A 576,716-nucleotide genomic window follows, 5' to 3' on the forward strand; every position below is an offset into this window, starting at 1 on the left:
TAAACCTTATGAGGTTGGAGATCTTGTCTGCCTTGTTCATCACCACTGTATTCCTGATACATGGTAGGTACTCAGTCTTTGTTCCTTTGCTCCTTGCTCATATATTATCATTTAATTAACCAGCTCAGACATGTTTACTAAGTACCCAGTAGGTGTGAGATTCTGTGTTTGGAGATCGGAAGAAGAAGAAGGAGAAGAAGGAAGAGGAGGAGGAGGTAGAGGAGAAGAAGGGGGATTTATCACTTACTGAATACTGAGCATCACTCCAAGTGTTTTACACACACAGTATTTATACATTTAATCCAAATCATAAATCAACAAAGCAGGGTCTATTAGCATCCCCATTTACATATGAAGAAATCAAGGCACTGAGAAGGTAAGTGACTTCCCTAAGGTTACACAGATAATAAAGGGAGTATCTGGGGCTAGGACATTGGCAGTTTGCCCTGGAGCCTCCCTTCCTAAGCATAGCACTCTACTGCCTTTCCAAAGAGGAGGAAGCATCACTCTTCCCATTAAACAGTTGATCTAACCTCCAAAGACCATAATCTCTCTAATGCAAGTTCTGGAAAATGAAAGTTCATATTTGAAAATCACAAAGCCCATTTTATACAAAAAGTATTATGCATTTGGTTTAAATAGCAATTATTTTGTCAGATAGTAATAGAGCTTCCCAAACGGGTAATTTTAATGCAATGGAATTAACTTTCTAGTACATAAACCTATTTTCTAATTTTACAAACCAACAATTTGATTTCCTGGTCATTAAAAAAAAGGAAATTTTAGAGTCTTTACTAATTGTTTAATAATACTTTTGGCAAAATTATAATACCATTTTTTCTTTTGATAACTACTCTTTATATAAACCAAGTAAAGGAAATAATTCTCTTCCAAAAATGTCCAACATAATATAAAAAGGCATGTAAAAAATAATTACTTTCTTTAAGAAATTAAAAAGGATTTTTAAGAAAGATTAATATAGTTACTCAACATACAATTCTCACATGAAAGACTAGCTGCTAAATATAAAACAGCTTATAAATTAGATGCAATAAAAAAGAGATAGAAGACAAAGTGCTTATATTCAGAATGCTTAAAATCAACTGGACAGTTTCCATCATATAAATGCTCCCACCCATAGCCTCTCTCAGGCTACCAAGGCAAGGTCACTGGACACAGAGTTGGGAAGAAAGGTGCTCAATCTGGGTCCATTGCTCGTATGAGTAGGCTCCAATGCACCACTGGCTCATTAGTCAACCGCCACATTTTAGATGCAAACACGAGTGCCAACTCTGTGTCTGGTGTTGTGCTACACATTTGAACAGGACCTACAAATAGAACATAGCCAGGACTATAAGAGTAAGAATGTTTGGTGTAAGTTCAGAGATGCATCTCTTGAGCAGAGGGATTTGGAAGAAAGGTAAAGGAGGCTTTGTCCTCCAGGAGTTTAGGAAAACAAGACAAACACACATAAAACATTGCTTGCGCCACGTGCAGACAGCATTAGTGAGCAGGGCCCACTGCACATTTCAGGTACTCAAATGCATCGTAGTCCCAAATGAATATGAAATGCAAGCCACAGTCCTTCCTGTATAGAAATGTCAACCGTCATTGGCATTTAAAATAAAAAGCATAATTTTTTTTTTAAGATTTTGTTAAGTACCCATTTTAATTAGTTTAGCCCATCTGCCCTTGCATTGTCAGAACTTGTGTTACTGTTTCTTTCATCAGCCTTCTCCCACACCAGAGGTGGTAAAACTGATGTAGAAACTTCTTGATCTGGTATAGAGAGACAAAATCCAGATCCCTCTGGATTGATTTTGAGAGTTACCATCTGAGTTAATCTGGGCCCATTATATTACACAGTCCACCTTCAGTGTGAGAGCGGAAGTGGAGAGTACTGAAAGACTCCGAAGGATAACAATTGTGATTTGCAAACTGTCTTCAGAGATCACTTAAACGTACAACAATACCTCAGAGATATTGCAGATATGGTTTCAGACTATTGCAATAAAATTAATATTACAATAAAACCAGTCAAATGAATGTTTTAATTTCTCAGGGCATGTAAAATCCTTGTTCACACTCCACTATGGTCTACTAAGCATGCAATAACACTGTGTCTGAGAAAACAAGGTAAATACCATAATTCAAATGCTTTATTCCTAAAAAATGCTAACCATCAACTGAGCATTCAGAGAGTTGTATTGTTTTGCTGGTGGAAGGTCTTGCCTTAATGTTCATAGCTGCTGACTAATCGGGATGGTGATTGTTGAAGTGTGGGGTGTCTGTGGCAATTTCTTAAAATAAGACAATGAAGTTTGCCTCATTGATTGACTTTTCCTTTCATAAATGTCTGTAGCACGTGATAGCATGTGATAGCATTTTCCCCACTGCAGAGCTTCTTTCAGAATTGGAGTCAATCCTCTCAAACCCTGCAGCTTCTTTACCAATTAAGTTGATTAATATTCTAAATTCTTCTTTTCGTTTCTACAGTCTTCATGGCATATTCACCAGGAGTAGATTCCACCTCAGGAAACCCCTTTCTCTGCTCATGCATAAGAAGCAACTCCTCATCCGTTAAAGTTTTATCATGAGATAGCAGCGATTCAGTCCCAGCTTTAATCTTCACTTCTAGTTCTCTTGCTCTTCCCACCACACCTGCAGTTACTTTCTCCACTGAAGTCTTGAGCTCCTCAAAGTCATCTGTGAGGGTTGGAATCAACTTCTCCCAAACTCCTGTCCATGTTGGTATTTTGACTTCTTCCCATGAATCAGGAGTGTTCTTAATGGCATCTAGAGTGGTGAATCCTTTCCAGAAGCCTTGCAGTTGACTTTGCCCAAATCCATCAGAAGAATCACTACTTGTAGGAGTTATAGCTTTATAAAATGTACTTCTTAAATAATAAGAATTGAAAGTCAAAATAACTCCTTGACCCATGGCTGCAGAATGGATGCTGTATTAGTGGGCACACTGTACATTGCACATTTGTACATTGGACATGTGCATCTCCATCAGAGTTCTTGGGTGACCAGGTGCATTGTCAATGAGCAGTAATAATTTTGAAAGATGTCTTTTTTTCTTCCTGAGCACTATGTCTTAACAGTGGGCTTAAAATATTCAGTAAACTATGTTGTAAACAGATGTGCTATCATCTGGGTTTTGTTGTTTCATTGATAGAGCACAGGCAAAGTAGACTGAGCATAATTCTTAAGGGCCCTAGGATTTTCAGAATGGTAAATGAACGTTGTCTTCAACTTCCAGTCACCAACTGCATTAACCACTAACAAAAGAGTCAATTTTTCTTTTGAAGCTTTGAAGCCAGGCTTGGACTTCTCTAGCTCTGAGAGTCCTAAAGGCATTTTCTTCCAATAAAAGATATTTTGTCTACACTGAAAATCTGTTGTTTAGTGTAATCACCTTCATTAATGATCTTACTAGATCTTCTCACTTCAGCTTCTGTGTCAGCACCTGCTGATTCGCCTTGCACTTTTATGTTATGGAGATAGCTCCCTTCTTTGAACCTCATGAACCAACCTCTGCTAACTTCACACTTTTCTTCTGCGGCTTCCTCACCTCTCTCAGCCTTCATAGAATTGAAGAGAGTTAGGATCTTGCTTTGAATTAGGCTCTGATTTAAGGGAAAGTTGTGGCTGGTTTGATCTTCTATCCAGACCACTGAAACTTTCTCTATCTCAGCAATAAGGCTGTTATGCTTTATCATTCATGTGCTCACTGGAGTAAGACTTAATTTCCTTCAAGAACTTTTCCTGCGCATTCACAACTCAGCTAACTATTTGGCACAAGAGGCTTAGTTTTTGGCTTATCTCCGTTTTCAACACTCCTTCCTGACTAAGCTTAATCATTTCTAGCTTTTGATTTAAAGTGTGAGATGTGCAATTCTTCTTTTCACTTGAATACTTACAGGTCACTGTAGGGTTGTTAAGTGGCTAATTTCAATATTGTGTCTCAGGAATAGGGATGCCCGAAGAGAGGGAAAGAGGTGGAAAAACAGCTAGTCAGTGGAACAGTCAGAACACACACACCATTTATCAATTAAGTTTGCTGTCTTATGTGGGCAAAGTTTGTGATGCTCCAGAACAATTATGACAGTAACATCAAGGATCACTCATCACAGATCACCATAAGAAATACAATAATGAAAAAAATTGAAATATTGCAAGAATTACCAAAATGTGACACAGGGACATGAAGTGAGCAAATGCCGTTGGAAAAAATAGACGTGCTTGATGCAGGGTTGCCACAACCTTCAATTTGTAAAAAACATAGTATCTATGACATGCAATAGAGTAAGTGCCTATATTGGGATTTATGTATAGTGGTAAAGACTCCACTTAGTTTAGCAATGCAATTTTTTTGTGTGTGGCAAACAGGCAAGGAGTAATATGTCATAGCTTTCTTCATCTATAAGGAATCTGACGTTTTGCCAAGTCTCTTTTTGCTGCAATTCTAGTATTTCCTTTTGGCTCTATAGAAAAGGATGATGAAAAGACAAAAGGAACAGCAATTTATTAAAACAAAACTCAGAACCTCTGCCCTCAATTTTCAGTTAGGCTTGTGTCATAGCAGCTCCTGGACTCAATGACCACACCCTTTGACATGCTGTCCATGCTTTAGTGGAAGAGAGTGTTCAGCTTTCCTGGCCACTGTTGGCCCTGACAAGAGTCCATCTGGTATTTTGGAAATGCAATAGTGCTGTAAGTGAAAGAGTGAAAACCAGGGAGCAAGACTAGAAGCTGCTTGATCACCTGCCCCTTTCACCTTGATTTTCACCCTTGATTTTCCTTCCAAAATCAACCTTGGAGATTCCTAAACAGTGTCATTTAAAGACAGCTATCACCACCATCCCATTTTCCAACTGGTGGGGCCCTCACCTCTTTTCCACTATCCAAGTAGAGACGTGAACACATTCCTTTTCTTCTTAATTAGAGGCAACATTGAATTGTTCTCAAAATACCTTCTGCCTTCCCCATCTAAATTGTAGCTGCTGTATTAAAAGATAACTAATGATTTGAAGAAATTATTGGCAAACTTAAAATTTATCAAAATGTGAGTTTTCCAGTACAGATTTCTTATCAAAACCTACTTAATGTCTGTTCCACTTTAATTTGGCTGGAACATTTAATGGGGCACTTGGGTTTTAGCCTCTTTTCTCAACTTGAATTTACTAGCCATTTGGACATTAGACAACCTTACACAAACCCATGTGGTGAGCGTGTTTCCAATGATCCCTCTACAAATAGATTTGGTGAGCTCCCCATCCTGCCAATAGCACCCTGTAGTCTTCCTCTGCCCTGTATTTGAACTCCGAGCTGGTTGCCTCTATACCTAGGATTCCCCATATTTTTGCATTCTGTGACCTCCGAGGTCTGTGAGAACTTCTGGCTTACTGGATGCAGAAGGAATTTCTGGATCATCCCCTAAAGACTTCTCTCCTGGGCTTTCATCCACTATTACCCCATATTGGGGATCTTTACTTTCCTACTCCCTTACAACCCCTTTCACCTCCCTATCTCCTGCAAAGGATGCTCATTCTTCTTTTTCTTGTGCTTTTTCTTCTTCTTTTTTCCTCCTCCCTCTTTTCCTTCTGCTCTTCCTCCCTCTCCTTCTTTTCTTTCTCCTCTTCCTGCTACTCCTCCTTCCTTTGCTTTAGAAACATTTGTAATTTCCTTGTAGAAATAAGACATTTGATACAAAAATTTTAGCAAGTATTTGTGAAGGACTCCAAAAGCAGGTGCAGTGATTTGCTTATTAAACTAAAGAACAATCCTATTTAGTACCCTTATCTGTAGGCAGAGATCTATAGGAATACATTCTGGAACCACAGTAGCAGTGTGTAAAAAGTTCTTATTCTTTTTAGTGTGCCTTCACAATCATTGTCCTACGTCAGCCACTCAGTGATCCGAAGAAGAAAGACAGGTACTCTACAGCTTTATAGATGAGAAAACTGAGGCACAAAGAGACTGAGTCACTTGTTCAAGGTGTGCTCTTAGTTCAAGAGCATGTTATTGTATTTAAAGGATTATTACTACTGTCTACCTCCCTGTACTATTCAGGTTGTCTGAGGCCTATTCACAAACTCTATATCCAAGCTGGCTCTATTCTTGAGTCAAGCCAATCTAGCCTTGCAGATCGTCTCTCTACCATCCAAGTAATCTTAAAGGCTGACACCATTTTGGAGGGTCCTGTTATTTCACATCACTGCCGCCTTACCCTCAATTCACCAAAGACTATCAACTCTACATAGCTCAAAGCTCTGTACCCTAGTGAATTTTCCATGTAATTATCTTTTTATTTTCTGTTTCCAGTTTGATTTTTGATCTTCATAGCTCAGGTTATCTGCTTCATTGAATACCCCAGTACTATAATCATTGCATTATTTGCCTTTTTGGTTCTTCCTTTCTCATAGCAGGGAGAAAATTAAAAATAGAGAAGAAAATAATCTTTCATATACAGTAAAGACAATATATGAATAGCAGTAGGGGTCACTTGCACAATGAGTAAAATAATTTCAATTTTCAACATGTTGTATTTTGGGAAATTTTGGCAGTGTCTTGCAAGCAACCGAAAATCTAATCTGATAGCAGAGTAAATGGCTATCTCTGGAAGCACTGACGTATAGGAGGCAAACAAAACTGCATGTATGGTGAGTTCATTGGTGTAAATGAACACAAAGAGCAGCTGGTCAGTGTTGAATTATGTAACAATTTGTGGCTTAGACAACTTCCATTGTTAGTTTACATCATCTTAATATTTGCCACTATAGTGGTTATAAGATGATAAAGCGTATATGCATTTCACAGTGAATAGGCTTTCAAGTCAAAGAGATCTAATTTTTAGATATTGAAGTACAATTGATATATGATAGTCTATTAATTTTAGGTGTACATTATAGTTATTCAGTATTTTTATATGTTATGAAATGATCCCTATGAGAAGTCTAGTTACCATCTGTCTCCATACTAAATTATGGTATTATTGACTGTATTCACTGTGCTGTAAATTACACCTCTATGATCATCATATAATGAAAGTTTGCACGTCTTAATCTTCTTCACCTATTTCACCTGCTCCCAACTCCCCCTTCCCCCACAATTCTGGTAACCAACAGTTTACCTATGAGTCCATTTCTGTTTAAACAGACCTAGATTTAAAAATCAGTTCTACCTTCTGCCAGAGTTATGAACACAGACAAGTTAGCTTCATTCTTCCCAGCCTCAGTTTTCCTATCTGTAAGTAGGGGTAAAATAATACCTATTTTGAAATGGCTTGTGTCACATTTGGAGGAATGCAAATTAAATGATACAATGTATGTATAATGCCCTAGGAGAGTGTCTGACACTTGGTAGCATTTAATAAATAGTAGATGTTCAATTAAAGATAACTAATGATTTAAAATTTTATAGTCCAGGGCGCCTGGGTGGCTCAGTGGGTTAAGCCGCTGCCTTCGGCTCAGGTCATGATCTCAGGGTCCTGGGATCGAGCCCCACGTCGGGCTCTCTGCTCGGCAGGGAGCCTGCTTCCCTCTCTCTCTCTGCCTGCCTCTCTGTCTACTTGTGATCTCTGTCTGTCAAATAAATAAATAAAATCTTTAAAAAAAAAAAATTTTATAGTCCAGGGCGCCTGGGTGACTCAGTGGGTTAAAGCCTCTGCCTTCAGCTCAGGTCATGATCTCCGGGTCCTGGGATCTGGCCTGTGTTGGGCTCTCTGCTCGGCGGGGAGCCTGCTTCCTCCCTCTCTCTCTGCCTGCTTCTCTGCCTACTTGTGATCTTTATCTGTCAAATAAACAAATAAAATAAAAATGAAATAAAATAAAATTTTATAGTCCAGATCTATATGTTTTTTCCCAAGATATTTGGTTTCTCACTTCATCATTTACTAAAGTCATGTTCCTACTCAAATACATGGTTGAGGGAAGAGAAGGAAGTCAAACATATTATTAGTTAGATGAACATGCTGAACTGTTCAAGTGATTTTCATCCTACTGAATATTAAGAATTATACTAATTGATATTTTTCTAATACATTAACTATGGCATACTTTCCCATATTGTAGAGTAATTTATTCCTCTCAAAATATAAGTATTAAGTTAGAGTTTAAATACAAATTTTCATTAATGCCATAAATTACTAATAATTTGCACTTTAATGTTCATTATGGATAATGCATGACCTAACCACTTAAGAATTAATAATATTAAGGGACATCTTTTTCTTCCTGAAAAATAGAGAACTAACAATATTTAGAGGCATATGTTCTTGTAGTTGGAAACCAGGTCTATCCTCTGTAAGGTGAATCAATAATTATTTAGTATGTATGGTAAATATAGATAAATAATAAGTAACTCGACTTCCAAATTGGGTGGGAGGATGGCAGAATAAAAGAAAACAGTTATAACCAGGATTTTTAAAGTAAGCATTAATCAATATTTCCTTACTTAAAATAACTCAAAATGGAAATATTCACTTAAAAATGTTTGTGTAGTTATAAACTCAGTAACTGACAAATCCCAAAAACCCAAATCATCATTACAAGTAGGTAGTCTCCCATGAGCTATGAACAGTGACAATTTATGCTGGGTGAGGAAAATACTGATTTGATGCTCCTAATGCTCATGTATCTCCTGGGAGGGGAAAAGACTTAAAAATTTTGGTGGAATGATAAACGTTCTAAACTTCTTTTTAATGGGACTTATTGCCAGCTTCTTATGGCCTAGATTTCTCAGTTACCATATCTGAGAGTGATGGGGTTTTGTGGTATCACTCTCTTTAGGCCTGATGCCACAGAAAGTATTATAGGTGGAACCATGTGAGAGCAATTTCCTTTTACACTTACAGTAACTGAATCTCCCTGGATGGGATCCAAGAATAAAACCTTGCTATACCAAACTTCACACCATCATGGGTTGTGTTATATATAATGAGACTCTGATGTGCATGTAATGTTTCTCTTTGTTGATGGTTTATGAGAGGATCTTGATTCCTGGTGAGTAAATTTGTTGTCAAATCACTCACCCTTTGAAAATTCAGAATTTATTTCTTGCCTCAGAGGATAATTTCTAACCCGGAAGGTAAGCTTTTACATGACTATTTGAAAATGTAATAATCTTTTTCCTCCCTGCCCCACCCCATGCTCAGAGGAGAAATTGATACTGAGAGAATTTTCAGGTCTTGGAATTACTAGTTCACTATACCTCCCGGGACATATAGTGGTGCTAGTACTATCATTTCTATTTTGAAGGAAGGAAGGGGAAGAGAGCTAAGAAAAACAGGTAGGCAAAGCATTACCTCCGCAAGTTGTATTTTGTGTTGGTTGCCACAGTAGCTTTTCTCAGACAAGCTACTGTTCAGTGTTTGTTGCTAGGTTACTTCATTTAAATCCCATTTATACCTAAAATAAGCCACAGGGGGGTTATTGTTTGTATTTTGAATTTTTTTTTTAAACCAAATTATCCATTAATCTCTAGTGGCTTCTCGGTCTATTGTCCTCCTTCAAAATTGTCCATATGGATCACAATTCTAGTCATTTTTTTTTTCTTTCCCTACAACAGTGATGTGAACATGTCAAATGACTTAGTGGTTCATCTGGCAGAAGGAACTGAAAATTTGAATGCTTATCTGAACTTTATCTGAACTATCCTGAGTTTTCGTGGGTCTGTAAAATTGGAACTGAAATCTCATGGAAACTGGCTTTCTCAAGAAATTTTTGGTGAGCCAGAAATACTGTGAGAGCAGCCTTTCCCGTGGTGTTTTGGCAATTTTTACTTTGGCCCAGACAAAACCAGGAAGTTCAGAGGTGAATGAGAATGAAAAATAACGAAATGGTAACTGATCTTTTTTTTTTTTTTTTTTTTGGTACTTTAGAAAGATTCAGTTCAAAATCTTTAAAGAACACATCAAGTCAGTCTTAGTAAATATAGGCTTCATGATAAGCATTAATAGAGATTTGGGATGCTATTAACAATTCAGCCCTTCTGTGATAAAGAAGAAGGAAATTAAAAACTACCGCTTCTTCTTGTTCTTCACACTGTTTGACTAACACATCATTTTTAGAATTGTAGATTCTATGAAATTATGGGTCAGTTTCATTAGCATATTTCTCCTGACATTAGCAATGACATGGCAGATGGTTTAATGAATTAATATCAATTTTCCTTACTGTGTTTCAATTCAAATTCTTACCGCCAGGTAGCTTGCATTTCCATGGATTTTCATATTTAGAGGTTGAGAACCTGTTGTTACAGTTTATCCGAGATTTCAGTAGATGGATTACCACAGATTTTCAAGAAAATCAAGTTTCTATTTGTAAGCCAAATACATCTAGAAGATGCCTGAATTATATTCATAGAAGCATTCTGAAGGAGAAGGAAGAGATTCTTGTATAGTAAGCAATTGTTCTCAAACCTTGGTCTACTTGTGGTACTTTTAAGTAGAGATGCCCTGGCCCAACCCTCATCTACTACATCCAAATCACTGATTGTGGAACCCATGCTACTTTGTTTTTATCTTGCTCCATTGGTTCTCATCATGTCCTGCAGACAAGCGTTCACTTAAGTGTCATGATTGTAAAAAGCAATTCTTCATGAAAAATTGCATCGATATAAGTCTTGAAGGGGCTGTTTCTATCATTCTTGCTTTATGGTCGAAAGACTGAGGCTCAGGGAGTTTCAGTAATTTTCCCAGGTGTTAAGTGATCGAGTTGAAACTCAAATCCTGCTCTTTTGCCTCGAAGCTCCAGACTTTTTCCACTATAACACCAATGTCCTGCAAGCAGAGAAAGAAGGAACATCTGTTCCTATTTTAAAAAAATCAAAAAGGGATGTTTTGTCTGAGAAAGATCTACCATTCTAAATATCAATAACACCAAGGATATGACAGACATTTATTTGTAAATTACTTATCTAAAGAGACAGACAGGTAACTGAGACCATTCACAGATAACTTCTTTTCAGATACCTACTCCTATTGGTGAGTGCTCAGTAAGTCCTTTGTGATAGACTATGACTTGAAGTTTTTGTTCTCTCCGCAAGCCTTTGCAAATCTTGGCTATGGAAGTGTTAATTGCAGATTCTAAATTGTGGATTCTGAAGGCTGTATTGTCAGCCCCTGGGAAGTGTCCACCTTTCTTCTTAGCCTCTCCGTTAATTGTGGTTTCATTTGTATGCAGAGGTTTGGACAACGAGGGGATCAGAAGCCATGCTGAGTTATGCCATTTTAATGTAAAAACATATAATTCCTGTAGCGTTCTAAAAAGCCAGAGTTTACAAATGCCAGAAAATGCCTGAAAATTCTCAAAAATTGTTATGAAATTAATGCCCCCCAAAGATTCTTACTTCATTGTTTTTGCTGGCTCTATTTTAAAAGCCGTGTACCTTCAGTGACCTAAGGGACTGGGCTTGGAATAAATGATGCCCTTTGGATCAGTTGTGTCTCCGTAATTTGTACAGCCTTGGCAACCATCAGCCTGGCCTTTATCCCGGGCATTCATTGGAAATGTAGTCACGTAAGATAGGGTAGGAACAGGAGGACATGAGGGCAGAGGGATGATTGCCAAGCCCAAGGATAGTCAGGGGGAGAAGTCTATCCCTAGAGGAGAAAAGTAAGTGAAGTTTGTGTGTAACTAAAATAAAAAAAGTATGGAAGGTTTCTGAAAAACACTGAAATGTATACAAGTTAAAACAGACCGCCCTTAGGGCAGTTTCAGCGAGTGCAACTGGCACTCTTACAAAAGATAACCTAACCTGACACTAACCCTGCCAGTAGTTCAGGGATAATATTTTCACTAGGATGAACTGCTCTTGAACTGTTTCTGTAATTTATTTGGTGCAAACAGGCTTTCCTTCAACATCAGACGTGCATGTCTTATGGCCACCCATTTGTTTATTGTAAAAACATATTTGTTATAGCCAATGCAAGCAAAACCCTCCTTTCCACTGCTGTTTGAATTCCCCCTGAAGCCTTCTCATACTGTGTACCACAGCCCTGATGATGAAGTATACGCGAGCTTGTTCCAAACCATGTCCCCTGTTTTCTTTGGACTTATCTTCAAAATCTATGGCTAAAGAGCAACTCCTAGTGTTTTATGACCTTTTTGCATGATGGTGCTTATCCTTTGGACTTGAAATGATTTCCTTCTCTTGATGAAAATGTCAAGTGTGCCTGAGGATCCAGGCAGACACTGGACATTGGGCTAACTGCAAAAAAAGGAGAAGAGCTGACAAGATAGAACAGACATGTTTTAGGAGACCATGGGAGTGTAGTAAAGATCACTCAGTGGAATCTAAGTAAAGCACTATAACGTATTATTAGATTCATCATCATTATAGTCATGAATATGATAGTATATCCTATATGAGTTGCCAGTGCTTAGCTTCTAGACTGATCATGCAAATAGAGGAGACCTTGAATGATTCTAGAGATGATGGCTTCTACAGACACTAATTGATTCCAGAAATATTTCCTTGAGTGGCTACTATGTGCCAGTAAACAACCCAGAAAAAAAAAAAAATCATTTCCTTTGCCAAATCCAATTATTCTTTTTGTATTTGGAATGACTCAGTCCCCATCTTGTATTAGTAAAGCAGATTGTTTTGGGTTTATTCCCAAACTTGTGGATGCCATCTTTTAGACTGTTGAAAGAGTCCAAAGACCTAATGAGCATTTTAGACTTCATTTATGAGTCTGATAGGAAAAGGAAATGAGGAGTGATTGATGCATCTGTTCTTGTGGCCCAGGAACTGCTTGGGTAGAGTTGAAGTGATTCTACAGAAGAATTAACACTTCTTAAATAATGCATATTAGGACTGTTGCTAGCACATATGACACCTTTGAGCAAAATAAGAAGAAAGTACCTCTTCTTTGTGACACTTTACTGCAGTAAGCAAATCCATGACATCCATGCTTAGATATGCTTCCCTGTGCAATGCACAGCTTGCCCAGCTACCTGCAGTGGCTCTCTACAGTGGCTATCTCACACAGTTTGGAGGGACTGCGAACAAATTGGAACAACTCATCAATATTAATGTCTATCCTCCCCAAAAGTCACATGTGCTATAATATTCTGTCACCAAATTACTGTAACTTCCTCCTTCTTTATAGTTGTCTCCCAAACACACATATCACTGGGAACCTGAGTTTATCTCCCACATTTAAACAAAAGTTGTTTTTACTACCTTTCCTCTTTAATTTCCATAGATATTTTTTTTATCAGTTGAAGCTCTGTATTTCTGATTAACCTAATTTCACTTTGTTCATGTATTACAACCAGTCCATATTTTTTTTTGCATTTTTTAAACTTTTATTTATTTATTTATTTATTTTCAGCATAACAGTATTCATTATTTTTGCACCACACCCAGTGCTCCATGCAATCCGTGCCCTCTACAATACCCACCACCTGGTGCCCCCAACCTCCCACCCCCCACCCCTTCAAAATTCTCAGATCGTTTTTCAGAGTCCATAGTCTCTCATGGTTCACCTCCCCTTCCAATTTCCCTCAACTCCCTTCTCCTCTCCATCTCCCCTTGTCCTCCATGCTATTTGTTATGCTCCACAAATAAGTGAAACCATATGATAATTGACTCTCTCTGCTTGACTTATTTCACTCAGCATAATCTCTTCCAGTCCCATCCATGTTGCTACAAAACTTGGGTATTCATTCTTTCTTTTTTCTTTTTTTTTTTTTACAGCTTTATAAACATATATTTTTATCCCCAGGGGTACAGGTCTGCGAATCGCCAGGTTTACACACTTCACAGCACTCACCATAGCACATACCCTCCCCAATACCATAACCCCACCCCCCTCTCCCAACCCCCTCCCCCCATCAACCCTCAGTTTGTTTTGTGAGATTAAGAGTCACTTATGGTTTGTCTCCCTCCCAATCCCATCTTGTTTCATTTACTCTTCTCCTACCCCCTCAACCCTCCATGTTGCATCTCCTATCCCTCATATCAGGGAGATCATATGATAGTTGTCTTTCTCCGATTGACTTATTTCACTAAGCATGATACCCTCTAGTTCCATCCACGTCGTCGCAAATGGCAAGATTTCATTTCTTTTGATGGCTGCATAGTATTCCATTGTGTATATATACCACATCTTCTTTATCCATTCGTCTGTTGATGGACATCTAGGTTCTTTCCATAGTTTGGCTATTGTAGACATTGCTGCTATAAACATTCGGGTGCACGTGCCCCTTCGGATCACTACGTTTGTATCTTTAGGGTAAATACCCAGCAGTGCAATTGCTGGGTCATAGGGTAGTTCTATTTTCAACATTTTGAGGAACCTCCATGCTGTTTTCCAGAGTGGTTGCACCAGCTCGCATTCCCACCAACAGTGTAGGAGGGTTCCCCTTTCTCCGCATCCTCGCCAGCATCTGTCATTTCCTGACTTGTTAATTTTAGCCATTCTGACTGGTGTGAGGTGATATCTCATGGTGGTTTTGATTTGTATTTCCCTGATGCCGAGTGATGTGGAGCACTTTTTCATGTGTCTGTTGGCCATCTGGATGTCTTCTTTGCAGAAATGTCTGTTCATGTCCTCTGCCCATTTCTTGATTGGATTATTTGTTCTTTGGGTGTTGAGTTTGCTAAGTTCTTTGTAGATTTTGGGCACTAGCCCTTTATCTGATATGTCATTTGCAAATATCCTCTCCCATTCTGTCAGTTGTCTTTTGGTTTTGTTCACTGTTTCCTTTGCTGTGCAAAAGCTTTTGATCTTGATAAAATCCCAAAAGTTCATTTTTGCCCTTGCTTCCCTTGCCTTTGGTGATGTTCCTAGGAAGATGTTGCTGCGGCTGAGGTCGAAGAGGTTGCTGCCTGTGTTCTCCTCAAGGATTTTGATGGATTCCTTTCTCACATTGAGATCCTTCAACCATTTTGAGTCTATTTTCGTGTGTGGTGTAAGGAAATGATCCAATTTCATTTTTCTGCATGTGGCTGTCCAATTTTCCCAACACCATTTATTGAAGAGGCTGTCTTTTTTCCATTGGACATTCTTTCCTGCTTTGTCGAAGATGAGTTGACCATAGAGTCGAGGGTCCATTTCTGGGCTCTCTATTCTGTTCCATTGATCTATGTGTCTGTTTTTGTGCCAGTACCACGCTGTCTTGATGATGACAGCTTTGTAATAGAGCTTGAAGTCCGGAATTGTGATGCCACCAACTTTGGCTTTCTTTTTCAATATCCCTTTGGCTATTCGAGGTCTCTTCTGGATCCATATAAATTTTAGGATTATTTGTTCCATTTCTTTAAAAAAAATGGATGGTACTTTGATAGGAATTGCATTAAATGTGTAGATTGCTTTAGGTAGCATAGACATTTTCACAATATTTATTCTTCCAATCCAGGAGCATGGAACATTTTTCCATTTCTTTGTGTCTTCCTCAATTTCTTTCATGAGTACTTTATAGTTTTCTGAGTATAGATTCTTAGTCTCTTTGGTTAGGTTTATTCCTAGGTATCTTATAGTTTTGGGTGCAATTGTAAATGGGATGGACTCCTTAATTTCTCTTTCTTCTGTCTTGTTGTTGGTGTAGAGAAATGCAACTGATTTCTGTGCATTGATTTTATATCCTGACACTTGACTGAATTCCTGTACAAGTTCTAGCAGTTTTGGAGTGGAGTCTTTTGGGTTTTCCACATATAGTATCATATCATCTGCAAAGAGTGATAGTTTGACTTCTTCTTTGCCAATTTGGATGCCTTTAATTTCCTTTTGTTGTCTGATTGCGGAGGCTAGGACTTCTAGTACTATGTTGAATAGCAGTGGTGATAACGGACATCCCTGCCGTGTTCCTGACCTTAGCGGAAAAGCTTTCAGTTTTTCTCCATTGAGAATGATATTTGCGGTGGGTTTTTCATAGATGGCTTTGATAATATTGAGGTATGTGCCCTCTATCCCTACACTTTGAAGAGTTTTGATCAGGAAGGGATGCTGTACTTTGTCAAATGCTTTTTCAGCATCTATGGAGAGTATCCTATGGTTCTTGTTCTTTCTTTTATTAATGTGTTGTATCACATTGATTGATTTGTGGATGTTGAACCAACCTTGCAGCCCTGGAATAAATCCCACTTGGTCGTGGTGAATAATCCTTTTAATGTACTGTTGAATCCTATTGGCTAGTATTTTGGCGAGAATTTTTGCATCTGTGTTCATCAAGGATATTGGTCTGTAGTTCTCTTTTTTGTTGGGATCCTTGTCTGGTTTTGGGATCAAGGTGATGCTGGCCTCATAAAATGAGTTTGGAAGTTTTCCTTCTATTTCTATTTTTTGGAACAGTTTCAGGAGAATAGGAATTAGTTCTTTAAATGTTTGGTAGAATTCCCCCGGGAAGCCATCTGGCCCTGGGCTTTTGTTTGTTTGGAGATTTTTGATGACTGTTTCAATCTCCTTACTGGTTATGGGTCTGTTCAGGCTTTCTATTTCTTCCTGGTTCAGTTGTGGTAGTTTATATGTCTCTAGGAATGCATCCATTTCTTCCAGATTGTCAGATTTGTTGGCGTAGAGTTGCTCATAGTATGTTCTTATAATTGTCTGTATTTCTTTGGTGTTCGTTGTGATCTCTCCTCGTTCATTCATGATTTTATTTATTTGGGTCCTTTCTCTTTTCTTTTTGAGAAGCCTGGCCAGGGGTTTATCAATCTTATTAATTCTTTCAAAGAACCAGCTCCTAGTTTCGTTGATTTGTTCTATTGTTTTTTTGGTTTCTTTTTCATTGATTTCTGCTCTAATCTTTATGATTTCTCTTCTCCTGCTGGGTTTAGGGTTTCTTTCTTGTTCTTTCTCCAGCTCCTTTAGGTGTAGGGTTAGGTTGTGTACCTGAGACCTTTCTTGTTTCTTGAGAAAGGCTTGTACCGCTATATATTTTCCTCTCAGGACTGCCTTTGTTGTGTCCCACAGATTCTGAACCGTTGTGTTTTCATTATCATTTGTTTCCATGAATTTTTTCAATTCTTCTTTAATTTCCTGGTTGACCCATTCATTCTTTAGAAGGATGCTGTTTAGTCTCCATGTATTTGGGTTCTTTCCAAATTTCCTCTTCTGATTGAGTTCTAGCTTTAGAGCGTTGTAGTCTGAAAATATGCAGGGAATGATCCCAATCTCTTGATAACGGTTGAGACCTGATTTAGGACCAAGAATGCGTTCTATTCTGGAGAATGTTCCATGTGCACTAGAGAAGAATGTGTATTCTGTTGCTTTGGGATGAAATGTTCTGAATATATCTGTGATGTCCATCTGGTCCAGTGTGTCATTTAAGGCCTTGATTTCCTTGTTGATCTTTTGCTTGGATGATCTGTCCATTTCAGTGAGGGGAGTGTTAAAATCCCCTACTATTATTGTATTCTTGTCGATGTGTTTCTTTGATTTTGTTATTAATTGGTTTATATAGTTGGCTGCTCCCACGTTAGGGGCATAACGTGCCATAATTTAAAATTGTTAGATCTTCTTGTTGGACAGTTCCTTTGAGTATGATAGAGTGTCCTTCCTCATCTCTTATTATAGTCTTTGGCTTAAAATCTAATTGATCTGATATAAGGATTGCCACTCCTGCTTTCTTCTGATGTCCATTAGCATGGTAAATTCTTTTCCACCCCCTCACTTTAAACCTGGAGGTGTCTTCGGGTTTAAGATGAGTTTCTTGTAGGCAACATATAGATGGGTTTTGTTTTTTTATCCATTCTGATACCCTGTGTCTTTTGATTGGGGCATTTAGCCCATTAACATTCAGGGTAAGTATTGAGAGATATGAATTTAGTGCCATTGTATTGCCTGTAAGGTGACTGTTATTGTATATTGTCTCTGTTTCTTTCTGATCTACTTCTTTTAGGGTCTCTCTTTGCTTAGAGGACCCCTTTCAATATTTCCTGTAGAGCTGGTTTGGTATTTGCAAATTCTTTCAGTTTTTGTTTGTCCTTGGAAGTTTTTAATCTCTCCTTCTATTTTCAATGATAGCCTAGCTGGATATAGTATTCTTGGCTGCATGTTTTTCTCATTTAGTACTCTGAATATATCATGCCAGCTCTTTCTGGCCTGCCAGGTCTCTGTGGATAAGTCTGCTGCCAATCTAATATTTTTACCATTGTACGTTACAGACTTCTTTTCCCGGCTGCTTTCAGGATCTTCTCTTTGTCACTAAGACTTGTCAATTTTACTATTAGGTGATGGGGTGTGGACCTATTCTTATTGATTTTGAGGGGGGTTCTCTGAACCTCCTGAATTTTGATGCTTGTTCCCTTTGCCATATTGGGGAAAGTCTCTCCAATAATTCTCTCCAATATACCTTCTGGTCCCCTCTCTGTTTGCTCTTCTTCTGGAATCCCAATTATTCTAATGTTGTTTCGTCTTATGGTGTCACTTATCTCTCGAATTCTCCCCTCGTGGTCCAGTAGCTGTTTGTCCCTCTTTTGCTCAGCTTCTTTATTCTCTGTCATTTGGTCTTCTATATCGCTAATTCTTTCTTCTGCCTCATTTATCCTAGCAGTCAGAGCCTCCATTTTTGATTGCACCTCATTAATAGCTTTTTTGATTTCAACTTGGTTAGATTTTAGTTCTTTTATTTCTCCAGAAAGGGCTTTTATATCTCCCGAGAGGGTTGCTTTAATATCTTCCATGCCTTTTTCAAGCCCGGCTAGAACCTTGAGAATCGTCATTCTGAACTCTATATCTGACATATTACCAATGTCTGTATTGATTAGGTCCCTAGCCTTTGGTACTGCCTCTTGTTCTTTTTTTTGTTGTGAATTTTTCCACCTTGTCATTTTGTCCAGATAAGAGTTTATGAAGGAGCAAGTAAAATCTAAAAGGGTGGCAACAACCCCAGGAAAATATGCTTTAGCCAAATCAGAAGAGATCCCGAATTGTGGGGGGGAGGGGAGAAAGGGGATAAAAAGGGGTTCAGAAAGAAAAAAAAAAAAAAGAAAGAAACTATTAAAAAAAAGAAAGCCAATAAAGAAAAAATATAAAAAGTGGAAAAATATATATATATATTAGATAAACTATTTTAAAAACGTTAAAAAAGAAAATGGTAAAAGTTAAAAAAATTTAGCAGAAGAAGAGAAAAAGAAAAAAAATTGAAAAAGAAAAAAAAATTAAATTAACTGCAAGGCTAAAAAATCATGGGGAGAAAGCCATGTGTTCCGTGCTTTGCTTTCTTCTCCTCTGGAATTCCGCCGCTCTCCTTGGTATTGAAACTGCACTCCTTGGTAGGTGAACTTGGTCCTGGCTGGGTTTCCCGTTGATCTTCTGGGGGAGGGGCCTGTTGTAGTGATTCTCAAGCGTCTTTGCCCCAGGCGGAGTTGCACCGCCCTTACCCGGGGCCGTGCTGTGTAATCCGCTCGGGTTTGCTTTCGGGAGCTTTTGTTCCCCGAGCGCTTTCCGTAGAGTTCTGGAGGACGGGAATGAAGATGGCGGCCTCCTGGTCTCCCGCCTGGAGGAGCCGAGAGCCCGGGGCCCCACTCCTCAGTGCACCCTCAGAGAACAGCGCCCAATGACTCCCGTCACCCTGGCCTCCGGCCGCGCTCCGAGCTGACCGAGCCTGTGACCGGTTCAAGGCAACCCCGAGCTGAGAGTCACTCCTCGGCTCTGTCTCTGTAGCCGGCTTTCCCGTTCTAATACCAGTAAGCTCTGCGACACTCAGACACCCCCGATCCTTCTGCGACCATGCGGGACCTGAGGCCGCGCTGACCCCGCCTGGGCTTCACCCCAGTTAAGCCTCTGGAGCGATGTCCCTCAGCGGAACAGACTTTTAAAGTCCTGATTTTGCTCCGTTGCTCCGCCGCTCGCCAGGAGCCGGCCCCTCCCCCCCGCGGTCTATCTTCCCGTCGCTTTGGATTCACTTTTCCGCCAGTCCTACCTTTCAGATAGTGGTTGATTTTCTGTTTCTAGAATTGCTGTTCTTCTTCTCTTCAATCTCCCGTTGGATTTGTAGGTGTTTGCAATCTTTAGATAAGCTATTTAGCTGATCTCCCGCTACCCAAAGTAGTCTCAGCCTGCTACTTCTCCGCCATCTTGACTCCTCCCCCATCCTCTTCCAACCTGTCCATATTTTTGGCTAACTTCTTTTCAGGATATCTTCCTCAAAATCAAATGGATGATGAAGTCCATGCATTTTCTGACCATGCAGGACTAAAATGATATGTAGATATCAGACATCTATATGACCCCTATATATCTGAATACGGTGTCATGGAAATTCTAGAACCCCATAATTTTTTTTTTAAAGATTTTATTTATTTATCTGACAGAGAGAGATCACAAGCAGGCAGAGAGGCAGACAGAGAGAGAGGAGGAAGCAGGCTCCCTGCCGAGCAGAGGGCCCAATGCGGGGCTCGATCCCAGGACCCTGAGATCACGACCCGAGCCGAAGGCAGTGGCTTAACCCACTGAACCACCCAGGCACCCCTAGAACCCCATAATTCTAAATTAAACTGAAAAAATGCATAATTCTAAACTAAGCTTAAAAATTTAATTTCCTGCTTATCCTAAGTGTGGTTTCCAACATTTTTCCAAGTGAGGCCTGAGGGCCTCAGCCGGAGCAGCCCCGGCAGCCGCAGTTCGTGCACTCGATGATCCGGCCCACTTCTAGCTTGCTTTTGGGGACCCGGCAAATGCAGTTTGTTCCAAAATTGTACTTACATGACAGAAAGAAGAAAGTGAATACAAAATAAATTAGCGAGGGTCTCATTTTCTTTTGTAGCTTCGACATCTAACATCTAGTTCCTGGAAAACCCCAATATCTAAATCTTTAGGTTGCTTTTAAACTCAGGCACTAACCTCACAGATTTTGGTAAGACGAAACTGAATCGGGGCACCTGGGTGGCTTAGTGGGTTAAGGTCAGCCTTCAGCTCAGTTCATGATCTCAGGGTCCTGGGATTGAGGCCTGAGTCAGGCTCCCTATTCAGCAGGAGGCCTGCTTCTCCCTCTCCCTCTGCCTCCTGCTCCCCTTGCCTGTGCTCTCCTACTCTCTCACTGTCAGACAAATAAAATCTTTTAAAAAAGAAAAAAAAAAAAAACTGTACTGGTCTCTTAGAATTTGGTTCATTTCAAAGGTCTAGCTTCTAAAAATGTGAGCTTATCTTATATTTACCACAATCTAAGACCTACATCCACAGAATACCCTCATGTATACAATGCCTCCTACTAAAAACACCCATTTTTCAAGTGTTTGCAGACATTTACATAGTATCCATCACACCCACAATTCAATATAGTCATTTGGGAAGAATTGAGGGACAAAACTGGCAGTAATTATCATAAAATGTCATCCACAGAAGTTTGGGTTTGGAAGGTCTGGTTTGTTGATCAGCCATCAATTAGTTAATGAGGTAATGAGAAAGAGGCTTTACAAACTGTCATTCCTCACTCCTTTTTCATCTACCTCTTCTCTAACCCCCATTCGTTTCTACTTTAAAACTTAAGACTATAGCATGGCTGTTCCAACACATATAGCAGGAAATTGTTACCTACCGAAGGCTAGTATACATTAAATAGATCTGTTCTCAACTATTTGGACAAAATAAACGTATGTATATAGGGAGTAGGGATTAGAAACGCCTCCCCCCTCCCCAAGCTATGCTCAGAAAACCCCAGGACCTTCCAAAGAGGAAACATAAAGGTTACATGGAGGTAAGATAAAGGACCTTGCAGGAGAGAGTCATGGTGTCCCATTTTTATTTTAGTCAGAGTTCTGCTTTCATGCGTCTAATAACTCTGACATATATATAAGATTTCATCTGAAGAAAGATCCAACAAATGCAATAAATTTAAAACCCATTTGCTTTGGAGATGCTTTGGCAAACAATCCTTAAGTAATTGCTGTGTGTATTCTCCATGCTAACCTTTGCCTCCGCCTGTGTCCTCATCTTCTCAAGGGCAGGTGCTGGGTCATAATCAACTCTTTGGCTGGCATATTGCTTCTTAAATAAACAGGTCTACAATAAAAATGTTGGAATAATTTTATTGATATACAATGAAAGAAATCTCGCCATCACACATTTTTGATGTAATTTCTAGGGGTATTGGTTGAATTTAGACTGATGAGGATTGGTCAGAGTATGGCAATCATAAAGTGAATAATTTCCAAAAAAGAAAATGGTTTTTAAAAGCTTTGAGGGATGACTGGTATGTTTCCATGGCATTTTATGTTCTGAAACACTGGCTGTCTCTAAAAACAGCAATATTTCAAAGGACAGTCTTTATTACTTAGGTAATTACTACTTCTATTTCCTTCTACTCTGGTCCAGGTGTACTTATTTATTTGTCATCTGAGAGAAGAAGGAAATAGCTTTGCTTTTCATGTTTTGCAGAACATTGTCTGAAAAAAATGTTCTTATACCTCAAGTGTCCAGCCTGTTACAAAAAGAGAAAGTGGTAAATTGTACTACTCATTTCCAATATCCATCCCCTTGAACTCAGAGCCATGTGACTTGCTTTTACTGATGAGATGTGACGAGGAGTCTCATGTGTCCCTTCCCATGTCAAAGCTTTAAGGGACAATATTGCTTCCCCCTCCCCTTTTCCTTCTGCTAAAGTCAGTCAGCAGTGCTGCATGTCCCTGCGGGAGGCAGATAATGAGGAGAAGAGACCCTGCTGACCATCATAGGCATTGTAGTGTGAGCAGGAAACACAAACAACAGCAACAACATGCAACAACTTTGGCGTTTTAAGCATAGGAGTGAGGGTGCAAAAGTGGTTTGGGACGTATGTTTTTATTTTTGCGTGTAGAGTCTGAGTCAAAATGTGTTATCAGACTATTATGTGGTCTTCTTGTGATCCAGGCCAAATGACTATGTACAAAAACAAACCACACTGTTTCTAGACCCCCCCAAAAATCAGAGAAGAGGGAGAGAGAACTGGTGCAGCTGTGGCAACAACCTTATTGTTAGAGAACGAGAGTGTCTGATTTATAAGTGCCTAGGAAGTTTGGGTATGAAAAAAAAAAGAAGCTATGCCTATCAGGGCAGGGAGTTTTTCATTTCCTGAGAAACCATTCTTGTGTGCATTTGTTGATTAGTTATTTTTGTCTTCAAAAATTGAGATGTAAATGTAAATCTCTTTATTTTTACTAATTTAACCAGAATTATTGAGTTCTAGAATCTGGATTTAATGCTAGCTTGGGCCAACTTGCTTTAATTTCTGGAGACCTAGCATTCAACCTTTTCCAGCCCACAGATTACATGTGGGCCTGTGATGGAGAATATCTGAGTGTTCTTCCTGGTAAGCATTAATTGCATTCCCATTGCCTCTCATGGAAAACATGCCAGGGGCCCAAGCCAATATTTAGACTATTGACATTAATTCTGTCCCTCTCCCTCTCTAAGGTGGTATACAGTAACTTCTAAGATCAAATTGTTAGACAAGCAAAAACATTTTCAGATTTCCGATAATTTTATCTTTCATTTTATGCCAAAGATATAAATTTACATCCAGCATTTGCTATAATCACATGGCCCTCCACAGTTACCCAAGCAAGCAGCCAGCAGAAACAGGAAGTTTAATAAAACCCTATACTTCCATAAAATGGAGCCTGAAATGTGTCATAGACCTGGAACTCCCCCTTCCAAAGTGATAAACTAACATTTTATTTTCTAAAGTTGCCTATTAAAATCTAAATATATTTGATTCTTAAAATGACAAAAGGGGAAGACTCTTCCAATGGTTATAGACTTTGATATGAAAATGTATGTGGACATATGTTTTCATCATTAATTACCATGGAATTTCAAAATAATATATGTTTATATTAGCTTCCCAATATCACACAAGCATAACTTTATACAATGATCTTTATGGTAACATGTATATTTTGGAATAATCTGTGACATTCCAGTTATGTTTGCTACTTATCATAAAGTTTCATACATCATCATGTTTGCTGCTTATCACAGAGATAAGTTTTTTCACAATTTCACTGTGGTCTTTCTATTGAACATATAATTATAAAATTTTCTTAACTGCAATTCTATACTAAGAAGTGATAATTTAGAAAACAAATAAGAACCTGAAATATATGCCAGAGGTTGAGGACAAGGCTCTAAAGTAAACTGCTGTTTATGCTTTGTAGGGACATGCCCTTATTTCTAATATTCAATTGTACAGGATTGAAAATAAGTTGTAAGTAGTCAAGGGGCGCCTGGGTGGCTCAGTGGGTTAAGCCGCTGCCTTCAGCTCAGGTCATGATCTCAGGGTCCTGGGATCGAGTCCCACATCGGGCTCTTTGCTCAGCAGGAAGCCTGCTTCCCTCTCTCTCTCTCTCTCTGCCTGCCTCTCCGTCTACTTGTGATCTCTCTCTGTCAAATAAATAAATAAAATCTTTAAAAAAAAAAAGTTGTAAGTAGTCAAAAAGAAAGAAATGAATGTGACTAAAGAGTTAGAAATTAAAGCAGTGAGGAATTCAAAAGTTATCTGCTATAGATACTCTAAAGTTTAAATACAGAATGTGCAGTTTTAATTTTTTAAAATTTATTTTATTTATTTACTTAAGATTTTATCCATTCATTTGACAGACAGAGATCACAAGTAGGCAGAGAGAGAGGAGGAAGCAGGCTCCCTGCTGAACAGAGAGCCCAATGCAGGGCTGGATCCCAGGATCCTGGGATCATGACCCGAGCTGAAGGTGGAGGCTTTAACCCACTGAGCCACCCAGGCACCCCAAATGTGCAGTTTTTAAATGGATAAAATGGAGGCACCTGGCTGGCTCAGTTGGTAGAGCATGTGACTCTTAATCTCAGCGTCATGAGTTCATGCCCCAGCTGGGGCATGGAGCCTACTTAAAATAAAAATAAAATAAAATATTTAAATGGATGAAATTGAAAAGTTATTCTCATCCTCTCTTCTTAGAAATTACACAAATGAACAAGAAAAGGAAATAAAAGCCTAAACCTCAGTTCCATTACACTGAGAGATACTTTTAACTTTGAACCCTGATAGGAAGAGGCTACCAAATCTTTTGAGACAGGGATGCAAGAAGATGCTGAGGGAGGGTCCAGAGACCATGGATCTAACTGAAGGTGGGCAAAGTCCAACTCTTCATTGGGACAAAATAGATGAATTGTCTGATAGCAAAAACCTCCTTAGACAAGGTTTGGTAAAAAGAAGGGAAGGTAGGGCTGGCTGAGGAAATAGAAACCCAACGAGAAGCCATATTGTCAAAAGTTTCTTTGGTGAGGCAGGGTAGAGAAAAAAGAATGCATTGTGAGAAGCCCTGAAATATCAATCTCTATCAGCTGGAGAGAGTAGCTAGCTCATTAATACTCACAGACTAGTATCAGAATGCTTTGTGGTTAAGAATATAGCCCTAGTCCCCCGCAAACATATCACCCTACAGAGAGCTAGTTCTGTAAGAAATAACTTCATTTAAATAGGAATTTTAAAAACCTGTCATAGAACCATTCAAATATATTCTATATAATCATATGAAAACTGAACAGTGTTTGCCATGAATTTTAAAATGTTAAGAAGTTATTGCTTCCATTAAATAGAAATTCTAGGAATAGACATGAGAGTGTAGGAAAAATAAGGTGAGGTAACAGAATGTAATGTAATTTGGATTGGCAACTCAAAAGAAGTGGAAGAGAAAACAAAACTATCACAGAAATAAAGACCATTCTGGATGCAGCGCGAAAGAGAATAGACTATACTGAAAACACAGGAAGGGAGCTCAGGTCATGGTCTCAGGATTGTGAGATGGAGCCCCTCATCAGACTCCACACTCAGTGTGGAATCTGCTTGAGATTCTCCCTACTCCTTTACCTCTCCCCCATGCATACTCTCTCTCTCTCTCTCTCAAATAAATGAGTAAATAAATAAATAAAATCTTAAAAAATAAATATTGTAAAGGGAACAAAACAGAATAGATAGTTAAAAAGAGATTAGGAGAATCAGAAAATGTGAGACCTGGGAAACAAATATGAAAGCTCTAATAGAAGAATATAAACACTAGAAATAATGCTGTCCCCAAGAATGAAACATAAATTATGAAAGAATAAAAATATTTAAAGGTATAATTAAAGAGAAGTTTATAGCAATAGAAGTAGCCTTAGATATTTAGATTAAAGTGTCTTGAATAGCATGAGCTAGAAAAAAAAATTGCCTTAGAAAACAGAAACACACCCTGGTAAATTTTCTGGATACTAAAAATAAAGAAAAAAATTATTTGAGTCTCTTGTCAAAAAGATAATAATTAAGGTGAGCTACAGAAAAGTTTATAGAAAGAATAAATGCTACACAGACAAGAAGTAAAAGTGTAACCTAAGAATTTTATATCTCTCCAAATTTATTCAAGTACGGGTAAAGATGATCTAGAGGAAAACTTAACAGTGAACCAAGAACTGAGTGGGAAAAAAAAAAAAGTAGTGGAATGGTGCATTGAACCTATGTAACTGTTAAACCCAGACTTAAAAGAAACAAAAGAGAGAGTTTCTATTTTGGAGAATATAAATATTTTAAAAACTGACAATGTCACAAACAGTTAACAGATAACAAAAGACAAATATGCTTAAACACCATAAAATATGTTCAGTCTCAACAGAAAAGAAATAGAAAATTTGTAATGAACAACAAAGGACTCCAAACAGCCAAAACAATCTTTTTTTTTTTTTTCAGCCAAAACAATCTTGAGAAAAAAGAACAAAGCTAAAGGCATCACACTCCTTCACTTCCAACTATATTGTGAAACTACAGTCATGAAGACAGTGAGGTACTGGCAGAAAAACAGACTCATAAGTCAATGAAACAGAATCAAGAACCCAGAAATATATCCATGTATGTCTGATCAACTAACATTTGACAAGAGAGCCAAGAACTCTCAATGGAGAAACAACAAACTGTTTTAAAAAACTGAATATTCAAATGCAAAAGAGTAAAACTGACAAAAGAGTAAAACTCACAAAAATTAACTCAAAGAAAAAAAAATTAACTCAAAGAGTATTAAAGACTTGCATGTAAGACCCGAAAACATAATGCTCCTAGAGGACAAAAGGGGAAGGTCTTGACATTGGTTGTGGTGATGATTTTTTGTATATGACACCAAAAGCACAAGCAACAAAGTAAGAATAAATAACAGAAGGTTATCAAATTTAAAAAACTTTAAAAACACTTCGGGGTGGGGGTGGGGTGGGCAGGACACCTGGCTGGCTATCAGTGGTGTGGTGGCTCTTAGTCTCAGGGTTTTGGGTTCCAGCCCCATGTTGTGTGTAGAGATTACTTAAAGATAAGATCTTAAGAAAAAAACAAAAAAACCACTGAAAAACTTCTGTACAGCAAAAGAAACAGCAAAATGATAGAGAACTTATGCAACAGTAGAAAATATTTGCAGATCATATATCTAAGAAGAAGTAAATATCCAAAATATGTAAGGAACTCCTGTAACTCGATAGTCAAAAAACAAATCAATTTAAAAATGGGCAAAGAACATTAGACATTTTTCCAAAGGAGGAATACACATAGCAAATAGGTACATAAAAATGTCCCCAACATCACTGATAAGCAGGGAAATGCATATCAAAACCACAATGAGATATCACCTCACACCTATTAGAATGGCTAGTATCAAAAAAACAAAAGGTAACAAGTATCATTGAGGATGTGGAGTAAAGGGAACCCTGTGCACCGTTGGTGGGCATATAAATAAGTACAACTACTATGGAAAACAGTATGGAACTTCCTTAAAAATTTTTAAATAGAAATACCATATGATCCAGCAATTTCACTCCTAGGTATATATCCAAAGAAAATGAAATCACTGTTTTGAGGAGATAGCTGCACCCCTATGTTCATTGCAGCATTATTCACAATTGGCAAGACATAGCAACAACCTAAGTGTATGTTGACAGATGAATGGATAAAGTAAATGTGATACACACACACACACACATATTTTATACACACACACACACACACACACACACACACACACACATACCCAGAGGAGTATTATTCAGTCACGAAAAAGAAGAAAATCCTACCATTTGCAACAATGTAGGATGAACTTGTGGACATTGGTAAGGACAAAATATTGGTAAGCAAGGTATAAAACAGGTCTAAAGGTATATGTCAATGATGCAAAAAAGAGAGGGCAGAAAAAAGACCTAGAGCATATTAAACACAAGATTAACATCTATGTGGAAAAGAAATTCAATAGAATGAGAGGGTCTGAAGATCTGGTCAGCTGGGTTCCAACATAGGAGGCACATGCCAGGAGTTGTCATAGTTTAGCATTTGAGAATGTGGGCTTTGGTATAGATTTGCCTGTGTCAAATTTTTGTATTTTGCGTGTTAGCCACATGACCTGGAACAAGTGTTATAACTTCTTCAGGCTGGGAATTGAAGATATGGTAAAAGATATACCATACAAATATTAAGCAAAGCTGCTATATTAATATTAATATTTATATTAATCAAGTTAGAACTGAATGCAAAAAGCATGAATAGAAATGAAGATATACATGACATAACAAAAATAATGATCCATGCAGAACATATATCATGAGCTTCACATTATCTTTAATAGACAAAAACCAAAAGAGATATAGAAGTTTTAAAATTTATATAGATGTATAAAAATATATATATATTTCTTTATATAAAAATAAAATAAAAATATATAAAATATAATAAAAATATATATTTCTTTCAAGTACGTATGAAATATATATATATATGCATATATGTATTTTAAAGATTTTATTTATTGATCTGACAGACAGAGATCACAAGTAGACAGAGAGGCAGGCAGGCAAAGAGAGCGGGAAACAGGCTCCCTGCCAAGCAGAGAGCCCAGTGTGGGACTTGATCCCAGGACCCTGAGATCATGACCTGAGCTAAAGGCCGAAGCTTAACACATTGAGCCACCCAGGAGCCCCCGAAATATATATATTTTTTTAAGTTGACTATATGTTAGGCCACCAAGGATATCTCAATAAATTATAAGAAAATAATATATATAGATCACATTCTCTGACCACAATGCAATTAAATAAGAAATCAACATTAAAAAACAGTTTTAAAGAACCCATATATGTTTGGATTTTTAAATATTTCATGTGTTAGGCAAATAGTTAAATATAAATAACTATAAAAGTAATACTGTATAGCATAGGGGTATATGGTGGTTAGAGTAAAGCCTTTAACATATCTAAAATAAAAGATTTAAACAAATCAGTTAAGCATTCAATTCAGGAATGTAAGAAAAAAGGAAAACAATAAAAATAGCATACATGATAAGGAAATGATAAAGATAAGAGCACAAATTAATATGTAAGAGTAAAGAAATAATATAGAGAATCAATAGGCCTAAAAGTTAGAGCTTTGATAAAATATTTAAAAGTAAAGAGTACGTATAATTAATAATAGAAAGGAGACATAAATATAGACATAATACAGATATAAAAACAATAGGAACCTACTAAATCAATTGAAAATTTAGATGAAATGTAACTTCCTAGAAAAATTAAAATTCCCAAAATTCACTGGAGCAAAACTAGAAAACATGAATAAACCAGTAACTATTAAAGAAATTAATAGCAAGAAATTGCTTGCTCCAAAGACACCAAGCCAAGACATCTTGATAGATGTTTTTTGTTTTTTAAATATTTTATTTACCTATCTGACAGAGATAGACACAGTGAGAAAGGGAACACAAGCAAGGGGAGTAGGAGAGGGAGAAGCTAGCTCCCCACCAAGCAGGGAGCCCTATGTGGGGCTTGATCCCAGGACTCTGGGATCAGGATCTGGGCCGAAGGCAGACGCTTAACGACTGAGCCACCCAGGCGCCCCCTATAGATATGTTTTAATAAACTTTCTAAAAACAGTTATCTGCTACTTTATATAAACTGCTTATGATAAAAGTAAGAGAAGAAAAGCTCGCTGGCTCAATCTATGAGGTTAATTTGCTGTTGATACCTAAACTAGTCAAAGACTTTATTAAAAAAGAAAACTACTGGGCGCCTGGGTGGCTCAGTGTTTAAGTGTCTGCCTTTGGCTTAGGTCATGATCTCAGGGTCCTGGGATCAATCCCTGCTCAGCGGGAGGCCGCTACTTCCTCTCCCACTCCCCCTGCTGTTTTCCCTCTCTGGCTGTCTGTGTCAAAAAGAGAGAGAGAGAAAAGGAAGGAAGGAAGGAAGGAAGGAAGGAAGGAAGGAAGGAAGGGAGGAAGGAAGGGAGGAAGGGAGGAGGAAAGAAAGAAAAAGAAAGAAAGAAAGAAAGAAAGAAAGAAAGAAAGAAAGAAAGAAAGAAAGAGGGAGGGAGGAAAGGAGAAAGGAAGGAAGAGGGAAAGATAGAAAGAAAGGAAGAAAACTACAGAATAATTCTTAAATGGACATAAAAATCCTGAATAAAATGTTACAAATTGAATTTAACAGTTTATTAAAACTACACACTCATCATGTTCAAGTAGTATTTATTCCAGGAGTACAAAGCTGTTTCAGTATCAGAAGATCTATCAGCTCATACTAGCACATAATCAAATCATAGATGCAGAAAAAGGTATAAATATTGACACATTTATTTATTTGTTCAACAGATACTGATTTGATACCTACTTTGTGTTAAGCATTGCCCCAGATGATGGGGAATATCACATAAACAAAAAATTCTCTGCCTCAGGAATTTTACATCAAAGTGTTTGAATGGAAAGATAATCAAATAACAGCTGAATTATATAATATCATGACATCATAATTGCTACAAAGAAAACTGAAGCAGGATAATGAGATAGAATGTGATGAAGAGTGCTATTTTGAGCAGATACTTGGGTAAAGTGAGAAAGTGATGCAAAGTTTTTAGTGAAAGAACACATCAAGCAGAGGGAACTATGAGTGTGAAGACTCCAAGGTAGGAGTCTGCTTGGACAGGGATTAAGGAGGAACATTTAGGATCATGCCTGGTAGTATAAGAAGAAATAACTTGGATGGAACAACTGAGCAAAAGATAGAAAATGAGATTGAAGAGATTGCTAGAACCCTGATCAAGTATGGTTTTGTGTGCCAAAATAAAGACTTTGGATTTTTTCTGGATGTAATGGAAAAATTTTGGAGGGTATTCAGAAGATGAGTGACAAGATCTGATTTGTGTTCTAAATAACTTCTCTGGCTACTGTGTAGAGGATAAGCTATACTAGTGCAAGCATAATTTATGGGAAAGCCAGTGAAAGGGGATAAACTAGTTCTAAGAAAATGGCTGTACCCCAGATGAAATGCACTGGTGGCTTCTACTAGGGTAGTTGCAGTGGTGAGTGTGATTAAATGCATTTATATGTGAAATCTGGTAGCAAATGTATTGGTCAGGTTCTCCAAAGAAACAGAACCAATGGGAAGTATCTGTGTTTTATTATAAGGAATTGGCTTGTGAAATTATGGTGGCTAACAAGTTTCAGGATCTGCAGTTGGCAAACTGGAGACCCAGAACAGCGAATGCTGTAGTTCTAGTCCAAGTCCAAAGGCCCAAGAACCAGGAGAGCCTGTGATATAGTTGCAGCCTGATGGCTTATAGGGTCTCAAGTAAATGTTCCAGTTTGAGCCTGAAGGCAGTAAAAAAACTGATGTCCCATCTTGAAGGCAGTCAAGCAGGAGGAGTTCTTTTTTACTCAATGGAGCATTGGCCCTTTTTTTCTGTTCAGGGTGGCACCTGGTTAGATCAGACCATCCACATTAGGGAGAACAACCTGTTTTACTCACTGTTCTGATTTAAATGTTAGTCTTGTCCAGAAGCAGTATTGCAGACATACCCAGAATAATGCTTCACCGAAAAGTGTAGGCACCCCATAACCCAGTCAACTTGACACAAAATTAACCGTCATGGCAAATTAGGAATACTCTCAAGTAGAGAGTATCTCTGAAAAACCTACAGATACCACTATTCAAAAATGAAATTTTAGAAGTGTTTCCAGCAGCAAGACAAGGATATCACTATAACCATGTGTAGTCAACAGTGTGTTGAAGATCTCATCCAATGCAATACAAGAAGAAAAAGATTAAGTGGTACAACATTGGAAAAGGAGACAAAAAACTGTCCTTATTTGTAAGCTATGTGATTTTAAACAAAGAAAGTCCAGGAACTCTTCAAGCAACTAGAATTAATAAGCAAGTACCGTAAGTTTACTGGACTGAAATTAGCATGCTAAAATCATTGTCATTTCAACAAACCAGCTAGAAAATTAAATAAAGAGAAAACCATAAAATTTGTAGTAATAAACCTAGTACACGATAGTTAAGAACTCTAAGAAGAAAATTAAATCTAACTGAAGAACAACAAACAAGATTTTTTTTTAAAGATTTTATTTATTTATTTGACAGAGAGAAACACAGTGAGAGAGGAAACACAAGCAGGGAAGTGGGAGAAGGAAAAGCAGGCTCCCTGCTCAGCTTCCTCCCTGTGGGGCTCGATCCCAGGACCCCGGGATCATGACCTGAGCCACTCAACCGACTGAGCCACCCAGGTGCCCTACAAACAAGATTTGAATACAGTTATGCACTACTACATTCAAGAATTATAAAGATGTAGATTTTCCTTCAAAATACTCCATAAAGTTAATAAAATTCTATGCAAAATATGGGACTTTATGGAACTTGACAAGCCAGTCTTAAAATTAATATGGAAGCACAAAGAATCAAGAATAGCCAAGATAAATTTGAAGAAGAATAAGTTGTGGGGAGGGGGAAATTTGTCAGAGCAAATAAATCAAGAATTTATAGAGCTATAGAAAATGAGACAGTGTGGTATTGGCATAGGAAGAGTCAAATAAACCAAAGGAACATAATAGAGAGCCCAGAAACAGATACTTGCATATATGGAAACTTGAAATATAACCAAGGTGGCACTACAAATCAATGAGAAAAGGCAGGACTGTTCAATAAATGGTACTGGGACAACTGGTTAACCATATGGAAAAAATAAAGTAAAATTGGATCCCATTCTCACACCATATACAAAAATAAAGTCCAGATGGATTAAAGATCTAAATGTTAAAAGCAGTTTTGGGTAGAAAATATGAAGATATGAAATATCTTCATAACATTTAGATGTGGAAAAATTTCTTAGACAAGACACAGAAAATAGAGCCAAAGATTGGTAAATTTGATGACACCAAGATAAATTTTTTAAAAAACTCTCTTATGTTTAAAAAAGACACAAAAACAAAGTGAAAAAAGAAACCACAGAATGTGAAAAGTTATTTATAACTCATATAAATGACAAAGGAATTTATTTTTCTAAGGAACTGAACAGAAGAATGAACAAATTCCATTATCATGCAAATCAAAGAAAACATAACCTAACATTAAACATATGAAAAGACACTCAACTTACCAATAATTGGTGGTGGGGGGGTAACAGTTAGATGTTATGTCAGATCGGCAAAATTTTAATAGTGACGGTATCAAGAGTAACAGTAATTCTCATAGACTGCTAGTAAGCCTGTGAATTGGTACCACTACTTTCAAGAGCAATTGTGAAATATCTCATAAAGTTGACATCATAATCTCTAACTTAGCAGTTCTATTGGTAGGTATATAACTTGGAGAAAATTTTACATGTATAGAAGGAGATGGGTGTAAAGTTATTGCAGGTTTCTAATGAAAACAATTTAAAAGCAGAAATGTCGGGACGCCTGGGTGGCTCAGTTGGTTGGACGACTGCCTTCGGCTCAGGTCATGATCCTGGAGTCCTGGGATCGAGTTCCACATTGGGCTCCCAGCTCCATGGGGAGTCTGCTTCTCCCTCTGACCTCATTCATGCTCTCTCTCACTGTCTCTCTCTCAAATAAAAAAAAAAAAAAAAAAAAACTTAAAAAAAAAAAGCAGAAATGTCATTCAATACAAGAGGAGATTAATAAATTATAATATAGTGATATAGTGGAATACTATATAGCATTTGAAAAGAACATGCCTGGGTGGCACAATGGGTTAAGCATTGGACTCTTGGTTTTGGCTCCAGGGCTCCAGTTGTGATCCCAGGGTCATGAGATCAAGCACCACATCATTCTGTGCTGAACACAGAGTCTGCTTGAGATTTTCTGTCCCTCTCTCTCTGCCCCTCCCATTCCTGCCATCTCTCTCTCTTTCTCTTTCAAGTAAGTAAATAAATAAATATTTAAAAATGAAGAGAATGCACTGGAGATATGTGTGTTAAGATAAAGTATCAAAAGCATAGATTGAAATACAAAAAGCAAGTTGCAGAATGATACATACAATAGCATACCATTAGAGTAAGCTTTAAAAACCAGTCAACATTGCCACATTATGCAATATTATTTATATTGGTGAATACATGAATACTGAGTGAAGATATAAATTATACGTGGGATTTATAAAACATTATATCTGTGATTATGGTAGGAAGTCATAAATTATACATATTTATATATAGTTATATTTGTTATTTATATATTGATTATATATCACATTTATTATACATACATATATCAAACACACACACACACACACACACACACACACACACACACACACTTTACTCCCCTGGGATGGTTTCAATAAATTAAGATCTTATTGGAGGTGGTTTTTAAAGCACACAAGAGTCCCACTTCTCAGTACAAATACCACACATAATCCCTATCTTCAAGCTCCTCACTTGGGAGTGTAAAAGGCCAGAACCATTTTACATTTGTCTTTTTATCCTCAACATCTGATTAAATGAATAAAGGAAAGCTTCTCAAAGTATTCTCTACATTTGAACGTAATTGTCCACAGTCCACCATGTTTCCAGGGTAAATGTCAGAGTATTTCTAGAAACCTGAACTATCTTTATACAAGATGTTTTGTTAGATGCTGCAGTTTTCAAATTAGATATATTTTATTTTTTTTTTTAAAGATTTTTTTTTTATTTATTTATTTGACAGACAGAGATCACAAGCAGGCAGAGAGGCAGGCAGAGAGAGAGGAGGAAGCAGGCTCCCTGCTGAGCAGAGAGCCCGATGTGGGACTCCATCCCAGGACCCTGAGATCATGACCTGAGCCGCAGGCAGTGGCTTAACCCACTGAGCCACCCAGGCGCCCAAATTAGATATATTTTAATTAAGATGATTTAAACTGGAAGTATCAAAGTCATAGAACACTTTGCTAGAATGACTTTTTCACTCTCAGCTGGAAATAAACTTGGAAGGTAAGGCTTATACTGAAATGAAGGAGAAATTTCCAAGTCTGAAAATAAATGAGCTGAACAGAGTCCCCCCCTTTTCTCAACTTATGACGACAACCTCCAGCTTTCATAAAGTACAAACTCATTGCTGGAATTCATTGGTTCCTTTTGCCCTTGTTTACTGTGTGGCATCAACTTGAGGATCTAGACTGAAAATTGTCATGTCAGAGGCCTTGATGAGTTAATGCCCCAGTGGGTTTCAAAGTCTTAATTCTTCATTTAACTAGTAATTAAAATCCAAAGCTTAACTCAGCTAAGACTTTTTTCTTCCATTGAACAGGTAGCATGCTTGTCATGGCAGGGGGTTTCTAAACTCTTTAAGCCCTGATTAAAATATTTTTACAAACACAATACACAATCACCTGTAATATGTAGTTGTTTTATTTATTTTTTTAATCTTGTGGTAAAAATGTAAGCTGACAACAGCAAATTTTTCTTTCTTTTCTACTAATTTAACTCTACCAATTAATTTTACTGAAGATTTATTTCACTGAAAAAGTGACTCATACTATAGAAAATTTGGAAACTCCAGAAAAATAGAAAGTGGAAAATAGATAAAAATGCCATAGTCCACTCACTTAACAATAACTCCTATTTTAAAGTTGATGCATTTCCTTTATTTTTCAATTAATTGCTTCTGAATGCACAGCATTTTGGTTTGGTTTTACATCATTATAACATACCACAGCATCATTTTTGGGTTTTGTTTTGTTTTTAAGGAAGTGATACAAGCCTAAGACTTTCAGGCCAATAGGACTTACCTGATTTTTTTTTTTTTTTCCTTGAAGCAGGATAAATAAGTCAAACTTCAGCTGTATTTGCTTTGGCATGATTCTTAATTAGTTTCTTTGGTTCATTCTTCAGTTTATGTAGGACTTAAAAGCTGTATGTTGTAGCAGAAAGAACAGGGACTTTGGAATCTTACCAACCTGGGTTTGAATTCCAGTTTCTCTTCCTGGTAATTATATGCCTTAGGTGTGTTCTCTGTACGTGGGCCTTTTTTTTTTTTTTTCTTTTTGTATGATAGACACTATTATTCAGTCTTGAAGCAATGTATTTAAGCTCTGGGCACCCCATTCTTTATTCTGTAAATTGAGAGTCATGCACCCTCTCTTGCAGGGCTAATGAAGGTACTAAAGGAAATGTAGAGGTATGCATCACCAAGTACAAATTTCACTGAATAATGCCAATTTTAGTCACTTAGAAAAATCTTCATCGATTTTAAACACACTAGCTTCAAATTACATGGGCCCTATTAATGACAGACATAAAAAAAAAAAGTAGTGAACTCCAAAGGAGCTAATTCACTTTGAAGAAAGTATTTTATGTAAATAAAAAGGTTTCTGAAAGATTTTACACTAGCTGCTCTTTGCTCAGAAGATCTGGAGACCAGAGAGCTAAGACAAAGAGGAGGAGGAGGAAAAGGAAGAAGGAAGGGCAGGAGGGAGGGAGGAAAGAAAGAACAGATTTGACTTTAATAGGGAGACTAAAGAAGTAGATGCAGTATGACTTGACTAGAAGAAATGCGAGTATCTATAAATAGCTAAAAGATATAAATCCTAAGAGGAGATGAACATCAGATGAGAAGGAAATATTAAAGAACAGTTACATTGGCCGGTGGCAATAAAGGATGAATCGGTTCCACAGCTGGGTGGGGTGGTCATTGTGATTGTATTCCAATACACAAACATTTTAGGAATAAAAGCAAAACACCAATCACCCTCTCCTGGCATAGAAATCTGGAAAATTTTGTGTTACCTCAAGACCATTGGGTTAAATGCCTTATGGGAGTCGTCTAACCCTAGTGACAGCCTATCCTTCTAAAAAGTCCTAACATCAGCCAGACCATCACACTCCACTCCCCTCCTCCATACCATTGTTTTCCCCAGAACAACTTCTGACCGGAAAAGGAGCTTAGAGCAGGTGAAGAAGGGAAGCAGGGGTCTGCCTTCCTCCCCCTGAAGTAAACACTAATAATAATGAAATAAATAATCTCACCATTAGATCTGTCTTTCTGATCTTTTCAATAAACAATGGAAAAGTAATACAGATTTTTTATAACAAAATATATTCGTTCATCAATACTCAGTGGCATTAACTTGGAGTTTTATTTTCTTTGCTGTTTCTAAAAAAGAAAAAAGGCATATAAAATGGAAGGGTTAAAAGGCACACAGTGTGAAACGCTAATGAGGAGGTGAAGCTAGGGGCTTGCAGGGATAGGATCACGTGGACCAAAGACAAGACAGCCAGGACTCAGCGGCTCCTCCGCAGGTCCCTCCTCACACAGGCAATGCCGCTTCTACTGTAAAGAAGTGGAAGGTTTTCACCATAACTACTGAACCGCGTGCGGGGTACTCCTTGCCTAATTCTCTGGTTTTACAAGTTTCAGTTTTACCCTTTAAGAGGATTGCCAATGCTTGATGGCACATTTGAACATCTTCTATTTTCCTTCCCCTTCTTTTGCCTTTCTCAAGTATGTTTGACGTGGTTCTAGGTAAAGAATGAGCCCAAGTCATGACTTTTTCTATCCCTTAATCAGTTATTTTCACCAACTGTAAATCCAGGGTATTTTTTTCTTTTTTCTTTTTCTGAAATGCGAAAAGTTTTATCTTTTACTTAGAGGACTTCAATCTGAGGCTCCCATATATTGTAAATGATTTCCTTTTATGAAATTTGGAAAATAGCCTAAAAGAAGACATTGAAAATAAAAAATTTAAATATACAAAATCTTTAAGTATCATTAAAATAAGACTACATTAGTAAGAAACAGCAAAACAGAAAAAAAAGAAACAGAAACAGAAAACAATTTGAAACAGAAAAGCAATTTCTACATGAAGCCAAACAATTTTTTTAATATTTAAATGCAAAAAGGTTCAAATAGGAATGTAAACAAAAAAAAAAATGAAAAAAAAAAAGAATGAAATACATTTAGGGAATGATAACTCTTAAAAGAAGTATTTACAAAAAAGAGGCAGATATAACAGTAGTTTTGGGATGTCCTATTTCTGTTTTCTTTTAAAATGAGGTTTTAATTATCAAAGGAATGTTTAAAATGAATTACTGATACATGTATTACTTTAAACAATCTATTATGAATACCATGTATCAATCATTCCATACCTTTGAAGTCTATACTTTGACATCCTTGAAGCGGTGAAGAAAAATCAAATTCAAGCCCGAGGGTACAAACAGGAACAGGGAAAGGTCAGGTTGAATTTTTTTCCATGTTAATGATGGTGAGAGTGGGTTTAATTCTTTATTGAACAAAGTGGACCTTTGTTTTGATACAGTTTTTCTCCTTTAGAGAGTTGGATGAAAACAGCCGATTTAACAGCAGACGAGAGAATTTCTTGCTGTAAGGAACAAACGTAATGCTTAATCAAATTAAGAAGTGCCACAGAAATCCACACAGTTGGATAGAATGCCAACTGGCTTAGGCACAAAGCTCCCAGCTTTGTTGAAAACAGTGAGATGCAGTGAAAATATGACATTTCTTTAAATATCTTCCTCTCCCTATTTTATTGTCTTGCAGACATTTTGGTTATGGGTTCTCCTGCCATGCTCTCCCCCAATTTACTAATAGCGTACAAATATTACAGTTCTAAATTCTTTGGCCTGTTACAACTGGCATAACTTGTTTATTCTTCTTCCAAGAAATATTTTATGTCTAACCTTTCTTCATATTCTGATGCATACTGATAACAAAAGGATCTCCGGTACTTTTTGTTTCAGATTAGAAAAGAAAAAAAATATATATCACACACATCATGTACACTCCAAAATAAACAGAACTGAAAGACTTTCAAGCATCTGGTTTGCTCTAGTTTTCAGAGTACTGGGACTTTAAAAGAGATTCTTTTTTTATTTATTTTTATTTATTTTTTAAGATTTTATTTATTTATTTGACAGAGAGAGATCACAAGCAGGCAGAGAGGCAGGCAGAGAGACAGGAGGAAGCAGGCTCCCTGCTGAGCAGAGAGCCCGATGTGGGACTCGATCCTAGGACTCTGAGATCATGACCTGAGCCGAAGGCAGCGGCTTAACCCACTGAGCCACCCAGGCGCCCCGAGATTCTTTTTTTTAAAAGCGCTTTAGTAACAGAGAAATTAAAGGGAAAAAAAGATATCTATCATGAGAAAAAACAATTTTTTTGAACATTTCCTTTTTTTAGTCACTTATGTTCAGTAATTTATTTCTCCATTGTTATTTAAAAACTTGTGAATAGACAGGTCTTATTTCAGGGGCTCCTGGACGGCTCAGTCAGTTAAATGTCCCGACACTTAGTTTCGGCTCAGGTCGTGATCTTAGGTTTGGGAGATCAGGAACCCCTCTTGGGCTCCATGCTGGGCATGGAGTCTGCTTGAGATTCAAGATTCTCTCTCTCCCCTAGTCCTTACCCGCTTTTTTCTCTCTCTCTCTAAAAAAATTTAAAAAAAGGTTCTTACATTGCAAAAAATGTTTTTCCCTGATGAATTAAAATAGTCCTCTGGATTAGAAACTGATGATGATAGAGTTTATTGATTTAACACTATTTTAGCTTTCAGTTGAAAAGTAGTATTTCAGGCACCTGGGTGGCTCAGTGGGTTAAGCCTCTGCCTTCAGCTCAGGTCACGATCTCAGCGTCCTGGGATTGAATCCCACATCGGGCTCTCTGGTCAGCAGGGAGCCTGCTTCCCTCTCTCTGCCTGCCTCTCTGCCTACTTGCGATCTCTCTCCCTCTCTCTGTCAAATAAATAAGTAAAATATTTTAAAAAAAGAAAAGTAATATATCATTAGTCTTAACTATTTTGTGACATAGAAGTAGCACAGGCATTTTTTTTCCCTTACTGTCCTCCCCGCGCCACCCCAATTTCCAAATTATGTTACTGTGTTCATTATAAAGCACTTGGTTTTTTTCCATTCATGTAAGGAAAAAATTGCAACATCAAATTCCAAGATTTATAGATTTGTCACTTTTAGCAGAAATAATTTTGAAACTAAAAATGAAATAATCCAGATCTCATTGCATAAATAAAATATACAATATTGTGTATCAAGAGGTCCCTCAGTTGTTTTATTTTACTTTTTGAAACTAATCACTAAGTAACATAGGACTTTCCAGTAGTTGTGGGTTCTTCAGATTTTAGTTGCTGATTATACTGTTTTTTAAATGTTTGGGTAGCTGTAATATTGTGATAGGCATTCAATTAAGAAAGAAGAAACCAAAAAGTTTTTTTTTTATCCTCTAAGCATCTTATAGTTGAATTGCCATCACTAATCACAAAACAAGTCAGTACTGAATTTTAATACTATAATAAATGTGTTCTTTGATTATAATTTTTATTATGATATGTAGAAAAGTTTTACTAAACAAACCTTTGCTGAGTTTCATGGGGAATTTATGTTTCTGTTTGCTGTAATACTCAGATGTAGGCAGGTACATAGTAGGTGTTTAATGAAGAACTGTTCTTTGGAAGAATGTAAAGCCAGTATCATTTCACATAACATGATCACATGTGAACTTTTCTGTTCACTTCCCAGAAGAAAGATTTTTTTGAATAACTCTTGTCTCCTTCTGGCTTTATTTCAACTGTAAACACTTCCTTTGGCAGCCTTCAGTGTAGACTTTTCTGCAACTTTTCTTGCTGATTAATTCACTTCACAGTTAATGTTCCCTTTATTCATGCCACCATGCATTCATTCATTCCCTATTCCCATGAAGAAATCATTAAGCAGGTAAGGACGATTGTCTGTTGGATTTATACCCAAGATTCCAAAACTGGTATCTTTTACTTTCCTCTGCTTCACTAACTCTGGAAGAAATTAAAACAAGTATACTCCAAATGTAACAAAGGCAAAAATTACATATTTGTAATTTTTGTAGTTTTTTAACCTCCTTCCTCTTATTATCTGATTTTTTCCAAAATGAGTAAGTGGTTTCCAGGGTAAAAAAGCACCAAATGCCTTGTACCACCACATCTTTTTCTTTTTTTTCCTTTTTACATACACTTTTTCATTCAAAAATGCTGTAGAATTCTAAACTCTAAAGTACCCACACATCTAGAATTGAAATTCTAGAGTTATGGAAGAGAACCCCTGCATACCCCACCAGCTTCATGGTGCAGCCTGATGCTGTGCCTATGAGAACTAAGCAATGACTGAGGCCCGTGGTGGGAACAGCAAACACCTATTCCTGCATGACCTTGAGGAGACTGATAGGTGCTGATCCAGTAAGAACCAACACAAAGGAAAAGGCCATTCAGATGTTCTCCAGTTCACCCCCACCCCTTCCCACTCCCTGACTCACTGCTACCTTGGGTACGTCTAGCTATTTTGGGCATCATGCCATTCAAATGGAACTGCTAACCGAGGGATTTGCTGATCACCTACCTCACAGAAGTTCTGTGAGCTCAGCTATTGAGCTACTGTGTGGTGATCTAGAAACAGAAGGTGCTACGTAAGCATTAAGGGAACTGACTCAGTGAGGAGAGGGAACACACTGCCCTTTAAATCTGAGGCATTGTTTCCTTCTTTCAGTCTTTTGTAGTCATTTCCAGATCAGAGGCTGCTCCTGGAAGGTCACTAAGGGGAACTGAATTTAAAGACCATAAAGCCAAGGAGCATATTGCTTTCTTAAATGGGGGGAAATTAAGCTTTTTTTTTTTTGAGAGAGAGAGAGAGAGAGTGCATGTGAGAGTGGGGGAAGGAGCAGAGGGAGAGCATTCCAAGCATACTCCCCTCTTAGCTCAGCTCAGAGCCTGAGCTGGGCTCCCTGAGATCATGACTTGAGCTGAAGCAAAGAGTTGGAGGCTCAACAGACTGAGCCACCCAGGTGCCCCAGGTTTTTGTTTTTGTTTTTTAATTAACAGAATTTTTTTTTCAGAGCATTTTTAAGTTTGCAGAAAAATTGATCAGAAAGAAGAAGGAGTTCCTACACACACAGAGCACAGAGTTCCCCTAATTACTTACATCTTGTATTAGTGTGGTATGTTTGTTATATTTGATCAACTGATACTAATACATCATTATTGACTAAAGTCTACAGTTTATATTAGGGTTCATTCTTTGTGATGTACATGCTGAGTTTGAAAATCAATTTTTTGAAGGCTAAAATGGGGGAGAGGAATGCAGTTGAAATCACACAAATAACACGTGAGGAAACAATGACAAAAGAGACCGTGGTTGGTTTTTATTTTATTTTTTTTTTATTTTAAATTTTTTTTTAAAGATTTATTTATTTATTTGACAGACAGAAATCACAAGGAGGCAGAGAGGCAGGCAGAGAGAGAGGAGGAAGCAGGCTCCCCGCGGAGCAGAGAGCCCGATGTGGGGCTCGATCCCAGGACCCTGAGATCATGACCTGAGCCGAAGGCAGAGGCTTTAACCCACTGAGCCACCCAGGCACCCCCGTGGTTGGTTTTTAGAATAGAGAATGCTTTACATCATTCATTTATGCTGCAGTGGAATATGCTAGAGAAGAGGGGGAGAGGCTGGAATGAGAATGCATGTCATCCTAGTGAGGATGATACAACAAAATATTGATAGAAATTTATAATGAAAGAATATTCTTCTGGGGAGGGTGGAGTCCCACAAAATTTATTTCTAGCAAAGGAGTTAGAAGTCCTTAAAACTCTCCCTGCAAGGGGGCAATAAAAACCAAAAATCAGACTTAGGGTGAGCATTGGAAGGATACCAGGATCACAAAGGATTTTTAAGCAAAGAATATAGTAGGGTAATTTTGAGAGTAATTCATGTCTATCAAAAATAAGAGCTTGAAAGTGTTTGAATTGTGACTCTGTGAAGCCAAAAGAAATCTTTGAAAAAAAGAAATATTCAACCAGAATGCTGACTTTCTTATTTGGTTATCATTTTTCTTGTACAGAACCAGCCTTGGGCGCCTGGGTGGCTCAGTGGGTTAAGCCGCTGCCTTCGGCTCAGGTCATGATCCCAGGTCCTGGGTTTGAGCCCCACATCGGGCTTTCTGCTCAGCAGGGAGCCTGCTTCCTCCTCTCTCTCTGCCTGCCTCTCTGCCTACTTGTGATTTCTCTCTGTCAAATAAATAAATAAAATCTTTAAAAAAAAAAAAAAAAAAGAACCAGCCTTAATCTGTCCAGGGCAAACCCTTCACCTATTTCCCTCTATGAAGTTTCAGCTTATGACTTATTATAACTATCAATGAAATAGAAAGCATTGTTAATGAAAAAGTGTTTTTGTGAGAGTTCTCATTCCTTAAGTTCATATAAGGAGCTTACTTGCTAGTGAATAAAAAACAATCCTGAAGGCTGTAATAATGAGATCACATGAGAAAGAACAAAACAGACAGAATGCCCCACTCTGTGGGATCCTAAGCAGTCATCACCTGTAAACAGCACTATTATCTTATGCATCACCAAAGAAAAGAATGCTTGCCCAATTATAATTTCAATAAGAATCTTAATTTGAAATGTGTAAATATAAAAAAAATGCCGTAGAGTTGATGAAATACAGCTTATGGAGTAATCTGGAAGAGAAAGAACTCGATTCTTCTAGACTCCGTTTAGAAATGTATTAGATTGTGGGTAACCTATTTAAGGGACCCTTAGTTTTGCACTTAACCCTCCACTAGAGAGTTTTCTCTCTTTTTTTTTTTGCCATCTTATTTTTTTCTATTTAATATCAGTTATTTGCCAAAAATAGCATCAATGTGCTCAATTTTAATGTTCTAATTTTGAGATACTCTTCTCAGAAAAATTGTAATTTGAATCAGTATCAGTTTCACTTAATTTTCAAGTGACTTGAACTCATTAAGTTTTGGTTTTCTGATCTGTAAAAAAGAGTATCATTAAATAATGTTTATTTTAAAAGGTTTTTATGAGGGACAGAAGAGCTCAGTGGCTGGCATCTCATAAACAATAATAAAATACCAGCTATTGCAATTATTACTTGGCATATAGGAACCTTTTTGTCTACCATTTTCTAGCCATATTAACTTGAACAAATTGATTATTCTCTGTGATTCAATTTCTTCATTATAAATGAAAATAATGACACTGGTCTTTCAGGTTCTTATAAGGGTTCAATGAAGTAACTAAAACACAACATATCACCTTCTCTATATGACACCAGCCATATTCTGCTGATTAACTCAAAATGGGATACTAGTACATGACATCTATTGAGCACTTATGTGTTCAAACCCTCTATGCTCATTGATTCATTTATTCCTCACAGTAAGCTTAGGAGGTGGCTACAGTTATTATCCCCATTTTGCAGGCACAGAAACTGAGGAAGAGAGTAGTTAAGTAACGTTCACACAGCTTTGGCAATGCTGCACATGGAGTCCAAGCAGCATGGCCCCAGGCTTTTATGCTGTTCAAGCTACTTCTTCACTGGTCTTGACATTGCCATTGGGAATAACACAAAGGAGACTTACAGGATGAACAAGGCCTTCTGCTAGGCTAAAACTCTGGGGAAATAACAATAAGCCAAGCTATGAGTGGCCGCCACGGATATGCTCTTCAGTGGAAGGCAAAGGCTCGACATAGGACACCCTGTTAAAGAGGATTGCTCACAGCTCCAGCATTTGGCACGCAGCTCAAGTTGAGTCACTGAGAACTCTGCATAGCCACATAAGCTGGGGAATAACACGGAAGGTATTTAACAATCTGTATGAACACGTAAACCCAGTGTAATAATAAGCAATCCGTCCCTAAAGTTAACAAAAAGAGAAATAGTTCTAGGCAAATCTGGACATTTATGAAGAAGACAGCCATGTTTCAAGATGAAAGGAATGTAATACTTGTACTTGGAAATATTTAATAGACAAGTCAAATAAAGTTCAAGGGAAAGCAAGCAAATCTGCTAAAATGGTATAGGGAGATGGAAAGATTTAACAACCCAGGGCTCCGAAAATGACAAGAGAGCTGCTAAGAATGGCAGTAGTATGCAAACTGGAAAATCATGTTAGCTGATGAACTCGGACCTCCCATTGTGCTTGTAAGTTATAGTGCAGTTTTCAGCTTCCATGTTTCTTTGTTTCCTATGTATTTATGTGGGTTCCTAAGCAAGATTGTAAACTCTGGTGAGTGCTGTGGTGCCATAGATCTAACTTCAGGATCCGAAAAGAGTTATCTAAGACCTGGCCTGCCTCCCCAGCCAAATGCCCACAGACATACCACTTCCTCTCTGGCAGAGTTTCCTCCCAGAGAAGTGAAGATAAGAATACCCACTTAAAATAAGAATGTGTGTGGAAGAACTGTATAAAACGTATACTCTGTCACAAGTATGAGGTATTCAGAAGCAGGGAATCCAGCAACAATGACAGGAGATTAGAAGAAGAAAAACACTTAAGGTCTGAAGACCAAAGCCCACGACTTTGTCACTTGACAAGTCCATGACTTTGGCACAGAATAATCCAATGATGCCACTTCACCTCTCTCCAGTTTTTTCTTCATCTGCAGACTGAGTTCAGGGTACTTAACTACTTCCGGTGGATGTCAGCGTGACATACGCCAACCCTACACAGTAGGTACAGTTTTCTATCCAAGAGAACTGTGAGATAGTGGGTTTTTTTTTTTGTTTTTTGTTTGTTTGTTTGTTTGTTTTTCTGTCATCGTTGTAATGATTCTTTTTTTTTTTTTAAAGATTTTATTTATTTATTGGACAGAGAGATCACAAGTAGGCAGAGAGGCAGGCAGAGAGAGAGGACGAAGCAGGCTCCCCACTGAGCAGAGAGCCCGATATGGGGCTTGATCCCAGGACCCTGAGATCATGACCCGAGCTGAAGGCAGAGGCTTAACCCACTAAGCCACCCAGGCGCCCCCGTTGTAATGATTCTTATAAAATCTATAAAAGTTCTGGACGTGAAACAAAAAATCAGTCCTTGCTGGTTGACGAATGTAAGTGCATAGTTATCTTAGTGGAGGAGAGCCATATGTCAGCTAGAGAGAGGATCTCTTAACTACCCAAGAAGTGCATGTGATAAAATGCCTTCATGGGCTGGTTGGTCCAGATGATCTCTCAATGTCCCTTGTAGTCATTTGGTTCTGGGAAATCAAGTAGAGACTGAACAAAGAACATAACAGCAGAAATGAAATTACTGCTTTTCTGTAGACAGTGCTATTTGTCTGAAAATTGTAAAATGTAGCTGGGAAGGAGGAAATAACAGGTCTGTGATTCATGACACTAAATGCTAAGAAAAGGTGGGTTTTCTTTGTGGCTATAAAACAAACAAAAAAGTATATAAACCCAGTGTTTAAATGTTAATTTGCTACAGCGCATCATATGTTTATAGCAAGAATTTGATAAAAGCATCAGATTGAAAAAAAATAAAAAAAACAACAGATCCTTTCCCATTGCTCCATGCCTATAAAGAAGACACCCAGTCGTCTCCAACAAGGCATATTTACATTTCTGCAGGGAATACCCTGACCATTTTTGCTGTAGCGATCATGAAACAATGCTTCCAGGATGGGTAATATGAAATATTTCAAAACAAAACAAAACAAAAAACCTTGTGGTTTCTTAGATAAAGAAAAGGATACCCTCTCTTGCATTTCTTGTACTTGCTACTATGTGCTTGGTTTATCTATTAGCCAGTGTGTCCTGGGTGCTTTATAAATGGCCTTCAGACTTGCTCAGCTATCCACATTGTAAAGCATAAGATTAAAAAAATACAAAATGCTTAGTTTGGTACCTTAGATGTTACAGATTTTAGGGGAAATTTGGCAAACAGTTAAATTAACAAGATATTGATTATTCATCTGAAATAATATCCAGGCACATCCAGGCATGTTTCTCCCCCCAACATTTCTTTCTCCAAACACACTTTTATTCACTTCGAGTTTACCTTATACTGCAGCATAAATCAGAGAGGAAAAAAGAGCTCACAAAATTCCATAGCATTCCATTTTACAAACTGTAATAACTAGGCTGTTCTGTAAAATGTCTGGTCAGGGAAAAGGCTGAAAGTACTGACTAAAAATGAGGTCTGAGTTTCTTCTGAGAAGTAGAATTCCTTGGGCTCTTCCAAATCCTAGATGACATAGATAATGGAAAATTAATTTTAATGCTAATGATATGCTTAAATTGGCAAAGATCAGTAGTTATTATGGCCTGGTTTTTGTTCATGTCTTAATTTTGCCGTTCTAAAAGTTTGAGCAGGTTTTAAAGTACTTCATACAGCACTCCCCAGACTCCAGTGTTTACCTTCCTCCAAAAATCCATCTTTCATGATTTCACTTTCCTTCCACATACAGAAGTTAAGTAAGAGGGCTTTGGAGCAAGACTATAACTGAACTCAAACCCCAAGGTTTTTGCTAAGCTATGTGACTGGGAGCGAGTTATTTGACCCCTCTGAGGAATGGGATAATATCTCTCAAGACGGTCATTTTATAAGTGAGGAGGAAATGAGACATCATATGTAAGATGTTCTAAACAGTGTCTGGATTAATTTAGGGTTTCTAATAGATGTTAGTTACTATTACTCCATCTCATAAATGAAAGTATGTGAATATTTAAACTTTTTTTAGCATATGTTAAAAGTACTTTTGAATTTTCTCACTTCTGGATTATAATATTATAATAAAAGTTGGCCTATTACAACTATGTGAAACTGATGAACTCCACCCAGAGGAAATAGATCATATATGCAAACTAGAAAATTTTTAATGAAACACAAATCTGAACAACCTTAGTAAACTCTTGGATTATTTGATTCCAAACTCTTTTGTAAGTCTATAAAGCATGCCTTAGAAACTGTTATAGGTACCTGAGTTTGGAGTTGATTTGAGCAGTGGTGGTGGGAAGGACACTTTTGAGTAAAACAGAATTTTAGAATTGAAAAGGGCCTCAGATGTGCAAGTGTAACATGGTCCCTGGACTTGACACTGCCTGGGAAAGAACCCTGACTTATAAGCTTGGAGACCTTGAACAAGTTACTCAACCCCTTTGTCACTTAGTTGTCTCATCTGCAAAATGAAGATATTATTAGTATCAATCTCGCGGTGCTACTATAAAGATTAAATGAGCTAACATATTTGAGAATGGAATAGTGCCTGACATCTCCACTGAGTTCCCACTAAATGTTTGCTATTATTGTTATTTATTATTATTACTGTTTTACAAATAGGGCTCTCAAGGTCGAGAGAGGAAGTGAATTTCCCAAGGTCATATTTTAGCTAATGGTGAGGGGTAATGTTCAGTATTTCTGACTTTCTGTCTGTTGCTCTTTTCACTCTAATACCAATTTGCTTTTCTTCTTGGCCTTGCCTCTAGATAAGCTTCAGTTCTCCCACCCTTGTCACCTATGGCTTAGCCCATGCGGATCTGGTAACTGATCTTTAATGCTGGTGATGTCCAAAGATTGACTTTGGACAGTGAAAAGGCCAAGTTCTATACTGGATAGAGTTTGAAATTTCTGCTCAGTTCCCATCCATGGCCTTTTCCTTACTTAATTACGAAATATGAAGAAAAACAAAAACAAAAAGCAAAACTTCAGCAAAGCAAGAGATGAATATTAAGAAAAATGTTTGAGAAGAAACACAAACTGTAGCTATTCCTCAAAGAATTCATGAGGTACTTGAGCAGACTACTTAGACTTCTCCCCAACCCTGCTAAACATGGACACACTATAAGAGCATTTGGGGTGTGGAGGAGCTGGGGGAGGGGCCTGTTTGCAGTTTCCCCTGAGGAAACTTCCCTGTAGGAAATGAGCTGCAAAGATAAAGGGAGGCAAGGCATATGTTAAACCTCATTTTCTGTTTATCTCTTTGCACATACCCTCTTCACCACCCACTGTAGCACCTACCTACTTAATCTCCTGTGTCACAATTCCAGGTGCACTCATCCACATGCAAAAAAACAGGAAGGTGGATATATTTGCATATGAAGATGGATAAATCAAATCTGAAAATGGATAATAATATGAGCAAGTCATTAGTGTATGCTTGTAAACAGCTTTTCAGTTAGGCCTTGAGAACAACGACTATGATAGTCTTTCAAAATATCAGTGTGGCTTTCTTTTTTTGAAGTAAGTCTTTTGGTTTTGTTTTGAGCAAATTTCCTGAATTTATTTTGAATGTTAGAAATTGGGATCTGCTAATAGGATCATCCTTGATCTTGGATGTTTGTGCTAAGATTTCTGTAGTACAGCTTCTCCAACTTTTTCACCAATATAGACCTAACTACAGCCAAGAGTGAATACCAACAGTTAGGAGCAAAACCTGAAGAGCTCAGACAGAAGCAGAATTTTTTTTTTTTTTTTCAGATTTCCCATATGTGTGACATAGAAGTTAGGAATATAGATTCTTGAAACCAAATGGTCTGATCTTCAATCCCTATGACACCACTTATTAGCTTGGTGACCTTGAACAAGCAGCCTATGCTTCCTCTGCCTCAATTACTTTATCTGTTAAGTGGGGGTAATATTTTTTAAAGATTTTATTTATTTGAGAGAGAGAGAGTGAGCACAAGCGGGGTGAGGGGCAAGGAAGGAGCAGTCTCTCTGCTGAGCAGGGAGACAATGCTGGGCTCTGTCCTGGGACTCCAGGGTCATGACCTGAGCCAAAGGCAGACGCTTAACCGACTGAGCCACCCAGACACACCACGTGGGGGTATTAATAGTACCCTTTCCATGGGTCTGTTATGAGGATGGAATGAGTTTATTAGTAAAGTACTCACAGGAAGCCTAGCATAAGTTGAGCACTCAGGAAATGTTAGCTCTGACTATTTTGAAGATAATCACTTGCATTGTATGCTATGATATATATACTCTGGTTTGCTTAAAATAAAAATAATGGATTCCTCCCCTCAAAAATTGTCAAGTAATTTATCCATGTATTCAAGAAGAATATACTGAGGGCATATGAAGGACTGATGCAATGCTAGGCATTGTGAGAGAGACAAAACATAAGTAAAACACACAGTTGGCTCTCAGCAAACTTAAGGTCTTCTAGAGAAAATGCATGAAGTAGAGAAAGGTCCAATAATAGAAATAAATATTTATCAAAAAATATGTATCGGGGCGCCTGGGTGGTTCAGTGGATTAAAGCCTCTGCCTTTGGCTCAGGTCATGATCTCAGGGTCCTGGGATCGAGCCCTGCATTGGGCTCTTTGCTCAGCAGGGAGCCTGCTTCCCCCTCTCTCTCAGCCTGCCTCTCTGCCTACTTGTGATCTTTGTCTGTCAAATAAATAAATAAATAAAATCTTTAGGAAAAAAAAATATGTATTGACCAACTACCACATACCAAATTTTATGTGAAGTAGGTAGACTAAAACAGTCCTGCCAGGTAGATATTATTTTCACAACTGTGGAAACAGGAGCCCAGAGAAATCAGGTAACATACACATGTCACGTGATTTGCAGGTACTGTCACAGGTAATTTGCAGTCACATAATTTGCACAAAGATTTGAAATCATATTTTTCTGATCTCACAGCCTGTGTCTTTTCTGCTCCACTCCCGTAATTCCAATTCGTTAAATTTGTGGTCTTGGCTTGGAAGTTGGAAGCCCCAGATAATGACTGGTAACCAAGGAGGGGCAGAAATGGGAAATGTTGTGTAGGGATGTTTAGAAAATGAGAGGAAAAAAAGATCTCAAGAGAAAATCCAAATCCTTGGCTCCATATTGGAGAGCCTAAGCCTGGGCAAGGACAAAGGAGAGAGGTGGATGTGGTGGCAGCTGACGGGTGGTGTCTGCTAGGGACACTCGGCAGACAAGTGGTACTGATCACCTGGACTCAATAGGGGAGGGTCTTGTCCAATCAGCAGCCTTCTGTGGGCGCAAGCGATGGGGGTGGCAACGTGGTATCTGCAAGTTCCAGCGGGGGGTAAACAGTGAGCCAGAAAAGCGATTAAAGCAGAAACAGATGAGGATAATTATAAGGGACAGCTCCAAAGGGTAGAAGGAGGCAGTGAAACTGTAACAGAGGATTGAGCTATTTCTGTCCATCCCTTGATGTCTGGAAAAATGGTCCTTTTGGTCCAGACAATGGTACTACGCCCTAAATAACACCGCAGCTGTTCTCAGTACTGTCCCCTTAGTTTGGATTCAGTGGCATCTCCTGCATTCTGTTCCTGAACTGCCCTGAACAGAACAATGGTCTTTTAGACATCTCCATGTGGATGTTCCATAGATTCTTAACTCTACTGCCTCAAAATTCAACTTCTCACCTCTTTACACAAAGCCTTCCCCTTTCTTGGTATTCACCATTTTAATTTAATGGCACCAAATCTATTGGCTCATCTAACACTGGAGTTAGGTCTTTGTTTCAATAATAAAATGCTTCTCTCAAGCTTTCGGTTTCTGTTTATGTGTTCCCCCTCTCTTCTCTATCCAAGGTCAAAAGAATCTATTCTCTGAAGATATGTCACTGACATTATGGGGCTGGGTAAGGAGCTGTTGGCCCATAGATTCCCCAGGAAAGTGCTGCTGGCATGTTATGCCAAAGCCAGGAATTTGCCAAGGTTTTTTTTTTTTTTCCTCATAACTTTATAACAATCTAGGAGAAATGCTGGAAAAGTGTCTTTTGGGAGAGAAAAGAGGGTCAGAAAAATTGGGGACATCCAAAAGCTTCCAAAAAGAGAAATGAAAAGGCATGAAGAAAAAGAAACCTTTCCCTCTTTGTGATTCTGTGTAGAGAACTTGGTCATAAGGAAATGGGCTTAGAAGCTTCTCAACACTGGCTACAAAAAGGTGAAGGCTGAAAATGCAAATTGGCCAGTCTTTTCTTCTTTCATTCTGCTGTCCCCCCTGCTCCTTTAACCTCTTAGATGTGTATCTTCATTACGCATGACAGAGAGGTCATAATTGCATAATTTGGCTTTTCACTAAAGCCCTTATAAATTGAACTTTTATTGATGTCGCCCCAAAGTCTTGGGGCAATATTTATATTAAGAAACCACTGACATCATTTCATATAATTTAGTGTTCTTGGCATACTCAAGAGCCAAGAACAAAACCTGGGATGCCACAGTTCAGGCCAGAGGTTTGCTGGCAGGGCTCTCTGTGGGAAACTCTTTGTGCATCCGATCAGATGTAGATTAAAGGTGCTACAAATTTCTAAATTGCATTTGCCCCAAGTTTACTGGAGGTTTTAAAGGTTAAATCATACAAGTCAGAGTGAAAAACCCACCTCCGAAATATAAGTCGATACATGAGATGCTCTTTTGAAATACATTGCTCTAGTAATATGTATATTTTTTAATTTGCCATGCTATCCTGGGTAAATTTTGTAAGCGGCTCCAAGCTCTGGTGTCTTCACCTGCACAGCAGGGGCAATAACTTTGCCTCATTCGCTCACCATTTTGAGGATTATACTAAGTAATTCCAACACATGGTGTATGCTCAAATCATGTTAGTTGGGCAATAACAATAGTAATTCTACCAGTGGACTTCTAATTTTGAGACAAAGGAATGAACCCCTGGGAAACTTAACTACTTCTGCTGTTATAGGAAGGGGTAGGGAAAGAATATCTGCAAATTCATAGAAAATACTTGGGTTTCGCCTTGTCTTTCTTAGCTACCCCTTCTATTTCTTTTTTTAAATTAATTTTTAAATGTTTTTTATAAACATATAATGTATTTTTATCCCAAGGGTACAGGTCTGTAAATCGCCAGGTTTACACATCCTTCCTTCTATTTCTTTTAAATCAAAGTACTATAGGCACATAATCAGAAGTCAAGTAGGACTTCCAGAATGATGGTGGAAACAGCAGCCACCTGCACTATCTCCTTTCTACTCAAATCCCTGCTCTGAGGTAATCCTTGAACTCTTCAGTTCTGGCATTATTAAATAACATGCTGGTGTTGCTATTTTTCTCGATTTCCTTATATTTCAGTATTAGGTTGTATCCATTGGCTTCTAAGTACAGGAGATAAGATGGCTGCTTTTTAAAAATTTTACACGCACGCGCGCGCACACACACACGCGCACTTCTCCTTATCTGCTAGGAGACTTACATTTAGCATCTCTATTTTTCCATTTCGGTCTCCATTGAGCCATATGATGTGCTGTGATTACATTCGCCTTATTACACATTTTAGTTGCCACACAGATAACACATACCATGTTTTGGGCTTGTTTTTTCAGCTTCTCTGTTTTCTAGGTACCTATTATTATTGTACTCAAATTCTCGGCCTTATCTATCTATAAGACTGATGTAAATATAATCTCAAACATATCGGGTAATTTATCAATTCCTTTTTTTTGCTTTGGGTCACGTCCCTTTCACTCTCTGCTACTTTGCTCCAATCTAAATGGGTTGCCCGTTGGGAGTACTACCGAGCTGCTCTTGGAATTTCCTCCGCCATTATCCTTATCCTGGAATTTCTCCCTTCCCTTGTAGCTCCTTGTTGTGGATGTGGATCCCACATCTTCCTTGTTTTTTATTTAGTTCCCTGTTTCAGTGGCAGGCGCATATATATATAATATATATATATATATATATACACACATATATATATATATTCCAGTAGCTATCCAACAAAGATGCAAGCAAGGTTTACTGTTTGAGCCCTTACAAGGCAGAAGCTTTTGGTTGCTACCAACTTCTCTTCTCTCAGAGTGATGGACTATTTAACTGAACCCGTGACTAGCTGCCCAGAATGAAGATTACATTTTCCAGCCTCTTGAGCAGGTATGTGGGAATACTGTGACTAAATCCTAGAGAATAAACTAGGAACAAAAGCATGGGGACCTTCCATGAGAGAGCTGGAGTGCACCCTCTTTCATTCCTAGAAAGTGGGTACCACCCTGAACCATGGGGTTCTAGGGATGATGAGGCAAGAAGTTGTAAGGAGTCTGGGTCCCAGAGGGCATCATGGAATAAGGCTTTCATTCTTAACCCTGTGCTTTTATATAAGAGAGAAATAACTTCTGTCTTCAGGAATAAACTGATCCTACGATTATAGCTTTCATGTGAGAATTCTTTATCTTTACATTTGACTGAAAATTTAGTTGAGTTTAGAATTCTAGGTTGGAACATTGTCCCTCAGCATTTTGAAGTTTTTTTCTAGCTGCCTTCTAGCTTCTAGTATTGTTGTTGAGAAATCTGTTGCTATTTTGATTCTTAATACTTTCAATACAAGCTTCTTATTTTTAATCTCTCTCTCTGGAAGCTTTTATGCTCATTCTGATATTTCATGATGGCCTGTTTTGATATGGGTCATTTTTCATTTGCTGTGAAGGGAATTTGAGGGACCTCTTCAAAACAGAAATTCATGTATCTCTGTATTAGGAAACTTTCTTCTCCCTTCTGTATTATTTCTGGAAGTCCTGTTACCTGGGTATTGCACTGTTTAGATTGATCTTCTAAATTTCTTCTATGCTTTTCATATTTCCCATCCCTTTATCTTTTATAAATCTATATTCTTACACACAACCCTTCTATTGAATTTTTATTTCTTCAATCATTTTTCACTCAGAACACACTCTTTGTTCTCTAAATATACCCTTTTCAAATAGTGACCTATTTTTTTAAGGATGCTGATCATTTTTTTCATATTTTTTCTCGTTCCTGAATTATCTATTCCCTCTGAACGTCTTTTTATCTTTGCTTTGGTCTCTGTCTGTCATGCTGGAGCTTTCTTTAAATATATTTGGCCATATGTTCATATTTAAGAATGATCTACCAAAAAGCAGACTCTGAAATCTTTGTGTGTATAGGGTGGGGGAACAGGAGTTTCTCACAATGCACAATGTAGGTTTTTGCTCACATCTCCTATTTTAAATATGATGCCTCATCCCTGACCACCTGGCCTCCTCTCAACCTGAGTCCCTGTTCAATTTCTCCAAAGATTAAACTTGTTTTTCTCCAATCTTGAAAAAAAACTAATCATATGTTCAAATGAAGTTGGAGGGGGGAGTAGGAATCTAATTTCTCTTATTCCAGGAATGTCAACTGATCCACTGCCTTCATTTTCAAATCTACTATCACCCCCTTCTCCTGTGGTATCTGGTGCCTCCAACTTTGGAGACTTTTCAAGGCCATGCACTAGATTTCCACTTTCTCTTCTCTATTTAGTCACTTACCTCTCATAGACTGTTTTCTATTTTTGAAAAAAAAATACATATTGACAGTCTGTGAGCCACTGATGGACAATTAATGGACATCATCTTGCCCCTGCCCTCTCACAGCTTATGTTTTAGGTGAGGAGACAGATAATAAAGACATAAAATGTCTAATGACACTAAATGCTATGGAGAGAAATAAATTAAGGCGAGAGAGAGAGAGTGACGAGAGTGTTATTTTTATATGGAATGTGCAGGGATCCTTCCCATGAGGTACATTTGAAGAGAAACCTGAAGAAAGTTAGGGAAGGAGATATGCAGATTATTTAGGGGAAGTGGACTCCAAGCACAGAGACATTCAAATGTAAAGCTTCTGAAGTAGGAGCCCTATGATGGCTTGTGTAAGGAACAGCAAGGATGTCAGTGTTGTTGGCAGAAGAGGAGATGTCGGAGACTAGTGGTAGTGAGTGTTTGTGTGGGGTCTTGGAGCCATGGCCAGAACGGTAGACTTTAAGTCTGATTGGAGGCTATTGATGAGTTTTGAGTGGGGAGTCAATGATTAAGCTTACACTTTATATACAATGTTGTCTCCTCTCCTGTCTCTTGGTCCTTGTGAACTTTTTATTCTTTGTGATTTTCATGAGGTTTGGTTATGGTATGTAAGAATTCAATTCAAGTATTTTAAGAATTTTTTTTTTTAAGATTTTATTTATTTATTTGAGAGAGAGCTTGGGATGGTACAGAGGGAGAGAATCTCAAGCAGACTCCCTGCTGAGCACAAAGACAGACTTGGGCTTGATCTCATGACCCTGAGATCATGAGCTGAGCAGAAATTAAGAGTCAGTGCTTAACCAACTGAGTCACTCAGGGGCCCCTTAGAACAGGGAGTTATGTTAAAAGTGTAATGATCTGCCTTGAAAGTCATAAAAGCGTAGATGATCACAGCCACAGCAGAGATGATCTAAACCAAATGGATTTTGCTTCCTGTGAGTCCCTGTGGATCATCACAGTGAAAATGAGCTAATGAGACAAAGTACATTCTTGGACTATCTCACAGTCCAGTGGTTCTCACCGGGGGTTGGACCTACTCTCACCGGGGCATTTGGAAATGTACTCACTCATCCCAAAGGAGGCATTGGAAAAATGTGAAGACTCTATAGTTTTCTTGCTGAATGAAATTTCTCTTTCCTGCTGCCATGGTTGTGCCACAAAGAATTACTCTGCTCCTAATTCGATAGCATGCCTACTGAGAAACAGCTTTCATCCTTCCCCCAAGAAAGAATCCAAGAATCCCGAACTCCTGTATCGTTTGAGGATGTGAGTGAGTCTGGGATCCCTGAATCTGGGCTCTATGCATGTGGTTCCCTAGGTGTATTGATTTACACATGGAGGTATACTGGATCTCGTTAACACTGGAGTTCAAGCCATCACTTTCCCTAAACCAGACTGTGTCAGCTTCTTCAGGAAACACAAGTAGGTCTTGCATTCACCACAGTTGTAGTCACATAGTTTCTGAATAAATACTTGTGGATAAACCTGAACTCTGATGCTAATTTTATCACTGAAGCAATATACCTTAAAGTTACCAAATCAGACTTTTTTTTTTAAGATTTTATTTATTTATCTGTCAGAGATAGAGAGCAAGCTTGCACAAGTAGGGGGAGCAGCAGGCAGAGAAACAGGCTCCCCACTGAGCAAGGAGTCTGACTCGAGACTCGATCCCAGGACCCTGGGATCATGACCAGAGCCGAAGGTAGACGCTCAACAGACTGAGCCACGTAGGAATTGCCCAAATCAGACTTCTGTAAGTTAGTGTTTCTTTCTTTCTTTCTTTCTTTTTTTTTTTTTTTTTTTTTTTAAAGATTTTTTTTTTTTTATTTATTTGACAGAGAGAGATCACAAGTAGACGGAGAGGCAGGCAGAGAGAGAGAGAGAGAGGGAAGCAGGCTTCCTGCCGAGCAGAGAGCCCGATGTGGGACTCGATCCCAGGACCCTGAGATCATGACCTGAGCCGAAGGCAGCGGCTTAACCCACTGAGCCACCCAGGCGCCCCTTTCTTTCTTTTTTTAAGATTTTATTTATTCATTTGACAGACCACAAGTAGGCAGAGAGGCAGGCAGAGTGAGAGGAAGGGAAGCAGGCTCCCTACTGAGCAGAAAGCCTGATGCTGGGATCATGACCTGAGCTGAAGGCAGAGGCTTTAACCCACTGAGCCACCCAGGCACCCCTGTAAATTAGCGTTTCTAATGAAAAATCAGCACAACTCCTATGACTCTAGCTCCCATATAGTAATGCAACCTCCTTTCTGCCACCAAACTCTGTGAGGCATAATTGCCAGATGACTACAAAGCACCAGGAGAATGAGAAATCTTATGAAGAAAGAGGTGGGATAGGTCGTTATTACATAATGCAGTTCTTCGAATCATGGCTTGGCTGTAATGTGAAAGGCCTTGGAGGCAAGCCCCAGAGTGCAGGACTGTGTCATCAACACACATCAACTCTAAATAATGAAAACTCACCACTTATAATCATAGATACAGCTGAGCCCACAGGAAATACCTAACCTGTAATCAATCTCCTCCTCGCTGTGGTCTGGCAGGACAGGTGATACCTGTCTTCATGAATTTTTGTGTGGGGACTTCATTTTTATTTCAGCATCAGCATCACAAACCTTTATTGGCCAGTTGGAAACATGCTGATGGTCTATCGTGCTTTTATTTGTTTTTATAACAGCAACAGACCATCCATGGCCACGGTGATTTGTTTATATGACAGCATTTTTCATGTGAAAGGTTATTTTCTTTTTAAGTACTTTCACAATCTTCCACTTGTTCGTCTTCCAGGGGTCTTGGGAAGGGGTTAGTAAAAAGGGACTTGATTTTATGAGAAATGGGGATTGGAAAGGCCAGGGTGTTACGTAACTGGCTCACCAAGATCCCGAGTCAGTGGGTAAGTAAATGGTTAACAACCTCATGGCGAACATCACAGTGAAAACATCACATTCTTTGTGAGATTACAGTGCCATTTCTTTGCGAGAATATAAACATTCGGTTTGGTTTGTCAGTCTAGCCATTCCAAAAATCCTTATCAAGGGCTTGCAACATGCCAGTGTGTCAGGCGCTATGGCAAACCAGGATGTGGTTTATGCTACATTTTAAATCACTTTTGAAATAACTAGACAATCCCTACAGTCACTTAAAGTATCTAAAAGCAGAATAAACTAATACCGCCATATTTTAGAAAAGCTACAGATTGTGTGAATAATTAATAGAACTCACAATTGATAACAGAAAGAAGAGGAAGTGTTAAAGAAATGAGGTAAAACATAATTTTTAATAGCATTAAGCGTATAAGAATAGTAAATGCAAAATGGCTCATTTCAGTATGAATATAATGCCCATTTGGACTCTGTTGAATATGTAGAAATTAAGGTAAAAATATTGCAAAATAATGGTTATTTTAAAAAGAAGCAAGAATAATTAATTAATTAGTTCATTCCAGATGAATTAAAGATTTAAGTTCATATCAGAAATGATATTAATAGAGGTAAATTGCTTTATTATTTTGAGTCAGGGATGCCGACAATCATAAAGGAAAAAATAAAAAGGTAAGTAGATAATCATTATAAATTTCTATAATCAAAAGAACACCAACACAGATTAATGGCAGATTGCACGTAAGTTTCATGTTGGCCTAATATATGGCAGTCATTAATATACCTAAGATATGAGAAACACTAACAAAGTAATAAAAAGATGTATACTCCAATAGAAAAGTAAGCAAAGACCCTAAACAAACAATTCACCAAACAAGAACTATATAAAATCAGTAAACGGATGAGTAGATATTTTCCCTCATTAGTAACCAAAGAAATGAAAACTTAAATGTTATTTTTCACATATTAGATTTGCAAAGTTGAAAGGAATTGAAAATATCCGGTGTTGAGGAAATTGTGAGAAAATGGACATGCTTGTCAGTGGAAACAAATCAGTACAGTCTTTTTTTCAGCCATCAATCTGACAGTAGATTCCAAATATTTTTAGGTACATTCCCTATGCCTATTCCTTATTAGGAATTCTAAAGACAAACAAGTGCATTAAGAGATAGATACATTAATATTCAAAGCAACAATATTAACAATGTTTTAAAAAGAGAAAAGTCAAGGTGTGCCTGGGTGGCTCAGCTGGGTAAGTGTCACTCTTGATTTCAGCTTAAGTCAAGGTCTCCAGGTCATGATCTGGGAGTCCTGAGATGGAGCCCTCCAATTGAGTTTGCGCTGGCCATGGAATCTGCTTAAGATTCTCTCTCTCCCTCTTCCTCTGTCCCTCCCCTGCGGCCATTCTCTCCCTCTAAAAAAAAAATCAAAAAAAGCGAAAAGTCAAGAAAAAGGAGATTATTTTAAAAATTATAGTTGGTCCATACAGTATTAAGTGGACATTAAAATGATCTTATATATATATATATATATATATATTCATCTTTTCCAAAATAATCTCTTTTTCTTGCACAGAACTCTCTATACTCTCAATTAAAGAGTGAACATGCCCCCAATACCCAAAAGCTCCAGAGATAACTCCTATCAACAGATATATGGTCTTTCAGGAGATTTGATGTAAATATAAAGGTATCACTAACACAAATGACAACCTGTCGAACACTCTGTTCTGTAGTTTGTTTTTTTACTTAGATACATTGTAAACATCTTTCTCTGGATGAATAGTTGATATATCGTCATTAGTACAGAAAAATGTTTACAACATTAAGGAGAAAAAAGAAGATTATGAAATAACATCATAGCAGGGATTCTCCAATGGAGAGGTGGAAAAGGTAGGAGAAATGACTAATCATTGATTCCTTTCTGTCTTGCCTCAAAATTTTGATTTGCCTTTGTAGGAGTCATGTTTGAGTAAGGGAACCATATTCCCTTCAAGAAAGATCCCCACATGGCTCTGAGTCAACAGCCCCATCCCCTCTTTCCAACATGGACTCTTCCCAGGTTGAAAATCATGGCTGTATTTTTTTTTTTTTTTTAGGAAAATAATATATATGAATACAAGCACAGAAAAAATATCCAGAGGAATGTTGACTACAATTATCTTTGCAAGGAAGATATTCAGGTGATTTTTTACAAAATATTTTTTGAATTTTGTATTTGTTGGACTTTTAATAAAAAATATGATTTTCATTTTTAAAAATGAAGCAAACAAGAAACTTGAAGTCCTTGAAAACCACTGCTAGAGAAATCAGGTGATAGCAGCCCAATACAATATGCAACCACAATCAAAACAAGCTAAAAAAAAGTTCCTAACAATGGATATCCTTTGTACTAAACCATAATTACATGTTTTAACCCAAGAAGCTAGATAAAGTCAAGTGTATGGCATAAATGATCTAAAGGAGCAGAAAAAGTTCAAGAATCTACGGTTGGACAATGATGGTTGAATGTAAAAAAATATATGTTTCTAAAATCATGAATCTTATTAAAAGCATATAATCATCCTATTAAAAAGGGGAATGTCCCATAAAATTTGTTAGAGAGGAATTTAGAAGAAAAACCTCTATTTTATATGAAGGACAGAAAACTTGGAATTCATTACTTCCAGAAGAGAATGGAGACTACATACATAAACTGATTGAAGACAGAATTATTGCATGATAAAATTAACATTAATTAAAAAATAATGAAGAATTTGAGCATATGACTCTACTTTAGTTTGAAATTAGGAGATTCAACCAACAATTCTCCATGAAATATCTCGTACTACTCTTGCCAGAGACAGAGACCTGAATTAGATGAATCTGGGTCTGACCAAAGGCTTTTTTTTTTCATTATAAATTCCAAATTAATGGAATATAAATTAATGATAGCTTACCATTTATTGTTTGTACTTTAAATTGGTAATTTAAGGATACAAGTGAAAATATTAATGGGAGGGGCGCCTGGGTGGCTCAGTAGGTTAAGCCTCTGCTTTTGGCTCAGGTCATGATCTCAGGGTCCTGGGATCGAGCCCCACATTGGCTCTGCACAGCAGGGAGCCTGCCTCCCTATCTCTCTCTCTGCCTGCCTCTCTGCCTACTTGTGATCTTTCTCTCTGTCAAATAAATAAATAAAATCTTTTAAAAAAAATTAATGGGATAGTTTTTTTTTTTTATTGCTCTGCTAGGAAGATTAAAAAATAATGCAAAGGCAATGCTGGTCTATTTTTTCTTTTCTATGCATTTGGTGTTTAAGTTTGACTTGCTGTTTATAGGATTCAACTGTGCTTGGGCCTGGTGTTTCTGGTTTCTGGAATTGGCAAGGTCACTCCAAAATAAAAGAACAAGTCACCCCAAGTAGAGAGAGAAAAATTATTAAGGAAGCTTTGAGCAACTATTACAGATAGAGGGGAAAGATAGGATTAAACGTGGGGTGTGGCAAGGGAGGATAAGGGAACAGTATAAAAAGTGTTTGGAGAGGGAAAGTTTTGGCCAGGCCTACCGCCCATGGAGGGTCCTTTATTTCTGTTTCCTATTCGGAGAATTGTTCTTCCAGCTTGTCACTATTTTTTTCAACCTGACATCACCTATCATCCAGAGAAGGAAATTTCTTAATTTAAGTGGAAATGTCTTTTTCAAACTGATCCTAATCTTCCCTTTTGACTATTCTTCTTCTCCCCATCCCCATCCAAGAATTAGTAGAAATCTTCTTCCTGAAAAGCTATATCCATCATTTCAATTATCCAGGTACCAGGCCATATAAATTTCTAATTCTCTGCTCCAATAGTTCCCAGAATTATGACAAGTCAGTCTTTTGTCAGCATGCTTCTTTCCTTGTTCCCTTTTCACATGAACATACAAATGCCTTTTCCATTTAGAAGCTCACCCGTTCTCGGCTCTGTTCCCCCACCATCCCCACCCCTGTTGAAGTCATAGGTTTCTGAATATGACCCGGTAGTCTAGACACACTGTTGATGTGTTTATTGTCACGTACAGGATCTTATAAAATCAGAGACGTGCGTGTAGATGCAGGCCTGCTGGAGGATTTTGCAAGGGAGACGGTGACGCACGCGTCCGTGTTTTGTTCACTGGGCAGAATTGACCCCACAGGCTGTGAGATTGCTTACTATTTTCCAAATATTTCTAGGGGAAGAATTAACAATGAGAAAGCCAAGCTTAATTGCTCTCATTTCATCAGTTAGTAACAATAGGGCAATATTCCTTTTAGTTCATATACTTGTCTTAAGAAACCATTTCTTTTGTTATAAAGGAGCCTGGTTTACTTTATTATGCAGTTCTCTGCCTCTCTGAAACTCAGCTTTTAAAAGATTTAAGACAACTGCCTGTAATATGACATACAGTCCAAATGGCACAGGAAAGGGATATCAACCACTTTCTACCAGCTGTTCTCTCTCTAGCATTGTATTTATTTGTCATTCATTCAATCAGTATGCATTGGGCATGTAGTACACACCAGGCATAGTTTAAAACACCAAAAGACACATATTTCTCAGGGACTTCAAGGATTTATGCAGCTCCCCTCATGTTATAACCTATGACACCATGAGAAAAACGCGAATGGAGATGTGTTTCTCTGCTTATGGATGAGGAAGATCATAGGAAGATGCCCATAAGTGTACAGAAGGGTGATATTTATGGAATTTTTAAATACTGGACAGGAATTTGCCAGGTGCATGAGAGGGGAAGAGAATTCCAAGCAAATGCATCAACCTGTCCAAGAACTTGGGAGATGTGAAGTAGACATGGTTGGGTAACAGCAAAGAGGCAGTTAGAGTTGAACCATCGTGAGTTAGGGGCAAGTAGGCAGATATGGTTTACAGGGGTGAGAGCAATCAGATTGTCAAGGGCCTTTTATGTTCATCAAAGAATGGAGCAGATATATATATTTTTTACAGGGGGTAAAGTCAGTGAAAGCTGTTAAGCAGAGAAGTGTTGTGTAAATTTTGTGCTTTAGATGCTAGAGGCAACTGTCTAAAATACAAATTCTGGACGAATGGAAGGTGAGGAAGCCTGCAGGCAGGGAGGTCTGCTTGGAGACTCCTGCAACAGAACAGGTGAGAAATGATGGGAGTCTGAAGTCAGACAGAAACTGTGGTCATGGAGTGGATTCCAGAGATATGCATAGACTCAGCCAGACATAATGACTGACTTGGGTAAGTGAGTAACAAAGAGGAAGTGATCCTGAAGCTTCTGGATTGGACACTAAAACCAAATGAAGTGGAGCAGAATTAGAAAGAGGATAAAGGGTATTTAATATTGGATATGTTCAGTGTAAACTTTTGGGGATATACGTAGATAGAGATGTCTGTTAGGACCGTTAGGAGCTTAGAAATGCAAATCTGAAGTTCAAGGGAACGGTCTGTGCTAAAGACAAAAAGTCAAGAGTCATTAATCCATGGTCCCTGGTGTTACAGGAGTGGATGCCACTGCTGTGGGTGTGTGTGTGAAGAATAGGCAAGGGCAAGGAGACAATCCTGGAGGAAAACCAGAGTGTGAAAGGACCTAATGTAGAGAAAAAAAGTCAAAGACGGGGTAGGAGAGAGAATGAATAGAGAAAGAAGGTGATGAAGTAATCGCCACATAAAGAAAGGCAAGCGTTTCAAATGGAGTTTGATAAATATTTCGAATTCTGTGAAGAATCTGTTGTAGTAGTAATTGATAAGCACCCATTACATTTTGCAACTACAGGGCCTCAGAGACCAACACGAGAACAATTTTCTGAATGAAGGAGGGAGAAGCCAGATTGCAATGGATTCACCAGAGGAAAGGAGGGAGGCAGTGGTAACATCAGGGTGGGTTACAATCAAGAAGTTGGGAGTGTGAACAGAGATAGATGAGGGCAAGCTTTCTTTCCCTCTTCCTCTTTTCCTCTTTTCTCTTGTTCTTTTTCTTTTCTCTCTTTCCTCCTCCTACTTGTTCTCTCTTTTCCTGAGAAATGTAAGTCTTTTAGGATAAAATAAAGGAAGAGGTATTATTCCAAAGAGATGCTCTGTTTTGGGGTAGCTACTACAAACATCTGCTTTTGGGGATGGTTCCTTCATAGTCATTTTTCTCATCTATAGTTATGTTTCCAGGAGCACTGAGCTGTAGAAAAACCAGCCTCTATGTTAATAGCCCTTTGTCCTAGAGCAAGATTGTGCTGTATTTACAGAGAAGACTATGTGGAGTGAAGCCAGCCGCTAGAAATTCCAAGAATACTGAAATTGACAATCACTCAGTAAAATTAATTTCTTTCAGTTCAGTGTGTAAAAGTGTAGTACCTATCACAGTATTTTGAATTATTGTCTTTATTTAGTCCACTTGATAGATCAAACAGTACTTTTAAAGGTACTCAGTAAGGATTTATTTTGTACAAAGTTGAAAGTGTGCTGGGTAATTTTATGACAATTATGTGTAACACACTTGAGTCTCTCCTCAGGTTTCTTACCTATGTAAAAAGAAATGAAATGCATAAAGGGCTTTGAATCCATATGGTTCTTATATTTGGGAAACTTAAAACTTCTTTCAGGTATTACCTTAGTAATCCTCACAGATTTTTTAGGTTATTTTTTTTTTTGAATTCCCTATCATCACTTCAGGTGGAAAGTAAGATATGCGTCATTATGACAAATTTTGCCTCTATCCCAGGAAACCTAGCTTTTACATACAGTTTTGGCAGACTACATGGTTTTCTAAGTCCCACTAAAATCAACCACTCTGTAACTGCTTTTCTACTCACAGCCTCTATTTTTTCGCAGGTGAGAAAATGTCTATGTACAGCTTTGTGGAATTTTAGGGCAGAGAGCAATCTTCAAGATTAGGACTGTTTGTTGCTGGTAACCAAACAGGAGAGTCATTTCTGATAACAGAAGGGGTGTCTTTGAATCCAGGAAGTTCCTATCACTTATCTCTCGTCTCCGCTTTGTTCTTCTTTGTCCAATTCCGCTTCCTCTGGATCCTGGTCAGTAACATAGAAGACATGCCACGACATGAACCCTGCTCAACAACACGAAATACTGAATCTCTCTCTCTCTACCACAGTTACAAAGCCCTGGGAAAGAGACACAGACTGATGCTCACTCACAGTCCAACCAACTGTGGGCCAGAAATAATCCCACTGTCTAAAATGGCTTTCAGGAGTATGACCCTGTAGTGTGGGGTGGGGTGGGAGTTAGTTAAGGGGATGGTTATAGGCTCAGTAGATATTCCAAAATGTGCCCATCAGAAAATGTGCCCACTATGCCCACACCCCCTGCCACAAACACACCATTTTATAGGCCAGGAAACAAGGCTAGGTTATAAAGTGAGAATTCCCAACCCAGTGTTATTTTGGTATGTGACTTAACCTTCTTGACAGTAGACGTATTGGGACTATACGCAAACACCTGTTTGCTTCTGTCTGTATCATTCTGAAATCTCCTTGTCCCCTTGCCCTTATTTTCCCATTTATTTCTCTCAAATAAATTAGAGAAAATGCTACATGTAAGTTAGAGAGATAATTTCTCAAAAGATCTAACCCTAGTAATATATTGATTTATCCATTCATTTTTATGCTCAACAAGCACGTTTTCCATACAAGAGGGAGAAGGAGTTATCTCTAGATCATGAGGACAAAAGAACAAAACACATGACCTCTGCTTTCCTGAAATAAATTTTCTAAATCATTGAGAAAATAGATCTGCATATGAACACAATAGAGAACACATGCAAATAGATAGTAATGTAAGCCAAACTGCTTACAAATTACTGAAGAAACAGAAAATAAGGACAAAGGACAGAAATCTTTAGTTCAGGCCAATTTTAAACAGATCTTGAAGAAGATAGCGATCATACCTCAGAGATGGCCACATTTATGGCCCACAAGTTAAATCAGGTCTATTTCTGTTATGTTGGGCCAGTGTAGTACTTAAAAAAAAACAGACAAGACAAAAAACAAAACAAAAAAACCAAAACCCTTAAATTGTAATATCTTTTCATGGGACCAGCTCTTTTCAGGTTAGCTGCACTCTGTACTACTCCTTATATTTTATTCCATCCTTTGAGGAAGAAAATGGGCAAATCCTTTATTCTTGGGAGACCAATATATATAAAGGCAAAGAGAGGTGAGCCATGGATATGTGCCCATAAAATGCAATGTCATAGAATCTGGCCCGCATGAAACTAAGAGACTATGGGACTATCGGCGGAATTCTATGGATGAAAATGCATAGTTTCAGAAGGACCTGGTGACAGAGGCCCTTAGGGACTAGGGTTAAAGAATTTAGATTTTTTTTCTTCCCATTCTCGGGTCTGTCATTCTAAGTTCTTGAGTTATCCGAGTGATTTGAGAAAAGGTACTTGACTATTGTCTAATGGTTAAACTTGAAGACAAAGGTATGAGCTCAAAACCTTTTCCGTCATCTAGGTAGGAAATAACAGTTTGGGCCAAAGTGGTCGTTCTGACAATAGAAAGCCGGAAAGGAGAAGAAGCAGGTAAGAGAAAATGCGATTAGACTAGAACAACACAGGAAAAAGAAGTTAAGAGGCTGCAGTTTCCGCAGAGGGGAAGAAAATTGGAGAGTAATGGCAGTGTATAACATTCTGTAACAAAGGTGATGAAATAAATAAAGCTGGTTTTCATATTAGCACACAGCAGCTCTCCGCGCTGCTCATGGGTCCCTTTCCTGCCAGCACAGTCACTCATGGCTCCAGCTACTTGACTCTGCTGCTTGTCAAGAAAAGAAAAGACAGCTGCATGGGGTCTTCTGTATTTTATTCATTACAGCTCCTTTTATTTGTTGTTTTAATGTATTTAATTTGTTAAATGATTACAGATGTTTTATATTACAATGCTAATAAGAAAACTATGAAAAGATGCCCAGCTTCTTTTAAGTCTGGTAGAAGTGGAAACATTTTTCCTTTTGCCTGTTCAAGTTTCAGTTGATCCTTTTTGAAAATGCTGACTGAAAATAGAGGGTCCCTACTGATTTTAAGTAGCGGGAAAGAGGAACAAATTTTAAGTGACCTTTTGAAGAAATCTTTACAGATTCTGCTTTGGGAAGGTTCGAGACGTTGAGAATTTGAAGGCCTCATGAAGACGATCACAAAATGCATTACTATTCTTTTCTGGGATCTTCATTACTATTTGAGAATGTTAAGTGTACGAGAAATGCTTATAACACACCAGCATCACTTGGTGTTAGTAGTAGTTGGTGTGTGTGAACATCTGAGACCCAGCTTTTGTGGGTGGCTTTTGTGGGCAGTACACTTCACGTTGAACAACGGGAAACAGTCTCCCCAAGAACTGTATTTACGTGTGATTCATATATGTGGATTAGAACACTTAGGGGAAAACTCAACAAAGAAAAGCAACTTTCCCTCCGGGCTTCATGATTTACACAAATTAAATTTGTCACTGTTAAGACAGATAGGGCAGGCTCACTTAAAGATTGTGCAGCCCCAACTCTGGGCTGCACTGAAGCTTATGCGATAGCCACAGGTAACTACAGTAGATTTTCTTTGAACTCGTCCTCTAATTGGAGCCCTGTCACAGCAGAAAGCAGCTGAAATTTAATTAAGGGACAGGAAACTCCCAAGTCTAATTTTTTTTTCAAGATTTTATTTATTTGACAGAGAGAGATCACAAATAGGCAGAGAGGCAGGCAGAGAGAGAGAGGAAGGGAAGCAGACTCCCCGCTGAGCAGAGAGCCCGATGCGGGGCTCGATCCCAGGACCCTGAGATCATGACCTGAGCCGAAGGCAGAGGCTTAACCCACTGAGCCACCCAGGTGCTCCCAAGTCTAATTTTGTCCTGGAGCTGCTCTGTGGGTTGTCTCTCAGGCCTTCAACAGCTGTTGAGTGAAGGTTTTGGCTCAGATGCTGATGGATGCCCGGTGAGGCCCCTCCCAGTCACGATATGGCCGGGTGGCTCATTTCAAGGTCAGCTAAGTCCATCTCCGAGGACCCTGTGTTACACTGGTAGACTCCTGCTTGCTTTGATGCAGTTTTTTGAGGGCACCTTCAAATAAGGGCCCAATTTAGTCGTGATAGAAGTCAAGTACTTTTACAAAGAACTCAATTTTTCTTTCTGCTCTTCCAGTTGAAAATTCTCTAGTTGTTTTTGATACTAAATACCCCCAAATTATCAGGTCATCTGAACCCAATGGGGAAAACTGAAAGGCAATTAAGTGAGAAAATACATGTAGAAGATATCTTTGCAAAGAGTGAGGAAAATTTAAGATGTTATCAAAATACTCTTAACAAAAACAAACTTCTCAAGAAACATTTATATATTTCTGTAAGATTCATGCCAAGAGGATGGCAGAACTCCACTTCTTCTAATGGCTCCTTGGAGCAGGCCCAACGTGTTGTCTTAGATGGGGGCACGTCTTCCCTCTGTAGTGGGTTTCTTCCAACCACTCTCCCATACCTGAGGAAGATCTTTTACCACCTGATTGGCTTAATTATATAGAACACACCTGATTTTTAGCAATTCAGTATACTAATCTGCAGAGCAGTGTACTGTGTAAATATCATACCTACTGGGCAATGGCTCCAGGTCATAATAAAAACATTGTGTTAATCTTTTCATAACATGAAAAGCTTAATTTGCCATGAATAAAGTCTACTTTGTCATATGATCTAGTATGTTTATAACTGCTTGCAAGTTGAACTGGATTAAATTTTTGGAATGGATAAATTCCCAAAGGTTTAGTTCCAAATGACAGAGTAACGTGGTGATCCAAGGCTGGGTCTTAGACTGAATGATGTCAGGACTACCCTTCAGGTATAAAGCAAAGATCTCCAGAGCTGCTCTTATTGGCTTGCCTTCATGATATATGTGCTGATGGACATCAAAAGGAGCCAAGGAGAAATTTGAGGTATCACCTCTAACATATAATAAGCCGCCAGACAACTGAAAGCCATATTTGGTGCCAGCACTGAACTCCTTCAACTCTGCCATTCATTGCAAAGTATAAGGGGGGCGGGTTTTGAAATGGAAATAATTTTGACCAGATTGTGGGCAGAGGCTGAGCTTCATGCTGTATTGACATGGGTGACTTGTATTGCCCATGGATGTTCAACTTTTTTTTTTTTGGATGGAAAATATATTTGCATATGGAGTAGATATGATAGTCTATATCCCCAAATCACCACTTCTGACCTTCTCAACATGACTGATGCTTCTAAAAAACTGGACATTTGACTTCAAATGAAGAAACAGTGGGATAATTCACTCTTCTTCCAAATATGTTGTTTTGAGTAAATGCAGCTTAAGAATCTCTTTGACATATTGTTACCATGTTACTGTGTGCTGTAAATGCAACAGACTGGTTAAAGACCAAGTCCTAACCGCAACCATGTATTTCCTTTGTTTTATATATTTAGGTCAGACACTAAACATAGCTTTAACATATTTTCTTTGTGGTTTAATTTCCTTTGTGATTATTTCTTTTATTTAATGGGAGTGTAAAAATGTCCCAAGGAGTAGAAACAAATTGCAGCTCGTTTTTAGCATAGGCATCGAGGGGTACTCTGTTAGTTTGCCTTTGGGTCAAACTTTCAGGATCATTTCGGGTTAAAAATGCAACAGTGAGACATTTACATTTTCTTGACAAAACATAGGGGCCTATATTCATGTGGCATTCTTTCATACCCCCTTGGGCCTAAGTCTTATAACAAACAAGGAAGGAGAAAGTGTGGGCTCCACAGTGACTCTCAGTGTATCTCTGGTCTGCGCCTCCCCAGAGACGCCCGGGAGGCGCCTGCTCGGGGCACCACCCCGCCGCTCATAATGACTCCCCGGAGATGTGCAGGGATTCCTGGACATGTAAGAAGGCAAGGCAGACTAAGTCATCAGGGCAGCACCCCAGGACCACCGTGAACTTCACAGCAGTGCAAAGGGGTGTGTGTCCATCTCCTAAGTGTTAAAGCTGCAAAGAGGTTTTTCATTACTGTCCAGCTTCTTAATGTGTTTGCTTCCGGCACGTCATTCAGTTTATACCCTGATAGTGAACAGGTCTGTGTTAATGGTATTTGTAATTCTCCTTTCTCATTAAAGGTGTTGAAATATTTGCTTCTTAAACAAGACAGAAGCTTTCTTTTTCTTTTCTTTTCTTTTTCTCTTTCTTTCTTTTTTTTTAACACTTACCTGTTTGTTTAGTGAGTAGCAGAAATATATGTTTTTTTATACTTTGGTCTTTATAAACATAATGTATTCATCAAATCCTAAAAGGCATCCTTAATAGAATATCCTTTGATTCTACCCAGGACTTAATATATTTAACACCTGGATAAATTTAGAGTTCTTTTGAACTAAATGAAATCACTGAGAATCTAACAGTTACCAGACAGCTGTTAATAGTTTTAACAACTACTTGCTGTTGCCCAGGGGGAAGAAAATGTGGTCCATTTCAGGTCCTTATATAAAATACAGTGAATTACAATGGGCACAATAGTTTAACATTAATGAAGGGAGACCTGTTTATTTTAATAGGACTACGATTTCAATTGTTAAAAAATTAAAAATTATCATTTTGATTTCCTTGAAATAAAAAAAAATAATCCCAGAAGAAATAGACCCATGATAAAAAAATGAGTAATGGTTTTCTTCCTCTTCATATTCTCATTTTGGTTGGAGAATATATTTTAAAATGACATAGACACATGTACTTCTAAAAATATTTTTTATTTGAATCACAAAGTGCAATTTTCTTAAATTGTACTGAGTCAATATTATGTTAAATTAATAGCAAAAATAAATAGGCAGATACTTTTAAACAGTCTCTGTCTTTTTCTAGGAAGATATATGATATTTGAGAAAAGGAAGACATAATTATTAAATGAATATTAGTCTAAAATATACAAAATTATTAAACAAAATCAGGCACTTAAATAGCTGATTTTTCACTTTAATATTAATAAAACTTCCCCAAATTCTTGTTTCTTTATCCAAGAAAGGTATAATTCACTGTACCACTTACCTAATTTGTGAAGATATATTTTATTATATGAACAAATAATTGCATATAAACATGATGACACAGATTTAATTCACAATGTTTAAGACTAACCAAGCTGATTTTAATAAAAATATTTCCCTAATAAAATCTTACTACTAACCTTTTTTCATGAAACATGTGTTTCCACCACTTCCAAAGACCTGGTAATCGTTCATGCAAATGAAAAAAAAAAAGTGTATGTTTTCCATACATGCATAAGTTGTTCCACAAACATCTGGTAACGAAACTTTGAAAGCTGCTAGGTTCTGAGCCAGCCCAGGTGTTCACTACATCTCTAGAACTCAGCAATTGCCTGCAGTAATTTGTTGCAACTCGTATTGGCATTTTTACGGTTATGATGAGGCAAAGGGTGATGACATCATGTTCTAATGTTACGAAGGTGCTGTGAATTCGGTGTGAAAATTCCATCAATGAGTGATTGTTACTGAAATTGACTACATTGGTGGCCATCGCATTTTGCCAACTGAAACATCTGGGCACAAGTTAGTAGTGGCACACCTTGTAAATAACTTAATTGAAATTAATTGCCAGAAGTTTGCAGCACCCTAGGTAGTTTGTAGTACCAGTTCTTACTCTACTGCAATGTTTTGCACTTGAGAATCTTGCATTCTCAGATTTTGTTTTAGCAGCTTGGTATGAAAGTGAAGAGTTTAGAAAATACACGATGAAACAGCAGAACTGCAAGGAAATTAACATTATACGTAGAGGAGAAAACATTGCTATCTGTATACCTACTTTCACTGATAAAGTATTTTTCTCACAGAAATAATTTTCAAATTAATGTATAAAGCAGCTTTTAAAAATAGGGCAGTTGAGTGATTAGATATAGGTCTCTATTTCTCCAGAAAGAAACATCTAATATTTTGCCCATGTTGTAAATATTAAATGCTTATTGTGTTGCTACAAACATGTAGGATTATTATATACTATAAAACCACATATTTGAAGAGACAAAGAGGCTGTTCTGTGGAAAAACTAGGAGACTGAATAGGAAATTTGGGTCCTGTTGTTGCTATACATATTGTGAAACATTTAGAGTAATTTTCTAAGTTATTCACAGCTTTATGCATCATAAATCCAAGGAAAGGTAACAGAACAAATACAAGGATATTGTCGTCAACAAAAATGAATTATTCCATAAATACTGATGTCAATTTCTTGCTTCTTCCCTTAACTCCTCTTACCTTTGAATTTTTGCTTTCTAAAAAACGTTCTGCAAATATAAAGCTGTTTAAAGATCTTAAATGTTGACAGTTTAAAATTCACATGAAAACCCAATTAGTAAACTAAAGTATACATTTGCCTTAAAAGTACCACAACTTATATATTACAATATAAACTTCCATAATGCCCTCAATATTGCAAAAACTTTTATAAAATCTTGGTTTTAAAAAATATCTATTGTTTTATTCTGGATGTCCTATATGAAGTTCTAATTAAATTTCTTTAGAGTTTAATGAGGGAAGTTTTTCTAACTAGTGTGATACTTATTATTTAAACAGAAAAGCATGTTACTTAAATATTCTCCATCTGCCACCTGGGCTGCCTAGAAAGTTAAAGCGCTCTCTCCCTCTCTCTCTCTCTCTTTTTTTTTTTTTTTTAAAGAATCAGTCATTATCCTGAACCCAAACTTTCTGGTTCAACCAAATTGCTTTTTCTGCCCTTTTCCTTTTATATTTCTTGGCATTTGTGCTCTTATACTTGCTTTGATAATCAGTTTTATCTGTATTTTCTATGTAGATGAAAGTACATAGGTTTTAGAAAATAAATACTCTAGAATAGGACTATCAGTTGATACTCTTTCATATAAAATATTTACAATTCAAAAAAATCTATTCTTCTAAGAGCTGAGGGATATTTCAAATTTGAATTTTTTTTCTCCTTATAGCTCACTATAACAAAAGTTATATTTTATATAACAATGTTTTGCTTTTTGATACCAGAGACCCTTATGTTCACAAATGAGCTTTTGATATGACAATACAACCTAGCTATTCCCAAAAAAGCTTTGAATTCTTTTTTTGAACAGAAAGAAAAAAAAATTATCTCTATACTTGGTCATAAAAGTAATCTTGGTGCTTTGTCATAATGGGCATATTGTTCAAGCAAAGTGAGTTCAGTGCACTATCCAAATGCAAGAAAGAATTCCACTTAATCTTTGCTTTTGTTAGGAACAAGCGTGGAGAGTATGGGCAAAGAAGCAGCTTTAACTTATGGTTTTAATCGTAAACATTTGAATCCCTGTAAGTCTCCCTGAGGTTAATATTTTAATGGTATCAGATCAAATTAAATAGAGAATATGTGGAAGGAATGGCAGGCAATTAACAGAGCCATACAAAATCAATGACAGTTGTTTTTTAATCAGATTTCCACTCAGCTGCTTTTCACTACAAATGAATGTATTTTACAAGAAAAATGTATAAATCTTTGGAGTGATAGAGCTATATGATCTTGGGATTTATCTTTATGATTTAAGGAATAAAATAAGTCCCTGTCCTTAAGGATTTTGCTGTTAATAAAAACAGTTACATTTATTAAAGCTATAAAAGAGCCTGAAGTAGAAAAATGAGTCAGGGATTTTGCTAACGAGTTGCAGAACGGGCAAACTATTTGTGAAAGTTGTTAGGAGGCAGTCCCGAGCAGTGCTAGAAATAATGAACAGAATGTGATGGAAATACTGAAGGAGAAGGCAAGCTAAAAAGAGATCTTTCAACTGGAAATAAGTGGAGAGTTTTAATTCTTGGATAAAAGCATTTTTATTGCCATATTCCACCATTGGTTTTTTTAATACATTGTAGTAAGAGAATGATTTCAGTGCAAAGCAGATGCAGTGGCCCTGAGAAGGTCATAGAACACTGAGGGAGTAGGAAGATTAGGACGATGGCAACTGATTATGAAGATCTGTTCTTTCATTCAATTAGTTTAGAAGCACCTATAATCCTTCAGGTCCTCCACCTGGCTCTATGGCTATGGAGCCCTCTATGGAGGGCGGTGAGGCTCCGGCCTTAACCTGTACTTTGTGATCATTATAACTATCCTAAGTTATTGAAGTATGGTAGATTAGTTACATTTTATTTTAGAAGACAGGTAAGTACAGAGACAATAAAGCTGATCTAGTTTTAGATGTCAAGATAACAGTTATGCTTGGCAAAGAGGGGAGATGGGTAGAGAAAGGATATATGGAAGAGTCCTTTGAGATTCTGGTAGTTTGCTTCTTGATTTGTATGTTGGTTCAGTGAGTGGTTCCATATTCACTTTGTGAATATTCATTGAATACATGCTTAGGATTTTTGCACTTTCCTTAAGTATATATTAGTAAAAATATACATGGAATTAAGGAGAAAAAAGAGAACTGTTTAATGCCTTCCTTTTCTTTTTTTAACCAAGCTTTCTTATCTCGTTACTGCTCATTCCTCTGTAACATTCTAGTACACTTCCTATGATTGAGCTCTCTGTAAGATTGCTAATGACAGAATCACCATCTCTTAAGGCCCCTCTTCAATCTTTACCTCCTGTGCTGGCTCTGGTCCTTTTGACTTCTAACTATTTTTTCTCTAAATTAGAATAGTTCAATAAAATTTTTTTCGGGGCAGCTGGGTGGCTCAGTGTGTTGGGGCCTCTGCCTTGGGCTCGGGTCATGATCTCAGGATCCTGGGATCAAGCCCCGCATCGGGCTCACTGCTCAGTGGGGAGCCTGCTTCCTCCTCTCTCTCTCTGCCTGCCTCTCTGCCTACTTGTGATCTCTGTCAAATAAATACATAAAATCTTTTCTTCTGATTTGGCTTTTGTAACACCATACTTCCCTGTTTCTTTTTCTAATCATTAAATTGTCACCTCTTAGCCCCCTTCACTAGATTTTCTTCTAGCCATTCCTTAAATATTAATGTTCTTCTGTTTTCTCAACATTTTCTCCTTGCTATACCTTCTTCCAGGGGAATTTGATTCAGAGATTTTGTGCTGTTTTGGTTGTTCTGTTTTGTTTGTTTGTTTGTCTTTGTTTTAACTACAGTTTATTGATAATGCTCAAATCCTTATTTCCACCTCCAAAACTTGTTATCTAGTTCCATATTTTAGATTGTCTACTTAGCATTTCCACCTGGTTTTCATATAAGTAGCCCAAACTAAGTAAGTTTCAAACTGAAATTATTGTCTAAACTCCAGAAGTCTGCTTTTCCTTCTTTATTTCCTGTCTCAATTAGCAGTTCATTTTTAATCCAGTCATCCAAGGTTGATATTTCTGAATAATTCTTTATTTCGTCCCTTCTCTCTTTCAACTCTCACATGAATAAACCACCATGTTTGTTATTAGTACCAATTAAATATTTCTCAAATTGAACCTCTCTTCTCAATTCCATTGAAATAAGTAGTCTAGACCCTCATTATCTTTTCTGCCCCCAGAATATTTTTATATCCACATAAGTAGGTTCCCCGCCTAAGGTGTGAATATCCTTCTTTCTTGTTTTTCACATTGCTGCTGGAGTCATCATACCAGTATACAGCACCATTCAAAGGCACTTCCTGCTGGCATGGTACAGGGCACAGCTGGCTAACTCCTCTTTTAACATGTTTCTTTTGAGATGCAAAAAACAGTTAATCTCAGCAACAGCACAGGAACCTATGGAAGAGTACCATTCACCTGTCATAACAATCAAGAGATTTCCTTGGTTATAGTGGAAGTGGTGCCGTTTTTTAAAAAAGAACATCTCCTATGTATTTTATTTTTTTTATTTTTTTTTAAAGATTTTATTTATCTATTTGACAGAGAGAGAGAGAGAGATCACAAGTAGGCAGAGAGGCAGGCAGAGAGAGACGAGGAAGCAGGCTCCCTGCCGAGCAGAGAGCCCGATGCGGGGCTCGATCCCAGAACCCTGGGATCATGACCTGAGCCGAAGGCAGAGGCTTTAACCCACGGAGCCACCCAGGTGCCCCTCCTATGTATTTTAAGAACGTCTCCTGTGTATTTTAAATAAAATTCAGGAGAACCTGATTTCTATAAAATAACAGAAGAAAGATCAGAGGGCAAATCTGTAAATTGAGACAAAGAGAGGTAATTAAAAAAATAAATAAAAGGACAAAATTTCCAAGTAGTTGAATTAGAAAAAGGGGATTCAATAATTAAAAATGCAATGGGATTTTACAAGATCTTAATAAGAAATGAAGCAACATTACAGGAAATAAAATTAGTATTTAGAAAACAAATATAGAGGGGCACGTGGGTGGCTCAGTTAAGCATCTGTCTTTGGCTCAGGTCATAATCCCAGGGTCCTGGGATTGAGTACCAACCCCCATGCCTGCTCAGTAGGGAGCCTGCTTTTCTCTTTCCTCCCTGCTCACGCTTTCTCTAGTTATCTCTTTCTCTGTCTCTCTCTCTCAAATAAATAAATATTTAAAAAACAAAACAAACAAATATAGAGACCAAGGCATAGGAGAGAAGATGATAAGTCTATATATTTTCTATTATAAACAAGAATTTAAAGACAAATCTTGCATATATATCTTTGCATGTTATTTCCTTGTTCCTTAGAACAAATTTCTAATTGTAGAAATACTGGGTTATAAGGTATGAATTTTAAAAAAGTTCTAGAATGTGTTACCAAATTATGGTTTTTAAAAAAGATTTAATTTATTTATTTTAGTCAGAGAGAGAGCACAAGTGGAAGGGGCAGAGGGAGAGAGAATCAAGCAGACTCCTTGCTGATTGTAGTGCCAATGTGGGGCCCGATCCCACACCACTAAGTTCAGGATCTGAACTGAAACCAAGAGTCAGACACTGAACTGACTGCGCCACCCAGGGGTCCCCCAAATTATTTTATGAAATGATTAGATTATTTTACCAACAGTGACTGCAAAAACAAACTGCCTCATGCCCAAGCTTATACAACTATTATAGGTCTTTGCCATGCTGTTTTAAATCCCATTAATGATTGCCTTTAATCTTAGAAAATATATTGTATTAGACATTTCTTAATGTTTTGACGTTTGCATTAGTTTTGCATCAGTAATTCCAACAAACATTTAAATTTAATGCAATTTTGAACTGCCATTGATGCTCATTTCAATTCTTTTTTATTATAATTTCTTCTCTCTTTTATCATTTATTTTGATGCATTTCCCATTGGACAGAAGCATCTCTTTCGAAATGTTTTCATTCAGAAAATGCAGACAGTACAATTTCTGAGCCCCTGCATACCCGAGGATGCCTTTCTATTGACTGGTATGTAAAGAACAATTTAGCTGAGTTTAGAATTTTGGGTAACGAAATGTTGTCTCAAAAGGAGGATACATTGTTTTCTCCCTTTCAGTGTTATGGTCAAGCCCAAGGCCAATCTGATTTTTATTCCTTTATAGGCAACCTGTGTTAATTGGCTGCTTTGTCATAGAATATTTTCTTTTATCTTTGAAATTTAAAATTTTTATGCTAATATGTCCATTTTTTAATTAATTTAGCCTGGTCCAGTTATTGAACTATTTCCATTACAAATGTACATATTTCTTCAGCTTTGGAAAGTTTATCCATTTCTATTACAGTATTGGTTAAATTGAGAAGAGTACAGATCAATATTTACTCGTAAAATGGATGGGAGGGTGTGATGGGTAAAAAAAGTATTGGGCCCAGAAGTTTTTTGTGTTATTTCCAATTAACAAGCAATAAGTAATTTCCATGTGATAAATTTAAATTTTCAGAAGACAAGAAAAGATAGAAATGTTCTCAGTTTATTTTATAATGCAAATATAATCTTGATAGCAGAACCAAAGATACCATAATATGATGTCATTGCAGAAAACTTTTATAAAAATACTACCAAAAAATTCAAGTAAATAAAATAATTTTAAAGTTGATAGTATGTCACAAAATACACCAAAATGAGTTAGGCATTTTTTTCCCCCAAATATAGCTTAATGTTACAAAACCCATTCATATAAATTATCACATTAAAAGAAATTAGAAGTAGGTGGCAATGCCTTAACCGTATGGTGTTGTCAGGCCCGAGGGCCTCTTCCATCCTTGTCAAGGGGAGTGCTAACCTTCTCTCCTTTCATACAACACTCTCATTGCAACAATGTTGATCGTCTTAAATTGGACTGGATAGTTGTTCACTTAGCATTATTTCTTTACCCTTTCATAGCAGAGGAGAAGCCACAGACGACCAGTAAGAAGCACTGACATGAGGTTTATAGAGCACAAGAGAAGGGAAGGTCATTACTCTCTGGAGGCAATTGCAAACTGACAAATGAGCAAACAGGAGATCTATACTGGCTTTTTCAAGAATTCTTGAGAACCACCTGCTGTGGTGTTACAGGCTGAAATCTTTACTTTTGAACTCCCTGATCCTGTGTCTCCTGTTCTTCTAAGAGTTGCATAAGCCCACAATTCCTATATTAAACTCTGTAGGTGGATTACATGGAGTGCCTTCAGTGTTCCAGGTTGATCCCTGATTGATATAATAGATAAAATTCAAAATCCAATGCTTAATCAAACTTATATAATGTGTATTATATAATATGTCAAACTTAATATGTAGGAAGTATACAAAGAAATTAATAGAACTTTTTGTAGAGAGATAAATCTTGAATAAATGGAAAGTCATACCTAATTATTGGATGTTGAAGATTCAATATTATGAAGATATCAAGTGCCTTCAAGTGAACTCATATATCTAATATGATTTAAGTGAACTCTCATCAAAATGTTTTTTAAACTTGATAAAAATTTCATAAAGCTTTCTTCAAAAAATCACGAACAAGATTAAATTATTTTTATTTATTTATTTTAAAGATTTTATTTATTTATTTGACAGAGAGAAAGAGCACAAGCAGGCAGAGTGACAGGCAGAAGGAGAGGGAGAAGCAGGCTGCACGCTGAGCAGGGAGCAGGACTTGGGGTTTGATCCCAGGACCCTGGGATCATGACCTGAGCTGAAGGCAGACATTTCAATGACTAAGCCACCCAGGTGCCCCAAGATTAAATTATTTATGAGAAAAGAACAATGCATAGATAATTGGCCTAGTGGCTATTAAAACAAATGATAAAATTACAATAATTAAAAATGTAATACAGTGCCACCATGTCACCATAGACATAATAGAAATAGAATAAAAAACACAAGTAAAACCTTGTATACATAGGAATTTAATAATAACAAAACTGTATCTAACTGTATTGTTGTCTCTTCCACCAGATTAGTGAACTCTACTGCTTGTGTTTCAATTTTTTGACCAACAAACAACTCCAATCTTTACTCCCTCATCAGTTGCTTGGAGCTTGACATTTTGGTTGCCTAGAATAAATTGTTTACAATTCCTTTCATCCAAATAAATAGCTTTCTAGAAATGGTCCTTGTTCCCAGGCTTAAGATATATTTGAAACTGAAAACTTAATATTAAGATACCCCCCTAGTACCTAGGGTGACTTACTGACCCAACACAATCAAAATCCTATCAAAATCCCAACAGTTTTTTTGAAGAATTAGAAAAAAAAAAAATCTTAAAATTCATATGAAATTTCAAGGGACTCTGAATAACCAAAACAAAAGGAAGAACAAATTTGGTTGTTCCATACGTCCTGATTCCAAACTTACTACAAAGCCATGTAGTAAAAACAGTGAAGGGGCACCTGGGTGGCTCAGGTATTAAGCGTCTGCCTTCAGCTCCAGTCATGATTCCAGGGTCCTGAGATTGAGCCTCAGGTCAGGCTCTCTGCTCAGCGGGGAGCCTGCTTCTCTCTCTCCTCCTGCTGTTCCCCCTGCTTTCTCTCTCTCTCTGTCAAATAAATAAATAAAATCTTTTAAAAAAAGTGTAGTATTGGCATAAAAACAGATATATAGACACATGGAATAGAATAAAAAATTCAGAACTAAACCTTCACTTCTATTGCCAAATGATTTTTCACAAGGGTGACATGACCATTTAATGGGGAAATGACAGTCTTTTCAACAAATGGTGTTGGGAAAACTGGCATGACACATACAAAAACAATGGAGTTGGACATTTATCTTACATCATATACAAAAATGAACTCAGAATGGATCAAAAACCTACATGTGAAGAGTTAAATAGGATAAAGCCCTTAGAAGAAAACATAGAGGAGAAAGTCTTTATGACACCGGATGTGTCAATGATTTCTTGGCTATCACACTAAAAGCATAGGCAACAAAAGAAATAAAAATAGATGAACTGGACTACATAAAACAGTGTGTAAACTACATAATACTCCTGTGCATCAAAAGACATGATCCATAGAGTGAAAAGGTAACTTACAGATGGGAGATAATATTTGCAAATCATATATGTCACAAGGGTTTAATATTTAGGATGTATAAAGAACAACAGCTCAACAACAAAAAATCGCAAAGAACCCGGTATATCAATGAGCAAGAGTCAATAGTTATTTTTCCAAAGAAGCGATACACATGACCAATAAACACACAAGGAGATGCTCAAAATCACTAATCAGTAGTGAAATGCGAATTAAATCCACATGAGCTACTACCTCACACCCATTAAGGTGGCTACTATCAAACAAAAAACAAACAGAAAATAAGTGTTTGCAAAAATGTGGAGAAATTCTAACACTTTTGCACTCTGAGAATGTAAAGTGGTATAGTTACTATGAAAAACAGTACGGAGGGACACCTGGGTGGCTCAGTTGGTTAGGCGGCTGCCTTCGGCTCAGGTCGTGAGCCCAGAGTCCTGGGATCGAGTCCCACATCAGGCTCCCTGCTCAGCAAGGAGCCTGCTTCTCCCTCTGCCTGCTCTGCCTGCTGCTTCCTCTGCTTGTCTTCTCTCTCTCTCTCTGACAAAATAAATAAATAAATAAATAAAATCTTAAAAAAAAGAAAAACAGTATGGAGTGTCTTCAAAAAATTAAAAATAGAAGTATCATATCATCCAGCAATTCCACTTCTGGGTCTATATCCAAAAGAATGGAAAGCACTTCTTGAAGAGCTATTTCTATATCCATGTTCATAACACTATTAATCACAATAGCCAGATGGTAGAAACAACCCAAGTGTCCACTGACAGATGAACTGATAAAATGTGGTATATACATTCAACAGACTATTATTCAGCCTTAAAAAAGAAAGGAAGTTTTGAAACATATGAAAACATGGGTAAACCTTGAGAACATTATGTTATGTGAAATAAGCCAGTTACAAAGAAACAAATACTTGATTCTACTTCTATGAGTTAGTTACCTAGAGTGGCCAGATTGGGCCAGATGGGGAATGGTAATTTCTAGGTTTTGGGCAGAGGAGGTAATGGAGGTTTGTTGTTTAATTAGTACAAAGTTTCAGTTTTCTAAGATGAAAAGAGATCTAGAGATAAATGATGGTGATGGTTGCACAACAATGTGAATGTATGTAATGCTACTGAATGGTACACTCAAAAATGGTTAAGTTAGTAAATTTTATGTGTACTTCATCACAATTAACTATATGCATATACAAATAAAGATATATTGGAGAGCTATCTATAAAAAGGGAGACCAGAGTTGTTTAATTCTCTTATGCTTTCTGATCCTTAGATAATAACTATAATCTCATTTCCTGGTACCTCCCATTTTTCCCCCTTTAGCAGAATACCAGCCAATATTATGACCTTTCCCACTTCCAGAAGTCTTGGAACTAGCTGAGTTTTCCATTCCATGTTTGTTTTCTAACAAGCCAGGGTGCTCAGTGTGCTTCTTAAACTAGATACCATCCTTCCCCTCATATAGCTTACATTCTAGTTGGGGATATATAAGCAGCAAAAGGGGCAAGCATAACAAAATGTGGTGTGATGGTGTCAATTTCTAAAAAGTTCACCTGAAACTGTGGTGGTATTAAATTCCACAGGGCTTCCTACAGTAACTTAGTGCATGGAGGTGACAAAGTAAAATGATGTTAAAAATAGCATAAAGCCACTGGGTGGCTCAGTTGGTTGAGTGCTTGCCTCCAGCTCAGGTCACGATCCCAGGGTCCTGGGATCAAGTCCTGTATCAGGCTCCCTCAGTGGGAAGCCTGCTTCTCCCTCTGCCTGCAGCTCCCACTGGTTGTGGTTGGTCTCTTTCTCTGTGTGTGTGTGTGTGTGTCAAATAAAATCTTAAAAAAAAAGAAAAAAAAAAAAAGAATAGTTTAGTGCCTTGCAGCTCTAATTTGACCATACATACACTAAGAAATACCAGGTACAACATTCCATCAAGATAAAAGGCTCATTTTTGTCTTAAATTATATAGGCATGAGAGCAGGGTGGAGAGGATATGATTAACATGTGAAACACTCCTTTGCGGTTGGCATGCAAAAAAAATTTTAAGCTGTAGGGTCCAAGTATGGACAAGAACTATTTGATTAGCAAGTGTTTCAAGGGGTCAAGAATGAAAGATAGGAATATAAAACTCAAGTGTGGGAAATTTACTACTAGGATTTTTTTAGTGGCTAAGAAACAAGTCCATGCCACTTATGATGTCATTTATTTAATTTGAGTAGAAAAACTAACAGATGAAATCAAAGCAACTACAAAACTTCCTGTACCATTGATTGAAAAATTTGTAACAGAAGCAGATGCTTCAACTGGAAAAGTTTCTTTCACAGCTTCATCTTTGGGTTTTGTAACTGTTAGCCAAGGTGGGAAAAATTATTACAATCTATTTGGACAAATGAGACTCCACCATAGGCTTTTTCAGTTAATACATTAAAAAAAATTTAAAAATATTAAAGGAAGTCATATTTAGTTCTCTTTGTTTCTTCATCAAGATTATTATTGATTACTTTAGAGAACTTTAAATGTTCTATCATATTTTTTATTAGAAAGAAAAAAATGCCCAGAACATGACTGTATCAGTGAAAGGTTACAATTCTTTCCTTTTTATTAAGCACAACCACCATTTGGTAAAATTAGAGTATTCTTAAATTTTTAGCAACAATAAAGTTTAACAAACCTTATTTTCCTTGGTGGTGGGAGAACACCTTGAAGTTCCTCCCATATAACACAATGATATAATGTAAGTCTGTTATGTTCATCTTGAGTGCTCAATTAACTCCTCTTAAAATTTCACATTCAAAAAATTCAAAACAGTTTAAGGATTTTATTTATTCATTTATTTATTTGACAGAGAGAAAGAGATAGTGCAAGGAGGGACAACATCTGAGGGAGAGGGAAAAGCAGGTTCCTCTCTGAACAGGGAGTGCCATGCAGGGCTCGATCCCAGGACCCTGGGATCATGACCTGAGCTGAAGGCAGAGGCTTAATCGACTGAGCCACCATGCACCCCTAGCTTTATAAGGATTTTAACTAGGATATTCTATTTAATATTTTTGGTTACTATATCAATTTATTTCTCAAACCCGCTTTTCCTGGGTCCTGTATTTCAATGAATAAAGTTGTCATCCTCCCACTTTAGCTCAAAAACTCAAACTTTTGTTTTGACTTCTTTTTCTTTTTACCCCACGCACATTTACTTAGTTTTTACTCATACCAATTTTACATTTACAGACCCTTTTTTTTTTAAGATTTTATTTATTTATTTTGACAGACAGAGATCACAAGTAGGCAGAGGGGCAGGCAGAGAGAGAGAGAGGAGGAAGCAGGCTCCCCACTGAACAGAGAGCCTGATGTGGGGCTCGATTACAGGACCCTGAGTCATGACCTAAGCCGAAGGCGGAGTCTTAACCCACTGAGCCACCCAGGTGCCCCATATTTATAGACCCTCTTGCTTGCCTCATTTTCAATCTCAAAGTATGCAGGAGTGTTGAAATCGCCTTCTAACTCAACTCCCTACCTTTGGATTCTTACTTATCTAATCTATCCTACACAATACTGTCAGATCAATTTTCTTAGTATACAGAGCAAATGTTGATTTTCTGGTCCCACAATTTTCCATTATCAGCTTAGTTTTTGGAGCATCCCATCCTGATAAAAATACTCTGAAGGACCTATTCACAAAATAGTTCTCTAGCATTATTTCTACTACTACCTTTTGATTCTCTGACCTCCTAGGTCCTTTAACCCACCCTATCCATAATGTTTCTTTTATCTAGGATGTGCTTTTATCACTTTCAATATGTCTAAGAATTTTGCCTCAGTTGCAAGACTCAGCTCAGATTCTGAACCTTCCCAAAAGCTTTCAGATCTCCATCTTCTCAATTTTCATAACACTTTGTATGTATCTTCTACTTTGTATAAGTATGATCATGTTTTTAATTTTTCATTTACACTTTCATCCTTTGATAGAGTTCAAGCTCCTTTTGAGCAGGCTTTATAGGTGCTTTATTTTGTTATATCCCACAATCCAATTGTTCAGTAAGTGCTCACTGAGTTATTTAATTAATTGAAAACCCTTGAGATTTCACATGTGAGATGTGTGAAGGAAGGAAGTTTATTCACCTTTGAATAATATTATGCATTTGTAAGTCTAAAGAGGAGAATTGAGTTTAGTAATTCCAAAACTATTGTTGTAAATTTGAAACTAACACAGAGTTTACTAGAAACTCATTAAAAGTAATTACCTCATGTGGTGATTGATTAATTTCTCAATATTAAGAATTCCATGTAGGGGGTACAGATACAACAAATCTAACAAAACAACTTCCATAATTTATTCTCTTGCCTGTGTTCTGTTTCTGATGATTTGACATTGGCTGTTCCAAAGGAAACATCCAACGAAGGAGGTAGTAGAGCCGATTACTGCACACTGCCCTCTGGTGAGCCACAAGGGTAATCTTGAGGGGAAAATTTAGGGTTGAGAGTGTAACTCACTCTCCATGTCCAGGATGCCAGCTGGTGCCAAAGAATGATGTCACATTTTGTGATGTGATCACTTCTCTCAATTGTGCTCTCCTGAGTCTACCAATTCTTTCCATGTAGGTCATCAAACGGCCATCAGCTGGTAAAACTTTCCTCCTCACTTAGCCAAAAATGGATTCAGAATAGTTGTAATGAGTTTTACTAAAACAAGAATTAAAAAAAAAAAATTACTATTACTTCCACCACGACATTTCCCTGCATCTTCAAATATTGCCAAAGCATTGAATGAAAATAATGATAAAAAATATTCTCCTTAGTTTGTGAGGAAAATGGATTCTTGGTAATTGCCATGCTAAATTATTCTACATTCTCATTAACAAGTCCTATTTTATATAGAAAAATATAGAGCTTTCTCATCATTAAAGAGAAGGCCAAAAACCAAATAACCAACGTAACAGCATTAGAAGTACTGTTTGACTTCGAAGGACCACAAGCATATCTGGCTTTCGACCATATTAATACTACCATGTTGCTGGGTGATACTCATTTATTCATCACCCCCTGACCAAATACCATCCATGACTAAAGGGATAATTAAAAGTTTCAGAACAGACATGGAAATGCTCAAAACTCATACTCTAGGAAGGATACAAATAACCCAGTGACCAATAAGGTGTTTCATTGGCTTCTGCAATCAGCTGTATTTACTGTTTGTATGCCATGATGTTTGTTATTTTCTTATCCTATTCACGACTTTGGGAAACTACATTTTGTATGAGTGATACCAGTAATGGGTAATCTTCAAAAAAGTGGAAATTTCCTTTCTGAAGAAAATAGGAAGACTTGCAGAAACATGGAATAAGTGCCATCTTGTTTTATGGCATGCTAATGTTGTTTAAAAAAGAAAATTCCCTTTAATAAAAATTTTGACTCTTCAAACTCCAAGAAACTGACCTTGTTTTAGAAGCCTGTTCTACCCTTCTAAAATAAAAGTGTCATTTTTCCTTATGTTCTTTATTATGTAGTTTAAATTTAAATTATACTTGAACTAAAATTCTTTTTTGACTTTCAATCTTTTAATTTTCTGAGGCTGTTTACCCATGCAAAGTCAGTAAACTAGTTTTTACTTATTGTTAACTTATTTTACTTTCAAGTAAAAAAAAATTCTGTGGGAGGTTTTACCCTGGTTTCTGCTGAGTTGTTGCCTAAATGTGGGTAAAGGGATTCCTGAATTCAAAGAGAAGTTTAAATAAAATAGCATGTAAGCTCCTTTAACCTCCAAAATTTTATGTTTCCAATGATATCATACACTGGTGAACAATTGTTTTAAAACTTTAAATATTAATTATATATATAATATGTATTTAAAACCAATCTTTGTGCCTTTGTATATTATGTAACTGAAAATTACCATGAGGAGAAACTATACAAATATAATTTGTTTTTCAGCACAGAAATGTTACTTGGGCTTACCAATAATAATTACCAACTTGATCTGTAGTAATCATTTAATCAAATAGGATATATCCTGTATTTTGCATTGCAGTAAATCTACTTTCTTTAAAATAAATATTTGTAAATCAAGTAGGGAAAGTGATAGCATTACATATAAATCAATACGATCTTAGAAACTTCCTTTTTCTTATATCTATTTTTTTTTTTTTTAACAGATACCAACCAAAAAGTGAAAGACAACCACCATGGTCATAGAATTTAAAAGACTTATTTAAAAAGACTTTGATTATTTGTGTATTTATTATGTTGATACCTTTTCTTCATGTAGGATTTTCTGATTTAATTAAAAAATTTTTTTTTGAGAAAGAGGGTGTGTGTGCATGGCGGGGAGGGGCAGATGGAGAGAGAGAATCTCCCCTCATGGGACTTGTGGGGATCCATCTCATGACACTGAGATCACAATGCAAGCCAAAGTCAAGAGTCAGATGCTTGGGGTGCCTGGGTGGCTCAGTGGTTTAAGCCTATGCCTTCTACTCAGGTCATGATCTCAGGGTCCTGGGATCGAGCCCCACATTGGGCTCTCTGCTCAGCGGGGAGCCTGCTTCCCCTTGCTCTGTGCCTGCCTCTCTGCCTACTTGTGGTCTTTCTCTCTGTCCAATAAATAAATAAAATCTTAAAAAAAAAAAAAGAGAGAAGCTTCACTCACTGAGCCACTCAAGCACCCCAGGACTTTCCAGTTTTAAAAAAGATTAATCAACTTATTTTTTAGAGCTTTTTTATTTTATTTTTTTTTTTAGAGTTTTAGGATCACAGCAAAGTTGAGAGGAATATATGGAGTTCCCATATCTCCTTGTCTCCACACATGCCCAATCTCCCCCCTATCAGTATCTCACACCAGAGTGGTATATTTGTTATAAACAGTAAACCTACACTGACACATCATTATACCCAAAGTCCATAGTTTACATTAGTCATTCTTGGTGTTATAAATTTTATGTGTTTGACAGATATATAATGACACGTATCCACCATTACAGTAACATACAGAGTATACTTATTTATCTACTCACCTTCTAAAAAACATCATGGTTAGGGCACCTGGGTAGTTCAGTTGGTTAAGCAACTGCCTTTGGCTCAGGTCATGATCCTGGGGTCCTGGGATTGAGTCCCACATCAGGTTCCCAGCTCCATGGGGAGTCTCCTTCTCCCTCTGACCTCTCCTCTCATGCTCTCTCTCACTTTGTCTCTCTCAAATAAATAAAATCTTAAAAAAAAAAAGATTTAAAAAATCATGGTTAATTCCAAGTTTTAGCAATTATCAATAAAGTTGCTATAAACATCTGTATGCAAGTTTTCTTACGTGGACATAAGTTTTCACTTCACAACCAAGGAGTGTGGTTACTAGAATGTATGGTAAGAGTATGTTTAGTATTGTAAGAAACTGCCAAACTGTCTTCCAAAGTGGCTGTATTATTTTGCATTCCCACAGGCAATGAATGAGAGTTCCTCTTGCTCTACATCCTCACCAGCATTTGGTGTTGTCAGTGTTTTGGATTTTGGCAATTGTAATAGGCATGCAGCGATATCTCATTGTTTTGATTTGCAATACTCTAATGACATATGATGTTGAATATCTTTTCATTTCTTACTTGCCATTTGTACATCTTCTTTGGTGAGGTGTCATTAAACTTTTTTAATTGAGTTGCTCATTTTCTTATTGTTGGGTTTTAATAGTTCTTTATGTGTTTTGGATAGTGGTTCTTTATTAGATGTGTCCTCTGCAAATGTTTTCTCAGATTGTGGCTTGTCATCTCATTCTCTTGACATTGTCTTTTGCAGAGTAGTTTTTAATTTTCATGAATTCCAGCTTTACAATATTTATTTCATAGATCATGCCTTTTCCGTTGTATTTAAAAGTTATCACCATACCCAATATCACCTATGTCATCTTCCAGGTGGTTATATTTTTTCATTTCACACTTAGGTCTATGGTCCATTTTGAGTTAATTTTGTGTGTGTGCAGGGTGTAAGGTCTGTGTTTCAGTCATTTTTTGCTGGATGTCCAGTTGTTCCAGTATTATTTGTTGAACAGCTATCTTGCTCCATTGTATTGCCTTTGCTCCTGTCAAAAATCAGTTGACTATGTTTTTGTGGGTCTGTCTCCAGGCTCCATTCTGTTCCAATGATTTATTTTTCTCATCTTTCACCAATAGTATGCTGTCTTAATTACTGTAGCTTTATACTAGGTCTTGAAACTGGGTACTGTCAGTCCTCCAACTTTGTTAACCTTCAATATTAAGTTGGCTATTCTGGATCTTCTGTCTTTCCATATAAACTTTAGATTCCATTTGTCAATATCCACAAAATAACTTGCTGGGATTTTTACTGGAATTGCATTGAGTCTATAGATTAAGTTGGGAAGAACTGACATCTTGACAATATTGAGTCTTTCCCTCCATGAACATGGAATATATCTCCATTTATTTCATTTACTGATATCTTTCATAAGAGTTTTGTAGTTTTCTTAGTATAGATCTTATACATACTTTGCTAGATTTATATTTAGGTATTTGATTTGAAGTGGTGATAATGTAAATGATAAATGTATTTTTAATGTCAAATTCTACTTGTTTATTGCTGATATATTAGACTGCAATTGACTTGGGGTGCCTGGGTGGCTCAGTGGGTTAAATCCTCTATCTTTGGCCCAGGTCATGGTCTCAGGGTCCTGGGATCAAGCCCCACATCAGGCTATACGCTCAGCAGGGAGCCTGCTTCCCCTCCTCTCTCTCTGCCTGCCTCTCTGCCTACTTGTGATCTCTGTCAAATAAATTAAAATAAAATAAAATAAAACCTTAAAAAAATGTGATTGACTTTTGTATATTAACCTTGTATCTTGCAACTTTGGTATATTCACTTATTAGTTCAGGTGTCTGTTGATTCATTCAGATTTCCTATGTAGACAATCATGTCATCTGAAAAGACAGCTTTATGACTTTCCAATCTGTATCCTTATCTTATTGCATTAACTAGGATTTTCAGTGTATGTGAAAAGCAGTAGTTGGAGAGGACATCCTTGCCTTGTTTCTCATCTAAGTGGGAAAACTTTGACTCACTCACCATTTAGCATGAAGTTATTTGGAGAAATGTGATGGAGTATGGATTTTAAAGTAATAAGACAGAAGACAGAGATCACCTAAGAATTTGCCCAGAAAATTGAAGGAATACCTGAATTGCCATAAATATTAGAATGGAGAAGACAGAAAGAAGATAGAGTTGAAATTATTTAAAAAGTTAAGTGATCAGAATTTGGTGACCATTTACAATGAAGGCAAAAGTAGTTTAGGGAGGCTCTCAGCTTTCTAGTTGGGATGACTATGTAGCACAATCAAAGAAGTAGAAGAAAAAGCAGGTTTGGGGATAAAAAAAAAATCATGCATGCCCTTTGGAATATATTGGTACATTGAGTCTGAAATGTCTTGAGGTGGTCAGAAGAAAATGTCCATCAGTCAGTAAAATATATGAATGCAAGACTTGGAGAAGTAGTCTGAACTGAGTATATAGATTCCAATGTTACTACCTAGTCTGTCATTAATTTAAAATTGTGTAAAAATGGGATGCCTGGGTGGTTCACTCAGTTAAACATTGGACTCTTGATTTCAGCTCAGGTCCTGATCTCAGGCTTCAGAGATTGAGCGCCACATCAGGCTCTATGCTGAGTGTAGAGCCTACCTAAGATTATCTTTCTCCCTCTCCCTCTGACCTCCCCCACAACCCTGATTCCCTAATTTGAGCTCTTTCTCTCTCTAAAAAAATAAAAATAAAATAAAATAAAAATAAAATTGTGTAAAAATGCAATAAAAAATAAAGGAGTTAAGAAATATTTGGGGGTCTAATTTTTACATAGGAGATAGGAAAAGGGATAGGGTAAAAACAGGTTCTCTTTTATTTAGGAAATGTTTAATTATTTCTTCTGTGAAAGACATTGTTTTGGATGTTAAGGATACAAAAATGAAAAATATAATCCATATTTTCAAAAAGTTCACAGTATATTGGGCAAAGGCATAAGTAAATTATTGAGATATAAATATATAAAATATATATAAACATAAAAAATATATAAAAATATAGCTTGAGAATGGCTATAATAATGGCATAAATAATATGTGGTCAGCCATGAGCAACTAATATAGCCTGAAAATTTCAGATTTCTGAGGAAGAGTATGCCTGGAAGATGAAACAGCATGTTCAAAGGCACAAGGATGAGAATGTTTCAGCCATTGGAGAAAACTGCAAGTAGCTGAATGTGCTAGATACAAAGATGCACTACCAGGTGTTCTTTCAAGGAGGACTTTCCAACTGTAGGAAGTACAGCTAGAAATCTACAGCTGTCAGCTCTTTTAGAATATGCTCAGGTGCAGAGAGTTGTCTTTCCAAAGGTTGTACCCTTCCCAGGGCATCCTGCATCTGTGACTGAGAGAAGGGGTATGAACAGAACCGATCGAGGACTCTGAAAGGCATATTTGTTCCAGAGCTTTCTGCTGGGTTGGCTGAAGCTCTGTTATGTCTGCATCATAGTTAAACTTCTCCCTTTGCTCAAGCCTGCTTCCTTTTCTCTTCTTATTAAGGTATGGACTCTAATAATTCTACAGTAATAAATTCTATCTCAGCTCGTGCTTACTGAGGATGCAACCTGATACAGTAAGTACCAAAAGTTGTCCAAGAGAGATATGATAAAATCTGGGCCTGAGCCATTCCTTGCCTTCTGGCAATAAAAACCTTATCAGTGGTGGTACATGAAACACAGACAGCCCCTGGAATGAGGTTGAGTTAAAATTTTCACCATTGGTGAATTGTGCAAGTGAACCAGATATTTGAGATGTATGGAGAATATAGTAGCTTATAAAGATAAGATTGGATGGCTATTGTTAAACAGCTCTATAGAAAGATAATGAACTGGGTGGAAAGTTAAGGAGGCCTCTTTGGTTGCATAGAAAGAAACTCTCATTTCCTGCAAGGAAAGGCTGGAGAAAGCTCAGGACCAAGACCAAGACTTTGTAGTCAGAGTGGCTGGATTTCAAAGATAGACCAAATGCCAACCAAGACAGATGTTAAGCAAAATTGAAATGCTAGGATTGCCATGATAGAAGAGTGGTAAAGGGGGTAAAGGCTCAGGAAAATAGGCAAGCTGGAAAAGATACACAAATATGGCTGGAAGACTGTATGATGAATTTGTTCCATGGGAAGACCCAGACATGCAATTTACCAAGGCCATAAAGAATATGCTGGTGAGAAAAGCACCAGCATCTCTAAACAGTAGATTGGTGATGCCACAGTTGATAGTAGGAGAGGTCATTATAGAATTGGATTCATTGATGGCAAAGGAGATGATTGGACTCTGAAATAGGCCAGGAAGTAGCACTTAATTGCCAAAAGTCAGAGGTTTTCAATTATTTCAATGACCAACAAGGTCAGAATGGCAGCCAGGACTCACAGGGTTATGGAAAATATTAATAGAATGTGTCAACACTAGGGGCAAATAGATGGGCACTAACAAAGGAATCACTCAACACGTATTGGTGGAAGAAATCAAGGATGGATATCTGGGAGGCTGAGTGGCCACCAAAATGTAAGTGTCATAATCCCTAGCCCAGTTTATGGATCTGAGTCAGTTTTCAGACCCAGAATCCATTAATCAAAATGGCCAGGTCCCCCTGGAAATGAACTCTGTTATATCATGACAAATATACCTGGTTATGATTCCCATAGCTTTTCCCAAAAGAGATCAAGTCTTTTTACTCAGGAAAATATGACCCAAACATTTCAAAAATAGTTGGACACTGAGTCTTAGTTGACTTCCTGACACAACATCAGGGCCCCCCAGTTATAGTGGAAACATACGAGAGGCAGTTAAAAAAATGGAGTTCTGTCCGAGGTTTAAGCTTACAGTGGGTTCACGGCTGCAACAGAGACTGCATGGTCTGCAAAGCCTAACTATTAAATATCTGGTTCTTTTCAGAACCTGACCCTGGATCTAAAGGCTGTATGAGTGGTGGTCCCCACAGGATGGGTCTGGAAGATGATCATAGCTGCTGATAATGCCAGATGCAGTATCTTTGTTAGAGTTAATCCACTTTGTTAGATTAAATTAACACAGCCTTAAGTACACGATATGTAGCCAATGGTTTTGTGAATGCATTTTTTCCTAACTCATTCAGATTACGGGATCAGAAACCATCCAGTGTACACTCACATGGAAAGAATCAATACCTATTAAGACGCTGTAGCAGTAATTTAAGTAGAGGAGAAAAGGTTAAAGGGTTTCTTCCCACACTTGATGTGAGAGGGCTTGATGGTTGTTTTCCAGTCTAGATTATCCTTCTCCTCTTTTGTAATAGAATCCCTGAGTTTTTGCAGGCCATAAAAGCTGAAGAGGGCATATCCCAAGTTCCCTTGTAGCTAAGCATGGCTGTGTGGTGTGGCAAAGTTCTAGTCAATGGGATGTGAACTGAAGTGAATGTATGCCTCTGCGCCTCCACTTAAAAAAAAGAAGAGGTATTACCTTCCCTTCCTCCTTTCCTTTTTTCTTCCAGTTAGAATGTAGATGTGATGGCAGGATCTGGAGCATGTTAATTGGACCACACAAAGAAAGCCATGTGTTAAAAATGGGAGAGTAACAAGATGTAAGAAGGGTGGGTTGGATCTCTGTGGAGCCACCATACCAGCCCTGGGTTACTATGCTTATGTTTGCATGTGAAATAGAAATCAAGACCTTTCCTATCTAAGCCATTACTGTTTTCCAGGCTTTATTAAAATGGCTGAAACTAGTGTCCTAACAAACACAGATTGTACAAAAGCCAATTAAGCAAGGTTGAATACAAAGGTTTGTGGAGAATGGATAATGAACATGTTCTGGAACATGTAATTTGCCTGTGGGACATCTATGTGCATATCTCATAGGCAGCTGTAAAGTGAATTCTGAGCTCAAGAGATAATTCTGGGCTGGAGAGTTAAAAAAAACTTCCATGGGACTAAAGGTGGATAATATGAATGAATTTTGTAGACATGAAGGATGTATTAATGTGGAGTGAGCAAGAAGACCTTATACAGAAGACACTAGTGTATTCGAGAATCATTTGCATTAAGGAGATAAAGTCTGTGGAGAGCAGAAACAATTACCCACAGAGACTGGCTAAATCTGAGTGAGAAGAGAACAAAGGATAGAAACTCGGAGACAGCCAACTGAAGCAGAAGGTAAAGGAAGAAGACTCTGAATTGGAATGAAGACCACAGAATGGTCTGAAGAGTCAGACAATCAGCAGAGAATACTTTTGTTGAAGTTGATGGGAGGGTGAATTTCTATAAAGAGACAGTGTGACTGGTAGTCTCACATGCATGTATATTTCCGTCAATACATATAATTGGGAACTATCTTATACTTACATGTAGTGATTGTAAAGCATATTTCTGTCACTACAGATTGTTAACAGTAAGTCTTTATGTTACTATAAACTTAGGGAACATGTTGCCTCTGCAATAGATAATCATGTAGATATCAAGGATTCATAACATTTTACTGGAAAACAAAGAGCATGCCATTGTTCATACTTGTAACAGGAGTCATATAATCCCTATTTTACTCAGGAGCCTGAGCATCCAAGTATTTTCATAAGAAGCTAGATTCGGGGGATCTCATAAACCTAATTTTGCCAAAAAAAAAAAAAACTTTGTTAAGGTAAAAGCTAATTTAATTGTTGCTTAATCTTTAGGTATTATTATTATTATCTAAAGGCATTATTAACGTTTATTACATTGTAATCTTTGGTAGAAAAATTAGACAAACTATTATAATTATGTTGGGGTTTAAGATACACATCTTAATGGGCCACTTGGTGGCTCAGTCAGTTAAGCGTCTGCCTTTGGCTCAGGTCATGATCCTAAGGTCTTGGGATTGAGCCCAATATCTGGCTCCCTGCTCAGCAGGGAGTCTGCTTCTCCTTCACCCTCTGCTTTCCCCCACCCACCCGCCTGTGCACACATGCTCCTGCTCTCTCTCACAAAACAAAAAAAAAAACAAAAAAAAAAACAAAAAAACACATCTTAAGCAAATGTTCTGATAAAGGTATTACAATCTTAAAATCATACAAAATCCTATAATGTAAATAACAGGCAAAACCATGCCTTAGCTTTTAGTGAATTCACTTTTTCCCCTCAAAAGCAATGGGTTTGTAGCTTATTGCCAGAAACAGATTTAGACACTGCAGGTTTGATACACCCTGTGCCTTAATATCCTTATAAATATACCTTTGAACTTAGAAAATTATTATCAAAGCAAAAATTGACTAGTCTTTTTATTTATTTATAATTTGCATTGCTGCCAAGTACTCCTGAATTGACAGTATAAGAAATGCACAGACAGAGTCAGACTCTTAATAGAGATAACTTTCTTTCAGTTGTTGGGATGACTTTTTTCCTCCTGTGCTAGGTTAAAGTTTGGTATAAGGACACAACATTTTATCATTAGAATTATTTGATATCCAAGACTTAAAGGAAGAGAAATAAATGGAAGGGTCTTCCACTGTTCATATGTAATACTTGGCTTTTCCTGGTCAACTTGAGTGATCAGACTCTCAGGAGAATGTTGAGAGGGGTTCCATCATGTCCTTTTAAACTCCATTTTTCAAACTTCAGAGTTTTCTCTGAAAACATTTCTCTGATATGTTAATTTTGTGGTGCACCAAAATTTTTGAAAAAGTTTAATTTAAACTCAATTTATCTTTGTTGCAGCAGCCTTGCATGGCTTTCTGCCCAGAGTATTGCTTGCTCCATCTGCGAAAGTGTTAGAGCAACTTCTAAGGAAGCAATATAATGGTTTAATATAGATGCAAAACCTACCTCACTTTTTAATTTTTCAATATCATCATAAAAAAGTAGTGTTTAGCAGCCAGAGATGTGATATATAAGCACTGGGAATTGTGTGAATAATCTAGGTGTTAGAATTAATCCAAAATATTAAAAAATATTCCAGCATTGATTTTTAATATTTTTAGAAAATTTAATTCCCCTGGCTTTTTAATTTTTTTTAAAGATATAATGAAGAGTAAAGGAAGTCGAGTGGACACATGTGCTTTCCATCTACAGTCATGCCATCTCTGAGTTATTATTTTGAGAACACAGGTGAAGGCAACTGATCATGTAAATTAGTTTTTATCAACTTACTGTAATGATTACATGGATGAAATGATGGCTTCTCTTGTGTCTCTTTCTGTTTTAGGATTTCTTTTGTGTATTAGGCACTGAGATAATAATAGAAGCAGTTCATATTTTTTAATGACATACAATATAGTTGACATACAATATTATATTAGTTTCAGGTGTACAACATAGTGATTCAACATTTAAGCACATTCAGAATAATCAGAAGAAGTCTAGTTACCATCTGTCACCATACAAAATTATAATATTATTGGCTATATTCCCTATACTGTACTTTACATCCTCATGACTTATGTATTTTATAACTAGAAGTTTGTATCTCTTTATCTCCTTCAATTATTTAGTCTATGTCCCCACCCCCAACCCTCTGGCAACCACCAGTTTGTTCTCTATATTTATGAGAGTGTTCCTGTTTTGTTTTGCTTTTTTTTTTTTTTAGATTCCATATATAAATGAAACCATACGATAATTGTCTCTCTGTCTTATTTCATTTAGCATAATGCTTTCTAAGTCTATCCATGTGGTGCAGATGGCAAGACCTCATTCTTTTTTATGGCTGAATAATATTCCATCATATAGGTATATCACATCTTCTTTATCCACTCATCTACTTATGGACAGTTAGGTTGTTTCCATACTCAGCTGTTGTAGATAATGCTGCAACAAAATGGGGCTGCATATATCTTTTCAAATTAGTATTTCCATTTTTTTTTCTGATACCCAGAAGTGGAATTGCTGGATTATACTGTACTTCTATTTTTAACTTTTTGAGGAACTGCCATACTATTTTTCACAGTGGCTGTACCAATTTACATTTCCATCAAGAGTACACGAAGGTTTCTTTTCTCCATATCCTCACCAACACTTGTTATTTCTTATCTTTTTGATACTAGCCATTCTGATATGTGTGAAGTGATATTTCATTGTAGTTTTGATTTGCAAATTTCCCTGATGATTGGTGATGTTAAACACTTCTTCATATGTTTGTTGGAAATCTCTAGGTCTTTGAAGAAATGTCTATTCAGGTCATTTGTGAAGGTCTATTCTGCTCATATATATATATATACGTATATATACGTATATATATATATATACATATATATATACATATATATATATACATATATATATTGGTGTTCAGTTATACAGGTTCTTTATATATTTTGGATATTAACTCTATTAGATATATCATTGGCAAATACCTCCTCCCATTCAGTAGATGGTTTCCTTTGCTGTGCGAAAGCATTTTTTTCCCCAAAGTTTTTTAGACATTAAGGGAGTGATTCTTGCCCAGTTATTAATCAACCCAAAATGTGCAAACCAAAATGGTGGCTAATAACAACGTGCAAATGAGTGTGAGATTAGGGATCATGTATCTCCCATATCATGGAGATTTCATAAAAGGGTTAGATGCTGCATAGAATTCAAAGGAGACCTGATTAAAGGAGGGGCCAGTAAGGGCTTATTAAAGACTTTCACAGTTTACTCTTTCCATCTTTTATATATAATGTTATAAATACATGTTTGAAATAGTTTCCATTGGTTTAACATGAAAGCTGAGTATCATATGAATCTTAAAGAAGTGCTCTCAGGGACAGTATATCATTTTCAATCTCACTCTGGCATGAACATTGACAAAGGGAAAGGGAAGAAGATGGAAAAGTTATTATCCATCTTAGGAAAATGACAACTCATTTTCTGACACTTAATATGAAGCTAAAGATACAAAAATCCTCCTATGAGTTAAAACACTTGAGACTGAACATAACAGAAAATCTAATTTAAATTGAATTAAATAATAAATGAAAATTGTTTAGATACATGAAAAATCCCATGGAGGTGAGAGAAGCTTTAGAACTGATTTAATCAAAGCTTCAGCTCCATTTCTCTGAATTATATCAGCTTTGTTTTATAATCTGTGTCTAATTTTATCCTCAGACTGGTGTCCTTCATGGTCACAAGATGACTATTAAAAGCAGGAGGAATTGGGGCACCTGGGTGGCTCAGTGGGTTGAGCTTCTGCCTTCGGCTCGGGTTGTGATCTCGGGGTCCTGGGATCGAGCCCTGCGTTGTGCTCTCTGCTTGGCGGGGAGCCTGCTTCTCTCTCTCTCTCTCGGACTGTCTCTCTGCTTATTTGTGATCTCTGTCAAATAAATAAAAAAATCTTAAAAAAAAAAAGCGGGAGGAATTACATGCTTTTTCATTATAGCCTCAGGAAGATAGAGAGTTCCTTCTAACAACCACTAAACAATGGTCCTGGGTTTGGTGCTTTTTGGATAATCTCTAATTCTTCTGGTTAGGTTAATGCTATGATTGACATAGGACTGGGTCTGCCTGCCCCCAGTAACTGTGGCATGTTTGGGAATAACTTCTAGCTTAAACTGATCAGGACTAACATTGGAAAAGTTTTAAGGCTAATCTCACCCAATATACCTGAATGGTACACCATGGGGAAGAGCGAAATTCATTTCTGGGTAACAACTACCCATCCACTATAGGGTACCCTTTAGCTGACCAACCACTGTAATTAGTAACTGTAATTATTGAACATCATCTTTCTGTCTCTCTGAAGTATTTTAGCTTCATCTGGAGTTCCTTATGTTCGAGCAACCAGTGACAAGTTACCTACTCCCAATAAATGCAAAATGCAATGGAAGAGAAAGGACAAAGTAATTGCAATGAAAACTTCCAAATAAAAAGAGTATATCTGGAAAAAATACAGAGTAGTCACTGATCCCTGTCATACTCTGCAGAAAGAAATAGTGAGGTCTTCTGGATGGCAAGGGTATGGGTTCTTTGGGCAGGTACTGTTTTGCTTTCAGTGTCTTTTATGGTCCCATCTGAGCAGGTCATTGGGGAAGAAGCACTTTTCAAGAGGTTACCCTATTTTGGCAGATTATTTCCTATTAAGTTGAATGTAGAAGTCTGAGGATTGTCTTAAGATTAAATAGTCAATCTATTATCAGTTAGGCTTGAGGTTTATATAACAATATATTTTCCCATTAATATTAGGAACTATTTCCTTCTTGTTACTTCTATAGGCAATTGACCGTGCGTAGTCCAACTTTTGTATCCTGGAAACTCTCTTTCCTAGTAGCCCTCCATACTCTTGTCAGTCTGAATTTAGTTTAATGGCCCATCCTGAGATCTCAGTTTAATGGTGTCTGTACTGGGAATATTCTAATTATGAACTTGCAGTGGCGGATGGGGGAAGGCACTAATAATTTATTCTTTGTCTCCATAATTAACATGATATCTCCAGTCACCTCCACAATGAACATGATTCTCCCTTTAGTTAAGCAGAAATTAAACTGTTCGATCTTTGGCACACTGAAGAATATTAGGATTTTAGACATTTTTGTTTGAGGTAAGAATGGTGCTGTTTCTAAAAGTGTAGACTACAGAGTTTACTAACGTTTTAAAACCTTGGTCATGCAAGGTAGGGAGTATCTCTGAAATATTTATTGAATCTATATATCATGAACACCACTTGTTCATCAATGAGAGTCAATTATAACATCCATCATGCTAGCAGAAAACCCATTTATGAAACCCATCACTTATGGGCTTCACTTATGAAAACCCAGCTATAACATCCATTGATTACCAAAGCTTCAGGTGTTAACGGAAGATTATGATACCAGAAGCATTTATCATTGCTGTTTAGAATGCAGGCTTTCTGATTAAACACAGGCTGAATACATCTAAAGTGGGAATTCTAGATGATGGCATCTGACAACCAATAGAGGATAAAGTAAGGTAAGTAACACATATGTGCACATTTATATCACATGATGTACACTAACGTATTTCGAGGTAAACTTTAATAGTAATAAATTCAAACCAATTTAACCAATATTTAATATACTATTCAGTATTCGATACTGAGAATCAGTAGCAAAAAAAAAAAATCAAACTCTATGTTGATTTGATTTGAAGGCTCACATAATGGAACAATCTAGTACAGGAGGAGAAAGGGGCCAGAAGAATGCTTATTTAAAAATTTCACAGTTTGTACTTTACATCCTTTTGCTTATATACAATGTTACAGATCTTTGTTTATTTGATAGGGTTTCAGCTCCATTTCTCTTTCATTTTCTTGGTCACAAGATGACTGCCTTCAGCAACAAGGATCATATGCTTTCTCATTCACATGAAGAGGGAGAAAGGGAGCCAAATCAGACAATTTTGGGGCCAAAGTTCTATGATTAGTGCTCACTCCCAAACCGTTTGTGGCCAAGGGAACATCATGGGTCAGGATTAACCTGATTGGATTAACTTTGGGATAAGGGTGAGGTTAATTCCACCCAAATTTCTGAGGTGTGTGCTGCACAATGTGGGAAGAGTGGAACAAATTCTGAGAAGGCAAGTGTCCACTACAATAATTTCCAAAGCACATAAAGACATAAAAATTATATTATTTTCTTGTTGGAGTAAACAAAACAAAATGAAACCTAACCCTAAACATAGGTAATAAAGACTTTGATCCCACAGTTGACTAATGGTTGACAACTTTCAAGCCCTCATCTGTTCCCTTGTGCTCCACATCTGGGCAGGCTGATAAGAAAGCCTGGGTCCTCCCTTCTTTGGTGCCAGTGGGTAATTCAAGCCACAGAAGCCCTGGATCCTGTGTAGGAATTTTCTCTCTAGTATCATGCCCTAGCCACCATAAAAACCCCAAGAGTCAGTCTTTTTCCCAACCTCCCTACACCCACTCCAAGCCATTTTGGACTTATTTGGGAAGCCTGCTCTGCTCTTCCTAGAAAGTCTCATCATGTGACTAATAAACCTCCTTACACCATTTTGGTGCATGTGTGGTAGCAAAAATCTTGAAAAATGAACCAAATTTTAGATGGGCATCCATTTCATTTCTGTGGGTGACTGCAACAGCATATCAACTTCAATAGTAGTAAGCTGTAGTGTTTCATTATTCTTATTAGCAAGTGTACCACCTTCCTCTTGAATCCCCTACCTCTTTGAAAAATGGAAACCTGGACTACAACTTCAGTTGTTTCCTGTATTTTTGCTTTCAAATCCTTCTTGCCAATTTCATGGCTACCACCTCAACTCGGGCTTACACAATTCTTCATTCTAGTTATTTTACCAGTCTTCTAACTGGCTTCTCTGTTTTTCCAGAGAAAAACCTGTTCCTTATCTAATAATCCATACTGTGTACTGCTGCTGAAGTAATTCCCCCTAACCTTGCTTAAACAATCCATTAGTTTTCCATTGCCTTCAGAATAGATTTCAAACTCCTCAGCAGTTTGTAAAAGTCTCCATCCATCTTGACCCGTCTACAGTTCCCACTTCCCCTGCCACTTTCCCATACATCACCGCCTTTGCTTCCACTGTATCTACCTACACACTATACTTACCTCCACAGTTCAGAGGCAAGGAGATACATATCAAGGTACATGTGCCTTTGTCTAGAACACACTTTGCTTCTTAGCTTGGCCAATTCCTCCTCATTCTTCAAGATTCATCTCGAGCTCTACATTTTATGAGAAGTACTTCCTGTTTAATGCAGGTTGAATAAGGTTGCTCCTCCTCCACATTTTAACAATAAACTTGATTTCAGTGCTTGTTATTACTCTATTTGATTGTTTATACCATTCTCCAAACTTGATCCTCTTGAGGGCAAGGAACCATGTTTCTCAGCTCAGAAGGTCACAGTCTATTAAGGTAATGGGCCTGCAGCCTGCAGATACATACAACAAAGATAAATAACAATACAATATGGCTTATGAAAAATACCCTGACAAGTAATAGAGCTATCAGTGCCTTCAAAAGGTTAAACATAGAAATAGCATATGATACAACAATTCCACTCCTAGGTATATATACCCATGAAAATGTTATCTTGACACAATGAATGCTCTCGTAAATGTTCATAGAAGCATTATTCCTAATAGCTAAAAAGTAGAAACAACCCAAATGTCCGTCAACTGATGTATGGATAAATAAACTTTGAAAACATAATGCAAAGTGAAGGAAGCCAGCCAGAAAAGACTACATATTGCATGATCGCATTCATATGAAATATCCAGAATAGGCAACTCTAAAGACATAAAGTGGATTAATGCTTGTCTAGGCCAAAGGGGCAGGAAATAGGAGGAATGGGGAGTGACTGACAAAGGGTATGAGGTATCTTTCTGAGGTGAGAAAAATGTTCTGAATTTGATCGTGGTGATGGCTGCACTATTTATTGAACACCTTCTAATCACTAAACAGTGTGATACTGCTGCATATACAAAGACAAATGAGAAGTAGATTGAGAGATATTCAAATGAAAAGTCATCTTAGTGGTGTAGTAGATAGGTAAATAAATTTGAGTAAGGAAGCATCATATTTGCTATAATAGAAACCTGTTCATTGTCTACATGACAATGGTGGACAGAGAAAGTGGTTGTAGAAGAGTGACATGTATGTTTGATATTGGAGCTACTCACTAACCATGTAAGCTTGCACTAAATGGAGAATTGTGAGAATTACTTGCTGACATTTTCCACCTTGAGTACACAGCACAGATTATTAAAGGCTTGAACCAATTTGTTCAGTGGAAAGATGAGAAAAATAACATCCAAAATGTTAAAGAATGCCTATTATATGATGACTGTGAATATTCCAGAGATCTATGCTCAAAGTTCCCAGATTACCTGTCTGTCTTTCTCACTCTCACTGGACTGCAAACCCCTTGAAGGCAAACATCTTGAATGTATCTGGTCCATTCTCTCATTGCCAGTAGGCCAAGTACACATTTCATAAAAAGCTGTTAAATGAATGCTCCTCCAATCCTTCCCCTGTCAAAGATGGAAGAATCTTTAACAAGTGACCAGCTAGTTGACTGTTTCTCTTTAACAGTTACACTTTGAAATGGACACACACAACTCTATATAATCATGCCTTCTTTCAGATAAAACTATGATAGTTACATCATTCTCTTTTCTTTTTCTTCAGGAGACATTATTTGACTGAAGGCTTGGAAAAAAGTGGGTGGCTTGGCAGATGAAAATAAACGGTCTCTGAAACGGATGGCATGTATAAATTGCTGTGATCTAGAGTTGGGGCCAAGTACAAGAATAATTCTTGAGCAGTCTTCGACTGATACCATAGGGCCTGGAGAGGCTCTGGGCTTACGTGCTCTCCGGTGTTTGAGAGCTCCGATACACAAAGATGAAATGGAAGAGTTGTCCAGTCAACTGTTTCTTGAGCACTTACTACCTGTCAGGCATTTGGCTAAATTCATTTTTACTGAAAGCCTGGAAGTGGTACAAATATCAGGCTTGTCTCTTCTCAGGAACAATCCTACAGAATCCCAGATGGGAGTATCATTTGGGGACGGTTTTATTTGCATGCATTAGGCATAGAAACTGGGCCTGTCACTCACGAGGAAAGAACCTATAACTAACAGAAGGTAGCTCCTGCATCATCCCTTTTCAGAAGGCAATCCCCCGTGGACTAGTCAAGCCATTGGAGGCGTGTCTCTGAGGCTGGGGGCCCTCAACTCGGGCCACGTGACCCGCGTGTTGGCGTTGAGTGACAGCCGCAGCTCTGGGCGGGCCTTGGAGGAAATCAACTTCCGGGGGCAGAGGTGTTCGAAGCCGGGTGGTGCGTGGGCTACCCTAACTTGTGTGGCTGGGGTCGCGGTTCCCCCCCTCACGGGTTTGGGGTCGTGCCCCGGGTGTGCGCGTGCGGGGCCGTGTGCTGGGTGGCTCACCTGGCAGCGTGGGTGAGCGGCGCGGCGGCGGCGGCGGCAGCCAGAGCGGGGAGCAGGTAAATGGACGCTCGCCTTCCGGGCCTGGGTCTGGGGGCCGGGACCGCACGAGGCCGGCGGCGCGCCGAGGCGGCCTGGGCGCGGGCGGGGAGCGCGGCCAGGCTTCCATCTCGCGCCGGCTCCGGCCTCGCCCCCGGAGGTCGCCGGGACCCGAAGTCGGAGGCGTGACCCGCCCGGGGCTGGAACGGAACCGCGGTAACCCGGCCGCTGGTGCCGACCGGTACTGGCTCTGCCTGCTGGTTTCTGCCCCTGCACGTTCCAGAATCGCGTCTTTCCGAACGTCTACGGACAAGTACACGTGATTATTGTGTCACTGAACCTCCCACCAAACGGAGACTTAGATCCTTGCCGAGTTTTCACCGAGGGCGCCTGATTTGTGTCCCCCACCCCCACCCGCCTTCGCTGTGCACACCGGCGTAAAGGCTCTGCGACGTCCGTCAGCCACATTTCCTTGTAGTTACTCCGGGCCACATGTTGCAGTGCAAGTGGCATTTGGGGATTAAGGCCGGAGCTAGTAACTTTTGAAGTGGTGAGGCATCCTTCATCCCTCTAAGTGCGCCCCCTTTCCCCACAATAAAGATGTTTCTTCCATCTCCCATGGTGTGTACTGTGGAAAGCTTTGGACATGAAACCTATTTCTGGCTGCACTTTAAGAAATGGTAACACTATTAAAAGCAGCGCTGGATGTTTTTTTGGTAGGATGATGTTGCTGCTGCTACTCTCACTTGCTTCCATGATGGAGTTGGGGCAGAGCCTGATTTCCTGGAGGGTGAAGTCCTGGCCACAGCTGTAGGTGACTCAGCAGCCCCTTAAGAATTCCGACTCCTTTCCTTCCTTTCGTTTCCGAACTGTACAGATACTGATGCCACCTTCCTCTCCAAGTATTTAGCCGGGCGGTAGTTGGGTGATGGCTTTTGGGAGTAGTGTTTGCATGTTCCTTGGAGTGATTGGGGTGGGCTAACATTTCACCCTACAGTTTAAGGCAAAATACCCAGAATATTTAGTTGGGTGGGAGAACAGGGAGTGACAGTGGATTGATTCACTTTGTTCTCTGACATCAGAGAGCTCTACATTTCTAATTGCAACAATTTCTCTTGCAGTGAAGGAATTGGCAATACCTACTGTGCCTTTTAGGTAGATGGAGCAGGGGGGGATGCCAGGGAGAGTGCACCTGCGTGGTGCAGGCTAGCCAGAAAATTGTGTGGTCCACAATCGCCCTGGTTACAAAGTTGGCTGGCTAGGAAAGCTGTTCTGTGGGCTTGGAAATCTTACTATGAATTGGTATCCTAGCAACAGTATAAGCCAAATGGAATAAACATAAAGAAAACAGTGATGGAAGTTACAATTTACCTCTTTAATACATGGAAAAATGTATCATCTTAGTGGAGTAATAAGCTCAAAACTTCTTAGAGCCTTTTATAATCATCTTAATACTTAATACCAGTCAAAAAGAAACTGCAGAGTCATCAGAGAGGGACAGCACTTATTTATTTATTTATTTTTTGGTGACAGTAAAAACAAAAAGGAGTTAATTAATCTGAAGGTTAAGTGGATAAATAGGAATTTGCCTAGTAAGAAGCATTTTGTCTTGTTCCCCTACCTGTAGATGTATGATTTATGAAGTATATGGGATTGTTTAGTTATTGGAAGGTTTATTATATTTCTCTTAATAGTATTTGTGGGGGCAGTGCATTGGACTGGATGAGACTTTTTCCATTAGTAAACTGGAAGGGAGTGTTAGGTGACTTGTCCCCAGATTCTTGCTCATAATCACAGTGCTCCTTTATCAACCTGTTCCTTAGAACTTTTGGTCTTGTAAATTCATCAAGTTTTGTTTTTTGCCGTCCAAAAATGGGAATTTAATGAAAAAGACAACCTCTGTAGATTAATTCTTCATGTCAATGTCTGTTTCTTCTTACTGATAACTCTTGATGATTAGTTTTTTTGATTTGCAGTATTTCTAAGGATTTTTTGTTGTTGTTTGTTTCCTCAGTCTCCCCTACCCGCAAAACCAGTGAGATGGGTTAAGCTCATTTAATTTGATGCATATTTTTCAAAAGGGCATGTCCTATGTCCTTTAAAATTTAGGTTTATTGAACTATATAATTTGTAATTAAAATTATCGTTCAATCAGAAGTTATATACAGATTTTTGACTGTGAGGGTGTTGGTGCCCCTAACCTGAACTTGAGTTGTTTAAGGGTCTGCTGTAGTTCATTTTCTTGTCTAATTGTACTGGCTAGGACCTCCACTATGATGTTGAATAGGACAGGTAAGAGTAGGCATCCTTGCCTTGGTTTTCATCTTAGTGGGTAAGGCATGCAGTCTTTTACCATTAAATAATTAGCTGTAGGTTTTTTGTAAACAGTTTTCATCAGTTTGGGGGAGTTTTCTTAGCTTCTAGTTTGCTGGGGAAAACACTTTTTATTTATTGCTGATGGTTTTTATGAAGTATTTAGATATTTTAGGTTTCTTTTGTCTGTTATGCAGGAGAGGTACATTTTATTGATTTCTTTTTAGGACTAGCTTCTGATTAAAGTGACTGGTGTTGTAAAATATCTCTTGCTTATTTAGTATATGTGATTTTTTTCCCCCCAGTCATATTAGTTAAGAATACTTGTATACTACATTTTGTTGTAAGAATCATTTGAAGGAGACTTTATTTTCATTGATGCATTGAGTTTATTTTCTTTAGTTCCAAAGTTAGGTGTTACTGATCTTGCTTTTCTTGTTATCAGCAGAAGAAAGGAGTGCCACAAGGTTATTCTCATTGTCACAGTCATGAACATAAAAATGATTTCCATATGATTGACGAGAAGTCCTCTGACCACTTAGAATCTTATCAGATTGCAAAACATTTTATTGTGTGATTCCTACAAAATACTTAGGAGTAGAAAATCTGACGAACAAGTGAGACAACATATACATGAAATTTTTGGAGATTTTTTTCTCCCACAAAGAATGGCCATGGATATTATTATCATAGTTACTTTCATCTGATCAAAATAATTTATCAGGTTGTTCAGGTGGTGAATTGGGGCTGGATCTGATTCTTTAATCAGCATATACTTTTTTCCCACTTTATAAAATGTTTCAGAATCCATCTCTTGCTGATGTGTGTGTGTGTGTGTGTGTGTGTGTCTGTTGTATGTTTGTATTTTGAGAAGTACACTTTGGAAAGTTTTTGCCATTATTTCTTCAAATATTTTTCCTGCCCCTTTCTCTCCCTCTTCTTCTGGGATTGCCATAGTGCGTTTGTTGGCATGCTTGATGGTTTCCCATCCCATGGTTTCCCGAGACCATCAGGTCTCGGAGGATCTGTTTGGTTCCCTTCATTCTTTTCTCTTTCTGTTCCTCAGATTGATTAGTCTCAGTTGAGGAAGCCCAAAAATTGGCCCGTGGATTGGTCTATCACCTATTGAGTGTATTGAGTGTATTTACTGGTGTATAACACACCATGTTAGACATACGGAAAAGATACAGGCATTTATAAGGACAAAGAGCAATCAAGAAAGAAATAAATAAAGCTTTACCAGTAGTAACTAAGTTGGGAGTTACAGAGGAGGAGTTATTGGTAGGCTGAGAAAGAGGGGTTGGGATACTAGAAGTTTCAATAGATGTGAATGGCAAGTTCTGTGGGAATAATAGCCTGCTGTAAATACAAGGATACAAAGTTTTCATAAGAAAGTGAATTTTAGAGGTTGAGATCCTGGATTGAGGCAGTTATTCAATATCACAAATATAGTGACTGCTACCTGTGTTTATGGAACAATTACTGCAGTGATATATTGTGATTATATAGAGCAATATGTAATAGAGGCAATAATAGTAGCCTCTGTTTTTAAGTATCTGTAATATAGCAGGTACTGCAGTGGACACTTTCAAACTTTTTTTGAACACTTCTTTTTGATTATTTTTTTACTGAGGTGAAACATAACAGAATTAATCATTTTAAAGTGTATAACTAATATATAATCATTTTAAAATGTGTAATATTTTAAAGTGTATAACTATTGTGAATAGTGCTACTGTAACATTTATGTGCCAGTATTTGTTTGTGGACTTGTATTCAGTTTTCTTGGGCATATACGTAGGTATGTAGGAGTAGAATTGCTGGTTAATGTGGTAATTCTGTATTTACCATGTTGAGAAATTGCTAAGCTATTTTCTTAAGGGGCTGTATATATTATTTCCTACCAGCAATGTATGAGGATTCCAGTTTTTCCACATTTTCATCAACACTTTTTTTTCTTTTTTTTTGTTTATAGCCATTCTAGTGGATGTGAACTACTACCTCGTTGTGGTTTTGATTTGTATTTCCCTAATGATGATATTAAACAATGCTTTAAGTGTTTTTGGTTATTTTTATCTTTCTTGAAGAAGTATTTATTCAGTTCTTTTGCTGATTTTGAAATTGGGTTGCTTGTCTTTTTGTTGTTGAGTTTTAAGAGTTCTTTTGGATACTAGACCATTATTAGATAAATGATTTGCTAATGTTTTCCCGATTCTGTAGATAGTGTTTTCTCTCTCTCTTTTTTTTAAAGATTTTATTTATTTATTTGAGAGAGAAAACAGGTGGGGGAAAGGGTAGAGGGAAAGAGAAAGAGAGAGGGAGAGGGAGAAGCAGACACCCTGCTAAGCATGGAGCCCGATGCGGGGCTCAGTCCCAGGACCCCAAGATCATGACCTGAGCTGGAGGTGGACGCATAACTAACTGAGCCACCCTAGAATCCCTGTTTCCTTTTCTGGTTAATGCCCTTTGATACACAAAAGTTTTAAATTTTGATTAAATTTAGTGAGTTTTTCTATTGTTGCCTGTGCTTTTGGTGTCATATCAAAGAATCCATTGCCGAATGAAGGTCATGATTTCCCCTTTGTTTTCATCTGTAGTTTTAGTTGTATTTAGCTCATTGATCCATTTTGAGTTAACTTTGGTTTATTGTGTGAGATAGGGGGTCTATGGAATTTTTTAATTAAATATTTTTGTTAAATATTTTATGTATTTTGCTGCTACCTCCTTTGTGTACTCAATAAGATGTTTATGAAATTTATCCATGTTGATATATATAGCACTAGTTTTTTCATTTATACTACTTTATCATGTTGAATGGCTTTTGCTAATTATTAATTTAATCTATCTAAATGGACTTTTAGATTATTTCTTTTTTTGGTATTTTAAACAACATGGCAGTGAATTTTCTTCATTTTTTCTGATGCACGTGAAGGAATTTTTCTAAGGTCTGCTATAGAATTTGCTGGTTCTTATGGTAAGAACATCTTCAAGTTAGGTATTATTAAATTATTCTCTAAAGCCTTTCTTCCTACTTTGCTCTCATTATTAATATCTGAGAATGTTTCTTCATCCTTGCCAATATTTGGTATAATTACTTTTGTATTTTTTTTGCTAATCTGATGGGTATAAGTTTTATTGTCACTAACATCCCTGTCCCTGATTACTAATGAGAATGACCATTTTTCCACGTATTTATTGGTCACATGGGTAATTCTGTGAATTATCTGTTCATATATCTGTCATTTTAGTGGTGTTTTAGAAGGGAATGGTAGTAAACGTGCATGTTCAATACTCCATATTTAACTGGAAGTGTCTCCTGCTCATTCTGGCTTTGGAGGCAAGTATTCAAGGCTTCTGCTGATGAGGAAATCTTACCTGACCTTCCAGAGATGTTCAGATTCCTTTTTGCCCTCAGTCTTTGCACACCTGTATGGTTGCATGTGTTTTTACAGCTTATTTCTTCCTCTTTGCCAGACTAAGTACCATGAGGCAAGGGCCAATTTTACTACCGTTATATCCTTAGTAACTAAAGGGGTCTTGAACATCAGAGGTGCTAGTTAATACCTGTTGAGTTAACGAACAGAAGAGGAATGATGAGTAAGGGGAGCTGATATATAAGACATTCTGAAGAAGGATCCAAGGCATCTGAGGAGGTGAAAGCATGGGCATGGGCATGGGACCTCAACACTTTTAAACTTTTATTGTAGTTTACATTATGTATTGATACTTTCTTCTCTAATCTAAGACAGTGGCTTTATTGATCATTATATTCTTCATAGCATGTAGTTGGTTTTCATTAAATAATTACTGGGTGAATAAAAATCAGATCTTTGACTGACTTACAGATTAAAAAAAAAAAACCAAACCATTTATTTATTTATTTGAGAGAGAGCATGGAGGGGAGGGGCAGAGGAAGAGGGAGAGAGGGTCTTTAAGCAGACTCTGCACTGTGTCCAGAGCCCAGTGTGGCACTCAGTTTCACGATCCTGAAATCATGACCAGAGCCAAAACCAAGAGTCAAATGCTTAACCAACCGGGTTCCCCTGGGTATGCATGTATGTATTTTTCATTTTTTTCACAAGGGACTGTAAGGTTAGGTATTTCCAAGATGCATCTCTCTATTTTCTTTTATTCCTCTTACTATGTTTGAACCTGGCTTTGGGCCAGGTATTTATTTACTTGTCACCAGACAGATGTGCCATGATCGGGTGGTGTATGTTGCTGCCAAAGTCTCACCATAAAGTTGTTGAAGGTGATAAAGTGGGTTTCTAGAAGTATAGCTGATTCTTCCGTGGTGTCTACTTAATAAAAACATGAACTGAAAACATCTATACAGAATTAAAGAAATACTTATGTGGAATTAAATGAACCTACTAAGTAAAACTCACTAATGTCAGTGCTGTCACCCAATAGCTAGCATTTTTTGGACTTGAGTATATATTTACTCATGAAGGAATAGCATCAGTTGACATCTCTGTAGGATTCTGACAATATGGGATATAAAAAATGTTGGTAGTGCTTAGATTGCCCTATGGGAAAGCCTTGGACTTTTAGCTAAAATTGTGGCTAGGGAAAGTCCTTCAAATATTGCTTATAAAGGGTCAGGTTTGTCAGGGATATACTCAATTTAAGTGTGGTTCACAACAGGAGGGTTATTTTTTTCGCTAGCACACATGCTGTGTTTCTCTGGAAGAAATAGAGTAGGTGTTACAGGTCTTTCATAGATAGTTTTTTTCTCAATTAGTAAGTTTTGGGAGTGAAAAAACTACAGGTGTTTGATATTAAAGTTAGGATCAGATGAAAAAAAATGAGCTTGGTGATGATAGTGGTACTTTCAGTTCAAGAAGAAATAAAAATTAGTGATTAGAACAAGTTTTGTATCATGTTGGAAAAAAATGAGCAAAAAAGCCTTTACTGTGTTTCCCTTGGTAAACAAGTCTATTTCTCTTAAAGGGCACAATTAGCAGATTAAGACCTGTGATAAATGCACAAACATGGATTTAATAATTGTCAAAACTGAATTTATAAAAGTTAAAATAAAGGACAACTGAGATATGTTGGGGAGCAAAAGTGAGGTCAGTAGAAATCTTTATTGAGCCCTGACTTTGTTTTATTTAGGTACCTGTACTAGCTGCTGGAGGATACAGAAATAAATGTTACTTGGTCTCCAAGAACATAACAGTCAAGTAGGTGAGAGTAGTATAAACTAATACATTGTAGTGAGGACATAAATTGGCAAGGAATGGGTTTCTGAAATTTGATATAGAGGCATTTGGGAAGACCCTGATGAAGCTGGAGATATTGAACCCCTAAATGCTTTCCTCATTTGGTTGTGTCACTCTGGCCCTTTTACTGATTGACTCAGAAAAAGAGTATTCAGTGGGACCCAGAACAAGAGAATGCTCTGCAGTAGGTTCAGGTCTCTGTGCAAGCTGCCCTGTTGCTGGGGTCATATGATACAGCAGATACAGTCGTGTTTGGGGTATCAGTGTCAGTGTCAGCGGGGTGTTTAGAACCTTTATCAGGCTGTGATAGGTAAATCATAGTGCAGATCCTTAGGATTTAGACCAAAGCCTGCCCTTCTCTACCGATAACTATGCCTTTCTAAGAAATAGCTGTTGATTTGCTAATGGGTCGTAGATTCTGCTTAACTGTGGGCCACCAAGTTACTGTGGGACCTGAGCTGCCCGTTACTAAGTGGGTGGTTATCTGACCCACCAAGCCATAAAGTTGGGCATGGGCAGCAGTGGTCTATCGTCAAATGGAAACAGTATGTATCTAATCAGGCCTGAGAATCGCTTCTCGGCCTTTTGGCTAAGATCAAGTCTAATCAGGCCTGAGCAGGCTGGGAAGACACAATACTTTACAAGAAGAAGGGGCTCAAGTGCCCATAGTCCCTGCTCTGCTAGCATCTTCTTCTTCTTCTTCTTCTTTTTTTTTTTTTTTTAAAGATTTTATTATTTATTTGTCAGAGAGAGAGAGCACAAGGACACAGAGTGGCAGTCAGAGGCAGAGAGAGAAGCAGGCTCCCTGCTGAGCAAGGACCCTAATGGGGGACTTGATCCCAGGATCCTGGGATCATGACCCAAGCCGAAGGCAGCCGCTTAACCAACTGAGCCACCTAGGCATCCCTCTGCTAGCATCTTCTTTTTTCTGAGACTGCACTTAAGGCTTCATGGGAGGTTCCCTAAGGTTAATTGACTGTAAGAAAGGACTCAGATGTGATTTACAGATGGTTCTTTGTGCTATGCAGGTACCACCTGAAAATGGGCAGCTGCAGCCCTGTGGCCCCACTCTAGAGTATCCCTGAAAGACAGTGGTGAAGGCCAGTCCTTCCAGTGGGGAGGACTTTGGGCAGTGCACCTGGTTGTTCACTTTGCTTGGAAGGAGAAGCGGGCAGATGGATGATTGTATTGTTTCATGGGTTATGACCAGTGGTTTGGCTGGATGGTCAGGGACTTGGGAGGAATATGGTTGAAAAACTGGTGACAAGGAAATTTGGAGAAGAGGTGAGGTATGTAGATAGACGTCTCTGGACAAAAGAATGTGAAGATGTTTGTGTTCCATGTAAATGCTTAACCAAAGAGTGACCTCAGCTGAAGAGGATTTCAATAATCAAGTGAATAAGATGACCCATTTTGTGACTACCAGTCAGCCTCTTTCCATCCATCCCTGTTATCGTCCAGTGAGCTCATGAATTAACGTGGCTGTAGTGGCAGGGTTGGAGGTTATACATGGGCTTAGCAACATAGATTTTTCACTCGTTGAGACCTCTCTGATTACAGCCAATGCTGAGTGCCCAGTCTGTCAGCAGAGATTCCTTATATGACACCATTCCCTGTGGTGATTAGCTCGCTAACTGGAGGCAGGTTGGTTATATGGGTGTGCTAGCATCATGGAAGTGGCATTGATTTGTTGTTACTGGAATAGACACTTAGTCTAGATATGGATTTGCCTTTCCTACATGCAGCGCTTCTGCCAAACCAATCTGTGGGCTTACAGAATGCCCTTATCCACCATTATGATATTCCTTACAGCATGCTTCTGATCAAGGAACTTATTTCAGAGCAAAAGAATTACAGTTTGTGGAATTCATTGGTCTTATGTTTCTTACCATCCTGAAGCAACTGACTTGATAGAATGGTTGGAATAGACTTTTGAAGACTTTAAGTTACAGCGTCAGCTAGATGTGTCAGTTTTTTGCAGCACTGGGACGGGGTTCTTAAGAAGGTTGTATATGGTCAGAATTAGCATCCATTATATGGTGGTGTTTCTCCCATAGCCAGAATTCATAATAGGTTCAGGAATCAAGGGGTAGGAATGGAAGTGGCTCCATTCACTATGACCCCTACTGACCCATGAGCAAAAAAAAATTTTTTTTTTTTTTAAGATTTTATTTATTTATTCAACAGAGAGAGAGAGAGATCACAAGTAGGCAGAGAGGCAGGCAGAGAGAGGGAGGAGGAAGCAGGCTCCCCGCTGTGCAGAGAGTCCGATGTGGGGCTTGATCCCAGGACCCTGAGATCTTGACCTGAGCCGAAGGCAGAGGCTTAACCCACTGAGCCACCCAGGCGCCCCCCCATGAGCAAAAATTTTTAGTGCCTGTTTCCATGACCTTATGCCCTGCTGGCCTAGACATTTTAGTTCCAAAGGGAGGAATGCTCTTACCGGGAGGCACAATGATTCCATTGAATTAGAAGTTAAGGCAGCTGCACAGCGGGTTTGGACTCTTCATGCCACTGTATCAACAGGCAAAGCCACTACTGGCCGGGGTGACTGATGCTGACTACCAAAGGAGATATTGGACTGCTGCTTCACAATGGAGGTAAGGAAGATTATGTCTGAAATATAGGAGATCCCTTAGGGTGTCTTAGTATTACCGGGCCCTGTGATAAAGGTCAATGGAAAACTAAAATAACCCATTTCGGGGAGGACTACTGATGGCCTAGACCCTCAGGAATGAAGGTTTGAGTCAGCCCATCAGAGTGTCATGACTGGTTGAATTGTTTGCTGAAGACAAAAGAAATACAGAATGGGTAGTGGAAGAAGGTAGTTCTAAGTACCAGCTGCAACCATATGACCAGTTACAGAAACAAAATTTTTTTTTTTTTTTAAAGATTATTTATTTATTTATTTGACAGAGAGAGAGATTACAAGTAGACAGAGAGGCAGGCAGAGAGAGAGAGAGAGAGAGAGAGGGAAGCAGGCTCCCTGCTGAGCAGAGAGCCCGATGCGGGACTCGATCCCAGGACCCTGAGATCATGACCTGAGCCGAAGGCAGCGGCTTAAACCACTGAGCCACCCAGGCGCCCCCAGAAACAAAATTTCTAATAGTCATGAGTATTTCTGTTCAGTTGTTATGGATATGTAAAATATCTTTTTTTTTCTCATTTCATTATCATGTAGCATAAGATACACTGAGTGTATACATAGTATTTTAGGTAATGTTACTTTTCTATCATAGTATATAAAATTTGAGATATCAGGAAGAGTAAACCTAATTCAAGGACTTTTACTTCTCTTCTGTGGAAGAGGTTAGTGTGTTTCCAGGTGCGCACAGCATAGTTGTATCATCTTAGGTATAATTAAGACCTTGTTATTGTCTTTATTTAGAGTTTAATTGTAGTTTATGGAGATATGTACAGGTGCTAAGTTGACTAGGGATGGACTTGTGATGGTTAAATTTATGTTGCAAATTGGGCTAAGGGTTTTTATTGTTTCCTGTCTTACATTTGGGTTTTTAATCCATTTTGAATTTATTTATGTGTACGGTATAACAAAGTGGTCCAGTTTCATTCTTTTGCATGTGGCTGTGTAGTTTTCCAACACCATTTGTTGAAGAGGCTGTCCTTTTCCCATTGGTTATTCTTTGCTACTTTGTCGAAGATGAGTTGATCATATAGCTGGGCATCCATTTCTGGGTTTTCTGTTCTGTTCCATTGATCTGTATTTCTATTTTTGTGCCAGTACCATACTATCTTGATCACTACAACTTTGTAAGATAACTTGAAGTCTGGAATTGTGATCTCTCTAGCTTTGCTTTTCTTTTTCAAGATCACTTTGGCTGTTTGGGGTTTTGAGATTCTATACAAATTTTAGGATTGTTTGTTGTAGTTCTTTGAGAAATGCTGTTTGGTATTTTGATAGGGACTGGATTAAATGTGTAGATTGCTTTAGGTAGTATATGATATAGAGAACAAAGGTAAAAAAAAGAAATGCAGATAAAATTAAATTTGCTTATGACCTGAATCCTATTGACATACTTGAGGCAGGCAGAGTATAACTTTCCTCCAGGAACTCCCAATCTTAATGTCAGTGCTTTGCTAGTGGGAAAAAGGACCTTAGCTTGACAATAGGTAGCTCTCCAGGATCCTATGAGTCTTTAGCATATGAAAGTCTATTTCGAAACTTCCCTTTATCTTTACTTCCCCCAACTCCTAAGTATAATCAGTTGCTTCTCACAATCCAGGGACAGCGGTTTCTACCCTTGGGTCCTGTCCTTGGGCTTTAATAAAACCACCTTTTTGCATCAAAGAAGTTTGAAGAATTCTTTCTTGGCCATCAGATCTGAACTCCAACATTTCCGCATTAGGATAGACATTTTAACAATATTTGTTCTTCCAATCCATGAGCATGGAATGTCTTTCCATTATTTAGTGTCATCTTCATTCCTTTTCATCAGTGTTTTATAGTTTTTAGGGTACGTGTCTTTAACCTCTTTGGTTAGGTTTGTTCCTAGGTATCTTATTATTTTGGGGGCAGTTGTAAATGGGATTGTTCTCTTCATTTCTCCTTTTGCTTCATTTTTGGTGTATAAATATGCGACAAACTTCTGGGGATTGATTTTGTATCCTGAGTCTTTATGGCATTCGTTTATCAGTTCTAGCAGTTTTTTGGTGAAGTCTTTCAGGTTTTCTCTATATGGTATGTCATCTGCAGATACCGGAAGTTTAACTTCTTCCTTAATGATTTTGATGGCTTTTATTTCCTTTTGTTGCCTAATTGCTGTGGCCAGGACCTCCAGTACTATGTTGAATAGAAGTGGTGAGAGTAAACCTTGTCTTGTTCCTGACCTTTGGGGAGAAACTCTCAGTTTTTCCCTATTAAGTATGATGTTAGCTGTGGGTTTTTCATATATGGCCTTTTTTACATTGAGGTATATTTCCTCTAAATCTACTTTGTTGAGTGTTTGTGTCATGAATGGATGTTGTACTTTGTCAGGTGCTTTTTCTGCATCTATTGGAAGGATCATGTGGTTCTCATTCTTTCTCTTCATGATGTGATGTATTATGTTGATTGATTTGCAAATATTGAACCACCTTGCAATCCAGGAATAAATCCCTCTTGATTATGGGGATTTATTTTATTTTTCTTAATGTATTGTTAGATTTGTTTTGCTAGTATTTTTTTGAGGATTTTTACATCAGTGTTCTTCAGGAATATTGGCCCATAGCTCTTTTTTTGTGTGGTCTGTATCTGGTTTTGGTATCAAGATAATGCTGGCCTCATAGAATGAATTTGGTAGTTGTCCTTCCTCTTGCATTTTATTTTTCCAAGATTTTATTTATTTATTTGACAGAGAGAGATCACAAGTAGGCAAAGAGGCAGGCAGAGGCAGGCAGAGGGAGAGGAGGAAGGAGGCTCCGTGCTGAGCAGAGAGCCTGGTGTGGGGCTCGATCCTAGGACTCTGGGATCATGACCTGAGACAAAGGCACAGGCTTTAATCCACTGAGCCACCCAGGCGCCCCTCCTCTTGCATTTTTTGAAACAGATTGAAAAGAATAGGTATTAAGTCTTCTTTAAATGTTTGGTTGAATTCATCCATGAAGCCATCTGATTTTTGACTTTTGTTTGTTGCAAGTTTTTTGATTACTGATTCAATTTCTTTGCTGATAATCAGTCTGTTCAAATTTTCTTTTTCTTCATGTTTTAGTTTTTGTTTTCTTTGAATTTGTATGTTTTCTTCGAATTTATCATTTCTCCAAGGTTGTCCCAATTTGTTGGCATGTAGTTTTTCATGCTATTTTCTTTTTTTTTTTTAAGATTTTATTTATTTATTTGACAGATAGAGATAGGCTGAGAGGCAGGCAGAGAGAGAGAGAGGAGGAAGCAGGCTCCCCGCTGAGCAGAGAGCCCGATGCGGGGCTCGATCCCAGGACCCTGGGATCATGACCTGAGCCGAAGGCAGAGGCTTTAACCCACTGAGCCACCCAGGCGCCCCTCATGCTATTTTCTTACAGTTTTTTTTTTTTTTTTAAATTTCTGTGGGGTTGCTTGTTATTTCTTCTCTCTCATTTGTGATTTTTTTTTGTCCCTTCTCTTTTTTTCTTGATAAGTCTAGATAGAAGTTTGTCAATTCTACTGATGTTTAAGAAAAAAAAAAGTAGCTCCTGTTTCCATAATCTGTTCTTTTTAATTTTTATTCTTTATATTACTTATTTCTACTCTAGACTTTCTTATTTCCTTTCTTCTGCTGGCTTAAGGCTTTATTGTTCTTTTTCTAGTTCCTTAGGTGAAAGATTAGGTTGTTTATTTGAGATTTTTCTTTCATCTGAGGTAGGCCTGTATTGCTATAAACTTCCCTCTTAGAACTGCTTTTGCTGCATCCCAAACATTTTGGACCGTTGTGTTTTCACTTTCATTTGTTTCCATGTACTTTTAAAATTTCTTTTATTTCCTGGTTGTCCCATTCATTATGTAGTAGCATGTTCTTTATAACCTCCATGTATTTGTGGTCTTTCCAGATTTTTTCTTGCGGTGTTTCCAGATATTTTCTTGTGGTTGACTTCTAGTTTCATAATGTTGTGGTCAGAAAAGATGCATGGTATGACCTCGATCTCTTTGAAATTGTTGAGGCTTGTTTTATGGCCCAATATGTGATCTATTCTGGAAAATTTTCCATGTGTACTTGGAAAGAATGTGTGTTCTGCTGTTTTTGGATGGAATGTTCTGAATATATCTGTTAAATCCTTCTGGTCCAGTGTGTTCTTCAAAGCCATTTTTTCTTTGTTGATTTTCTATTTAGATGTTCTGTACATTGATCTGAGTGGGGTGTTAAGGTCCCCTCCTATTGTATTATTATCAATTACTTCCTTGCTGTTTGTTATTAACTGTTTTATATATTTAGGTGCTCCCATATTTGGTACATAAATATTTACAATTGTTAGAGCTTCTTGTTGGGTTGTCCCTTTTATTATTGTATGATGTCTTTCTTTGTCTTTTGTTATAATTGTTTTATGTCTATTTTATCTGAAGAAACTATTGCTACTCTGGCTTTTTTTTTTTTTTTTTTTGATATGCATTTGCATGATACTTATTTCTCCATCCTCTCACTTTAAATTTGCAGGTGTCTTTAGATCTAAAAAGTCTCTTGTAGGCAGCATCTTGATGAGTATTTATTTTCTTTCTTTCTTTCTTCTTCTTCTTTTAATCCACTCTCTCACCCTGTATCTTCTGGTTGGAGTATGTACTCACTCCGTTTACATTCAAACTAATTATTGACATATATGTATTAATAGTCATTTTACTTGTTTTTTGGTTGTTTCTGAAGATTTTCTCTGATCCTTTCTTGTCTTTTTCTATTTCTTAGTTTGCTGGTTTTCTGTAGTGATATGTTTGGATTTCTTTCTGTTTATTCTTTGCATACTTATCAACGGTTTTTGATTTGTGGTTACCATTAGGTTTGTGTATAATATCTTCAACATGCAGCAGTCTATTTTAAGTTGGTGCTTAAGTTTGGACCCATTCTTTACTTTTCTCCTCCCCACATTTTAGGTACTATGTTTTCGTATTTTACATCCTTTAATTTTATGAGTTCCTTGACTGATTTTTTACAGAAATACTCCTTTTTATTGATTTTATGTTTTCTGACTTCATACTGTCATTTTTGAGCTTTCCTTTCCACTCAAAGAGCCCCCTTTAATATTTCTTGCAGAGCTGGTTTAGTGGTCAGCTCTTTATTTTCATTTATGTTTGTCTGGGAAACTCTTTCTCTATCTTCCTATTCTGAATGATAGCTTTGCTGGATAGAGTTTTCTTGGCTGCAGGATTTCCTCTTTGAGTACTTTGAATATAGCACGCCACTCCTTTCTGGCTTGGAAAATTTCTGCTGAAAAATCTGTTGATAACATTATGGGATTTCCCTTGTAGGTAACTGTTTTCTTTTGCCTTGCTATTTTTAATATTTTCTCCTTATTACTGTATTTTGGCATTTTAATTACAATATGTATTGTTGTGGATTTGCTCTTTTGGTTTTGTTGGGGGTTTAATATGCCTTCTGGATCTGGATGTCTGTTTTCTACCCCAGATTGGGGTAGGATAGTTTTTAGCTATTATTTTTTCAAATAAATTTTCTGCCCCCTTTTCTCTCTTCTGGGACTCTTTTTTTTTTTTTTTAAAGATTTTATTTATTTATTTGACAGAGAGAGATCACAAGTAGATGGAGAGTCAGGCAGAGAGAGAGAGAGAGAGAGAGAGGGAAGCAGGCTCCCCGCTGAGCAAAGAGCCCGATGCGGGACTCGATCCCAGGACCCTGAGATCATGACCTGAGCTGAAGGCAGCGGCTTAACCCACTGAGCCACCCAGGCACCCCTCTCTTCTGGGACTCTTATAATATGAACGCTATTACTTTTGATTGAGTCGCTGAGTTCCCTAAGTTTATCCTCATTTTGCATAATTCTTATTTCTATTTTGTTGAGCATGATTACTTTCCTTTATCTTCTAAGTCACTAATTTGTTCCTCCCTTTATCTCTGCTGTGTTATTCCTTATCTCTGTGTTCATGGTCTCACTGATGTTCTCTAGTCTTCTCTCAAGTCTAGTTAGTATCTTTATGATCATTGCTTTAAATTCTCCATCAGGAATGATACTTATATTTTTGTCACTTAGATTTCTGGTGGTGGCCTTGTCCTATCCTTTCATAGACATAAATTCCTTTGTCTTCTCATTTTGTCTAAGCCTCTGTACCTGTTTCTCTGTGTTAGGAATGTTAGCCATGTCTTTTGTTTTTAAGTGTAATGGCTTTATGAAGAAGAGGTCCTATAGTGCCCTGCAGTATAGTTTCCCCTGTTCCCCATGGCCTGGTGCTTCTGGGAGTGCCTCCAGCATGTGCTGCATGCACTCATCTATTGTGTCCTGACTACTTTATCCTTCAGGCCAGTTGTCTGTAGGGGCTCTCTTTGCCTCTTGTGGGCTGTGTTTTGTCCTTGGGCTGAATATGGCATGTTTTACCTAGGTGTGCGCTGGACTGCTTGTGAAATAAGACCTGTTACCACCTCTGGTATGAGTAGAGGTATGGGCCCGCTGTCTGAGGGAGGGTTCCTGCTGCACTGGGAGTGAGGCAAGGGTTGACTGGTAGCAGTGGTTCCATCCTGGAGCGATGGGGCTGGAGGAACTTGGTGTAAGCATGAGTATGGGCCCTGAGCTGATTCTTGCAGGTGTCTGTGAGTTTATATTGATGGATGGGGGAAGGAAAGGTGCCTGCCAGATCCTTTGTTTCCCAGGGGGTCTCTCTGAGGGTTGCCTCTTTGAGACATGCTCAGAGAGGGGCAGCTAACCTCCTAACTGTGTGCCATTGATGCTCTTTAGATCGCTATATCCACACTATGTATTGGTGGGCCCTTTTCTCTAAGAACAGTCCCAATGTCCTCTGGGCTCTCCCTGATCCCAGCACACTGACCTTTAAAATTCCAGGCTGTAAGCTCCACTGGTTGCAAGAACAAAAGAAATTTATTTGCTCTCACTTTCTAAGCTAATAGGTGTGGGGATTTGTTTTCCCTGTGCCCTCCCTTGTATGTTAGTCTGTCTCTTACCCTTCCCTGCAACTGTAGCTCCCTCCCCACTGCAGCAGCCAGGGTCTGTTTTTCTCCCAACCTGCTTCTCTGCACTTCCTACTTTCTTCAGTGTGGTCTCTTCTCTGCCTTTATTTGTGGAGTTTGTTCTGCCAGTCTTCAGGTTGATTTCTGGGATATTTAGGGTGATTTGATAATTACCTAGTTGTGTTTGTTGAATGAGTTGAGCCTAGGATTCTCCTACTCCACCACCATCTTGCTCTCTTCTCTTTGAGCTTTTGTTTTACCACAACCTCATTTTAGATTATTGAAAATAGTCATTATGCCTCTGTCCTCCTTGTTGAAAGCTAGGCATTAATTAAATATTCTTGGTGATAGATTTAGTGAATAAGGTAAAATGGAATCCTGTGCCAAATAAGATACTCATTAAATTAAAAGGAGAGGAGAAATCCCTGAGCAGTGGTACTCAGTACTGTTTGTTTTCTTTTTTTTTTTTTAGAAGTAAAGTAAGTTGAAGAAGTAATTGAAAGACTATAGGATTTCCCCTTTCATAAAACATTTTTAGGGAAAAAGAATGATTGTTTGGTTACTTTCAGCATTTAAAGCTGGTTAATTACCACACATTCTTTCCATTGTGATTGTGTAGCAATGCTGAGGTCTGGAATCATGCAAATAATTTCAGAACGCTCTTTTCTCTCTCTCTCTCTGTTTTTTAAATCAGCTCTCAGTAGAGTTCTTTCTCTGTTGGTTCTTAGACTTAGAAGACATATAGTGATTTTCTAAGCAGAGAAAATCTTGGTTCTTCTTGCAGTTCAAACTAAAACCCCGTTAAAGAGTTACTAAAACCTGTTAAAGGTTCCTTAAAACCTGTTATCAGAATAGTTCCTTAAAAACTGTTATCAGAATAACAGTTCTGTGGTATTTTTTTGAAGCACAGTCTATATTTTCTTTTAATTACTAAAACCCTGTTAAAGTTTCCTTAAAACTGTGCTTAGACTTAAAACTGTGCTTAGACTGTGCTTAAAAAAAATACTACAGAACTGTTATTCTGATCGAGAAAGGTATGCCATCTTTTGGGGGAGAGGATGTGTAATGAAATGTCAAGTTTGTCAACTCTCTAGGAGGAAGGCAGCCATAATAATTGAATAAAACACCATTAATTTGTTATATATGTATTGAGAACCTGAGGCATGGATTTCTGTGTGTAGGAACTGTAGCATTCTTTTAAGTAGCTTTCTGTTCTTAACATAATTAAAGATTGGTCAGAGCAATGATGTTCTAATCGTTCTTCATCTGTGAAACCCAGACCAAAAGTTATCGATGACTTCAAGGATATGTGTGTTTGTTGAGCGAGAAAGTAATTCTGAGGGATGTAATTAGAATGTTACTTTCATTTTAAGGGATTCTTTGTTTTGGCTGTTCAGAGTATCATGAAACTGCTATTGTAACCGGGATACAGGGGTGCAAAGAGCACCTGGCTCTGGGAATTCCAAACAGAACGGGTTCAGCCACTCACCACTGACAAAATCCAAGGACAGAGCTGAGTGGTGGTGAAGCAAGAAAGGAATTTATTTTACTGAGGCTAACGCTGGCAAGACAGCGCACTGGTGGCTCAAAGATTGTCTCCAAAATGCTGAAAATACTTAAAGGTTTGTATAAGGAAGATGTAGGACAAAAGTTGGTAGGTACATGCAAGTGGGCAGTAAATGTCAGGTTGATCCTTGTCTTGGGGTCATTCAGTCACATGGGGTCTTACTGGTGTCAGGGCACTTCCTGTTGCTTGAGGAAATAGTTTCAGTTTCCATCACAGAATGCTTTACCTGCAGGGTCTTTTGCCCGAGTTAAGAGTTAAGCTGGAAAGAAGAACTTAATGAATTAGAAAATACAGAGTGAGGTCAAAATGGAGGTAGCTGAAGTCCTCTTTCACTGTCATGGGCATCAGAGAATCAGTTGGAATGATGGTGGAGGGACCGATGCCTAGGAGAATTGCACTTTTGTTCACATCACTATCATTGTGTTCCTGTTACTGGTAGTACATGTGTCTTTCTCTCATGGTAAGAAAATTATGGTAAGATTAAGCTCATAACGTATTACCAGGGAATATGGCAGAATGAGCTAGATGATAGTATTGTGGTACTAACAGCAAGGATGCTACCACAGAATAGGTCACATAATTGAATACATATTTATATAAACACACACATATATACCTGTATATATATTTCATATTAAATTGCCTGGGAATATTGAAAACCCCCAATTTGTTGTACCCTTTAAATATCCTCGTATAGTACTAGTTTGCCAATAAACCAAGTTTGATTGTGCATATTTGAGTTGTATGTAGTTCTTTAGAAAGCTTTAGGAAATTTTCTGAAATAGCAATTTTTGAACTGATTGCTGAATCTTCATAGTTGCACGTATGGTTCAGATTTTTCTGATGTGTCTGAGAAGTTGAAGTCAGTAAGTCAATCAAAACTAATGGGTTATTAATGGACTGTTGTTCTGTGCAAAAAGAAAAAAAAAGGCAGACTTTTCAGAATGGCTGGAAGAGGCAGAAGATGACTGGAAATGCAAATTTGAGCCAGTTTATTAAGGAACTATAGAATCTTTACTGGTAGAGTACCAACAGCATAATGGTATGATTATAGTATAAAATCATTCTGTTATGCAACAGTCTAAAAAAATAAGTTTTTTTGTTTTTTTTTTTGTGACAGAGGATAGTGGTATGAAAAACTTAAAAAAGTAAGACAAATTTTTACTAAGCAGAAAGATGATTATAATTTGGGTATGCCTGATAACTTCCCTAGTCTCAGGCAGCCTAGGTTACTTTAAAAAGCCTGAGGTAGTGATGGTCCCTATTTCACTTTTCATTGTGTCTTTTTGTTTTCCTGTTACATCTAGCCCATCCCTGTTCAGTCTCCTTGGTTTTCCAGTTTGATGACTCCATGTTCTGTTCTCACTTCCTCTGTCCTGTGTTTGATCTTTTGGACATCTGCTTTTAAGCTTAGCTACATTAAGTACTGTAAGGGAGTTTAAATACAGCACAGCTTTTTTTTCCTAGTTCTTAATCCTTGCCCATTTTGGCTTTTGTAGCAGTTGTAGTTCTGCTTAAGAGATAATCTTCCCTTTCTCCTCACTCTCAAGAAATGCTCATTAGCTGGAGTGCCTGCTTAATGTGCTCTTCCTACTCCCACCTGGTGCTAGAGGAGCGGACTTAGCACTAGTGACAAGTGTTGAGGCTGTGATGAAATCTCAGAGTTCCTTTTCACTATTTATTTTTGCATATTTTGATTTAAAAAATCCATTTTATTGAGGAATAACGTACAATCAAGTCATTGATAATAAATCCAATACTATTAAAAAAATAAATAAATTATAAGATAACCAATAATACTTTCCTGGCTTTTTACAGATATTTACATATGAGAAACTCCTACTGCATTCATGATAAAGAACATTTTCATCACTTTGAAATATTTCCCTATGGCTTTTTACAATTGATCCCATCCTAGCACTCCTGGTTCCTGACAACCTAATTTGTTTTTTATTACTGAAATTTTGCTTCTTTTAAGAATTTCATTTAAAAGGAACATAATGGATGTCATTTTGTGTGTTCCTTTCACTTGGTGGAAAAAAAATTCATCCATGCTGTTGCATATATAAGTAGACTAATTTTTATTGCCGAGTAGTATTCCACTGAGTGGATATACCACAATTCCTTTATCCATTAACTAGTTGATAGATATTTCAGTTGTTTCTGTTTTTTATTTAAAAAATTTTTTTTTACTATTATGAGATTACTGTGAACATGCTTTGACAGGTTTTTATGTAGACATATATCTTCATTCCTCCAAAGTCAATAGCTAAGAGTGGGATTCCTGGGTTATGTGGCAGATTGTATGTTTAATTTTATATACTACTGCCAACCTGTTTTTCAAAGTGGGTGCAACATTTTGCATTCTCAGCAGCAGCATGTGAAAGTTCCAGGTGCCAATAATACCTCTGCCAACAGTTGATATTTTAGGTCTTTTTTATTTTAGCCATTTTAGTAGATGTGTTACTGTATCTTTTAGTAGGTGTATACCTATTTAGTAGATTTGTACCTGCATTTGGCTTTAATTTGCATTTTTCTAATGACAAATGATGTTGAACATTTTTAAGTGCTTTGTTATTCTTACACCTTTTATGAAATTTTTAAAATGCCTTTTGTCACTTTAAAGATTGAGTTCCTTGTATTATTTAGTTATAAAAGTTCTTATATTCTAGGTATAAGACCTTTGTCAGATATGTTTTTGAAATATTTTCTGCTAATCTGTGGTTTGCCTTTTTATTTTAACTTTATATTTTTTAAAAATTTTAAAATTGTGGTAAAATATACATGGCATAAAATTTATCACTCTAATCATTTTTAATGTACAGTTTAGTGGCATTAAGTAGATTCACATTGTTGTGTAACCATTACCATTCTCCATCTCCAGAACTTTTAATGTTATTATAATTGGTATTTATTTTAATTTTCGGTTATTAGCTTCTGGTATATAATAAAATACAATTGATTTTTTTATTATTGATCTGGTATTCTTCTTGTAACTTTTCATGGATTCCTTAGGCTTTTCTACATAGACAGTCATGTTGCCTGTGAATAAAGATAGTATTACTTCTTTTCCAGTCTGCATGCCTTTTATTTCTATTTCCTATTTTATTACACTATCAAGGACCTCTGGTGAGAGCATGCAAAGCATGCATCTTTGACTTCTTAAGGATTTAGGGTGAGGCATTCAGTATCTGACCATTAAATATGATGTTAGCTGTGAGTTTTCTTTTTTAGAGATAGTCTGTATCAGATTAAAGACATTTTCCTCTATTCTTTGTTTGCTAAATAAGAATTTTTTTTTTAAAGTAGTCTCCATGCCCATAATGGAGCCCATTGTGGGACCTGAACTCATGACCCTGAGATCAAGACCTGAGCTGAGTTCAAGAGTCAGATGCTCAAGTGACTGAGTCACTCACGTGCCCCAAGAACAGCATTTATCTTTAAATGTTTAATATGCACTTGGGAAGAAGGCCCAATCTGCTCCTTACTGGTAGCATTTTTTTTCAGACATTTTTGTTTGTTTGTTTCAAGTTTTTATTTAAATTTTAGGTGGTTAACATATAGTATAATATTGGTTTCAGGACTAGAATTTAGTGATTTATCACTTATGTGCAACACCCAGGGCTCATCACAAATGCCCTCCTTGATACCCATTACCCATATAGCCCACCCCCTGCCCACCTCCAGAAATGTTATTTAACTTAAATTGGTTGATAATGTTGAAGTCTTCTATATATTTACTGATTTTCTTCCTGTTTATTTTATCAATTACTTTGAGAAACTGTTGAAATCTCTGCCTGTGGTTTTGATCTATGTATTTATCATTTCAGTTCAGTCATTCCTTGTTTCATTTATTTTGAAGCTGTTATTAGATGCATATACATTTAAGATTGTTATGTCTGCTTGATGAATTTATTTCTGTATCATTATGAAACCTCTTTATCCCCAGTAATAGTCCTTTATCTGAAGTCTAATTTTTTTAAGTATTAATATAGCCACTTCAGGGGCGCCTGGGTGGCTCAGTGGGTTAAGCCGCTGCCTTCGGCTCAGGTCATGATCCCAGGTCCTGGGTTCGAGCCCCGCATCGGGCTTTCTGCTCAGCAGGGAGCCTGCTTCCTCCTCTCTCTCTGCCTGCCTCTCTGCTTACTTGTGATTTCTCTCTGTCAAATTAAAAAAAAAAAAATCTTAAAAAAAAAATATAGCCACTTCAGCTTTTTTTTTTTTTTTTAAACTGTTTGCATGTATATCTTTTACAGCCCTTTATTTTTACCTTATTTTTTTTTCTTAACCAAAATGAGTTTCTTGTGGCATATAGTCAGGTCTTTTTGTTGAATGTGATAATTTCTGCTTTTTAACTTAGCTGTTTAGACCATCTGTACTTAATGTAATTATCAATATAGTTGAGTTTAAATATATCATTTTGCTATGTGTTTTCTTTTTTCCCCTTCTGCCCTTTTTTCTTTTCCTAACTTATGTTGGGTTTGAGGTGGTTTTTGTTTTGTTTTTAGTGATTTCATTTTATGCCCACTACAGGTGTATATTTTAGTTGATTAATTAATTCATTGCTATAAGGTTTACAATATAAACCTTTAACTAATTAGTTTACTTTCAAGTAATGTTCTATTTCATGTATGGTGTAAGAACTTTTCCACAGTGTACCTCTATGTCGTCTCTTGTCATTTGCAGTATTGATATCATTTTGTTTACTTCTATATATTCAACAAAACCAACAATGCATTGTTACTACTTTTGCTTTAGGAAGTCAGTTATCTGTTAAATTTTTATATTTAGCCACATATTTACTATTTCTGGCACTCCTAACTCCATTCACACCAATTCAAATTCCAGTCTGGTTTAATTTTTCTTCTTGAAGAACTATCTTTAACAGTTCTTTTGGTGCAGGTTTGCTGGCAAAGAATTCTCAGTTTCTGTTTGTCTGGAAAAATATCTTTATTTTTCCCTTCTATTTTTAAAGATAGTTTTTCTGGGCAAAGAATTATATGCTATCTCATTTTTTTGCCCTTACATTACTTTAAAGCTACCTCTCCATTGTCTTTTGGCATGTATGGTTTTGGATAAATGATATACTTTTTTTTTTTTAAGATTTTATTTATTTTAGAGAGAGCAAGGGAGACAGCACAAGTGGGAAGGAGAGGGAGAAGCAGGCTCCCCGTGAGCAGGGAGCCCAATGCGGGGCTCCATCCTAGGACCCTGGGATCATGACCTGAGCCAAACATGGATGCTTAACTGAGCACCCAGGTACCCCTGGATAAACAGTATATTTTTATTCTTGTTATAGTTCTTTTGTAAGATGGCCCTTTTTTGTGTATTAAATTAGATTTTTTTTAAATTAGAATTTTTAATTAGCTTCCTACAATAGAGTATGGTGTGCATTGGTGTGATTTCTTTCTTTCTTTCTTTCTTCCTTCCTTCTTTCTTTCTTTCTTTCTTTCTTTCTTTCTTTCTTTCTTTCTTTCTTTCTTTCTTTCTTTCTTTCAACATTTTATTTATTTATTTGTTAGAGTGAGAGAGAAAGAGAGCCCAGGCAGGCAGAATGGCAGGCAGAGGCGAGGGAGAAGCAGGCTCCCCGCGGAGCAAGGAGCCTGATGTGGGACTTGATCCCAGGACAGTGGGATCATGATCTGAGCCGAAGGTAGCTGCTTAACTGACTGAGCCACCCAGGCGTCCCTGGTGTGATTTCTTTATGTTTATTCTGTTTGGCTCTTTATATCTCTGGTTTTCTTTTTTCTAGTTTTCATGAAATTTAGGGCTATTTCAACTATATTTCTTCAAATACTTTGTTTTATAACCTTCCATTTTTTTTTTCCTCTGGATCTCCAATTATACATGTTTTAGACTACTTGATACCCCACTTTTTTTTTTTCAGATTTTTTCCTCTATATTCATTTCTCTATACTGATGCAGATTTTTTAAACTTTATAATCTCCTTTTCTTCAGTGTTTAATTTGCTAGTAATCCTGTCCTGTGTATTTTTTGTTTTAGAAGTTCTCTGGAAGTTCCATTTAAGTCTTTTTCATATCTTCCATGTCCCTCATCATCGTGATCTTTTCTACTTTCTTAAACAGATGAAACATATTTATAATAACTGTTCTTATGGACTAGTCTACTAATTCCATCATCTCTTTTATTTCTGTATTTCTACTGAGTGCCTTTTCTCCTGGTTATAGATCATAATTTCCTCATTTTTTCCCTTGGTTTTATCTTTTATTTTATTTTATTTTATTTTTTTATTTTTTTAAAGATTTTATTTATTTGACAGAGAGAGAGAGATCACAAGTAGGCAGAGAGGCAGGCAGAGAGAGAGAGAGGGAAGCAGGCTCCCTGCTGAGCAGAGAACCCGATGTGGGACTCGATCCCAGGACCCTGAGATCATGACCTGAGCTGAAGGCAGAAGCTTTAACCCACTGAGCCACCCAGGCAGCCCCTATCTTTTATTTTTTAAAATTTCTTTTTATTTTTAATTGAAGCATGGTTGACATACTATATTATTTTCATTTCAGGCATACAACATAGTGATTCCACAATTATATGTATTATGATTAAGTGTTTTACCATGTGTCACCATGCAAAGTTATTACAGTATTATTGACTATATTCCCTATGCTGTACTTTCATCCCTGTGACTCATGTATTTTATAAGTGGATGTTTCTACTTTTTAGTCCCCTTCACCTATATTGCCTGTCTCCTCTTCTCCTCTGCTCTGGCATATACCAGTTTGTTCTCTATATTTGTGAGTCTTTTTTTTTTTGTTTCTTGTTTGTTCACTTGTTTTGCCTTTTTAGATTCTACCTATAAGTGAAATCATATGGTATTTATCTTTCTCTGTTTGACTTATTTCACTTAGCATAATATTCTGTAGGTTCAATGATATTGTAGCAGAGGCAAGCTTTCATTCTTTTACATGGCTGAGTAATATTTCTTTATGCATGCATACCACATCTTTATGTATTCATCTATCAAAGGACACTTAGGTTTCTTCTGTATCTTGGCTACTGTAAATAATGCTGCAATAAAGACAGGGGCCCATTTATATATTTGAATTAGTGTTTTCATTTTCTTTAATAAATACCTAATAGTGGAATTACTGGATTGTATGGTATTTCTATTTTATGTTTTTTGAGGAACCTTTGTACTGTTTTCCATAGTGGTTACACCAGTTTACACTCCCAGCAACACTGCATAAGTGTTCCACTTTGTCCACATCCTTGTGAACATTTATTTCTTGTCTTTTTGATACTAGTCATTATGGGAGGTGTGATGTGATATTTCATTGTGATTTTGATTTTGCATTTCCCTGATGATTAATAATGTTGAACATCTTTTCATGTGTCTCTTGGCCATCTGTCTGGGAAAATGGTCAGGTCCTCTGCCCATTTTTAAATTACATTGTTTGGCTTTTTTGATTTTGATCATAAGGGTTCCTTATGTATTTTGGATATTAACTCCTTATTGGATATATGATTTCAAGATATTTTCTCCCATTCTGTGGGTTGTCTTTCATTTTGTTGATGTTATCCTTTACTGTACAAGCTTTTTAGTTTGATGAAGTCCCAATTGTTTATTTTTGCTTTTGTTACCCTTGCAGGGGAGACAGATCCTGAAAAATATTGCTAAGGCTGATGTCCAAAAATTTACATTGTATTTTTTTTTAAGGATTTTTATGTTTTCAGGCCTTCCATTTAGGTCTTTAATCTATTTTGAGTTTACTTTTGATTATGGTGTAGGAAAGTGGTATAGTTTTGTTCCTTTGCAGGTTGCTGTTCCGTTTTCCCAGCACTATTTACTGAAGAGACCATCTTTTCCTCATTGTGTATTTTTGCCTCCTTTGTCATAGGTTGATTGGCCATATTAACATGGATTTATTTCTATCCTAACATGGGCTCTCTATTCTGTTCCATTGATCTATGGGTCTGTTTTTATGCCAGTACCATGCTGTCTTGATTACTATAGCTTTCTAGTATAGTTTTGAAATCTGGGATTGTAATACTTCCAAGTTTGTTCTTTTTCAAGATTGCTTGGCTATTCAGGGCTTTTTGTGGTTCCATACAAATTTTAGAATTCTTTTGTTCTTGTTTTGTAAAAAGTACTGTTGGTATTTTGATAGAGATTGCATTGATAATATGGACATTTTAACAATATTAATTCTTTCAATCCATGAGCATAGTGTCTCTTTCCATTTATTTGTATTGTCTTCAGTTTCCTTCATGCAGTTGTAATAAGATTGTTCTCTTAATTTGTCTTTCTGCTGGTTTGTTATTAGTGTATAGAAACATAACAGATCTCTGTATATTGGTTTGACTACATTGTAGTCCTGGACTACCAATATTATATTGGGTAGAAGTAGTGAGAATGGACATCCTTGTCTTTTTCCTGGACTTAAAGGAAAAGCCTTCAGCTTTTCACCACTAAGTATCATGTTAGGTGTGGTTTTGTTATATATAACCTTTATTATGTTGAGGTATATTCTCTGAGAGTTTTTCTCATGAACAGATGTTGAATTTTGTCATACGCTTTTTCAGCATCAACTGAGATGATGATATGATTTTTTTATCCTTCATTTTGTTGATGTGGTATATCATGTTGATTGATTTGCTGATAACAAATCATCCTTGCATCATTGACATAAATCCTACTTGATCATGGTGAATGATCTTTTTAATATATTTTGAATTTGATTTGTAAATACTTTATTTAGGATGTTTGCATATATGTTAATCAGCACTATTTGTCCATTATTTATTAATTTTTTTTCTGTAGTGTCCTCGTCTGGGCTTGGTATCAGGCTATTGCTAGCCTCATAAAATGAATTTGGAAGCATTTCTTCCTCTTCTGTTTTTGGACTAGCTTAAGAAGAATAGGTATTAATTCTTTAAATGTTTGGTGGGATTCACCTGTGAAGCTATCTGGCCCTAAGCTTTTGTTTTTTGATGATTTTTGATACTGATTCAGTTTCATTATTTGTAATCAATTGGTCTGTTCATATATTCTCTTTCATATTGATTCAGTCCTGGAAAATTTTATGGTTTCAGAAATTTTATCCATTTCTTCTAGGATGTCCAGTTTTTTGGCAAATAATTTTTTGTAATAGTCTTTTGTAATTCTTTGCATTTATGTGGTTTCAGTTTTAACTTCTTTTCTTTCATGTCTGATTTTATTTATTTGAGTCCCTCTCTCTTCACCTCCCCCTTTTTTTAATCCTTGATGAATCTGATGAAAGGTATAATAGCAGTTTTTTTTTTCTTTTCACAGAATGGGCTCCTAGTTTCATTGATCTTTTCTATTTTTGGGGGGGAGGGTCTCTGTTTCATTTATTTCCACTCTGATCTTTATTTTTTCTGCCCTATTATGGACTTTACTTGTTTTCCTTGTTTTTATAGATGTAAGGCTAGATACTTATTTGGATCTTGTTTATTTGTTTCTTGAGGTATACCTTTATGACTATAAATTTCCCTCTTAGAACTCCTTTTGCTGTGTCCCAAAGATTTTGGACCATTGTGTTTTCTTTTCATTTGTCTTTAGGTATTTTTTGATTTCTGTTTTCATTTCTTCATTGACACTTTTATTGTTTAATATTACATTGTTTAGCCTCCATGTATTTGTGTTTTTCTTGTAATTCTTGTAATTTCTTGTAATTAATTTCTAGTTTCATACTCTTATAGTCTGAAAAGATGCTTGATAAGATTTTAGTCTTCTTGTACTTATTGAGACTTGTTTTGTGCCCTAACATGTGACCTGTCCTGGAGAATGTTCCATGTGTACTTGAAAAGAATGTATTGTTTTTGGTTAGACTGTTCTGCACATAGGGGTTAAATCCATCTGGTCTAATGGATGTCTTTCAAAACCACTTTTTCCTTTTTAATTTTCTTTGTGGATATTCTATTCATTGATGTAAGTGTATTGTTGAAGATTTGTGCTTTAACTGTGTTAAGGTCATTTTCCCCTTTATGTCTGTTAATAATTTGCTTTTTATATTTTGGTGCTCCTGTGTTGGGTACATAGATATTTACAGTGGCTTTATCTTGTTAGATTGATCACTTTATTATTATGTAATCCTGTCTTTGTCTCTTGTTACAGTTTTTGTTTTAAAGTCTATTTTTTTTGATGCAATTATTCCTTCCCCAGCTTTTTCTTTCATTTGTTTGTTTTGTTACATTTGCATGCAGTGTATTCTTCATCCATTCATTAGTTTGTGTCTTCAAGTCTGAAATGAGTGTTTTGTAGGCAGCATAGATGGGTCTTGCTTTTTTATCCATTAGGTCACCTTATGTCTCTGGTTCAAATGCATTTACATATAAAGTAATTATTGATAGGTATGTACATATTGCCATTTTATTAATTGTTTTCTCATTGTTTAATAGTTTTTCTCTGTTCCTTTTTTCTACGCTTGCTTTTTTACTTTGTGATTTGATAACATTTTTAGTATTATGCTTAGAACCATTTCTCTTTATTGTTTTGTGTATGTGCTATAGGGGTTTGGTTTGTGGCTACCTTGAGGTTCATATATAATATCTTGTGTATTTAGCAGTCTACATTTAGTTGATGGTTGCTTAAATTCCATCACATTCTAAAAGCACTTCAGTTTTATTTCTTCCATCTACATTTTAGGTATGTGATTTTTTTCCCCCCACATCATCTTATTTTATGTATCCCTTAACTAATTTTTATAGATCTAAGTGATTTTGCTACTGTCTTTTAACCTTCATAAAGGCTTTGTAAGTGATCTACTACCTTTACAATATGTTTGCTTTTATTAGTGATATTTTTTCTCTTCATAGTTCTCTTTATTCTAGTTACGATTTTTTTTTCCCCACTTCAAGAAGTTTCTCTAACATTTCTTGTAAGACCAGTTTAGTGGTGATGGACTACTTTAAATTTTGTTTGTCTGAGGGAACTATTTCTCATGATCATGAAATGGTAAGGTTAAAATGATAACCTTGTGAGGTTGAGTGTTCTTGGTTGTAGGTTTTTTTTCTGTTCGGCACTTAGACTATATTGTGCCACTCTTTTCTGGCCTACAGAGTTTGAGCTGAAAAATAAGTGGATAGCCTTGTCTGGTTTCCCTTGTACTGAAGTTTGCTCTTCTCTCGCTGCTTTTAAGAGTCCCTTTTTATGTTTAATTGTTGGTGTTATTATTGTGTGTCTTGTTTTAGACCTCTTTGAGGTTCATCTTGTCTGGGGTTCTCTGTAGTTCCTGGACTTAGATGTTTATTTCCTTTTGTAGATTAGGGAAGTTTTCAATTACTTCTTGAAATAAATTTCCTGCCCCTTTCTCTTTTCTTCTCACTCATCTCCTGTGATGCAGATGTTAGTACATTTGATGTTGTTCCAGAGGTCCCTTAACCTACACTAATTTTTAAAATTTTTTCTTCTTTTTATTGTTCATTTGGGTGGTTTCCACTACTCCATCTTCCCGATAAATGATCCATTCAGTATCCCCTATCTGTTTTTGACTCCCTCTAGTGTGTTTTTCATTTCTTGTTCTTGTTCTTGTATTCTGATTAGTTCCTTTTTATGTTTTCATTCTTTTTGTTGAAGATCTCACTGAATTCATACACTCTTCTCTCTACCACAGTTAGTATTTTTATGACCATTACTTTGAACTCCTTACCATATAGATTTCTTTGTCCATTTTGTTTTGTTGTGTTTATGAGGTATTGTTTTCTTTTGTTTGGAATGTATCCCTTTGGTCCTCATTTTCTCTGACTCTTTGTTTCTGTGTATATAGGTCAGTTGTGTCTCCTGCTCTGAGAAACAGTGACCTTATATAGAAAATGCCCTTGGGTCCCAGTAGTGCAATCTCCTGTGGTCACCAGAGCAGGCACTCCAGGGATGTCTCCTTTTTGGGCTCTGTGTGCCTTCTTGTTTTGACTGGGCCCTGACTGCTGTAGTTGTGCTGGTAGGTGGGGCTGGCCTTCCCCCGCTTATCGCCCTCCCCTGCGCTGCTTTCCCCTGGGGTTTTCTACCAGGTATTTATATATTATTTGGTATTTGGTAGATGCCCATCCCAGCTGAGTCTGCCTGCCTGTGGGGTGGGGCAAATCAGGGTTCACTCTGGGGGGTGGTGCCTGGTGGGATGGGCAGTTTGGTGGGGTCTTTAGGAACACACTCAAATGGGGTGAGCTGTGTTAACAAGGAAGATGGAGTGTTAGAGCTGGCTCTTGCCTGTGTCAGGCCACCTAGTCTGAAGGAAGGCTAAAAAAATGGCTCCTGCCAGCACTTCTGTTCTGGGGGAAAGCTCCCATTGACCCCTCCCCTCTGGAACATGCCTAAAAATTAGTAAATCTCTTCCCCTACAACCCAGGTGCTCTTTAAACTGCGGCTTTTGTGCTTGGTTTTAGATTAATAATATAGTGCTCTGGCCCTTCAAGAGTGAAGTCTTGATTTCTTATAGCCCTTTTGTTCTGAGTTATACCTGCTGGCTTTCAAAGCTGGATGTTATGGGGTCTTGTCTTTCCAGTGCAGGTTCCTAGGGCTGGGGTTGCTCAATGTGGGGCCTGATTTTCTTGTTCCTCAGGGAGGACTTCCACTCCTGTAGTAGCTTTCCCATTTGTGGGTTACCATGCCGGGGGTTTTTGTTTCTGACCACTTCTCAGTCCCTCTTGCCTTTTTTGATTTGACTTTTTTTTTTTTTATATCCCTAGCTGTGGAAGAGCTGTCCTGCTAGTCTCCAGGTCGTTTTCAGAATGAGTTGTGTTACATGTATTTGGAGTCTCAGTGTGTCTCTGGGTGGAGGTCAGCTTGGGATCCTCTTAAGTTCGCCATCTTCTCTGCAGTCTCTTTCTGATTTTTTGAAATGGCTGTTAATTTTGTTTGGATTTAGCTATTTTGAGTTTTATCATATTGATTGTTGAATTTTGTTGTATTATTTCAAATAATGTATATTGTTCCAACTCTCATTTGTGCTATTTAAAATCACTTGGATTATTTTGAGGCATATTTTTAAGATTTGTTAGTGTGAATCCCGAACAGACTTTACTGTAGGTTTCATTTAACCCCACAACTAAGGAGATGTGCTCCTGAGGATTCAGCTGAATTCTCTATGTATTACAGGGTTTATCCACTCTGACTAGTAGGAATATAAATCATTGCCCACTGTGTGAGCTCCAGATGTTGTACTTATTTTTGTTTATCTTTTCCTTGTCTTCTGTAATTTTCTGTCATTGTGTATGGGTTTTAGTTATCCCAAGACTTGGGCAGACTTTTCTATCTGTCTCTGGGATTCTTAGTATAGTTTCCTTAAGTTCTTGGCCCTGGAAGTTGTAGTTGCCTTACAAACCTTTAACTGTCTCCTCAACTCAGTTTTGCTTAGGTTCCCCACTATGTCTTGTAGCCTGTAAGCTGACTCCAGGTTGTAAGCTGGGCGATTACAATGCTTTCTTTGCTTATTTCCTTTCCTTCAAGTGTTACAGTCCTGTGCTACCTGTGGTCTAGTATCTGAAAACCACTGTTTCATATATCTTATTCAGTTTTCTAGTTGTTTTAGTTGGAAAAGTAAATCGGACCCCTGTGTCTCCATTTTTTGGAAGTAGAATGTTATCTGTATAGTCTAATTTAAACTTTCCTTCGTCCTTTGTCATACTTTTCCTTTGAAGTAACCACAGTACAGAAGATAATGGATATTTTAGGGGTGGATGGTTATGAAGATGTCTGCAAGTAAACTGCTGGTGATAGTTAGGAAATGTGTGTTTTATATTTTCTGTTCACTCTTTTTATCTTTTATTATAGTTTATATTTTATAAAGTATTTTATAAAAAGTAAAGTCTCTCCTTGTCATTATATCTTTGTATAAAATTTACACGCTAGGAATATACACCATATTTTTTTGTAATTTCCTGTATTTTAGACACATTACTTTCTACTCTTAGTAAACCTTGAGAAACCAGACATTTCTCTGTTCTGTATCCATAATAAATCATTGTACTTAGCAACTGTTTAGAAAACACACTCATTTTGACATAATGTGAAAAATTTTAGTGTACAAATTTTATGCTGTTTGGTTAATTAGAGATCCTCAGTATAGTTCAAGGCTTTTCCTGTTCATTTTCTGAAATGGGTCTAATCTGATCTTTCTCCAGATCTGTATTCTTTCTGACTAGGTGACAATCCCAGAGCTTTCCATCCTTGGCACTATTATCCTTTTCGTTGTGTTGAAACTGTAGTTTATATGATAGCTATAGCTGCACTTGGATAGCTCTGCTGCTTTGGTCTTTTCAGGATTCATGCATGTGTAACAAATACCAGCAGTAACACCATCTCTAAAGGACGAGCACTATAGATATGTACAATTTAAAATTATTTCTTTTGGAAACTCCTCTATTTTTCCATTCTTTCTTTATTTCTACTGGAAATTATATGTGTTCTTCAAGGTTATGCAAGCTTTGACAAACTGAGCTTTGCCAGCCTATCCAAGGGAAAAGTCAGCACCCTACATAGAGCCAAAGTGGAGGGGGAAAAATCCCCAATTTTAATGGCACAGTGTCAGGAAATGGAAACCATGGTGGGGCATGTGTGCAGATATATGTAAACTTATAGCTCTGCATGCTTAGGTTTCCATTGTGCTCCTTTTATGTCTTATAGAGATAATATAATACAGACGTTGGTGAAAATTTTTTTTCTTGACTTTTTAAAGGAATAGGTGGGTGTTTTTGTGATGCTGTCAAGATAAAATTTCTGTTTTTTGTTGAAATATTTACTATCTGCTATTTCTGTAAATAAATGAGTCTTTACGTAGCCTTTGCGTTTTAACCTAGGCAATATTGTGTGCTCACTTATGATAGGCTCTGCTTTCAATTGATTTCTTTTTTCTTAGACTTGACCTATTTGATGTACATATCCAACCTTGTAGTGTTCCAGTGCAACTATATGCTCCTCATCTCCTTTCTTCTTTCGCTTGTCTCCTGAGCAAGATTTCTCCCTTTATGTTTATTCTTTCCTCTTTTGAAACTTCCCTCTTTGGTATAGCATTTCACTAGGGTATTATTATATAATTTGATAAGTTAAGTAATCCTCATTTATTTATGATACTGGTGTAGGAAAAGACATTAGGTTTTGAGTTCAGTTGCTAAGAAAGAATTCTTGAGGTGTTTTTGGTGCAAAAAAGTGGTTTTATTAAAGCATAGGGACATGCTTTAATGCATGCTTTCGTGGGCAGGAAGAGCTGCATGGGGTCATGAGGAGAGGCCCCTTACATACTTTCAAGTTGGGAGGGAGTTAGGAATAGCTTAGGTCTCTAAGGAATTTTGGAATAAGGTTTCCAGGACCTTGAGGGGGCTAGCTATTATTGGGAAAAGTTATTTATTACTGTCTAATAAAAAGTGAGTCATGAGACCCTTCAGATGGGTCAAATGCTTGGGAGGTGATTGCCAACATGTATCTTGGAGGGTAGGGATAAAGGAAGTTTCCAAAGAAACTTTTAATGTTAAAGTAGACTTACAGGATCCTGGAGGTTGAGCTAAGATTACTTGTTGTCCTTAGCAAAATATTAACATCAATGCAGCTGAATCCTTAGAGGAATGTCGCTGTCTGTTTCAAGGACTTGTCAGTGGGCTGTAGGTAGTAAGGAAATTTAATAATTTTTCTTCTGCCTCTGTTTCCTACATCAGTACTGCTAGTAATAGTAAGGAGTTTTGGTATTTAAATTGACAATCAAAGGAGGTGTTAACTTATGTCATTAATATTACAATGTTAAGCACTTTGAATGAGATTTTATTTTCTTTTTCTTTAATTTTGAGGGTTTTTAGTTTTTATCTAGATTCTTACTGTGAGGAAAAGAAATGTCTTAAAACAATTAAGTAGTCTCCTAAAACCATAGGTTCTTAGAGAAAATTATGTCAGTTGAAACTTAGGCCAGTAGAGGTATGTCTGTACTGTTTCCTTAGTAGCTTCAAGTCAGGTTTTTCATGGATGCTCTGCTTGTCCCAGAAAGAGAGCCTAAAGCTGAGTATTTCACTTGGGGAGTGCTTAAATGCTCCACGAATCAGTGACCAGATTTGTTTCATTATGTGCCCATGTGGTTTCTGTGGGTAGTTTGTTGTTTTAAAAACTTTGAAAGAAGAGCATTTTTTTTTTCCTGGCAATCATGCATATCCTGTGCAAGTATTTTTCATTATTAATAATCTTGAGAAGAACCAGCTCCAGGTCATAATGCAGTTGGCTAAAATCATAAGGTTTTATCCAGTCATCCCATATGATTTGTGTCTGGTTTGCCAAAATACATTAATTTGAGGTTCCCAAAGGGCAGAGTAATGGTTTTCTCTCCTGTTTTTGTCACCCACCTGTTTTTGGAAATTATTTATATCAATTTTGTGTAAATTAACAGTATTTCAGAGGCATTCATGAGATATTTAGATTTAATTTCTTCTAGGCCTGTATACTGCTTTTACTTTGGGTTGAGTATTTCCCTCCTTTCTTACTCTATATAGAAATTTCCCTTTGTTTTTGACTTGAATTCCAGCTTTCTCATTGTGTTTTGTTTTTCATCTTCTTTCTCATTTAGGCCTGGTGGTTAGAAATGTTGTCTTTAGTTGAATTTTAAAGTGGTTAAGTTTTGTCCTTTTGCGTTCTCCTGTCCAGTAGTGAGGGTTTGCTTCTGAAGGGACTCTCCAAACTTTTTGGTAATGAATTTGGGTTTAAAGAGAAATTGAATTAAATTCTTGAGTTATTTCAGAAGTTGTAACATCATGTTATTTACATTTCTGGCCACACTGAAGGTTTTCATGAAAGTGAAGTAATGTAGTGAAGTTTTTGAAAGTAAAGCTTTTGTGTCATCAGCCTGTTGGCATGAAATGTGTTTTTAGGATTTTGCTAGCCCAGAATTACTATATTAAATAGTCCACATAAATGTAGGTAATAAATGAATTAACCAGTAACCTCCTAAGTCCAGTGGTTTCTGTTCATTTCTTATCTTCTTTGGCCTCTATTATAGCTATTTCCATTCTTGTACACTTTTTCTGTATGATTTCTAGGGCATCATTCTATCTTTGTATATTTATGATAATTTCTTTTAAATTTCTTTTACCAACTTACTTTCTTCGACCTATCCTTTGAGCAGTAATTGTTTTCTATGTCTTTTATATTCTTGGCCTAATTAAAAAAAGCTTATTGTTTAAAATAATTTTAGATTTATGGAAAAATTGTGAGCCTGTATGGAGAGTTCTTATATATCCCACTTGTAGTTTTTCCCATTATTGATATATTAGTATGATGCAGTTGTTAAAATTAATGAACCACGGTTTATACATAATTATTGACTAAAATACATATATTTTTTTAAAGATTTCCATAGTTTTTATGTATTATCCTTTTTCTCTTCCAGGTTCCCATACAGGCAGGATGTCATATTACGTTTAGTTATTATATGTACTTAAGTTCTTCTTGGCTGTGATGGTTTTTTAAACTTTACTTGCTTTTGAGGACTTTGACAAATTTGAGTAGGTGTTTTATAGATTGTCCTTCAAGCAGTTGGGGTTGGTCTGATGTTTTTCTTATGTTTAGAGTGAAGTTAGGGGTTTTAGAGAAGAGACCACAGATGTAAAATGTCATATTTATCATGTCCTATCAAGGGTACATACTATCAACATAACTTAATCATTGTCTATTGACCTCAATCATTTGGCTGAGGTGGTTTTTGTCAGGTGTCTCTGTTTTACAGTTCATCTTCTTTCTTCCCCTTTCCATTTGTGGTGTTCAGAACAAAATCAGTGTGTGCAGGCCACACTTAAGGAGTGGGGAGTTCTCTGAGGGTAGAGTATCTGTGTAAATTAATTGGAATTTTTCTGCATGGTTTCTCTCTAGCCTGTTTTCTTTCTTTCTTTCTTTTTTTTTTAAGATTTTATTTACTTGACAGAGATCACAAGTAGGCAGAGAAGCAGGCAGAGAGAGAGGAGGAAGGGAGGAAGCAGGCTTCCCGCTGAGCAGAGAGCCCAATGCGGGGGCCCCGATCCCAGGACCCTGGGATCATGACCTGAGCTGAAGGCAGAGGCTTTAACCCACTGAGCCACCCAGGCGCCCCTCTAGCCCCTTCTCATAGAAAGTTGAGGTAATGATAGGGATCTTCTGAGGATTAAAAGTGATAATGTGTCTAAAGAGTTTAGGTATGTGTCTGGTACAAAGTAGTACATTGTAAAAGAAAGTTATTTTTATTATTCTGTGACCTCTTCTAGTCTCTGTGGAATGGCCTTTCACAATTTGGCTCCTAGCCACTTAACCAGCAGCTTCATTTGTGCTTATTCTCCTGCTATATTTACTGCATCATCCAACAATTTCACACTATTTGTTATACTTTTTGGGTTGCCATACTACATTTTTTTTGTTTTGTTTTGTTTGTTTTTTTATACCTGTCCCTTCTCACATGTTCTTTTGTCAGGAATGTTTTTATCTTTCTTGACTAACAGGAAAACTGGCTTCTATATATCCGTCAATATTCAACTTAAATATTCCCACCATGAGAGCTAATCATCACCATTTTCTGTTATCCCATGTGGATAGATATGTAATGTATACTGTATATATGTTCACAAGTCTGTCTGTATTAAATTATGACCTCCAAGGGGCAAGGACTAAACTTAATTTATCATTATACCATTAGCATTTATTATCACTCTGTTAAATTTGTTACATAGACTCCCTTGGAAGTGCTGAAATAATGTCATCCTTTACTGATGGTCATGAGGCTTCTACTTGAACCCATCCAATAAGTGAGAAATTTATAACTGGATAGGTAGTGATTAATTAGGATGGGTCTAATTTTTAGAATTTTTTTTATTTTTAAAAAGTTTTAAAAGATTTATTTATTGAAGAGTGTGTGTGTGTGTGTGTGTGTGTAGAGGGATGGGGAGAAGGTGGTGGAGAGAGAGAATCCCCAAGTAGACTCCCGATTTGAGTGCAGAGCCTAGCATGGGTCTCCATCGCAGGATCCTGAGATCATGACCTGAGCTAAAATCAAAGTCAGACACTTAATCGACTAAGCCACCCAGGCAACCCTAGAATTTCATTTTTGTGTAGAATTTAAACCTGTCTGCCTTTAGATTTCACTTGTCTGTTTTCTGGAGCCATAGTTAGTCTGTGCATTCAGCATTCTATAAGTATTTGAGCACAAAATAGGTTTTAAGCACATTTCAGAAATCTCTTAGTTAGAAATGAGAGAAACCTGAAACACTGTAACTTAAGAAGAACAAATTTATTCATTGGCGTTGCTATTCTCCAGACTTTTTCGATTGTTCACCTCTATCAGGTATCAGGTGTATGTCCAGTATGGGTATATTTATCTGCTCATTGTATATGTGTGTGTTCATGTGTGTATGACTATAATAATACATTATTTACATTGCAAAAGAGACACAAATACAGTACTTTGCAAAAGATAATACAAAACACATTTCTTTTTAATTTAGGTGGAATATTTCTTCTCACATTCTGATGGATCATCTTACATGTCCCTTTCTCTTTAGGGTGGTATATATACAACGTCTCACAGCTCTCTGATGACAGTCAGACTTTGTTATGGGCAGGGTTGGAATGACTGAAATGACTCTGATGCCTTCAGGAGATCTACTTTGTTTTTCTCTTTTTCTTCCTGGCTTCACTCTTTTGGACTGGCTTCTCTTTGGGAGTAGAACCCTGGTTGCTGGCTTTGGGCTCATTTCTTCACAGCTTTTATTTACTTATTCAACAAATTATGAATAGAGTGTATAGTCTGTGTCTGGTATTATTCTAGGTATTGAAGATGTAGTAATGAGTATTAAAAAGAAATATATTTAAGTGATAAGCACTATGTAGAGAATTAAAATAAAATGATGTGACAGTGCTTAAGTGACTGCTTAAGAAAGTGTTTGTCCAGAGGGGACATTAAGTGAAATCTGAATCTCAAGAAATAACTGGCCCTGCAAGGATCATGAAGACGAGCATTCCAGCGAAGAGCTTAGGCAAAATACACTAAAGTGGGACTGACCTTGCATGTGAAGAAGTCATAAGGCAGTTGAGTTCATACCTTAGCAGATGAGGAAAGTTTTATGATCAGAAAGAAAAGGGGCTCCTTGCCTTCTATCTCTAGTTGGAAAAATCGCAAGGAAAGATTGATTGATTCGGCTGGTATATTCTCGGTAAGCTCTGCCGTAATTGTAGTATTTGATACCCTGTTCTTTTTAAGAAATCATGTTATTATATTATTCAATTTATAGTATTTGAGCTAAGTTAGGTTCTATTCCTAATCTAGAAAGAACTTTTACATTAGATTTCCAAGGTTAGCTTAATATGTTTGAGTACTTAATTTAAATATTGAAATGCTATATATTATGGATATTAGATGCCTCAAAAAATTCTCCACAAATAGTGACCATATGGTGACTAACTGGCTCTACTACTATTATAGAATTTTAACAATACTTTTTTTTAACGTTGTAATTTTGGGTTTTTAACATGTAGGTTGTGAAAAATAAACTGGAAATCTTGTCTCTTGGGTTGGAATCTGGTGTGGCTTCAAATGAGAAACAAAATATTTTAGTATGTACATGCCAGGTAAAATTTCGAATGGATTTTCCATAGGGTACAAACTTTTGAAGTCAAATAATGTAAAGTGATTTTATACTTAACAGATTCCTGTTGAGTTATATTGGTTTTTATTAACTTATGGTGGGAAAATCAGTAGGTGATTAAGCAAACAACTAAAGAAATATCTTTGTACGTCCTTGGTACAGTTTGTTCCTGTTTACTTGTCACAGGTTGTTCAGGGAAGAGTTCTGAGATGATGTGCCAAGAGTTGGTATCCTGAGTTCAGTGGGTTTTTTCTTTTTGTTTTTAAAATGACAGGTGTATTTCAAGACCTAGAATATCTTGTTTTGTTCCAAGGAATTATCTTAGAAGAATTGAAATTAGTAATTTTATTTTATTTTATTTTTTAAAGATTTTATTTATTTATTTGAGAGAGAGAGACAGTGAGAGAGAGCATGAGCGAGGAGAAGGTCACAGAGAGAAGCAGACTCCCCGTGGAGCCGGGAGCCCGATGCGGGACTCGATCCCGGGACTCCAGGATCATGACCTGAGCCGAAGGCAGTCGTCCAACCAACTGAGCCACCCAGGCGTCCCGAAATTAGTAATTTTAGATTTTTAATTGTACTTAAATGAAGATATGTATATTTTCTTCCTTCTAATTTACTTGAGAATTTTAGGAGAAGTACATTGTGTAACTATTAGGGTGGCCAGTTTAGAAAGGTCTAGGTAAATTTATTTTCTTTCAGCTTGCATTATTCTTATTTATATGAGTGACTGGAGATGTCACATGTAATTTGAGGTCTACATCTGGTTTTATGTTGAGTGAATCTGATCTAGGCTCTGCTATCTTCAATGGTGATTTTCTCAGCTGTAAATTAGGAGCTTGGCATTGAAAATCATGTGGTTTTGTGTAAGTAGAATTCAGATTGTGATGTTTTCTCTCACTTCATAATTCAAATTTTAGAGTTTTAGTTTTTATAGTAGAATAATTCACTCCAGAAAAGTCTAAAATCTGATTGTCCATATATTGCCAGGAACATTGATGGTCAATGGTTTGTCAAAGTGAATATCCTTAGTAGAAATATGGTGAATCATTTACTCATCTACTCATAGAATTGTAACCATGAATTTTCTATCTTTTACTTATAGAGTCTACAGGAACTGTGCTTGCATTCTCAAATTTCTTGGAAACACAGAGCTATCTATGGAATTTTCCCTTCATTGGTAATACAAAGGGAAGAATGGGGGATAAGTCTACTTGAGCCACTTACTGCTCTTTTGACTTTCCTTAAAAAAAAAAACAAAAAACAAACCTCACCTTTCAAAATAGTGCTTTGAATTGAACAGGGTTACAATCGGAATACTGCAGGTACTATGAAGTCTTTTCTTGTAGCTGTTACCTACTTGTGCAGTGCCATCTACTAGATTATAAATGCCTTGAAGATAGAAGTTACTATATATTCATCTTTGTGTTGTTACTCTTAGCTTCTCACATAATTTATATAGAGTAAGTATAGTGGGTTTGTTGAATTAAATTGGATTGACTTGAATTAGAGGGGCTGGGGGATTAGGCAGATGGAAAAACAGGGCTAATCTGAGGGAAGCTAAATCTTACAGTCCTTCTAGATACCTTGTTTTAGTTTAAGTAATCAAGAATGGTGATGTTTTATTTACCTTTAAAACCCTTATGATTGACTAGTCAGAAATTGTAGCATGGCCTGTTACCAGCTAGGAATTTTCCTTTCAATAAGCTGCTCTATGTGATGGTTAAAAAAATGCCATTATATATATTGTTTCAGGGGATAGTTCTCATCAATTAATTTCTAGACTAATTCTTCAGTTTTCATTTGTTGCTCTCCCGTTTAAAAAACTAATGTGTAATTTACATATAATGTGAAATGTACACATAGGAGGCATATAATTTGTTGTGTTCTGACAAATATATAACTTTATACTATATACTCTAATTAAGATATAAAACATTTCCATTTCCCCAGAAAGTTCTTCAGTTCCCATTGTACTCTCTTTCTCTACACCATTTACCTCATCCCCTGATCCACTCTTCTGATTTCTTTTATATAGATTAGTTTTACCTGTTCTTGATCTTCCTACAAATGGAATTACACGTTATGCACTCTTTGCGAGTGGCTTAGGCTGCCGAGCATAATGTTTTTGATTTTTTTTTTATTATTATTAAGTCAGTTCACTTCAGTATGATACATGAAATTTACTGTCTTCACCATTTTAAAGTATACAAGTCAGTGTTTTTTTTAATTATTTATTTTATATATATATGTATATATATATTCTAAATTTTTAAAAAATTAGAAAAATTTTTTTCAGTGTTTCAAGATTCATTGTTTATACACCACAATGCAGTAGTATTAAGTGTAACCACATTGTGTTACCATCACCACCATCCATATACAGATCTCTTTTCATCTTGCGAAACTGAAACTTCATCCTTATTTCTTAATTTAAAAGACATTTTCTGGAAAGAGGTTATAGCACAAGCTCCTTAATCAACTCAATTGGATATTGTTTATAAGAATATTTTTTGGGGTGGCTCAGTAGGTTAAGCATCTGCCTGCAGCTCAGGTCATGATCCTGGAGTCTCTTGATTGAGCTCCAATGTCGGCCTCCCTGCTCAGCAGGGAGCCTGCTTCTCCCTCTGCTCCTCCCCATTCTCTTGCTCCTTTTCTTTCTCTCACACTCTCTCTCTCTCAAATAAATAAAATCTTTAAAAATTCTTTTTTTTGGGTGAGAATGGTTAGTCATAAAAATGGTATGTACATACCTTAAAACAGTTTATTTTTATAGTCCAGTCTTCTGATATTAAGTCCACATCTTTCCTGTGAGCATAGGTCTGCTGATTGGAATTCTTCATGGCCTTTTAAAAATCACACCTTTAACCATTGTCTTCAATATCTAGTTTGATTTTCCTTTAAGTATAGTGAGACAGTTGAAAATAGTCCCAGTGGTTACCAAATTTTTATAGTCTTGCTTCTTGAAAATGTGTTTTTAAAAACAACTAGATTTTATCGGATTGTTATGAAATATTCAACTTACTCATGGAAGCAGTGACTTCAATTCTTAAAGATTTTTAAAATATTTAATCAAGTTATATAATAATATTAACAAATAAACTGGGATAAATATGTTAAGAACAAAACAACTGATTCTCAGTAGTGTATGGTCAACCTGTGGGAGCACAGTTGCAGGGTATGTCTTAGTAGCCTTAACACTTTCTTTAACACAGTAAGAATCAAAAGTAATGGGGAGTACAGGTTTATTTAATGATTAACTTATGGGTTATTTAATGGAAGACAATTAAAAGAAACTTGTACTGTAGATACTAAATTGATAATTTAAAAGTTTTTTTTTTTTAAAGATTTTATTTATTTATTTGACAGAGAGAGATCACAAGTAGACAGAGAGGCAAGCAGAGAGAGAAAGGAGGAAGCAGGCTCCCTGCTGAGCAGAGAGCCCGATGCGGGACTCGATCCCAGGACCCTGAGATCATGACCTGAGCCGAAGGCAGCGGCTTAACCCACTGAGCCACCCAGGCACCCAATTTAAAAGTTTTTAAAACTTTCATTATCGTACTACAACAAGCAGTCTGCTGTCTTCCCTATTGTCATAGTGAGTTTATTTGTGCATAAAATGAAATCATAGTTTTTGTTTGAGTTATCTGTTGTTGTGCAGCAAACAGCCCCAAATCTTAAAGGATTGAACAACTGTTTTATTTCATTCACAATTTTTTGGTTCGGGAATTTGGGAAGGATTTTGCTGGTTATATACTGTGTGGTCATCTAGCACTGGGGCTACAATTTCTGGAAGAGTGGGAGATTCATTAAGTATTTTCTCTTCATGTGGTTGCTCCACATGACTATTTTGAGTTCCCTTGCAACATAGGAGTCTCAGGATAGTCAAATTTCTTCTGTGGAGAGTGGCATCATCCAGAGCAAGTTTTCCAAAGGACGGTAAGTTGAAGCCATCAGGTCTGATCCTGGAAAATGGTGCAGTGTCGTTTCTGCCACATACTACTGGTCAAAGCCATCATGGAGGCATAGACTCCACTTCTCTATAGGACGCATGCCAAAGATTTTGTGGCAATTTTTAATCCGACACAGGTTTAAATGGTCTATACAATTGATGACATTTTTATTTTTAAAAGCCTGAGAATATTTCTGGTGGATGTCAACATTGCAGTCTGTGGAAGAACACATGGGTCTGTATTTAACTGATTCAAATTGTAAATGAATATGAAACATCTGGAGAGTTAAACTGATGAAGGATAGAATGCTGGCAGCAATGTCATTATAGTAATGGCTGCTGGACAGTTCTAATTTATCAGTTCAGCTTCTGTTTTACCAGTAGGTTTGAGTTTCAGTCTCTCAGAGCATTTAAAAAAAAAGAGAAAAACAAAATTCAGTAACATATAGATGAAATTGAATTTTAATCTTTTGGCAGGCTGCAAATTCCATTTTGTAGCTTGGTAACAGACATTTTAGACAACAGTGTGATTTGGTTTTAAGTGGAGTAGGTCATTTTCAAATGAATTAAATAATTTGCAAGTAAGGGTGCCTGGGTGGCTCAGTGGGTTAAGCTGCTGCCTTCGGCTCAGGTCATGATCTCAGGGTCCTGGGATCAAGTCCCGCATCGGGCTCTCTGCTCAGCAAGGAGCCTGCTTCCCAGTCTCTCTCTCTGCCTGCCTCTCTACTTGTGATCTCTGTCTGTCAAATAAACAAATAAAATCTTTAAAAAAAAATAATTTGCAAGTAACTTTTTTTTTTTCTTTGTTACACTAGAAGTAGTGTCATTTATGTATATAGTATATAGATTGGTAAAATATACCACTGATTTTAAATACACTGTCCTGGGACGCCTGGGTGGCTCAGTGGGTTAAGCCTCTGCCTTTGGCTCAGGTCATGATCCAGGGTCCTGGGATTAAGCCCCGCATCGGGCTCTTTGCTTGGCGGGGAGCCTGCTTCCTCTCCTCTCTCTGCCTGCCTTTCTGCATGCTTGTGATTTCTCTCTCTGTCAAATAACTAAATCTTTATAAATAAATAAATAAATAAATAAATAAATAAATACAGTATCCTTTATTATACTAATGATAAAGGAAAATCAGATCTTCCAGGTCATTTCTTTCAATGACACACTGTGATCTTTTTTGATGGCCTGTGAAGACGCAGGGAAGAATATCTAAAATGATCATTAGAAATACCTTCTTTCGGGGCACCTGGGTGGCTCAGTGGGTTAAGCCGCTGCCTTCGGCTCAGGTCATGATCTCAGGGTCCTGGGATCGAGTCCCACATCGGGCTCTCTGCTCGGCAAGAAGCCTGCTTCCCTCTCTCTCTCTCTCTCTCTCTCTCTCTGCCGTCCTCTCCGTCTACTTGTGATCTCTCTCTGTCAAATAAATAAATAAAATCTTTGAAAAAAAAAAAAAGAAATACCTTCTTTCAAATGTGGTATATATACACAATGGAATACTGTGCAGCCATCAAAAGAAATGAAATCTTGCCATTTGCGACAACGTGGATGGAGCTAGAGGGTATCATGTTTAGCGAAATAAGTCAATCAGAGAAAGACAACTATCATATGATCTCCCTGATATGAGGAAGTGGAGATGCAACATGGGGGTTAAGGGGGTAGGAGAAGAATAAATGAAACAAGATGGGATTGGGAGGGAGACAAACCATAAGTGACTCTTAATCTCACAAAACAAACTGAGGGTTGCTGGGGGAAGGGGGGTGGGGAGAGAGTGGTTGGGTTATGGACACTGGGGAGGGTATGTGCTACGGTGAGTGTTATGAAGTGTGTAAACCTGGCGATTCACAGACCTGTACCCCTGGGGATAAAAATATATGTTTATAAAGAATAAAAACATTAAAAAAAAAAACACCTGGGAAATGTCCATGAGTCTTGGATTATCAAATTCCAATGATTTAGTGTAGACCGAGGCTCAATATCTTTTCAACTTTGATATGCTAAATACGTCATGTATTAATTAAAAAAAAAAAAGAAATACCTTCTTTCACTAGATTTTGCCATGCTTTGCTCTTGGAAGTAATACCACTTTTATTAAGATCAGCCAACATTAGAGTGTTGTTTTGTTAGATCTGAGACTATCTATATCAAAGAAATTCTATTTAATCTGTATGATTAATTAAATCTGTATGAGACTATCTATATCAAAGAAATTCTATTTAATCTGTGTGAAATGAATGTAACTAATGAGTTATTTTTTGAATAAAGCAGAAATGGAAATACTCTTCTTTTCCTTGTCATTGTTTGATGCTGGTACCTGCTTTTCTGATGGTGCCCAAAGGAATTACTTTCAGATGTTAAATCCACTATAATTTTAAGTGATTCCTCTCTTTAGTTAAAGACGTATTATTTCCAGTGACTTGTATAACATTGTTATTAGTAATTACTCATTAAATTTCTTATGTACTTTTGTTTTATTACATAATGCATAGAAAAAATAATTTTTGGTAGTCATTAACATATTTCCCTTATTTTATATGAATATGTATTAGGTAGAGGTAATTTTCTGTGGAAGAGTATTACTATTCAGCTTTGTTCTTTTATACATAATATAGATATTCTGAATAGCAGGATAAAATTATATTTATAAGCTTAATGTCACTTTTGTATTATAATATGCCTTTTCTCTCTTCTATTTAATCTTTCTTGGCTTGAATTACTTTATTCTATAAATTATTTTAATATCTACTATTTTTATCTTGAAGTATGATTTTTTTCATATGAAGTAGAAAAACCGAAAAACTGAGACTGCTGTACTCAAAACAGTTCACATGAAAGTTTATATACTATATTAAAACATGGCTCAGATTATGTAAAATGATGTGTAGTCCCTGTTACCTTAAAATTGGCCATGTGGTGAAATATGAAAACCTTTCTTAGTAACTGGAGTATCTTTAAAACCTATAAAATACAGGTGAGCCCCAATTTAGGACCACATAAAAAGTGAAAATCTGATTTATGGAAATGGTTAGGACTTATTTGTATTATAGAATGATTTTTCCCCAGTTTGTTGAAAAATACACTTTCATGTATAATATAGGTATATAATATGTATAATGTTTTTGCAGTTAAGTAGTTTTCAATACTTAATACTTTTTACTTTTGTGTAAGTATGATAATGATGATACATTTTATTTTTTTATTTTTTAAAGATTTTATTTATTTATTTGAGAAAGAGATAGAGAGAAGCACAAGTAACCAGAGCGGCAGGCAGAGGGAGAGAGAGAGCAGGCTCTCCGCCAAGCAGGAGTCCGATTCGGGGCTTGATCCCAGGACCCCGGAATCATGACCCGAGCTGAAGGCAGCCACTTAACCAACTGAGCCACCCAGGCATCCCAATACATTTAATTTTTAAAAAATATTTCATTTATTTATTTGTCAGAGAGAGAGAGAGGGGCCACAAGCAGAGGGACCAGCAGACTCCCCGCTGAGCAGGGAGCCCCATATGGGACTCCATCTCAGGACCGTGGGATCATGACCTGAGCCAAAGGCAGATGCTTAACCGACTGAGCCACTCAGGCGTCCCTGATGATACATTTTAACTAGAAAATTGTTCCCAGCTACACTTCTTTTACAAAACTGAATATTTATCTCCCTTTAGTCACTTTCATTTGAATATAGTAGGTATGGTTTCTGAAGACTTTCATAGAAAAACAGTAGGTAAAAGTATATACAACTGTGGAATTTTATAATAATGGAATTGAAAATTAGTAGTTTTATTTGTGTATTTATTTGTAGTTTTACTTGTGTATTTATTTGTGTATTACTGTGTTATTAGTGATTGACTTATTTTCTTTGATTTTTCATGTCACTCTGAGCATATATCTAATAGTTATGTTAGTCTCTTCCAGTTTGTTTATATATATATATATATATATATATAATACATGTATATATATATGCATTACATATACATGTATTACATGTATATATATGTATTTTTTTTTACATTGTGGTAGGCAGAAAAATGTCCTCCAAAGGTAACAGTTCCTAATCCCTGGAATCTGTAAATGTTACCTTATTTGGAAAAAGGTTTTTGCAGATATGATTTAGTTAAGGGTTTTATAATGTGATTACTCTATCCTAGGTTTATTCGCTCATTTAGGAAATAATTATTGAGCATTTACAGTATTTCAGCCATTGGACTTGCTGCTGGGGATATGATAACGGCCAAGAGAAGGATATTTAATGAATAATAACAAAAATCTTTGAAATTAATTAAGTAGGGGAAACAAAGTAGAGGATCTTCAAATAGATCACCATACATACAAGAAGGTTATATATGAAAATTCAGTTCAGGTTAATGTTTATGTATTATTTAGCAAATAGTTCTGGCATATTTGGCTATCCATTTGGGATAAATAAAGTTGGATCTTTATCTTACATGATATACAAAAATAAATACACATGGAAGGACTTAGTAAAAATTCTTTAAATGTAGGAGAGGACATGTGCATTCTTGGGGTGAAGGAGGCCTTAACCACCACTGTAAACCTACAAAAAGATATATTTGTATGAAACCTAACTTCTGAATGAAAAAATACACTATATAAACAGTGGGTTTGGTGAAGACATTTGCAATTCAGAGGACGGCCGAAGTTGATCTGTTATTTGAAATAACAACTTAGATATTGACAAAAAGGGAGCATATAGCAAGCAATTTAAGAACCATAAGCAAAAGGTATGAGGAAGCAAATTCAAGTGGGCAAAAACATGTAAAAAGGTGTTGAAACTCATGAATAGAAGAATGCAAATTAAAGTACTGATATAATGTTACTGTGTCTATCAAATTGCCTCTTTCAGACCCTGCCGTTTATTTCCAGGGGGTAGCAGTGGTGGGTGGAGAAAGTAAAAGGAAAGGACCAACAATAATTTTTTGCTGGCAAGGACCTAAAGGAAAAGTTATTTTTGTACTTTGCTGGTAGAAATGTGGATTAATGGAGTCTTTTTGGAAGAATATCTGACACTGGTTAAAATTAAAAGCAAAAACAAAAACACACCTATATACTGATTGATGTAGTAATCCCATTTTAAAAAAATCTAGCCCATAGAAACATACCTACATACCTAAAGGTTTCTGTACAAGCATTTGTATTGTCAAAAAATTTGGAAACTAAGTATATGCCTGTCAGTGGAGGAATGGTTGAATAAATATGTATCTATTATGCATCTACAGGATGAAAGCTTAGTAACAGTAAGAGGGAAACAGATACACGAGGGGTTTCCATTTGGATATTATTTGTGGGGAATTTGGGTATTATTAAGTGAGAAAAATTGAAAAATGTGCATGATATTTTATATTAAAAAATGTAGTGACAATACCATTATATATTAGATGTGAAAATGAGAGTACATATCTGTGTATGTTATATGAGAATAGAGATACAGGTTAGGTACATAGTAGGTTGTTAACTTGGACCATTTGGGTGAGTGATGGGTGGAGCTAACATGGGGGTAGTAGGAAGGGAGAGGTATGTGAGGTTGGGAATCATGTCTGCAAAGTAAGAAGAAAGGCGAATTAAAAACACGTTTCATGGTAGTATGATCATATCTATGCATTAAAGTTAAAATCATGCATTTATGTATTTATATATATGAAAATTTTTAAAAAATTGCATGTAGTGGTATTAATTACTATATTCTTTTGGAAAGGAGAATAGTTAAATTGTTATGTTGATGGAATATTATGCAGATATAAATAATACAGTTATGAAGAGTGTAATTATTAAGCCATTAATGACTGTGAACTGTATTTATGATGTAATATATGAAAAAATAATTTATAATCTCATGTATAATTTAAATATATATGTATGTATTTAAGTACTGGGATGGAATAGGGTAAAATGAAAATACTGTAGGGGAGAGTATAATGAATTGTTTTTATTTTGTTCTGACAAATTCTGGAGAAAAATATAGCTTAAATGCTATAAATCCAACTTAAATACTCATATTAAAAATTAATGTATATAGATTTTGTTTGTGATAAAACATTTTTTAATTATGTCTTTAGGCATTTGCAGGCTGTTTAAATTTGGAACCAACTGGGCATTTTTTAAATCAATATCTTACTCCAAAAGTTCAAGTTTTTCTTGATTTATTAATGAGAAATCTTTGGTTTCATGTACCATTATTTCTTACTAGGAGAAAAACTTTGGGTCTCTGGAAGTAATTAGGATAGTTTCATCCTTTCTTTAAGTTACAGTATTGTTATAGATTCAGATAGCCAATTCTATTAATAGCTTAGGCATTGTACATTATTATGTGATGATTGAAATCTTTACAAACTCTTTGAATCTGAATGAAGGTATGAGGAGTAAAGAACAGAAAAAGAAATAGAATTTGCTCTTCATCCTTTATCTTATTTTGAGAGATCTTTCCAAATCTCTCATATGCTTTATTGTTTTTAGGTGTTTGTAGTGTATCTTACCTCACCGTAGGTTTTATGAGAGTTTGTGCCCTTTGTATTTATCTGACATTGGTTGTCTGAATTTTCTTGATTTGTGTTTGTTGTCTTTAACTGATTTTGAAAAATTTTCAGCCATCTTTTCAGATTTTTTTTGTCTCATTCTCTTTGGCTTCTCTTTCTAAGATTTTAATTACAAATATTATAGACCCTCTGATACTGTTTCGTGGCCCAGGGCCAGCCATGGTTTTTTTTTCTTTTCCTCAGGGTATGTTTGTGTGTATTTAAATTTAGGTACAGTCTTTTGATTTATTTTTAAGTTTACTGATTTTTTTTCTTCTATTCTGTGCAGTTTGATAAGTCCAAAAGGAAGTTTCTTTGATACCGTGGTTTTCATTATCAGCATTTCCCTTTTACTTTTATTTTTGATGGTTTCCATATATCTGTTGATATCCACTTATGCATGTTTTCTACCTTTCCATTATACTCTTACATTAAGCACAGTTACTTTTTCTTTTTTTCTTTCTTTCTTTCTTTTTTTTTTTTTAATGTTCCTATCATTTGGATCATCTCTTGGCCTAGTTTTGTTGATTTGTCTCTTGACTTCTTTGTTTTGGTTTTTCTTTTTCTTTTTCTTTTTTTGCTTGCTTGTCTAATAATTTGTGTCACCATTTGTAAAAAAGACTGAGATAAGTTGTATTGATGCTACAAAATGGACATACCTCTTTTTCTTCAGGTCATTGATGTTAATGTTTTTAAAACATCAGAATTAATACAGTATGAAAGTAAGGCAGATACGTGATAAAATTGGCAAACCAATTCAAAGGTAAAATGCAGTGTAAGTCAAAACATTTTAAAGGGGACACATTTAAGTTTTATTTTAACAAAGTTCATGCTTTAACTTTTTGAATATATGTAGAATTAAAAGAAAAACTTTATTTTGAAATGATTATAGATTTATTAACATAGAAGTTCTGCTTACTTTTCCTCCAGTTCCCAAATGGTTATATTTCTTGCAAGTACAGGGTAATATAAAGAGGAAAACTGAGAGTCACACAATGTGTGTCTGTAATTCTGTGTCGTTTTATCCCATCTGTAGATTCGTATTACCATTCCCTCATCAAAATAGAGAACTGTTCCATCATCAGTAGGATCTCCTTTGTGCCACCCTTTTATAGTCAGTCCTACTCCCTCCCCTCCACCATCCCTAACCTCTAGACACCATTCATTTCTTCTCCATATTTATAATTTTGTTATTCTGACAATGTTATATAAATGGAATCATACCATATGTGACCTTTTGAGATTAGCTTTTTAATTTTTTTTTTTCACTCAGTATACTGCCCTTGATATCCATTCAACTAGTTGTTTCAGTAGTGCTCTTTTTTCCCTCCTTTTAACGCTGACTAATGCTTCAGTGGTGTGGATGTGGCACAGTTTGTTTAATATCTACTTATTTTAGGGCATTTTTATTGTTTCCAGTTTTTGGATATTAAACATAAAGCTGTGTCCAGTCATGTACAGATTTTTGTGTGGATATATAAGTTTTCCTTTCTTTGGAAAGGAAAGGAAAAATGCCCAGAAGATCTTATTACTAGATCTTGTGGTAAGTATATGTTTAGTTTTTAAAGTAACTAACAAATATATTTTCCAGAGTATCTGTACCATTGTACATTTGTGCCATCATTGTTTGAAAGATCCAGTTTCTCTGTATTCTTGCCAACATTTGGTATTGTCACTGCCTTTTTTTTTTTTTTTTTCTTTTTTTGTGGGGTGGGGAGCTCCTAGTCTGGAGCCCAACACAGAGCTTGATCTCAAGACCCTGAGATCAAGACCTAAACTGAGATCAAGAGTCAGATACTTAACCAACTGAGTCATTTAGGTGCCTCTCACTGCTTTTTATATTAGCTGTTCTAATAGTTGTATAGTAATATCTCATGGTTTTCTTAATTTGCATTACGCTAATACCTAGTGAAATGTTGAATGTTTTTAATTTGCTTAGTTGTCATTTCTCTTTGTGTATCCTCTTTGGTGGAATGTTTATCTATATTACCCATTTTCTAATTAGGTTGTTTGGATTTTTTTTTTTAACAATTGAGTTTTGAGAGTTCATTATATGGACCTGAGTCCTTTGTCAGCAGATATGTGGTTTGTAGATATTTTCTCCCAGTCTGTAGCTTTTTGTATGGCATTGTATTTCTTTTTTGTTTGTTTGTTTTTTGAAATACTTACAGATGTATGGAAAAGTTATATGCAGTCCAAATGACTCCTGTATACTCTTCATCCAGATTTCCCTAATGTTAACATATTACCATATTAAAAAAAAATCATTCTCTGTCTCTCTTTGTATGCATATATATCTGTGTGTGTGTGTGTGTGTGTGTGTACATATGTAGGCCAAATACATTTTGTTATAATTTAACTTAATAGGAAAATAGACTAAAAAATAGGAAAATGGACTGAACAATAGAAATAAAAAAGTAAACCAAGAACCTTCTAGATTTGGCTATGATGGAATAATACAGTTTAGATTACCATCTTGTTATAAATGACTATGATACTGGACAAGATATATGAAGCAACTATTTTCAGGCATTCAATAAGAGACAGCACAGGGCTGTGATCCTTGAGAAATAGAAAAAACACAGCAAGTTAACTTCATATTCTCCCTAGCTTTCTACCTGAGTACACTTTCCCTGACCTAAGGAATTGGAAACTAGCTAGGGAATTGTGATTTTGATGGGTAGAGGAAACAGAGATTGGAGTTTAGGGAATCATGAGGCATTTGAAATTTGCAGACAGGATATTGGAGAGGGAGTTGCAGGGAACTAACTTCAGGAATCTGCATAGAGTTTCCTTTAAACCTTAAATCTTAAATATATATGCACCTAATAACAGAGCTTCAAAATATATGAAGGAAAAAGTGACTGTGAGGGAAAAAAAGGGATATTCACAATGGTGAACAGTACTCTTTTTGGAGGGAGAGGGAATCTTAAGCAGGCTCCATGCTCAGTGTGGAGCCCTATGCAGGGCTTGATCTCACAACCCTGTGATCATGACCTGAGCTGAACCAAGAGTCAGATGCTTAACTGAGTGAGTCCTCCAGGTGCCCTGAACAGCACTTCAATCAGTGTGACCTAGTGACTTTTGTAGACTGCTATACCCAGTAGTTTCAGAATATACATTTTTTTCATATGCACGTGGAACTTTTACCATGTCTTTCTTTTGGGTACCTAGTGGAGGTCTTCATGATAAACATTTGGATTGTTATTATCTACTTTTAATTTTTTGTGAGTGTTCAGTGGGTATAAATTAGTAGTAGAATTTCATTGTTTTAAAATTTGTATTTCCCTGATAAGCTTTGAGGTTGAGAGTCTTATTTATTAAAAAAAAAATAGAGTTTTACTCATTCAACAAGAATAGAGTATCACCTCTATGACAGTCACTTCTAGGTGTTGGAGATATATTAATGACCAAAACTGGTAACTGCTTGTTCTTGTGAGGTTATATTTTGTGTGTGTCAGGGAGACAAACAATAATCATAAAATCAAGAAATAGAAAAATAAAGTATGTTAAATGGTAAGTGCTGTGCAGGGAAGGAAGAATTAGGAATACTGAGGGGAAGGTTTTATTTATAATTGGGTAGTTACAATGGAAATGATATTTGAGCAAAGACTTGGTGGAAGTAAGAAACTCAAGCAGCTATCTGAGGAAAAAGTATTTTAGGTAGAAAGGATAGTTAATGCAAAGTCTTAAAGCTTTTAAAAAAAAAAAAAACCTGGCTACCTGTATTAATATTAGCCAAAGTCAACTTAAAAATCATTTTAGGACTTGATCATTTTATAAGGATAAAAAGTTAAATTCATAAAGAATGTTAAGCATCAAATATAAAGCAAAAAATGGATAGAAATGTAAGGAGAAAGTGGTACTTCTACTATAATAGTGAGAAATTTTAATTCACTTGTGATTATTAATAGGTGAAGCAGAAGCAAAACAAAAACCCAGAAGAATATGGATCTAAATAGTGCATTCTGTGGACATATATAGAACCTAGTATATATAGAATAAAAAAGACACATAACTACAGTTAAATCAGATTTAAAAGATATTGAGAAATAAAAGGTATCTAAATCAGAAATGAAGAAGTAAAATTGTCTTGTTCACTGATGATAATGATACTTAGAAAATCCTGAAATTGCACACACAAAACTGTTGGAATTAATAAATGAATTCAGCTAAGTAGCTGGATACAGAGTCAACACACAAAACCATTTGCCTTTCTATATAGTAACAAAGAACAATCTGACAAGGAAATTAAGAAAACAATTCCATTTATAGTAGTATAAAAAAGAATAAAATACTCAGGAGTTAACTAAGGAGGTGAAAGACTTGTACGATGAAAACTATAAAACTTTCCTGAAAGAAAGATGACATAAATAAATGGAAAGGAATCCCATGTCCATGGATTGTAAGACTTAAGATTGTTAAGATTTCAATACTAACCTAAGGGATCTACAGATTTAATGCAATCCCCATCAAAATCACAATGATTTTTTTTTCAGAATATAAAAACCCATCCTAAAATTTATATGGAATCTTGAGGGACCCTGAATAGCCAAAATGGACCTGAAAAAAAGAACAAAGCTGGATGACTAACACTTTCTAATTTTAAAACTTACTACAAACTAAGCAATCAAAACAGTGTAGTATTGGCAGAAAGACAGATGTATCGATCCATGAACTAGAAGGGAGAACCCAGAAATAAACCCTCTCATATGTGGTGAAGTGATTTTTTGGTAGGGGTACCAAGGCCACTGGATGAGCAAAAGATAGTATTTTCAGCAAATAGTGCTGGGAAAAGTTGATATCCACATGCAGCAGAATGAAGTTGGACTCTTTACTAATACCGTATACAAAAAATAATTCATAATGATCCATGACCTAGTGTGAGATCTAAAACTATAAAACTTTTAAAAGAAAACATTGGATTTGGCATTGGCATTGGATTAAACAATGGTATCTTGGATGTGACTCTAAAAGCACAGGCAACAAAAGAAAAAAATAGACAAATTAGTCTTGATGGAAAAAGTTTGTGCATGAAGGATATAAACTATCAACAGAGTAAAAGATAACCCACAAAATGGGAGGAACTATTTGCAAATAAAGGATTAAAATCCAGAATATATACAGAGCTCCTAAAATTCAACAACTGAAAAGAAACCAGCAGATTAAAAAATTGGTAAAGGACTTGAATAGAAATTTTTTCAAAGAAGATACACAAATGAGCATATGAAAAGAAGGTTAACATCATTAACTATTAATGAAAATCAAAACAACAAGGTACTACCTCATATTCAATAAGATAGCTATTATTGAAAAAAAAATACCAAGTGTTGATGAGGATGTAGAGAAATTGGAACCCTTGTGTGCTGTTACTGGGAATGCAAAATGGCACAGCTATTGTGTAAAACAGTATAGTAGTTCCTCAAAAGTAAAACTAGAATTGCCAGATGATCCAGCAATTCCTCTTCAGGGGATATACCCAAAAGAATGAAAAGCAGGTTTTTGAAGAGATATTTGTACACTAATACACTAATACTAATATAATAGATAAGTAAAACCTGGAAGCAATCCAAATACCTATAGAAAGGTGAATGGATAAGCAAATTGTGGTATTCAATAGACTATTGTTCAGCCTTAAAAAGAAAGTAGTAACAGAGTGTCTGGGTGGTTAAACGTCTGAATTTTGATTTCAGCTCAGGTCATGATCTCAGGTTTGTGAGATCGAGTTTTGTATTGTGCTTTGGGGTGGTTGTGTAGCATGCTTAAGATTCTTTCTCTCCTTCTCCCTCTGCCCTCACCTCCCCCACATGCGCTCTCGCACTCGCACTCTCTCTCTCTCTTCCTCTCAAGAAAAAAAAAAGGAATTTCTGACATGTGCAACAAAACGGAAGAACTTTGAGGACGTGATGCTATGTGAAATAAGCAGTCATAAAAAGGCAAATACTGTAGTATTCCACTTACGTGATGGAGGAGTCAAAACTATAGAGGCAAAGTAGAGGAGTCGCTGTCAGGGACTGGCGGAGAGGGGAATGGGGATTTGTTTAATGGTTTACAGTTTCAGTTTTGTGGGATGAAAAGAGTTCTGAAGATGGATGGTAGTGATTGCACAACAGTATGAATGTACTTAATACCACTGAACTGTACACTTAAAAATGGTTAAGATAATAAATGTTATGTTTACCACAATAAAAAAGATAATGACAATACTGTTAGCAACTCTGTGCCAACTATTTTTTAAAACAGAATAGTCACATTTCTAGAAAAATATTACTTACAAAAATTGAGGGAGAAATTAAAAGTCTGAATCATCCTATAATTATAAGAAATTGAATCGTCCCACAAAGAAAGCAACAGCCCAGATGTTTGCTAAGCAAATTTCTACCAAAATTTTAGAAATAGATTATTCCAATCTGTTGCAATGTCTTTTAATTAATAGAAAAGGAGGGATGTTGTACCATCTAGTTCTGAAAGCCCCACATAACCGTGATACCTAAAACAGATGAAGACATTACGAGAAATGAAAATTACAGATATATGTCCCTCATGAATGTAGATGTAGAAATCTCAAGTAAGGTAATAACACATTGAAACCAACTTTATGAAAGAAGGCATACACTTTTACCACATTTGGTTTATTTCAGGTGTACAAGAATGTTTTACTATTATATGATCCATGAATGTAAATGATGACATTAATAGATTAAAAGAGAAAAATCATGATAATTTTAATAAATACAAAAAAGCATTTAATAATGTAAATTCATGGTAAGAATGCTTAATAATTAGGAAAAGAGGAAACTTCTTTAATCTGTTGAGACAATTAAGAAAAACAGTCATTAGCAGATATCTTTTAAAGTGGGGAAATATTAAAAACATTTCCTTTAAAAACAGGAATGATGTAGGCATGGCTGTTATAACCCCCATTGTAGTTATTACTGTTACATAAGAAATCATCTCAAACTCAAGGACAAAACAACTAATAGATTCTGAAAGAAACTTGTACAGTGCAGAATAAGAAGGTTTGTTACTAGTCCACCCTTTATAATATATCAGTAGTATGACTTGAACACTAGACTTGATGGCTAGGGGTTGGAATCATCTGGAAGTATGTTCATTTATCTGGTGATTTGATTTTAGTTGTTAGTCTGGGAACTAAATTAGGCAATAATTTGGAAAATTTACATGTGGCTTCTCTAAGTGGTCTCTCCAAATGGTGTGGTTTGGCCTTTTTCACATCATGGCAACTGGGTTCTAAGAGCAAGGAGTACTAGAGCACAAGGCAGAAATGCATTGCATTTTTATGACCTATATGGGGAAGTTATACAGTGTTAGTTCTGGTGTGGTGTATTGGTTGTGGAAGTTATATAATGATCTACAGAGATTCAAGGGAAGAGGGCAGAGACTCTACAAATCATTGGGAGGAGTATCAGTGATACATTCTTAGAAGAATATGTGAGTTGGGAGATATTTTTGTTACCATCTTTGGAAAATATAATCACTCTATTGCTTCCTGTACTTAGCATTATATTGGAGGACATATCCAATGTTTTAAGGAAAAAAAGGAATTAGAGGTATTAGAATTGGAAAGGAAGAAATAAAAGTATTATCTGGAGGCAATATGATCATTTACATATAAAATCAAAAGAATATAGGTAAATTATTAGATAGAAGAGTTTGGTAAAGATGAATAGCCATATATAGATAGACTAATATACGGAAGTTAATTGCGTTGTTATAAAATAGTGACAAACAACTAGTAAACATACTTTATTTTTTTTTTAAGATTTTATTTATTTATTTGACAGAGATCACAAGTAGGTAGAGAGGCAGGCGGAGAGAGAGGAGGAAGCAGGCTCCCCGCCAAGCAGAGAGCCCGATGTGGGGCTCGATCCCAGGACCCCGGGACTATGACCTGAGCTGAAGGCAGAGGCTTTAACCCACTGAGCCACCCAGGCGCCCCAGTAAACATACTTTAACCCACTGAGCCACCCAGGCGCCCGTAAACATACTTTAAAAGAAGACATTAAATGGTATCGTAGGATATCATTAGGAATAATATAGCAGGAGAGATGTAAGACTTCTTTAGGGAAAATTTTAACACTCTATTAATAGGCATTAAAAAAGACTCATTCTAATTTGAGTCATAAGATAGACCATGTTTATGGGCAAATGGCTCAATATCATAAAGACTTTATGTCTACTGAAATAATCCTACAGCCAGAAACCAGTCCACACATTTGAGGAGCTTTGGTATATGGTAAAGATGGCATATCAGATTAATGAGGAAAGAAGTTACTATTTAATAAATGAAATTTTCAAAAGAAAAATTGAATCTCTGCACCTACCGTATACAAAAGTTAAATTGCAGATTGGTTAAGTACTTAAATGTCAAAAATAAAATATTAACTTTTTGGAAAATACAGGTGTTTATCCTTTAGACCTAGGGATAGGAAAGGATTTAACAAATAAGACTAAACTTTGCTAAATTATAATGGAATAGATTAATACAGTTAACATACTAAAATATTTTGTTCATTAGAAGTTACCTTGGGGGCGCCTGGGTGGCTCAGTGGTTAAAGCCTCTGCCTTCGGCTTGGGTCATGATCCCAGGGTCCTGGGATCGAGCCTCACATCGGGCTCTCTGCTCGGCAGGGAGCCTGCCTCTTCCTCCTCTCTCTCTCTGCCTGCTTCTCTGCCTACTTGTGATCTGTCTGTCAAATAAATAAAAATCTTAAAAAAAAAAAGAAGTTACGGTAAAGGATATGAAAAAATAAGTTCTAAAGTAGAGGATATTTGCAATATGTAAAGCTGACAGTGATTAATATGAAGAATATTTTTTAAATTGCATAAATCAAAAGGCACAGGCAAAAATTAAACTATAAATCGGTATTTCACAAATTATATATGATTAATAATCATTTGAAGAGATTTCAGCTTCATTAATAATTGGGGAGATCAAATTAGATACACAGTGGGATACCATTTAAAACCAAGTGTTGGAAAGGGTGCAGATTCACAGTATTCTTATATATTGCTTCAACAAATACAATTTCTGCAACCATTTGGAAAATAGTTTTTCATTATTCCGCAAAGCTAAATATAGACAAACATTATAACCCAGGGATTTTACTTGTAGGCATATACCCAAGAGAAATACTGTATATATACAAAAGTAAATGTGTTGGAAAATGTTCATAGCAGCTCTGCTCTCAATAACAAAATAGACACTCAAATATCTACTGACAGGAAAGTGACTGAATAAACTGTGGCATATTATATAGTAAAAAAAGGAATGATAGCTGAAATAATATTAATGACATAATATGCAAAAAATTTAGGTCTCCCTAATTTATATGTCATGGGACACCCTTTAAAAATAGCCAGATTAGAAGTAGTGTGCTTTTCATTAGTAGATAAAGATAAAATGAAACTATTTTTGTAAGCAAGGGAATGATGAAAAATGAATGGAGGATTGTGTCCTAGGGAGGGTTTGCATGTAATTTATTGTTAAGATATTTAGTTTTATGCTTGGTGGTGGGTTTCCATAAGCTGATTTTATTAGAAACAAAATAATAATAATAATAATAATAATAATAATAATAATAATAATAAAAACAGCCAGATTTCTTGAAGCAGGGGTATGACAGGGAGGCCATGTAGCAAGAACAGAGTAAGTCAGGGGGAGTTATAGATAAGGTCAGGGAGGCACTGGGGTCCTCTAATAAGGTCTAATACAAAAGTAAGCAAATTTTTAACAAGGGTTTAAAGCTATTTGTGAATAATGTATTTGAACACTGAGACACTAAGTTTACAATTTCACTCTTGTGAAATAGTTTTGTGGTTATTGTATCAGAGTAACATACTCTAGGTAGGTTTGATTATTAGATATATTTATCCAGATAAATGAGATTTCACTGTAAACAGAAGAAACATAAATGAGAACATATAAAACCATGAAAGAAATGAAACACTGTCTTTATTGTGATCTTCTGCACCTGATAATGGCAACACTGTTTTTTTTACTGTGTTGTTGTATAACTTTTTTTCCTGTATTTTTGTTGTATAGTATGCCCTTTTCTGCCTTAATATTTTGATGTAATTGTAGGTGTTTTATAGGACTTATTTTTGCTTTTAATGATCAATGCAAGTGCAGTTCACAACTTTGTCTTTATGCTTACTTTGCTTACATAAGAGGCTCCAAAATTCATGTCTCATTGGCGCATGGATTTTTCATTCTCAGTTTGAAAGCTTTGAAGTTGAGACTTCCATGATGATAGTCTTAGAGCTTAAAATGCACTTGTTTTAGAAAAAGTTGTCCAGTATGATAAATGGATTGGGGAGAAGGATGACAAGTAAGTTCTGGTAATTTTTAAGAAATAGCAATAAATACCTGAATCAGAAAGATGATCACCAGAAGAGAAAGGAAATAAAGAGTGGGGAAAATAAAATAGGATTGAATGACATACTTGGCCATGGTGGAAAGCAAAGAATATAAGGTGAAATCTAATTTCTGCATTTTAGAGGAATTAAAACATTAATTATTGAAAAATGACAGATTCAGTAGAAAGTTCTTTATGAAGAAGAAAGGAATTTGGTTTTAGTCATAGAATAGTGTTTTTTAGAGGATTTTACAATGCAATATCTTAGAAGTCATCTAATCATTGTGTTCATTTTACATATGAGAACACTGAAGTTGAGAGAGATGTGGTGATTTGACCCGAGTCCCATGGTTAAAATACACACTCTTACATGATTGCAGGATATGGATGTGTTAGAATTGAGGATGGTAGCAGAAACTAGGTTACAGAGGTTCATTAATTCGTTCTAAGAATTTTGACTTCATCTCTAAAGTGATGAGGAGTCACTGAAAGATTTTAACTAAGTGAGTATTTAAAAGGACCATTTGGGTAGCAGAGTGGAGAATGGAGTAGAAAAGGAGCAAACTGGAAACAACTATTTTGAAGGCTGATGGTATAAACCAGATGAAACACTATGGTGGCTTTATCTAGAGTGAAGATACTGAGAATGGGAGTGGATGAATTCTAGAGGTACTTAGGACTTAGGATTTGGTGATTGACTGGTTGTATGAAGTGAGAGAGAAAAGGAGGCAAAGATGACTCCAGGATTTTGTCTTGGGCAGCTGTTTTGTAGATGGTAGTAGCAGTCACTGAGTGAAGGTATTCTCAGGGGAGAGATCTTGAGGTCAGTTTTGCTTGTATTGAATTTGAGGTACCTTTTAGACTGGAAAAAAGACTAGTCAATTGTCTGTTGTTTATGTGGGTCTGGAGTTCAGGAGGTGGATCTTAATCAGAGATTTCTTTTTTTTTTTTAATTTTATTTTTTATAAACATATATTTTTATCCCCAGGGGTACAGGTCTGTGAATCGCCAGGTTTACACACTTCACAGCATTCACCATAGCACATACCCTCCCCAATATCCATAACCCCACCCCGCTCTCCCAACCCCCCTCCCCCCACCAACCCTCAGTTTGTTTTGTGAGATTAAGAGTCACTTATGGTTTGTCTCCCTCCCAATCCCATCTTGTTTCATTTACTCTTCTCCTACCCCCTCAACCCCCCATGTTGCATCTCCTATCCCTCATATCAGGGAGATCATATGATAGTTGTCTTTCTCCGATTGGCTTATTTCGCTAAGCATGATACCCTCTAGTTCCATCCACGTCGTCGCAAATGGCAAGATGTCATTTCTTTTGATGGCTGCATAGTATTCCATTGTGTATATATACCACATCTTCTTTAGCCATTCGTCTGTTGATGGACATCTAGGTTCTTTCCATAGTTTGGCTATTGTAGACATTGCTGCTATAAACATTCGGGTGCACGTGCCCCTTCGGATCACTACGTTTGTATCTTTAGGGTAAATAGCCAGCAGTGCAATTGCAGGGTCATAGGGTAGTTCTATTTTCAACATTTTGAGGAACCTCCATGCTGTTTTCCAGAGTGGTTGCACCAGCTTGCATTCCCACCAACAGTGTAGGAGGGTTCCCCTTTCTCCGCATCCTCGCCAGCATCTGTCATTTCCTGACTTGTTAATTTTAGCCATTCTGACTGGTGTGAGGTGATATCTCATGGTGGTTTTGATTTGTATTTCCCTGATGCCGAGTGATATGGAGCACTTTTTCATGTGTCTGTTGGCCATCTGGATGTCTTCTTTGCAGAAATGTCTGTTCATGTCCTCTGCCCATTTCTTGATTGGATTATTTGTTCTTTGGGTGTTGAGTTTGCTAAGTTCTTTATAGATTTTGGACACTAGCCCTTTATGTGGTATGTCATTTGCAAATATCGTCTCCCATTCTGTCAGTTGTCTTTTGGTTTTGTTCACTGTTTCCTTTGCTGTGCAAAAGCTTTTGATCTTGATAAAATCCCAAAAGTTCATTTTTGCCCTTGCTTCCCTTGCCTTTGGTGATGTTCCTAGGAAGATGTTGCTGCGGCTGACGTCGAAGAGGTTGCTGCCTGTGTTCTCCTCGAGGATTTTGATGGATTCCTTTCTCACATTGAGATCCTTCAACCATTTTGAGTCTATTTTCGTGTGTGGTGTAAGGAAATGATCCAAATTCATTTTTCTGCATGTGGCTGTCCAATTTTCCCAACACCATTTATTGAAGAGGCTGTCTTTTTTCCATTGGACATTCTTTCCTGCTTTGTCGAAGATGAGTTGACCATAGAGTCGAGGGTCTATTTCTGGGCTCTCTATTCTGTTCCATTGATCTATGTGTCTGTTTTTGTGCCAGTACCATGCTGTCTTGATGATGACAGCTTTGTAATAGAGCTTGAAGTCCGGAATTGTGATGCCACCAACTTTGGCTTTCTTTTTCAATATTCCTTTGGCTATTCGAGGTCTCTTCTGGTTCCATATAAATTTTAGGATTATTTGTTCCATTTCTTTGAAAAAAATGGATGGTACTTTGATAGGAATTGCATTAAATGTGTAGATTGCTTTAAGTAGCATAGACATTTTCACAATATTTATTCTTTTAATCCAGGAGCATGGAACATTTTTCCATTTCTTTGTGTCTTCCTCAATTTCTTTCATGAGTACTTTATAGTTTTCTGAGTATAGATTCTTAGTCTCTTTGGTTAGGTTTATTGGGTGCAATTGTAAATGGGATGGACTCCTTAATTTCTCTTTCCTCTGTCTTGTTGTTGGTGTAGAGAAATGCAACTGATTTCTGTGCATTGATTTTATATCCTGACACTTGACTGAATTCCTGTACAAGTTCTAGCAGTTTTGGAGTGGAGTCTTTTGGGTTTTCCACATATAGTATCATATCATCTGCAAAGAGTGATAGTTTGACTTCTTCTCTGCCGATTTGGATGCCTTTAATTTCCTTTTGTTGTCTGATTGCTGAGGCTAGGACTTCTAGTACTATGTTGAATAGCAGTGGTGATAACGGACATCCCTGCCGTGTTCCTGACCTTAGCGGAAAAGCTTTCAGTTTTTCTCCATTGAGAATGATATTTGCGGTGGGTTTTTCATAGATGGCTTTGATAATATTGAGGTATGTGCCCTCTATCCCTACACTTTGAAGAGTTTTGATCAGGAAGGGATGCTGTACTTTGTCAAATGCTTTTTCAGCATCTATGGAGAGTATCATATGGTTCTTGTTCTTTCTTTTATTAATGTGTTGTATCACATTGATTGATTTGTGGATGTTGAACCAACCTTGCAGCCCTGGAATAAATCCCACTTGGTCGTGGTGAATAATCCTTTTAATGTACTGTTGAATCCTATTGGCTAGTATTTTGGCGAGAATTTTTGCATCTGTGTTCATCAAGGATATTGGTCTGTAGTTCTCTTTTTTGATGGGATCTTTGTCTGGTTTTGGGATCAAGGTGATCCCGGCCTCATCAAATGAGTTTGGAAGTTTTCCTTCCATTTCTATTTTTTGGAGCAGTTTCAGGAGAATAGGAATTAGTTCTTCTTTAAATGTTTGGTAGAATTCCCCCGGGAAGCCATCTGGCCCTGGGCTTTTGTTTGTTTGGAGATTTTTGATGACTGTTTCAATCTCCTTACTGGTTATGGGTCTGTTCAGGCTTTCCATTTCTTCCTGGTTCAGTTGTGGTAGTTTATATGTCTCTAGGAAAGCATCCATTTCTTCCAGATTGTCAGATTTGTTGGCGTAGAGTTGCTCATAGTATGTTCTTATAATTGTCTGTATTTCTTTGGTGTTCGTTGTGATCTCTCCTCTTTCATTCATGATTTTATTTATTTGGGTCCTTTCTCTTTTCTTTTTGAGAAGTCTGGCCAGGGGTTTCTCAATCTTATTAATTCTTTCAAAGAACCAGCTCCTAGTTTCGTTGATTTGTTCTATTGTTTTTTTGGTTTCTATTTCATTGATTTCTGCTCTGATCTTTATGATTTCTCTTCTCCTGCTGGGTTTAGGGTTTCTTTCTTGTTCTTTCTCCAGCTCCTTTAGGTGTAGGGTTAGGTTGTGTACCTGAGACCTTTCTTGTTTCTTGAGAAAGGCTTGTACCGCTATATATTTCCTCTCAGGACTGCCTTTGTTGTGTCCCACAGATTCTGAACTGTTGTGTTTTCATTATCATTTGTTTCCATGAATTTTTTCAAATCTTCTTTAATTTCCTGGTTGACCCATTCATTCTTTAGAAGGATGCTGTTTAGTCTCCATGTATTTGGGTTCTTTCCAAATTTCGTCTTGTTATTGAGTTCTAGCTTTAGAGCATTGTGGTCTGAAAATATGCAGGGAACGATCCCAATCTTTTGATACCGGTTAAGACTTGATTTCGGACCAAGAATGTGGTCTATTCTGGAGAATGTTCCATGTGCACTAGAGAAGAATGTGTATTCTGTTGCTTTGGGATGAAATGTTCTGAATATATCTGTGATGTCCATCTGGTCCAGTGTGTCATTTAAGGCCTTGATTTCCTTGTTGATCTTTTGCTTGGATGATCTGTCCATTTCAGTGAGGGGAGTGTTAAAATCCCCTACTATTACTGTATTCTTGTCGATGTGTTTCTTTGATTTTGTTATTAATTGGTTTATATAGTTGGCTGCTCCCACGTTAGGGGCATAGATATTTAAAATTGTTAGATCTTCTTGTTGGACAGTTCCTTTGAGTATGATAGAGTGTCCTTCCTCATCTCTTATTATAGTCTTTGGCTTAAAATCTAATTGATCTGATATAAGGATTGCCACTCCTGCTTTCTTCTGATGTCCATTAGCATGGTAAATTCTTTTCCACCCCCTCACTTTAAACCTGGAGGTGTCTTCGGGTTTAAGATGAGTTTCTTGTAGGCAACATATAGATGGGTTTTGTTTTTTTATCCATTCTGATACCCTGTGTCTTTTGATTGGGGCATTTAGCCCATTAACATTCAGGGTAAGTATTGAGAGATATGAATTTAGTGCCATTGTATTGCCTGTAAGGTGATTGTTATTGTATATTGTCTCTGTTTCTTTCTGATCTACTACTTTTAGGGTCTCTCTTTGCTTAGAGGACCCCTTTCAATATTTCCTGTAGAGCTGGTTTGGTATTTGCAAATTCTTTCACTTTTTGTTTGTCCTGGAAGCTTTTAATCTCTCCTTCTATTTTCAATGATAGCCTAGCTGGATATAGTATTCTTGGCTGCATGTTTTTCTCATTTAGTACTCTGAATATATCATGCCAGCTCTTTCTGGCCTGCCAGGTCTCTGTGGATAAGTCTGCTGCCAATCTAATATTTTTACCATTGTACGTTACAGACTTCTTTTCCCGGGCTGCTTTCAGGATCTTTTCTTTGTCACTAAGACTTATAAATTTTACTATTAGGTGACGGGGTGTGGACCTATTCTTATTGATTTTGAGGGGGGTTCTCTGAACCTCCTGGATTTTGATGCTTGTTCCCTTTGCCATATTGGGGAAATTCTCTCCAATAATTGTCTCCAGTATACCTTCTGCTCCCCTCTCCGTTTCCTCTTCTTCTGGAATCCCAATTATTCTAATGTTGTTTCGTCTTATGGTGTCACTTATCTCTCGAATTCTCCCCTCGTGGTCCAGTAGCTGTTTGTCCCTCTTTTGCTCAGCTTCTTTATTCTCTGTCATTTGGTTTTCTATATCGCTAATTCTTTCTTCTGCCTCATTTATCCTAGCAGTGAGAGCCTCCATTTTTGATTGCACCTCATTAATAGCTTTTTTGATTTCAACTTGGTTAGATTTTAGTTCTTTTATTTCTCCAGAAAGGGCTTTTATATCTCCCGAGAGGGTTGCTTTAATATCTTCCATGCCTTTTTCAAGCCCGGCTAGAACCTTGAGAATCGTCATTCTGAACTCTATATCTGACATATTACCAATGTCTGTATTGATTAGGTCCCTAGTCATGGTACTGCTTCTTGTTCTTTTTTTTTGTTGTGAATTTTTCCGCCTTGTCATTTTGTCCAGATAAGAGTTTATGAAGGAGCAAGTAAAATACTAAAAGGGTGGCAACAACCCCAGGAAAATATGCTTTAGCCAAATCAGAAGAGATCCCAAATCGTGAGGGGGGAGAAAGGGGATAAAAAGGGGTTCAGAAGAAAAAAAAGAAAAAAAAAGAAACTATTAAAAAAAGAAAGCCGATAAAAAATATAAAAAGGAAAAAAATATATATATATTAGATAAACTAAAAAACGTTAAAAAAAGAAAACGGTAAAAGTTAAAAAAGTTTAGCAGAAGAAGAGAAAAAAAAATTGAAAAAGAGAAAAAAAAATTAAATTAACTGCAAGGCTAAAGAATCATGGGGAGAAAGCCATGAGTTCCATGCTTTGCTTTCTCCTCCTCTGGAATTCCGCTGCTCTCCTTGGTATTGAAACTGCACTCCTTGGTAGGTGAACTTGGTTGGTCTTGGCTGGTTTCCCGTTGATCTTCTGGGGGAGGGGCCTGTTGTAGTGATTCTCAAGCGTCTTTGCTCCAGGTGGAGTTGCACCGCCCTTACCCGGGGCCGGGCTGAGTAATCTGCTCCGGTTTGCTGGGTTTGCTCGGGAGCTTTTGTTCCCTGAGCGCTTTCCGTAGAGTCCGGAGGACGGGAATAAAGATGGCGGCCTCCCGGTCTCCGGCCCGGAGGAGCCGAGAGCCCGGGGCCCCACTCCTCAGTGCACCCTCAGAGAACAGCGCCCAATGACTCCCGTCACCCTGGCCTCCGGCCGCCCTCCGAGCTGACCGAGCCTGCGACTGGCCCAAGGCAACCCCGAGTTTAGAGCTCACTCCTCGGCTCTGTCTCTGTAACCGGCTTCCCTGTTCTAATACTGGTAAGCTCTGCGACACTCAGACACTCCCGATCCTTCTGTGACCCTGTGGGACCTGAGGCCGCGCTGACCCCGCCTGGGCTTCACCCCAGTTAAGCTTCTTGAGCGATGTCCCTCAGCGGAACAGACTTTTAAAAGTCCTGATTTTGTGCTCCGTTGCTCCGCTGCTCGCCGGGAGCCGGCCCCTCCCCCCGCGGTCTATCTTCCCGTCGTTTTGGATTCACTTCTCCGCCAGTCCTACCTTGCAGAAAGTGGTTGATTTTCTGTTTCTGGAATTGCTGTTCTTCTTCTCTTCAATCTCCCGTTGGATTTATAGGTGTTTGCAATCTTTAGATAAGCTATTTAGCTGATCTCCTGCTACGAAGTAGTCTCAGCCTGCTACTTCTCCGCCATCTTGACTCCTCCTCCTTAATTGGAGATTTCTTAGCTTGTATTTGTGATTGAGTCCAACGGAGTGAATGAGGTAGTCCAGGGACTGCGTTTGAATTGAGATAACAAGAACGGGTAGGTTGGAGTGTTTAATTAGGAGCACCATCATTTAAAGGATAGGTAGAAATACCTGCAAGGGAGATTGAGAAGAAGCAGCCGGAGAAATTGGAAGAAAGAGGGAAAAGAAGTATGGTTGTCTTGTAATGGGGGGAGAGTGTTTTGAGAAGGAAAGCCTGGTCAAATGCTGTTAGTGTTCAAATAAGACAAGGAATTGAAAGTGTCTTTTTGCATTTAGTGAAAAGGAGATAATTGGTTACAGGCATAGGCTGTAAGAAAGAGCATTTATGAAGTTGAGCTGTGAAAAGGAGGGGGCTGTGGTTGGAGAAGAATGTGTAGTTGAGAGGGGTTTTGCTTTTGTTTTTGTTTTGTTTCATTTCCAAAGATGTAGGACCTGGAGCATGTTTCAGTGTTTTGGGAGGAGTCAAATAAGAGGAGGAAGTTAAATATTTAAGAGAAAACACAATTGAGAGAACCAAGTCTGAGAACACAGATGAAGAAATTAGCTTTAAAAGAATGTAGAGGGATTCCTCTTTCTGTGTGAGCAGAATAAACTGGAATGGTTTGGTACAGATGCTGGTAACTACAGTTTTGGTAGAAAGACATTAAGGGACTTTCTTAAAATGCCTTCTGTTTTAGCAGGAGGCTTGGTTATGTGCTTTGGTTACAGGAAGGAATGGGAAGGTTGGTCGTTTGAGGAGCATTGAGAATCTTTGAAATAGTTGCTAGAGAATTAGAGAAAGTGGCTTAATGAGAGAAAAAATAGGTGTGATAGGCAGCACTGTGAATCCTATTGAAGATGGGAAACATGAATTTTATAGTGAATTCTCTTAAATTCTTGGCAGAAGACAGGTAATTGGATATTGTTGATTGTTTCTGGGAGACATTGTCAGTTGCCTTATACCACTCCAGATCTGAATTGATTGAGAAATGGAACCAAGTAATAGGAATCAGAAAAGTGCTTTTATTGTTAAAAGTTTAGTGTAAATGTGGTTTGGATTGAGGTGGCAATGAGGTCTCCTACAAGTTCTCTTCTGAATTAGATTTATTCATCCAGTCGCAGGCTAAAAAACATGTCTTCATGGTAAGAAAATGAAGTTTTTCTCTGATGAGCTTCTCTCATGGGAGTTGCACTAGAGGGATAATGTGTTTATGCGCACGGTTCCCAGTGAGGAACTTAAAGAGCTGATACTGTGTATGCATGTTGACTTTCATACATTAATTTCACCCAGCAGAGAACCTATGGATGTTCTGCTCTCACTACCATTTTTCTCTTGGAGGGAAGTAAAGAAGAAAGAAAAAGAGACTGTAGTCTTTCTTTCTTTCTTTCTTTTTTTAAAGATTGTTTTTTATTTACTTGATGGAGATCACAAGTAGCAGAGAGGCAGGCAGGGAGAGAGATGGGGAAGCAGGCTCTCTGCTGAGCTGAGAGTTTGATGCAGGGCTCGATCTCAGGACCCCGAGATCATGACCTGAGCCTAAGGCAGAGACTTAACCCACTGAGCCACCCAGGTACCCTGAGACTGTAGTATTTCTTAAATCTTGTTTCTCTCCAGAGGTGGTCTGTGTCCTCTTTTAAAATGTGAGATGAGGTGATAGACCTAACCCCTAACATTGAGGGTCAAGATTTTGCAGGGTAGAAAGAGTATAATTGATATACTGAAAATTTTGGGTTGACAGTAGGTTGGCCATATAACAGTATTTATTATTTGCTTATAAATATATAACTGAATACAGTGAGGTGGTTAATTTTGCAAAATTTGGGTAGAGCATCAAGATCATGACTAAATGCAGTCTTTGAAGGACAGGATAATGAGACAGGATCAGACATCCATCCATCAGTTGGAGGAAGGATTGCTATGAGGAGTTGGAGGAGGTAGAAGTAACCAAAGAGGCTGGGAAACAGGTAAGGGTTTGGAGAATGTAAAAGTGCTGTGCAATTTTGTTTCTTGTTATCAGCTGGGATGTATAAATTTTCTGAATGATGGCTGGCAAAAACAAAAGCTTAATTCATAGTACAGATGAAAATTATATAAAAGACAATATTTAGTTATTAGAATTACTAGTGGTTGGGATGTCTTCCCATCTGATCATTTATGAATAGAATATTTTTCAGGAAGTGAATATATACCTCAGTTATTTTTTTAACTTGTGACATTTTACTATTGGCACTAGTATTTATAGTGTAGCAATAATTTTATAATTCAGCTTCATAGGGGATGTTTCAAAATTATTGTTAACCCTAATAATAGTTGGATACTTAAGACAGAGGAGTGTAACAATATAAGATTTTTTAAGATGTAGGCCTTCAAGCTCACACCTTAATATGGGAAGCTCTGTTTTAGTGCTAGCAACTCGATCCTCTACTACTCAAGTTCCAACATGTTTTTCTTAGAGAAATAAAAGGGAAGGGAAGTCATGTGGGAACTATTAGCAACTCCTTTGCTTTCATTTAGTGATTTATTCCAAAGGCACTGATTCAAAAGTATTCTTTGAGACCCTACTATGTGCTCCTCTGGTGAAGGTGCCAGAGAGTTAAAAGTAGGTAAAAGAAACGGTCCCTGCACAATCTTGGAAGAGCTTATATGAAATTAGGTAAATAAATAATTTCCTTGACCAGATAAGCCTGAAATTCTGATCTTATATGATTAGACTCTTCAAATTAGTTGAGTCTTAGTGACTCTTCATTTTTAACTTTGACTAAGGGGTGTTGTCTGTGTGTGTGTGTGTGTGTGTGTGTGTACTTTCTTTGTTCTGGTTCCTTTTACCAATTTATGTTTGCCCAGGACAGTCAGAAAAAAAAAAAAAATCACTTGTCTTTTGCTTCTAGGAAACATGGTATGAAACAGGATCAAATGGAAAAATATTGGGATTATGAGGATGCTGGTTAGCCAGTAGTTTTTCACATGGAATAGAGATTGAGTTAAGTGCTAAGTGGACAATGTTAAGACACTTAGGGCTGATAGAATAATCTGGGTGATCTCTGGAAATTGTACTTTTTGAAGTCAGTTACCTAAATTTCTTTTTTCTTAGAGTTTTTTTTTTCCATTTGGTTCCATTTTTAGGAACTTTAGGTGTTTGAGACACACTTTTACATTCTGTATAAACTTGTAATAAATGTTAATAAATGTCATAAAGAAGACTAACGTGAAAAAATTGAAAAAAATTAATTTTTTCACTGGCTAAATATTAATTTAAAATATTTAAGCCTCTGTTTATAGTTAGTTTTGTTAAAAAAAAATAACAACTTTCTTTCCTTGACTTTTTTTCTTTTTCCAAGTATTTTGATAGAAAGAATAGATGGTTGGTTCATTGTGCCATGATTTTTTTAATACTGTCTTTAAAGAATTAATTATATAAGCTCACAGTTTTAAGTTGTAAATTAGGGGCACCTGGGTGGCTCAGTGGGTTAAGCCTCTGCCTTCGGCTCAGGTCATGATCCTGGGATCCTGGGATCAAGCCCCGCATCGGGCTCTCTGCTCAGCAGGGAGCCTGCTTCCCTTCCTCTCTCTCTGCCTGCCTCTCTGCCTACTTGTGATCTCTCTCTGTCAAATAAATAAATAAAAATCTTTAAAAAAAAATAAAGTTGTGGGGCGCCTGGGTGGCTCAGTGGGTTAAGCCGCTGCCTTCGGCTCAGGTCATGATCCCAGGTCCTGGGTTCGAGCCCCACATCGGGCTTTCTGCTCAGCGGGAAGCCTGCTTCCTCCTCTCTCTCTCTGCCTGCCTCTCTGCCTACTTGTGATTTCTCTCTGTCAAATAAATAAATAAAATCTTAAAAAAAAAAAGTTGTAAATTACTTGTTATGAAACACAGCCATCTCATATCCCTGCCCTTCTTTTCTAGCCCTCCTTGTCTTGTTTTTTAGATGCAAGATGTTTAGCACATATAGTTGATTCTTTTAGTGTTTACCAGTGCATCCCTAACATGTGTGTTATTGCTGCTTCTTGATTTTTCGGTTTCATACCCATCAACTTTCCAATATGGAAGATGAAGCTTTAGCTGTCTTTTACCACCCCTTCAACCACCCATACCACATACTTCATCTTATTTCTCTTAACTTTCCAGTATGGTTTTATTAAATTTTGGTGCCAGTAGTTGTTCATTATTATTGTTATGTAAATTGTACTCACAGATAAAAAATACAGTACTGTAAAAATATCTACTTTTCCTGTCTCACATACCATTTTCTCTCTGTTTTCATTTAGTTGATGTTTTAATCACTAATTCAACTCTGAATTTCCACCCAGTTGTTTAACATTACTCTCCTGTATGGTAAAACACATGAGACAGTCTATTAATTTGATTTGCTCGAATACTATTCCAGGAACTTTCTGATCTGTGCAAATTTAGGTGGGTTGCTCCTTATCCTTGCTATATAAATAGCTTGGGAACTCACTTTACCATTATTCTGGGAGAATTCCCTTGCTTTTCACTTGAGTTAGGGTACCTATTTTCTTTTTTGTTTTTTTTTTAAAGATCACAAGCAGGCAGAGAGGCAGGCAGAGAGAGAGGAGGAAGCAGGCTCCCTGCTGAGCAGAGAGCCCGATGTGGGGCTCGATCCCAGGACCCTGAGATCATGACCTGAGCCGAAGGCAGCGGCTTAACCCACTGAGCCACCCAGGTGCCCCATAGGGTACCTATTTTCTAATCCCATTTCTTCCTTGTGTCTTGTTTTATTTCCTTGGTTCACTGCATAGCTTTTTGTTTTGTTTTGTTTTTGTTTGTTTGTTTAAAGATTTACTTATTTGAGAGAAAGAGATTGTGTGCGTGCGTGTTGGGGGAGGAGTTGAGGGAGAGGGAGAGAGAAACATAAGCAGAGTCTGTGCTGAGTGACTTGATCTCATGATCCTGAGATCATAACCTGAGCTGAAACCAAGAGTTGGATGCTTAATTGACTGTGCTACCCAGGCACCCCTCCATAGCTTTTTTTTTTTTTTTTTTAAAGATTTTATTTATTTGACAGAGAGAAATCACAAGTAAGCAGAGAGGCAGGCAGAGAGAGAGGAGGAAGCAGGCTCCCTGCTGAGCAGAAAGCCCGATGCGGGGCTCGAACCCAGGACCTGGGATCATGACCTGAGCTGAAGGCAGCGGCTTAACCCACTGAGCCACCCAGGTGCCCCCCCTCCATAGCTTTTTAAGAAAGAATGACAAATAATTTTTTTTGAGGCTTTGCAGTATGAATATGACTTTAGTCTTCCCACAAATTAGTTATTTGTTGGTTTGGTTCATTTTAGAATTCTCTGTGTTAATCATTTTCCTCACAATTTTACAAACATTTTTCCATTGTTTTTCACTTTCCAGTAATGCTGCTGTGAAGTCGGATGTCATTATGTCCTTTGTCCTTTGTATGAAAACAATTTTATCTCTTCTAGGGCTTGTGGGATCTTCTTTTTGTCTCTACTGTGCTTCAGTGTGGGTTTATTCTTCTGTTTTCTTGGATTAAATTTGAAAATTATACTTCTGGTTTAGAAAATTTTCTTTAATTATTTTGTTGATGATTTCTTCCATTTTGTTTTCTGTTTCATTTTTCTAGAATTCCTAATATTAGATATTGCATATTCTGGACAGGATCTTTTAATTTTCTTAAGTATTTACTCTGACGTTCGTTTTCTTTATACTCCTCAGCTTTATTATCTACCCTGCAATTTTTCACTTCTGAAATCATTTTTAGTTTTAATCCCTTAATCTTGGTGCACACCCCTCTCTCATTCCCCCCCCATTAGAGTTTCCTGTTCTTATTTCATGGATGTACTATCTTCTATTGTTAACTCTCTAAAAGCACTAGTTATAGTTTTTAATTTTTTTGAAAATTTTCTTGTGTAATTTCTATTTCTTCTACTTCTTTCTCCCTTCCTTCCTTCCTTCCTTCCTTCCAGCTTGGTTTTTTATTTTTATATTAGATACATTCTTTATATCTTCTGTTGACCTTGGCCTTGGCCAAGTGGTCATATGTAAGAGTGGAGTACTACTAATGAAGTTTGAACATTTGTATAATACTTAGAATGTACCAGACACTGTTCTAAGTGCTTCATCTATTTTAACTTATTTAATCTTCATAATCTTCATAAGGACTTTAGGAGCTAGTTACCATTATTATTAGTAGTAGTAGTATTAGTATCACTGTATGACAGATGAGGAAACTGAGGTACACAGTGTTGAAATAATCTGCCCAGTGTAACACAGTTAAGTGACAGAACTATAATTTGAATCAAGGGAACCTGACCTGATAGTCTTTTCTTTTAGCCTTTATACTAGTTATCCTTTTATTGAAATCAGGAACAAATTGGAAATTCTCTGTATGTAGGTAGGATTTGTTAAAGTAATATTACCTGAGTGAACTGTATTTTTGTTTGTTTTGGTTTGGTTTTTTTGAGGAGTCTCTCATGAGGTCCTTTTTCATGCGTTGATTAGATTCACCAGAGAAGAATCTTATTTTTTAAAAATACTTATTTATTTTAGAGACAAAGAGAGAGCAAGTGTGGGGAGGGGCAGAGAAAGAGAGAGAATACTGAAGCAGGCTCCCTGCTGAGTGTGGAGCCTGACATAGGGCTCCGTCCCACGACCCTGAGATCATGACCTGAGCTGAACTCAAGAGCAAGTCGCTTAACTGACTGAGCCACCCAACTGCCCCAGAGAAGAATCTTCTAAGATCATGACTAAAGACTTAAGCATAGTTGCTGGCAGTTCTGTTGACAAGTGATCAAAGAGGATTGGGAGAATGGGTCTCAATATTTAAGAGAACTTTTAGTCCAGAAATCTCAGTGTCTTCTAATCTGGACCCTTGGCTTTATCATGTCTAGGGAATAAACCTTCAGTCTTCTTCTATGATAAAGAACTATAAGTTGTTCTGTTGTGTAGATTCTGGAAGAGGATTTTGGGATACATCTGCCACTCTTATTTTGATTCTCACCTTTACCCTCTTTTCATTGCCATGCATTCCTAAGCCTTTTGTAGATGCTTTGATGTAAATGTGATTGATTCTTATTTTCGATCCATCTTCCTTATATTTGCTTTCAAATTTTTCTTCAGTTTTCTTATTTCACATTCTCTTTGACCCTCTGTTTATGCAGAAGGAAACAATCAAAACAAATCTTTGCTATCTTTTGGGAAAAGACTTTGCGGAAAAGACTTTAATAAATTCATGTTTTTAATGTGCAATTTAAAATTCTCTGTTAGGTCTGTTATAATAGAGCTCAAATATCTCCCACCTGAAGCGCTTCATGATGTGCCCACTAGATATATCACCATCTAAAAATCTTTCCTTCCACCTTGGACATTTTTTCTTCTTTCTTAAGGCTACTTTATAGCTCATATTCTTAACATTTGCATGATTTTCTTATACTCTTCCACCTCTGCCTCCCCAGACCATAACTCCTTGAGGATCTTGAGTGTTCTCTTCTATAGAATTGCCTAATAAAAATTTGTTACAATAAGTGTTGTATGTATGTTTTTCTTATAAAATATCAGCGATGTATTAAATACTAGGAATAATAAAAGAGAGAATTAATACAGTAGTGCAACAGAAGAGATCAAATTCACATGTAAAGAAGTCTGAGAATTGTTAAACTAGATATTGTGATATCTTTCAGTGTAGATAACCTAATCATAGCAGTCATACATCTTTCCCCCCTGCCATGGCACAAAGAATGAACTACATGATCTTCCAATTTTTTAGCCAGGCTCGTGACTCTATAAGTTACATGACAGATATATTTGGTGTTTCTGTATTATATTTGTAGTTTAATGGGGTATAATGGCAAGTGCTACAAATATTCTAAAAAATTATAAATGCATTTTAGATAAAATAATGTTTTAAATGTGCTGGAGTTAGCTAACTATAAAGGAGTCCCCACTTGAAATCCCCACTTGTAGTATTTCCTTTTAAAAACTAATTTTTAATTTTTGTATTTAGTGAAGTTGATTTGTACAAATCAATGCTGCTAATTTTACTTTCTCCTGTTCTTTGTAATGTTCAGAAGAAAACAGAAACTATTGCAGGATTTGAAACTAAAATATTTGGAAAATGTTAATGTGTTAAAATAATAACTATTTCTCTATTATATTTTAAGAAATTCAAGACACATCTATCTTTTAAAATCTGTTAGTATTTCTTTGAAAATAAGGTAGAGGAAAACTGTCATCATTTTAATATGTAAAGGTTGCTTTACAAAGGAATATGGAAAACATCAGTGACCATTGATGTATTCTTTTGTAGAGTTAAATCAGTACTTAGGAAAGTGATGGTATTTGGTTCCTTACCACAGGCAAACAAGCTGAGGTGATTGTTAAACATGGCTGTTTATTTTTGTTTTCAAGATTTCTGGCACCTTACAAATAATTTATTGGGATGTGATTTACAGAAACACCTAGAAGCATTACTCTAGAAATTCTCTTGAAACTGTATTCTTTGGATACAGTGTTGTAGATGCTAAAAATATTTTTTAATTGTCTCCTGAGATTCATGGAATACATGTGGAAAACACAAACTTAGTGTTTATAGTTTGAGTTGGTTCATTCTCAGCATCCATATCACTCTTACTTCATAATTTCTTCATGAAAAATATAATCACATACAGATTTCTATTTGCTTGCAACAGAATTAATGTGAATTCCATTTCAAACTAACCACCATCAAAAGTTTCTGAAAGTCTGGTTTATATATTTTAAGTGTTGTATGTGGATGACTTGCTTAGCTTTCTTTTGAGAAATACATCTTTTAAAATTTTTTCTTCAAACTATTAAATTGTAGGTAATGGTGACAATAGTGGTATCTCATTTGGGTTAATTTAATCTCCTTCCTTTTTATAATGTTCTTCTGCCTCCATATATTCCTTTTAGTGTCATTACCTACTTGAGTTTCTGTGAAAATAAATTTTCTTTGTCTATTGAAACAAAACAATTTTTGAGATTATGTTTCACTGTTTATTTTTCTTTGACTATTTTTGAGTTTTATTTTTCAAGGCATTAATATTAATTTCATTGACAAGGTAAGACCTGGCTATAGATGACTACTGCTTCATCACTCAAGGCAAAGTGCCTTAGAAAATGCTTTTAGAATCATTGCTTAACATGGTTTAATTTGTTTAGCTGTTTTTTTTTTTTTTTTAATTTGGAGAAGGTTGTTTTTCTGTAACCAAGTTCATCTTGTATTAGTGAGTCAAAGAAACTATAATTAATAATTTGGATACATTCACTTTTGAAAGATAAAAAAGGAAACCCGTTATTGACCAGAGTATTACTTATGGCTACTGAGTCACAATTTATTGTGAATTTATTTTTCATTTATTGTATACCATCTATTACTTGTTTTGCTTTTCCAGGTTTCTTTCTTTCTTTCTTTCTTTTTTTAAATCATTTTGTTAGATAAAAGCTTTTTCTTTTTCTTCTTTTTAAAAGTCCTGGTACTCATGGTTTTCTCCTTCCATCTTAATGATACACATTAAGTACAAAGTAAAGCATGTATTATCTTACTGCTCAGTCTCTCTCTTAGGTAGTTTATCTTAAAAAGAGGAATTCAGGATATTCACTTGTGTTTTTCTCTTCCCTGTTCTCCCATGAATACATGACTTGATTTATCTTGATCAGCCTAGTAACTTGCTCCACATTTTTCCAAAAGTGCAAAGCAGTTTCAGCTAAAAATACACATATCAAAATGCTCCAGAAGTTGTGGCCACAGCTCAAAAATGCTGATCAATTTTGAAAATCTAAATCAACCTCGGCCATGAAACCGAGGGAAGAACCTTTGTGGTGGGGGACAGATTTCCAAAAATTCACCACAGTCCTGTTCTTAGCTGGAGTTTGTGCTGATGTTGCCAGACAACTGAGGAATGGATACAAAAAGCAGGAAGCATTATTGAATTGAGCCCTAGCGCCAATTTGGGAAAAGCAAATTAAAATGTAAAAGAATATTTTTCCACTCCTGGCGGCTCAACACAAAATGGCAAAATACATGGTTGCTGAAAAAGTCACAGAAATTGCTAATTTTGCCTGAATGGCTCATTTTGCCAAAAAACCTCCAGTCTTTTTGCATTAAAAAATGCATACCCATATAGTTACAAAAAGTAGATTTTTTAAAAATCTCAAATGAAATAGCTTTAATTTACAAGTCAAAATATATATACATTTAAGTCAGAAAAATGTTTTGACATAAATGACTCTGTGTGTGGGCTTGTTTCATTGTCTTCTGATATTTTTCAGGTGCACTTGAAGAATGGATGATGATGATTTTGGTGGTTTTGAGGTATGTGCAATTACCTTATTTTGCTTATGTAATTGCTTTAACTTTTTGGGGTTATAATGCTGTATATTATTTTGAAAATGTACTACTTATCATTTGGCACTCATTATCATTTCTTGATCATTTTTAATGTAACACTGGAATAAAAAATGAAATCAAGAAAAATTAAGATATATCCCTTTTGAGAGATAAAGCTAATTATTATTGAATGTATGGTCATGCCCATGGAATGGCTTAAGTTGAGTTAATTAAGTGCTGCTAGTAGAAGCATTAAAGAAGTTTTAAAAATTGTCAGCTGACGATTTTGCTGGGATACATGTCTGTTAGGAAATACTTTTGTGAGATGAAGGATGAGTATTGCAGATCTGTCACATATTTTCATGTTTACACCTGTAATGAGTTGATTTAGTGTATTAACTACATAGTGTTTTGGTGGCTTATAGGGCTAATTAGTATGTTTGTGTTGTTAGATTATTCTCTCAGGTTTAAGTTGGATGCTTTGTAAGTGGAAATTGTTAGCTGAAGAAGCACTGTCTTTTCCTTAATCCTTTTCAGTGTGTGTTCATTTTATTGAAATATTTTGTAACCCAGTTATTTTTATGGAGCCAGTATAGTCTTGCAGGAAAATCTCTGGATTAGGAGTCAGGATGCCTGAGCTCAAGTCCTGGAACTACCAAGTGAGCTCTGTGACTTTTTTTTTTTCCTTTTTAGTAAGACTTTCACCTAATTTGGAATTTGGTAAAAAAAAATAAATAAAAAGAGATTGTTTATTAAAACCAGGACTTTAATTAATGACATAATAGGAGAAACAAGATATTAAGTATATACTCAGTATTCTGAATATTATGAAAAAATGGTGTGAGTTTTTTAAGAATAAGATCATTTCTTGTCGGTTCTTAATGTCTGTCAATATGGACATACCTATTTTGTGCATTTTTTCTGACACTGGTTTATGTTTGGCAGATTTGTATGTTTTTTTTTTTTGCAATTTTTAAAATGTTTTAGGTTTTGTTGGGTGATTAAATCTTCTGTTACTGAAATTAGCACTTTGTTAAAATTTTTTAAATTTTGAGGATAATAGATGTTTTAGATATCATCTGAGTTCCTTGTTTACAAGTTGTCAGTTATTTGAAGGTTTAAACTTAGTACAGTTTTCTTTACTTAAACCATGCTTGGTTTATTATATCAGAAAAAAATAGAGTAGGTAGTTTTCCTCAGAGTAAAATTATACTTCAATGTTACAGTCAATGGACCTATTCCTTTCAGTATTACATTACAGTGTTAACCAATTATTCCAATTTAATTAGTTATTAGCGTTCTTTCTTTTTCTATCTGGTTGTAGAAATATGGAAGATTTCCACCCTTGGTTATGTAAACCATGTGCATTTTTTGTAGTTTATAGATAATAGTTACTATATTCTGTGTCACTTAGCTTCTGTGGCAGATTGCCTCAGTTGACTTCTGCTTGGCTGACAACTCAATGCTGAACCAAATTGAAATTCTGGTTCTTTTTCTCAATAATAACTTTGCTGTGATCTGAACAATTAAGAGAGAAAACTTACCCAGAAACTCAACATTCAGTAATTGACTGTCCCTTACTTTTAAAAACTGTTTAATAGGAAGGCTTGTTAATTTAAAACATCAGTTTTATGAATTTTCTAAATGTTGAGTGCTAGGAAGTCCGCATGGTAGATTATTGAAGAATATAGATGAATCCTGTTTCTTTAGATTGATCTCCATTAGGTCTTGTGCTAATTAATGAAAGAGATGTACTTAGAGTACTTAGATGTAAACTTCTCAAGTGAAAATGTGATCGAGGATGTGTAAAAGAAAATTTTCATTGGCAGGAGATATATTTTAATAAGGAAGGGAGATTTTTACTTAAAAATAACAGAGCATGCGTACTGGGGGTGGGGAGTAGTGGTTGGGGTGGTAACTATGAAGACTGAGAAACAATTGAGTATTTGGAGGGGATTTGAAAATGTGTGGTATATAGCAGAGAATAAGCCTGTGGGACTGGAAGTCTTGGTTGCTTAAATAGCATTTCTATTTTTTAGATCTTCTAAAATAAATTTGCCTTTTTCTTCCCCCTAGGCTGCAGAGATTTTTGATGGTGGAAATGGTGAAACGCAAACTACATCTCCTGCCATTCCTTGGGCTGCTTTTCCTACAGGTACTACTCTGCAGTAACTAGAATTTTTTTTTCTTATTGAACACTTTGCCTTTTCTTTGAAAGCCTCTTTTTTACTTTTGCTCTTGGCCTTCTTTGATCTGAAAATGGAATGACCCAGATTTAATTTAGGGTTTTTTTTTAATAACAGATGATAAATTGCGTAACAAATTCTGCAGTGTGGCTTGAGGCATGATTCCAAAAATGATATCATGAACATTAAATGAAATTAAAATATAATTTACATTTCCTAATCCGTCTTAGTTTCAGGAAAGTGAGGTACCAAATAATATTTTAGGCTGTCCAGTTTGTTAATTAAAAAGACTTCTTATTTTATAGCATAAAAATTAATTTAACATCTTCACCAGTATTTAAATTTAGAAGTGTGTGTTTTTTTGTTTTTTCCAGGAAGGTCAGTCTAAAGTATTAAACATTAAAATTTAGCCATCCAAGAAATCAAATGCAAAAATAAATTCCATTATGAGAGATATTTTATGGAAGACCTAATGTTCAATATTAATATAATTCATGTATAAATAATATTTTGAATTTCCTAGGCTTTTTGTTCTGCCAAATCATTGTAAAGTCAGAAGTAGAAGATGAAAGTATCCTTAGCAGCTCTGCCTTGTCTTAGATATTAGAGTTATTCATCCTCCAAATATTTTTCCAGTGCTTATTATGCATTAGGTGCTATGGGAATGTGTCCTTTACTTCAAGGGGAGATAGGACAAGCACATACATACTTGTAATATGAAGCAGATTTGTGATTTGGGGAGAATGAAGATTTCATCATCCATTCATTTAGAAAATGTTTATTTCATGCCTGGTACGAGTCCAGTACTATTCTTGAAGCTGGGTGTATATTATTGATCCGGGCTTTGAAGGATTTTCATGATTTGAATAGGCACAGATGGGAGAATGGGGAAAGATTTTGAAGTGAGAAAAAGCAATGAAACAAATGTGTAAATGTCGGAAAGAGAATGACATAGTTAGGACGCTCATTCTTGTTTGAGGGATTTATGTATGTGGTTTCCTTTCCCTGGAATTTCTCACCTTGTTTCCCACCACCACTCTCTCCCGCTCCCTTATTATACTAACTCCTATTTGTTTTATGTGTTGTTTTATGCTTTAATATGCCTTTTCTGGGAAGCCTTCCCAGAGAACCCTCCCACATCTCTGTGCACCTATTTTCTGACTTGCAGTTTAGGCTGTAAATTTTGTGGGGATCGGCACTGTGTCTGTCCTTTTGTTATGTCTCAAATGCTGAGTTTAGTGCCTGGCTTATAGTTGGTCCTCAGTAAGTATTTATAAAAAGAGTAATTAAAGGAGGAAAAAAAAAAAAAAGAATGAGGGTAGCCTGGGTGGCTCAGTTGGTTAAGTGTCCAGCTCTTGGTTTTGGCTCAGGTCATGATTAGGTTGTCAGATCAGCCCCACCTCTGGCTCTGTGCTCAGCAGGGAGTCTGCTAGAGATTCTCTCCCTCAGCCCCTTCTCCCACTCATGAGCATGTGTGCATATACTATCTCTCTTTCAAATAAATAAATAAATCTTTAAAGAAGTGAATAACTGAATGAATGACAACTAGAGTGGCAGTGGAAATTGATAGAAAAATTGGAATACTGATATTTATGTAATGGTTTAGGATTTTCAGTGTGTTATCATGTATTTGTTTATTGTAAAGTAGGTCGAGCAGCTACAATATTATCTATTGTACAGATGACAAAATGATGGATTGTAAAAGCTTTGGAGTTTGATACAGGTATATGTTTAGGAATGAATTCTAGTCTATCAGATTATATTTCAGTTCTTTTTAAGTTAACTGGTGGTTTTTGTTTGTTTGTTTGTTTGTTGGGTTTTTTTTGATTAGGGGAAAGCATCAGCAGGGCCATCTGGCTGACGGGATGTGAGGGTGAGGCAGGAGTCAAAATTGATTTTTGAGGTTTCAAGCCTTGATTCTAAAGGAATGGTATTGCTTTGAACAGAAGTAGAGAATTTTTAAAAAGTTGGTTTGGGACAACATGAAGACTAAGGAATTTGTCTTAGACTTGTGTATTTAAGCTGCCTTTAGTTCAGGAGAAAGGTTAAGGCTGGTGTTCTTCATTTGGGAGTTTTCTCGTAGATATGACAGTTGAAGTTGTAGAAGATAACTGTGGAATCAGTATGTAAAGAGATTAGGGTTAAGTAGAGAAATTTGGATGTCCATAATTAAGGAACAAGAGGAAAAGAAAGACACAGAAGATTGAGAAATAAGGAGAGTATGGGCTAGGCATCAGGAGTAAAACATTTCAAAGAAGTTATGGTCCTGGTGGCTAAAGGCTGTATGTGAGAGAGGTTAGTGTGATCAGAGACTGAGAAAATAAGCACAGTCAGAAATGGCTTTTAAGGAAATGATTTCAGTGGATTGGAAGTTGAAACCAAATTGTACTTCTTTACAAAAGCAAGAACAGAATCTGTTTTCCTATAATTGTGGCAGTATATTAAAGAATTGTATATTATGGCCAGATTATCTACTTCCTGTTCTCTAATAATGAATATTATAGGTCACATCTATGTATATGTCCATATTTGTAGGTCAAGTTCTCAAAGCCTAATTAGAATTAACAGTTCCTCTAGTGTGTGCGTATGTACACACAGACAGCACACCCAGTTTCTCCCTCAGTCCCGTAAGAAATCAGACCTGTGGAAAGTACTTTTTCTGCATTTCCTCAGTGACTTGCAGAAGTGGAGATAAACTAACCTGGCCAACAGCTGAAGTGAAGACATGGTAGATGCTGACTCAGCCAAGTAATCTTTCTCTTTTGTTGAAGATAGTTTCTCTTTCTCTGCCTGCAGGAGCCTCTGATTCAGGTATCTGGAAGTTTAGACCAGAGTGATCTGAACAACCTAATTAGTATAACAATTTAATCATTTCCACACTAAAGTCCAGAGAAGATAGGAAGCTTTAAGAGATCCAATGTAGATTCTTTTCAGTTCAAAAAAGGACTTAATATTTTCCTTCTGTCTGGTTCTCCACCTACACCCTAACAGTTTGTAATCTATATGAAAAATATTTCTAAAAGAGATGATTATTAACCAAGTTTTACCACAGCTTAAAATCCAAGAAGATTACTCAGAAACATTTGGTTTAAGTTTTTAAAGTATTTGGGGGGAGAAATAGACATTTTCATTCTTGGTGTTAGGATAAAAGATTTTAAGTAAAGAGTATAGTCATAGGCTTCATGTGTCGAATGATTATCTTGGTGCAGAGCTGGCAGTTGGAGGGTGATTTTGTAATAGCAACTGGGATAATTAATTTATCTTAAAAACAGTGTCTGCTTATGGCCTGCAATACTGTTAATGAATCAAGGTGCCTCAGGACACACATCTCACTGTAATATTCGTGTTATTTGCATAGAGGGACCTTTTAAAATGCTAGTTTCTGTGCAGAGCTGATGATGATGTTAAAAAATTGCCAGTTAGAATAAATGAAATGCACATGTTGATTCCGTATCCAAATTGTTACCTCTAAGCCATATCTCATCAATTTATGGCATCTAACCTTTTGAATGTGGCTCCATACTTCCGTCATCATGGAAGTTGGAGTATTGTAAGCAAGAGACAAGCAAATACCTTTTCCTCCTGCCTTTACTCTCACTAAAAGTGTGGTAATTATTACTTTATCTTAGTGAAAGATACTCAATGAAAACAACTGCCTTTATTGGGCATTTTCCTCTCTATTTCGTAGTCTTTCCTTTTAGCTTACCTTCCATGGTTATTTGTTTTGAAGCCTGTGGCTGGTCAAACTATGATCTGTATACATTTTGTGTCTGGCTGGTGTCTGTTCTGTCACTTTGCCATTGTTCTGATTGTAGTACATTCCCTCATCTCCTATCTGCTTGAGTCTCATTTTTCTTTCAGACCAAGGTATATAGAACTTTAACTGAATCCATATCTTATAATTGCTCTTACTTCTGAACTACTGTGTCATTTTTTTTCTGCATCATTTGCTTGGCACTTTGGCCAGTTTTGTTTTTAACTGTGGTTAAGTAACATACACAGTTTATCATATTAACCATTTTTAAGTGTATAGTTCAGTATTGTTAAGCATATTCACATTGGTGTGCAACCAGTCTCCAGAACATTTTCATCTTGTGAAACTGAAACTCTGTAGCCATTTAACAGTAACTACCCATTTGCCCCTACCCCCAGCCCCTGGCAGCTACAATTCTACTTTCTCTCTATTCTAGACAACTCATATAAATAGAATCATACAGTGTTTGTCTTTTTGTGACTGGCTTATTTCTCTTAGCATAACATCCACAGGGTTCATCCATGTTGTAGCATGTGTCAGAATGTCCTTCCTTTTTAAGCCTGAGTAATAGTCCATTGTATGTACAGACCACATTTTTATCCATTAATCCATTGATGGACTCGGGTTGCTTCCTTTGACTGTTGTAAATAATGCTGCCAAAAACATGGAGTAACTAATTTATATTTTTAAAAATATTTTATCAATATGATTGCTGTCTGTATGTGTCTTCTTTAGTCTAAACCTTGGTGGGTAGAGACTGTTTTTAAACCTTTGTGAATCCTAAGCACTTAGTATAGCATGTGCCTTGTTAATAAACAGTGCTCAGTAATTATTTCTTGATGATTAGTAGAACAGATTTGCCTTCAAAAGTAACTCTTTATAAAAATTTTTTATTTTAATTTGTCAATATTATTAGTTTCAGGTGTACAATATAGTGATTCAATAACAGTAACTCTTTTTAATTAGTTTTAGTTCTTAGGCAGTAACTAAATAGTCTTACAATCACAAGGTAGAGGAAGGCAAACCTAAACTTGCCTTTAAAAATATAGCAATCTTGGAAATCTTAGATAATTACTCAAAGATGACAAAGAAGCTATACTCTAGGGTTTACTTAAGTTTCCTGGTCATTCCCAAGATAGACAAATGACCTGGAAATAATGATTAACAAGAGTAATCAGGGATTCACAGAAAGAGAGAACAGAACATCTCTTTTGCTGTTTTTTGTTTTTGTTTTTTTCCTAATTTTTTGTCTGGTCCTACTGTATGGCAGCAGGTAACAGTAGAGGAGAGTAGAGGTTAGACTAAATTTTAGTTAAAAAATACTAGGGTCTAGAAGCAATAATAGTAGTATTGAGTTATTTTACTGACTTTTTTTCTTATTTATTTTTCTAAATATTTTTCTGAAGGAAAATCATTCTAGATTTTGCATAGCATATAATATCTGAAAGTTTTTGAGTTAACTACACATAGAGCTGTATTTTTTAGAAAAAGTTTTTTTTTTTCCTAAAGCTAAGAGATCTTTTTTTGAAATCATTATCAACTATCTTACAAATTTTTATAAGAATGGTAATGTTCTACTTTTTAGGAAACTACTTTTCAAAATGAATGTTTATCTTCTGATACACACATGTACCTATAAAAGCAAAAATATATATGTACACACACACACACACACAGTTATCCATTTAAAGGTGGATATTCTTATTTCTCCTCTTTTCCTCATTTTTACCCCATAAAGCAATTTGTCCTCCCTATTGTATCCTTCTGAAGGGTACAATAGTTCTATGAACATTAGACTATTAGTCTTAGTTTGGATTCAGTATGTTTTTTGATTGTTTTCTGATTGTAGCAGACCCAAGGTTTCAGAATATATGGGATTTATTTAAATGAATTCTTTAGTTTTTTTTTTTGTGTTATTCATTCATTCACTTAATTCATTCGTTTATCAAATGTTTGAAAGTATACTGTGTATCAGACACTAAGTGCCATGTGCTATGGACCTTATTCCATTTTCAGTGATACTATATGAAAATTGTCATCTCAAATGACTAAATGTTTCATGGAATGCATTGTTAATAGTGTTAAATGCTTTTATCAATAACTTCAGCTTCAAATGTTTGATAGAGATTTCATGAAAAAAAATATTAGGTCAGAAAGTGTTGTCACGTTGCCATTGTGCACAATGTGTGTGGTGCTGTTTTAGAGGCAAATGACTGTTCACTTTTTACTTTTTAACTGTATAAATTTAAATTGTCTAGAAGGCGAGGTGGGAGGCGAAACCTTGAATACTGTCCTTTCCAATATGTTTCTAAGTTACTTGTAGCACTACACAGAACCACATTAGAATGCATTGACCATCAAAGGGAAAAACAAGTGGTCTAGATAGATACTTTAATCCAAATTAGCTCCTTCAAAACAGCTTATATAGAGGGCAAACTAAACTGTCTGTCACAAGCCGACCCTTTAGAAGGAATAATGGGAATTGGACCAGCAGATGTTGAACCAAATAACTTAGATGTGGTTCACTTTGCATCTGGAGCTATTTGCATACAAAGCCAACAGGAAAGTTCAAACATTTTTCTCAAGACATTGGCAGAGAGAAACCTGGAAGACAGATGCCTTTTTGATTTCATGGTTCAGTTTTTCCATTCTCCATTCTCCTGGCCAGGAAAACCTAGGACAACAAATCGGTCATTTTATTAATATCCCATTACTCTTCTTGCTAACCTTGTTTTTCCAGTAGAATCTGTGTTACACATCTCCAGGAGCTCAGAACCTGAGTCCACACATTTTTGTTTGAGAAAATATTGTTGTGATATTTTTCTTGAAATTAATCTGTGGTTTGTGCATAGTCATAGTAAATATTAACTGAATTCATTGGTCTGAGCTATATTTTGGGTAAAATTTGAAGGTGACTTATATTCACAGACTCATAATAGACAGTTGGATAATGTTTAAAACTTCCCATCTCTTCAACTTTGTATCCACATTAGACATTTTGTTAGAACATCAATTGGATTTCCATTGTAGTATAATAATTTTATAGTATTTCTAAACAGATTGTTTGAATGGATGATTGCCAGATAGCTTCCTTTTGCTACTCTCTGTACTTTTTTCTTAACTCCCAGGTTATCAACTCACTTTCTTTTATTCTGGAACCACTTTTTATAAATGATAACTAAGGTGATCGCTTCTATGAAGCTATGAGTTATTACTGTATATGTAATATTAGTTTTCAGTAATTTATGGGAGTTCCCATTTTCATTAATTGCATATAATAGGGAATATATCAGTGATATTTGTCATGACTTTGAAGATTGGGTTTATAGTGTGTTTTAGAGGCAAATAACTGACTGTGGAAGGAGGAGTACCAGCTGTGTAACTTCTCTGAAACTCAATTATTTAATCTATAAATTGAAGAACTAGATGATATCTAAGTGTTCTTAGATTCCAAATTTTGAATTCCAAGTTTATTTATTTATTTAGTTTTTGGTAATATGAGTAGCTTCTACTAGGTGAATCTTGGTGTCTGGTTTTAACTGCATAGTCCAAGTGATATGGTACTAATCTAATAAATCACATGTGCTCTATAAATAGCTTTAAACATGGAACAAAACTATTAATATGAAGTACTATAATACTTAAGATAAACTTTTTTTCTATATATTTTAATTATCAGTTACTATTTAAACTGATTCTTGTAATATTTTATGGTATAATCTTTATGCATTCTAATTCTGATCTTGCTTTTTAAAAAGACTGCTTTGATTTTTAGGATGTTATAGAATACACTAAAATTTTTTTAAAATAGAGCTTTGTAGGGATTTTCTCATATTACTGAAAAATGAAATTTGGCAGTGAATCATTTTTCTGTAAGATGAAGATAGTACTCTATCATCATAATCCCAAATTAGCCCCCCAAAAAGAATTTTTTTTATTTTTTAAGATCTTATTTATTTATTTGACAGAGAGAGATCACAAGTAGATGGAGAGGCAGGCAGAGAGAGAGAGAGAGAGGGAAGCAGGCACCCTGCTGAGCAGAGAGCCTGATGTGGGACTCCATCCCAGGACCCTGAGATCATGACCTGAGCTGAAGGCAGCGGCTTAATCCACTGAGCCACCCAGGCGCCCCCCAAAAAGAATTTTTAAGCTCTGTTTGGCTCAGTAACAGTAGGAATCATTGCTTAGTGCTCTTTTACCAACTCATAAATTTCTATTAAGCTACCCTTATGAATTATATTTCTTTGGTCTCAGAAAATACACTCTTTATTGTTTTGACAGCTGGGCACACACACATATGTAGTATAAAGGTATGAAAGAAATGGGAAATGATATTAAAATTATACAGTGAAAATTTCTTTTCTATCTTGGTCCTGTAGTCCCACTCCCCTGATAGAACTTGTTTTACATTTTGTTTTGTAGCCCTCCAGATACTGTACAGGTGAATGAAAATGTGAATGTGCCCTCTTCTTTTTACACAGGTGACCGTGTCCTTTGTATGTATATGTGTATGTCCTGTGTATGCTTTTTTCCCCCACAGTAACTTGGAGATCTTCCTAACTCATTTTAGTGGTTGCACAGTGCTCTTCTGCATGGATATACCAGTATTCAAGTAACCAGTTATTTTCCTCCCAGTTTCTGGCTACTGTAAACGGTCCTGCAGTGAACTTTTTTTTTTTTTTCCTTTTGGACTTTCCCATTAATTTACTTTTGATGTTCTCATTTAATATTTAGTGAGACTTGTAGAAGTATCCATTTATTGAGGCATTTGGAAGCTTGAAAGATTCACATGCTATACTGTGTTTGCATATTTAGGGCTGTTTCTGGAGAGAGATCTTGACACAAATTCAGAAAAAGGGATGCAGTGAATATTCTTGTATGTATTTTCAGGAAAGCTATTTTAGTGTAAGTCATTATTTATATTATTTCTGTTACTTTATGGGAAGCTATTTAAAATTAATAGTTTACTACTAAGATAATCATAGAGCATACTTGTTCTCTAACTCTAAATAATGTCAAATTTTATATTTATATTTTATATTTATATTTAATATATATTTTATATTTACAAGTAAATATTGGCCATATTGAAGGTGATGGTAATTTTATGAGTACACTGCAAATGAAATCTTTAGTTGACTATGGACAAATTAGTGGTAGCATGGTGGGTTGAAATGCTCTTTAGTTGTCACATTTTATTTTTTATGTGTAAAATGATGTTTATTGGAATAGCTCCAAATTAGAAACAGCCCAAATGTCAGTTGAAAGCAGAAGGCTTAATATTTTGGGCATATATTTATATAATAGAACACTTAAATACCTGGAAAGTTAACTTCAGCTACATAGGGCAGCATTGAAGAATCTCTTGAACATGTATACTACCCGTATAGTGTCTTTAAGGGATCAGTAAGAGGTCTCAGTTGACAAAGTTTTCTATAATTTCTGACCCTAGTTCCAGAATCTGTGAAGTCTAGAGCATCATCCTCCTTTTGGAATCTGAATTCTTACTCTTCATGAGAATGGGGGCTCTGTGTTTTGGCTAGAAAGCCAGGGCTAGGTCTGATTCAGAGTGACTCCTATGTATGAGTGTTTTAAAGGGCAGCAGTCATCATTCTGTTCAGTCAGGTGGGATGGTATGGGGTAGAGAGCAGGGAGTAGACCTTAGGTATAGGGGCTGTGAATGAGTAGTGATATGATAGAATAGGGTAAATTTCAATTTGACCTAAAGTCTCTGCTACAGAGATGGGAGGCCAAGGCCAGACCTGAAAGCTGATAAACTTTCAGCTGCTTGTGTCACTCCTCTTTCCCTTTCCTCCTAAGATTCTTGCTTTGGACTCCTAGGCCTAGCTGTAGCTGGGAACAATAAGTTCTTCTACTTTGGGAATTCTCAAGTGGCCAGACAGATGGGGCTTGCAGGAATATGAGACTGACAGGACAGTAGAACCAGCATGGCCAAAGTCTCTGACTGATCTGCACTGTGCACATACACTTGGTTTGATGTCTCTGGACTGGTGTCTCTAATGAACACTGTTGTCACAAATGAGGATCTTTTTTTTTTTTTTTTTTAAAGATTTTATTTATTTATTTGACAGAGAGAGATCACAAGTAGACAGAGAGGCAGGCAGAGAGAGAGAGGGAAGCAGGCTCCCCGCCGAGCAGAGAGCCCGACGCGGGGCTCGATCCCAGGACCCTGAGATCATGACCTGAGCTGAAGGCAGCGGCCCAACCCACTGAGCCACCCAGGCGCCTCACAAATGAGGATCTTAAATCAGCTCACACCTTGTTCTCGGTTAGGCTGAGTTTTCCGGCCCTTCCTTCTTCATTCTGAAGGTTGGGTATTTGATTTCCTCAAATGCTGTCTTTAATTCTTGGTGCTTTTCTTTTCTGCAGACACTGCTTCTCTGGTGTTTCCTCTTTGGGGAGTACCATCATTTCATGAGATTTTTGAGTCTAATGATCCTTTTCTGCTCCTCTTTCCTCCTTGTGGTTCTCTATTCCATGACCCTCCATCAGTCAATTCTGTAGGTTCCAAGTTTTGTCAAATATGGGGATCTTTTTACTTCTGTCTACTTCCCTTGTTACTACCCCAGTCAGAGCTGTCATCATGTCTTTTTTAGATGACTTCAGCAGCTTTTCCACCTGCAACCATTCTTACTCCCTTTGGCCCTTTCTTTACCTCATCAGAGGGTGAGGACATAGTGAATATTCAGTAAGTGTTGGTTATTGTGGAATTTCATTTTAAAGTTTAGAAGTGTTTCAGATTTTTTCATTTTTGTGGATTCCTAAATATCGAAGTATAGAACATTTGACTAAAATTTTGGAAGTTATATTGATTACTGTGATATTCCTCTGAATATTTTGTTGTAATCTTTACATTGAGTACTAAAGGTTGTACTTTTGATTAAGGTATTATCTTGAATAAATCATGTAAACTAATTGCAGTTATAAAATCCTTGCTCTTGTGCCTGATCAAAGTATTAATCCAACCTTGAGTTCTTGTAGTTAATTTATATTATTCTCTTGGCTTTGTAGCAGTGTGTATTAAAAGTTTTCTTTACTATGAAAGCATTGCTTAGGTGAAGACAAAATCATTTTTAATGATTCCATTGTCAAAATTTTCTTCATTTAAATTAAAATTGAAAATCTTTTGAGGTTTGCTTTTTTGAATTGAATGTGATAAAGGCTGGTTTTATTGTGGACCTCCTTAGATGGGTGGTTGTGGATAATGGACCTTTAATAATGGCCAAGTGATGTTAGAATAAACAACACAGAGACTGCTTAAAGTAGTTAGAAATTGGAACAGAAACATTAGGGATATGCTTTAGAACTGTGAATAGATTGTGGAAATTTTACTTAATCTTGGTCCTATAGAAATTTTGACCATAGAAGGGGTAGCATGGCTGTTTTGATCATTTTGTATCTGCCAAGTCTAAAAGTCAGAATAACAAAAAGTGGCTAAGAGGTGATTCAGCTAACTTAGACAGAAATTTTAATTCAGTTTGGCTGATATACGAGAGGTGACAAAATGCTGTAATCAAATGTTGCATGCATTTTGGCTATTAAGGAACACTTTAGCCAATAAATTAGTTACTTTTCTTTTTCAACCATTCCCTTAAAATTGTTGTAAACATGCGGCAATTAGAACATAAGGAATTTTTTTTTTAAAGATTTATTTATTTGAGAGAGAGGGATCACGCATGAGCTCGGGGTAGAGGGACAGAGGGAGAGGGAAAGAGAAACTCTGGGTCAATGTAGGCCTGATCCCAACACCCTAAGATGATGACCTGAGCCAAAACCAAGAATCTGATGCTTCACCAGCTGAGCCTCCCAGGTGCCCTGTGAGGAAATTTTTGCTAACAGAATTGTTCATTTGTCTAGTAAATGAACATTTATTGAACTTATCAATCCATTGTTCCTAAGGGAGCAGTGTTAAAGTATTTTAAATCCTTGGTTCTTATGATCTAAACACAAGTGCTTTGCTTTGGTGGAATATGTTTGATAAAATTTTTGAATTTTATTTCTCCAAAATATTTAAAGATGGACAGGCTTTTCATTGTTTTTAAACCTGTTTGAAGTTAAGGGGTAAGACTATTTACTTTCTACCTTTTTTTTCATTCATTCCCCTCCCCTCCCCTCCCCTCCGCCCACCCCCGTTCAGTAAGTATTGTGTACCAAGTAGAGAAGAAACAATGGAGAACAAACAAAATAGACGAGGCTCTGACTTTATTAAATTAACATCTTTTAAGTGGAGTACAGATGAGTTGTAGTTCAACAGACCACAAAAGAATTGAAATAGAGAAGTTTTGGGGGCACCTGGGTGGCTAAGTTGGTTAAGTACCTGCCTTTGGCTCAGGTGGGATCGAGCCCCATATCGGGCTCCCTGCTCAGTGGGGCGTCTGCTTCTTCCTCAGCCCATCACTCTGGAGACATGCTTGCACTTTCTTTCTTTCTGTAAAATAAATAAATAAAATCTTAAAAAAAAAAAGTAATAGAGATGTTTTTATTCACAAGTCCTGGAGGAAGATCAGGGCCTGCCTCTAGAGGCTACCGAGGAAGATCAAGGCAGAGGGCAGATAGATACCACAGTAGGATCTGGGGCACATGTCTTTCTTGGGGGTCTGTGAGAGGACTGCTCTTAAGTTCCAGGCTAAGCCTGGATTGGTCAGTTCAAACCAGAAAAGCAGGATTTTGGTAAAGTTCCATTGGGGTCTTACCTAAGGAGTGCATAAGGGAAGGCCCTGGGAAGCAAGACAGACTGTGGATCATATGGGATGTTGGAGAAGTCATATGAGAAACTTACACATTTGCTGGTGACTCTGCGGGCTGTTATCTAGGGATATGGTTGTCTGTGAAGGCTAGTGTCAGTTTAAGGTCCCTGCAGGCCACTCCACCAAACAAAATGGATACGCAGGAAGCAATATCATGGAGTGACTTAGCTAAACTCTCAACACATTAATAGATGGCTACTTTCCCGAATCTTACAAGCTAGCAAGTTCACAAATTTTTTTCAGTATTTTTTGAGGGTAGATACATGGTGTTAGGACAGTGGGACAGAGGGAGTGAGGTGGGTATTGCCTTATAGCCAGGAAGGATATCAGACCATTGCCCGAGTCCAAATAGGGGTGAATGGGTCAAAGGCTTAATATGTTTAGGGAGGCAAGGCTTATCTGAAACAGGAAAGCTTTGCAGCAGAGAAGTGGGAGATGGAAAGATCTTTTTTTTTTTTTTTTTAAGAGACAACACGTGCATGAGTCAGGGGCAGGAGGTGGGGAGGGGCGGAGGAAGAGAGAAAATCATAAGCAGACTCCACACTCAGGAAGGAGCCCAAGATGGGGCTGGATCTCCCAACCCTAAAATCACGACCTGAGCTGAAATCAAGAGTTGGTTGCTTAACCTACTCAGCCACTCAGGCACGCCATCTTGCTGTTGTGTTAACTTGTGGCAGGGTCAACAGTCTTAATTTTACATTTATTTTATATTTTTTTCAGGTGTATTAATTTTTTATGATCATTTTCTTTGCTCTATTCTGTTGGATTTATTCTTGTTTTTCCTAATTTCTAAATATTTGATGCTTGTTTCATTAATTTTAACTTCTTTTCAGATATTAACATTCAAGGCTATAGTTCCCCCTCCATTTATTACTTTAGCTACATCTTGCCAATTCTGATATTTAAAAATCCTTCAATTATGAATGTTTTCTAATATTCAGAATGAACTGATCCTTCAGTTACTTTAAAAGTATTAATTTCTTAGCATGGGGTTTTTCTAGTTTTTTTTTTATTGTTTCTTAACTTGATTGCTTTATGGCTAGAGAAAGTAGTATAATACAAAATATTTGTAATTTAATGGGTCTTTCTCTGGGGCATGCTATCTGAGGATGAACAACATTGACATACTCTGGGACCTTGTTAAAACTGTGAAATCAGGCTCAGCTCCTCATCTGCCATTCTGGAATCTGCATTTTAACAAGATCCCCAGGTGATGCTTTTACACATCAGGATTTAGGAAGCTTTGCTGCACTGATCCTATAGAGAGATGAGTTTGACAATTGCAGAATACACATATTTTATATAAACTTAAATTGTACAAATGTTATAATCTCTTATGGTGGTGGAATTATAAACTTGTTGAGGTTGTTAATTTTTTGCTTTGTCTATGTTGAGATTATGTTACTAGGTGCATTCATATATCCTGTATCTTTTTGGTGTATTGAACTTTCTATCAGTATGCAGTGATCTTTTTATATCTCCAGAATCGCTTTGTCCCCCAAGCCCGTTTTGTCCTCTATAAATATAGAAGCTTTATTTGATTAGAATTCAAATGATACTACTTTTTCTATTCTTATGTTTTTCAGCCTTTTTGTATCTTTATGTTTTTTAGATAATATCATTCATAAAGAGCTTAAAGCTCAATTTTGTTTGTTTATTGAGTCTGACAGTCCTTATTTTTGAGTTGGATTATTTAGTCCCTTTATGTTTTAATGTAATTACTGATGTCTGTATGTGGTTCTTTTTCCTACCATTGTAGTTTTGGCTTTCTTTTTCTTTGCCATTTTGTTTCTTCTTTTTTCTTTTTTACCTTTTTGAATTGATTTTATTTCCTTTTCCCCCTGCTCGTTCAGTTTGGAAATTATGAGCCCTGTTTTGTTTCTTTTGGTGGTTTCCCTAAAATTTTAATGAGCATTCTTAACTGAGTAAAGCCTGAAGCAAATTAGTATCTTTATCTTACTTTTGAAAAACATAAGCACAGTGGAACATCTGAACTTCAGGAATTTCCTCTCTGGTCATTATGCTAGTGTTGGCAAGTATTTTTCATATAGCTATTCCCCAGATTCTGCATGTATATTTATATATTTAATATATATATTTAACTCCACAAGGCATTATTACTTTCAGTAATGTTTTATATAGACAAAATATTTTGGATTAATCTGCGTATTTACCATTTTTTTCTTTATTTCTTCTTGCAACTTAAACTCTGCATCACAAATCACTTTCCTTCTGCTTGAAGTTAATCTTTGGGAGTTTTACATAGAGGGGGACCTTGGTGGCAAACCCTCAGTAGATACTTGTTTGGAAATGCTTGTCCTTGTTCTGATTAGTGAAGTTATCTACAGTCTACAGACTGCTACAGTCTGAGCAGTTACAGATACATCTTTCGTGCACCAGTTTTTTGTTCATCATTGTCTAAGCTGGTGTAAAGCTTACCCATGACTTTATAATTTCTTTTTTCTTTCTCTTTCTCTCTCCCATCCTCCTCTTCCTCTTCCCCTCTCTCCCTGCTCTCCTTCCCGTTTTCCTTTCCCGTTCTTTCCCCTTTTCTTTCTCTTCTCTTTTGATCTTTCTTCCCTTCCCTTCCTCTTCCTTTTCCATTCCATTCCTCTCCTCTTCTTCTGCTTCTTCCCCTTGTCTTCTGTTTTCTCCTTTCCCTGATCCATTGCATTGTTAGACACAGGCTATTTTCTTTTTTGTGTTCTAGGATGGGTATATTATTTTGAGTTCACTCTTAGCAGGAGAATATAGTTCTTTGAGGTCCCAGATTTGTGGGGGAGGGCCCTTTGATGGGCCCTGAACTTTACTTTTTCCCCATGTCTTTGAGATCTTGGAAAACAAAGCTGAGGTTTACAAGGTTGGCAAATGTCTCCAAGGCAAAAACTTGCTTATTTCTTTTTTTACATAGTTTACTTATTTTTTGCCTAAGTATTTCTATTTTGCAAGATCATCAGTTGATTTTTTTTTTTTAGTGGATTTTTAAAAACATTTCTCTATATTTTTAATTGCTTTCTGTGGATTGGTTAGCCAGGTACCTAATCTCTTATTCTTTTGGAAACAGAAGTTTTAGGATATTTGTTTTTAATAAAAAAAAAAAATCTTTTTTTTTTTTTTTTAAAGATTTTATTTATTTATTTGACAGAGAGATCACAAGCAGGCAGAGAGGCAGGCAGAGAGAGAGGAGGAAGCAGGCTCCCTGCTGAGCAGAGAGCCCGATGTGGGGCTCGATCCCAGGACTCCGAGATCATGACCCGAGCCGAAGGCAGCGGCTTAACCCACTGAGCCACCCAGGCGCCCATAATAAAAAAAATCTTTACCTATGTATTCTACTTCCTGATGGCTGGTTTTCATTAATTTAATTTAAAGTAAAAAAAAAAATACTGAAATAAAAAATTAAACTTTCAGGCTCTTGTTTTCTGGATTCTGATAATTACTGTGTGTCTACTACAAATACATTGTCTATTTTAATGTACTTAAATCTTGTACTGTCACTAATATATTTGCTATAGCTTAATCAAATATGATGATGTCAAATTGATTTTTTTTTACATCTATAAAATATGTAAATCATACATTTATATTCTTCACTATCATTTGGTATCTTTACACTAATTGAATACTATTCGTATATAATTCTTACAATTTTTGAATTACATTTCTTCAGAAAGAAAAGGCATTGTTGTTGGTCATGGTAGTACTGTTTAGAGTTTAAACCTGATGTCATTTTGGATTCATTGGGTGTAAATAAAAAAAAATATATATTTATTTCTTGGATTCTTTTATGGTTAAAGTGAACTAAATAGACAATTATACTTCACAGTGTGTAACAAAAATAATTAGTTGTCTTTTTTCTCTTGATGGGAAAGATCTAAATTAGAAGAATTGTTTACTTCTGAAAAGTAGTTCAGACTTTTATGTTTCTGCCCATGAAGTGGTAAACAGCTGGGCTTGATGGATAGGCTGTAATTTTTGCCTTATTCAGACTGCTTAGTCAGTCTCTTAGGTTTTTGAGTCTGAATTAGTCTCTTAGTTTCCTGGGACAACTGAATTTTAAAGTTTTCATTGAAGCACAATGTTTTTCTAAGTCTAGCAGTATGTGTAACTGGTTAAATTGAGTTTGGAAAAGCTCTTAATTGTTTTGCTTATTGCAAATATTAATTAAGACTTCTTTATAGATTACAAAAAAGAAAAAATCTAATGTAATAGGATCCATACCATAAGCTTTTCTTCATGAAATTTATATATATTTTATACGTTAATATATTGCTTATTACATAAGTAGTTTAGAGAAATTTTACCTTTTTGATTTTAGATTTTTAATTTTATAATTATATTTTACTTACCTGCTAAGATTTATGGGAAATTAAGTTTCAGAGATGTGCTATTAGTTTTCCTAAAGGCTACTTGAAGCCATATTTCATTAGCTCATAGCTTATAGTGATCCATTTACAGGTTTGGTAAAAAATTTAAACATTTTTACATAAAACTATGTAAGGTAGACATTAATATTAATGAATGTTTTAGAACTGAAACAACCTTATGTTCAAATATACTTCTGTAAGAAAAAGCTCAAACTCATCTTTTTTAAAGTAATTAGACATTTAAGAGATTTATAAATGACTTACTGTGATAAAGGGAATTTCTCATATTCATCATGAATGCTATAGATGCTATGCCAGTTAAGTTACAGATTTCCTTGTTTCAGTGGGGTTAATTATTTTTGGTATCTCAAACGCTTTGTCTTGAAATGGCTTTGGTTTTGGTTAGTACAGTTGTTTAGCTTTAGCAAAAGCTAAATAAATTGCATTGGTTAGTATTGTTGGTCACATTCTTCTGTTTAGTGCATCAGCTCCCCCCTCCTTCTTTGTTTTCACTTCTGTATCAAACTAGTTCAGATTTATATCACATCTCACGTAAATTATTACAAATATTATCTTACCTGGCATCATTTCTCCTAATTCATCCTGTACATGGTTTCTAGAATAGTCTTTATACAGTAGAGTTCAAAACCCCTACGGTCTTTTCTTGTCTAACTTTCAAAATCCACTCTTGTCTGGTGATGGCCAATGTTGACTTTCCACTCACTGTTACCCTTGAAATACCAGTGGTCCAGTAAAACTGAAATTACTTGCTCTTCCCAGCAGATTTTTCCCAGTGGGTTCCTACCTCTCTGCTTCTTAGTTTTTCCTTTTGTTCAGACTCCAGCTGGGATGGTCTCCATTGCTGCATGTTCAAGTCACATGCTTCTTTCAAGGCTTGGTTTAAATGTCTCTTTCTCCACTGAGCTTTCCTCAGTCACTTTTTCAACCCCCTCAATTCCTGCCAAATACGGAAATGACCTTTCCTTTCTATCAATTGCTATTTTATTTCACCTGTGGCATTTTATACTGTCAGCTCTTCTCTTTTAGGTTGATGATTATGACAGTGAATACCCCTGGTTTTTTTTCCCACTTCTCGAATCCTTTTGCATTCTTCACTTCATTATCATCTTTTTTCTCCCTGTCTCTTAAAAATTGTTTTTTTCTAGTGTTCTGTCCTTGACTTTTTAATTTTTTTTACTGGTGAAATCTTTTATTTGAGGATATTTTGGTTCGTGCTTTTATTTTGTCCCTTCTTTAGAGCTTCGGACTTAAATTTTCAACTGCTCTCTGGCTCTTTCTATCTGGCTGGTCCCTTAGGTAACTTAAAGTCAACATAACTAAAACTTACCTCCCTTTATACTGCTTTAAACCTGCACACTTCTAATATTTCTTTTCTCACTTAATAAAACCACCATTCAACCAGGTGTACCAGCCAGATAACTGTTATTCTTAAGTTTCTCTCTTTTTCTAAATTTGTTACAACTAGTTGACTGAGACCTCTGTAATCACCATATTTCTTTTGAGCCTTTTACTTTTCAATTATGCTGTAGAACTTGCTGTCCCCTAAACTGCAGTTTATGTCTCTATAGCTTTTTTTTTTTTTAATGTAGTTGACATACAGTGTTCATACGCTCTTCTCTTTGCCTAGAAAGTACTAGTAAGAAGCTCTGTGACCTGGCCAAGTTAAATTAGCCTTTTCATTCCCTGTTTCCTTATCTGTAAAATGGTAATGATACTTGCTCAGAAGTATTCTGAAGATTAAGTGTGAATACACACACACACACACACACACACACACACACACGTATATTATATAACCTACACTGTATAGCTATCCATTCATATATATGAAAGCTATTTAATTATGGGTACATACATATGATTCAAGATTATAATAAATACTATTAATGATTAAATGAGTATATATGCCTGAGATGGTGCTATTTAAATATTAACTTTCCCCCTTCTCTTGCTTTTCCTTTCTCTGACAAGCTATATGTCATATTTTATGTCTACCTCGGGATCACGTCCTTTGTGAAGCTTTTCATATAAAGATAGAATAATCCTTTTATTCTTATACTTAATCTTCTACATCTTCTATTATGTGTTATACTAATTTGTTTATATGTATCCTCACTACAATGTGATCTTTAGGATGGAAAACTGTCTTATTTATTTTTTTATCCTCTTTTTATAAAGCCTCTAAATATGGCATGTATGAAATCCATCAAGTTATACGCTAAATTCTGCTCCTATGAGCGTATGGACCTTCCTGGAAAGAAAGTTCATAGCTCCTTTTAGACTCTCAGAGTTACCTGTTACTTAAAGAAGGCAAATACTCATAGCCACATGATATGCATGCTTATACTCTGGAGTGATTTTCTCTTTGTCTAAATATATGTATATGTAGTATTGAACCATTCGTGTTAGTCTAAAAAATTAGGCATGTTAGTCTAAAAAAAAAATTAGGCTTAGCCTAAAATATGGTACATCATCTCTCTCCTTATAGAGCTTATTTTTCTCTACCTGCTTTGTTTGGGTTTTATTGGGAATATAAACAGAGGGAATGCAAGTAAATGCTATGAAGACGGTAAATCTCCAAACATACTTAATTTTTAAAAAAAAATTTTTGTCTCAGAAAGCATTATGATAAGAGCAGGTTGTAGTGTAGGGATGCCTACGTGGCTCAGTCGGTTAAGCATCTGCCTTCGGCTCAGGTCATGATCCCAGAGTCCTGGGATTGAGTCCTGCATCTGGCTCCCTGATCATCAGGGAGCCTGCTTCTCCCTCTCCCTACTGCTCTCCCTGCTTGTGCTCTCTCTCTGACAAATAAGTAAAATCTTAAAAAAAACACAAAAAACAAAAAACCCAAAACTTAAAAAAATAGTAAAAAATCAGTGTACACAACAAGAACAGAAGGTATATAACTCCTTTTTTTTCTAGGATTTGACCTGTTTGAGCTAAGAGTCATGCTCTTAGCATGTTGATAATACTAGAAGATCTTAGTAGTACAGTTTGATAATCTTATAAAATTGAATGTAATGTATGGGACAATATTTTAGAGAGGTTCAGAAAGAATTCTTTTTCTTACATCTTATGTGTGAAGAGAAAACATTTTAAATAATTTTTCTCTATTATTTACCCTTTTTTCCTTCCTCAGCTATTTCTATTAGGTCCTTAACTTTGTCCTTATATACATCTCTCCTTTGAAATTACCAGGCTTTGTGTTTTATGGCTTACTTCACACTGAAACACTGCTTTCACAACCCAAAACTGGCTATAAAAAACCTTCTGTCTATAAAGTAATTATATTCTGTTTTGTTCTAGATGTTATTTATGTTGGATGGGTAATAGATAATATAGAATTCTTTTTATAATCTAGATGTCTGTGATTATGATGGTTGGGATATTGGATTAGAGGAACATATAAATAGGTTAATGACATACCTCTTTATGGTCATCTTCTTTTTTACATTTATTTATTTACTTATTGTTCATTTATTTATTTCTTTATTTTTGAATAAGCATTATCACTTTCATTTTTTAAATTCTAGTAATGTTAATATACAGTGTTATATTGGTTTATGATTCAACAATTCTGTACATTACTCAGTGCTAATCATGATAAAAGTACTCTTTTTTTAATATTCTTTTTTAACTTTTTAAAAATTTAATTTTTTTGTGTTCCAAAATTCATTGTTTATGCACCAGACCCAGTGCCCCATGCAATACATGCCCTCCTTAATACCCACCACCGGTATGAGCATCTTTCTGTTAAAAACAATTGCCAATTAATGATTAAAGAGTCACACAAACTTTAAGATATTCTGTGCAATATGGCTTTCTATTTAAGTTGGGAGATTTGTGCAGTCCAATTTTCCATCTGTGTTTGTCTTTTCATTTATTCTTTACTTTGTTCAAGAAAGGGTTTAAAGCATTGGGGTATATGTTGACAATAGTCTGTTTGACTATTTCAATTAAATTGAAAGGTTTTTACCCATTAAGGACTTTTGGGAAGTATTTGAGTATTATGTATTATGTGGACGGACATGGTATTTGTAACACGCATGGTTCAACCAGAAAAGCAGAATGAGTAGTAGATATATAAAGAGATATTGCAAGTAATTGGTTTATATGATTTGGGGGGCTGGCTTGGCAAGTCTGAAATCCATAGGGTAGGCATCAGGAAGGCCAGATTCAAACTGTCAGGTACAGTTTGAAGCTGTAGCTCAGGGCAGAACTTTTTCAAGTAAAAACCTCAGCTCTGCTTTTAAAGACTTTCAACAATTATAAATAAATCAATAAATTTATTTATTTTAGAGAGAGAGGAGGGGGCAGGGCAAAAAGAGAGGGGGAGGGGAAGCCCCCTTCAGATTGAGCACAGAGCCTGAGGTGGGGCTCGATCTTACAACCCTGAGATCATGAACTGGGCCAAAACCAAGAGTCTGATGTTTAACCAACTGAGCCCCCTAGGTGCCCCAAGACATTTTAGAGCCACATTTTGATGATTTCTCTATTTTAGAAGTAATCAGGCTGCATGTTATTGTTTCAATTGTTTTTTTTCCAAGTTTACTACTGGTAATACATTTAAGTCTCTAACCTCTTTAGATTCATAAATGTACAGGTTGCCCACTGTTTTCACTTAGATGTCTCTTAGACATTCTAAATGTCCTTCTCAAAAGATACATCTTTTGGGTTACACTTTCTGGCTTTCTTCCCCTGGAAACATGATGAAGTGGAATGTCTTCCTTGTTACCAGGCAATAGTGCTTGGATTGAAAAATGATCCTGATAAATAAATTATGTCTTCTCTAGGAGCTCTCTGAATGAGCTACATATACTTGGTTGGAAGGCATAGTTTTGGACTTTCCTGGTATGTTAAATTTTGTAATGAAACATGTCTGTTTTGAGACCCTATTAGCAACGTCCATAAGATTGTTTTAAGAGATACCAATTCTTAGGGAGATTGTAGCTAGCTTCTAAGCCAAGATGGGCCTCACTCTTACCTGTGAGGATCGAGTCTACTTGCCCATGAGGTGGGAATTGGGTTCTAACACTCCCTGCTTTTTACCCTTTGTGATTATGCCCTTTTGTACTTAATGTCTATCTATAGAAATAGTGATCATCAGTTGGTTTTTCTTCATCCCTGCAAACAATGGGTAGCCTTAGTTTTTGTGACTTGTGTGTGCTGTGATGAAAGTAGCACAGTATTATGCATGGTCAACAATGAGGATTAAATAAAAGTAGGTTATTTACTCTGAAATGATGTTTTTGTTTGTTTGTTTGGTTTTGGGTTTTTTTTTTCCTTAATTTACCTGAGCTTTGGACCCAGTTTCCATAGACTGGGGAACCAAAAACTTCCTCAGCATATCAGTTTAGTATATTGCTTTAACTTAAATTGTGATTTTTTTTTTTTTCCTTCCTCTTTGGAAATTGTTTAGAATTTGCCTATGTGTGGTCACCTTGTGTGAGCACTAGTTGAAAAAAAAAAAATCTCAGATAGTAACTTGGCTTAAAGGTATATCTATGGTTCTGAGATATTTCTTCCATATTTTTCAAAGTTATTAGAGTCATTAGATAATTCTGTCTGCATTTTGTTAGCATGTTTCTCTTGGTATTTTTAGTATTTCTTGGATGATGTGGGATTTTTTTCCTGCAATGATAATGAAGAGGTAGTGGAGATTTAAATAGATTATTTTTTAATGTCCCTGTCCAGAAAATTTTATTTATATGGTATGAATTTGTGTTGACCATTCTAGTGATAGATTATGATGATTCTCTGAATATAAAGATTCTATCTCTGTCTCTTTTATAAATTAAAACATAGTTTTTTTAGTCATCTGCATAATTCTAAAAATTGCTCATTACAATTTGTGGTATATGGTGTTGCCAAAATAGCTCATAGGAACACACTCTTATTCCTCAAAGAGGCAAGGAGAGGTGGAGCCTGTATTTCTACAAATACTGGATTAAAATTAAAATTTTAAATTAAATTAATTAAAATTAAATTAAATTAAATTAATTAAAATTAAATTAAATAAAATTAAAATTAAAATTAAAATTAATTAATACTAATTAAAAGTAAATTGGTAGAAATGTATCAATTTTGTAATCCTTCTTTTGCTAAGAAAATGGCCATTCCTATTCCTTGTGTTCCTGTAGCTTAGCCTTTTTTAAGCTATTATATTTTTCTCCTAGATAGCCTTGGTAATATCTTGCAATCCATTAAATAATAAATCAAGGGTCATTATTTATTAAATAATAAATACCTCTACCTTCTTGGATAGAGGTAATACTTTTCTAAACACTGATTTTAATCCTGGTTTTTTGCCATTTAAAGAAACCCAAACTATCCATTTGTTTTACATTTGCTAACAAACCTTCATATTTAGATATACTATTTAGATTTTCCTTAATTTTTGCATAATTTTCCATAACTGAATGATTCATTTACATGAGTGGAGTGCAAAGTCTCAGCAATGAGCCCTGAACCAGAAGTAGTGGGTTCATACATAGACCTGAAAATAAATTAGGATATCAAAGGATTTCAGTGAAATGACCATTTGTAAAAGGTAATCATCAGCCTCTGTGAGATGAAGAGATGGTGAAAAGGAATGGTCTGGGTTGGATAAAAGAATGTCTGAATGAAAATTAAAGTCCAAAAATATTTTTTAAGTTAAAAGTTGTAAAAACGTTTATCATTTTATTAGTGTTCTCCTTGTGAATTGTTAAGCATCAGTGGAGATTAACAGATTTCTTTGGGTATAGTTAAAAGTGCATGAGTATTTACACCTGTTTCTTGTTTAGACTTTACAAGAGTTATTATGCTTATGTAAACAAAACAGAGTTGACCACAGGCAAAATTACTGGAAAAAAGTTGCATACTGTTTGGAAACTTGGTCCTCCTTTGGTTATGCAGCGTTCTGACGTAGTAGGCTTTTTTGTGTTTTAGAAGAGGTCTGTCAATGAAAAATGATATGTCCAGTGACTGCCGATTACCGTTTCAAAGTGAAAGATGCAGAACTGCCATTCATTGCGTTTTTGATTAGCTTTATAGCTACAAAAGAGTGTATGCTGACCTTGTATTCTCTGTTTTAGAAGACCAAGGATTTCACATTTGAAATGAAGCAAATTGTGTCTGTACTCTTGCTTAAGATTTAGAAGCAAGCAAACAAACAAAATACCCAAAGAAACAAAATTGTGTAGATTTCTGCTTTTAAAAAATTAGTTTTTTATGTGGAAAATGGTGCTGTTAGGTACACTTGATCTTATAAAGATTTTTGACATGAAGCCTGGTACCAGTCAACTTTTTTTTTTAAGATTTTATTTTTTCATTTGAGAGAGAGAGACAGAGATAGACAGAGAGAGCACACAAGCAGTGGGGAGAGGCAGAGGGAGAAGCAGTCTCCCTGCCAAGCCATCCAGGAGCCCAATGTGGGGCTGGATCCCAGAACCTGAAGATCATGACCTGAGCTGAAGGCAGACACCCAACCACCTGAGCCACCCAGAGGCCCCAATCAACTTTTAATAGACCAAAGAATACTGTAGCAGTTTGAAACTTGGGAGTTGTATTTTATTGGTTAGGTGAGAAGATAATTATATTTTACATATTGGAATTCGTAATTTTCTGTTAAGCTTAAAAATTCCCGTTTGTTAAGCAGGCATATATAAAATGTGTACCATCTTTATTGTTGAATAATGATTTTGGTCTATATATGTGGACAGTATTTACCAATATGTGGCCTTTTTTTAGGGTAAATTACTATTATTCAATAATCACCTAAAATGTAGGGAAAATGTGTGAATTCTAGCATAGTGGAAAACTTAGAGGCTTAACTGAAAATATCTAGTTTCTACTTAGAGAGTAATACAGTTATATGTTCTCTTTTTTTTTCACAGCACAACTCATTTGTTTTCCCATTTCATTTTTAAAATAGGATGTGGATTATGATATATATTCAATAAACATCTATATTATTTAGTTAAACAAATTCTTGAAAATCCCACTAATACCTTGTAAGCTGAAAGTACATGTAAATTCTAGGCATTTTAGGTTCAGTGTTCCTAGTTTCTGGAATATATATTGACATTAGCAGGATGCCAGAGAAGCTCATGCCTTCAAATATTGTGTTTATTGGTGGTTGCTGATTCTTGACATCTTTTCATAAAAGCATAACTTATTTTAGTAAACTAGTTGGTCCCTCTTTATCTTTAGTTGAGTTAGAGTTTTTCCCATCTTATTTACGTAGAGCAAATTTTGATTAGCAGGTTAATGTAGCTCAGGAGGGCTGAGAAATACAACCAGTAAAGGCACTGAAGCAAGAAATCTAGAGAATTAAATTTTTATGTAATTGTATATGTAATTATTTTTTTCTTTGTTATATTTGAAAATTACACTCATGAACCTGCCATTTAAAAACTAGAACATTACCAACTCTAGTGCTCTTCTTTCGTCCTATTCCTACATTTTCTTCTAAAAAGAACCACTGTCTTAAATTTTGAGTTATGTTTTCCTCACTTTTGTAAAATACAGTTTTATCATATATATGTATATGTCTCTAAAGAGTTTTATGTGCCTTATAAAAATAGGTTAATACATGTGAACTCCCTATGATTTACTTTTTTCTCCCAAATTTACCTTTCTACAAGTCCTCCCTTTTATTGCAGTTGTAGTTCCTTTATGTTCACTGATGTAAAATATTCCAATATATGATTATGCCACAGCTCATTTAGCTCTTCAGCTGTTAGTGGGTATGTAGGCTGTTGTCACTTATTTGCCATCATGAACAGTATCGCTAAGAGTATTCCCGTACATGGTTTTAGTGATACTGAGTCTTTATTCAGCCACTTTGCAAAGAGAAGACTTTGTTTAAACCAGGTATTTTTTTCCCTTAAGAGCAGTACTTTGGATCCCTTGTTTATTTTCTGTTATATAATTTCCCTCCCCCCTTTTGCTCTTTCTTCCTTTTATTTTGACTTCAGAAAAGCTGTAAGAAATGGACAACTGATTCCCATATGTCCTTCATCGGTTTTCTTCAGATGTTACATGTTACCATATTTGCTTTATATTTATCCTTTTTTTCCTTCCTCCTCATTCTCTTATTTTTTTTTCTTCCTCTTCTTCTTCTCACTATTTGTTTAGCATTCATTTTGTTCTTCACACTGAGGACGTATAGTCAAAATACTATGTCCCAAACAAAGTTGGATTAGTTTTTGCCCCCCACCCCAACCCCTCTCACAGTTTATGGTGTGATAAGAGTATTCATTTGAAATACGGTTTAGTTCATTTATTACTCTTCATATATTATTTTAGGATTCACTCCCCTTATTCTCTTGCTTGTTGATTTTATTGGGTATGTGAAACATTAACATGGTTCCAAAAATCAGAACCATATTAAAAAACTGTACTCATAGGGGCACCTGGGTGGCTCGGTGGGTTTAAAGCCTCTGCCTTCGGCTCAGGCCATGATCCCAGGGTCCTGGGATCGAGCCCCGCATTGGGCTCTCTGCTCAGCGGGAGGCCTGCTTCCCTCTCTCTCTCTGCCTGCCTCTCTGCCTACTTGTGATCTCTGTCTGTCAAATAAATAAATAAAATCTTAAAAAAAACAAAAAACAAAAAACTATACTCATAGAAAAGGTATTTCCACCATTCCTTACTTCTGTCTTCCTACTGCATGCCACCTTTCACCTGTTAGTCTCAATAGTTTTGGTTTTCTTCTCCCTGTGTTTATGACAAATGAGCAGGTGCCTATGTCTGTGTCTCTTCATATATTTAAGGGCTGTTTGTATATTTTATTTTTTGGTGAATTGTCTGTTCACATTTTTGCCCATTCTGTAGGCTATTTTTTTTCCTTCTAATTTTTTTCCTTTTAAGTTTTAAGCATTTTTTTACATATTAGAAATATTAACCCTTACCTGTGATACATATTCTACATATTTTTTAGTTTATCAGCTTTTTAAAATTTTATTGAGGATACTTTAGGTACCCCCAAATTTGTATATATGCTATAGTTAAATTTGTCAGTTTTTTTTATTTTTACTGTATCTAGAATTGAGTTATGGTTAAAAAGCCCTTTCTTACACCCAAGGTAAAAAGGAACTCACTCATAGTTTAAGAGAAACTATACACACACACACATCCTTATATGGTCTAAATTTTTAAATATTTGGATCTCTGATCAATTTAGAGTTTATTTTTTGTCTGTAGTGTGAAGTATGAGTCTAATTTCATCTTTTCCCAAATGACTATCCCTTGTCCTTGCACTGTTTATTAATAAGCCCAACTTTGCCTTAGTGATTTGAAATGCCACTTTTAACATATATCTAAGTTTCATACTATTCTGGACTTTCTGGTATATTTTTCTGGTCTGTTTACTGCTGCACCAAATGAATACACTGTTTTATTTATAAAGCATTTATCATATATGCTAATATAATTTAAAATACAGTATGTCTTAATAAGGTCATAGTATGTTTTACTATAGTTTAATTTATTATAATGAGGGGGTAGTATCCTTCTTATACTTTTTCATTTTTAGTATTTGCCTGCCCATATTTGCATTTTTGCTTTTCTGTGTGACATTTAAAGTCCATTTGTCTAGTTCACTTATAAAAAAGCTTATTGCTACTTTTATTGGAATTTTATGAGGACTATAAATTTACTAAGGGGGGATTGACATCTTTATGATGGTTAGTTTCCCTATCCAATTTCAAGAGATCTTTTCCTTTGTTCAGGTCTATCTTTGAGTCTTTCAGAAGTGTTTTAAAGTTTTTGCCATATTTCCACTTAAATTTGTAACTATTTTGTCTTCTTTCTATGGAAAATAGTATTCTTCTGTACCATTATATACTCTAAGTGGTTAATTGTTTTTACTGGTAAATGCTATTTTCTATATGCTGTGTTTAAGTTTATATTCTGCTACTTTACTGAATGTATGTGTTGTTTTAGTTAGTAGGAACATGAAATAGTTTTCCTCCTTTCCTATTTTTATGCTTGTATTTAATTTCGCTTGTCTGACCTCATTGCCTTATACCTTTAGTGGAATGTTCAGTGGCACGGAGGTAGTAGTGATCCTTGTTTTGCTCCTGTTCATATAGGAAACAACTTTTTCCCCTAGTAGTTAATTAACCTGCTGACTTTAAGACTAAGACCTATATCATGTTAAGAAAGTGTCCATCAGTTCCTGTTTTCTTGAGTGTTTTTAACAGATATGGGTATTCAGTTTTATCAGAAGCATTTTTAAAGTCTTGGAAATAATCATATAATTTTTCTCTTGAAATATATTAATATGGAATATTTTGTTAATGAATTCCTTAATAGTGAACCATCCTTGCATTACTGGAATAAGTCTGAGTTGTTCATTGCATGTCATTCTCTCAATATGGTATTGGATTCTTTTACTAATATTTTATTTACAACTTTGTCATTATTTATAAGTGATACTCTAAAAATCTCTAATGGTTCTTTTTGCACTATCTTTATCAAGCTTAGCTATCAGTGTTTTGTTAATGTTACATAATGCTAATGAAATTTTGACATTTTCCTTTACTTCCACTGTCCAGCAACAATTTTAGAGCATTGGAATTATCCATTCTTCAAATTTTTGGTAGAAATTTTCTTGAGTGCTTTACCCGTGGGTTAGGTGCCTAACTTTTTTCCCAAGGGCAGTTCTATTTTTTGAGTGTTGTTTTTTTTTTTTAAGCTCTAATCAGAACAACTTATATAAGCTGTATTTCTGTGGAAATTGCTTATTTTATCTAGATTTTCAAATTTACTTAGAAGTCTACAGAGGAGTTTTATTATTAAAAAATTGTTCTGTTTGGGCGCCTGGGTGGCTCAGTGGGTTAAGCCGCTGACTTCGGCTCAGGTCATGATCTCGGGGTCCTGGGATCGAGGCCCGCATTGGGCTCTCTGCTCGGCAGGGAGCCTGCTTCCCTTCCTCTCTCTCTGCCTGCCTCTCTGCCTACTTGTGATCTCTCTCTGTCAAATAAATAAATAAAATCTTTAAAAAAAAATTGTTCTGTTTTAATTATTTTCTCCTTGTCATTTGTGTATTTTTGCTTCCTCTTTTTTATTTTTAATTAATTAACTATTTTTTTTTTAAAGATTTTATTTATTTATTTGGCAGACAGAGATCACAAGTAGGCAGAGAAGCAGCTTGGCAGAGAGAGAGGAGGAAGCAGGCTCCCTGCCGAGCAGAGAGCCCAATGTGGGGCTCGATCCCAGAACCCTGGGATCATGACCTGAGCTGAAGGCAGAGGCTTTAACCCATTGAGCCACCCAGGTGCCCCAATTAACTACTTTTTTTAAAGAAATTCAGGATTTTTTCTTTTAGAAATTCAGGATTTTGATTACTTGGATTTACTTTTCTTCTTAATCTTCTTCTATATCTGCATTATCTTTGTTTTCTTTATTGTGCTTTTAAAGTTTTCTTTATTGTTTCTTTTTAGTTTATGATCGGGGAATTTAATTCATTGATTTTTTTTGAAAATTGAAGTGTTCAAGACTATAGATTTTTCCTAATCATTGCTTTATTTGTATCCCATTATTATATATAATGTTTTAATTATAGTTATTTCTTAGAAATTCTGTCATATGTTGATAGTGGAACATTTAAATTATATTATGGTTGGGTGGTAATGGAGCAGGTGAAGAGATTCCTGGATAGGCTTCCTTTGACGGTTGACAAATGATAATTTCATTGGCAGCTTCCATTTACTGAATATTTACCATGTATCTGGTACAATGAAGTGATTATATACATCATCTGAGTTAACCTGTATAGCTTCGTTTTGAGCTACACATTATTTCCCCATTTTCAGAAGAAGAAACAGTGGCTTAGAGGGGTTTATGTAATTTGCCCAAGGCTGCATAAACAAGTAAGTCGTTATTGTTTAAATTTGAATCCATTATTGACTCTACACGTATGCCTTTTACTTAGGCAGCGTATTGTGAGGTCACAGAGGTATTGAACAGTATGGCATAATTAGAACTGTTAGTAGCACAGTGTGACTGGAGTGAGGTTGGCACTTAATGCTATCGTTTCTGGCTTGGGCAAATAGTTCTTTGAGGTACTGTTAACTAAGATGGAAAACATGAAGCAAAGCAGCTTTATGTAAGATAATGGGTAAGTTTGAGATACCTGCTGGACAGCTAAATGGAACTGTCTGGTAGTTGAGTATATGGATCTGGAGATCTGCATGTGGTTTGTGCTTAGAGATGTGAATTTAGGTGTCATTAGCTTACAGGTCATAATCTAAATACTGGATTTTCTTTTTTTTTTAAAATTATTTATTTATTTATTTGACAGACAGAAATCACAAGTAGGCAGAGAGGCAGGCAGAGAGAGAGGAGGAAGCCGACTTCCCGCTGAGCAGAGAGCCCGATGTGGGGCTCCATCCCAGGACCCTGGGATCATGACCCGAGCCGAAAGGCAGAGGCTTTAAGCCACTGAGCCACCCAGGTGCCCCCTAAATAATGGATTTTCAAAGTGGTAATGTGGACATTGGGAAGGCCAGAGGGTGTAGGGAACAATGAAACTTAAGATTGAGTGGAGAAAGAATCTGAAAAGAAAACAAGGACAAAATAGTCAAACTATTAGGAGGAAGTCTAGGAGATAATGGTATTCTAAGCACCAAAGGAGGAGGTTCAGGAACAGGGAGGTTTGCTAATAGTAAGTGCTCCTGAGAACTAAAGAATGATCAAGTAAGAAGTGTTCATTTGATTAATAGGAACTGAAAGAAAAATTAATGTCTTAAATGATGGGTCTAGTGGAGTGATAAAAGGTGGGAGAGGAAGAAAAAAGATGGAAACAAATCATTTGTTTTGGTTTTAAAGGGAAAGTGTGATAGGGTGGCAGTAGTTGGTAGAAATAAAAGGTTGCAGTCACATGTGTGAGGGTCCCCTCTTCCTGTTTTCCTCCCTCAACATCTCCCTTCCTTTTTCCCTTATGTATCTCTTTCCTCTTACAGTCCCTCTTTCCTCCTGTTATTCTACCTACTTTTCCTTCTTTTTCTGAAATGATGTACTTGACCATTTAATGTTATAGGATGAGAATTTAACTCGGGACAATATGATGTCTTAGAATATGGCTACAAATGTGAGTGACATGTAAAGAGATGTTAAAATGTTTAGGTATTAGATCAGACTATTTTAAAAAAAGATTTTTATTTATTTATTTGAGAAAGAGAGAGTGAGAGAGAGGGCATACAAGCAAGGAGAGGGGAAGAGGGAAAGGGAGAAACAGACTCCCTGCTGAGCAGAGAGCCTGTCGTGGGGCTGGATCCCAGTACCCTGGGATCATAATCCGAGCCTAAGGCAGATGCTCAACTGACTGAGCCACCCAGGCACCCCAGATCAGAATGATATTTTTAGGAGTTTCTTGAACCCAGGATCATAGTCACACATACCCTTCTGCCTTTCTGAAATAAACATAATTGTCCAAAAAATGTTAATGATCTTTGAAGTAATAATGAAAATGATATCAGCACAGTGCTAAATGTTTTACATATTTTAGTCAATTTAAGTCTCATCAGCAACACTATGCCAATTTTTACAGGCAAGAAAACTAAGGGAAGGTTTTTTTTTTTTTTTTTTTTTTTTTTTTAAGATTTTATTTATTTATTTGACAGTCAGAGACCACAAGTAGGCAGAGAGGCAGGCAGAGAGAGAAGGAGGAAGCAGGTTCCCTGCTGAGCAGAGAGCCCGATGCGGGGCTCGATCCTGAGATCATGACCTGAGCTGAAGGCAGAGGCTTAACCCACTGAGCCACCCAGGCGCCCCTAGAAAACTAAGGGAAGTTTAACTTGTCAGTTGTCTTACACCTGGTAGGATGATATGGTTCTGGAATCTATGCTGTTAATTACAAGTTTGTATTCCCTTTACTGTACTATAGTACTTATTTTCATGCCTTTAAAAGTTCATTAGGAATATTTTTATTATAAATTATAATTCAGAATTAGAATTAGACTGTTCTGACATTTTAGAAAAATAAGTTAGCATATTTTTAGCATAACAAATATGTTAGACTAGTGAAAAAATGATTTCTGGAAAAGATACATCGAGTACAAGCATGAATTGAAATTCCAGCTTTCTGTATTTTAGTTAAAATAGTGAAATGTCTGTGGGAAAAAGGTTAGAATACCTTATCCAATATGGCACAGTTTTCTGTATTTTAGTTCAAATAGTGAAATGTCTATGGGATAAGGTTAGAATACCTTATCCAGTATGGCACATAGTGTCTTAAAAACTTGTTATTATGACATAGTAATAGTATATAAAGAAAACTGAATGATCCCATAGGGTGGCCAATCAGAAATTGATATATTCCTTAGTTTTTAAATATCTAATGACCTCATACATATCTTTCTTTAGGCAAAAATGCAATTTCCATTGTGAGCTGCCTTCCAGAATTTATGGTAGAACTTCGCTGACGTTTCTACTGATGCCAATGTGGAATAAAGGTCTATATAATTTAGAAAGTCAAAATGTTTAAATTCATTATTGTTAAAAGTGATTTACACTTCTTAAACTTTAAAACACATAATATAAATATATTTGAATTTTTAGAAAGAAATTTGAAAATATAGTAATAATATGTATAACCTTTTAATTTTGCCCTTATTGGTGTCTTGTCTTATTTCATCTTGGCAGTCAGCTTTCTTTTCATGACCTTTGTATTTAAGCCTAATCATAATCTAATAATATTTTGTCATCAAGCTAATTATGGGATTCTGTTTCAACATTACTTTTTTATAGAAACAAGTCAGTAAACTAAAATTGATTTTAACAAAGTCTTTTGGCCTGTTACAAAGAAGTAGTTAACACAGAGGAAGTTGGATTAGCTACTTTTTAATTTAATTTTTTTTTTGAAGATTTTGTTTATTTTTTGAGAGAGAGCATGTGCTGTGGAGGTGGGTAGGGGCAGAGGTGGAGGGAGAGAGAGAATCTGAAGCAGACTTCCTGTTTGTTGAACTGGATGTGGTGCTTGATCTCATGACCCTGAGATCATGATCTTAGCTGAAATCAAGAGTCAGATGCTTAACCAACTGAGCTACCCAGACGCCCTGGATTAGCTATTTTAAAGTAATTATTCTTCCTTTTAGCTCAGTTTATTGTAATACATATTTAATTGATTTGACTTGCCTACTGGGTCATAAGGTCATTGAGTACATGAACTCCTCATCTGTCTTGTTCACTGTATCTTCTCCATGCTTCTTGCTTGTGCTGGGCATTAGTAGGTATGCTAGTGCTTTTTCTTGACTGAATAAATGGATAATATATTTAAATACTTTCTCTCAGTTGGAAATGCACTACTTATGGTAATGTGTTTTTATGTAATCACTAAGACATTAGTAAACTGTTTTGTTGCCTGGATCTCATATGGAAATGTCATGATAAATTTAGAAATACTAGTTTTAGATTTTAGATAGTGGTCCCTGAGGAATAGGCATAGGATCTTTGTTTCATTGCCTTTACTTCCCTTACCCTTTTCCCTTCCCTTCCCTCTACTCTCTTTCTTCCTTTCAACTCATTCTTGACTTTCTCTTGGATAATCCTGTATTTGTTTTTTCTTTAGTATCTGGAGTCCATCTTTCTCCAGCTTCTCCTGAGATTATACTGGACCATGACCATGCTACTTCAGTTGGCTGCCTCTCTTCTGAGCCCATCATTTCATCACCAGAGAATGCACACACAGACAACAGCATTGTCAGTCAAACCGTTCCTAAAGCACAGGTAAAGACAAGTGTATTTTTGTAAGTTTACATACTAAAAAAATTATAGCCTGGTTTAAATGAAGCTTTTCTGATTTTTTTAACTTATTTTTCTGAAAAATATTTCTGTAGATATTTTAACTTTGAGGCTAATAGCTAGAATTCAAAAAACTGAATAATATGTTTGTTTTGTGGCATAATTGCAAAGTATTTAAGTAGCCATAGTTACCAAAATACAGTTTAAGTGTATCATTTATTAAAATTGACTTAGCTTTGCATTTCAAATCTTCAAAACTTCAAAAGAAAAAATAATTACAAAAAAATAATTATTTCTCTTTTCAGGGATGCTTACCCTGCCTTTTTTAGGTATTAGAGTGTTCATTTCAATTTTAGAGTAAAAATAAAAAAGATAGCAGTCATAGGTTTTATTCATTCAAATATTTATTGATCCAGACATTGGACTAAATGCTGCAATTAGTCCAGATTTCCAAAGTACAGCACACAATCTTGAGTCACCTGTTACCTGCGTGTACTAGAGAGTGATTGATGATCAATTAGTGGTTATTAAGAAATTTCAAATTCTGATTTACAATTTAAAAAATATACAAATTCTGGATGTTTGTATAAATTTAAGAACTGATGAGTATCAGATGTGTCCATACTTAATTATATGCTCTCAAGCATAAGAAAATGTTTCAAGTTTTTTAGTGCTTTGCTTGCAAAATGATAAATGCTTTAGACTCTAAAGTTTAGAAGAAATTTTGTTTCTTAGCTGCGAAGATCAGGTTGTTGTAACAGTTTGAGGTCTTCTGTTGATTTACTTAAAGGGTGAAATAATTTCAGAACCTTTGCTACAACTTAATTTCCAAATGTGGTTTCTGGTGCCCTTTGGATGTTTTCATTATTGGTACAGTGTAAACTTTCCCCTTTTGTGTATTTTTTTTTTTAATGTGGTTTAGATTCAGCAATCAACACACACTCATCTGGATATCTCACTTTTTCCATTGGGTTTAAATGATGAGAAAAGTAATGGAACAATTGCTCTTGTGGATGATTCTGAGGATCCTGGAGCCAATGTATCAAACATACAGCTTCAGCAAAAAATTTCAAGTCTGGAGATTAAACTCAAAGTTTCTGAAGAAGAAAAACAGAGAATTAAAAAGGTATATTTACATTTGCCTATAAAAATAAATGTTTGAATTGCATGAACTCGAAATCTGATACAATCCCAGTCTCTGATTAAGAGCTCATGAGTGGAAGAAGATGCTTTCTTCCCTTGGCTATAGGTTTCAATGAATTTTATGAGTTTATCACTTAGAAAAGTCTTTGATAAACAATGGTTAGTCTTAGATACAGACTTTTAAAGGTGAACATCTTATTAGTGAACACTTACTAGTGTGAATAATTTTAGTGTTATATCGGTGTTAATATAGGTTTGGAAATGAGAGTGGGGCATATAATCTGTAATAGTGTTGAGCTTCAAACCATACTTCCTATTAGTTCTTTCCCTACCAAATATTTTCTGGTGTGTTCATTGAAAAAACTGTATATATTTTATACCATTAAATATTACAAAATTTATGCTTGGATTTTTCTTTTAGGATGTGGAATCATTGATGGAAAAGCATAGTGTCTTAGAAAAAGATTTCCTTAAAGAAAAAGAGCAAGAGGCCATTTCGTTTCAAGATAGATACAAAGAACTTCAGGTAAACCTTGTGAATTTAAAATTTAATATGCAGGCCTTTTGCAGAAACATGTAAAATAATTTCAAAAAGTGTTTAATAAATACTTAATGAAGGATCGGATGCTTGCTTTAATTTGTAAAATGTTGACCAGCAATGGATAAGATTAATGATAAATGCCATTTTGAAAAATATGTATTTGGGAGAAGCAATGAGGGTTAGTTGAGACTCTGGTGAAAGATACTGTTTCTGATGGATAAAACTTAGAAATTGATATTCTGATTTTTCTTACTGTGATTACATTTGAAGAGTTTGAAATCCTGTAACTTCCAAAGTAAGATATTTAACCTTTTTCATAAATTGTAATTAATGTTTCCTCTTCTTCTCTCCAAATTTCCTTAATAAACTTCTGCCGTCTTTCCTATCCCAATAAATGGCAGCTCTGTATTTCCAGTTGCTAAGGATGATATCCACATTTACCCCATGTCTGTTCCTTTATCACAACTTGTTGGCTCTACCTTCAAAATGCCCAGGTTTTGATTGTTTGTCCTTAAGTCACTGCTACTCCCCTATTCTAAGCCATCCTTATTTCTCCCTTGGAATACTAAAGGATCTTCTAACTAATCTTTTTGCTTCTGTCATTGCCCACTTACAGACCATTCTCCACATTGCAGCCACTGTGATCGGTCTAATACTTAAAGCTGATCATGTCCTTTCTCTGCTCTGAAACCTTCATGGCTTCTCATCTCACCCAAATTAAAAGCCAAGTAAGTCCTTAGGATGGTTTGCAAGGCACTGCATTCTCTTTTATCCCCTCTCCTCATCTTTCCCCCGCTTCTTTCTCCTCAGTCATTTTGCCCTATCCTTATATCTGGAACACTCTTCCCTCAGTTCCCTCCATGGTTTTCTTTTTTATATCATTCAGATGCCTGTGCAAATATCACCTTATCAGAGAAGATCCCTGTCAACCTTCCCATTTTCTGCTTTTTCTCCATAGCACTTTTTACATCTGACAAACTATATATTTACTTGTTTATATGCCTAGATCATTTTAATGGTCTCCTAAGTAGTCTTCTAGCCTCTGTCCTTGCTATTCTTTCTGATGAGTTTTTATTTCAGCAGGTAATGTTTTTAAAAATGTAAATCAAATCATTTCCCAACCTCAATTCTCAGTCTCCTTCCAATGTAAATCTTCTGGCTTCTCCAAGTATTCCAGTGACTTACTTATACTGAACTTCTTACTTATTAAGGTCCAGGTGAATGTGTGAGTCTGTGTTGGAGAGGGCATTCCTTGCTGTTGAAGTGGCAAGTGGAGGGAAATGGTTTGTGATTCATTCACAGTCTCTGACTGGATGGCTCTTCTATCTGTAAAACTCTTGCCAAAAAAAAAAAAAAAAAAAAAAAAAAAAGAAAAGAAAACTTGAAAATAAGGGAAAGGGAGAGCTGTGTTCTTTCAGTGTCTTATGGGGATTTTGTTTAATAGACTTTGGATTATTTAGGAGAATGTACTTTATTTGACTCACTGTTTACTGTTGATTGTCTCAGATGTATTTTTCTTTTTTTAAAGATTTTATTTATTTATTTGGCAGAGCGAGATACAGTGAGAACGGGAACACAAGCAGGGGCAGTGGGAGAGAGAGAAGCAGGCTTCCCGCCAAGCAGGGAGCCCAGTTGAGCAGGGGCTCAATCCCAAGACCCTGGGACTATGATCTGAGCCAAAGGCAGACACTTAACAACTGAACCACATAGGCACCCCAAGTCTCAACTATATTGACATTACATGTTAGTTAATTTTTTCCCCAGAGGAACATTAAGTCATTTCTGTTAGAAAAGATAACTTCAATACTCTTATTGCCATGTAGGACATTGGTAAGTTTTGTCTCCAACCTAGCACTCTTCCTTAGTCTAACACACCATTATTTAAATTTATATATATATATACATATATACATATATATATATATATATATATATATATCATACCTACATGCATATATATGATATATACATATTTTCAAATGCTCTTTGAACCAGTCTTAATATCCAATTCCTTAATTCTTAAGCATAAGTTAATCCATTTATTAATAAGTGAGTAGAATAAATCTTTGGCCTATGTTCAGTTTCTATTTACATGAGTCACATTTTAATGTTTTGAATATTACACTTTTAACAATGGACTGAACTCTAGCTTCCTTCAAATACCTGCTCAAGTGTTACCTTCTTGTGGTTGCTTTCCTTGACCATGCAGTAGAAAATAAGACACTGTAAATGCCCAGCATATCCTAGCTACCTTTCCTTGCTTTTTTCCTCCTCCTTATTTATTCACCTGTAATTTGGTTTTAATTTGGTGATTTTGTATTTTCTCCCACTGATTTTTATGAAATTAGGAACTTTCTTTCCCAGTGCCTAGAGCCATATCTGGCATATAGTATGGGCTCACGTAATATTCTTGAATGAATGAATGAATGATTTTACTGATATAATGCATCCTGTTCCCCAAAGGCTAATTGTGTTGCGTAAAGCAACACTTAACCAGCCCCATATTTGAATTACCGTGTTTATTGGAAGATGCGATACTGAATACTGAGAGAACTTTATATATTTTTTTCTGCCTATAATGAGTGACTTATTCTGGGCCCTATAGTGAGACATGTATCTTTGCAAATTCAGTTTCAGTTTCTCAGTCTACTAATGAAAACAGTAAAGTAGTATACTTGAGATACCGTCTAAGACCTCACAGACACTTTGAGCTTTTCACAGTAAAGACCAATATAAATCCCGAGTGGCATTATCATGGCGGTTGAACTGCTTTTACTATTAACAGGGATAATAGAAAAGTAACAAGTTGAGTCCTCAAAACTCACATTCAATTTAAAAAGATTTTTTATAGGAAGCGGTACTTCCAAAGAAAACTTTTTTCAGATGGTTTACTTCTACACCAGGAAGGGTCTCTCTCCTTTTTATACCATGTGAATAAAAGGGTAACTGACTTAGGGAGTATCTTACCACCTTGGGCACATAAGTGATAGAAAAATGTACTAGGAGGTCTCATAGCCCAACTGAACCAAAAGGCAAACACGCTACTTAGCAAAGCTTTTAGTTGTTGTTGTTAGAGCTCTCTCTTTAGGTCTTTGTTGTTCTGTACTGGTTTCTTCAGTCTGTTTTCTTCCTGCTGTTCAGTTTGAATAATTTTTATTGTTCTATCTTGTAGTTTACCAAATCTGCTTTTGAGTCAATTCTTTGCTATTTATTAATTTTGTATTTTTCAGTTTTAAAATTTCTGTTTGGTTCTTTCTTTAAAAGTTTTTATTTATTTTTGTGAGAGAGAGAGGGAGAGCGAGAACGGGAAGAAGAGAGTGAGTAGGAGCAGTGGGGAGGGGCAGAGGGAGAAGCAAGCTCCCCGTGAGCAGGAAGCTGAGTGTGGGACTCGATCTCAGGACCCTGAGATCATGACCTGAACTGAAGGCAGACGCTTAACCAACTGAACCAACCAGGCACCCATTGTTTGGTTCTTTATGTCTTCTTTTTGCTGAAGCTTTCTTCTTTTCCTCATGTTTTAATCATGTTCATAATTACTTATTTAAGCAACTTTATGAGGGTTGCCTTAAAATCCTTGTCAATCATCTTAACATTGGTGTGAGCTTATTGCTCTCTGTTCATGGTCTTTTCTTATTCAGTTTGAGGTTTTCCTGATTCTTGGTATGATGAGTGGTTTTAATTATATCCTATGCATTTGGGGTCTTTCATATGACTCCTTGGGTCTTGGTTAAATCTGGTATTTTAACGGGTCTCCTGACACTGCACAGTTGGGGGAAGGTAGATGCCACTTTGTTATTTTCAGGTTCACATTTCCTACTTAGCTGCCATTGACCTTCTGGGTCAGAAAAGTGCCTCTTAATCCTGGGAAAAAGTGGAATTTCAAGCCCTCTTTCAGCCTTGGCTGATACTGCCCTCGTTGGCAGGAGGAACATGCAGTGGGGAAGCCTCTGGATGGCTGAGTTCTGAGTCCTCACTCAGCTTTTTCTGACACAGGAAGGAGGGAAAAAGAGCCTCCTTATGTCTGGGTGGGTATTCAAGTCCAAAAAAATGCCTCCCAACTTGGTTTTCTCTGCTGTTAGCTAGAGGGCATTGAGGGTGGGATGGGAAACTTCCCTACAGCTGGTCAAGGTGGAAGTCTGGGCTTAGCGTTTTGGCCTTGGCTCACAGAGATTGATGTGGGGTGATATATTTTTTTCCATGGGTTTGGCTGTCATCAGGCCATTTGTTATCTACAAGTTTTTTGTTTTGCTGAATTGGCCCTTCTGTGGGCCTTTGGCTAGAGAGGAAGGGCTTTTTTTGGGGGTTTTTGTTTGTGCCCACCGGTATTTCCTGGTTGCTGCCCATTCCATTACCCAGTTTGGGATGTATGAGGCTAAAGAAAACTCAATAGTACTGAATGTGTCATTCCCTTTTTCCCCCAGGTCCCTAGATCTCTCTTCTTGCCACCTTCTAGAATCATCATGTATTTGTTTAAAATATAATATCTAGGTGTTTTAGCTGTATTTATTGAAAAAATAAGGAGAAATGAATCTCCTTCATCTTAGTCTGTAAGTGTACTAGAAAAGAACATTCTAAATTTTAAATATTCTTTGTTGTAGCTACAGCAGGAAACTAACTTCAGTCTTAAAATATATTAACTTAAAGCAGATATTTTGAGTAGATTTTTTTGAGGAAATAGTTTATATAGTCAGTTTTTGGAATCCTTGTAAATAGAGGAAGGGCAAATAAAAATACAGATAACTCAAACTGGGAAAAAACTCATCGGTCTCTATTTTTGCTTTATACTTAATCAAGTTTGAACCTGTACTTTCTGGAAATGTATTTTCAATAAAAATATTTAAATTAAAAAAATATTTAAATTATGTTGTACAGACCAGCTTCATTAAGAATTTAGAAAATCTTGGGCTTCACTATTTGACCTCCTTTTTTGTAATCCACTTCTTTCTGGGGTTAACCCCTTTTTCCAAACTGATACAAAGCTAGTTCAGTCTGATAACTTTTTAGGAATAAGAGATGTTATTTATTTACTTTTTAAAAATATTTTATTTTTTTATTCATCAGAGAGAGAGTGAGTGAGCATAAGCAGGGGGAGCTGCAGGCAGAGGGAAAAGCAGTCTTCCTGCTGAGCAAGGAGCCTGATGCAGGAGTCTATCCCAGGGTCCTGGGATCATGACCTGAGCTGAAGGCAGATGCTTTGACACCTCACATAATTATTTGCTAAGCATTTGGCATAAATTATTTAACTTAACTGACTGAGTGACCCAGGAGTCCCAAGAATAAGAGATGTTATTAAATTTGTGTCAAAAGAGGCCACTGTGTGCCAAATATTTATATAGGGTGAAATATTAGCAAAAGTGAGTTTTTAAAGAGTGGATATTTATTAAATTTCTTCCTTGAATTTATGGCTTGTCAGTCATTCTACAGATATCTGAAAATCAATATATTTTTCTGAAGAATATGGCAATCCATATATTTTTCTTTATTAAGACATATAACCTACAGATCTTTTAAATATTTGTGGAGTTTAATGAAATAGAAAAAGTTTTCAGTTATTTATGATGACAGAGATAATATATTTGGTGCCTATCTCTCTGTGGTATCTTAAGTAAAATGAAACATTCAGGAATACAAAGAGAGAGTACTGATGAAACTAGATTAAATTAGCTGAGAAGCCTTTCTCTTAAAAAATGTTAGTATGCTTATGTGTTTATAAGAATAGTATGTTTATTGTGGAAAATATGGAAAATTCAGAGAAATAAAAATAAAACAAAATTCGTACATTTTCATCACCATAAACAATCCAGGTATTTTCATGGGATCTCAAAGTGGAGCGTTTTAATTTTTCAGTTTTGCAAATAAATCTACCTCTACTTAGATCATCGTTGGGTGTGCCTTTGTTAAGATTTTAGTCTAACCAGAGAACGAATAATTAATAAACGTAGTGTTTGTAAAACCTTAAATAAACTTTTTTAAAAAAGACAACAGTCACTATTGCAGAGAACTCTAACAGTGTTGTTTTATGCGATATGGTCTAATTACCAGGATAGGTGGGGGGTGTGAATGTGCCTGTAACAGTAGGAAATAAGGAACACTGTGAACTCCGCCGTACAATGGGGGTGTGCACTACCTCTCCTTTCCTGTTCTGTCCAGGGTGTGTAGCCCAAGCAGAGGAAGAAAAATGAGTCATGCTGCATTTGTCAGAGGTAGCTATTTAAAGGACTTTTCATGAATCTTGAGGAGAGAACTCATCTTAGTACAACTTGGATTCCAGTTTCTTTTGTCTTCTTTTTCTGACTCCCATCGCAAATTGGTCTGCCTGTGTGACGAGCACTGAAGAAACTTGGCAGCTTATCAGGTTGCACCTGATAATAAAAATGCTACCACATTTAAAAAATTGAATTAGCAGATGCAGCTGGTTATAAAATTATCATCTCTGAGAGTTGTCAGAATCGGCAGCTATGGCTAACTTTGGGAATTTTCTGTATAAACTTTTTAAAGACTGGGCCTGTTCTTCCAAATGCCATTTCTTATTGAAATGCCTCCTGGTTATAGTATGTTGATTATTCTCTTTGAGAATTAAAACAACAAAACAAAACAAAAACAATTATGCGAAAATACAGCGTTTCATTTAATAGTGTTTAAATTGACCTCATAAATGGATTTATACTGCTTCATTCTGTTGCTGATTTCACAGGTTATATTAATTAAATAAGAATAAATATCATTCTTTTTTTCTTTTTAAGGAATTTATTTATTCAGAGAAAGAGGATGTGAGCAGGGGGAAGAGAGGTAGATTCAGAGGGAGAGAGAGAATCTCAGGCAGACTCTGTGCTGAGCATGGAGCCCTACCTGGGACTCAGTCTCACAACCTCAAGATCATGACCTGAGCTGAAAACGATAGTCAGATGTTCACCCGACGGAGCCACCCAGGTGCCCCAAATAGATATTATTCTTAATGTTTTTGTGTACTTTTCAGTGAATGCTAGTCAGGTGTTAGACACTTGGGCCCTTAGCCAGAGCTGCCGTGATTGTTGTGCTTTATGGCACTTGGCTGAGGGTAGATTTGAGCAGTGGCTTGACACCTCTGAGCCTTTAGCTTGATGACCCAGTATGTGAGGAATTAACCAGTTCTGTATCGGTAACCCGAAATGTAGTTGCAGTCCTGCCAAGAGCAAGGGTATGCTAAAGGAAAGACAGATTAAGCATATCTTGAAGACACCCTGCTCACTCACCAATCCTTAAGAATGATTAACAGCATTATGAAGAAGAGGAAAAAAATGAAAGGAAAATAAAAATTCTATGTTTTGTTTGGTCTCCTATGCCTTTCATTTAACACTGTGTATTTTAGATTGGGAGAGATACCGGGAAATGAATAAATTTCAGTTTTTAGGAAACCTACCCTCTTTACAAGCCCCATAAAGGGAGAGTCATTATGACAGATGCATCTAAGAATTTTCTTTCTTATTCCAAAATAAATTAAATTGTCAAATCCAGTGTAAATTTGGAAGACCTTTCTGTTGAACTGTATTAGAACAATAAGCATTGAAGCAAAAGGTTTATATGTTTTTAAAAAAGTTTATTCAAGATATGCTGGAGGATTTATATATAAAAATAAGCAACATTTCAAGGGTGTTTTACTTACTATGTCAGTTATACATTTCTTAAATGTAAGATTTTTAGGTCAAAGTAATACATTTGAAATATTACTTTATGTAGTAGTTTTCACTAATTTCTTTGTTTTATCTCTTTTACTTCACTGATTTGACTGCCTTTAGATTTTAAAGCAGTAGTCCTCAATCGTGGCTGCCATTAGCATCTCTAGGAAAGGCTTTAAAAAATGCTCAAGTCCTTTCCCACACCAGTTAAATGTGTTCAGGTGGTTCAGACATCAAAAGGACGTCTAGTAAAAAAGGTATAGAAGCCGTGAAAAGCCTACTCATCATCCTTTGCACAGTCCGCCTAGTGCCTGGTCCTCTCAACAGGTAACCAGCATTGGTTTATTTTTATCCTTCCAGACTCTTTTAGGGTGAATACAAAACCCAACTCTAAAGGGATGGATGGACGGATGGTTGAATAAATCCTCCATCTCCTTCTTATACAGATAGTAGTATACTAAATACATTTTAATTACATATTTTTACAAATTTTCCCCTTCCCCTCCTTATTTAAGAGTGTTCCTTAGAGGCCCTTCAATAGTGGCTCATTAAGAGATTCTTACTCAGTTTTCTTTTTATGGGTATCCAAATATATTATTTCATTTTTTCTGTTACAAAGTACTGCTGTCTAAAGACTTAATTTCAATCTAATCTTTTAATTACTAATTTTCTTCTTAGACAAATTTCCAATTTGTTGTTCTTTAAAGTCAAATAATTTTATTGGAATATGCCCTGGTATTGGTCAATCTGGGTTGATTTCTCTAGATTCACAATGTGCCCCTTTAATATATATGGATTCAAGTACTTTTTTAGAATTTCAAGGAGTTTTTATTAAATATGCATTTAATTCTTGTTTTATTTCCTATTTTTTCCCCTTCTGGTGACTCATGTGTGTTGGATAGTGTTTGTCTACTATGTTAGCCTTTAGTGTTGAATCCTTTTCATTGCTTTCTTCATTTCTTTCTGATCTAAAACATGTTTCCCCTTTTATTTTATTTCTCTTAAGGTATTTTCAATTTAGCTTATTTGATCTTATGTTCTTTTTAGTTCAGTCATCATTTCCAAAATGATTCATTCTGTCATAATTCTTTTCTGAAAAATTTCCTATCATTTGAGTCTTTCTGTAGTATGATTTATGTTGCTCCTTAGTTTATCACTTTCATAATATCTTTTAGTTCACTTTGAAATATAAGTGTAGAGTTTTAAATTTCTTTTTTAGTGTGTATTTTTGCTGTGCTTTTATTTTCTGTAGGGCTGTGATTCTGTTCCTTTTACATATATAGTAGTCTATGGGATTTGACTTTGGTACTTTTTTGTTATTTGTTTTTATATGGCATTAATTTCCTTGGCCTTTTAAAAGAGAGGAGTGATTGAAGATAGTTTTATTCCCTCATGATTCTATAGTGCTCTCATGTTTTTGTCAGATTAAAAAATTGTTGCCACATTTATAGATTTTTCTGACTCTGTTCCATCTTCCACTTCTATCTCAAAACCCTCTTTTTCTTCTCTCTTTGGTTGGTTTGGATTCTCTTCTCAGCTAATTCTCCTCAGTCTGGAGCTCTCTCTTCAAAGTATGTAGAGTTTATCAGACCTGCTGTATCCTGGGCCATTGAAACCTTACTGAGGACCACTTGTACAACATCCCTATTAGAATGTATAGGCCCTTCAGTTTCAGCTGCTGGCCTCCTGTTGGGCTGCTGATCTCTGGTTAGAATCTGTTAGCTGTTGTGGAGTTCCCAGGTCTGCGTGATACCCTGTTGCTCTCATCTTTCTTCTTGCACAGAATCTGTTGCCATGCATATCTTAGGACGATTCACAGTTTGTCTTTACTTGCTCCCATTTGGGCATTCATAGAAACACTGTGACACCTTTTTTTTTTTTTTTTTTAAAGATTTATTTATTTATTTATTTGACACAGAGAGAGAGAGAGATCACAAGTAGGCAGAGAGACAGGCAGAGAGAGACGGAGAAGCAGGCTCCCCGCTAAGCAGGGAGCCCAATGCAGGGCTCGATCCCAGGACGCTGGGATCAGGACCCGAGCCGAAGGCAGATGCTTAACTAACCGAGCCACCCGGGCACCCCAATTGTGACACCTATTTTTGTGATAGCTATTGACTTTGAGTTTTTGGTTCAATTTTTTTAGGTGCTCTGTGTTTTTGTGAGGGGACTTTTGAGAGGTCTGAAAACTCTACCACCACTACTACCATATACCCACTATCCACTCACTACTAATTATTATTAAAGGGAATTATCTGTGATAGTTAGGGTTACATGTATGCTTTTCCTAAGGATATTATGTCATATGGAATTAGGAGTAGTTTGCAGTTGTGCTTAATAAAATTTGAGGGAAAAGACCATATTTTGGTTTTGTATACTGCTGTTTGGTTCTTGTAGATGCCTGTGAGAATTGTTGAAATGAAGAAGACAATGTCTAGAAAAAAAAAAAAAAAACCTGCTTGGGAAAACTACTGCTTTTATTCTTTGTTTTTGATTTTAATTTTATAGAATGTCAGTTTTACTGAAATATAATTGTACTGACATACAATTTTATGGAAATTGTATCACATTTTCCCAAGAGTCACTAACTTTCTCATGCTTTATTCCATTTTTTAAGTGTAGATGAATAACTTTAGAAAAAAGTAATTTGAGGAAGAGGATATTTGCAAGCATATCTATGGAGCTACTACTACTCACTTGATTCATTGCTTTCCAACATGTAACTTGTTTTTGTACCTTTTTACCTATATCTGTAGATATAGAACCACAACATCATGATCGATATTCCTAATAAGGATTTTCAGTCATTACCTCCCACCTCCCTAAAATATTAATTATCTTGAGAATAAACTTCGCTTTATACTATTTTTCTTCATTCACAATCTCTGTTCTCTACTTTAGCAGTTAGCAATCTTTCCCTAACTTAGGTGGTTAGCAACTTTTTTTTTTTGAATGAGGATTATTTTTTAAAAATAAAAATTACATTTTTTTCAAAATTAAAAAAAGCTTAAGCTCTTGTTTATTAAAAACTCTAGCTTATTGAATACAGTTTAAATAATGAAAAAATTAAGAACATTTTAAAAAGCTCCCCCCTCAATTTTATCATCAAAATAGGCAGTTTGAAAAAGAAATAAATACAATTTCTTTAGTACTTTTATAATTAATGGGGAAAATGTATACTTTAAAAATTGGATTATTTGTTACTAAATAACCATGTAATAAGAAAATTGAGCTTTTAGTCTTAAAAAATGCTAAGGTTGGGGACAATTTTGAAAGATAGTATAGGTATAAGTTTTTGAAATTTAATGCTTGTTCATATCTTGAAGGTATTATGTAATTTTTCTCATTCCTGTTTTAATAATTCAGAAAATCAAATGTTCTTTTTATTTGTCAAAACTAAATTGAATAATTTTAAAGTCATTAGAAGAATACCATCTTCTGTTCTACAGGCTGATTGACCATTGTGAGAATGATTTTCCTCTCTCTTACAATGATAGAAATTTAAAGTGTTTGCAGTACCTCTTCAAATACGTAGTTATTTTTAAAACACACCATCAGTTTAATAATAGACTTTGAGGGGACAGAGAAGATAACATTAAATGTGTATTTCAAGACAGCCTAATTTTGGAGATGTTAAAGTATAACGAAGTAGACATTGTAGACTTGATTTGGTACGTAAATGGGCTTTTGTGTTCCAAATACTTTTCATATTTAGAATTTGTAAGTAGTTTAGTTAGAAATATAAAATATTTAAAAAGTAGTAAAACATGTAAACTGTTTCAGTTAGTTTAAACTAAACTGCAGTGATTTTGTAAATAGGGAAGTGAAGGGTTTTCTCCTATTATTAAATTTAAAAATAATTCCTCAATTTAAATGCATAAGCCTCATTAAAGAGAGTTCCTACTGAAAAAAAAGTTAATACCAAAAAATGGATTGAGAGTCCATCTGAAATTTAGGTACCTAAATTCTCAGTATGATTCTCCATAGCATCTCTTCAGCAAGCATTCTGTATATTTAGTTGGTCTTAAAATTTTTACCTATTTTTAATTGTGAGTGATTCAAGGCTGGATGCTAATTTCCTAGGTATAATTTCTTAAAAAGTTAAATAGTACATGCTGCTTGAGGTCTGTGCTGATGCAAGTGATATATGAATACATTTCAGAAATGCTAGAGAATTGGCATTATGATATTTATTCTGTAACATTGAATTTGGTCTTTAATTTACTCCATATGCTCTTAGGATGTTTGTAAGCACGTTTATCACTTCTGGGGTGTGTTTTATCTTCTTTACTAAATTGTAAATCAATCATCCAAAGAATATTCTTAGATTGCGGACAGTTTTTTTAATACCCACTAATGTTTTTGAGAAGAGCTTAGTGGTAGATTTTGTGTGTGTGTGTGTGTGTGTGTGTGTGCGCGTGCACGCATAATGGTATTGCCAAAAAAATAGGAAAACATGGACTTATAATGTGGCTACGCCTCATTCTCATCTAGTGGTGAGGCAAACCTGTTATTTGTGAATACTCTAGTTTACAATCTCAAGGTATGTATTTACTGTATTTCCGTACTTATCTGAGGTCAAACTCTGACCTCAACCATTCTAGAACAAAGCCACAAACCTCAGCAATAAATGAAAAGACTGGTTTGAAGCAAATTTATCTGAAATCCCGTGTATTTTGTTTGATAGGTAAGTCATGGAGCCTTTGTCTCTCAACCAGACAGTTGAATATAAAGTAAAGAAGTAAAGGCTACTATACTTAATAGTAGCCAAAAATGAATGTTGAAGGAGAAGACACGCCCAAAGCTTAAAAATCTGAGAAATTTTTGGATAGGCTTAGGTGGCTCCCGGGTCTGTGTTTTCTATTATTTGTTTAATGGATTTTCAGTTTAGGACTTTTCTCAGGCAGGAACATTAAACGAGGAGAGAGGTGACTTAAGGAATATTTGCTATGTATTAATAAATAAGAGTTCTTTGACAAGCTCTACTGTCCCTTCCTATTTACTTGCTGAGTGCTTTTATGTATTCTATCTGAGGGAAGAAAGATACTGTGATTTTGAAGGGAATAGGCAAGGAATTTATGATTTCAGACTTCTTCACAATACAGAGTAGTGGCCTAAATCTAAAACTGGAAAGATGATTATATAGAATAAATGCTCTTTGGGCCTTTGTGATTGGTTTAGGTTTTTCATTGCTACTTCATCTTCATGCTTTGGCTCTCACCTGAAAGGCTAGTCTCCGAGACAGCTTTTTTCTGACTTCTCTGGCTGAAATAGTTCTTCCTTTCCCTCTTCTCCCTTCTGGTTTACTTTCCTCAGAGGAGTTAGCAGAATATTGTTTATGTGTTTATTGTTCAAATTGTATTTATTGTTTTCTCTCATAATGTAAGTTCTTGGAGGGAGACATTTTCTCATATTCAGTCATTACATTATCAGCTCGTAGAATAGTGCCTGACACACAAAAATATGTTGGTTGGTTGATGAGTTGACTGAAACGTGTGGCTTGTGGGTGCTATGGGTTCAGTCTCTCGCCTCTGGTGTTCCACCCCTGCACACCCAAATTCACATGTTGAAGCTCTCACCCCTAATGTGATGGTATTTATAGATGGAGCCTTTGGGAGGTAATTAGGTTGCAATGAGTTCATGAGGGTGAGGCCCTCATGAGGGGATTGGTGTTCTCATAAGAAGAGACACCAGAGAGCTTGGTCACTCTTCTCCCTGCCCTGTGAGGACACAGCTAGAAGACAGACTTCTCTGTAAACCAGAAAGAGAGCTCTCACTGAAAACTGACCCTACTGGCACCGATTTTGGATTTCTAGCCTCCAGAACTGTGAGAAAGTACATTTCTGTTGTTTAAGACACCAGTCTGTTACTTCACAATGGGAGCCTGAGCAGACTAAGACATAAAGTATAGGTGTTTTATATTTAAAGCTATAATGTATTATTTCATCATCCATTTAATACTTACTGTTGTGATCCATCTCTATGCTAAAATTTATTTGAATTCAGTTTTAAGAAGATAAAAGTAAAGTATGTTTTAGTTTATACTATAAAGCTTCTAAAGGAATTTATGGTTTTTGAAGGAGATTTTTGTGATAAAAGTATTAGGAGCAATATATATTTTCTTTCCAGCTAATACCTGTATTATCCTTGTATCCTATTAAATAACATCTCATAAGAAACCATTAAATTTGGTTTCAGCTGTGGATACAGAGTAGAGAACATTTTAATAATGAAAAGTAGAGGTAAATATGCTACTTACTCCATCTGCTTCTAAAATTACAGACTAGCTGCCAGGGAGTTCCACAAGTTAGAGCAGTGTCTGAAGTCACAGAGCAGCACGAAACCTGCTGAATCTGAAAAAGGCAGCCTTCATGGCAAACACTAACCTGCTCTTTACTGCACAGGAATTTATGGATGTGGCAACAGCTCCAATCCTACTTCTACTTTAAGAATTTACCAAGGACCTCACACATTTTAAAAATCTTTGACCCCTCTTTTGCTTTCAGTTTCATTGGACTTTTTCCCTCTACCATTTCTAAGTTGTTCCCCCACTTGCTTTTGGAAGTCTCTTTCATTTTGTTATAGTTTCTTTTCCCATGTAATATGCTTCCTAGGCAGTTGCTTTTCTTTCTATCTTTTTTTTTTTTAGTATGTATGTATTTTGTATGCATGTAAATATATGGGTTCTGCTTTCCTTATTTCATCTGTTTATACATTTTCTTTTGCTCTTTTTCTTAAAGTGCATAATTTTTCTGACAACATAGTCTAGTAAAAATTTCAGGTATTTTAGAAACTGTAACCTAGTGAAAGTTACTATAATTTCACACCTTACAGATAACAACTTTAAGACTATCCATTTGTTCTCTAGGATATTTTATAAATTTACACCTTCACCAAGAAGTAAATGAGAGTGCCTGTTTTACCACATCCTTGCCTATGCTAGGTTTTATCACTATTTTTAATACTTGTTAGAGAAGTAAAATATATCTTTCTCTTTTAATTTTTATTTTATTAGTATATGTGCTTTTTTTTCCATATGGCTATTTATCATTTTCACTTCATTCTTGAGTTTCCCCTATGTTTCCTCTGTCCATCAAAAAAAGTTCTGTTTATCTTATTCTTAATGATTTATAGGAACCTTTATGTGTGAGGGTTATTTACACAGATGTTTTTCTGATATATTTATTTTTCATTTTGATGGTATCTTCTACTACAGCAAATTTAAAAAGTAGCTGCTTATTATGTATGAATTTTGGGTTAGAAAATATTCAGTCTTGTTTTCTTTCAGTCCTTGTCATTTAATTTTACATTTTACTTTTGATCCATCTCGACTTTCTATTGATAAGATGAGGTAGGGTCCAATTATGACTTTCCCCAAATGCCCAGCTTGTTGCCCTGACAGTATTTTTCAAATAAACCTTCTCTCCCTTCCTTATTTTCGAGTGTATCTTTGCCATACAGTTAATTTCCATATATACTTAGATATATTCTAGACTTTATTTTCATTTCTGTTGATACGTGTCTGTTCCCATAGTAGTACTATCTGCCTCGCTGTGATTACTGTTGTTTTGTTGAACACTTAGATTTACCAGGGCTGTACTTACTTTTCTTGGCTAATCTTGTATATTAATCTCCCAGTTAAACTTTAAAATAATGAAACAAATTGCATTTAAAAAGAAAACCCTGTTGGGATTTTGATGGAAATTTTGTTAAATTCTTCTATTTATTTATATACAGACATCTTCCTCTTACTTAGTCTTTCTACTTACTAGGTATGTTTTCTCATTTATTCCAGACTCCTCAAATATCCCTCAACTGAGTTTTATATAGGTTTATAGTTTTCCTCTTATAGCTCATGGACATTTACTGTTAACTCATTCCTAAAAAATATAAGAGCTTTTGTTTGTTTCATATATAGTAATATACTCCTTATCTAGAATCAGATTTCCTGTAATCTTAACCCTGGCTTTCAGTCTGGAGGGTAATAATGCTCTTGAGCACCTAAAGTGGCTATCAGTTTTGTGCCTAAATTCAGTGCAACAAACTAGAATACATATATTTCCTCAGAAACTATGTCCCACAGTGAAGATAGAAACATACAATTTCATGTCAGATTGTAAGCAGTTGCCATATAATCTGATGAGGTGTAGATTGGAGATACTGTAGGAGGTATGGAAGATCACGAATGAGGAAGAGTCATCAGAACTTAGTTTCGGAAGATAAGCAGGTCTTTGTCACATAGTCACGTGGGGCAGGGAGATCTTGCAGAGGTAGCAACATTTGTGAAATACTGCAGTTAAAAAATGGCATGTAGTAAAAAATTAATAGTCCTAGAGTCTCAGTAGAGGGTTTTTGGTTTGGTATGTCAGCATAGGCTATGAGAGGGAGGTGTTTTTGTAGCTGATTCTGAAAAGGTTGTTGGAAGCTGTCAAAAAGTTTTTAGTAGTAACACTGAATGTACTTGCATTTTGGAAAGACATTTCTTGCAGTTAAGTATGCGTTTGAGAGAGATGAGATGGAGTTAGGTAGACTTCTTTGGACCCTGATGGTGTAATCCAAGAGAAATATGATGGAGATCTTAAGTGGAGAAATGCGAATAAAGATGGGGAAGACAGATTTTGAAAGATATTAAGGCAGTAATACTTACAGAATTTAACTGCTAGGAGTCAGGAAGAGGATGGAGTCTAGGATGGCTTGATTTCAAGTTTGCAGAATGCTTTAGGCTCTAAATCATAACCTTTCCTTGTGAAACTTTTTAAAAATGTATGCTTCATAAATATTATTTCATTTACTATACAATAAATTAATAACAGTGATGTGATATGAAATTGGTAGAGTAAGGGTCTGTCAGAGGTGGACACAATCTCTACTTGCACTTAATCATTAAATCCTTATTTCTCTTCCTCAATATCTCTCAAAGTTTTAGTTCTGTTTCCCTCATCAATGCCATTACTCTAGCCTAGGGAGCAGCCATCTTTCACTCGGATTATTACCTGCAGTTTTGCTTTGTTCCAATTCAGTCCATGCCAACCCAGAATCATTCTTCAGTTGTGATCATTTCAGACTCTGTCTTAAAATCCTTCTGTCACTTTCTATTTTCCTTGGGATTATCACCAGCCTTTCAAAACATCTTGCAAAGTCTCATTTTCCTTGCTTGTAAAATAGGAGTGATAATAATACTTCCTCTTTGGGCTATTGTGAGGATTAAATGAATTCATGACCTGAAGTGTTTAAGAACAGTGCTGGTACACACCGCTGTATAAATGTTTATTCATGTTTTGTTGTCATTCGTGTTATTTTTATTACTTGTTTAGTATCTTAAGTTGACATCTAGACTATAAGAAGCATGAGGTTTAAGATGATGTCTGTCTTTCTTTGGCATTAAGTTCTGTGTTTAGTGTAGAATATAATAATATCAAGTGCCTAATGTAGTCATTTTACGTACAAATAGTGAACATCATTTGGAAGCATGATAAAGCAGAGAGAGAATTGTACTATTGTTATAATGTAATAGGAGAATAAATGTCCATACTATCCTGCATTGCTAAGAAACGGACCATTGCATTTAGTCGCTTCTCTTGTAAGATAGCAGCTCTGAAACTCATTTTATTGTTTGCAAAAAGATATTAGATAAATGGAGAGTAAAATAAAGAAAAATAATCGGTTATGTGCAAATGGAAAAGGAAAACAATGGCAACTTGGGTTATAAACCAAAATTAATAGGTACCTTAACATGTGATTTTCTTATGTAAGGAAGAGTTGATCTACTGTGGGGTTTGGATGTACTTTCTCCCCTGAAATGGTTGAGAAGTAAGTTTGTTCATGTGTTTATCCATCCACGAAATATTTATTGGGTGTATTCTATGAGCCAGGCATGGTTTTGAATGCTCGAGAACTATTAATGGGAAAAAAAACAACAGTAGCGAATCACTGCTCATGGAGTTTAGATTTTACTGTATTAGAGAGAGTATTTAATAAACATAAAAATAAGTTAATTATGACATAGAAAGTGAGTAAATGCTAAAAAAAAGAGTAGGATAAAAGGGGGGTCGGGATGGGGAGAGGTAGATCACAATTTTAAATACAGTGATCAAGGTTTCATTTAAGAGGTGACTTTTGAGCAGAAACTTGAAGATGGAGACAGGGAGAAGACGGTAGGTCTAGAGACAAGTCAGAGAAAATGCTCTACATGGGAACTTACAACCAGACTAGTGTGGCTGGAGCAGAATGAATGAGGGGGAAATGGAGGAGGAAATGGTCCCCTAAGAAATAGAGGTCGGGTACGGGATGGAAAGAGCTTAATGCTTTTGACATTTATTTAGGGAAAACTACTTTTATAAAAATATGTTTAATTTTACATTAGCAATTCTATAGATAAAAAATCCCGTTTAAAGATGCCACAGGAGGAAGTATTATAAGAAATAACAGACTCTATATTCTGCAAGACAGGGTATCTATGGTCATTTTATAGTATGTATGCTCTTTGCAAATGAAATCTGGTCAGCAGTAGTAACGTTCTTTATTTCTCTATGGGGGATGCAGACATGGCTCTGAATATTCTTTGTTTCAGCTTCTTTTGTCTAAAAATTTCTGTGGCAGTCATATTTTTCCTGCCAGTGGATCTCTCTCTTTTTTTCTTTTATTCTGTGCTATTTGAAGCATGGTGATTACATTCTGCTTAGAAGTAAAACACAAGTCCATCTATTCCTGTGCAATTGTGAGATATGACTGTGACTCAAAGTAGGATTAGTTTTGTTTTTTTTTTTTTAAGATTTTATTTATTTGACAGAGATCACAAGTAGGCAGAGAGGCAAGCAGAGAGAGAGAGGGGGAAGCAGGCTCCCTGCTGAGCAGAGAGCCTGATGCTGGCTCCCTCCCAGGACCCTGATCATGGGTGGATCATGACCTGAGCCACCCAGGTGCTCAAAGTAGGATTAGTTTTTAAGCAAGATTAAACTTGATGGGCCATTTGGGATATTTCTTCTATACTTCATCTTTTGTAGACTTTCAACAGATTTAATGTTTTAATGATTTTAAAAGCCATTTTCTAAAAACAATTTTAAATCTCCATTCTCTTTATAGAAAATTTCAAACTAGTTTGTTTTGTTTTGTTTTGTTTTGCTTTTAAGAAATGAGAGCTGATCAGTGAAACAGATTTTATTATATGTAGAATTCAGAGAATGCCCTTGTATCATGTATCCTTAATGATATAGAGACATGCTCCTAATTAGATCACTGTAATTTTCCTTTTAAATTTCTATGTCTTTCAAAGCCATCACAGACTTAATTGATGTTTGAATTGCTGTTATTAACCTTTCAAAGAATAGAGGAAAAATGAGTCTTATAGATGTTCCCATCTGCCTTACATCATATCTAGAGAAAGATCGCTGGACTACATTTCAACTCAGCTTTCCATTTCTGCTATTTGTAGTTCTGGTTGTTAGGTTTCCTGCAAGCAAAAGTCTTTCACTGTAGTTTTTACATTTCCTTGTTTCCACAAAATTTTTGAGTATTTTGTTTAAATTTTAAACATTAAAGAGAAAAGTATAAATTAAAAATAAGGGCTAGGGAATATGCAGATAAAACGGAATGTTAAGACCAAGAGAAAACTCAGGACATGCATACTTGCTTCTAAACATTTATTAAGATTTGGCTGCAAGTTTTATTTACTTTTACTAAACAGAAAGAACGATATAATTTCTAAAGAAAAGCTTACTATTTCCTTAGTAGAAGGTGTGTACGAGTTGAATAGAATTTTCAGAAATAAGGCCTTAGAATTTGGATGAAGAGCTTGTGCTTCAGGCAGTATGTTGTAGTGAGTAAAAGGTATAATAGGAGGCTGAAACTTTTTTCTCTACCCATATTGATGTTCTGGTGTTCATTTATGGAGAGACATCACATCTTCTACATGCTAATGATGAAGAAAATGTACTTTTATTGTATTTTTGAAGGTATTAGATATGAAGTAAACAGATGTCATTTTTTAAAATTAACCTTCTTTTATAAATGAGGTAGTGGAATTCTACTTGTTGAATTCCATAAGGAAATATATTCTTTGTTTGCCTTTTTAAAAGACTACCCAGCTCTAAGATAATTTTATTGAAATTAGATGCTTAAAAGAAATCTTCCTTCAGTTGATGGCTTGAAGGTAGAAAACGATAAGCTTCAGACATTGGAAAAGAAATGAGAAATGTTGGTGTTGGGAAAAAAAAAAAAACAAACTAGTCCATTCACTTTCCATTAACCTCATAAAACTGGTCTTTTTCGAAAATAGACATGCATTTTTTATACCTGGACTCTAAATATGATATTGAATGGAAAATAAAGAAGTCTTCCTGAAATAATACTGAAGAAAGCAAATTAAAATGTGAATCAGTTCCCTGTTATATAAATAGTGATTCAGTTCAATGTTGGACTTCAAGGGCCAATAATTTTTATGAAAGTATTTCTAAAGCAAGGTGTTTGGATTGGATTTTAAAGTCTCTGTCCTTTGGTTGACTTTCTTTCATTTTATTCATTTGGGAGTACTTGTTTATAGTATTGTGGCGTTTGTTTCGTTCCCACTAAATTCTTTCTTTTGCATCCCCGGCAGAAATGTGGACACACAAGATCTAAAACTGAAGTTATAGTCCATAAGCTAAACTGTTTTTCCACATGTTATCAACCCTGTTGCATATATCTACATGTGTTATGTTTTATTTTCTATCATCGAGTCTACATAGACTGGGCACTTTTTAATTGTACAGGAGTCGCATCAGTAATTGTCAACCAAATGACAAGAGTTTATAGAGAAAGTAGAAATTATCTGACATTAAGAACATTTTGCCTGTCACTGAGGTAGCTGCTAAAACGATTTAATCGTGTGCCTTGGTGGGAACACTGCTAGGTGTTATAGCAGCTGAACTGGTGAAGAAGACAGCTGGGGTTATTGCTCCTTGGAGCTCATTACAATCTAACGGGTTATCGGTGTTCAGTTACTACCATTTGTACTTCAAAGTTTTGCCCTTTTTAAAAAACAACAACAACAACTTAGTCATGGGAGAAAGTCTTGACAGGAGAATATTAGTCATCAGTAGTGAAGATCATAAAATTGATTTTAGCCTATCCCTTTTGATTTTTTTTTTTAATTTTATTTCGGCAAAAAAAGTTTATGTTCCCAGATTAGATTTTATTTTTGTGTTTTCGGTTTAGTATCCAAGTCAAGACATCTGTGATCTGGTGGTTTTTAAATTTATTAAAAAGATCAGAAAATATTCCGAGGCAAGAAAAGTCATTTGTAGATTTCTTCTATTTATTTCACCTTGGCCATATAAAAACTGATGAACTGCAGGCTACATACTACTGTCTAACCCCAAAGGTGTGTTTAAATACTATCTTAACTCCATGCTTGCGGTTTCCGAGTTGTCCATAATCTTCAGGATGAATGCTGGGGGCCAGTTATTTGCAGCCAACATAGTATCCTCCTGACAGAGGTTCATGTGAGGAAAAAAAGTCAGGCTGGGCTAAAATTACAGGACAAAAGAGAAGGGAAAGTATTGTATTCTATGAAAATGGTGATGGTGTTATAGTTTTTGCCATAATCCCTTTTGGAAAATCATTTTTAAAACACTGTGGAAATGCCACAGATCTTAAAATACAATTTTTCCCCTTGTTTTGCAGCCTAGGACATAATGGGAGTGATAGTCATAAAAAATAGTCTATTTTTGGAAGGATTACTTTGTGTGCCACAGTTCTTCATCCTGAGCTGGGAGGCAGTTCACTGTTTTGTGCAATTATGCTTGCCCTGATACACTTATTTAGTAAGCTATATGGGAGGTAAAAATAGAACCAAATGTTCATTCTATTAAATATAGCATTTGTGGAAGCAAAGATTGGAAGTATTAATGTTTGTTTAGTATAAAATAGACCATCCAGTTTGATGTCCATTTACCTCTGACTTTTCTAGGCTGTAGCTCCTCATAGTGAACTGAGAAGAGGTAGAGGAATGAGTACTTTGCTGTGCTGTGAGGCATGCCTGTTCTTCCTCTGATTGGCTCTCTCTGGTTGGCTGGTGGCAGCCCCCACTAATTTCTTGGTTCCCACGCAGATCATGCATGGATTTCCTTGCGCAGTGCTGAGATTTACCCCGGGCCACAAAGCTTGCCGATACTACTGGCGTTCTCAGTAGTCTAGGGTGCCTAGACTACCAATCTAGATGGTCTCATTGCTCACTTAGTTTAGTAGCTGCTTAAGCATGTCTAGAGAATCAGGAGGTTCTCCAAAGACTGCATGAGAGGTTGACTCCATTTTCTTTTCCCAAAACCATTATACAACAGCCGTCTTCAGTCTTGTTGACACGAGCTCTCTTTTAGAGGGTCTCATGCCTTCAGAAGCCTCCACATCAAAGATGGGTACCAGTTGTTTACTTCATATGTGCTCACAGACTCTAGAGGAGCCCGGAGATTCATGTCAGGGTCTCCCAACAGCTCCCTCACTGTGCTTGGCTTTGTGCCAATGGTGGGATGAATGTGTGTCTGCATATTTTACAACTTGGCAAGGATGGGGAAAGACCAAGGTGCCAGTCCCCCTTTCTTCAGATAGTGCTCCTGGGGAGTGATTCTCTTGTAGGCCACTCTTTCTCCCAACTTGAATTCAGACACTAGTAAATACACACACTTCTAGGAGAGGGGAAGGAGAAGCTTTTCTCCAGTGAGAGTGCCCTTTCCATAAGAGCAAAGACTCCTATTCTTTCCTTATTCCTTTCCTTACATAGACTGGTGGTGGTGGCAGTGGCATAGGTATATGAAGTTGGTAAGGGCTAATTGTGCCAATGTTTGGTAAACTCTGGGAGTGAGAGGACACAGTGTATGATGTTTTGAGACTTAATTGACATTTTGAGTTAACAGAAAAAGTCCTTATCAACGTCATTTCACAGACTTTGCTCTTTTTTATTCTTTGTATATATGTATGTGATGGAGGGAGGGATGTTTGGCATCCTTGCTGTGCTTTTTGTTTTTGTTTTTTGTTTTGTGATGCTTGTGCCTGAGTAGCTTTGTCCAGATTAAAAAAAAAAAGATTTATTTATTTATTTATTTGAGCGAGATCACAAGCATGGGGGGAGGTGCAGAGGGAGAAGCAGGTTCCCTGCTGAGTGGGGAGCCAGACACGGGGGTGGAGGGGGAGCCAGACGAGGGGCTCAGTCCCAGGACCCTGAGAATCAGGATCTGAGCGGAAGGCAGACGCTTAACCAACTGAGCCACCCAGGTACCCATTTGTATAGAAGTTTTATTGGCTGTGATTAAATATTTGTGGATAACACATTTTCTCACTTTATGAGATCAGCTTCCATTCTTCCGTGAGGTTCAATTTGAGGCCTCACGTTTCTGTCACAGGAGTCCAAGAGTGTTCAGTTGAGGCAGTATTTAGATTTATTAGAAGTTGGATTCTGAATTCTTCACAGATTTTGTTGAATATTTTCTGTCAGGGTCGGTGTACCTGGGTTTTTTTTTCCCCCCCTCTGGATTTACTACCTTTGAGCTTTGGATCGTTTCCTCACTGTAGTGGGTAGTTTTGAAGACACTATTTTTATTTACACATCTAGCAGCCATGTACTCTCCATTCAGAAGAAAAAGGAATAGTGACTGCTGGAAAAGGCTTTCTGAGACGTTGGAAAGCTAGAGGCTCAGAATCCAGCCCTAACTCCATTTCCTCTCCCCATGCTCCACCCCTTTTGTGGCCTTGATGATGCTGAGTTTGGCTTAGGAATTAGGAGACTCCAGTGCTTATAAACATTCTCTTAGATGGGAGCTCATGGATTATTAATGTAAGTTCTTCCAGAATGGTTGCTAGAAGCCCGAAAAAGAGAGAATTTTTAGTCAGATGTTTTTTCAGATCTGGCAGGACGCTCTGTACCTTAGTATGGAACCAAAGACTAAGGGAAACAATATGATTTAACTGTCCCTCCTGTAAGTGGCCACCTCACTTTAAATAAGTTATCTTTTCTTGGGTTATTCGATTAGGAAATTAAAGGTGGTTCTGGCCAATCCATAATCTACCCGAGACATTGCAGATAGCACTTCAGTTTGTTTCTCTTGAGAATATTAGTGAGAATTCTCAGAAATTCACTAGTGGGACTTAGGGTGAGTAGGGGTGTGAGCAGTGCCATGATGCACTTATCCTGTAGCCCTCCGGAATTTCTGTTCTGCTAATTTTCTGCACTAAATTATACTACTTGAAAATAAATCTCATTAGATATCGAGAGAGGAAGGCAATATGCCATAATTTATTCTGCCAGCTTAACTTGTTATTTAATTTTATTTGTATGTGTATCCATTTGGTATTGCTAAATAACAAGTCACCTCAAAACTCAGTAGATTCAGATGGAAAACTTTATTATCCTTCATGCATTTATGGATCAGCTGGTTCTGCTGACGTAGGCCAGCTTCAGCTGCTTTCAGCAGGCTTGCTCATGTATTTGCAGTCCGGTGATAGCACTGTGGGGCAAACACATCTAGTCTCATTTACGTGTGTGTTGGTTGACGGCTATCGGCAAGGGTGACAGGTGAATAGGACACATGTCTCTCATTATCTAGTAGGCTACTTCAGATGTGTTCTTGTAGTGGCTGGGAAGGGTTCCAAGAACACCATGAGGGCAAGCTCCAAAGAGCAAGCACTTTGGGGACTTCTGCTTGCATCATATTTGCTAACAACTTATTGACCCGCATGGATCTGATGACCATGTCCAGAGCCAGCATGGAAAGGCACCACCAAAAGAGCATGGGTCCTGGCAGATATAAATAAGTGAGGCTCTGACTGCAAAAGCACATAATTTAAAGATTTTATATTGTCAGACTTGTTTTCCTTTTTGTTTTTATTTTTTGTTTAATATTTGAAAGGGACCATCCTTTGATGGTCCATCCCATCCGTCAAAGGATGGTCCCTTTTAAGCAGAGTTTTTTCAGTTCTGGAAAGTTCCCAAATTTCATCATATTATCTTTTTCTCCCTCCTGTAATTCTCATTCTAATATGCAGTTGATTCCCATTGTTCCTGTAAGTTATGTTCCATAAAATCACTGCAAACACTGCATCGGCTAATACTGAAAACCATTGCTCTTAGAAATTACAGGGTTAGGTTTAAGGTTCGTGAGGGCTTCTGGTCACAACAGTTTTAGCGACTATCAGTATTTAACCTTGTCTTATGTGTATTTCTTTTTAAATCATCTTATTTTAATATATGTTGGTAATTTGCTAACATTGACCTCACTACCAACAACACTGTAACTCATGCTTGAATAAAACTCAGCTGACCTGAGTATTTCATCTCTAGGTCACATCACAACTTTCCTGCCCTTAGCCCTCATCACACTTTAGCACTCTGCTTGGGGACCATCTTAAACAGTGAAATCAATAGCAAGCACGAATGCAAAACATATGACAGTGAATAGACTATGAAAAAGACATCAGTGGAATGAGAGCTGAAACAAGAAGGTAGAGAGCATCACCTTGTTCGACCTTACCTGGGATGTATCTGGTGGGCACCTCAAACTTATCATTCTGTGTGTTCCACAGGTGATTGCTATAAAGTGCCTAGAGTATTGATTTTGGGGTTACAAATATATTTTAGTAGGCGAATTCATGTATATGGCAGCTGTGAATATTGCAGTTAGCTCTGTTTGGGAACGAGTGGCTCTATCAATGTCTCATTTGCTTTTTACTTTTAACTCTGTATTTCTGAGACTTTTTCAGGGAATCTTGTATTTTACTACTTGCATTTTAGAATCTATTCTCTACTGCCTTGGTTGCAGCTTTAAATTTAGGAATCATTGGGATCATTTTTATATTGCTTTTTCTTACCTCAGACTATATAGACTTTATAACTATTTTGTCTAGTTTTACTTGTTTATTTGCCTTTTTAAATTTTAATGCAAATGTGACTTACGAATTTTCCAAAATCTTTTCCTGGTTTTTGTTTGTTTGTTTGTTTGTTTGTTGGTAACATTTCTGTAGAAGACCTTTTGTATAATTACTTAGTTATTACTATTTAAAAAATATACTTGGTGATTTATATTGGTTTGTTTCTATACTTACTTTTAAGATGGACTTCTGTGTTTGTCCTTTATTTGGAGTTGAAATGACTTCTGTCAGAATGTATGTGTGTGTGTGTGTGTGTGTGTGTCTTTTAGTCAGTCCTACCATATTGGGGAAAAGTGTTTCCTAGTTTTACTTTGTCAGAATTCTAACAGCTTAAGGAATGTAAGGTGTTGAAGGTAGTAGGGAAGTTTTCTTCTGTATCAGATAGTCACTTTTCCATATCCAGTGTGGGAGTCCATTATTTCTGTTGTTATTTTCCTAGATCAATTACCTCAAACAATTTAAAAGAATGGTTTTTCAAGAGAAAAACAAATTTTATTTAAAGCACTTTTTTTTAAAGCACCTAATATGAGCTCATCTTTTTTTTTTTTTTTTTTTTTTTTTTTGGTATTACTAACAAATAATTCCTTTTTCACTAAAGAGATCAATTGACTTAAAATCTATTTTTATTTTTTCCTTGTTTCTGCATATACTATTCTCTTACCCTTGCCCTTTCGAATCTGCTAAAGGCTTAGAAACCAGATAACTAGTCTTAGTAGAAAGCTTGTAGAAGGGGAGGTGGTTTCTGGATTTGACTTTGCAGACATTTTCCTTTATGTAAGGCAAATTAATTCTGGTGCATAAATTTTTGTCACCTATATTTGCTTCTTAGTATGCATTTATTCTATTTTATTTTTTCACTTAACAAAGTGTTTTCTGGTTTGTGTAATAAGGTAAGGAAATTAGTGGAGTACATCATATGTAGTTAGCTTATAGGAAATTTAACTCTATGTACTGGCAGAAGAAAAAAAAATGGGCCCTAAAGCAAGCAAGGACACGGTTATAACAACCCCCCTCTCTACATAGACAAACATAATTAACACAAGCCTTGGAAATGTGAAATAGCTGTGCTGTACCCTTGATCAGGCAATTCCACGTGTTTCTCTTATGCTCTTAGTATTTTACTGTAACACGTGTGATTCTAATGTTTAAAAATTTACTGTCATACAACATGACCCCTTAATGCAAATCATTTAGCCCATCCGATGATTAGCCAGAGATAGAGTGATAGAATGATATAGAAGTTAGCTATAGAAAAAGAGAAAAGATGAAATATGTTGGGTGTCTGTGTGTCCCTTTCCAGGGAATTGTGAAGAATAACTTTGACAGTGTGACTTTCTCCATATGTTCTGACTATAACCCAGTTTCCATAAAGGGGCCTCTTCACGGTTTGATTGTCTGCCATATACCAAGTACTACACTAACCACTTGACATTCTTTCTTTCACCGAATTTCTACCATAAGGTAGTGTGATTGGCATTATCACATTTTACAGTTAAAAAAGGTGATAGAGGTAGTAAATTGCTTGTCCTAGGTACACAGTTAGTAAATTATATTTCCCAGATTTAAAATTGGGTTGACCTTACCATATGTGCTCTTTTTACTACTTGGGGATTGAAGGCAAAATTTTACTATAATTATTTACTTAGAGGAGATACCAAATATTAGTTACTGTTTTATTCAGGGTTGAATTTTTTAAGTATTTTATTTAAATTCTTTAACCATTTTGAATTAGAACTCTAACATGTGGGGAACATCTCCCACCCCCCTTTTCTTCTTTTTTTTTTTTTTTGTTGTTAGAGATTATTAAATATGTTACTATTTGTTTGGTGGAGTGACAGCATTTTGTATGCAATTCTTAGATGTAAGCTGTTGCTTTTGTGGTCTGTAGAGGACTCTTTGTGTCTATAAGAAAATCAAGAGAAAAAAAACACTTTTTTTTCATCTCATACATAGCAGAGATTTGCCATAAATATTAACTTTCTCAGAAATGATTATTGGTTTATTTTCAGAGAGTAGTGTTTGAGCTACCATTAAGCAGGAGATTAAAAAAACAAAAAGCAGCTCCTCTTGCTTTTTTCTTACCCCAAGCCCATTCCCGAAGAAACACATTTTATCTAATTTCTTAGTAATAAATGGGAAAAAATAAACAGGCAACTCCCAGTCACTAGGGCACTAATTTAAAAGAACGGGATACTCCCAGAGTGGAATTGGTTGGAATATTTTATTCTCGTCTAGCCTGGTTAGCTGTGAGCAGAAAATAATTAGTAATTGGTGGCAGGGCAGGAAGAGAATCTGATTCATAGATACACTAATCAGAATAATAATTATTGGAAAATTGGGACATATCCATATTCTACTGCTAAATGTGATTTTTGAAAAAGTTCCTTAAGTTCTGTTAGAACAAACAAGATTTATACTGTATGTTATTACACATATTGGACATTTTAGCAGTGGTTACAGTGTGATTTTTGTAGTTGTGGTTATATTATCTCTGAAGGAAAACTTGTAAAGGGTTTAATAATTCAACTTCACAATTTTATTTTAGGCTGACATTTGGCAGGGTTAGGCTTAGTCCATTGGTGACTAATTTATTTTCTAGAGCTGGAAGGGTTTTGTTAAAATCCTAATAAATTGTTATTTCTAGAATGCATAATATTTTTTATTCTTGGAAAATGAAGAAACATTTTGGGAATGATTGCAAACATAAATGTAGAGAGGAGAATAGGGATGTCTGTCATTCATTCACTTTTGCGTCCACAGATAAATTCATTGTCGAATCACCTTAAAGAAGAAAAAGAAGAAACTAGTTCTTGCCAGAATGCTCTATGGGATATTTTTTATTTCTAAAGTAAAATGTGATAACTGTTTTAAATTTATATATTTATATGGATCATTAAATGTAAATTCCCATTTTTTTAGAGTTGATATTAACTGAAGAAGGTATTTTCCATATTTACAATGTATTTATTCAAATTTCTTCTGTAAAACACCTTTGTTTTACTAGTGCTGTGTTTTATCTAGATGATAGGCAAAATACTTTTCCAGCATCATTGTTGGTTCAAGTTACTAAATGTTTATTAAAGCCTCACTATCAAGTAGCTTTTCCATGCCAATTGTCCCTGATTTAAAATGGTCACCTTTACTATCATTCTTTCAATTTATGGCATAATTTTGAAGAAATCCCTGATCCTTGGAGGTAAATGTCTTTCATGCCAAAAATTGTAAAATTATCCATAATACTTCCACTAAATAACAATGTGCATTTGATGATTTTCTTTTTAATGAATATTTTAAATGTGGTCAAATTCATCCAATTTGTGTGCTCTTATTTATCCAACATAGCTTAAACATTTCCCATATAGTTATGAATTCTTTACAGGTGTAACTCCATAATATTCCATTATAGGAATGAGCCATAAGTTTTGAAACTGTCTTGTATATTTAGATTATTATTTTTATTTTCATTCCTATTTTAAAATCATGCTATTCCAGAATATCTTGATTTATGATTTTTAAAAAGATTTATTTATTTGTTTATTTAGAGAGCAAGTGGGGGAGGGACAGAGGAAGCAAGAGCAAGAATTCCTCCAGCAGACTCCCCACTGAGTGCAAAGCTCAACACAGGGCTCCGTCCTAGGACCTTGAGATCATGACCTGAGCCAAAATCAAGAGTCGAACACTTAATTGAGCCACCCAGGTGCCCTGATTTATGATTTTCTTTTTTGTGTATGTTATTAGGAGAGGAGTTACTGGATTAGAGGATAAAATTATAAACATAGAGTTAAATTGGTCTCATGAAAGGTTGGGCCAAGTTAAATCATCACTGTTTGGCTCATACTTCCCTTATTGGTCAACTTAAATTATATTTAAAAAGATTTGTTATTTGAAGCTCAAAAATAGTATCACCTTTAAATTTCAATTTTTAAAAATTATACATTGTGTGGGACTTAAAAATATTTTCATCTGGTATTCTTTTTGTTTGTTATTTACCTATTGCTTCCATATTTTGAATATTTTCCTTTTAGGATTGTAGTATTTCTTGCAGACTTCTATAGATAACTTTTTATGTCATGAGTATTAACTTTTTTTTTTATCCTGAACATTTTTCCTAGATTAATCACTAGATGAATGCTTAATAAGTAGTTAGTAAAAGCTCACCAGACATTGTTGGAGAGAAAGCTCTGAACCTAAGAAAGTATTGAATATACAGAGTCTGCCTTTTAGAAGGGGTATAGACCTGGAAGAGATAGATAAATTTATAGTTTGTCAGGCCGTAGTAGTTGCTATTGAAGAAAAATAACACAGAATAAAGGAGCTGAAAAATGATAGGTGTGATAAAGTAGTAATTGAAAGTCTCTCTCACAAGAGAGTTTTTGGAAAGAAAGGTATAGGCTTTATGGATCTTGGATGTATGGGGGAGGTGGGACAGGCAAAGGAAACCATGGAAAGAGGTAGGTTGTATTTCATGTGTTTTTAGAGCAAGGAGGTTGGGTTTCTGGAAAGGATAATCATAGCAAATAAGATTAGAAAGACACCGCAGTGCCAGATTATATAAGGCCTTGCAGGCTAAGGTAAGACCTTTGGATTTTACTCTCATTTTCACGGGAAGCTGTTTCGAACAAAACCGTGATTGGCTCTAATTAAAAAAAAAAATCAAATCACTTTGGCTGCTATGGAGAAAAGATACAGTATAGGTGAAAGAAAACCAGTCGGAGGCTATCACCATATTCCAGGGAAAAGAAGATGGTGTGCACCAGGATAGTGGCAAGTGATTGGATTCTGGTGTATTTCTAAGGCAGAGCTGGTAGGGCTTTCTGACAGATGGATGTGAAGTATGAAGGAGATCCTTCAGATCTTTGGTCTGAGAAGCTTTAACAATCCACTCATACTGGCATTGAAAATCTGAGGGAAGAAAATGTATAAGGAGGAGAGGGAATCAGTTCAGCTTGCGGAAGGCTAAATTTGAGATGACTTTTAGTCTTCCAGTTAGATATGTAGAATAGGGAATAGCACTAAGTGTCTGGGGTGAGAGTCTTGGAGCTGGAGCATTTAAACTTGCAACTAGATGAGATTACCTTCCATGTCAGTGTCAGTAGAGAAGTTTGAATCCTAAGAGGCGATATTCATCTAGACTTGAGCCAGGATGCTGAGGCTTGGCTCTTATCTCAGCTACTTAATAGCTTTTAGCTATTTCATTTAGGGTGTGTTCCTTACTCCTGATGACCTTCAATTTCCTCATCTGTTAAATTAGGATGAACATAGTACTTCTGTATTGGGGTGATTGTGAGAATTATATCACTGTGTTGTGATATATATATACTACTTAGAGCTATGTTTGGCACATAGTAAACTCTGTATCAGTGGCTCTGAAACAGTGTGGTATTTAGGACGATCTTGTTACATAAATTATGGATCCCAAACAGCTTTTGATTATGTGGGTTCTATCTATTGATAGTCACCATAGTATAATATGAAACAGAAATTTTAAAAATACTAATTTGAGGGAGGAGTCAAGATGGCGGAGAAGTAGCAGGCTGAGACTACTTCAGGTAGCGGGAGATCAGCTAAATAGCTTATCTAAAGATTGCAAACACCTACAAATCCAACGGGAGATTGAAGAGAAGAACAGCAATTCTAGAAACAGAAAATCAACCACTATCTGAAAGGTAGGACTGGCGGAGAAGTGAATCCAAAGCAACTGGAAGATAGACCGCGGGGGGAGGGGCCGGCTCCCGGCTCCCGGCGGAGCAACGGAGCACAAAATCAGGACTTTTAAAAGTCTGTTCCGCTGAGGGACATCGCTCCAGAGGCTTAACTGGGGTGAAGCCCAGGCGGGGTGAGCGCGGCCTTAGGTCCCACAGGGTCACAGAAGGATCGGGGGTGTCCGAGTGTCGCAGAGCTTACCGGTATTAGAACGGGGAAGCCGGCTACAGAGACAGAGCCGAGGAGTAAACTCTAAACTCGGGGTTACCTTGAACCGGTTGCAGGCTCGGTCAGCTCGGAGCGCGGCCGGAGGCCAGGGTGACGGGAGTCATTGGGCGCTGTTCTCTGAGGGTGCACTGAGGAGTGGGGCCCCGGGCTCTCGGCTCCTCCAGGCCGGAGACCGGGAGGCCGCCATCTTCATTCCCGTCTTCCTGAACTCTAAGGAAAGCGCTCAGGGAACAAAAGCTCCCGAAAGCAAACCCAGCAAACCCGAGCGGATTACTCAGCCTGGCCCGGGGTAAGGGCGGTGCAACTCCGCCTGGGGCAAAGACACTTGAGAATCACTACAACAGGCCCCTCCCCCAGAAGATCAACGAGAAACCCAGCCAGGACCAAGTTAACCTACCAAGGAGTGCAGTTTCAATACCAAGGAGAGCAGCGGAATTCCAGAGGAGGAGAAAGCAAAGCATGGAACTCATGGCTTTCTCCCCATGATTCTTTAGCCTTGCAGTTAATTTAATTTTTTTTTCTCTTTTTCAATTTTTTTTCTCTTCTTCTGCTAAACTTTTTAAACTTTTACCGTTTTCTTTTTTTAACGTTTTTTTAGTTTATCTAATATATATATATTTTTTTCCTTTTTATATTTTTTATCGGCTTTCATTTTTTAATTGTTTCTTTTTTTTTCTTTTTTTTCTTCTGAACCCCTTTTTATCCCCTTTCTCCCCCCTCACGATTTGGGATCTCTTCTGATTTGGCTAAAGCATATTTTCCTGGGGTTGTTGCCACCCTTTTAGTATTTTACTTGCTCCTTCATATACTCTTATCTGGACAAAATGACAAGGCGGAAAAATTCACAACAAAAAAAAAAGAACAAGAAGCAGTACCAAAGGCTAGGGACCTAATCAATACAGACATTGGTAATATGTCAGATATAGAGTTCAGAATGACGATTCTCAAGCTTCTAGCCGGGCTTGAAAAAGGCATGGAAGATATTAAAGCAACCCTCTCGGGAGATATAAAAGCCCTTTCTGGAGAAATAAAAGAACTAAAATCTAACCAAGTTGAAATCAAAAAAGCTATTAATGAGGTGCAATCAAAAATGGAGGCTCTCACTGCTAGGATAAATGAGGCAGAAGAAAGAATTAGCGATATAGAAGACCAAATGACAGAGAATAAAGAAGCTGAGCAAAAGAGGGACAAACAGCTACTGGACCACGAGGGGAGAATTCGAGAGATAAGTGACACCATAAGACAAAACAACATTAGAATAATTGAGATTCCAGAAGAAGAGGAAACAGAGAGGGGAGCAGAAGGTATATTGGAGAGAATTATTGGAGAGAATTTCCCCAATATGGCAAAGGGAACAAGCATCAAAATCCAGGAGGTTTAGAGAACCCCCCTCAAAATCAGTAAGAATAGGTCCACACCCCGTCACCTAATAGTAAAATTGACAAGTCTTAGTGACAAAGAAAAGATCCTGAAAGCAGCCTGGGAAAAGAAGTCTGTAACATACAATGGTAAAAATATTCGATTGGCAGCAGACTTATCTACAGAGACCTGGCAGGCCAGAAAGAGCTGGCATGATATATTCAGAGCACTAAATGAGAAAAACATGCAGCCAAGAATACTATATCCAGCTAGGCTATCATTGAAAATAGAAGGAGAGATTAAAAGCTTCCAGGACAAACAAAAAGTGAAAGAATTTGCAAATACCAAACCAGCTCTACAGGAAATATTGAAAGGGGTCCTCTAAGCAAAGAGAGACCCTAAAAGTAGTAGATCAGAAAGAAACAGAGACAATATACAATAACAATCACCTTACAGGCAATACAATGGCACTAAATTCATATCTCTCAATACTTACCCTGAATGTTAATGGGCTAAATGCCCCAATCAAAAGACACAGGGTATCAGAGTGGATCAAAAAACAAAACCCATCTATATGTTGCCTACAAGAAACTCATCTTAAACCTGAAGACACCTCCAGGTTTAAAGTGAGGGGGTGGAAAAGAATTTACCATGCTAATGGACATCAGAAGAAAGCAGGAGTGGCAATCCTTATATCAGATCAATTAGATTTTAAGCCAAAGACTATAATAAGAGATGAGGAAGGACACTATATCATACTCAAAGGAACTGTCCAACAAGAAGATCTAACAATTTTAAATATCTATGCCCCTAACGTGGGAGCAGCCAACTATATAAACCAATTAATAACAAAATCAAAGAAACACATCGACAAGAATACAGTAATAGTAGGGGATTTTAACACTCCCCTCACTGAAATGGACAGATCATCCAAGCAAAAGATCAACAAGGAAATCAAGGCCTTAAATGACACACTGGACCAGATGGACATCACAGATATATTCAGAACATTTCATCCCAAAGCAACAGAATACACATTCTTCTCTAGTGCACATGGAACATTCTCCAGAATAGACCACATTCTTGGTCCGAAATCAAGTCTCAACCAGTATCAAAAGATTGGGATCGTTCCCTGCATATTTTCAGACCACAATGCTCTAAAGCTAGAACTCAATAACAAGAGGAAATTTGGAAAGAACCCAAATACATGGAAACTAAACAGCATCCTTCTAAAGAATGAATGGGTCAACCAGGAAATTAAAGTAGAATTGAAAAAATTTATGGAAACAAATGATAATGAAAACACAACGGTTCAAAATCTGTGGGACACAACAAAGGCAGTCCTGAGAGGAAAATATATAGCGGTACAAGCCTTTCTCAAGAAACAAGAAAGGTCTCAGGTACACAACCTAACCCTACACCTAAAGGAGCTGGAGAAAGAACAAGAAAGAAACCCTAAACCCAGCAGGAGAAGAGAAATCATAAAGATCAGAGCAGAAAAAAATGAAATAGAAACCAAAAAAACAATAGAACAAATCAACGAAACTAGGAGCTGGTTCTTTGAAAGAATTAATAAGATTGAGAAACCCCTGGTCAGACTTCTCAAAAACAAAAGAGAAAGGACCCAAATAAATAAAATCATGAATGAAAGAGGAGAGATCACAACGAACACCAAAGAAATACAGACAATTATAAGAACATACTGTGAGCAACTCTACGCCAACAAATCTGACAATCTGGAAGAAATGGATGCATTCCTAGAGACATATAAACTACCACAACTGAACCAGGAAGAAATAGAAAGCCTTAACAGACCCATAACCAGTAAGGAGATTGAAACAGTCATCAAAAATCTCCAAACAAATCCCAGGGCCAGATGGCTTCCTGGGGGAATTCTACCAAACATTTAAAGAAGAACTAATTCCTATTCTCCTGAAACTGTTTCAAAAAATAGAAATAGAAGGAAAACTTCCAAACTCATTCTATGAGGCCAGCATCACCTTGTTCCTAAAACCAGACAAGGATCCCATCAAAAAAGAGAACTACAGACCAATATCCTTGATGAACACAGATGCAAAAATTCTCACCAAAATACTAGCCAATAGGATTCAACAGTACATTAAAAGGGTTATTCACCCCGACCAAGTGGGATTTATTCCAGGGCTGCAAGGTTGGTTCAACATCCGCAAATCAATCAATGTGATACAACACATTAATAAAAGAAAGAACAAGAACCATATGATACTCTCCATAGATGCTGAAAAAGCATTTGACAAAGTACAGCATCCCTTCCTGATCAAAACTCTTCAAAGTGTAGGGATAGAGGGCACATACCTCAATATTATCAAAGCCATCTATGAAAAACCCACCGCAAATATCATTCTCAATGGAGAAAAACTGAAAGCTTTTCCGCTAAGGTCAGGAACACGGCAGGGATGTCCGTTATCACCACTGCTATTCAACATAGTACTAGAAGTCCTAGCCTCAGCAATCAGACAACAAAAGGAAATTAAAGGCATCCAAATCGGCAAAGAAGAAGTCAAACTATCACTCTTTGCAGATGATATGATACTATATGTGGAAAACCCAAAAGACTCCACTCCAAAACTGCTAGAACTTGTACAGGAATTCAGTCAAGTGTCAGGATATAAAATCAATGCACAGAAATCAGTTGCATTTCTCTACACCAACAACAAGACAGAAGAAAGAGAAATTAAGGAGTCCATCCCATTTACAATTGCACCCAAAACTATAAGATACCTAGGAATAAACCTAACCAAAGAGACTAAGAATCTATACTCAGAAAACTATAAAGTACTCATGAAAGAAATTGAGGAAGACACAAAGAAATGGAAAAATGTTCCATGCTCCTGGATTGGAAGAATAAATATTGTGAAAATGTCTATGCTACCTAAAGCAATCTACACATTTAATGCAATTCCTATCAAAGTACCATCCATTTTTTTCAAAGAAATGGAACAAATAATCCTAAAATTTATATGGAACCAGAAAAGACCTCGAATAGCCAAAGGAATATTGAAAAAGAAAGCCAAAGTTGGTGGCATCACAATTCCGGACTTCAAGCTCTATTACAAAGCTGTCATCATCAAGACAGCATGGTACTGGCACAAAAACAGACACATAGATCAATGGAACAGAATAGAGAGCCCAGAAATAGACCCTCAACTCTGTGGTCAACTCATCTTCAACAAAGCAGGAAAGAATGTCCAATGGAAAAAAGATAGCCTCTTCAATAAATGGTGTTGGGAAAATTGGACAGCCACATGCAGAAAAATGAAATTGGATCATTTCCTTACACCCCACACGAAAATAGACTCAAAATGGATGAAGGATCTCAGTGTGAGAAAGGAATCCATCAAAATCCTTGAGGAGAACACAGGCAGCAACCTCTTCAACGTCAGCCGCAGCAACATCTTCCTAGGAACATCACCAAAGGCAAGGGAAGCAAGGGCAAAAATGAACTATTGGGATTTTATCAAGATCAAAAGGTTTTGCACAGCAAAGGAAACTGAACAAAACCAAAAGACAACTGACAGAATGGGAGAAGATATTTGCAAATGACATATCAGATAAAGGGCTAGTGTCCAAAATCTACAAAGAACTTAGCAAACTCAACACCCAAAGAACAAATAATCCAATCAAGAAATGGGCAGAGGACATGAACAGACATTTCTGCAAAGAAGACATCCAGATGGCCAACAGACACATGAAAAAGTGCTCCACATCACTCGGCATCAGGGAAATACAAATCAAAACCACAATGAGATATCTCCTCACACCAGTCAGAATGGCTAAAATTAACTAGTCAGGAAATGACAGATGCTGGCGAGGATGCGGAGAAAGGGGAACCCTCCTACACTGTTGGTGGGAATGCAAGCTGGTGCAACCACTCTGGAAAACAGCATGGAGGTTCCTCAAAATGTTGAAAATAGAACTACCCTATGACCCTGCAATTGCACTGCTGGGTATTTACCCTAAAGATACAAACGTAGTGATCCGAAGGGGCACGTGCACCCGAATGTTTATAGCAGCAATGTCTACATTAGCCAAACTATGGAAAGAACCTAGATGTCCATCAACAGACGAATGGATAAAGAAGAAGTGGTATATATATACAATGGAATACTATGCAGCCATCAAAAGAAATGAAATCTTGCCATTTGCGACGACGTGGATGAACTAGAGAGTATCATGCTTAGCGAAATAAGTCAATTGGAGAAAGACAACTATCATATGATCTCCCTGATATGAGGGAGAGGAGATGCAACATGGGGGGTTAAGGGGGTAGGAGAAGAATAAATGAAACAAGATGGGATTGGGAGGGAGACAAACCATAAGTGACTCTTAATCTCACAAAACAAACTGAGGGTTGGTGCGGGGAGGGGGGTTGGGAGAGCGGGGTGGGGTTATGGATATTGGGGAGGTTATGTGCTATGGTGAGTGCTGTGAAGTGTGTAAACCTGACGATTCACAGACCTGTACCCCTGGGGATAAAAATAAATGTTTATAAAAAATTAAAGAAAATAGTAATTTGAGAAACAGTAGTAAGCCTATTACACGTAAACCTATTACATTTACTACATATTACATAAAATAATATTTTTAAATGAAAGCATAACTATATTTTCTAAACTAAAAACAAATTTAGTGAGAGGAATAGCACTGTTGTATGTTTCTGTAGATCTCTCTACTCTGGTGTCATAAAGACCTCTCGATTCTCATATTTTCTGCTTTATTCAGTTTTTGGTCGTATCACAGGTTCCGCCATGTCTGGAAAAATCCATTGTATACTCGAGAGAATGAGTAAAAAGGACAAATAACATCTTAGTATTTTTATGAAAATAGTTTGAGTTTATGAACTTTCTGAAACGGTTGCAGGAACACCAGTGAATTAGAATTCTGTGCTCTTGTAACAGCCCACATTCCTTGGCTCATGGCCCCCTTCAATCTTCAAAGCCAGAAATGGCTGGTTGTGGCTTTTTCCTATCGCATCACTCTGACACAGAATGTTCTGTTGCTCTTGTCCACATTCAAGGACTCTTGTGATGATATTGGACTGGCCGGGATAATCTCCCTATTTAAAAGCCAGCTGATGGCAATGATACATCCATTTGCTACCTCAGTTCCCCTTTGCTGTGTAACCTGATATAGTCACAGGTTCCAGGAACTAGGAGGTATTTATCTTTGGGGGACCATTATTTGGCCTATTACACTCAGGATTCCTTTGAAAACTGCAGTTCTGTGTAGACATATCTTTTTTTTTTTTTTAAAGATTTTATTTATTTATTTGACAGACAGAGATCACAAGTAGGCAGAAAGGTAGGCAGAGAGAGAGGAAGGGAAGCAGGCTCCCTGCTGAGCAGAGAGCCCGATGCGGGGCTCGATCCCAGGACCCTGGGATCATGACCTGAGCCGAAGGCAGAGGCTTTAACCCACTGAGCCACCCAGGCGCCCCATGTGTAGACATATCTTGGTGTTACTTCATCATCCTCATTATCATTACTTCTGGAATTTGAAGCACTTCACTATTTGGAGAGGATAAAGAGGAATTAGTAAAGAGAGACTTGGGATTAAGTGGCCAGCGGGATAGAAGGGGAACGGAGAAGTTGAGTTTTCCTGACCAAGAGAAGACAGTATTTCGAAAAGGAGAGAGTGGTCTAGTTTGTCAAATATTGTTGACAGGTTAGTTAAAATGAAGACTGAGAAATTAGTATTGTATATGTGTGTGAGGCAGAATAATGCCCCTCTCCACTCCCAGATGTCCATACCCTAAACCCCAGAATCTGTGAACATGTTACCTTGTATAGAAGATGGGACTTTACGGATGTGATTAAGGTTCTGGACTGTGAGGTATAGAATTATCCTGTATTATCTTGGTGGGCTCTATTTATTCACATAATCCTTAAAAGTTGAGAGCCTTTCCTGGCTGTGGTGTATGTGCGTGTGTACGTGTGTACGCGTGTGTGTGTGCGTGTGCATGTGTGCGTGTGTGTGAGAGAGACAGACAGAAAGAGTTAAGCATGAGAAGAATTTGAGGCCTGTTGCCTGGTTCTGAGATGTAGGAACTGTGTGCAAGGAACTGAACTGGCAATAGCAGGAAAAAGGATTCAACCTAAAGCCTCTAGGAAGGCGCACAGTCCTGCTACCACCTTGATTTTTACCCTCTGAGACCAATTTTAACTTCTAATGTGCAGAACTGTAAGATAATTAATTGGTGTTGTCACAATCCTTTAGGTTTGTAGTAATTTGTATGGCAGCAGTGGAAAACTAATGCAGTAGGCCATTTGTTATCTTGGTAGCAGTTTTGGTATAGTGGTGGCGAAGAGGACCTGTGGAGTGGATTTCAGAGAATGGGAGGAAGGCAAGTGGAGGCACAATGAGTAGAGATATACTTCAGTGTGCGTGGGGTAAGGGGATTTTCTTTTAAATAAAAAGTATTATAGCTTCCTAAGAAAGAAGATATTGTAACATGTTTTTATGATTATAGGGATTGATTTGAGTTGAATGTGAAATTGATGATCAAATAATGGTCCTTGAATAGATAAGGGAGTGTATAGTATTTAAATGAGTAAGAAATGTTATCTTCAGGTGGAACTGTCATCTTGAGTTCTTTGTAACTCAGGTATGTCTTGTTTTATTGCACTTTGCTTTTTGGCAAATCACGGATATTGCTTTTTTTTTTTTTAAAACGCATTGGAGGTTTTTGACAACCTGGTTTGAACAAGTTTGTTGATGTCACTTTCCAGTAGCATTTGCTCACCTCATGTCTCTGTGTTACATTTTGGTAATTCTTACAATATTTCAAGCTTTTTCATTATTATTATATTTGTTATGGCAATTCATGATCAGTTATCTTTGATATTACTGTTGTAATTGTAATGAACTTCGCCCATGTAAGTAGTGAACTTAATAAATGTTTGTGCTCTGACTCTTCTACCAACCACACAGCCAGTTCTCTCTCCCTCTGATCTAGGCCTCCCTATTTATTCCTGAGACACTATATTTAAATTGGGCTAATTAATAACCCTACAGTGTCCCCTAAGTAAAAGGAAGAGTTACACATCTCTCACTTTCAGTCAAAAGCTAGAAATGATTAAGCTTAGGAAGGCATGTTGAAAGCTGAGACAGACTGAAAGCTAGGCCTCTTACACCAAATAGTCAAATTGTAAATGCAAAGGGAAAGTTATTGAAGGAAGTTAAAAGTGCTACTGCAGTAAAGACATACATGATATGAAAAGCAAAACAGCCTTATTGTTAATAGGGAGAAAGTTTTAGTGGTGTGGATAGATGATCACATCAGCTATGACATTCCCTTAAACTGAAGCCTAGTCCAGAGCAAGACCCCAACTCCCTTTAATTCTGTGAAGGCTGAGAGAGGAGAGGAAGCTACTGAAGAAAAGTCGGAAGCCAGCAGAGCTTGGTTTACGTGGTTTCAGAAGGGAACCGTCTGTATAACCTCAAAATGCCAGGTGGAACAGTAAGAACTGGTGTAGATGACACAGCAGGTTATCCAGAAGGTCTCACTAAGGTTCTTAATGACACTAAACAGCAGATTGTCCCTGTGGGTGAAACAGCCTTCTGTTGGAAGAGTATGCGGCCCTAACCCTAATGCTCCCTTTCATAGCTAGAAAGAACTCAGTGCTGTCTTCTGATCTTCAAAGGACAGGTTGACTCTCCTATTAGGGGCTAATGCAACTGGTGACTTAAAGTTGAAGCCGATACCCATCTACCATTCCAAAAATCCTAAGGCCTTTAAGAATTATGCTAAATCTACTCTCCCTGTATTCTGTTTTATCAGTGGAACTACAAAGCCTGGATAACAGCAAGTCTGTTTATAACGGGCTTTACTAAATATTTAGAGCCCACTTTTTTCCTGCTTAGAAAAAAGATTCCTTTGAAATATGGCTGCTCATTGACAATGGACCTTGTCAGCCAAGAGCTTCAACAGACTTGTACAATGAGACTTGTGTTGTATTCCTGCCCTGCCAACAACATCCGTGCTGCAGCCCATGGATCAAGGAGTAATTCTGACTTTCCAGTCTTATTATTTAAGAAATGCATTACATAAGGCTATAGGTGCCTTCGGTAGTGATTCCTATGATGGATCTGAGCGAGCTCATTGAAAACCTTCTGGAAAGCATTCACCATTAAAAACATCTGTGATTCATGGGAAGAGGTCAAAATAGTAAAACGAACAACAGTGTGGACAGAATTGATTCTGATCCTCACAGATGACTTTGAGGAGCTCAGAATTTCAGTGGAAGAAGTCACTGTGGGTCTGGTAGAAACAAGAGAACTAGAATTAGAAGTGGAACCTGATGTTGCCACCGAATTGCTCCAATCTCCTGATATAGCTTGAATGGCTTAGGAGTTGCTTCTTACTGATGAGCAGAGAAAATGGTGGTTTTTTTTTGTTTTTTTTTTTTTTAAAAGATCGAATCTACTCTTGGTGAAATGCTGTGAAGAGCTTTGAAATGATTAGAAAGGACTATCATATCAGCGTTAGCTGATAAAGCAGTGGCAGGGTTTGAGAGGATTTCCTCAGATTCTAAAAAGTTCTGTGAGTGAAGAGCTATCAAAGAGCATCACAAGTTACACAGAAAGCTACTCATGAAAGGGAGACTCAGTCAGTGTGGCAGACTTCACTGCTGTCTTATTTTGAGAAATTGCTACAGATATCCCAGCCTTCAACAACCATTCCCTACCCCCCACCAGTCAAAAGCCATGAACATCAAGGCAGGACCCTTCAGCAGCAAAGAGATTGGGACTTTCTAAAATCTCAGATATTAGATGTTTTTAACAGTATTTTTTAATTAAGGTATATGTACATTTTTTTAGACAATGCTACTGCATACTTAGTAGACTACGGTAAACTATGAAAACATAGTTTATATGCACTAGAAACCAAAAAGTTCATTTGACTTACTTTATTGTGATATTCCCTTTGTAGTGGTGTATGCTGATGTTAATTTCCTCCCATACTTTCAAAGGAAAAAAGGTATTGTGCCTTCTTTCACTTAGGAACATAATTTAGATTATTTCATATCAGCATAGTAAGAGTTTCTTAATAATCTATTGAATAGATGTACTATCATTTATGTAACAAGATCCCATCGTAAACATTTAAGTGGTTTCTGACATTTTATTTCAGTCTCCTTGTACGTGTACCTTTTTGTGCATTTAGACATTGTTACTCAAGACGGAAAGTCTAGGGTTTATGGCTATTTATTCACTTACCTTCCACAGCTGTTGCAGAGTATGAGATCTAACATAAGTAATGCTTCCATCCTAAAAAGTCTTATTAAAATTATAAATTTAGTTTAAAGAGTCCTGTAATTCTAAACATCTTATGATGAAAGCAACATTTATAGGTTGTTTTCTCTGCTCCTGCCACTTTTCTGCTTCCCCCTCCCCCACCAACAGCAACCACTTCAATGTGTCAAATTAGCATTTATGCCCATATTTCTAAATAACACTCTTGAAACATTGCTACTTCGTGGTTTTTTAAATGTTGTAAAGTCTGTGGCCAATATATGCTTAGATTCTCTTCATTCTTTCAGTATAGTTATATCATAAATTTGATATATCAGTATTCAGTGTTTACAGTATAATGTTTATGTAAATGTCCATTGATACTTAAATCACATAATTGATTGTCCCTTCTTTTTATTTTTTATTTTGATTTTTTTATAGACTATTTTTTTTAAAGATTTTATTTATTTATTTGACAGAGAGAGAGAGAGATCACAAGTAGGCAGAGCAGCAGGCAGAGAGAGAGAGGGGGAAGCAGGCTCCCTGTGGAGCAGAGAGCCCAATGCAAGGCTTGATCCCAGGACCCTGAGATCATGACCTGAGCCGAAGGCAGAGGCTTAACCCACTGAGCCACCCAGGCATCCTGATTGTCCATTCTTGATCAACTTCTTATTTATCTTTAAGTGAATATTGTTTTTTTTTTGTGTGTGTGTATTCTTACTCATTATAAATATTTTCATGTAATTGTTCTATTAATTTTTATTGTGAACTCATATATGTTTGATCTCAAGTAATTGAATTCCTGGTCCTTAATTGAGAATTCCATCTTTTGCAGGTGTTTTATGCTAGCTTCTCTAGGGAGCAGGGAGTATGAACTATCTTGGCACTCTACTGGCACACTTTCAGGTCTCTATTTCTACTAATTGCCTAATAACTATTTATTTTTATTTGGTGCCACACCAGGACTTACCATTTGGATTGAAAATCCTATATAATGACCTTTGTCTTTGAGACAAGTTTGACTTTTAGGAATGCTTCCCATTGGGACACCTGGGTGACTCAGTAGGTTAAGCATCTGCCTTCAGCTCAAGTCATGATCCCAGCGTTCTGGGATCAAGTCCCACATTGGGCTCTTTGCTCAGTGGGGAGTCTGCTTCTCCCTCTGCCTGCTGCTCCCCCTGCTGTGCTTTCTCTCTCCCTGAGAGATAAATAAAATCTTTAAAAGAAAAAATAGAATGCTTCTCATATAAAAATTGGGTTTTTTAAAAAAAAAGTTTTTCCCTTTGGAAATTTCCTTACTTTCTTCAAACCAATATTGTAAATATTAAGCTGTGTGGGCGAGCTAGTTGTGGTTTTGTTGTTTTTTTCTTTTGATTTTTTTCTAGTCGTGTTTTTCCTGGAGGTATGCACTAGTGCTAGAGATAAAGTTCCTAGCCCACATTTGTCCATTGTGGAAGAACTCTAGCCATCCCTTGGTTTATAATGTTTGGATCTGGGGAATTCCTTGTCTTACTTTTGATAACTTCTCTGTTATTTGGGTAACATTATCTATTATCTCTTCTCTGTAACACCTATTATTTGGGTCCTGGATCTACTGGATTTTCTTATTGTATTTCCCTTCCTTTATTTTTTTCCTCTTTATTTCCCAAGTCTTCTGCTGATGTTTTTATACATGTTATTGTGTTTTGAATTCCCAAAGTTCTTTTATTTGTTCCTTGAGTCTTCTTATTTTTCTTTTAATAGCATTTGGTACTTGTTTTATAGATGCTCTATCTTATTTGAGAATGTTAATGTTACTATTTTTTTTACTCTTATATAACATTTCTTCCAAGATTTTTTTTTCTTTTCTGTTGCTGTATTCTGGCCTTTTTAAAGAGTCTCTCTTTAAATGACTGATCCATAGCTATCTCAAGAGTGGGGTACAAAAGTTTTGCTGGAAGTTCTGTGCTGGTGAATGGGCTTGTAGAGAAGGCTTCACTAGGGTTTTCTGACAAGGCTGTTGACTGTCACCACTTTTCCATTGTCAGTGTTTTTAAGCAGGGCTGGCTTCAGGAGCATGCAACTTATGCATTTGCACAGGGCCCATTTGCTTTCAGGGGATACCATGCTTAGTTTAGCAATATGCCTATTGCCATCTTGAAGTTCTTAATTTTTGAACAAGTGTTCTAAATTTATATTTCATGCTGGGGTCCACAAATTATATAGTTGATCCTATCTTTTCTTATAGATTTTATTACAGTTTGTATAGAAGACCCATTATTCTCCTACCCTGTGAGGATAATCCAATGACATAGGGGAAGATTTGGGGGCTTAATACTTAATATGTGAACTTTCACTAATTCTCCTCTTTTTAGTGGTGGTTTTGCCCTCATGTGTTCCTGGTGTTCCTAGTTTAGATACTTTCTGTATTGCCCTCTCCAGAGAATTGTCCTTTATTCTTCTACTGTAATTGTGTAGGGGTGATCTCAGTCCAGGCTTGCTGTTATTCTGCTGGTAAAACATTCTTAAAAACCTCATGGATCTTCTGTGTAATTGAGGGGATTATTGCCATTAGACAAGTGGGTTCCCCACAGATCTTTCTGCACAATCCTGTTTCTTTTTCTGGCTTCTGTGCAGGTGTTTGATTGGGTTCATGACTCACATATGTAATCTCTTGAGCAAACATTGTCTAGTCACACCGTTGACCTTCATTTAGAGCAGTTTCATATGTGTGGATTTTCTAATTCTAGCATCGTTTGTAGTTTGGGTAGGCTGAGAACCTTCCAAATTATCAAGTGTTGCTTCCTTTTTGCTTAACATATCCTTTCTCAATTAATCTCTTTCCTCTTGTGTTTCACCATGTGCAGCAAGCAGAAACCAGGCAACACCTTCAACACTTTGCGTAGAAATCTCCTCAGTTAAATATGGAAGTTTTACTTTCCACCCAATAATAAAACACCATGCAGTCAAGTTTTCTATCACTTTATAACAAAGATCACCTATCTTCTAGTTTCCGGTACCATGTATCTCATTTTCTTCTGAGACATCACTGGAAGCGTCTTTAGCATTCATATTTCTACCAAGATGCTGTTTATGATGATCTGTGTTTTCTAAACGAGTAATTTTTTCTACCCTGCTCCTCACTTCTCCTGAGCCCTTACCAGTATCACAGTTCACATCCATATTTCTACCAGCTACCTCCGCAAAACAAGTTAGGTGGTTCTTACGTTGTACTGTAAAATTCTTCCCGCCTCTATCCACTATCCAATTCCTAAGCTACTTCCACATTTTTAGTATTTGCTTGAGTAGATCTCTATTCTTGGCACCAAAAATTAGTTTCCTAAAGCAGCTGTAACAAAGTTCCACAAACAGCAGAGATTTATTCTCTCAGGGCTGTGCTTCCTCCAGAGGTGCTGGGGTAGAATCTTCCTCTGCCTCTTCTTGCTTCTGCCGGCACTGCTGACCTTTGGCTTGTTTTCTGCCACCTCCTCCTATAGCCTTCTCTGCTGTATCCCTGGGTCTCAAACCTCGCTCTCCTTTCTCTTACAAGGAAACTAATCTTACTACTTAGGGCTCACTCTAAAATCGGAGATGATCTGATCTTGTGATGCCTAATAAATCTTTGTGAAGATTTTGGAATATTCCAAAAAATATTACGTTCACAGATACCAGGGATTAGGACTTGAACATAATCTTCAACCGACCATAAGCACCAAAGATGAATTTCAGAATATTTAAAAATGTGATGGCAGATTTTAATACTTCGGACAATGAACATATAAAGTCAGAATATAAAGACAAATGACCAAAACATATAAAATGATGTTTCTTGTTAAGCTGTTTTTCTTTTCTTTCTTTCTTTCTTTTTTTTTTTTAAGATTTTATTTATTTATTTGACAGAGATCACAAGTAGACAGAGAGGCAGGCAGAGAGAGAGGAGGAAGCAGGCTCCCCGCTGAGCAGAGAGCCTGATGTGGGACTTGATCCCAGGACCCTGAGACCATGACCCGAGCCAAAGGCAGAAGCTTAACCCACTGAGCCACCCAGGTGCCCCTGTTTTTCTTTTCTTGATGAAACTATTAAATATTTGAGAAGCTATGTTACTAGAAGGGCCCTTCCTTTTACCAGAATTAAAATACAGTCAGACTTTGGAGAGTAGGCTTAAAATGGAAGAAGTCATAAGGAAATTAAAAGGATTTTAGAGAGGTTCACATCCTTATCGATGAGTTTGATGTTTATAAATTTATCGTATATATAAGGCATAAGTCTTTTCTTTAACTCAGCTGGCTAAAAATTTTTCTTTAGTACTTACAAAGTAAGGAAACTTAAAGTACCTGTGTTGTACCTGGTACAAGTAGGTGCAGCCCATTTTATGACTGCAAACTATGTGCTTGTCTACCTGCCCCCTTCTCCATCTTTTCTTCCTTCCTCTTTTCCTTTATCTTTTTTCCCCCTCCATTCTATGCCCCATCTTCTTCTCCCTGCTTGGCTTGAGTTAGTTTTGGTCATCTGCTTCTCAAAGCTCTTTGCCTTTGAAGACTTTAACACAGTTGATGAGAAATAGTAATTTCTTTTAAATCTGGTGCAGAGTGGAGTTTATGCCTTTCCTACTGAAGCAAATAATAAGGTGACATTGAAGTAGCAGTTAGAACAGGGCCAGTCCAATCAACAAATTAGCCAGGAATTTAGCCAGATTTATTCAGGAGGCCGTATTCTCAGGCTGTGCAGAATTTGGCCCTTATTCTTTAACAGATTATAGTTGGTAGAGGAGATGTTGTGCTAATGGGGAAATGATAATGATAATAATAATGGCAGTGCTGTAAACATATCATCCCCTTTATGAATTTATGAATTTCACTTGAGTCATTGTTTTCACTTTAGTGTGATGAATTATGTGTCACCTGCTTGTTTATTCCTCATTTGTTTACTACTAATTCCTTTCCTTGAAGTTTTGGTTTAGACATGTGTGTAACATTATTAACTATGGTTTCCTAAGTTAGCATATAGAAAAGTCAATTACATCTAGGCTAGTATGAATAAAGTATGGGACTCTTTGCATACCTTCATCACTGTTTGTTAGGAAACTTCCAGAATTTTGACTGAGAGGATTCAGCAGAGCTGATGAAATCCATGCAGTGTGTTAAGGTAGCCATTAATGGCTAAGGCCAGAGATGAAAATTAATTCTTTGAAAAATTTTGGATCTCTTTAGCCAAGGTCTGTTTTAGTACTGGGTACTGTTTGCTCTGGCAAAAGTGCTCTATTTCCACATGTAATATTACTTTATACCTGTAGATTGAGTCTTACGAGATTGTGTTTTTTTTTTTCTCCTATTTTATATTTAGTTACATATTTGAATTAGTCTGTGAGACTGACTTGGTATGATTTTGAAGGATTTTGTCATGTTTTATTTGTTACTTATTGTATAGAGGGGCGAAGAAATGAGATGGAATGAGGCGATAAGAGATTAGACAATTATTCAATGGGAAAGACTTATTGTCACACAATGCTACATCATGCCAGTGAAACCATTTTTCTTTTAGAAATCAGCTAGGCTCTTTGCATCTGACAAATATGGGATTAGTGAGATATGGAGAGGTGGTGTTTTGTTATTTTTGTTCTGTTTTGACACGGTTGATGCTTATAAGATAATCTGTTCTTATTTGTGCTTCTCTGACATTTACAGTTAGGCCACTTTGGTGTGTTGGGAGTCTAAAGATTTTGGTGTGTTGGTAGTGGGGGGTGAGTGATACCATTCTCAGTCAAAACCCTTTCAATGCATTGGTTGGTTGTTATCCCATTATCTTTATTTTGATTTCTTGCCCTGTAAATTTCCTTTTGGAATATCTGGAAGTGTTTATGGCTGCCTTATCCAATATAGTTGATTAGTTGTTGTGAAAGGGATGTAATCTTGTGGCTTCAGAGAAAGTGGTAAAGCCTATATTGGAAACCTTTCTCAATCAGACATGTTCAGTCTAATTATAGACTTGCTTTTGGCCAAAGAATTTAGAAGGTGAGAAGCAACTGCTTTCTAATAGGTGGAATATAGTGGTTAATTGATCTTTGAAGTTCATTCCCTCCTTTTCTCTCCCTCCCTCCCTCCCTTCCTTCCTTCCTTGTACTTTATTCCAGGTACATCAATCAAATACTGGCTTTTAACCATCAACCTGGCACAGGATACTGTTACTATGCATGGATTGATTTGCTAGTTGTGATTAATATGGGTTCTACTTGGTTTGTTAATGGCCAACAATAATATAATGCGAATTGAGAAATGTTTATCAGTTTGTGTCATAAGCTTAGTCTTTAAAAAATTGTATAAATCTTGATTCAGATATCTGCATTGAGTTTTGTTATCAGTATACCAATGATGATTACTTTTAAAAATTGCTAATTTCCCTTTTTGTGAGCTACCTCTATTTGTTGAACTAATTCTATTGTGTGGTTCCTATTTATAATATGTAAGTATTCAACAAATAATTTTTCATTACTAGTCATGTCCAGGTATGTTAAAGGTATTAGACCCATGAGGATTTAATAATTTTGTCAAAGAGTTGGTACTGGAGTGATTATGGGCAGTGGACAGTTGTTGGAATGGACTTCTGATAACCTTTGAAAAGCATCTGACTTCACATCTTTTTTGTCAGACCAAAATTTCTGGTTGACAGTAATAAATTGATGAATGACTATGTCAGGTTTTACTAAGAGTGACCAGTTAGTGTCTTTCCTCAGAAGGCATAATTTAAAACATACGAGTCTATGCATTATTGAGTTTTGTATAGAAAACAAATCTGTTGATGAAGAATTGGGAATATACTCAAGTGAGTTCAGTCTTTGATGGGACATTTTTCTGTAAACTTTGGGCTGGCTGTTAGCAGATCTGATTCAGGCTTCACCCCGCCCTTACTGAACTCAGTGACCTTGACCAGACTTCCTGACCTATCTATACCTCAGTTTCCTCATTTATAAAATGAATACAATGGAATAGCTTACCTTTCAAGTCTCTTCTTGTTTAATGAAAAAGTCTGTAATTTTATTTAAGGTGAAGGCATTTTCCTGAATCTTCCCTTTCTAATGATGGTTTTGGGTTTGACATTTTGAAAGAAAGTTATCATTGTGGTCAAATTTGGTTTTGACTTTTTTGGAGATAGGTTGTAAATTTTTGGCTCTGTATTCTTGAAATAAAAATTTCGGGCCATGTAGGACTATCTGGTTATTCTTGTGTTTTCTTTTGGTAACTGGACAGCCTTGTGTGTTTAGTGTGGTTGTATGATTACGGTCAGTAGCCCTGAAGTAAGCAAAGGGAGGTTGGTTGATCTAGTTTCAGCCTACCATATCACAGAATAGCATGAAGAAAATTGGAAGGGTATTTTAGAAGATGATTAAACCCAACTCTTTCATTTAATAGATTAAAAAAATGTCCAAAAATATTTGCTAATTTATAAGCTGAGCTTGTATCAGAAAATAATGTTGATTATAATCTCATTCGTTAACTCACTAGATATGTATGTTAACCTATTAATAACCTCCTTTTTGAAGACCAGGTTTTAAATACTTTCTTTTTTTTTTTTTTTAAAGATTTTATTTATTTATTTGACAGAGAGAGATCACAAGTAGACGGAGAGGCAGGCAGGCAGAGAGAGAGAGGGAAGCAGGCTCCCTGCTGAGCAGAGAGCCCGATGCGGGACTCGATCCCAGGACCCCGAGATCATGACCTGAGCCGAAGGCAGCGGCTTAACCCACTGAGCCACCCAGGCGCCCCTTTAAATACTTTCTTAATATACTTATTATGATGTTAAATAACTGTCTTTGATGAAGACTGAAACACCTTTTTCACTTTCCAATTATATTTGGCCTTCAAATCCTGTCCACTCTCTGTCTTCTTTATTCAGTCCTTATTTTTCGAGCTGACATTATATATGAGGTACCATTTGAGATACGTATATTCAACGGAAGTAAAATTTCTCCCTCCCAAGTTGAACTTGAGAATCCTTTCAGTTATCCATATAAACCTTAATAGGTAACTAGTTATATAAATCTGGGGATCAGCCATGGCAAGATTAGAGATATAAATTAAGGAGTTGTACATAGATAAATATTTAAGGTAATACGGTTAATTAGAGAGAGGTTGAAGAAGTAAAAGAGATCTGATTCCCAGGAAACTTCCACATCCCAAAGTTGGGACAGTGAGAAGGAGCCAACAGAACAGACTGAGAAGGAACAGATAGGAAGAGAACCATGTAAAAAAAATATTCCAAGAAGGAAAGGGTGGATTTGGCATGATGATGGCCGAAGCAGAGGCTGCAGAGTTTTGGAATCTTTTCAGATTTTCTTACAAAATTAGACTAAGATATTTAAAAGAAAAGAAGTCATAAACACTATATTCAATAACAAAAAAGTAGATGACAGTTATTTAAATGAACTCTAGAGCACAAGCCGATAGAGCAGAACTATTGAGTGAGATATATGTGTCAATCACATCTGTGCTGGAGTAATGGCGGGGGACATAGGGGACTTCAGGTGGTCCTGAGCATTTAGTGATTCAGACTTAGATTGCTGCCAACAATTGCTAGAACAATTGCCAACAGAGAGAGGACTTGGAAGACATATCAGAGTCCAGCAGCTGAAACTGGCAGAATGCTGAGCCCTCATTTCTCTTAGAAATAAATACCTGGTGAAAGTACCCTTCTTAAAGTACAGAGATGCATGATAGGGAAATCGTAAGGAACGGCACAATGCATTGAAGGAAGAAGAATGTACTTTAGAGAAGGGGCTCAGAGAAAGCTGGTATCAGAAAGTACTGGAGGAGTGGCTCCCCTGGTTACACACACACACACACACACTTCATTACCTTACAATAACAGAAGAGGAAACCCTAGGATTGTAAACCCAGGGAGGTTGTTCAGGTCCACCTCATTCCTTACTCAGGAGTAAGGAATTACTTACTTACTTCCTGAAAGTAGCTTGGAACATGGGTAGGAGAAGAGGATTGTGGTGGAACTGTGTACAAAGATAGAAACATTTTGAAGACTAGCATAAATCAGAAATATAATGGTTCAGAAATGAGAAAAGATCACAGTTAAATAAGAAAAGGGGGCTGACAGACACAAAAAAGAATTAGAAGTAAAATAAAAGAAAAAACTCCCCAAATGAGGGCTAAGCTCAAAAGAAGAGCAGACAGAACATAGTGCTGTAGAAAGAATGAAAAATAAAGGATGGCAGAAAGAAAAATGAAAAACATCAAATACATGAAGAAAGGATTTGAGAGAAAGGAATAATTATAGGAAATAAGCAAAACTGACCCAGTGTATGTCTGAATAGAGTTCTTGACAATACTATAGAGATGAAACAACTGTATGAAAAAACAAAATTCATCAAACTTTCAGAAAATAAAAGAAGGGTAGGATCTTGTTTAAGTATATATGTATACCTGGGAAAACAGATGCCAAACAGTCCATTAGGGATATATTCTAGTGGCTTCAAAGAAAGTAACTTACAAAATATTGCAGAACTCTGTAAATATAATCACTTTGCTTGTTAGTTTGCCCAGGACAGTCTATATTTATGCCTATTTCCCTATTGTGATTATAAATGGTAACCCCTTTCACTCTCAAAAGTGACCCAATTTCAGAAATAAATTATAGGCAACCAAGATAAAAGGTAAAGAAGATTAAATCCACGTCAGACTTTTAGAAAACACACTTTATGCCAAAGAATAACGTAACACAATTAAGATGCTCAAAGAAAAGATGTGAATTAAGGATTTATATACCACTGATTTTCAATTTCAAAGATTTTGTTTGTTTATTTGTCAGGGAGTGTGAGCGAGCACACACAAGCAGGGGGAGTGGCAGGAACGGGGACTCGATCCCAGGACCCTGGGATCATGACCTGAGCCTGCGGCACACCCTTAACTGACTGAGCTGCCCAGGTGTTTCTGACTTTCAGTTTTAAAAGCTGCACATAGTTCTCTGCATTCAAAAACTTAGAGAATGTTATTCTCATGGTTCTTTTATGAGGAATCTTCCAGACACTTCAATGAATTCTAAGTGAAAAAATAATAAACCATGATTCTCTGATAGAAAAGAAACCAAATTAGAAATGAATTCAAAATGAAAGAAGAAATAAAACACCCTTCAGCTTAGAAATTGAAATGACAAAAACATACTATTTTTTCTTGCAATTTTTTTTGTATTGAGATAAAATTCACATAGCATAAAATTCACCATTGAAACCATTTTAAAGTATGTAATCTAGTGGTTTTTAGTATATCCACAATATTGTTGAACAGTCACTAATACCTATCCAATGCCAGTCGTTTTTTTCTCACCTCAAGAAGAAACCCCATATGCATTAAGCAGTTACTCCTCATCTCCCTCTCCTCCAGCATCTGGCAACTGCTAATCTACTTTCTGCCTCTGCCTGTTTTAGACATTTCATATAAAATGGAATCATGCAATATATAGCCTTTTGTGTTTGGATATTTCCATACAGCATAATGTTTTCAAGTTTTAGCCATGTTTGTCATAAGTGTCAGTACTTCATTCCTTTTGTGGATGAATAATATTCCATTGTATGGATAATGCTATAGTTTATCCAGCTCATTACATGATGTTTGCATTGTTTCTACTTTTTGGCTATTATTAATTATGTTGATTGTGAACATTTATGTACAGTTTTTCATGTGAATGTACATTTTATCTATGCCCTTGGGTATATAGATAGGAGTGCAATTTCTGGAACATTTGGTAACTATTTAATGTTTTGAGGAACTGCCATACTGTTTTGCAAAATGGATGTACCATTTTACATCCCTACCAGCCATATGTATTGGTTTCAATTTCTTCACCTCCTTGCTAACACTTAATTTTCTTCTCTTTCTATTATAGTTATCCTAGTGGATGTGAGTAATTTCAACTTGAATCTCCATAATAGCTAATGATGTTGGGCATCTGTGTCTTTGGAGAAATATTTAAGTTCATTGCCCATCTTAAAATTTGACTTATCTTTTTGTTGCTGAGTTATGAGACTTACTTATTACATATATTTTGGATACTAGGCCTTTATCAAATATATTATTTGCAAATATTGAGTGTGTTGCCTTTTTACCTTCTTATTCGTGTCCTTTGATTCACAGAAGTTTTAAGTTTTGATGAAATCTAATTCACTTTTTTTTCTTACTTTCTTGTGCTTCTGTCATATATCATATTTTCAGAAACTGTTGCCTAATCCAATATTACTACAAGTATGCATCTATTTTTCCTTTAAGAGCTTGATAATTTTAGCATTTATATTTAGGTATTCCATTTTTAGTTAATTTTTATATATCATGCAAAGTGGGGTTCCAGATTTATTCTTTTGTATGTGGATTCAGTTGCCCCACCGTCATTTGTTGGTAAGATTATTTCTTTGCTATTGAATTGTCTTGTCACTTTGTAAAAAGTCAATTGATTATGGATGTAAAGGCTAATTTTGGAACTCTCATTTCTATTTTCCACTGAAATCAGCCTCTGTCTTTATACCAGTACCACAATGTTTGGTCACTGCAGCTTTGTGCTAAATTTTATAATTAGAAAATGTCAATCCTGTAACTTTGATCATCTTTTTCAAAATTGTTTTTAGCTGTTCATAATCCCTTGCAGTACTTGTGCCTCTTATTTTTTCCCCATAAAGTATGGGCTAAGCATGGAGCCCAATGTGGGACTTGAACTTGAACTCAGGACCCTGCAATCAAGACCTGGGCTGAGATCAAGAGTTGGATGCTTAACCAACTGAGCTACCCAGGTGCCCCATCCCTTGCAATTCTATGTGAATTTTGGGATCAGCTTCTCTCTTTCTGCAAAATACAGCCACTAAAATCTTGATAGAGATTATACTGAATCTATAGATAAGTTTGGGGATTAGTCACACTTAACACATTAAATCTTCCATTCTAGTAACACGGATATCTTTCCATTTATTAAGATTCTATAATTTTTATACAGTTTTTAGTGTAAAAGTTTTATATTTCTTTGGTAGAATTTATTCCTAAGTATTTTTTTTTTTCATTCTTTTGTTAAGTGGAATTTTTTTCCTGATTTCATGTTTGGATTGTTCACTATAAGTGTCTAAAAATAAACATGATTTTTGTGTGTTGACCTTGTTATCTTATAACTTTGCTGAACTTGTTTATTAGATCTAATAGTGTATTGCTTATTGGATCTAATAAGTATTTCCAGTATATATAAAATCACATCTGCAAATAGGGATAGTTTCACTTCCTCATTTGTAATCTAGTAATTTCTTAAGATGCCTTTTGTTTATTTTTCTTGCCTAATGCCTTTGCTAGACCTTCAGTACAATGTTAAGTGTCTGGGGTGTACATTCTTGTCCTGTTGCTGATGTTAAAGTTTTAGTCTCTTGCCAATAGTATAATGTTAGCACAGATGCCCCTTCTCAGGTTGAAGTTGTTGCTTTCTATTTTTAATTTATTGAGTATTTTTTAAAAAGATTTTTATTTATTTGATGGAGAGAGACACAGCGAAAGAGGGAAGACAAGCAGGGGGAGTAAGAGAGGAAGAAGTAGGCTTCCCACTGAGTTAAGGATTCCAAGGTGGGGCTTGATCTCAGGGCTCTGGAATCATGACCTGAGCCGAAGGCAGACGCTTAACTGACTGAGCCACCCAGGTACCCCTGTTGAGTATTTTTTTTTACCAAGAAAGTATGTTTGATCTTATTGTTTTCCTCCATACTGAGATGGTCATGTGGGTTTATTATTTTCCTTTTTTGTTTTAAAATGGTGTATTAAATAGATTGATGTATGTGTTTTGAACCACCTTGGCATTCCTGAGATAAATTCCACTTCGTCCTTAGTGCATAATCCTTTTAAAATGCTGTTGGATGCTGTTTGTTGCTATTTTATTAAAGAGTATTACATCTATATTTATAGGGCTCATTGTTTTGTACTTTTCTTATATTTTCTTTATCTGGCTTTGGATTAATGTAACACTGGTTACTCAATCTTGTATGTTATCACACTGAAGATAACTACTATATTTTAATTATCACTTTATCCCCAAAGCCTAGCAGTCTGGCACATAGTAACAGTGTAAATTAAATATAATGCTTACTGAGAAAATTTGATATTAAATAATAGCATCAGGGAGAATTTTAGGTGATTGGCGACTATAAATTTCGTAGTACTTGGAGAGTCTACATTTTCTACCTTGAATTATGATGAATATTACTGACTATATCATTTTTAAAAATTTATGAAGTACATATTAAATATAACAGTCAAAATTCATCTTTAAATTTATCTAGATATCTAGATATCTAGATAACAAATATCTAGAATGATTATAGAAATCCATTACTTCAGTACTGAGAATTTCAGCATAATCCAACATATTTGCTGATAGCTGATATGTTCTCAGATACTATGCAAAGCACTGAATTAATATTCCTTCTCTCTAGAAGATACAGCCATTTATAAAATGTTCATTGTCAGTTAAAATGTGTCATAGAGCATTTCGATTACTTACGAAATGTCTCTAAGAAAATGCCTTTTATGTTCATTGCTTAGTACATTGTACTCTCTGCTTTTTTAATAGCACACCAATACTTTTTTGTTTTATGTCCTTGTTCAGGACTATAGTTACTGAATTATCAAACTTGATCATTGCAATGATTCATATTCATCTCTAATTTGTAATTAGATAAAAGTAGAATACATTCTGAGTTTTACTTAATGGATCTAGGTTAATTTGTTTTTCTCAGACTAATTAATTCTAAATAGCTTTTTGACCTTTTTGGTTCTCAGTTTTTCTCAATTCTAAACTGAAGAGATTAGTTAATAATAGGTATTGTCAAGAGAGAAAAAATAAATTAGTATTTGATTAATTAAGTTTGGAAAATGCTGGTTTTAGTAAAGTTCAAGGTATTTCCTTCTGGGTTTGTCTGAGGTTTAATATGTTAAAGTATGTTGTTAATGTCCACAGTTTGACCATATTTGCCTATTTTATGTGAGCTGCTTATATATCACTGGCCTGAAAGTAAAACAAACATATGCATTCCAAGAACTGTGTGAGATGATCCACTATGATGTGGAAAGGAGATGTCAGAATATCTATTTCTATTTACATGTTTTTTAATCTTGAAAAGTAAGAGAAAAACTATGTTAGTACTTAGCACATGGATTGATGCTTTTTGCCCTCCTTAGGTTCTTTTATGAAAGTCTCAAGTTTTTTGTGAGATAACCTGACATGAATGGGAGATCCAAAATGATGAGTTGATAGTGATGCCCTTCTTTGTTCCCTTGTTTTTAGTGTAATAGAGTACATAACTTGAATAATCAGGTAATTGAACTGTTATGTTATTTAATTTTTACTGAAACAACTCTCATAGAAATGGAAAAGTGACTCCAGAAGCATTGCTGCCATGAGCCATAGATTGATAATTACACCAACAAAAATCCATATTTATAACACGTGCCCTTGGTGATTTTTTCTTAATATTGTGGCAATTTGGGGAAATAGTGATTTAGGCACACTAAGGTATATAAAGGGATATCCCAGGAAGGGAAATTAGATGTTAATAATGAAATAGAACCTGTTAAATCAGTAAGGTACTATAACTAAGGAGAGATGATAAATGAGCAAGTGGAATCAGTAAATGGACAAAAAATTATTGATATTATCTTTTATCCTAAATATAGTTGAGGTTTAATTTTCTCCCAAAGTCCATTGAGGTGATGATGCAGTTATTCTTTGCAATCATTCAGGATTTCAAGCTGGCAGAGGCTGTGCCCTCTGCAGAACCTGGCTTTTGTTGTCATCTTGGGCATTGGCATCCAGCAAGCAAGTAGGGGAAGAAAAGGAGCTCGTGGAAGATTGTGTGGAAGGTTTTTTGTGATTTAAGCCTGAAACAATGTATAGCACTTTTCCCAAGCTGATATTCCTAAAGTAAATCCTTGATTGAGAGGTTATTCTATTTATATATTGTTAGACTCAATTAGCTCATACTTTGTTTAGAATTTGTTTCTATACTTATAAAAGAGTGGTTCATAATTTTTTATCCTTTTAAATATCTCTGCAGAGTTAAGTATAAGGGATATGCTGTCCTAATAAAATATGTGGGGAAATATTCCCTCATTTCCTATTCTCTGGAAGAGTTTGTGTAAGATTTCTCTTATTTCTTACTTAAATTTATTAAAATCACCTGTTAAGTCATCTAGGCTTAGAAATTCCTTGATTAGAGGTTTTCTTGTGTTTTTTTGTTGTTGTTTGTTTTTTAATTAATAAATTCAATTTTTCTTACACAAAGACTATTAAGATTTTTTTATTTCATCTTTTAAACACTTTGGTAAGTTGTGCTTTTTCTTAGGAGTTTTTTTATTTTATCTAAAATTTAGTTTTTGGATGTATTTATATCTTAATGGTTCTTTTTTTTTTTTTTTTGAGAAATAGCTGTAGGTTCATGTAATGTCCTAATTAATGTATGATATAAATTTTCATTTTTCTCCATTATTTATCATCTTGCTACATTTCATTTTTTGTCTTATTTTGGATTATTTTTTAAACGATTCTTTTGTTGCATGTCTATTTAATCTTTTTACTCTGTCCCATTTGTCATTTTAGATTTGTTTTTTATATTTCCCATAGTTTTATTCCTCTTCTCACTCTAATCTCTTTTACCCCCCCCACTATCTTTTAGTTCTCTAATCGTGCTTCCTGCTGTGTTCATCTACTGTTTACATTATCTGTTGAGTTATTAATAGTGTGTATTTCTCAGCTGTAAAATTTCTATCTCGTGAATTCCAGTTCTCTGATGAAAATCTGTATCCTATCCATTTTCTTCATTTCTTCTCTACTTCTTTAACATATGAATCATGCATTTTTTAAAGATTTATTTACTTATTTTAGAAAGAGAGAGGACATGAGCAGGGGGGCAGAGGGAGAGAGAAATGGAGAGAGAATCCCAAGCTGACTCAGCACTGAGTGCGGAGCCTGACCTGGGGCTGGATCTCATGACACTGAGATCATGACCTGAGTTGAAACCAAAAGTCAGATGCTTAACCAACTGTGCCCCTGAATCGTAACATATTTTAAACTTTTTGATAATTAATATCTAAATCATTCATGGGCCTATTCCTTTTGTCTTTTCTGTTTTCTGTGTCTTTGATCTCATCTATTGTCAGCTTTGGTACTTTTGTATTGAAAACTGTACAGAATGTTTGAAAAATTTGAACGGCTCTGTAGAATGTTAATATTCTCCAAATAGAGTTCATCTATTCCTTTGCTAAGAAGATAGAATGGGGGATTGGTCACCTTAATCCAGCAGTTCTCCAACTTGGTTATGTATTAAACTATTGGTGTGTGTATATTACTGGAGAACTAATAAAAAATATGTAGAGGCCTGAGCTTATTGAATTAAAACAGTCCCTCCTGGCTCTTGATCAAGTGCAGAATTGCCATATGCCCCAAGAGATAACACCATTGCTCTGTGTTATCTCACCTCTCAGTATGATTTTCCTCTCGCAGTTATTGTTTTCCTGTTGTTTTTCATTGCTTCAGTCCTCCCTAATGGTTTTAAAGAGAACTTTATTTTTTCTCATTGTTTTTAGCAGCATCAGTATACCACAAACCACTCAATCATTCACGGATGCAAGAGTCAATGGTTTTATTTTGTAAACAAAAGAAGAAACCATGATTTCGTTTTTTTGTTTTTGTTTTTCAGGAAAAACACAAACAAGAATTGGAAGACATGAGGAAAGCTGGTCATGAAGCTCTCAGCATTATTGTGGATGAATATAAGGTAGAGGTTTGGGAGTCTGCTTTCTCTGTCTTTTAAACTGTGGCATACTTTAGGTAAAAAGCTTATACACATTGGCATATGCAAACATGTGCAATTATAGAATGACTGTAGTCTCATTTTAGTATAGAATTCTTTTCAATTGACCAATAAGTGTTTGTTGAAAGCTTACTTAGTAGATTACAAAGGTAATGCTGAATGCTGTTCTGCACTTCTCCAGTGCAGAACAGCATCCAGCATATAGAATCAGTAGCTAAAGAAGTTCAAGAACAAAATTCTATAGAATTAATTACTAGATTAGCTTGCATTTATACTGTGTTTCTACCTCTTTTAGATGAAAAAAGGCATGATACATGCATCTGATAAATATTGTGGGTAAAGGGGATTAAGAGAAAAAATTTGTATGAATATTGTTATGGAAATCATGATAAATGTCAATATCAGAGACACACAGAACATTATTCTTTGATTCTATGCATAAGCTTAATCATTTAAAGCAAACTGAGGACTGGCATGTTGCAAGCTTTCAAGATAGTCTGAACTTCAAAAAGGTCCATTAGTTGTATCTCATGGATGTAATTTTGCTTTTTAGTTCACATTGTGTCAAGAGCCAATATTGTGAACCTAACTTTCTCTTATTGGTGGGTAATAACTGAAAATAAAGATTTATTTTCATGCTAAAAAAAAAAGTCCTTTTCCCCCTAAATTTCATGGTAGGTCATTTTTTTTTCCCCCCACAAAAAATAGAGGAATATTCTTGCTGACATTACATTCAAACAATTCTCCCCAGAGGTAACCACTATTAGCAGTTTGATGTGAGCCTTCTAGAGGATTTTCTCCATTTTTGCATATGTACCTATGCTAATACTGTATTATATAATTTTTTGATTAGTTTTTACAGGAAATGTAATTCCACTCAATCCATTCTTTTATTTCTTTCTGTATTTATTCAATATGATTTGTATTTTAGTATCAGTACATATGAACTTACTTTTTGTTCTATAGTATTCCACAGGATGTATATGTATGTATATACATACATATATATATATGTATACACATACCATAATTGGTTTAACTGTACCAGTATAGGTAAGCATTTAGTTTGTTTTTGGTTATTCATTACTACAGTAAAAGTTTTTTTAAAAAAATCCTTCTACCACATGTAGAATACAGAATTTTTTTTTTTTTTAAGATTTTATTTATTTATTTGACACAGAGAGAACACAAGCAGGGGAGCAGAAAAGAGAGAAGCAGACTCCCTGCTGAGCAGGGTCCCCGAAACAGGGCTTAATCCCAGGACTCTGGGATCATGACCTGAGTCGAATGTAGCCACGTAACCCACTGTGAGCCACCCAGGCATCCCAAAATACAGAAATTTTCTGTTGATTAAACTTCATCCTTGGACTTGGTAGAAATTAATATCATTTTAGTTAGCTAGTAATATAGTGTCAAAAAGCTTCTTATGACAAGTGATTTGGATAAAAGTAGAAAAAGAAGTGTATCCAGAATTAATTTAACTAAAAGTACTTATTTTTTTAAACCCAGGGTAAATAGTGTGGTAGATATGTGTTGGGACATAAAAGGTCATTTTTATGACCACACCCAATATAGAAACCCGTGCCATTGTCAAGATGGTCATTAAAAAATGTCAGCTTTTTACAGCTGTGATTATTGGCTCTTTTTATAATATTGTGAATTTTTAGCTCTACTAATGTAAATCGGCTTAACAGTTATTGAATTGGCTAAAAGTATAGGATCTATTTTGAACTATCATCTTTCCCCGTCTGTAAGCTAAGGGTGGGAAGAATTAGAAAACTGGAATTTATATAATTCTCCTGGTGAATTAAATGATATATTCTTGGGTGAATTTGTATTTTACTTATTTTTATTTATGAATTCTCAAATGTTTTAAAAGCCTTTACATTGTGTTTGAACTTGTGTTTTTCTGGACAGCTCCATGTTTGATATTTTAAATTATTTTTTGATTCTACCTCCACATATTTCATTTGCTGAAAACATGTTTATTGTGTATTGCTTTTGATACTGACAACTAATGAGGTTAAAAGCATAAGTGAGAATTTTGCCAATACATTTTACAAATTGTAATTTGGAGAAACTTGGTTGAGATCTACTCATTTCACCTCTTTTTTGTCTGGTATCATTATTTGATGTCCATTTGGAGAGGATTTAAAGTTTCAAGCATTATCTGGGCTCTCTACTCTGTTCCACTGGTCTATGTGTCTGTTTTTATGCCAGTACCATGCTGTCTTGGTGATCACAGCTTTGGAGTAAAGTTTGAAGTCAGGTAACGTGATGCCCCCCCGTTTTATTTTTGTCTTTCAACATTTCCTTAGCGATTCGGGGTCTCTTCTGGTTCCATACAAATTTTTGGATTTTTGCTCCAGCTCTTTGAAAAATACCGGTGGAATTTTGATTGGAATGGCATTAAAAGTATAGATTGCTCTAGGCAGTATAGACATTTTAACAATGATTATTCTTCCGATCCAAGAGCATGGAATGGTCTTCCATCTTTCTGTGTCTTCTTCAATTTCTTTCATGAGTGTTCTGTAGTTCCTCGAGTACAGATCCTTTACCTCAACTCTATGGTCAAATAATCTTCGACAAAATGGGATAAAATACACAGTGGGAAAAAAGACAGTCTCTTCAATAAATGGTGCTGGGAAAACTGGGCGGCTATATGTAGAAGAATGAAACTTGACCATTCTCTTACACCGTACACAAAGATAAACTCAAAATGGATAAAAGACCTCAACATGAGACAGGAATCCATCAGAATCCTAGAGGAGAACATAGGCAGTAATCTCTTCGATATCAGCCACAGCAACTTCTTTCAAGATATGTCTCCAAAGGCAAAGGAAACAAAAGCAAAAATAAACTTTTGGGACTTCATCAAAATCAAAAGCTTCTGCACAGCAAAGGAAACAGTCAAGAAAACAAAGAGGCAGCCCATGGAATGGGAGAAGATATTTGCAAATGACAGTACAGACAAAAGGTTGATATCCAGTATCTATAAAGAACTCCTCAAACTCAACACACACAAAACAGATAATCATATCAAAAAATGGGCAGAAGATATGAACAGACATTTCTCCAGTGAAGACATATACAAATGGCTATCAGACACATGAAAAAATGTTCATCATCACTAGCCATCAGGGAGATTCAGATTAAAACCACATTGAGATAACACCTTACACCAGTTAGAATGGCCAAAATTAGCAAGACAGGAAACAACATGTGTTGGAGGGGATGTGGAGAAAGGGGAACCCTCTTACACTGTTGGTGGGAATGCAAGTTGGTGCAGCCACTTTGGAGAACAGTGTGGAGATTCCTCAAGAAATTAAAAATAGAGCTTCCCTGTGACCCTGTAATTGCACTACTGGGTGTTTACCCCAAAGATACAGATGTAGTGAAAAGAAGGGCCATCTGTACCCCAATGTTTATAGCAGCAATGGCCACCATCGCCAAACTGTGGAAAGAACCAAGATGCCCTTCAACGGACGAATGGATAAGAAAGATGTGGTCCATATACACTATGGAGTATTATGCCTCCATCAGAAAGGATGGATCCCCAACTTTTGTAGCAACTTGGACGGGACTGGAAGAGATTTGCTGAGTGAAATAAGTCAAGCAGAGAGAGTCAATTATCATATGGTTTCACTTATTTGTGGAGCATAACAAATAGCATGGAGGACAAGGGGAGTTCGAGAGGAGAAGGGAGTTGGGGGAAATTGGAAGGGGAGGTGAACCATGAGAGACTATGGACTCTGAAAAACAATCTGTGGGGTTTGAAGTGGCGGGGGGTGGGAGGTTGGGGGAACCAGGTGGTGGGTATTAGAGAGGGCACGAATTGCATGGAGCACTGGGTGTGGTGCAAATACAAGGAATACTGTTATGCTGAAAATAAAAAATAATAAAATAAAAAAAATGAAAAAAAAAGTTTCAAGCATTAGGTATCATGATTTGCTTAACAGGATTAGGAATCAAGTCAAGTAGGCTACAAAGTTATATTTAATTTGTCATATACTTATTGTCAGTTAATATAAACTAGATAAAGTTTTGTAGCAGGGGACTTTGTATAAAGACATTTCATATAGCATTCCATATTGATTTATTGATGATCTTCATATTTTTGTACAATGATGTTATATTACTGTGAGAAGGAATAAGATCTGATCCATTTTTGTTTTTTTTTTTTTTTTGGTTTTCAACAGGTTTTTTTTTTTTAATTTTATTTTTTATAAACATATAATATATTTTTATCCCCAGGGGTACAGGTCTGTGAATCGCCAGGTTTACACACTTCATAGCACTCACCACAGCACATACCCTCCCCAATGTCCATAACCCCACCCCCCTAACCCCCCTCCCCCCATCAACCCTCGGTTTGTTTTGTGAGATTAAGAGTCACTTATGGTTTGTCTCCCTCCCGATCCCATCTTGTAATTATATACCATTTTTAGTTGGTGTGTTCTGAAAACATATGGAGAATCCACTTCAAAGTAAGATAGGAAAAAATAAAGTAATTCAGGTAGGAAAAAGAGGCATTGTTTTCCTGTAGGTTAGATGTCTTTATAATTTAAGTATTGATTTGTGACCCACTATGGAACAGAAAAAGAAACAATGTATTTTTTTTTCCATTTGAAATTCAAACTTGAGATGGTCGTGTGATAATTACTGTATTATGTGTCTCTTTTTTAGACAGTAACTTACTTTTTGTTGATATCTTTTAAAACTTCCTTTTGCTAAAGTATATAAATATTTTGATGGATGATTTATGAATCATTAGGTAACTCAAAAACAAATCAAAATACAGCTTCTAATTACTATTGCTAACAGAAGTTGTATGAACATTCTCTTTGATTTACTCTTTCCTTAATTCAAGAAACATTGACTTCCTTCATTATGCCAGAGACTCTTGTGGATATAGCACTGAGGAAGATAGATCTTTGGTCCAATGGAATATATATTACACATCCACCCATGCATATGCACAGATCATATGTAGGTAGTAAGTCACCGAAAATCATAGCTTCTCTTGATGCTTTGACTAACCCCTCCTTCCCGTGCAGGCATTTGCTCAAATATGCAAATGGACTAGAGAAATCTGTACCTTTTTACTACCATTCCTGGCTTTTAAGGATCTTATATTTTTGTGGTTGGTTATCCTGCACTAGATGTTCTAAGTTATTTTGCCCCCTCCAAGCTGAGTTGAGGAATATGAAAAAAAAAATTCATTAGAAAAGATAGTGAAAAATTCAAATGAAGTAAGGTAAGAATGATAAAAGCCTAAAAATTAATAGGCAGGAAGATGCATTATTTTTACATTAATCTTTCCTTCCAGAATGGTGAAGGTGAAGTAGATCCCGCTCACCCCTCCACCCCCCGCTAGTTTTCCTGCTATACAGCTAAAAAAAAAAAAAAAAATCCTTGGACATTATGTATAGAACAGACATAAAATCCTGAAAGACAGAAGGCATACTGCCTAGAGATTTTGGGATCCAGGTAACTACATGACTGGGTCCCTAGATTTTCTTCTTCCTTAATTTGGCTGATTAGGTTCTGGAGAAGTGAACAACCCAGAAGTACCAAATAGGCACTGATAACAAATTCTAAGAAAAGGCTGCTGTCTCCGTCCAAAAGACCAGGAAAGCCTCCAGGTAGCAAGACTCTTAGATAATAACCATTCTACTCCCACCAAACACCTAGAACAAAATGTGGCACCACCCTCCAGTCCAGCCAACAAAAGCTGGTTAAGGGTTGTAGACTTTCACCTTCCCTAGGCTACGGTGAGATAGCTTTCCTCTTCTCCATAGGGAGGCTTCAGAGAAGGCTGACTTTCAGTCCTACTGGACAATAAATCCTCTTCTCCCAAGTGTCAGGGTAGGCCATGTAGGAAGCCTAGACTTCTACCCTACCCTGATGGTAGTGAGCCACTTTCTGTACTATCAAGGTATCAACAGATGTTTAAGGAAAGTCAAGGCTTTCATTATTGCTCACTGGTAATAAGGTCAGCCCTCTCGTGTCAGTGAAGGTTATTTGGGGAACAATAAGGTGGCAGCCCTGCTTCTGTCAGCCAGAGTGAAGTCATTGAAGGCTTTGTGTGCTGAACTCCCAACCATGTCCAGCAATAATGAGGAGATTCTTGTTTCCCCTAACCTGAGTGTCAGTGGAGAATGAGTCAGGAACCTGGATTTAGTACCTGGCTGTTCCCCTCTTGCCCTGTTGGACTAAGTCTTATCAGAGGAAGTCTGTCTAAAGCAAGATTTAAAATACCCAAATTTCAATTGAAAATCAGTACCCATACAAAGAAACAAGAATATCTCATCTTAAGTGAAAACAAGATAATGAACAGAAGCTAACACTGAGGCGACACCAATGTTAAAATTATCTAACAAGGATTTTAAGTGTTCATCATAAAAATGTTTTAACAAGCAATTATGTATATGCTTGAGACAAATAAAAAAATAGAAAGTCTCAGCAAAAGAATAGAAAGTCTTCAGCAAAGAAATAGATTATATATAGAAAGAACCAAATGAGAATTTTAGAACTTAAAAATACAATACAAAAAAAATTTCAGTATATGGGCTCAATGTCATAATGGAAAAATGGGAAATAACCAGTGAACTTGAAAATAGCAAATATAAGTCACCCAGTTTGAACAGTAGAGAGAAAACAGACTCAAAACAAATGAGCAAGGATTTAGGGATACCTGTGTGATTATAACAAAAGATCTAAAATTCATGTCATCAGAATCCTGGAAAAGGAGGAGAAAGAGGATAGAGCTGAAAATATATTCAAAGAAATACTAGCTGAAAATTTCCCAAATTTGGCTAAAGAAATAAAACTACATATTCAAGAAGCTGAGTGAACTCTTAAACAGGATTAACCAAATAATAATAACCTCAAAATCAAAACAAATAAAAACCATTAAGACCCATTGTGATTCTTAATTTTATGTGTTAAGTTGGTTAGGCCATGATGCCCCGATATTGGTCAAACATTATTCTGGATATTTTTGTTAGGATTGGTTCACATAAGATCAACTGACATTTGTATTTGTGGACCTTGAGTAAAGCAGATTGCCCTCCATGATGTGGGTGATTCTCACCCAACTGTTAGAAGGTTTTAATAGAACAAAGGACCCTTTCCCTCATCAATAAGGTATGTTTGCTAGCAGACAGCCTTTTAGACTTGAACTGCAGCTTTGGCTCTTCTCTGGATCTCCAATCTGCCATTCTACTCTGCAGACAATTAAATTTGCCAGTGTTCACTTTTCTGGGAGCCAATTTCTTAAAGTCAGTTTTTCTCTCTATATACACATCCTTTGGTTCTATTTCTCTAGGGACCCTGCCTGCTACCCACATTATAGTCAAACGTCTGAAAACTAAAGACAAAGAAAAAAAAAATCTTGAAAGCAGTGGAGAAAGATGGCATTTTACCTATAGGAAATCAATTAGATTTACATTGGATTTTTCATCAGAAACCAGGGAGACCAGAAGGAAATGGAACAACACTGAGTGAAAATAAGTGTCTACTCAGATTTTTATATCCAATGAATATATGTTTCTGCAATGAAGGGAAGAAATTAAGATGTTCTCAGATAAAGGAAAAGTAAGAGGATTTGTCATAGCAAACCTCCTCTAAGAGAATGGCTAAGGAAGTTGTCCAAACCAAAGGAAATTAATAAAGGAAGGAATTTTGTAACATTAGGAAAGAACAAAGGAAAGGACAAGATTGTGGATAAATGCAATAGACTTTCTTTTTTTAAGTTTTCTAAATTATACCTGTTAAATTAAAAAATATGTAACATTGTTCAATGTGGTTCTTAATGTATGTAAAGGAAAATTGAAGAAAATTATATTGTAGGGATGCCTGGGTGGCTCAGTGGGTTAAGTGTCTGCCTTCAGCTCAGGTCATGACCTCAGGGTACTGGGATCAAGCCCCAAGTCATGCTCCCTGCTCAGCAGGGAGCCTGCTTCTCCCTCTCTCTCTGCTGCTTCCCTGCTTGTGCTCTCTCTCTCCAATAAATAAATGAAATCTTAAAAAAAAAGATAAACAAGAAAATTATATTGTAAACAAGGTAGAGGGACAGACATAAACTTAACTTGAACTGGTAAAAGGCTAACACCAGCAATGGTGGGATTTTTTTTTTTTTAATTTGGTAGTATCGCCGATTTATTTACTTCTACAATCTATTCCATGGTAAAACTTGAGATTTCTTTATTTAGAGTTTGGTTGCAAAATTATAAACTATCAAAATCATTTGGAGCTACTTTACATTTGTATTTCAAAAACCATAGTAAGTTTAAAATGTAATAGAAAAGGCTTTTTCTCCATTTGTTACTGTGATTTCTAAGAGCCTGAAGTAATCAGTAATTATCACCACAGAGGAAAGTTTACTAATCATGTATTTTGATTTTGAGTAAGCTAGTGATATTTTAATATTTTATAATTTTTGTTTTGAACATCTTTTTGAGATATAATTCACATATTACAGAACTTACCAATTTAAAGTTTATAATTCTCTAGGGTTTTAGTATATTCACAGAATTCTACAGTCATCACCACAATGTAATTTCAGAGCATTTTCAACACCCTGCATGAAACCTTATATCCTTTAACAGTCATTCTTCACTCCTTGCCCAACCACCTGTTTTCTAGCCCTTGGTAACCATTAATCTACATTATGTCACTATAGATTTGCATCTTCTGGACATTTTGTATAAATAGAATCATACAGTTTGTGATCTTTTTGATTGACTTTCACTTAGCGTAATATTTTCGATGTTCATGCACATTGTTGCATGTGTTAGTATTTCATTCCTTTTTTATTGTCCAGTAATATTCCATTGTATGGGTATACCACATTTTATTTATACTTTCATCATTAATGGTCATTTGGATTGTGTTCATTTCTCGACTATTGTAAATAACACTATGTGGTATATATTTTCAATTCTCCTTGGTATATACCTAGGGTTGCAATTACTGGGTTGTATGGCTATCTGTGTTTAACATTTTGAGGAACTACCAGAATGTTTCTGGCTGCACTATTTTATGTTCCAACCAGCAGTGACCGAGGGTTCTAGTTTCTCTCCATCCATACCAACACTTGTTATTTTCCATTAAAAAAAAATTAGCCATCCTAGTGTGTTTAATTGGCATTTAAGTCCTTGATCCATTTTGAGTTAATTATTGTATGTGATATGAAGAAGGGATGGAACTCTTCTTTCTTTTCTTTCTTTCTTTTTTTTTTTTTAATGTGCATATGCAGTTGTTTCCAACATCATTTGTTGAAAAGATTGTCCTTTCCTCGTTGAATTGTGTTGGGACCTTTGTCAAAAATTAACTGTCTCTATGGGGATTAATCTGTAGACTCTTAATTCCTTTTCATTGAACTATATGTCTGTCTCAATGCTATTACCACAGTTTTTATTACTGTAGCTTTATAGTAAGTTTTTGATTTTGGGAAATGTATATTGTCCAACTTTGTTGTTGTTCCAGTTTTTTTGGTTTTTCTAAGTCACTTACATTTTCATACGAGTTTTAGTATCAGTGCATGAATTTTGAAAAACATCCTAGTGGGATTTGATTTGTATTCGCATTGAATATGTAGACCAGTTTGGGAAGTATTGCCATTTTAATAGTATTAAGTTTTCTGATACATAATTATGAAATATCTTGCCATTTATTTTATCATCTATTGTAGTTTTCACTGTATTCTTTTTAATGATATTATAAAATGAATTGTTCCTATTAATTTCATGTTCAGATTTTTCAGTGCTAGCATATAATAATATGATTAGTAATAACAGGATTGATTTTGTTTATTTGTTCTGATATATATGTTCATTAGTTCTAATAGTTTTTTAATAGATTTATTAGGATTTTCTATATATAACATCATGCCACTTGCCACCTGCACCTCTTTCCAGTCTGGGTGCCTTTTATTTTTTTTCCTTGCCTGATTGTCCTGGAAAGACCTCCAATACAATTTGAATAAGAGCTGCAACAGCATACATGATCTTAGGGAGACAACATTCAGTTATTAACCATTTAAGTATCTTGTTACAATACATGTAAATAGATGATCTTCATTAGGTTGAAGAAATTACTTTCTATTTCCAGTTTGTTGAAAAACATTTTTTAATCATGAAAGGTTGTAGAATTTTGCCCAGTGCTATTTGTGTCTTTTGAAATGATAATTTTTTCCTTATAATTCTACTTGATTTTTGGATATTAAATCTGTTTTGCATTCCTGAGATAATCTCACTTGGTCATGGTGTATAATTTTTTATGTGTTGCATCAAGCAGTTTGTTAATATTTTGTTTAGTATTTTGTATCTTTATTCATAAGATATTGGTTTGTCATTTTCTTGGGTGTCTTGCAGGCACCTAATATCAGTATAATACTATCAGTATAGTATTTGCTATCAGTATAATACTTTACTCAAAATGAGTTAGGATATGTTCTCCTTTCTTTAATTTTTTGGAAGAGTTTGTAAAGGATCAGTATTAATTTTTAAGAATTGTAGAATTCACCAATATAACCATGTGATACTGGATTTTTCTGTGTGAGAGTTTTTTGTTTTGTGTTTTTTTAAATAAATTCAGTTGCCTGTTAGTGATCTCTCTTTTCTTCCTGAGTTTGTTTGGTAATTTTGTTTTTCTAGGAATTTAGTTCTTGTATCTAAGTGATCTAATTTTTAGCATATAGTTGTTTATAGTATGCTCTTACAGTGCTTTTATTTCTATAAGGTAAATAGCGCTATCTTCTCTTTCATTTCTCATTTTGTAGTTTGAGTCTTCCCTCTTCTCCATTTGGTCAATTTATCTAAAGTTTTCTTCATTTTGTTTGTGTCTTCAAATAATTAACTTTTGGTTTTGTTCATTTTCTGCCATTTTCTATTCTCTTATTTACTAATTTCCACTCTAACCTTTATTTTGCATAGCCTTCTGCTTACTTTGGCCTTAACTTCGTTGTTTTTCTAGTTTGTTAAAATGGATAAGTAGGTGAAATATGTAATATCTTTTTTCTGATTAATATCTTTTTCTTTTTACTATAAACATTTATGTTTTCCCCTTGATTCTTACTAATTTCATCCCATAAGTTTTATATGTTGTATTTTCATTTTTGTTCATGTAAAAGAATTTATAATCCTAATTGTAATTTCTTCCTTAATACATTGTTTCTTTAGAAAAGTGTTGTGTAATTTATATATATGAATTCCCCAAATTTCTGGCTGTTATTAATTTCTAATTTAATTTCCTTTGGTTGGAAAACTCACTTTGATGATTTTGATTGGGGGGGAATATTCTGTAGATGTCTCCAGGTGCATTCAGTTGGTTCATAGTGTTGTTTAACTCTTCCATCTGCCGTTGGTAATATGCTTAGTTTTTCTGCCGTTTATTGATTGTATGGATATCAAAATATATATCAAAATTATTGCTGAACTCTTTGTTATTCTGTCATGTTTTGTTTCATATATTTTGGGGGTATTTCTTCACTGCATATGTTTTTAAGTGTTGTATCTTCCTAATGTATTGACCCGTTTATTCTTGTAAGATGCTCTGGTATGATTTTTTTCCCTTTTAAAGTCTGGTTTGTTTGTTTGTTTTTTCTGACATTAATATAGCCACTCCGGCTCTGCTGTAGTTTTTTATTTGCATGGTGTATCTTTTCCCATCATTCTCTCATTTTCCCATTATATTTAATTTTTTTTTTAAATTTAATTTTTTCAGTGTTCCAAGATTCGTTGTTTATGTACCACACCCAGTGCTCCATGCAATACGTGCCTTCCACAATACCCACCACCCCGCTCACCCAGTCCCTCACCCCCTTCCCCTCCAAAACCCTTTGTTTCCCAGAGTCCACAGTCTCTTATGGTTTGTCTCCCCTCTGAGTTCCTCCAACTCACTTCTCCTCTCCTTCTCCTAATGTCCTCCATGTTATTCTTTATGCACCACAAGTAAGTGAAACCATATGATAATTGACTCTCTCTTTGACTTACTTCACTCAGCATAATCTCCTCCAGTCCCATCCATCATCATTAGCCATCAGGGAGATTCAAATCAAAACCACATTGAGATACCACCTTACACCAGTTAGAATGGCCAGAATTAACAAGACAAGAAACAACAAGTGTTGGAGAGGATGTGGAGAAAGGGGAACCCTCTTACACTGTTGGTGGGAATGCAAGCTGGTGCAGCCACTTTGGAAAACAACGTGGAGGTTCCTTAAGAAATTAAAAATAAAACTTATCCCATCCTTTTATTTTGAACCAGTTTGTATCTTTGAATCTAAACTGTCTCTTGTACAAATACGGTTATACACCTTTTTAAAAGGTAATTGCTTTTAAATCAAGAGAAGAACAGAGCAGAAATAACCAATTATATTGTCTTTTGAAACTACCTACATGATTAACTTTACTGGCATGCTTTATTCATGTGGATTGAGTTATTGTCTGATTTTACTTTTTTTAGCTTTAAGAACTTCCTTTAGTATTTACTGTAAGTTATGTCTGCTAACAATGAATTATCTTGAAGTACCTTTTGTTCAGTTTCATTCTTTAAAGATAGTTTTCTACTTTTAAAAGCTTTTTTGTTTCCTTTCGTTGGATATAAGATTCTTGTGAGACAAGTTTTTTGTTTAGTTTTAGCACTTTGAAAATGTCATCCCATTACCTTCTCTCTTTCATTATTTCTAATGAGAAGTAAGCTCTTAATTTTTTTGTGGTTATCTTGTATGTGATGAATCATTTTTCTACTGTTTTCAAATTGTTTCTGTTTTTGTCTTTTAGCATTTTGAGTGTAATATATCTGGGTGTGTATCTCTTCTAGTTTTTCCTACATGGAAGTCATTGAGCTTCTTATATGTATAGATTGTATTTTGTCACTGTGGGAAGTTTTCAGCCATTATTTCTTTAAATATTTTTTTTTTAAAGATTTTATTTATTTATTTGACAGAGAGAGATCACAAGTAGACAGAGAGGCAAGCAGAGAGAGAGAGGAGGAAGCAGGCTCCCTGCTGAGCAGAGAGCCCGATGGGGACTCGATCCCAGGACCCTGAGATCATGACCTGAGCCGAAGGCAGCGGCTTAACCCACTGAGCCACCCAGGCACTCCTCTTTAAATATTTTTTATTCTCTTCTTCCTTTGTGTTACTTTCACTACGTACATGTTTGTCTGCTTAATACTGTCTCACACTTTTCTGAGGCTCTATTCATTTTTCCTCATTATTTAAACACTGTAGTTCAGGTTTCATAGTCTTTATTGATATTTCTTCAGATTTACTGATTATTTTTCTCTCAGTTCAAACCTAATATTTAGAAGCTACAAAAAAATAATTTATTGCTAAAAAATGCTTAACCATCATCTGAGATTTCAGTTAGCCATAATATCTTTTTTGCTGGTGGAGGGTTTTGCCTCGATGATGATGGCTGCTCACTGATCAGGCTGGTGGCTGCTGAAGGTTGGGGTGGCTGTAGCAGTTTCTTAAAATAAAACAACAGTGAAGTTTGCCACATCAATTGACTGTTTCTTTTATGAATGATTTCTCTGTAACATGCAGTGCTGTTTGATAGCGTTTTACCTATAAAATTTTTCATTTTTTTGTTCTACATTTCCACTCCAGAATTTCCTGTTGTTTCTTTTGTATAAATCCCTCTTTATTGATAGTGTGTATTTTACGAGATGTTATTTAATTATTTAAGCATAGTTTTCTTTAGTTCTTCAAACATTTTTTCAGTAGGTGCTTTGAAATCTTTTTCTGCTAAGTCACGTCTAGACCATATCAAAGGCAGTTTCCGTTGACTCCTGTTTTCCCTGTGTATGTGACACAGTTTAATAGTTCTTTTCATGTCTATTAATTTTTTATTGAAAACTAGACATTTTAGATAAACTATAGTAGCAACTTTGTGTCTTCAGTCCTCCAGAGACTTTGTGCTTTTGTTTGTTGATTATATAGTGAAGTTCATTTTTTTTTGAATTGTGCAGCTTTTGTAGAGTAAAATGGATATTTACATACTGTTTCTGACTATAAGAAATGACTATTTTAGAACCATGCTTTCTTTAACTATCTCTTTCCTGGACTCTATTTTGTGATTCTGACTTGTCTATGTTTTATCATAAGTAGCTGTTAGTTTCTGTTAATTTCTAGTTTATTGCTCTAATGTTTGTGACAGTGCCCTAGGATATCCATTGATCCCCAGCCTGATTCACTTATACATCAGTTATAGATCATTCCCTTTGATATGGGTGCTTTGTGTGCTAGAGTCTTGCTATAACCTTTCCCTGTCATAGAACCTATGGACTGTGCATAGGCCCTGGAAGAATAGGATGCTTAATTTGCTCTTCATTGGCTTCCTCACACAGATCCTTCTTTTACAGTTGCAGCTATGCATGAGGGAGAGAGGGTAGGTACTATTCTGCTACATGGCTGCCGCCATTGCTCAGTATAGATCTTCTGTAATACAGAGTTCATGAGGAAGGGATTGTCAAGTGTTTATAGCTGTTAAATATCTCTGGAATAATTCTTTTACCTCAAGAATGTACTAGAGATGGGAACTGGCATTTGTCTTCTGAGCCCAGCTGAGCAGCTGTCTTGCAATACAGAGCTGTGCAGAAAAGAATTGTATTTTTTTACCAGCTGCCCTATTTATGTGATGTAAACCTTCTTCAGCATAGAGCTATGGAACATAGGATCTATTAATGTTCACCAGCTGCCAAGACCACCAGGAATGATTTTTACACTAATAGGTTGGGGAAGATGGGAGCTGTCACTCAGCTGCTGAGCCTGTTGAAATGGTTCTTCTGCAAGGCTCAGCTGTGGGTGAGTGGGTGAAGTTCTAGGTTGAGTATCATAATATCCTTCTGTTCTTACAAGGTTTCTATAAACTTTGTTTAATAAATGCTGCTCAATTTGTTGTAAGCCCTTTGATAAATGTCCGGAGACTCTGAATGATTGTTTTTGCTTAAAAGATACATGAGGTTAGAGGATTCTCTGAGCTCTTAACATTACCATTCCAGAAATCCCAGACCACCCCCCCTTATTTATTTTAATAGGTATTAAAATAGTGATTACTTATTACATATGTTCTTCACTTAACAAGTTATCCTGGGATCAGGGAATATCTAGGAGCCATGACATTCTTTGTCTCTCGCTCCGTATTGACAAGAGTTGAGGATTTGTGTACACCATCCTGTCATATATGAGTACATCAACCTTTGGATCATTGCTGATTTCTTTGTCTAATGCTTTTCTAAAATGTGACTTTTTTTTACATGAATAAATTCTGATATTATACCACTTACAAATTTTAGAATATGCTTTGGGTTTTGTTTCAGCAAATTACCATGGATTCAAATACTAATTTAAAGCTTAATGATTTAAATGCCAATCTTACTTTTTTTTTTTTACATTGGTAATCAGAAAGGAAAAAAAAAGCCCTTAAGTTCTAATTCATTTGCTTAGCACATTTGTGCACCTAATACACTCAAATGAAATAGCACTTATTAAAGCTCCCAAATGATGTGATCAACAGTTTCTAATTAAAAAATAGAAAAAAGCCGTGTTATGATTTCAACTTTTCACAAAGAATTAAAAGTTCTGATTCACCTTTAATTAGCCCCATGTAGACATAACTTGGGGATATTGTGGGTTTGGTTCCAGACCACCACAGTAAAGTGACTATAGCAGTAAAGTGATTCAAATGAATTTTTTGGTTTCCCAGTGCATATAAAAGTCATGTTTACACCATACTGTAGTCTGTTAAGTGTGTAGTAGCATTATGTCCAGAAAAGTATGTACCTTAACTAAAAATACTTTATTGCTAAAATGCTAAAACCATCATCTGAGATTTCAGCTTCTAACGTCTTTTTGCTGGTGGAGGTTCTTGCCTTGATATTGATGGCTGCTGACTCATCAGGGTGGTGGTTGCTGAAGGTTAGGGCATCTGTGGCCATTTCTTAAAATCAGACAACCGTGAAGTTTGCTGCATTGATTGACTCTTCCTTCTATGAATGATTTCTCTGTAACATGCAATGCTGTTTGATAGCATTTTACCCATAGTAGAACTTCCTTTGAAATTGGAGGTAGTCCCCTCAAAGTCTCTATTGCTTTATCAGCTGAGTTGATGTAATATTCTTTCTTGCCATTTCAACTATCTCAACAGCATTTTACCAAGAGTAGATTCCACCTCAAGAAACCACTTTCTTTGCCCATCCATAAGAAGGAACTCCTCATCTGCTAAAGTTTTTTTAGGAGATTATAGCAATTTAGGTATAATAATAATGAAAAAGTTTAAAATAATGAGAATTACCAAAATGTGACACAAAGACATGAAGTGAAGAAATCCTGTTGAGAAAATGACATTGATACACTTGCTTCACCCGGGTTGCCACAAGCCTTCAATGTATAAAAAGCGCAATATCTGTGAAGCAAAATGAGATGAAGCACAATAAAACAAGGTATCCGTGTGTTTAGTGGGTTAGCTGACCTCATCAAATTGGAATTCAGTTCTTTTTGAAACTCCTCATTTTTACAACTTCAAACCATCCACTGCAGGAACTTGGTAAATACCCGTATTTAAACAACTTGGAGATCCAAAGTTATTTTGTACTCTTATTATGTTTTACGGACTCCTATTCTTATCTTTTTCTACCTTTAATAATGATATATAATAATTTATATTTTTTTAATCTATGAATTCCCAGAAGAGTGTTGCATTTCTGCAAAACTTTCTATTTTGGGACTGCCAAGTACTTCTGTTAGTAGAGCTAACTGATTATTTTCAAGTCAGTTAGGCCTTGATCAAAGCCCCATTTCTGGTACTTAGGAACAGGATCACCTTGGGCAGTTTCTTACATATGAATTTTAATTTCCTCTTGAGTAAAAGGGGGAATAAGCCATAGAACCTATTCATAGGAGCATTGTGAGGATCCAGTGAGATAACGTATATTACTTGGCTAATAATAATGCTGTTAATAAATACTAGTTGTTATAATTATCATTGGTATACCAATTTTCTAACATAGCAATTTTGATGCATTGCCATTATTTTACAGCTGATTAGTAATGAGTTTCCTTTTCAAAATGATACATTGTGAATTCTTATTTCAGTTTTCTTTTTAGAACTATCCACTTAAGGGAAAGAGATTGTGGACCAGCCCTACATATTCCTGGGCTCCTGTTAAAAAGCCAGCATTCTTCTGATCATTTAGAAAATAAATTGCTTGCTCCAGATTGATGAAAGGACATGTGAAATTCTGCTAAAGTACAGAAGAAAACAAAGCTCAAATTAAGCTAATGTGCTATATATGCCAACTTTTCCCATAATGTTTACTTAATTTTGTTTACTTTTTCTTCCATGTCATGATTTTAAAAATCTTTTATGCTGATAATTAACAACAGTAAAGTAAATATAGATCTTGGAAGGCTTTCCATAGGAGCATGCCACATCTAAGATTGTTTACAAGAATTTTCCTTCACTTGTTTCATTGGGCTTTTGTCTTTAAATTGTCATTCTTCGTTATGTGCACTGGCTCAGACTTAGCAATTCTTTTATGTCTATAGTTTTCTCTATCAAGGATTATTATCTGTGACGTAGACTATCTTAATTTTTTTAAGTTAATGAGTAGTTGCATTACTGTAATGCTTTTTTGCTTAAGATGACTTTAACAGTTTTCACTGATCAGGATTTCTTAATCCTTTAGTTCCCATCATTTGCAGTACATAATAAATTACTCATGATGCCTTTTTTTTTTTTAAAAAAAAAGGTTTATTTATTTATTTGAGAGAGAGAGAGCACACAAGGAGGGGGAGAGGCAGAGGGGAGAGGGAGAAGTAGGCTTCCCACTGAGCAGAGAGCCCAACTTAAGGCTTGATCCCAGGACCCTGAGATCATGACCTGTGCTGAAGGCAAACACTTAACCAGTTGAGTCACCCAGGTGCCATGTGATGATTTTTTAAAAATGCATATGCCAAGGCAGATTTTCTCTCCAAAAATTCTAAATCATTTGTTATTGGTGGTATATAAGTATCCGTATTTTCTTTAAAGTTCTAAAAGTCAATTCTGCTGCTTCTGTGGTAGGTGTGAGTTAATCATTGTCTTGTTCCTTCATATTTATTTGCCTGTCAGAATATTCTGTTTCAGCCTGTTGCCATTATTTCCCCATTTTTGTCATCTAATATTGAACCTGTCCAGGTTGTGTATATGTGTGTGTTTCCCGTTGAAATCACTGGGAAATTCTTCTGTACAAGAAAGATGAGAAATACTCTAACAGAATTTCAGTGACTGTAGGATGGACTTCTCTTTGTTTTTGAAAGTTAAAAAAGAAACAAAAGTTTTAGCTATGACCAAAAAACTAGAATTTATTCAGCATTAAGTTTTTTTTTTCCTTTTTTTTAACTTGTGTCCTGTTTTTCCCAATGTGGGATTAGTGATCACAATAAGAAAAACCTTCTTTATAGTGGAGGATTGGTATGATAGCAAAGAGGGACTATCAGAGAAAGTCATACATGGGGAAAATACAGGTGTATTTGCTAAAACAGATATAATTCTGTAACTTAAGGAGTAAGGTGTCTTATTTTTTAAAGAGAAAGTATCTTGTTCTCCACCTCTTACACGGATGTGTTTGTTGCTTCTCTTTTCAGAAGTATCTTATTATACAGGGATTCAATTAATGCGTGTGTATTAAGTCCTTGATCTAAAGCTGTTTTTCAGATGCTGACACATTCTTAAAATGAATTTTCTTTTTATCCTAAATAACTTTTGGAGAGAAATTTCCAAAGAAAGCTGTAGTTGACTCAGTGTGCTGAAGTTTAAAGCTGGGACTATTGCTAACATGCTATTACAGTGAGTGGAAAGTACTCAAGAAATCAAGTTCAACATGTTGTTTTTATTTTATCTTACTTTGAACCTGGTTCATTAAAAATTCCAGTTTGACACAAATAAGATAGGAACATATTTCCTGGTTAACATTTTTGTTTTGCCACTGTGTACAGACAGTGACAACAGATTCCCCCCCCCCTTCCTTGTCTGTGTGTGTGTGTTTGTGAATGTGTGTGTGTGTGGTGTTTGCTTTAAGGTAGAGAAGTTAGAAAGGGTTTTCCCTTTTGAAAATCTTCTATACCAAGTTTTTATTTTCATCCTGAAGTTACATTTACAGGTTATTTTCTTGGTTCCATCACAATGTGTGTATTTTTAAGATTAAATTATTTTCTATTTTTGTTGTTTAAATGTAAGGAATTTAGATATCTTCCAAATCATAGGAAGCATGAAAAGTATTGAAATTTATTAAATTTTGACGTAGTTGACAGATTAGCAAAAATGGTGTTCAGAATAGCCTGAAAAAGGCATAAAAGAAAAATGCAAACACCAATTAATTTATAACTCTACTGACATAATATGTATTATATGTCTAGACCCTCTTGTGGGTTCCTCATCTAAATATTTTTTTGTGTCGGTTTTTTGGTGATATGAAAATCAGTTCCTGGTCATCACATTCATCTTAAAACTAGAAAAGTTTTGTATGCAGACTTCTCAAAATTTAGAGCTTTCTTTTCTCCCCCTGATGTTTTGCGTACACACATTTGGCCAGGCAAAGTGTGTTTACAAAACTATATCTGCACATCTCAAGGTATCTCCACTAAAATAGACATTTAGACACACACACCCATTCCTCTTTTACTTTGTTTCTGAATCTTGACGGATGTGATGATCTTTAATTCTGTGTATTATAAACCAGATGCTAAAACCTAAAGAGTGCTTGACATATGAGTAGTGCTTAAAGTACTGTCTTGACTATTTTAATGAGAAAATAAGATTCTAGATTCTAGATTCTAGATTCTTCTCTAGTCTAAGAACATCTCACAAAGAGAATTTTCTGATATATTTGTTTTCTCTTCTTACTGTTTAAGTATGAGAGTACTGGCTAAGATACACCAGAGTTTTAATGTATTGGGCACATGAGGTGTTTGCTCCTCATGGTAGAAAATGATACAAAATTGTTACATAAACTGAAGTTTTTCTGAAGTTATCTTGATTAAAATTCTTGATATATTCATTTCCCATGTTAACGAACCTCAGCTTTATTGAGAGTGTCCGTCTTCTGCATTTTATGTAAAGTTTAAGTATGTCTGAACTATCTTTTGTTTGTTTTTTTTAAAGTTTTTTTTTTTTTTTTTTTTTTTTTTTTTTTTTGACAGAGAGAGATCACAAGTAGGCAGAGAGGCAGGCAGAGAGAGAGAGGAAGGGAAGCAGGCTCCCTGCTAAGCAGAGAGCCCGATGCGGGACTCGATCCCAGGACCCCGAGATCATGACATGAGCCGAGGGCAGCGGCTTAACCCACTGAGCCACCCAGGCGCCCCGAACTATCTTTTGTTAAGGATTGCTTTGAATTTTAGCATTGTACTATATGTTAAACGCCAGGGTGGAGTATCACATGCCTGCTGTATTCCATTTTTCAAAGGCATCTACTTGCTAGTATTTTATTTGAACTCTTGAGTTGTTTGTACCGTTTTATAAGGGAGAGCATATTACATCTAGGAGACCAGTTTTTCCCAGGGTGTAGAATTACTTGTATTGTATAAAGTTCTGCTCCAAGGAGGGGGGAACAACTTTGTTTTCTCTTCTTTTGATATTTTTCCTTGATTAAAGATTGCTGACTTTTTATGCAGAGAGGGGAGAAATAAGTATTAAGATGTGTGAGACCTGTCATATATCTTTTTTTTTTTTGAGTTCCATTGTTTTGTTAACTCAAAGGTATGAAATAAATTTATAGTTTCAGTTATTTGATTGAACAAGGATTCTCATAAATTCCAGCTTTTATCGTGTGATCAGATTTTTCCTGGACAAATACAGATGTTTGCTGTTGCCAATAGACTTTGGCCTAACAGCATGCTAGATACTAGTGATTGGTTTGGAACTAACGACTTGGCTTGTCCCTTCTTATCCCTCCCACCAAACTTAACCTCAGTAGAGGATAGAGAAAGTTTGGTAGTTGAGAATAGTTCTTGTGTGCCTTCTGAGTTTCTTGGGCTAAGCCAGAATTTTGTATGCAAGGCTATTCTTGTGGTTTTTCCAGCTAGGCCAAAACCAAAAGGCATTGGAAATCTTGCAGGAGAACTTGTTCTAATATATATTTAAAGCTTGCTTTTTTATACTGTGACTGGTACATCAGCCTGACAGTCAAAGGAATGAAGGGAGGAATACTTCATACTGTATTGAGGATATATATTTCAAGTTTTGCTGCAGAGCAGATCTTGAAAAATACCTCCAAAGATTAAAAAAAAAAAAATTTAATGAGTAGGATTTATGTAGTTAGCTGTTTCTTAAGACACGTAAGACCTGCCTTTTCCCCATTGGTTATTTTTGGCTTACCTTCTAAAATGTACTTTGAATGCCATAGGTTCACTTTTTATATCTCATCAGGTTAATATTTGTAACTACTATTGATGAGATTTGAAAATTTTATCAATATCAGCCCTACCCACCTGGGTTTGTTGATTAATTACAGATTTTTGTTTATTATCATAAAAATCCAGGCTACTCTGTCATAAGTATCTTCTATCCGGTAAAATACTGTCTTTCCACATTGACCAGATGAAGCTTGACCTGTTCTCATGGGATAGTAAGTTTTTTCAAATCTTCCTTTTATCCAAGCTTATTCAACAGGTTTCTATATCTAGTAATGATGCTGGAAGAGTGATTATATAGTATCTATAGAAGGTATCATTTCTGTAACTATTCCAGTCAGTGTAGCATATCAGTTATGTGAGTCTTAATCTCTTCTTATTCCAGTGAACTGAATTGTCATCAAGGTCTATCTGGATTCAGGCATTTTCAGTCTTAGTGCCTGAAAAGTGTTATGTAATTAGACTTCAGGGGAAAAAATTGATGCATATGTGTTATAGATTTGTTGTTATTCATTTTTTTATTGGCCACCAATATTCCAGTTAGTGAAAGACTGCATACCATAGCTCCTAGAGGCAGAAAAGATAAACTGGTTAAAGTTATTCATATACTCATTTAATTTTCCGAGTCCACATGAGGGTATGTACCCAAAAAGCTGCTTTAATTTTTTAAATCTTTTGCCTGTTTGAAAGGATGTAAGAAAGGAATGGTTAGCTGTATTCTTTCCTCTGAACTATAAAACACAGACTCTGAGGAAGGAAAGCAGAGATACAATATCCAGTGAAATGTTGAGATGTCTGTGACCTTTGTAATTAGTGTGCAACCCAGTATCAGAATAGAAGGCTGGATTTGATTTTATCTTTTAAGTTCTTGTTAATCAGCTTTGGGGATACTTGATAGATAAGAATATATATATATATATATATTTTTTTTTAATTTTTTTATTTTTTCAGCATAACAGTATTCATTATTTTTGCACCACACCCAGTGCTCCATGCAATCTGTGCCCTCTACAATACCCACCACCTGGTGCCCCCAACCTCCCACCCCCCACCCCTTCAAAATTCTCAGATCGTTTTTCAGAGTCCATAGTCTCTCATGGTTCACCTTCCCTTCCAATTTCCCTCAACTCCCTTCTCCTCTCCATCTCCCCTTGTCCTCCATGCTATTTGTTATGCTCCACAAATAAGTGAAACCATATGATAATTGACTCTCTCTGCTTGACTTATTTCACTCAGCATAATCTCTTCCAGTCCCGTCCATGTTGCTACAAAACTTGGGTATTCATCCTTTCTTTCTTTCTTTTTTTTTTTTTTTTTTTTTTTTTTTTTTTTTTTTACAGCTTTATAAACATATATTTTTATCCCCAGGGGTACAGGTCTGCGAATCGCCAGGTTTGCACACTTCACAACACTCACCATAGCACATACCCTCCCCAATATCCATAACCCCACCCCCTCTCCCAACCCCCTCCCCCCATCAACCCTCAGTTTGTTTTGTGAGATTAAGAGTCACTTATGGTTTGTCTCCCTCCCAATCCCATCTTGTTTCATTTACTCTTCTCCTACCCCCTCAAAAGAATATATATTTTTATACCAAGGATTAATTTTTAGGCCACAGGAGGATTTACTCTATTATTTTCAAAATATTTTTTGACGAGGTAACATATGTATGCAATATAAAGTTCAGAAGATATAGAAGCACCAAGTTCAAGGGTTATTCTATTTTTTGTTTAGCAGGAAATTCATGTAACCAAATGTTTTTAGTAATTAATCCACTGTAACAACCTAATGTAGGCTAATGTTCAGCCAGCAAGCACCACTTTGTGCCATTTTCTAATAGTGAAGTACCTCTATAGCAGTTAGTATATTAATAGTTCTTGTGAACCACTTTAATCCATTTTGGAGGCTTCTCCCTCATCCCTTACAATCAAGCCGGAGCTTGGCATTGGAGGAGGCCCTTGACACCTGATCTCTTTTATGGGGATGGGACTTCTGATTGTTGGGTGCCCAGTCCAGTAGATTTGAAATATTTTACATATCACCTTAAATATTATCACTTTTGTAATATATGGCTAACTTTTAACTGGAAAAGAACCCAGTTCAAGGATCTTACCTTATCATCAATGTTACTCCTTTTATGATCAAAAGAAAACAAAAAGGAAAATTTAATCTTTGTCAATATGTCCTCTAATAAAATTTGTTTTCATGAAACCTCTCATCTCTCTCCATGTTGATAGCTTTAACAGTGGGAAAACGTGTTCTTTTCTAATCTTTGAAATCTATATTGGGTGAATGATCAATCTTGATTAATTTGGAGGAAAATTCTTTAATGATCTTAAATCTGGTAATAAAACAATAATGTTGATCCTAACTTGAATCCACATAGCATCAGTTTTATTTGTCATGAGAAAGTGAGGAATTTAGTTCTCAGATACCAGCAAATGGTTAGAATAATCTGATTTTGAAGTATCAATATAAAGAATTAGATTAACAGTCATAATTTCATAGAACTCCTTTATCATTGGCAGAGATGAAACTCTGTTATCCTCCCCATTTATGAGATAAGGAATCTGAGACATAGAGAAGCACAGTGCTTTATCAAACACATATAGGCTGAGGAGAAGTTTTATATAAAAGCCAAACATCTCAAACCTTGATGCAGGAGTCTACTCAACAAATTACCCTGCCTCCTTGGAATATTAATGCATGTGCATTTAAGCCAAATATTTCCAACATTCAGATGGGTTTCTTCTTTTCCATGGTCTCTGATATATCAGAAAATCAGATGCATAGTTCTTCAGTGTAACCAGGTGCTTTGTTTAGGCATAATTCTTTCTTTCTTTCTTTCTTTCTTTCTTTCTTTCTTTCTTTCTTTCTTTCTTTCTTTCTTTCTTCACTGAAACTGTAGCTCTTACTGAAGTCACAAGGAACAATACCGTGGCATCTGAGGGTGAGGCATATCCATGTGGCCGCTTTTCAGAAGTTTAAAGTATCTGGAGGCAGACATGCAGAGCCTCTATGCTGTGCTTAATTTTAGAAACTTCTTAATTTTAATGTGTTGTCCATGGCACAAAAGAAATTTTCACTGGGAGACTTTTGTGGTGTTTGAGGTAACAACTCTTATGTTACTAGAATCCCTTAACAACAAGGCCAATAGGAATGATTCCCTCTGTCCTGAAGATTTTCTTTGGCTTTCACAGCTTCCAAAGCACTTTATAACATGGCTAGATTATATTGAATTTCCATGTTTAGACCTACACCCATAATTTAACATTTTTCTTTTTGAATTGTATAGTACCACGGCACTGTAATTCAAATACATAGAAAAACCTGAGGATCACTGCAATTCCAAGTACTTGAGAACTGTAAAAGTATAAACTTTCAGCAGACTCAACATGACCTTCTTAATTTTCCTTTTTTAAATGAAGGGAAAGGAAGAAAGAAATCTTTTGTATTTTAATCAATTTTTTTCCATTATTTTAGGTAGTCATTTCTGTCCCATTTTCTGAAAAAAAAGTATGACTAAGTCCATCACTGTCACTCCTCAGACATACTTTGGAGAAACATGTACCTTCATTCTCCTCAAGGGTTGAATTTCCAGGGCCTAATTTCTGCCAGCCTGGGTAGTAGGAGACCATGGACCTACACTTGAATTTGGAGCCAATTTTGAGTAAGTGAAAGCCTTAAGTTCAGATCAAAGTCTTTATTCTAGAGAGTTATTACTCTTTATTCCTTTTTACAATGCACTTTTAAATCACCTGTCAATGATAGGATTTGATCACATTATTTCTTTCTGTAGCCCAACAAAATTTCCTAAAATGTCTAAATGTTGTTTTCAGGGATAGCCTAATGTTCTCTTCTAAGACATCCATATAATATACCTCAACTCGATTACTAGGTCACTGATCAGAAGCCTTTAAATACATACATACAGGGGCACCTGGGTGGTTCAGTGCATTTAGCCTCTGCCTTGGGCTCAGGTTATGATCTCAGGGTCCTGGGATCAAGCCCCACATCAGGCTCTCTGCTCAGCGGGGAGCCTGCTTCCCCCACCCTCTCTCTCTTCCTGCCTTCCTGTCTGCTTGTGATCTCTGTCTGTCAAATGAATAAATAAAAATCTTAAAAATAAATAAACACATACATACATGTGTATTATCTGTTTGTATGACATACAATATTTTTTCCTCCACACTACAAGCCATCAGAGCTATAGATTGATGTCTTAGACCCCAAAATTGGCAAGAGCTAGTTTTTGGTTAGTCAAGAGTTGTTGAACATTAAGATGAGTTAGAAACCAAACTCAACTTTTGGAGCCAAATCTAGTCAGCTGCCCTCGTTTGGACATGATGTCTTCATTTTTACAGTCTTTGTTCCCAGTTAATTTATAAAATGGTTAAACTTGGGGTGCCTGGGTGGCTCAGTGGGTTAAGCCTCTGCTTTCGGCTCAGGTCATGATCTCGGGGTCCTGGGATCGAGTCCTGCATTGGGCTCTCTGCTCGGCAGGGAGCCTGCTCCCCCCCCCCCACCTGCCTCTCTGCCTACTTGTGATCTCTCTCTGTCAAATAAATAAATCTTCAAAAAAAACTGGATGAACTTAAGTATTATAGAAGAACTGCATGCTAATAGAGTATCCAGAAGAAGTTCAAGTATGTATTACTTGCCAGGTGTACTTATATCTGTGGCACTTTTTGTGAGAATATGAAAAATTCAGTTTGTTCTTGTTAGGATTAATCCTTCATTACCAGAGAGGAAAATTGCATAACTCTTACTTCTACTGGATAAAAAAATTTTTATGCATGGTATGTTAATTATAAGTTCCCAATTTACTTGTATATGAGTAGCCCACAAAAATCAATGCTACATATTTTTATTCTTTCACAAATTGTCCATTGATGGAGAACTTTGATAGTATTTGAGTGCTTTTGGTACTTTGCAGTGCTGTTCAAAAATATTAAAAAAAAAACAGATTATAGATGCTTCCTTGTTTAAATCTTTTAGGGGTTTTTCACTGTAGTTAGAATAGAATGAAAATGCCTTTTCATGGTTCTCAATGATTCTGGTCCTCTACCCACTTTTCTGATCTCTGATTCACTTTTCAAGTCTAGGGGTCAATAAGAACACAGGCCCTGTGGCGAGAAATTTGACCTGGTTACGAATAAAAAGAAGTCAACAATAGCTGTAGCATCTAATGGAATTCTCTAGTTCATATGATCCGCACTGGCCTTTTTGCTAGTTCTTGAGCTCATCAGCCTTAGTCCTGCCTTGGACTTTGCACTCTCTTCTTTGATGGAAATGTTCTTCCCTCAGATATTCTATATGACTGAATTTTTGTTTGCTGGTGGCAACTCTTATTTGTGCCTCTCCATAGAGCTCTTTCTTGACTAGCCTTTCTAAAAATTTTCTTTTCCATTTTTTTTGTCCTTTTTATCGCGGTTTTTTTTTTTTTTCTTTTATAGCCAGTAACCCCATCAAAAGTGGTTTGCTGTCTACATTTTAAACCTCCTTGTCCTCCCCACTCTCTGTATCCCCTCAGCAGTAATGTAGTTCAGAAGAGTCAGGCTCATGTCTGTTTTGTTCACTCTGTATCCCCCGCTCCTAGAGCAGTGTCTAGAATGAAATGTGCATTCATTAAATACTAGTTGAATAAATGATGAATGAACAAATAATTAAGTGACTTTACAAATAGAATATGTGCTTAGTTCATGAAGAGAAATCTGCTTTATTGGGTTGAAACAGATAAGTCAAACCAGGAGCAAAGTGGGTGGATCTGAATTCAGGTCTTTGTTCCACTGAGTCTTTTCATGTGTGTTGGGACCGGTTTCTTAACCCCAGTGTCTGTTTCTTTATCTGTAAAACAGGGATGTAGAGTTCATGGGGGAAAAAAATGGATGAATTAGTTGGTGAAATGACTGAGATTCATCATTTTTCCATGTGTATCTCAGTCAGGGGGCTCTCCTTTTGAATAACGGACTCACTACCAATATGTTAGAAAAGTTGAGGTTATATTATTAGATGTGCTAATAGTTTAATAGCCTTGCAAAATTTAAAGTAATATTTTACTTAAAAAGAGCGCTTCACTAGAAAAAAAAAAACATAAAATTATCCCCTCAGAGTTTTAACTTACTCATTTTTCAGATACATTTTATTTTGCTTATTTTATTTCTGGTTGAAATTGGAAAAGATCTGAAAGAAATTTTTGAAAAGCAAACTGTAAATATTTTTTTCAAGAAAGGTGAAATTGTGCTTGATTTCAAATGATGCTTTACAATAATTAATCTATACTACTGTAGTCCAAAAGCTGAACTAAGAATATAATTACAGACATCATTGACATCAAAGTTTTAATAGTTTCTCTATGAAGAGGCAAATAATCAGGCTTGGACATGCCAAAATCGTGACATTTCTGCAGTTCATTCAACACATATTTGTTTAATGTCTTCAGTATGTTAGGTACTATTGTAGATGCACTGAGTAGGCACATGAGTGAATTAAACAAAGACTAGCTTAAATTTCAGAGGGCTGTTTATTCTATGTTTTGCTTCCAGCTTGCTCCATAGCTTTATACCTTTCTCCATTTGTTAAGTTATGACTCAGAGGATTGATACAGAAAATTTGAGGGTGGCTTTTAAAAGTCATCTAATTACTATTGACTAAAATTAGCTACAACATGTTTTGAGGTTATATACTAAATACCAACATGACATTAATGTTTTGGACACCTGGTTCTTTAGACACATCTGCTTTGCAAACCTGGACAAGCTATTTAATTTGATGAGGCTAGATCAAATCTATAAGATTTGGGCTATTTCAAGGGAGAAGAAAAACTGTGGATATGCTGAGACAATGGACTGTAGTTTAGATTGTAGTGGTCTACTTTGGCTATAGTTTTTTAAATTCCAGCATATATTTAATTCCATTAAAAATATGTATCTACAGCTTACAGGTAATGGTTGGGTGGGGTGGTTTTGACGTCGTCTGTTTGTTTTATATGGGTCTAATAATTGTAGAATTTGTAGTATACTTTTCTCCCAAGGATTTTGCAGCCTTCACACATCTCGTTTTATTTATTCAAAATTTCTTCTATGAGGTAGAAAGGATGGACATTTCCAGTCTAAAATGATAATTAAAAAAACTAAAACCCCTGGTATGATTAAATATACTTAGCAACAAATTTGGTAGATGAACTTGGTAGTTATAATTTGAAGCTTAGTGCACTTTCCAGTGAATACTGTTACCATTCACACTATTATATTTTTTCTTTCAAGATTTTATTTAAATTCTAGTTAGTTACAATATGGTGTAGTATTAGATTCAGAGGTAGAATTTAGTGATTTTTAAAAATATTAATCTTAGTACAAGAATCATCATTCATCAGATAGCTCTTGCATTGTCTACTATGTATAAGGAACTCTGTACAAAGCTGTGATGTCTAAAGATGAGTAAGTTAAGTATTTACATACTTAAGTAAAGATGAGTAAGTTCCTGTATTAAAGGAACCTGCAGTCTTATTTGCATATTTCAAATTCTTCTTAAGTATGGTTATTGGTTTTCCTTAAGCTCAGTGAGTTAAATCCCCTGGGATGACACCGTCCATCTCTGATAGGACTGAGGCTAAAACATAAATATGTTGAAAATTAATAATACTTTCCCTACCTTTAGTAGCATTTTATCATTATAGGATGTTTGTGTATATCTTTGTTTTTCTGCCTCTGCATACAATGAGGGTCTTAATGCTTTTTATATTTGTTGAGAATAGTTTAAAATAGTTTATAAAGGAAATACTTTCACATTTTTCTTTATAGCATTGTTCCTTTTATCTTTGATGTTTATAGACACAATTACAGATGAAAATATAAATTGCAGGGAAATTTTAAGATTAATGCTCATTTCTATACTTAAGATACACAAGAAATGTAAAGGCAGTTATTATGGTATATTATATTGGGAAATAAGTATCCAGTTATATAATGATAGATCATGCTGTAAAAGCAGATGGCTAGTATCAATTTGTGCTTGTAGTGTGTCCATAATGATTAATGTTATAGTTGTAAGAAAAATGTTTGGAAATTACCTCTTTTATTTGGACTGTTGACACTAATAATACAATGTTCAGTAGTATTAACCCAATTTTTAAACAGTCTTGTTATGCACGCACAATTTTAAAAATATTTGGCACCTGCTTATTTGCTACCTTCTTGCCTCCACTCTTTTTATTTATTTATTTATTTATTTATTTATTTATTTATTTGACAGAGAGATCACAAGAAGGCAGAGAGGAAGGCAGAGAGAGAGGGGGAAGCAGGCTCTCCGCTGAGCGGAGAGCCCCATGTGGGGCTCGATCCCAGGACCCTGGGATCATGACCTGAGCCGAAGGCAGAGGCCTTAACCCACTGAGCCACCCAGGCGCCCCTTGCCTCCACTCTTAACTGCAACTATTCTTATCGATTTAATAGTCTTTCCATAGAACAGTGAGCCTTATAGGGATGCTTCAGGCATCTTTTCTTTGATACATACCTCACATATAGCTATGGTGTGTGGTTACCTAGAGAATGTTTCTCTTCCACAGCAGACTGAACTCAGTGAGGATAGACTTTTTTTTTTTTTTTTTTTTTTTAATTTTTGTATTCCTGGTACCTTCCCTTCATATATCTTTTGTAGATGGGTGGATTTAAGTAACTGAATGGTGCTAAGATGAGAGGTTTAAACTATATAAAAGGCTGGTCACTTCTGCATAGCTTTTCACCACACTCCATAACCATAGCTTTGACTCTTACTTTTTTTTTTTTTTAAACTCTTACATTGTCCTATCATGCTTGCCTCCTTCATAGGGAGAGAATGAGTATGTGGTGTACAAATCAATCACTAGAAAAAAATGCTGTTCCATTGTGCTTTTTTTTTTTTTTTTAGATTTTATTTATTTATTTTAGAGAGAGAGCACGTGCACATGTGCAAGTGGGGAGAGGGACAGAGGAATAGAGGGGGAGGGAGAGGGAAAGGGGGAGAATCTCAGGCAGTCTCAGGGCTGAGCACCGGGCTCAATGGAGGGGCTTAATCTCACCACTCTCAGATCATGACCTGAGCAGAAACCAAGAGCTGCAGGCTTAACAGCTGAGCATCCAGGCACCCCTCCATTGTGTTCCTTAATTATGGTGAGAAAAGGTTTTAGTTCATTAACTTACCTGTTTCTCCAAAGGATATAATCTACTAAAAATCTATATAATTCCACTAAAATTGGGTATTTAAATTGTGGGATTATTTGAAACCATGGCAAATAGCAAAGTGAAAACAGTTCTTCCCATTAAGCAAAACAATTCTGTTGTATCCAAGACCCAAAGAGAGAATGGCATTTTTCTGTCTACAGGAGACGTCATGAATAGACCCAAGAGAATTATCATAACTATAATGTTCTTTAAATTTTCTGAAGTCCAACAAATAGAATATTGTATTTTGCCAACGGTAAATAATAATTTTACATTATCTAGTTAAAGTTTAAGAGGTTAAATTTTCGGGCCTTACATAAATTTATGATCATGGAATCTTTAAGAGGATATCTAAATGTATACATTGAAGGGCTGAAGCACCTCTCTTAAGTGCTTCTCTAAATATTAGTTAAACCTCAGTCAGAAATTTATTTTCCCTTACTAATTTGTTAGTAATTATGCAACTTTAGAGTGACAATTATTGAATTATAGGAGTGGTAGAATCATCAGACAGTTTAACATTTGCAGAAGAAGGTTAATTATCTGAAAATTTGAGACTTATCCGGAGCTTTAAAAAAATATTTTTGTCTCAGTTTTTAAAAATGTGTGCATATTTATTTAGCTCCTTAATGCATGTTGTTTCCAACCAAATAAATCTATTTTCAAAACAGAGATTATTTAAGAGATTTGGCTTATTTTTCTTTTCTTGGTGAATGTGCCAAAGGTCTGTTTTCTATAAGACGTGTGTCTGTTTCAACTTACTATTTTGATTATGAGTAGTTTATTATCCAGATAGACCTTCAAAAATAGAATATTTGCTAAAGAATTCTTATGTATATGGTTGAGTACATATTTTAGAATGATTTAGGATTTATAAATAGCATGTAATGTAATATTGGGAACACGGTAAGTATAACATATAATGCTTTAATAAAAAGGAAAGAAAAAAAAGATAATAATGTTCTAAGCATTTCCAATAAGGAAGCGAGTGGGTGGAACGTCTTCAAATGCTGATTCGGCTTCCCTTAGAACAGTGTTAATGTCTTCATACTTTACCGACTCAGGTTCCAGCATTTACATTACCCACTTAAGTTTGTCCAGTCTCCCAAGTTTTATTACTTTTTATGAATACTGCCTTGAGATTCTGACTTCCATAACTTTGACTTCTACCTTTTATATTAGGGGTGTGAACTTCCTGGGGGGCAGTTCTTTTATGTATGAAATTGCTCAGAGTTTCCATCTGCTTTTACTTGCCTTGTGGTCTTGAAGATCATGCTTGGCCCATGGGATATTACAGTGTGCCGAGAGGATGTGGAGTTTTGTCAGCCAGTGAAATATGTCTGTTTTTTTTTTTTTTCTTTCTTTCTTCTTCTTCTTCTTCTTTTTTTTCTTCAGCGGCTTTCATACACTCCTCATCCTGTGTGGTCTTCACTAAACTGAATTTATATTTAACAGAACTACTCACCCTCTTTATCATCTTCTATGACTTGGCCTTTTCTAAGGAGAAGGTGTGTGGAAGTAACATCCGAGCCAAAAAACTAGAGCGTTGGCAATAGGAAAACCTAAAACCAAAAGCCTGAAGTATGTTATAAATGAATGTGTTCAATATTCACAAATGTATAGTTTGTAATGCAGAAGAGTATCATATTTCAGATATGTACAACTGTCAAAAAAAATGTTCATGCCAACAGTAGACTCCAAGTGTTGTCTGTGATCCAAATGACTTTTTTGCTTGTTTTTAGGCACTACTGCAGTCTTCAGTTAAGCAACAAGTAGAAGCTATTGAAAAACAGTACATTTCTGCAATTGAGAAACAAGCACACAAGTGTGAAGAGTTGTTGAATACTCAGGTAATAAAATTGCACATCCATTATATATTTATACTTTTTTTCTGACTCTCCTCCCCTGAGAGCTGTATAACTGTTTATTCAGTTTCGTGCCATTTACTTTCCTTGGTGTATTTTGGAGAAAAAAAATATGGTTATGTAAACTTAATGTTAAAGTTTGGGAATTTCATGAAAGACTAAAAATAGAGCTAAAGCCCTAAAATATGTGACTCTCCCACAAATTAATGATAATTCTTATGTTAATTTCTGAGTTATGATATTATTCAGCAAATGACAAGGACAAAGAGATCACTGAATGTATTATGGCATGTGAAATGGTTTTTAGGATTATAAGATTTATAATTAATACTTGAATTTTTAAAGGCACTTATTCATGTTTGAGTACCTTTTGCTGCATGTAGGGATTGGTCTCTATTTGAATTTTTTCGTGGAATTTTTTGTTTCTTTTCTTGATTTAATGTCTTAGAAGACATTAAAGACATGATTAGCCGATTTACACTGAACAATCAGTTGGAAGATCATTTATGGAGGTGTCATAGTATGAGTAATATATTCGAGAAATTCCCAGCAACACTTGTAAATAACATAAAATATGGTAGGTGAGAATAAAACCAGCTTTATTTACTAGAACTTTTTTATATCATGGTAGGAAAATATACTAAGAATTTGGAAAACAAAATTAGGGGTAAATTTAAATAGAGACTTAATATGCCTCCCCATCACTGAGACTGGGGTCAATTCTCTTAAATTTTTTCAGTATCATTTTAATAAATGGCTTGAAAGGAAATACACGGAATTTTATAAATTTAAAATAACAATTATATTCTTATGGGTGGCGAAATACCAGGTTGTCAGAAGTATGAAGTATATGGCTTTGTAAATGGACAGAAAAATCACCGAAATAAATTAAGGTCACAGAACTGTGAAACAGCAGAAAGCATGTATTAGCCAAGGCAGGCCGGTTAAACCCTAAATGCTCTGACTTCTCACAGCAAAGATTTATATCTTACCCATGCTACATATATACCAAGGATTATCTTGGGGCTTTGTCCCATGTCGTCCTCCCCGTAGGATTTGGCCTGGTAGTGTAGGTCCTATGTGGTTCATTACCTGTTATCATTGCAGAGTGAAAAGGAGCCCAGTCAAATTTCCTACTATTAATTCAATATTCTGGACTGGAAATGATACTTCTACTCTCAATTTATATCCATAGTGCTCCACCTCATCATAATGGGGCTAAGTAGTGAGATCCTACTACGAATCTGAAAGGGAGAGAGCAGGAAATACTTGGTAAGCAGCATTAGTTATACCACAGTTGGCTCTTATGATTGCCAAATATTCCCAGTCTCCATCTTACAGGCAGATTTACTCAACCTGTCTCTTTGGGAGATAATCTGAAAGTTCTGAACAGCTATGGCCTCAATCTCAAAAGTCCAGAATCTTTAGATGGTAGGTAGGGAATGATGTACCCCAGTCTCTGTATTTGGTATACAGTGGCAAGATAAAGGTGTTTACTATAGTCAATCTCAAGAGGGATAAAGAATCAGAAATGTATAGCTATCATTAGTATATAGCAATTCTGAAATCTCCAGTGGTCAGATTAAATAAAATCTCTGTTATGGGAATAGGATTGATCTTTGAATGACCATGATTCTCTGTTTAGGGTTTAGGCACAGGTTTTCTTCTAGTTCATTGTTCTTTATGATCTTATAGATTTTAAGTTTTCAATATCTTTGTTGGCTATCCCTGAGTATTGGTGATTATACCATTTCTCAGCCTGCTTCTTGACTACAGAGAATTGGGAGGCATGGGTCATTTTAGATAGCAAATAGTGAGAGTTCAGGGTAATGGTTCTTTTGGCTCCTTATCTGTTTGATTACAATCGGCTCCATTCATCAGAGGCAAACCCACAGTTATTTTAGAGACCTACTGCCTACATTTAATATGCTTATATGTGTTTTGTGTCTTCCCTGTTTGTCTTTCTCTTTTTTTCTGATTAAAAATAACTTCATTTAGCAAACCTGGGTTGAAGAAATTCCAGTGGTCTCTTTTCTCCAAACCATTTGTTCCAAATGAAAGTATATATAGGACAGTCACAGCTTTGTTGGGTCTGTGCTTGAGGACACTAATCGATTAAATCTTGAACAGTGGATGTGACTAACACATACTTGGTTTAATACTTGCTGTAAGGTTGAATTTAGTTGGTCTTTGTTGCTCAAAGCCCTTCTCAGCTATTTCTTTTAGAAGTTGAGGTTGGGAAGGTGGTTATTCCTGCAAGTCCTCAAATTTCTGAACTTTTTCTGTTAACTGTAATTCAGTTCTTGTGAATTGTCTTTTCTTGTGAATTCATTGCTGAATTTGTCTCTTTCTTATATTGCCTTGTCAAAAATAGCCAATAGCAGAGCTAATAAATGAATTCAGCGCAGTTGCAGGTTAAAAGATTAACACACAAAATCAGTCATGTTTCTATATACCCTCAATGAATATCCGAAAAAGAAATTAAGAATGCAGTTAAGTATACAATAGGATCTTAAAGAATAATATTCTTAGTGGTAAATTTAACCAAGGAGGTGAGAGACTTGTCCATTGAAAACTACGAAACTGGGTGAAAGAAATTTAAAATAACCTAAGTAAGTAGAAGGTTATTCTGTGTTCATCAGTTGGAAACGCTGGGTAAAGAGCAGTCCAGCACTACCTCAGGACACATCGAGGAGCAGAAGCAGTTCCGTATGGTGAAATACTATTTAAAAACCAGGCACTAAAAGGGGATATGATTATAGGTAAAATCATGTAAAGTGTAAAATTGGTGATCCCACACTTGTATTCTCTAATCATATTTGAAATTTGAAGTTAGTAAATTTAATTTAACAAAAATAATAGCTGGATGGTTCCTTAGAAATAATTTAGTTTGGCATTCATGTGTATGTGTGTGTGCAGGAACATGCATTCATACCTTTCTCTCTCTCTCTCTCTTTTTCAAATTTAAAAATTTAAGGGAAAATCAAGTAAACATTCAGAGTAATTGCAATCAGGTGTTCTGAAATCTGACTCCCTGCCTTTGTCCCTTAACGGTTTACTGTGTAATGTCCTTAGCCTCTCTGTGCCTCATTTTTCTTATCTTTAGAGTGTATACACAAGTAATTCTTACCTCATAGGCTTGTCAGGAGTATTGTATGACATCAGATTTACATAGTGCTTAGAATAGAACCTGGCACATTCTGGGTGTTCAGCTGATACTGACTGAATTATTATCATATTTGTTATTATTGATCACAAGATTTCTTGGTCAAGGTACTCCCAAAACCAGGGTTAGGATTCATGTTTCCTAATTTCCAGGCTATAGAAGAAAGGTTACTTACTTGTAGTTCATATATTATCTGTGTTTGATTTTGAAAAGTCAACTTTAAATTTTTACACATTTACTTTGGGGCCTTGTTTAGCATTTGAATGCTAGACCAAGCTTTTGTCCTTCCCTCTCTTCCTTATTTAATGTGGGCCTTTTATATGACTGATATTCTCCTGGATTATATGGATATAACATGAGCAGGACACAGTCCTTCTATTAATATTAAGCGGGTAAAAATCAATGAGATTATTGTAAAACTGTGGTAAGTTATGATGAAATAAATGTTATATTAAAGGGGTATATAATTCTTTCATATTGTGTGAGGGACCACTTTATTGGACTAATGATGAGATCGTTCAGGGTTCATGGGGTCTAAGTGATGTCAGAACTGAGAATTCCACATGAGAGCGGTAGATGGAATAGCATATTCACACTGTTAAATGAAAGAGTATAACATAAATGTTTGGCAAGGGGGGGCTGAGGCTATTTGAGACTACGAAATGAAAGATTATTTTATGCCACAGAAACAATAATAAAGGACCTTGTCTGCCATGTTGTCTGATAGGAAATTGGGAGCTGTTAAAAGACATTAACTAGAGAAGTGACATTTGTTCAGATCTGCATTTTAGAAGTATTACTCTAGTAAAGTTTAAAAAAACACTTGATGGGAGACAGTATTAGAAGCATATAAATCAGTTAAACAGCTATTACAGTTATCTTAGTGAGAATGGTGGTGGCTCAAAATAAGGTGGGTGTGTGGGAAAGAGAGGTTTTAATGGTTTTGAGTCGTATTAAGGGAACAGAAACCAGAGAATTTGTGGGAAGAAAAGAGAGGAAGTAAATGTTGACTGATAAAGGATATAATTACACATACACAAGCACACACATTGTATATACATAAATATGTATTTATATACATGAATATGTTTTTGTGGTTGGTGACCAGATCTTTGGTTTTGGCAATTCACTGAAATAGGAAACTTAAGACCTGCAGCATGGTTAGGGTTGAAAATTTCGTGTTTTAGATATGTTGAGCTTGTAGTGCCTGTGGAATATTCAAGATCAGAGTTCATAAGAGAGTTGAATACAGAGTTTGGAACTATGAGAACTCTTTTAGTGGATGAATTTGGAAGTCATAAGTATGTAGAAGGTCAGTGAAAGTATGTCTGTGGATGATACCAGAGACTATATAGAATGAGAAAATAATTCCTCCTAGGGTCCGGAAGGACCTCAATATAGAATGGATAGGCTAAGAGAGCTTATGAAGGAAACTATAAACTGGCAAGAAGAAAAGGAGGAAACCCAAGTGCCTAGTATACCTAGATCACGAGAAGAGAGTATTTTATAAAAAAAGTTGAGTGGGTAACACTTTCAAATAATGCAAAACAAGTAAGGTATGGATTTACAGATGATTGCTAGATAGGACAACAAGAAAGCCAGTAAAAAATAGTTTTGGTGGAATGGTGGACAAACAAAAGTGGATAATCAGATGAGGAAAAAAAAAAGGAGATGAAACAATAGAAACAGAAGACAAGTCTTTGGGAAGCTTAGATGATGAACATAAGAGAGCACTGTAGGTGGAGGGAGCTATGAAGGGGAAATTTTTCCCTCAGATATTTTGGCCTGGAAGTTGAGCTCATTTTAACACTTACGGATGAGAGCCAATCTTAGAAAGCCTAAAGATGTAAGAAAGAAAAAAACTGATAGACCAGAGTCCTCAGGAAAGAGGAAGTAATAAAGAAAGTTAATCTTTATTAGATGAGAAAGCATTTGCATGTATGCAAGTGGGAGTTTGTACGTGTGGGTGGAGGGTTGTATATGTGCATAGATACAGATATAATTTTAAATATTATTCATACTTTTGAATTGTAACATTCATGAATTTTATTTCTGAGTTCTTCTCCATCAGCACTTGTAAAATCCAAATTTCTGTGAAGGATATGTACGACATACTATTTATAATCTTTTAGTGCTATTAACAGATATAATGTGGAAAGTTACCCAAGCATACCAAATAAACTATGTGTATTATTACTTTGTCCTTAAGCTTTTTTTACAGAAAGAAAGCTAAATTTGTCTTTTTCCTGCAGTGCCTTGTCAAAAATGTCTACAAATGATCAACACATGTTTTTAACATATTATCTTCTAGTGTCTTCCCTTAGAACTGTAAGTACTCATTTCAATTGAGTACAGAATGTGAATTCTATGAGAGTTAGGTAATGTGCTTATTCTGTATTTTACTATATCCCCAAAGCCTGTCAGTTTTTTGGTATTTGCTCTAAGTATAGTAAAATAGGCTTGTTATTGAGAAATATATACACCCATGTATCCACTGTCACAATCAAGATATAGAACATTTCTATCAACCCAAGAAATTCTCTCTTGTCCTTTTACAGTCATCCCTTCCATTATAGCTCTAGACCTAGGCAACCAGAGATCTGCATTTTCTCACTATCGATGAGCTAGCTTTTATAATTTCATAAAGATGAAGTAAACTATGGATTTTTTTAATATCTATCTGCTTTAGTTCAGCATGTTTTTTGAGATCATGAGGTTACCTGTATTAGTAATCTATACATTTTGATTGCTGACTGGTATTCTGTTATATGGATATACAACATTTTGTTTATCCGTTCACTTATTCCTGGACATTTAGATTGATTAACATTTGGGGTTGCTGTGAATATTTACATGAAAATCTGTGTGGGAACATATGTGTTTTTTTTTTATTATTTGAAAATATTTAGGTATGGAATTGCAGGATCATATGGTAAGTGTTTAACTTTATAAACAACTTCCAAACTGTTTTCCAGAGTTTCTTGACATGTTATATTCTCATTGTAATGTATGAGAGTTCTCTTTGATCTGAAGCCTATCAGCACTTGGTATTGTCAATGTTTTTCATTTTAGCCTTTTGTTTTCTTTTGAATGGGAAATGGCATCTCATCTCACTGCATTTTCTGAATAACAGTTGACAATAAGCATCTTTTCATGTGCTTACTTACTATTTGTGTTTTCTTTTGTGAAGTATATATATGTTTTAATCTTTCATTTTATTTTATTATCTATCTTCATAATTTTAGTTGGTTTTTATAAATTCTAGATATAAGTCCTTTGCCATAATATGCATTATGAATATTTTCTCATTTTCTGGTTTCCTTTTCACTTTCTTGATGGTATCCTTAGATGAATAAAACTTTAATTTTGATGAATTCAAACATCATTTTTTCTTATGGATCATACTTTTGATGTTGTATCAAATCTTATTACCTAACTATAAGTCACCATGATTTTCTCCTATATTTTCATAAGAAGTTTTATGTATTTTCTTAGGTTATGTATGTGATTCATTTTTTAATTTGCTTGGGGCTGTAATGAGATAGTTGAAGTTTCCCCCCCTTCCAACAACTTCCAATATGAATATCCATAATGATTTCAGCACCATTTTTTTAAAAAATAAAAGTATCTTCTCCTTCAAAAATTGCTAGAACTCATACAGGAATTCAGGAGAATGGCAAGATATAAAATCAATGCACAGAAATCAGTTGCATTTCTATGCACTAACAATGAGACAGAAGAAAGAGAAATCGAGTTGATCGCATTTACAGTTGCACCCAGAACCATAAGATATCTAGGAATAAACCTAACCAAAGAGGCAAAGGATCTGTACTCAGAAAACTATGGTACACTCATGAAAGAAACTGAGAAAGACACAAAGAAATGGAAAAATGTTCCATGCTCATGGATTGGAAGAACAAATATTGTGAAAATGTCTACGCTACTTAGAGCAATCTACACTTTCAATTCAATCCTTATCAAAATACCTCAGTTTTTATCACAGAGCTAGAACAAATAATCCTAAAATTTGTATAGAACAAGTAAAGACCCCAAGTAGCCAAAGGAATGTTAGAAAAGAAAACCAAAGCTGGGAGCATCCCAGTGCCTGACTTCAAGCTCTGTTTCAAAGCTGTAATCATCAAGACAGTATGGTACTGACACAAAAATAGACACCTAGATCAATGGGACAGAATAGAGAACCCAGAAATGGACCCACAACTCTGTAGCCAACTAATCTTCGACAGAGCAAGTAAGAATATCCAATGGAAAAAAGACAGTCTCTTCAACAAATAGTGTTAGGACAATTGGACAGCCACATGCACAAGAATGAAACTGGACCATTTTCGTACACCACACACAAAAATAGACTCAAAATGGATAAAAGACCCAAATGCGAGACAGGAATCCATCAAAATCCTTGAGGAGAACATAGGCAGCAACTTCTTTGACATTGGCTGCAGCAACTTCTTGCTAGACATGTCTCCAAAGGCAGGGGAAACAAAGGCAAAAATGAACTATTGGGACTTCATCAAAATAAAAAGCTTTTGCACAGCAAAGGAAACAACTGACAAAACCAAGAGGCAACTGACAGAATGGGAGAAGATATTTGCAAATGACATTACAGATAAAGAGCTGGTATCCAAAATATACAAAGAACTTATCAAACTTAACACCCAAAGAACAAATAATTCAATCAAGAAATGGGCAGAAAAGGGACGCCTGGGTGGCTCAGTTGGTTGGGCGACTGCCTTCAGCTCAGGTCATGATCCTGGAGTCCCGGGATTGAGTCCCGCATCGGGCTCCCTGCTCGGCAGGGAGTCTGCTTCTCCCTCTGACCCTTCCACTTCTCATGCTCTCTCTCTCTCTCTCTCTCTCTCTCATTCTCTCTCTCTCAAATAAATAAATAAAATCTTTAAAAAAAAAAAAGAAATGGGCAGAAGACGTGCACAAACATTTCTGCAAAGAAGACATCCAGATGGCCAACAGACACATGAAAAAAATGCTGAACGTCACTCAGCATCAGAGAAATAAGAATCAAAACCACAATGAGATACACCTCGCACCAGGTAGAATGGCTAAAATTAGCAAGTCAGGAAATAACAGATGTTGGTAAGAATATGGAGAAAGGGGAACTGTCTTACACTGTTGGTTGGAATGCATACTGATGTAGCCACTCTGGAAAACAGTATGGAGGTTCCTCAAAAAGTTGCAAATAGGGCTACCCTATGACTCAGCAATTGCACTACTGGGTATTTACCCCAAAGTTACAAATGTAGTGATTCAAAGGGGCACCTGCACCCCAATGTTCATAATAGCAACGTCCACAATAGCCAAACAATGGGAAGAGCCGAGAGTCCATTGACAGATGAATGGATAAAGAGATGGGACGTGGTGTGTGTGTGTATAAAAAAACATATATATACACACACACATATAAATGGAATAGTACAATATTACGCAGCCATCAAAAAATGAAATCTTGTCATTTGCAATGACATGGATGTAACTAGACGGTATTATGCTGAGTGAAATAAGTTAATCGGAGAAAGACAATTATCATATGACCTCACATGTGGAATTAAGAAACAAAAGAGAGGATCTTAGGGTAAAAGAGGAAAAAATAAAATGAAACCAGAGAGGGAGACAAACCATAAGAGACTCTTAACTATAGGAAACTATAGAGGGTTGTTGGAGGAAAGGGAGGTGGGGGAATGGGGTAACTGGGTGATAAGACAGTTAGGGGGACACGTGATGTAATGAGCACTGGGTTTTATATAAGACTGGTGAAAAAAAAAGTATCTTACCCTACCATCTCGGGAGAAAATCATTTGACCATGTGAGTACAGATTTCTGGACTCTTAATTTTGTTCTATTGACCTGGTATTTTTCAACCTTGGCAATATTGACAGTTGGAGTTGCATAATTCTCTATTGTGGAGGGCTATCTTGTGTGCTGCAGGATCTTTAACCGCCTCCTTCATTCCCACCCCATGAGTGCCTGTAGCATGTGCTTCAGGGTGATAACCAGAAATGTCTCCAGATACTGCTAGATGTTCCCTGGGAGAATGGGGGTAGTAAACCACTGTTGGATGAGAACCACTGCTATGATCTAGTTTTCTATCTGTACACCAATACCATACTCTCTTGATTAGTGTCGCTTTATAGTAAGTCTTAAAATCATGAACTTAAAAACTTCAGTTTTATTCTTGAAAATTGTTTGGCTAGTCTAGAGAATGTGCGTTTTCTTATACATTTTATACTCAGTTTGTCAGTTTCCATTAAAAAAAAAAAAAAAGCCCAGTTACTATTTATTGGGATTGCATAGTCTATAGGTAAATTTAGAAAAAATTGTCATCTTATACTCTTACCTTGATTATTTTATTTCTTTAGTTTCATTGGCTTTCTATTCTCACTTATTCCAGTATCTTAAAACCAAGAACTTAGGCCACTGATTGAAACTTTTATTTTTAAACCTAGGCATTTGGTGGTATATTTCTTCATGCACTCTAGGTGCATGTCTCACTTATCTTTTTAAGAGAGAGAAAATGGGGGGGGCAGGGGTAGAGGGAGAGAGAAAAGAGAGAGAATCTTAAGCAGGACCCACGCCCAGCACGGACCCCAACATGTGTTCAATCTCACAACCCTGAGATATGACCTGAGCTGAAATCGAGTGAGATACTTAGCCTACTGAGGCACCCAGGCATCCCTTCTCACATTTTCAAATGTCCTGTTTTCATTTTCAGTGAGTTAAAAGTACTTTCAATTTTCTTTTGATTTCTTCTTTTTTTCATGGGTCATTTAGAATTATCTTATTTAGTCTTAAAATATTTGTGGTTTTCCACATGTATTTCTTTTATTCATTTCTAATCTTGTTCTAATATGGACAGAGAATATTTCATGTAATTTAAATACTTTTTTGAGATTTGTTTTATAGCCCAGTATATGCTGTCTTGGTAGATGTTCCTTATCTACTTGAAAATAATGTGCATTCTTCTGTTGGTGGAGTTTTGTTCTTGGGTTTTTTTTTTTTTTAATAAATGTCATTTAGATCAAGTGTTTGGATTGTGTCTTTCAAGTCTTCTGTATTGCTATGGATTTCCTTTCTACCTGTCTGCCAGTCAATGAGAGGCAAGTGTTGAAATAGCTGACTATGCTTATGGATTTGACTAGTTTCCCTTGCAGTTCTATTTTTTCCTAGGAGTTTTGACATGCTAAACATTTTGGATTGAGTCCTCATCACATAATTTTTCCTTTAACACTGTAAAAACGCCTTTTCTCTGATAATGTCATTATGAAATCTACCTTGTATGATATTAATATAGTTTTTCCACCTTTCTTTTTATTATTGCCAGAATAATATATTTTCCCCTATCCTTTAACTTTTTTTCCCTATTTACTTTTTCCTTTATATTTTTTCCCCTTTACTTTCAATCTGTTTCTGTCTTTATGTTTTAAATGGGTTTCTTGTAGAAAACATGTAGTTGGATCTTACTTCTTTTATCTAATCTAATAACCAGTGCCTTCGTTTTGTGTTTTTGAAACTCTTTACATTTAGTTTGATTTTTGAGATTTTTGTATTTACAGTGTATCATCTTGCTATTTGTTTCCTATCTGTTCCATGTTTTCGTGTTTTTTTTTTTCTTTTAATGCCTACTTTTGGGTTATTTTAATGACTTCACTTTATGTCGTTTGTTGGCTTATCATGTAACTCTTTCTTATTTTGTGATTACTTTAGGGAAAGTTGATGGATATTTTTTGAAAATAGATAGATAACAAATATTTTAGGATCTCTGCTGAAACTATTTAACTCTGCCAGTACAATGAGAAAGCAGCCACAAACGATGTGCAATTGAATGGCCATTGCTATGTTTCAGTAGAAGTTTATTTACAGAATCAGGCTACTGATTTGATTTGAGCTGGAGACCGTAGTTTGCCAAACCTCTCTGCTCTAGCAGGACAGGAACTGTTGTAACTTGGAGAATTTAAGGATCTTGAGTTCTTAATTTCCTCTTTATGGTATATTTTTTCCTCAAATTTGCTTTATTGTGAAAATCCCTTAGATTCCATGTTAATAATGTTCCTTTCCTGCAGAGTCTGATACAGTAGTACTACTGGGTCAAAGGAATATGTGAACTTTATGAAATTGGCAGTATTTAGCTATTTTTAGCCTACAAACCCAGCATTTTATGTGCTTCAACCTGTTGTATTTTTAACAAGAATCCAGGTGAGTATTTTGTTTCCACAATATTAGAAAACATCATTTTGGACAATGTTTTCTAAATTTCTTTATAATGAGAATACTGGGGATATTTGTTTATTACTCAGATTAACAGGATTCTGCTCTATTAATTTTTATTCTTAATGATTTAGTTGGAGCCCACCTATACATATCTTTAACAGGCAAATCAGGGAATACCTGTGAGAGAACTTAGAGAGACACTGTTTTATTATTGCCTTTATAGTGCTGATCTTCAGCACCTCTTACTCTTAATTTCTCATCCTTCAGGTTTCCAAAATGCAGAGGAAATGTAGTAGGAAATTACTTCACTTTTTTAGGTGTCTTTAACCTCAAATCACTTAGATAGTTTGGAAAAAAAGGACATGTAATTTTTGATATCTTTGTGGACTAAGAAGGCACATCAAATGATGTCTTTTATTCTTTATTAATAGTTTAGATTAGGGTAACTGTAATTTCTTTGTACTTATTTCTAAAAATCTCTAAATTAGAGTTAATTGTAGTATTGAACAGGTGCTATGTAAGGATTAAGTGAAGCAAAGTGTGGAAATATCTTTTGATTTGATTCCTTTGTTTTTTGTGATTACAGTTATGCAAAGGATGTCCAATATCCTGCAATACAAGAAATAGTTCACTCATCCGTTGTTATTTTTTAAGGTTTTCTATTTGAAAGAATGCTTAGTTTTTAACCTAGTTACAATTTCTGTTAGAATTTGGTAATTGTTTTTTTTTTGAAAACATAATTTCCATATAAATTTTGGAAATTTTCTTCTCCACCAATTTTGAGACTCTGTATCACAATTTACTATAATTTTTGGTAATTAAATAGAACATACAAAAAATTAATATAACAGACAAGCATTAAGATATAATATCTGGTTTCTTAGCAGAGGAAAAGTTTGATTTTTTTCTAATATTCTCCTAGGTTCTTTGGCTGGGGCTTTGTAAATTGAAGTGCCAAAGACAAATTAACAGGAGATAACCATACAAATTTATTTAATATAAATTTACATGACATAGGACCCTCCATAAAGAAGAAGAAAAACCCTAAGAAAGTTAAACCTGAGCATTTTTATTTTTTAATTTTTTAAAAAAGATTTTATGTATTTGTCAGAGAGAGTACAGGGAGGGGGAATGGAAGGCAGAGGGAGAAGCAGGCTCCCCGCCGAGCAAGGACCCCGATACAGGACTTGATCCCAGAACCCTGAGATCATGACCTGAGGTGAAGGTGGACACTTAACTGGCTTCCCAAACCTGAGCATTTTAATACTAGTTTTGATGAAGAGTAAAAAGTCATAGAAAAATATGATAGGACAAAAGGGTGGGAGCTAAAGGTAGTAAACTGGGTGCATTTTAGCAAGACCTAGTCATTTGGATTCTTTTTGTCATCCATCTTTGGAAATAAGGAAGCTCCCTTTTTTCAGGGTATAAGGTAATATTTCTCACGAGAAGGTCTGATCACTTGCTTCAGTGGAAAAGAGGAGGTCAGAGAATTCTTTCTGCACCTGCCATTTCTCAAATTCCTTTAGCTTAAAATACATAGTATGCCAAGGTGCCAGAATTTGGGAGACTGTGTTCTGAACCCCATCAGTTTCATTATGACGTATTTGCTTCAGATCTTTTTAATTTGGGGGAGAAAGTTACAAATAAAGCTAAGCCTCAGTTTCTCTGTCATACTTCCCTTCCTCTTCCTCCTTTAAAGGACAGACATTTTATGACTTTACCATATTTTTACTCTTGGCTTCATGTGCCCATACTATTCAGTATTTAGTTTTAGTTCTTAAATTCTCCAAAATGTTGTTTTTTAAAGATTTTATTTATTTATTTGACAGACAGAGATCACAAGTAGGCAGAGAGGCAGGCAGAGAGAGAGAGAGGGAAGCAGGCTCTCCGCTGAGCAGAGAGCCCGACGCGGGGCTTGATCTCAGGACTCTGAGATCATGACCTGAGCCGAAGGCAGAGGCTTTAACCCACTGAGCCACCCAGGCGCCCCGAAAATGTTGTTTTTAGTTATATTTTTAGTGATGTACTCACATACTTACACATTTTATTATCTTTTACTGCTTGCTTTCTCTCCTTCATGTGTTCAATTTACTTCTTATGCTATAGTCTTTATTAATTGTAAAGTACACACTTTAGTAATATTTGTTTTTCTGAAAATTTTTGTTACACCATAATTTATGAATAATATTTTATTTCAACACTGTGAAATTCTGTAGCAGTTGTTTTCCGTGAAGAAATTATTCCACTGTCTTTAATATGTAGTGTTTCTTATGAGATGTGTAATGTCAGTTCAGTTATTGATATTCTGTAGATCATCTTTTTGCTTTGATTTTTGTTTTGTTGTTGTTTTTACCAATACTTGTTGCTCTTATTTAGCATATGGTTGTCACTGGGCAGCTCCTTCTCCCTGCTGGGGTCTTTTCCTTTGCCTTTGTGGGGTCAGCGTAGTTCATAAAAGCCTCTTTTTGCCTATATCCTTCCACGAAATATCTGTCAGGTAAAACCATTAATATGAGATAATCCCTTTCAGAGTCAGTAGTTTAATTTGTGTTGTTATTTTTCTGGACAGCAAACAAAGTTCAAGTAGCTTAGTTTTCTGCCAGCGATTTGGGAGTGCAAGTAAAATGTGTCACTTCCTGGCCAAGATGGTTAAGAAGAAGATGGGCTTTGCCATCTCTTTTCTCTTTTGCTTGTAAGAGAAAATATTAAGATTTTTTTTCAGTGGCAGTACCACAGGTATGAGGAGATTGGGTTTGTGAATTATCACTTGGAGGGAATCTGTCATTTGAGACAGTTCCATGATTAAAAAAGAAAAGTTACGTTGTCTTAAGTCAGTGAAAATTTTGGAATTATTTGTTGATAGCAGCTAGCATTACCGTAATACATCAGGACCCATTTGGCATCATTATCTTTGAAAAACTTTTATACTGCTACTCAAATATTTTTCTAGAACCCAAACCTTATCAAAGAAGTATATATGTCTAGAAACCTGTTGCAAAGTTTAAAAATACTATCATAATAAATAGCGGCAAGAAGTCAGACTGTTTGAATCCTAGATAAAACAGTCCTTTGTGTTTAGGACAAGGTAGAAGAGTTCATTTTAGTTAAAAGTGGGTAAGATTTAAATATGAAAGTATGAAAATATCCAAAAATAAAAATTTTAAAAAGTACCCAACATTTAAAGAATTGGTTTAATTTTTTTTTTTTTAAAGATTTTTATTTATTTATTTGACAGAGAGAGATCACAAGTAGATGGAGAGGCAGGCAGAGAGAGAGAGAGGGAAGCAGGCTCCCTGCTGAGCAGAGAACCCGATGCGGGACTCGATCCCAGGACCCTGAGATCATGACCTAAGCTGAAGGCAGCGGCTTAACCCACTGAGCCACCCAGGCGCCCCAGAATTGGTTTAATTTTTAAGATTAACTTTGAACTGGAATACATTTAAAATGAAAGAAATTTATATCTGGGTTTAATTAAGATTAAGAAATTGAAGATTTATGCTTGGTCTCCTGCATTTCACATGATTCTTTTTTGTAGGGCACCAGCAGTTGATCACATTAGGCTTTTTATTTGAGTGTTAGTATATTACATCTCCAGATCACAAGAATGTTTTAAAATCTTCCCTGCATTCATTTAGAGGAAAATTGATAATGATAGATTGTTATAAGACACCCACTCTCATTCTGCTTGGGCAGAGCAGAAAAATACTGTGGTCTTGGCACCTGTAGGGGAGGAAAAATTTTTATTCTACCATTCAAGGTTCTTTTGGCTGGTCTATTAATGAAATTGACATAAAACAGATTACAGGAGGAAAAACAAATTTAATTATATGTATATGGGAGCCCCATAAGAATATGAGACCCACAGGCAGTCAGGCTTATATGCCATCCTGAGCTAAGGAGAAGAGGGGTAGGACTATGAGTTTTCAAAGGGCAGGAACATAATTCACAGGAAGATGAACAAGGAAAACATGTTTGTCATGCTTTACAGATACAGAGGGACGCAGAGAGAAATTTGCTCTCCAGTTCCTGCCAAGCTCCCCACCCCATCGGTTTATTACCACCTAGCCCATATTTTTTATAGTTATCTCTGTTAGTTCTCTTCCTGGAATAGGACCTCTATCTAAATTCCTTTAGGAGGTTAAGGGGGAGGTAAAAGCTCTTCCTGAATCTTTTCAGCCTTGAATGACTTCAGCTGAAAGTGATCCACATGCTAAAGTAGCACATTTTGGCAGAGGAGACTTGTTCTGAACCCCTTCCCACCGTAAAATAGAAAAAAAGAAACAGAAAAGTGCAAATAGAAAAGAGCCAAGGGCAAGAAAGTAGAAATAAAGCCAAGAGCATATTGTTTAATCACATACCAGTGAGATTTTGCATGTGTGAATCCTGTAGAAACAATGAGGAGACTATTTTCCCTTGTTTAAGACATTAATGCTTTAGAACTGAAAACAAATCTTTACAGTGGGGTTGGGGGAGGGGAGTTAATTATCTTACTGGCCAGAGAATTTGGAAAACAATTAAATGGAGAGAAACCAAAAGTTTCAGGTATAATTAGCTAGCTTTTTGATAATATTATAAACTAGGATCATCAGATTATTTTTTATAGTCTACTTCAGATTTTATCTACTTTAATATTTTTTTCTTCCCAATTAAGTCTCATCTCTTGACCTCCAATTTAAGAGTCAGTTTATGATGTTAATTATTTGTTTATAAAGCTCATTTTAAAGTGTGTATTTTAGAGCAAATCTTACTGTTAATAAGGATATATTTATGAAATCATAATATACAATATGTGAAAGGTGATTTTATATATAATATGATTTTAAATAACCTTTTAAAAATGAAAATATTGCGTTAAGAAAGCTGTATTTTTAAAATATTTATTTATTTGGGAGAGAGAGAGAGCAGGAGCAGGAAGGGTAGAGGGGGAGAGAGAGGAAAAGAGAATCCCAAGCAGACTCCATGCTGAGTAGGGAACCTGACTTGGGGCTTGATCTTACAACCTTGAAATCATGACCTGAGCAAAACCAAGATTGGATGCTTAACCAATTGCCCCATCCAGGTGCTCCACTATATGTATTTTTAAGGTTTTTTTTTTTTTTTTTTTTAGTATAAAAAAAATTTGTTTTGAATTGAAATTTGTCTCTCTACCTGAGAAATTCTTGCTGAGGTCTACGTTAATATATAATGGTTGATGATTAATATGGAAGATATGACTCAAAAAAACCAGAATAGAGTAGAAAAAAACAGTGTTGACATTAGTTTCTGAAGAGTTTCATCATATTTTACAAAACAAGCCTATTTTTCTTCCTGATATTTTTCACTACAAAAGCTGAATATAATTATCAGGATTACTTTTTGAAAATTCAGTGGTCAGTGTTTTGTTTTGTTTTAAACTTGTTTGTGAGACAGTTTATCATAAATCAGGATGGCCCTTAGAACTTTGTGTATTTGGTTGCAGAGTTAGCACCTAAACAGCATTCCTCATCCAGTTCATGCTGGAACCTTTCAAAAATATCAAAAGGATGTGGGTCTTTATATCTAATAAACTTCTGATTAACTTTTTGTCTTTAAAGGATTATTTCTGACATATAGGGATTATGCCCCATGACTGTTAATATTATTGCTGCTCTAGTTTGGTGTGTATAGGCAGGAGCTATCTGGGGAACTTTTTCTTTTACTAGTTTCCTACACAGAAGTTTCTTTTGTATGACAGGGTATATATTCAAGAGGTTGATCATAGAGCAAATGTTAGTGAATATGGAAAGAAGGATAGTAAGACTCAGTAGATACAGATGTAAGCATAAAACAAGGTGAGACAAAGGCCACCAAAACAACATGACTAAATAAAGATTAAAACCAACAGGAGGCTTTCCATGCCGATAGCACTCTTGCAAACAAGGTGAACATGTCCTAAAACCCTCTGGATTTTCTGCAAGAACTGTGGCAAGCACCAACCCCACAAAGTGACACAGTCCAAGAAAGGCAAAGATTCTCTTTATGCCCAGGGCAAGTGGTGTTATGACAAGAAGCAGAGTGGCTGTGGTGGGCAGACTAAGCCAATTTTCTGGAAAAATGCTAAAACTACAAAGATGGTGCTGAGACTTAAATGTGTTGAGCCCAACTGCGGATCTAAGCGAATGCTGGCAGTTAAGAGACATAAATATTTTGAACTGGAAGGAGATATGAAGAAAAAGGGCCAAGTGATCCAGTTCTAAGCTTTATATTTTGTTATATTATGTGAAGATAATAAAATCCGGAGACTGTGTTCACTTCCTTTGGTTGCATTTGGTTTTATAAGAGGGAAATAAACTAGTGTCATCAACAAAATTCCCTTTGTGGGGCAATTTATGCTTGGGGGGAAAAAAAGCCAACAGGATGAAGAGGACATTTTATATGTCTATAATCACTTGTATACCTAATATCACATGTATAATAAATATATATATAATCATTGGTATAGTTTGTTGTGTCTGGGTACTGATGAGTATGAGTACGATGTCTCTTAGCCAAACTATAGTCAGGCTCCTCTGAAACTCCTTCTCTCCTAGGTCTCAATGTTGGGCTCATCCTTGATATGCTTGCTTACCCAGTATTCTCAAAAATCCTGCTGTCAGAGAGAATCCCCCCAATGCTTGATATCTGATCAAGTTCCTTATCCCCCATCCTTGATATCTAGACACCTTGGCTAGCCCTTAGCAAGAATTCTGTTCTATCAGTTTAGCAAGAATCTCCCCCTACCCTTGATATCTCATATTAATTTTCAGATCAACCAATCTCCTCAACCTGCATCCCTGGCTGTAAAGGCCTGGTTGTTCTTGTATTGAAATTGAGCTGGTCTCTTTACTTTATTGCAACAATTTTGGCATCTGTCACAATGGTCTTGAACAAAGTCTTTCTTACTATTTTAATGAGTGTCAGAATAATTTTTTTCTTAACAGTATACATACACACACTTAAACCCACATAATGTCAGTGGGCTTATCCAATCGGCTGAAGGCCTTAAGAGTTAATACTACAGTTTCCCCAAAAAGAAAAATTCTTCTTTAATAATGTAACACAGAATCCTGCCTGAGTTTCCAACCTAATTGGTTGCTGCCCTAAGGATTTCCTACTTGATAGCTCCTACAGTGTGAGCCAATTCCTTAAAATCAATTAGCATCCAATCCCCCACTACCCCACTCTTCCTCCTCCCCTCTCCTCCTACTTTCTCTTTCTTCTTACTCTCTCCATGTATCCTACTGGTTCTGTTTCTGTAGAGAAAGCTGTTTGTGAATTTGTATTTACTTATCTTTGAGATTGCCATAACTTTTAAGGATGCTTAAGTGCTTTGTTGTGCTTTTCTATACATGTTCTGTGTTACTTGTCTGTTGGCGTTTTGTCTAGCTATATAGTTCTTGAAAGCACTAAAAATCTGTATTTGCATCTATCATTCTTATTAAGCTCTGTCATTTTAGAAAAGTGTTGTTTAGGTATTTCAAATGCTTTCTGTAAATCATATGATTGATTGTGATTGATTGATTGATTGATTTAGGTAGATAGTGAGGAATTCTTGTCATCTTTACTGCATAGTTCCAAAAAATACTATAATTATATCAAAGTAGTCAAAGTATAGTTTTCTCATAAATTCAAAAGTTCATTCAGTTATAATTCATCACTTTCTTGGTAATTATTTTTTATACTATAATTTATATGGGTATTATATAAAAAGTAGCTATCAAAATATAAATTTTATTTTATTTTATTTTTTAAGATTTTATTTATTTATTAGACAGACAGAGATCACAAGTAGGCAGAGAGGCAGGCAGAGAGAGAGGAGGAAGCAGGCTTCTGGCTGAGCAGAGGGCCCGATGCGGGGCTCGATCCCAGGATCCTGGGATCATGACCTGAGCTGAAGGCAGAGGCTTTAACCCACTGAGCCACCCAGGCGCCCCCAAAATATAAATTTTAAAGGAATTAATAACAGATATTACCAGCTCTTTTTGCTTTTTATTTAATTTTATACACAATGGTTATGAAACAATAACAATACTAATTTTGTTACTTTTGTAGGAGCTAGGGTATTATTATTTGAATCCATTCTTAGTACACCATCAGGATCACTTGAGTCTTATTCTCAAAATAAAAGCAGAAAAAAAGTATGCCTTGAGGCCATTTATCTGCCAGGAAAAATACATTTTTATTACCTGCTAATTATTGTCCCAAATGTATATAGTGATATGTTAGCATAGTGTGGCTGGCCATAAAATTGTTTTTCTCTTACCACATACTTTACTTTTCTTTATTCTCCACATATAGTAAATTTAAGAAAATGAAGAAATTTTAAATTGAAATTACTATACAGAAAATAAGAAGCTTTTACCTTATATTTCTCTTGAAAGCATTCTTTGAGAGAAAAAAACACATCATCATGCTCATTTAGAATAATGCACATAATGTTCAAATTAAGAAAGGAAAAGGGAAGGAATAGTCCTACTCATTGTCCTACTCATTGCTTGGGGAAAATATTGGTAATGATGATAAAGAGAAATCAGAACTTACTAACTTTTGTTGAATTTTTTTTCTCTAATTCCTATGTTGTTGTTTTTTATTGTTGCTGTTGTTTTGTTTTACTTTTACCCTCACTAAGCTCTCTCAGTTCAAAGGTGATTCTTTTTGACAAAGGATACAGTTAAAGAACAAAAGCCTTAGAGTAGTGAAAAGGTGTAGTTGTGCACCAGCCTCTTGATAGCATGTACAGAATTGCTTGTTTAGGTGAATTGTGATCAAGAAATTAACAAATGGAAACAGTGAAACATTTTCTGTTGTCTTCTGAGGCATTTTTAAAAAATAACCTGAATACTGCAGACTACAAATGGGTAAATACCCTTAAATTTGAAAAAGAACATTTCACAAACTGGTAATTATAATGATGGTTCTTTTAATGATTTCAGAATGGATTGTTAAAGAAAGAATGGTAACTTCCACAAATGAGATGCTAAGAAAATACTACCAGGCTAAACTTGTCCTTTTAGGGGACAGATTTACTAAGCTCATAAGGAAAATGGGGCAGGAAAGTTACCTAAACTTTAATAAACTAAGTCACTCACAAGATCAATTTACAAACAAAAGCATGAAATATATGCGGGGGAAAAAACATTAGATAAATTGATTAAATGAACATACCAAGTACGTAAATATATGGATTGATATCCACTTAAAGGAGAGATATATAGTAGAATGTCACAGGGTTTCATCTTCATCTTTATTCTGCTCAGTATTGTCAGTGATTTGGATACAAATACTGAAAACATATTTTCACATTTGATATGACATGAAGTTGTATTTAAAATATCTTAAAAGGCTGAAATTGTATATTATATCTAAAGCGAAATTCAAAAGTAATAAATATTAGTGGCTTAAACTTAAATTTTAACTTCAGCATTTGTACAGGGTTAGTAACCAAACTTAGCTATACCACATGTATTTAACATTTTTAGGAGTGTTATTTAACAGTAAGCTTTAAGAATAATGTAATTTTAGTCTGATGTAATTGACACTAGTTTTCTAAAACTCGGGAAGAAGAGAGTCCCAGTCTAATTTGAATTCATATCACATAACTCCTTTTAATATGCTGTCATACTTATAATCTTTTATTGGAATATTAGAACATATTTAAAGAATAATGGATAAAGAATTGAAGGGACATGAAGATATATAATATGAACTACAGTTGAAAGTATTTGAAATAAGTTGCCTATTTGGAAAATTGTTATATGGATAAAAGATTTATTTTGGATCATTATAGAGCTAGGGTCAATGTATTAAAACTAGGGGGAAACATTTTAACCCAACATGAAAATACAGAGTTGTATTAGAGTCACCTAATTGCGTGATATGAAATTAGATGAATTAGACCATCTCTACCTATAAAAATGGTATTTCATATGGTTCATCTTAATAAAAGGGATAACAGATGAGCAGTGTTCCTTGAGATAGCAAATTTCTCTTCTGTGGAGTAACCTAGTCTTAGCATGGACAGTAATTTAATGGATAATATATCTTATCTGTTTGTCTGTCTATCTACATACATACATAGTGTGTGGAGGGGTTTAAGCATTGGATGAACAGTCAAATTAAGTGTCTTTTAAATTTATTTCTGATCCCAAGATTTTGTGATTCTAGAAATTGAATTTTGCACTTACTATGCATTTGCTAAATAGGGATCCAGAGAGACATGGGCATGACTGTAGTTGACATTGTGTTGACCTAGAATGTCTTCATTTGTCTAGGTACATAAGTATCTTTTATAAATTTAAGGACATATTAAGAGAATACTTTATGTAGTAGTGGACTGTTTACTCCAATGCTTAATGGGAAATTTTTAAAAAACTATTTCTGTCTTTACATTGATAACCTTTTCTTCTTAAACAAGATTGTATGTCTGTAAACCAAAATCTTGGATATTTTTCCTCAGAAAAATAAATTAATGCTTTGGGTAGAATTAATTTCTTATGAAATACTTTTGATTAATTTCCTGATGAAGTATTGAAACCAGATAGTGGAAATGATAGTAAAATAACTACTTATTATAGAAAAGTTATCTTGAATAAGGATTTCTACCCACTAAATTTCTTTTCTTTGCTCAGAGATGTTTATATATTGTCTTAAATGATAATAATTTTAATGAAAAAAGGAAGCATGGGGAAGATCTTTAAGAAACAGTCTTTATACTCTACCAGTTCTCTCTCAAATAAGGAATTTAATAATTCAGGTTGGAAAACTATTCATTATTTTTGGTACCTTGAGATTAAAGCTCATGAATCACAAGTTTGATGTTAGATGAAATATAGTTTTATTATCTGGACTCTTAAAGCATTGTTTCAATGGCCAAAAGGTTATCTGAATCAAACTCTGAAATAACATTCTGCATTTAAATTCTCACCTTTTGAAGTACTTTCTTTTTTTTTTTTTTAAGATTTTATTTATTTATTTGACAGACAAAGATCACAGTAGGCAGAGAGGTAGGCAGAGAGAGAGGAAGAGAAGCAGGCTCCCTGCTGAGCAGAGAGCCTGATGCGATGCGGGGCTCATGCGATGCGGGGCTCATGCGATGCGGGGCTCGATCCCAGGACCCTGGGATCATGACCTGAGCCAAAGGCAGAGGCTTTAACCCACTGAGCAACCCAGGTGCCCTTTGAAGTACTTTCAAGGTCTGTTTCAAGAAATAGTGATTCATTAAGTATCTTGAAAGTGTTTCCATAGATGCTTATGAGTTCTCCATCTACCCTTATTGTGTCTTAGCTGTTATAAAGCCTGTAACACTTTAATAGTATCATGGCAATGACAGAAGAAGTAAAGTAAATACGTGAAGTGAGGATTAAAGTTCAGATTATAAATTATCAGATTTACCACAAGTAGCTGTCATGTACAATGTAATGACATGTACAATTACATTATAGAATATGTACGTGCTCTAAACATTTTACCATGTTAACTCATTTAATACTTATATTTTACTTTAGATATCTAGTTGTGCCCAGAATAGTAATCCTGTTAGTTCTCTTCAGAGTGGAAGGAGGACCTGGAGTATAGAAGTCTCTGGAGTGTCAGCAGCCTCCAGCTATTCCAGCTTCTTCTTTGTACACTACTATGCTCTACTACCCATTTTCTTTTTTCTCCCTAAAATGAGCCCCTTTTCCTAGTAGCACATACTTGAGGAGTTTGACTTCTGGTAAAAACATGTGATTTCTCAGGCCTGACCATAGCGATTATAAAGGCTTTACCTGTCAGGTCTCACAGGAAAAAAAATCTGCACTCTCCACACTAGACTTGGTACATAGCCGGTGCATGGTAGTCTTTGGAAGGAGTTGCCTTCAAGTATTCAGGTTCCCCTGGTGAGCTGTGGACTTCACTTTGCATTTCTAGCCCAGGCACTTTCTTTCCTATGTTTACTTCTCTGAGGTCTTGAGCACCTGTTTTCTTCTGGTGCTTCTGCCTAAGCCTCCTACTTAGGAGGAGAGAACTTAAAGATAGTTTTCCCTACTCTGACTCAGTTATTCAGTACTTTTCCATTCCTCATCCCCCATCCTAAAAATACCAGAGACTGTTTAGGACTCCCAAAGCAGGGAGATTACTCTTACCTCTGCTCTGATTCACATGGCCTTCACCTTGTGGGAAGTTTCTTAAGGAAGGGGGGTAGTGGGCATGGGAAGGAAGGAAGAGAGGAATCAGCACAGTCTCTGATTTTAGCCACTTGCTTATATTATCACAGTAAGTGATTAAAACCTTCTCTGTTATTTTCGTTTTGGCTGTTGCTGCTTAATCAGCATCTCCCATCTGAGACGCACTCTCTGTAGATCAGCTGAGTTCCTGACAACACTATGGCCATCATTCTCAAAATAGAGTCCTTGGGTTAGCAGTTCAATATCTGCATTAGTTGGGAGTTTGTTAGAAGTACAAGTTCTGTAGCGCTACCTCAAACTACTGAATCAGAAATTCTGTTCTTAGGCCCATAATTCTCTAGCAAATCGTCCAGGTGATTCTGATACATGCAAAAGTTTGAGAACCATTAATAGTGTTCCTATTACACATTGTTTTGTGGGCTTCGTTACCATAGATTAAGTTCCCATATACATGGGTCTGTCTCTGAGCTTTCTTTCTATTCTCATGGATTAAACTGTTCTTTTATTCTTACATAAATATAATAGTATTTTATACTATGTTTTATTATAATGTGATATATTTAATTATGTGGTATGGCAAATCTCTGGTTCTTCTTGATTTTTTTCTCTTTCTTTCAATACTTAAATATTTCCCTGCACTTTTTTTTTCTTTATTTTTGTTAGTTTGCATGGTTCAACAGAAAAGTCTACTGTATTCTTATCTTTTTCCTTTTATAAAATAAAATGTTTTTTTTTTTTCCTTCTGGCTTTTTTTTTTTTTTTTTTAAGATTATCTATTTTCCTTGAGTTTTTGTCATTGGAATATGATACACGTAGGATGGAGTTTTCTTTTTCCTTTTTTTTTTTCTAAATATTTATAATCCTCGGTGTTCTCTCTGGTTTTGTGTTTGTCATTAATTTTAGAAAATTGGTGATTATTACTTCAAATACATTCAGATACTTCATTCTGTCTTCTCTTTTTGTTATTTCAGTTACACATACATTATGCCTTTTAAAACCATCTCATAGTTCTTGGCTGTTCTAGTCTGTGTTTTTGTTTTACTTTACCTTTTTTTTTTTTTTTTTTTTTTTCCTCTTTACACTTCAGTCTGGAAAGTTTGTATTGGCCTGTCTTCATGGTGATGATTCTTTCCTTGGTTAGGTTGAGTCTGCTGATTAACTCACCAAAGGCATTCTTCTTGTCTTTCTTTCCATTTCTGACATTTCCTTTTGTTTCTTTCTTAGAGTTCCCATCTGCCCATTGTCCCACCTGTCTTTGCATGTTACCTACTTTTAAAGTAGATCCCTCAACATATTAATAATTAATTAATTAATTACTTTTATTTTAAATATCCAGCCTCTTAGTTCCAAAGTCTCTGTCATATCTGAACTGGTTCCAATGCTGTTTTTGTTCCTTTAGACTTTTTAGCCTTTTAGCATGCCTTATAATTTTTTGTTAAAGGATTAATATGTTGTATCATGTAATAGGATTTGAGGTAAATAGACTTTTAGTGAGAGGTTTGTTAATTTGGCTGGGAGTGGATAGGTGCTTTAATGTTCTCTGTGTTCTGTGTGTAGCCAGATGGTCATATTCCTTAAAAGTCCTTGTTTTTTCTCTCCCCTGTTGTCTTTGGCTTCCATAATGACTTCTTCTTAGGTGGAGTCTGCATCTTAATAGCTCTTTCAGCTGTCATCCCCTGTCTAATAAACTATAGCCCTGTTGGTTTGCTGATGAGCTATTGGGGAGAGAAAGCATTCTATAATTTTATGATTAAATCTCAGTCTTTTAGAGGATCTGTGACCTTTCTAAGTGTTTGTTGGGGGTTTCTCCCTTCCTTATCTAAGACAGAAGACTAGAGGGGGCTGGAATCTTGGTAATGTCTTTCCTCAGGTGGAACATTTTATAAGACTTTGATAAAGTCTTTTCACCTAAAGAAAGGCTTTTGTTATGGAGAATGCTAAGGGCATATTTCACAATGGCTACTTTTTCTATTCCCTTGCCAGAGCCATGAGGGAAAATTTCTTGGCTCTTCACACTGAAATTCTGATGGGTTTCTTGGGAAAACCCCCCACAAAAGTGTGGGAAACCCCCTAAGATATCAGCTCCTAAGTGTTCTCAGTCCGATACTCATTTCACTCAGCTTCCAGCAGTTTTATAAGTTTTAGCATTTAAGTGTTCCTACCAGTATATGTCTCCAGCAGTTTTCTGCTGTCGGGATTTGCCTGTCACTGTAGATTTTGGGGGTGGCAGTTTGCCTTGTCACCATTCTCTGATGAAACTAAGGCATTGATCTTTAGTTTGTTTGTCATTTTTCTTGTTTTAAAAATTAAAGTGATGATTTCCAAGCTCTTTACATGTCATGCTGAAACCAAGAGTGTGAATATATGTTTTCATTATTGACTTTAGCAAATTTTAGTGATCAAACCTTTTCTTAGATTAAAAGCTTCTTTTGGGGGTGCCTGGGTGGCTCAATGGGTTACGCCTCTGCCTTTGGCTCAGCTCATGATCTCAGGGTCCTGGGATCGAGCCCCTCATCGGGCTCTCTGCTCAGCCGGTAGCCTGCTTCCCCCTTCCTCTCTGCCTGACTCTCTGCCTACTTGTGATTTCTCTCTGTCAAATAAATAAATAAAATCTTAAAAAAAAAAAAAAAAGGCTTCTTTTGAAGACTTTGCTAATAAATAAGACCAATAAAGGTATAGGATGTCTAGTACTCTATTGGACAGAATTTGAAAACTATTTGTCCCAGCTAGTAAACTAAACAGAACCAGGGCTGTACCCTTTGGAACACTATTGTCAGGCATTCTTTTACTGCTGTTACTACTCAATATTGTACTTTTGTTATATGATGTGCTCATTTATGTTTGTTCACAGTATTTACTGTGTGCCCTCATGTACTTCATAGAAATATAGTTTATTTCATTTTATTTATTTCAGAAGGAGAGGAGATAGAGAACATAAACATGAGCAGGGGGAGGGGCAGAGGGAGAAGCAGACCTCCCCGATGAGCAGCCAGCCTGATGCAGGGCTCAATCCCAGGACCCTGGGATCATGACCTGAGCCAAACAAAGGCAGATGCTTAACCCATTGAGCACCCAGGTGCCGCAATATAGTTTATTTTAGAGGGAAAAAATAGAGTACATTGTATTTTAAAATATGTGCTTTATGTAACTCTGTAGTGTAAAATGGTTTGAAGAAATTCCCCTTCTTATCTAGGGAATATGTTTATCTTGCACAAAGAAGAGAAAGAGGCATTGTCTTTTTCTTTTCTACATTGTTTGCCTACATGGATGTGTAATCTTTTAAGAAAATATTTCAAAGGTGTTTGATGTGATCACTTCATTTACTATCTAAATATAGTAATGATATGATCTTTCCCAAGATGTTATTCACCAATTTTTATTTTGTGATAATTATAAGATTTGTGTGAGAAAATTGTCAGGCCTTTCTTAAGTCTTCTTACAACTTCAGAGTCTTAAAGCTCTCAGCTAAATCTTGAGGAAGGGGGCTGGTGTCTGATATATAATTCTTTTTATTGACTTTCCAAGTTCTGTCATATATATGCTTCTGACCTGTGTTTCAACTGAACCAGTAATTTAGTCCATTACTGGTCTGTGTAAATCTTACCCACAGCTATTCCAAGGTGGTTTTGGGTCTAACGAGTGGTTGTGTTGATGTCCAGCAGGAAATCTTGCAAACCAGATGATTGGTGTGGTTCAAACTGTAACCTGTAAAGCATCTGGTCAGGTTGCACTTAGGAGAGTTATTTAATTAGTTTCCCAATAATATTTGTGTACAATTTTAGGTGACCACTACTACTTTGTCTTCATCATGGTTCAGAAAAGACAGTGCCTGTTGTTATCAGAGTCAGATATTAATCCAGTACTCTTATTTCTTTAAGTTACCTTGGACAGTCATTTTAATACTGCTAGAACTTCTCTGAACACTAGTATCTATAATGATACCATAAACTTAAATTAAGAACTTTCAGTGTACTAGGTACTGTACTAGAAAGTTTTTTTTTAAATATAGAACATTCTCTGAATTCAAGAAAAAAAAGTCTTATTATGTGAGGACATAAAAAGTGAATTATAATGCGTATAATAAATAATACACTAAGTGGTAGAAAACAATACTCTGAGGTTACAGATAAGAGAGTAAGCAATTCTTCCTAAGATTTCAGGGAAGAGTTAAGAAGGTGTAACATTGTAATGGCATTTGAAAGAGTGGCCTTTTACTGGAGGAGAAAGTAAGGGTATTGTAAGTAGACAGAAATAGTATGAGTTCAAATTAGTACAAAAGTGTGTGTGGTATTTTTTCTTCAAGTTTACTGAAGTATAATTCACATACAGTAGAATCCATCTATTTTAGTGAACCATTCTTTGAATTTTGACAGACTTAAAAATTTGCAACCATGTAAATCAAGATTAAAAATGTTCTCATGAGCTCCCTAAAATTCTCTCATGCCCCGTTATAGTCTATCTGTATATGTATTTTTATGTATATCAAGTAGAATTTTTGAGGGAAAAAATTATTTGGCCTTACTTCGCTGATAATGAATAATTTGATCCTGTGTGGTATAATTTACCAAGAATTTTTTTCCTAGCCTTCCACATTTGGGTTATTTGGATGGTCAAGTTAATTTAGGAAACACTATTATGAAAGTTAATCACTTAAAAATTTATAGGCATGTAATATTTTTAATTACATTACAATACCTGTTACCATTAGTAAGGAGAAATGATGAAATTTAAAACTGTAATGTTGAATACACTGCCCTTTTTTTGTGATTTTATAAAGGCCAAGTTATGACAGTAGAACAAACTGATGATTTTAGAAGGAGATGATGGAAATAGAACAATGGGACAAAATAGCTAAAATGAGTGTTATGATATACACACAACACACTTAATGAAAATAGTATCTAAATACGTAGGATTTATTCTGTCAGTCATTCTTAGCACATCCATTTGTAATTTGCAAAAAGCAATATATTCAGTACCCTAAAGAAGCCCACAGTCTGGAATGAGACTCTGATTTCTGGTATTATATTTACATAAAACATTATTAGCAAAAACATACATATACATTCCATTGAATTTACTATAAAGAAACTGTGTATATATTTAGAAAGAAACCTAAGATGATGTATATAGATTCCGTTAAATTTCTCTATATGAAAATATTACAAGAATTCACTACTTAGAGGCACCTGGGTGGCTCAGTCCGTTAAGTGCCTGCCTCAGGTCATGATCCCAGAGTTCTGGGATCCAGCCCCACATCGGGCTCCTTGCTCAACGGGGAGCCTGCTTCTCCCTCCCCCTCTGCCTGCCTGCCACTTCCCCCCTGTTTGTGGTCTCTCACTAACTCTCTCTGTGTGTCAAATAAATAAATAAAATCTTAAAAAAAAAATTCACTACTTAAAGGGTAACGAATTTCATTACAGGATAGATACTCCACTAGTGATTTCCACTGTAATGAAGTACATATTTAAGTGTTGTGGTAAAAATTATTTTATACCCTCTATTTTCTGTGAAAGAGAATGTTCTGCCCATGCCAGGTGTGTGTCCTGTAGTTTCTGAGCCCTATAGTGGACTGTGACAGATGTGTGTGTCTAATTAGCATAAAATTGTATTTAAATACAAAAAAATTTCCCAATTATGACATTTTAAAATTTCTCATAATTTTTGGTTCCTAATTATTACATTGTGGCCAGAGGGTAATGTTTATATGACAGAGTATTTGAAATATAATAATTACCCACTATTTGGCAAATTTTCATAATGTTTATGTATGCTTGAGAAATTGTGTATTTCCCCACTATTGGTTTAGTGTTACATATATATCCATTAATCAAGCATGTTATGTTCAAATTTTTTGTCACCATGCTGATTTGTCACTGCTTGACCTGCTGATTATTGTAAGAAATGCATTAAAATCTCATACTATAATAATAGGACCACCAGTTTTTCTTTGCAGTACTGTTGGTTCTTGCTTTATATATTATGAGGCTATGTTATTTAAATTTATTCTATATTCCTGGTATCATTTCATAGTGATGTCTTCATTCTAGGAATTCCTTTTGCCTAAAGTCTATTGTCGATATTAATATGGCTAAGTTTTGTCTTGGTTAGAATTTGCCTAAAGCTCTTTACAATTCATTAGTTATCAGTCTTTGGGGTTTCAGTATATCTCTTATATGGTGGATGTAGCTGGATTTTATTGTTAATATGGCATGACAATCTTTTTCTCTTAATTAGACTTTATTGTTTTAGAGATATTTAATATTCACAGCAAAACTGAACAGAAAGTATGGAGAATTCCCACATACCTCCTGTACGTGCACAGTCTTTCCTACCATCAACATCCCATAACACAGTTGTACGTTTGCTACCATCAGTATTCTATTCCTGTAGTATCTATATTGATACATTTTTACCATCAGAAGTCTGCAATTTACATTAGGATTCATTTTTGATGTTCTTTAGGTTTAAACAAATATATAATGACATGTATCTGCCACCGTAGTATCATTCAGAATGGTTTCGCTGCCCTAAAATTCCTCTGGTTTCACCTTTTCATCCTCCCTTCCACTCTAGCCCTACTAACCACTAACATTTTTATTCCCTCCATAGTTTTGCATTTTCCAGAATGTCATATAGTTGGAATACTGCAGTGTGTAGGTTTTTCAAATTGACTTCTTTCACTTGGTTGTATGCCTTTAAATGTCCCCCATGTCTTCTCTTGGCTTGATAATGCATCTTCTTTTGCACTGAATAATACTTTAGTGTCTGAATGAAGCACAGTTATACATTCAGCTACTGAAGGATATCTTGTTTTTCTCCAAGTTTTGGTAATTATGAATAAAGCTGCTATAAATACTTTGTGCAGGTTTTTTAGTGGGCATACATTTTCAGCTCATTTGGGTAAATAGCAAAGGATGAGATTGCTGGATTGAATGGTAAGAGTATTTTTAGTTTTATAAAAAACTGCCCAACTGTCTTCTTGTACCATTTTGCATTCCGACCAGCAATGAGTGAGAATTCCTGCTGCTCTGCAGCCTCACCAATATTCATGTTCAGTGTTTGGGATTTTGACCATTCTAATAAGTGTGTAATGATATCTTGTTTTAATTTTGTAATCTTCAAATAGCATATGATGTTGAGCACTTTTTCATATGCTTATATATCATCTGTGTCTTTGTTCAGGTGTCTCTTTTGGTGTTTTACTATTTTTTCAATCACCTTCTTTATATTCTTATTTTTTGAGTTTTAAGTGTTCTTTATATATTTTGCTTAACAAGTCCTATCAGATGTGTCTTTTGCAAATATTTTCTTTTAATATATAGCTTGTTTTATCATTTTCTAGATAATTCTTTCTCAGAGTAGACATTTTCAGTTTTAATGAAGTCCAGCTTAATGTTCTTTCATGGATTTAAATCACCATCATACTCAAGGTTTTACAGGTTTTCTCTTATGTCAACTTCTAGGATGTTCATAAATTTTGTATCTTACATTTGGGTCTGTGATCCATTTTGAGTTAATGTATGTGAAGCGGGTAAGGTCGAAGTTTTGATTTATATTTTTCACATGAATGTTCAGTTGTGCTAGCACCAATTGTTGAAAAGACTTTGTTCCATTGTACTATTGCCTTTGCTTCTTTATCAAAGATCAGTTGACTTCAGTTACAAGGTTTATTTCTGAACTCCCTGTTCTGTTCTATTTTTTAAAATATTTATTTTTTTGTTAGATCGGGAGAGAGGCAGAGGGTGTGGGAGAGAGGAACCCCAAGCAGACTCCTTGCTGATCACGGAGCCCAGTGTAGTGTTCAATTTTGACCTGAGCCGAAATCAAGAGTCAGACGCTAAACTGACTAAGCCACCCAGGCCTTCTGTTCTTTTCTGTTGTTCTATTTATCTGTTATTTTTTTGCCAACAGCCACACTCTCATGATTACTGTAGTTTAATATCAAGTCTGGAAGTCAGATAATGTCAGTCCTCCAGCTTTGCTTTTCTCCTTCAAAATTGTGTTGGCAATTTTGACTTTTTTATAAAAATCATTTCTTCCAAGTCAGGCCTAGTGGTAACAAATTACCTCAATTTTTGTTCGTTTGAGAAAGCCTCTATTTCTCCCTTGCTTTGGCATGATAATCTCAAAATGTAATTTTAGGTTTGTGTTTTTTTTCTTGTTACTTCAAACATTTCACTTTATTTTCTTCTTATTTACATTGGTTTCTGAGGGTAAGTTGGATGTGATTCTTATCTTTGCTCCTCTGTTAGTTAGATGTTCCACCAGCCCACCCCTGACTTCTTTCAGAGTTTTTCTTTACTTTGTTTTACATCAGTTAGAATTAATATGTATAGGTTTCATTTTGGGAGGAATTCATTCTTTGGGGGGAATATTCCTGGATTTGTTGTTTAGTGTCTGACATTAATTTGAAGAAATTCTTAGTCATTATTGCTTGAAATATTTCTTCTGTTTCTTTCGCATTTTATTCTCCTTCTAGTATTTTAATTAAATGTATGATACACATTTGTAGTAGTCCTACAATTCTTGGATAATTCTCTTGGGGTTTTCTCTTTTAGTCTCTCTCTCTCTCTCTCTCTCTGTCTCTCTCCTTTTTCCTGTTTGCTCTCCAAGTTTGGAAGTTTCTATTGACATATTATTGGTACTGAGTTGTATGAGTCCCTTGTATATTTTGGATATTAACCCCTTATCAGATGTATGCTTTACAAATATTTTCTCCCATTCTGTAGGTTTCCTTTTTATTGTTCTCATTTGTTTCTTTTGTTGTACCCAACTTTTGGTCTTATGTAGTCTCACTTGTTTTGGTTTGTGCTGTTGCTGCCATTAAAAAAAAAAAAAAAAAAAGTAATTTCTAAGATTAATCATGTTAAGGAGATTTTCCCCTGTATTTTCTTCTTTTTTAAGACATCAGTTATTGCATTTTAGTTTTTAATCCATTTTTAGTTAATTTTTTGTGTATGGTATATGCTAAGGGTCCAGGTTTTATTCTCATGCATGTGAATATACAGTTTTCCCAGTACCATTTATTGAAGAGACTATCCTTTTTCCACTGACTGTTCTTAGCTTTTTTGTCAAATATAAATGATTTTATATAAATAGGTTTATTTTTGGGCTCTTGATTATATTCCCTTGGTATGCGTGCCTATTTTATGCCATCAGCATATGGTTTTGATTACTGTAGCTTTGTAATATAGTTTAAAAACGAAGTGTGATGCACCACTTTTGTTTTTTTGTTTGTTTTTTTTTTTTTAGGTATTGTTTTGACTATTCAGGGTCTTTTGTGGTTCCATAAAATTTTAGAATTGTTTTTCTGAAAAATGCCATGGAATTTTGATAGGAATTGCTTTGAATCTGTTGATGGCTTTGGATAGCATGGACATTTTAACAATATTAACTCTTCCAATTCATGAACATGGGATATTTTCTTGTGTCTTCTTCAAGTTCTTTCATCAATGTCTTATAATTTTTTGTGTTCATATATTTCATGTTGTTTAAATTTATTTCTAAGTATTTAATTGTTCTTGATGCTATAGTAATTGGGATTGTTTTATTTCTTTAGATAGTTCCTTGTTAGTGTACAGCAGCAGAACTTAGTTTTGTATATTTGTTTTATCTTGCAACTTTACTGATTTCTATTTTTTTTTTAAGATTTTATTTATTTGAGAGAGGAAAGAGGATGGGATAATGAGAGGCAGAAGCAGAATCCCCACTCAGCAGGGAGCCTGATGTGGGATTGGATCCCAGGACCCTGAGATCATTATGTGAGCTGAAGGCAGACACTTAACCAACTGAGCCACCAGGCACCTCTTTACTAGTTTCATTTATTATAACACTTCTTGGTGCCATTTTAGGATTTTCTAGATGTAAGTTTATGTCATCTGCAAACAGTGATAATTTTTCTTCTTCCTTTCTAGTTTAAATGCTTTTTATTAATTTTTCTTACCTAATTGTTTTGACTAGAACATCCAGTATTATGTTGAATAGAAGGGCTGAAAGCCTTGTCTTATGTCTGATCCTTGTCTTATTTCTGAAAGCTTTCAGCCTTTCACCATTGCATATGGTGTATGCTGTTAGCCATGAACTTTTTATATATGGTCTTTTTTATGTTGAGTTATGTTTCTTCTATATTCAAATTGTCATGTGTTTATCATGTTTATCATGATAGTTTTTAATCCTGTGTTTATATGAGAATATTTATTGTTTTTAATATGATAGGTGTTTATCATGTTTATGTTTATCACAATAAGTGTTTATCATGAAAAGCTGTTGAATTTTATTAAATGACTTTCTACATCCATTGAGATGAAATTAAAAGTGGATAGCATTGGGGCGCCTGGGTGGCTCAATGGGTTGAGCCGCTGCCTTCGGCTCGGGTCATGATCTCAGGGTCCTGGGATCGAGTCCCGCATCGGGCTCTCTGCTCAGCAGGGAGCCTGCTTCCCTCTCTCTCTCTCTCTCTCCTCCTGCCTCTCTGTCTACTTGTGATCTCTCTCTGTCGAATAAATAAATAAAAATCTTAAAAAAAAAAAAAGTGGATAGCACTGGAAAGTCCTTCTGTGTAGGTGTGTTCTTGGTAAAATTTTTTTTAAAATCACAATAAACTTATTTTTTCTCATTCTCCTAGAGTAGTTTTGCTATACATGTAATTCTAAGTAAATACTAATTACTATTTTTATAGGTGATTAATTATTTCTTTATGGCTGCTGATACAGAATCTCTTTTTGCTTTGAGTTCTGCTTTTTCACCTAATACTACTTGGTGTGAAATTTTTTAAAAAAATGTTTATGTTATGTATTGGGTTTTAATATGGAAAATTGCTTCTATCTCATTCTCTCTGTTATTTCCCTCCAGAACTCTAATATAATATGTTAAACTTTCTTGATCTGTCATCAATATCTCTCATACTTCTCTAGCATATTTTTAAATTTTTATCTGTGTTCTTTCTTGTGCAGTCTCTTCACATCTGTCTTATTGTCCTTACTTTTCTGCATAAAATAAAACTTAAGCCAAACATTGAGCTTTAACTTTCAATTAATGTGTATTTCATTTTCATATTCCTTATGATTTTTTTCTAAGCATATATATGTTCATTTTATGTCTTATCTCTTACTCATACTTTTGACACTTTAAAAAATAGGTTAAATGGGGGGGGAGTCAAGATGGCAGAGGAGTAGCAAGCTGAAATGACATCAGGTAGCAGGATATCAGCTAGATAGTTTATCAGACCATTCCAAACACCTACAAATCCAACAGTAGATCCAAGAGAATAAGAGCAGCAATTCTAGAAACAGAAAATTGACCACTTTCTGAAAGGTAGGACCTGCGGAGAAGTGAATCCAAAGCGGCGGGAAGATAGACTGCGGGAGGAGGGGCCAGCTCCTGGCAAGCAACGGAACACAAAATCAGAACCTTTAAAAGTCTGCTCTACTGAGGGACATTGCTCCAGAGGCTAAGCGGGGGTGGAGCTCTCACAGGGACAGTGTGGTGTCAGGTCCTGCGGGGTCACAGAAGGATCGAGGGTGTCTGAGTGTCGCAGAGCTTGCAGGTATTAGAGCAGGGAAGCCAGCTACAGAGACGGAGCTGAGGAGTGATCTCTCAACTCGGGGCTACCTTAAACTGTGCACACACTGAGGCCACTGCTCTTTGAGCAGGGACCCCACAAGTGGCAGATCTAGGGAGACACCACTGGAAGAGTGGCAGGGATCTGCTAGGTTTGAAGACTCCAGGTGGGGCTGTGTGCCAGAGACACTTGGTCACAGGCTGGGTGAGCTCGGAGCGCGACGGGAGGCTAGGGAGATGGGAGTGATTGAGCACTTTTCTCCGAGGGTGCACTGAGGAGTGGGGCTCCGAGCTCTCGGCTCCTCTGGGCCGAAGATTGGGAGGCCACCATTTTCATTCCTGTCCTCCAGAACTCTTCAGAAAGCATTTAGGGAACAAAAGCTCCCCAGAGCGAACCTGGGGCAGATTACATGCTCTGGCCCCTAGAAGGACTGTGCAGTTCCACCTCGGGCAAAGACACTTGAGAATCACTACAACAGGCCCCTCCCCTAGAAGATCAGCAAGAAATCCAGCAAGACCAAGTTCACTTACCAAGGAGAATGGCGGAATTCCAGAGGAGGGGAAAGCAAAGCATGGAATTCATGGCTTTCTCCCCATGATTCTTTAGTCTTGCGAAGTTAGTTTTTTAAATTTTATGTTTTATTATTCTAATTTTTTAACTTTTATTCTTTTCTCTTTTAACGTTTTTTTAACTAGTTAATCTTAACAATACCTTTCATAAGAAAAAATCTTTTTGAACCTTCATTATTATAGTTATATTTTATCCTTCATTGTATCTAACTTAATTTTTCTATACACATAGGGTTTTTTCTTCTAAAAATTTTTGGGATACAACTTCTTCTAGATCTAATAGATCTAGATATATATATATCTAGATAATCTAATAGATCTAATAGATCAAAATATACCCTAAATTTAGCACATGCCTCTGTTCTAGTCTCCAGGCTGAGCAAATTTTCTCCACTTTCTTTTTCTTTCTTTTCCTAACCAACTTATATTATCAACTCCTTTTTTAGAATTTTTTAAAAATTTTCATCTTTACTGTCATATTCCATTCCTTCATTGTGTTTACCCTTATGTGTGTGTGTGAGTGTGTGTGTTTATGTTTTTCTTTCTTTAAATTTTTGGGAGGTAGTTTCTTTTAGAGATGAAAATACTCCCCAAATTAAGTGGGTGGCTCTGTTCCATTCACCAGTTTAATATATATTTTTTCTTTCTCTTTTTTTCTTTAAATTTTTTTTAACTTCTTTTTACCCCCTTTCTTTCCCCCACGATTTGGGGTCTCTTCTGATTTGGTTAATGTACAATTTTCTTTGGTCGTTGCCACCCTTTTGGTATTTTATTCTCTCCTTCATATATTCTTATCTGAATAAAATGACAAGGTGGAAAAACTCACCACAAAAAAAGGAACAAGAGGCAGTACCAAAAGCTAGGGACCTAATTGATACAGACATTGGGAATATGTCAGATCTAGAGTTCAGAATGATGATTCTCAAGGTGCTAGCTGGGCTCGAAAAAGGCATGGAAGATATTAGAGAAAACCTGTCTGGAGAAGTGAACTAAAATCTAGTCAAGCTGAAATCGAAAAAGCTATTGAGGTGCTATCAAAAATGGACGCTCTTACTGCGAGGATAAATGAGACAGAAGAGAGAATTAGTGATATAGAAGACCAAGTGACAGAGAATAAAGAAGCTGAGCAAAAGAGAGACAAACAACTACTGGACCACAAGGGGAGAATTTGAGAGATAAGTGATACCATAAGACGAAACAACATTAGAATAATTGGGATTCCAGAAGAAGAACAAAGAGAGAGGGGAGCAGAAGGTATATTAGAGAGAATTATTGTAGATAATTTCCCTAATATGGCAAAGGGAGCAAGCATCAAAATCCAGGAGGTACAGAAAACCCCCCTCAAAATCAATAAGAATACATCCACACCCCATCATCTACTATGTAAAACTTTACAAGTATTAGTGACAAAGAGAAAATCCTGAAAGCAGCCCGGGACAAGAAGTCTGTAACATACCATGATAAAAATATTAGATTGGCAGCAGACTTATCCACAGAGACCTGGCAGGCCAGAAAGAACTGGCATGATATAGTCAGAGCACTAAACGAGAAAAATATGAAGACAAGAATACTATATCCAGCTAGGCTATCAGTGAAAATAAGAGAGATAAAAAGCTTCCAGGACAAACAAAAACTAAAAGAATTTGTAAACACCAAACCAGCTCTACCAGAGATATTGAAAGGGATCCTCTAAGCAAAGAGAGATCCAAAAAGTAGTAGATCAGAAAGGAACAGAGACGATATACAGTAATAGTCACCCTACAGGCAATACAATGGCGCTAAATTCATATCTCTCAATACTTACCCTGAATGTAAATGGGCTAAATGCCCCAATCAAAAGACACAGGGTATCAGAATGGATTAAAAAAAAAAACCATCAATATACTGTCTACAAGAAACTCATTTTAGACACAAAGACACCTCCAGATTTAAAGTGAGGGGGTGGAAAACAATTTACCATGCTAATGGACATCAAAAGAAAGCTGGGGTGGCAATCCTTATATCAGATCAATTAGATTTTAAGCCAAAGACTGTAATAAGAGATGAGGAAGGACACTATATCACACTCAAAGGGTCTGTCCAATAAGAAGAGCTAACAATTTTAAATATCTATGCCCCTAACGTGGGAGCAGCCAATTATATAATCCAATTAATAACAAAATCAAAGAAACACATCAACAATAATACAATAATAGTAGAGGACTTTAACACCACTTTCATTGAAATGGATAGATCATCCAAGCAAAAGATCAACAAGGAAGTAAAGTCCTTAAATGACACACTGGACCAGATGGACATCACAGATATATTTAGAACATTCCATCCTAAAGCAACAGAATACACATTCTTCTCTAGTACACCTGGAACATTCTCCAGAATAGATCACATCCTGGGTCACAAATCAGGTTTCAACCGGTAACAAAAGATTGGGATGATTCCCTGCATAATTTCAGACCACAGTGCTCTGAAGCTGGAACTCAATGACAAGAGGAAATTTGGAAAGAACCCAAATACATGGAGACTAAAGAGTCTCCTTCTGAAGAATGAATAGGTCAAGCAGGAAATTAAAGAAGAATTGAAAAAATTCATGGAAACAAATGATAATGACAACACAACAGTTCAAAATCGTGGGATACAGCAAAGGCAGTCCTGAGAGGAAAATATATAGCGATACAAGCCTTTCTCAAGAAACAAGAAAGGTCTCAAATACACAACCTAACCCTACACCTAAAGGAGCTGGAAATAGAACAACAAAGAAAGCCTAAACCCAGCAGGAGAAGGGAAATAATAAAATTCAGAGCAGAAATCAATGACATAGAAATAAAACAAAACAAAACAAAACAAAAAACAAACAAAAAAAACAATAGAACAAATCAACGAAACAAGGAGCTGGTTCTTTGAAAGAATTAGTAAGATTGATAAACCCCTCGCCAGACTTACCAAAAAGAAAAGAGAAAGGACCCAAGTAAATAAAATCATGAATGAAAGAGGAAACATCACAACCAATGCCAAAGAAATACAATTATAAGAACATATTATGAGCAACTATGCGCCAGCAAATTTGACAATCTGAATGAAATGGATGCATTCCTAGAGACATATAAACTACCACAACTGAACCAGGAAGAAATAGAAAACTTGAACAGACCCATAACCAGTCAGGAGATTGAAGCAGTCATGAAAAATCTCCCAACAAATAAGAGCCCAGGGCTAGATTGCTTCTAGGGGATTTCTACCAAATATTTGAAGAAGAATTAATACCTATTCTCCTGAAACTGTTCCAAAAAATAGAAATAGAAGGAAAACTTCCAAACTCATTTTATGAGGCCAGCATTTCCTTGTTCCTAAAACCAGACAAAGAAAATTACATCATCAGAAAAGAGAATTACAGATTAATATCTTTGATGAACACAGATGCAAAAATTCTCACCAGAATACTAGCCAATAGGATCCAACAGTACATTAAAAGGATTATTCACCACGACCAAGTGGGATTTATTCCAGGGCTGCAAGTTTGGTTCAACATCCACAATATTAATAACAGAAAGAACAAGAACCATATGATACTCTCAATATATGCTGAAAAAGCATTTGACAAAGTATAGCATCCTTTCTTGATCAAAACTCTCAAAGTGTAGGGATAGAGGGTACATACCTCAATATCATCAAAGCCATCTATGAAAAACCCACTGCAAATATCATTCTCAATGGAGAAAAACTGAGGGCTTTTCTGCTAAGGACAGTAACACGGCAGGGATGTCCATTATCACCACTGCTATTCAACATAGTACTAGAAGTCCTAGCCTCAGCAACCAGACCATAAAAAAAAAAATTAAAGACATCCAAATCGGCAGAGAAGTCATCAAACTATCACTCTTTGCAAATGATATGATACTTTATGTGGAAAACCCAAAAGACTCCACCTCCAATTTGCTAGAGCTTGTACAGGAATTCAGTAAAGTGTTAGGATATAAAATCAATGCACAGAAATCAGTTGCATTCTTAATTCCAAATGGCTGATAATATCATACCATAGACTAATAGGGTCAGATTTGAGCACTAGGATTAAATATTTACCCAACAAAATATATCTAATCCAGATTTTCCCCTATGCCTGTGTCTTTCTGTACCTTGTAAAATTTAACAACAAAAAAAGAGTAAATTACTTGTGAAAAATCTTCATTTTCACAGCTTCTCAGTTTTTTTCTAAAATATAGATGAAATGTATGTTAGATTATTTATTTTTGAGTATTTTAAGTACATTTTAGTCCTGTCCACCATTTTTCCCTTATAGATCAGTTATGATATTCCTACTGCCATTTCAGGACATTCTGTTTTTTGTCTTTTGAATTTTATTAGAATGGTAGTAATTTAAAAAGGATAGTATTCTATCCACCAGTCTCCCAATAAAATAGTGTTCTTTTTCTTATGATCCCTTTCAATATTTATTCAAGTACTTATAATACTACAGTTATAATAATGATGGCTTTAGATAATCTTGTGGTTTTTCTTCAATTGTATTTTATAAATATACATTTATATAATTATATAAATATAAATATATTTATAAATATAATTCCATATATTTTTTTAAAGATTTAATTTATTTGACAGAGAGATCATAAGTAGGCAGAGAGGCAGGCAGATAGAGAGGGGGAAGCAGGCTCCCTGCTGATGCACAGCTCGATCCCAGGACCCTGAGATCATGACCTGAGCCGAAGGCAGAGGCTTTAACCCACTGAGCCACTAGGCTCCCCTAAACATAATTCTATATTGATGCATAGTTTTATGCTTAATAATCATATGATGCTCCTTTTAGTTGACATACTATCGTTTCTTATACTGAACCCATTTGTTGGACATTTTAAATTTTTTGGCTTTTGTACTTTTATAACAAATTTCACTGTATCTTCTTGTATATTGTTTTTATTCTTTTGCATTATAAACAGTCTCCTACTATTGTACGAAATGTGTTTTTGAAAATACACTAATACTGATTAGTAAGTTTACCTAATATAAGAGTTTTCATTTCCCTGACATCTAAAAATTATGAGATCAATAATTATACCTTACCTTTTTAATTCATTTTTATATACCTCATCTTTATAGACAGATTACTTAGTTGTAGTATTTCAGTATTAGAAACTTTGTGTAGACTGTCTTTACTTCACGGAGTATCCAATTAAGGGCAACAATTCATTCATTTCAACAAGTTTAATGATTTCTATTTTATCATAATTGCATTTGTTTGATGAAACATATATTCCTATCACTTACATCAACACTTATTTTTCCAAAATTTTATATGTATAATATAATGTGTGTATTATATGTGTATATATATGTGCACACATACATATACATACACAAAATAAAGATAAAACTGAATTTTTGACATAAGAAACACAATGCTAACTGTAAGAGCTGTGCTCCTGATATTGATTTTTGTCTAGCAGATCCTCATTCTGCAGTAAATCAGAATATTCTTTTGTTAGCTTATTTCTCAAAAATGTCTGATTCTAACTAGTTTAGGGACATTACTGTACAGAGTATAAAAGTGGAGGTTATAAAATTGACAAACATGAGAAATTGAGAGCTAACCATTGGTATTTTCTTTTTTTTTTTTTAAAGTTTTTTTTTTTTTTTTTTTTTTTGACAGACATATCACAAGTAGGCAGAGAGGCAGGCAGAGAGAGACAGGAGGAGGAGGCAGGCTCCCTGCTGAGCAGAGAGCCTGATGTGGGACTCGATCCCAGGACCCTGAGATCATGATCTGAGCCGTAAGGCAGAGGCTTTAACCACTGAGCCACCCAGGCGCCCCCTATTGGTATTTTCTGATGATAAATTTTAGGAGCAGGATGCACAGACCAGACTTGGGGACAGTTACTATGGTTATCAAATTGGTTCCTGAAAAGTACTACACCTGTTGTATTACGTTTTTTAGGAGGTGCGGATAAATCTGTTTCTTTTTTCTTCTTTTTTGCTAAGGGGAGTATCTTATATACATGTGTTGTTTATTTCATATGTCCATTTGAAAGGCACTCTTTGTTGAAGCAAGCTCATTGTATTGTGCTTAGGCAAGTCAATGAAATAATAGGATTCAGATGTATTTTCAAAAGCTATTTCATTTGAAAATGGTGAAGCAGAAATATTCTACTTAAACTTAGGATTGGGACATATCTTTGGCATTTAATAATATGTACACTATCCAAATATAGAAACCTCATTATGGAAGTATAAACCAGTCTTACTTTTTTTTATGCTGATGTATCACTCAATTTTTGTCTCATTTCTTTGTATTTGTCCCTTAAAGGCAAATAACTTTTTTACTTACATTTTTTCATGCCTATTAGAAATATGTCTGTTTAGGTGAAATAAGTGTAGTGTAGCTTGTATTATAATTTTATTTTATTCACTTTAAGAAGTTTATTGATATTATTGGACTTGTGGTAACTGCTATGAGTAGATTTAATCTCATAGTTTATCTTTTTTAGGTTTTCTTTCTAAACAATATTTAATGTGTTGGTCCATGAATGGGTGAAATGTCTCTGACTCACTTTACATTAAGACATTTATTAAGTTTATTCAGTGTCTGTAAAGTCATGTTAAATGGAGGAATATACGAGCTTGTGCTTTAAGACTTTCCTACCAGACCACTTGATCTTGTTCAGTGTTTGTGCTTTACAGAAAGTGAAAGATGATGCTTCTTGGGTTTGCATTACAGAATATATACTAAACACACCCACGCACATACCCCACGTATAAAATAAGGTGATGTTTGTGGACCTGTCATAAATAGATAATTGTATATCTGAACAAGAGCTTCTGTAACTGCTTAGTCTAACATTTAATATATAAAACACTCTCCATGTGTGATTGTGATTAAATCTCTTTATAATACCTCTTGTGACTCACATTCCAAGAAAGAAGAGATTTTTAAATATTTTTTATAGGAATCAAGTAAAAACCATATAACCTCCATATTTATATTTTGAGTCTGCATCAAACATTTTTCACTTGGAAGAACTTCTTCCAAGAGGAAGAAATAGCATAATCTATTTCTGAATGCCTTTTGTTTTAGGCTGAATTTCAAAGGACTGTCCTTGATACCTTTGCATTAAGCATCTAATCTGTAAGATTAATAGACCTGTTTAGTTTGCATTTTTTTAATATTATAAAAACTCTAAAATTTCAATTTTTATGAATCTGTCAACAGAATATTTTAGATAAGCAAAATGTAGTAAACTCTTCACTGTTCCTAGATGAGATTTCCTGGTATAGATTTCAATTAATTTTCATAGTGTCTTTTAAAATGCATAAAGGTATGTCTTGAAATTTTGACGGAAATTCCTCTGTGTTTGGTTATAAATATTTGACAAGAATCTTATGATTGCATGTTGCCAGTTGGTTCAGCTTTGTCTCTGAGTTATATAACAAATGTGTCCAGAACATCCCCACGTTGGAATGGTCAGCTAGTAAGGTGCAGAAGAAAGTATTTATCATTCCTCATATCATCAAAAACCTTGTGAGCCATTTCTAGGGTGCTGGTACTTTTGGACAATTAAGGAATTCTGTATTGAGGCAGAAGGCAGATGTAATACAAACAATCTCCAGATACGCTTTATACTTTATTTAGATAGAATAAAGAAAGGATGAAATCTTTTTGGCCCAGCTGTTTCTTAACATTATAATTTCTAGCTTATAGTGATTAAAGTCATCCAGAGAAGAAAGTCATTTGGCCCAGAGAGGAAAGTCATCCCTGCTTTTGCAGAGTCTCAGACAAGAAACAAACCTCAAGTCCAGTACACTTTCTACTGCAGTCCTATAAAGGCTGCAAAAAGACCTCTAGTCATTTTCCTATTTGTGCTAATAATACTATTAATAGTTGAAAAGGTGTAGTAGGGTATTAGAAGTAGAAGTAGCATTTGTAATGATATTCAACATATTACAGAAATTTTTTAAAAAATCACAATGAGATATCATTTCCAATTACTAAGATGACTATAGTAATAATAAGAAAAAAGGAAATAATAAATATAGAGAATGTGGAAAGATTAGAATCCTTGTACATTGCTGTGGGAATATAAAATGGAGTAATCATAGAAAGCAGTTTGGTGGTTCCTCAAAAAATTAAACAAAATTATTATGTGACCAAGTACTTCTACTAATAGATATATACTCAAAAGAATTGAAAACAGAGACTCAAAATACAGTTTTATATATGAATATTCATAGCAGCAAATTCTAGTAGCCAAAAGGTGGAAACACCCCAAGTGTCCATCAACGAATGAATAGATAAAACAAAAGTGGTGTATGTACACGGTGGATTATCATTCAGCCATAAACAGGAATGATACTCATATACATACTACAACATGGATGAGGCTTGAAAACATTTTGCCAAGTAAAATTAGCCAAACAAAAATATGAATACTATTTGATTCCACTTATGTGAAATGTCTAGAATGGGCAAATTCTTAGAGACAGAAAGTAGGTTGGAGGTTCCCAGGAGCTGGGATGAGGGGCAATAAGTCATTGCTAATGGGCGCACAATTTCTGTTGGGAATTATGAAAAAATTAAGAGACAATGGTGATGGCTCCAAAGCATTGTGAACGTAATTAATGCCACTTGTCTACTTTAAAAAGGTTAAAATAGAACATTTTTGTTGTGGGGCACCTGGGTGGCTCAGTTGGTTAAGCATCTGGCTCTTGATTTTGGCTCAGGTTATGATCTCAGAGTTGTGGGGTGGAGCCTGCGTCAGGCTCTGTGCTGAGCTCAGTCCGCTTCAGATTCTTTCTCCCTCTCCCTTCCCCTCAGCTCCACCATTCTCTCTCTCAAATAAATAGTCTTTAAAAAAGAAGACATTTTTTTTGTTGTTGCACTTATATTTTACCACAAAAGAAAAATGGAAGTAGAAGTAGCAGTTGTAGTAATATAATAGTATCTTATACATTGCTTAGTGTTCATCATGAGACATGTACTCTATAGTTATATTTTTTTCTGTTCTGACTTGTCATTTAAAATTTGTGTGTTGTATTTTTTTTTGGGGGGGAGGGGTTCATTTTTATTTATCTATCCATCTCTCTCTCTCTCTCTCTCTATTTATTTATTTATTTATTTCCAAAGCCTAAAAGTTATTTTGCAGTGAGAGGAAAAATTCATTGTTAATGTATTCCTTGAAGATTTTTTTTCTTACAATAGTTCTATAATTGAAATGTAAGGAATTGATTCATGGATTGTCTTTTAGATATTAATATTCGTGAGGGCACCATCCCTAGAAACTAGTACATTATCCTGTGTTGGTAGGCATCAAGCAAATATTTCTTGTATGCATATTTGAAAAAAAGCATGAATTTATACATTTACATATAGATGTAGAAATTATGTATAATTTATAAGTTGATACATAAAGATAAACTTTAATGTAGGAAAATTTAATATAAAAATAAGACATTAAAGTATGTTGTTGAATTTCTACCTTAAAGATTGATCATCTAAACAATTTTTAACAAGGAATAATAGAGGGGCGCCTGGATGGCTCAGCAGGTTAAGCCTCTGCATTCAGCTCAGGTCATGATCTCAGGGTCCTGGGATCAAGCCCCATATCTCTGCTCAGCAAGGAGCCTGCTTCCCCCGCTCTGTGCCTGCTGCTCTGCCTACTTGTGATCTGTCTCTCTCTCTCTCTGTGAAATAAATAAATAAAATCTTTAAACAAAAAAAGACAAATATTAACAAAAAAGGAATAATAGAAAATGAACATCCACAGGATACTGCTCACATTTTCTACTGAAGTTCATAACTCTAACAACTAAAGATTATGAACACTTAAAGTAGGTACTATGCTTTATGAAAAACATTTCATGTATATGATCATTTAATCATCAGAAAAACCCTATAAACTGGATTCTAATCCTCACTTTCAGGAGATCATACTGCATCTCATATTTAAAATGTCAAATACCACGTTTTGTGTCCTTGGATTCAGAGTTGCTACCGTTACCCATTGTGCTCAAAGTATAGCAGAGTGGTCGTGGTCGGATTTTACAGAGAGGGTTTGGTCTCACTCAAGTCTGGAAATAGGAAATACAGCAGTCATGTTGAGAACAAATATCCATTGCAATCTTGATTTATATTGAAATAAGAAAACAATTTAAGAAGTTTCAAAATGGAATGTCTAGAGCAGCTGCTTTTAGTCTTGGATCATTTTTCCCTAGATTCAGGTGCTCTGACAGGAGTAGAGCCCTGATTATAAGGTCTACCTGTTAGCAATACCCACGGAAATGAAATTGGTATGGATTATAAAAGTTAACACTCTATTTTACTGAAAGATATTTTTGAAATTATTATTGAAAAAGGGTATGGATGTTCCTTCTGAGGCCTTTATGTTTGAGCAGCAACTAATTTTTTATATGAAAAAAAATTCCTCGGGCACCTGGGTGGCTCAGTGGTTAAGCCTCTGCCTTCAGCTCAGGTCATGATCTCAGGGTCCTGGGATCGAGTCCCACATCGGGCTCTCTGCTCAGCAGGGAGCCTGCTTCCCTTCCTCTCTCTCTCTCTCTCTCTCTCTCTCTCTCTGCCTGCCTCTCCGCCCACCTGTGATCTCTCTCTGTCAAATAAATAAAATAAAATAAAAAAAAAAGAAAAGAAAAAAAATTCCTCTTCATAAGTGAACTTTATTATCATACTTTTATCAGCTATTTGACAGGAAGTCTAGTTAACATTTTTGAGTATCAGATACATTACCTGCATTACATCATTTAATTTTCGTAACTGTGAGTTTGGCATAATTAGCTTTACATGATAAAAGAAAAAACAGACGCTTAGAAAAATTTAAGTTGTACCTTTTATAAGGGAAGAACTAGTGATTGATTCCAGATCTGTCTGATTCCACTGCCTGTGTTTCAGTCAAACATGATAACCACTACACTATGGGAATAAGATTCTAATGTCTGTATTAATTATAATGAGATATGTTCCCTCCCAAGGAGATGCCCCCAAAATACAAATGGAACAGAAGAATGCCTTTTTTTGACCTTACAGAAGTACCATAATACAGTTTTTGTAATTGTGGCTTATATGTTTATCTATTCTTTCAGAAAAGTCTCTTCCCTGAAAGTATGTGTGTCTTTGAGAAGAAGAAAATGTGTTGGCTGATACAGGTATTGATTGCTGAGTCAAGTTTTTGGCTGTGTGTATTTCTTGGGATTCCAGTGGGAGAGATTCAGCTACCTAAATAACCTACAGTCTTGCCCCCGCCCCCCATAAAAGTTAATTTGTCAAGAATGAGTCCCCTTTCCTTCTAGTTTTTGTGATCTTGCCATCCCCATTACATTCTGTTAAGGGGCCAGATACAAGAATTGGGGGAGAAGAGACATATCATGACCAGCACATAACTATAAGACTAGGTGAACAGTACCAGTATATGACTGAAACTCAGAAAGTCAAAGAAACAGTCCTTCGAGATGTAACAGAGCCCTTAGTTGTATGTTGATTCTAGATAATCTAGTGTAAAGTCCATGGATTTTCTATTCAGCTCTTACTGGGTCCCAGTTTTAGTTTAACTATTAATTAGTCCTGTGAATGTAAGCAATTTATATAACCTCTCTGAAACGCAGTTTGAAAATCTGTCAAATGTAATTAATAAGACATTTCTGGGTTGTTGTGAGGGTTCCCAGTAAGACTTGTAAAGTTCCTAACACAGTGCTTGGCACGTAAAGTTGAGTCAGAAACTCAAATGTAATTCAGTGTTTTAAAAAGTGATTCTAGGGGGCGCCTGGGTGGCTCAGTGGGTTAAGCCTCTGCCTTCAGCTCAGGTCACTATCTCAGGCTCTCTGCTCGGTGGGGAGCCTGCTTCCCCCCAACTCTCTTTGCCTGCCTCTCCGCCTACTTGTGATCTCTGTCAGATAAATAAATAAAATCTTTTTTAAAAAAGTGATTCTAAATCTAGATAAATACGGTGAACTGAACATGCTCATCTCTTCTACCTTCTCTACCTCTTTTCTCTCAAAAATCACTAAAATGACACCAAAAGAAACCAAAACAAATAAATAAAAGCAATAAACTAACGGGGATAAGATACAGGCAAATCTCACTGACTCAGCAGAGGCTAACACGTTGTAATCTTAGACTGTTGAGGTGAAACCCTTATGAAACAAGCTGCTCTGTCCTACAAAACCCTAGAATGCCTCAGGAAAAAGGGGCACTGGGTACGGTGGAGCTTGAAAAGCAGGAGGAATGGTTGAAACTTTCCATCCACATAGTTCTTAATTCAGATACTTACTGTATACCGTAGCAGGACAAAGGAGTAGTCAGACTTGCTAATTTGACCTCATCAGGCAGGAACTAAAAACTGGGAGATTATCCCAAAATCCACCTTATAGTTACCTTTTTACCCATACCCTCTTCGCCCATATCCTACCAGTGAGAAGATTGGGGAATTTTTTTTCTAGGCAAAAAGAGCAGCTTAAGAGAAAATGGTGCTACATAGACCTGACATTTGGGAATTGCCACCACAACCATGAAGAAGCCAGCTCTTCGCAGTTCCTGTGAAGCTTCCCCACATACACAGAATTTCCTACCAGCGTTTTTGTGTCTGAGATTTTCGTACGCATGGATTTAAAAAGATGACCAAACATTGGAGAAACATCTTAAATGAGAAAATTACTGACTCAAGCCACCCCCACAAAAAAAAAGGAACTTTGAAAAAAAAAAAAATAGATAATGTGGAAATAGAAGGGCCCTTGCCTTTACCACCCATAACTATATTCAGTGCAGTCAGAAAGAGGAAGAAAAACAGAAAAGATGCAACAAAAATTCCCATTTTCAAACAGGGAGAATGATGAAATAAACAGCCATGCTTGGCTCATAGCAGATACCAAATATTGTTGGTATCCCTGTGCCAACAGTGGAACAGTTTCCTTGGTTAGTTGCTCATCCAGTCCATGATTCCGTTCTCTGGAAGAATCTACCTTGTCTTTTTTCCTACTATTGATCGTCAGTAGTCAACTATGGTATAATTTTGTATTTTCTTTCTGGAATACAGTTTGAGGACATGCATCAAAATATAAACTATGCTCAGTCATCAACCTGCCAATAACAACTCTAGGAATATTTAATGAGGCCATAATTATATAAGTTCCCAAGGTGCATGCACAAAAATCAAGTTTTTTTATAAGTGGGACTTGGTAAAATATATAATTAGTGTAATAAAAATAATAGCATAATTATGTTTCTGTAGAAATAACAATACTGTTGAGTTGAAAAAGGCTGTGGTAGTTATAAACTTAATATATAAAATGTATACATCTAGCTGTATATTTACATACACAGAGAGCCCTCCAGAAGGATGTTTGCCTCAATGGTTGTCATTTAGGTGATAGAACTCTGGGTGATTTTTTACCACCTGACACTTTCATAAGAATAACATATTTTGCATTTCCGTTGTTCTTGATTAGCTACTTGTAAATTATTCATTTGATAAATTAACTTTAATTTTAAGAGTTAACATCTCTCATGCCATTCAGCGTCTTTCTGAATCCTCTCTCCTTATATTACTTTTTTTCAGAAAATCATCTTATTTTAATGTTCTGAAAAAAGAATCAGAAGTATATGTTAGTCAAATTATTTTAAAGATTTTATTTATTTATCTGACAGAGAGAGAGGAGTGAACGAGAACAATCAGGAGGAGTAGCAGAGAGCCCTGCTTAGCAGGGAGCCCAATGCCTGGCTCAGTCCAAGGAGCCTGAGATCATGACCTGAGCCAAAAGACAGATGCTGAACCAACCTAGCCACCCAGGTGGCCCTAGTCAAGTGCTTTTAAAACCAAATGCAAGAGGCGCCTGGGTGGCTCAGTGGGTTAAGCCGCTGCCTTCGGCTCAGGTCATGATCTCAGGGTCCTGGGATCGAGCCCCGCATTGGGCTCTCTGCTCAGCAGAGAACCTGCTTCCTCCTCCCTCTCTGCCTGCTTGTGATCTCTCTCTGTCAAATAAATAAATAAATAATCTTTAAAAAAAAATTATTTAAAACCAAATGCAAGTGAGGCCTTACCTGACATACAACTTGTAGCTTTTAGATATTGGGTAACATCAGGGCAATGCTGAGGCCACATTTAGCTAATAGGTAATTATTACTGTTGATAATGAGTATACTGATACGATCATTGCCAAAGTAATTCATTAGAGACCTGGCAGTTTCATAACTTCTCTAAATCTCAGGCCACTCATCTGAAATGAGGAAGAATATTGCCTGATACAGCAGTTTGTTGTGGATTTAATGTGGTACCACTACATGTAAAGCCCTTTTAACAATCTCTGAAACCTGAAAAATGCCCCCAAAACATCAGCTATCATGACCTGTATGTATAAGAAATTCAGTAACCTAATTGTGTTTTCTCAAGCAGATGGATGATTTTACTTAAAGTATCTTTTATGTAGGATACTTCTTTCCAATGGTAATTTTGAGTTTATTCTTATAGAAGAAAGCTCAAGAGTAGTCTTCTGTTATAGTGTACTGTCAGAATGAAGAAATAATGATCAGGAATGAATTTTCTAAACACTACGTTGTCATTTCAGCTAACATACCCTCTTTAACTAGTTCTTGGACCACTGGAGAAACTTGGCCTACTCACAATTAATTACTTAATGATTTCCATTAACCTGTCTTATTAATGTAACAGTTCTTTTTAAGAAGAAGTGATTTTCAAAGTTATTAATGACTCTGAAAACTTCGTTGTTTAGTTTAATTCTTATAGCTTTTATTGGTTTTCTATTTCGTTATGTTTACCCCTACCACAAAGCCTAAACTGAATATTTTTGGTTTCATACGGGAATTGTATTTATCATTTCTAAATCTAATTATTTGCCTGGTATAACATTTTTAAACTTTTTTCTCGTGTGTGTATTTGAAGGAGGATTACGTTTTTTTTTTTCTGATTCAGTGACATTTATGTATATCTAGACTTAAAAGAATATGAAATTCAAGTCTCAGAACTTAGCATATGATAACGTCTACTGATTTGTCAGCTGCTTTTCCCAAATTGATATGGTACAAATAATTTCTCATAATCAAGTTGTAATTTGTATCACAGTTTGGATTTTTTTTTTAATGAAAAAGCACATCATGTAATTTTTCTTATTTTCTTGAAAAATAAAGGTAAAAAATAAATTTATATTTAAAAATAGGAATAATAGGGGCACCTGGGTGGCTCAGTGGGTTAAAGCCTCTGCCTTCCGCTCAGGTCATGATCCCAGGGTCCTGGATCCAGCCCTGCATTGGGCTCTCTGCTCAGCAGGAAGCCTGCTTCCTCCTCTTTCTCTCTGCCTGCTTCTCTGCCTACTTGTAATCTCTGTCTGTCAAATAAATAAATAAAATCTTAAAAAAAATAGGAATAATAGATTCTCTTAACTAGACATGGCTGTTTGGTCACTTACTCTTCATGTGGACTGTTCCCTAAAAAATATTTAACTCAGAACAACATTGAAAGACATAGATCCATTTTAAAATATTGGATATTCAATTAAGTTCATATTTAAAGAGGCTTCAAAATCAGAGGAATTGGAGAAAATGTTCTTCTTTGCCCGTTAGTAACTGAATGAGAAATCTTTGTAAGTAGAAATATATATATTCTTTTTGGTTTTGTTTCCTCATAAAAGCACTGTTCCAGAACAAGTATCTGGCTTCTCTCTGTTGAAGATACTGATGATACAAAAGTTGAATTTTCTTGGAAAACTTTCAATTCCAAGTGCCCAATCCATGAAAACTGGCTAATGGCTGTGTGTGCTTTTTTGCTAGCACACTGGAGTAAAAGTAAATACATGAATTCCGTATATTGTAACATTAGCTATCACATAAATAAATTCCTGTCACTGTTTTATTTTCTGAATCTTAGAGTGAGAACAGTAAATAACCTCTCCATTTCTTTAACAATGCTTTACTAGAAACACAAATAATGTTATGATCATTCATCAAACATCAGTTATTTGTTTGCTTCTTTTGCTGTAGACTAATAACTTTAGTGAGTAGTTTTTCTAAATTTAATTTTGATTAAAGACATTTTATCATTTTCTGATTTATTTTCCAATTTGGACTAGTTGTACCTAAGTTAGATCTCATGTCATGTATGTTGCTGAGTTTGGGGCCACCAAAAGTTATTTTGCGCTGATTGGAAAAAGATGAATGGGGGTTTTTTTTGGTAAGTCTTCGTTTCAGCAATCTACCCATTGTTTCCTCTAGTGACTACTTCAGTGCAGCCAGGCCAGTGAATTCCACGAGCTATACTCCTTTTTGATAGATTATTGGTCTCAGAGCCGTAATCATAGTCCGTTTATCTTTCCTTGTAGCATCAGAGGCTCCTTGAAATGCTAGATACAGAGAAGGAACTGCTGAAAGAAAAAATAAAGGAAGCTTTGATTCAGCAGACTCAAGAACAGAAGGTAATACTTTAAGTTTGCTCAGAGTGTAGAAAGAATGTGTTGTTACCTCAAATAATTATCTCAAACAATACATTTACTGTCTACCCAACTGTCTTATCATTTACAGGAAATACTGGAAAAATGTTTGGAGGAAGAAAGGCAAAGAAATAAAGAGGCATTAGTATCTGCTGCAAAGGTATTTCTGTCTGTAATATTGGGTTTCTTTCTAAGTAAGTGGAATTTAAACACTGACTTCATTAGTGGTGTCAATCTACTTTTTTGGTATAAGTCAATCTACTTTTTTTAGTATAAAACCTCATTACAGAAAAACCAGAGTTTTTTTCTTTCTTGTTTTTCCTGTTAAATTTAGAATTCTGCTATATGTATTATGGTTACATTTACATTACACAGGACTGGAATGACATCAAAATACTGCAGATTTAGATAATTATTGTTAAAAGAGAATATATGTTGTGACCCTCATAAGTACTTGGTATTAACAGTTATCATCACAAATAACGTATGTGTATATAAGTATATATTTGTAGAAAAGATATGTGATTTTTTTTTAAAGACTTTATTTATTTATTTGACAGAGAGAGATCACAAGCAGGCAGAGAGGCAGGTAGAGAGAGAGGAAGGGAAGCAGGCTCCCTGCTGAGCAGAGAGCCCGATGCGGGGCTCGATCCTAGGACCCTGAGATCATGACCTGAGCCGAAGGCAGCGGCCCAACCCACTGAGCCACCCAGGCGCCCCAAGATATGTGATTTTTAAAGCCAACTTTGAAATACTTCTAAGTAGTGTATCCGTAGATATTAAATATAATATGCCAACCAAACATAGCACTAACTTTTGAGATTTGGATTTAGATTTAAATTTAGTAAGCAAATATTTTGAAAATTTCGTATTTGCACATCACCGTGCAATGTGATGACTGTGATTTTGTCTTAAAGAATTTACAGTCATATAAGTTATTACTTACTACCAGTAAGGCATGGCAGAATGCATTAAGTTATTATGAGTATATAGATAGTACTTCTGTGCCAGGAGTTTTTAACAATAAATTACTTTTGAAAGTAGCTTGAAGGGTAGCTAGTATTCTGAGTTGTGAGTCTGATTTTATTCCATAGATAGGGGCAGACACATTGAAATTTTTGAGTGTAGGTATGACATAATGATAATTTACATTAATTTGGGGGAAATTAGAGGCAAGGAAAAAAGTTAATAGAATGTATCCAAAGTCTGTATAAAAGATAGTGAGTGGCAGAAGTAAAGTAGTAGTAATAAAGGAAAGAAATAGACAACTTCTAGAAATAGGAGATGGAATTATCATATATTTTGGGGGTAGATAATATAGAAGGAGGCCAAGTTGGGAACTGCCAGCGTATTGCCTCAGAAACAACATGGAGGTGGTACTGTTTCTTTGGTATAGAGTTTGAGGTGCCCATGATATATTCAGATGGCAAGGCAAGTAGGCAACTAAATCTACCTGGCAGCTCAGAAAGGAATGACTTGAAAACACTAATCTCTTTTTCAGCAGACAGATGGTAATGGTAACCATGGAAATTATTGTTATGTATAATCACCTCTCTGGAGAGTATAGAGTAACAAGTGGTACTAGGCCTGAACCCTGAAAGAACTCCAAAATTTAAAATCGAGAGAGAGGAGAAAGTTCCAAAGAACTGAACAGAGTCAGCCATATAAGTAGAAATAAAAGCAGCATGCTGTTATGCAAACCAAGAAAAGGAAAACAGAAATAGTCAGCGATGTAAGAGGTTACTTTGATGTCAAGAAAAGTAGGGATTAAAACAAACAAACAAAAAAACAAAACATGTTATTTGGATTTAACAAAATGGAGAGCTTTGGTAAGCATAGTAAGAGAGTAGTTTCAGGGAAGAATTATAGAGTAAAACAGGAGTTCAGAAAATGGTAACTCACTTTGATAACTTGTCTCAAATTTGGCCAACTGGAAGAAAGAGAAAAGGGTGGGCATCAAAAGTGGGAGGACCATAGACATTACTACATCCCAAAGTATGATGGTTTTCTTGAGAGAAATTCTCCTGTTTGAGTTGCAACTGAAGTCAATAGTTTTCATGGAAAACCATTTTACTGAATAACAGGGGTTACGCAGACTTTATTATTTGGCAGACATTTTCTCCAAAGTAAACAGAGTGAGCCCAGCATCTCCAGAAAATTGTTTTTGTTGCCCATGATAAAAGTTGAGCTTTAAAACAAAATTAGAATTTTGAAAAATTTGTATCTACTTTCAGATACTTAAAGGCTTTTCTGATGAGATTGATGGTGATATTAACAAATGTGACCTTTGTTTTTGTTATGATATAATGAAATGTGTCAAATTCTAGAGGAGATGCATAGTATACTGAATCAATATTTTCCAAATAAAAATGCTTAAGAAATTCATGCATAAAGGACTCATTTAAAGTGCAAGAAAAGAAAATGTGGCAGAATACAAAAATTTCATTGCAACTATATGATTTTCCCTATTGCAGCTAGCCTTTAAGAACTATCCCATGTTGGGCACCTGGGTGGCTCAGTCATTAAGCATCTGCCTTCGGCTCAGGTCATGATTCCAGGGTACTGAGATTCAGCCCTGCATCGGGCTCCCTGCTCAGTGGGAAGCCGGCTTCTCCCTCTCCCACTCTCCCTGCTTGTGTTCCCTCTCTTGCTGTCTCTCTCCCTATCAAATAATAAATTTTTAAAAATCTTAAAAAAAAAAAACTATCCTGTGTTAAAATTTTGATATGGAACCATCAATATCTACAAAGATCCAAACTGGCTACTAAGTACTCCTCCCTTTTCTACTCCATATCAGTGTGAGACTGAGTTTTCTTTATGTCCTTAAACCAAAAGCCTTACTACAGATTTAATACAGAAGGCAGATATGAGAACCTAGTTGTTTTCTATTAAGTCAAATATTAAGGAGGTCCACAGATTTTCTTCTCACTTCTTCATTTTGGAAAATATAGTTATTTTTTCATAAAAGATATTCATTAATATACAGTGCATTTAATGTTACTATAAAATTAGTAAATATTTTTATTTTGTCTTGGTTTGAGTTTCTAATACAGTGATCATAATATATACAACCAGCACAAACAAAAGCTCTTTGAAGTACTCCATAATTTTTAAGAATGTAAAGAGATTCTAAGACCAAATAGTTTGAAAACTTCTACTTTAAGTTAAGGCTTAGTTTCTGTGAAGTTTAGATGTGCCTTGGAAATAATGTATGAATATTTGTACAAAAACAAGTAATTGATTTGATTTTTACACCAATTATTAAGTATGGATAAAAACAACAGCGTCAGAACTAAACCCTATAGAATTCAAGTTTTGTACCTTTTAGGTTAACCCAAATCTTTCTTATTCAAGGATTTATGCAGTCACTCATTCAAATATTTTCATTTGAGTCATTATTTGTTTTGAAGCTTGAGAAAGAAGCAATGAAGGATGCAGTTTTAAAAGCCGTAGAAGAAGAAAGAAAAAATTTGGAAAAAGCTCATGCTGAAGAAAGGGAGTTATGGAAGACTGAGCATGCAAAAGATCAAGAAAAAGTATCTCAGGCAATTCAAAAAGCTATACAAGAACAAAGAAAAATAAGTCAGGTTAGTAAAATTCACTCTTTGTAAATACTTTCTTTTTCCTTATTTTTCTCAAAATGAAGTTTCCTTATTATTATTTTATCTTAAAATCACCGTAGTGGACATACCAGTATTAATTATTTTGCCTTTGATAGTAATATTTTAAACTAATAATTTTTAATGTATCAGTGTATTTCTACTTTCTGATATTGAAAATCCTATAATTTTATCTTTTACCATTTTTAAAAAAGTCAGAATCCAAACTTATGTTTAGTTATTGCAACTACACAAAACTCTGGTTTAATTTTTTCTTTTTTCACAAATACATAAGTATGCACACACAATCAATGCAAAATAATATACATAGGTAGAAAGCAGTTTGATTCTTTTAATAATGTCTGATTTATGTATCTGTATATCCATAGCTGATACTGATTATTAGTAGGACTTCACACATGATCCCTGTGGTTTCATAAACAGTATTATATATCAACAAGTATGGCCTACATACAAAATAACTTTTGTCTACTTAAGTGAACAGTTAAAAACTACAGTACTTTCATTTTCCATAATTGAATTTGCATGGCTCTATTTTCCATATTTTTAGTCTTTTTGTAACAGAGGCACTGAAATACCTGAATAAATTTCCCCTTAAAGAAGTGTAAAGAGCAAAAAATACATTTGTAGAAGTCTTTGTTTTCCATGATAAAAGTATTATATACCCTACCATTGTTTATTCAGTCATGCATTATAAATATAGCTAAAGCGACTAACATTTACCAAACAACCTAGAAGACTTTCTTACAATTCGTTAGCTAATCTTCATGAAGCCTTAAAAATGTCAATGCTTTTAATATCCAGGATAAATGTTATGCACTTTTTAAAAAATGTCACTTAAATTTATTGTCAAGCACATAGTCACCCATTTGTTATAAAAATTAAACAGATCTTTATGTAGTATTTGTTATAAGAAAACAGTAGTGTAGTGACAGATCTTATTTTATTATTTCTTTGCTTTTTTCTGTTAGAGTAATGATTACTTTGTAATTCTTCTGTTGTTAGTATCATTGATTACATATTGAGCACATATTGTTTATAAGATGTTTAATTGTCAGTTGGTTGGAATTTGATGCTGGTAAGGTCACGATCTTTGGTTAAATTCTGATTTGGGAGCATTTACTTAAAACTTTTTGTGGCCACAGACCACTCCTCTAACCTCACATAGATGTGGACTGTTAGTCACCATGAACTTGGGCAAGAGTGCATGAATAAATCCGCACATGTTCATCACTCCAACAGAAAAGTATATATCATAAAGGGCATAATTCTCTGCTGGTTTGTTGGGAGCATTCTTGCCTACAGAAAAAACTATAATATATGATATACTTTAACATCTGTTTGCCACAGTTTCAGAGTACTGTGAAGATAATCCAAGCCTGTCATGAATAAATGCATTGTATTTATTTTCTTCCAAATGTTTGCATGTTTTAGGTACATGTGAGAAAGTGAGTATGTGTGTGTGGTATGTGTGTCTGTGTGTGCTTAACTGCTTTGTGGCTAAGGGAATTGAACAGAGAACATAAATAGCAGAAAAACAATGTTTCCGGTTAACCCTCAGGCTTTCAAATGTGAGGTCGTAATGTCAAGTGTATTCTATCTTCTTAAATAGCTGCTTTCGTTTTCATGTAGTTGTAGTTAAGAAACTACAACCAAACAATTGTCATTCCATTAGCTCCTTAGAGATTCATAGTTCTAGTTTAGAAAATTGACAAATTACTTCTCTTGGGAGCCATATAAAGTTCATATCTTTGGTTTATTTAGGCCAGTAGGGTAAGCATGCAAATTGACATGGTCAAACTTACTTTTCAGTGTTTCACATTAATAATTGGAGTGACTTCCTGCCATCTTCCAGGGACTGTACTTATTTCTGGTGATGGAGTAGTAAGAAAAAAAATCAACAACTTGCCTGCCTTCTTGTGAAGAAGACTGATAGGAAAGTATTAAAGCATAATATGAAATAGTGATCAGTGTCATGAATTAAAATGAAGCTGGGTAACATCTAGAGAGTCAGGGAACCTAAACAGGGTAGTCAGGTAAGGACTCTAAGGAGTCAGCATTTGACCTGAGGCCTGCATGGAAGTGAGGAGTTTACTTTGTGACTAGTTGGGGAGAGAATGTTTCAGGCAGGGGAATAGCAAGTACTAAGGCTCTGCGGCAGAAAGATTATTGGTGTAATTAAAACTGTATGGTACTGTTATGGATACAGAGCAGTTAGACCAATGGATTAGTTTGGAATATAGAAGGATGTAAAATTTTCTGTAATTCATAAATCTATAAAGATGATATTATAATTTAGGTAGGATAAGTTACTGTAGCAAATAGCAAATCATGGGTTTTAATCTGAGTTGCATGGAAAGGGGCCCATACAAGTCTGTGAAATTATGCAAAACAATGTAAATGTATAGACTTTTCTGCAGAAATGGTCCATAGTTTTTAATTAGATTCTCAAAAGTATCTTACTAATTAACCCAGAAAAGATTGAAAATAATTGTAATTGGACACCCATTTCTTTCTGGGCTTTGTACACTAAAACGAATTCCAGGTAGATTAAATGTTCAAACTTGCAAACTTAATGTACTAAAAAGCAATTGAACAAATACTGATATTCTTAGAAATGGAGAGTCTAAGCACTTCAGGAATGATAGACTAAAGATCTCTGCAAATTACCTTCTCCATAGAGGGAATGATAACACTAGCAAAATTGTCAAAATCAACTTTTTCAGAACTCTGAATATTAACCAAAGGTTTCAGTAACCCAAGGAGTATTTTATTCAGCAAAAATAGTTAAAGCTCACTAAGAACAGCAAGATTCGTAGATTTTAGCTTGCTTTACTCCCACCCTCTTTTCTCTAGTTGCATAGTAGATTTAAAAAGTAGTAGCTTCACAACAATGATAGCTATGAAAAACAGCAGTGTAGAAGCCACTGGAATGGGCAGGCTAAATTTGGAGCTCCACAAAAACAAAAACAAAAAACCTTTCTCCAGGGAATTGGTTTGACCTATCTGATAGCTTCCCAGAGTGTCCCCATTTGCTTAGAGCTTACGTATTAGGAGAGCCCTATCCTCATACTGTTTGTGAAAAACAGTAAGTGGCAATTGTTTAACCTGTGCCTGAGACAGAAATACCACTTGGTCAAACAAGCCTGGCCAAAAAACTTAAAAGGGACATTTGGGAAATGTGATTATTATAGGTGGCTTTGAAAAGCTCCAACTTTAAAAAATAATCCTGGATTTCTTGAGGGCCATGCACATGCACTAGGTTGTGCACCTGCCCAGGAAAGACCTGAGAATACCCTAATCTCTCACCACTGACTGATTTTGATTCTGTTCAAGCAAAAAGTGAAGGCTAAGACAGAATTGTAAACTGACAGTGTTAAAGGTGTTACCCAGCACCCACACTCCCCGGGAAAATGATGGATCACTTATCTAATGCAAGGTATTCACTATCTAATTATTTGCTGACTACCTGGGTAACTCAGCAGAGACCTTAGTGGCTATACATGACAAAAAATACAGACTTTGCAGAATTAGGTCAGGAAAGTTACTAGACAAATAACAACAAGAACAATGACTCCTGGGAGCTGAAAGAGATCTGATTTCTAGAGTTGCTATATTATATTATTTTAATGTCCATTTTTATCAACAGTAAGAGATAGGCAAAGAAACAGGAAGGTATGGCTCATGTGCAGCAAAACCAAAGCAGTCAATGGGAGATACGTTGATATTGGACTAAACAAGGACAAATCTGCTAGTATAAATATGTTAAAAGAATTAAAGGAGATCATTTCTCCAGATTTATAAGCCTCCTCATCTTACACATTATGTGTATGTATGCTCTTCATAAACTAGCACTAGAAATTGTTGAAGGACTGCTCTGTTTTTAAAAGTGCCCCTCTTTGTTGTAAAAACAAGATTGCAGATACATGGGTGTATGCTTATTTTCCTTCCAACTCAGAGAGTACTTTTCATTTGTTGGAGGGGAAAAGGCCCTAACCTCCTATCTTGCAGTTTATAATTCTTTTACACCATATATCAAATTCAGATACCTACTTATTTGACTGACCTTCCCACTGAACTGAGAATTTCCTAAGTGTCTCAATCATATTTATGTTGTGGAGGCCCTAGCCTAATATGTAGCTTATAGAATGTGTTCCAGAAAACTAATCATTGTCCTTAAATATCAGGATCCAAAATATCATACAATTAACTCAGGAGGATGACTTACAAGACTTAATTGTATTCACCCAAAATTCTCAAGTAAATACATAGACATCATTTCATTAATTAATCAACATTAATTCCATAAAAAGGCAAATTGGAAAAAGCAATAAAGTACTACAGTTTGGTTTGTAAAAAAACTCCTTAATTAATTATCCTAAGTTACCTAAGTTGCAGGACCAGAAATATAGTTTATAAATAGACTTTACCCCTAGGCTTCTAGTGATAGGAATGTGAAATTCTGCCTCTTGAGCTTGTCCATACCCTTATAATCATGGGATTTTAACTGTGAGTTTCAGATTTGTATTTAATGTCCTTGTTATTACTTTTAGGGAAATACCTGGAATGTTAGATATTGCAAAAGTTGACAGAGTGTCATTGTCTCTTTTAACTTTAACAGAAAACAATAATAGTTCTCTGTGTTTATGTTTCACTTACCTGGCTTTATTCTCTACAAGTATTTTAGGCTGCTAGCTAAAAACCCATTTTTTTTTTTTAAAGATTTTATTTATTTATTTGACAGAGAGAGATCACAAGTAGATGGAGAGGCAGGCAGAGAGAGAGAGAGGGAAGCAGGCTTCTCGCTGAGCAGAGAGCCCGATGCGGGACTCGATCCCAGGACCCTGAGATCATGACCTGAGCTGAAGGCAGCAGCTTAACCCACTGAGCCACCCAGGCGCCCTAAAAACCCATTTTTATGGAAGTCTTTCCTCAGCTCTGGCTGCGGGAAATAGTAATATAATAAGAGTGGTAGTGGTGGTGGGGACGACAAGAACTTTTAACAGTAGCAAGGTCACTAATTCACTTCTAAGTACCAGACCGTTCTCTCCTGGTTTTTTCATGTGTGATTTCATATAATACTCACAAGAGGCAGAAACGATATCTCCTCTTTTACAAATACAGAAATTAAATCTTAGATTGTGTAACTCCTTAGAAGAGATAACAGGCTGTACTCAGATCAGAGGGCGTTACTGAGAAGGCAGTAACCTGCGCTGTTCCCTCTCCCACTGTTCTCATCTCAGGATAAAGCACACATTGCTCTCAATGGTTATTTCATCTATAGGTAATTTCAGCCACAAAAACTCAAAGGGGCTATTTATCCTTTCTTTATTTATCAGTAATATTTATGGAGTATCTACCATGCATCAGCTCTGTTGGAGGTTCTGGGCATGCAGCATCAAAGAAGATAGACAAGGTCCCTAGGCATTCATGGAACTTACACCCAAGTCGAAAAAGACTTACAGTGAATAGGGCAATTCCATATAGTGATATGAACGGTGGAAAGGGTTATGTGTTTCACTGAGAATGGGTGGTAGAAGTTTTATTTAGATAAGGAAATTAAGGAAGAAGCCAGACTCAAAAAATTTACATGTTACAATTCTACTTGTATGAAGTTTTGAAGAAGGCAAAACTGATTTAAGAGGAAAGAAATCAGGAGTTGTTGGGGGGGTACTTTTTGAAAGTGATAGAAATATTTTAATCATAATTGTGACGATTACATTTGATGTTTTACCAAATTATATATTTTATGGTGATGCGTCTTCTTACTGTATATAAATACTACTTTAATAAAACTTTTTTTTTTAAACAAATAACTACCAGAATAAATTCTTGGCTATATGGCAATTTGAGATGGTGAGGAGGTTTGAGTTTCATGGGGATAAATAATGTAATTTGTGCATATTAAATTTGAGGTGCCTATTCATAATCCTAGAGGAAATGGTGAGTAAGCAGTTAGAAGTGTATTCTTCTGTGTCTGGAGTTCAGGTGTGTTGTTAGGGCTGGAGATCAAAACTTGGGATTAATAACCATAGAGATGGTGTCAAAGCCAAATACATAAAAAACAAAAATTTTCTGGATGGGCGGGACTCTATATGACATTCTCTCACTGAATGTAACCATCTTCTACTAGGAAAAATATGGCCACGTCAGATTAACTGTGTAACAGTGGAAATAGTCTCATACTTAGGAGGGTTATATTTCAAGGAATATTGTAAAGGTGTTGAAGTTACTGGTGCTTTCTGTATCACACTGCTACGCAGATTTAGTGGCCAGAGCTTCCTTCCAGTTTCTAGGAAGCTCAGGGTTATGAGTCTAAACAGCAGCTCCTACCAGTCTCTGCCCACCACCTGTCTGGTTTCAGAGGCCAGCATGCATTCCTTCCCCTCGTTCTTCCCTAATCTCTTGTATCCGTACAGCCTGAAGAATACTGTCTGGGGGACTATAGACTGTTTGAATACTGACATTATCAAAGCTAGGAAGCCATCTTTTTAATTTTAAGATTCAGGTCATTCCATAGCACTCAAAGTTAATTAAAAGAATTAAAATTTATTTCATCTAAAAATAAAACAGAATTAATAGCAATTAGCAATTTTGACCACTAAGTCACACTAGAAATAAGGAAAAGATGGAGTTCTGCAAAGGGAAAAACAGTATAAACTTAAGTAACTAAAATTACTCTGACAAAAGTAAGGAAGACAAAGAGCTTTGGCTTTATAATTTACCTGTAGATTTTCTCTGTGTTAATACTGGCACTAACCGAAGAGATAATGTTAAACTATGACAGAAAATGCAGTTCCTAAGGATTGGGGCACATATTTCTCTGAATTGATTTGAGAGATAATTTTGTTTGGCCTTCATCATAAATTAAGACTAAGTCAGAGTGTGGATTGAGTGGGCTTTTTTTTTTTTTTCCTGAAATATTCAGAAGAAAGTTAATGACTCTGAGTTTTTTGGTTTTCATAGTAAATGAATTCTGTGTCCCTTGAAAATTGTTAACAAAAGGAAAGTACATTTGTTACTGACACCAAAAAGGGCAAAAAGAGGAGTCATTAATTTTGCTGTTCTAGCAAAGTCCTGTAAAAGGACTCCAGGGCATACAGACACTTAAACGATGTCTGACGTTAGAAGCTCTTCATAATAGTTTATAACCACAGCCACTGTAATTTGGGGTTATGTTTCCCCCAAAGCCACAAACATTACAATCAGTGGTTAAATTTTCTTTAAGAAATTCAGCATTGCCACCTGACCCTTCTTTTAAAAAAGGAAATAGCATTTCTATTTTAGCTTAGGCCAGATAATTTCACAACACTGAAATAATTTTTCTGTATTGACTTACTGAGCTTTGATTCATTAGTTTGTTTGAAAGTTTTTATTTGTAAAACTTTGATAGCCACCTAGTTAATTAAAGGTAAAATCTTAATCACATTTTTTTTAAAGATTTTATTTATTTATTTGGCAGACAGAGATCACAAGTAGGCAGAGAGGCAGGCAGAGAGAGAGAGAAGAGGAAGCAGGCTCCCTGCTGAGGTGAGAGCCCGATGTGGGGCTCGATCCCAGGACCCTGGGATCATGACCTGAGCCGAAGGCAGAGGCTTTAACCCACTGAGCCACCCAGGCGCCCCTTAATCACATTTTTTTTCAAAATTATTGCACTTAGGGACAAGTAACAAATAGTGCATCAATTATCTTCTCATCTCTCAAGAAGACCTTTCCCTCCTGCTATATTTCCTATTTTCATTCAGTGAGATATCTACCAAGTTGCCCAGTCCAGACAACTGGAGATTTTCCTAAGCTCTCCCTCTCTCAACCCCATTTTGATACATTAAAACCTTTCCATTTTACCTGAGAGAATCCTTAAGTGTACACCTCCGGCCCGCCATCACTGACTTCATCGTGGTTCTGGTTGTTTACCTTGACCACCTACATTGATTTCTTGGCTTCCAGTTTTGTCCCCTTTCAATTTGGAATAAAAAAATGAATGAACTTTAAATTCTTCAGTGTCTCCCCATAGCCTATAGGATCACGTTCAAGCTGGTTAGCATGCACTATAAATCTTTGAGCACATGAAATAGAAACTTTCAGTGACCCGGTCCCTACTTATTCAGTTCATCTGCTGCCATTCTCCTTCACATTTCGTGCTTTTAGTACCAAACTGCTGGTATTCATATCATGCTGTTTGATGGCATTGGGCCTTAGTCACACTGTACCTTCAGCCTAGAATACCATCACTTTCCTAACTTGCAAAACCCACTCATATCTAATAACTTAGCTTTTTTTTTTTTCCTCCAGAAAACTTCTTTTTACATTTCTTAGATTAAATCAGTGTTCTTTCTTCTTCTTTGACATTCAGTATATAACTATACCACTACCCAGGCATATTATATTTAAAGATTCTGTTTCTCTGTTTTCTCCCCTAGATTTAAGCAACCCAGAAGTAGGAGTTGAGTCTTGAAAACTGCAGTAGGTTATAAGATGGTATAGAACCAACATTGTTTTAAGGAGACATATTAATCTTTTAAAAATGTACTTGATCTCCATCAATACAATTTAGCTCTTTTAGAGTTTTGGCTGCCTTTAAGTGATACATTTTACCAAAAGTGGGGTCACCAAAAACAGTGCTTTGGGTGTTGTCATCCTTTAAAAACATATTAATCAGATTGTCTGTGGGGTGCCAAACTAACATGATTCTTGTTATTCAAGGAAATAGTAATCAGGGAGAAAAAAAAAAAAGAGTGATTACTTTTAGCTTCAGCAAAGGATTACTTTGAACAGCTTGTATAGATTTGCAGTAAAGTGATGAGTGGATGCATGAGTCCAAATAGAATTCTTAGATAAAGTCGTATACTTTCTTTCACTGGTCCAATGGAAGCATTGCATTCATTTCCATATCCATGTTTTAAGAGAGATATTTCCAAATCAGAATGAGATCATCTTAGATATTACTGGTGTCCCCTTAGCAACTGTTCCTCCCTTCCCAAAGTGATACTTTTTATCTCTTAGCCATGTGGTTTAGGTGAGATTTAACCTACTTTCTAATTTTAGGCATAAACCCTTATTTACTTAGGCTTATAATGATTATGTCCTACCCTTATGTTAGCAGGTTCTAAGAATTCACACATTTTCTGAGTCAAGGCTGTAAGGCTCCATTTTGGAACTTGCTTCCTCAGATATATAAACACTGTCATTCACAGTAAAAAAATGGGAAAAATCCTTGGAAGTGTTAATAACCCCCTTGGGGGTTATGTGTAGAACTATGTGAGAATGGATCCATATGTGTAGAACTATTGTGAGAATGGATCCTACCCCAAAGGCAGAGCTAAGAACTGGAAATGGAGAAATTTGCATCCTTGATCACATCGCTTGAACACTAATGGAAGCTTACCCTTAGTTCTTTCATGTGAGACTGCAAATTCTTTTTAAAGTCAGTTCGTGAGTTTTCTGTTACCCTGTGATCAAAAGAATAACTGATTACCAAAATAAATATGCTAAGAAGTAGGTGGGATTGGGTGTGAGTCCTAGCCTGCACTGAAGTAACCTTGACCACTTTTTAAAAATGTATGAGACTCCATTTTCAGATCCGTAAAGTGGGATTAATAATACCTGCTTTACAGAGTTGCTATGAGGCCCTAGGAAACGTTTTAAAATGAAAACTGAGATAGACTTATGCAACAGCTTCAGACACTATAAATATCATGTAAAAAAGTATTGTGGGCAGATGAGTAACAGAGCAGGAAACCTTGTCACAACTATAGAAGGTATTGGAATATTTAGTTGAGAGAAGAAAAGAATAAAGGTATGGTAACATTCTTCACCTGTTTGAAGGACTATCATAAAATGAGTTTTTTTCTGTTTAATTGGCGGGGGGGTATATGTTAGAAGTAGTAGGTAAGGGGCGCCTGGGTGGCTCAGTGGGTTGAGCCGCTGCCTTCGGCTCAGGTCATGATCCCGGGTCCTGGGTTCGAGCCCCGCATCGGGCTTTCTGGTCGGCGGGGAGCCTGCTTCCTCCTCTCTCTCTGCCTGCCTCTCTGCCTACTTGTGATTTCTCTCTGTCAAATAAATAAATAAAATCTTAAAGAAAAAAAAAAAGTAAAAAAAAAAAAAAAGAAGTAGTAGGTAAAAAAAAAAAATTTAACTCAGTACAGTATAAAGCTACCAAATCACAATTTATCTAGCAAAAAGGATACCATTTTTATCCAGGATTTTGACGAATGGATTGGGTGGAAGATGAATGTATATATTGAAAATATAATTTCTACTGTCATTTTTTTGGTTTAGGGATTTGTTTGACTTTCGTGTCATTATAGTTACATGGCAATTTCCAACTCCACAGATTTATAACTAATTACTAACATTCTGGAAATCGGCCACTCTTATAGTCATTGAAAATGCTCTCTTAGAAATAATTACTGTAAAACCCCTTTTAAAATATTTATATTGTGTGTACATAGCTGTGTATATGAGCCTCTGAAACTGATTCTGGGGATGAAATGGAAGTACGCATACATCACTATCTTATTAACTTTAAACACCAAATTATCATTGCCTTTGTGATTTTATTTTAGCACTTTTTACATTATATTTTGCTTAACTTTCCTGTGTCTTTCACACAGATCTCTGTTAGGGCCCAGAAACTTTAATTATAAGTATCATTGATGAGTCATCAATAAAGACCCAGCTGAAGTTCATTCACTTACTTCGTGTAGTGTCTAGAACATAGTCTGTGTTGTTGCCCAGATGGCTGCCGGTGTTTTGATATGTTACTAGTACTATTATTATTATTATTATTACAACCATCTTAACCACCTTTGTCATTTTAACACGTCACTGAGTGCTAAGAATAATAAACAGTGAGTGAGTGGAGATTTATTGTGATTACGGAAGGCCATAGTTTCCCAGCTGCCTCTAGGTGCCCTGGGTGCTGCAGGGTGTTTTCAGTATTAGAGGGCAACACACAGATACTTGGGATCTTTTGGAAACCAGGTAAACTACTAGGCTGGCAATACTAATTTGTCTTACATTCCTTTCTAGTACATCATGTCATAGTGACGTTAGGTTTGGGGGTTGCTGTGATAAAAAGCAAGTATCATGCAAATATCCCTGTGGAACAGGAAGTGAGAGTGTCATTGTCTGATCTTATGCCAGGAAGCTATGCAATTCCTGCTATGTACAGAACTCTTATGAATAAGGAATTTGGGTTAAAGATGAAATTAAAGTATTTGTGTTTCAGTTTTTGTATATCATCTTTTCAAATGGCTGCTGTGTTATGACCTAACCAGTTAGTAAATGAAATAATTAGGTATTTCTTTTGGCCTGGAGGGCACAGTAGAAAAAATTATTGAGGCAACAAGGGAACTGTGAACTGAGAAAATTTGGAAAGATTTACTCTAGGGTGCTCCCACCACACAGTTGCTCTGGGGAACACATAGATAAGTTACAATCCCTAACCTTAAGTAGATTTTCTTTGCATTGGAGAAACAAATTGACTTATTTATTGAAGATGAATTTGAATTGTGCATCTGTACTCTGTACCAGATACTATATTAGTTCTAGTCATAAAGAATATGAACTGTAATAAATATAATCCCTGATTTCAAAGAGATCTCAAGTTGGTAAGATAGATAAGTAAAGCAGCTATTACAGTGGTGAGTTGTGGAGTGCTTTGAGATATAAAATATAGGTTGCTCTTTGAAAACCTACAGGGGGTGCTAAACCCACCACCCTGTGAAAAGACGTGGAAGGTCTAAAGCATTTCAGGGAACATTACAGTTGTTGCTGCTCAGACTGAGTTGTGCAGAAGGAGTACATTTGATCATCACAGGAGGAGGCTAAGGGGAACTGACTTCCACCAGAGAGACCATGGCATATCCAGGGAACTGCATATCAGATACTGGCTATGAGCATGACAAATGATAGTTTTTGCAGAGATTACAAACCTGAATGAAACTGCCACTGTGTTCAGTGACCTTACAGTGAACTAGGGAATGTGTCAAGTGCATAAATTGCTCCAGTTTGAGGAAGGGTGAAATGCATGGTAAAGCACATATGGCTGAAGCATTTGATAGAAATTATAATAGTGGCTATCTCTGGTGGGCAAAAGCATGAGAGAACTTTCTGCAATATCTAGATGCTCTTTATCTTGATCTGGGTGGTAGGTGAATGGGTGTATGTGTATATGAAAATCCACAGAGCTTTACATACACTTAAGGTTCGTGCATTTCAGTATGTGCAAATTTTTTTAAAGCTATGCACAAAGGAAAAATAATGTAGTTATTATTAAAATAATTATTTACTTAAAATTGTGAGAAACATCTAACTGATGCGTCAGAGGAAAATCATAGTCTTAAATCATGTATTATAAAATAGAAAACACTGGAGAAGAATGGGCTAACACCCAACTTACTAATACAGTTCGAAAAGAAAGAATAGGATAATCCAGAGAAAATAGGAAGAAATAATAAAGTTTATGACAGAAATTTACAACGTAAATTGTAAAGTTTCAAAATATTATCATTTCTTTAAAAAGACATAAAATTCACAAATCTTTGACAAGATTGATGAAGATCTTATTAGTGAACATTGTCAGAATGAATCAAGTGACCTAAAATAGATGCAATACAGATTTTAAACATGATATAAGCAATATAAATAAGTTAGTACCAATCAGCTGTAAAGCTTAGACAAGATGAAAACTTGTCAAGAAAAATATAAATTGCAGAACTGAAGCAAGAAGAATTAGAAATGCGGAACAGTTCTATAGCTATAGAACAAACTATAGTCTAAAAATAATCATGTATCTTTAGAAATAAATGTAGATACACACTCATTTCCAGTAGATAAAACGTAATTCACCTCTGCTTGAGTATTGGCTGGGCTTAGTTGTTCATGTCTAATTGAATAAATTATAAAAGGGAAAAAATGTTTTAACTTTATAGCCATAAAACCTGGCAGATACCATATTAAACAAATGATCAAGGTTAACACAGCCAGTGATAAATTATGTTTAAGGCCACACTCCCCTCATATGATATAATGAGAGGTATGCTTCATCTCTGTGGTATTCTTCCCCCAAATCAGAACCCTAGTCTAATTATGAGAAAAAAAGAGATAAATCCAGATTTCTTCAAAATACCTGAAAAGTATTGTAAAGGAAAGACTGAGAAACTGTCAGAAATTAGAAGAGACTAATGAGATATGATGTCTGAATGCAACATTTTACCCTGGATTAATCCCAGAACAGAAAAAAGACATTAGTGGAAAACCTGGTGAAATACAAATAAAATCTATAATCTATTTATTATTATCGTGTGATGTTAATTTCTTTTTTAAAAATTAATTATTTTTATTAACATATAATGTATTATTTGTCCCAGGGGTACAGGTATGTGAATCATCAGGCTTACACATTTCACAGCATTCACCATAGTGTGATGTTAATTTCTTATCTTGATAAATGTACCATAATTATGTAAGATGTTACTATTAGGGGAAATTGGGTAAAATGTGTATGAGAACTCTTGTACTACCTTTGCAAGTTTCTGTAATTCTAAAATTATTTCCAAGTAAAAAGTTTAATACATTTTTCCTAACATGTATCTTGTTAAAAAGAACAGACAGTATACGTGTTTTTGTCCACCCCCTTCTAAAACTCCACTGAAATAAAAACTAGTGAAATGGAACCCTAAACTAGAAACTGAGAAGACCAGTGTATATTGTAGAAACTCCTAAAGGCTTGTTTGTGACACCGGAAACTTCTGGATGTGGGAATGAAGGGGAGAACTCAACTAGAAGGAAAGATTGAAAGTCTATTTAATAAGCAGTTAGGCCCCCACACGTTTTTTCCACTTCTGACAGAAACCTTGGGTTAATTCCCTGGAAAAAAATAAAATGTAGGGTCTCTGGACCAGGGATAACCAAGGCAAAGTGGACATGGGGTTGGGGGGAGAGCAAGGTGAAAAGTTTCATACTACTTACGGAGAACCTTAGCCATTTTTCCAACCCAGCTCTCAGAATGCCTACAACCAGACAGGAAATTGGAAGATTCTTTTCTGAGGAATTTAGACAGCCCAAGATAAAAGACCTTGGGTCTGATACTAATACCAAATGTATTGGTATCAGAAATTGCCCCAAGGAAACAACCGAGCCAGATTACTCTGCTATTAAGATCACAGTCCATAAACCACAACTGCAAGCACAGAAATATTACTCAGCATTTTAGTGCTCTCCTCTTTAAACACGAGCAAATAGTCAAGTATGAACAGATAACTTCCCTGAAAAACAGGGATTAAAACACTCTGTAAAGTGTGGAAAGTTAAAAAGAAACTTGTTAAGGTTCTTAAAGGTAAGAGAAGATTTTACATCTATGAAACAGGAAGAGGATGCTATTTTTAAGCCAAATAAAAGATTAGAAATCTAAAATGTACTAGAAAGTTTAAAAAAAAAAAAGATGAAGTTATAAAAGTCTTCCAGAGATAAGAGTATTAAAAAGAAAAAAAAAAAAACCCTCAAAAAACAAAAACAAAATAGGAGTGAAAAGAGTAGAAAATTAGCCAGCTTAGGAGGTTCATTAGCTGAATCAAAGGATTCTTGAAAAACAGAAAATAGAATGCAAGAAATAATGTATTTTTAGTATTATTATTATTAAAGTAAATCTCCCAAATTGAAGGACATGAGTTTTTCATGAAGAGCATGAGATTGTAAGACCTAAGTTTCTAAATAGACCTATAACTAGGTTTGTCATGAAATTTCTGAGAAACGGGGATCAAGAACATGTGTAAGACTTCTTAGAGAAGAAAAAAAACTTACACAATTGAAGAGGTATCAGAATCAAACTTCTCAAAAACCTTTAAAACTGAAAAAATTTCCAAGCTAGAAATCCACACTTAGCCAAACTATAAATTAAGGGTAAGGGTAGAACAAAGTCATTTTTCAGACAAAGGAAATACCAAAACTTTTATTTTCCATGTGCCTTTTCTCAAGAATCTCCTACAGGAGGTATTCTGTCAAAACAAAGGAGTAAACCAAGAAAGAAGAATTCAATGGTATCCAGAAAGCTGGAGTTAAATAGTTCAAGAGCCATGTAGTGAATTTCCAGAAATACACCTGAGAGAGATCCAAATTAGACAGTTATGTAACAGACCTAGAGAACAACCAATCCAGTATGGAAATATGTCCACGAGATATGTCTCCAATGCAATAAACATAATAGAAGGCCTGATATCTTTGAATATACTGAGAAGAAGATGTTCGGACAATTAGATGAGAATTTGGGAATCAGTTCATAATGCTTATTCGCTCAGGCCAATATAATGTGGCTGTAGTAACATAGGATCATCAGAAGATATTCTTCGGCAATTCTGTCCAGATGCTAGGTAACAATGCCTGAGCTAGTCTGCTAGAGCTTGGGAGATCACAAGAAGGAGAAACAAGCCTTCCTACCTGAGGCTACTCAGTAGTGGCAGCCACATCAGCCCCAACAGTTGACTTCATGTGCATGGAAGACCCCAGCCAAGACTAAAAGTACTGTCCAGTTGAGTCCAGCCCAGGTGGCTGACTTGGAGAATCATGACCTAAATCAGGGATTGACATTCTTTCTCTGTGGAGGATCATATAGTAATAGTTATAGGGTTTATGGCCTATCAAGGCTTAATCAAGAATATTATGTAGGTGCTTACATAACAAGAGGATTAAAAACTTCACAAATTTTATTGATGAAATTCAAAATCTAATGATTATTTATTTTAGAGAGAGCGCATGAGCAGGGGGAGGTGCAGAGGCAGAGAATCTCAAGCAGACTTCCCACTGAGCATGGAGCCTGACACAGGACTCGATCTCAGGATCCTGAGATCATGACCTGAGCCAAAAACCGAGAGTCAGACACTTAACCGACTAAGCCATCCAGATGCCCCAATAATATTTGTTAATAACATAAATCCAGTGACAATAGGATTTTCCTTGGGGAAGATAACATTTTGCTTAATTGTGGTTCAGAGTGAGATACACTAGCATGAAAAATGGCTGCAAAACTCATTAATGCTGATATGTTATGAGATTCTACATATATCATCTTTAAAAATGCCTAATGCAGGTAGATACTATCAAATATTGATATTGTCAATGAGCATATGATTTTAATTGAGCATATTCATTACATTATAGAATTAGGTTATTCTATTAATATTTTACATTGAGCATATCACTACAGTGTAGGTTAATTACTTCCAGTTGAAAGTTGGGTGAAAGTTTCTTAACTGCACAGTAATTGGATTTTGAAATATAGACATTTTATTTGTGTTTGCATCAATGTCTGAGAAGCACTGATGGAACTGTAGTTTGAACTCATAAATTTGTATAGGAGTAGAAGTCTCAATTTTATGAACAGTAAGGCAGCTTGACTTGACTCATGATTCAAACACTCATTTTCTAAGGTACATTTTCACAACCATGTGCAACATTTTAAATAATCTATAATTATGAAATATGCATACATTGTGTATTTAAAAAAAAAAAAAGAAACACACAGTTGCCCCAGAGAATTTCTGATACTATGGTTTCTAGCCCACAAACTAGAATTGAGTTGATTGCTGAAATTTGTTCCATAAATAATTTAACTGTGTTTATAATCCTTAACTAAATTACCCTGAAAAAGAACAAACACCACAGATCATTTATTAGTTTATGATCCTATGATTACTGAAATGTATGGTAGGTTAATGGAAACTAAAGCATAGCTATACTTCTGAGCAATAAGGAGAAATTAAAACTCTTAAATAAAATGTCACATAAACCTTTAGCCCTAAATGATATTCATCATGATGTATTTAATTGTTATAGCATAGAAACTGATTCCTAATCATTCAGTTTTTAAAGAAATTAGTATATAGAACTCTTTTTTCCACATTTAAAAACTAGCTGTGTAATCATTTGGATATGATTTCTTGCAGAGATCCTATTTTTTATTACATATATTTTAGATAAAAATATTTGATAGGATGAGAAACATAACTGATATATTTTGATAGATCGCAACATATATGCAAATGGATGTCCCTCCAAACTATTGGCCTTACAGCTGTGGTTCTCAGCTGGCGGCAATCTAGTGAGTAGAGGTCAGAGATGCTGCTCACCCCAGCACATCCCCCCACACCTCCCAGGGAAGAATTATCGATCGTGTTGAGGCTGAGAAACCTGCCTTAGAGAATATACGGTGTTCCAGTGGCATAACCATTCTAAATATATAAATATATATTTTATAAATATATAATAAATATAAATATGTAAATATATTATATATATTTATATATATTATAAATATATATTTTATATAAATATAAATATTCTAAAATATTCTGGAAAATACTCATTATAATCGCCTATTTGAATATACTTACTGGTGGCAAATCTTCATTCCGTGTGAGGTATATTTTGTCTTAGACTGATCCTCATGTCTCATAGGTAATTCAACAAAACATCTAGGCAGACATTCACAGGCACTTTGTATACTTGCACATAAAATTCACTAATTATTTCCAACTAATTCAGAATTTGGTCTGGTTAGAAAATGGATGGCTTAACCTTTACTTTTTATATTATAGTCAGAGGAATGTATTTATTGGCAAGTATTTTTTAAGGATGGATTTCACAACCTTGACTGTCACCGAATTTTCAACTGGAGAGGAGAGTTGAATTAAGGAACTTTTTTTGAAAATGGTTCTTTATCAGCTCAGAAAGCGAAGAGGATCCTCAAAAATGTGGATTGAGGGGGCACCTGGGTGGCTCGGTGGGTTAAACCTCTGCCTTCAGCTCGGGTCATGATCCCAAGGCCCTGGGATCGAGCCCCGCATCAGGCTCTCTGCTCAGCAGGGAGCCTGCTTATCCCTCTCTCTCTCTGCCTGCCTCTTTGCCTATTTGTGATCTCTGTCTGTCAAATAAATAATAAAATTTAAAAAAAAATGTGGATTGAGCGGATAATAAACTCTACACCCCCCAAAAGCCAATGAAAGAACAGATTAGCTAGTTCTTCATGTTTTTTCTGGATATATCCTTTTTGTTTAAATTGAGGGTTTTGCTTTCAAACAAACAAGTCTGGTCGCATTTACTGGTATGACCCTTGCTACATAGAAATTCTGGTTGATATTTAGTGTGACATGGATTTGTCTTTTACATTCAAATAATCCAGGTCTACAGTTCTTATCTGCAATTCTAAAATTCCAGAAGCTCTGAAAGCTAAGGATTTTATAACTCAACTATTGGCAAAACCTGACCTGAACTGATGTGAATATTTTTATACTTTTAATTTACCCACTCTCTACTCTAGAACTATTAATGTGTTATATTTCAGGGGCTTAGTAATATATTTTGCCTTTCCAAAATATGAAAATTTTCAAAGTTCAAATTAGTGTGAAACCAGTAAGAATTCTAATAATAGGTGATTTTAGTTTAAATAATTTTATTGGTTCTCATTTTTGTCTTCATAGGTTTTCAACTTTAATCTTTACAAATAATTAAGGAAACAACAGTACTCTATTATTTTATCAATGGAACTAAAGCTTAATGTATTCAGTGATTGAAGATAAAATGGTAACCATTTTTCAAAGTTACTGCCATTATAGGAATTAGCAGATTTGTGTCTTCGTTGTCTGTTTTAATAAATGAACCCAAAAAAACTTATGAGCAGGGGCACCTGGGTGGCTCAGCCTCTGCCTTCGGCTCTAGGTCATGATCTCAGGGTTCTGGGATCGAGCCCCTCATCGGGCTCTCTGCTCGGTGGGGAGCCTGCTTCCTCCTCTCTCTCTCTCTGCCTGCCTCTCTGCCTACTGTGATCTCTATCTGTCAAATAAATAAATAAAGTCTTAAAAAAAAAAAAAACTTATGAGCATACCAGTATTGAAGTGGAATGAGGAGATATGATCAGGCAGATGATAAAAGATGATATGGATGCTCCTAATATTTCTATGAGACTTGCTGAATACCAGATAATAATCTTTTTAAAATACAGAATAAATTTAGATGTCCTTCTCCCTCAAATAAGTGAAGGTTTAAAGAACTAATGGGACTCTGGGGCGCCTGGGTGGCTGAGTCATTAGGTGTCTGCCTTTGGCTCAGGTCATGATCCCAGGGTCCTGGGATTGAGACCCGCATCGGGCTCCTTGCTAGGCAGGAAATCTGCTTCTTCCTCTCCCACTCCCTCTGCTTGTGTTCCCTTCCTTGCTATGTCTCTCTCTCTCTCAAAATAAATAAAATCTTTAAAAAAAAACAATACATTAATGGAAATAAATGTAATCCAGGATGTAAGAAAACAGCCACTTCCATGGACTGCTTATTGAACAAAAATGTGTACAAAAAGTCAGAAGCTACAAGAGAACTCAAAAATTACATACTTTGGCCAAAATGATTCTACTTCTTGAAATCATCTACAGAAATATCTAACATGCACCACAAAAATACATATATGGATGCTTAGCACTGCTTTATTTTATTAAAAACAACCATAACACACATGAATAAGGACTGATAAATTCTTGCATATCCATGCAATGGAATGTAAATCATATGAAGGAATGTATCCTGGGTTAAAGTATTCAAAATATATTTTAAATGTAAAATACCAGTTAGAAAATAGTATGTATAGTTTGAGCCCCACCTTCTTTATACCCAAGTGTGATGACGTATGTATATTGTTTTGTGTTCATAATTTTCTTCATTTTCAAATTTTCTGCAGTAAATGTATCCACAACAGGAAATTCTTTATATTATTTCATATTTCCTGGGTTATATACACATATCTAAAATAATTGGGAAAAAAACAAACAAAAGTAAGCATTCGCTACAAAGAGTCCTCAAGACTAACAGAATGAAGCAAATACTCCCACAAAATTTCAAGGCATTTTCTAACTGGTCGCCTGAAAAGAAGGATGCTGCCTATATAGATAAGTGCAAGTTAAAGAAGTTTATTTCATGGCATTCATCCAATCCATGATATGCTATGTTGGCAGAAAATATACTTTCTGAAAAGCATTGTACTTGTTTTTCAGTTTTATCCTTTTTTTCTCCTTATCTGAATTCTGAAATCTCCGAGGTACTTGATTACAATTTCAGTAAAATAGGAAGTACCACTTTTCTCCCCAGATTCCTCATGTCAAATATTAGCACACAGGGTGGAATTTTTACCTCTTATTCATGGTGTCCAGCTCTCAACATCTTAACCTGGCAGAAGGACCAAACTAGCTGTAAATCTTCACCCAGACCACACTTGATTACTGTATGATGGGAAAATTAAACGTGAATAAAACAGCTAGAGCATTAGGGTGTTCTTGGAAGAATAAACACAAGTTGGAAGTCTTATGTGGATAGTGCAAAGTACAGGAAAGCAATCAATCATGTAAACATCAAATGAAAGGTTGGTAAGGAAGCCATTGGAGTCTGTCAGGCGCTCCCTGCAATAAATGGCTTATTCCATTCCTTTTCCCTTTCACTCAGTTTAGAAAAATGAATTCTGTGGAATCTCTAACATCCTAAAAGGTTTTACAAATTCTTATTCCTGTTTAAAGATACACTTTGGAATGAACTGAACCCATGGCAGAGGAGTTTGAAGTTTATATGAAATGGACACAAACATGTCCTAATGCACACCTCCCTGACTTTTTTTCCTTCCTCCCACAAACAGGAAACTGTTAGGGCAGCAATAATAGAAGAGCAAAAGCGAAGTGAAAAGGCTGTGGAAGAGGCAGTGAAGAGAACAAGAGACGAATTGATAGAGTATGTGAAAGAACAGAAAAGAGTAAGTATTCCCTGAAGGGTTTTACTTTGTGCTTCCATAAACTGAAACTTTGACTTTCACTCAGTAACATGACATTTTAAAATAGTTAAAATGTCCTTTGTCATCTAATTTAAGAATCTCCAAGATTCTTTTTCTGATATAATTATATATTCTGATATCTTTAAACATAAATTCCATCTGTCAACAAAAAGCAACACTGAATAACTTCTTGCTAGACTCCTAGAAATGACCTCTAGCATTTCCAGCATAATTATCTCATGAAGAAAATAGGCAGTTTTAGATTTTTAGGGTTTTTTTTTTTGCCATAAGTTTGTTAATTTCTTACACTAGTTGTTGAAATTTACATACTCCCTTTATGCCTTCTATGTTAATACTACTGTGGTTCTAGTAGTTTCCAGCACAGTTAGCAAATTAAGCTTCTTCTATCATAGTTCCATTTCAGTAACGTAATTCAGAATATACTTCAAAGAATGCAGAATACATATTGAAGCTTTACAAAATAAATGTCACTTCACTGCAGTGTGATCTTAGTAAGGTATAAGTTTGCGCAGTGGCTGAAAATAGTGGGTGAAACTTGATTTGTAGTCTTTTCAACAAATCTTTCGTCCTAAGTAATACCCAAGTTAAGAAACACGTAAGATGTTTAATGTAATCTCTGTAATAAGCATATTCTAATATGGAACATGGTAAGTTATAGAATAAATTTTCTTATATACAATGTTTTATCTTTTATCTATGTTTGGTATAACATGTTATATATTACAGAAGTAATATATTTAAGGATGATATAAAATATAATATTAGGTATAAATATGTAATATAAACATTAGCATTTACCATGTGTGTTATGTAATATGTAATAAAAATATAAAGCATGAAACAGTGTATGCATGAGGAAATCTGACACATCATATCTAAACTCAATTGGTAGTCAAATGGCAAACTAAATAGAAAATATAAGATTGCCCTTCAGTTAGCAGTTAAGTATAAGGCTAGGAGTACAGTAAAAGCACATGACACCAACTTAATTCCACACCGTTAATTTGAAGTCAAATTTGATATGATAAAAAGAACATTCTTCCCCCTCAATAGCTACCATTAGGTTTCAACAAAGGAGAATTTGTCAGCTGAGTAAAAATTGCTAATTAATCTTTCCAGGTGAATTATCCATTCATAGACGCATTTTGTATGGGATTAAATTTTTGTGCTTGTTTTCCAGGTGTTTTTAAAAGCAGTTTCACCCAAATAAATTCCCAATAGGTGCCTCACCTTCTAAAGAGAAAACTCTGGGCCAAAAATAGTTGACTTTTTAGGAAGTAATATATTCCCAGAAAATTGCTATTTCCATATGTCTCCCCAAAATGCTTATTTTCAATAGTCTGGTTTAAAACTAGTCATGCAGCAAAGGAATTATAGATGCTTTCCACATATCTATAGCAGTTGTAGTAGTGAAAGAACACAGACTTCAAATAAATTCAGGATGTCTTGTGGGTGTATCCTTTTCTATCAGGTTTTCTTAATAATATTTTTTAAATTTTCTTAATAATATATGACCAATCTTTACTTGCACTCTAAATCAGAACAAGAGATTATAGAGATTATAGAACCAAGCAAACCATAACATTTTAGAGTAGTATTTTTTATCAAAATGGAAGATTTTTCTTAAAAAAATGGAAAATTCTATTACTTTCCCATCAAAAAGGGTCACGTGGCTGCCATAATTAAGATGAGAGCAAGAAATGCCTTTCTAGGAGTTATCTGGTCCCTATGTGAGCAAATTAACTCTTGAAGGGGATTGACAATGAACTCTGCCGATTTAATCTGTGTGTTCTTATAAATCCTATTAAAGAATTAGTATTCATTTGTATTAGATAAACCAGTTCTCACATGTAGAAACATTTGTTAAATAACAACAAAATGAGGACATTTGATTCTCTTTGCACCAAAGTTCAACTTCTTTATGCTTGTTCCTATATGTGGTAAGGGGAATAACAGAATTGTATAATAAAAAACATATAATAATAAACATATAATAATAATAAACATATAATAAAACATATAATAAACATATAATAATAAACATATAATAATAATAAACATATAATAAACATATAATAAAATGGAACAGCTTACATAAGGACTCAGTAATATGTGCTATGATTTTTATCATTTTTGCTGCATTATAAAGGAAAAAAAAACCCAGAGACTCCTTTGCTAATGAGAAATGTGCTTTTCAGATTAATATTTGGCATTCTCTTTCTTCTGAAGTTTACAGTGTGATTCTAAAAGTTTATTCCATTCTTATTACTAGATTCACAGAAGATTAGAACTGATTTAATCAGTATGGTAGTAGGAAGTTTATTACTTCCACTTAGGGACTTGGGAGTTGTTTTTATAACACATTGTGGAATACTTTTAATATTTGAATGTTTCCATCTCTTCAAACAGAAAAGCTATAAAAAAGGAAAATGGGTAAAATATCTGAAATGGAGCACCAACTAATTACTAGACCTCTTTTTTATATAACTTTTTAAAAATTCAGATTCTCTATATTCTTCTTCTTTCCAAAACTGAATTTCAGTATTTCAAGTTAATTTGTATGAATATCTTTGGGCTTGGAAATTTTTCACAAAAAATAAGATATCTCATAGCTTATAAAGTCATAGAAGAAACAAAAGTTTTTTAGCAAATTCATAATCTTCTTGTCTCTTTCCAAAAGACTAAATTAGGGCAACTCATCTCTACTTCTTCCTTTGTAAGATGGATTTCTATTTGCATCAGAGAAGAACACTTTTCCAGAACAAAAATTTTCCTTTCTCCTCTCCAGCTTTTTTTAACTAGAGTCAACTTGAGATTTTTAGCATTAGACACCTCAAAAGCCCTATAGACCTTAGTTCCAACTGGGCTTACATTCCAGTCTGTGAAGTAATCTTCCCCTTTTGAAGTTTTCAGAAATCTTTGAAGGAAGAAATCTAATGTTGTGTTAGTTCCTGTCTTTATATGTCTTTTGTCCTAAATAATTTTTCCTTTGACATCATCTTACCCTTACCAAATTTTCTGAAAGGTTGAAATGAAGACTCTTTTCCCTACATCTTTCCCTTTAGTCTTTATTTTTAAAAGATAGTGAAACACAGAATGAAAAATCCAAATGCTTAACTTTTCAAATAACTTGTCCTGCAGTATAAGATGTAGGAGGATCACATATAACCATAGCGGATATTGTTGCTTTTTCTGTGTGTCTGAAGTCAACAAGTTTTTAATCAGTTAGCCAGTCCTTTTAGGTATTACAATTATACCAAGAATTAGAATTAAAATTACACAAGAATTAGAATTATAATGAGAAAATGTTTTATTTTTAAATGCCATTTATCAGTTTTCCTTAAATCAATAGAGATATCATCAAACTTTATAAATACCATTCATCTGGTCTAAATATCTTTGATAGGACAAAGGGGCTACCTATACATGCACTAATTAAGTGAATTATAATTTACACTGAAATTGCATACTAAATTATTTACTAAGTTGGATACATAGTACTTATATTTTTAGTCCAATTCATAATAATAACCAAAAATTAGTATGGAATCAAAATATGCAAACAAGGAGAGCTTTTTAAATGATCAACCAGGAAAATAATTCAGATTAATAATGGATCTGTCCAGTGATAAAAATGACTTTCTTTTAGGTATTCTAAGTAGTAAAGATTTTTTTTAATCCTGTAAAATCTATCTTGTTAAGTCCAGAAAAAATAATTATTATATTGCAATCATAGTTAGCATAGAATTGAAAAGCTGCTGTTTTGTAGCTTCAAACTCTTACAAATGTTCCCTTAGTTGATAAAAGTTGTCTGTTTTATTTAAAGATTTATTTATTTATTTGAAAGAGTGAGTGCACACATGTACACGTGCACAGGGAGGGGCAGAAGGAGTGAGAGGATCTCAAGCATGCTCCCTTCTGAGCGTGGAGCCCCATCTGGGTCTCCATCTCACCACCCTGAGATCATGACCTGAGCTGAAATCAAGAGTCAGATGCTTTAACCAACTGAGCCACCCAGGTGCCCCCGAAATTATCTAATTTTTTAATATCTCTAGAAATCTTCGTTATAATTTGTACAATCCAAAGAAGAGGTAAATAGGAAAAGCTGAAAAGATTTTAAAATATATTTAATTTGTCTGAGGAAAAAGGCAGGTCAACTAGGTATCTTCAAGTGTAGTGATTTTCACTGGGAACGCCATAACTGTATTTTATTAAAATTTAAATTTTGGTCCAAACTCTCTTGAATCATTATCAGTTCTGTGTAAGAGGTGGCAAACTGTAACCCGTGGTTCAGATCTGGTTTGCTACTTGTTTTTGTAAATAAAGTTTTATTGAAACATGCAGCCATACCCATTCACTTATGTATAATTTTTTAGCTGGTTTCGTGATGCAGCAGCAGGCCAGTTTGAGATTCTATCAGGACCATATAATGCAAAATATTTATTATCTGACCCTTTTAGGGAAAAGCTTATCAACTCCTGTTCTAGACCATCAAAATCATCTCGTGGGGAAAATTTCTTCCTATCAGGCCTTCTTTCATTATGCCTCATTGTAACTAGACAGTTGAAATTCCATAGGTGCCAATCTGGGAAAGATTTTTCTGTCAGTATTAATTACCAGGTAAGGTATTATTATAATATATTAAATCTGGTGATGAGTGGCATAAACTGTATTTTAGACTAAAGGAGATTATAGAAAAATGATACAGGAAATACCACATCCCTTGACACTTCCCTAGGGAGGAGGAATTTGTGGTTTATAATGACCTATGGACCTTGGACTAGAATGGAGTGTTCCAACCCATCCCACAAGTTAAGACTGTTACACATGAGCTTGCTATGAGGGAGGAAGTGTGAATAATATTCAGCAAGCAACAACTACTCACAGCCAAACAGTGATTCCTAAAAAATAAAATCTTGTCCAAATGTAATAAAAGATTATTATTTTTTCCTCTTAAGAACCAGAATTATGGCCTGTGTTTTCTAAATCACCTCCAGGAAAATAATCTTCACTTTAGAGGATCCTTTTAATTTAGATCTTTAGAGAAAACTAAGGAGCAGTTATCTTCACTTCAAAGTTTTTGTGGTCAAGGCATTGTCAGAATTTCTTAATTTTAAAAGGACTCTTTCAGTCCAGTTTTGCTACATATTCTTGAGTATTTGCATCTCAAACTAATTATGAAAAGGTAGTATTTGGCCAAAATGAACTTTGTGATCAGTTCTACAGTTATTTGAATTAAACATGATTTCAAGACAGTTATTTAATATCTTATGGTGCCTTACTTTTCTCCTCTTAATAATATGGAAGTTGCACCATCTGATCTCCGATGTCTCTATAGCTCTAAAATCTATCAGCACTATTTTTAACATTTTCCCTGACAACTGATAAATCTTGTGAGGGGTTTTGAATTCTTGGCATAAATAAGTTGCATCATACTAGTTCTTTTATACATTATTTGTGCATTAGTATGGAAAATGACACTTTCCGGCATTCCCCAGCCTTCTCCCTCATTTTCATTCTAATTAATTAGCCTAATTAACTCACTCATACTCATTCTGGGGCAGGCTGTATATTGCCTAGGCAAGAAGCATCTGCCCTTATAACTTTTGGTTTAGGTCTCATAAAAGAAAATGCTTTTATCTGACCAAGGCATATTAAAATCAATAACCCCTCACATGTACTTGTCCATTCATTCATTTTTTGATGCCAAAGGGAATTAAACCTACTCCATACTACCTGTATTTCAGGTTAACCCACAAAAAAAATTTACCTATCAAATTTTTAAAATTTCATCCATTTCAAATTGTACAATAACAAATACATAGAAAGACATTTAGATTTGGAAATAGCCAGAGCAAATCATTTTGCCAATTGATATTTCACTGGGTCATAAATTTGTCCTCTCTAAATTTAAAGAATAAAAAACTTAATTCAGAAGGGATTAGTGAAACCAATGAGGTGAATCGGTTTTAAAAGGTGTTTTAGCTTATATAGATGTGCTCTAAAAAAATTATTTACTTTTTTTACATCTTAGAATCTTTGAAAACTTATTTCATACAGTATACCTTAAAATAAAATTTATTGCCATTCTCCACTTTATATTTTAACAGTCTTCTTGATCCTCTTCCTTATTTTTCCATAGTCAGTTGCATAAGCATAACCTTGAAAAAATTTGTTGACACATGAACAACCGTGGTTTCTGGTGGGGCAGATGACTATTGATCATTTCCATTCAGCAGTGGGGTAATTGAAAAGATATTATAGATACAGCTTAATGCTTACATCAAAGCCCATTGTATATCTTTCAGGAAATAACATATGTTCCAACTTAGAATTAAAATGACAATTTATGTATGTACACATAAGAACTAATTAGGTACAGTAATTAATGTGACCCTCAGCTGTTGGGGGATAGCATTCTGTTTAAAGAAAAAATTTCTAAATCAAAATACAGTAAGTGTAAATACTTGTGTTGGGGTCATTTAGTGTCTATAAATGTTTATCTGTGTAGTAATTTAAAGTATTCATTTAAATAATTACTCAATCACTTCTTAAATGATCACAATGACAATTTGCTTTATTCTTCACTGAAAGGTTTTAACTTTTTCTTAAATATTCAGATGACTTTTCTCCATCGGTGCGCTATATTAAAGTTCCTAAAACTTAGATGGTGGTAAGAATTGATTTAAATCAAGGACAGATCAGCAAAATCAAAGTGTCAGTTTTGAGTCATAGATTATGGCAGTTCAGAATTGACACATTTGATGGCTATACTATCATTGAAGGTCTGTAAGTTAGGTATCATTTTTGAGATGGGTCATACCAACTGAAGCTTTTACTCAGAATGGCTAGATACCTCATAATATAAATGATGAGCAACTGGCCCAGAAGGAAAACCAGAGGTCAGACCTAGAGGAAGCACTAATTTCAAAGACCTCGAAATTGAAATGATGATTCCAGGCACTAGTCTAAGGATTGTGTGTGTATGTGTGTGTGTGTGTGTGTGTGCGCGCGCGCGCGTGTATGCACGCACATTACTCTCAAGAATATTTCATGATCACAAGTCATAAAACTAGAAAGTGATAGTCTGGCTCCGAAGTCTGAGCTATTAACCAGCAGTCTAGCTCTGTGGGCAAGATGCAGCAATAAAGAATAGGGACAAGAATTTGTGAATAGGTCAGAAATGAAAATTTCAGGTTAAAAACCTAAGAACAAGAGGGTAACGGGGACCCATGTTTCTGTTTTGCTAGCTGTATGGCACTTTGTGGTATCTATCCTATCAAATAGCGGTGGAGGACCAGAAGCAACAAGTTTTTTAAAAAGCTAAAAGTCTTATTTTGGAAGGAAAGTATAAAGACATATTAAGTAACTATGTAAAGACAAAATAATAGCTTAAAGCAATAGTAAACACCATAATATATGGAGTGCTTGGATAAAGGTCAAAAGCATTATGCTGACATAATTGCAATAGAAATCCAGAAGATCGTTTAAGACTAGGATGATCAAGGATGGGTTTTTCTTTATTTTGGCTGGATGGAAACTAAAATATGGACTAGGCTATATGGTTAAAAAAAAAAAAAAAGATGGATAATAGTATGTGAGAAACCAAAGGATTTAATCCCTTATAGCAATAAGCTAATTTTATAAAGATTTTTATTAAAAAGTCCATTTCTAAATTCTTGGTATACCTTTTGGTTGCAATTCTAGAATGTCTTGTTTCATTAAGCTCAGATTATTGGGGGCAGTGGGGATGGACATTTTATGTTGATTTACCCTTCAGCCAATCTTAGAACTTAAAAAGCATTTAGTCATTCCTGTACTATTTATGAAGGATCTCCAGTTGCCCTCACTGTGCTGCTCCAGCCACAACTATTAACTATTTAGAAAGAAATGAGGGGCAAAGGGGTATTCCCAATGGCCAACATCTTGATCGATCCCATTATCTACACAGCACACTTCTGAGTGTGCCCTTGCTATTCTGTCCTAGGTTGTGTACTGTGAAGTTTGTCTAAGTGTTTTTTCCATTCTCCAAAGAAATGTTGAACATCTTTCATAGTCTGAGCACTGTGCACAGGACTGTGCTCAGATAAATGAGATAATGAGAGCTTACACCTTTGTATCAATAATAATAATAATAGAATATTCATTTAGCAACTAAAATTTATAAAGGTTTTTACGTATACTCTTTGATTCTTATAATCAACTGCATAGTTCTTATGCTGCTTTTACAAACCAGAAAATTAAAGAGTTCGTAGAGATGTTGACTCTTCCAAAGTTTCTTCTAGTAAATAGTATAGTCAAGACTTGAATTTTCCTATTCTTCATCCTGTACTCTTTCCTGTGCATCACACCAACTAGCCTTGTCAACTTCCTTTATACTGGCAGTTTCATTGTGCTGCCTGGGGGAAAGCCAGTATCCGAAGAGGATTATCAAAGCCCGTAGTAGTTAGGACCAGTGAAGAGGTACAGCCCCGACACAGCTAAGAGAACTGGAAGGGGCATGAGATACACAATAATAGAGAAAAGATCCTGAAAACAGGAGCTCACATTCTACTACTATCTTCTTCTCTTACGGTGTTTTCACTGTAGAACTGTGCCCAGTTTTATGTTCCGTATTTAGGAAAAAAAATATTGGTATTTTCATGGAAATCAGGGTTCTTAGAGTGAGCTATTGAGGATATAACCTAGGAGAAGGAGTTCGAAAGATCTGAGGTTGTTCAACTGAAGAAAAAGTTACTGTGGGAATTCAATAATGTAGAAACCCAGAAAAGGTGATCTTTTTTTTTTTTTTTTAAGATTTTATTTTTTTGACAGACAGAGATCACAAGTAGGCAGAGTGGCAGGCAGAGAGAGAGGAGGAAGCAGGCTCCCCGCTGAGCAGAGAGCCCAATATGGGGTTCAATCCCAGGACCCTGGGACCATGACCTGAGCCCAAGGCAGAGGCTTTAACCCACTGAGGCACCCAGGTGCCCCCAGAAAAGGTGATCTTAATATGATCTTACTATTAAAAGAATACGTAAAAATGTTCAACTTGGGTGGAATCTAGGTTGTTGACAGGAAATGTTCTATATCAGAAAACAATACAAAACAACAACCATTAATGAGTGCCAAGTTCGTCCAAAATACCACGGTAGCTGCTTTATTTACACTGTTTCACATAATCGTCAAAACAAGCCTAAATAATATCTGCACTTTACGGACAAGGAGAATTGAGAGTTATATTTGATAACTGCCCAAGATCAGTAGAAAAAAGAATTAAGATTTTTAGTTTGGTTCTGTCTGACTGCAAACCATGTAGGGAGATTCCCCAGTAACAGTACTGAAGTCTGGTTAGATATTTGCTTTACACGTTATTTTTCAGACACTGTTCTAGGATTGTCAGTTTCTCCATTAGCAGGCTTTTAATACATCTTTCTACTTGTACAGGCTTTATCTAGATAAATTAGAGGAATCAGCTCCATCCAGACAAATTAGGAAGAAAAGCAGAAAAGCCTGGAGAGTATGCAGACACACACACCTCACTTAGGAAATTGCAATCATGTATTGCATACGATTTATAACTTAAGTAAATTCTTTTTGATTTTTAAGTAGATTTTTCACCTGTCATGAACTTTTTAAAAAAAATATTTTATTTATTTATTTATTTGACAGAGATCACAAGTAGACAGAGAGGCAGGCGGAGAGGGGGAAGCAGGCTCCCCGCTCATCAGAGAGCCCAGCGTGGGGCTCGATCCCAGAACTCTGGGACCCTGACCCGAACCTAAGGCAGAGGCTTAACCAACTGAGCCACCCAGCACCCCATGTCATGAGCTTTTGAGTACCCTTGCAAAGACTACTGGTTTAGATTATTTTAAATATTATTTCATTCCTACAGGGTTTTAAGGTTTAGATTTACGTAAAATACCGGACTTGTGTTTTCCTGATTTTATTAGGAAATATTAGGTGGTGATAAAAGATTGACAAAGTCTTAAAATGAGGTTTTAAGCATGCATGAATTGGGCTATGAAGTTAAAACCACCACCAGCTTATATAATAGCAGTGATAAGGTAACAATAAGTTTGTCTTGCCTTTTTGAAAACCACTCTAACTACTATTCTAGGTAGTATTATCTCTATCTTTTATCTTTTTGTTTTTTTTTTTAATATTTTATTTATTTGACTGAGAGAGATCACAAGTGGGGGGGGGGAAGCAGGCTCCCTGCCTAGCAGAGAGCCTGATGTGGGACTCGATCCCAGGACCCTGAGATCATGACCTGAGCTGAAGGCAGAGGCTTAACCCACTGAGCCACCCAGGCAGCCCTATCTTTTTGGTTTTAAACAGAGTGTTAACTGTATTTAAAGTTTATGTTAACGCTGTGTTTAAAACTAAAACCCTTAGCCTATTCTTTTTAGTTCTCATTAAAGTCCTTATGGGTATATTCTTGGAATTAGTACACATTTCTACTCACATACAGGCTAATGCCAAACTCCCTTAAAATTATACTTCCTCTAGGAATTAAAATATGAAACGAAAGTAACGTGTCAGAGTTATTTCAGTCCTTTAAAATAGATCCAAATATACAAGTCATTATTGCAAACAAGTTTTTTATTTAGCAAATTAAGAAAACTGAGTCATGATCCCAACATAAGCTTTTTGAAAACCGGTTTTGTTAAATTTTGAAGTTATGTTGGCACGGATAATATTTTCTTTTAATTTCATTTGATTCTATTTCAGTATGGAGCTAAGCTGTATAATCCTTGTATTTACTTCTCTGATACTTCTTAGTGGCTCTCAATTCTTAATTCTATCTTGCTAGGTAGAGAGAAGAAAATACTGTCATTTACAAGAAAGATACAAGGATTGAACAATGACCATCCAGGCCTTGTACTAATATTACTACAAGAGCATCTTATGAAACATTTACAAATATAATGACTTTCTCTGTATACTTTAAACAGTTGGACCATGGAAATTATAGGGTTGTGTAGATTTACTCCATAATAGGTTAATGTTCTTTATATTATCCTGCATATTTATGAATATCTGTTGCTTCCCATTCTTTGACTTATTTTTCAGATGTATAAATTGTTAAAAGATGTGCTGCTTTTTTTTTTTTTTAAAGATTTTATTTATTTATTTGACAGAGAGAAATCACAAGTAAGCAGAGAGGCAGGCAGAGAGAGAGGAGGAAGCAGGCTCCCTGCTGAGCAGAAAGCCCGATGTGGGGCTCGATCCCAGGACCTGGGATCATGACCTGAGCCGAAGGCAGCGGCTTAACCCACTGAGCCACCCAGGCGCCCCAAAGATGTGCTGCTTTTTAACTGAAACTTCTAAAATGACTGTTTTCTTCCTTTCTTTATCAAAATCTCTTTCAGTACAAAGGAAATTATATTATTACTAAAAGACACTTGGTAGTTGTTACATTTAAAGTACTTGATTTATTATATAGTTGTTTTCCATCATATGTATCTCCTCTGCCATCAGTTCTTTCCTTTGAAAAAATAGCAAAAATAACAATTTGGTTTGTAACTAATAGTGCCTTGGAAACAGCATGAAAAAATCATTTTCTAAGAGATGCGGTATTTTTCTTCTCATATGAAAACAGAGAAAACCTCCTTGACATTCTGTTCATTGCTGATTCATATGCACTGACATGACCTCTCTGTGCTCCTGTCTTGCTTTGGAAGCTTTGTGCTCACTCTTTAAAGGAAGTCCAATTATTTAATACATGTGAACTCGAGTCTGTAACAGAGAGGAAACAGATACATCATTTATTATCATCACATTATTTTTGAATGAAATCCATTAGATTATGGGTGAATCACATGTCTGACTTAGTCTTTGAGTAAATTGTCAGACAATTTTTCTTATTTTTTAAAATAAGATTATTAAATGGATAGACAAGACATAATTTTACTTTTCTTTCTGTGGGATTGATGTACCATTGTATATCTCTTCATCTTATTTCTCCTTTTAAAGCTATTTATTATCCTATTTTCTTTTCCTAGAAGTTTTTCATTCATTCTCCTCATTATTGATTGGTTCAGCTAAGTTTCCATGCATGAGATTCCATAATTCTTAGTTTTATACATAAAGCTGCAACATTCACATGAATTTACCCTCTTAAGAACTAATTTTTATCATTGCATCCCTTTAGCAGAGAGTTTAAGATTAACCTAATTAAGATCCTATAAATATGTGACAGACAGGTTGTTGGTCTATTTGAAAACTGTGTATTTTTTAACTTCAGATTGAATTCCTAATTTTGTACAACAGAGGTTGACTCTAACTGAGTAGGCATAAAAGGAGTTTATTTATTAAGAGGTTATTGGGATGGGAGAAGCAGGCTTGTAAGCTCAGCTTTCAAAAGGAAAGCCCAAAGCCATGACACAGAACTGACCTAATGAGGAGATCCCATAGATGCTGCTGACCCACCATATACCCCCTTCCAACTCATTGCTTTCCCTCCCCCACTTAACACCGCTGCATCTCACAGCCTCTAGCTTTTGGCCCCCAAAACGAAAGTCTCTCCCTCCAACTCTCACCAGTTAAGAGGGTCCCTTACAGAGTTTCATTCATCAGGTTGTTTATTTCTTCTTGAAATCTCATGGGAGTAACCCTGATCGGTAGGCCTTTGATCACAGTGCCTGTATGCTGGGTACAAAAAAGAAGCTAAGAAATACTCTTTGGGCATTCTACCTCGCAGTGACCAGACTTACAAGGATAGAATATCCCCTGATAGGTTAAGGGTTTTCTCAAAATGCCAAAATAAGAAAATATGGCAAATGTATACTATCGTTTATTGCTTGGTTATTCACTATCAGCTTATACCTTTTGTCAGTACTTAAACCTAACCTTTAAAATATACCGTTCTTCCATACTTACCCATATTAACAGTAACATTAAGTAAAATAATAACAAAATACTTCAGCTGTCCCTTATAAAAATAAAATGTGTTCATAAAGGGAATGGCCCAGAGTCTCTTGTAGCAACCTACCACAAGGCGGGTGTAGCTGAGAGTAAGTGATTCTGATCGTGGAACTTCTGCTTTTTCTTTCTCAAGTCTCATTCCATGTATGTCACAGTCACTTCGTATGGCCTACTCCTGAGCATGCCTGATTTAACAGTTCAGTGAATCAGCTAAACCAAGTTGACTTAGGGCAGATCAGGTCACATTTATTGTTTCCAGTCTGATGCACAGATTCTAATAGCACTTGGTAATGAACTTAATACGCCCTTTCAAAGGGACACGTTTCCCGCCTGTTGACTTTGTCCAAAACCTTAGCGATCTCTGCTGGGATTCCGCCATCAGAATTTGCCCCAGGCTCCATCTAGTACTGTGATAAAATACTGACAGTTCTAAATCCATTGAATCTGTTGGTCACAAAGGCCAGGTCGATGTTCTGTAGCCGCGATTAACTAGGAAGGCTCCTCTGTCCTTTTGTGCTCACTCAGCATATTTCAGGTTACTGCATAAGTAGATCACAAAGCAAAATTCCCAGTGGGATATATATTATTTTCACAAAAAGACCCACATACCGCCGTGCTTCTTTCTTAGTGGCAGGAGGTACAGTCAGTCATCTACCTTTGTAGAGGTTATCCTGATGTGCCCAAGATCACGGGGCCCTCAGAAACTTCACCACAGTGCAGCTCTACTGTTTTCATAATGATGAAACTCCCCCCCGCCCCTCACTCCACGCGTGTTGGACTTAGAGCTGTGTGTTACGTGTCTGCACAAAGGAGCTTGAATACTGGTCAATTCCTGCTTTCCAGGTCCTGGAGATGTAATGTCAGCATTGTAGTTGTCCTGCGTTTTGTTGAGACAGTACAGGTCTTTGTGAAATGTACTGTGGTTCAGAGCCAAGTAATTTGTATAACCCTAAGAGGAAATGATTTATTGCTGTATGAACACAGCTGTTGCAGGTGTTCTCTCTCTATTAGGGAAGGAGGAAAAAGTCCAGGTGCAGATGAATAGCCACGTACCTGGCGCTGAGCGCTAGGGAAGAATGTGCGTCTGCGGGAGTGGCTGCGTATGAGACGGCTCTCTGATGAAGCCTCTCACCAACTCCTCTCCTTCCCCAGTGCCAGCTCCATACTCCGTGTATTTAAGGTTCCACTGGGCTGGATGGGGGACACATTCATGTTAAAATTCCTCCCACTGGTTGTTTGATTCCCACAATCACCCTTTGTGACCACTAGTCCATAGTGGTGTTCTGGGTCCCCCGTCTTTTAGAGTTAGTTCAGAGCTGTTGTACAACAGTGCCCCCAAAGACCTGGTCTTTCCCTTCTGCGGTGCAGTTATGTTGATGCAAAAGGCCAAGCTGAGAGTTTACAGTTTACACCTGTCATGTCATTACGATTCATGTCTTCAGGAACTTGGAGCTCTGCATCTGCAAAGTGACTTGGGACTAGAAATTGGAATAGACATTACAAATTTTTGTTGTAGTGGCTCAAGTCAGGCCCCTCTGCATTAAACCCAGATATATTATAATTTTATTAAGTTGGGATTTTTTTGGATGCCTATCTGGTAGATCATGTGATCCAGTAGCCAAAACTGATGGTCAGAGCAGGCCAGAGCATTCTGGTTACAACTTAACTCTCCTAACAAGAACAGTAACCTCCTCCTCCTGCCTCTTGGATCTAAATTTATCTACCTGAGGTCGGCCACCTGAGCATCCCACTGTCTACACTGAAAACAGTGAGACCCAGGAACACTCCTGGTCTGTAAAAGGTAGACAGTATTGTTCGCTGATGCTGCCTTTCCCCTCCCTGGGAACATTAGGGAATAGCTCTTGGCTGTGATTTTTGCCTTGAACTGAGAATTTGGAATTGTGAACACTTTGTTATCTTTTTAAAAAGCTGTGCTGTGCAAGTCAAGAATCGTATCTTCTTCATGCTCTTTATATTGTTGTTCCATGTTAGTAGCCACTGGATCTTCCAAGTCTTGCCTTCATTAGTCCCTTCATTTCAAGTGACTGTAGTTAAAACTTTGTTACTTTGCTACTGCAGGCTTCCAGACTTGATTTGACTTTTTTTTTTTTTTTCCTCTTTCAGAAACCGGCTGGAATTTTAGAGCCCTTATAGAGCCAGAACTAACCATAGATGTTTCTGATTTTCCTGAGGCTAAAATGCCTTCACTTAGGAGTCATTTAGTATCAACCAGGGCTTTCCTCTTAAACAGTAGAAACTGTCTCTGGCTAGTTAAGCAGTAAAAAAAGTTCATTAAAAGGAAATTGAGTAGTTGACCAAAGTGTTGAGAGCTGGAGAACCAGGGGCAAAGTTAAGCTTCTAGAAACAATACCAAAACTATACCACAAAACTTGCTCAAAAATAAGTCCCCCTTTGCTGTGACATTCCCATCAAGCACTCTAAGAGCCTGTTGCTTAATGCAACCATTGCAGTAGCCAACAGTTGAATGTGTCTCATCCTTGTGAGCAAAATGGATGCTATACAGAGCTTCCTTCCTCTCTTTCTGCTGAATCAAAGTCCATCACGGTTGACTCTGATTAGCAGAGCCCTGGGAATAGAGCAGGATAGATAACTGTGCTGTCTGGGTTTTACCTAAGGGAGTCATACCTCATAAGGCTAGAAATTCACCAAACACAGGAAGGGTATCAAAAATCAGGGAGCATTACAAATGGCCACTACATATTTTGGGAATTTTTTCCAAGTTGCTATGGTTACTGTAGAAATATTTTTCCAGCTTTTTAGTCTCATGGCTAATTCTAAATCTGATCCTTTGAAGTCAAACTACATGGGTTTCATTCTTACTAAAACCGGACTTTAGCAGTCGCCAGGTTCATCAGACATGTCGTAGAAGGTTTGCCACTTGGCCACCACAGTTTCATACTTTCTCAAATAATCTGAGGTTTCTACAGTTAGGCCCAGATGATGTGACACTGTGCTGAGGATATGCAGTATTTGAATAGATAAGGTTTTTGTTCCATGTACTTATGCTAAAAATAGATAGTTTTAGAAGGTATGTATAAGTAGATTTTTTTTTTTTAAGTTTTGGTGATTAAGTGGTTGTTCTTAAGCTAACTGACAATTTTACCTTTGGTAATTTAGGAACATCGTACTATAAGTATACTATACATAAGTATAGTACTTGTTTTCGTAGAGTGATGGCCACAAAGATTCCCAAAGTAGAAAGAACTTGACTAACTTTTCTCTTTACTGAATTCACCTACATTAAATTTCAGTTGTCTGTTGTGTCTTCGGAAACATCTTTGTTCTCATGCTCTTATCAGTGGATCTTTTTCTTCTACATCTTCTCCATTTTCTCCTGTTATCCATGACCTCTGCTATTTTTTTCAATTCTAAGTGTAAAATTGAAGAAATAATAAGAAACTAGACAGCAAAGTACTTTTTTATCAAATTAAGTCATGTATATTCTAAGTCTGAAAAAGGAGAGTCTTTAATTCCTAACTATGTAATAAGGATATAGGTTTTGTTGTGTCTATTTTCCCTGGTCCCTTTTACTTCTATCTTTCTCTGAGATTCTGGACTGTAGAAAATTATGGCTGCTCAAAATCTGGCTGCCAGTCAGAACATTATTATGCTAGTAAGTTTCAAAGTTAGATTCCTCCAATCCATTCAAGTCTTTTCCAGATAATGTTGTCCACTGTAGATAATTTTCTGAACATTTGAGTTGAAGTACAATATTTTCAGATAAATCCTATATCCAACATTCAGTGCACATTGGGATTAATTCATTAAATGATCCCACTGCTCTTGTCACCAAGATTTTTCATATTTTCATATTTTTTGCATGTATAATGTGATCATTACCTTGTAACCAGGAACATATTAATCATAATTTCTTTGCCATTTTACAAGAATTTTAATGTCTGCTTTTTATTCATCTGTGGGGACATTTGGCATATAAAATAACTTTGTTGCTTAGTTTTTCCTTTATAGTTTAGAGTGCTTATTCATTTAAGATTTAGTGTGACTATAATATATTCAACACTTTGCTTTTGTCCTCAATATTTATTCCATTCCTGTGGTTCACATTTTCCTTTTCTTATGTATCATGTGTTGAAAATGAAAATATCTTGTCTGGGGTGGAGCTTAGCCACTGGACTAAACAAACATGCTTTCCTTCTGCTCTTAGTTGATTTTAGTGGTTAAATTACTAAAAAATCCTGTTAATAAAAAAAAAAGAAGAAGTTTTACATCTACCTGTTTTTATTGTGTACTTTCATAGTTAGTAAAAACTCCTTCCTTTCAACTCTCCCACCAAAATGCAACTTGTTCATTCATATTTCTTTTATATTTAGGACCCTGACATTAGCAGTCAACAGATTAATAAAAATAGCAAAATAGCATAGACATTCACGAATCAAAGTTTTTTAATTTAGTGAAAGAAACTAAAGCACTTGAACAGAGTTTCTAAAACTCAGAGGTTATCTAGATGGGCTATCCAGGGCCTGTTCTTCTTATATCAGTGGCACAAGTGCAAGAGGAAAAACCCAAACACACAAACATGGGAAGTTTCTGATTGTGTCACCTCTTGACATCTTGTGGGCCAAAGCAAGTCACATGGCCAAGCCCAAGATCAGAAGGCAGAGAAGTACATTCTACCCACCGTGAGGCCAAGCATGTTGCACAGTCAAATTCAACAGCAATGGAGTAGAAAACTGATGCTCCCGTGGAGGTGGGGGAAAAGAATGGGTTAATAGTTGCCAAAGAGTAATTTAATCTGCTACATACCAACCAATCTAGGCAAGCTACCCTCTCTCCTACTAATCTTACTTTACCATATCATGACCCTGTTTTATTTTCTTCTTCGTCCATATCATTATCTGAAACTATTTTAATAGTTACATTGCATTATTTCTTCATTAATTAAATATCATCAGGCACCTAATGTGTACAAGCCAGTATTATAAGTACTAGCAACACATCAATAAAAAAGCAAGACCAAAATCCATGTTGTTTGTCTCCCTCACTAAAGTATAAGCTCCAAGAGAGAAAGGACCTCATTTATTTTGTTCACCACTATATTCTCAGTGTCTCAGAATAAACCTGACGGGGGCGCCTGGGTGGCTCAGTGGGTTAAAGCCTCTGCCTTCCGCTCAGGTCATGATCCCGGGGTCCTGGGATCGAGTCCCACATCGGGCTCTGCTCAGCGGGGAGCCTGCTTCCTCCTCTCTCTGCCTGCCTGTGACCTCTCTCTGTCAAATAAATAAATAAAATCTTTAAAAAAAAGAAGAAGAAACCTGACACATAACAGATGTTCAAGAAAATTTTGTTTCATGAATGAAGAAATGCCATTAAACATTTATGTAATCTAACACCATCAGACCCTCTATTTATTAGGCAGCTTTCTGATCGTGATTTGTTTGCAATATAGGGACGTTTTTATAGACAGTCTTGTGAACTTGAGTTACTGCAAGTCTTCTTGTAAGAGAAAGATCTGTGCTTAGTGTTTTGGCCAATCTGGTGTCTGTACCTACACAACTGAAAACCAGTCCTTTGATGCAGTAAACTCAGCATGGTAAAACCACCCTGAGAAATTTAAGAGATATGCACCATTGGCTAAGTACACTTGTAATTCACTTCTAAGCACGTGATGCAAAGGGATTTTGACACAGAGTATATGACATCCCGTGTCTCAGGGTTCTGCTTATTTTAGATACTTATCTTCTTTGCTTCAAGGTTTCTGACAAAAACTATTTTAGTGATAAGGTATTAGTTCTTTTTTTAGGCTCATACATAGCAAGCACAAAGAGTATGTAAAGAGCTAAGTTAATTAATGGATACCATTACCGGGTTTTGAATCATGCGCTACTCTTTAATTTAGGCTTCTAAAGCTCTGCTTCAAGAAGTTTTCTCAGAATATGTATATATTGTACAAAACTAAACAAAAACTTAACAACAGATTGTCAGTGGGTCTGTTCCATAGAGATTTGAACTGCATTATCAACAGTCAGGACAGGATTGTTTCCCACTCCCATCCCTGAAGCTGTAGTTATTTTTACACTCAATCAATTAGTATCTAATAGTATCTAATGGTCTGGCCAATCTCACATTTAAAATAAAATCAATCAGTGCTTGCTTCAGCAGCACAAATACTAAAATTGGAACGACACAGAGAAGATTAGCATGGCCTCTGCACAGGGATGACACATAAAATAAAATCAGTCATAGCAATTCTCATACATACTTTAAGTTCTTAGGAATTTTTCATGCATTAGGCTGTGAAAAATACTAAATGCCGTTAATAAAGTCTTTTAAGAGCTATGACCATTTGCTAAAGAAGATACTATTGTTTAACCACAATAGATCTTAATAAAATATAGGTGATGATGAACTATTTTAGAGAATTGGTGGGTGATGTACCACTGTTGAAAAAAAAGGTTTTGTACAGCCTTAGACCGAGGAAGAATTTCCCAATATCTTTATGGCCAACAGTGTTAAATTGAGTTCTGTTGTAATGATTTTACTTATTCAATTCACTCATTAACAAAAGCTTACTCAACATTTACATACTAAATATATACTCTAAATAAGATAGACATGATTCCTACACTGCCAAAGATTAGAGCCCAGAAGGAGATGGGGAAAGCCAGAACTTGCCACACATGTGAGAGTGCTGAGAGAAAAGTGGGACGGTGCTGTAGAAGCACACGGAATGGGGCCTAATGAAGTTCTCATGGATCAGAGAACCCTCCAGCAGGATAGTATTGAAGCTAAAACTTTAACAGTTATTTCTGCCTCCCTCTATCCCATGTATGGGGAACTCTATCTTTAAAATATATCCAGATGCTAACCACCTCGATTGCTGTCACCAGTGGCTAAGCCACTATCAGCTTTTGCCTGGCTTTCTTCACAAGCCCCCTCATTAGGATCTTTACTCCTACTCTCACACTACAAAGTCATTTTTCATACTTCAGTCAGATTTTATCGCTTCTCTGCATAAAACCTTGAAATGGTCCCATGTCACTCAGAGGAAATGGCAGTGGCCTCCGGGGTTCTCCGTGATCTGGCCTCCCGCTTCTTCTTGCATCTCCCCAAAACACCAAACCTAACTGTAAAAGACTGCAACATTTTCAGAATGTTAGTGTCACATAATACTCAATTGAACTTAACCTATGGGTGAAATTAAAAAACGAGCCTCATGGTTTAGTAAGTAGAGTTAACTATGCTGTGTTTCAGATGTCATCTACGTATTGTTTTGAGGTCTCTTACAGACATCAAAACCAAGTGTTAAAGTACATCTAGACCCAAATCACTATCACAAAGTACTAAACCAAGATTTTCAAACGTAGTGAAGCATTTTTCAGTTTATTAGCCTCACTCGTTAAATAGTACATATTTTATGGCATGTACAACATTTTAGTAGAAAAATACATGTCCATAAATTAATAAATAACCATTTCTTTGAGCTAGAGAGCTTCATTTTAGACCAATAGTTTTCTCCACACTCATGTCTAAGAAAAGATAACTGTAAAGATGTTTTTAAAAGAGACGGTGTAGGGAAGGGAGCCCTTTCTTATTTGTTGAGAAAGTTGCACTATTTCTTGAAAGCTCTGCATTTGGTCTGTTTCATTTCTCCTAACCGGAAAATATGTTTGAGAGGGAAAAGCAAGATAGAAAGAAATGCAAAATAGTTGTCATAATTGATTTGTACCACGGTTATTTCGGTGCTAAATTTACAGTTAGTTTAAAATATACCTCACTCCTTAAGACCTTTATAATACTGTGGGACAGTGTTTGTCTCATTTATTTTATTGTTGTAATGTTGCTAGGAAAGCTGTAAGTTTAGGGAATATACTAGAGAGCCAGTAAGACTTAAAGCAATTTAGAGAATGTCCAGATCACATAGGGAATAGTCAAGAATGAAATCACTTTTAGAGCAACAATAATAAGCTATTATTTACTTCTCCTAGAGAATAGTATTGAGATGAGTTCTTGAGTAAATTCATCAATAAGTCAAATATCGTGTTTATATGATACAGAAGTAGTATAAAATTTGACACTCAGTTTTAAGGACTTACGGGATGATGAGTCTAAATATATATTTAAAAATTAGCGCATTGTACAAGGTAGCAAATGACTGTCATAATTCATGACTCAGCTTGTCATTGCCCTGGGCATTTAGAGCAGGGAACATGAAGAAACAGGCAGACCACGTAAAGACCATAGTTCTCATCTAGCATTGCAGAATTGTGGCAAACAGTGCTAATTGTCTATATAATATTAAGTCTGTCCTTCTGACCCAGTAATAGAATCCCAGGGGTTTTAAGGGTAGCAGTATACACAGTTTTAAACAGGAGCTCCTCAAAGTCTCATCAGCCTTCAGTGGCTGCATAACCCAGTTCCAGCCACTGAGGTGTCAAAGAGAGTCTATTGAGTGAGGCTTTTAAGAAGCCTCTTTTTCTGGTAAAAGTAGACAGATTCCTTTGGCAAGTATATTTTGCTTTTCTTCCCTCGTCTTTCCTGTCTAGAACATAAACTGATGCTGGAAGGCACAACAGCCATCTTATGACCAAAGGGAAGAAAATGTATATGCTAAAGATATGCAGGTAGGAAAATAGTCTGGTTCCTGGACTGTTTACTCCCAGAGGCCATGGTGCAATAAATAATAAATTCTTCTTTAAGCCACTGTTTGTCAGATTTCTGCTACAGCTGAACACACTTCTGACTGATAAGAAGGATTAGGGTTGCATAAGTAAATATGTGTAGGAAAAGACCAAGCATCAGGTCATAAGTGGCATCAATAATATGAGCACACAATTCAGAATCAGAAATGGTTGTTGCTTATCTACGTACAATGTAAAGAGTAAGGTTCCTGGAGTGGTTTGTATTGACTCAACTGCTTTTAAATATATGAATTGCCTTACCTATTTGGGGGGAATTATTTTTAATTATTTTCTTTGTCATCACCTATGAATTATCTGAAAGACATGACATTCTTTTGTCCATTTTTCCTAAATGAAGGCAGAATTCATAAGTCCATACTTTTAAGTAGTCAGTAGTCCATTAGTCAAATGTAGGCTCCTGCAAGCTTTGCCCATTATTTAAGGACCTTAAATTGTTATCCCAGATAAGCCATTGTAATAGTTTTGCCTGTCTTCCAACTAGATTACACTGCAGAAATTATATATTTAGAAGACTTAGTCGTCAACTGGATGTAGTTTTCAACAGCATTATGATAGAGAACGAGTCTCTATAAAGGATTGACACCCAGCATTATTTCAATGGAATCATATTTTTAGAAGTCGGATACCATCTTATAGTTTTCTTAGCTATACTACAGTAATCTCTGACTTAAACTAAGGAAAAAGAAAATAATTAATAGTAGAATATGTAAGGCAGTGAGTATGTTAGCTTAATTGTGTTTAAATGGAAAAATGTCAGTTTTATACAAGGAGAAAAACTTCGCTTGTTCATTTCCATATGTGGTGTACAGCCTCCCATCAGTTGTGCAAGCTTCTGATACCCTTTCAACAAAACCTCTGTTCCTCTAAGTTAGACTGATCCAGTTCTATTGCTTGTGATAAAAAACCTCTGCAGATACTGAGTAACTAGCTATATCTTACATCTGCATGAGCCCTGTAATTTAATAAAAGTGGTTAGCATTCATCTTGTCTCTGGTGAGAAAGAGCTAATGGAGTTTTATGTAGGGAGCAGTGGGAATCACGGAGGTACCTCATTCTTCTGCTCCCCGTTTGAAGTGAATGCATGCACAGATAGAGCTTCACACAGAAGAACATTCCCTCTGCATTCCTGGTTGAAAAGAGCACATTCTAAATCCCATAGGATGTTTTGAACTAGGCTATAAATTATAAAATTCGATTCTGGTTTAACAAGTTACCTACTGTAGTCATTGATGGCCCTTCAGTGTTTATTACGAATAAGGATATTACCATTAAGACATGATGTTGAAACTTTGGCTTCAGGAATCTGTAATGGATGAGTTCCGTGTGTGTTCAGCACAGCTTAATCCATAATACAGATAAATCCCTTGCAACCAGCATCCTTAGACTTTACACAATACAGAATTACTAACTAGTAGGTTGAGAAATGAGGGCATACAACTAAGAAGAAAGAAGAGTCAAAGACCACCCTGAATCAGTTGCTTCTTTACTCCAGGAGGTAAAGTGTTTTCTGGGAAAATGAATATATTATATTATCACTAAATATTTCCATGCCTTCTGTTAGTGTTTTTTTTTTTTTTTAGAAAAGTTTCAAACTAATTATTGAACCACGCATGAAAATGCTTATGTCACTTTAAAAGATTCTTAGGCATACATTTCTTTCAACATATGTAGATCAAGAAAAAAATGCCCTGTCTGGCAGGTAATGGACTTAAATGAAGTTTAGCGGAGCAGCTTCTCTGGAGCTATAAATTGATCTGCCATTTTAGCTTTGGAAACTTGTTACAGAATGACAGGTTGCTAACGGTGCTATAGGACAACCGACACTACGCATTGTAATTGGTAAAAGCTGCTTCAGTAGTGCTGGAAGTCAGAACTGTTACCCATTTTAGCATCCACTCATGGACTTCTTTTCTCCTCTTTTTTAACGAAAATCTGGAGTTTGGCTTAATTATTCAAAAACCAAAGAGTCTCTGACTTTGTTAAATATGTGTTTAGTTTTTCCAAATTTTCCTGCTCAAAGAATTATTACTGTTTGCCTTGAGAATCATTTATACTGAAATGTGGGGAAACTAACAGAGCCCCGAATTCTGTATACCACGTGATGGGACAGAACATATTTTTGTACCCTGCGCTGAAATGCCATCGTAGTGGCTTGCTCTATTGCAACCCGGCTGACAGACACAGGATACTCTGTGGCCTTGAAAGCCATTCTGGGAAGTGAACGCTAAAGAAACTCAGAGATTGCCACTCTATCTTCCCACCGTGAAAAATGAAGTTGATCAAAGCCTCTGTAAAGCAAAAACCAAAGTGATTATTCATTCCTTTCCTCGTTTAAGAAACATGTCCTTTCACTCTGCTCCACTCCTCTCCCCTCACCGTGATGCCAGTAACTGCACATTCAGACTTACCACACTGAGTCTGACCCATAGCTATACCCAAAGAGCAACCACATCCAAGACACAGAAGGAAAGCCAAAAATAATGAAAGCCTCTGTATCTGAAAAGATTCTTATTTAAGATCTCAGGTAAGCCTATAGAATTGTGGACTCAGGCAATCAGACATCAACCAGACATTCAGTTTCTTTTCACTTGCCTTGTATTTCTTGAAGCCCTACCAAGAAGTGCTCCAACAGAGAGCAAACAGAGATGACTGCTTAAACAGCACCTTTGCTCCACAGAATTTTCTTTTGGGTAAACAGTCTTCAGTTCCTATGTAGACTTCACTGTGTGCGGGTATGCATTAGGGTGAAAACCAAAAGGCAAATTAATGATAAAACAGACTTCTAAAAGCAGAGACAAGTCACTAAATCTTATTTGTGCTTACTTTAATTAAGTATTAATTAGATAATTTATGCCGATGTAAGCTATAGCTGCTTAATATATATACAGAGTTTGGGTTACGAGCAGTAGAACTGGATCAGGCTAATTTTAGGAAAAGGGATTTTGTTGAAAGGTTATCGGAGGCTTGCAGAATTGATGGGAGGCGATATCCCAGACATGGACATGGGCAAGGGAAGTGAATCCTCTTTGGAAATTCAGGGGCATCAATGTTAACAATGGTGTTAGAATGAAAAAATAAACTAGTCGGTAGCATTACGAGGAATGGACAGAGCTAAACATTTTCTGGGTTGTTTCTCTACTCGGTATACACGTTTCAGAGAGGGGACACCTGATTGGCTTGGTTTGGGTTACATGCTGCCCTTTGGCTAGAGGAGGGCGAGACACCTAATTAGAGTCCGCCATACTAAATCCATGCGTTAAGAATTAATTCCCCAACTGCAGTTCACGTCGCCATTAAAAAGGACAAATAGGCGCTGGAAGCCAGAAAGCAGTGGATATTCAATACAACTACAGTTTATTCAGTGTGTGGGCTTTATCAGTCACTATGTTTCATATACATTTTCTTATTAAATTCTTAAAGGAAGCCTAGTAATAAGTTACTATTTTACAGGTAAGAAATTTTAAGCTCTGAGGAAGGTTAGGTAACTTATCCAAGGTCACACCACTAGAAAAATGACAAAATTGAGACACCAGAGAACAGTTAGACTCCGTGCTCCTTCTTGGCAGATCCGTGTATTATTACTGGTGACAGTATTTCCTGAGCCTATCAGGGATTTAAAAAAAAAAAAAAAAAGATTTTTTTAATACTATGTGTAAGTGTACTAAATCCACCAGTAGTACTAGACAGTGTACAGGTTCTTTATTTGAATAAAACTTTGGAAATAAATGTTATGTAAATTCAGAATGTGTGAATTTGAAAATGATTTTTTTTCTCTGATGCAAATTCAGTTTAGTTTCTTAATATAATGAAGAGTTTAGTTTCTTAATATAACGAATTTATCAATGAATCACAAAAGTGAGCCTGCACATCAAACTTGCTATCTTTTGGTTTGCAGGGAAGAGATTAATAAAGGTAAAAAGTTTAGGTAGTGATTGCCATCTGGACCAGAAAAAGTTCCATGAAATGGAAATGAACTACTATACTCATTTTTACTGGTAGCATTCTTTTGGATCTTTGGCAAGTCGGTTTCCTTCACTGAGTTCAATTTCCCCGTCTGTAGTGAAGAGATGCTAATAACCCCCTTAATCCTAAGAATATAATGAGATGAGGACTATAACATAACCCAATGACCTCTAAACCAGGGTTTCTAAACATTGGCTCTGTTGACTCTTTGGGCCAGATAATTCTTTATTTGGGGGGACTTTACAGTCATTGTTGGATGTTCAACATCATGCCTGGCCTCTACCCAATAGGTCCCCAGTAGCACTCACCCCCTAGCAGTGATAATCAAACAACTGACTCCAAAATCACTACCAGTTTTCTCAATGATGTAAGTATACTAAATTATAAAGATACTTTTTCAAGGGACTCAAAAACTATTTTGAATGTTTTTCACTTGGTTTTCCTCCCCACCCCCACTTTCCTGAATTCTTTTTTAGGGGAAAGAACATGCTTACCACTGAACAGAGTGTTCTTCCTGGCCTCTTAATGGGTGTAGGAGTTCATGTCTTTATACCATGTCCAGATCTGATAATCAGCGGGTACTAGTACAGCCTTACCAGTTTGTCTTCAGTCAGATGCCCTCCAAAATAAACTTAGAGATTGAGATTTGTGTGCAGGAAATTTATCAGGGGACGCCCTTAGGAACAGTGCTTATGCAGGGAGAAGGAAATAGGATTGGGCACAGGGAGGAGTTGCAATACAGTTGCACAAGGGCTTTAGCTAATTCTGTAGAGCTCTGGAGCTGTGATGGCCCTTCAGAGTTGGATCACCTTGAGGCAAGGGTTCTGGATCTTTATACTCCTACAGTGACTAGTCATTGAACGTAGGAGTCTCTCAGGGGGAGGACATCACTTTGGCCAAGGTCACAATTCCCTGAGAAGAACTCAGCTGAACCCCTCCAGTCACCAACAATCTCAGCAACTAGGGGAATTAGTATGTTAGTCCTAAACATAAGTTCTGGTTGGTACACTAGAGTTCATCTTTTGCACCAATCGAATCCATTTCCATTGCTTAATAAGTTCTTGTAACAGTTCCTTGAGAATTCTGTTTCGCCTTATGGTCTTCTTTCATGGGGAAACCTAGAAAAGGAAAGTTGGTGAAATGAGCTATAACCCCTGTTTTAGTCTGCCTTAAGGCCACACTAATTCTCATCTCCCTCCTCTGTTCTTTGTTTTAGATTTCTCTTAACTCTTGACTGAACGCTGCTATTTTAGGGGCTTACTGAGAAAATAAACCAAACTCATCCATAAGACCTCCAAGATTTTGTTGCCATGTGTTTCTCAGACTATAGTTGTTGAACTTGTCTATTTACAATAAAAATTAGGCAGGTGTGTTCTAAGAGATGCCCTACTGGATCACCTGGATGTCAAACATAGTTTTATTCTACCCCATGCCAAGGCTCTAAGGCAGAAAGTTACAGAAGTTCTATTTCTTGTGAACATAATATAGGCCCATCTCCTGTTTTTTTTTGTCCTTTTGTTTTTGTTTCTCTGTCTCCTCCTTTTTTGATCAGGATCAATTACGTGTGCCTTTTTCCTTGCCTGCAGTTCTTGGCAAGAGGAGCCCCAAGTATCAGGTAGCAGGAATAGCTTAAAGTTTAATGAGACAGACTTGTGTTCTTTGGTGGAAGATCATCGCCTTCCTAGGAATCAGCACCTCGAAAGCCTAGAGTTTGCAGGAGTGGGAAACACAGATTCTCCACATCAGTTATTAAGAATGATGATAGGGGCATCTGGGTGGCTCAGTCAGTTAAGTGTCTCTTTGTTTCCGCTTAGGTTGTGATCTCAGAGTCTTGAGATCGAGCCCTGCATCAGGCTCCACGCAGCATAGAGACTGCTTGAGGTTCTCTTTCTCCTTCTCCATCTTCTCCTCCCCCCACCTACGCTCGCCCTCTCTCTCTCTCTCAAATAAATATATCTTTAAAAAAAAAAGATGATAAATAGGGCGACTCTTACCTTAGTTCCTGGACCTATGAATTCTACTTCTTGGAAATACCGTTCTTTATAATGGTTGTGGATTTAGGGTGTATTCTGTGTCCTAGAGAATAAAATATAGGATAACATCACCAGGGTGGAGTCCTGGATTTACCTTTCATAGACCATTCCATCATTCCTTAGGCCCACAGCTCTGGCTGGCATAGTCTGTGATAGCACTTCAGCTGTCTGTCATAGCTTTGTGGTATTTATAACTCGTTATGTGGAGCATTCCTTTCTGTATGCTTCCAAGAGCCATCATAGCACTGTCTTAGGATCATCTCACATGGTCTCGCTAGGATATTAAATCCTTTGAGAGAATGTTCCCATATCAATAATCTCCGTTATCCAAATGCATATTCTATCTCCTCTTGATCCAGCACACTCTCACCTGCTTCCTGCTGGTACATGTTGACTAGGTCCTACCGTTCCTTGGAGGTATAGCCCTTTCTTCCTTTAGGAGGCAAAGCACTTCACAGGCTGGGTTCTGATGTAACTTGATTCATGACATTGGTCTGGGGGCCAGGTCTTAAAGAGGTAGTGGTGGGTTGTGGGTGGGAGTGGTGGAGGTGTGTGTGTCATCCTGCAAGGAAGGTAGAAAGCTATTTATTGTTTTCAAGCAGCAAGGGACTGCTATTCTCCCAACAGAAGTTTTAAATACATCACAGTATAATAGAGCTTAGTTCTGGTTGATGACACGAGTGACTTAAGGCTTTTTTTAAAAATATAATTGTTTTATTAAGCTTTCTTTTAAAAATTAGTATATATAGATAATCATTATATAATTAAATATGCTTGATATTTAAAGAGCTATTTAAAGATGTATGTTATATAAAAAACATATGACAGCTCGTTAGATACTATCCAAATGAAAATATTTGGGTTACTTTTTAAGGCTCATAATAATGGGAACAAGAAAGGAAAAAAAAGAAGGCTCTAAGGCAGAAAGTTACAGAAGTTCTATTTCTTATGAACATAATATTCTCATGTTTCAAGGCTACTTCTAGCCCAGAGTGTTTAGTGAAGGAGTATTATTTTCACTTAGATGTAAATTTATGTGTCTTGATCCAAGAACTGTTTTCATATTTCTGGATTGCTAATCGTTTTGAAAGCTCTAGCAGTATATCAGGACTTATTCTTGCTCTCTTCTGAGATTATGGTTGTACCAGCAGGGAAAGGTACCAGGGTTGAAGGGAGAATAGCCACCAAGAATTGAATCTTGAAATTGAAAAGGGTGGAGAAGCTGGTTTTTAAGTAAGAAATGGAAATGAGAAATAGTCTTCCTGAAAGCCTTTCATGTTCCCTATCCCACGTGCTAATTCTTTTCACTAATTAGACTTTCAAAACTAGTAGGATGATGACTTGTTTCATAAGTTAATTTATCATGCATTTATGGGGCCTCTGTTATGTTCTTAATCCTTTGCAAATAATTTTTCCCTAGAAGAGCAGAATATCTAGCCTTCTCTCCAGCCTACCCGAGGGCATGGGCTGGGGATAACGACTCAGTATGTCTCCAGTAAATTTTTGGTTTCCACCACCCATCGCCTGCCAGATTTTCTCCTTGACATGTCTTTCTTATCTCAGTCAGTGGTACCAGTCACTCAAACCAAAATCCTAGAAGTCTTCCTCTTTCCACAACTTACATAGTCTTCCAACAAAACTGACAAATATACTCCAGAATAATACTGAACTCATCAGCTTATCACCATCTTCCCACTGCACCCTCTCTAGACCAAGCCACCATCATCTTTCATAGGATCAAATATGCCTCCAATATATCTCCTGAGTATGACATTTTATCACCATCTCCACTGCTGTGTCGTAAGACCAAGCCACCACCATCCTTACCAGTTCTACTTGTTTCCACTTCTGTGCCCTGTAACCCTGCTGCAACACAGCAGCCAATGATGTATCTTCTCGAAGCATAAATCTGACCATCATATTACCATACTCGAAATCTTCCAAAGGTTTACCAAATGTTACCCCTTCAAACAGTCCATCCCCGGCCATCTAGGCTAACGTCCCTCCATGTTTTTCTCCCTCCACCTGCCATGCTCTACTGCCAATGCCTTTTCTTCCCCTAGTACATCATCAGTTACTAAAATTATTTTATATACTGTTTTAGATTATTGTTTTCTATTTCTCTCCAAGAGGAATGGTATGCTTGAAAAGAGAAGGAAAGAAAAAAAAAATGTTCTGATGCAGACCCCAGTGGCTGATATGTTATAGTCCTTCAGTAAATGTCTGCTGAAGAAATGAAAGTGGAGTTCATGGCAAGGGTCGAGCCTGGGTTGATTTGTCTTACTGAAATAGTTGTTCTATTCAGTAGAGTCTGAGGAAAAGCTGTACTTGCTTTGTTTTTTTGTTTTATGAAGGACCCCCTGCACCGTGTCTGCATCTCATATATCAACTTTATGTTGAAAAAAAAAATGTGTTGGTGTAGTCCCTTGCTGTCATGCTGCTGTCAGGCTTCTGTCTTCACTGTAACCATGAATGTTACTTGTCACTGGCAGATGAACGTGATTTTCAGCCATGAGAAAATAATAAAAGGTTCTTAGTTCTAGGGTACTCTAGGATTTTTCATAATGTTTTTGGTGAAATAAATTAACTTCTGTTCTTTCATTTTATGGAGTGGCTCTGAATGTCATTAAAAGCACACATGTTTGTGACTAGATGGATTTCAGTACTTAACATCTTGTGTTAATCTTATTTTTTAAATCCCACTGCCAACCACTTCTGCCTGGTTGGACCACCCATATCTGGGTTTCTGTGATGCATTCTTTTATGAATAGATTCCTTTTTCCAGTGGATTTCCCTGCCTTATCTACAAATACCTGTTTTCTGCTTACAAGGGAAACGATACCACACTGATTTCCAAGTTTATGCACCCCAATCAGTTGGAATTTTTTGTCACATTGTTCTTTTCCTAATATGAGAAAACTCCTTATGTCTGTGGAAAGAATATTCTCTCTAGTTCTAGAATCTGATTTAAGAGTGGAAAGGGGGCATTCCATCTTAGTACAGGGACTATGGAAATGTCCTCTTGGAGAACTCAGAATTAATGCTCCTTCTCTCCCCATTTCCCACATTTCCTTTCCCAATGTCATTGACTCTATCAAGTAAGAACTATTTACTGAGGCCAGCTATCTGTCTAGCGCTATAAAAGGTATTGTTGGGTAAAGCAGAGGTTGGCCAAATATGACTAATGGGCCTAATCCAGCTTGCTGCCTGTTTTTCTTTTAAAATAAAGTTTTATTGGAACACAGCTACATCCATTTATTTACATATTATATATGGCTGCTGTGTGCTACAAGAGCAGAGTTGAATGATTGTGACAGAAACCATATGGCCTGAAAAGCTTGGATTTTTTACTATCTGGCTCTCTCCAAAAAGTTTGCCAACCCATCAAGTTTATGAATTAATTGGGTTTATTGTGAAAACATGGAGTAATTGGTAAATCGATAAATACCAGTTGCATGTCACTGAAGAGAATAGATACCACAGATTAGTTTTATTGGTTGGGAAATAAATCTCATTTTCAAAGGAGCTGATGATTTTTAAATGTTGAAGTGTGGAGAGATTCCTTGTACTGCCTTTCCTCAGTCATTCTGTGCTTTTCTTTGTCAAGTCCCAGATATGCTCTGAAATCGAAAGAAATTTAAAACTTTATTAGCAAAGCTCTATGTCCTCCATAATTCCCCCAAATGGATGCGTTGAAGAAATAGCACAGGATTCTCAAGATTATGAATGGTGTATCATAGATCCTCAGCTATGCTTAAAATAAATGAAAGAACATGCAAACTGTGAAGGAAGAGAAATTCTGTGCAAATGATAGTTAACATTGAGTATTCAAAATGTGCCATCTTCAAATGGTGTTTCTCAACAGGGAGACTGGCTCTTTTAAGATTGAATGGTAGCCGGAATGTAAGCTCCTTCATTTAGTGTCTGACCCATGGCACATTGTAAGCGCTTAATAATGATCTTAGTACTGTCACTGTTTAGAGGAAATTGTCTATTTTCTTTCAGACATAGTACTAATTATACTGAGGTGCATGAAAATAAATAAAGCAAATAAATTAACCCTTCATTGTATCACTCTCAAATATAAAGCAAAGATTTGTATTTAGGAAATACATAACAGAATGATTCACAAGAATATAAAACTAGCTCATTCATCAGTGGAGAAACATCCTTTTTTAAATTTTGTTGTGCTGATTATTAATAACTTATTAATATCTTTTAAACAGCAGGAGAAATTACCTATGTGTATGTATCTACTCAGCTGCTTCCCCTTCTAAAATCTTTTTATTTAGTTTAACATAAACCCTTAGAACACCACCCAGTGGATTTCCACAAAGGAAGCACACCTGTGTAACCAGCATTGAGGACAAGCAGAATATTGCTGACGTCCCAGGCCACCTCCCACGGCTCCTTTCCGTCACTGCTACTCTCCCAGAAGGAACCACTCTCCCGTCATAGGAACAAGCACTGTAAAGACGAATCGAGGTGATGCTAGCATGTTCTTTTAATAAGTCCACAGATTCTGTTGGGCCTTTGAGAACACTCTGTCATTTTAAATAGAGAATAGTCTCCTGACTCTGAAATAGTTTATGCTAAATATGTCAGAGTTCTTTTTACATCCTCAGTAATATGCTTTGACATGTTTAATATGAAAGCCTTCAGGGGAAAGCAATTATTTTCCTCCTCTTAAACTAGAGAGTGAGGCAGGGTTTAACTACATGAAAAAGTTCATGATTAACAACAACAGCAGCCACAGTCATGAGGTCTCACTAGGATGCCCATTAGTCAATCATGCCCCCTTAGCTAGACCTGGAGAAGTAGAAAGTGGATCTAAAGGACTCTCTGTTCTGCCATCACCCAGTGTGTTCAGGTAATTTTATTTTTTTTGTAGTTTTCACTGATGTCTGTGAAGGAATTCATATCTCCCCTTCCTTCTGGGCTCCAAAGGCCATGCTCATTTTCCCTGACAATAACTTCTGCATTCCGAACACTGGATGAGTGAATATCCCAAGAAAATGTTGTGAGAGCTATTCAGTTTTCTATTTCGTAGTTATTTCCCCATCCTAATTTTTCTTTGTTTTACTTTATATTATGTGTTTTTAAATTACTTCAGACAAACAAACAAACAAACAAACAAAAGGAGGTTATTGTAATTCTTGTTCCCAAATGTTTAGTTTGGCATCGGATGCAAGGCCTCAATTGCAGGTTTGAGCGCCAGAAGCTCAGGCTGAAGACAAGACTGTGGTGGGTAGGCTTGAGAGTTGAATTCAGGAGGGGTGTTTATATTTTCCCAAGGGCCTCATTAACAAGAACCCAAGCCCTGAATTTACTACCAACACATTTTAACGGACCGACTTCTCTCTTTTGTATGGTAGAGTGTCATCGTATAGATGCATATCCTACTTTCTCTTCCCTGTCAACTGCCTTGTAAGCTCCAAAAGAAAGTTTAACAGTAAATCCTCATCAAATTTAAAGTTGTGATTTTGTCATAGCTCATGGCACATAATCACACAATGGAGTTTAATTCTTGAATATTTTCAAAATTAGAAACAGCTGAAATGTCCATCAGTAAAGGACCTGTTAGATGGATTATGTTACAGTGGACTCCTGTACATATTTATCTACATTTATCAATGTCCTGCAAAATGTCCTGAATAATATTATCTTCTATATCCAAGTGTATTTTGCTGTATATCTCTGTATACATGTTGTCTTAGAAAATATATTTAAATAGGTAAAAGGAAAAGATTTAATATCTTCTCCCAGAGGTAGAAGGGGAAAGATTTTGTTTCCTGATTTATACTCCTTTGTTTAAATATCTGATATATTGATTGTGTGTCATAGCTTTAAGAAGAGAAAACCGGTTGAAATAGACAGTTGTGTTGTTTTGTGTCAATTTTTTATATGTCCAGTATTTCAACCATTTTTTTTTCTTTAAAGTATATTCAGAACCCTTTCCCCAGCTTTGGCTGCAGGGTCATACAGGTTTGACTTGAATGTTCTAGACAGCAATAGGCTAACATTTTCCTTTCTCATTTGAGCCATGCCATACTTAGAAGGAAATGCTGACCAATGAAGTCAATGCCAGGACTGACAGTGGTATCAGGGTAGCGAGAGTTCTTTAGCTCAGTTTCCTACTCATTCATCTGGGTCTGTTTTGTGGCTTGAATGGATTAGAGAAACATTTGCATTGAGGCTTTGGGAGAATTTTCACACTGCTCAACTCTCACAGAACAATATAAATGCACAGGATTACAGATGGGATTTATGTAGTCAGTAGGGTAAAATGAGTGCATGCACCTGGGTCTTTTCTGTTTTCTACTGGCTGAGGAAGGCACCCTCAGACAGTAGGGACAAAAATGCATGTGTAGGCAAGGGCATGTTTTTCAGGGAGATATAATTTGATGTAATTTAAAGAAGTTCTGCCTTTTTAAAAGCAAGTCCAGTTGCAAGTGGTTTGTGGAAAACAAAACTGATGTGGAAAATAAATTGCCTCTCAAATATCTTATCTCTATTAGTATTTGCTTTATCTTCCATTCTTCAACCTTGCTTTCTCCTGCCTTTTGAGTCCCATAATGACTGAAGTTATTCTTTCTGACTACAATTCAGAGACCGATATTGCCTCTTGTAATTTAGGTGAATATTGGCTTACTTCAACACTTAACCTGAACTGGAGATAAGATTAACACCCTCAGGAAATTGAGAATGCTAAGAAATAGTATCTAATTAGGACCTGTGACAGGTTGTATTTTTCAAAAATAATCATAGCAGTGCTCCCAGTCCAACATTCTCTTGCCATACCCCATCAATAAGCAGAGTCTGTTCCCCTCCCCTTGAACCCGGGGCTGAACTCTGTGCCTGTCTCAACAAATCCAATCTATGGCTATGACCCCGAGTGATTCTGAGGCTAGCTCAAACAAGGCAATAAGGCTTCCACCTATCCATTTTTCTCTCTTCACATAATCACTTGTGAATCTAGCCATCATGCTGTGACAATTCCAACTAGCCTCTGAAGGGACCACATGGGAGGCCCACGTGCATAGGAGCCGGCCTCCAGCCAGCTTCAACCACCAGATGTGAGTGAGCAAGCCCACAGCTGATTTAGCTTCTGGCCTTCAGATCTTCCAGCTGAGATCCCAGATTTCATGGAGCAAAGACAGGCTTACAGTGACACCATATTGAAATCCCTAACCCACAGTTCATGAGCATAATAAATCATTGTCTTACACTGCTGAGTCGTAGGGTACTTTGTTTTGCCACCGTAGTAACTCGTACAGAGCCACTTCTTCATTAGAGACAGATGAGGAACTATCTGTAGACAAGGGCAAAATTCTTTTTCAGAGATAATTTTATATCTCCAGGGTGTGGCTTGGATTCAAAGAGTAATTTTTAAAAGTCAGATGGAGCTAATATTGAAACGTGTGGAGAAAGAGTGACCAGAGGACAGGTTATTAAAAACCACCTGAGTGAAGAGAGCTTCTCCATTCAGAAACCACCAAAAGCACTCTTCATTAGGCCCGATTAAGCACTCTTTGTGAATCCAGGCTGTTTCAGGACTTGGAGTATTATCTAGACTGATGGAGCATTTCAGAATATTGCATTTCAGAGAGATCTCAACATGTCATTAACAAATGACATGACAGAAGCACAAAGTGAGCAGTGCCAGAAAGCAACTAGGCCAGATCTCTCCCTGCATTACATCTGACAAAGTTTAGAAAATGAGTGATTCTCAATAATAATAGCAATTTCAGTGATAGAAATTAAGAAGCTGGACAGATTTTTTTCATGTTATTGTTATAAATTTCAAAATATGTATAATTTTATTAAACACATATCTATTATATAAAATAAAAATACCATAAGTAAAAAATAAAAATAAAGGCATTCTGCTATTACCATAAAAATAAAGGCACTCTGCTATTCATTATTTACTGATGCAAACATCTATTTCACATGATACTGTATTTTATTGATCGATGATGTACACTTAAAGAATATCATAACTAGTGTACTGAGTACTTTACAAAATAACTTGCACTTTCTTTTACTCATTTTAAATTCCTTGCACATAGGACACCTGGGTGGCTTTGTCAGTGAAGCATCTGACTCTTGATTTCGGCTCAGGTCACGATCTCAGGGTCGTGAGATCAAGTCTTGCATCAGGCTCTGTACTAGGCAGGCAGTCTGCTTATGATTCTCTCTCTCCCTCTCCACTGCCTCTCTCCCACCCCGCCGTGCTTGTGTGTGCTCTCTCTCTCTCTCTCTCTAAAATAAATAAATCCCTTGTACGTATCATTTTTGTGAAGACAAAAATACCATTTGTTGAAATTTTTGAAACTATAGTGTTTTTCCTAAAATATAATGGCTAAAATAATTTTAGCCATAATTATCTCTTCTTGTTTTGTTCTTTATTCAGCAAACATTTAGTGAGTCCATATTATGTGCCAGGTACTGCACTAGACCTTGGAGAGAGAGAAGTATACACATCCAGTTTTCCTAGGGTTTTCTTAGGGAGCCTACCTTTAGTCAGGCATAAGGCTGACAGTAAACAATGTGTGGTATTTGAGGGTGTTAAAATGCCTTGTGGATCAGGGGGATGAGTTAGTGATGCAGGTGAAGAGCAGGTGTGCTATCTTTTGGATAAAGTGCGCGGAAGCAGGCCTCAGTGATGAACTGAGGTTGGCATTGAGGAAGAACTTGAATGTACAGGGTGGCGAAGTCACGCAGTTATCTAGAAGGATCACCCAGATGGAGAAAAGAGCAAGTGCAAAGGGCTGATGTAGAAGGGAGCTGGGTTATATTTGAGAACAGTCAAGGAAGACAGGGTGGCTGGAACCAAGTGGGCAAAGGGAAGCCTGCAGGGCTAGACAGAGTCAGAATGTGCCTAGAGGAAGGTGAAAGAGTGATTCAGTCTGAGTTGTGAATATCTTTATTAAATGCTGCTGATGTGTTCAGTAAAATGTGGACTTGAGATGAGCAGCCCTTAACTAATGTAGTATCTCGTAAGCTCACACTGAAGGGACTTTAAAATTATAAGGTAATCTCTAGAAGGATTTGTGATTATAGAATTTTTTTAATTATAAATACATATATTTCAGAGAAGTAAAAGAGTGATCAAGTTTTAAGCATAAGATATATTGCTAGGATAAAAATAAGGGAGGGAATAAGAAGAAATAGTGTAAAAAATCCAGATTGAAAAGAATAATTTGTTTTAATAAACGATGTGGAGTATTACAAGATACATCTAAAATCATAAATAATTGTTTTGTTTATGATGTCAACAGTTACGACACACTGGAAATTCCATCCTTTATAACCATGTAACTTAAAATAAGTTTAGGTAGCAACTTAAAAATGTGTAAGGGGGCGTACAAGACCAAAATATTTAGAGACCACTGAATCATACCAATTTGAAAACAGTGTCATAGGTTTGTCAGGTACTGATGTGTGGTTAGTTTTCTCTATTCCACGTGACATGGTGTATGTCTAACCTTTATCAGCCATTAAGAAAAATGGGTATTGTTGGCCATATGTGTGTCCAGGAAAGTAATACTGGGATGGGGCAGTTTAAGTTCTATTCAAAGAACTCCTCGAAGCACATGGGTCAGTAGCATTCATTCTTTCACCAAACTATTAAATATTGACAAAGAAGAAGATACTATTAATAATTTTGTCTTGCAGTATATGATATTTGGACACTATTAATTAGTTTTGATGGCCCCAATACCATATTTGATTGGGAAATTATATCAGTGCATTTCTTTAATATTAATTATGCTTTCTTTATAAACAAAACACATGTCTACATGAAGCTTTAATCAAGTTACCTGCTTTTGATTATGGCATAATTCTACTTCAAAATATTTTCCTTGAGTCTCTTTTCCTTTTTTTTGAGATTTGTGGAATTGTAACTTCCTATTCATACTTAAAATCAGGCATCTGTAATCTCTGTAATTAGGAGTAAGTTTCCAAAACAAATACTCTTTATTTTTACATTAAATTTTTTCACTTCACTTTCTATTAATAGTTTGCTTGCCTGTGGGGATATATACTATCTTTGAATATTTTCTTCTAGACTAATTATTCTAGTTTTGTCCATTTGTCAAATAATTCATGATTAACTTTTCAGTAAGTTCTACTTAACGTGTTTGTTATTGGTAACTATAGTTTGATATTTTGATTCTCTGATAAATATATTTCTCAGTTCTACTTTTCCCTTTTTTACATTACCAAAGATTATTGAGATGTATGTAATTAAAAATTATGTGGTGCCCTTATAAGAACTTTAGAATACAGAAAATATAGCTACTAAAAGGATCCTTGATATTTATTTACTGTGCTCCCCCTCCCACTTAGCTGTTTTGGATAAAATAGCAGAGTAATGAGAACCAGATCTTATAATGTTGCTTTGTAGTGATTTCTTTTTCAAATTTTATTTGAAAGGTGTTTCCTTAGCCTTTCCAACAACTTCACTATTTGATTTGAACAACAGATGTACTTTGTGGTCTTTATCACACACATATTTTGTAACAGTTTCTTTATCAAATCTTTTCTTTCAGGTCCCTGTATTTCTATATATTCTAGGACCTGAACAGTCTTTTACAGTATTATTCATTCTTCCAACACAACTTGCTAAGGTTGATTTAAAAAGATAGCCTCCCCACAAATATTATTTTTATTAAATCTTCACCTTGTCTCATAAAATATTATGCGTTAATTCAGTGTGACAGTATGAGTTTATACTCTGGAATCAAGAACTTACATGTTCTAAATATGGTTTTACTACTCATTGTCAGATATAGAACTTTTTGATGTTTTAATTTCCTCACCTGTAACATAGAAGTGATGATCATAATTTAGTTACTTTCCGTTCTACTTTTGAGACTTCTCTGGAAATACAGTTGACCCTTCAGGAATGCAGAGGTTAGAGGTGCTGATACCCCACACTTGAAAATCTACATATACAAATAAATACCTTTGGGCTCCCCCAAATCTTAACCACTGATAGCTTACTGTTGGCCTTATCAATAACATAAACAGTTGATTAGCACATATTTGTAGGTCGTGTGTACTATATACTGCACCTGGCTGGCTCAGTTGAAAGAGCATTCAACTCATGATCTTGGGGTCATGAGTTTGAGCCCCACATTGGGTATAGAGATTACATAAGCATAAATAAATAAACTTTAAAATAAAAACGAAAATCATAAGGAGGAGAAAACATATTTGCAATACTGTACTGTAAAAAATCCACATAAAAGTTGATCCACATCATCCAAGCCCATGTTGTTCAAGGATCAACTGTATTAAATTAACCTGTTGAAATGAAGGAAGGAATGCTGAGTCCTAATATTAATACTCTGCACCACTTTTTGTGAAGAGTTTTATACCAGTGACCATTGCATGTCATCAGCTTTTTTAATACAATGAAGCTTTGCAGAATGATCATCAAATAGTGAGATAGAGTCCCCTAAGAGGAGGAAATGCCAGTTATCTTTCTTTGCTTCCTAGAACTTCATCCCACTTTTTTGATGATTGCTCCACATGCTTCCTCAAATGGAGCTGTTGTAATTTTGTTTCCTATCTATAGAATACATGTAGAAACTGTCCATGACACTCCCCAAAGGCCTCAGTCCTTCTCCTGCTGTCCTTAATAAACAAGACTCAAACATGTCTCTTCTTAACTATGGTTCAAGACTCCCTTAAAAATGAATACTAGATTGAAAATTTTTACAGCAATCCATAAGCTATTGGATTTTTGGCAATCCCAGGTTTAATGCTACAGAAGAAGACTACTCCTGCAGAGATATCTAAGACCTGTGTTAGCGTGGTGGTCTTCCTCCCTAAATATCATTCTAGCTTTTCCAAGTTTCTCAGTCAACAATCCAGGAAAGGCTAGAAACACTTAATTTTTTTATGTAAAGCTCTCCTATCATGTAAAAGACTAGGTTTTTAAGTAAAATATGTATTTCTGTATATACTCACCATAAATTTAAAAATATACTTAAGTGTTTTCTTTGAAGGAATGAAGAGCTGTGAAGTGAGACCACCGGACAGCTAAAAATAAAAAAAAAACTTAATTTTTTAGGATATTTTTAGGTTTACAACAAAATTGAGAGAGAGATACAGAGGTTTCCCTGTACCAGGCACATGCATAATATCCCCCATAATAAACAGTCCCCCACGATCGATAGACCTATATTGATGCATTGTAATTGCCAAAATCCAAGTTTACACAAAGGTTCGCTCTTTGTGTTGTTATATTCTGTGGGTTTGGACAAATATATAATGACATGCATCTCTCATAATATACAGAATATTTCCACTGTTCTGTAGTTTTGCATTGTACCTTTAGGTCTGTAATTAATTTCGAATTAATTTTTGTGAAGAGGTCTGTACGGTATATGTCTGGATTCACTTTTTGGCTTGTGGATATCTAGGTGTTCCAGTACGTACCATTTGTTGAAAAGACCATCTTTTCTTAATTGTATTGTCTTTGCTCCTTTGTCAAAGATCGGTCCAACTATATTTATGGACTCTCTGTTTCTATTTCTGGACTCTCTGTTCTGTTCGGTTCATCTGTATTCATCTATTCTTTCACCTGTACTACACTATTTTGATTACTGTCACTTTAGAACAAAGCTTGAAGTCTGGTAGCATCAGTCCTCCAACTCTGTTCTTCCCTTTCAGTATTGAGTTGGCCATTCTGAGTTTTTTGTCTCTCCATATAAACTATGGAATCAGCTTATTGATGTCCGTAAAATAACTTGCTGGAATTTTGATGGGATTGCATTGAATCCATAGTTCAAATTGGGAAGAACTGACATCTTGACAATATTGAGTCTTCCGATCAATGGACTTGTTTCTATCCATTTATTTAGTTCTTTGACTTTATCATTTTTAGTTTTCCTTATATAGATCTATACATATATATATATTGTACATATAGAGAGATCTTGTATATAAGAAAGATATTAACTTTTGTATATTAACCTTGTATCTACAACCTAATTAATTGCTTATTGGTTCCAGGAATTTTTTTTTGTGTGAATTCTTCGAGATTTTCTAGAGTTGATTATGTGCCCTTTATAATAAAACAAACAGTTTCAGGTCTTTCTTCCCAATCTATACCTTTTGTTTCCTTTTCTTGTCTTACTGCACTAGCAAGGACTTGAGTATGATGTTGAAAAAGAATGGTTGAGAAGGGCCATCCTTGCCTTCTACTTTATGTTAGTAGGAAGGCTTTGAATTTGACACCTGGAGTGTGATGTTAGCTCTAGGTTGTTTATAAGATTGTCTTTGTTGAGAAAGTTTCTCTCTCTACCTAGTTTGCTGAGAGTTTATCATGAGTGGGTATTGGATTTTTGTCAAGTAATTTTTCTCCATCTACTGATATGATTGTGTGATTTTTCTTTTTTAGCTTATTGATTACATTAATTGATATTTTGAAGATTGAACCAGCCTTGCATAGCTGGGATAAATCCCACTTTGTTATAGGCATAATTATTTTTATACTTTTTTAGATTTGATTTGCTAATATTTTGTTGAGGATTTTTGGGTCTATGTTCAAGAAAGAAAATGGTCTGTAGTTCTCTTTTCTTGTAATGTCTTTGCTTTTGGTATTAGGGTAATTCATTCCTTACTGAATGAGTTAGGAAGCATTTCTTCTGACTCTATCCTCTGAATTCATATAACTTTTGACTCTTAGGTTTTCATAGAAGAGTAGGTAGGGCCCCCAAGTGATCAAAGATTATGATTGGATTTTTAATTTGGCATACTTATATTTAATAGATTTTTAATGTATATGGTTAAATTCAGTGCTACTATCTTGGTATTCCTGGAGACTTTCAACTCTTCACTGTCTTTAATTTAGAAAAATCTAGATATATGTCACAGAACTCCCATTATTTTTCCTCCAAGCATGGTGATACCTATATAGTTAATGAGGTTGTAAGTCATTTGGATTGGTCATACCCCTGGACCTTCTATATGATAATAGTCTACATTTGGTTTACCACCAACAATTTAGAGTACTTGATCGTTCCATTCCCTTGCATAGTATCATTTGTTTACAGTAAAACACAAGAAGAAAGAGTCTCAATGCTTTGGCTGCATTAGTTCACATTATAACGTAAGAAAAATGTTTAATGTACTGCCTGTATTGCCTTGTTTAACTGAGTCCTCAGGTAGTACACTTTGTAGCAGAGAAAGAGCAGGTATCTTGGGCCCATGTTGCTACATTATATGGTATTCCAGGGACATCTCAATTGCAGTGTATACTTATGGATGACTTTTTTTTTTGTTTTTAAAGAAAATTAGCCACCCACCTTCACTAATCTACTTCCTAGTTCCAGTGCATTTGTAATGATGCTTGGTAAGGATTGGTTACATAAAACATTTTGAGTAATTGCCACATTTTCTTCTGAACCTTTCTCACGTACAAATAGAGGTAAGAAATGGGAGCAAATACAAAAAAAAAAAAACAAAGAAAAAGCAAATACAATAGTGCTACTGGTTGACAAGAAAAGTAAATGGCTGAAATAGAAATGAAAGTTAAATAGCTTTCATACAAACGTCACACATGTCTCTGGGCTATGGATCATCAATTTATGTAATTTCTACCTAAGTTGCCACCAATTCTGCTTTGCAAATTTCCCACAGATTTTTAAAGAGAGAAAGATTGTTGGCCTTTTATTATTTTCTTTTAATAGTACTGGATTGTCCCATTTTATAGAAAAACCTTTAGCATTGTAGCAGGGCATAGGTGTACTCTCTTCTTAGTAATAGAAATGCAGTATATGATTGGGGGATGGGTTTTTGAATCAAAATTTCCCATTTATTAGATGTGTAAATTTAGGCAAGTACTTAAAAATGTGGGCCACATTTTGTTCATCTATAAAATGGAGATAAAAATAGTGCTTATTTTACATAAAACTGTTATGAGAATTAAATGATTTAGTGCATCTAAAGTTCTTATAACATTACCTGGCATATGAAAATAGCATTGTCAGTGTTAGTTATTAATGCTATTTATTGTTGACATAAGTTTTCCTAGTTATATGGTTTAGATCAGACTCTCTTTTTTTTTTTTTTTAAGATTTTATTTATTTATTTGACAGAGAGAGATCACAAGCAGGCAGAGAGGCAGGCAGAGAGAGAGGAGGAAGCAGGCTCCCTGCTGAGCAGAGAGCCCGATGCGGGGCTCGATCCCAGGACCCTGAGATCATGACCCGAGCCGAAGGCAGCGGCTTAACCCACTGAGCCACCCAGGCGCCCCTAGATCAGACTCTCTTTGGTACATATACATATATTTGATTCATTTTGTTCCAGAAATGATTCACGGAAAGTAAATAAATCATATTCATATATATATATTCATATATATATATAATCTATGTGTGTGTATATTCGTATATATATTCATATATATATTCATATATTCGTATATATATACGAATATACACACACATATATATATTCTATTAAAAATCCTGTTTAATGGTAAATGACCATCAAAAATGAGTGTGAAACTGATGGAGATATAAAGGAAAAGTTACATTCACAAACTAGAAGAGTAAAAAAATAAATAAGGGCGCCTGGGTGGCTCAGTTGGTTGGGCGACTGCTGTCGGCTCGGGTCATGATCCTGGAGTCCTGGGATGGAGTCCCGCATCGGATTCCCTGCTTGGCAGGGGGTCTGCTTCTCCCTCTGACCCTCATACTCTCTCTCTCAAATAAATAAATAAAATTTTAAATAAATAAATAAATAAATAAGACCTAAAAATGTTGAAAAGCATATAATGGGAATGGATTCTAAACTATAGTGATAAAATTTTACCTAATGAACAAGTTCACTTAGGATGTCTGGAGATACAAAATTCCTAATCAATTTAAAATTGTGAACATTATATGTAAAATATGATAGTTTTGTCTCTGGGAAACTCCAACCTGATTCTGCAGATTAACTCTGATAAGCAGCCAGCACTTTGTGGCATATACATATTTATATTAAATCTCCATCAGAGGAAAAAAAGATACTTGCCAATGAAAGTTGAATACATATATGTTCAGGTGATCACCACAACCTGATCATTGTGATTATTTTATTTTTATTTTTTTTACCACTCATATACTCTAGAAATAACAGCATCGGTAAGTCCAGAGGTAAGCTGTTTAGAGCTAGGATGGAAGTTTAACAGTCATAAAATGATTCTGATCATTCTGTCTTTGTACTTTTTCTATCTTTAGCACAGGCTTCATTTTCAAGGCTACAGAATAGTAAGTAGCTGGAGCTCCAGTAAATACATCTGTGATGGAGGAAAAAAGGAAAAGGGGAAAAAATTAAAGGAAAAAGAATTTGGGTCAAGTGTGTGTCCCATTTTTAAGGAGCTCTCCTAGAGCTCCTACCCAGTAACTTGCACTCCCATCTCTTGAGCTACTCCTAACTAGGAGTCTTGGGAGTGACGGCTTGAGGATGTTGTATCGTTCTAGAACTAAACTGGAATTTTATGGGTAAGAAAAAGGGATATTGGAGTGAGAGCTCACATGCTTTCTGCTGTCCGGTGGGTGTTTAGTGTTAATTATTTTTCAGCATCTTCTATTTGAGCAGGTGCTCTTGCCGTTTTTAGGCAATAATATCCAAGTTTAGCTTTCCTAATTGAAAGCAAACTTCCTTTACTTGTTTACAAGAAGGAGGACGGTGAGGGTTTTCTTACGTTCCTTGATCCAGCTGGGAGGCGGCAAGGGGTTTTAGGAGGACTGACTTTATGTTTTCCCACTTGGTTTCCTCAGTAGGTTAAATCTTTTTTAAAATGTGCCAGACAGATGGTACTTCTTCCGTAAGGCTTCAGTGATCAAGTACACACCATAAAATCCTGAATGAAGAGGAGGGGCAGTCCTATATATTCAAAATGAGAGAAAAAAGTCTATTCAAACGAATGTCCATTTGATTAAATGGCGCTTTGTTCCATTGGTTTGATTTTGAATACTGAGGATTTCCTACTGGCAATCAGATATGCATTACAGCTCTGGAATATTTCACACTTGGGTACTTGACCAGTTAGATGAGTAGTAATGGAAATGTGAAGGTAAGCAGGTGAAGACTGTCTTAGTTTCCAAGGTACCACAAGGTGAAATCCATACCATACATTGATTGCCTTTATTAATTACATTTTCCTTTTCTTTTGTTATGGACCTAGCAAGAAGTAGTCTGTTGTTTTTACATATGGCCACTGAAGTTTGTAGATTAAGGCATTGATTTCTTATATGATGCATTTAATGTGCCAGTTTTTCTTTAAACACTTCTGTTGCATTTTCAAGGAACTATTTGTATATTAATATAACAGGAACCTTCCTGAACCTACTGTTTAGGAAGAGAAGATAACTACATGTTTTAATGACTTTAGGGCTTTTGGTATCTTGACAGGTTTTTGCATGAGTATATGCAACGCAAGAAACTTACATATTTTATCGCACAGCAGATATTATGGCAAGACCCGAGTCATAGCTAAAGTCCTTATCTGAGAAGGCAGTGTAGTATTGTGGTCCAGAGAATAGGTTTGTATCACACACCTGGATTTGAATCCTGGCCCTGCCACTGGGCCCAGCTCTCAATCTCTAAGCCTCACTGTCCTCATTCATAGAGTTCCAATGAGATAATACGTACTTTATGTTTCCCAATGCACTTAATGTAATCTCCCCATCTTGAGCGTGGGCTGGACTGAGTAGAATTGGGTTATGAAAAGATTGTGGCTTCTGTCTTGGGTGCTCTCCTGCTCTCCTGATGTGCTTTTGATTCCTCTCATTCTCTGTTGCATTGCTCGCTTTGGGAAGTCAGCCACCGTATCATTAGGCAGCCTTGCGGAGGGACTCACATGAGCTGTTACAAATGGAGATTTTGAGGCCTGTCAGCAGCCACTGAGAGAGGTCAGAAGCAGGATCTTGCCCAGTTAAACTTCGACTTGACCACAGCCCACCTAAGAACTTGGTTGCAACCCCTACATAGTCAGGGGCTAGAGGTATTCAGTTAAGCAGCACCCAATTCCCTCACCCACAGACCATGAGATGATAAATATTTGTCCTTTTGTTTTAAACTACCAGACTTGGGGTGATTGGTTACACAATAATAGACAAATAATACAATTCAACACATAAAGAGGTTCACCTGTGCATGGCAGGTGAACAGGAATCTCAAAACAAGGGGCGCCTGGGTGGGTCAGTGGGTTAAAGCCTCTGCCTTTGGCTCGGGTCCTGATCCCAGGGTCCTGGGATCACATCGGGCTCTCTGCTCAGCAGGAAGCCTGCTTCCTCCTCTCTGCCTCCCTCTCTGCCTACTTATGATCTCTGTCAAATAAATAAATCTTTAGGGAAAAAAAAATCTCAAAACAAGAAAAGTTGCATTCATAAACTATGTGCGTACTTAATTCAATGTTTCAGGGTTATTGATCCTGCGTTGTAAATTATCTTCAGTATTTGTGTGCACAGAGCTCCAGAATAAGCCACGTAGACAGCCACTTGCCTGTTTTTGTAGATTGACACATGTAAGGCAAATGTTATCAGTCATCAGAGATTTTAAGAGAGCAGGGGAGACAGGACCCAAGAGGTCATGTAATTCCTTCTTATGCTTCAAAGTAAAATGAAATTTATATTGCTGAAGGTCTAAACAAAAGAGGACATAGATAGTAACTGGCAGACATTATTCCTTATATTGACACAAAAGAATTGCTAAAATCTTTGAAAAGATGAACTGATAAAAAATACAAAAGTTTGCGTTTGTTACTTGAACATTTTGTTACTTAATAGTATTTCTTTAGGATCTTTGTGTTTATTTACTTTATATAATGTCATCCTGCAGACTGCAGTATCTGCAGTAACCCAGTTCTTGAAAAAATAATGTAGAAAAAAAGGTTGTTTCATTGTTCGGGAGTGTGTAACAAATTGGATGAAAAAATTTTATGTGGAATGTCATATTAAAATCAGTTAGTCTGCCTTGCCAGAATCAATCCATCTTATATTTGAGATAAACACTTTCCTTGCCATTGAACTCTAGAAAGTAGGATATGGAACTTATTAATGGGTAAATAAAACCGTATGGTTTAGAGGCCTAAGACAGAATTTCTGCACAACTACTATTAGTTTTATCTACCTTTACCTTCTTTTCTAAAATTTCCCTCAATCTGTGGCTTCCCTTTTTTTTTTTTTTTTACATTGTTTTAGAAATTTTCAGACTTAGGAGTAAAGCATTTGTTACCAGAATCATTTTTTCCCCCACATTCATTGAACTTCACATATGGAAGGTCATACTATAAAGTCTAGTGCCTGCTACCAGATAAGTAAGAGTAAATTTTTACTTACTACCATAGGGCATCCTTTTCCAACCAGCTGTTTGCTTTAAGATTAAATAAGGTTGTATTCTAAGGTGGTTTGCCTGCACATCAGAGTCTGGAATGCATATTGGTTTATTCTGTCCAGATGATTTAGCAAAAGCTAAAATGAATATTCCCATTTCCCAGTGGATTCTATGGCAGTTTGAGATAAAAAGGCAGAACTGCCCAAAAATGTAGAACTTACTTTAGATGATTCAAAAACAGAAAATTTACTTACCCTAAGACATCTTAAAACAAAACAAAACAAAGCCAAAAAACTATCCTTTAGTTGTGGCTGATAGGGTTTAAGACTCTTTATACCCGTTTCTCATTTACTCTAAAAGAGCATCTGTAATTCATCTTGTGCATGGTAGAAAGTTACACAACTTCTTTATATGTTGACATTTTTTAACTATATAAATAGATGGATTTGAAATACACTTTAAAGTTGAAAAGTGTTCTCAAAGAGGAAAGGAGATGTGAACTCTGGATTGAAAGTCTTCGTGGGACATGAATGATGGTCTACGAAGGTTCTGCTAAAGAAGTTAGGCCTACATTTTCCGAAGTTCAAGGTTGAGGCAACTGGCACTGCCTTAGTTAAAACCACTGCCCTGACTCTATTGAATCTTTTAGAGTCAGAGTTATTCTAAACATGTATTTTATGTAACATTATTATCCTGAAGTTGGTTCAAAGTCTCTTTCAATGTGATTTACAGTAATGCCATAGTTGTATTCCCAGAGAGGAGATTTCATGTCTAAACTCAACCTTTATATACAATATATCCCTCTTGCAATCAAATTTGCTTATCTGAAAATATAAAGAAAATAGTATTTTAAAATAGAAACTGTTTATGGCTAGTGAACCAGTAATAAAACAGATACCATAGGACCTCCATTAATGCAACTAGTAATGTTACAGATAAGTAATTTTTCTTAGGCTAAAGTGATGAAAAGCAGAATCGGAGGATATAGGAAAAAAGTAAAGAGATGGTGTTTAGAGCAAAAATGTTTAAATGTCACAGAATAAAAGTAATCACCACTAAGAATAACTTGGTCTTCTTTAAGTCTATCAGCCCTTATTATGATGATTTCATAAAACATACCAGATGGTTACAGTAATGTTTGCATGTTAAGCTTTTAAAATCAATCCATAAGGACACCTAGGTGGCTTAGTTGATTAAGCGTCGGCCTTCAGCTCAGGTCATGATCCCAGGGTCCTGGGATCGAGTCCCACATGGGGGCTCCATCCTCAGCGGGGAGCCTCCTTCTCCCTCTGCCTGCCGTTCCCCCTGCTTGTGCTCCCTGTCTTTCTCTCTCTCTGACAAATAAATAAAATCTTTAAAATCAATCAATCAATCCATAATCCACTTCCTTCATGTGTCCATCAAGGCTAAGAGTGGTAATGTTATCTCACCCAGAATGGTTCTTAGCACCTTTTAGGGAGGAGTCCTAGGAGGCCCTAGAGTATACTTGATACATCAGAGGGTTTCTTAAGCAAAGATAAACTCAGGCTAATATATTTAAATATATTTTAAAGAAGTATATTTTTTAGTTGTAGGAAGACATTTAAGTTTGTGAAATTGGTCTTTTAACCACTCAGAGGATCAATTTTCCACAACTATAAAATACAGATATTAGACTAAGAAGTCTCAAAATACCTTTCCACTAAAATTCCATCAATACTCATGTATTCAGTATAGTGTTCTCAGTGTAGTGTAGTGTACTCAGTATAGTGTTCTTCCTATATTTGTAATTTTTTAAAAAAATTTTATTCATCTATTTGACAGAGATCACAAGTAGGCAGAGAGGCAGGCAGAGAGAGAGAGGAGGAAGCAGGGTCCCCACTGAGGAGAGAGCCCGATGTGGGGCTCGACCCCAGGACCCTGAGATCATGACCCGAGCCGAAGGCGGAGGCCCCAACCCACGGAGCCACCCAGGCGCCCCGTGTAATTTGTTTTGAGTCTACAGGAGTTCTCAAGAAAAATTAATTTGTGGGGCATTTTCCAAAGTATGCTTTATGCACACACATACACACACATAATTCCAAAGTTTAAAAAGGTGGAGAAATGTTACTATGTACTATAGCCATTTTAGCAGTTCACAATGCTTATGAGCATAAAAGCACTGAGAAGTTATAAAGAAGAAAAACCTTTTTTAAGCCTGCATTTCTCAAACTTACTTGATTAAAAAGCCTTAAAAAAAAAAAACACAAACAGGGCGTGTGATACATAGAAATGGTGCTTTATACATTGTGGGAAACACTACTCTGGTATGTAAGGACCTCAATGATTTGGAAAAATCACTGTTAGTAGTTTCCTAGGGCTGCTATAATAATACCACAAACTGGATGGCTTAAAACAACAGAAATTTATTTTCTCACAGTTCCAGAGGCCAGAAGTCCCAAAATCAAGGTGTTGGAGGGGCTGTGCTGTCTCTGAAGGCTCCAGGGTGTGATCTGTTCTGTGCCCCTCTCCTAGCTTCCTGTGTCGCTGGCAATCCCATGCATTCTTTCCTTTATAGCCACATCAGCCTCAGTCTGCCTCCAACTTCACATGGTGTTCTCCCCTGTGTCTATTTCCATGTTTCTCTGTCTCTTCTTAGGACACTAATGATTAGATTTGAAGGCCATCCGAATCTGGTATGACTTCCTCTTACATCTTATATCTGCAAAGATCCTTTTTCCAAAGGAGGTGACATTCACAGGTGTGGGAGTTAGGAGTTAAATATATCTTCTGGGGGGACACAGTTCAACCCATTACATTGATTACCCCCCAAACCTCATATCCCACTGCTCCTTGACCAGGCCATTTGTTAGTGTGCAACAGGTCTTAGTGTTCTGACCTTTTCTTTTATCTACTTTCATTCCATAGATAAGGCCTTCTGTGCTTTAAATGTCTTCTCCATACAGATGATTTCCAAATCGCATCTCTCGCCCTGCCCTCCCTGCTGAACTGCAGTCTTTTGTCCAGTATCTGCCATATCTGATAGGATTAGACAGACTAACCCTGTCCAAAACAAAATTCTCATTTTCCTGGGGCCGCCTCACTCCAGCTGCAGTCCATCACCAGTAAATGGCAATATTCTTCTAAGAATCACCTTTGTTTCTCTATTCCTTTTACCCCCACTCCTAATCCATCAGCAACCCAAGCTGATCCTGTCTCAGATACCTTCCCAGCCCGAGTACTGCCAAGCTCACACTGCCTTTCCCAAACCAGAAGTCTCCTCAGTGGGGTTTCCTCTTCTGCGCTCACCCCTCTACAGTCTGTTGCCCACAGTAACAAAGTCCGCTCTTTATCAAACATCGAGTATGGTCACAGTCCTACTCCAAACTCTCCAGTGTCTTCCCATGACCCATAACGACCGACACACTCTGACCACTGTCTGCTTCTCAGATCCTCCCTCCTCCTCCCCCCTGGCTCATTTTGCTCCATTTTATTATATGTGTTGCCAATCTTCAGTCACACCAGATCTGAACCCACGTTTTGGACTCTGCCCTTGCCGTTTCATCTGCCATGCAATTTTCTTTCCTGATGCTTTTTTTTTTTTTTTTAAACAATTGTATTTACTTGTCAGCGAGAGAGACAGCGCAAGCAGTGGGAGCGGCAGGCAGAACAGAAAGAGGGAGAAGCAGGCTCCCCGATGGGCAGGGAGCCTGATGCAGGGCTGGATCTCAGAACCCTAGGATCATGACCTGAGCTGAAGGCAGACACTTAACCACTGAGTCACCCAGGCACCCTTTCCTGATGCTTTTGTATGGTTCCATTCCTCCCTTATTCCTTTCAGCTCTCTTCATTACCACCTTGTCCATGTGCCTCTACATCCTACCTCAAAATCTCTCCTCCTCTCTGTCAAAGGCTACTTTGTTATTTTTAGAGAACTGATCTCTACCTGAATAGTCATTATTTGTTTCCTCAAACTACAGTATAAATTATATAAGAACAGAGACTTGTCTCATTCATCACTGTATTTCTAGTGCCTGAAATGGTGTCTGGCACATAGTAGGTGCTAGAGAAATATTGGATAAATGAGTGAATGAAAGAATGTTTGAATACTTGTAAGCAGACTTTCTCTACTGCATTCAGGTTTCCTTCCTCAGTGTCTCTTAACAGTCTTTGTTCTTCTAATGTGCTTTCCTACAATTTCTAATACATCTTCTCTTTGTCTAAGGAAACGCTTTTGATACTCTGAGCTCCTGTTCAAGCTGCGCCTCCTTGATGTTTGCACTGCTACCTTTCTGCCATGATCGCCCCCATCCCGTGTATGATCTTCCAATAGATTCTTTACGCAAGAGCACCTAATTGTTCAATTATTGCATGTGTGTCTCTCCAAAGAGATTAAAAGCTTCTTAAGGAAAAGGAAATTATAGTATACTTTTTTTTGCTCAGGTCTCAGAGTCATAATGTACAGATAGGGGGTCAATCTTGACTTTTTTATTGATCAGCTGATTGACTAATTGAATGCCTCAATCTCAAACTTGTAAATGAAACAACAGCTTGAGGGTTTCTTGGAGAGAAGTGTATAATACAGTCAGAAAAAGAGAAGCATTCATATCCAAATACCACCATTAAAAGGTCAGCACTAAAATAAGTAACTGAAGAACTATTCCGTTTCTTATTAGATGGTAAACAATCTTTCTTACCCAATATGTTGATATTAACTGGAAAATCTGTCTGAGTAATTATAGTTTCAGATCATCATACCTTTCCTCAGTGCTCAGGAAAGAGCTTGTTAGTGAATGTAAAAACTGAACCCATAAAGGTTATTATTACTAAACTGATAACATTTGTTTATGAAATCACTTTCCATCAGTGAATTTGATATCCATTCTAGCTTTTTAAAAAAAAGTAGATCACTTTTTAAGCATAGTTTAAAATATGGTGGCGGGCAGGCTGGAAAAGTAACATTGATAGAAGTCAACTTAGTACTTTCAGATCTCTTATGTGTCTTGTTGGTAGAAGCCCCAAAGATAGTGAAATCACAATTAGTACTAAGTGTATTATATGTATATATAATATACATAAAATACATGTTATACACACACACACACAATGTATCAGATTTTCTGGGTTGTAGACAGTGTTCTTAACAGTTCTTAAAATAAGCCATTTTTGTTTGTTATTGATTTTGAATTGTGCTGTTCACACGTATATAAGTTCACCATCCATCATATTGTATTTTGAAATGAAAGCTAAGATCTAGAGATGTTTTTCTTCTTTTGCTGTGGCATAAAATACTAACAGGTAAATCTAATGCAGGGAATTACTAGAAATTCATGTGTTCTTTTTTTTTCCTCCTAACCTTATTAACTTTTAGCAAGTAATATGCTTTGAAATGGCTTTTAGTAGTATACAAACTGAAATGATGCAAAGAGGGAAGAAAGATTTATAAAGCGCAGGGGTCTGTTTCAGAAACCTCAGAATTTCCAGGGGAGGGGGGTTGTTTTTTTTGTTTTTTTTTTTTTTTTTCAGCTGAAGCAACAGGAAATGGAGGGGAAAACAAAGCAGTTAGAGCTACTTGGTTAGGAAGAGATTGTAAATCCCATACCCAGAAGTGCTTGCCACCACTACTCTAGACATAATATTGTCAGCACAAAGTCATAGAATACAAATCTTTGACTCACTTTGAAGTGAAAGCCACAAACACAGGAGTAAGCTCCAGTCTTCAAGGGGCAAAGAAAGTTGAATACTTTGCCAAAATTCTTCTTGCCTCAATAAAGGACAGTAAGGTAATGCCTAATAAAACAGAAACTGTTGAAATTCAGGAATTTTCCAAGAACATCAGCTTGATGCACTCATTTCAGGGAGAGGAATCCGCCATCTTTCTAAGAGAAAGGTCTCAAGTGTTCTCTTCACAGACAGGATTTTTGTATCATGTCCAGGAAGGACCCGCCAAATTGGAATTTCAGCTCTGTGATGGCCCAAATTATCTTCCTTCCCATAAAGGATCAGTGTCAACTTATTGCTCCTTAAAGTGTTGAGTGCCTGTTGATTTAGTGGATCGTTGACTTCAGACAGTTCTGGGGAGGCATGCTGAAAGATGTGAAGTGAAACTTGGAGCTGCCTAAACCCTAAACCAGTACGTCCATGATCTTCTAATCCACTAGTTCCACAAGCAAAAAGAGAGAAGTGCTTGGTATGCTTAAATAAATCTATTAAACCTTTTTGCATATTTTTGCATATATATTATATATATATAGGCAGGAATATATCCCTGCTTTTTAAAAAAATTACAGAATATTCATTCTGAGCACACAAATCCAGATGATTATTGTCACTTAGCGACAATCACAGGCGGCATGTTAATTATGTGAGCTTGTGCAATAGGCCCTCAGGAGAAAAGTTTCTCTTCTGTCTAATATTCATAAATTCTAAGATACTCAGTAAACTTTTATTTTAATACAACCCCTAATTATTCTAGGGGGCTTCTAGAAGACTTTGAACTATTAAAACTAACATTTATGACATATGCACATGAGTTATGAAACATATTTGTAAAACATCCATGAAGCCCCCTCCAGAATGAATCCAGGTGTCCATCTGCCTGACACCATACTCTCTACACAACTCCAGATACAACTATCCTCATTTGTGATTGCATAATTTCCTTGCCTCAAAAAGAAATAAATTCTGTTGCCTATTGATATAACTCAAAATAATAGATTTCTGAATTTTGCTTGGCTTTTGTGCTGTATGAAAAAGTGTATCAGACTATCTGTAGTCTCACCCACTTCCCTTTTTAAATTCAGTTTTATTACAAATGGTCACTAATTTATATTCTTCTGAAATATTTGATGGTATGGTTGGTAATGTGTTTGTTAATATGTGATACATTAAGATTTATTGTTAAGTTGTAGTAATTAGGCCAGCATTATATTTGTGTGGTGATAGGTGAAGCGTCTAGTGGAACAGAACAGGGAGCCCAGAGACAGATTCTTGCCTACATGGAAACCTGATTCATGATAGAAATAACACTGCAGGTGACATAGGCTTTGGCTTAAGCAATCTCTGTAAGATTTAGCTTAGGTGTACAAAGGTCTATGTTCAAGGATGTTCATTACAGCGTTGATTATAATAGCAAAAGATTAGGAGCTATCCAAAGGTCTGTCAATAGAATAATTTCAAAATAAATAATAAAATATATATTTTACATATATGTATATATAATAATAAATGCACAGAGGAAAAGTATGCAACCCTTTGAAAGAAGAAAACGGGAAACTCATCCTCTTATATACTGCATATGGGACTGATAGATTTGCATCCCCACTCTGGAAAGCAATTTGGTATTATCTATCACAATTTAAAATATGCAGACCTTATGATGTAGAAATTTCACCTGTTGGAATCTGTCCAAGAGATACCCTTGAATATCTTTTGAAGGGAGTGCACTCAGGTTGTTAATTTCCGTGGTGCTTCAAAAACAAGACAAAACTGGAACAAACTTCCGTGTCTATCAGTGGGGAGAGCGGCTACATCAAATGATGGAATACAGTCAAGTAATTTCCTAAAAATGAGATGGGGAAAGTTCCAGTAATGGCAGTTGGAACAGTGTGATTATGTGAACCCTCCCATAGTTAACAGTTACAAGATCAGGACCAAATATTTTTTAAAACCCATCTTTTAAATGCTTTAAACCCTCCAAAAGTACACAGAAACCACTGGGAATGGACTACAACTGGTATTAGTATCTTCTTCTGCTTTATTGAAATTTGGAACAAGTGTAAAATTTTAAAACTACAAATATTCATATTTCAATTTGTTTTTTTTTTTCCTTTCCTACTTATCTTTTAGACTAGGTCAAGCATGTTTTCACTTTTAGAATTAAACATGGATCTGTCATTTCCTGATAGATTGCCTTGCTCTGCTTGGTTGAAGACTTCTTGATTCATCAACCTCAGCAAAGATTTATTGAGTGTCTAACATGTGTCAGACCCTCTTCTAGATGCGAGGGTATAGTCGTCAGCAGGACAGACCAGATCTCTGCTCACTTGGGGTTTATATTGTAATGAACTGTCTTGTTTAATAGACATGTGGAAGCGAAGGCATATATTCCCCTGAAGGTATCATCTGAAAGAAAAAGGGGGAAAAAAGGAGGAAAAACGATAAACAGAAATCCTCTTTCTGTATGTGTATGTATATGTGTGTGTGCATGTGTCTATGTGTGTGTGTGTGTGTGTATATATATCTGTATCCCAAACTTAGAATTATATATATAATATATATAAATTAAATATGATTGTGTATATTCTATATATAAAAATATATATTATATATTATATAAATTATATAAATATATTATTATATTATATATTTATAAATATATAATATATATTAATAAATATATTATAATTATATAAATAAATATGTTTATATAAATATATATTATATTTATATAATATATATTTATATAGAGAATTATATATATATATATATCCCAAACTGTTAGAATTGAAAGGAGTCTTACTGGTGTTCACTGTTTTACATGAGCATTTTGCTAAATGCATTTTTTACTAACTAATTTTTAGGATATTTCAACATTTTAACATTCCAGTTTTTCAGTCATTTTGGATATCAGTGGTTTATAGAGGTGGAATTTAACAGAATTCTTGTTTGTATTGTTTTTTTATGTTGGGGAAAGCTTATGGGAAGATTATGTCAGCTTTTATATAAGTCTGACAAGTATATATTGTGAGAAGGAATTTTCTTGCCTTTTTTTTTTTTAAGTTATTTCATTGTTCTGTAGCCTGTAGGCAATGTGTTGTCATTGGTTATTTTTACACCATGGGCAAGTTGATTTTTTATTGTGTTTTATTTATTGTTTTTTATTTCAATTCCAGTATAGTTAATATACAGTGTTCTGTTAGTTTCAGGTGTACAATACAGTGATTCACCGATTCTATACATTACTCAGTGCTTATCACAGGAGGAGCACCCTTTAATCCCCATCACCTATTTCACCCATCCCCCAGTCTACCTCCCCTCTGGTAACCATCAGTTTGTTCCCTATGGTTAAGAGTCTGTTTCTTGGTTTGTCCCTCTCCCTCTCTCTCATTTTTTTCCCCTTTGCTCATTTGTTTTGTTTCTTAAATTCCATATATGTGTGAAATCACATGGTGTCTGTCTTTCTCTGACTTAGTTCACCTAACATTATACTCCTTAGCTCCATGTGTGTCATTGCAAATGGCAAGATTTCAATCTTCTTTATGGCTGAATAATATTCCGTTATTATATATATTATTCCATTATGTATATAAAATATACACACACCACATGTTTATCCATTCATCAATCAATGGCCACTTGGGCTGCTTCCTTTATTTGGCTATTATAAATAATGCTGCAATAAACATACAGGCACATGTATCCCTTCGAATTAGTGTTTTTGTGTTCTTTAGGTACCTATTCAGTAGTGCAGTTGCTGGATCATGCAGTAGTTCTATTTTTAACTTTTTGAAGAACCTCCATACTGTTTTCCATACATTTCCAAACATCTCCTACCAATTGCATTCCTACCAATAGTGCATGAGGGTTCCCTTTTCTCCACATCCTCACCATCCCTTGTTTTTTTTTATGTTGTTGATTTTAACCATTCTGACTGGTGTCAGGTGATATCTCCTTGTGGTTTTGATATGCATTTCCCTGATAATGAGTGGTGTTGAGCATCTTTTCATGTGTCTGTTGGATCATGGGCAAATATTTTAGGGCAGAAGGGGAGTTAGAAACTTATCTTGATGTATTCAATAATCCTTACCATCCAGAAAGTTCTTTATTATATGACTTTTATTATTAACCTTTTGTTCACTATATTAATTTGTTATTGATACATTAAAACAGTCTCTTAACTCAGCAGGAAGACCAGGTCAAATAAGTTTCAACAGTATCAAGTATTTCTTAAAATACACCTGTCCCAAGAACTTTCTCTAACTTCAACTTCAGGACATGATCTCTTCACTTTTTCTTAATTCTGCTAAAGTATATGCATGATGTAATTATGCTGTATTTTTATACTGGGTATTTCTTTTGTTTTTCACATCTGTAATATTTATATGTTCTTTGTGGCTATTTAGTCTGTATATTCATTAAGCACTGACATCTTTATATTTTTGCTTTCTGAAATCACTGTGACTGAATTTAGGCTATTTTCCAATAACTGAATACCAATATCAATTTTTAAAATTGTAATGAGCATCATCTCACTTTAGCTGTTACAGGCCAGAATTAGTGACTCCATTGTCTCTGAATGTAAGGCACTATTTGATTTTCTACATCATTATTTAAAGTTTTCTCTAGTGGGCTTCGGTGGTATAATATTCCTTATCTGTCAACTAAGTGTATTTTTTTTCTCTTTCTCTCTCTCTTTAAAAACAAACAAACAAACAAAAAACAAACAAACAAACAAAAAACCAACAGCTTGATCAAGTCATCCGCCAAAGAAGCCTGTCCAGTTTGGAACTGTTCCTCTCTTGTGCTCAGAAACAGTTAAGTGCGTTAATAGCTACAGAACCAGTTGACATTGAATAAAGAGAACATGACAAGCTAACCCACACTGGCAGTGGATAAATCATTGGACCTCCAAAATACATGCTGTGAAGTATAAAGATGCTTTTGTTTTCCTTCCAAACCTTGGGGAATTGATTTCCACTTCAAGGGTAAACCAAACCAATATTTTGAAGAACTATCACGAGATCTAACTTATTTTCTTTTGTTTTCTCCTTTACATTTACTGTCATTTTCTTAGGAGTAGTAGTTGTCATAGTGCAGCAATGGAAAGTATGATGGACCTAAAAGCTGTTGAAAATTGCCATGTTACCAAAAGCTAATTATACTTAACCTCCGGTGGCCTATTATATTGTATTTGGCAAAAAATAGTAACTATCTTTACTTAATGCTTCACAGTGACCCTTGATAAGATTCTAGAATGTAATCATACATTTATTTGATTTTGAGGATAGAAACAGCATGGACTTCAGCATCATTTACTTATCTATTTACTTCTATGTAAAACACTGATATGACAAAGAGTCATTCTGATATTACCAGATCCCTTTTCTGTAGTGGGATCTATGTGTTTTCACTGGTAGCAATTAAAAATACTGAACATTATTATTATATTAATTCAGTTTGATCTGATGTACTGCCTAAAGGGGTATGTGTGTGATGTATGCTTATTTTCTGTTTCTGTTCTTCAAAGCCACTATAAATCAGTGAAATCATTTTTCTTATTAATCATTATCGTGAACTTAATCTCTAGAACTATAATAGAACTTAGCCATTTATAGGAATTCAGGTTCAAATATAAAAGATATAAAATCCTTTCCCAGTACTTCAGAATGTACTTAAATCATGAGTAATGTACTTTAATGAGAAATCATGAGTTTTTTTTAACATCAAAACTAAAATGCTGTCATTAAAATGTATGCAAACATTTTATTTTGTTTTCTGAAATGCTTCTATTTCCATGGGCTTTGTACTTTTCTGAGATTTCTCAATGTAATAAAAAGAACTCCAAAAACGTATTTGGTTTAGTTTTATTTTTTTAATCTTTTTAAAAAATTAATTAGTTCTTTTTTAAAAATCTTTTTTACTCAAACTTCTATATCCATGGATGATGATGTTTTTAAAATAGACCTCCTCGGATGTGAGGGCTATCTGGCTGCAACATCTATCACTCCATTGATCACCAGGGTTGATTCTGCTGATCTGGCTGGCTAGGCCAGTATCCCCTTCCTCCCTCACCGCTCCATGTGTGTCCCTCCAGAAGCTGCGCTCTCAGTCGAAGAGGACAACCTTCCCCAGTAGAGGAGAGGACCGAGAGGACCGTTCTTCGGTCAAGGGTATAGGAGTAGCTGCGCTCCCCTGCTAGAACCTCCCTCCAAACAAGCTCTCAAGGTCCATTTGTAAGAGAATGTAGGGTAGTCAAGCTTCCAAGACTCCAGACACATCCAAAAGAGGCACTGCACATGGCAGTCTGCCTTTCTTAAAAAATAAAAATAAGATAAAAATAAAAATAAAATAGACCTCCTCCTAACCATTTAAAATAATGTTTACCAACAATCTTTAAATGTTGATAGCTAATTAGTTTTCTATTGTAAATTTAAAAAAGAAATTAAAGCAAGCGGGCCACTCACTTGAAATGCAGCCTAGAAAATAGAGGGAGGAGGGCTTTTAATTCAGGAATAAGCCAATAACACAATGTTAGAGTCCCATTTAAAATCATTTGACTCTCTGTCCTCAAATTTAAAATGATAAGATATTTTGTAAGTCACTAAAACATGACTTAGATGAAAATGAAGCATCAAAGTTCACTGAAACTAAGATCCAGAGACACTGAGATCCAGAGATAGTAGAAATGTCAAGAAAATGAAATAGTCTACACCGTTTTTTCACCCCCTACCACCACAGATTGCCTTTTTCTGTTCTACTTAGGGTTCCAGCTTTGCTGTTAACTTAGACTAATTGTTGTTTGAAGTAATTTGAAACAAATTGATACTGATCAGTCTAGGAGCATTTGCAGAACACCCAAGCAAGCACAACTAGAAACTCTTGGATTGCTGAATGGTGCATCTTTCCCAGAGAGCTGTCCTTAAAGGGAACTAAACATGATCATCTGGACAAAGAAATGATTATTTGAATACATTAATCCTTCCAGGCTTATTATCTGTTCAGTGATGTTCAAGTTCTAGATCTCATTGAGAACTCTTCTTTTTTTGCTCTGGTTATCAAAAGGACATAGACCAATCTCAGGTCATAGCCACTGAGAAAATTAAATGCTTAAATACTGTGCCATGACTAAAGGGAAGAGTCTTCCCCTGAATGTGAACCCAGAGTCGCAAAGAAAAGTAGTCATATGTTTTGTGTCTAAAACTTTCTTTGCCTATTGTATGATTTTCTTAACTCTTTTTATGTAGCATTTTCTACTTTTATATTTAGGTGAGTAAGGCACCATCTGAAAGGCTGAGAGTAAGACAGCAGTTCGATTTTTGGAATGATAAAGCCATTTTCAAACTGTGACCCCATTTTTAATAGCATGCTTGAGGGTTCATTAATAGAAAAGTTCTGCCTCCCCCCAGATGAGTATCTTCTTTTTGTGCCAGGTATTTTCACACATTATCCCAGTGACCTATATAAGGTTACAATATCTAGTGAAGGAGATGATATATCCACATTTATTAGTGGAAAGGTGTTTACTTGCTGAAAATGACCAGGTGGTGTTAGGATTCAACCCAGAGTTTACGACATGCAGTTTTAGTCTTTCTAGTCTACTGGAGATACCTAATACTGTCTCCATGGAAAGATATCTGGAACTCTCTAGTTTGTGTACTCTCCTCACTTTATTTTAATCTTAAGAAGAAGACTACCCCCTCTTACAAACCTAGTTGGAGCTCAGGGCCTGCCACATTCTAACTGGAATGTCGGACAAGTTGCCTAACCAATTTGAGTCTCAGTTTTCTCTTTGTGAGGTGGAAATAGTGGTTATTGTAGGCTTTTAGTGAAAATCGAATTAAGCCTTTAAAATGCTCCATAGAGTAGACCTTGCTAGTATGGCCACCAGTTCACAATTATTCCCCTTTCTCTGGGAACTGTCCACAAAATACAGGTGTGGTTGCCCAAAAACAAGTGGTTAAAATAGTATTATCCAGTCCCTCGGACCTTGACTGATCCACAAGTGAAGACCGGACCCCACGGGGCCTCCTGTGAAGAATCATTCAGTGAGACCCTTCAACTGCTTTACCCTAGGGAGACAGACCAACAGGAACTTCTGAGGTCAGAAGTCCCGTGATCCCTGCTGTGCCTGAGTCCTGGATTCAATGAGATACCCAAATATTCTTCCAGTATGCCAACACCACTTAATTTTTTCCCCTAGGCGAGCCAGAGCCAATTTCTATTCCGTGCAACCAAAAGAATATTAATCGAGGCAATCCGACCCAGAGCCCAGTGCACAATCCCTGGACACTCGGCACTTGTAAATTCTTCATTTCCTCCACCATACTAATCCGCATCCAAAATGGGAACACTCTTTGATTTATTTTAAGGAATGTTAAAAATATAACTGAACCAAAGCCCCTATTGTCTAACAAAGCCAAGTAAATCACAGATACCTAAAACTATGAACAAACAGTGCCTATTTAGAAGTTCTCTGTCACTCAGAATCTGGAGTAGAGGTTTAAACTCAGCCCTGCTAAATGCTGATTCATGTTCCAATTCAGCGGAGCCTTGCTCAGTGATTGCTTTGAAATCAAAACCAGAACAATGTCCCTATGATTGGTGTTATTCTGCACTGAGTCAAGTATCTATAATTATAACTTTTTTTTTTTTAATCTGGCAGTTAAACTGAACAGAATCAGGAAATGATGTGTATACTTTAAAGAACAATAAAAGCCAAAGAATTCTCTAGTCACTAATTTAAAAATATAGCTTTTGCATATTAAATCCTAAACAAGAAAAAAAAAAAAAGCCATAGATTAAAAACCTGGAAAACATTTCTAAAACTCCAAAGAGAAGAAGGAGAGTCGGATCAAAGCACTCAGCTCCTAGTCTTCTGTTTACATACCGGCAAACAGCTCTACTGTGGCTCGAAAGACTCTACTAACAAGAAGCAGAGAGCCAGCGTGTTCTTAGTCCATGGGCCACTTACTTGTAGGTCACCACTAGCACCAGATGAAGTGGGCAGAAACTGTACAAGACCTCCCAGCTGTGACTGCCAGAATTGTCTTAAGCCAGACAAAACTGAAACTGTTCCCTTTATTTAATTGAAAAATAAGCACACTTTCCTGTACCTAATCTGCCACAATGTAGGAGCTGCTTGGGCATCAATCATTGCTATATAAACAGAAGGAAAAGCCCTAGTAAGATGTTCTTTGCTGTCCTCCAGATTTCTGTTTTCTTTTTCTCAGAAGCTTCCATTCTCCACATGTTGATTCCCTTTAAATTTTACCTCTCCCCACCCTGCATGTTACATACTGGGTTTTCCTTCTGGAGTACTTATAGAAGCAAATAATAGTTTTGTGTTAATTGTTTTTATTTCATTTTTTAATTTAAAATTTTTTTGTTTTTATTATTTTATTTTTTAAATTTTTGTAATTGTCATTTTTAATTAACGCATTTCTTATTTTTGTATACGACCCCTCCTCTTAAAGGGAGAACCCGCATCTGTTTTGTCTATCGTGTCTTGAGGGCATTCCATGGTGCCTAGCCTGTGGTGTGGACTTCCTATATAATTGTGAGTTCATAAATGATTAAATCAAGCAATCGATCATTACACCTATAATATAATAAATCTCAGTCAAGCAATCAATCACTGAACTTGTAGTATAATAAGTTGACTAATTCCGAGCTTGTAGATTCTGACGACTAATTTAAAGGATTAGGCAAAATTTGCTGTATTTCTAAATGAGGGTTCTGTAGGAGAGTTAGCCTCTCATGAAACAGTAACTAGCCTTCTAGGACTCAACAAAACTTCTCAATACTCTAACATGAATTCTGCGCTTCCAAACGCTACTGGAATGACTAAATCTATATCATAGCAACTCGAACAGCACTCAATCAGTAGAAATGTGCTACCCAAATTTAGAAGATCTTCTAAGAGTGTGAGTTGGGAAGCCCATCTGAAAAATGATGTGTGAAATAATTTCTTATGGTCGTAAGGGGTTCCTGGCCTTAAGACTAAGAAAAAGCCTTCCATTGAGGGGGCTGTAGGGTAAGTATGAGACTCACTGGTCCCAGTCCGTGAAGTTTCAGTAACAAAAAGAAAGCAAAAAGAAAGTTGGGAGAAGGGATTGTCCACGCAGGGTTCTGTGATGGAGAGTAAAAGACTCCAAGGGCCCGGCTGGGGATGTGGTTGAGAAGAGAAGGGAGGGGTTTGGGAGCAGGTCAGGTTGGGAATGTCCAGAGCAATGTGGTATCAGAGTCCTTCTGATCACAGAAGCCAAGAAACATCTGATAGGCTTTTAAAATCTACCTCAGACTCCCAGTTGTGATACAAACTGGTCTTGCATTTTTGAGAAATACACAGAAATCAAGAAACAAACTCGTTCAAAAGGTAGGAAAACTTGACTCAGTCCTGGCAAACATTCAGTTCTCAGAAGTCTGGGAGCTGATTTAAAAAGAAAACTCTGAAGCCACAGAATGTACAAATCACCGACTTCAACACGGCTCAGATGCTGAGACAGATTATAGAAAATTCCTTGTGGCAAGATCTATAAGTAATGCATTTTGAGCGTTTGCTCCTGAGTGTCGGTACTGTTCTGTAAAACGTTAGTAACTGCCGGACACTGTGGAAGGCATTACCTTCTTGGAAACATTTTTCCCTGTGTTCTGTTTTTATCTTTCTTTTTGCCTGCTTTCCACAACGGCCCCAAGTGTAAATGTTTAATTTAAACTATAAACATGTTAGACAATGATTCAATTAGTAAAATTGTACTTATTGTTTCAGTGAGCTAGTCTTTAGCGTTCCTTCTATGTTATAACTTTACAGGCAAACCAATATTTTTTATGTTTGTGAGCTCTTAGATCACTAAAGTTAAACAACACATCTTTTATTTCCTCTTATACATTTCTCTTTTTGTCTCAGAAAGCAGGGAAAAAAGACCTTTCACCCTTCATTATCAAAAACTGTCATGTCCGCAGCTGTTCCCTAAAATGAAGTAAACTAGGTAGAAATACCACATCAGACTTTTGGGGAAACTCTGGTCTATTGTTTCTAAGCAATCCAAATAAATAACAAGCTGGCTGCCATTGTCGAAGAGTAAGATTTGTTCCCTTTTATGTAAACGAAATTTTTCCAGACTGTCACAGTAATCTACCTAATATAACTCTTTCTTATGCTGGCAGTTCCTCACTTGAAGAAATCTCGTGTTCAGAGAAGGGTTTTCTCCCTATTCCTTATAATTTGTGATGCATACTCTCTATTACACATATAAAGTACTCTACCAGGCCGGCTGAAAAATTCGATATAACCCATAATGGAGTGTTCGATAGACCTCAACCTTAAATGTAAGAGGGCTGGTGCCCTCCTTGTTTTAGTCTCTCTTTGTGCCTGATCTCATCTGATCCCATGACTTTATATACTGTCTGAATGCTAAAGACCACTGAATTGGTGCCTGCCGCCCAGTTCTCTGAAGCTCAGAGCCCTGTATTTAGCTCCCTACTTAATATTTCCACTTGGATGTGGTACTTCACTTAGTAAAACCAATGCTCATCATCTCTAGCTACCCCCTGCCACCCAGGAAGTCTTTTCTCTGTCTTTGATAATATTTACCATTCAGTGAATGTCAGTTGTCTCCTCCATTTCTCTTTTTTTTCTCCTCACTCCCTACTTCAAAGTCAGTCCCGAAGGTTTCTCCTAAGTCTCATCTACTTTTTTACATTCATTTCACGACTACCTTCCCGACCAAAGCCTTTATCATCTCTTGCCTAGACTTCTGAAATAGTCTCCCCAGTGAACCCTTGCTTCTTCCATTCTTGCTCCCAAATAATCACTTCTCCACAATACAGCTCATGATCTCCTGAGACCTAAATTTATTGAACCAACTAATGTCTCTCTGGGAAAATGCATTCATAGTTTCACTTTGGAGGCTAAGAACCTAAACAATGTGTAGGAATAGAAACAAGTAACCAGTTGTGGTTTCTGTCATTGGGGCAGGGATCCTAACAGGATGAGGTACAGATGATAAAAACAAGACTCGGTTGAAGACAAGGAGAAAGTTGGTAAATGAATGGCTATGGGTACATCTGTAACCTGGGAACCAACTGGTTCCTTTTTCACCTTCTTTTATTGGGCTTCAACTTTGACCGGCCTGCCTCTCTTTACTCTTATTACTTTGCCAAGCAGAGTGTCTCTTCTTGAAGGTTTACTGTGGAACAGAATTCAACATTATAAATAGCCACAGTTTCTTATATAATCCTCTCCAGATTGGTTGGGGATTTTATTCATGATGGTGGGAAAAGTGGAAGTAGAAAAGATACCCCTTTTCTCTAGCCCCTGAGGTAATCATACATCTTATCATCAAGAACTGTGTATGCTACAAAAGAACATGCAGCTTCAGGTTGATTCTGTGCTTTTTCTTACTGAGTTAAGGTGTAAAGTAAATAGGATGTAGGTTCAGGGTGATGAAGGAATAGCCGTGGCCTGGGGCGCAAAGGACCGACATTTTCTCAGCCTTGATGAGTCTCCTAAGGAGGAGAGATGGGCTTCTCAGCCCTCATGAAAAGTGTATTTTCTCTTTTTGCTCTTTGCCTGGTGGCCCCACCCTCCTGCCATTATGATGCATACTGATAAATAACAAGGAAGGTAGCATAAATAAGATGGGACTGGTATCGTCGTGAGGGAAGGGAAATGGTGAAATCCAAGAGATTCCAAACCGGAGCAGTAGAAAAGAGCCATCTCGTTCTTTGCCTTACTGCCTGGCTTGGTTACCCGTTTCAGCCTGTCCTTTGCTGAATAGCTATTCTAATTAGCATAATTCAATCGACTAATAGGAATACTTGAGAGATGGAATGTGTTGGTTAACCTGGCCAATCAGGTTGGCTTTAGCAAGCTGAGATCACTCTCCGGAGGCCATGCTTCATTCCTTCATGAAACTGAGAACATGGGACTACACGTTTGGAGAGATTCCATTCCCATGAAGAAGTCAAAACAAAGGTGGGAGTAAATGCACAAGATGCTTCCTACGTTTTGTTCTCTAAGTATTTTTACAAACTTCTTAAAGAATAAGAGGAAGACTGTATCTTGGTATGCCCAATGAGAAAGAAAAATTATAATTGGATACCTTTACTGTCAATCATTTAGCAATGCTTCCTGACAGAAGGTATGGAGATGATGGAAACTGTATATTATACGTGAATTGTGTAATATGGTAGCTACTAGCTGTCTGTGACTCTTGAACTCTTGAAATGTAGCTAGTGTGCCTGAGAAAACTAAATTATTTTATTTTAATTAATTTTAATTTAAATGTGTATAGCCACCTGTGACTAGTAACTACCCTATTGGAGAGAGTGAATCTAGAAATTCCCTTGCCAGGGAAGAAGCAATGACCAGGTTATTTCCCCTGATCTTTAACATAGTCAGATTTGTTTCCCTCTACCTTTTTTAAGATTGGGAGTATGCATGTCACCAGTACAAGGGCACGTGAAACACTCTTAAGGAAAGGTATGTCATTAGTGAAAGACTAGGATTCTATGCTGTTGATAGGTTATTTAATTTTATCATGAGTAAAGGGTAAAAGGGACCTTATTGAGTAACCCTTCTGACCAATGTATGACTCTTGGAAAAGAAGGAACATTTCTAGGTTAGTGCCTGCAAGTAGAAGGGATTTCTCTGATCTTTGGCCCAGATTATCCTCAAAATCAGAAACTCATCTTCTGAATTTGAGGAACTACTATAGAATCAGTCTTGGTTTGCTTTGAGCGTGATAAGGATCAAAATGACTTTCATTTTAAAAACTAAGCACTTCGAACAACCTCATTATTCACTTAATTTAGAATAATTCGAATTAGTCATTATTCAGAAATTGAATAATATGGATTCAGGCTTCCAAAATGGATTTTTGATTCATGAGAAAGAATGTCTCAGTTATGAGTTCTCAAAAATATTTTATTTACACCCTTTTTCCAATCATTGAGTTTGTTGAGAGGTAGCTTTGCACTTAAAAATAATTTATTGAGCTCTATGACGTGCCATGCATTGTGCTAGACATATTACAACCACTTAATGCTTTTAATAGTTCTTTGAAAGGAGAGGAAACCAAAGCTGACAGAGGTTCAGCAACTCACCAGTGATCACAGCTTGTAAACTGTGGAGCTGAGTTCCAACTCAGGACCGCCTGATGCCAAAGCCATGCTTTTCAGAAGGGGAGCTATTTCCTTTTGCCAGCCACATTCGCCTCTTTTATTTAATTCTAGCCACTCAATCTCTTTGGATTCACTTTTGTAATATATCTCCTTTGAAAGGATGCTGATGATCTTTCTCAGTACAAGCTCGAGGCCCAGCCTCTTGGCAACCGGATTATGCTGAGTGGTACATCACCAAAGCCTGCAGTAAACGCTGTGGCTTCTTGCAGTGTTAGGGTTTATGCTGGTGGGGCGAAGTGGTGGGAAGATCATTTCCCTTCTAAGCCAAATTCCATTTAATTGCTATTGTTTTACCTGGTGGGAAAAAGATTTATGTTCCCCAGCTCAAGCACATCAATACTACTGAATACTGTGATGTAGCCTACAGTTTACACAGGCTAACTCATATGAAAGCCTGGTTGGGATAGAAAGGACAGATGAGCTCATCTAAATGTAACAATACAGGTTCTTCCCAAAAACTCCTCTTCTCCCACGTTCTAATCAACTCTCAAGGGAAATCATTGGTCCAAATCAATAACTTAATAGCATATGAGCTTTATTACATTTGCAGTGTAGAAAAATAGAAATGGCTGTACAATGTAATTCAATTCTGTTCTAAATCTTAGACAAAGATCACAACGCAGAGCCAAGGATCACTAGCTGCTTTCCTCAGATTTTACCTATTAACTGTAACTGATATAGCCCACCAGTGATATTAACATCAGAAATTACATCACGTATTTAGTAATTTGGAAATACCCAATATTGTTCCCATTGCAAAACTTTACTGAGAGAAGATTTCATCCCTTTCATGATTTATCACAGTTTATGCAGGACAGAGCCAGGCTGTCTGGGTTCAAGTCTCACATTCATCATTTACCAGCTTAGTATTTAACCTTGCCCTGCCTCAGTTTCCTCTGTTTTAGAAAATTCCATAAGGTTGTTGGAAGGTTAATACATGTAAGGCCATTAAAACAATGTCTGGCCCATAAAGGTTCATGTTCTATAGTCATAAAGGGGAAAAAAAAAGTGCTGTTTGCATGATCTTTAGAATATCTCATTATCATTATTTTCTGTTAATATTCTTGGTAATATTTTTCATATCGATAGATTGTCATTTTTTAGCTTTTAAAAATACAAGTGTTACGTTGCTTCATTTGTCCTGGATGCTAGTTTTTCTTTTCTGTGAAACCATGTCTTAATTTATTTGAAAAGTATTTATGATCTGTCATCTTTCAGCCAGATGTCCCATTAGCTTCTAAGAAGCTTAGAACTCTGCAAAAAAACATCTTCAGAGAGAGAGCATAATAATGGTTTACTGAATGACTTTTTCTTCTGGTGGTAGCAAATGTTTTGAGAATTCAAAAATGCTCTTTCCGTCAACTGTTCTCTAAAATTAAACTATGAGCCTCTGACCACCATGCAGCCTCCATATTTCACTATTGGGACTGTCTCAGGTATATTTACCTTCAACAGAGTTGGTTCCTTTGTCTTCCCCCCCTTTCCCCACTCCCTCCCTCCCCTTCTCTTCCCCCAGTCTGCATGCCTGTCTACTCTAAAGAGTGGTGACAAATACTAATCTGAACTAGACCACAGTCATATGAAGTCAGATGAAGAAATTGGCCTTGTCTCAAACCTAAAGCAGAAGGGAAGGGTGGAAACTGCTGTCTTGTAAATAGCAAGCCACCCAGAGCGTGAGCCCTGAAAACATGTAAATAACACTACGTCCCATATGCTTTATTCCTCAGTTTTGTCATGCTACCTTTGCCAGCTAGTTTGACTGAGTATGATTTGCAATGTTATTTTGTTGAACATTTTTTTGACAATTTGAGTACAGTTTTGAATGTAATATTAAATCCTCTTCTGGCTTGGCAGATTGCAAAATTGCACGCTCTGTCTACACATCAAATCCTAGCTCTGGAGGGGAATTCAGACTTGACCTAGTCCAGCACATACAGAAAGTATTGCATTTGAGCTCTCCCGTAGCAGATGATATTTCAAACAATCCTAAATGACAATCATACAAGATTAATTATGATTTTAAAGATGCTTTCACAAAAAAAGTTACACTTAAGCTTGGCTTCCACTTATAAATTCATTCAATTTCTTCTTCTCATTGAAAGATCTCTAGCCAACTCCAATGGCTGGACGAGTAAGTCTGATCACACCTCTGTGACTAAGGAGGAAACTATCATAAATTATGTTAGCAATTTAGTTCTAAATTCTTTGTGTCAGCTTTATGTGTCAGACTTGGGGCCAGTCCACTTTTTAATCCATGAGGGATTCTAGAGAATTATCAGAGAATCAGCTCAATCCTAGCTACCATTTTATAGAAATTCTGGGATAACCAGAAAGGACACTGGCACAATACTTCAAGCTTTGGCCTAGCATGACTTTAAATCTTACTTACATTACGTTATAACATTTTTCTAAGAATTCCTTAAGGAAAAAATGATCAAAGGAAGGGAAAATTTCTTTAATCAAAGTCCGCAAGATTATAGACCATATACTTAGTGACGGAATGAAGACTTACCTCAGAACACCATTTCATCAGCTTCCCTTTGGGCTTTCTATCATCCAGGTTCTATTGTTATTTCTGTTTTTTTAATTTAAATATATATGGACAAACAAAAGATAGATTGCTTTAAAATATCAGCTACATGGCATTTTAAAGTTGTTTTAAAACAAACTCACATCGATCTTAAAGTTAGCTTCAGTGAAATTAAAAAATACATTCAACCTGGAATTCACCTTCACAATCAGCATCTAAGATCGGTTATTCTTTTATGATCAAGTAGTTTCTTCATCAATTTGTTTATGTTTCTTCCCTCTTAAAAGAAGCTTTTTGCTCTGTTATATATTTCCTTGGAAACCATTTAATCTGTACGGTAGAGACTTCTCTTCTGATTCTAGCCAGTTCTCCTCTGTTTCTGGGGCATAGGGTAGATTATATTTCCCTAAACCACAGCAGTGAGGTGGAGCAACACCATGGTACTAAAAGGCTTCATCATGGGCTTCACAGAAGTGATGTGTACCGTGTCCAGGCCAAAACATTTAACTGCTGCCGCCAGCCCCGAGCTGCCTTCTGGTGCTGAGCAGCAGAGGCACTGACCTTGTGCTGACATTGGGGATCTACATTGCAGAGCTGCCCCTGAAGGACAGGTGGCTTGGAGGGTCTCCTACATCCACAAGTGATTTTAAAGGAAGGAGAACTAAACCTTTTGTTGTGTAAGTCACTGAGTTCTGGGAGTTTTCTATTATTGCCACAGAACCTGGTCTATCTTAATTAGACAAGATAAGACAAGCCTTAGGAGAAAGTCCGGCCTGTTTACATTATGACTTCCTTGAGTATCTTATCAAGACCTACCTGGGACACAAACACGATGAGTATACAACCTTTTGCACTCAGATTGCTCTAGAAGTACTTCCTGGGGTTATGTTTAACCGTTCAAAGTTGGAAAATTGGACTAAAAACTTTCTCTTGCCAAAAATATGTGTGAATCTAAAAATGTTGTGGGTGTGCATGCACACATACACACATACACACTGGGTGTGTGTGTGTCCTGCATTGTCATGCATTCAGTGTATATGAATGTTATACATAGATACGTTTGAAGGTTTAATGGCAGAGAGAGAAATTTACAAGTCACCACATTCTTCCATGGATCTTTCACTAAGTTCCCAAATCCAGTGCAGTTGTGGTCTATCTGCCACTCTCTTGCACAGAATAAAAAATGGCTCCCAGATCATAGGGAAAATGGCATAATTCATTTCCAGCTAGTCTATAAGTAGTAATTTCCCTTTTCTTTCTTTTGAAGGATGGGTTGAAATCGGCTGAAATGAAGTAGTGTAAAAAGAAAGAAAATGTTGCCATCCAATTTTATGTGTACATTGTATTCCATTGTATTGACAATTCTTTGTCAATAAGCAAGTCAAGGGCAGGTTCTGTTCAGTTACTGTGACTGCCAGAAAACTGCCAAGCCATCAAGTAGATGCTTCTTGGTTACACCTGAGCCTGTCTCTGGCCGAGGTTTACCCCTGGGTGCTGACAAACATACACTTTGCACTTTATGTGGGTGAAAACACTAATTAATGGAAAACCTGGGCTTAGCTTTTCTTCATTTAGCTGAATAATCTAGCTCTTGAAATTATCAATACTAAAGATATAAATATTAGTGTTCCTATTGTACCTTTCATGACTAAGGTGTTTTTATTTTGCATGCATTTCATTCCTAGGATACCTGCTCGGAGTAGCTAATGGTGTTATGCTACATGCTAAGAATGTAAAACAAGTTCACTTCTCTAAGACACGCAGGAATCACATAAACTACCATCCAAACTCCTGTCTATGCTCTGATGGCAGACGTCACTTTTTTAATATAAAAAAAATCCTTTTTGCAAATATTTTTCTTTATAAAATATTCTTTTTTAAAGCCACAAGGATTCAAAACTCCAGGTTACTCTTGGAATTGCCTACATAATCTTTGTAGCATTTCTGGAGTCGGTGGCTCACATGCATCTGAATCCCTGGGGATCCTTGTGAAAAATGCAGGTTCTTGGTTTTCTACCTAAATGTTCCAAATCAGAATCTTCTGAAGCGGGCTTCAGAAATTTTCATTTTTAACTTATTTTTCAGATGATTCTAATACACAATAGAATTTGAGAGCTCCTACGAAACAGCAACGATCATTTTTCCTGAGCACTGGGAGAACATCTTTAAACCATTACAGAGATTACTCTGGCTTTATCAAAGCAACACCTCAGTAAGCCCCTTTATGTTTGACCTCCTCACCTCTAACAAGCATCTGAACAGCAAATTAAGTTTAGCTACTGGTAGGAGCCAAGAAGTTGTAAATGGTCAATGAATAGCAGAGGGATAATTTTTTCTTAATTTGAAGTATAATTTGAAGAAACTGAACATCAGTATCCTAATGGGTTGTTTTTAAATGACACTGAATGCTGCCTTCAGGAAATATTTAAAAATTGTGAATTTGGAGGCTGATGCTAAGGAAAAATTTGAAAGTACACAGGAAGAGGTAGCAGGTGGCTAGTGGGAAAGTGAGGCAGGAGACTGTCTATCACTGGATGGAAAGAAGAGAAAGAGGGGTGTGGAGAGCAGCATTTGAAAACAGAAAATAACCTTTGCACACATTCTTTTAAACCCAAGGTTAAGTGGTAGTATCCTGTTTTGCAGTTACAAATTTGAGTCACAGAGAAGTTCCATGAGTTGCCAAAGGTCAGTCGGTTAGTCAATGGCAGAACCAACCATACTCCAATGACTCCAAACCCACGGCTTTTTCCACCTCATTATATTGCATTTTCTTTTGTTTTAAGCCTTCCAACTAGTTTTCAGCCCATCTGAGGGTATCCTAAGTCAATTTGAATTAATGTGGCAGGACCTTGGGCAACCACATCAGTGTTTTTTGAGCCTTTCTTACTGTTTTTTTCCCTTCAGAATAATTACAAACTGCTGTGTTTTAATTACAGTGACTTTTAGGATGCTCCAGATTTCTTCCAAACAGTTGGTTTTTGTATTTTCTGCCTCTACCTTTTCATCACAAGAATCCTAAACTCTCCTGTACCCCAGCGGAATTTTCCCCTAAGAAGAAACCCTGACTGATGTAGTCCATCTGAATGGCAAGATGGAGGAGCACAGAAATAGACTCTCCAGAATATAAGGTGTAAATGCTTTCAGGGAGCCCCCCTGGGTTGAAAGCAGTATAAAGCAATATTCTTTTCAGAGCCAGTTGGAAGGAATTTACAGGCAAGAAACAATGTGGTCTACGTGAAAATAATTCTGATTCCCATGTGTCATCTGTGTGTTGCACAACTCTGTAAATTATTCATAGAAACAGAAATTAGGAAAAGGAAGTAGCTCTACAATGTGCTGTGACTAGAGAATCACTGAGCATCCCTTACTCGACTGATGGTTTGAATCAATGTTTGTTTATGAAGAAATATAGTGCCGCTGTAACAGGATGGCCCCTTCTAGAACACAAAAAGAAAATAGATAATTATGAAGGCAGCAGTGCCTTTTCCATAAGTGACCCAGGAATCAGCTTTTTCTTCCTATTAAGAGTTAACTCCCAATGGTATATTTAGTAAACAAAAGAGTTTTTTTTAGTTTATATTTGTTTCTGAGCCATCCCTGATTGCTACTCCCCTGAGATAGAGTTCTCCTTCCTTCTCCTCACTGTGTCACTGCCAACTTTTCAGAGGATTCTGTAGAAAAAGAGATGGTCAAGAAGAGATAACAGGGCCTCACTTCTGTTCCTAGTTCTGTCATTTCTCTTTCTTTCTTTCTCTTTTTCTTTCTTTCTCCCTTTCTTTTGAGGTATAATTGACATGTAAAAGTCTATACATATTTAATGTTTACAAGTTGAAGAGTTTGGAGTAAGTATATACCCATGAAACCATCACCATCCTCTAGGCCATAGACATACCCATTATGGTGCAAGTTTTCCTCCCACCTACTTTGTAATAATAATAATGATATATTTATTATAATCATCATCATCATCTACTACCATATAATAGATCTCCTGAACTTGTTTATTTATATAAATGAAACTTTGTAACCTTTAATGATCACTTCCTCATATCCCCTTAGCCCTAGCACCTGAAAACCACCAAGATACCCCCTGTTTCTCTGAGTTTGACTATTTTAGGTTTTACATGTAAGTGAGATCATACAGTATTTGTCTTCCTGTGACTGACTTATTTCACTTAGTCACTGTCTCCCACGTCTATCCATGTTGTTACAAATGGTAGGATTTTCTTCATTTTTTAAAGGAGAATCATATTCCATTGTATATGCATACTACATTTTCTTTATCCATTCACCTATCATTGGATATTTAGGTACTTTTCTGTATTTTGGCCATTATGAGTAATGCTGCAATGAACATGGGAGTGCAAAGTATCTCTTTGAAATCCTGATTCCAATTCCTTTGAATAAATACCAAGAAGCAAGATTGCTGGATTTTGGCGGCAGTTCCATTTTTAATGGGTTTTTGTTTGTTTGACCATCCACTTAATATTCCCAGAGTCCAAAAAAATTCTCCCAAATTAAGTCTTTCCAGACAGGATACTATATCCACCTCAGTTTCTAACCTTATTTCTTGTCCCAAGTTTTACTTTTCTTTCCTAGATACAACGTCCTTCTTTCTTCCTTTACTCTTTGAAAGTAAAACCTACTTTTGGGAGACTTTACTCATCCACAAAGGTTATCACCCCAGGATTCATTCACCAAATTCATTAAATTTCTTAATGTCTAAGCTTTTTCTTGGAACCACTAAGAATTAGAACATAAACACATCAAAATTTGTGAGCTGCAACAAAAGTGGTGCTTAGAGTGAAATTTATTGCATTGAATGCATGTATTTAAAAAGGAAAGATATAAAATCAGTAGTCTAAGTTGCTATCATAGGAAACTAAAAATAGAAGACAAAGTTAGGTCCAGAGTAAACAAAATGGAAAAAAAAAAAAAAAAGAATTAGAGGAGAAATCAATGAATTTGAAAACAGGAAATCAATAGAATAAAATAAATCGATAAAATGAAAAGCTAATTCTTTGAAAAGATCAATAATACAATAAGTTTCTATTCCGGCTAACTAAGAAAAAGGGAGGACACAAATTACTAATATCACAAATCGAAGAGGGGACATGACTGCAGATCCTGTGGATATTGAAAGGATGCTAAAGAAAACTATCAATAACCCTGTGTTCACAAATATGATAGCATGGATGAAATGTACCAATTCCCTGAAAGACACAATTTGCCCAGATTGACATAAGTAGGAATGGACAATCTGAACAAGCCAATATCTAGTTAAGAAATTCAATAAATAATTAATAACCTTCCAAAACAAAAAGTACCAGGTCCAGATGGACTCACAGTGAATTCTACCAAACATTTAAGAAAGAAATTATACAATTCTCTACAATCTCTTTCAGAGGATAGAAGCACAAGAAATACTTTCTAGTTCATTCCAAGAGGCCAACATTACCCTAATACCAAAACCAAACAAAGACATTACAAGAAAACTATAAACCAGTATCTCTCGTGAACGTAAATGCAAAAATCCTCAAAAAAATATTAGCAAATTGAACCCAAAAAACTTTGGGAAGAAACACGATGACCAAGTGTGATTTATCCCAAGTACGCAAGGCTAATTCAACATTTGAAAGTCAATTAATATAATCTTCACATTACATGCTATTGATAATATCCCCATCGATCATATCAGTAGATGCAGCAATAGCAGTAGACAAAATCCAACAAACATTCATCATAAAAACTCTCAACAAACTAGGAATAGAGGGGAATTCCTTCAACTTGATAAATATTTACAGTAAAGCTGGAGCTAACATCACACTTAATGGTGAGCAACTCAAATTCTTCTGACTAGGGTCAGGTACAAGGCCTAGATGTCCTCAAAGTCTCAACCACTCCTTTCAACATTATACTGGAAGTCCGGGTTAATGCAACAAGGCAAGAAAGAGAAATAAAAGGCATACTGCTTGGGCAAGAAGACGTAAAACTGTCTTTGTTCATAGATGACATGATCATCTATGTAGGAAATCTGAAAGAATCACCAAAACCTCCTGCAACTAATCAGCAATTCCAGCAAGGTCATAGTATGCAATTTCAATATACGAAATTAAACAAGTGGAATTTGAAATTATAAACACAATACCACTTATATCAGCACCCTCCCAAAGTGAAATCCTCGGGTTATAACTCTAACAAGTAAGTAAAAATCCATATGATATGAAGGAAACCATAAAACTCTGATAAACTAAATAAAGAAAAACTAAATAAGAGATACTTCATGTCATAGAAAAGAAGAGTCGCATTGTCAAGATGTCTATTCTTCCCATTTGATCTATAGATTTAATACAATCCCAGTCAAAATCTCGGTAAGTTTACTTTATAGATATGGATAAATTAATTCTAAAGTTTACATGGAGAAGCAAAACATCCCGGTTAGCCAACTCAGTATTGAAAGAGAAGAACAGGGGCGCCTGGGTGGCTCAGTGGGTTAAAGCCTCTGCCTTCAGCTCAGTCATGATCCCAGGGTCCTGGGATCGAGCCCGGCATCGGGCTCTCTGCTCAGTCAAGAGCCTGCTTCCCCCTCTCTCTCTGCCTGCCTCTCCGCCTACTTGTGATCTCTGTCTGTCAAATGAATAAATAAAATCTTTTAAAAAAGAGAGAAAGAGAAGAACAAAGATGGAGGACTTACACTAGCAACTTCAAGACTCACAATAAAGCTACAGTAACAAGACAGTGTGGGATTGGCAAAAGAATACACAAATTGGTCAATGGAACAGAAAAAGAAAAACAGAAATAGACCCTCAAAAATACAGTCAACTGATCTTTGGGAAAGGAGCAAAGGTAATGAAACAGGAAAAAAGATAGTTTTTTCAACAAATTGTGCTGACACAACTGGATATCCACAGGCAAAAAAAAAAAAAAAAAGAGTGGACATAGGCCTTACTCCCTTTATAAAAATTAACTCAAAATGGATTACAGATTTAAATGTAAAAATACAAAACTATAAAACTCCTAGGAAATAGCATAAAAGAAAACCTAGGTGAACTTGGAGTAGTGATGGCTTTTTAGATAAGACACCAAAGGCATGATCCATGAAGGAAATAGTTGATAAGCTGGAATTCATCAAAATTAAAAGCTTCTACTCTGTGAAAGACAACATTAAGAGAATGAGAAGATGAGCCACAAACTAGGAGAAAATAATTTGGAAAATAAATGGTGCTGGATAAAGGACCATTACCCAAAATATATAGAGACCACTTAGAACTCAACAAGAAGAAAACAAACAATGCAATTAAAAAATATCTAAAAGAGCTTAACAGAGACATCACCAAAGAAGATGCATAGACGGCAAAGAAGCATATGAGAAGATGCTCTACATTCTTGTCTTCAGAGGAATGCATACTAAAACAACGATGAGATACCACTGCACACCTATGAAAATAGCCAAAATCTGGAACATTGACAATGTCAAATGCTGACAAGGATGTGGAGCAGCATTCATGGCTGGTGGGAATGCAAACGATGCAGTCACTTGGAAGGCAGCTTTGTGGATTCTTACAAAGCTGAGCATACTCTTGCCAGATAGTCCAGCGGCTGTGTTCCTTGGTATTTATCCAAAGGAGTTGAAAACTCACATCCACGTAACAATGTGCACGGGGATGTTTATAGCAATTTGACTCATAATTGTTAAAAGTTGGAAGTAAACAAGATGCCTTTCAGTAGGTGAATGGATAAACGGTGGTAGATCCAGACAATGGAATACTATTCACCGCTAAGAAGAAATGAGCTATCAAGCCATGAAAAGACATGAAGGAAATTTCAACACATATTATTAGGTGAAGGAGCCAATCTGAAAGTCTACATACTTTATGATTTCAACTATGAGACATTCTGGAAGAGGCAAAACTACGGAGACAGTGAAGAGATCAGTGGTTGTGGGGTAGTGAAGGGGAAGGTAATGAACAGCACAGAGGATTCTTAAGGCATTGAAAATACTCAGTATGATACTCTAGTGATAGATCGATATCATTATACATTTGTCCAACCCACAGAATGTACAACACAAAGAGTGAAACCTACTGTAAATTGTGGACCTTGGGTGATTATAATGTGTCGACGTAGGTTCATCAATTACAGCAAGTGTACCCTCCAGTGGGGGATGTTTCTAATCAGGGAGGCTGTGTATGTGTTGCGGGGTGAGGGGGTCAGGGGGTCATGGGACATCTCTGTACCTTCCTCCCAGTTTTGCTGTGTATGCTGAGTGAAATAAATCAAGCAGCGAGATTTAATTACCATATGGTTTCACTTACTTGTGGAGCATAAGGAATAACATGGAGGACACTGGGAGATGGAGAGGAGAAGTGAGTTGGGGGAAATTCTAGAGGGAGACAAACCATGAGAGACTGTGGACTCTGAGAAACAAGCTGAGGGTTTTGGGGGGGAGGGGTGTGGGGGGTTGGGTGAGCCTGGTGATGGGTATTATGGAGGCACGGATTGCATGGAGCACTGGAGGTGGTGCATAAGCAATGAATCTTGGAACACTGAAAAAAATTAAATTAAATTAAATTTTAAAAACTGCTTTAAAAAAAACTAACTCTTTTATATAGAGAAAAGAAAAAAATAAGTAAAAACCTAAACTACAAACTTTGTAATGCTGCTTCCTTAGCCTAACAGAGTCTGGTTATAGCTTTTAATTTTTTACTTTTTAAAAAATTTTTATTATGACATTCAGTTAGCCACTGTATAGCACATAATTAGTTGGTGACAGCTTTGATTCTAACCCCTGAACTGGCCTAATTAAGCTCTCAGAGGTTGCCCCTCTGGCCACTCTCTGTGGGGTAGCCAGGCTTCAGCTCAGAGCTATTCTTCCTTGAGGCCCCCAGTCTCTGGAAAGGTCGCCAAATTACAGTCTGTACCAACGCAACCACTGAAGAAATGCTTTAGTTCAGTTAATAAATTAAGAAGTGTTAGTGTACCCTTAATAATATGATCATCTGATGATGTTATAAAATCACTCTTGCTTTCCCTGTGTCAGGAGGGGATGGTAAGGCCAGAAGATTGTGTTGGGATGTGGATAAGGTTTGAAGGAAGTGTGTTGAAATTTGACAAAGATATTTGAAAAAGGAGCTCGGATGTTGTCATCATTTAAAATTAATTGTGAAGGGGGAAACAGCCGTCCCTGACTTCTCAGGCAACCTTCCTTACGGAGGGAGGCTTCACAAGTGTAACCTCTGTGTCTCTCTGCCCTGTTGGTCACTGGGCCTCAAGGCAGCTACAAGGGTTCTCAGATTGGTAAACTGGAGGTAAATATAATGGTGACCGAAAACTCTGTCCTTCTCCCCGTGAGAGATGAGCTTCCACCTGAGAACCTGCCTCCATGCTTCCTGGGGGGTAGTTTTCTCCCTGCCGGTGACAGGCCTGCCTCAGGCACCAGGACCCACTCAGTCAACACCATGACACTCAGCGGCCTCTCGCCCAGTTTGTATTCCAACTTCGTTAGTGACTGGCCTTTATATCTGCTATTCCCATGTCTGACTTTTCAAAGTGTGTATCAGTCTCACGTGGCAGCAAGATGCTCTTTATGGGGTCCCTGACCCTCCACGTCTCCAACGACCGTGAAAGCTTCTTGGGAATCTAGTAAATGCCACACATCAGCCTACACAACGGGAATAAAAAGGATAGAAGAAGTCCGGATGTTTCTCACGGTTAATACTTTGTATGGGGTAGAATGGAGAGTAGGTGACTCTTCCTGCAATCACACATAAAGGGATGAGAGAGAGTAAGAGGGTCTGTGGTTCCCCAGTCAGTGGCACAGATTTGGAAGAACGAAGGAAAATCAGAGGAGAGAGATCCAGGCTGGAGGGCCTCAGAGGGGAGGTCGGCGCATTTCCAAAGTGCAGTGTGCTATTCATGGGAAACTAAGCACATCAGGCTGGTTCTATTGCAAATATGTATTTATAATTACATCCTGTAAGTAACCGAAAACTCTATCATTACCCTAAAAAATGTGGAACCTGCCGGGGCAGCCTCAGCATCAGCACGTTCTGTCTCACCCTCCGGGCGGCCTGCACAACCAGTGGCCAAGTTCACAATGGACGTGGGAGCCGTTTTTTTGCACTAAGAAGAAAAAAAGCTCTGAATGCTGATGCCAAAACTCGGGCCTCTCCGTTGCGCTGAGCAAAGATGGAGGGGCTCTGAGGCCTCAGCCCGGGAGCATGGGCTGCGCAGCTGCGGAGACAGCCCTGCTGTCCTGCTGTGAGCCCCCCACGCCCGATGGGCCAGAAGCCCGCGGGACGCAGGAAAGCATCTGAGGCGCTGAGAGGGAGTGTGGTGGGGTGAAGAGTTCTGAGGTCCCTAAACCCTGGTAAGCCTTGCGGATTTCACTCCTGATGCCACCAGCTCCAGGAATACAGAAAGAACACTGCACTTTCAGTCCCGGTGGCCCTGGGACAACACTGCTCCTCTCAGGGGCCCACAAAGAAGAGTCCTGATGGGCTTTTGCATTGGTTTACTCAGAGTGGCCCAGTGCAGGGGCTGAGCCAGTCACAGGAGGGCTCAGGCCTCCCCGGGACCAGCACCGGACGCGTGCGTTGCTGTTGGCCAGATTGTTGCCTGCGCTTGTACATACATCGGAGGAAAACGAACACTCGTACCAGCCTTCTGTCTGGGAGACAGGGCAGCCGCTTACAGCCTTCACGGTGCTTTCCCATCCCTCTCATCTAATTCTTGGGTCACATCTGGTGCAGCTCAGGCACAGCTGGAAGAGCAAGTGCTGGCAGACCACCTCTGGAAGAGAGACACATCTGGCGCTCCCGCCCACACCACCTGCCTTCGCCTCACTCTCCCAGAACTCGGGGACAGGGAGCCAAGATACTGGCTTCTCAGGAGCGGGCCTGCCATTGACGGACTGAGTTCAAGGGCAAAGTCGTGTCCCCTCTCTGGGTATAACTGTGTCTTAGGTGATTTCTGAAGTTCTCTTCTAGCTCCAAGATACTATAACCCTGTGACAACCTGGAGAAGTAGACAGAAAGGGTATCGATACCCTCCTCAAAGATGGAGATCCTGTTGTTCAGAAAATGTAAGGATTCTGACTCCAGCCTTACCCAGATGGTAGTAGGAATGTCTCTGGACACTCCGTGTAGTGTTTTTATCCACTCCATCACATACACGTTGTGTGAGCACACACATGGATTAACCATGACCTGTTTAGCTCTGGCTCAGATAATCAGACACAGACGAAAAGAATCCACACTTTCAGTGAAGCTACACTAATTACTTGAACAGTATGTGGCTAAATAAGATTTCAGAAACCAATAGCTTGCTGACAGGATTTGTCCTAAGGCCCCATTTTATATGGCTCCTAGAGCATATTATTTATATATATATATATATATATATATATATATATATAGATAGATAGATCTATCTATCTATCTATCTATCTATATCTTTAATTGGGAATATTTTACATAAAAATCAAAATTTTCAAATTCTCTTAAAAAAGCAATCTGGCAAATGACAGTAATTGGCTGAAATGGGTTTGTCATTATATGGTCCTTTCAGTTAGTGTTTTTCAATCTCAGCACTATGAACATTTTGGGGTGTATGAGTCTTTGTTGTAGGGAGCTCCCCTTGTATTTGGGGATGTTTAGTAGCATCCCTGTCCTGCCCCACCACATGCCAACAGCAGTAGCACCTTCCCACTGTGTGACAACCAACTGTGACATTGCCACATGTGCCCTGGGGGGGGCCAAGGTGCCTCAGGTTGGAGGTTTGGGAAGCTTTGCTATAGGCGTTTGAAGAGTGAACCCAGGAAAGCAGAATTTTAGAGCTGGCAAAGATGAAGCAAAATCTTCTTTTATGAGTAGGAACCTGAAGCCCATCCAAAGAGTTTAAGTAACCTGCCTGCGGTGGCACAGCTTGGACAACTAGCAACAGTTCTAGGACTGGGACCCAAGTCATCTGAATCCTTGTGCAGTGTACTTTCCCCTCAGCTGCTTCCCATAGCCCATTGCCTGCCAGTTCCTCCTCGCTCTCCTTACAGATAGGGTGGTCACCTGTCACTCTCTGCACATGCATGCTCATCCGTGCCACAGCGTTTGGGTCAAATGGAGCAGCTCTTCACTTAACAGGACAATCTCCTGAGTCTAGGTAGTCCCTACTGTCTCACTCAGATAGGAAGGGGGATTTCCTAAACGTTACCTTATTTTCTCGGCTCCCGTTATTTAACAGAGGGTTTTCCTCATTCCCAGCCTATTGAGATCACCAGTCTCTTCTGCATTCTTCTGCGTTCCACATTTCCTCTAAAGCCACTTACAAAATGTGCCGCCAGAACCAAATGTTTATTTGAAGTCGTTTGTCACTCCGAAAACTCCTCCGGAATGTGGTCGTTATACAACAGTTGGATGACATTGTTTATGCCCTTAGAATTTGTTTCACCATCTCAGGTCTCACCCTTTTTTGATAAAATCAGCATAAGGACATATTAATGATTTCCCACAGGAGATATTTTCTTTACAGAATAAGAGATTCCTTTGATGTCAGAACGTTCCAGACAAGGCTCACGGGCGTAGGAGCTTCCAGTGCTTAGGTTTTAGTTGTGGTTCTGCCACTGTTTGAGCGTATGGCAAAGCAAGTCTGAAGCTTTCTTAACTATAAAACACTGTGTTCCAAGGGTGTCTGGGTGGCTCAGTTGGTTGAGGTCGGACCTCGGTTTCAGCTCAGGTCAGGATCTCAGGGTCATGAGGTTGAGCCCCCAGTGTCAGACTCCATGCTCAGTGTGGGGTATTCTTGAGGATTCTCTCTCCCTCTGGCCCTCCCCTCACTAGGATGTGTGCTTTCTCTCTCTCACACATAAATAAATAAATCTTTAGATCCCTTGAATCTTTAAATAAATAAATCTTTAAAAAAAAAAAAGACCCACTTAGATCCCTTGAATCTCTTACATTGAGTTATATTGTTATTTTATCATTAGTCAAAGAGTCCATGTGAAATTTCTCCCCTTAGTGAGTCCTGCTCTAACTGGTCAGACTATTTCATTTTTTGACAGGGAAAGCCCCAAAGACACTTATTGTAAAATAGTATTCCTTATCGTAAAATAGCATCCCACAGGGTGACTGCTCCACAGTTTAGTTTGAAATTTTTCTCATTGTCCGTGAAATGCTATTTTTGAACTTAGTAGTTTGCCAAAATGTCAAGTAAGTTTTCACTCAGGGTATGTCATTCTTGGATGTCCTGCTGAATAAGAATCATCTGAGCATGGAATGATGCGTGATTCACCCTCCTCCCCTACCACCGCTATCAAGTCTCTCTCCCAGCGCAGTAGGATGTGTTTTCGATCTTCTCAGATTGTGATCCGGAGTGAGGGAGCACTGCCATGTGACCCCTCACTACTGCAGAATCCCACTGCCGTGTGTGCTTATTGGCTTGGTTTCAATGCAGGATGTATATCTCTTTGGCATCGCTTCCTACTATCTTCCTATTCTCCCCTTCCCTTATCCTACCCTGTCCCCTTCCCCCACCCCTCCCTTCCCTGCCCTTTTCCTGTTCTTAGAACTTGAGTAAAAGAGAATCCTTGCATGAAAGATAATGAGAGCAGCATGGCAGTGTATACAAGAGATGTGGGTAACATTCCTTTGTGTGATGTTTTGGGGAGCCTTGTTCATGAGGTATGTTTGGACCATGGAGAAGGGGATGAAATTCCTCAGAAGCCCAGATGCCTGAATTGAAGAAATGAGTTGAGCATTAAGAGGGAAATGCAATTTGGACTCCCCCCAACACACTCCACCAGCAATAACCTAATCAGGACTGGCTGGGAGATGGGGCAAGGTTGAGGCCTCACTCAAGGGCCAAGCTTTCACTCCCTAAAACCCAGCAGGACCAGGAGGCCAAGGCAGTGACGGTCACTTTATCCCCAAACCTTAGCCATTCTTAATCAGACCCACACTGGGAGTCTCTGCGTGCAAGTGTGAAGGCACACGTACCTTTTTCTTTTGTCTCTATATCAAGACTGAAATCAAATCCACCACTCTAAATTTTTGCCTATTATTAAAAAAACACACAACACTTAACTACTACCAATTGAACCCTGACTTTCTGTCAAACATTCCACCTCTATCTTAGCAGAAGCTCACAGGAAACCATAAGGATAGTTGCTAGCTCCCCTTGAGTATGTATTCTCTTTTTCTTTGTCAGCAAGACAAGCCCTGAATCTTGGCTGGGCACGTGGCATCCTGCTAAAGGCTCTGTCTTGCAGTTGGTGGTACAGATTGATGGGACCACGTGCCTGTGTGATAGCCAATGGGGTGGGAGCAGATAGATGTAAACAACTTGCAGTTCACACCCGAAAAAGGGAAAGATTGTGCCCTCCGCTTCGCCTTCTCCTTTTTCACTGGCAAGAGTTGAGAAGAGTTTAGCCCTGAGGTGACAGATGAGTGTTGAAGATGCCAAACAGCATCTGGGGAGCCTGGTCCCAAACTGGGGAGCTGCCTTCTCCGCTCTGGACAGGTTGAGGTTAGACCATATCACGAGGGAGAAAAAAATCCGGCCTCTATTAAGTCGCAATTATTTTGACTTTCGTTACAGTAGCCAGACCTGGTTTCCAGCTAATACTGGCATTCATTTTTATGCTTTTTGTGCAAATGATCATCTGGACCGTAAAGAGACAAATAACTCATCTGAAATTGCTTTCGGGGTGCCTGGGTGGCTCAGTGGGTTAAAGCCTCTGCCTTCAGCTCAGGTCATGTTCCCAGGGTCCTGGAACAGAGCCCCGCATCAGGCTTTCTGCTCTGCAAGGATCCTGCTTCCCCCTCTCTCTCTGCCTGCCTCTCTGCCTACTGCGATCTCTGTCTGTCAAATAAATAAATAAAATCTTAAAAAAACAAAAACAAAAACAAAGAGTCCTTTTAAGCTGCTCAACCAGGATGCTTTCTCTTAGAATGCCTCCCTGATGTGCAAACGCCAGTGAAAACACGCAACTCTTCCCCCACACCCAAAAAATCGCCAGATCTGAAGATGTGCATCCTGGAGTGTCTGCCTGGCTGAGTCGGTGAGGGTCCATTCTCTGGTAACTCCCATCCTGGAGACTCCCACCTCATCAGAGGCTGAGTTAGTTTTGAGGTTCCGATAACCTATATGGTAGATCAATAAATCATAAAAGTGATCATCTTTACTTAGTGTCAATTTCCTTACCAGCGTTTTACACTTAAGGGTTTATATGTGGAGTTTTATGTATTTAAAACCCGAGTCATGTAGCACTAGAACAGAGATTATGTTGCAAGATATTTTGTTTGTTTAAGATTTTTAAACCTTGTATGTTGGTGAGATTTGGGTTGTGAGAGCCATTATGGCATCTCTGACCTGTTTTCTTTTCAGGAGTACAGAGGCGCTTACTTATGAGATGCCAAAAAAGAGGTACGGAGGCCAGTGTTTTCTTCAGTCCTCTCTGACAAAAAGAGGGTTCATCTTCACGGTGATCTCAGCACTTCTGATGCCCTTTGGAAATTAGGAAACAGCTCAGTTATACCTGCGAGCCATAACTTGATCTCTGTCATCTCCGAAGCTATTTTCGGGTTAGTCAGAATCGTAACACAGAGGAAAAGGCAGGAGCAGATTTTCTTTCCCTTCTGCATAGGAGTGCGAGTGACTGATTAATGAAAGCCAAAGCTGGGGATGAAAGCAGGGACCAGATGAAATGCCAAGAGAACCAAGAGAGCAAGGAGATAGGGGTCAGGCGTCTAAACAAACAAACCGGGCTGGAGAGGGTTCATCCACAGCAGTGCTGAAGGGTTTTGAGGCCAAGGAAAAGAAAAGCTTTGAAAGAAAATTTACAGAGCTTGACTTGATACGAATATTTGACTGAGTGAGAGATGGACTGGAACAATCAGGGGCACTTCAAACCCAGGACGATGAAGCTCAAGGGCACGATGTTCTGGCACAGCTTAGAAAATGACAATGACAAAGTTACTTGACCTTCACAATGATTGGTTATTATAGTGGGGGTTTCCAGATGGCAGGGGATTGGTTAAAAGTGCTTATCTTATACCATTTTAGGAAAATGTTTTAAGATTCTTTGATGATTATCAGTGGCATTTATAAGAAATAACCTAAAGTAAGTTCCATGGATGCTCCTAAAAATAAGCCAGATTGAGTTTTGCTTACTTGGCTTAAACGGTTCTGTCTGCTTGGGAGATGTTTAAACCTGGTCTCCATTTCATTTTACTTTAATTAGAGTAAATAAAAATTGTTGAGTGTCTATTATGTACCAGAAGATCACATTTTTAAACAAATCCTGTGGATGGTATAATTATCACCACTTCATAGCTGGGAAAGATGGTCTCGAAAAGTTAGCCCAATGGATGTCACACCACTGATGAGTAGTAGATCTGGGATTCAGACTCTGGTCTCATTCCAAAGCCTGTGTTCTTCCCATCCATAGCAATGACTCGAGAGCAAGAAGCCTGCCAAGGAAGGGCAGGTTGTAATGAACTTGAGAGAATCGACAGGGAGTCAGACCTGGACTTTGCGTAACTGTGTGGGGACAGGGTAACATCTGGCACAAGACTTTTAGAGAGCGGGCTGTCTTTGGGAAAACACATTGGTTAACTGCCCTGGGTTTGGGCCATGAGGTCCCAAGGTCAAGGTCTAGAAGATAAAGGCAAAACCAAACTTCTCTACAGAGTGAGTTAACTAGAATTTGGAACATGAGCAAGAAATTTGGCAGAAGAAGAGAGGAGTTAGAAGAAAAGAGGGGGCACAGCATATTCTGGGGTGTGGAAGCTATAGAGAAATGTGGCCAGGAAGTGGGGTCCTGGTGATGAGGTAGCTGAGAGGTTTTGAAGAATAGAAACGTGTACTGTTTCATCCTAACCTGACTGGTCGCCACACTGTTAATTCCAGCCAGTGCCTTAATTATGTCACACACACTAGCAGGGCCTTGTGTTTGAGATAGGCTCATGTGGAATGTCCCAGCAGGAAAAGAAAAGAACTGCTCAGTGGAGGGGAAAAGGTGACAGCCCAAAGGAGGACGGGTGTAGAAAAGAGAGGGCTCCATACACGGAGTGATTCAGCCTCAGCTGGAGGTGGCCAGGACACTTAGGAACAGCCTCCTGCCCAGACATCGAAGATGGACAGGGAGTCTGAAAGGCTTGTGAATGACTTCCTGCATAAGGCATGAGAATCAAAATAATCTCATTTAAATCTCATTTAAATCTGAAAGGCCAAGCTGACATCTGGTTTATGAAAAGAAGGTATTTCTGAAAGAGCTACTCAAGGATGAAGTGGGTGATCTTGGGCAGTAGTCCATTCCTGTCCTTGGTAGTGTTGAGGCAAAGGTAGTATGGGGCGGTAAAGCAGACTCAGCTGTCAGAAGGGACAGACTGTACAACCAGCTGAACCCCCTCCCAACCCTGAGGGTCCTGATTCTAAGTCTATGAAACTGTCAACTGCAACTAAGTCTCCAAGCAAGCAAAAGTTGGATTTGGGAGTGCACACACCAAGCTTGGAGTGAAGGAATGAAGAAGTCCACTCAACGGGCTAAAAGTAATACTGAACCCTTAACATCCAAAGGATAGATAAAGTTGCCTTGCCCTTGAGCCCCACTTCTGGTTCCATGAAGAGTTTCTCACGGGCTCCCTGCCACTCCATGACTCACAGCATGGTATAGACAGGCTGGGATTTGCTCTCTGAGCAGGTGGCCAGATGTGCCCATCGGAATGGCGATTCAGGCCTTGATGTCTGCTGTAGAAGCATCTAATGCTGAGAACTTTTTTGTCTTTTGAGATCCATGTCTGAACCTGACCACCGTTGGTCCCAGCTCGTTAGTGAGCTCCAAGGGTTGGAGGCACCTGCTTCCAGAGGGAGTGAAAGCCCACCTACTTCAGGAGACACGGAAGGGAAAGAAGAAGCAGCAATCTACCGAGAAGTCAGGAACAATGGGCTCTCTTTTCTCCCCGCAACCGCGCCCCCCAAAAAACAAGACCAGTTGCTGCTTCAATCCTCCAGTGCCTGCAAGGACAGAGTTATACCAATGGCTAAAAAACAACTAAAAAGATTATACTGGAAAGAAAAGCTTCCTGGATTTTCTCTCATAATGTGCCCAGAATAGTATATGCCCGCAAGTTGGAGCAAAATACCTAAGTAAATATGATATCCTGCCAATGCTCAAATTTTGCCTCAACCAGGGATGAAGATAGCTTGGGTACATGGAATTCATAGATAAACCATAAACTTACAAAAAGCAGACTTTATCGGTTTGAATTTCAGCTTGTAAGGTATTTCGCTACCCACTCACGGGAGAACGTCGGTGCGGAGTCAGAAGTCCCGGGGGGGGGGGGGTGCGGGGGGGGGGGGGGGAGCAGCGAAAAACTGACATCTCAACCACAAGCTAGATCAGCCCAGGGGAGCCGACTGCAGACCTCAGACGGCTCCTGATGTTTGAATTAACAATAGAAGTTCCCATATGAAGCCAGTCTAGGAAAGGCATCCTTGGTGATTCAAACTCTCTCATGTCCGATTCCTCCACTGAGCAGGACCGAACACGTCTCTGCGGGGCGGGGTGTGTGTGTGTGTGTGTGTGTGTGTGTGACACCCTCTTCGATTAGGTTCCAGAGATGCAGCAGTTCAGTTCTTGCCTCCTCCCTTCGTGGTAACTAGAAGTAAATTGACGACCTACCCTCGTAAATCGGGAAGACTGAGTCACATTTAAGCTACCTCTCAGCTTTAGAAATGGTTTTCTCCCACAAAACCGGTTTTGAAATAGGGGGAAAGGTTAGGATGGCTGACCTCCCTTCTTTCATTTAATGAACATTCTGAAGTCCTTCCTTCGATCCAGACATCGTGCTGGATTCTATAGACACAAAGATGGAGATGCCTTGGCGTAGGCGTAGCTTGGAGCCTTAGTGAATAAGATACTCATACAAAGGAGACTGAAGCCCGGTAAGGGAGTTTCTCCCGAGACTCGGTAAGTGGCATTTCCGGAGGAAGGAACAGTACCTTACAGAGGTACCAAAGAGGGAGAGATTATGACAGGTCAGTGCCAGGGTCAAAGTGGGACCTGGTACTCTCTGGCTACATCCAAGTTTTCCTGGAAAATGAGTAAAGGCATGATGAGGCTCATGTGCTTTCTTGCATTTGAAGTTCAACAAGTCCGGAGATACTGACTCAGAGCAAAAGGAAATAATACATCTTGACGGGTTTCTTTGTGATACCTCAAGACAAGTGCCGAGGCAACTTAGGGATTAATGTCCCTGGAATAGTCAGGACCGCTTTGCAGGTGTGTGGCCAGCGGTCACACAGGGCTCCGTGTTCGGAAGCCTCTGGTCCCGGACACATGCTCTGCAGTCGCTGTCTTGAACTTCTTTAATAATCATGGCCAAAGGGTCCTGCATTTTTCTATTTCACTGGGTCCCCAAAATGATGGAGCTGATCCTGAGAAAAGGACATTTTCAGAGAAATTGACGTAGTGCAGTATTGTATACAGAGTGGGAGGAGGGAGAGGTGGCTGCTGAGGTTGAGCTGGTAGGCAGGGGCATAGGTTGAAAAGCCTGGAAGTCCAGGTCCTGAGATTGACCCCAGCATCGGGCTTCCTGGTCAGCAGTGAGTCTGCTTCTCTCTCTCCCTCCCTCCCTCTCCCCATCACTTGTTCTCTATCTCTCTTTCCCTCAAATAAATCAATAAAATATTTACTTTTTGTATTTTTTTAAAAGATTTTATTTATTTGAGAGGGAGTGAGAGAGAGCATGAGAGGGGAGAGAGTCAGAGGGAGAAACAGACTCCCCGCTGAGCCTGGAGCCCATTACAGGACTTGATCCTGCAACTCCGGGATCATGACCTGAGCCTAAAGCAGTCACTTCACCAACTGAGCCACCCAGGTGCCCCTAAATAAAATCTTTAAAAAACAGAAAAGAAAAGAAAAGCCTGAAAGTCTTGCTAAGCATTTACAATTTGCCTCTAAGAGCAGAATCATCATGGAAGACTTCGAACTGGATAGTAACACAAAGAGATTTGTCTTTTAGACCATTGTGGCGTAATGCGGGTGATGGAGTGCAAATGTAACAGAGTGACGCCTTGCATTCAGATTTCATTTATTGGGTCTAAATTTTTGATCCCTGTTAAAATGCAAAGGTGCCCGAGAAGAATAACTGCTATGTGCCATGTACATTGTAGGGTAAATGAAGCTAGCAGGCTCTGTGAGCACTTCCGAGAACTAGACGTAGGAAAGAGCGAAGGGAAATCAGGAAGCAGAGGGCTCTGTTTAGAGGCAGCCGTCAGAGAGGCCAATGAGCCTTTAGGGGGAAGCTTAGGCCTGTTTCATTTTTTGTTTTTCTTCATTTTACACAAGACCAGCCTGACCCACATGTAAGATTACTTTTTTTTTCCTACAATTGCTTTTAACAGTTCCTACCCAGAGTCCTTCAGTGCGGCAGTTCTCAGAGTGTGGTTCCCAGGAAAGCAGCGTCAACATGACCTTAGAAATGCCTTCTGTACCCCGCTTGTGGTACACCGAGGCAGCCGCGGTGGGGGCGGGACCCCACAGTCTGTGGCCCCCAACCCCCCGGGGGGTCCTCGTGCAGTTGAGAAGTGTTGCATTGTTACAAGTTACCTGTGTCCCTGAAACTCAGACCTTACAGAAAAAAAAAAAAAAAAAAAGTGGACATGCCTGTTTGGTATTAGAATGGATGATCAAAGGTGATTTTAATACCAAGAGGAAGTTTGGCTTTGTCGTCCTAAACGTGCTTTTAAGGGAAGTCTATTCAGCGAGTGATCTAAGTTATATATGACTGCAGTGTCTTCATAGGTGATAATTCCAGTGTTCCAGGATGACTTTAAAAGGTCTTATTTTATTAAACAGACTCTCAGTCATGCTGCTGGAGCTAATGGTGATATTTAGCAAAACAAGATGAAGATAACTTTTTTTTCCTATGCAAGCATGGTTGATATAGGGGAAGCATGTTTCACTTCTACCATCATCTTCCAAGGAATAATCTCTGCTGATAGTGCTGGAAATTTTCATTTTTTGGTGTCTTACATTGCACCAGTGGTATTACGGCTGCGTTAATGCATGTCCAAAAATTGCTTTCGTTTACATAGTCTATAATATTTCTGAAATGGAGTCTCAGTTGCTGTTAAAACCAGCATTTCTCAGATTCTTTCCATTGTCTTCCATGAGTAATCCAATATACATGGAAGGATAAAAGAGTAAACACTTTTGTGATAATCCAAATTTTTCCGATGGAATTTTAAACAATCTGACAGTTCAGTCTTGTTAAAAATTGATATAAAATAAATGCTTCTTAGCAAACAATTGTCCGGTAAATATTATAATTCTGTCTCATATTCTCGCAGTGGATTGTTTTCTGAGTCTTTCAGTGGAATTCTTTCGAATTAGAACTCAATGATCTTCTTTATATTTCATCCAGGGTTTGAAATACATGAACCTGTCTCTACTTACTTGAACAATGGCCTCTATTATGGTGTCTTTTTCTTTAAATCCAAATATTATACTCAGCATTTTAGGAATTCCCTATTCCAAATACAGGCAATTAAATTGTCTATAAGTTATTCAGAGCCTTAGAAAATGAAATGAAATAGGAGTTTGTACTTTGAAATGAGTTCAAAAATGTGTACCATTTGTCAATGCTAGTCTCTGTCAAATAGTCCTCATTATCTTCTGGTTCTGCTGTTAACAGACGAAATAATCTGACACAGACTTCTCTAACAAAAATATTTCCTTCTAGGAGAAATCTGGCTTTTCTCAGCAACCAGGAATCAAATTCTTGACCTTGAAGATGGGAGAGAGAACACAATACTTCTTGGTGCCATATAAGCTGGATGAAATTTGAAAACACCCCCCAGGATACATGTGGGGACCTGCACGGAAATTTACATTGCTTTTCCCAATATCTAGGATGAAGGAGCTGATAGCCTGGTACTACAGAATAAGAGAAAACCAAGTTTTGAGCTTTGGAAGCCCTGGAGGTACTATTGCCTGAGGCCAGGGCTCAGATCCAGGGGTCACATAACTGGCCTGGCTTTCTTTGACTTCAGGACTCTGAGTTGCAACCAGAATGAAAATGGTCAGCATCCTTTTCAAGGATCGTTTATCCAAGCCCCTTTGCACTTGCCCTTTTTACTTGGGGTCTCCAAAGTATGGTTCTGTACTTACTCTCTCATGAACTTCAGTATAATCAGGAACTAAACAAGTGTTTATTGAACCAAATGGTGGTCTTCTTAATCATTTCAGGATATGTGAATATTAACCTAAATGAATTTCTGATTGGTGGGCTTGCAAGCAGTGTGAAGACAATGTTTGGGAGCAAGAGCCTCTTTCTAAAAGCAAAGAGGCTGGGGTCACAAACTCATCTCTTTTCTCCCCCACTGCCTCCTCCCTCTCCCTCCCCATATTATCCTTCTTGGTGGGGGGTGAATCATATCCATCAGTGCTGCTGTTTTCCTCTTCCTTCAGGTTCTTGTCTGTTGCCTGAAACCCACTCTGTTCTCTATTTATCCATTGGTAAAAGGGTGGGATGGGAGAATTGGGAAATTGCCTACTGAACAACATAACAGTTCTATCTGGATATCCCAGAGGGGCTATAAATGCCATCTGAAAAAAATCGCTTCCTACTCCCAGACCTGCTCCTTATGCTGAAAGACCTCTGCTGCTATGGTCTCATCATCCAGTTGGCCAAGCAAAGAATTTGGAGATACTTGGTTCCCTCGGTGGTGGGGAAGCTACCATGAAGGCATGCATGAGGGTTTGTAAGCAGCGCAAAGTGTGGGAGGAGGAGGTGTTTTGGAAAACAGAGATTACATCTCAATGACAGTGACAATGTCTCCATGCTGTAACACCCTATTGAGTGTGAATGTTTCAGAGTTAGAGGAAGGTTGTATAGACAGACATGAAGCTAGGAAGCACCATGGCCCCATCTCTTATAGAACACAGCCCAACAAGCAAACCAAAAGTAATGGGAACCAGTTCATCATGTCTTTGCTCAGTTTCTCAGGAAACAGTCAAAGGTGGGGCTGGTGTAGATGAACTACCTTTCCAGGCCCAAGAAAAGTAGCAAAATGTCCAAATCCATTCTCCTCTTATTCATCACGTTTCATATTCATGACTCCCTAATACCTTCTGAAATTTCCCTACTCTCAACTTCCAACTTCAAGTCCATTCTCTTTCCAGTATAAATCTTCCAGCTTCTCCAGATTACCCCCAGCTATTAACTTACACCATACTTCATAATAAGAACGTATGAGTGTGCATTGGTGGGGGGCTCCTCCTGGAAGGAGGGAAAGGGGCCGACTCACTCATGTTGTCTCTGCCTGCAATGCTCGTCCTCCAGCTATCTGCTTGACTTTGTAAAGAAAAAACACCAAAAACAAAAAACAAAAAACCAAACAACAACAAAAAAAAATCAAAGAAAAAAAAAAAAAAGCAAAACTAGAAAATAAGGTGAGCAGTGTGTCTTTTTAATGTGCTATGGGTACATTGTTTCATAGGCTCCCCACTGGACGATTTAGGGGAATGGACTCTCTCTGACTCACTGTTTACTGTTGATTAAAAGTCTTAGATGGAGTGAAGTTTCTTGTTAGTTTGTAGATTTTTTTTTCCAGGAGAGACCAAATAATTTCTGTCTGTTAGAGAATTTCAGAGACTAGAGTTGATATAGAATCTAGTAGGACATGAACCAGCTTTGTCTCTAACGGTCTTTCTTCGTTGAACACTCTGCTTTTAAACTTCCTGTAAATGCCACATTTTTTAATGCCGCTTGAACCAGTCTTAACCTTTTATTATTCCTTTGCTGATTACTGAGCAGAATGAATCTTTGACATACGTTCGGTTTCTATTTATATGAGTGAGAGTGGCTTTTTGGCTTTTTGAAAATTCTACTTTAACCACTCTCAAGGAGCCCTAGCTTCCTTCAAAGTCCTGCTTAAACGCCTCCTGCCTGTCGAGGCTTTCCTGGACCGTGCCGTAGGAAATAAGACCCTCAGCATTTCCTAGCTTCCTTCCTTTGCTTCCCCACAACATTTATGTCCACCTGATATTTTATTTTGATGTTCTTGTTTGTTTGTTTCTAGGCACCAGAATGGAAGCTCTGTGAATTTAGGGACGCTGCGGCCCACTCCCTGATCAACAGCTGACATGTAATGAGTACTCCGTGAACATCGAATGAATGAATGAATGAATGAATGAATACACTACTAGCAGGCAAACCTGCTCTTCAAAAGCTGATTCGATTGTATACAACCCTACCCTCGGAATTTTGACGTGTAATAAAAGTACTGAAGTTGTTTTATTTTGTTTTCCTGTTTCCTGTGAGTGACTTCTTCTCGGCCTTTCAGTGAGACAGACACCTTTGCAAGTTCAGTTTTCTGTCTGTTAATGGGAACAGAAACACACCTGAGGATCGTCTGCAGCCTTGCACACGGCACTTGAACTTTTCATAGTAAAGACTACTATAGAGGCCAGTGTAAGTGGCATTATCACTGGTCTCACTGCTGCTGCTGTTTGCAGTCATTGTCAGGGATGACCGCTTCTGGGCAGGAGGGAGTCTTCCAGAGTCTAAATCTCAACCTGAAAACTTCTTCCTCTTACCTGGAAAGCACTTCCTAGGAAAACAGAGTTTTCAGGTAGTTTTGCTTCAGGACCAGTGGGCCTCGCTACTTATATAGCATTAAAAAAAAAAAAAAAGAAGAAGAAGAAGAAACTAACTCATGAAGTGTTTTACCAACTTGCCTAAAGAAGGGATGGGAATGCACGGGGAAGTCTCAGAGCCAAGTGGAGCTCAAATACAGGCATACATCTCAGCAACACCTCTGAGAAAAGCATCTCCTTTAAATACATGTTTGTACCACTTCAACATCAGAAAAACTTTTTCCAAAACAGTTTTTTTTTTTTTTCCGCTGCCCAATAGCTAGAAATTTCTTAGGAATGAGTGTCTTCCCTAAAACAACAAACCGTCTTCTTTTAGCTCTGTTCCTCAGAGAAAATAAGACAGCCTCAAAGATTTGAGTTTCCAAAGCCTCAGCACTTGCAGACAGTAAGCAGAATAGCAGGAGACTTCACCCACGGTCACAATCTGGTGGTGCTGTGGGAAATCTGTTTTTGGAAGCTAAAATCAATGGGAAATCCTTGAGCTGGGAGACTCTGAGGTTTAGCAGCTTAGATAGCAGAGCTGGTAATATGCTGACCAAGAGAGCTGAAGAAAGCCCTACATCAGGGACGCTTCTACTGAGGCTACATTAGGAACACTTTACCGCTGGTTAGCTTAGAACTTCTCTATCCAATTTCAACAGAAATTTCAAGAATCCTCAGATTCCTTCTCAGAGGTGCAAGGAGCATCTTCCATGCTAGAATCAGAAAGTGAGGGGAGCCTGGGTGGCTCAGATGGTTAAGCACCTGCCTTTGGCTCAGGTCATGATCTCCAGGTCCTGGGATCAAGCCCTGTGTCAGGCTCCCAGCTGGGCAGGGAGTCTGCTTCTCCCTCTGCCTCTGCCTCTCCACTGCTTGGGTGCTCTCTCTCTCTCTCTCTAATGAATAAATAAAGTCTTTAAAAAAAAAAAAGGAAAAAGAAAGTGGAGTGGCTTTGGAGCCTCTTCTAGAGAAACATTAGAAGTTACCAGGACTTTCGATTGGGTTCACCTCGACAGGGAGACCCTAAGAAGGTGTTTTGGCTTCCCTTTGGATGCTCCCTTTTTAAATTCCTTATCAACTATGTCCACTTTCCCAGATGAAGTCCAGTATCTCAGCCAGCAGAAAATAGCCTCTTACTGCCAAAAAAAAAAAAAAAAAAAAATGTGGAGAACTTCTCCCCACGCCACCAAAAGACTTGTGAATGGGTGGTTACATTTTTGGTGTCTTCATGGAAGTGGGCTCATGCTTCAGAGTATGCACTTCTTGGGCTGACGAACTGGAAACTTCTTTTTAGTCGGAGACAGCAGGCCTACTGAAAATTATTTCCCCTGTCAAAATACTACTGACGGTAATAGTTACTATGCATAGAGAGAGCATCGTGGTAAAAAGCCTGGGCGGTGGAGTCAGATGGATTCGTGACTCTGCTGCAGACTATGTAGTTCCCTAAGCCCCTTACTTAACCGATATGTGTTGCAGTGTACTCAACTGTACAATGGAAATCTGCAACAGGAATCGATTTCAGTTGTTTAGGACATGCTAAACTTTATTCTGGTGTTTTGCCTTCATTAAATCATTTAACCCCTTCAACAGCTCTGTGAAGTGGGTGCCTTTGTTAGGTAACTCCTGAGTCTCCCGTGCTCTCCTGTCTTGAGTGCCCCAGATTCTCTATACCTGTGAAGGACAATGATGTGCGTTATCGGCATGATCTCTTTCAATCCTCAGAGCACCCTCATGAGGAAGGCACTCTTCTCTGACCCACTTTACACTTGAGAAAACTGAGGCACAGAGAAGCAAAGGAACTTACCAATGATGCCAAGAATGAAAGACTCTTAACACCCTGCTTTTCAATATGAGGCATCATAAGATTTGCTCCCCTGGAGCGCCCCCATTTGTTAAAGGGGAATGAAACCGACTCAGATCCCATGTTTGTGAATGGGAAACATTTAAAAAGGAGGGCTGAAGAGCTGCCTTCAGTGCTTGCATCAAAATAAACAGAACTGATAGACACAATCAAAGTCTCTGGCTTTAATTTTGTTGTTGTTGGGTTTTTTCCCCCTTTGGTACGGGATTTTATGATGAAGTTTCCATGAGAAAAGGGATCCTGTGGTCATGTAAAATAATCAACAAAAAGAATGTAGGAAAGGGTACTGGTAAGCCATATGAGGAAATCACTAACAAGATGTTTGTCTCCATACTGACATGAAATTACCCAAAGATTTCACAATCTACAGGATGGCAATGAACTGCCCCTAGAGGGCGCCAAAGTGACCTCCTTTTTTTTTTTTTTTTTTTTTTTTTTTTTTTAAATCTGTGTCTGTAGATCTGATCTGGACCTCCTGCATCTCTGAGGGTTGCTGGATGGTCCTCAAAAAGCCCCTCAGGGCCTTCCTCTGGTTTGGGGCGTGGGCCACGGTCACCCAGAATGCTAAATGCAGCCGCTGGGCGATAAAAGCCCGGCGGTAAAGTGACTTCTAGCTAACCGCAGGGCAGCAGAGAGCGTCTAATGCAACCACAAAGTGGTTTGCTGGCACGGAACTTTCCCAACCTTTGGAACGAGATACCAGGGGATGTTGTTTAGTCTCCATCTTGGAAACCTTTCTCTTGGCGAGAGGAAAATTCTGATATCCATCAGTCTGAAATCAGCTGGGCACAGCCTTAGGTGGAGGCCGGGGACAAGCAAGTTGTCTGTGGCATCTCACCCCCTCAAAACCTATGGTCCTGAAGGAGCTACTTACAGTTAATTGTGAGACAGGCGTGCATACAGATGCTGGCGGGGATTGACAAACTGCATGTAGACTCCCAGAGCGCTCTGCAAAACGACATTTGTTTTCCTAAAAATGTTAAAAGACATTCCATTTTAATGCAGAAGCAGGAGTCCTCAGTGAACTTCTGGAGCCTTCAGGTATGCGTGCAACACTGACCATGCTGCTGTCAGCTGGACATGGACTCCTTGTAACAGATGCCCTTTGTCAAGGTCACTGTGTTGCACTTGAACAGAACCACTGGCCTCTTGCAATCCGGCTGCCGCCCCGGGAACCCTGTTCTGAAGGAATTGAGACGGACAGTATTAAGACCTTGAGTTTTTTTCTTTACAATATCTCCTCTGCTTATTCTTCAGCCCTGCCTTTGAGCTAGAAATTGATGTACTTGGCTGATGAGTCTAAATTACATGAAAGAATGGCTTTCATCATATTGCTCAATTTAGGGATTTCTTTCATTTCAAAGGCAAGGTTAATTACCTCTAGAAAATGTTAAGCGATTACCCACTAATAATAGCAGGGAAGATGCTCCTGGAGCAGCCAACTCAAGGTGGAGAGGGGATTTTCGAGGAAGGCAGGAGACTTAGATTTGAATTAATGCTGAAAAATGAAAACTATGTTAAGCTTTTAAGGACTTTAATGGGAAGAGACAAGACTGACGCTTTAGCCCTTTGGCAGCCTTAGCCATCAGTTCCTTCCATTTTTTTCCCCAGGACTTGGAGGATAGGCCTATTTGATGCACATTCCCTATAACTGTTGCCTGTACCCACTTATAACCTAGAGAGGAGGTGGCTCAAGTCTCTGGCAATCAGTGGGATGTAACAAAGGCGTGAGTTCTGCATCGAAGCTAAAGAAGAATCTAGTCTGGGGCTTCTCAGTTACATCCAGGGATTTCTTATTTCTCTATATATTCAAGTACTCGGAGTCTTGCTGTTGGAGTTCAGAGATGAGTGATATCTTCCAAAAGCCTGGGCCCTTCTACAGGCCCAAGACACACACACACACATGCACTCACGCACACACAGGGAGTGCTATTGTATCTCTCCCTCTCAGGCTCAATTTCAAGTCACTGAAGAATGAGAAAGCTTCCAAATACGATTCTCTGAATTTTGCTCCACTTAGGATCCTGTGGCAGGTGGATATAGGAAACAGGACAATCCACACTCTGTTCTTTCTTTGATTCCTTTTGTTCGAGAAGTAAGGCTGTTTTCTGTGCACAGGAGCTTGTTAACACATGCGAGACCTTGTTCCTGCTGTGGACACAGTTCCCATGCAGCCCCAGGATGCAGTACCTGGGAGGGAAGTACCTGGGAGGGAAGCTGGTCAGTAGGTACTGGGAAAAGAGTGGACCCAACCTGGTGCTGAAGGGGGTCTGGGGAGACACTTCTCTGTCTCCACAGAGCCTCTTCTGTGCAGGCCATACCTCTTGGAAAAGCAAGGCTAGCAGGAGACCGTGCACTGTTCAAATAAAATCCTGTCACCACATGAATGCATTTCAGTTCCTTTCTCTCCAGAAAAAGCAATTCCCTGATTTCATGGGCTAACCATAAGATGATGTTAGAACCCCCAAATTATAGCTCTTTAACATTTTGTATTAAACTCATATGTGCTTAGGCTTAAATACGATAGGGTTTACAGGAATTGATCTTGAAACTGAAGCTCGGAGTTTCAAGGCTTCTGAAAGGGAGAAAATTAATAAGTTGCTGGGGGGGATTATTTACTGGTAATTATGAGCACTGAGAAGTCTGGGGTCTCATTTCTGATAGGTAGCAGCCACCATTTAGGATTTACTATTAAATCCTACCTTTGACACTGAAAATAAAGAAAAACAAGGATACATCACACAACAAATCTGCCAGGTAATGCAAAAAGAAATAGAAAACTTCTCTAGACAGAGAGTGAAATTAGTTAAATTCAGTTTACAGAAACCACACAATCTAAACAGACTTGTTTTCTTCCTTTTCCTTCTGTGAAGTTCCAAGGGTACTTTGTGAACTAGGCAAAACTCAGTTTCCGACCTTTGCTTTTTTTTTTTTTTTTAAACCACATTCTAGCTTTTTCACAACTTTGAGTCTACCTGTCTCTGTTTGTTCCCAGGTATGAAATATCACTAGATGTTCAGTATTAGAGCTGGAAAGAACAGTCAGAAACTCTTAGTCCCATGCTTCTATTTTATAAACAAGGAAGCAGAGACTTCGAGAAGCGGAGAAACTTTGGTAAGGTCCCACAGCTAGTTAATGACAAAACTGGGAGGCAAATCCAGACTTCCTGACTCCCAGTCCAACAGAGTCAGGATCCAGATGGTACACATGACACGAGATCCTGCCTGAGATGTGACAAGCCACTGCAAGGCTCCAGGCAGAACGGACCGAATGTAGCCACAGAGAAGAGGAATGAGGCAGGAAAGGAGAAAGAATTTTGATCTTTGAGGCTCTGCTTCTTTGCTTCCTCTACATATTAGCTCTCTGGCACAAAGCCCTGTTATCCTGACCCAAGAAATCACCCTGACGTTTCAGATATTGAGCTAGAAGTTTCTTGTGTCCACACGAGATGCCATGAGAGTTATTACATTTATACCTAACATAAGTAGATACTAATCCTAAAGTAAAATCTCTAAAGGCAAGTTGCTTTAAGCATTAAAATATACACTTGGCCTGTGCTTATAAACCAATGCAGTTTTGACGACTATCTAGTACTCATTCATTCATTCATTCATTTTCTCACTGATTCACTCAACAGACTCTTACTGAGTACCTCGTCCATGCCAAGAGATGCAGTGTCAGGACAGGCAATGGCCCTGGCTCCCATAGAACATATAATTTACTGGGTGCAACAGACATTGAACAAGAATTCAGTGAATTATGGAGGGACACACCACAGAACTCCACCAGGAACCAAGGGACTAGTTTGACATTCCAACTCCGTGGTTTTTTGTGGAGGTGGTTTGGAAAGTGGTGGAGACATCTGGGACTATTATAATTCCAGAGGGAAGCTCCTAGCCTTTAGGTGTCGGGAAGCAAGGTTGCTGGGTGTCTGGTACTTTGCTGTCTAGCCCCACAATAGAGAGAATTTCCCTTCATCCTTCGTGACTTCTGAGTCCTTGCTGGACATTCACAAAGGGGAAAAGCCTGCTTAATTACCCAAGCCTGGACCCCGGCTCCACTTCAGGTCTACACGAAGTATCTCTTGCACATCTTGAACATATGAGGAATATTCAAGGAATGGATCAGTGTGGACGATGACCTTTTGTTCTGTTCAGAACTAAGGAGCACGTCAGAGATTTCATAAAAACATGTCGGTGGCAGCAATGCTGCCCATAAAACACACCTCAGTCAGGTGACGGTTAGTGATCTCTTCTCTCATGAAGATGGAGTATATAGCTATACTGAAATTCATTTTAAAATACACATTACTTTCTTTTTACTACTACTCCATTAGGTTCAGACAATGTATTGACGATAGCTTATTTTACTTATGAATTTCATTTCTGGTTGGTTTGTGAAGGAAAGTGAACAAGATCTCAAGGACCCGGCAGAGAACTGTACTGTGCCTCCTCTCTCGTGTCTAGGAATGCTTTTGGTGGTGTCCCTCCACTGATCGGTGGTGTGGCTTTTGGTTACTTGTTTGGGGGAAAACACACACACGCACACACACCCTTCTCTTCCCATTTCAGTGACTCTGGAGTGAGAGGACGACAGATGAAAGAGAAACCCACACACTGAAGGGGTGTAGGTGTGACTGCCTACCTCTATGTAAGGTAGGCAGTCACAATTGTGGCTGCTCAATCCAGAAAGCATCTATACATCTAGATTTTGGTTTCCAGGAACACGGCAGTCAGAGAGAATTTTTATAACTAGTGTATCTGCTGTGCGCCTAGAGCCACGAGAAAGAGTCCAGATGCCAGATGATGGCAGTGAACACAGAGAGACCCAGGAGCCCACAAGCACAGGAACGCCAGCCTTTTCTCCAGTTCTACCTGCAACTCTGCTTTTCTGGCTGAGGGAGTGCAGGAAAGAGTCTGAACCAAGGGCAGGCAGAGAGGTTCTGGACTGTGGACGGAACAACAGTGCTAGAGAGCTTCGGTGTCCCCGAGAATTTAGCATCTTCCTGCACTATGGTGCTCTCAGGCACTTTTCTGGTAACTTCTTATTTCCTGACATTCTGCAAAACAAGGATGTGGCAACGTGGGTTGTGGCTGGCAGACAAACAAGAACCTTCTTTACAGATGGAGGGAGATAGCAAGACTGTGTTGACTTCCTTTTATTCCTGTTGCTGCACAAATTCAGCCACTTGATAGGCTGGACACGCAAGACAGAGCAGGATCCGGGAAGACAGGCATTCACAGGGACATGCAGCCCTCCAAGAAGGCTGCCCCGGAAGCTTCCGCTCCACGTGAATGCGGGTGGACGTGCCCGGTGGGGAAGGATCTACGTGGATCTCTACAGTAGCTTCTAATTATCAAGCTACCAGGCTGCTTTCCTAAAGAAGTCTGAATGAAGAACTAGACTTGCCTTAGAAGAGGGGTTGTTGTTGTTTTGCATTGTTTTTAACCTTTGCAATCTTGACTCTCTAGAACTGAATGAGGGACCCTTTGGTCACAGAGTTGGAGATTGGGGCTTGAGCACTTTTAAAATAATGTTGGTGGGACTCCGATCTGTGGTCTAAAAGGAAACCTACAGCATGACAACCGTTGGGCTTTTTCCTTGGGGAGGTAGCCCCTGCGTGTGAGGTCAGCTCCCCTGGTAGCCGGGATGAGGTGACGGGCTTGTTTTGCCAAGGCCTCCAAAGTGTCTCAAATGGCAACTAATTTTAGTTGAAATGGACTTAACCCAAATTCGAACTAGGGACTGAGAAGAGCAAGGCTCCGTATCCCATTACCAGAGCTATCCAGATTCTCCAGCATACTGTATATTAAATCCTTATAATAAGCTGCTTTGTGAGTCTTGGTGCTGGTTCAGGATTTTCATTGCAGTGATTACCCTATGGTCTGCTGGCCAGCTGAAGCTGGAGTCCTCTTTCCCTTGATACGTTTCCATAACATCTCTCATCGGCCCAGTGAGACTTGTTGTTAAGGGCAGAGCTAATCTATTGCAGCCTGCCCGGCAGCATCATGCCAAGAAACTTGGTGTGTTTCCTTCAGCTCTTTCTGTGAGGACAGTTCACTTCTCTGGAAGAGTTTTAGCTCCATCGAGTCAGGGAACAATCCAGCTGCAAATAGCTCTTGAAAACAGCTTCCCCAGGGCATCCTAAAAGTGGGGGCCCCTCACCCAGACTGACACCGAAATCAAGACGTTATTTCATATACTGGGCTTCAGTACATGTATGCATATGAATATTTAAGTATCTGTGTGTTCCCAAAGGTGCTGGGGGGAACTTTTTAAAAAAGTATCGGGATTTTACATGTCCTTGAGTGACATGGTTTCCTAATTCCGCTTCCTTGTCCACTGCCCGCCCACCACTCGAGCTACTCGTTGGTCGCTTACAACCTTGCTGAGCGCTGGCCACAGAGAGACGATTAAGGCAGTTTCAGCCCAGTAGGACGGAGCGACAAACAAATAAGCCAGACTTCTGTGTGATCTGTGAAGAGGAGCCAAAAAAAGTCCACACCACCAACCAGTTTGAAGACAGCCCAACAGAGTTTGCTTTGAATACTAGGGCTGAGGAAGTAAACCCATTTGTCCGCAGCTGGGCAGCCAGAGTATCCCAGACGAGGGATGTGTGGTGAAATCCTCTCACTAGGCAGGAGTGACTTGGGCCCTGGGAGGACACCTCTGACTACACACGACCCTGCCCCATGCGACCGCCCTCCATCTGGCTTGCCCCTCACCCTGTGTGGCAGCTCATTTATGAGACTTTCACCGTGGAGATTTGTCCCCGCCTCTATCGTGATTCCCTGGCCCCGCTGCTTTTGGCCTCCTCTCCGGTCTTGGCCCCTGTGTTGGGAACCCCATTCGCTCCTCTGGCTTAGCATTTTCCCCATCCCCATACTCTAGGCCTCCACCCCAGGCTGTCCTCCACCTGATCCCTTGTCTCTGGGCTCCAGGAGCAGCTGCCAACACAGTTCCAGCCACACCCTCACTCGGTTCTCCACGGGGCCACCGGGTTTTGTTTTGTTTTGTTTCCTCCTTGGGTCCCACCCTTACCCTCTTCCTGCCATTTTGAAAGAAAATCCAATGCTTTGGGCCTCAATAAAACAAACAAACTGACAAATACACTAAAGAGCCAAGTCTGGGTCAAAAATCAAAGCAAAGCAAAACTCAACTCTGGAGAACATTTCTTCTGTTATAGGATTCGTGCCTTTTATTCTCAGCCCCCAAATGGTAAGAGAGTTCGGTGTCATAGACACATGAGAAGCTTAACGCCAAAGAAAAGCTGCAGGGGCGGGGGGGGGGGGGGGGGTGGAGGTGGGGGTGGGGTTGGGCAGCCATAATCCTTATACCCGGAAAAGGCCTCCATTACCTGGAGAGCTTGTGGCTTATACTTTTAGGACATTTTATACCAGCGCTGTCAATAAACGTATACTGTTAGACACATCTCGTTTTATGTTCTTTTTTTAAAAAATATTTTATTTATTTATTTATTTGACAGAGAGAGACACAGCGAGAGCAGGAACACAAGCAGGGGGAGTGAGAGAAGGAGAAGCAGGCGTCCCACAGAGCAGGGAGCCCAATGCAAGGCTCAATTCCAGGACCCTGGGATCACGACCCAAGCCGAACGCAGTCGCTTGATGACTGAGCCACCCAGACGCCCCTAGTTTTATGTTCTAATAGCCACATTAAAAAAACAAAAAGAAAAAAAATGAAATAACTTTAAATAATAGATTTTGTTTAACCCAGTGCAGCTAAAATATGCTCCTTGCAAAATAGTACATAAGATTACAAGATGAATTAGTTCTAGGGATCTGCTGTATGACATATGGAGTAGCAAACGATACTGCAGACTGCACTCAAAACTTTGTAAGAGGGTAGATCTTGTGTTAAGTGTTCTTACCACACACACAAAAGAGCAAGTACAAGGAAACTTCTGGAGGTGATGGATATGTCTATACCCCGATCGTGGTGATGTTTTTCTGGTTTTATGTGTAAGTCCAGACTTATCCAATTGTAGACATTGAATATGAATGTTGTTTGGTGTATCCACTGTACCCCTACAATGCTTTTACAAAGTATTAGTGAGACATTTTACATCCTTTTATTATCATACTAAGCCTTAGAAATAGCCATTCATGTGCCACATTTTTCAACAAAGCCTAATATAGTCCTACCGAAACAAACTTGTGTTTCATGGAAAAATATTTTACATTGCTTAATCTTCTTCATTTAAATTAATTACGATACAAGAAATAAAACATTTCTCAGTTGCACTAACCTTCTTTCCCATCCCTCTGAGCCACATCTGATGCTAGCTAATGTATGGTACAGCACACATTCACAAACAAAGGTGCTTACTCATTCGCAGCACCTCACACCAGCTCAGCAAAATACAGAAACTAGTCTCCCCAGTGAGACAATGACAGTCATTGAACAGGGAGGAGGGAAGCCGGTCCCAACCTCCACTCCCCTGCTCTTTCAAAAGTCTTCACAAATGCCATCAATTTGCAAATTATTTCCTGTAATTTTTACTTTTCTTCTTAAGCTTAACTTTTTTCAAAGAAAAAAAAAAAAGAGCAACTCAAATACAGCACAGATGACATTTGCTAGTAAATTATATATATTTTTTAATCCATAAACTTGCCATCTTGGCAACCCAATAAATTGGCCAATTAGTGTATAAAAAGCAAACAGAGCACCAGGCTCCATAAACATCTCTTGAAGCATTAGTTCATGCCTTTGGTCTCTTTTCAGGATGAATTAGCCTTAAACATAAGACTTCCTCTCCTCTAAGATTTTAACTGTTGTCTGTTCCTCCCATTACAGGCATACCTTGGAGATCTTGTGGGTTTAGTTCCAGAACACCACAATAAAGCAAATATCAAAAGAAAGCTGGTCAAATGAATTTTGTGGTTTCCCAGTGCTTATAAAAGTTATCTGTACCCTATACTGTAGTAATAGCATTGTGCCTAAAAATGGTATGTACCTTAATTAAAAAGAGGAGAAGTGAGTTGGGGGGAAATCAGAGAGAGAGACGAACCATGGGAGACTGTGGACTCTGAGAAACAAACTGAGGGTTTCAGAGGGGAGTGGGTGGGGATTTGGATGAGCCTGTGGTGGGTATTAAAGAGGGCATGTATTGGAAGGAGCATTGGGTGTGATACCTAAACAATGAATCTTGGAACACTGAAAAAAATAAAATTAAAAAAATATATACTTTATTGCCAAAAATTGCTAATCATCCCCTGAGCTTCGGCAAGTCCTAATCATTTTGCTGGTGCAGGGTCTTGTCTCCATGCTGATGGCTGCTGACTTATCAAGGTGGTGGTTGCTGGAGGGTGGGGTGTCTGTGCCAATTTCAGAAAATAAGACAACTGCTTGGCTTGCCACATTGATGGACTCTTCCTTTCATCCATGGCTTCTCTGTGGCGTGTGATGCTGTCTGGTAACACTGCACCCATAGGAGAACTTCTTTCATTATTAGAGTCAACCCTCTCAAACCCTGTTGCTGCTTTATTAACTAAAATTATGTAATAATCTAAATCCTTTCTTGTCATTTCAGCATTCTTCATTGCATCTCCACCAGGAGGAGGTTCATCACAAGAAAGCACTTTCTTGGGCATCTGGGTGGGTCAGTAGTTGAGCGTCTGCTTTCGGCTCAGGTCACGATCCCAGGGTCCTAGGATCGAGCCCCACATTGGGCTCCCTGATCAGCGGGAAGCCTGCTTCTCCCTCTCCCATTTCCCCTGCTTTTTTCCCTCTCTTGCTATGTCTTTCTCTGTCAAATAAATAAATAAAATCTTAAAAAGAAAAGAAAATAAACCACTTTCTTTGCTCAACCACAAGAAGCTCATCTGTGAGAGACTTGTCATGAGATGGTGGCAGTTCAGCCCCATCTTCAGGTCTGCTTCTAATTCTAGTTCTCTGTTCTTCCCACCATATTTGCCGTTCCTTCCTCCACTGAATTCTTGAACACCTCACAGTTACCTATTAGGATGGAAATCAGCTTCTTCCAGACTCCTGTTAATGTTGATATTTTGACCTCTTGCCTAAATCATTAACATTTTTAATGACATCTGGAATGGTGAATCCTTCCCAGAAGGTTTGCAATGGCCTTTGTCTAGTTCTATCAGAGGAATCACTACCTAGAGCAGTTAGAGCCATATGCAATGTATTTCTTAAATAGTATGACTTGAAAGATGAAATTACTCCCTGACCTGTAGGCTACAGAATGGATGTCATTGGCAGGCATAAAAAAACACTAATCTCATTGCACATCTCTATCAGAACTCCAGTAACTAGGTACATTGTCAATGAGCAGTAATATTTTGAAAGATACCTTTTTTTTTGTCTTTTTTTAGCAGTAGGTCTCAAGACTGAGCTCAAACTATTCAGTAAACCATATTGTAAACAGATTGTGTTGCCATCCAGGCTTCAACTAATAGAATACAAAGTAGATTTAACATAATTATTAAAGCCCTGTAATTTTCAGCACAGTAAATGGATATTGGTTTTAACTTTAAGTTACCAGCTACATTAAGCTGCTAATAAGAGAGTCAACCTGTCCTTTGCAGGTTTGAAGCCAGGCCTGGACTTCTCTTCTCTAGCTATGAAAGTCCTAGATGGCATCTTCTTCCAACAGAATGCTGTTTTGTCTACATTGAAGATCTGTTTAGTGTAGTCACCTTCATGAATTATCATCTGGATAACTGACTTCAGCTTCTACATCCACACCTGCTACTTCACCTTGCACCTGTTAGGGAGACGGCTTCTTTCCTTAAATCCCATACATCAACCTCCCTTAGCTTCACTCTTTTCTTCTGCAGCCTCCCCACCTCTCTCAACCTTCACAGAATTGAAGAGAGCGAGGGCCTTGCTCTCAATTAGGCTCTGGCTTAAGGGAATGTTGTGGCTGGTTTGGTCTTCTATCCAGACCTCTGAAACTTTCTCCATATCAGCAATAAGGCGGCTTTTCTTTCTTATCATTGATGTGTTCACTGCAATAGTACTTTTGATTTTCTCCAAGAACTTTTCCTTTGCATTCACAGCTTGGCTAACTGTTTGCTGTAGGAGGCCTAGCTTTCAGCCTATCTCAGCTTTCAGTATGCCTTCCTCACTGAGCTAAATCACTTCTAGCTTTGGATTTAAAATAAGGGACATGGGGGACATGTGGGTGGCACCATCGGTTATGTGTCCCCCTCTTGATTTTGGCTAAGGTCATGACCTCAGGGTGGTGAGACTGGGCTGCAAGTAGGGCTCTGTGCCCAGCGGGGAGTCTGCTAGGGATTCTCTCCCTCTGTCCCTCCCCTTCGCTAAAATAAATCTTCAAAAATGAAATTGTGTCTCAAGGGACCTGGGAGGCCTGAGGAGAAGGAGAGAGACAGGGGAATAGCAATTGGCGGAGCAGTCAAAACACATGCAACATACACAGATGTATTTTGCCATCTTGTATGAACACAGGTCACTGGGCCGCAAAACGATTACAAAGGCAACATCAACAGTCACTGACTACAGATCACCATAACAAAAATAATAATGATAAAAGGTCTGAGATACAGTGGGAATTACTAACATGTGACACGGAGACATGAAGTGAGTACACGCTGGTGGAAAAATGGCGCCGATAGACTTGTAGGGTGCAGGCGTGCTACCGACCTTCTATTTGCAAATGACACAATACCCGTGATGGGCGACAAAGCCAAGTACAACCAGGTGTCCCTGTACTGAGAGTCTGCTACATGCCATTCCCTGTTCCTTCAGGTTTGGAACTGTCCCAGGAACCTCACATCGAACATTTTCCGAATTAACTGCTTAATTTTCCCATCCATGACCTCCACCCCAGCCTCCTGGTCAAGTCTCCATCCTGTCCAGATAAAGGCATTTTCATCCGTGTCTTTATGATGAAACAGCATGAAACAAGGACTGAAGGTGCAGGTGGCTTATTGGAGGAGTCATTCCACATGGAGTTGAGAAAAGCCAAGAAAGGAGCGGAGGCCAGTGAAGGACATTTGATTTCTCCGATGACTCCCACTGGCAGCTGAGAGGCTCAGTCCCACTGGGGCCTCGGAAACTGCATGGCCCATGTTTCGGTTTGTCCCCCCGAAGGACAGAAGGCTGGGGCATTTGTCCATCAACTTGTATTCCTTCTTGGTTGGTGTTACTCCCCACCCCAAAGTCATAAATTCTCCTACACTTCTGGGCTATTTCTGTGCTAGGAATTTCCAAAACCCTGAGGCAGGAAAGGAGACGTATTTAGGAGATATTTGACAGGGCACTGGCAGCCCAAATCACAGGCGGTCTGGGACCATGTGAAACCAGGTACCACCTACCCACCTAGCTGTCCAAGGCAGAAAGCCTGGAGCTGTCCTTGCATTTGCTCTTGGTTTCCAACCTTTTTTCTCCTCCTCTGAGTGCCAAATAGGGGTGAAGTCCATCTGCTAAATTTCCTTTCCAAAGTATTACTTCTACTCTGTATCAGTTACCATATTTGATTAAAAACCTTCCATAGCTCTGGCCTGTGACCACTTCCTGCTCTATCTGTTGTGTTTATCCCTGCCCCAAAGCTGTTTTTCTAAAATAAGAATGAATTATTTCAGAGGTTTCCTATGTTACTAGCAGAGGTGACAAATAGACATGCCAACTCTTTTTATCTGGAGACCATTCTGTGAGAATGTCACGCGGAAAAGACTTCTAAGGCCATGCCTTGTCTCAGTGGGAAAAGTAGAATGACTAATTCCGCGTTTTTAGGGATGAGGAAGGAGCAAGCCGATATACTGAGTAGTCACCAGCCATGGTCATTTGTAACATCCACACTTCTTATGCAACACACAAGGATAGTCTGCACCTGACGCCAGCCCACTGTCCTTGCTTTTCCCATCTCTTTCCTGCCACTCCTCCCCCAATGTCCTTCTCTCCAATCATGTAGAGCTTTGAGCCATTTTCAGAATCGGCCCTGCTCTTTCATATCTCCATGACCTTTACTCACCATTCCCTCCCCCTACAATGCTTGACCTGGCTCATATTCCATCATCGTTCAAGGGCCAAATCAAAATATACCTCCCTGAGAAGATATCTGTGGCCTCCCCAAGAAAATGAGATCCCTAGTACCCCAGTTCCTGTGATCATCCAGTGCTTTCTGTCTAATTCAGGTATCATTCTTTGTGTAATCGTATTTTAATGGAATATCTGTCCCCCATTCATCCACAAACAATTAAACAAACAAACCAATACTAATTTTATTAATCCAGGTTAGCACTGCATAATCCCAATATGGAATTCTCTGGTGAAATAAAGTTTGTTGAATGGAGCTTAGGCATGAAGCCAGATATATCCTCCTATTCCAATCCTCCTATTCCTGAATGGAAATATCTGGCCCCACAGTACAGTTTTAGCCAGGAAACCTGGTCTCTGCCAGGGCCAGCAAGAAGGTAGTGGTGACTTCACCCTGCATAGACCTGCATAATGGGAAACCACGAACTGTGCCTTAGCTCAGGTCATAAAGCAGCAGGAGATAAACATTGATCATGAAAAATAATAAGACAGCAATAATCCCAGGATTTATGTTTTTTAAAAGGTTTTATTTTATTTTTTTTTTAAGTAATCTCTATACCCAACACGGGGCTCAAACTGACAGCCCCGAGATCAAGTGTCATATGTTCCACTGACTGAGCCAACCAGGTGCCCCTACTTTATGCTTTTGATAGAAATAAACAAACATCTCAAAAAAGAACAAAGCAGATGGAGAAAAGCAGTGTGGAGGAAACTAAAAGCAGACCTAAAAGTGGAGGAAGTTTGAGGTAGGGATAAACATGAGACTTTGCTAAGAAAATGGGAGCCACAATATACCAAAGTAATCACTAAAAAATAGGAAATAGAATTATAAGTTCAAATCCAATAAATGGAAAAAGAGATTCAAGAAAGCATGATTATTCCATTGGAAGAGAGGAGGAAGAGAGGATTAAAAGCAGAAAAAAAATCCCGCCAAAACAGAGAGAGACCATGGTCAATGAAAAACAAAGAAATCAGGTGGAAAAAATAAGTTAGAATTTCTTATGGATAAATTACGAATAAGTGTAAATGCGGTAAGTTTGTCTAATTAAAGAGGGAAACTCTTAGATTTAAAAAAATCTAGCTCTGGGGCCCCTGGGTGGCTCAGCTGGTGAAACGTCTGTCTGCCTTTGGCTCAGGTCAGGATCTCAGGGTTCTGGGCTTGAGCCCAGAGGCAGGCTCCCTGCTTGGCAGGGAGTCTACTTCTCCCTCTGCCTCTGCCCTTCCCCTTGCTCACACTCTCTTTCACTCTCTCTCTTTCAAATAAATACATTAGAAAACCTTTAAAAAACAATCTAGCTCTAAGCTATTGATGAGAGACCCAGTTAAGGTGAAACGACGCTAAGAGGCAAATAAAGGATGGATAAGGATATAGCAGATGTACTCAACCCAGGGAAATCTGGTATCATCAATATCTATATCCATCTGAATAGAATTTAACGTTGGGCTGTAATTCAGCCATTTAAACAAATGAATTATAGCTGTGTGTAACAATAAGAATAGATCTCAAAAACATATTTAGTAAATAAAACAAACTGCATCACAAATAAACAACAGGATATGATTTGTATGTAATTTTAAAATGTATATGAAGTGACACCATAGTTACTCTATGTAAATATGTAAAAGAATTTTTCAAAAAGGTCTTCAGGACTAGATACCAATTTATAATACTCAGTGCCTCTTAGAAATGGAGAATATTGTGCAAAAGGGATACAGATTAGAGAATACTTTTATTTTTTCTTACTCTTTTTTAACTTTATTTTTTCAGTGTTCCAAGATTCATTGCTTATGCACCACATCCAGTGCGCCATGCAATACATGCCCTCCATGATACCCCCCACCAGGCTCACCCAACCTCACATTCCTCTCCCCTTCAAAACCCTTAGTTTGTTTCTCAGGGTCCACAGTCTCTCATGGTTTGTCTCCCCCCCTCCAATTTCCCTCAACTCACTTCTCCTCTCCATCTCCCCATGTCCTCCGTGTTATTCCTTATGCTCCACAAGTAAGTAAAACCATATAATAATTGGAGACTACTTTTATTTTCATCTGTAAGTTTTTAATTTTTTTCTTTTAACAAGACAGTGTAGTCAGTCATACAGTGGTGTAATGTCTTTTAACATATAGTCATAGAAAAAATTGAAAGCAAGTGAAGCAAAATGTTTATTTTATTTTATTTTTTCAGTGTTCCAAGACTCTTTTTTTATGTACCACACCCAGTACTCCATCCAATACGTGCCCTCCTTAATACCCACCACCAAAAAAGCAAAATGTTAATAGTGTTTAATTGTCATTGGTGAGGATACAAACGTCTGCCATTCAATTCTTTGTACCTCTCTGTATTTTTCAAATTTCCAAGAAGAAAAGAAGAGGACAGGGCTGGAGTAGATGATCTTCCCAGCTATTATCATTTATGATTACACAATAGACAAATGCACAGGAACTGAAATCCAGAATGTCAAGAAGACCTGGGAGGATTCACAATTGGTTACAGAAAATTTCCAAACCTATCTACCATGGCTTGTCGAAAATAACAAATACTCACAGTACCTAGAGAAATAATGCAGAGTTTTGATTGCTTAACATTTTTCTTAATGTTGTTCTCTATTCAAAGCCAAATGCCTAATTTAAAAAATCTTCAATATTATGAGTTGCCAATATGCTGTGAATTTCAGATTTCAAAGATCCAGGGGAATAATATTTCATAAACCTATAAAAAATGTTAAAAGTCCATTACCATTTAATTACATTACACAAAGTTATGGTTCCCCACTTAATGGCTGCTGTGTAAGAAAAAGAGGGTTTTGGGAAAGTCCAGAGTGACCTAGTAAAGCAAGGACTACTACATTTTATTGCTTCATGTAACTTCACTTACAAGATATATTTGCAATAAATCTTGCACAGTTTTTCATGACCATGTCTATAGGCAAAACTGAGAAAGTGGTTAGTAGCTGTTCCATTTTAAACATCAGGAGCACATTGCTGTGTTCTAACTCATCATCTGGAATATTCTGCTGCCATCAAAATCATTAACCAGCTCTAAAGCATTACCTTTCATTGTCACCAAATGCCTTAGATAATTAGTGTCTAGTACTGTCACAACTTTCCACATTGCTCTTTTCATATAATATTACAAAACGATTGTGTTCTAGTGAACAAGATTTTTAAATCAATCAAGTATTACTGAACATCTATAGATTTTCCCCTTCCTCCTACCTCTAATAAAACTGGAATCATTTTATTCCAATCTTTTACGTGCGTGTATGTGTGTGTATAGATAGGCCTTAATCTTTTTAGACGAAAGCTCTGTTTTTCCAAGTTAAAGCTTTAGTAGACAACTTTTGGAGGCAGATTTTACTTCATGATTTCACTACACATCATTGAAATGACACTTAAAAGTAGAAAATAGCACAGAGTGACACTACAGAAATACAAAATAAAGTAAATGCATTACAATTTGGGAGCAAATGGGTAAGGATCATCCTCAGATAGGATGTGTTGATGGATTTCTGGAATACAGAAAGCAGGTGGATTGTGTGGAAGCCTCAGTCACCATGAAGAGGAAGAAATTGGTGATAGGGAAACCTAGTTTCCTAGCGGAAGCTCAAATAAGTTCCAAGCATGGGGTTTTAGTAAAAAAGGAGGGGTATACAGTGGGGCATACATCTGGGTATTAAGAGCTGGTCTCCTGCAGAACACCCATCCACCTGCCCACTCATCCTCCATTCTCTTCCCCAAACTGTGCATCTACAGAGCAAAAGACAGCAGCCATTTTCCACAGGCTGAAACCAAAGACATGCTCTGAAGAAGTTAAACAAGCTGCCTGGAAATAAGCAAGCTTCGGGTGTGGCTGTACATGTTCCATAAACGAATCTTTCCTCACTCTGGCTAGTAATGGCCATTCACCAGTTACACACACACACACACACACACACACACCCGGTGACAAGGGACTTACCCTGACCTGTGTACACAGCTCAAGAACAACTCTCCACCTGGTAGGGAGTTTTGTAGAGAAAACAGACTTTTCCTCAGTGGAGAAAATCTACTCTTAATCAGCCTAATTCCTTTATTCCAAACCAAGTGGCCAACCAGGAGAGTTGAGGAAAGCCAACGGAACACAGACAAGAACTGAGAGGAAACATACAACAATTAACCTTAAGGAAATAGAGGTAATTCAGAAAACTGAAGAGAATTTTTTAATAAATAGAGAAATTTATTAAATCCAAGGACAAGGAACATTTATTTGAGTTTAAAACTACAGTGGCCAAATTTTTCAATAGACCACTACAAGGAAATTCATGGATGTCATCCAGATTTCAGAGCAAAAAAGCTAGAGAAGAAAATGTAATATGAACATTCAGAGACATACAGGATTAATTCAGAAGCTAAACATCTAGAAGAAATTCCAGAATCAGAGAACAGAGAAAATGGAGGGGACGAAATAATTTTTGTTTTAAATTTTGAAGGAAATTCTCCTAAACTAAAGAAAAGATATTAAATTTTTTTATTGGAAGATAGTGTAGAACACCAAACTGAAGTGAAGTAAAAAGATAACCCAACTCTGTACATAGACTGATGAAGTCTTTATATATTGGTGATTAAAAAAAGTTATTAAAATGACCTATAGAGTAGGGACAAAATGAAGCAGGTGATATGGAAAGGAATAAGAATCTGATTTGCATCCCAATTTTTTTTTTTTTTTTCAGAAATGTTAGATTCTAGAACTGGTGACACAATGCCTTCACAGTTCTGACAGAAAATTCCATTAAACTGAGAGTTCTATATGATTTAAATCAGCAATCAAATCTGAAGACAAAGTAATGACATTTTGAGACATGCAAGACCTAAGAAAAGATTCCTCCCTCCTTTCTATAAAAAGTTTCTTCAGGATGTTGCTACCACAAAACCAAAAAAGAATCCAAGGAAGAGAAAATGTAAGTGTCAAGATCTAGTTGCTGTAGCAGAGAAATATCACGAAAAGAAGTCTTAGGATGATTCTGTGTGGCAGGCTGGGAAAGCAATCATTCAATATTTTCGAACAGAAAGCCAGAATTCTCGGCAGAATGCGTTTGAGAAGAAAGGACATTTATTATAACAGATAGCAACTTGAAAAAGCTGCGTTTGCTTTAGTGATCTTTAGAAACACATTATTATCCTGAGAAGTGTAAAAAGGGGAAAAAAGGAAAGAAAAAGAAAGGTAATTATAAATGCTAAGAAAAAAAAATCTGTACAGGTAAGTTAAAGCGTAAATATAAAGGACAAAATTTTGAGCGAAAGTTCAAAAATTTTGAGCAATTAATGGGGTGCAGTAACAGACTTTATTTGAACTTGACATCTGAGATAAGTTCATATAACAGCCCAGATTTTGTGAATTACATTCCCACTTCCCACTTCCTATCACACTGAGTATTTCTGCACTCACCTAGATTTGCATGATTATGATGTTGTTTACAGGTTTTCAGTCTTTAAAATCATGTTATTGACAGCAGAGAAGACCTCATCATAGATACTGAGCAAAAGCTATATCTTGTCAGGTTTGTTATTTTTGGAGCACTGTTAGAGTTGACAGACATTCAGACGTAGCAGAAGTGGGACAGAGAGAAAAAGAGAGAAAAGGAGGGAAATTCATTTTCTAATCTTATATCTAACTTCCCTGAAGAAATAGAGATAGAGGCTTTAGCATATCATCTACAGATGAAAAAAAAAATCCCCAAAGAACTAAAAATATAACTGGCAAATATCAGTAGATGAGAAAGGGAGGTTACAGGCTGTCTTGGGCGAGCTAAGTCTGCCCCTCTCAAAGCGTGTAGAGGCTATTTGGAGTTGCAGAGATTGCCAAGGGGACATTAAGCAGGAGATTAATGAAGCTTCAGGGCTCCTTACTCACCCAGGCTCCTTCTGGAGCCCGGAAATGTATACAAACTGTCAAATGAATAATTTTCCTTTGAAAGAGTTCACGGGTGGATGCATTTCAGGCTCCACAAAACCCAAACCTGGCCCCGGAAGTGACAAACTGAAGAGGATGAACAATTCACCTCTGGGGAAAGCTTGCAGAGATGGCATTGTGAGAAACTCTGTCCTTCAGGATGGTTCGGTAATACCGTCTACACTCTTGAGTATGTGCGGATGTTATTCGTATCATTTATTTTGAAGCACTAACGAAAATTCTTTCTCCCTTTCTGTGCTCATCCTATTTCTTCACTGTGCCTCAAGGTCCATCCCTTCTCCCATTTCCCGTCTACGACCGCCTTCCCTGAAATCCCGCAGGCCCCTCTCCTAAACAACTAGACTTAGTCACCCACTTGGGGCACGTAAACCAAAGGCTGCAGGTACGTGGATGCTATTCTAAGTGTGAGACAATTAAGGTGATATTTGCAGGACAAGGTTTTTAGTTTGGTGTTTTTTTTTTTTTTTTTTTTATCTCAAGAGGGTAAGTTTGATGAAGTTCTTGAACCTAGGTGAGGTTCGGAGCCGATGGCTAAGAAAGAATTCTTAAGACGTCTTTGGTGCAAAAATGTGGTTTATTAGAGCATGGGGACAGGACCTGTGGGCAGACGGAGATGCTGCGTCGGGCATGTGAGGAGTGGCTGGTTATATACACAGGAGTTGTATACGTAGGTGAGGACAAAGGGGGTGTTCAGAAGGGCTATTGGGGTAAAGAAGACTGTCAGGATATTGAAGGCCTGGTTACTATCAACCCAAGGCCGCTTTCCTTCTAATGAGGCACTAACATAAAGAAAATTGGGAGTCTCCTGGTGGAATGTTATATTCCTGCTATCAAGCGTCCTTGTTAGTGAGATTTAGGTTTAAAAGAAATTTAACTTTATTCACTTTTTCTTCTACCTCAGCCTCCTTCAGTTTTTATGGAGGCGAGGGTGACATTAGGGCTTGAGGAACTGAGGTATGTGCCTCTGGAAATTGGGCTATTGTTAGATAGCTTCTTTGTTGTAAATCTCGAGGACATTGGTAAACCAAGGGAGACTCTGTCTTGCAGGATTGTGATCTCTGCAAGTTAACTATTTGTTTCTTGTTTATGGCAGTCAGGGGTGCCTGAGGAATGTGACACATATTACCGAGGGGAGCGGGTGGAGAGGGGGTGCAAGGTGCCAGCTTTTGCTTTGTTTTCAGCCAGCCTCCTGCTCCCTCATCAGGTTGAACAAGTCCCCAGTCTTGATGAAGAGGTTGGGGGGCAGGGACCATGGCACGGGAGAATGAGACAAGACGCCAAAGCGCATGCTCTGTTGCCAGTGACCCCTGGAGGTGGAGTGGACGCCTGTTAGTCCTTCTCCCTGCTCTTGTCTGATAGCCAAGGGCAGTCGAGGCCCCTGGAAGAGAGAGGATTGCTTGAACACTCAGCGAGATGGTGACAGCATAAAATGGGAGCCCTTAGCCCCGACCCAAGTAAGTGTAGGCAGAGGCAGGAGTGTAGTGACACAAACAGAATCCATATGCTTACTACTACTGTGAGCCTCTGAAGGGGACGGAGCTGAACCTTAGCGCCCATTCTTCCCACCCATCCCAACAAACATATTACATATACACTATGTATATCACACAAAGGTATATATATATTTATGTAAAGATGTGAGATTTTAGGTATTAAAGAAATTAGGTATTATTTTAAATGATATATTAAAGATGTTATATACCTTTAAATATATAGATTTCTTTGTGCAAAAATATCTACCTATCTCTGGCATTTTCTTTCTTTCTTTTTTTTTTAAGATTTTATTTATTTATTTGACAGACAGAGATCACAAGTAGGCAGAGAGGCAGGCAGAGAGAGAGAGAGAGAGAAGATGAAGCAGGCTCCCTGCGGAGCAGATAGCCCGATGTGGGGCTTGATCCCAGGATCCTGGGATCATGACCTGGGCCGAAGGCAGAGGCTTTAACCCACTGAGCCACCGAGGCGCCCCCCTTTCTTTCTTTCTTTTTTTTTTTTAAGATTTTATTTATTTATTTGACAGACAGAGATCACAAGTAGGCAGAGAGGCAGGCAGAGAGAGAGAAGAGGAAGCAGGCTCCCCGGCGAGCAGAGAGCCCGATGAGGGGCTTGATCCCAGGACCAGAGGCTTTAACCCACTGAGCCACCCAGGCGCCCCATCTCTGGCATTTTCAAAGGCTAGTTTGTTAAAAATGATATGATGGGGTCAAATGGCGTGAACATTTCAAAGTGCCTACTATATTGTCCCTACTTGCCTCCAATAAGCTTTGTGCCCATTCATGCCTGCGCCCCAGTGTTTAAGCTTACTTCCTGTAGGCAATGCTGTTTTTATTGTTGGTTATTTTCAGAGGCTGCATAATGAGTAGGAAGGAATTTACGTACTATTCTGCCTCTGTTTTGTAGTCATCCACTTTCTTTGGAAGAGCCTCTCCGGCTCCCCAAGCCTCAGTTTCCTCTCTTGAAAATTAGACCAGGTTGGTTTAGGTCCTGTGTGCTACAAGCATGGTTCCCAGAGCAGCAGAGGCATTTGAAACTTGATAGATGTGCAAATTTTTTTTTTTTTAAGATTTTATTTATTTATTTGACAGAGATCACAAGTAGGCGGAGAGGCAGGCAGAGAGAGAGAGGAGGAAGCAGGCTCCCTGCAGAGCAGAGAGCCCGATGCGGGGCTCGATCCCAGGACTCTGGGATCATGACCTGAGCCGAAGGCAGAGGCTTAACCCACTGAGCCACCCAGGCGCCCCGAGATGTGCAAATTTTAAGGCCCCACCCCGGAGCTACAGAATCGGAAACTCTGAAACTAGGGCCCATGGATCTTGTTCGAACGAGCCCTCAAGGTGGTTCAGATGCCGCTAAAATTTGAGAAATTCTGGGTTGGATGATCTCTAAGCTCCATTCTATTGCTAACAGATCTGATCCATCCATTTGAAGCTGATAAGAGAAATAGAATTTTCAGCGTGGATTTGTTGGCGCGACTCTCTGGCATTCAAGTGCATTGAACCGGACATAGATGTTTTTGCATCAAGCTCCTCAAAGATTTTCAACAGCTATACATGAGATCTGTGTGATTTTACTGCAGAAAGATGAGATCATCAAATAGTACGCATAAAAGACTGGAAACAATACAGGGTGGGAGGTAAGAGACTGGGTCTCCATCACGGCTCTGATATTTACTAACTATGTGACCTTGGGGCTCAGTGTCCTTACCTGCAAAATGGAGATAGCATTGTCAAATTAATTAAACAAAGAGGTCAACTAAGGTGGGCCTACCGCCTTAGCAGCCTACTTTAGCTAACCAAAACCTAAATTTGTAATGCCTCAAGGCTAAGACATCAAAACCTAAGGACAATCTATCAAGAACAGACAACTGGGCTTTCCAGGATGAGGCAACCACTTAAGATAGTCAGTCAGATAGCCTCCTTGCTTTGATGCCTGTGTCTCTATAAAAGTCTTGCCCTGTAGCTCTTGGTGGGTGGAGTACTTCTAACCACTCCTGGTTTGGTGCTGCCCCATTCTAGGTGTTATTTCCTCAAATAAACTCTGAAGATTTTTATTATGCCTCAGTTTATCTTCCAACAGTGTTACCTCATAGAATTGTTGTAAACATTAAATAAGATACTACACTTGTAAAGCACTAATCCCTGTGTCGGGGGTGTAGCAAAGGTTCCATGAATGTCCTATTATCTACTCTTAATGTCCTATTATCTACTGTTAATAAGATACTAGAGCCCAGCCAAGTCCATCTACATAAAAACAGTGGTTATTACAGTGCAAGTCCAAGGAGAAATAACACCAGGAGCTTGAAAAACCAGACTGGTGAATTAGCGTGATCACGAGGAGAGTAGCCAAAGAAACAAAGGTGAGCTGTAGAGCAGTGGGGAAACACAGCTGCAGGAAATGTGCCACACTGATCTGAAGCAGGTTCTTCAGGAACGGTGTCTTGCAGCCGTTCATAACCTCTCTTTGCTAAAATTACGGTGGGATGGGAAAGGGTAAGTGTTTTCTCCGCCAATGCCTGATGCCTGAACTTTTCTCATTCTCTTTGGCAATTTTGTGTCCCATGACCATTATTTTTCATCCTCGCACTCGAGGACAGGGCATATTCGTAATCAAGTGGCCTCACTATTGGGAACTGGAGGATGATTCTCAAAGGGCTGGAACACAGCCTACCACCATGGCACTACACGAGGTGCTTCCAGCTGAAGCGACAGAACACTTTTAATTGCAAAAGAATTATTTTCAGGCCCAACCTAGCTTCCCTCCCTCTTAAAATATTCCTTTCCTGTTCCTAGAAATGCCAACCTTAATCTCCACGTGACAGCACTTTTCAGTCTTATTGACTTGACCTTAGTAGATTCCTTCAAATAAGTGACATTTCTGTGTTCCTTGAATTCTCACAATAGAAATAGTTTCTCAGTTTCTCTATTGGTTTTGCTGAGAATTGAGGTTTGATAAAACATATAACTGTGCAGAGAAGAGCTGGGAAGGAATTTCTTCATGGAAACACTAATCCCTACAACCACAATCTCATATTACAGAGACGTCACTTGTTTTAAACAACCAATGATATAAACTCACTTTATTTTGTGAAACAGTTTTATCATATGTCCATTTTTGTTGTCACACAAGCCTCTGTGACTAAGCTTTTCACCCTCAAAGACCTAGTCTCTGACGTCCCAATGGCTCAGCATGGTACAAATCTCATCTACTTACAAGTACTCATGATTGGCTTGGTGAAGTGGCCTCTCTAGCAGGAATTCTGAATACCATCCCAGCGGCCATGTGCCCTTCTTCCCACCGCAAGGTATTGATTCATTAACCTCCAAAGTCCAAGTGTCTGCTGATTTCAGAAAAAGGTGGTTGGGGTGAGAACCTTAATTTAAAATACTGGACCCACACACATTAATCCATTATATAAAAATGTGCTCATCACATAAGAAAAGGTATACATCATGCTAGTATTGGGATCATAAAAAAGAATAAGACCCAGCATCTGCCTTTGATGAATTATATAAACAAATGATAAAATATGAGTTTCGGTAGAGGTATGTATCTAAAGAAGTGGAGTGGGAGAGTTTCAGTAGAATTTCACAGAGTGTGGTCATAAATATGTGTAGGTGTTCATGTGGGTAAAAAAAGGAGAACATATTAGTTCAAGGACAAGCACATACAAAGGCATTTCCCTTGGAAAATCCTTATGGAAGTCAGTAGGATGGACGAAGTCCTGATGTGTTTGCCCAAATTAGCAAAAAGTCTAATATGGCCCAAGGAGAGTGTGCATGAAGCAGAGTTGCCATTGTTGAGGTGAAGATGGAGAGAATTTTCCATCCAAAAAGGATGGTGATAGAGTCATATAGACCCCATATGTCATGCTGAGTTTAGACAATCTATGAGTAGTGGAAAATAATTGAAGGTTGCTGAAATTATTAAATTAGCTATGCCTCATTACATCCCCTTATCCAGCAATTTGACAGAAGAGGCTTCTGAAGCTGTCCTCTGTAATTCTTGGTTCTGTTAGTTAGAAAACTGTCAATTCAAAAATTTATTTCGAATCCAATTCTCCTGAAGAAACCAACTTAACTACTCCGATTTCAGTTTTGCTCAACAGATATTTACTTAAGAGTGTCCGCGTGCCAAGTATTATGCTGGGTGTTGTGGTTGCAAGATGGGGGACAGTCTCCATCCTGCGTCAATTTAAAAACTAACAAAGCAACAGGCATCTAGGCAGATCATCTTCAGAAAGTGTGTACAAAACACTATGGGCATAAGCCCATAAGCCTGGTTGGGCTTCCATGGATATCTTGAAAGATTTCTTAGATTCTGTCTTATTCAACTATTTATTGCAGGTCATTAATAAATCAGAGTCAAAATTCCAAAGGTTAATAAGGTTTGCTAAGAGTAGATGAGGACACAGATGCTGAAGTAATCTCTCTGTTTCTCATCCTGCTTCATGAAAACATATTAAAAATAAAAAACAGGTAATCCTCATTTGGAAGCTCTGTAAAAGGGTGGGTAGTTTCAATTGCAAAAGTAAATTATGAATTTTCTGGGGTTGTTTTAGAAATATGATTTTTAGAGTAATTGAATTTTTAAAGTTGGAATTTATTTCAAAAATCAACTGGTTGAACTGCCTTATTTACCTAATGAGGGAGCTGTTCCCAACTCCTTTAAAATGTGTGTTTCGGGTTAGACATAGCACTTCTTTGTTCATTTGAACGATTCATTCTAGTCACTAATTCATTGGTGAACATAATACCTCTTCTGTGTAGTCACTCAGTATAATTCCCATTTTTTTTAAAGAGGAAACACAGAGAGGGTAAGTAATTTACCCAAAGCCACACAGCCAGACAGTGTTTGAGAAAGAGCAGAATTTGAAGTTTCTGATTCCCAATCCAAGAAGCAGTTCATTAGGCCATGCAACTTCCTTTTGAAAATAGTTATAAACACTGCAAGGCAGTTTTTTCTTGTTTTAACAAAACATGTAGTCACTGTTTTTCATACTAAGCCCTTGGAAACTCCGGGAATGAACAAGTTTCCTTGCAAATACTTTTTTTTTTTTTTTTAATTGACTCACACTGGTTTATTATTGCAGGGCTGTTCATGAAAGCAGGGTTGCTGGCATTGTTTCTTTTTTTAAGGGAGCAGGGAGTCGCTTCCTTTTTGAAATGTATATCTAGAATAAGATTGGTTTACTCTTCTATTTTGCTCAAGAAACCTTGGGCTATATTGGTAAAACACAGTACTACGAAATGTTCTATTGCTAGTCTTGCTGTGTATAATAAGTTATTTCTGAACTTGTTCGTAATATTCTGAGTCCAAGGTAGTCAAATCTTGTAGGGTAGCATCTTCTGACATTTTCTTTTAGTCTCTTCATTTATGTGTATAGGAAGAGGAAGAACAACAACTAAAAAGACAATGAAAAAGGTATTTTGATACATCCAAATGAAATAAAAGCATTCTCGGTCCTTGGTAAAATAGCACGAAATCCATCCATCCATCCATCCTTCCTTCCTTCCTTCTTATCTTCCTTCCTTCCTCGATTCCCTCCCTCCCTTCCTTTTTTCTCCCTTTCCTTCCCCTCCCTTCCCTTCCCTTTCTTTCCTCTGCCCCTTCCCCTTCTTCCTCCCCTTCCCCTTCCTTTCCTTCTTTATCTTTCTTTCAAGAGAGAACATGCTTGTGGGAAGGGATGATGCATGTGCAGAAGGGGAAGGGCAGAGGCAGAGGCAGAGAAAGAATCCTCAAGCAGCCTCCCTGCCCAGTGCCCAGTGGTGAGCTTGCTCTCAGGCTCTCTGTCATGACACTGAGCTCAGACCCGAGCCACCAAAATCAAGAGTCTGACGCTTAACTGACTGAGCCACCCAGACACCCCCTTTACTAAAGCAAAGGTTTCCTGCCAGGTTACTGATACTGGATCAATCAACAAATACACATCTGCATATAGGGTGATTACTGGGATGAATTTCCCTCCTCCTCCTGCTTTTGTTTTCTTTCTCCCATCTGGCCACCCTTTCCCTCCTCCTCCCCTTCACTCCTCTCCCACCCTTCTCTTTCCCAATTTCCCTTTCATCTCTCTCTAGTTTTGATTACACCCCAGGAACCTTGCCAGGCACTGGGAGGTAGAGATTGGAGGCATACGCCATGTTTACAAACATCTCATCATTTAGTGTTGTGGTTTCAATAAGTTTTCCAACATGATTCGCATGGAAAAGGCAACTTGGCTAACACCAATCTGATGATCTATGATCATTTTTCAGTAAAAAAAAAAGAAAGAAAGAAAGCAAGAAAAGACAAGGAGAGATTGGTGATAACAAAAATTAAAAAGGAATAATGTCATGAACATTTTGCTCAATTTTGCTTACTGATTAGGATTGCAGACACTTAAGCCCTACTACCTGAGTTTGAATACTGATTCTGTCCCTTATGAGTAATTTCACCTTCCAGTGCTTCAGTTTATTCATCTGTAAAATTTGAATGTCAATAATTCCTGTATTGTTTGGCTGCTGTGAGGATTAAAGCTGGGAGAAAAATGCCTAACGCAAAGTAGGCATCATGTAAGTGTTAGCAATTATTGTAGTTACTATTATTAGTAGTAATAGTCTTAAGTCATTAGCAAAATAAGGTCTATGCACTTAAAAATAGAAGGAAGTTGTGACATTTCAGCACATTGGGAGGACTGTCATGATTCTGAGGGATGAGGACCATATATGAGAATCATATGTTAATTTTAAAAAATCAGTGTTAGAGATGCACTGGTAGCATGTTCTGGACAAGTTTCAATGGGTGCACAATGAAAAGAAAGATGAAGATCTAGTCTTATTCATATTAGTTATTCTAAGGAAGGACTGGAACTGCTCAAGGCAACATAGAACCTAAGTAAAGGGCACAAGAGAAGAGAAAACATGGAAAGCGTTCACCAGCAGAAAGCCAACAAAGGCTCCTATCTCAGAGGACCCTTGAGTTCAGGGTACAGGCAGATACTGAAGACAGACCTTATGGCCTGCATTCAGCATGTGTGTTCTCTCTTCTTACTCCCTTTCCTTGATTCTGAGTACCTGGAATGATACCTCTCTGGGAGACATTATAGGAGATATCCCAGTGACTTGAAGCATAGTTGAATGTCGCCATAATATATAAACAGTAGTTCTGATGGTTTTTGGTGGTAGATCTATTTTGTTTCCTTCCCCTTCCTTCATACCTTTTTTCCTTCCTTCCTTCCCCTCTCCCTATCTTCTTTCTTTCTTTCTCTCTTTCTTTCTTTCTTTCTTTCTTTCTTTCTTTCTTTCTTTCTTCTTTCTTGTTTTCTTTCTTTCTTCTTTCTTTCTTTTTCTTTCTTTCACCTCTTCTTATAATATTGTTACAGGCAGAGAATTATAGACTGTCTCTTCACGCACCCCCACCACACACACACACATTCTCTTTCCAACTAGAAGTGTTGGGAGAGGCAATCCTCCTTAGGTCCTGTGTGCTCTTGCACATGCTCACTGGATAGGCCAAGAGGGCAAGGCTCTGGCCACTCTACCTGAGACACTTCTCAACTGTCTCATAATCTAATGCTATAGTGTATTTGCAGTTATGGTAGCCTCAGGACTGTATCTTCAGGGGTATCCTCAAGGGATGAGATAACATTTCCTTTCAGGCAAAGAGTAAGCTTACTTACCACACCCTGTAAAAGTGACAAATACCCCAAGGACATTTATCTTTTCCTATAATTCAACAAAATGCATTTGCAGAAATCCATCTAACCTCACTTGTGTCATGCATGGGATTTAGGGAGTCATAGGAAATCAATGCCAACCAATATCAAGCTCTCGTTGCCTACTGTGCAGTGAGCAATAAAGTCCTTTATCTCTGACCTGTAAATTTCATGTCTTCTGCCAGCATCCATCCATTAAACAGTAACAAGCTAACCTGTTCGCTTGTCAATAGAGTAAAACATCAGACCCTTTCCAGACCATGACAGAAAGTACTGGAAACTTAACAGTTCCAATGTCTTCAATGCAAGGATTATGTAGGAGTTGTGTAAGTTAGCAAAAGGCACTTGTGATATGTAAACTCTTTCTTCTTTTAAGAAACATATGCTTTGGCTGGAGAGATGAGACTAATGCTAATTCAAAACGTGAGGGAATATGACAGCTCAAACTGTCATCATTCTGGATATCCCATATTTCAGTTCTCTACTCATCGCACCCCCAGGTGAATATTTATGTACTTCACCTCTTAATGCTTTTTATCTTCACTTTGGTTACTGTAGCTTCATAATCATTGAATTTTATGGTATCAGTCAAAAATCATCTAATGAAATCACCTCACATTCGGGAAGGTCTTGCTAATGGAAGCAAATACTTGAAATCTATGAACCATGGCACCAATAACCTCATCACTGTAGGGGTGGTCTTGCCAATGGGGTGGAGATATTTGAAGCCTATTGGTTAGGCTTCATTTTCTTTTGACTGCAATCATTTGATTTAGACACTTTTGTTCTTCAACAGGGAGGAGATACTTTTCTCCTCCCTATTCTGAGTGACAGATAGTCCTTTAGAAATATTCATCCATGGGCGCCTGGGTGGCTCAGTGGGTTAAGCCGCTGCCTTCGGCTCAGGTCATGATCTCAGGGTCCTGGGATCGAGTCCCGCATCGGGCTATCTGCTCGGCGGAGAACCTGCTTCCTCCTCTCTCTCTCTCTGCCTGCCTCTCTGCCTACTTGTGATCTCTCTCTGTGAAATAAATAAATAAAATCTTTAAAAAAAAAAAAAAAGAAATATTCATCCATGCAATTGGATTAAATGCATATTCAGGAATATGTACTTTTTTTTTGCTCAAATCTCTACCATGATGATTTTTATATTTTGATAGTAAGAAAGAATTTTTCTAGCTAAATATGTTTAACTAAATTTTACCTACGTTTATTTAGACTATAAAATTAATACATTCATGGCAAAAAAATTAAATTCAAACACTGTAAAAATGTATTAAATGAAACAGAAAGTCGTTTCCCCTCTTTTACCATACCTCATTCTCTCTTCCCAGATATAACAACTTCTATTTCTATGTCGTCTTTTAGATATTTTCTGAAATGACAGCATGTTGCAGAAGTTAACATTGATGGTTTGGATATGGTCAGAGGAAGGTCACTAGGATGGTGGAGACTTTCACACCAGAAATTTTATAAGATGACGAAGGAAATGGGAATTTAGACTAAGGACATGGAGAGTTGAACTGAGAGGGCAGGGAGAGAAACAGAAGTATAGCTTTTGGAAAGTTGACATGTGCAAAGGTGGTGGGCTCTGAGAATAAAAAGAATGTAGGTTTTGGAGGGAAGGGGTTGGGGGTCTGGGTTAAGCCTGATGGTGGGTATTAAGGAGGGCATGTATGGCATGGAGCACTGGGTGTGGTGCATAAACAATGAATCTTGGAACACTGAAAAATTAAAATAAAATTTAAAAAAAGAATGTAGGGGAAAGGAGCTTAACTGTAATGTCTGAAGTTTTTAAGAAAGGGAATATATTTGTATGTGACTTATGTAGACAAAATTGATGAAAATAAAAAGAAAATGAATCTGACTTATCCAGATGGAGAATATTAGGATTGATGTATGTACAGGCAGATTTCAGCTCACCTAGAGGAGGAACTTTCTTCTAACACTCGAGCCCACCGGGTGTTCTGACAGACGCTGAGTGAACAACACTCGGCCAAGGCCCTTCCTGCTCTACAGGAGAGGAGCCTGTGTTAAATGACCTCTAAGACTCTGTTAGACTATCATTCCTTAAACTAACAATTGTTGTTTGTTTTGTACCAGGTGCTCTAGTAGAGGGTTAATGTGGGTTATCTCATTTAACCTCACCATGACTCTGTGAGGAAAAGAAATATTATTATATACATTATTTCTATTCAACAGACAATGAAATCACAGTTGAGAGTCATTTGTTTTGTTTCATTTTGTTTTATTTATGTTAACCTGAACTTCTCCTCACCCCTGTTGCTTCCAATCCAAGTCTTAGTTTAAACGTGGTGATTCACAGACACCACCAGTCACAACATTCTTTAACTGGGGAAGATATAATACACAGAAAATTTGCCGGATGATGTAGTTTGCATAAATGCTCTGAGGGGGAAGAGGGAGGAGTTCTTCATTTGAAGAAGAATAGTCAATACCGGGCTGGGTGCTAGGGGCACCATGGTGACTGAGACCCCAGTTCCTGTCCTCAGGGAGGTTTCGGATTAGTGGGAGCAGCAGGCAAGTTAACAGAACATTTCAAAGTAGCAAGTGCTTGGCTTGGAGTTCACACAGAGAGTGACTCTCCCTCCAAATTTTGGAGGTTCAGGGAGAACATTCTAGAAGGAAAGGGCTGTAAATCTGAAATTCTTACCTTGAAGGAAGAGGAAGAATTACTTAGTGTGGGAGGGTGCGGGTGGGTGTCGAGATGGGCATTAGAAGGAAAAGGAAGGGTTGAAGCTATACTTTTGGCCAACTGCCAGAGTTTAGTTTGGCTGGAAGGCACCGTGGGAGGAGTCAGAGAAGCCAGGTCTGAGCTGGAAAAGCAGGCAGAGCCTTTTTATGGCCTAGCTAACGAGTTTGGACCTCTTCCTGAGGGCAATGCTTACTTACATTTATATAATAGCTTTATTATGTATTTATAACATAAAATTGCAGTTATACTCCCCTCTGTCCAATAATAACCCCTTCATATTTGAGGTAACTTTAAATTGGCTACATTTTATCTAGAAGCAGAAAGTCCAGCCCTTTCCACATCTAGTTTAGAGAAGGCAAGGAATTGGAGCTCATGTCGACTTGGACATGCTGTCTTTCCAGACTACTTCGCTCAACAAGCTTAAAAACTCAAACTGAAGGCAGTGTTCCCACTAACCTTCGCGGCTGAGGCAGGAGTTCAGGGGATTCAGCAGAAAAGGTCCTCCGTCAGGAAGGAATGCTTCCAGCCATGGAGTTGATCGTGCAGACAGCTCCTCAGTGCCCCACGGTTAAGTTTGGGGAAGAAGAGAGGCAGATCATGGAAGCATAGTCAATTAGATGCACAGCCTTGGGGATATCTTGGCTCAGTTTTACATTCCTTTTGGAAGCCTAAGGGAGTAGACACAGCCCCGGTTTCTTCCTCATGCTACCCCATGAACCGGGTCCTATACTCCAGCCCTGGTAGCCCATTATGTGCCATTATTTTATTCAAAATAATGCACTTCTAATCATGTTGTGGCCATATTACACAACATGGGTAATATGGGGGTGAATTCTGAAAATCCATTTTAAGATGGTTGTTTCTTGTTGGTGATTTATTTTCCTGTTTTGTCTCATGAAGTATTCTGTAGAATTTGACAAAGAAATCCAACAGGCTGGTAGTCTGAATTCTTAGAGAGAGGAAATACTTCAATAGAACAACTTCTGAATAATTCCCAAATGACCCAAATGTCCTCTTCTCTGTCAAAGATTCTATTGACAAAAAAGTCTGTTGCTTATCCTGGAACGGCTCCTGGTGAAGGATGTCAGATATCGCAAGCATTTTCCCCATTGCTAATCTTACTTTATGATTTTCAGTTTTTCATGGGAAATATATGGCATCTGGTGAAATTATCTCATCTTCTCTGAATTTAATTCCTTCCATCAGGGGACCCATGTAGATTTCCACTGACTTCACCAAAAATGCTGCTTATGCGTCTTAGATCAAACAGTGCCCCATGGGGTTCTTTATATCATAAAATAATTTTTCCACAAAGAAGCTTGCACATGAAATATTTATATATTCTAGTGATGAAGATCCTCCCTGATCCTGTGTGTGCCGGAGGCAAAGGCAGCTCTCCTTTCCCCCAGTAAAATCTTAATGCATATTGAATAAAATAAAGGATTCAGAGGTTTCAGTTTTACAGTGAGCCAGCAGAGATATGCTTTTTAATATATGCATAGGACTGTGAGGTCAGTAAAAAGATTCCAAGGAGGAACATGGGATGAGTAGGGGTAGTGTTGAATTTTAAACAAGTTAAAAATAAGTACACACACACACACACACACACACACACACATGCACGCGGGAAAGATGGATCATAAAAATAGCAGCAAAAGGCAGGCAGGCAGAAGACCAGCAGGTGTGAAAGATAACAGTGAACAGGGCTGGGTGCAGCAAAGGCAAGTTTTCTAGAAAGTGATCCCAGATGTGAGCCCCAGCTAATGGATTTCCATCCATGCCATAGTACTTAATGAGAGAGAGACTTGCCACCGAGTTCTAGACCAGAATCTCAGTGATCCAGTGAGTGGGTCATGGAGGTAAGGACAGGACAGCTCATCCTGGGGCTGAAGATGTGGCTTGGAGGAAATCTAAAGGGCAAACGATTTCCAGGAGATGGCCACTGGCTTGGAGGTTAAAGCAGATTCCAACTCTCAAAGCTCCTATGTCAAGTTAGATTTATGGCCAACTAAGAATTTGTAGCTCATCTACTAGTTTAGATTTTTATCCTCAAGTGCTCCCCCATGCAGGGAAGTACAATATATGTCCAGAATATCTGGTTCTAGAATATACTGATGTGGATCTTGGAGGAGGCAGAGGAGAAGGAAAGAACTTGGGCTCCAAATTTGCACACTAGAAAGAGCCAATATTTACACTTCTAAACAAGATGTATATGTTTCCTTACATATTGTAACTAAGCACCTCTACCTGGGTTGTTGCCTAAGACAATAGAAATCTATTCTTTCACAGTTCCGGATGCGAGAAGTTGGAAGTCAAGTTGTTGGCACTACCCTCCCTTCTGAGGGCACAGAGGGAGACTCTGTTCCATGTGTCTCTCTTATCCTAGCTTCTGGTGACATCTGGCATGCCTTGCCACATAGATGCAACACTCTAATCTGCTGCCTCCTTCTTGCGGTGGTCATGAGGACATGAGGACACCAGTCCCAGAGGATTAGGACCCACTCTACTCAAATATGACCTCATCTTAACTAATCACACCTGTAATTACCCTATTTCCAAAAAGTTCACATTGAGAAGTATTAGGGTAGCTTTTGGGAGGATATAATTCAACCTATGAAACAAGGTCAGTGGTGGACACAGGACCCCCTGGAAAGTTGTGCCAGTTGTTAATTGCTGACAGTTAAGAAACCGGCATTTCTGTCCAGGCAGCCTTAATTTGCATCTGAAGCTATTCTAGTCTCCAATGAGCTGCTGATGAATCCATATGTCTCCTCCTATTTATACTCGTAGAGTGAAAGCAATGAAAAGAAACAAAATAATTATAGAGAGAGAGAAAGAGAAGGGAAAAAAACCATGGATGGAAAGTAAAGAAAGATAAGAACTTTCAAAGTACTTTCTTGCTATCACAGATGTTGTATCCGTTCAAACAAATCTTAGTATGCTACATAGATATGTGGAACTTCAAAAACAGAAACAAATATATATTTGAAACAATGAAGAGAGAAAAAGACCCCAATAAATATTTCAGAAGCATAGTGGGCTAGCACATGAAATTCAAAGCGAATCTTAGAATTTCTGTTTTCCGTGAAAGCCTGGCAGTTAATAAAGCCCAATAATGAATGAGAGTAGGCTCCAGTCCTGGCTGTTTCATTATTCTCTCTCACCTATTGCATCTTAACAAAATATGCCAGGACCTCTTCTTCTAAGAGGAATCCAACCTTCCTTTTCCTATGCATGACGAGGCTCTAAATTGTGCCTGCAAACCCATGTGTGCAATATGGACTACATTGTTGCCCTCGAGGGTTTAATATAAATGTAACATCGTGTTGTGCAAAAAGAATTTCCCTGTGATTTAATAACTAACATATTCGGAGGGAGCCATTATTTAAAACAGCAGAAGAATGCAAGAACCATTTGGCTGATGAGAACGGAGCCAATTGGGATCAACTACCCTGTCATCATTCATACAGCAGAACATAAATACGGATCAGATGAAAGAAAATGTGCAGGTCAAATGGGATGGGTTGTTCCAAACTGTCATAACGGAAAGATAATGCTTTGCTTGAGTAGAGAAGAAGAAATAAGTAGACATTTTCTAAACATTCAATACCCGAGTGAAACCAAAGCATCTGAACTGAAGCAACAGCCTCAGTCTAATGACTTCATTTCTGTCTTGTAACCTGGGGAAACAAGATGTCAAAAATAATCCATTAAAAAACAGAGCAAGAAACGTACAAGACCTCTATGAAGGAAACTGTAAATCTTTACCACGGAAATAAAAGAAGGCTTACATGAGCAGAGGGGCATGTCACGGTCTTGGTTGGGAATACTGTAAAGATGTCAGATTACTCCAAAGTAATCTCTAATCCGTACCTAAGCTCCAGATTCAAATGGGATATTTTATGGGACTTGATGAGTTCGTTCTCAAATTTATCTGAAAGAAAATACTCGCAAGAATAGTTAATAAAAAAGATTAAAAAGTTGAACAATTATGTGGGGCTTGCTTAATTAAAATAGGGGGCTACTGGTGTGGGAAAAGGGAAATTGATCCCTGAAACAGAACAAGGTTCAGTAATTAATCTTTTCATACTTATTAATTTTGATTATGACAAAGGTGGTATTTTGAATCAGTAATTAATCTTTTCATACTTATTAATTTTGATTCTGACAAAAGTGGTATTTTGAATCAGTAGGAGAAATAATGCCATGAGAAAAACTAGTAATCTATTTGGAAAGTGCTATATTAAAATGCTTTATCCAGCTCACATCATTCCTTTAAAAAAAAAATCCTGATGGATTGCAAGTGTGAAATGTAAAAAAAAAAAAATTATAGAAGTATTAAAAGGAAATGAAAGAATTTTAAGAATCATCCAGGAAAAAGGTTTTCTTCCTCTCCCACTCATCCTAGAGCTATAAAATAAAATGATAGATTTAATTACATAATATATTTGGATTTCTGCACTCGACATACAGAAAAATGTGAGACTGAGTTATAGAAAATGTCTGCATCACATAATATAAAGATTAATATTCAGACTATATTAAAGAGCTTCTATAAATCCAGAAGAAAAGATAAGCAATCCAAGAGGATAAAGGTAAGGTCAATGTAAGCACTTCACAATAAAACAAGTAATTTACAAAGATGATATTCAAACAACCAGCAAACATATGAAAATAAACACTCTATTTCACTGCCAGAGAAGTTTAAATTAAGTACAATAAAATATTTTGCCTATCAGATAAGCAAAAGTGAAAATAATGATACTATCTATTATTAATGTCATGAACTAGGATACAGGCATGATCTGTGAGGAAGAATGTTCAAAATTTTCTTTGGAAGCAATTTGATAATACCTTTAGAATATAGAATGTGCATATTTTTTTGATCCCACAATTTGACTTCTACTACTGTATCTATTCTAAAATAGCTCAAATATGCATAAACATAAATATACAAGGATATTCATTTCAGTGCTGTTTATAATTAAAAAAAATTCAAGCTGAACAAAATGGCCATCAACATGGGCATGATTGAGCTTCGTGTGTAATTCTCTACCCGGCAGAATGGGGTAGGTTATGCTGCTACAAGAAGACAATCTCAAATTCTCCATAGGTTAAATAAACAGGGATTTATTTTGTTTTTCACTCATGAGATTCACAGATCCATCCAGTTGAGCTAGGTCTGTGTGACCTCCACGTGCTGGGGCTCAGGCAGATTTCGCAGCCACTGTTTAGAGCATTACCAGTCACTATGGCAGATGGAAAGAATGTGCTGAACGCAGACATTGAATCTTAAAAGCTTCTACTTAGCAAAAATGTGTGTTGCTTACAGGCACATTTCATTAGGTGGCCAGACCTAACACCCTGGGCAGACGAACTGTGCCCTGATATGGAGTTGAAATAATCAGCATCTAACACTACTCAGTGATTTAACAAGAATACATCAGATCCATACATACTATCTATAAACTAATAGGCAAACTAAGTGAACAATAGAAAATAAAAACAAGTTGCAGACTCTGTAAGTACACTAACATTCATTGAAATGTACACTTACAATAAGTGAGTTTTATGGTATGCAAATCATCTCAATAAAACTCTTTGTAAAAAACATTGCGGAACATGTAGGTATTACTTAATATTACATTTGGCTCATGTAACAGAACTCAACTACAGTAGCTTAACAAAAAGAGATTTTTTTGCCTTGCATATGAAACAAAATGAAAAGGCATGAATATAGGCAGACTAGGGCTGGTCTAGCTGCTTGAGGAAGTCTTCAGGATCTAGGCTCATTCTAGTTTTCTGCTCATCCATTCAGAACATACAGCTTTTATCCTCACCTTTGAAGGATGGGTGCTTTATCTCCAGGCATTGAATCATCATCTCTGCAGGCAGCTTCAAGGGATGACAGCAAATGTTCTTTTCATTGGGCACATTGCCAGTCCTGATAAAGTCGAGTTCGGTTGATAAGGAGAGGGAGAATGGGAGAACAGATATTGGGTAGATCACTAGCTCTTCTTAGATCATACCCTTTTCATTGGTAATATAGCATGAACTTTATCCCATACCATTATTTTTTTCCTTTCAAATATGCATTATGCTATATTACACCATAATATAATTGTTGGAAAACTAGATGATTTCCAGTTTTCATCATCCTACATAATGCTGCAATTAACACTCTTATACAAAAATTCATCTAAATCTCATTGTTTCTTTAGTATCTTTTGGGGATGATATCAAGTTTACAAAGAGTTTAAGGTGTTTGGTTTTTTTTTCCCTTCCACTTCCAGATTATTTGTAGCAAAACTTAAAAACCTTCTAACATTTGACAGTTACTTAAGGACCGAAACAGATCTTCCCTGATTTACGTGTTCACAAGAACTTTTAGTCCTGGACTAAAGACTGTTTTTCTCAGAAACAACATTCAGAATAGAGCTTTGAGATGATCTCAGTCATGGTGTCACTTACCTTTGGTGGTGGTGATGGAAGATTGCTGTGTAGTCTAACAGTAGTGTCCATAGCACTGCTAGTGGGGCGAGGGGTACTGGTTGCAGTATTCATGGGTCGGGGGGATGGAGGTAGCAGTGGTGGTGAAGGTGGTAGTGAAGGAGATGATGGAGATGATGATGGTTAAGTTTGAAGTGGCCAAGGTGGTAGTGAAGGAGATCGGTAGTGGTGGACAAAGTGGTGGAGATAGTAGCTGGAGTTGGTGAAGATATTCTGGGAACAAGATGATTATCACATTACTGATCACTGTCATTGTCACAGAATAATTTATAGGCCATTTCTTGTGCATTTTTCCACGTCCTCTCGGAGTCACTTCCTACCACAACCAGCCATTGTTACAGCAATCAGTTCTGGGTTGGCTTCCACACTTCACCAGGTGTAACCTGAGAGGGCTTTTTCCCAGATCAGATCCTTGCTACATTCTTCTTACCTCCTGTCCTGGGCTTCAGCTGCTGTAGTATGGGATGCTCATGGACCCAAGCTTGGCACTTGTGCATGCAGACTCTAGATAAGCAGGGACGTTGACCCACAGAGGTATCCTTGACCAAACTGTGAGCCATCTAGACATGTATTTCATCAGGATCCTCCTGAGATTTCCACAGAATTGAGCTCCATTTTCCCATACTGGGGCCAACTCAGTAATACAGCTTCTTATTGACTTTCTTATCCCCTGCCTGACTCTACTCCTGCTTTTTATAGCTTCTTTTTGGATTGCTTCTCAAATTTACTACCTGACTATTGTCTTTGCTATAGGTTCTGCTTTTAAGGTAACCCAGTCTAAGGCAAACTGTAAGGCCAGGAAAGCTATTTCAAGAGACTACCAAGGTTGTTCTTCCATGGTTTAAAAATATTTTTTTATTTATTCACGTATTGTAAATTTGATCCGTAGGGTCTTATCCTTCAAGAGACAGCTAGTGAATCTCCAGTTCCTAATACAGTCTCTAAGGCTAAGTAGGTGCCCAGTAAAGCACCATAAATGAATAAAAAAATGAATTAAAAGTAGCCAATTTTAAATCCCAAGGGCAAGCTTACACATACATACACATTCCAATCAGGGATCAGTATCCACTTGTGAAACCAAATTAAATAGAAAATTATGGGGCACCTGGGTAGCTCAGTCTATTAAGTATCTATCTTCTGGCTCAGGTCATGATCTCAGGGTTCTAAGATGGAGCCGGGAGTGGGCCTCCCTGCTTAGTGGGGAGTCTGGTTCTCCCCCTGTCTCTCACTCTCTCTCTCTCATATACATAAATAAAATCTTTTAAAAATTAGAAAACTACTTGCTGAATCCAGAATTAGGATAGTGTTGGTGTAATATAAGAAATAATGCCATCAGCAAGAGCTGATTGATAGAATGACCAAACCACTATGAACTACAATGTACTTGTTTCGTGTACCCGTTTCTCTGAAAAACAAAACAGAACTATAGAAACCTACAATCTTCTTATTCTCAAATACTTTTTTTCTTTTTAACTCGATCAACCTATCATGTGTTTTTACTCCCCAGTTTGGTAGTAATGTTAAAATTTTCAAGCTTAAATTGACCTCTTTAACCTCGGTTACATTTTAAGGGTGTCTTTGTTGGTCTCTGCATCATCATGAGATGACTCCAATTCCCAATGCAAAGTAAGCTATTGTAGGTTCATTCCTGCAGAAAGCTCATTTCATAGACCCTACATAGATTCTTGTATTTTGACATCAAGCTTACTGTTGGGTCCTCTCTAACTGATGATTTTAGTCTTCTAGCCCCATGGATCATCCTCTGTTGAAGAGGATAAACTCCATCCCTTCCATTTTTTTACAGTCGCAGAACATGAAAACTGGGCAAGGTCCACTGGACCACCTACCCCACTACCACACACACACACACAAATCTTGAGAAATCTTTTCTCAAATTAATAATCATTGCTGAGGTTACAGTTTTAAAATATTGATTCTTATATTTAGATTTAAATTCAACAAGTAAATTAAAACAAATTTAAAACACACATTTAGGCTGAGTTTTAGAACATATTTGTAATTAGCCACAGGACCACCTAGGACATATGGGACCACCAATAGCCCCAAGATCACAATTTGAGAACCATTTATCTGTACCACAGCAAATGCACATTCTGGCAGGGAATGAAGTGAAATAAATATGTTTCATATTTGTTAATTTAGCTTTCATCTTCTTTTTTAAAACAAACTCTTTTTTATCCTTCTTGATTGGGCTGCAAGGAGTCAGCTTTAACAATATCACTTCCTCTTGTTCTGAGAAAAGAAAAATCTAGAAAAAGAAGAAAAAGGCTAATCATGGCCTTAAAGGTCCAGCTTATACCTGATTAGTGAATCTGGTAGTAGTGAGTTAAGCATTACAGGGAGCTGGCTGAGACAACTTAGTACATGTTTCTGAAGGTGAAAAATTTTTCTCCAGAAGGTGCATGTGTTACTGTAGTTCACATACATTTGCTCATCCAAGGACACTGAAAATTTTCAAATGAATTGTGGCTGGGACTGCCAGGTGCTGCTCTAACATTCATTCTGCTAAAGGTCTGGATTCTCCAGCACCATCTCCCCCATTCAGTTGGGTGCTGGCCTGTGACTAAGGTCTGAGCACTCAGATATATAATGCGTGTTGAGTGTGAGTTCCAGGAAGTGTTGTTGAGAGGAGAAGGGAAGCAGGAGAACTTCCTGGTATCTCTTCTTTTTGCTCACTGAGAGATGCCTGTAAAGATGACAAGGTGAAAAGATATGCTCCTGGAACTTAGATGTACTCAGGATGATGAAGCAGCAAGCCACGGGGAGCTGAGAACCACGGACATGGCCACTAAATGGGAATGAAACTTGTATCTGATTTAAACCACTGTTATTTGGGTTTTCCTGATCTGTGTGGTCAAACATGATCCTCACCGACACAGGACAGAAGCCAAAAGACTAAGCTTGTCACGAGGAAACATACGGGAGCGTAGCTAGTGCTCCATCCCAGTTTCCTGCCTCTACCACCACTGAGTATCCAGAGGCTGGAGGAAGGGGCATCTTCTCAGGTCCTGATTTTGGGGGCACAATGCAATCTTTCCTTCTTTCTTTAGCTCACTGTCTTTTCTTGTAGGAGTCACTTTAACAGTAACACATCAGGATTTCTTTTCTTTTTCTCCTCTTCCTTCCTTCTCCTCCTTCCTTTCTATCTCTTCCTCCCTCTCTCTCCTTCTAAATGTCCTTACTATGTTTGGGAAATTCCCTTCTCTCTGAGTCTTGGTGGGATGTAAAGAAATTTAAAAACACCAGTTTCTCATTTTCCATGCTGCTCCAGTTATCATCTAGTCAGATGTACTCACGTGGGTACTAATGACACAAAGTAATGACACAAAGTCATTTTGGAACTAATGACACAAAGTAGGGATGAGAGCTTCTCTCTGGAGACAGTTGTAGGGATGGTAGCATCCTTCAAGGGCAGTGGTGGCAGGGAGCCAATGATGACGACTGTCAATGGCTTGAAGCCAACGACATCAAGGACCAGGTTGGACAAGTTGAGCTTATTACTCTTCACAGCAAGGGAGTATCTAAAAAAGGGGTTTGGGGTGGGAAGAGAGTATGAAAACCTTAGAGAACCATGGGATGTCTCAGTAACAGGGTGTCACATAGAGAGTATTATAGGACGTGGGGTTTTGATTGATAACTTCAGGGAATGGGAAAGAACAGAGGGTTTACCCTACATAGAACACTGCCAGAACACCGGGGCAATTCTCTGACTCAGTATCTCAATCTTATCCATAGGGATGACTACTAATAGTCTACTATTACTGGTAAAATAAATAGGTGATTAACACTAATATTTTGTGTTATAAATATCATATACTCTATTCTTACAATAAAAGAAAACAAGCATGATTAAGAAAATCATAAGAAAGAGAAAATATATTTATGTACTGAACTGTATTTGTAAACAAAAAAAGAAAGAAAGAAAGAAATCCTCATATAAGCAGATACACCCAGTTCAAACCTGTATTGTTCCAGGGCCAACTGTACTGAGCATTAAAAATAATCATACTAAGTATAAGAGATGACAATATCTTCTTTAATACCCACAACAACTGAGCTGGACGTCTGTTATCAGTGCTATTTTACACCTGAGAGGACTGGGGCTAGGGAGCTGAAGTCACTTGTCCCTTCTCATAAGGATGGGACGTAGAGAAGCTACCTTCAAGCCACATGCCCACATGTACAAGTGACCGCGGTAGTGCTAGGAGAACACTCGGCTTTATTTAACTTTCCGACCACGCTTCAAAGAATGCAGGCAGATGGCGAATCTCTGGGGCCCATGAAGAGCTCACTGGACACACAGAGGTAACTTGTGCTGAGAAAATGTGTGCACTTGGTCTGTGCCAAGTTCATTGTTCCTTTGCACGCCTAGCCACGAGGAGAGGCCACCAAGTGTGAAGGGCACAGGGCCTGGCTTGGGAGGGAGGACCAAACTTTTAGAAACAGAAATGTGTTTCAAGTTTCAGGTTCAATTCACAAGACAATGAGCAAATCATAACATTAGGTTTTCTCCTGGATCCTCAAGGTGGGAACGGTTGTGGCAGAGGGTCAGAGAAAAATGGTCTTGAGACTGGCCTTGTAAAGGACAGCTAGACTCTCTCTTCAGGGGAAGAAGAGTGTTGTTACCCAAGCTTTTCTCTAGCACACTGGAAAAAGGATGCCCGGAAGGTGAGGGTCTTGGGATAAAAGTAGAGATGACTTCCATGTGGGGCACACTCTTGGCCTCGGCCAGCAACATACCGTTGAAGGTGTGTAGACGCAGACATGCCTGAGAGCTGCGAAGGCTAAATACGTACCTCATGCATGCTTTCTCTCTTCAACATTCTTTCTTCCGCTGAGTATTTATACATTCTGATGTCTCATACCGAACAACAACAGCTACTACCCTTCAGGACCTACTACAGAAGGAAAGCCTTATTCTAAGCAACTCTTGAAAACTGACTCAATCTTCAAAACTAATTCTTGATAGAGGGTACCATTATTATCCCCATTTTACAGATGAGAAAACTGAGGCATGAAGAAGTCAAATACTTTGCCAGGTTCACCTGGCTCACAAGAAGGCAGAACCAGGCATCTAACCAAGGCATTCTGGCTCCAAAGTACATACTTCCAACACTGCCTTTTTTTTTTTTTTCTTTAATGCTTTTTGTTGGACTCTAAGCATAAACTCAACAATAATGAAAACAATTTCCTTTCTGACAATTCAGGTTTGACTCAGCTTCCCCATCATGAAACGAGCATGATTTTTTGGTGATTACTTATACAATCCATCATGGGATTTTGAAAACATATTTAATGTTTGTATAGCACTTGGAGGCCCATTAAATGTGCAATAAAATGTAGACAAAGAAACATTCTCGGCATTGCTTATTGATGATGGCAGTGGAAGTTGAAGTTTCCTTTAAAGGTTTTTACTACTCCAGTGATTCCTTCTTTGTAGTATTTCCTAAGGCCCATTTTTCTAGCTCTCCCATGGAGAAGAAAATAAAATGGCTGAGTGAAACCTCGCACCTCCATCAAGTTAGCCACTCATAACTAACTTCCTTAATCAAAGGAAGCCTCCTTTTTTGATTAATCATCTTTTTATAGTACACTTAAGAGGAAAAAGGACCAAATGAAAATATGAAGTTGATGGCAGCACAAACTAATTCGATAATATTGCCATTACAACTGAGTAAAGAAATACATAAAGCTCCCCTGGAAATATTTTTCCTGTGAAAATTTATGCCTTTTCTAAAGGGTGTGTGCAAGGGGGTGTTTTTCTTCCTACGCTCTATGTGAATGTAATGAGTAAATGTTAGCTTTGTGCCTTTTTTGGCCCATTAAGAGTTACGCACCATGGCAATTTACAAACAAGAGGGAGAACAGGTAGGCAGGGCCAGAAGAGGTCTGCTGAATTGGGAGAACACGGAAACGATTTCTGAAACATAAGCTGGGAGCTGAAATTGTCGAGTCACCCTTGACGGGAATGCGATCACCCCCGAAGCAGCCACAGTCCAGTCTTGTTGGGTTGGCCATTATCTATCATGATGGGGGGCCATGGATTCATCCACCATTTGCAACAAAGGACTCCAATATTTTTCAGGAGTAAAAGCACTTTTCACTGGCTGCTCCAGGGTAACTCATTGATGTGAGAGCCAAGCGTGTAAACGACCTCCTGAAAGAACTGGCAGGCGTGAAGAACATTGAGCCCCAAAGCACGAGTTGTTTGTGAGGCGCTCCTCCAGCTGAAGCCTGGGGAGGGGAGGCCAGCGAGCAGGGAGGCAGGCGGAGGTGGGCGGCTGTCTGCGGGCGAGGGGGAAATGTTTATATAGAGCGAGTTAAAAGGCGGACAACAGACCAATCTTGGTGTGGGGCTGCTGTGGGGTGAATTTGGGAGGCGCCCACTTGGCTCCCAAGAGAAAAAGAGAGATGGTAAAGCCAGCAGCATTTCAACCTAAAAGCATCTTTCCCACTCGGGGTTAACATCTTTGCTTCTTTGCAAAGGAGGCACTAGCTCTCCTGCCCCAAATTCCCCTGGGCACAAGGAGTGCAGAAAGTTTTACTTGGTAGGTAAGTTGTTTTTATGCGAAACCATTTTGGCCAAGGTGGGGATTTTTCACTTGGGTGTCAGTGGTGCCCTTCTGATGTTTCTAGAACTTAGCAAATGTACAGTTTGAACAGTTATTTTAAGTAAAAACATCAATTTCTTCATAGAGTCAGGCACTCTAAGTTCTGTGTGTGAGACAAATTCTTAGATTTTCCAGTGTTGAGAAAACCTTTACCTTGCTTCACACAGTTCTCAAGTTGAGTTATGACCCTGACATCCCTCCACTCTTTCAAGTACACCATGGAGGTCACTGAAAAATAACTGAAGAGGAGAACATGTCATTTTCTATCTCGTGGGGGTGGGGAGAAGATACCATAGATTCTTTCAAGGTGGGATTTCCTCTGGCAACTGAACTTAACATCCATTTCTCTTTGAGACGTGGTGACCTTGCTAGGAACACCCCATTGAGGGGGTTACTGCTTCAACACCCTATGCCTTAAACCTGTATCAAAGCTCTTTCCACCTCTGTCCTCTGTGAACCACTATACTTTTATGAGCACTGGACTGACAGAAAAATTTGATATATGAAATCCCTTGTCTGAATCCTTTCTATTTTGCCCCTCTGGTTTTTGGTGACCTCTTTTGTTCAACTCTGAATGCCTTAGGTGGTCTCTTGATCTAACTTTCTTATATATCTCTTTTCACTTGCTTCCAAAGCTGTTTCAGTCACCTTTAACCGATTGCTTGGCTATCTTGGGACTTGAGGTGTCGAGCAGTCTCTGCTTCTTTTCCCTGGTGACTAAGACTGATGCATGGTCAGAAATGGTTCTAAGCAACAACTCAGACTACAGCTCAGATGAGACCCTTTCAACTCCCTCCAGACCCTCAGGTGAGGGCAAATGTAATCTGTCCCTTACTATATACTTTTTGGTGTGTTACTTGGCTGCATTTCCCATTTTCTTTCTTCAGAGCCTGATTGTCCACTTCGCCATTAGATGTCTAACCTTGTCCTCTGAAGTAAGGAGAAGTAATGCGTGCCCTTCGTCCAAATTTCATATACCTCTGAGGCATATAGAAGAACACAAAAGTTCTTTTCACCACTTTGAATACCATTGTAGATTGGTAGATATCATTTTTCTTATGCACTTATTTGCGGAAATGGGTAAGGAATAAACAAACAGCAATACTCCATTTTAACTCTCCAATCCAAGCTAACCTCGAAAGATTTGAGGGGGCTCCAGAGCTGGTTCATTAGACTGTTAAACAAAAAATCAGTAATGTCATCTTTGACTACCTGTTGAGCTTCTTTACTTTTGGTTAAGAAAAATCTGCTTTTGCTATTCCTTCTGGAATCTCTTGGATACAGTTTCTTCCAAGCTCATCCTTGGTTATCTCTGATCTTTCCCCACCACAGCTTACTGCCATTGTTTGTTGGTTGGATGCTAGAACTGGAGACCTATGCCTTCCACACAGTAGTAGGCAAGCTCATAAGATGAAAACTCACAGAATGAAAATAGACTCTGTATGGGAAAGTGGTGCTCTGCCTTGGTCTTCACCATTGCTACTATAACTTCTTGTTTATTTTCTCTTTTTGTTTTGAGCCCCCCTTTGTAGATGTTATTCGTCATGAACACACACTCTTGAATTGTACTTGGACTGTACTCAGATCCCTTGTTACATGACCTTCACCCCTGCCTTCCTTTATAATTGCCAAATCTAAGTTTTAATATGACACCCTCAATCAATCACTGGTATCTACATGGCGATAATTTCCCCAATTGCCTCTTCAAAACACCATAATCTGTAAGGAAATGGAACTGGTTGTTCACATGACACTACAAACAGTATTCAGAACCTTTGGCTGTATTACACGTATATGACTGAGTTTGATCTTGGCCGTGTAATAATTACAGTGAGAATGCTTCAGAGGAAGGAAATGTATTCTTTGTCTTCATTGTATCAGTGAGGATAGTCCAGGTTCTGCTGCAGTTACAAACAAGCCCCAATCTCAGGGACTCAGATAAACAAAGGTTTAGATCTTGCTTATGCTCCACGTCCATCTGGCACCACATCTTGGGGCTCTGCTCCACATTATCTAAGGAAATCTCCTACTATATTTGCTCTCCAGACACTTGCTTCAGCTGTGATATCTTCCTGAAAAGCTGCAGAGTGCACATTGTTGCAATGAGTCTTCTTGGAGATTTTGCAGTTAGACTCCTAATTAGCTCACATTATCTTATCTTTGCAAAGCTGTTGCCCACCCTTCTGTCCTTTGGGGTTCCCTAGCTTAGCAGTCATTTTATTAACCTTTTTTTTTAAAAAAAAATTTTTATTTATTTATTTATTTGACAGAGAGAGAGATCGATCACAAGTAGGCAGAGAGGCAGGCAGAGAGAGGGGGGGAAGCAGGCTCCCCGCTGAGCAGAGAGCCCCACATGGGGCTCGATCCCAGGACCCTGAGATCATGACCTGAGCCTAAGGCAGAGGCTTAACCCACTGAGCCACCCAGGCGCCCCTTTATTAACCTTTTTAAAGTAATTACGGTTGCAGGAGAAAACAACACACTCCTTACTTTGTCAGAGTCTTAAGAACTTCCAGGGGAAGTCTAGACTTTCCTTTTCCCATATTTTTCTCTATCTGGTTCATTAAATTTATGAAATATTCTGACATCATCACAATTTTTGCTTTTCACTTTCTTAAGCCTATAGATGCTTTCTTTTTATTTATTCTCAGGTGGAGGGACAGGTTTTGTTTTAATTTCTCGACATTCTTATTCTAACTTCAACACAGTTTTTCTGCGTCCTGTGTATTATTCCACTGAAGAATATTTAGCTTCTCTAAAATCTTTGACACTTAGGTTTTCTTCAAGTGAGTGGCTTCCATTTCCTGATTCTATTGTTTGTTTTTAGTCCTTTCTTCATAATCGTTAATTGTCTTTTTTTAAAAAACAATCTCTCCCAGCTTTATAGACGATCCCATTTCTCCCTGCTTGTTGTATGTCCTGTAAAAATGTCATGCATCATAAAAACAATGACACATAACCAGTGTCGTATGTGTGTATCTACATAAATACATATGCAAATATTTATATGTACCCCTGACATTCTCAAAGATCATCACATGTATGGGGCGTGTTGTTTTCACCTAGAGAAATATTTGGACTATTACTTTAAGGGTAAATGTTTCTTCTACTACTTACTGTCTATAGTTATACCTCTAATTCTCTGAGACAGAACTTCTAGTTTGGTGATATATAATTTTTGCAAAAACTGCCATCAATGTATTCATTATCTAGTGGGGAACCAAAGGCAGAGGGTCTCTCCCTAGGAGCTTAGATACTCTGTGTCTTGTTATTGACCTAATAGTATCAGGTCAACTTTTAATTCCTTCTCAGTCCATTCACAGGAGTTTATTCCTCTGCCTGGGGACATAGATGGGGTAATATAACTCAAACACAGTTATGCCCTATATGTGCTTTATTTCCTAATTCTATACACGTTTAAAAGGTACCAAGACAGAACGATATATGGGGCTAAAGCTGTTTCCATATCTCCATCAACACATAATGTCCCCCTACGTAATGTGTAGAGTATGTCGTGGTGTGTGGGTATGCGTCTGGTTTCATTGGGAAGTGCCTGAGAACACCCTACAGAGACCAGCTGCGCAGCAGTAGCTTTTGCTCTAATGGCTAGAAGGATCCTTGTAAATGGTACCCCGTTGGAGGTGAGTGGATAGGGGTGTCAAGAGAGGCACGAGTCTTCAGGGTGCTTCTCATCTTTTATCATCATCATTCATCAACGCCGCTGTGACACACAGAACATTGTCCACCCCTTCCTTTGCCCCTGGGTTCTGGTACAGCTCAGCAGCAGCAACCTGTTGATTCTGGACTGCTAAGTACTCCTGGCTGGCATACTAGGCTGCAGGGTGACTTAACTGTGGGAGACAGACGGAATTGTTTCCAATGTACACCTAAGGAGGCCCTCAGCAAAGCAAACATTGATTTTGGAGGAGTATTTTTTTTTTCTCTCTATTTGCTTGCTGCCAGGGGCCTCTAAATAGGGTTCCTATTTTTTCCCCCCTGTTAATATTAGCCCATTTAAAGATTGGATGATATAGCTCGGGCCAGTAGGTCTTGCAGGATGCTGGAAGATGCCATCACCTTCTAAACAGAGTAACTCCTAGCGAGGATTCAGTAGGTGGTTGGATGTGAACTAAAACCTTGGACGCAGCCCCGAGTGCCTGGGTGGCCTCTGGTTTACTGCTGGTTCACTGGGTTCCTCCTGCCTCAATGGGCCAACTCCCAGTATTATAAATCATATAGATGTGAACTTCTTCCTGAAGTAACTTGTTTGCTTTATTTATTTGGAAAATTTCGGTAACTGCTTTCTCAACGGCCAGGCTGTTGAACTTGCCATAACTGAGGCTTACTCAAGAATGTTTAGTCTTAACACTGTGTGGTTTCCTTCAGGGACTCCTGAGCCACATTTTGAAGAGAGACGTGCTGGTACTGAAGTATGGTGGATCCACTTCCAGGTAACTCAGGGGCGCCTCAGAACACCTTCAGTTTTGAGGCGGAGTGGGTGGCGATGGTGAAGCGGGCCCTCTCCCTAAACAAACCAGGCTCACACAGCCATAAACATACCCACGCCCACATACACCTTGATGTTTCAGGGGTTGAATATGCAAAAAAAGGAATGCAGTTCTAGGTGGGAGTTTCAGGGTAATTTTTAATAATTTTAACGTAGAGATCATCGGGTAAGTCTCCCTCCTGCAGTAAACCTCTTCCACTTCCTCTTGGTGTATTGCCTGTCTGAAAAAGTGTATTTGAATAAAAGAAAATAAGTGCCTTACAATGAATAAAATCATTCATTGGTAGCAGTGATGTGAGTTTACATTTGGGCCTCCCAAGCCAAACTGTCAGAAAAGACCACATTATTCTTTGTAATTTGCCAAACAGCTTTCTGGTAGAGAGCAAAGTAAGACGGGGCAGGGGGTGGAAATGGGGAGGGGGTTCCTACTTAAGGATATGTCTCAAATGCAGAGGCTACCTATATGGCTTCTATATCTTGGAGGAGGAAATTTTGGCACACCTTTAAGTCCTAGAAAAATTTTCTCTAGCTTTTTAAACTAAAGCATTGGTGTAACCTAAGCAGGAAAATGTAGTTGGTTTTTAACTTCATGTGGATGTATAGTGACAATTTTTGTGCCTGGATTTTGGGACTTTTCTGTGTACTACATTGCATTAGGAAAAAAAAGTGCGGGGGGAGGGATGCACTGTTCAAGAAACGTGGTGCTCACAGTGCATGGGAAAGGCAATATTTTCCAAGATTGTTGCATCCCTTCTGTTAGCTTTTATGGTTAAGGGTAAGGGGGCCACTGATGCTCCCTTCGTCACACCCACCCCTCAGTAGCCCTAACAGCCTGCAGTTTTTAGATGGTCTGTTTATATATACTGTCAAAGGCGGAGCTTATATTCTATGCTTATATTCCTTCCCTATCTCTTTAAAAAATGTGTGTTGCTGTCCCAAACCCCATGTTCTAACGACCCAGGGCAGAATATGGAGAGAATTAGAAATGCTAACTTTATGATTTATCAAGGGCTCCTGAGTTCCTTTGGGGTAGAGTGTGTTGTGCAGTATAATTATTGTTTTGAATGTATATCAGAAGAAAACGAGGAGGCAGGATGAGGCAGATGGAATGAAGATTTAAAAAAAAAAAAAAGACTGAAAGGATTGCTGCAAAGGTGGCCGGTCCATCAAGTGGAATGGCCTCTGTTGTCTTGACCCGCTCAGTGTAGACCAACAGGTGCCTCGAGGGAAAAGCGAAATTTCTCTTGCACGGTCCCTTGGATTTCTATGTATACAAGCATTTGTCTGAAGGTAGGATTTTCTTTCAGAAGGTGGCTGCACTTTTCCAATCTTCCAACTACTAAGAGCATGACTAGGGAGTTACAAAGAGGAGAAACAGGCTCTTAAATGGAATGGTTCCTCGGCGGAGACAGAGCTGTAAACCAAAAATACGAACACATCTGTTCTTGCTATAAAAAGAGATCTCAAAACACTATAGGACAGTGCTAGTCAAACCTTATTATGCACAAGGAGCATTTGGAACGCTTGCTGAATGCAGATTCCTAGGTTCTACCCTTGAGTTTCTTATTCTGAAGGTCAGAAGTTGGGCCTGAGATTTTGCTTTTCCTATAAGCATCCCGGTGAGAGTAATTGCCACTGTGGTTCCCTGGACCACACTCTGAAGAGCACTTCCGTAAAACATTGCTTCTGTTCGAGAAAATGGAAAGAGGGGTGAAGTAGGATGGAGGTACACCAACAGTAGGAGTTGGGTGGCTATTTATTTAGGTGGGTAACTCAGGCTTGCACCATGGTAAAAAGATTGGTAGAGGAACCAGATTTTAGCCCAATAAAGAGGCTGGAAGGTCTTCAAATGCATTGCCCTGCAGGGTGCTTGTGCTTGGGGGATGCTAGGTGAGCACTGAATTAGAATTTAAATAGACTGCACCCTCCCTGTGCTCTTCTGCAGCCTGAATGGGAACCTTACTGAGGTGCCCCAGCAATAACGGGCATGTTGGCTATACAATTGCTTATGAACTAGGGCACCACGTGACAGCCAGAAGCAAGAGCCACGATGATGACTTCTAGCTCTCTCCATGCCTTGCCTTGTTTTTGGAAACAGAATTATGTGCATGGAGTAAGCCCTAAAGTTTGTAGATGATTTGGAAATGGGTGGGAAAAGGAAAAGTCTTGGAGGAGAGACTTTTCCTGCTAATAAGATTGGGGGTGGGGAGAAGGGAGAACTATTAGCTGGAACTCAATATGAGCTCATCAGTACCAAGTTTGCAGAGTGCAATATAGTGATTTTGAAGAGAAATGTCAATCAGATGGGAGAATGGTCACCATAAAAGAAAAGAATCAAGAGGCAAACATGGGTATACTATCGTCAGCAGTGTCTATAGGAGAAAGTGTGCTCTGATTTACAAACAAGAATATTTGCTGCTTCTGGAAATTCATTTTCCTAGCGTAGGATGAAGTCATTGAGCTTGATAATGCCTGCCATCCTAATCACCCAGCTCTGTCCGTGGGCTCAAACAGCATACTCATCAGCAGGGTTGTCAACACCACAGAAAACCTCCTGATATTTTTTTGTTGCAATTGCATTAAACCTATAGATCAATATGGGGGAGAATCCACATCTTACCAACATTGAATCTTTCAGTCCATTAACATAGCATATTCCTCTATTTGTTAAATCCTTTCATTTTCCTCAGTAATATTTAGTAGTTTGAGCAGTTTTAAGATTTTTCCATTTTTTTATTAGATTTGTTGTAGGTATTTGATGTATTCTGATGCTCCTATAAATAGAAGTTCTTTGAAATTTAATTTTCCAAGTGTTTTGTTTTTGTTTCTGTTTTTACTTGTGTACAGAAATACAGTTGATTCGGGGCATGTAAGAATCTGATTTCCATGTTTTGATGTTTGACTTCTGAGTTCTTATAAGACCCAGCTTCCTTTGTCCCTTCTGCTTCATATCTAGACATAATTGATAAGAAAATCCAAATGAATTCTCCCCTTCAGGACATGTGGGGAAATACAAACTTGGCAAATTCCCAGCCCTCCCTCGGGAACTTGTCCCTGGTCTTGCTCCCTTGCCACTGGAAAGGCCTAACCCACTCTCTCTGCTCCACTGGAGCCTGCTTGGACCTGTTTGTACCCTTCCTGCTCTCACTAGGAGTTCCTTGTGCTAACAATAAACTTTCTTTTAAATTCTCTAGGTCTCTGGAATGTCAACAGCATCAACATCCTACCTCTTAATTGGGAAGGGTTATAGCCTACCTCTGTGGGGTAAACACAAAACAGAATGTTTACCTTATCCAGCAGCCTTCCTAAATTCACTTAGAATTTCTAATCATTTGTAAATCATTTTGAACTTTCTAATCATATAATTACATCATCTGTGAGTAATAACCATTTACTAGTTATTTTTCAACCTTTTATTCTCAAAAAACATTTTTTACTGCTTCTTCGAACTAGTCAGGACTTCCAGTATCAAATAGAACTGGTGGTTGTGGAAATCTTATCTTCCTGCCATTCTCAGGGGTTAGGGGATGGAATGGTCAATATTTTACCGTGTTATGTTGGCCATTAAGATTTTACTTTGTAGATACCTTTTATCAGATTAAGAAAAATCTTGGCTACTTCTAGCATGTTGAGTATTTTTCTCTTAAATAATAAATGTGTGTTGAATATGATCAAATATGTTTTCTGTGTTTGTTGAAGTAAGCACATGGTTTATCTCCCTTGTTCACTAATTAGGTGAATTATATTGGTTATTTTCAGGGTAACTTCATTTGGTTTTGGTGTATCATCCTTTTTATATAAAACTCGATTCTGTTGGCTAAGGTTTTATTTAATATATTCATATTTGTATTCATAAGAAATGTTGGCCCATATTTTCCTTTCTTAGTTATTTTCAGGTTTTAGTGTCAGAGTTTTGCTGGGTCATAAAACAAGTTGGGAGTTGGTGAATTGCTTGTTTTTTCTATTCTATGGAAGAACTTATGTAAGATTGGCATTATTTCTTCTTTCACTCATAGTGAAATCAGTACACTACACCAGTAAAATCATCTACATCTAGAGTTTCGAATGTCATCCTTGCACAGGAGCCATAATCTTCTCTGTATCTTTCTAATTTTAGTATGTGTGCTGCCAAAGTGAGCATTACATCTGGAGTTTTTTTTTTTATCATTTCAACATGTAACCATTATGAATTTATTAATGTGATAGCTTGCAATCTTTTTTTTTTAAAGTGGCATTTTTTTTAAATTTTATTTTTTATAAACATACAATATATTTTTATCCCCAGGGGTACAGGTCTGTGAATCACCAGGTTTACACACTTCACAGCACTCACCATAGCACATACCCTCCTCAATGTCCATAATCCCACCCCCCCTCTCCCAACCCCCCTCCCCCCATCAACCCTCAGTTTGTCTTGTGAGATTAAGAGTCACTTATGGTTTCTCTCCCTCCCAATCCCATCTTGTTTCATTTACTCTTCTCCTACCCCCTTAACCCTCCATGTTGCATCTCCTCTCCCTCATATCAGGGAAATCATATGATAGTTGTCTTTCTCTGATTGACTTATTTCGCTAAGCATGATACCCTCTAGTTCCATCCACGTCGTCGCAAATGGCAAGATTTCATTTCTTTTGATGGCTGCATAGTATTCCATTGTGTATATATACCACATCTTCTTTATCCATTCGTCTGTTGATGGACATCTAGGTTCTTTCCATAGTTTGGCTATTGTAGACATTGCTGCTATAAACATTCGGGTGCACGTGCCCCTTCGGATCACTACGTTTGTATCTTTAGTGTAAATACCCAGCAGTGTAATTGCTGGGTCATAGGGTAGTTCTATTTTCAACATTTTGAGGAACCTCCATGCTATTTTCCAGAGTGGTTGCACCAGCTTGCATTCCCACCAACAGTGTAGGAGGGTTCCCCTTTCTCTGCATCCTCGCCAGCATCTGTCATTTCCTGACTTGTTAATTTTAGCCATTCTGACTGGTGTGAGGTGATATCTCATGGTGGTTTTGATTTGTATTTCCCTGATGCCGAGTGATGTGGAGCACTTTTTCATGTGTCTGTTGGCCATCTGGATGTCTTCTTTGCAGAAATGTCTGTTCATGTCCTCTGCCCATTTCTTGATTGGATTCTTTGTTCTTTGGGTGTTGAGTTTGCTAAGTTCTTTATAGATTTTGGACACTAGCCCTTTATCTGATATGTCATTTGCAAATATCTTCTCCCATTCTGTCAGTTGTCTTTTGGTTTTGTTAACTGTTTCCTTTGCTGTGCAAAAGCTTTTGATCTTGATAAAATCCCAATAGTTCATTTTTGCCCTTGCTTCCCTTGCCTTTGGCGATGTTCCTAGGAAGATGTTGCTGCGGCTGAGGTCGAAGAGGTTGCTGCCTGTGTTCTCCTCGAGGATTTTGATGGATTCCTTTCTCACATTGAGGTCCTTCATCCACTTTGAGTCTATTTTCGTGTGTTGGTGTAAGGAAATGATCCAGTTTCATTTTTCTGCATGTGGCTGTCCAATTTTCCCAACACCATTTATTGAAGAGGCTGTCTTTTTTCCATTGGACATTCTTTCCTGCTTTGTCGAAGATGAGTTGACCATAGAGTTGAGGGTCAACTTCTGGGTTCTCTATTCTGTTCCATTGATCTATGTGTCTGTTTTTGTGCCAGTACCATGCTGTCTTGATGATGACAGCTTTGTAATAGAACTTGAAGTCCGGGATTGTGATGCCACCAACTTTGGCTTTCTTTTTCAACATTCCTTTGGCTATTCGAGGTCTTTTCTGGTTCCATATAAATTTTAGGATTATTTGTTCCATTTCTTTGAAAAAAATGGATGGTACTTTGATAGGAATTGCATTAAATGTGTAGATTGCTTTAGGTAGCATAGACATTTTCACAATATTTATTCTTCCAATCCAGGAGCATGGAACATTTTTCCATTTCTTTGTGTCTTCCTCAATTTCTTTCATGAGTACTTTATAGTTTTCTGTGTATAGATTCTTAGTCTCTTTGGTTAGGTTTATTCCTAGGTATCTTATAGTTTTGGGTGCAATTGTAAATGGGATGGACTCCTTAATATCTCTTTCTTCTGTCTTGTTGTTGGTGTAGAGAAATGCAACTGATTTCTGTGCATTGATTTTATATCCTGACACTTGACTGAATTCCTGTACAAGTTCCAGCAGTTTTGGAGTGGAGTCTTTTGGGTTTTCCACATATAGTATCATATCATCTGCAAAGAGTGATAGTTTGACTTCTTCTTTGCCGATTTGGATGCCTTTAATTTCCTTTTGTTGTCTGATTGCTGAGGCTAGGACTTCTAGTACTATGTTGAATAGCAGTGATGATAATGGACATCCCTGCCGTGTTCCTGACCTTAGCGGAAAAGCTTTCAGTTTTTCTCCATTGAGAATGATATTTGTGGTGGGTTTTTCATAGATGGCTTTGATAATATTGAGGTATGTGCCCTCTATCCCTACACTTTGAAGAGTTTTGATCAGGAAGAGATGCTGTACTTTGTCAAATGCTTTTTCAGCATCTATGGAGAGTATCATATGGTTCTTGTTCTTTCTTTTATTAATGTGTTGTATCACATTGATTGATTTGCGGATGTTGAACCAAACTTGCAGCCCTGGAATAAATCCCACTTGGTCGTGGTGAATAATCCTTTTAATGAACTGTTGAATCCTATTGGCTAGTATTTTGGTGAGAATTTTTGCATCTGTGTTCATCAAGGATATTGGTCTGTAGTTCTCTTTTTTGATGGGATCCTTGTCTGGTTTTGGGATCAAGGTGATGCTGGCCTCATAAAATGAGTTTGGAAGTTTTCCTTCCATTTCTATTTTTTGGAACAGTTTCAGGAGAATAGGAATTACTTCTTCTTTAAATGTTTGGTAGAATTCCCCCGGGAAGCCATCTGGCCCTGGGCTTTTGTTTGTTTGGAGATTTTTGATAACTGTTTCAATCTCCTTACTGGTTATGGGTCTGTTCAGGCTTTCTATTTCTTCCTGGTTCAGTTGTGGTAGTTTATATGTCTCTAGGAATGCATCCATTTCTTCCAGATTGTCAGATTTATTGGCGTAGAGTTGCTCATAGTATGTTCTTATAATTGTCTGTATTTCTTTGGTGTTCGTCGTGATCTCTCCTCTTTCATTCATGATTTTATTTATTTGGGTCCTTTCTCTTTTCTTTTTGAGAAGTCTGGCCAGGGGTTTATCAATCTTATTAATTCTTTCAAAGAACCAGCTCCTAGTTTCGTTGATTTGTTCTATTGTTTTTTTGGTTTCTTTTTCATTGATTTCTGCTCTGATCTTTATGATTTCTCTTCTCCTGCTGGGTTTAGGGTTTCTTTCTTGTTCTTTCTCCAGCTCCTTTAGGTGTAGGGTTAGGTTGTGTACCTGAGACCTTTCTTATTTCTTGAGAAAGGCTTGTACCGCTATATATTTCCCTCTCAGGACTGCCTTTGTTGTGTCCCACAGATTCTGAACCGTTGTGTTTTCATTATCATTTGTTTCCATAAATTTTTTCAATTCTTCTTTAATTTCCTGGTTGACCCATTCATTCTTTAGAAGGATGCTGTTTAGTCTCCATGTATTTGGGTTCTTTCCAAATTTCCTCTTGTGATTGAGTTCTAGCTTCAGAGCATTGTGGTCTGAAAATATGCAGGGAATGATCCCAATCTTTTGATACCGGTTGAGACCTGATTTAGGACCGAGGATGTGATCTATTCTGGAGAATGTTCCATGTGCACTAGAGAAGAATGTGTATTCTCTTGCTTTGTGGTGAAATGTTCTGAATATATCTGTGATGTCCATCTGGTCCAGTGTGTCATTTAAGGCCTTTATTTCCTTGTTGAACTTTTGCTTGGATGATCTGTCCATTTCAGTGAGGGGAGTGTTAAAGTCCCCTACTATTATTGTATTATTGTCGATGTGTTTGATTTTGTTATTAATTGGTTTATATAGTTGGCTGCTCCCACGTTAGGGGCATCGATATTTATAATTGTTAGATCTTCTTGTTGGACAGTTCCTTTGAGTATGATATAGTGTCCTTCCTCATCTCTTATTATAGTCTTTGGCTTAAAATCTAATTGATCTGATATAAGGATTGCCACTCCTGCTTTCTTCTGATGTCCATTAGCATGGTAAATTCTTTTCCACCCCCTCACTTTAAATCTGGAGGTGTCTTCGGGTTTAAGATGAGTTTCTTGTAGGCAACATATAGATAGGTTTTGTTTTTTTATCCATTCTGATACCCTGTGTCTTTTGATTGGGGCATTTAGCCCATTAACATTCAGGGTAAGTATTGAGAGATATGAATTTAGTGCCTTTGTATTGCCTGTAAGGTGACTGTTATTGTATATTGTCTCTGTTTCTTTCTGATCTACTACTTTTAGGGTCTCTCTTTGCTTAGAGGACCCCTTTCAATATTTCCTGTAGAGCTGGTTTGGTATTTGCAAATTCTTTCAGTTTTTGTTTGTCCTGGAAGCTTTTAATCTCTCCTTCTATTTTCAATGATAGCCTAGCTGGATATAGTATTCTTGGCTGCATGTTTTTCTCGTTTAGTGCTCTGAATATATCATGCCAGCTCTTTCTGGCCTGCCAGGTCTCTGTGGATAAGTCTGCTGCCAATCTAGTATTTTTACCATTGTACGTTAGAGACTTCTTTTCCCGGGCTGCTTTCAGGATCTTCTCTTTGTCACTAAGACTTGTCAATTTTACTATTAGGTGACGGGGTGTGGACCTATTCTTATTGATTTTGAGGGGGGTTCTCTGAACCTCCTGGATTTTGATGCTTGTTCCCTTTGCCATATTGGGGAAATTCTCTCCAATAATTCTCTCCAATATACCTTCTGCTCCCCTCTCTGTTTCCTCTTCTTCTGGAATCCCAATTATTCTAATGTTGTTTCGTCTTATGGTGTCACTTATCTCTCGAATTCTCCCCTCGTGGTCCAGTAGCTGTTTGTCCCTCTTTTGCTCAGCTTCTTTATTCTCTGTCATTTGGTCTTCTATATCGCTAATTCTTTCTCCTGCCTCATTTATCCTAGCAGTGAGAGCCTCCATTTTTGATTGCACCTCATTAATAGCTTTTTTGATTTCAACTTGGTTAGATTTTAGTTCTTTTATTTCTCCAGAAAGGGCTTTTATATCTCCCGAGAGGGTTTCTCTAATATCTTCCACGCCTTTTTCAAGCCCGGCTAGAACCTTGAGAATCGTCATTCTGAACTCTAGATCTGACATATTACCTATGTCTGTATTGATTAGGTCCCTAGCCTTTGGTACTGCCTCTTGTTCTTTTTTTTGTGGTGAATTTTTCCACCTTGTCATTTTGTCCAGATAAGAGTATATGAAGGAGCAAGTAAAATACTAAAACGGTGGCAACAACCCCAGGAAAATATGCTTTAGCCAAATCAGAAGAGATCCCAAATCGTGAGGGGGGAGGAACGGGATAAAAAGAGGTTCTGAAAAAAAAAAAAAAAAGAAACAATTAAAAAAAGAAAACCAATAAAGAAAAAATATAAAAAGGAAATATATATATATATATATATATATATATATATATATATATTAGATAAATTAGTTAAAAAACGTTAAAAAAGAAAAGGGCAAAAGTTAAAAAAATTTAGCAGAAGAAGAAAAAAAAATTGAAAAAGAAAAAAAATTAAATTAACTTCAAGGCTAAAGAATCATGGGGAGAAAGCCATGAGTTCCGTGCTTTGCTTTCTCCTCCTCTGGAATTCCGATGCTCTCCTTGGTATTGAAACTGCACTCCTTGGTAGGTGAACTTGGTCCTGGCTGGGTTTCTTGTTGATCTTTTGGGGGAGGGGCCTGTTGTAGTGATTCTCAAGTGTCTTTGCCCGAGGCGGAATTGCACAGCCCTTACCAGGGCCGGTCTGAGTAATCCAATCGGGTTTGCTTTCCGGAGCTTCTGTTCCCTGAGTGCTTTCCATAGAGTTCTGGAGGGTGGGAATGAAGATGGCGGCCTCCTAGTCCCCGGCCTGGAAGAGCTGAGAGCTTGGGGCCCCACTCCTCAGTGCACCCCCAGAGAACAGCGCCCAATTACTCCCGTCACCCTGGCCTCTGGGCGCGCTCCGAGCTGACCGAGCCTGCTACCGGTTCAAGGTTACCCTGAGCTTAGAGCTTACTCCTCGGCTCTGTCTCTGTAGCCGGCTTCCCCATTCTAATACCTGTAAGCTTTGCGACACTCAGACACCCCGATCCTTCTGTGAACCTGCGGGACCGGAGGCCACGCTGACCTTGCGTGGGCTTCACTCCGGTTAAGCATCTGGAGCGATGTCCCTCAGCGGAACTGACTTTTAAAAGTCCTGATTTTGTGCTCCGTTGCTCTGCCGCTCGCCGGGAGCCGGCCCCTCCCCCCGCGGTCTATCTTCCCGTCGCTTTGGATTCACTTCTCCGCCAGTCCTACCTTTTAGAAAGTGGTTGATTTTCTGTTTCTAGAGTTGCTGTTCTTCTTCTCTTTGATTTCCCGTTGGATTTGTCGGTGTTTGCAATCTTTAGATAAGCTATCTAGCTGATCTCCCGCTACCTGAAGTAGTCTCAGCCTGCTACTTCTCCACCATCTTGACTCCTTCATACATCTGGAGTTTTGATGAGAAAAATTTTTCACAATGGATTTGATTTTTTTTTTTTTTTAAAGGATGTAGACATGTACAGATGCTCCATTTCTTCAGGGTCATTTTTTGATAAATCGTGTTTTCCAAGAATCTGTACACTGTATTTTTCAATTTTATTGGCATAAAGTTGATCATAATGTGCTGTTATTATCCTTTTGGTGTGTGGGGGGGATCTGTATAGATGCTCTCTGTTTTTTCCTCATATTAATCATTTGTGTTCTCTTTCTCTTGTTAAGTGTTGATCGGTGTTTTTAATGTGTCCAAGGAATCAAAGCTAAAGCGTTGTTAATTTTTCTATTTTTTGATTTCACTAATTATTTGTTTCTTAAAGATTCTGTTTATTCATTTGACAGAGAGAGAGCAAGAGCGCACAAGCAGGAAGAGCAGCAGGCAGAGGGAGAGGGAGAAGCAGGCTTCCTGCTGAGCAGAGATTTTCCCCACGTGGGACTCTATTCCAGAACCCTGCAATCATTACCTGACCTGAGAATAGATGCTTAACTGACTGAACCATCCAGGTGCCCATCACCATTTATTTTATTACTTTTGTCCCATTTCCTTTGTTTAATTTGTTTCCCCTTTCCAGATTCTTAAGTTAGAAGTATAAGTCATTGATTTTAAATCTCTTTTTCTTTTCTAATATCTGTATTTAAATCAATATATATCCCTCTAAACATTGTTTTTGCTGCATCCCACCAATCTTGATATGTTGTTTTTTATTATCATTCTAATTTCTAATTTGCCTTGTGATTTCCTCTTAAGCCTAATTTCCAAGCGTTTAAAGGTTTTTCTTATTATCTTTAATTCCATTCCATAATTTAATTCTATGTTGGTCATGGGATATACACTTATGATTTCAGTTCTTTGAAATTTATTAAGGTTTGCTTTATGACCCAGAATAAACTTTAAAATAAGTCTCATTTTTGTATTTATTTCTTCAGTTATTGAATGTGATATTCTTTCTTTTTTTTAAAGATTTTATTTATTTGACAGAGAGAAATCACAAAGTAGGCGGAGAGGCAGGCAGAGAGAGAGAAGAAAGCAGGCTCCCTGCGGAGCAGATAGCCCGACGCGGGGCTCGATCCCAGGACCCTGGGATCATAACCTGAGCCAAAGGCAGAGGCTTTAACCCACTGAGCCACCCAGGCGCCCCTGAATGTGATATTCTTGATCTGTGAATTAAGTCAAATTGGTTCATATCTTTTATAGACTCACTGATTTGTGTGTGTGTATTTTATTAGCTCTTGAGATGGCATCAAGAACTGTCAATGGTCTGAGAATTTATTCTATTTGCAGTCTTAGAAGTTAGTTTGCCACAGTTGCATGCATAGGTTTATGATTATTTGAATTTCTTTTTATGTAAACTGCTTGTACATACCCTTTGCTTCTTCCTTATTGTTTGATTTTTCTTCAAGAGAGTGTTGGTATCCCTAAATTTTACCATGCAGGACCAGCATAGATCTCCACTTATTTGGATTGATAGTGTTCTCAATAATTTTATTAAAACTTTCCTTCAAAAGGTTTTGCATATGTTTATTAGATTTGTTCTTGGGACTATTATATTTTTGTTCCTAAAATAAATTTTTTCTACCTAATTTTCTATTGTTATTACTGGTTTTAGTTATGCTATATATTTTTATGTGTTGATAATTTATCTTGAAACTATTCTAATTACTCATATAAATTCTATTTTCTATGTAGATATCATCAACAAAGAAGAATTATTTTATCTTTCCTTTCAAATTATGATGGCTTTTTAAAAATAGCATAATGTTGGGACACCTAGATGGTTCAGTAGTTTAAACTTCTGCCTCTTGATTTTGGCTGTGGTCATCATCTCAGGGTCCTGAGATCGAGCCCCACATTGGGTTTCACACTCAGTGGGGAGTCCCAGATTCTGTCTTTCCCGCTGCACCCATCACCTGCCTGTGCTCTCTCTCTCCCTAAAATAAACAAGTAAATCTTTAAAAAAAATAACATAATGTTAAAAAGAAGCCATAATAGCAGACATTCTTATTCCTGATATAGTACAATTCTAAAGTTTATCATTTTAAGTGAAGGAAAAAGGAAGGTCGAAGGAAATTCCGTTCTATTTTTAGTGTGCAAAGTGTTTTTATTATGAATGCTTACCTGACTATTTCCTCCATTTATTGAAGAATGTGTATGTTGAGAGATCATACGTCTTATCCCCTTCATTTCTGCTAATATAGTGAATGATAATATTAGATATTCTGATATTGAATTATGTAGGCATCATGGGATAAACCCTACTAGATTAAAGTGTATTCTTTATATACTGTCAAAATCAGGTTTTTAGTATATTATTCAGTATCTGTACTTCTATGTTCATAAATGAATTAATCCACTTTCTTTTCTTGGGCTCCTCATGTCTGCATTTGGCATGAAGTTTATTTTAATTTTATAAATAAATTAATAGTTTTTCCAATGTTTCTATTTTTTGAAACAAATTTATTATATGGGGATTACCCCTTTCTTTAAAGTTTGTTCAAAGTCACCTTTGAAGTTATTTAGGGCTGATTCCATTGGGATAAGGTGGCTTTTAATTTCTTTTTTTTTTTAAGATTTTATTTTTATTTATTTATCACAGAGAGAGAGAGAGAGCATAAGCAGGGGAGTGGCCGAGGGAGAGGAAGAAGCACCGTCCCCACAGAGCAGCGAGCCCTATGCAGGACTGGATCCCGACTTTTAATCTCTTTAGTGGGTTTTGGCTTATTGGATTTTATACTTCTTAAATCAGTTTTGCAAACCCATCCTTTCATCTAAGTTTTGACATAAATTTTTTTCATGGTATCTCTTATGATTTTTGAAACCTGTTTTCTCTTAGACATATTTCTAAATGCATTTTTATTCTATATTTTTAAAAAAGAAGGACACATACATCCTTAATACACATCACTCAGTTCAACCACTCATTTTCCTCATTATTCTGCAATCCAGGTCAAAACTCTCGTAATCATTTAATCTTCTAATTGACATATTTACAAGAAAGACTGAGTATAATTTGATGATGTACATTAATCATAGTTTTATGATAATCATCCCTTTAAATGTAAATACAGGATTCCTTCAACTGAATAGTATAGTCTTGTCAAATTTAGAGGATACTGCTACGACACCATATAATCACATTTTCATAAAACAGGTCCCATACAATCTGTTAGTTATAATTAATTGGACTGTAAACTACATGGAAATGAGACAAGATCTGGAAAGTGAAAGATGAGAGTGGTAAGGCAATGCTAAGTGCCAGCTAGATATGTAAACAAAATGAGCAGTCTGAAGAAAAAAAGTGACATCTTCTCAATTAGCAGGCATAAACATGTCAAAATTAACTCTGGAATCTGTTTTGATAAAAAACCACTATAAACCAATATGACTAAGTTAGCAGATATTTAAACAATTTGCTCCTTGGCCAAAAGGGATGCTGCTTTCTTTCTCTGACCACCAAAGACATAATGTTCAAACATTTTCATAACAACAAAATGGCTGTTTTTTCTTAGACATTTCATTCCATTGTCCACATTATCTAAGAAGATAATTTCCAGGGTACTCTTTTCCTTCAAGGTCAAGACAGGGTAATCTGTTCATTTGAAATTATGACTTGATCTCATCAAGATTCCTAATCTGAAAAATGTCATCAATTATTTTGGCCCTTATACAATAACTTAGAGTACATGGAACTTATTTGCTTGTCATCTCTGAGAATTCCCTGAATTGCTCATATACTATTCGATAGCACATGAAAACATGTTAGTGAAAATGAGTTAGAAAGCTTCTTTTGTAACACTTTGGGATATAAATCATCAAAGCAAAGTGGGGTTTGCATTAGATGACTTCTGAGGTCATTTCCTGCTTTAACAGTCTATGATTTTATGATTCTAACAGGAAATGAACCCTGATTCACTTTTAAAGGGAAAGGGCAGAGGGAATCGTCCCATCATTTTCTACCTGGTGACTAAGCTTTTAATTTAATAGTCACACTTTTATTTTCAAAGGAAGTGTATTGAATAATTTTTTATTTATGGGATGCCTGGTGGCTCAGTTGGTTAAGCAGCTGCCTTCGGCTCAGGTCATGATCCCAGTGTCCTGGGATCGAGTCCCACATCAGGCTCCTTGCTCCGCAGGGAGCCTGCTTCTCCCTCTGCCTCTGCCTGCCACTCTGTCTGCCTGTGCTCGCTCTCTCTCTGACAAATAAATAAATAAAATCTTTTTTTTTTTAAGATTTTATTTATTTGAAAGAGAGAGAGAGCGAGAGTGCGCGCGCTCAAGTCGGCGGAGGGGTGGGGTGGTGGAGGTAGAGGAAGAAGCCGACTCTTTGCTAAGTTGGTAGACTGATACAGGTCTGGGTCCCAGGACCCTGAGATCATGACCTGACCTGAAGGCAGACATTTAACAACTGAGTCACACAGGAGCCCCTGAAGAATTTTTTTATTCGCCTGCTTTAACTTTTTTGTCTTACCTATACCTTTCAATGATTTTTGGCTCCTCTTTTTTGTCTTTTTTTCCCTTTTTACATTTTTTGCCCCCATTTTTGTGTCTTCTTTTTATTGATCATCTGTTTGTTATAAGTTTACATTCATTTGGGTTACTTTCCTTAGAAAGAAGGTGAAAAGCATAATCTGCTTTTACTAATGCTTATAATATGTTTCCTCCTAGATACTCTATAGCATGGTATAGTGTGGGTAAAATGTGGGAAAGAATCCTCAGTAAAACTGGTGTATTCTTTCTGAGCAATGGTTAAGTCCTATTTCTGCTGGTTGCTGGCTGTATTATATAAGTTATTTATTCTCTCTGTTTCACAGCATAGTAGTTGTAGTTTCCTGACAGGGTCATTGAAAAGAATAAGTTAACATATGCAAAGTGTAGGGGCCAAGACAGGCTACCCCAAGATGGGCCATTTTGGCATAAAGATTAATTTTAGTTAGAAGTAATCAAAACCCAGCAGCTGCAGAAAAAGTTCTCTGCCTCCCCTTCAACAGCTTGGATTTACATTGAAAAGGGAGAGAGATATTAACAGAGACTCCCTGTTACCTAAGAAATTTATCTCCATAATAGGACAGTCATTGTTTTTTAAAACATGTCTTTTCACCTTCCTGCTCCTGGCCTTCCTCCCCTTTGTGTCCTCTGACCCAACATGTCTCTGCAGTTCAACTATCTAAGCCTCATGTTGCTCATTGTGTTTGGAATTCCATGTCTGTGTGGGTTCCCTGTGCATATGCCTATTAATTTTCATTTTCTCCTGTTATTTTTTCTCATGTCAGTCTGATTCTAAGGGCAACTAGAAGGACCGAAGAGTAGAGGAAGATTTTCCTTTCTGACAAAAGCATTGTATTTACCACTGGAGTCAGGTTTGGATTTATCTTCTGTACAGAGATACTTCTGGCTTCTTGGGTTAACACTGAATTAAGAATCTTTCACGTGTACACGTTGATACATTCAGCATGAGGTAAAATCGTATATTTTTGCCCCTTTTCTAAAAAAAACTTTAGAATTCATTTCCGCACATATTCTCCAGTTTTCCTTTTGATATAAATGAGTAAATCTTTACAGTTCTTTTATAGACCATCCTTCCCTTCCAATTTTGACTTTCCAGTTGGTCCTGTGAAGAATGCTGAGGTCTGAGTCTCAATTAAGGTGTAGAGGCCATGACAGATGGAGAGACAAGGCTCTAAGAGAAGTGGCATTCTCTTGCAAATAACTCTCTCCAGTGAGATCAGTCCATATCTTCTAGCTGGGAAGGATTCATTTCATTAGACAGAATGAGGGTTGGAGACATTCTCTATCTTCGGTATTTGACAAAAGTTGAGAATTCTATTTCTTGGGGTTTTGCTTTTTCCCAGTCAATGTCTTAACTTTCACAACTTTCAAATAGGAGATGGCTTAAACCTTCATTGTTAATTTAGGTGTTTGAAAGTTTGATTTTTTACTTTGATTTTTGACTACATCTATATTGTGACCATTAGAGATAGATTTGTTAGGACCGTTGTATAAACTTCCTAATTCTCTGGTCATCTTTGGGATTAAGAATTTAAAACCCTAATTCCATAATAAAAAGTGTTCACTGGGGTTTTAGGAGGTGACCATTCCATCCCACAGTCCTTGTGTTTCGCATGTCATAGGTAGTATTTAAAGGCAGTCAGTCACCACTTGATCTGCCAACACCACCACACCTTCAATCAGCATTTTATTCCAAGTGAACACAGATAATAATTTAAGTTTCCTTAGATTATCAGTATCCTATCCTTTAATGCTACCCAGGTTGTCACTGCTCAAAACCAACAAACGAAATGTAAACAATCCCAAATTCTCAACCTTAAAAATCTGTTGTCCCTAGCCACTTCTGTGGAACCAAATACTAGGTCTGTCAAGCTTCAGTTGCAGATAACAGAAATCTCTCTACCTAGTTTAAGAAAAAGGGATATAATTCAGGAAGTTAGATGCTCTAAAAGAATTGGATGATCTAGGGGCACCTGGTGGCTCAGTTGTTAAGCACTGGCCTTTATCTCTGGTCATGATCCCAGGGTCCTGGGATAGAGCCCCACATTGGGCAGCCTGCTCAGCGGGAACCCAGCTCCTCCCTCTGCCACTTCCCCTGCTTGTGTCCCTCTCTCGCTGTGTCTTTCTCTGTTAAATAAATAAATAAATAAATAAACTCTTAAAGAAAATTGGATGATCTAGAAAACCAGTCTTAGGCTTGGCTTCTATAAAGGAGTCCCAGAAGAGCAGTGCACTACTGGCCTACCAAGAGGTCTGGTATCTCTGCCATGGTTAATTAGTTGGGAAATCAAGAATCTGCCACCATAATGGTTGCTTCAGGACTTCACTATGGCAGCCATGATTCATCCAAGCAATCAGATGACCCATATCTTGCTCCTCAATATGGTGATCAGGTACTGGGCAGAAAATTTGAATATCGCTATCACTGGGCTTGCAGATATAAGGAGCACCACTTTCTACTTTCCTGTAATGTATCTTCAACTTATATCCATGTTAATACTTTTAAGCCTGTGGCATTTTTTAGAATTAGTGCAGAGCAATAGATCAAAGTTTATTTAACTATTCCCATAGGATGGACACTTAGGTTGTTATTTTTCAGTAATATAAACAATGCAGCAATGAATGTCTTGATTCAGCCTCCTTAGGCACACACTGAGAGTTTTTATCCAGTAAAGAAACAAATAAGTACAATTTCTGAATCATAGGGCAGGCTTATCTTCAGTTTTAATAGATATTATTGAATTGTTAAATTGTTTTCCTGAGTGGCAATACCAATTTACGCTCTCACCCATAATGTCTAGCAATACCTACACAAATTTTGTAAATCCATTTCTGGAGGTTTCACTTTCTTGCCAATATTTGATTTAAACTCTTGCCAGCATTTGGTATTATCAAACTTTGTTTAAATTGCCTAATTTCACCGGTAAAATATTCTACTGTATCATTTGAATTTGTATATTCTTGATCATATGTGAGGTTGAGCATCTTTTTACTTATTTAACATTTTAATTTCATCTTTGACTTTCCCAATTTACATCTTTTGCTCATTTTTGGGGGGGTTGATTTTCTTTCTTTCCCCTGATTTGATTTTCCCTCAAACAATCTGGACACTATTTATGCTTTTTAATTTGTATAATTTATTTACCCTGAGGTCATAAACATATTCTTCCATATTTCCTCAATCTATTTTTGTAGCTTTGTTTTTCTATTTTGACTATTAATTTGTAAATCATTTATTAAATAATCCATTTTGACTTCAAAGGCTACTTTAATCACAAATTAAACTCATATATACATGATTTTTGCCTTCCTTTTTTGTTTATTCCACTGATTGCAAAATTATAAATCTGTATTAATTTTTATAGCTTTAAAATAAGTTTTTGTATCTGGGAAATTAAATATTTTCTCTTCTTAGACTTTTTAGAATTATCTTAGCAATTTTATTCTTTTTTTTTTTAATAGCAGTAAGTCTTTATTTTCATACAAGTTACCACTGCAGGTAACCATCAGAGAACACACTGCTGTTTACAGATTCACAGAACTGAACAAAAGTGTTTTAGCTTACTGCCTTACTGTACATAGCAAACTGGTGAACAATTTCAGACACTACAGTTAGGAAATAAAATGGGTTAACACCATTTGTTGATAGGTTTATGAATCACTCATCAGTGTTATAGACTATCTTCACCTGAAAGCAGACTCACAATCACTCTGGCAGTGTCTGGACAATTCTAAATAAAATGCAGGTCTAATGAAAGGTACGATGCTCAAGCGAGAGAGAGATAGCCTGTCCCATTCTGAAGGGAGACTGAGGTAGAGCCGCACTGGCACATTTTTAGAGTCGATATAGCCATTTTAATTAGCTTGACTTTCCTTTACCACATATGCTGGCCATCAGCAAGAATTTCCAACAAATGAGCTGAATAATGAATAAGCCTAAGATTAGAAAGCGGAATGCTGTCCACGTAACAGAACTGCTACTTCACAACTTTTGCCAAGTTCTCACCTGTTGTCCTGCAAAATCCCCTCATCCGACAGATTCTAGCAAAGCCTGTAGCAACTGTAATGAACCTTTCCTAACCCAGCTCCAGATACTAAGTATCAGAAACAAGTGCCTGTGAAGTGGACGTGTCCATGGGAAAATGGCAGTGCTTTTACTGGCGGTAAGTGTTCAGTTTCCTCTTGATGTTGTCAAAGAAATCTGGCCCCATATAATCAGCCTGGCCCTGTTCCCTCCACTCCTTCCATTCTTCTGAGGACATAAGAGCCTGTGCTGCAGCCAGGATCTCCCCAAGAGACAGAAGGGATACAGCTCCTGAGACACCTTCTACTTTTAGGTGTGAGTGGTTGTCTTTGAAAAAGGCCAAATTGTTTAAGCAGAGGTAAAACACTGGTGGTGAAGATACCCCACCACAGGTTGAGAAACTCTGGATGAGTCATGATGGGATCATGGGACTCACTTTTGACACTTTTTTTTAGGATCATAAGTATAATTCCATGGTTTGATTCATCCCAGGAAACGCACAACTTTGGCATTTGCACCAAATGCTTTACATGCTGGGAGGTAGGAGTATATAGAAACGCTGCTTAAGTTATCAATAAATGGCTTATGTTTTCTGATACCTATTGCTGCTCAGCTGTTAAAAAATGTGTTCCATAAACCCTGGTTCCCCCATCAAAACTGCCTTGCTCAGAAGCAAGGTGCAATAGCGGATTGTATGTTTCAACTGAAGGCTGATAAACAAGGACTCCAGAACTGAAGCAATCAGCCCACCTGACAATTCTTCTCGCTCCAAAAGATCATCGTATTTGCTGGGACCAGAGTATCTGCCTCCATGAACACACGTTCTGAATACTGTGCAAATGACCAGCAATGGAGTTTAGTTAACATGACACCAAACTCAGGCCTCTTCATCAAGGTTAGATGCGCAGAATCGCCACTGTCCAAGATATCTACAGTGATGACTTCATCAAAGACTGTCTCTTTGTCAGTCTGTGCGGTGGCAAGCACAGCCAGAGACAACCCAGGACCAAGACTCCTTTGGTGTAGGCATTGTTTGTGGTCAGTGTCACAAAGACCTGATCTATCATGGTGCTGCCAGGAGTGGGGTCAGTGGGGAGGTAGGGGGTGGGGAGGTGGAGGGCGGTCCCCACAGCTGCAGGTTGCTGGTTGGGAGAAGGCGAGTGCCTGGAAGGAGCGTGGCCAGGAAGTAGACATAGCGGGCAGCTAGTTTATTCTTTTTATGAATTTCTGACCTAATTTTAAAATTTCCATATGTATTTTGGGATTTTTATTGGGATTAAATGGATTTATAGATTAGTCTTCTATTGGTTTTATATTCCTTAAAATACTGATTCATTGTATTGATAATATGGTACAGTTCTTTTAGTAAACTTTTAATTTTACTTCAATAAATATCTTCTACATTTTATATTAATTCTTGTATTTATCAAGGTAAGTTACACTAGATGCTGTAACAAACAATCCCCAAATGTTTTTATTCAACTAACATGAAGATAGAAGCAGTTTCTTTTTTTAATTTAAATTCAACTGATCAACGTGTAGTGTATTAGTTTCAGAGGTAGAGTTCAGTGATTTGTCAGTTGTATATAACACCCAGTGCTCATTACATCATGTGCCCTCCTTAATGCCCATCACCCAGTTACCCCATCTCCCTACCCCTCTCCCCTCCAACAATCCTCAGTTTGTTTCCTATGGTTCTGATGGCTTGTCTGCCTTTCTGATTACATCTTGTTTAATTTTTCCCTCCCTTCTTCTATTCTCCTCTGTTTTGTTTCTTAAATTTCACTTATGGGTGAAATCATATGATAACTGTTTTTCTCTGATTGACTTTTTTCACTTAGCATAATACCCTCTAGTTCCATCCACATTGTTGTAAATGGCAAGATTTATTTTTGATGGCTGAGTAATATTCCATTGCGTGTATATGTGTGTGTATACCACATCTTCTTTATCCACTCTTCTGCCGATGGACATCTGGGCTCTTTCCATAGTTTGGCTATTGTGAACATTGCTGCTATAAACACTGGGGGGCAGGTGCCCCTTCTGATCACTACATTTGTAACCTAGTAGTGCAATTTCTAGGTCATAGTGTAGTTCTATTTTCAACTTTTTGCGGAGCCTCCATACTGTTTTCCAGGGTGGCTCTGTCAGCCTGCATTCCCACCAGCAGTGTAAGAGGGTTCTCCTTTCTCCACATTTGTTGTTTCCTATTTTGTTAATTTTAGCCATTCTGACTAGTGTGAGGTGGTATCTCATTGTACTTTTGACTTGTATTTCCCTGATGCTGGGTAACACTCCCCAAATCTTACTTACATCATAGTACAATGTGGACCACGTTGGTTTGCATTCTGCTTAACTCAGCCATTTTGGGAACCTAGATTGACAGCTCTGCCATTATCAGTGAGGACTTCCAGATTGTGCTGCGTCTTACCATCTAGTAGGCAAATAGAGAAGAGAGTGTGAAAGATAATTTGGGGGATTTTTTGACTAGAATGAAATGGTATGCATAACTATTGTTGTATTCACAACTCAGTCAGTTGCCCCACATTTCTGGAAGAGACGCAAGGAAAGATTCCTCATGTAAGCCCAAGAGGTAAATAAATGATTTTGGAGAACTCTTAAAATTGCCTCACCCACCTAAGTAGAAAATCCAAGAGAATCAACTAAAATACTAATAAAACTAGTAACAGAGTTTTAAAAGGTAATTGGATCCAAGATTGGTTTACAAAAATAAATCTTTTTTTCAAAAAAAGATTTTATTTATTTATTCGACAGAGAGAGACACAGCAAGAGAGGGAACACAAGCAGGGGGAGAAGCAGGTTTCCCGCTGAGCAGGGAGGCCGATGTGGGGCTCAATCCCTGAGTCCTGGGATCGTGACCTGAGCCGAAGGCAGACTCAACAAATGAGCCACTGAGGCACCCCAAATCATCTTCTTATATGTGAGAAATAACCAGTAAGAATTATAATAGCTAAGATGACAGAAGATTTTTCCTACCTGTTTCTTTTAAATTGTCTCCAAACAGTGAATATTTTGGCTTTTCCTTTTTTAATGTTTCTAGTCTCTCCTTTTTGTTTTAAATTTAAATATTGCAACATTCTGTGATATTGAATTGAATGGTACCAACTGTCTTGTTTGTTATAATAAATTTTCAATTGGTTAAAAACAAAATAAAATGCTGGAATGCCGCTGGCTGAATTTCTGAAATGTTTGTCTTGATGGAACTCCTCTTTTCAAAATGAAAGACATGATTTTGTGATCATTCTCTTGATAATGAGCCTCTACTTGTGTGGCTCTGAGCTTTCTTTTTTCCAAAAAGACATTTTTTTTTATTATTGTTGTTGAAGTAGATTCAACAAGAAATTCTGCCTAAAGGTTTCTAGAAATTAAGCCTTTTGTTTTTGGTTTTGGTATGGTTTTAGAAAATAACAGTTGAATGAAAGTCTTAGTGAACATTTAAATCCTGACTGCCTAATTTAGCATTTCTACTAGGATTCTTTCTGCAGTTTAGGTGCCTACATAACCCAGTCTACCAAACTGTATTGTGAACATTATTATTGTTGTTATTATTTCCTACTATTAGTGGAAATAGCAAAATTTATAGTCAGGAACCTAGACTGCAAGCTCTTCTTTTACCATTACTTACACATTGAGCCAGCTACTTAGCTTTTCCTAGTTTTGACTCAATTTTTTAAAGGGAGGAAAAACATCTTTCCTCCCGAGTGGTGCAGAGTGAACAATATCTTTCTGGTAAGTGTCTACAGTAAATCTAGCCTTTTCCAAGCTTTTTACTACCACTTTGGATATTGATAGCTTCTCAAACCATGTGTCTAGCCCTGATCTCCATATATAGATGCAGCTCAGATTTCTAGATTCCTACTGGAATCTCTGTTTGAATGAAGGACAATCACCTCAAATATATTTTGCTCACCATCTAGCATATTGTCTTTTCCCTTATACTTGAGCCTATCACTGCGTTCTCAATCTTATTGTTCCATTGGCACTTGACAAAGAAATGATCCTATAAATTTTAAACATTTCCTTTTCCTCTCAATTAAATAATGCTACTCCATGTTTGTGGCAACACTGTGTTGAAATTTTTCTCTCATATATTGGGAGGGTTTTATTCTGAAACTGCCTGGACAAGACTCTCTCAGTCTTGTTGATGTGCCATTGTGAAAGTCAGAAAGAATGAATTGATGGGCCAGAAATTCAGAATGTATCAATTCTGAACTGGATACTTTGCTTAGTCATCTTAGGCCAAGATTTCTAACAGTGTTCTCTCCTATACCTCACAGAATTCCTCTCTTCTCATCTACTTGGTCTCCATGAGTGACACTATCTCCTCCTACAACTTTAGTTACACTATTTCTCTAGGACAGCTCACTCTCTCAACTGTAGACCATCATGACCGAATGCTCACTGCGTGGATATACTTGGACATTGCTTAGGTATCCAAGTTGTGCTTGTTATTTCTTCTTTTCCATTTACCCAGACGCTAAAGCCAGAAGCTTTCTTGTCAACCTTGATTTCTTTGAATAACCCACTCCCTACATCAAATCAATCACCAAGTTCTAATGAACTCTCTTACTATCTCCAAATCAGACCACTCCTCTCCATCTCTACCAGTATTCAACTAATTGAGGTCATCATCATTTCCCACCCAAATATTCTGCAGTAATCATCTCATTGCTCTTCCTCTCTGCTCTGGTTCACCTTCAATTCTGCCTCTAAATTTCTTATTGAGCAGAACAATCTTTCTAAAGGCCAAATCTAATCAAGTTATTTCTCTACTCAAAGACCCAAATCCTTCATATGGCTTATAAGAGGCTTAATGTTGTGTCTTTAACTTATCTTCAAAAACACGTCTTCCCCTACTCACCCTCCACCTTTTTCTAGGAACCGCTTTAGGTCCTCTCACCACTGAAGCTCTATAAGGCTACTTCCCGTAGTTAGGACAGCTTTCCTAACCCTCCTCCTATCACCCTTTACATTTTTTCACTTCCTTTGATTTCAATTCTCTGATCAACCTTTTTGACATTCTGTCCCTAAGACTTGATGTTTACCCACCCATGTAATCTAAGCACCATCACTCAGTCTATATTTTAGTATGTATCACCCTGTAGTATAACAAAATGTGGTAACTATAAACTTGAATGTCTCTTTTATCAAAGTATAAGGAACAAAGACGAGATTGTATTTTGCTTATTTTCTAACCCCAAAGCCTAGGACTTTGTCTGGCACACAGTGTCCATTAACTACTTACTAAATTAAGAAAATAACAAGGATACCTGAAACATTTGGAAAATATAAAATATTATATGTAAATATTTCAAGCAGTGCTAATAGTACTTTTTAAAAAGAAAATAAATTATTATTCACTAGGTATTTCCACTCTTGCATAATTTTAAGCTAAACCCACAAAGGGCATTTTTAATGGAATTTTTTACAAATACTGAATTTCATGAAATTTTTCTCTTAGAGGTGACTTAAAGATTTGAATTCCAACCAAAAGGAAAGAGTTAACTCTTTAGTGTTCAAGATAAGAATTAAATATAAAAAGAAATTCTGTCATAATTCCTAGGTCGGAACACCAAATTCTGTTTATAAAATAGCCTAGTTTTCAGAAAGATGGATTCTGAGACTATTTTGGCAACATTATATTGTGTAATGGAATTATTTAATGAGATTACACCATTTTTACTTTGGAAAATTTTGTACTATTTTGTTTGTGTTCTCAGTCAAGGTAAGCATTTTCATTCATATCTTTTCTTTTTCATTTAGTGTTAGTTTCTATGGTCCTTATATTCCAATTAATTTCTTCCCAACAACATGCCAAATTATCTCTTTTATCTTGAGTGAAACATACACATGAAATATGGCTTTTTTATTGATTAGTATATGAAATGCTTGAAAGGCATTTAGAGACTGTATGAAAAGATACATTTCATATAACCACCTAAGACCATTTTCAGATTCACCATCAATAAGAAAGTGAAGGAATGTTTCCTTAAATAAGTGAAGTTACTCAGTGTATAAACCTGATTTCTCAAATCTATGTATAAGACTCCAAAAACTAAGCAAAGCAAAAGAAATAAACCGTCTAAAGAAACAAAATCAAAATCACTATTTGCTGTCCCTGTACAGTCATCATAGAGAACTCCTTTATATATAGCTGTAGTCCTACAGTCTCTGTTGAGTCTATATACCATGTCTATATAGACATGCCTTCTCCATATGCCCAGAGCATCTACTGAACCTCTGGATGGGGTGCCCTATGCTAACATGACAGAAACAAAAAGAAACTAATATAAGAACACAATTCATGAAGCACACTAGTCTTTCAAATTTAATTTCATTCATCACAGAGGGAAGAGTAGTTACTACATCCAAAACATAGGAGCAAGACATCATTCAAGACAAACATATATGGAGGAAGAACTCTTGGAAATTAAAAGCACAAAAACTGAAAAATTTTTTTTAGAAGTTTGGAAGATACACTTGAGGAGATTCCATTAAGAAAATAGGAAAAAAAGGCAAAGAGATGAAAATGTGGTCTTATTTTTGAAATGGACAATTGATACAGGTATAAGAATATTTTTATCTTCATGGACCTTAGGAAGCTACTGTAGGTATTACTTCACCAAAACAAGGGTCCAAATCAAAAGAGGGGAATTTATGGAATCTGGATAACAGGAAACCTCACTACTGGTGATACATGAAGGGACTTCTCAGGATAAAAGTGAAAGGTACCCCAGATAACATATGTGCATCAGACTCTCAGAGCAGCCAGTATGCATCAAATCAGGAGAGAAAAATCCAAAAGGGAACCTCTAAGGGGAAAAAAAAAAGAAGTTGAAATAATAAATTATCTAATGCAAATGGATATTTTGAGAGGAGATTTATAATTCTTTTAAGAGTCTGGGGAAATATTCATGATAGAGTTTCTGTTAAATTTCAGACAGAGAAGCACAATCACTATAAGAGTATTTAGGGATAATTGTTGTAATTTAGCCATACACAATGTAGGACAAGCTGGGAGTGTAAAGTCCAGAAGGGGGAATAGAAGAATTAGAGAAGTAAGCCACTAAGCAGCCCTCATAAAGCCCTGGTACAAGTGGATAAGTTGAAGCATGTAAGAAAATCTGAGAAGCCAAGTACATCTAACCACCAAAATGGGTCCTTCAAAGGGGAGCTCATGGAGAGATCTATGGAAAGTTCTTACTTCTGTGTCAATACCACATCTAATGGTAGACCCAAAGTCACTACTGGAAGAGGAAGAACAGGACAGGACCCAGAAGAGAGCAACCCTGTACCTGCTGGACCCTGTGTTTGTCTGTCATAGTTCTGGGAATAAAAAAGACCTTTGGAGACTAGTCCTACTTTTAAAACTGTACAAGTTTCTCTTTTGGCCATCTCTACCAGGAAACCATACAGATTCCTCAAGTTAACAGAGCAACCCAACATAGGTAGGTAGAAGAGGCTAAAAAAGCAAATAAAGAGATGCAATCCTAGGAACTACTAACTCTAGGGAAGAATGTTTATGTGAGAAACAAAGATAATCAAATCATTTCACATTGTTCATCTCTGAATAATATTTATGTATAAATCATGTAAGACTATCTGACATATTGATTTAACCACAAATCATAGCTTCATTGAATAGATGGGACGGAGGAGGATATTTGCATGGAGAATGAGGTAGAAAGCAAGATTTAAAACTTCTAAATCCATATATTCCTTAATAGGATTCAAAGTATAACATGTAAAACTGAGGGAGACAAACCATAAGAGATTCTTAATCTCACAAAACAAACTAATGGTTGTGGGGAGTGGAGGAGGTAGGGATATATGGTTGTTGGGTTATGGACATTGGGGAGGGTATGTTCTATGGTGAATGCTGTGAAATGTGTAAGCCTGATGATTCACAGACCTGTACCCTAGGGTAAATAATACATTATAGGTTAATAAAAATAATTTTAAAAAATAAAGAAAGAGTAGTATGATCCTGTTATACAGTCTTAAGCATATAAGTGCAAGGAAACAGCTAAAAGAGTTGAAGTTATTTTTGGGGGGTGATGAGGAGTGGAATGGGAGATTACTTTATGTTTGTTACCACATTGGCGATCACTGACTTTTTAAACTATTTATGGGTACTAATGTAATATAAAAGGAGCATTTAGTAAAAATAAGCACTATATTAGATGAATAATGCCATAATAATCTATGTATGTGAATGGACTTAAAGCTACAAGAAGAAATTTCTAAGATATTATATGTTAATGTCTAAGAAATTTCTAAGAAATAATGTGTTAAGATATAAGCAATGGAAAAGAGGTTTGTACTCAAATCAATGAGGGGCACATCTTAAGATAAATAAGCCTTGATAAAAATATCATAGGTAGTGGGGCACCTGAGTGCTCAGTGGGTTAAAGCCTCTGCCTTTGGCTCAGGTCATGATCCCAGGGTTCTAGGATCAAGCCCAGTTTTGGGCTCTCTGCTCAGCGGGGAGCTTGCTTCCCTTCCTTTCTCTCTCCTGCCTCTCTGCCTACTTGTGATCTCTGTCTGTCAAATAAACAAATAAACTCTTAAAAAAAAATCATAGATAGTAAAACATTCCAGATTCCTTCAGGTAGAATCACTCTATTTAGGTGCCATTAAACTTTTAGGGAAAACTGAATAATTTTATTCAATCAAGGAGTAAAATTCACTTAGAAGTCACTGATTAGAATTTATTTATTTTATAAGACAATAGCAGAGAACCATGAACAATTATAAGTTAATTTTTTAAATGTATTTTTATGGTTCTACTAATAGCTCATTATTGAAAATTGAAGTATGAATTAATTAATTGTCTTAGAGCAGTGGCTAGCAAGCAGTTAGCTAATACATTGATTGGTTCATTCTGTTTACAATTTTTAGGGTGACTTGAAACTAACATTGAACAAGCTACGTTTCTAAACTCAACCAACCATTTAGAGAATCCTCTCATAGTGAGAATTCCAGATATGCAAACAAATTCCTGAAACATCTGTCATTAAAATAATCACAGGTTTAGTCCAAATGTTAGGAGATTGGAGGCCAATGTTTTTGAGATAAGTGTCTCAATTAATCAAGTAATTGTTCTAGGCTGAGTGGAGTCTAATGTTTAAAACATTCAAGAAAACTATAACAAAGGATTAAAATATGCTGTCAGAAGACAGAAGTATTTCCATTTAAGGGCTCCTCAGAATTCACTGGGCTGGAAGAAATTACTACCATAGTATTCTGCAGCATTTCCTCAAACCCTATGATCGATAAACAATATGATCATTGAGGTAGAATTTTAGATTGTAACCCATGCATTCTGAGACAATATGAGCATTTTTGGGATTCTAGTTATTGGCTAAACAACATTCCTGGAAAGACATTAGAACATATTGTTGCTTGATCCTTGAAGATTATATGCTATAGGGATATAGGCCCCTGAATTCCAGTAAGTTATATTCTTGCATCTTTTTATTAAGGTAAAAGAGTAAGATAGAATGGAAAAATGAGAGGGAGCGTACAACATACATTCAGAGAGAACTAGAGTTTACAAAGTAGAGAAAGAAAAAACAGCTGTGTGCCTGCAGATGGATATCCAGTTTCTTTCTTTCTTTTTTTTTTTTTTAAGATTTTATTTATTTATTTGACAGACAGAGATCACAAGAGGCAGAGAGGCAGGCAGCGAGAGAGAGGGGGAAGAAGGTTCCCTGCTGAGCAGAGAGCCCCATACAGGGCTTGATCCCAGGACCTTGAGATCATGACCAGAGCCAAAAACAGACACCCAGGCACCCAACGGATATCCAGCTTCTTATTCTAGATTCTTAAGGAGCCAATCTGTTTCCTGTCCTTGAATTCCATAGGTACCCAAACATCTTTCCAATATATTTCATTGTAGCAACACCTGTGCTACAGTGACCAACCATCTCAATTTACCAGTACCTATCCCAATTTTAGCACAAAAGCCATGAATTCTGGGAAATCCCTAAATTCCAGACAAATTGGGATTGATTGTCACCCTAATCTGTATTTGTCTCTTCAAATAACGTGATGTGAGTTTTGGAAACTGCCAACCAGGAAAGCCTAATTAAGACAGAAAATTTCAGCCACATGCAACTGATGATACCTATTGTATTTAAAACCTCTGTTAATGCATCTTACTTTCTACCTAGTACTATTATTTACAGCTTAGAATGTGGTGAGGCTATGGGCAGGAGAATTGCCATAAACAGAGATGGGTTAACTATATAAGTAAATAAAAGAGTTCAGATTGGGATGATCCACATTGAGAGGAATTACGGGTATGTTGCCATTTTCAGTGTCAGAATCCTAAATTATGCCAGTAAGTCACAGAGTTAAGAGTGCGAAGTTTATCAAGCAATTCATAGTACTGAAATAATACTCTTCTTCCTTTTCACACATCTATAAAATGTTTTGCTCTTAATATATATACATACATATGTTATATATATTATTCTATATGTATAGCATATAACATATATTTATGTATTTATATCTATATGTATATATATGCTAAATCAGGGAAGTTGTGCTTTGTAGGTAGGTTTTCTTCCCTTAAAATCATTTGACTACCAATATTTGCAGCTAATAAGAGTTTAACAACTGTATACTCTGCACGAGAGGTCAATGAATGCAAGGGAATTCAAAGTCATAAAAAAGCCAAAGAGGTGATGACTTAAGAAGTGACAGCAGCATCAGCCTGAGCAGCAGCAGACAGACCACCCAGAGAGGCTGCCTCTCAGCGGTGGCTCCCCACGCTCCCCCCACCCACACCCAGTTTGAGAAAAGAAATGATGACAGCCTAGTTAAGAGGCACAATCCTCAGCAATAAAAAGATTGTCAGCAGCTTTGCAGATGGGCTCAGGAAAGCTTCTTAACCTATGAAACACTGATCTCACCCAAAGATCCCTGGTTTTCTACGTCTTTATTAGGGTCATCGGTTAATGAAGAGCCTGAACCTGAAAAAATATGGTCTACTGGGGAGATCTTATATCCACATAGTTCTTTCCTGAAGCTCTTTCATTTCATCTTCTTGGAAACTGTGATGGAGAAAATGGAGTCACAATTATTCTATTTTGTTGATCAGAAATCAAGAGATCTCTATTGTCTTACTTGACTGGTTAATACCATCGTTCCATTACTTCAGCTAATATTGATTGAGTAACTATGTGTTAGACATTAGGTTAGGCCCTTGTAATGGATTATTTCACTTACTTTCAGAAAATCACTTTGGAACAATAATATTATTCCTAATTTATAGAACAGAGGACTTGGGCTCAGAGGGTCATAGCAACCTGTGCAAGAAAGCACCAGAATTTAAGCCTGGAGCCTAGAATCTGTGCTCTCCACCTAGTCTTGATCTTATAGTACAAGTCAATATTTTGAATTATTTTGCACTTTTTTTTTGGAAATTTTTGGCACCAATCTAGAGTTAGACCATTAGCCTATGAGTTGAAGCTAATTATTTCCACATTCCTCTTACAGATATTTATTGAACACTTACTATATGCCAGGCACTGTTATAAGTTTTGAGAAAATGTTAGTTTTTAAAAAGGACACATATTCTGTAATAAGATGGTTATATTCTATGCTTTTCTTTATTTTTTCTTAATTACCTTTTCTTAGTTACACAAGGAGGCTGGTTGCATTCCTACATGTGGTCTCACATATGTGAGTAGTAGGATAATAGCAGAAGTCGTGGAACTTACGTGGGTTTGACAAGAAGTTTGGAGTTTGAGAGACGTCCAATAAATATGCAAAATGATGTGTGTTTGGGAGAACACTTATCTTCCACTCCTCCCACGGTTCTGTAGAAGACACCTCTGCTTCAGGAACTCTAGTGACCTCCCTCTGCCCCAGATTTTCTGAGTTTGGGAGAAGGAAAGGAAAGCACCTGGCTCAGTCTCTTCTGTGTTTAGCTTGCTGCCTCCTGAGAGGGTACCTTCGAGTCTGCTTTCTTTCAGAATGAGCTCAGTTAATGCCACAGATTCTGCTCCTGTGTGTGGAGGTCTGCTGGTGTCTTGTGTTCCCTGTAATGGGTGAAGTGTCACAGCTTCTGGTGTGCAGAAGTTCTTCTGGTTAAAGTTCTTCTGGTTCTTCTGGTTAAAAGCAATTATTTCTATCTCTCATTCCTGCTTCTTTCTCTTAATTTCATCTGAACTTTGGATCATGGACCTGTACCTTCTCTGGATCTATAAAGGCTATATCAGAATTGTCTATCAATTTGCTAGGTCGCTCAGATCCCACACCAGAGAGAATACTATAAATTTCCAGTACATACTCATATGTATCTCAAGTCTTTAAAAGGTGTCCAGTAAATGCTTGTTGAAAAGAAATGGGCTTCTGTTTTTCTCACTTGCAATATAAAGAAGTTGGATTAATTTCTCAAGTTCCAACTAGGGCAGATGTATGGAACTTAAAAAAAGGCAGAAAAGACTACCTATCCTAGTCAAGACAGAGTAACAAGGACTAAATTAACTGACTTATCTGTTTTTTGTTTTTATTTTGAATTGTTCTTCATCAAAATTAAGAATGACTGCTCTTTGAAAGACACTGAATAGACAAATATTTTCTGTATCTATTGCTGTACCTTCAAGTTAAGACTGAAAAGATGAGCAACAGACTGGAAGAGAATGTGTGCAAAATACATATCTGATAAAGGATTTGTATCCAGAATATATAAAGAACTTTCAACATCAACATTAAGAAAATGATCACCCAATAAAAATACAGGTAAAAATAAGAGTAGATGCTTCACCAAAGAAAATACAAGATAGTTAAAAGCACATGAGAAGATGTTCAACATCATTGATCAAATAAAGGCTTTCCTGGGTCTCCAGCTTGCAGACAATATGCCTGGAGTTTCTTCTGTTTCGTTGACCTGAATATCTACCCTTTCTCCTATATCACTCTTAGTGAAATTATCCATTAAGATGACTAAAAATAGAAAAATGTGTTTAAAATATTCATACTCATTTTAACCATATATAGGTCCAAATCTGGTATCCTATTTCTTCTGCCAGAAAAATTTCTTTTAACGTCTCTGTAATACAGAGTATTACATGTAATAAATGCTCTCAGCTTTTGTTCTCTAAAGAAGTACTGTGTCTTTATTTCAGAGAGACATTCATGAATATAGAGTTCTAGGTTGATAGTGTTTTGGTTTTTTTTTCTGTCAGTATATATTTTTTTCTGTCAGTATTTTTTTTTTTAAAGATTTTATTTATTTGCCCGAGAGAGATCACAAGCAGGCAGAGAGGCAAGCAGAGAGAGAGAGAGAGGAGGAAGCATGCTCCCCGCAGATGGGAAAGCCCAATGCGGGACTCGATCCCAGGACCCTGAGATCATGACCTGAGCCGAAGGCAGAGGCTCAACCACTGAGCCACCCAGGTGCCCCTCTGTCAGTATTTTTAAGATGTTGCTCACTGTCTTCTTGCTTATATTGCCTCTGACGAGAAATTTTCTGTCATCCTTATCTTTGTTTTTTCCATTACATAATGTATCTTTTCTCTCTGGCTATTTTTAAGATTTTATCATTGGATTTTAGCAGTTTGCTCACAGTGTCCCGTAGTGTAGTTCTCTGTCGACTTTTGTGCTTGGCCCTTGTTGAGCTTTTTAAATCTACGGGATTCTATTTCCCATCAATTTTAGAAAAAATTGAGTCATTATTTTTTCAAATATTCCCCCCCTTCCATGGAAACTCCAATTACATGTATTTTAAGTTAGTTGAAGTTATCTCACAGCTCACTGATACTTCGTTTCATTTTTTTAAATTATTTTTTTCTCTATGTTCCTTTCAGTATAGTTTCTATTTCTATTGCTATTTCTTCAAGTTAAGTGATTTTGGTGGGGGGGAGTAGCATCTAATCTGCCCTTAATTTTATTCAGTGTATTTTTCATCTCAGATATTATAGTTTTCAACTATGGAAATTTGAGGACCTTTTTTTTTTTCTTTTCTTTTCTTTCTTTTTTTTTTTTTTTACTTTATGTCTCTATTTTTTAAACATACAGAATTCCATTGTAATCATTTTAATGTCCTTTCCTATTACTTATAACATCGGCAGCAGCTCTAACTGGTTTATTTTTCTCCTTATTGAGGTTGAGGGTCATGTTTCCCTGCTTTTTTGGATGCCTGGTAATTTTTTGTTTGTTTGTTTTTGAGCTGTATCCTATTTTATTTTATTAAATATTTTATTTATTTATTTGACAGACAGAGATCACAAGTAGGCAGAGAGGCAGGCAGAGAGAGAAAGGGAAGCAGGCTCCCTGCTGAGCAGAGAGCCCAATGCGGGGCTTGATCCCAGGACCCTGGGATCATGACCCGAGCTGAAGGCAGAGGCTTTAACCCACTGAGCCACCCAGGTGCCCCTGAGCTGTATTCTATTTTAAATAAACTTTCCATTTTGGGATAGTTGTAGGTTTACAGAAAAAATGCGAAGATAATGCAGAGAATCCCCATATACCCCATGCCAAATTTACCCCACTAATAACATCTTATGTAAGTTTGGCCCATTTATGATAATAGATGGCCAATATTGATACATTATTATTAAGTAAATCCATCTTTTTGGGGCAGAAGGGACAGAAGAAAAGAAACTCAAATAGACTCCCCACTGAACACAGAGCATAGCGTTCTCATGACCCTCATGACCGGAGGACCAGAGCCAAAATCAAGAGGCAGACCCTTAACTGACTGAGCTACCCAGGTGCCACCATATTTTCCTTTCTTTTCTTTTCTTTTCTTTTTTTTTACTGAATGTCTTTTTCTGTCCCAGGATCCCATCCAGGATTACATTTATCACTCATGTGTTCTTAGGCTTCTCTTGGCTGTGATAATTTCTTTTTCTTTCTTTCTTTTTTTTTTTTTTGGTGCAATAGCACTGGGACAGGACCTGTGGGCAGAAAGAGCTGCTACGGCTATGATAATTTCTGACTTTCCCTATTTCCAGTGACCTTGATAGTGTTGAGGAGTATTGGTAAGGTATTTTGTAGAAAGGCCTTCAGTTATTTGCCTGTTTTTTTTGGTTTTGTTTTGATTTTTTTTTTTTTTTTAAATCACAGGCTGGGATTATGTCTCTTTGAGGGGAGAACTGCCATTCTCATTACATCGTGTCAAGGACACATATTATCAACCTGACTTAGCACTGTTAATGTTAACCTTGATCATCTGGCTGAGGTAGCCATGTGCCAGATCTCTGTGCTGTGAAGTTGTCTTTCTCCCTCCTTTCCATAATGTACTTTTTTGAAGGAAGTCACAACCCATGTTTAAGTTGAAAGAAAGCTGTGCTTTCCCATTCCTTGAGGGTGGAGTATCTACATAAATTGTTTGGAATTCTGCATGGGAATAATTTTTGATTGGATGCCAGACATGTTGAATTTTACCTTTGTTCTTGAGCTTTGTTGTGGGATGCAGTTATGTTACTTGGAAACCATTTGATCCTCTTGGTTTTGCTTTTAAGAATTGTTAGGTGGGACCAGAGTGCTGCTTAGTCTATGTCAAATTATTCTTCACTCTTGAGGCAAGACCCTTCTGAGTACTCTAACTAATGCCCTTCGAATTATGAGATTTTTCTGTCTGGCTTGTGGAAACAAGCAGTATTCCTGGGCCTAAATGAGTGCCGGGTACTAGTCCCTTTAATCCTTTCTGGGTAATTCTTTCCCTGTCTTGGAGTTATTTTCTTGCATAAATGTGGTGATCAGTACACTGCAGAACACATAAGCAGGACCCTTTACAGACCTTTTGAATTCTGCAACGTAACACTTACCTTTCCAGTACTCCATCTCTAGCCATCTTGGTTCCTTCAGACTCTCAGCAATGTGTCCTCGTCTCAGAGGATGTGCTGGACTCTGCTCATGGTCTTTTTGCCTGCTCTGAGGCATATAAACTCATTAAAGGCATGAAGCTCAGGAAAAAATACTACGGATTCATTTCCCAATTCTTTGGGATCACAGTCCTTCATTACCTGATGCCCACATAATGTTTTGAAAATATTGTTTCATATATTTAGCCCAGTATTTTTTTTCAGGCAGGAGGATAAATATGGTCTCTGTTAGTCCATTCTGGTCAGAAGCAGATGACTCCTCTGTCACTTTTGTCCTTTCACTTCCAGTTATATGAAATCACCTGCCATTTCCATAATATGCTGTGGAAATATCACTTGCCTCTGGCCTCTGCAGATTCTAGCTGTTCCATTTCATATTTCTCCTTATTTCTCACCTGACACATTTTTTTTTGCCACTGTTTACATCCCATTATGGAAAGCTCTTCATTCATTCAATTTATTGCTTAGAAGGCTTACCAGAAACTATCATCTTATTTGATTCTCATAATGTTCAGTTTGGTTTCTTACAATTTGTCCAGTGAGTAAGTTGTAGAAGAGGGGGACTGAATTATATCTCTCTGCTCACATTGTTTTCATGATGCATTATTATTTTCTTTCATCATTATTGACCTATAGACAATATTCCTAGCTTTGAATTAGAGTGCTTTGAAAGTGGTCTTCATTCTAGAAAACATGATCTTTATCCTCAAGCATCTTAAAATATATTGAAAAAGAATGTAAGCACACTTCAAATAAGTAATGGGATAAGGAGGCATAGGATCAAGGGTTATATGAGGTGGCACAGAGGATCTTTGTGTCTTTTTTTAAGAGGTCATAATAGGATTAGAATAATTGATAAGTTTTTCATGTGGCACCTAGATCAGTCACTGTACAAATATAATGCCATTTGGTAATAGTGTTTGTTCCAGAAGAACAGGAAGGAAGGAAAGAAGGAAAGAAAGGTAAAAACAAAACAAAAACAAAAAAAAACTGGAGGGAGGAGGAGTCAAGAGGGTGGAGAAGTAGCAGGCTGAGACTACTTCAGGTAGCAGGAGATCAGCTAGATAACTTATCTAAAGATTGCAAACACCCACAAATCCAACGGGAGATCGAAGAGAAGAAGAACAGCAACTCTAGAAACAGAAAATCAACCACTTTCTAAAAGGTAGGACTGGCAGAGAAGTGAATCCAAAGCGACAGGAAGATAGACCGCGGGGGGAGGGGCCGGCTCCCGGCGAGCGGCGGAGCAACGGAGCACAAAATCAGGACTTTTAAAAGTCAGTTCCGCTGAGGGACATCGCTCCAGAGGCTTAACCAGGGTGAAGCCCACGCGGGGTCAGCGTGGCCTCGGGTCCCGCAGGGTCACAGAAGGATCGGGGGTGTCTGAGTGTCGCAGAGCTTACAGGTATTAGAATGGGGAAGCTGGCTACAGAGACAGAGCCGAGGAGTGAGCTCTAAACTCGGGGTTACCTTGAACCGGTAGCAGGCTCGTTCAGCTCGGAGCACGGCCGGCGGCCGGGGTGACGGGAGTCATTGGACGCTGTTCTCTGGGGCGCACTGAGGAGTGGGGCCCGGGCTCTCGGCTCCTCTGGGCCGGAGACTGGGAGGCCGCCATCTTCATTCCCGCCCTCCGGAACTCTACGGAAAGCGCTCAGGGAACAAAAGCTCCTGAAAGCAAACACGAGTGGATTACTCAGACCAGCCTCTGGTAAGGGCGGTGCAACTCTACCTGGGGCAAAGACACTTGAGAATCACTACAACAGGCCCCTCCCCCAGAAGATCAACAAGAAACCCAGCCAGGACCAAGTTCACCTACCAAGAAGTGCAGTTTCAATACCAAGGAGAGCAGCGGAATTCCAGAGGAGGAGAAAGCAAAGCACGGAACTCATGGCTTTCTCCCCATGATTCTTTAGCCTTGCAGTTAATTTTTTTCTTTTTCAATTTTTTTTCTTCTTCTGCTAAATTTTTTTAACTTTTACCCTTTTCTTTTTTAATGTTTTTAAACTAGTTTATCTAATATATATATATATTTTTTTCCTTTGTATATTTTTTCTTTATTGGTTTTCTTTTTTTAATTGTTTCTCTCTTTTTTTTTCTGAACCTCTTTTTATCCCCTTCCTCCCCACTCACGATTTGGGATCTCTTCTGATTTGGCTAAAGCATATTTTCCTGGGGTTGTTGCCACCGTTTTAGTATTTTACTTGCTCCTTCATATACTCTTATCTGGACAAAATGACAAGGTGGAAAAATTCACCACAAAAAAAAGAACAAGAGGCAGTACCAAAGGCTAGGGACCTAATCAATACAGACATAGGTAATATGTCAGATCTAGAGTTCAGAATGACGATTCTCAAGGTTCTAGCCGGGCTTGAAAAAGGCATGGAAGATATTAGAGAAACCCTCTCGGGAGATATAAAAGCCCTTTCTGGAGAAATAAAAGAACTAAAATCTAACCAAGTTGAAATCAAAAAAGCTATTAATGAGGTGCAATCAAAAATGGAGGCTCTCACTGCTAGGATAAATGAGGCAGGAGAAAGAATTAGCGATATAGAAGACCAAATGACAGAGAATAAAGAAGCTGAGCAAAAGAGGGACAAACAGCTACTGGACCACGAGGGGAGAATTCAAGAGATAAGTGACACCATAAGACGAAACAACATTAGAATAATTGGGATTCCAGAAGAAGAGGAAACAGAGAGGGGAGCAGAAGGTATATTGGAGAGAATTATTGGAGAGAATTTCCCCAATATGGCAAAGGGAACAAGCATCAAAATCCAGGAGGTTCAGAGAACCCCCCTCAAAATCAATAAGAATAGGTCCACACCCCGTCACCTAATAGTAAAATTGACAAGTCTTAGTGACAAAGAGAAGATCCTGAAAGCAGCCCGGGAAAAGAAGTCTCTAACGTACAATGGTAAAAATACTAGATTGGCAGCAGACTTATCCACAGAGACCTGGCAGGCCAGAAAGAGCTGGCATGATATATTCAGAGCACTAAACGAGAAAAACATGCAGCCAAGAATACTATATCCAGCTAGGCTATCATTGAAAATAGAAGGAGAGATTAAAAGCTTCCAGGACAAACAAAAACTGAAAGAATTTGCAAATACCAAACCAGCTCTACAGGAAATATCGAAAGGGGTCCTCTAAGCAAAGAGAGACCCTAAAAGTAGTAGATCAGAAAGAAACAGAGACAATATACAATAACAGTCACCTTACAGGCAATACAAAGGCACTAAATTCATATCTCTCAATACTTACCCTGAATGTTAATGGGCTAAATGCCCCAATCAAAAGACACAGGGTATCAGAATGGATAAAAAAACAAAACCTATCTATATGTTGCCTACAAGAAACTCATCTTAAACCCGAAGACACCTCCAGATTTAAAGTGAGGGGGTGGAAAAGAATTTACCATGCTAATGGACATCAGAAGAAAGCAGGAGTGGCAATCCTTATATCAGATCAATTAGATTTTAAGCCAAAGACTATAATAAGAGATGAGGAAGGACACTATATCATACTCAAAGGAACTGTCCAACAAGAAGATCTAACAATTATAAATATCGATGCCCCTAACGTGGGAGCAGCCAACTATATAAACCAATTAATAACAAAATCAAACACATCGACAATAATACAATAATAGTAGGGGATTTTAACACTCCCCTCACTGAAATGGACAGATCATCCAAGCAAAAGATCAACAAGGAAATAAAGGCCTTAAATGACACACTGGACCAGATGGACATCACAGATATATTCAGAACATTTCACCACAAAGCAAGAGAATACACATTCTTCTCTAGTGCACATGGAACATTCTCCAGAATAGATCACATCCTCGGTCCTAAATCAGGTCTCAACCGGTATCAAAAGATTGGGATCATTCCCTGCATATTTTCAGACCACAATGCTCTGAAGCTAGAACTCAATCACAAGAGGAAATTTGGAAAGAACCCAAATACATGGAAACTAAACAGCATCCTTCTAAAGAATGAATGGGTCAACCAGGAAATTAAAGAAGAATTGAAAAAATTCATGGAAACAAATGATAATGAAAACACAACGGTTCAGAATCTGTGGGACACAACAAAGGCAGTCCTGAGAGGGAAATATATAGCGGTACAAGCCTTTCTCAAGAAATAAGAAAGGTCTCAGGTACACAACCTAACCCTACACCTAAAGGAGCTGGAGAAAGAACAAGAAAGAAACCCTAAACCCAGCAGGAGAAGAGAAATCATAAAGATCAGAGCAGAAATCAATGAAAAAGAAACCAAAAAAACAATAGAACAAATCAACAAAACTAGGAGCTGGTTCTTTGAAAGAATTAATAAGATTGATAAACCCCTGGCCAGACTTCTCAAAAAGAAAAGAGAAAGGACCCAAATAAATAAAATCATGAATGAAAGAGGAGAGATCACAACGAACACCAAAGAAATACAGACAATTATAAGAACATACTATGAGCAACTCTACGCCAATAAATCTGACAATCTGGAAGAAATGGATGCATTCCTAGAGACATATAAACTACCACAACTGAACCAGGAAGAAATAGAAAGCCTGAACAGACCCATAACCAGTAAGGAGATTGAAACAGTCATCAAAAATCTCCAAACAAACAAAAGCCCAGGGCCAGATGGCTTCCTGGGGGAATTCTACCAAACATTTAAAGAAGAAGTAATTCCTATTCTCCTGAAACTGTTCCAAAAAATAGAAATGGAAGGAAAACTTCCAAACTCATTTTATGAGGCCAGCATCACCTTGATCCCAAAACCAGACAAGGATCCCATCAAAAAAGAGAACTACAGACCAATATCCTTGATGAACACAGATGCAAAAATTCTCACCAAAATACTAGCCAATAGGATTCAACAGTTCATTAAAAGGATTATTCACCACGACCAAGTGGGATTTATTCCAGGGCTGCAAGGTTGGTTCAACATCCGCAAATCAATCAATGTGATACAACACATTAATAAAAGAAAGAACAAGAACCATATGATACTCTCCATAGATGCTGAAAAAGCATTTGACAAAGTACAGCATCCCTTCCTGATCAAAACTCTTCAAAGTGTAGGGATAGAGGGCACATACCTCAATATTATCAAAGCCATCTATGAAAAACCCACCGCAAATATCATTCTCAATGGAGAAAAACTGAAAGCTTTTCCGCTAAGGTCAGGAACATGGCAGGGATGTCCGTTATCACCACTGCTATTCAACATAGTACTAGAAGTCCTAGCCTCAGCAATCAGACAACAAAAGGAAATTAAAGGCATCCAAATCGGCAAAGAAGAAGTCAGCTATCACTCTTTGCAGATGATATGATACTATATGTGGAAAACCCAAAAGACTCCACTCCAAAACTGCTGGAACTTGTACAGGAATTCAGTAAAGTGTCAGGATATAAAATCAATGCACAGAAATCAGTTGCATTTCTCTACACCAACAACAAGACAGAAGAAAGAGATATTAAGGAGTCCATCCCATTTACAATTGCACCCAAAACTATAAGATACCTAGGAATAAACCTAACCAAAGAGACTAAGAATCTATACACAGAAAACTATAAAGTACTCATGAAAGAAATTGAGGAAGACACAAAGAAATGGAAAAATGTTCCATGCTCCTGGATTGGAAGAATAAATATTGTGAAAATGTCTATGCTACCTAAAGCAATCTACACATTTAATGCAATTCCTATCAAAGTACCATCCATTTTTTTCAAAGAAATGGAACAAATAATCCTAAAATTTATATGGAACCAGAAAAGACCTCGAATAGCCAAAGGAATGTTGAAAAAGAAAGCCAAAGTTGGTGGCATCACAATCCCGGACTTCAAGTTCTATTACAAAGCTGTCATCATCAAGACAGCATGGTACTGGCACAAAAACAGACACATAGATCAATGGAACAGAATAGAGAGCCCAGAAGTTGACCCTCAACTCTATGGTCAACTCATCTTCGACAAAGCAGGAAAGAATGTCCAATGGAAAAAAGACAGCCTCTTCAATAAATGGTGTTGGGAAAATTGGACAGCCACATGCAGAAAAATGAAACTGGATCATTTCCTTACACCAACACACGAAAATAGACTCAAAGTGGATGAAGGACCTCAATGTGAGAAAGGAATCCATCAAAATCCTTGAGGAGAACACAGGCAGCAACCTCTTCGACCTCAGCCGCAGCAACATCTTCCTAGGAACATCGCCAAAGGCAAGGGAAGCAAGGGCAAAAATGAACTATTGGGATTTTATCAAGATCAAAAGCTTTTGCACAGCAAAGGAAACAGTTAACAAAACCAAAAGACAACTGACAGAATGGGAGAAGATATTTGCAAATGACATATCAGATAAAGGGCTAGTGTCCAAAATCTATAAAGAACTTAGCAAACTCAACACCCAAAGAACAAAGAATCCAATCAAGAAATGGGCAGAGGACATGAACAGACATTTCTGCAAAGAAGACATCCAGATGGCCAACAGACACATGAAAAAGTGCTCCACATCACTCGGCATCAGGGAAATACAAATCAAAACCACCATGAGATATCACCTCACACCAGTCAGAATGGCTAAAATTAACAAGTCAGGAAATGACAGATGCTGGCGAGGATGCAGAGAAAGGGGAACCCTCCTACACTGTTGGTGGGAATGCAAGCTGGTGCAACCACTCTGGAAAACAGCATGGAGGTTCCTCAAAATGTTGAAAATAGAACTACCCTATGACCCAGCAATTACACTGCTGGGTATTTACACTAAAGATACAAACGTAGTGATCCGAAGGGGCACGTGCACCCGAATGTTTATAGCAGCAATGTCTACAATAGCCAAACTATGGAAAGAACCTAGATGTCCATCAACAGACGAATGGATAAAGAAGATGTGGTATATATACACAATGGAATACTATGCAGCCATCAAAAGAAATGAAATCTTGCCATTTGCGACGACGTGGATGGAACTAGAGGGTATCATGCTTAGTGAAATAAGTCAATCGGAGAAAGACAACTATCATATGATCTCCCTGATATGAGGGAGAGGAGATGCAACATGGAGGGTTAAGGGGGTAGGAGAAGAGTAAATGAAACAAGATGGGATTGGGAGGGAGACAAACCATAAGTGACTCTTAATCTCACAAAACAAACTGAGGGTTGATGGGGGGATGGGGGTTGGGAGACGGGGGGTGGGATTATGGACATTGAGGAGGGTATGTGCTATGGTGAGTGCTGTGAAGTGTGTAAACCTGGTGATTCATAGACCTGTACCCCTGGGGATTAAAATATATGTTTATAAAAAATAAAATTAAAAAATATTAAATTAAATAAAAAAAAACAAAAAAACAAAACACTAAGATAGTGCAGAGGGTGTCTTTCAAATAAAAATGCTTTCCAAAACTCTTAAATTAATCATCTCCAGTCCAGTGTTCTTATCTGGTCTCCATACTTTTCTATAGTTTTATGACATTAGTTGAGAAAAGAGAGAATAGTAAGTATTTGGTTTTAATTTCATTATCTTTTTTTTAAAAGATTTTATTTATTTATTTGACAGAGAGAGACACAGTGAGAGAGGGAACACAAGCAGGGCAAGTGGGAGAGGGAGAAGCAGGCTTCCCACTGAGCAGGGAGCCTGACGCGGGGCTTGATCCCAGGACCCTGGGATTATGACCTGAGCCAAAGGCAGACACTTAACGCCTGAGCCACCCAGGCACCCCTTAATTTCATTATCTTAAACCCATTTTACTGAGATAAGACAATATCATGAAGTATTAATTAAGATATCTAAGAATATGTGTTTTAGTAGAACAAACTCTCCTCATTTCTTTTGCCAGTTTGGCAGATTAGAGTAAGATCCTAAAGTTTTGGCAACAGGAAGAAGAGCTGAACTAGAAGAAAGATATTAAGGTCCTTCTGCATGTCTTTCAACCAGACTTTCTTCCTGTTATGTCGTCCCCGCTTCACAAAGTAACCTCCAGGAATGGGGGTGAGTAAGCGTCATCATGGCATGGGAGAGAGGAAGTGAAACATCTGAGTCGTGTGTCAAAGGGAGACGGAGAGGCATCCTCTCAGAGTCCCAGATACTCCCCCAAGGATGCTTATATATTTGACCATAGTAAATGGTCAGATGTGATGCTGAGATGGGAAGACTTGGAGGGTCTCATTGTCATTGTGGTCAGATAAAGGAATACGAGATCTCGACAGATGGGATATTAGGCATCTCAGTGGATGCAAAAATGGAGGAAGAATAATAGCGAGGAGGCAGTAATGTACAGTAATGTACAATAGATTCGATAATGAGCATATCATCTGATGATGGATGCCTTTCTTTGCCCCACCCAAACTCCATCGACACAACCTGGAGTACCCCAGGAACTTGGGTGCCATTCTGGGGAGAAGGGAGTTATGGGGAAAATGTGAATTTACCACCAATAAACTGTATCTTGCCGGATTTACCTGAAAGTGATCAAGATTACATTTCTTAACACTGGGCACAATGAGGATTGAAAGTACATATCATATTGCTTTGCAAAAAAAAAATAAATAAAGTTAAGATCTTACACATCTGAATACATGACTTAAAATTCTGTGCACTTTGTCTCTATTCTGGGGAAGTCGATTAAGCTACCAGCTTGAAGATATTAAGAAGACAGATCCCTGGATCATAACTCTAACTTTCCTTATGGTGTTTTGCCTCAATTTCTCTATTTGTAAAAGCAAATTTGGCATGTTTCCTTCTCATACACTAGTGGTACCTGGGGTAAGGACACCATGTGGTTTCAATTTTTCAGAGTGCTGGTTCAGCTGTGTATGTTTTACTGTCAGCCTTAAAGATAGGAGAGAATTTTAAGTAAGACTTTTCCTGGACTTGGCATTTACTTTCCACGTTTTTGCTTACTTGGTGTCTTATAATATGATAATGTATTCCTGTGACCTTGGGAGTGATGTATATTCAAGGTAGAGGCTTATGTGAAAAAAAAAAGACTTTGATTTTATTTTTTAGAAAATAATTTAATGCACAGTCTTGCCTTTGTAATATGAGGATTCTCAATGTGGTGAATCTTCAAGGTTGAAAGATAATTGGTTCACAGGGGCACCTGTTATTAAAAGCTACAGATGTATAACATATATCAGATGCTTCAGTTGACTCCTTGACTGGGTTAGGATCCCCTAGCTTGATGGGAAAATATTTCTTTGTAGGGAACGTTCCCTGCCTCCATTCAAGGAGGGAGGCCAGCCAGAGGAGCAGGCTGTTTATTTTTGAGCCCATGTAAAAGGAGCTCAAGAGTAGACACCTCCTGCTGGAGACCAAGCCTGGCAAAGAGGTCATCTTTGTTGCAAGTAGCTGAGGAATTGCCTCCCCTACTGATGATTGGGGCTATTTTTAGCTACAAACTGAAACTTTTCATTCTTGAAATTGTTTTCATTTCCACCCAAAGAGGCAAACTGCATGAGTTGGGGGAAAAAAAACAAAATAAGAGGCAAAAGCACTAATAGGAGCCGTGTGTCAGTGTAAAGAGAAACCCGACGAAATTGCTTCCCCTGGTGCTGACAACTTGGTCCTGGCACGGGGGTGGTTCTAATAGCTGTAGGCTAAAAGAATCATTTCCATAGTGCAGCCGAAATGATAATGTAAATTTCACTTAAGTGTACATGATTACAGAAAATTACACAGAATTGCAACAGACTTTGTGCTGTACTGTTTATGGAGCTATATAGCTCCCTCACCACCCCCCCCACCAACGAATTCAACTGAAGGCAAACTTCTTTTGACTCCGTGAGAGGATAAGTCTACAGCATTGTATTAAAGTGTTTGAACATTCTCAGGCAGGTTTGCCATATGTTTGCTGAGTGCTAACAATGAAGGGAGAGGTGGGAAAGATTCTGCCAACTTGCAGAGCCCCACTTTGGATGAAGTGTTTTCTAAAGTCTCCAGGAGTCTTCACTCTCTGTGTGTTCACAGCAGATGGAAAACTTTCCAAGGTCAGCCTGGGTCGAAGGGTTGCATGAAGATATTCTCTCCTGCATCTGCTTTGCTATGAACCCCTCAAACACCAGCTGCACATCCCCTGAGGCACCTCTTTGTCCCTTCACATATTATCAGGTTTTATGTCCCTGCTGAGTAGCAATCCCCTCTCGTATGTTTCTAGAGCGCAAGCACTGTGTTATCCTCATTGAGCTTGAGCTCGATGCCTTATACCTAGCAGGTCTTCAATAACTACTTGTTGAATTCAGTCCAACTGGAGTAGGGCAATTCCTTATAGTAAAAATAGAGAAACACTTCTGGCATAAAATATTTAAGTAATTATTAAAATTTTATTGGATTTGTACAATGGCAGAGCCCTCTGTCTGGAGTGGCAGAAGGGAGATGTCAGGGAATATAACATACTCTTGGAGTGTTTTGACAGAGCTGGCAGAGAACTAACACCCAAGAAGAAAGAGAAGGATACTAAAGGAATCCCTGCCTATTCACTCATTTACTCCTCCCAGCAACTCTCTGAAGTAGATAAATTAATTCTCATTTTACAGATGAGAACGTTGAAATTCAGAGAGGTTAAATACATTTCCCAGCCTCATGCCCCTAAGATTTGACTCTATCTCTGCCTAAATCCCAGTCCCAACCCTCTTATACCAGTGTCCCATGTTCCCCAAAGAAGAGAAATGTCTTGCTGGTGCCCAATGACAGAACCAAGCTTCCATTTCCACTTCTATTTACCTTCCTTAAAATAACCAAACCGTTTGCAGCCAGAGAGGAGCTGCAAGACCCTGATGGTCATATTTTTGTCAAGAATCCAAGAAGAATCCTATTGACTTCTATCTATTGATGGTTGACTCATATTGGGGTGATTCCTGGGAGTCATGGAAGT

At 37.0% G+C, this 576,716-nt stretch overlaps 1 protein-coding gene, 2 non-coding genes and 3 pseudogenes across 8 annotated transcripts; 2 read left to right on the forward strand and 4 right to left on the reverse strand.

Moving 5' to 3' along the window:
- Positions 1 to 2,165: 2,165 nt before the first annotated feature.
- On the reverse strand, positions 2,166 to 71,571 carry LOC125106943 (tigger transposable element-derived protein 1-like; annotated as a pseudogene).
- A 6,488-nt stretch (positions 71,572 to 78,059) lies between these two features.
- LOC125108140 (uncharacterized) lies at positions 78,060 to 78,169 on the reverse strand (annotated as a pseudogene).
- A 24,983-nt stretch (positions 78,170 to 103,152) lies between these two features.
- Positions 103,153 to 480,478, forward strand: CCDC91 (coiled-coil domain containing 91). Of its 6 annotated transcripts, none has more exons than XM_047741685.1 (14): positions 103,153 to 103,287; positions 180,917 to 180,959; positions 183,051 to 183,129; positions 216,623 to 216,780; positions 217,718 to 217,921; positions 218,360 to 218,464; positions 277,280 to 277,357; positions 309,739 to 309,846; positions 356,656 to 356,718; positions 361,897 to 361,989; positions 362,096 to 362,164; positions 365,415 to 365,591; positions 386,290 to 386,403; positions 479,850 to 480,478. In XM_047741685.1, exons 2-14 carry the CDS (start codon positions 180,930 to 180,932, stop codon positions 479,910 to 479,912), a joined length of 1,341 nt encoding a protein of 446 aa, XP_047597641.1. In that variant the 5' UTR covers positions 103,153 to 103,287; positions 180,917 to 180,929; the 3' UTR covers positions 479,913 to 480,478. The 6 variants fall into 6 exon arrangements, with proteins under 6 accessions (XP_047597641.1, XP_047597640.1, XP_047597639.1 ...); XM_047741684.1 differs by lacking the exon at positions 479,850 to 480,478 and adding an exon at positions 477,509 to 477,990; XM_047741683.1 differs by lacking the exon at positions 479,850 to 480,478 and adding an exon at positions 443,801 to 444,903.
- On the forward strand, positions 405,477 to 405,583 carry LOC125108074 (U6 spliceosomal RNA). Its single transcript, XR_007129763.1, has one exon. It is a non-coding gene; the product is annotated as a U6 spliceosomal RNA (small nuclear RNA).
- A 54,364-nt stretch (positions 480,479 to 534,842) lies between the features above and the next one.
- On the reverse strand, positions 534,843 to 534,947 carry LOC125108094 (U6 spliceosomal RNA). The gene has a single exon (XR_007129781.1). It is a non-coding gene; the product is annotated as a U6 spliceosomal RNA (small nuclear RNA).
- A 15,164-nt stretch (positions 534,948 to 550,111) lies between these two features.
- On the reverse strand, positions 550,112 to 551,048 carry LOC125107427 (glycogenin-1-like; annotated as a pseudogene).
- Between the last annotated feature and the right edge of the window lie 25,668 nt (positions 551,049 to 576,716).

The sequence above is a fragment of the Lutra lutra genome, chromosome 8 (assembly GCF_902655055.1).
Source record: "Lutra lutra chromosome 8, mLutLut1.2, whole genome shotgun sequence".
NCBI lineage: Eukaryota > Metazoa > Chordata > Mammalia > Carnivora > Mustelidae > Lutra > Lutra lutra.

Bases quoted from the DNA above. Each gene is read 5' to 3' on its own strand.
- CCDC91 (XM_047741683.1), top strand. From the start codon at position 180,930: ATGGATGATGATGATTTTGGTGGTTTTGAG. The intron at 309,847-356,655 runs GTAATAAAATTG...CTATTCTTTCAG, and splicing joins AAGAGTTGTTGAATACTCAG to AAAAGTCTCTTCCCTGAAAG. The intron at 386,404-443,800 runs GTAAGTATTCCC...AAAAACCAACAG, and splicing joins ATGTGAAAGAACAGAAAAGA to CTTGATCAAGTCATCCGCCA.